The sequence below is a fragment of the Eschrichtius robustus genome, chromosome 7 (genome assembly GCF_028021215.1).
Source record: "Eschrichtius robustus isolate mEscRob2 chromosome 7, mEscRob2.pri, whole genome shotgun sequence".
Lineage (NCBI taxonomy): Eukaryota > Metazoa > Chordata > Mammalia > Artiodactyla > Eschrichtiidae > Eschrichtius > Eschrichtius robustus.
Window position 1 is genome coordinate 113625926 of NC_090830.1, and position 540316 is coordinate 114166241.

The following is a 540316-nucleotide window of genomic DNA, read 5'->3' on the forward strand; positions in this document are numbered from 1 at the left end:
TATACATTATCTCATTTAATCCTCACACAACTCTATGAGGTAGGTACTATTATTGTCCCTATTTTAGAAGTTGGGCAACTGGGGTAGTGTAAGTTAAGTAACTTGCTCCAGGTCATTCAGCTAGTAAGCAGGGTCAAAGGAAGCCAGTAAGACCTCAAAACCAACAACCTGAATAACTGCTAGATTTTCCCCGTGCCCTAGGCTCACTTTTCTTGTCTGCACCTAACTCACAGCGTTGTGAGATTCAAACGAGATAAAATATGCAGCAGGTTTTTAAACCTATGAAGCATATTGCAAAATGGCACATACTATTTTAAAATATACAATTAAAATGCAGTCTATTTGTAATAATGGGTAACATAGCACGAATACAGAACATACACATTTCACAATCACAAAATTCAGGTCCTTAAAAACTTTTTATTGAAATATAACATATATGCCGTAAAGTTCACAAAACGTAAGCGTGCAGCTCAATTAATTTTTACAAAGCATAAATTGAAAAAAAACAAGTAACCGCCACCCAGATCAAAACATAAAACTTTACCAGTATCTCAGAAGCCTCCCTCTGGTAAATAGTATATGCTTTTAAGTTAAAGACCTGGATTCGAATCTTGATCTGGCATTTTTGAATTGTCTTTAGGTCTTGGTTGAGTCATCTGTAACGTGAAGATAACAGTACCTTAAAAAACTGTTGAATTAAAGGTCACATAATGTAAAATGTCTATCGCAGTGCCTGAATATATCTGGTCTGTAATAACCGTAATTATTATCGGGCAAAAGCACGAGGCGGTCCCCAGCTCCCACTTCCTGTCTTTTTGTCACTCACTTTTGAAAGTTGCTCTTGCTCCTATTCCTTTTTCTCCTCCTTTCTCGCCCCTCCTACTGCCGTAAATTGCCCTCCAGAGCTGTCGTAAAATGCTCCTCCCCGCCCTCCATGTGGCGAAAACGCAATCACGCTTGACGGCGCAAGGTGGCTCAGCCGCAAGATGGCGGCGCTGGCGGAGGAGCAGACGGAGGTGGCGGTCAAGTTAGAGCCTGAGGGACCGCCGACGCTGCTACCTCCGCAGGCGGGGGACGGCACTGGCGAGGGTGGCGGCGGCACAACCAACAACGGCCCCAACGGCGGCGGTGGGAACGTTGCGGCGTCGTCGTCGGCCGGCGGGGATGGTGGGACCCCCAAACCCTCGGTGGCTGTCTCCGCCGTTGCCCCAGCGGGGGCGGCCCCGGTGCCCGCCGCTGCTCCGGAGGCCGGCGCTCCCCACGACCGACAGACTCTGCTGGCCGTGCTGCAGTTTCTACGGCAGAACAACCTCCGCGAGGCCGAAGAGGCGCTGCGCCGTGAGGCCCGGCTGCTGGAGGAGGCAGTGGCGGGCTCCGGAGCCCCGGGAGAGGCGGACGGCGCCGGCGCTGAGACGGCTAGCGCGCTTCTTAGTCGGGTCACCGCCTCGGCCCCTGGCCCTGCGGCCCCCGACCCTCCGGTCAGCGGTGCTTCGGGGTCCGCCGCCGTCTCGGGCTTAGCGACAGGTCCTGCGGCTCCGGGGAAAGGTGAGCTGCGGGGTCCCGGGGAGGCAGGGCTGGCACGAAGGGGAGCGAGCCGGGAAGGCAGAGGCTGGCAGGCCTGCACCTCTGCGGGCTTGTTTTGAATTTCCTGGGCCCGCCTCTAGGGCCACATGCCCGCCCCTTTCCCTGGTGCGCCGGCTGCGCAGTCAAACCCTCTTCCGAGCTGTCAGTTCCAGCGAGAGGCTGTGGAGAGCTGTTGAGCTGAGGGATGTATGGGGACGGTGGGCGCGGAGAGGCGGGGACTTTCAGGCTTTTGGTCCCTTTCCTCTCATTTGGGCTCTTGAGCCTTGGGCAGGGATACATTAACACTAGCAATATTTGTACAGTTTTGTACTAGCGTACTTCTACTATAAATACTTTGTTATGTATCTTAATTTTCTCAGTTCCACTGTGAGGTAGACAGTACCGCTATTTTAGAGATGAGAAAACAGACTGAGAAAGGCCAAGGGACTTGCTTTGAACCACACAGCCAGGGAATGATGAATATAGTGTAGCCAGTCTTTCTCAAAATATAGGCTAACATTGGTGTTAAATCTTTTAGAGGAATGCAGATTCTTGGGCGTCACTTCAGACTTAGTGAATCAGACCCTGTGCAGGTGGAGTCCGGGAATCTGCGTTTTAAAATAAATGCTTCCAAGGGGCACTGATGTAGGGCAAAGTCTGAGAATCATTCACTTAGGAACAGGCGTTGGGCAGACCTGAGTTCAGTTTCTGTCTCTGTTGCTTTTACTTGTGTGATGCTTATTGTTATTCTTCCTAAGCTTGAGAGTTTTTTTTTCCCCCCCTCTATTAAATGGGTTATTGTGAGATTTAGATATAGTATATGTAAAATGTCTGGCACTGATAAGTTTATGCCTAGGTGTCCATCCCTGACACCTGAGGCTTCCCCCCTCCCTTTTGTATTTATGAGACCTAATCTCTGCAGCATTGCCGGAAGTGAAGTATGAATATGTAGCATTGTAACCCATAAGTAGAAATGTATGCAAATGTGATGGAGAGGAATCTTTTTTGAATGCTGAATTTTGTGAATGAACTATAAGATGGATGAATTATGTTGTTGGTTATTTTGCTGTATTCTCTCATCTCTTCAGAAACTTGACCTATTTTTTAGATTGTAACTCAGAAACCAGTAGGGATGAAAAGAGGCCATCAGAGTAAACTTCTAAAGAACTTCTAAAATTTGTGCAGTAAAGAGCATAACAGTACTATAATTGCAACTTAAAAATTTCCAACAAACTCTGATTCGATTGACAGATGTATCATTGTTTGGTATTGAAATATTACAAATAAATGCGTATGCTTTTTGCCTTGAAATGATGGTTATGGAAATTGTTTTAAGCATATAAAATAGACTTGTCTTTTGGAAATATAAATAAGGCAAGTTCTTCCCACCGTTAACGTGCTTATATTTTATAGGGAGTGATAGATGTGCATATATGAAGGTAACAGGATAGGATGTGTTGCTGGACAGTTACAAAATATTTAGGTAGCTCAGAGAGCTGGAAATGTTACTCCAGGGCATAGCTTGGTGGTGGTGGGTGCCATTTGCACTGAGCCTTGAGAGAAGATTAAGATAGTTGGTTGATTTGCACATACCATGCTTTATAAAATTTGTCTTTAAAATAAGGTACCTCTAGGAAAAATATTGAATCTTTTTGTTATTGATTTGAAAATTTTATTTTAAGATATGGACAAACCGAAGGAATTTTGGATGGGTGACTGAAACAAAGTGAATCCCATTAAAGGATTATGTGATTGAGTTGGGGAAGAGCGTTTGAGAGGAGAAGGACAAACATCTGAGAAACAATTCACCTCTGGACCTTAGCAAAACAGCCTTAGTCTCTTTGTGCATGTCAGGTCACTTTCCTGAAAGTTATTTTTCGTTTTTTAAACAGTTGGAAGTGTAGCTGTGGAAGACCAGCCGGATGTCAGTGCCGTGCTATCAGCCTACAACCAACAAGGAGACCCCACAATGTATGAAGAATACTATAGTGGACTGAAACACTTCATTGAATGTTCCTTGGACTGCCATCGGGCAGAGTTATCCCAACTCTTTTATCCCCTATTTGTACACATGTATTTGGAACTAGTCTACAATCAACATGAGAATGAAGCAAAATCATTCTTTGAGAAGTATGTGAATTTATGTATATATATAATATGTATATATAGCTATATATATATAATGAATACACGCATCTGTAACTACACAAATATAAGATTGCAACTCAAAAAGTACTTTATGAAGGAGAGGTACCTGGTGCTATGAGAACCTAAAATGAGGGATTTGATCTAGTTGGAGAAGTCAGGGAAGGCTCCCAGAGGAAGTGATGCTTGAGGTAGGATCTGAAGATTGAACAGGAGTTAACCAGGGGAAGAGAAGAGGGAGAAGCATGTGTGACAGCTCTGTGGCAGGAAGGATCACGGTAGGTACAGAGATGAAAGGCAAGTGTGGCTGGAGCAGAGTGTGAGGGTGGGGTGTGGTACAACAGGAAGCTGGCTGGTTGATTAGGGGCTGGAGCAGGCGGTTCTTGGGCCATACTGAGGGTCTTTGTTTATCCTCAGAGCAGTAGGAGGTTGTATTGGATGGGATTAGATTTGGCTGAGATTCACCGAAAAGTCAAAACAATAGTGGCATAAATAAAAGTTTATTTTTACTTTTATCCTAAGAGCACTTTGAAGCTGTGTTAGGATTAGATTAGACTGAGAGTGACTGGACCCCAAACAGTAGAGGCTTGAATACGATAAAAGTTTATTTCTCTCTCTCATGAATGTAGGCAGTCTAGGACTGGTATGGAGTCCTTGATTATCAAGGACCCAGGCTCTGTTGATTTTATAGCTCTGACATCCTTGTCATGCATTTTCCACCTGTGATATAAGGTGATTCTCTGGCTCTAAGAAATCATATCAGTGTTACAGTCAGCAGGGAGGGCACACATCCTTCCTGGAAGTGACATATATTTCTCCCTTTTTTATGTCATTAATCAATGGCCAAGGGAGGTAGGAAATATGGTCTTTACCTAGGTGTCTATGTGACAGCTAGTATTCAGGTGTTTTATTGTGGAGGAAGAAAGAAAAAAATGGATATTTGGGGACAGTGAGACATCTTTGCCAGAGAAGTCATTGAAGGACCATGTTATTATTAGATTTACATTTTGAAAGGACCTTTATGCAGTGGGGAAAACAGATGGTGGGGGACAGAGTGATTATAGATGGACCATTTTGGAGGTTATTGTATTGGTTCTCAACTGAAGGTAATATTATGCCTCCTTCCTCTGGGCTGTTTGAAACTGGAGGTGTTTTTGGTTGTCATAATGACTAGGCTGGAGGATCAGGTGTCTTAGGGATTCCAAAAGTTCCAATATGTGCAGGTAGTCCCACTTAGCAATGAATTGTTTTGCCCCAAATACTAGTTGCAACCCTGTTGAGAAACACTGGACTAGGGTGTGATAGTGTTGGTGAAGGGAAGTAGACATATTCGTGAGGCACTTGGTGAGTGATTGGATATGGAGGTGTAAAGGAGATGAAAGTATAATTGATAATCCCTAGGTTTCTGGCTCCCCTAGCTGGATAGGGGTGCTCTTCACTGAGGTAGAAAACCCTAGAAGAGGACCGGTTTTGTCAGGTTGTAGAATAATCTTGAGTTCAGATTTGTTTATGCCTTTGACTTATTTAAGAGATGTCAAGTTGATAGATGGAGGATATATAAGGCTCTGAGCTTAGAGGAGAGGTAAGGACTGGAGCCATAAATTGGAGTGTGTGCAATATTGATGGATAGGGATGAGACTGTCTAGGAAGGAGTATGAAATAAGTCAATGGGAGGGCTAGGCCTGGGCCTCAAGGAACTCCAACATTTGGAGTAGAAGAGAAATAAAAGGAGTAGAAGAGATGACCAAGTAGAAGAGATATAAAAGGAGATGCCAGAGAAGCAGGAAGAAAACCAGGAGAGTGTTGAGTTATAGAAGCCAAAGAAAAGGAGTGTTTAAGAAGGAGGCAGTGCTTAACAGTTTAAATGAGAGCTCTTTAGTACAAGCAATAGACCCAGAAGCTAGAACTTGTCAGGTAACACAGGTAGTGGTAATAGAGGAACAGTAGAACTCAGGACTCCTGGCTTCTGTGTCATTATGTTCATTCATTATTCTGCAGTACCTAATAGAAGGTATATAAGGCAAATGTTCTGTAGCTCAGTGTTTCTGAAAGAAAAGATTAAGGCTGATGGTGACAGAATTTCTAAGCTAATTTTTCTTACAGTACTGTCATCAAAAAACCTCCTCTTCCAGTCTCATGGTGTAGCCATCTCCTCACATAGGAAGCTGGACTATCGTAGGGGACTGACTTTCTGTGTCCTTGTCATGGACAGTCTCAGCCCTTGCCAGGACCCCATGCTCAGATGAGCTTATCGGCGGCGACTAATACAACACCAAGAGGCTGAGATTTCTAATTTCATTCACATCTTAGGCGGAAACTCTTAATTCATGTCTTGATGAGTCATAATAGGGTAGCACAGGTAACAGTTTAGGAATCTATTGGCTATGTGTCAGAGCTAGGGTCCTAATATCTTATGTTTAACCATTTGTTTTCTAAATGTTTTTGCATTGTTTGCTGCTCTTTGTGAGTGTCAATATATGATCTTTACATTTTATTTTATTAGGATAATTAAGATTTGTAGAAACAAAAGTACATTTAAATTTAGTAATTGTCACCAAGGCTGAAAGCTTTATTTAATTGCCTTTGGTAATGGTGAGTAAATGGGAGTGCTCACTGTTTGATATCAACACGTTTGTTCTTTAGTCATGTTATTAAAGTACGGATGTTTAATCTTTATATCTGGTATTAAGAATATGCGAAATCACTAAAAATGATGGGTTTTGTGAGAATGTCATGTGTTGATTATTGTTGAGAGGCTGGGTGATAGGTACACTGAATTCATTATAATAGTTTCTACTTTTGTATGTGTTTGAAATTTCCCATAATAAAAAGTTTTAAAAAGTGAGTTTTGAGAGAACATAAAATTTAGTAGAGCTAAGTTTCTAACATTTTCAGATGTCTACCAATGGTGGCATTCAAATGAGACTGTCTGCCAGTGGTGGATAGCTTATCTTTCATTCATTTATGGTATTTATTTCAAATTCTCTTAAAATGTTTATGATGCATTTATTTCATTAGAGAATTAAATTGGTCATTTTTAGGATGAATTCAGAACTGAATTGTAATCATTTTGAAATACGTTACTTCTTATCCTACAGCTTAGTCCACGATTATTCAGACTACTACGTTGAAAATATTCTGGGATGTTTATAAATATATGGGGGAGAGGCAGATCCCTTAACGATTACATTGAAAAATGACTTTTTAAAATCACTGAAACAGGTTCCATGGAGATCAGGAATGTTATTACCAGGATGACCTACGAGTATTATCTAGTCTTACCAAAAAGGAACACATGAAAGGGAATGAGACCATGTTGGATTTTCGAACAAGTAAATTTGTTCTGCGTATTTCCCGAGACTCGTACCAACTCTTGAAGAGGCATCTTCAGGAGAAACAGAACAATCAGATATGGAACATAGTTCAGGAGCACCTCTACATTGACATCTTTGATGGGATGCCGCGTAGTAAGCAACAGATAGATGCGATGGTGGGAAGTTTGGCAGGAGAGGCTAAACGAGAGGCAAACAAATCAAAGGTATGGGAATAAACCTAAGAACTATATAATGCAGATTATGAAAAATTGTAGCATTTCCATCTACATAATTTACACATTTTTCTTATAGCTAGTTTGGGAATAATTTTACACTGTATACTAAGTTTCATGTTCTAAGGATGATGTATATATTAGTGAGAATTTGGGAATGGATGCATTTAACAGAACCCTGACTACATTGGCAGAAACAAGTAAGGGGTTTTTCTCACATAAAATGAATTAAAGCAGAAGGCCCTCCTAGGTTTGTGTGAGGGCTCCACAATGCCATCAAGGACCCTGGCTCCTTCTACTTTCTGCTCTGCCACCTTCAGAATGTGGCTTTCTTCATTGTGCTCACAGGTGGCTATTGCAGCGCCAGCTTTGCATCTGTATTCCAGGAAGGCAGAAGGGGGAGGATGAAAGACATACCTGCTGAATCTCTCCGTTTTTATCAGGAAAACTACTTTTTTCTAAAACACTACCCAGTATATTTGTGTGTATATCTATTGGCCAGAATGATATTATATGGCCATTGTATGGCTTCCAGGGAGCCCGGGAACAGAAATGATTTTAACTGAGCATACTGCTGCTCCAACAAAATCAGGGTTCTGTTAGTAAGGAAGAAGGGGAGATTGGCTATTGGGTAGACAAGTACAGAATCTGCTTCAGGATATACATGACCCTATTGTAATTGTGATTCCTCCTATCAAGATATGAAAAGGATGTATTAATGAACAAAAAAGTAATTTAAAAAATTGGCTCCTTTGACTTGTAGGTATTTTTTGGTTTATTAAAAGAGCCAGAAATTGAGGTGCCTTTGGATGATGAGGATGAAGAAGGAGAAAATGAAGAAGGAAAACCTAAAAAGAAGAAGCCTAAAAAAGATAGTATCGGATCCAAAAGCAAAAAACAAGATCCCAATGCTCCACCTCAAAACAGGTGAGGAAAAAAACCTCAGGAACATGTGTGGAAGTTTAAGACAATGTTATAGATGGTTCAAGTTATTTAATATTCAGAGTAATTTCCAGTCTGTTTTTCTTTCACAGAATCCCTCTTCCTGAGTTGAAAGATTCAGATAAATTGGATAAGATAATGAATATGAAAGAAACCACCAAACGAGTACGCCTTGGGCCAGATTGTTTACCCTCAATTTGTTTCTATACATTCCTCAATGCTTACCAGGTTGGTAAAATGATTTGGCAATTTCTGGGAGAAAATTAGGAGTCATGAAAAACAGTGATTACCATTAAAAGTAACTTAGATGTCTTAACTAAAATGAAGTTTTCTTCTTTAAACTCTTGATATAAATATGGCTTAAAGACAGCAGTTAGGAAAGGAGAATTGGACATTGCTCAGAATAGATAGAAGGCAATGTTTAAAAGACCTTTAGCGACTTGTAGGTACCAGAATCTTGCTTGTATGTGTCCTTCATTTCACTGATCAGAATTCTGCTAGCCTTTGAAAAAGGAGGAAGCTATGTGGTTCATCTCTCTTGAACTTAAGTACTTACGTAAACTTAATATTTTTTATTAAGAATTCTTCATATCTTTATGTCTGTTAAGCCTCTATAGACAATAAGGCTTTATAATAGGCTGCTGAGGATATATTTAGTAAAGTACAAAAATGATTAACATTTGCTTTATATGATGCGCTCCAAATTCAGAGGGCAAAAAAGGGGTAAATGACATGTTCTCAAAGTAAGTGCTTTTGAACAGTTGATTTCAAAGGAGAATGAAATCTCAAAGATATTTTATATGAGAAAAATAGCTATCATTATATATTCTCTAAGATGTGACTATAATTTTTTCCCTAAAACAGTATTGTTTAGTGTGTGTGTGTGTGTGTATATATATATATATATATATTTTTTTTTTTTTTTTTTTAATTGGCAGGGCCTCACTGCAGTGGATGTCACTGATGATTCTAGTTTGATTGCTGGAGGTTTTGCAGATTCAACTGTCAGAGTGTGGTCTGTGACACCCAAAAAGCTTCGTAGTGTCAAACAAGCAGCAGGTAACTGAGATGACCTGTCAGGATATAAACTCATCATTAGTTTACACCAATCTTGATTCCAAGAAATATACAGAAGACATTGTGATCTTAGCAGAATTTCACTTGATTTTACTTTAAGTCAAAATGGCTAATAACATTGCCAACAGTGAAAAGTGCATTGGAGTGGCAATCAGGAGACTGGGGTGCTAGCCTGGTTTAATTTCACTGGTCCTCAGTTTTCTCATCAGTAGAATGAGGGCATTAGGCTAGAAAACTTCCTAAGGTTAAAAATCTAACATTTTATGATTGTTTGCTTGTGAATTAAAAAAAAAACCTTTAAATAGTGGGAGAGTACTTTCTGTTTTAGCCATAAAAATGGCTAAAATGAACTAAGACCAGGGTTACATTTTAAAGAAAGTTTCTTGCTAACTGTATTGTTTAAACAAGATAATACATTTTCAATAATTTATTTTAATATTTCTATAGTTTCCTTTTGTGAAACATGGTGATATAATGGATAAATTTGAGTTTCAGCCCTAGTTTCAACACTAAGTAGCTGTGTGCACTCTGGCATATTATTAACTGTTCTGAACCTCATTTTCTTCTCTTATACACTGGGATGATAGCACCTAATTTAGAGGCATTAGCACAGTGGTTGGTATATAGGAGGAACAGTTCAAATGTTCTTCTCCTGAACGGTGATGTAATTGCCTTAAAATGTTTTAATGAATGTACTTTAAAAAATTAACATTTCTCGACCATTTTAGATCTTAGCCTCATAGATAAAGAATCTGATGATGTCTTAGAAAGAATCATGGATGAGAAAACAGCAAGTGAGTTGAAGATTTTGTATGGTCACAGTGGGCCCGTCTATGGAGCCAGCTTCAGTCCAGATAGGTAAAATACAAACAAAAAAATTAAATACTGCTGTATTACATTGAGATTATATGAAAATTAACTACTGGGAACATTATGAAAATGTTGGGGAAAATTCCTTTAGAAAAATCTCGTGGTTGCCTATCATTCATTATCTTCTATTATTACTATTTTTTTGTAGAGAATTATTTTATTATCCTTTAAAAATTTTTTTAAATTCATTTTTATTGGAGTATAGTTGCTTTACATCGTTGTGTTAGTTTCTGCTGTACAGCAAAGTGAATCAGCTATATGTATACATGTATCCCCTCTTTTTTGGATTTCCTTCCTATTTAGGTCACCACAGAGCACTGAGTAGAGTTCCCTGTGCTATACAGTAGGTTCTCATTAGTTATCTATTTTATACATAGTAGTGCGTTATCTTTTAGAATCTTGCCCTCTGCTGATTTATCTTGGGGTACTGGTGTATAATACCCAAATTTACAGAACCAGGATACATAGCTTCAGGGTTTGCTGGTTATAAAAATCAGCTTTAGTTTTGTGTAACTCCAGTAGGGGTTGAATTGCTTCTTTGGGTTCTTGCTTTGGGTTTTGTGGCTACTGCTGTCTTCTGTCATCTCCAAATTCACAACAGATTACTGATATTAAAGGCATATTACCTATCAATTGAAGATTTATCTTTGTATAATCAAAAGAACTAAGAGAATACTGAAATGGGAATTTGAAACCCACAAATATGGGTTTGCCTATTTTTCATGATCTCTAACATTCTGTAGAAATGCAGGGAGGGTATTTGTATCATAATACCATCTGTATCTTATTTGATAGATAATAGCTTTCAATCCATCAAGATTTTCATCCTTATGAAACTTTGAGAATGAGGATTTTTGTTATTTTATAGGATTTAGCCAGATGGTGTATTTTTACTTGAGGGAAACTTCTGATTTCATTGAAAACCATAGTACTTTCTGAGTAGTTCAGCTTTTCTGTTCATTCCTGAAGAAGGTAGAGTATTATTCTCGCATCTATAGTGTTTTTTGTTTTGGCATTTTTTTTTTTTTTTTTTTTTGGTCCAAAAGATGTTTAAATTCTTACACAACTTTTACAGGATATGAAAATAGCATCTCCATTTTAAAGTAAAAAATTAAGTTTTAAGTGACATATCACATTTCTTAGAAGCCTTTCTCAGGTGACCTTATTTGATCATACTTTTTGTCATTACCTCTTGGTATTTTTTTTTTTTCGAAGAACTGTGATTTTCCTCTTAATAGATAATGTTTTTAAAATAATCTAACCTCATTCAGTAGGTGCTCGGTAGATGTAGAGTGTCATGGCTAACATTAGTTAGTACTTTCAACTCTTGTTATCCACTGTGAATTTCATGTATAAATTAAAAGTGAGATGTAGCATGTGAGTTAGCTATGTTTAATATATACAAATGTACAGAGAAACTGGACAGATAACTAAGTTATTCTAGGAATCGAATGTACTACCTTCTCTTCTCTCAGGAACTACCTGCTTTCCTCTTCAGAAGATGGAACTGTTAGATTGTGGAGTCTTCAAACATTTACCTGCTTGGTGGGATATAAAGGACACAACTATCCAGTGTGGGACACACAGTTTTCTCCATATGGATATTATTTTGTGTCAGGGGGCCACGACCGAGTAGCTCGGTAAGAACATTATGAGCTTAGGACTGGGCCTATTCAAGGAACAGAATGGTTTCTTGTTGGGAATTAGAAACTCCAGCCAAACTCATTTTTGCTTCTATTATTCAGGATCAACATTTTGAGAACGTCAGCATTTATAGGTCCTTATTTGAAAACGAATTTGGGACAGGAATATTACTATGTCTGCAATTATGTCTATACCAAGAGTCCATGCCCTCCCCTTCCCCAACCGGATGCTAAACCTTGTCTTTTACAACCACTGTGAGCACGTTTATTTCCCTGTCATCTCCTTAGAAGTTCAGGATGAGGTGTCTTGGGTTAGAAACTAATTATGTGGTGGCCAAAACTAGGGAAAAACACTCTTCTATAAGTTAGACTAGGAGTTGTAGTGGGAGGTGTACATACAGAGAACTAAAGGATTATAGAATTTAAAAATTTTTGTACCGTATCAATTAGTTTTTCTTAAGAATGTTTAGGGAATTCCCTGGCGGTCCAGTGGTTGGGACTCTGCGCTTTCACTGCCGAGGGCACGAGTTCAGTCCCTGGTCAGGGAAGTAAGATCCCGCAAGCTGCACTGTGGCCAAAAAAAAAAGTTGTTTAGTCTCAGTCATTCCATCTTCTTTCCCTCAGGTAACTAGTGAGTGGGACCCATTTGGAGCTAACATTTCACATGGTTGTTTCTATATTTATTTTGGATAGAATTTTGGCATTTCACAGTTAACTAATTACCTTCTTTTATTTTCAATAATTTTTTTTAAAAGGCTCTGGGCTACAGATCACTATCAGCCTTTAAGGATATTTGCTGGCCATCTTGCTGATGTGAATTGTACCAGATTCCATCCCAATTCTAATTATGTTGCTACGGGCTCTGCAGACAGAACTGTGCGGCTCTGGGATGTCCTGAATGGGAACTGTGTAAGGATCTTCACTGGACACAAGGTATTTTATACCTTCATTATTCCAGCACACAAGGTTCTTTTGAGATAAAAATAGTTTAAAAATTAACCAGATGACACACCATTGTAAAGCAATTATACTCCAATAAAGATGTTTAAAAAAAAAAAATTTAACCAGATGGATGGACCTAGGGTCTGTCTTACAGAGTGAAGGAAGTACGAAAGAGAAAAACAAATACCATATGCTAACACATATATATGGAATCTAAAAAAAAATGGTTCTGATGAACCTAGGGGCAGGACAGGAATAAAGATGCAGACGTAGGGAATGGACTTGAGGACATGGGGAGGGGGAAGGGTAAGCTGGGACGGAGTGAGAGAGTAGCATTGACATATATACACTACCAAATGTAAAATAGGTAGTGGGAAGCAGCTGCATAGCACAGGGAGATCAGCTCGGTGCTTTGTGACCACCTAGAGTGGTGGGAGGGAGGCACAAGAGGGAGGGGATATGGGGATATATGTAAACATATAGCTGATTCACTTTGTTATACAGCAGAAACTAACACAACATTGTAAAGCAATTATACTCCAATAAAGATGTTAAAAAAAAATTAACCAGTGACACATTTTAAAGATACTATTCGCACCACTGAACTTTATAATTCTAACTTGTGTCTTATTTTCTTAGGTATTTTTAACCCTATTTTTGATTCTTTCCATGGACTTCTTTTCTAGGGACCAATTCATTCCTTGACATTTTCTCCCAATGGGAGATTCCTGGCTACAGGAGCAACAGATGGCAGAGTACTCCTTTGGGATATTGGACATGGTTTGATGGTTGGAGAATTAAAAGGCCACAGTGATACAGTCTGTTCACTTAGATTTAGTAGAGATGGTGAAATTTTGGCATCAGGTAAATGACTAGAAATGGCTTTGTGGTAAAGGGTCAATGGTATATTTAAAGGAAGCACTGAATGTTGACCATTGCAAAATTAAGTCCTGCTGTTTTTTAAGTTTTGCTTCTCCTTAGCCATGATTCCAGATTGTTACCCTATATGTATGTTGACTTCTCAGGTTAAAACTATTGCTTGAAGTGCTGCTTTAGAGGGAATAGAGTTATTAATCAAGTTCAGATTTTTTTCACCAGAAATAAAAAGTAAATGCATAAAGCATACTTGACAGAATCTCAGAATCTAAATAAGGCAGATGCTACTAAATGGTTTCCTTTGATTTCCTCTTAGGTTCAATGGATAATACAGTACGGTTATGGGATGCTATCAAAGCATTTGAAGATTTAGAGACTGATGACTTTACTACAGCCACTGGGCATATAAATTTACCTGAGAATTCACAGGAGTTATTGTTGGGAACATATATGACCAAATCAACACCAGTTGTACACCTCCATTTTACTAGAAGAAACTTGGTTCTAGCTGCAGGAGCTTATAGTCCGCAATAAACCATCGGTATTAAAGACCTTTGGAAGCTACTGTTTGAAAAAGGGAGACTAAAAGCAAATACCTCAGTGATTAATATTTAAGCTACAAAGAATGTTTTGTCTATATGGATCTGGAAGTATGCTGCTTGGAAAATCTGAACAGGATAGTTCCACATTTCTATAGCAACCACATTTAACTAATTTCCGTTAGTTCAATAAGAGGTATTATGTTCATGGAGGGGACATTTATGGTGCTTTGGATTTTGTGGAAACTATGCATTGCCTGTTCAAATGCTATTTTAATTTATTTTGTTTAGAAAAAAATCAGTTGATTTCAGTAATTCATCCTGCTTCAAGATTCAAATTGAGTAATATAATACCATCCTGAATTTTAGCTGAAGAATTCTATGAGCATGTATGTTCCTGCTGTAAAAATGTAGTTACTGTATGGCACTCAAGTACTATGTTAAATGATCCACTAGCATTTTTGCTTGGCTCATGATTAGTGGAACGTACGTTAACTGGGTAGGGTGAACTACAATTCCTTTTTGAGAAATAGATGAAGTACAACCATCCATCGATATCTGAATTTATACCGGTTGGATTGAGTGCACGCAAACACTCTATAAACCAGCTGAAGAAATTAACTTCCATGTTCTACTTCAGCTAAAATGGCTACATAGAACCTAGCACACTTGAAGTCAGACATTTCAATTGCTTACCTCCAGTACTGAGCCTTGCTTTGGGAAACTAAAAGATTTATTAGACCAAGTCACTGCCAGTTTTTTGCCTTTGTTGCATTTTGTACAGTTTTTATATTTTTGATATCTTGTAAATAAAGACAACCAGCTTTTCCAGGTTCATAATTTATTGTACAAATCGAGTATCACATGATGAGTTGACATTAGCTTCTTTAGGCATGGGAACTTAACAGATGAGGTACAGTTGAGAATCCTATAAACAAAACAAAAATTGCTTAGACACCAATGTGTTCAACTCTACTTTTAAGACATTCAGTAATTACTAGTACAAGACTATCCAGGAACCCCCCTGAAATTGAATGCAAATTCATTAGATTCTCAAAGGAGTCAGTAACCCCCCAAAATTTAGGTGTCTCTCTGCTTAATACAATTTAACACTCCCCCTTTAACAAAAAAGCTGCCAATAATTCAGTATGATGCTAAATGTATACCATTAGAAAAGCCTAGGACATAAAATAACATCTTTTTTCACAAAGTAGTATTTTAAACAGTAGAAAACAGGGAGGGTGGTATTATCCCCATTATAAAAACAAAGGAGGAACCTAACATGAAAAATTGGGCAAAAAACTACCTGTTTGTCAGGAACAAGCCATGGACCACTGCATTCTGGGATATGCAGTCAGTCCCTTAAGGTCAATAGTTTTGGGATTGGAAAAGTTTTTAAGAGGAGAGGAAAAAATTTTCTGTCATGGAGGGCTACATTAGATAAAGATCTGGGTTTTGGGTTTTCTGCACCTCATCTACCGCCAACACAACAAATATTTACTCAAGCAAGGGCAAATGGGGGTTGGGTGGCACTATAAGAAGAAAATGAAGTCTAGGGGGATTTAAGGAAAAGACAGAATGGCTGACATAAAAATTGAAACTAGCAAAAACCAAGATATATTTGCAACTGATTTAAAAGGCTGGTTAATAACTATTAAGAGAACTTATACGAGAGAGAAGGTCTTCACAAAGAGAAAGTCCCACATGTTAAATGAGAAGAACACAAAGAGAATGTTAAGAAAAATACAAGTGGTAAACAAATGGAAAAAATATACAACTTTATCAAAAAGAAATTATTTTTACTCCTCAAATTAACAAAAATCAGAAACTGATGTTATTCAACACTGCCTGGGGAAGAAAGCTAGGCGCCCACAACTCTCTGAGAAAGCACTTCACCTTAAGAAAACAATCACAGATACAAACACTTCATGCTCAAAGGCATTCATTGTAATATTATTTATATTAAAAAAAAAATTGTAGTAGGAGACATTTCCTCTGTGAAATAAATCATATATCCATGAGCACTCATGCATTCAAATTACAGAGAACATGCATAAGACAAAATTACAGATACGGAGCACAGCCACTGGAAACCAAACAAATACATTAAAAAAGAGCTAAACTGAAATGTTAACGAAAATTGTCAGGGTAATGGGGACATGGACAATATTTTTCTTTTTTTTTTTTTTTCTTGAATGTAATAAATTTTGAACAATATACTTGTATAGTGGGGGGGGAAAACCCCCTAAGATCAAAATGGCAAAGTTATATAAAGTTTTAAATGTTAATTTCTTACCGTTTATGTTGCTTTCACAGCTGGAGTTTTTTTAGACCTTAACTTAAAGTATAAAACTATCAAAGCAATACCTCCGTATGTGGCCAGTACACACTGAAAAAGAAAGGAAAAAGTAAACAAGAGTTGCTGTCACATCTATTTTATTCTAAAACAACTGCTTAAAGGTATCATTAATACTTACATTCATTCTCCCTGTGAGAGTGTAAGAGTTGAAATATTTTTTGATACCAGTGAATTGGTACTGGGCATCAGTTTCTGGACCTGCCATGATTTCAATCTTTTAAAAAAAGAAAGCAACAAATTGGTTTGGATGCAATTTAAAAGAAAAATTTTTTTAAATTAAAAAATTCAAAAAAATTCATTGCATATAAATGTTGTAAATTTTATGTATGCCTCACCCAACAAAGCAGCAGCAAAATGGTGGAAAAAACCTTGCTGATAAGAGAAAACGTTTGGAAGGAGGACTTTATCTTGGTTGTTATCACACAACTCTCCAGAATATATATCAAATCACTCGGCACAGGAAGAGAACACAGTAGTCTTTAAGTCCATCCTCTGACTCAATGTTGGTTGATGTTTTCATTCCTGGCTCTATCTATACCACAGTACACTGTACCTGGAATTAATCAGTTTTAAGACTAGCTGAAAGCTGGAGCTTGTGATACTTTTCAAAGTTCCTCAGAGGGGTAGCCACCAACTAAACAGCTCACCTTGCAATCCCTCTTTTTACAGTTTTTCTTATAAATTTAGGACCTCCATGGGAAGGGGGAGAAGGGATCATTTACTAAATGGAGTTGATATATACGAACTATTGGTGGGGGGTGGGGGGGAGCTGAAATCCTTACTCCTTACACCAAAACAGATCAAAAGCTTTAAAGGTAAAAGTGAAGCCAAAAATATCCTGAAGAAAACGTGGGCAAATATTTTAATCACCTTAGGGAAGGGAAAATATAAAGGTGGCCAAACGCAAAAAGGTGAAACATAGATAACCTAATGATCAAAGAAATGTAAAATGAGACCAATATTTAGCCATCAGACTACAAAGATAAATTTATGATAATTAGCAGTAGTAGTGGGAATGTGGGAAAATAAGGATTCTCTCTGTTGCCTGGAGGGAGTGTAAACTGGTACAACCTTCCTAATATGCAATTCTTCTGCAATAGCTATGAAATTAAAAAATTAGCATACCCTTTTACCTAGCTGGTTCATTTGTTTGCCAGGAATTTATCCTTATAGAAATATTACAAAGTAGAAACGTATAGTATGGTTCAAGGATGGTAAATGAAATACAGTTTATGAAAATAAAGAAGAACTAGAAGTCCGTCTACAGGAGACTGATAAGTGATGGCTTCCATAGAAGGAAACGGAATGCATGGAGATCTTTATATATAAACATGGAATGATGTCCCCATGCTCGCAGATCTTTATGTACTTACATGGAAACATGTCCCAATGTCATGTTAAATATTAAAAAAATCCTATTTCTGGACATTATATTATAGAGCACATCAATGGTTCTCAAAGTCTGGTCCCCACACTGTCACTATTCATGGAAACTTGTTAGAAATGCACATTCTCAGGCCTATTGAATCAGAAACCCTGAGTCCCAACAATCTGTTTTAATATGCCCTCTAGGTGATTCTGATGTACGTTAAAAGTTTGAAAAACACTCCAGGAACAGAAACAGAAAACGAGATGCTTATTAGTAATTATATTGGGAAAAAACCCTGGAAGAATATATAGCAAACTTTAAAACGGGGTTACAGCTATAAAACCTATGTATTTCACAAAGGCATGTATTTCTTTTATAATAAAAAATAGTAAAGGCACATTCAAAGGTCACCAGAACAACACTCGAAAATTCGTCTGTATGACCGCCTATCTACCACGACCGACGCCACGCCGAGTCGATTGGCAATATAAACGAGCCGGTCGAGGTCCGGTCGAGATTGGTAGGCAGTGGCAGTGACTCAGTTGGCTCTTGATGAAATGGAAGCGGGAGAGACCTGCGAGGAAGTTGTTGCTATGGAAACTGGCACTCTCCAGTGTACCATTCAAAGGCCTTCAGAGGCATTCACGTGCATAGAATTGGCAATGAAACTTTGGACAAATGACCTTAATTTTGAAAACTGTTTCAAGAAAGTTCTTGGAGCAATGAAGGATTCCCAACTTCCTTGGGCCACTTTAGGGGCCTTGGCCAGTTCAGGCCAAGTAGGAAAATCTCCATTAAAAGAAATCTTTATGATATAGCTTTCATATTAATTGTTTTATTTTAGTAAACTTATTAAACACATGCTTTCCCATTCATCTTCAGGACAGATTTTTGGATTCTCGGAGAAACCCTACAGAAAACAAGGGCTTAACTTTGTCCAATTATTAACTGATAATTCCCACTACCTTGTGTTTAACAGACATTTTCAGAAGATGAAATGGTGTCCAACTGAAACAATATTAAGGTGCTTTAAACTTCTCTCCACACAATATAGAAGGAAGGCTGATGTTTGCAATATTACACAGAGGACTAATTCTGACTGCAGGGAAAGGCACAGTACAGGAACTGCAATTTAGTCTAGGTTGTAAAGAAAGACTCTTAAAAAACGCTGAGATGGAAGGGGAAACTGAGATGTTGCCGATAAACAACTGGAGCAAAGCCTGCAAGCACTTGGGTCTGCATCCTCAGCAAACTGCAGGTTACTTTTGGGCAAACATCAGGAATCCTTGTGTTAGACGGTACTTTGTGGAATAATTGAACTGAAACTTGCCTTCCTTCTGAATCATACTTCAGTTTAGAAAGACATTAATGAAAAATACCTAGACTAAACCGTACTAATTGCTAAGCTGTAGCCTATGGCAAAGTCTAAGCGATGGGGTCTTCGCTTGTTTCTAATTAAGCGGCGAACTGCTATTAAATATAATTAATCTTTCCATGCCTCTCTTTACCTGTAAAATGGGCACTTCAGAAACTACCCTCGCTACTTTCTGTTTCTCGGTACTGCTGTTGTGTCGGACCGGACACCTACCTGGATTGGTGAGATGACGCGGTAAAGGAGGCAAAGACGAGGGAGAGCCGCTCCAGAAGCAGCCTCTTGCACTTCAAGGAGTTTACAGCTCTCTGTTCTGGCTACCTCCTAGGAAAGGCCTTCCCCACTGATCGAACACAGATTGAAATCTAACCCGCTTATCGCGTGCCCGGCGAAGCGCAGAGGGCGGGCTACACTCGCTCCCGCTTGACAAAGGCTGCAGCGCAGCTAAAGGAGGCCTGGCTGGACAGCTTCCTAAGCACAGCTCAGTGCAAACAAACTGCTCTGGGCATACAGTGGGAAAGAGGTTAACATGACCAGAGGGGGTCAGAAGACCGAGTTCTCATCCAATATTACGTCACTGGGTGACCTTGGGACACTCCCTTCTCTGCGGGCCTCATTTTTCTCCACTGGAAAATGCATTCTAAGGGCCTTTATGAGCTGGGGGAAGGGGGCCTTTACCTCGCACCAAGGCTTCCCAGCCACTGTCCGAACCCTCACGCCCGGCTCTCATTTTCTCTAATTTCTTTTCCATTCACCATCACTCTCCCACCCCCCCACGCCCCCCACCCAAAGCGAAGACCTCGCGGTGTGCCCGGACCAGGAAACGGTCGGATTCTAGACCAGTCCCACAAAGCGGAGCCGCGAGGTCCGAGCCCGGGTTCCCCTCCACACCCACCTTCCAAAAGACACAAACCTCGCTGCAGGTGCCCTTCAACTGACGAAGCTACTCCTCTGCCTAGCCGGAAGAAGCCGCCTCCCCCGCAAACATTCAACGGGCCTTACGGATTCGGCCCTCTGCGCCGACTGGCTACGGCTCTAAGTCCCGCCCATCCGCTTCCTGTCTCTAAATTTCTCTCCCCTCCCCCCCACCCCCGCCCTGTAGGACCCGGTACAGCATACTAGCGGAAGTAGGCTTTGAGCCCGTCCACGCTTCCGGAAGAGCAGCGTTGGGCTGCCGGTGTTTTATTAGACTCCGCGTGTGTGATTACAGTGGCGCGGCCTCCGAAGTAGAAGTGCTGGCGTCCCGGGGCTGGTGAGTGGGGGAAAAGGCGACAAGGGTGGAAACTTCGTGGCTTCCAGGTCTGTCCCAGGACTAGGTACTCTGGATCCCTGCCATGCACTCGCAGTGCCGTGTGAGTGGTTGGGCTCCGAAGCCGGCTCTGCTGGAGTGGTCCCTGTAACGTCAGAATATGTCCCCAGGAAGTAGCTCAAGGCCCTTCTTTGTCGCGGGATCGCTTTACTCTTTGAAACTTCAGTTTCCCCTTGTTTGAAATGAGATTAAGGGTCAAATTCCTAGCAAACTGGACCGCATTGCTTGTTCTGTTTCTACCAAACACATCCATTCCGATTCCAACTCCTAGGCTCCCTCTAGGTCTTCACCTCTTTCACAGTCTCAAGCCTTTTTAGATTCCTATTCCCGAGTGTCTCTCAGAACCAACCCCTCCTATCTTCTATTCTCACTTATACCTATTCAGTAGTTCTGGTTCTCATGATTTCTCTGTTGTACTGCAGTTGAATCCTTGTACCCGGTGTACCTTCCTTCAGTCCTATCTCCCTGTCCAATCTATAGCCTGCAGTATATATATTTTTTGGTTACTGTTCTATCTTTCCCTCTTCTTAAGGCTCTGACTTGCCAAAGTGAACGTTAATCTATTCACACCTGATGAAAGATCTGACACTAAAAGCCCAACGTGTCTTTTAAAATTTAACTCCAATTATTATGCTTTATTCACCTTGTAATCCAGTTGAACAATTCTTCAAAGAAAGGCAAGAGCAAGCTTTTGAGCAGCTTGACGGACATATTGCTGGTGCTTATCGAAATAATTGGTTTTTTCCTATTTCCATGCTTTTTTTCATATTCCTTCTGTTTTTCCCTTTCCACCTGTCAAAATCTTATTCATCTTTTAACATTAAGCTCAAAAGCATCTTTTTCAGGAAGCTTTCCTCCTTTGCTGAAGCCTCATTATTTCCTACCTCGTTGATAGTTTATAATCTGATTTGTATTTTAGGTCGTTTGTGTAATTGTTTTATCTTCTTAAAAGTGTGCATATTCTTTGAAGGTAGGGGTTATGTATTCATCTGTGTATCTGTGACTTAATTGAAGCTGCTTAATGATATTTACTACGTTGAAACTAACTTCTGGAGAAAAATGTGTGGACTTGTGGTTTTGAAGCAAAGACCTTTGGAAAGATGACTTATGGATTATCTGTTGCCTGGCATCAAACCATCCATTTCTTAGTCCTGAATGCTGTCCAGCACATTGGTGCTAGAAGGCTCTATCTCTTGCCCATTGATCACAACCTTGACACTAAGGATACAACTCACCAATTCTTTGCTTTGTTTTTAGGACACCCAAACACGGCAACCATGGAAGAAAGCTTCCCCCGAGGGGGTACAAGAAAGACCCACAAATCAGAGAAAGAAAAAGCTTTCCAGCAGTCCTTTGAACAAGACAACTTATTTGATGTAAGTGGTGTGCTTTTTTGATAAGACGCACTGAACACTTTCTCTCTAGTGTCCTTATGGAGAATGAGCCTTGTTTGAGAATGTGTGGTTTTCCAGATTGGATTCTTGTTGAAGTCTACTTTTATAAATTAAACTTGTTAGAGAGTCCATGCCACCACAAGGCTATATCTTTTGAAGCATGGCATTTAGTATTTGAGTTTGCAGTGCCATCGTTTCTTTCTTTCTTTCCTTTCTTTGGCCACGTCGCCCGGCTTGTGGGATCTTAATTCCCTGACTAGGGATCCAACCCGTGCCCTTGGCAGTGAAAGCACGGAGTCCTAACCACTGGACCGCCAGGGAATTCCCTGTTTCTTATTCTTAGAAACTTACCATGTTGATTAAGGATGGAGAGAAAACAGTTTGATCACTGCATTTTTGAATGAGGTCCTTGCTGTATAAAGTGATCATAATTTGCAGTAGAATTTGAAATCTTCACCTAGAGTAGGTTGTGCTCCAAATGCTAGAGGGACGGTAACTAACATTTGATTGTATGGTCTCATCTATTTTATGTAATCTTTCCAACTGTACTGTGTAGTAGAGATCATCATTCCATGGTGAGGAACTGAGGCCCAGAGAGGTTATATAATTTAGCTGAAATCACACAGCTTATAATGGTGGAGATAGGAATTTAGCTCGTGTCTTCATGACTCCACCTTTTATTTTCTTGCACTGTTCCAAATTGCTTCTCCCAGCGGGGAACCCCAGTGCTCATCCCAGTCAAGGGAGGAGGAACACAGGAGAGAAGGGGCTTTGAGAACAGAGCTCAGATTTTGGTCAAAGGGAGAATTGGTGTCAGAACAGGAGATTGGCGTTGAGGCGGGAATTAAAGGAACAATTGGGAGTGGCGTGGAGTAGAAGGGTAACAAAGCAAGGTGACAGAAGACCCGAAGTTGGAGGGAAAGGCCAGGATTACTGGTTTTTATTCTTTTGGATCTTTTGCCCCCTTTAGATTTCTACTGAAGAGGAATCCACCAAAAGGAAAACGATCCAGAAGGAGCCAGCAAAAACAAAAAAGTTGAAAGTTGAAAAGAGAGAAAGCAGCAAGTTTGTAAGAGAGAAGTTTGAAATCCTTAGTGTGGAGGTTTGTCAAAGTTTTTTGTTTATTTTTAACATCTTTATTGGAGTATAATTGCTTTACAATGGTGTGTTAGTTTCTGCTTTATAACTGGTTTTGTTTTAAACAAACTCTCTGAGTTGCTTAAGTCTGTATATGTTCTTCTTCCTTTCCTCTTTCCTTTTTTCCTTCATTCTTTTCATATAAATATGTGTGTGTAGCTTATGTCTCTAGAACTTCTTCCAGTTTTGTTCAAAATTGAACATTATTTCCTTCAATTATTAATCGGTGCCTGTGTTCATGTGTTGTTTTTTTAGTTTTACTTTTTAGCTGCTGAGTCCCTCATCCCGCTGATGCCCTCATGCAACTTGTGTTTTAGTAGAGTCATAGGTTAGAACTGGCAATAACTTTAGCAATCACTCTAATTCTACCCTTTCATTTCGTAGATGTGGAAATTATCTCAGAGAAGTGAAGCAGTCTTATTATGTTCCTTAAATTTTAAAAGAAAAAAAAAAGTCAAATGATAGTGAAGGGAAAGATACAGATTCAGCCTGCAGAATTATTTTCTTTGTCCTGTGTGCTACTTAAAAAAATTATTGTTTAACTTCGTGCCAACATTAGAAAACTAAAAAAATTTCCACAAAAATGTGATTTCCGGCCTTTTTGTAAAAATTTGAAAGTGCTGACAGTACAAGCTCGCACTCCCTCATGTGTGTAGGCACACAGAGCTGAATGGTGGTTGCGCCCTTTAGACCTGGCATGCACCCTCCAGACTGCCATTGTCTCCACTGACTTGTGTCCTGCATTGTGTTGCCTGCTAGGCCTTTGAGTTTGGGCTGCTTGGAATAAAGGAAAAGGCGAGAGTGCCCTCCAGCACCCTGCTGGAAACACTGTTGTATAATGTCGATCTTTCATGGTGCTCAATCAGATGTGTGATGCGTGTACTGACATGTACACATATGTGTCTTGTAGCTTTTATATGTCAGAGTTGGAACTAGAAGCCAGAACCACCCCCCCCCCCCAACCTCCCCAATCATTGTTCTCTTCTCTGTTGTATACATTTCACTTTTTCTCTCCTAGTCCCTGTGTGAGGGGATGCGGATTTTGGGTTGCGTGAAAGAGGTAAATGAACTGGAACTGGTGATTAGTCTCCCCAATGGCCTCCAGGGGTGTGTGCAAGTGACTGAAATCTGTGATGCCTACACTGAAAAGCTGAATGAGCAGGTGGCACAAGAAGAACCCCTGCAGGTAAGGGAAACCCGGATGAAATCTGTAACTGGAAATAAGTAGTACACCAACAGATGTAAAATGACAACTTTGCTAAGTGTTAAGAAGGAAGGGTACAAGGCACCAAGAGAGTTTATAATAGGGAAATTTTTTTTCTTTTCTTCTTTTTTTTTTTTTTTTTTTAAATAAGGGGATTTTGACTTAGCCCAGGGAACCTGGAAGACTTGCCTGAGGAAGGGATGCCTGAGCTGAGGTAGGAAGGATGAGGGTATGCTAGAGAAGGAAGGAAGGGAGTTCAGGCAGAAGGAGCCCGATATGCAGCAGAAGAAGGCTAGTGTGGCTAGAGCAGAGAGAGCCGGGGAGAGTGGAGTAGGATGGGGCTGGAGGGCTGGGTGGAGGCCAGACCATGTTTAGGATTGTTTTTCTAGAGTCAGTGGGAAGCCCTTGAAATGTTCTCACTGGGGTGGGTGCCATGTAGACAGCACAGAGAATGAATTGAAGAGGCATGCGTAGCTGCTTATAGACCAGTTAGGAGGCTGTTGCCGTAGTCTAGGCTCTGAGATTGATGGATTTACTGAGGGCTGAGGAGGTAAAGTCAGCGCTTAGTGACGAATTCCATATGGGTGGCAAGGCTGAGAGACGTGTCGGAGGTGAGTCCTAGGTTTCTGTTGAGCACGGCTTGACAGTTGGCCATACCATCCTGAGACAGGAAACCCTGAAAGGGGACCTGGATTAGGAGAGATGATCATGATTTGATTTTCTGTTATGTTGAGTTTGAGGTACAGTTGAGACAACCAGTAGATAGGTGATGCTGGAGCTCAGGGACGTTTGGGTTAGAAACATGAATGTGTGAGACTTCTTTGTATAGGTGGTAATTGAAGCTATGGAGGGGGAAGAAGTTGCTTAGACGGAGCACATAGAAGGAGAAGAGACTGAAAGACCGAGCCTGGGGCAAATACTATATTTTAGTTGCTGAATAAAAGGAGAGTTGCTGTCAGAAGAAGGTGGGACCAGAGACACAGAGAAGAAAAAAGGTGAACGAAGGGTTGGAAGCAGCACCAGAGTTCAATGCTTTGTAAAGGTCATGTGAGAGAAGGACTGTAAAGTGGACTGTTGGGTTTAGCAACATGGAAGTCATTGGAGATTTTGTTGGGAGATCAAGTATGGAGTGATGGGGGTGGAACTCAGATTGCAGTGAGCTGAAGAGTGAGGAGAAGATGAGGAAGTAGAGACCGTAATTGTAGATGATTCTTTTAACACGTCATTTTACATCTGCCCATTGCGTGGAGATGTTTGGAGACCTTAAGCTGTAATCCAAGACTGTGACATGGCCACAGGCCGCTTCCTTTGTGGGTGAGCAGTTACTCTCTTCATCTTTGGGCTTTTGGGCTCTTTGGGATCAGAGGATGAGAAACCGCTGAGCCAGGACCAGGCAATGAATTCTCAGTGCAGGGGAAGGGTACGTATCAGGTTTTTCTCATTCGTATTCTGCAGGACCTGGTCAGCTTGCCTGAGCTCTTCTCACCTGGGATGCTGGTGAGATGTGTGGTGAGCAGTCTGGACGTCACAAAGAGGGGCAAAAAGAATGTCAAGCTGTCTCTGAACCCCAGAAATGTCAACAAAGTGCTGAGTGCTGAGGCCCTGAAACCCGGCATGGTATGTCTCTCGGGCCAGGGCAGAGGAGCAGGCAACATGCCTTCTCCCTGTCCTGCCTCCTGGGGTGTGTCTAGACTACCTTTCACTTTCAGCTTAACTGTTACACATGGGGATGCGTCTTTTCCTGGGGGGAAGGTCGCCAGGGTACTTTGGGTACTGAATGGAAATTGAAGACTTGAACCTAATCACATTACCCTGGAGGGGAGAAAGGGAAAGCAAGTCCAAGATTTGCTGGTAGGGGAAAAAAAATGCTTCCAAGGAATCTTTGCAAGGGTAAGAAGGAGTTCCTTGAAGTGCCTTCTTTACCGAGACTTCTTCACAGATTAAGTCTTTTTCAGAGGCCACTGGCGTTTGTGGGGAGAGCTTGCGGGCTGCTCTCTGAGAGCGAGAGACAGGGTAGACAGGGCAATTAGACTGTCAGCCATACTGATGGATGATCCACTACTGAATCTCCCAGGCCTATGCAGGTTCGGGAGGAATGTATCCCCACTCAGTGCCTCCAAGTCAAGTAGGTACAAAACACACTCATGTAAACTATACTCACTTAAGAGGAAGGAGATCAGTATGATCTTGGAACATTTGGTTAGAAGCGGTGGAGTTTGGACCAGGCCCTGAACGTTGGGTCGAGTGGGGAATAACAGTAAGCCAAGTTGTAGGAAATTGACAGGTATTGAGAGGCCGCTGTTGGACAGGTGCTGTTTTAGACACTTTCTCTGAAGAAATTTTCGTAGCAACCCTGTGAGGCTGATAGGTATCCCTCTTGTACATTTGAGAAAACAGACTGAAAAAGGTTTAAGTGACTTAAGTGGCCAAACACCAAATAGCTAGTAAGTGTCAGAGCCAGATTTGAATGCCACAGTGCTTCCCGTGAAAGGTAAAGGAGGTTGGCAGGATTTTGGGGGGAGACATCTTGGAGGTGCTTAGAAAAGACATGATGACAGCTAGAAGGGTAGTTCTGGATTCTCATTAGTCATGGTGCTGAGAGCGCTGGCACTGCAAGGCCATCTGGTTTATCTCTTTGCATAACGTGAAAGTCTTTCCTATCTTTTGAAAATCCTCCAGGGGAGAAACCCCTCTCTGTCATTCCATTATTCAACGCCTCACTGTCTGGAAACCATAAGATCCTTCAAACCCTGGGAGAATTAAAGTTGATGTCTTTCCCTCTTCTATCCTGTAGTAGGACTGAGGTTTTTTTTCTTTTCTTTAAAAACAAATTTTTTTTAAAGTATAATTAATGTACAATATTATACAAGTTACAGGTGTACATTATAGTGATTCACAATTTTTAAAGGTTATACTCCATTTATAGTTATAATAAAATATTGGCTATATTCCCTGTGTCGTAGGGATTGAGGTTTAAAGTTAAAAGTGAGAGGATGTGTGGGATTATGGGATGGTGGGAACAGTCATGTTTGGTAGTGGATGTTTGTTATGTGTCCCATGACCTTTGACTTTTGAACTTCTGGGAATGCTTTGCCTTCTTCCAGCTGCTCACGGGCACTGTGTCCAGCCTGGAAGACCATGGCTATCTAGTGGACATTGGTGTTAGTGGGGCCAGAGCTTTTCTGCCACTGCAGAAAGCCCAGGAGTACATCCAACAGAAGAACAAAGGTGAGAGGAAGAAGAGGGACCAGTCCATGGTAGTGAGGTGGTATATGGGGGAATTATATTTAAATGCCACTTTGTTGAGTAAAATGCAGAATGCTGACCCTGAAGCATGTTTGGCTTTGCTAAAATCAACTGTTAATCTTAGGTGATAGAAAAGGGGAGATGTGTGAAGGGTCAGGGAGTGGCAGTCTCATTAAGATCTGATGGACCAGTTTCACTTTTTCTCACTTAGAAGATTCCACTGAAATTTGGGCCCCCAGAGCCTCTGAACCAGTACTCTCCTGCCTTGTTGAGGTTTTCACATTTTTGTGTGGTAGTTGATTCCAGATCAGTTAGGGTCATTTCACGCCCTTCTTGTAGTTGGTCCCTGAGAAATTGGGAATATGGGGAGTATTGCATGGTAACTGGGCAAGTAGGCCATGGATCTTTCAGGTATCACTCGAGCCCAAGTTAAAAGTCCTTCTCATAATAGGTATTTTTCCTTTTGGGGGCTGGACTTGCAGGTGCTAAATTGAAGGTAGGTCAGTACCTGAACTGCCTTATTGAAGAGGTGAAAGGCAGTGGAGGAGTTGTTAGTCTGTCTGTTGGTTACTCAGAAGTTTCTGCTGCCATTGCTACTGAGGAGCAAAACTGGACCCTCAACAGCTTGCTACCAGGACTGGTAGTCAAAGCCCAGGTACAGAAGGTAAGCCGTTCATTGTTACTACTATTTTTTAAAATAAAAATAATTTTTATTAAAGTAGTACGTGCACACAATCTAAAATAGTGCTGTCCAGTAGGGTAGCCCCTGGTCCCATGTGACCATTAAGCACTGGAAATGTAGCCAGTACCCCGGGTTGAAATGATAATATTTTGCCTATATTGGGTTAAATAAACTATTAAAATAAATTTCAGCTGTTTCTTTGTAGTTTTTACAATGTGACTGCTAGGAAACTTAAAATTACATATGTGGCTTATATTTCTCTTGGATAGTGCTGATCTAAAAGATCAAATGGTATTAAAAGGCTTATGATGAAGAACTCTCATCCCATCTAACCCCCATCTTTAGCTCTTAGCTTGTCTTTTGAAATTTACCTCTGTGTTTCGAAGTATAATAATAAGCCTCTGCTGCATCTTATCACTTTGAGGCATTGAGTTTTAACTGCTTATCAAGGTAGATGAAGTTTTGGCTCTCTTATCCTTCCCTTCTCCCAACCTTTCAACAAAGGTATATTAAAATTTTGGCTAAGTCAGTATTCAGTGTTTAAATTGTATGACTACATAAATATTATTTATTTGCTGGGCTAGATAATATAATTTGTTTCTTGAACAGCTTTTTTTCCTGGAGTTGCTAATCAGCTTTGTTTTTGTCATTTGCTGAATTCTCTTCCTACCTTTCACTATTTCTTCATACATCCTGTAGTTGTTTCTCTCTCACTATTTTCTGTGTTTTCAAACCCTTTAAATAATCTTTGCTACTTTTTTCCCCTACCCGGAGCCCCTTTTACTGTCATCCGGCTCCAGTCTGGACTGGTTGCTCTGTAGGGCTCCCTTCCCTGTCATCCCGGATCCTTCCCCACTCTTCTGTATTGGATAGAACCTTCTTTGATTCCATGTATTCCTCTTTTTTGGTTTACTCACTCATTTTAATGTGTCACATTCGCCAGAAGCATCCTCAGAAAAGCACATGGGAGGTTAATTTCTTTCCCTCATTTGTCTTGAAATTCCCAAGACCACTCCCAGGTTCGATGATTCACTAGGAAGACTCACCATCAGCATATAGTGGTCCTCACGGCTGTGATTTATTGCAGTGAAAGGAGGCAAAGCAGAATCAGCAAAGGGAAAAGGCCCATGGAGTGAAGTCTGAAAGAAACCAGGCACAAGCCTCCAAGAATCCTCTTCCACTGGAGTCACAAAAGGTGTATTTAATTCCTCCAGCAGCAAGTTATGACAACATGGGTGAATGTTGTCTACCAGCAAAGCTCGTTGAGGGTTTTTATTTGCGGCTGGTCACATAGGCACCCGCTGCCTGGCATGTACCAAAATTCCTGACTCTCCTAAGGAATTCGAGTGTTTAGCATAAACCATATTGTTTGCACAAATAGTTTAGGTACAGTGAGCCACTCAGTTCTGAGAGTGGTGGGAACCCTCTTGAAGTCTAAGTTCCCAGACACCAGGCCAGGGCCAACCCCACAAGCATGCTTTTCCAAGGATCGCAGTCTCAGGCCTGCTGTGTTAACTCTTTTCTGCACACCTAGTATATCTGAAAATATCTTTATTCTGCTCTAACGTGTGATTGGTAGTTAATCTGGGGTTAGAATTCTAGGTAAAAAATACCTCAGAATTTTGAAGTTCTTGTTCCCATTGTCACCTGGCCTCTCCTGCTGTTGAAAAGTCTGATGTTATTTTGATTTCCTTTTCTTTGTATGTTCAAGGATCTTGTCTTTATCCCTTTCATTTTAAAATTTCACAATGATGTGCTTTTGTATGACTCTCTTTCCATTTATTTGTGCTGACCTCCTGTAATCCAGAAATGTAGATCCTTAAGTTCTGGGAAAGTTTTCTGTATCACTGTGGTTTGTTTTTTTTTTTCCAATTTTTAAGTTGAGATATAATTCACATATAGTAAGATTCACCCTTTTAAAGTGTACAGCTTAGTGGTTTTTCAGTGTATTCACAAGGGTGTACAGCTGTCATCACTATTTAATTCCAGAACATTTTCATCACCCCAGTAAGAAACCCTGTACCCACTGATTGTCACTCTCTATTCATTCCCTCCCTCAAGCCCCTGGCAACCACGAATCTACTTTTTATCTCTAGATTTGCCTGTTGTGGATATTTCATATAAATTGAACCATACAGTATGTAGCCTTTTATGTCTGGTTTCTTGCACTTAGCATGTTTTCAAAGTTCATCCATGTTGCAGCATTTATCAGTGATTCATTCCTTTTTATGGCTGAATAATACTTCATCATATGCAGTTGGTAGACATTTGGGTTGTTTCCACTTTTGGCTTGTTATGGATAATGCTGCTATGAAATTTGAATATAAGTTTTTGTAGGGACATATGTTTTCATTTCTCTTGAGTGTATATCTAGGAATGGACTTGCTGGGTCATATGGTAACTCTGTGTTTTAACTTTCTGAGGAACAGCCAAAGTGGCTGCAACATTTTACATCCCCACCAGCAATATAAGCGTTCCAATTTCGCCACATTCTCACAAACACTTATTATTATTCTTTTTATTATAGCCACTTTAGTGGGTGTGGGTGTGAAGTGGTATCTTGTGATTTTGATTTACATTTCTCTAATGATTAGTGATGTTGAGCATCTTTTCATGTGCTTATTGGCCATTTATAAATCTTCCTTGGAGAAATATCGAATCAGAAGTCTTTATCCATTTAAAAGTTAGATTATCTTTTTATTGTTACGGTGTAAGGGTTCTTTGTATCTTTTGGATACTAGCCCCTTATCAGATCTTTTAAAATTTTTAATATAATTTTCTTTTCTTTTTCTAGAACTCCTGTTAGTATGATGTTGGACTTAATGGATCAGTTCTAATTTTCTTATTTTTTCCTCTCTTCTTTGGTTTGGTACATGCATGTATTTGTCTATATCCTACCTCTGGGAAAGTCTCTCAACTTAAACTTCCCGTTCTCTATTGAGTTTTTGCTTTGACTGCCATGTTATGAGAGAGGCACTAAAAAACTGCTGGGAAGTCTGTGTGCCTGGGTGGGACTTGCTGACTGACTTACTTCCCTGTCAGCGTCAGGAACTAGTGGCAACCTCCAGATGTCACTGTTAGAAGTCTTCTCTGGCATGTTAGATTTCTCTGGAAAGGATCTACTAACACCCGATTCAGGAGCATATAAGCCTGGCTGCCTAAGAGCTAGATGGCAGAAAGGGGCTGGCGGTCTCCATATCTATATATGATATTCAGAATTTTTCTTAATTCACATTTTCATGGTTTGCACTGTTCCTGTGTTTTGAGTCTGGTACAGTTTCCCAGAGAATACCTCTCCCATTTTCTGTGGAGATGGGAGAAGGGTGGACCCTATAGTTTGAGGAGAGGACCTGGGGATCTGACTTAGTTTCCCTTATTTCAGTCACCTGCCTCCCTGCTCTCTTTTGAGAGGCTTGTCACCTCTACTTTCTTAGCTTTGCGGGGCTCTGTAGGGTGAATTGCTCATGGTCAGTATCTCCCTCTGGCAAGCATGTGGGTTTTTACTTTCTTAGTCTGAGCACATTGCCAAGTTAGCAACAATTTGTCCAAGTTGTCAGGCTGGCAGTTCCCCGAGGATCCTTTTGTAAAGCGCCTTCCATCCCATTGGGAAATCCCGAGGGTGGAGGACTGATGTCCTCTCAGGCCCTGGGGCAATGAGCTTACTGAATTAAGAAACAGCCAGTGCCAGGAGATGTGCTGCCATTTCATTTTATGGGAAGAACGATGATAAGCGTTGGCTGGGGGAGGAGAGACACGCAGTTATCATTATCATGGATAATGTGGCTTTATGAACAGTCTCATTCCTGATTCCTTCAGAGAGGTGTTTTTCATAACTGATTCTGTTTATTTCTAGGTGACTCCATTTGGCCTTACGCTAAAATTCCTCTCGTTCTTCACTGGCCTGGTTGACTTCATGCATCTGGACCCTAAGAAAGCGAGAACGTATTTCTCAAATCAGCCAGTAAGAAATGTTGCACTTACCTTTTCTGGATTTCAGTTGTGTCCCAACCAGCCATCCAGTGTCACAGCTGCTACAGGCAGGTCCTAGGCCTGCATGTGTACAGGTGTCAGAGGGGTGGTGAGGGGAATGAAAAGTGTCTTGGAAGGACCACAAGAAACTGCCAGTGGTTATTTCTGGGGATTGAGATTAGAGAAGGAGCCTGTGGAGAAGAAGGCAACTTGTAGTTTTTATTTCACACTCTTTGATTTTTTTTTCTTGGTAGTAAATCTTTTGCTTTTATAATTTAAAGTGTTCTAGTAGAGTGTTTAACATAGAACAAGATATATGTTTAAATAGACAAATGTAGTTTACAAAGTGCTGTAATATAGATTCTATTTTGGGGAAAAAAATGTCTTAAAAAGTACATCTGGTCAAAATGCTGGCTGATTATGCAATCGGGTGTTAGTGATTAAATCTGGGTGATTTTTCTACCCTTGTCTAAATATTCAAATTTTCTGCAATGAACATGGATATTTGGGAAGAAAATCCCAATATATGGTAATCATTATTTTTTATTAAAAATCCTAAAATTTTAAAAAACAAAAAAACAAACAAACAAAAATCCTAAAATGATTTATTTTTTGTTTTTAACAGTAACATACTAATGGAAGCTATAGAGACTTTGTTGGTTTTTTCTGTTGTTGTTTGTTTTATTTTTTTAAGTAAAAGTAGGTTTTCCCACCACCTAGTAATAATATTGTTAATTTTTTGGTGAACCTCTTTCTAGTAATATTTTTCTCCTTGTAGCCGTATTTGTCTGCAGAGTTGAGACATTTTATATGCTATGGCCTTGTGATCAGAGCAGGCTGTTTCTGGTGTGTTTCAGATGAGCTTCTGATATAGTGATGCCAGTACATGGCTCCTTTTGCATATGTGTTTTTAGCCTCATGGTGTTGAGGGGACCCTGGTATATGTTTTCCTGGCCTTGTGTAAGCGTTGATTCAGTCGGACATAGTTCCTCTGGAACATTCTGTTTGATTGCACAAGCTGATTTTAATACTTACATCTGTAGCTTGGTCAACACATGGAGAGTCTTGACGCCTGAAAGTCTGCTCCAGGGTGCCTTGTCTCTGGTGTGCCTTGCCTTGCTCATTATGCCCTTTCCCTTGTTTAGGTACGGGCCTGTGTCCTCTGCGTCCATCCTCGGACCAGAGCTGTGCGGCTGAGCCTGCGCGCTGTCTTCCTGCAGCCCGGGCGTCCACTCACCCGGCTCTCTTGCCATCAGCTGGGAGCTGTACTGGATGATGTTCCTGTCCAGGGCTTTTTCGGCAGTGCCGGGGCCACCTTCAGGCTGATGGATGGGGCTCTGGCCTATGCCCGGGTAAGGAGGCTCTTTGTTTCATCACGATCTTATCACCAGAAGGACTTTGGGGACACAAGTTCTTTTCTGCTTCCTTCATCCCTGGGTATTAGTTTCCTATTTTTGAATTTCCCCAAACGTGGCAGACAGTTCATAAGGACTAGGACAAGGTCTGTTTGTTATATTAGAGTGCCTTAAAATTGACTTGCCTTAATTGATACCTGGTTGATGGTAGGTACAAGAATGAGTTAGGATCTACACCAGGGCTTGGGAAAGTTATTTTAAAGGGCCAGATAGTAAATATTTTAGGCTTATGGATCATACAGACTCTGTCCTAACTACTCAGGTTTGTTGTTATAGCCTGAAAGCAGCAAGGACAGTATGTAAATGAAAGGGCACGGCTGTGGTCCAGTCAAACTTTTACTTAGAAATATAGGCACTTAATCGTGAGCTGTAATTTATCGACCCATGATCTAGACTCTTCTCTGACTTTATAGAGATTCTGTGATAGTACAAAGCAGTTCTTTAGTTAGAGCAATTATTTTAACAGGTAATCAGTGCTGTTTTTATGGTAGGTGACAAATGTACTGAGTCATCTCCATGTCTGATTTAATGTCTGATTGCCTCAGATCTGTTGCTTCTGGCTGGTCCTTAATCACTTGGTACTTTGTAGCTCAGCCATCTCTCCAATTCTAAGAAAGTCTTCAAACCTGAGACCTTCAAGCCAGGGAACACTCACAAGTGTAGAATCATCGACTACAGCCAAATGGATGAACTGGCTTTGCTCTCTCTGCGGACGTAAGTCTGTCACTAACTTGTGCGGGGTGTAGAGGTGTGCTCCTGTGCAGTGCACGCCCACAGTGTCTCCTGGCCTTGCTTGGTGAGGGTTTCCTTTCTTGCCTACATGATTTTGGTAGCCCTGAATTTTAGGCAGCCTCTGTCCTAATTTATTTAATCTTGTATTTGTCTTTTGTTCTAGGTCTGTTATTGAAGCTCAGTTCCTTAGTTATCATGACATCAAACCTGGGGCCTTGGTAAAGGTAAGACCTCAAGCATATAATTAGATACTCCAACACCTTCAGATAGTCTTTAGTTCACAGGTTAACTGTCAGCTCATTAGTCCCCATGTGAACACGTTTAAAGTCATATTCCTTCTCTTTGCCTGCTAACTGGGATTTCTTTTTCTTCCCTTGGGTAACTAGTAATTAATTTCAAGGTAAGGTCTTGCTAGTACCACCCCGCTACACAGAGGCAGTAGGTCATCAGTCCTGGGATTTGATGGTGTTGATTAGACCAGGTCAAAAGTTAGTTCTTTGATAATTGAGCCAGCTGGGATATTAGTAAGAAGCCAGTTGCTGCTCCTGTCCAACCACTTAGCCCCAGTTGAGCAGCTCCCCTTTATATGTAGAGTTCATTCCTTAGGAGACATAGTCCTCTCCGTTGGATAATGAATTTGTAAGGCAGATAGAAAGAAGATGCTCACACAAAAAGATGTGAAGGTTCTCATAAATAAACCCTACTGCATCCAGATCACTGTGGGGTATGTGCTTTGTCCCTATGAGATCTGGAATAACAGGCACAGTTACCTCAGGAAGCTGAGCTTCGAAAGAGAGGTGTGAGATGCTTTGTTGTAAGAAGTATAGGAAAGATATTCTTGAGGCATCATGGCATCTTTTCCTAGGGCAAAGTGATGACCATAAAGCCATATGGGATGCTGGTGAAGGTGGGCAAGCAAATCAGGGGCCTGGTACCTCCCATGCACCTGGCCGACATCCTTATGAAGAATCCGGAGAGGAAGTACCACGCTGGGGATGAGGTCAAGTGCCGGGTGAGCCTCCTGAAGGGTCGCTGGTGGGGTTTTGGCCATATGGGAAGAGAATGATGCTTCTCAGCTGAAGTTTCTGCCTTTTTCCACAAAGTGACCACATAATATCTGCAGTCCTGCGCTTGGCATTGGGAAGAGAAAACTGGGTCCCTGCCCTTGATAATTGTATGGTATAATTGGTAGTTAAAATATCCATACATGAAGAGAGCAGGCCAGGTGGTTTGGTGCAGGCTGTATGCTGTGGTCATATCTCAGAACGGGGAGGTGAGGGTAGGCTGGGGCAGCAAGAATCATTGATAATCAGTGATGATCAATATGATCAATAGCAACTACCATGTAACATGTATTCTGTGCCAATTGCTGTGCTAGGCACATCATAACACGCCTTACTTCATTTCATCCTTAAAATGGCCCTATGAAGGAAGTACTGTTATCCTCATTTTGCAGATGGGGAAATGAAAGCTTAGGAAAGAGTATCTTGCCCAAAGTCACACAGCTAATAAACGGCAGAACCAGTTTTCGAATTGAGCTCTATTTGGCAATAATGTCTTCTAGATTTCTGGCAGAGGTGGGGCTTGAACTGGAAAGGATGGGTAGGATTTGGAAGGTTGAGGAGGAGCAGGGGTTGTGTCAGGCACAGAAATAGCCCAACCAAAGCTGCCAAAACTTGAGTGTTTTATAAGAAAGGCTTGGATCCTGAGAGACGCTTCACAGAGTTGTGAAGATTAAACATGATAATACACAGTGCTTAGGGCCTGGTGTGTGCAGACACTTAGAATGTTGGATTTTCTTATTTTCATTTTATTTCATTATGGACTCAACAAAGTTATTGATTACCCATTGGTACGAAGTTTTACAGTGGTGGGGTCAGGAAGTTAGAAATAGAGGAATTTCTCTGCCCTCGAGGAGGTGACTTTTTGAGGAATGAGAGGTGGTTGGCACACTCAGTCTTAGTTTATAGCTAGTCCACAACACTGTTGAGGGGGTAAACTTGTTTAGTCATTCATTCTGTTAGACGAGATGCGGTGGTCCAGGAGGGAGAGGGAGCGGAGGCAGAGTAGGAGTAACCGACACAGGACTCCCTGGAGGTGCACTGGCCTGGTGAGTGTTGCTCTAGGCCCAGGAGGGGACTTTTGGGAGGTAGTACATTTGAAATAGAGATGAACGCTCCCGAGGTCGTCATCCAGCAGGAAGCAGGGACGGTCTGCAGCTATTATTCTCAGAGGGAAAGAGACAGCAGGTTTTTAGGGACTGACCCTGGCTCTCAGGGGTTTGCAGAGACCAGCTCAGTGGCTCTCTTGGTAATGGATGGCTTGGTCATGGCCAGTATCCTTTCCCTAGGTTTTGCTTTGTGACCCTGAAGCCAGGAAGCTGATGATGACCCTGAAGAAAACCCTGGTTGAGTCCAAACTTCCTGCCATTACCTGCTATGCCGATGCTAAGGCTGGTCTGCAGACACACGGCTTTATCCTCAGGGTCAAGGACTATGGCTGCATTGTGAAGTTCTACAATGACGTGCAGGGACTGGTGCCCAGGCACGAGCTCAGTGCCGAGTATATCCCTGACCCAGAGAGTGTCTTTTACGCTGGCCAGGTAACCCTTCCCCTGGATAGCCTTCTGCCGTTGGTGACCCCATGAACACAGATTTGAAGGAGTAGGAAGGCTACTTTTTAAGGGTTACAGAAGAGAGCATGTGGGGTAGTGGGCCTGAGCCAGCTAAGTGGAGGAGATGGAACAGAACAGAGAGAAACCCTCAAGGGGGCTCAATGGATGCTAGCAAACTAACGGACCTTAGGCCCTCAACCTAGAAGAAATTAATCTTCACCTGTAATACACTAGTGTCCCTCACATCAGAAATTGTTCTGAGGCCACTGTCACCACAAGGGGGCACTGCCCTAAATCTGATGAGTCTGGGTCTGTCTAGGAAAAAATGATTTTTTAAAACTTGGGATTATACTCCAAAATTCATTCATGTCTTTTGTCACCCGAAAGGCTGACTTGTGGGGATTCTGTGTAGCTCTCAGTATGTTTCTCTTCACTGCCTTCTGATCCGATCCACGGTCTTGGTGAATCACCCAAGGCCTCTGTGGTGCTGGTGGGGGGCACCTCTCTCCAGGGCCAAGCAGGTGTGGTTTCTCACCAGGTGGTGAAGGTTGCAGTGCTAAACTGTGAGCCATCCAAAGAGAGGATGCTCTTGTCCTTCAAGCTGTCAAGTGATCCGAAGAAAGAATGTGCGGGACACAGTCAGAAGAAAAAAAAAGCCATTAACGCTGGGCAGGTACCTGGACTTCTCCAGATAAATTATTTTAGTGACAGTGGTAGAGAGCAGGGCGCCACTGACACCTGGGGTGCTGGAAACCGTGCAGGGGGAAGATCAAGGCAGCTAGATAAGATTCTGGGGCTGTGTGTCAGAGCAGATGGACTGTCTAGGAAGGAAAGTGCTGTTACGGTGTGGCTTGTCAGCAGTGTGCTGCTGCCCTCTTTCCTCTCTGGTCCCTGGGACCAGCCTGCAAAACTGTCTTTCCTTTGGGACCCAGTGGAGGGACCTGGGAGAGGAGTGATGTGAGCACCAGATGGGTCCTGCTGTGTGTGCACCCGGGTGTGTGTGCCTGTTGGGTCTTTGGGAGCATGGGGTGGGGAGTGGGAGAAAGCTGCTTCTCTGATCTCGGCCTCCCCGTCATCCCTGGTGCTGGATATTCGATGCCTCTGATCTCTGCCTGACCCACACGAGTTGCTCTCTGCTCAAGACAAGTGCTCTTTTTTGTCTTCCTTTTCCCTGGGTAGTTGGTGGATGTGAAGGTTCTGGAAAAGACCAAAGATGGGCTGCAGGTGGCTGTCCTGCCTCACAACGTCCCCGGCTTCCTTCCCACGCCTCACCTGTCAGACCACGTCCCCCACGGCCCACTGTTACATTGCTGGCTCCAGGCGGGCGACACCCTGCACAGAGTCCTGTGTCTGAGCGAGGGTGAGGAGCGTATTGTATCCTTTACTGGTCTCAGGGAGCCGCGGAGCTGGAGGTGTGGGAGCTGTGGGCCCTCGGCGGGAGGGGGCGCTGGGGAACTCCAGGCCAGCCTCTGCTCTTAGTTGGAAACTCCATGGGAAAGAAGTCGGCCCTCTGACTGCAGAGATACCTCCACAGACCAAACCAGTGGGCAAGCCTACACTTTGTCTCTGTTCTCCTGGTGGGCGTTAGAGTGGGATCGAGGTGCTGCTGGCAGATGCTGGTGGTCAAGGCAGAGGGGGAGCCCAGGGTGTTGGGGAGAGGGCCACGTGGCACTCCAGGCCCAGCAGGACACTCCCAGTGGCACATCCAGCCTTCTTGGGGCACTCAGTGCTCACCCCTGAGTTGGAACAGTTAATAAGTACCTGCTGTCCTCTTTTCCCTCATCCGCCTCTCCCTGCTGGGATATAGGTCTCAGAATATAGCTTTCGGTCTTCGTGTGGGCGCTTAGAAGGAAGACACTGCCTCCTTTCTTGCAGAATGTAAAATCGATTCTCCTTAGAGTGGAGATAGGCAGAGGAGGGGAAATAGGGTTGGTTAGTGTGAAGATAGGCAGGAGGATGGTGTCACGGCCGATCCAGCCGCCAAACCACAGGGATGAGCCTTCCCCTTAGGTCCCCTCCGGTAATCTGGAGGTGTGCTAATAAGGGCAGGAACAAAACAGTGATCCCCAAACTTCAGTGTGAATCAGAATCCCCTGGAGGGCTTGGTCCAACACAGCCTGCTCCCTGCGCCTCCCAGGTGTCTGATTCAGTAGGTCTGGGCTGGTGCTTAAGAATTGGCCTCTCTAACTAGTTCCCGGTGATGCTAATGCTGCTGGTCTGCACACTTAGAGAATCACTGTGGTAGGGAGGGTGTAGAGTGGAGAACGGAGATGGGAGAGATGGACAGTTCATCTGCCCTTTCTGGAACATTTCTTGACGAAGTGCCACTAGCTCCTTTGCAGGAAGCCAGCTTTGGTGTCCGCAGTAGAGGGCGGCAAGGATCCCAAGAGCTTCTCAGAAATCCATCCTGGAATGCTGCTCACTGGTTTTGTGAAGAACATCAAGGACTATGGTGTGTTCGTCCAGTTCCCGTCAGGCCTTAGTGGACTGGCTCCCAAAGCTGTAAGTTCACCTCCCTGCACAAGGGCCTTTGAGGGGAGACAACAGGGACATGGAACCTGAAGGCTGGTGGGAAAGAATCTATTCTCTTGAAAGATTTTCAGGGGCATGACAGAGGCACCTGGCTGAGGGGCAGTGGAGCTGAGACTCAGTCTGCAGTCCTCTTGCCCAGCCTGTGTCCTGGCTCAGGGCTGTGTCCTGGAGGAAGGGGCACCTTTTCTACTTCATGCTACAGCATTGGGTAGGTCATTGGATAGCAGACTTTTCAGACTGGAAAAGATCCTAGCGATCCCGTCGTTGAACCCCCTCTCAGGCCTGCTGCATAAACTGACACCCAGAGCGGGGAGGAGTCTTACCAAAGCCCGTGTAAGATGGTGGTGAGCAAAGGGCTCATCGCTCATTCCTGCCACAGACAATTCATAAGTGTTTCTTCCTTTCCGTAGGTGTGTTCCCCTGATGTTTTGCCTGGGCAGAACATTTTGCATCCCCTGCCAGAACAATTTTAAAAATGGGAGAGGGGGGAGGGCCCCAGAAACATGCACAGTGAGGGGCAGAGAGTTGCTCTGGGGCCTTCTCGGCTGGGTTGGCAGCCAGGGCGCCTCCTGTGTTTTTACGACAGGGGAGGTGAGCTGTGCTCAGAGGGCTGGGGGGACCTTCCTGGGGTCCACCTCCTGCCTCACACACTTCTTTCTGGGTGTTTCAAGTGGGTTGTCTTAATAGAGACTTCCTTTCCTTTCTTCGTTTTGCACCCGCTCTTCCCTTTTAGATCATGAGTGACAAGTTTGTGACCTCCACAAGTGACCACTTTGTCGAGGGGCAGACGGTGGTTGCTAAGGTGACCAACGTGGACGAGGAGAAGCAGCGGATGCTGCTGTCGCTGCGGCTGTCGGACTGCACCCTGGGGGACCTGGCCACCACCAGCCTCCTCCTCCTGAGCCAGTGCCTGGAGGAGCGGCAGGGCGTCCGTAGCCTCATGAGCAACCGAGGTGGGGGCAGGAGGGCGGAGGATGAGGGCCAGGGTGGGGCGTGTGCGTCTTCAGTCTGTTCCGATGAGTTGTGGGTCTTCCCCGATGTTAAAAAAAAAATGGGTAAAGCTTTGTTAATGGGAGTAGGATCTCCATAAAGTGCACAAATCTTTTAGAGTACAGCTCGGTAAACATTTATAAAGTGAACATCCCTGTTTAACTGTCATCCAGATTCAGATAAAAGATCATTACTTGGTATCCCAGAAGTTCCCCTTGGGCTCCCTCCCAGTCCAGAATCAAAATTTCCCTGAGTTCTGTGGCCTCAGGTTTGCATTTGTTGTGAATCCACTCACTTCTTCACTTTTTGTTCCTTTATTCATCAGATGTGTAGTGGATGATAAAATGGAACAGGGACCTGCTGGAAGACTTTGTGGGGGGGTTATTAGTCTGACCCTACTAAGCTTTGAACCATTGTGTAGATTTGTTGGAACCCTGATGGGATTTGGGAATAAGAACCTTGAGAGGGTAGATTCCAAACAGAAAGAATGAAAATTCCAAAATCAAAGGAAAGCATGTGTTTCTGGCATTCGTTGGCTATTCCATGAATTATGGCCATGTGGAATTAGCAAGGGGCATAGGTCTCTGCCTGTACTGGGAATTTTCATGGATATCAGACATTTTTACCAAGAGTGATTTTGCCTTCATAGTGGTTCCAACGCTCCATGTTGGAAATATCCTCCATGTGTCAGCATATTTCCAGAGGAAAAGAATGGTGAGTGTCATTTCATCTTGTTAATCCCTATTTCCTTTGGGTCTCTGGCAGACTCTGTGTTGATGCAGACGCTGGCTGAGATGACCCCAGGCATGGTCCTTGACCTAGAGGTGCAGGAGGTGTTGGGAGACGGCTCTGTACTGTTCAGTGAGGGCCCAGTGCCCGGCCTGGTCCTAAGAGCCAGCAAGTATCATCGGGCAGGTGAGTGCATCTCTCTCGCCCATCATGGTTTGTAGGGGAAACCCCTTGCCCGTTGCTTCCTCTTTTGGGTACAGAATTTCCAAATACATAGATGAGCTGATCCAGCAGAAATTTTTGGCATGCTTATCTTGTGTAAATGCAAATCAAGACAGCAGCATACTAAAGAAGGTTTAGGTATGAATCCCTTTATTGTTGTATTTGGGTAAATCTAGATTTTTATATACCAGGTTGCATAAATTGACACAACCTGAATGTGAATTATGGGAGCTAGACCCTTGGCTTCCCTAGCGCATATAAACCTAGGACATAGGTCCACTTCTTCTTTTTGTGCCTATGGGCTGCAGGGCTGTTGGAGAGATGCTGTCTCCCTTCGCCCCTGCTCCAGGAGGGTGATCACATTGTGTTTGGTTCTGCACTGCAGGGCAGGAGGTGGAATCTGGGCAGAAAAAGAAGGTTGTAATCTTAAATGTTGATATGTTGAAGTTGGAAGTACATGTTTCCCTCTGCCACGATTTGGTGAATAGAAAAGCTAAAAAGGTAAGCTTGCTGCTTGAGGACTTCCATTCCCATGGTTTCAAAGGTGTTACACACCCCTTCAACCCCACATGGTTCGCAGATACCTGTAGACAGCGTGGCCGTGTGCCTGGATTTGTCTGGGTCATTCCCAGGTGTACCTCTCATCCTGGTGTGCTTTTTTTTTTGGCCGAGCCATGCGGCTTGCAGGGTCTTAGTTCCCCGACCAAGGATTGAACCCGGGCCCTGGCAGTGACAGCACCGAGTCCTAACCACTGGGCCGCCAGGGAATTCCCCGGGTGTGCTTGTTAGTTGCAGTGACTTTCACTCTGGTTCAGGCTGTAAATCACGTGGTCACCCTGATTGGGGCCAAGCAGGTGCTTGGATGAGTGAAGCGGGCCAGGTGTGTTAGGGGGTGGTGACAGTAGGACTCGACAGTAGGACTCTGACAGACTGCGGAGTGCACGCACTGCCACAGAGGAGCAGAGACTACTCGGTTCCATCTCACTGTTGCCACATGAGAACATCTGGGTCTAGTGTTGGGAAGTCTTTGAATTTTAAGAGAAGGCAGAATTTGGATTTTTTATTTGAAATAAATGTAGGAAATGTTGGAAACTCTTCTTCTTTTTAAACATCATGTGAACCAAACAAAACATGTCTGTGGGTAGTTCTGACCTCCAGGCTGCTCGTCTAACACCCTCTTCTGTCCACTTTTGTGTGGGCAAAGAATGGGCTCAAGGGAAATCTTAAAATGAGTGGTATTTTTCTCCGGATGACGCGTATATTTCGTCATTGTCTAAAGTACTTATTAATCCCCTAATCGCATAGGGTGTGTTACAGAGAATTATATAGATGTAATCCTTAACCTCCAGTTGCTTATAATTTTAAGACTTTGAGAGACAAAGAGAAATAGAAAACAGTATGAACCCCTCACTAAGCTTTCTAGCAGGTCCCTGTCCCATTTTGTCATCCGAGTGAAGCTAGTGCACGTAAGGGCATGAGCACAGGTTGGATGTTGGGGAAAGACAGGCTACATGCCTTGGACACAATAAGCTCTCAGTAATGACTGTCTTTGTTGAGTGAGTGAATAAATTGGGTGGAGAGCTGCAGGACTAAGAGAGGAGGAACCACAGTGTCTTAAAGCTGGAGAACCATTAGAGGTCACTTGGCTGTGCATCAGAGTCACCTTTAAAGTTCTGCTTTCACTAGTTCCAGGATAAGTTCTCGGAATCTGAATTCAAAACAGAGGCTAACTCCAGGTGATCCTGATGTGGTGCCTTGGGTGTGGTCACATCGCCTCAGTGTACAGGAGGGGAAAGCTGGGTCCAGGGAGTGGAGGCTAGTTTGTTACAGCTCAGATTAGCCTTGAGCCCCCTGGACTCAGAGGACTTCCCCAGACCTCCCCTGCCCAGTGGGTGAGGAACAAGTCCTTGTGCTCTGTAAGAAGCAGGGATGGTGGGTTTTCTGTTTTCCAGCTGAAGAAAGGCAGTGAGCACCAGGCGATTGTGCAGCACTTGGAGGAGTCCTTTGCCCTGGCCTCCTTGGTAGAGACTGGCCAGCTAGCAGCTTTCTCCCTGACCTCTCACCTCAATGACACCTTCCGCTTTGATTCAGAGAAGTTGCAGGTGGGACAGGGTGTCTCCCTAACCCTCCAGACCACAGAACCAGGAGTGACGGGTCTTCTTTTGGCCGTTGAGGGGCCAGCTGCTAAGAGGACCATGAGGCAGACCCGGAAGGACTCTGAGACTGTCGACGAGGATGAGGAAGTAGATCCAGCTCTGGTTTTAGGGACTGTAAGGAAGCACACCCTGTCCATTGGGGACGTGGTCACAGGGACCGTCAAGTCCATTAAGCCCACCCATGTGGTTGTGACCCTGGAAGATGGCATCATTGGCTGCATCCATGCCTCCCACATTCTAGATGATGTTCCAGTGGGCACATCTCCTACTGCCAAGCTGAAAGTTGGGAAGAAGGTCACTGCCCGAGTGATTGGCGGGAGAGACATGAAGACATTCAAGTATGGAGGCTTTGGGGGAGGGACTGGCTTTGAGGGGAGATGGTGGTAATCGTGAGCGAAGGCATGGGAACTGAGGTAGTTTCCAAAAAGTTGTGCATACGTTAGATTTTCTTTTAGTTAACCAAAATATTCAGCAAGTAATCCTTTTGTGTGTCTTTATTTTTTAATGGTGTATAATGTAGTGGTTAAGAGCGTTGATTTAGAGTCAGATCTGGGGCGAATTCCAGATTTGCCACTTAAAATTATGCGACCAGGAGTTAAGTAGTTACTCAGCCTTCTGAGTTTTATTTTCCTAATTTGTAAAGTGAGAGTAATGGTAGTGACCACCTTGCAGGGCCATTGCAAAGATTGGAAGAGAGAACACCTAGCACGGAGTGTGCCTGGTGGGTTGTCTGACACATAGTTATTGCTCCGTATATGTCAGCAGTTACTATAATCCATCCTCCACAGCATACCTTAATTATACTCGTTTACTTTCAATCTAGTTACAGTATGTTATTGCAGCAGAAGTCCTTGCTATAAGAAAACCAAAGAGAGAATTCAAAGTCTAGCCAATGATTTGCATATTAATTTCAGTAACTGTGGGATCTTCAGTAAGTCATTTGTTCTCTCTAGACCTCAATTTCCTTATTTTTAGAATGAAAGAGTTGGAGTATATCGTCCATAAGGAAAATTCTTTTCAGGGTTTAATATGACAACCGTAAAAGATCAGATGAGCCAGTTCCTTAACATTTACTCAAACGATGAGAATGGAAGCCCTCAGGCCTGGTATTACCAGTGGGCGGTGTGGCAGCGGAGTGGGCGGTTTTTTAAGCTCGGTTTGGTGGGCAGTTAGAAATTCTGGTCTCCCAATTATGGTGTTACAGAGAATAAGAGAACTGATTTGACATTATTTGTTTCTACAGGTTTCTCCCAATAAGTCATCCCAGATTTATTCGAACCATCCCGGAGCTGAGTGTTCGGCCAAGGTGAGGGCAACTCCGGTGGTCTCATGGAAAGAGCGCTGGGCTGGAGTCAGGAGCCTGAATTCTGGTCTTGATTCAGCCAGGGTTGTGACTTATTTTGCCTCTCTCTGTCCAGGTTGTCTTTTTTTCTCCAGGAGGGATATTTGTCTGGTTCTCATACAGCTGGTTAGAGGGATTATATGAGAATTAATGTGAAAGCTGTATTCAGCGTTTAAGTATCCATTTAAAGGCTGATTGCAGTTCTGTTTGTTGGTATGTAGCAAAAAGAAACATTTTTGCTCTCAACCTAATTTTCTAGAACTCAGGAATTCCCTAAATAAACACCACGTAGCCAAGGATGCCTGTTCTTTGACAATAGACTACTGCTTGGTGACTGAAATTTTAGGTCATGTTCTGGTGGATTCTGCAGAGGGATGTTCCACGAGGGATTCTAGGCAGACTGGTAGAGCTAGTAGTTCCAGGAAGTGGTGGATCCAGTTTGTCTGGGGTCGTTCTTGCAGAGCATCTTAAGCAGGGGATCCATGTTGATCTATGGGCCTATCTGCTTCTGCTTCCCCCATTAAAAAAAACCCAGCCTCTAGGAACTGATAGGCCATCAGCGAATGAAGTTAGATACACGTGACTGTGCCAGTGCCTCTGCAGGGTCAGGCCCAGATCCATCCAGGTTGTAAGTCTTACGTGCCTAGGATGTCATGGAAAGACCTCTTAAGCAGCTTTCCGAAGATGAGGTTTGGTCAGCATCCTGAAGGGATCAGAATAGAAGTGGAATAGTTCTGAGAAGGCTTGTGTCTGAGGTAGGGAAATATTCCTGGAACCTTGAAGTACCAGACGCTAACAACGCTTACTTTGAAGGATGTGAGAGTAAGCCCTTTAGTTCCAGAATGATGAGATTTGGCGGATGCACACGTTCCTATTTGCTTAATCGGTGGTTTCCTTTGTTTTGTAGATTTGATTGTGTCCCTTTGTCGTGAAAACAGAGACCTCCTCATATTCATTGTTTTAGTCTGTGGTGTCTTCACCTGTGAGGCTGGATGTCTTGTTTAATTAAGGGTTAAGGTCAAGTAGTTTATCCAGGCTAAGGGTAGTTATGTTAAATTAATGAATACCGCAAGGGGCGAGTCAGTGAGCATTGTGGGAAGACTTACTAACATCCTGAATGGTTCTTGACCCTCAGAGTCTGGAGCCTCTCATGAACTATCACTGCTGTGCTGGTCCACCCTCCTGTCTGTGGAGACTGGTGTGAGCCATAGCGGTGGTCCTTGGTAGTGGCAGTGTGGGCCAAGCCAGGAAATGAGTTCATTCCATAGAGGAGATGGAGGATGGAGAGTTATAACGACAGATAGACAGATGGACAGATAAAAAACTCTAGCACATCTTCCACCTCCTCCGCGTACCTATGTTGTATTGTTAATTATTTTATTTTAATCAAGGCCCCTGAGAAACTTAGTATAAACATAATGCTATTGTTGCTATATTTCTCAAATGCTTTATGCTTTAAAATACATATTTCGAAGTCAGGAGGAAAAACATTTATTTAATTGACGGTGTTGACTTACGAAATGCCATCATATTTTCATTCCCACTTGTATATGGCACTCTTGTGCACAAAGAGAATGTCGTGTGTCTTCGAGTTGAGTTCAGGGTTGGTGAGGGACACTCAAACTAGATAAAACGGTACCTGCTCATTTACCCGTTTGTGGGGTCGGGGGGAGTTAAGAGAGCAGAGCAGTTCAGAAGTCATTACATGTATCTCTGGAATTCCTGCTAGTCACTGAGTTTTCTCTTGCCATTAATGTAGTTATGCCCACCTTTTTTTTTTTTTTTTTAAGAGAGGTAGTTTAAAATCATTTTGGAAAAAGAAAAAAGATAACACATACTTATTATGTGTGTTTGTGTTTTATTTTTAATTTTTTTTTTAACTTAAACGGACATCTATTTTCTCACAATTCTGGAGGCTTTCAGTCTGAGATGAAGGTATCAGCAGGGTTTGTTCTGAGGCCTGTCTCCATAGCTTGCAGGTGGCTATCTTCTCCAGTATCTTCATATGGTCTTCTCTTTGTATTTATCTATGTCCTAATCTCCTCTTTTTTCAAATTTTTTTATTGTGGTAAAAACATAACATAAATAACATAAATTTGCCCTCTTAACACTTTTTAGGTATACATTATGGTATTGTTAACTATATGCATATTGTTATATAACAGATCTCTAAACTTTTTCATTTTGCATGACTGAAACTCTATAGCCATTCATTTCCCCCTGACCCCCCCCAGCCTCTCGCAACCATCATTCTACTTTCTGTTTCTTTGAGTTTGATTACTTGAGATACCTCATATAAGTGGAGTCCTGCACAGTCCTTCTGTGACTGGCTTATTTCACTCAGCACAACATCCTCAAGGTTCATCCGTGTGGTAACATACAGCAAGATTTCCTTCTCTTTTAAGCGGAGTAATAGTCCATTGTGTGTATATATGTTGTCTTTATCCATTCATCCATCAATGGACATTTAGGTTGTTTCCACACCTTGGCTATTACGAATAGTGCTGCAATGAACATGGATATACAGATATCTCTTTGAGATCTTGTTTTTAATTCTTTTAGATACATACCCAGAAGTAGGAGTGCTGGATCATATGGTAGTTTTTTGAGGAACTTCCATACTGTTCTCCATAGTGGCTGCACCATTTTATAGTCCTACCGACAGTGTGCAGGGAAGGATTCCCTTTTCCCACATCCTTGCCAATGCTTGTTATTTTCTGTTTGATAATGGCCATCCTTACAGATGTGAGGTTAATATCGCACTGTGGTTTTGATTTATATTTCCCTGACTATGAGTGATGTTGAGCACCTTTTCCTATGCTTCTTGGACATTTGTATTATCTTCTTTGGAGAAATGTCTGTTCCAGTTCTGTTTTTCAGTCAGGTTGTTTTTTTATTATTGAGTTGTAGCTTAATTTCTTATAAGGACACCAGTCATGTTGGATTAAGGCCCACCCTAACGACCTCATTTTAACTTAATTGCCTCTTTAAATTCCCTATCTCCAAACACAGTCACAGTCTGAGGTATTGGAAGTTGGTGCTTCAACATACGAATTTGGGGGGCTGAGCGAGACAATTCAGCTCATAACAGAGGCATTCCCGTATCAGCTATTGAGTGAATAAATTTTTTTATCCTAACTATACATATATATATATTATATATATATGTATAAAGGCGTTATAGATAATGAATGTAAATTATCTGTTAGTTATCTGTTAGAGTGCCAGGCACATGGATGTTCTGTGTGTGTTTTAAGAAATAACATTTTACAGATGTTCCCTTCCCAGGCTTCTCCCTTCACCCCCAGAGGATAAATTCTCTATTATTTGACATATATCCAGCTCTTGCTTTTATACTTTCGTTATATATACATATATATATATCTACAAAAAATTATTTTGTATGGTTTTCAAATTTTACATAAATAGTATGCTGTGCTTAATATTCTGCAGCTTGTTTTCTTCACTCAAAATTTTGTTTTTTTGCGATCTCTCCATTTCGGGGTCTAGAGTTAAAACTGTAACCCATCCTGTGCCTGTGCCAAACTGTATATATTTTCAAGCTGATGGAGGACGTTTACGGTTGTTTCCACAATGCCACAGTGCACATCCTTGAATTCGTTCCATTGTGCGCCTGTGCAGGGATTTCTCTAGGGTGGAATTGCTGGGTGTGTTTCAGTTTTACTAGTATCTGAGTTTTCTGTGTTCCTATATTCACCAGTACTTGCTGTTATACGTTACAGTTTTACCAGTATTACTTGTACCATTTTACTGATGAGTTCTGTTTTGTTTTAGAAATTTGAATTGGTAAGCTGGGCTGGTTGGAATGGTGGGAATTCTGTGCTTCCTTTGAAGTGATTTGTGGACTGATAACTTTCAGACCGCATCTCCTTGTTGCTTTTCTGAGAAGAAAAAGAGAATCAAGAAAGTGATAATGCCAGGGTAACATAGGGGACAGAGCACTGGATTTTTGCATCAGGAACTCTGACTTCAACTCCTGGGTCTGTAGCATAAAATGAGTTTAATAATATCTGTCCTACTTGATTCACACATGAGAGTGTTGTCACATTCAGTGAGAGATTATTTGTGAAAGCAGTTCTGCAAACTGTAAAGCAGTAGCTAAAGCATTGAAAGAAGTAAAATAGTTTTGTTTCCTATACTTACAAAGATTATTGTTGGCTACCTACTTTACGGCTTGTTCACACCTAGGTGAGTGAATTGGAAAGGATTAATTTTCACGCAGGTATTGTGAACATTCATTCCCCTTTAAGGAGAGAAATGGCGGGGCGGGGGGTGGTGCATGGTGGGTTTGTATGAGTTAGCGGAGTCCTGTAAAATCAATCCATGGCCGCTCGGGGGAGATGGTTTCAAGCTAGAAGCTTATCCAGAGGTTGGTTTACTCTTTCCATTGCCTTTCTGCAACCAGAGAGCTGGAGAAGGATGGCCACACTGCTCTCAACACTCATTCTGTTAGCCCCTTGGAGAAGATTAAACAGTACCAGGCTGGTCAGACTGTGACTTGCTTCTTGAAGAAGGTGAGTAGTGCACGCCCTGCAATGCGACGCTGTCCCTCTTACAGAAGCAAACGGGGAGAAACTGACAGTGACCATTTGCACTAGGCTTTGCTTCTGTGTTTGCTGCCATGATGGTTTGTAGAAGACAGTAGAAGGCCTCTGCTCCTAGAAAACCTCTGGTCTAATCAAGGAGCTAAATTTATGGCTTACAAAACAGCTAGCAAGCAACCCACAGTTCCACATATTTATAGATTAATTGTACAAAATGGAAAGAAAAATATATCATAGAGCAAGATTTTAAATCCAGTTCTTTATTTTATTTTAAATAATGTAAAATTCAAATTTCAGTGTCCACAAATAAAGTTTTATCAGAAGACACACACACACACACAAATATTTTAAATAAAAATAAAAATGTTTTATTTAAAATAAAATGTTGGATTTTAGATTCTTGCCTTTTATAAAGTTCGGGAACAGGGCAAAACAGTATGTAATTGGGTGCCAGATTATGTGTTCTAACCCCAAGTGGAACAGGAGATGAGTAAAGGGAAGAGATCAGTGAGAACTATACCAGTTGGAATACATCAGAGAGAAGGTTGGTCTGGGCTTGACCCTGAGGGATAATTCCTCTTCATTGCTGCCAGATTCTTCCTCCATGAGCATGTATCTGAGTATGTCTGTGGTGCTCGATCCTTTTAGTTACCTACTGTCTGTAGACATTCATAAACCCAAGATGCCTTAGAGCGGTGTTTAAGCTCTTCATAATCTGACCTTATGAATCTGGTACACCAGTCATGCTGAAAACCTCCTCTATCTTTTTCCCTTCTTGTCTTTATTTCTACACTGGGGGTACTGTCTATTCTTATTGCCTACAACCCTTCAAGGTCCAGCACAGATAACCCTCCCTTCTTACTAGTTCTCCTATAGGGTCCCTTAACATATTGTGCTCTTACTTGTTTCTTGCTCCTGCATACTCATTTGACGTACTCTTTGCAGACTGTAATCTCTTTGAAGGCAGGGCCTGGCTTTTACTTATCACTCTCATGCCGTATACATAGTGGCTGCTTGATAAATGTTTTGTTGAGTTGACCTGAAAATTGGGGTGTGTATTTAGGGCAGAGCACTGTGTCAATAGCAAAATCTAAATAGATTTAGAAATAAGATGTTAGTCCCTGAAGATGGTTAATGGTCACTGGGCACAGCTGAGTTTGGGGGAGGCGACAGAGGTCAGTGGGATTGGTCCTACTGCTTGAGGATATCTCTGAGGCCTTTTTTGCCTCCTCATCAGCCGAGGCACCAGGAGAGATGCATGTTCTGCTGGGCTGGCGAAGGCTCTGAGCTAGACTCTGAGTGAAGCCTGCGAGAAGTGGAGGTTGGACAGGGGCACTGGGACGTAGGGGTGCGTTCCTGTTCCTTGGGAAAATGTAGGCTTTGGGCCCTTTGAGCCCTGTGATTTTAGGGGAGCCTGTTTTAGTGAAGGGAAGAGAAGAGACGCTTGTATCTGCCCGTTCCATTTCTCCTCCTGTTTTTTTTTTTTCCCCCAGTACAACGTGGTTAAGAAATGGCTTGAGGTGGACATCGCTCCAGACATCCGGGGGAGAATTCCCTTACTGCTTACTTCTCTTAGCTTCAAGGTCAGTGTGCCTGAGGTCCCTGCAGAGGAAACCCCAGCTCCCTGAGCTCAACTTAGTGTCTGGTGTGTGCTCACAGTGGGTACAGGGAACCGTACCGTGGGAGATGCTTACTGTGCAGACTTAAATGCTGTGGTTTTGGATAAATGACAGGCCTTTCTTCAAACATCAGAAGAATTTTCTTGCCCTTCCAGGTTCTGAAACATCCAGATAAGAAGTTCCGGATTGGCCAGGCCCTGAAGGCCACCGTGGTTGGCCCAGATTCCTCCAAGGCCTTCTTGTGTCTTTCACTCATAGGTGTGGTGATGAAATGGGACCTGGTCAGGGAAGGGAGGGGGTGGAAGGGAGTGGGAAGAGGTCTTCAGTCATTGCCCAGGTTGAAGGATGCCGTGGGTTTCGGAGTCCTCAGAAAGCCTAGTGTGGTGGCTATGTCCTTGGAACAGTTTTTCTCTCGGGGCTTTGCTCTGTGGCTTGTGTCTGAGTCACCTTTACCTACACAGTTGTTTTTCTTAGGTCTCTCAGAAAGGCTTGTTCACCACATGGCCCTGGCATTCTTGACCACATGGCATGGTGATCTGGGTCTGTGTGATCATTCAGGTCCACTCAGCCTAGACAGCCCCCGAGTCTGGACGCCTCCACCTTCCCTGGACTCTGGTTGGCCAGTGTCTCGGCTTCTTTCTTGGCTCATTTCCTCTTCCCTGAATCTGGTTCATTCTCCTGCCAGGTCCTCACAAGCTCGAGAAAGGGGAAGTGGCCATGGGCCGCGTGGTGAAGGTGCTTCCCAAGGAGGGACTGACCGTCTCCTTCCCCTTCGGGAAGATCGGAAGAGTCAGTATTTTTCACGTGAGTGACTCCTACTCAGAGACGCCCCTGGAAAACTTCACCCCGCAGAAGATTGTCAGGTAGGCTGAGTTCTCTTCCTCTTTTCAGCTCTCTGTGGGATTGGTGGGGTTTTTTTTGTTTTTGTTTTTCTTTTAATTATAGATGTGTGATTTTGTACCAGAAAAAAATAGTATATAAAATGGAAAATGAAAATTGCTGTTGCTCCTCTCTTTCTCCACCACTTTTTGCCATTAGATACTTTGATCTCTATCTTTCAAGACTCTAACATATATAGGTATAATTTGCTCGTACGTAATAGTAGAATTGCATTTTATGTGCTATTCTGCAACTTGCTTTTTTCTCACGGCAGTTTATCATACACTTTTTCTTTTCCTATGCTAGTATATTGAACAATAACAGCCTTGTTCTTTTACCTTATTTTTAACATTTTTTTTTAGTATTGCATTATGTGTTTTTTAAAAAAAATCACAGTTTATTTAAACAGTTCTGTTGATGGACAATAATGTTGAAGTGAATATCTTTGCACATATGTTTGGATACTAGTGAAAGTATAACTGTGAAATAAATTCCTAGGAGTAAAATTGATGGGTCAAACAATGTTATACATTTTGCCAAACTGTCTTCCAAAAGGACTTTGCTAATTTTTATCTCAATTAACAATAAATATGACTGTTCATTCCTCACACCCCTGTCAGCACTGGATATTCTTAATTTTTAATCTTGGCCATTGAATAGGCTGAAATTGATCTCGCATTTTAATTTGAATTTCTCTTACTGGTCATTTTCCATGTTTATTGGCTGTTTACATTTGTTCTGTGCTTTGCTTGGCCAAGTTGCTTCCTCATTTTACTATTGAACCCATTCATCTTTTTAATTAAAAAAAAATTGATCTGTATGTGTTCTCTGCAAGAGGACGGCAGTAACCTTTTGCAGTTGGGGGGTGCTTTATGAACTATTTTGGATGCACAAAAATGAACCTACCTCAGAGTTTTAAAACCATTTTATAGCCTGAATAAACTAGCATGGAGAGGCATATTTCAGCCTTATACAATACAGACTTGTCTGACAAGCAGTTATCCAACAGTGGAGCAGACACCTTCAGGAGGCAGAGACCGGAAAGTAGTAATTGTCCTTCCCTAGCCACCAGCACCTGCGTAAATTCTCAACCACTTGTCAGGGCTAAACAGCACAAAAATGCCCAGGGCCTAGGAGAAGAAAAAGAATGAGTCAGAGGAAATCCAAGATCATCTCTGCTTTGCTTATTTAGGCTTACAAAATACAGGTGTGATTTTTTTTAGCAAAATATTTTTTAAAAATAACGTTATGGTAGTTAAATGTATGAGTAGCATTCAGTTGTAATTCCTTCATCTGTCAATGTGAATAATAAGTTAAATGCCTAAAGATAGATGATCCCTTCAAGCCCTTTCCTGCTTTAAGGGCTGTGATTCCCTGGTAGAAAAGGCACACGCCTGTCATGGGAGAATTTGGACTATATTGTTGCTGAGATCCTTTCTACTGATAAGATTCTATACCTTGCGTGGTGGTATAAATGACACCACCATTGCGTGGTGGGTTTGGAAACCACCCTGAAGAGTAAACCCTGTTTCCCTCCCCGAAGCCTCCCCTGCTCAGGCCTCCCTCATGGGCTCCTCTGACCTGCTGCTCTGAGTCGGCAGTGGTATCAGGCCGTCCCCTGTCATGGTTTCCTGTCCTGAGTCTGTCTCTCCACGAGACCAGACCCTCCCAGCCCCTGATGCAGGGCTGGTCTCACCTCCTAAGTACTCACCGCGCAGCTCTGTGCGCCTTCCAGAGGGCTTGCATGTATCCTCTTGTTTCCTCCTCTCAGCACCGTTCTTGGGTGAGGAGAGAAAGTAGCGGTATTTTTACTTGACGAACTAGGAAACTGAGGCCCAGAGAGGGGACCTGTCCTGAGTCCCTCAGCAGGTTTTCAGCAGGATGGACAGAGCCCTCACTCTCGCCTGTTGCTCAGCCTTGTGGAGAGGAAGCCGAGGCCCTCTCCCGTCTCCTGAGGTGCTGGCATCAGCGTTTCCTTCTCTTTTGCTCTCACTCCAGGTGTTATGTCCTGTCCACTGCAGGCCCTGTATTGACTTTGTCACTGCGATCGTCCAGGTGAGTGTCTGTGTTGCTGGGGGAAGAATTGGGGGAGAACTCCCCCCCAGCCCCAGAGGACTGAGGAGAGGCTGCGTGGATCTGACACAGAGCTTTGGGCCTCCCATCTTGCTTCTCTGCTCACCCCCTTTATGCCCGGCCCCGTTTTTCATCCAGAAAAGCTGAGGACATTCAGATTGTAGAAGAACCTGTCTGCTCAGGCTGTTGTTTCCCAAAGAATGGTTCAAACATCCATAGTGGTGTTCAAAGTTGCCAGATGGCGGTCCTAGTGAGGGGAGGTGATGGAGCCCCGAGGGCTGCATAGTAGGGACAAGTGTGCCGTGAAGTGGATTGGCCTGAAGTCACGGTTTGAAATGGATATATGAGGTTTAACCTCCTCTGGCTTGCTCAGCCTCTCCCTGTTACTATTAAAGCTGTCCCCAGCTGACAGGAGTTCAGGAGAGGGTAGGGCTGGGCTCTGACGGTGATGTCCTACTGACAGGTCCAGAGTCGTATTCTTACAAAGTGTGATTATCACAGGAGATTTGGGGGTGAGGGTCGGGAAATGGGGTCAGAGGTACATGTGTAGTAAGCCTTTTATTCCTTTAGGACGAACCCGGAGACGAAAAGCAAAATAACAGATCCTGAGATTAACTCCATCCAGGACATTGAGGAAGGGCAGCTCCTGAGGGGCTATGTGAAGTCTGTCCAGCCGTCCGGTGTGCTCTTAGGGTGAGTGAGGTGGAGCCCAGGGACGTGGACCAGCCCCGAGTGTTCTCCCGGGGCCTGTCTTTTTTTTTTTTTTTTTTTAATTTATTTTTATTTATTTATTTATTTATTTTTAGCTGTGTTGGGTCTTCGTTTCATGCGAGGGCTTTCTCTAGTTGCGGCAAGCAGGGGCCACTCTTCATCGCGGTGCGCGGGCCTCTCACTATCGCGGCCCCTCCCGTTGTGGGGCACAGGCTCCAGACGCTCAGGCTCAGTAGTTGTGGCTCACGGGCCCAGTTGCTCCGCGGCATGTGGGATCCTCCCAGACCAGGGCTCGAACCCGTGTCCCCTGCATTAGCAGGCAGACTCTCAACCACTGCGCCACCAGGGAAGCCCCCGGGGCCTGTCTTGATTGGCCCGCTGCTCTCCCTGGTCACCATCTCTGGAGGGAACATGAAGGAAGGAGAGTCTGTGTTCCCACCAGTGTTTTAAATTCCAAGTCTTTTTATACTTTCAAAAAAGTTTTGAATTACTCTTGTTTGGGTTTTTTGACAAAGAATATGGCATGTCCATGGTCATGATTTGTAAATGTTCCATGAACCCCCAGATGTTACAACCTTCCCTGCTGTAATTATGTTTCCTGATTTTCTTCTGGTCTTTCTAGCAGCTTGTGAGTGCATTGTGATGCTCTGATATGGGGTAAAGAATATCTTTCAATTATGTCTTCATTACGCTTGATGATTTTTCCAGTTTACAAAGCCCTCTTTATTTTGTTGAGTGCCAGGAACCTTATGTCTGTCCTAAATCCTCATCACAAGTTGAGTCTCTGGGAGAGTGGAGGCATTAGGCTTGTCTGGGGACTCTGTTGCCGTGTTTCTGACCACAGGACCCTTGTCTCTCTCTCCTGTCAGCCTCGGCCCCTCAGTTACAGGTTTGGCCCAATACCCACATGTCTCCCAGTACAGCCTGTCCAAGAATGCCCCTTATGACAGGTATCTCCCCGAAGGCAAGCTGCTCACAGCCAAGGTCCTAAGGTAGGTGCTCTTCTCTCTTTCTCACCTCTTTCTCTGGGAACGCTGGGTGGAGATGGAGAGGTGAACTATAAACATAATGGCTTAGGCAATGGTAAGTAACGATGGATGAGCTCCCTTTGTGTGGAGCCTTCTACCTCAGCTCCTAAAGGCAATTGTGGAGACTTTCCTCTGCACAGGCACCCGTCTTTGGGGACGGAGGAAAGGATAGCACAGCTGCCCTCTGTATTTTTCTACCAAGCAATTGTGCAGATCATTCCTGAGATTACTGCACGGATTCCAAGGCAGGTGGGGGCAGGGCCCAAAAACTGCGGGCTGCTCGCTGTGACCATTGTGCTCCTTATGCTGTCCTCATGGTCCGCTTGCCTGGTCACCCTGTCGTAGCCTGAACCGCCAGGAGAACCTGGTAGAGCTGTCAATCCCCGCCGACGACACTGGAAAGCCGGACGTGTTTTCTGCCTCCCTGGGACTGCCACTTCCGAAGCAAGAGGGGAGGGAAACAGAGGCAGAGGAGAGAGACCACAAAGGAGAAGAAGAGAAGGAGGAGAGGAAGAATCAGAAACAGAAAGAGAAGAGGATTGGGAAGGGGCAGGAGGGGGCACAGCTGCCCAGCAAGGGGAAGAAAGAGCCCCGGAAGCCCCAGACGAAGAAGCTGGGCAAGCGGCCGTGCTTGGAGTCTGGCAGTGAGCAGGTAGGGCCCTCGGGGAGGATGGCCTCCTTCACAGGAAAAGGAGAGCCTTCCAGAATCCGCCTGGCAGCCACCTCGTCTCAGCCTCGTGGACCGAGAGAGGCTGAGTTTGGGTGGGGAGAGGGCACCGCCCGGGGCCGCGGAGGGCGCTCGGGGGGAGAAGCCAGGCTCAGCATCGTCCCCGCCTGTCATCCCAGGAAAGCGGGAACAAGAGGCAGAGGAGAGCTGCCCCATCCGAGGAGGATGACAGCGGTGTGGAAGTGTACTACAGGGAAGGAGAAGAGGAGGTGGAGGAGACAGGTGTGCGGCCCCAGGTGAGCGGCGGCCGGATGTGGGGGAAGAGCCGTCCCAGGAGGGAGTCCCTGCTCCCCGGCCAGGGGGCTGGGCTGTCCTCAGCACCACCCTCCTGTCTTCACTTTCTGTAAAATGTGAGGAGGTGGGGCATCTAGTTTCCTCAGTTGGTCATCAGCTCCTGAGAACAGGGCCACTGCTTTACCTGTTGAATGGGCTGTGAAAGTCAATTCTAGTCGTTTATTAGCTGGAGCGGAATTGAATTAGTGGGGGTGGGGGGACGGGCAAAGGAAAGGAGACTTGTTTGTCTGAGCCTGTGTCCTGCTCTGAGAAATGAGGACAGCGCTCCTGGGACTGAGGGCAGATGTGGAAGAGCTTCCCAGACTTCAGGTGTCACATCCCTGCCACCCTCAGAACATCTGTCACAGCTCTCTCCTAGCTCTACTGCTGTTTTATGCCTGCACGTTTATATGTGTTTGCCTATGTAGCTTTTTAAAAATATTACTTAAATCTACTTATTTACAAAGGAAGCTTTCATGTCACTCCTAAAAGTGTCCCCAGTGGACCGGGGCCTAGCCTGGCCGTGGGAGGAGAGAAAAGGTCTCTGGGCACCGTGGGAGTCCCTGCTTCTCCGGGTGGAAAGGGACTACGGAACAGGGGCAGCCTGGGCTCAGTGCTTTTTTCACATGCGCCTGTGATCTTCCAGGAGAAGCAGACCAGGCCGGCAGAAGCACCCCGGCTGCAGCTGTCTTCTGGCTTCGTTTGGGATGTGGAGCTGGACACTCTGACCCCGGCCTTGCCACCTCACGGAGAGAGCTCCGACAGCGAGGAGGACGAGAAGCCAGAGCAAGCCACGGTGCCGTATTTTCCAGGGCTTCGTCCTTTCTGCAGGGACCCTTGGCGCCGGTCTTCCGTGCTCTGTCCTACCCTGGGTGTCTTTTCCGAGGAGTGGGGCCGTTTCAGGCTGGGAGTATTTGCGGAGCTCGGGGGCTGCCCTGCCAGCTCCTGACTTCCACCGCAGACTTCCCCTGGGCTGAGGAGCAGATTACTCACTTGTTCTGCCTTCCACAGCAGAAGAAGAAAAGCAAGAAGGAAAGGGAGCTGGAGAAGCAGAAGGCAGAGAAAGAGCTGTCCCGCATTGAGGAGGCGCTGATGGATCCCGGGCGGCAGCCAGAGTCGGCAGATGACTTTGACCGACTCGTGCTGAGCTCCCCCAACAGCTCCATCCTGTGGCTGCAGTACATGGCCTTCCACCTGCAGGCCACGGAGATCGAGAAGGCCCGGGCCGTGGCCGAGAGGGCGCTCAAGACCATCTCCTTCAGGTCTCGCTACGCCCTCCTGCCTTGGGGCCCTGTCTTTCTCCAGGGGGGGGGGCTGTGTCTCCTCGGCAGGCTGGCGGCAGTTTGGGCGGCTGCCACCGGGCGCCCGTGGGTTCACAGGCTTTCTCTCAGAGATGTGCCGTCTGTGAAATAGATCTGCTCATTTATATTTTATAGTCCTCTTCACCGAGCTAGCTAAGGGTAACATTTACACGAGGCATGGGCCCTCAGTCAGGTGCCCCACTTGGAGCAGAAGTACAAGAGGGAAAAACACCTCTCCACACACCTGGGCGTAAACGCTGTCGGGGACCATTTTCCAGGCGGAGGGTAGAGCGGGTTTCCCAAAGGCTAGTGAAGAGGGATGGCGCTCCTTTGCATCATTCTCTTAGTTTGGGGGGAGAGTCAGACCACAGATTCCTTCCAGTCCAGACCTCAGGCCGGTTTGAGATTTGGTAGGTTTCCTTCCCAAGAGTGGAGGCAGAAACCAGGGGAGCCCCAGACCCCACAGCCATGGGGTCGGGGTCCCTGCTTCTGTGTGAGCTGCAGTGGGGACAGGGCCTCTTGGGGCCTGCACTTGGGGGTGGGAACTGAGGACGTGGGTGGAGCCTGGGGAGGAGGATGTAGTTCCAGTCCCCCGATGGCAGTGGGGGGCTCGTTGGGCCAAGATGATGGAGCTCACGTGCTGACTGCTCTCCCTCCAGAGAGGAGCAGGAGAAGCTGAACGTGTGGGTGGCCCTGCTGAACCTAGAAAACATGTACGGCTCCCAGGGGTCACTGACCAAGGTCTTCGAGCGGGCCGTGCAGTACAACGAGCCTCTCAAGGTCTTTCTCCATCTGGCTGACATCTACACCAAGTCAGAGAAATTCCAGGTAGGAGTCTGGGCCAGGTGGCCGGTTGCCAGGGGGACCTCAGCCACTTAGAAACGAGCTCCTGGGAGTCCCAGAGGCAGCCGGGAAGTCTCCGGGGAGAACAGCCGCATCTGGACCCAGTCCTGCCCCAGGTTTGCTCACCTTCCAGGTGGGAGAAATCGTTTCCCCCACCTCCGCTTTGGGAATGTGGGGCCCGGATGAGGGAAGGGAAGGGACAGCAGACCCCGGGGTCTATCCCTTGGGATGCCAACGGGTGTCACCGACAGGAGGTGACATACCCCAGTAGCCCTTTTTCATCTCTCCTCCTCACCCTCGTCATGCTCACGTTCTCTCTTCTAGTCTTAGGACCTCCTCACGGCACAGGCTTAGGAGGGAGACTCCCCATCATGCGCTCTCCTCATCCTGTGCGCCTGCCCTCTCCCCACCCCCCCCCACCCCCCCCCCCCCCCCCCCCCGCCGCCCTGCATACCTGACATTGGGCTTGGATACTGATGGAGTCTGTGAGCCCAGGTCTAGCTTCCCACGAGTGTAGCTGCCTGTCTCTGCCATTGCCCCCTCCGTCTTAATCACTCTCCTCAGCTTATGTCGTCTTTCCCACAGGAAGCTGGTGAACTTTACAACCGGATGCTGAAACGTTTCAGGCAGGAGAAAGCTGTGTGGATCAAATATGGCTCCTTTCTTCTGCGGAGGGGCCAGGCTGGGGCCAGTCACCGCATGATGCAGCGAGCCCTTGAGTGCCTACCTAAGAAAGAGCGTGAGTGCTTGTTCCCACCCACCGGCCCAATTCCAGGGCGCAGTGGGCTGTCTCCCATCCGGGCAGAGGGCTGGGGGTCTCCTCATCCAAGGGCTGGTGTTAGGAAAGCCTTGTGGAGCATACGTGGCTATCTCTCTCTTGATTGTATGCTCATGAACATAGCTCGTGTTGCATTTTAAATTCTAAACTCCGAAGATAGAGGAACAGAAAGGAATTAGCACTAATTCTTTTGCCTCTGCCTGCCCCACGGCCCACCTCTCATCCCCTGATTCCCCCTTCTTGGTCCAGAGAGTAGGATGCCTGCTTTTGGGAGTCATAGATCAGTGCCCATCTGTGTATTTGGCCCTAAACCCGCCCCACTGTCCCTCTTGTCATCACCTACGTCTTAGGACCCAAGAGCAGGGAATCAGGCATCAGACTCTGTCCCTGTAGTGTAGTGTGTTGTGATGAGGGAATCTGTCTGCTTTCTGTGTCTGAGTTGTCCTCTCCCTGAAGACGTGGATGTGATTGCCAAGTTTGCCCAGCTTGAGTTCCAGCTGGGGGATGTAGAGCGCGCCAAAGCCATTTTCGAGAACACGCTGAGCACCTACCCTAAGCGCACGGATGTCTGGTCGGTCTACATCGACATGATCATCAAGCGTGGCAGCCAGAAGGAAGTCCGGTGAGAGGGGAGGACAGGCTGAGGCCTAATTGCCTGTTGGGGGGTTGGGAACATTGGCCACTTGGAGGAGTTTTAGCCCTCCAGCAGCTCCCGGAACCCCAGTTCTCTTACTCTGTCTGGAAAAACGGCTTTGACATGACATGTCCTATGACATTCACGTTTCCAGTTTCTTTTCTGCCTCAGCAGCTAGCCTCTGGTCTGGCTGGAACCTTGGGTGGGAGGTAGGCTAGCCCCAGGCCTGGGAATCAGGAGACTTGGGTTTTCCTCATAATTAATGCTGAGCCTGGCTCTCATTGTAGAGAATGTTCATAGGCATGATCTCACTGATAACTGCCAGCATCCCCCCAGGGCAGGGAGGATTAGAGACCGGTGGACTTCAGTCCAGAAAGAACTGATGCCTCACCCAAGCCCATCAGTGAGTTTTAAGCAGAGCTTTCCTCACAGAGCCACACCTCATTGCCTGTCCCCATCCCATCAGCTTTGTCCTGATTCACTGTGTGACTTCAGGCCAGTAAGTCCTTTAACATCTCTGTTCCTCTGGAAAGTGAAGGTGGTGTTCTCCCTCTCCACAGACATGATGGGAGTTTATAAAGGGAATAAAATTAAAGGTAGAAATGGTAGTGCTGGATAACAGAGGGCCCGGCTCCAGAGCCGTAGAGCAAGTGGGTGAAGGCTAGCTAGGAATCGTGTGGCCGGGGACCAAGAGGCAGACACTGGCTGCTCTCCCTCCCAGGGACATCTTCGAGCGGGTCATTCACCTGAGCCTGGCCCCCAAGCGAATGAAATTCTTCTTCAAGCGCTACCTGGACTACGAGAAGCAACACGGCACCGAGAAGGACGTGCAGGCGGTAAAGGCGAAGGCCCTGGAATACGTGGAGGCTAAGAGCTCCATGTGGGAGGACTAGTGGCCAGCTGGCTCCGAGGGCACTGGTGGCAGTGGGCCAGCCAGGCGACCCTCAGGCGCCTGGGCAGTTGAGAAACTGTGTTGCCTGAGGACTCTGTTTAAGTGTTGCTTTTTCTGCAGCATCCCTGGGGTAATCCTGTCAAGGTAAAAAAGGATTTAAGATTTCTCATAATTCCTTTTTGCTTGTTTTAAGAACCAATTTATTTCATCTTTCTCCTTTTCTGGGGCTGCTCAGTGGTTGCAGGCAGTAGGCTCCTGGGCTCCCAGAAAAGCTGAGAGTCTCTCCTTCATGGGAGGTCCCCGGGGAGCAGGAATGGAGGGCCGCCTCCCGGGGACTCTGTGGTCAGGATCCCACTTTGGCCCTGCCAGGCTCTTGGTCCAGATAGTGGGGGTCAGCAGGGTCCGGAAAGCGGGTCGCTCTCCTAGATCGCAGAGTCTCTGGGCATTCCCTCAGCCTCAGCTCAGCTAGTACCTCGTGCCCCTTTGTGGAGGCTGTGAGGCTGGGACGTAGATCCACATGCTGTGTGGCTTTGGGAGAGCTGCACAGTTTCTCTGGCTCCCTGTAGCTCCCCTGAGGAGAGCTTGCTGGGCGGAGGGCCTTGATGACTTGCTGGTTGTTCCTTGAGTCCTGAGGGAGAGGGGACATGATGGGCCCGCTATACCCCCACCTCCCTGTAAAGTTCCCAGAAAGACTGTCTCTCCTCCTCCTTGATAAGTAATAATCCTGTATGTTCTAGAGTTCCTCGAGGCCAGCACAGACCCAGCTAGTTGTTGAAGCCAGTTCATTTTTGGCTTGGTCTTAAGGGAATTAAAGTTTTCTTGGGCAGAGCTTTAAATGTCCTGAGAGCTGGAGAGCTTTTCCGTGGGAAGTGACTGAGTCATATGCCAGAAAGCAGGACAGGGACAAGGGAGAGAACATCAGAGATTTTAGGGGTGGTGGAGGGGCTCAGGCAGGGGCGGGCATGGGAGGGAGGCGGAGCAGGGCTTGGCCTGGTTCTTGGTCACTAGCTCTAGGTTACGAGAGCTAGACTGCCCTAGTGAGTGCAAGGGCAGGATCTGCTGACTCGTGAAATTTTAGCTGAGCTCCCCTCTGAGAAAGGCCAGGTTCCATCTGTTTCCCAGATCAAATCAGAAAACTGAACCCAGTTAAGACATCATCAATGCCAGGGCCTTCCTGCGTGTGGGAACACCTGGCTCTCCCTGTGCCCCAGGCTTCCCTTCCATCCATTTCAGTCTTGCCCAGAGTCTCTGTCCTTTTCCCTCCCCAGGAATGGGATTTGGGCCTGTCCCCATGACCTCCAGCCGGCTGTGGCATGGCCCATCCAATCGTGCAGACACCAAGCTAGTCCTTTATACTAAGAAAAGCTTTATCAAAAATTTATAGAAAATAAAGCTAGAGGCGTACATTGGGGGCTGCTTCCCAGCTGAGCAGCACCGGGCCAGGTGTCCATATGCAGTTTACACACAATGTTCCGCACAAGGAGCCTGCTGGTGAGTTTCATTGTCACCTGGCTCTGCTGTCCGGGCCTTCCCAGACCGGTGGGACTGGGTCCTACCAGTCGAAGGTCATCCACATCATGGTTAATTAAGGACCAGTTCTGGGAAAGGGTCTTTTCTCCAAAGCTGTTGACCATGTGGCTGGTGGCAACAGGAGAAGGAATTTCTTCAGGTCTGAGAGCCTTCCTGCCAGAGCTGACCATGTTGTCTACTAGCTCTCACATCTGTTCCCCAGTTTTACTTTGTGTTCCTTTTTCCTGGCCTGTTTCCCCCAAAAGCTATGGTTAAAAAAAAAAAAAAAATCCCCTCTGGGGAATTCCCTAGCAGTCAGGTAGTTGGGACTCCACACTTTCACTGCCGAGGGTGCAGGTTTAGTCCCTGGTTGGGGAACTAAGATCCCACAAAGCGCCCCACCCCACCCCCTAAAAAAAAAAATTCCCCTCTGATGCTGATGTGAACAGACCATGGGGTTTTGTTTGGGACCAGGTAGTGTCATTGGCAAAGAGTGTGGGAACAGGACCCTTAGGAGGCGAGCGGGGCCATCTCTATGTTGTCTTGGGCCGTGCCGTTGCCCGCCAGACCCTGGGCCCACTTGTGCAGGCGGCTGTAGAGTGGAAGGCCCTGGTTCTCGCGGTACAAATAGACGCCGGTGATGGCGTTCCACTGTGGCCGTGGCTGTGTGCCTTCCACCGGGAACTTGGCAACCAGCTTCTCGTCATCCTCGTTGAGTGCCACGAAGCCGAAGAAGCGGTGCACGTTGTTGGCAGCCAGCACCCTTGAGTGCATCTCGGCTGTGCGCTGGAAGAGCTGGTCCTCGTTGGCCCGGTACTGCGCCCAGTAGGCCTCCTGGTGGTAGCTGAGTGGTGAGCAGTAGTGCTTGAGGCACTTGGTCAGGAACACCAGGATGGCCACCACACCGATGAGCAGCCACCCGAAGAGCTGGCCAGAGAAGGGGCAGGGTTGAGGGCAGGCAAGGAGCTGTCTGGACCGCCAGCGCCCCAGTAAGAAGTAGCGGGAGCTGGTCAGAGCATGTGGGCTGGGCTGAACCTGACGTCACAACCCCCTGAGAGCTGTCACTTCCCTGGCCGCATTTTCTGCTCCTCTGAGGGCGGCAGGCCCTTCTGACTGTAATTCCTCCTCTCTGCCCTCACTCCCTTGAGCTCACGCCGTCTCTGTACTTAGACTTAGCCTCCTGCAATTTCAGCTGCCATTCCTGCAGCCCCAAGGGCCCCCTCCACATCATCTGAGCCCACCAAAATCCAGCTCAATCTACCAGGCTCAGCCCACATACCACTTCCAGGAAGCCTTCAAAAATCCCTTCTGGGAGCAATTTTGCCTTCCCTGAGTCCTCATGGCCTGGTTCCTCTTATATCATCATTCTCTGCCTTGTTTTGAAATTACCCATGTGCTTGTCTCTCTTGGCTATGAGCCTGTTGAGGGCTAAGACAGTCAAGGTCATCTTTGTTTCCCCATTTAAGCCTGTACAGAGAGCTGTGAGCATTTGAGCATCATCAAATACATTTTATTTCTCTCTGTCTACCACCTTCCATCTCCTTTGGTGCTGTCTCCAGCCCTGCTTCTACTTGTGTTTCTTCTGTACCCAAGAGGAGCCCTTTAGAAAATCTTTGCTCTTTCCCATCTCTCCCTCATGCCCTGCTTCTCTTAAGTGAATACTTCATTCAAATATTCAAATATGGAGGTGCTATTCAAATATGGAGGTGCCTGGTCAGGACTTTTGAACTCATTGACGTAAGGAGGCCTGTTTTTCTGCTTCTGCCCAGGTCTCTGCCCTTGCCCTCTCTCCCTGACCAACTCCACTCCTTCAGAACTAAGCCAAGGCTGAGACTAGGATCAGGGCGGCAGCTGCTGCCTCCCGACTGGACACCCTTTCCTGTCCCAAGGGACTCGCCTCCTGTCAGCAGTGCCTGCGGCTGACTCAGTGCTGGGCAGGGGCCTTTCCTGGGATAGGAGCATATGCTCATCCCTCGAGCCAGCCACACTCCACCATCAGCTCACGGTCGACAGCAAACGTTTCATAAGACGGCAGGGGTTCGTGCTCAATCTGGTTGGAGCGAAGGGCTTAATCTGTGACTGGGATCAAGGCTTGGTCTGAGCAAGAAGAACGTTCCTTCAATGTTTAAATCTCTCTTATTGGGGATGGCATTCACCCTTGCCTCACCAAGCGCTGACGCATAGTTACCCAACTCTGATGCCTTGACGCTGATAATCTAGTGACTTCCTGGAGAGCTCAGCCCCTGAGGACTGACTCCAGCGTTAATACTGGGTCATCCCGGCACCTCCCCACCAGCCACCATGTAGGAGAGAAAGAAGAGGAGCTTCCCTTGGCACAGGCTTACCTGGGACTCGTACTTGAGCCTGCGGCTGACCTCTTCCCGGGAATCTGACAGGTGGGCAGGGCCCTCCCCACACGGGAACCTGGCCAGGATTTCTGTGGCCTGGCCCAGTGGGAAACTGTCTTCCCCAGCTGTGAGCGAAGAGGGGTCCACGAATTCGCTGAGAGCACAGACATAGGCCTCACCGCGCAGCAGAGAGATGACAGACCAGGTGATGGGGGCCACGGCTGCACGGCCCACAATGGAGCTTAGAAGGAGGAAGTTGGGGGCGGCCGAGCAGTTTTTGGTCCTCCGGTACTGGCACTCGGCAACCAGGTTCCAGGTGTGGTTGTTGAGGATGACGCCGATGAGGAAGAGCACCAGGGCGGGCACACCGATGGCTGTCAGCCCATACAGGTAGTTTCGGGCTGGTGAGCAAGGGCAGTGGAAAGCCACCACACTGAACAGCTCCTGGCTGCCCACCGTGCCCAGTGCCACCAGCCCGTTGAAAATCATCACATCCTTGCTCTTGAAGAAGAGTGATAGGAAGCGGAAGTTCTCTGCGATCAGGGCTGCCATGGTGACGGGTCAGCTGGGGGACCAATGGCAAGGGTGGAGGCAGGAGGACACTGGGACAGTGGCTCCTGGTGGGACTAGGAAAGCTCACAGGCTACGGGCCCCTGAAGGCAGGGCACAGTCTTGCCATTTGATCCCCTGCAGTGGCTGGCCTGGTGCTTCCTGTGGGACTGTAGATGAGTGATCAGTATTTGCCTCTAAAAACAGGGACCGAGAGGATCTTGTGTGGTCAGGCTGGTGAGAAAGGAAGGAGACTCGGGGAGCCCCAGGGCCTGGGTGGAGTGAGAATAGCCACTGTTCACTGAGCTCTTACTATGTCGGGCGCTTTACGTCCCTCATTGCCCATCGTCAAGATCCTGTACTGAGCTCTGATATCCCAGTGCACGTAGGGAAGGTGGAGGCTTCCTTGGGGTGAGTGCTTACCAGGCTCGCATATGAATGGCAGAGCTGAGATTCAAGCTCAGCTCTATCTGCCTCAGACACTTAGGTTCTTGTCATCACCACAAGCTTCCCTTGAGGTGGGGACTAGGACTGGCCCTGTGGCATTGGGGACTGTGGGCTGTTGACTGGCTTTCCCTTTGGGATTCCAGGTACTGCTAATGTGCTGGGGGACCTAGGACTATTTGGAGGGTGTGTCCTCAAGGTGTCTAGCCCATGGGTATAAAAGCCGGAGTAGGTATCCTGGTGGATAAGGGACTTGGACTTGACCCTGTGATATGGGGGGGTGGGGGGGTGGAGGAAGGGGCCTCCAGTCAGTGGTGAGCCTGGTGCAGCAGCCCTGGAGTTCATAAGAACCTATTCATGTTGGAGACCTCAGGCTCTGGACTGGTTTAGGAGATGCTGGCTCTCAGCACACTTAATGACCTTTCTCTGGACCTCAGTGTCCTCATCTGTGGAAAGAGGATAAGTCATCTGGTCCTTGCTCTCCTCTTAGGAATGCTGGAGGAAAACGAAAGGGAAGAAACAGTGCCTGATAGTTGCCCTATATGTGAAACCCTCCATCTCACCCTGTCCAGTCCTGAGGGTGCCTCCCAGAGGCGAGGCAGATGGGGGATGATTGTCCTTCTGGCAAAGATGAGGAGACTAAGGCCTCAAGAGGATAAAGTGCTCTGCTCAAAGCTATTCAAATATGGAGGTGCCTGGACAGGACTTTTGAACATGACGTAAGGAGGCCTGGGAAGTGGACAAGGGTGGGTCAAGCTAAGTGAGCCCTCTATTTTCCTGGTTTCCTACTGACATTGCTCTGCGCCCATCCGCAAGAGCCCTGGCAAACCTCCCCTTCCCCACCCGTTACCCCCTTTCCTTATCCAGCAGCTCTGTTCCACCGAGGTCCCTAGGCCTGGGGACCGCCCAGCCGGCCAGCAACAGGAAGGCTTGATGAAGGCTAAGGCTTGGCCATACCCACCACCCTCTCTCGAGCCTGCTTTGCCTTGGTCTGGGCAGCAGATGCGCTGGCAGCCTGCCAGGAAGTGGCCATGGCCTCGGGCTCCAGCCATGTTCTGCCCCAACTCCCTTCCCAGGCTCCACCCACACAGGCCAGGGTGTGGCCCCATGTTCTTCTCTCCATCCCGGGAATGAAAAAAGTCCTCAGGCCAGAGGCAGCTGGGGAGTGGAGGGATGAAGCAAACAAAGGTGGGGAGACCTGCCCATATTTCCTTCTACGCCTCCTCTCTAGACCACCACCCCTCCTAATCACTGCCAAGGCGGCCAGATGGGCTGGTGCAGAGCTGGGTGGCCACGAGGAGGCCAGATGGGCTGGTTTCCAGGAGGAGGAGGAGACCTGACTTCCCTAACTCACTGCCTGGGGGCCCAGGGGCTCCAGCCTAACTCCTCGGGAAAGAGAGTTTGTGATATTGCTGGGGATGAACGGGTTAAAGCCAGCCCCCTCTCCCTCTTCCTTTTCCCCTCTTGGCTTCAGGGCTCCTAATATGCTCCCCTGGGTTCAGAAACCACCCAAGTGGGGTACAAGATGCCTGAACACTGGTGGGTGGTGAGCAGAGGAGGGAACAGGCTATCTTCTGAGACTACTGCCCCTGGCCCCCAGGCCCGGGATGGGACCTCCACCAGCAACAGTCAGGACAGGAAACAGGTGGCTGGGGACTGGGGGCCTCAGCGAGGGGCCTGGCTCCCCGGGACAATCCCTCTGGGCAGCCTCAGAGGGGCCCTGCCATGTTCCCCTTCCTTACCTGGGGTCAGCTGCGGGCACTGGTGGCCTTGGCCTCCACGGAGCTGGGCTCTCCAAGTGACCTGAGGACGTTGGAGCTCCCGGGCATGGGCCAGCCCGTGCCCTCGGCGGGCTCCCTCCCGCTTTGCTTCTGCTCCGGAGAGACTAGCAGGGCCTGGGGCTGGTGGAGTCTTCAGAAAAGTTTAACTCCAGAAAAGAGGCAGAACCCGTGGGATGGATGGTTCACGCCAGCCAGTGGAAAAACCGCCTCCGGGCGGGCGCCAGGCAGTGGGGGGGTGGGGGGGCGGCGCGGGGAGAGGAGAGGAAGTGGAGGGGCCTGGGCGGCTCGCCTGCCTTCTGAGGCTCCACGCCAGTGGGACCAGTTCCGGGCCAGGCAGGGGGCCTCAGCCAGATCCGGCCCGGGCCTGCCCTCCAGGCCGGTTTCGGGAGCATCCCCTGCTTGACCCCCACTGACAGAAGCTGCCGGAACCGAGTCCCAAGCAGGGTTAGGGGAGAGGTGCCACCAGACTGACGCTGCCTCCTAGCGGGGTGCGCAAAGCCAGGGGTACCCCTCCCCTGTTCTGGCCCTTCTCCCTCAGAGCCGTCCTGCCCCTCTCTGAGCAAACCCTCCCCCTGCTGGCTCTTCTGTCTGTACTTCAGCTAGCTCCCCAGGTGCTGCTTCAAATCTCAGGAGCACTGACGAGAAAATTCTGGGCTCTGGGGATTTTCTAAGGCTCTGTGGGTAGAGCTCTGACTGGTAGGTGGAAATTATGAGGAGGCAGGTTTCTCAAGGAAGCCCTTTGTAACAATCAGAGCTGCCCAGCCTGTCCTAGAAAATGATAATGAGCTTCCCGTCTAGGGAGTATGCAAGCTGAGGCTGAAAAGCCATGGGTCGGGAATTCTGAAAGGGAGAGCCCTGTCCAAGGACAGTCTAGATGACCCCCAGGATCAAGGGAGAGACGCCCCCCTCCCCCAGACCCCTGTCTGCTCTGCACTGCTTGTGGTTCTGGGAGCATGGAACTGCTGAGTGACATGCTGGCCTCCCTGAGCTGGGCTTGTTCACATGCAGGAATGAAGAGAAAAGGACCAGTGTTTATTTTTTCACGTCCTACCATGTGCCAAATAAAGTTCCCAATTCTTCCTCAAAAGTCATCCTTTAACCTCACTATAACCCTAAAAAGCAGGTCTTTGTAACATCCGTCTTATAGACAGACAACTGGGGGTCAGAGGGATTGGGTAACTACAGGTCCTACAGCCCTAGTATTTGAACCCAGGTCTGTCCGACGCAAAACTTTACTCTTTTCTTCATATTTTGTACCTCCCGATACCTCTGGGCTGGCTTTTCCCACTGGAGCCCACCACCCCGCAGCTGCCAACACACCCCTGCTCTTTACTCATCTGACTCTTCGCCTAGAGCAAGTCCCACCTCCTGGAGGAGCCCTCCAGCCCACGTTGGCTTCCAGGTCTCGCCCTCTTCCCAAATAATTAAAGGGAGGGAGACTGGGTCTCAGAAGTGGGACTAGAGGGAAGGATGCCTAAGGAAGAATGGAAATTATTAACACAATGTTATAGGGATCAAGATCAAAATGAATTCTTAGATGAGTGGGACTTAGTCTCAAAGATGTCTGGGGGGTGGGGGGCGGCAAGAAGCTCATCTTCTCGGCCCTTAGCTTCCCCCTTGACAAAGGTAGCTCCAGTTCCTTACGTCCCCTCCCCCTACGTCCAGGAGGAGGAGGAGGAGGAGGAGAAGGCCTCAGGTTTGGAAATTGATACATTATCCGCCAGAAACTGAGTGCGTACCACATGCCATGCACTTTACACACCTGACCTATTTAATGCTCACACAAGCCCATGAAGTAGGTGCCTCATCCCCACTGTACAGATGAGGAAACTGAGGCACAGAAAAATGAAGCAACTGACCCAAGGGACACAGTTTGTAAGTGGTGGATCCAGCATTTGACCCAGTTGTCTCTCACTCTGGAGTCTGAGCTGTTTCCACCCTAGGCAGCTCCCCTCCCACCCCTCTACCCTCATCCCCACCTCAGGGCAGAGCCTCTCAGCACTTTAGACCCCCCTCCCCCAGGGTGGGGGGCTAGTCTCTGAGAAAATGGGAAGGCATCAGCTTCTTTTTCTAAATGCTCAAGCTCTGGGGATGGTCTGATTCCTGATGTGAGGGATGTGTCAGGGCAGTCTCCAAGGACATCTCCATGGGATGTGCTATGGTCTGAATGTGTCCCCCCAAATTCATATGTTGAATCTTGACCCCCAAAGGTGATGGTATTAGGGAGTGGGGACTTTGAGGTGCTTAAGGCATGGGATTGATGCCTTATAAAAGAGGCTCCAGAGAGCCCCCAGCCCCTTCTGCCACGTGAGGACACAGTGAGGAGGTACTGGCTACCAACCAGTGAGGGCCTCCATCAGAACATGACCATGGCAGCGTCATGATCTTGGACTTCCAGTCTCCAGAATTGTGAGAGAGGTCTCTGTTGTTTATAAGCTACCCAGCCTGCCGTATTTGTTATAGCAATTCAAACAGACGAAGACAGGGGGCCTTTCGTGCCCAGTGGTAAGTAAATGTGCAGTCCACCTTGATGACGTTGGGAGAACTCCACGGTGAGACACACCCTGGCTTCTCCTGAGTGTACGTAGCTTCTGGCATCTTATCACCTGTGACCACATGAGGCTGTGTCATGTCATTATGGCCCACCTTGGCCCGTTCAGCCTCACTCAGGAGATTGGCCAAAATCAGAGGATTCCTGCTTCATGAGATGGCTGGACACCCTCCCACTCCCTGAGCCTTGAGCATAAGGGAACACAGATCCTAAAAAATTACAGTTGAGTGGATGCTGGGGCAAGGATGCTCGTAGGACCTGAAAGGAGATAGTGAACCAGGGGTGGAGTGGCCTGGGAGGGGCTGGGCAGGTAGGAGCTTGTCCCCCCCAAGCCAGTTCTGAACCCTTCTGACTAACACTGCTCATGGCCCTATTGCTCCAGGGCCACCCAGGGTAGTGTTGCAGTTGGAGGAGTGAGGTCCCCTTCCAGCTCCAAATTTCCTGCCCCAAATGGGCAGGTGAGTGCCTGGGCACGAGGTGAGTGCTCTGGGGCCTACTGCCAGCACTTGCAGCCTTCATTTCTCCATCTGGCTTGGGGGTCTGAGGAGCTGTGGCCTCAGACCCGCATTCCTGCCTCTTCACCTGGCTGCGGCTCACACTTTGCTGAAGTAGGTGGCCACCTCCTTGCGTGAAGGCCGGGACCCGCCCCCAGCCCAGCCATTGCCCACCAGTGGCTCCTCCTGGCTCAGCCTCAGGGGCGGCTTGCACTCGTACCAGCGCGTGAGCAGCCCGTTCATGGTGCCTTGCTCGGTGATGCCGCGCGGCTTCTCCCTCTTCTCGTTGGCACCGTCTGTGGCAGTGGGGGCAGCCGAGCCAGCAGGGACTGCAGCCAACGCCCCATGGCCGTGACCCAGCTCCAGGTCATGGATCATGGCCTTGAAGAACTGCTGGATACAGACCTTGGCAGAGGCCTTGGCGTGCTCCGTGCATGTCTCATCGAAGAGCTTGTGCTCAGTGTCGATGTAGTGGGACCAGTACTTGCTTTTGAGGAAGGTGGCCTGAGTGAAGCAGGGCCGCACAGAGCGCACGACGAATGCCAGCAGTGTGGTCAGCAGCACGAAGGACCAGCCCAGTGCCTGCAGGGGAGAGAAGAGAGAGTCAGCCGGGCACTGCCCTCTAGCCTCCCAAACCTGTCCAATCCCCCAAAGCACACTCCATGTCAGGGCCTTTAGGGAAAAGAGCACTGACAACAAAGAGCGCCTCTTGGCCTCCACTTCCTGTTCTGTAAAATGGGCATATACGTACCCATCTCATGGAAATGAGACCACGTGAGTAAAATGCCCTGTATGTAGGCCTGGCACTCAGTACACAGGAGTTAGCTGGGCAGACCCTGGAAATAAGCTGCATGGGTTTGCCTGTCTCCACTACAGGCGTATCCCAGAGATATGGTGGGTTCTGCTCCAGGCCATTACAATAAAGCAAGTATTGCAATAAAGTGAGTCACACGAAGTTTTTGGTTGCCCAATGCATATAAAAGTTATGTCTACACTATACTGTAGTCTATTAAGTGTGCAATAGCATTATGTATAAAAAACAATATACATACCTGAATTAAAAAATACTTTATTGCTACAAAATGCTAACCATCATTTGAGCCTTCAGTGAGTTATAGTAGTAACATCAAAGATCATTGATCACAGATCACCATAACAAATATAATAATGAACAATTTGAAATATTATGAGAATTAACAAAATGCGACACAAGAGACATGAAGTGAGCAAAAGCTGTTGGAAAAATGGCGCCAATAGACTTGCTCAATGCAGGGTTGCCATGAAACTTCAACTTGTGAAAAATTCAATGTCTACAAAGCCTAATAAAGTGAAGTGCAATAAAATGAAGTATGCCTGTCCTTAACAGTTGGCTAGGAGCAAAGTATCTCCCACCTGCAAAATGGGGCTGTTGATAGTACCTATCCCATTGGGTTGTTCTGAGGACTAAATGTGATAATAAACTTAGCACAGTGCCTGGTACCTAGTTAGTGTTCAGTAACTGTTAGCCACTCTTATTAGGCCAACCAGCCCTCAATAACCATGCCTCTTCCTTCAGGAAGCCTTCTTTGACCTCCCATAGTGACGTTTCCTCCTCTGAGTCCTGTATCTCTTCTCCGGCTCCTGCTACTGTCTGCCTATCAGGCAGCAGCACTCAGTCAGCGCCTCCTCTGTGTGGGCTCTGAGCTGGGCTCAGGGGTCACAGAGACAAACTGGACAATTGCTCAAACTCCATGCTGAAGAGCCCCGGATGCTTGGGTGCTAGTTCTGTTCTTCCAGTAACTCACTGTGGGGAAGGCTGCTCCCCCAGTTTGAGCTTCAGGGTCAACCCCAGTTGCACAGAGAAGCATTCGGCCAGATCAGGATGGGGAAGCAGGGCAAACCAAATGCCTGTAGCGGGGTCAGTGGGTTATGGCAGAGTAGTCCTCAGGTGGGGAGCTGCAGAGCATGTGCTGGATGAGGAAATGTGGGCCCTGCTCGGCTGAATCTCCTGAAGTTTCAAGTAAAGCTGGAAAATCTCATTTTCATGTGAAAATTTCTGGGTTTTAGATGATGCCAACTAATTCTAAAATTGAATTTTGAATTCAACCCCTGAAGGCCAAATGAAACATGTCTATAAGCCAGGCAGCCTGCCCTCTGGGGGCCCTTTTAGTTTATGAGTTGATGGTTTAAAGGTCAGGTGGAGGGACAGCTGCCCCAGGCCCCGAGGCCCGGGATGATGGACAAGTACCCACAGGAGAGGAGGTGCAGGCTCGGAGGGAAGCAGAGTTCAGATTGTACGCTCGGAGCGTGAGGTTCACATGGGTGCCTGGTGGCGATGCAAGCCCACAGGGGAGAGTCCAGGCTGGAGGGGGAGCGGGGGTGTCTGGATTCGCGGGAGCAGAATGTGCATGTTTCTCCAGGCTTGCAGGGCAGGCCCAGCCCCCTGTCCCCTCCCTGACAGCCTGGGTCCCTGCCTGGGTCTTCCTCCCCACGCACAATAACTGCAGAGGAGGTCTGAGGGGCTCAGACGGGTGAGGGTCCAGAGGGGCAGAGCGCGTGGGAGCGAGGCTGAGGGACCTGAGCTCTAGATTTCCCCATCAGTGGGTCCTCCATCCCTTCCTTTGGGGCACATCCCAACAGTGTGTCCCCCTCACTCAGGCCTCCCTCCCAGGGGCACCGGCCCCTCAGCTCCCACTCCCTGAGCAGGGAGCGCCAGCTGGGGACATTTGCCAGGGAAATGTACCCAAATGGCCCGGCCACACACTGGCCTCACCACTGCCCCGGCCTGGAAGGGGAAATGGATGCAAATTCCCCCAGATTTCCAAACTGGAGCTCAGGGTGGAGGATGAGGGGCTGGCTGAGCAGATGGGTCCCCTCTGGGGACCTCAGCACAGGGCACGGTGCTCCTTCTGCAGGTGGCACTGACCTGAGGGCAGACACATGGTTCTGCCTTCGGAGGCCCTGGCTTCCTTTGGGGAAATATACCCCTGCCCCATGGAGCTCCGTCTGAGGAGGGAGACCCAGCCCTGGCTGGGGGCCCACATCTATTTGGGGAAACATGACCATGTCCTGAGGAAGCCCCATTTCGAAATGGGGGATGGGGTCCTTTCCGAGGGACCCGGTCTGTGAGGGGAGACCCAGCCCAAGGCCATCTGGCCCCTTACCTGCGAGATGCAGCGCAGGTAGGGCACGGCCACCTCGTGGGCCAGCAGCCAGTCGCCGTCATAGATCTCGGGGCAGGGCACGCGGGCCAGCAGGCGGGCGAGCTTGGGCGGGGGCAGGCCGGGGGCCAGGCTGCCGTTGCCCAGCATGGTCACGGGCACGGCAGTGCAGAAGGCACAGAGGAAGCACTTGCCATCCAGCAGTGTGACGGCCACCCAGACGACGGGTGCGATGAGGGCGCACTGAGCCATGGAGCAGAACGTGTAGCGCAGCACGGCGGGGTCCTTGGCCCCGCGGCCCGGTGGCCGCTTCCACTCTTCAGCCAGCATGGACACGTTGTTGTTCATGACCAGACCGAGCGGAAAGGGCACCAGAGGTGGCGCCAGCAGAACGCCGGCACTGTAGGCCACGTTGTAGCCCGGCAGGCAGGGGCAGTTGAAGTCGAAGGCGGAGTACATCTGGGCGCTGGCCGGGGCCATGATGCTGCAGATGCCGTTCATGAAGGGCTCCTGGTTGGACTGCAGGAACCGGAAGATCATCTGGAACTTGTCCATGGCGCCCCCCACGGGGCCTGCTGGCCTCCTCCCAGCTCACCGCTGCCTCAGGATGGCCCCTGAGGCCCACTCTGCCCACTGGGTGCCTGCCTCATGGCTGAGATGGGCAGAGCTCAGGGCGGAGGCTGAGGCCACTGTCTCGTTGAGGAACCTTCTAAGTCAGGTGCTGGCCGAGAGGGCACAGGTTGGCCAATCCCGTGGGTGCAGCCAGGGTGCCGCCCCTCCCTGCCCCGTCCCTGCTGGGTTTCTCTCTCTCCATGGCTGGCTCTGGCACTGGGAAACCATGAGGACCATGCCTGATGGGGACCAGTTCTCTGTCGGTTGGGAGGAGGGCAGGGAAGGAGGCTCAGACACGGCCGGGAAGACACTGTCTCCAGCAGGGTTGACGTTTGGGAGAAACTAGGGCTGCTGCAGAGGCCTGAGCTTCTGGACCTTGTCCCCTGGGCTCCTAGGAAGCATGCCGCCCTCCTTCTGCCCTTCTCATTGGGTCTTTCCTCCATGCTGTGTCAGGATCCAAGAGGGCTCCTCTGTCTGTTCAGACAAGGATGGTATGACGATGTAGTGATGGCAGTGGTGGTGGTGGCTATAATAGGGTGATAATGGTGGTGGTGGGGATGGTGCTAATGGTGGTGATGGTGGTGGTGATGGCAGATATGATGGTGATAGTGGTGACGGCAATGCTGTTGTTGCTGGTGGTGGTGGTGATCGCAGTAATAATCGTGATGATGGTGGTGATAGTGGTCACAGTGGGGATGGGGATGGTGGTGGAGATAGTGCTAAATGAATAAAGTAAAAAGCCCCGAATTTAGAGTCAGTGGATTTGTATCTGAGAGGGTGCTGGGTCCCCTCCCTGCCAGGCAGAGATCTGTGGCCTATAAGCATAATACAGGTGCTTTTATGTCCTGTCTGCTTGTGTCTCGGTGGGTGTGTCTGTGTCCTTGTGGATTACAGATGAAAAATCCTTTCCTGGCTCTACCTCCTACCTCTACTCCGCCAGATCAAAAAATAAAGGAGGGGGCGGTAGGGTTTCTTGCCTGGGGCTGGGGACTCCAGAGTGTCTGCAGGAGCCAAGGCTGGGACCTCTCCACCAGCATAGCAAGGTGGAAAGGGGCTTAAAGGGCTCCCTTTGATGTCGCCAGCTCTCTCAGAAGAGTGGGTCAGACCCAGCTCCAGCCAGATGGCTTCTGTCTGGGGCGAGAGGGTGAGGTTGGGGCTGAGGCTGAGCAAGAGCCTGGACAGGGCAGCTGCCTGGGACCCTCAGATCTGTGTGCCTCTGTGTGTATTTGTGTGTGAACTTGCTGTGGCTTTGGGCTTCAGTGTTTGTGGCTCTGCGGTGTGTGAGTGTAACTGTAACCAAGCAGGGTCCTGCGGGGCCTTCCTGGGACAGACCTCCCCCACACCCGCCCCGCTCCAACCCAACCCATGTCCTCCACCTGCCTCTTGTTTGTAGCAAAGCTTTAGTCTCCCAGGCCTCCCCTGAGACTCAGAAGGCTGGCTCAAGAGTTAATGGTTAGGAAACATGAAGATGTAAAAACAAAGACTAGCTGTTGTGCTGGGAAACTGGTAACAGTTTAGATGACAGACCAGCCACAGAGCAGAGGCACCGAACTCCCAGTTCCCTGAAGACACAGATAAAGGCCTGACACAGGTTCCTAAGTTCTTTTTACAGGAAGCCGACCCCCGCCAGATGAAGACTGCTGAATCAAGCAGATGTACCTTTCCCACCAACACTTGTCCCCCTAGTATTGGCCTTTTGAGTGGCGAGCAGCGGAACTTGAGTTCAGTACTGGCCTCATCCTCTTACGTAACCATGTGAGTAGTCTTTGTGTCTGTGTGCCTCTGTGTGACTGACAAGAACTGGCACTGACCGGGGCTTCCCCTGGGTCAGGCCCTATGCCAGCACTCCACACGCATCACCTCATGGGATCCTCATACAACGCCATGGGGTAGGTGTTATTGTCCCCATTTCACAGAGGTTGAGACTGAGGCTCAGGGAGGTTAAGTTACAAGTGTAGGGTTCAGAACAGACCTCCCCAAGATGTGCTACTTTGGCATGTGGGTTATTTTGAGCTAAAGGCAATAGAGACCCTGTGGGTTTGAGAGGAACTACTGCTCCTCCCTTAACTAACTACAAGAATTTAAATTGGGGATTTTTCCCAGAGAAAGAGTTATTCCCAGAGGTAAATTTTATCTAAGCGGCACCATCTATATGGCAGGGCAAACACCTAATTACCAAACATCTGCTCATCTTCTTGTGAAACCGTACCCCATAGAGTTAATGAAAGCTGATGGCTAGCTCAGAGGAATTCTTGAGCTTGTCTTTCAGCGCAACAGACAGGGGAACAGCTTGTAGAAACCCCTGTGCTTGTAAGCTGCCTTCACTGACTAAGCTTGCTTTAGTTATTTTTTCTGTCTTTCCCTTTTTTCCTCTTTAATTGCATACCTTCCCAGCTTCAAGTAACCCGACTGTCTTACAGGAACTTGGAGCCAGTTCTTGTCCAGTGCAAGCCAGCTAAGGCTGGTTGGGACCAGCAACCCTAAAACTGGGCCTGCAGAGGTGTATGATGAATGGCCTTTTGACGTCAGAGGACTGGAAAACTTTACCCTCAGATCATGCTAAGTGCCTGTATTTTTGAATATGCAGAGGCATGTAACCCAGATACACCTGTGCAGAACACCAGTTACCTCACGTTTTTCCTGCCTCCAATCACCTTTCCCCCTGCCAAGCCCACCTGCTTGTTCCATAGCTATCCCAACCCCCTCGCCCTGGGGGAGGCGGATCTGAGGCTTGTTCTCCCATCTCAATTGCCTTCCTGTGAACAAACTCTTCCTCTGCCGCAAATCTTGGCATCTCAGAGTTTGGTTTGCTGTGTGTTGGGTAAACAGACCTGATTTGGTAACACTTATCGTCCTGTGAATGAGCCTCCTGTCCTTGGACGCCCCAGGCCCCTATCCCATTCCTTAGCTCAGGATGGCGTAAGTACCTCATTTTAACTTTCTGTCTCTGACACTCTCATGTATGTGAGACTCCCATACGTACAAAATTAAATTTGATTTCCTCCTGTTCATCTGCCTTGTTTCAAGTTAATTCTTAAACCAGCCAGAAGAACCTAGAAGGGTAGAGGAATGTTTGCTTCCTCCCCAGCACCAGCTAAAGGTTACACTTGTAACCTTGTAGGTGAAAGAGTGGGATTTGAACCCAGACCAGGTGGGAGTTGGGGGGTAGGGGGGTGGGTGGAGGGGGAGGCAGGGAAGTGTTTTTTGTTTTTTGGTTTTTTGCCTTTCTCCTCCAGATGAATGAGGCTCTCCTGCTCTACGAGTCTGGGTAGAAATGCTAACGCGTCACAAGTAGGATACAGGTGGGGAAGGATATTGCTCCCCTTAGCCCTCAACCTGGGCCTTGGGTAACTGGAGCACACAGGCTGGTGGCCCCTGGAGGACCCTGTTGGGGGCTCCCAAGGGGCACAGCCACAGGTGGAGAGCAGGATGAGAGAGACCCAGCAAATGAGGCCAGGAGTCCAGGAGGAGTGTGGCTCCAAAAGGCTGTCTGGACTCTCTCTCTTCCATCTATAGTGGACACGGCTCCCTGTTTGTAGCTGATGTGCCGTTTTCGTGGTGCCCAAATTGGCTTCAGGTGTCTGCTCTAACCACATATACACTCTCTGCAAATTCTAAATTCAGTGTTATTTTAAAATACGTGGAATAAAACAGCTTGATTGGATTCTAAACCCATTATTCTCATTATCACTAGAATTTTGATTACAGTTATTTTTTAATTAATTAATTAATTTTTGGCTGCATTGGGTCTGTTGCTGCATGCCGGCTTTCTTTTTAGTTGCGGCGAGTGGGGGCTACTCTTCGTTGTGGTGCGTAGGCCTCTCATTAAGGTGGCTTCTCTTGTTGCGGAGCACGGGATCTAGGCGCCTGGGCTTCAGTAGTTGTGGCATGAGGGCTCAGTAGTTGTGGCTCGTGGGCTCTAGAGCGCAGGCTCAGTAGATGTGGCATAAGGGCTTAGTTTGCTCCGTGGCATGTGGGATCTTCCTGGACCAGGGATCGAACCCATGTCCCCTGCATTGGCAGGTGGATTTTTAACCACCAGGGAAGTCCCATAAATTTTTGAACGGCTGTAAAAATTAGTTTTAAGTTTATCACCTCCTTGGATCAAGATTTTTGTGGGTGGTGTTTATCAAACATTTGAAGAGATCACCGCTAAAGAGCCTTGAGGGGTACGGGGTGAGTGAAATGGGTGAAGGGGGTCAAAAGGTACAAACTTTCAGTTATAAAATAAATAAGTCCTAGGGATGTAATGTACAGCCTGGTGATTATAGTTAATAAGACTGTACTGCATGTTTGAAAGTTGCTGCCGGAGTAGATCTTAAAAGTTCTCATCACAAGAAAAAATTGTAACTATGCATGGTGATGGTTATTAACTAGACTTACTGTGGGGAGCATTTAACAATATATACAAATAGCTAATCATTATGTTGTGCACCTGAAACTAATACAATTATTTTAACATCTTTATTGGTGTATAATTGCTTTACATTGTTTTGTTAGTCGCTGCCATATAACAAAGTGAACCAGCTACATGTATACATATATCGCCATATCTCCTCCCTCTTGCGTCTCCCTCCCACCCTCCCTATCCCACCCCTCTAGGTGGTCACAAAGCACGAGCTGATCTCCCTGTGCTATGTGGCTGCTTCCCACTAGCTATTTTACATTTGGTAGTATATATAAGTCCACGCCACTCTCTCACTTCGTCCCTGCTTACCCTTCCCCCTCCCCGTGTCCTCAAATCTATTCTCTACGTCTGCGTCTTTATTCCTGTCTCGCCCCTAGCTTCTTCAGAACCATTTTTTTGAAACTAATATAATTTTATCTGTCAATAAAAAAAGATCTTTGAATAAGAATTGCCTGTGGTCATTTCATGCAAAGAGTCTGATGTTAAAAAGCTGTGCTCGGGGCTTCCCTGGTGGCGCAGTGGTTGAGCGTCTGCCTGCCAATGCAGGGCACACGGGTTCGAGCCCTGGTCTGGGAGGATCCCACATGCCACGGAGCAGCTAGGCCCGTGAGCCACAATTACTGAGCCTGCGCGTCTGGAGCCTGTGCTCTGCAACAAGAGAGGCCGCGATAGTGAGAGGCCCGCGCACCGCGATGAAGAGTGGCCCCCACTTGCCACAACTAGAGAAAGCCCTTGCACAGAAACGAAGACCCAACACAGCCAAAAAGAAAGAAAGAAAGAAAGAAAGTAAACAATGCGTTAAAAAAAAAATACTCTACTGAATCCCAGACCAATAATAATAACAATAAATGCTAACATTTATTAAAAAAAAAAAAAAAAGCTGTGCTCACCGAAGCAAGCTCAAGTTTCTCATTTTAAGAAGTCTGGGAGATTCCATTTGGATGTTTTATACCAATTCAGTATTTAATGTCTTTCCTAATACTTTGTATTGCATCTTCCCTCTTAGTCTCATAATTATATAAGATCAAGAAGATGTAATTGCTTTTTTTCCCAACAGACTCTCTATAGGTGTCTACAAATCCCCTAGGTTTGCCCCAGTGTCATGTACCAAGGTTACCAATGTCACGATGCACCAGGATGTGAAGAAGGTTAGGAAGCTCCCACCTGGCTAATCCAGGATAGTCTCCCCATCTCAAGCTTTTTAACAGAATCACATCTGCAAAGTCCCTTTTGCAGGTACCACATTCACAGCTTCCAGAAATTGGGGGCCCTTGGTGGACCCTGGGGGCCCATTATTCTGCCTACTGTGGTAGGGGTGTTTGGTAGTGTACTTAGCAGTGCTTTGTGTCTTCTTCACCTCTCCCCGTAAATCCTAGAGCACGACTGCGTGTAAATGGAAAGCAGGATGTCACAACCCTGCTCAGGCTTTTCAATGCATTGGTGGCAAACCCAACCGCAGCCACTGCTGTGGGGTGTGCACCACCCCCTTCACCTCCTGCCCTCAGGAGTGTTGTCTGGGCACCAACCCCACTGGTGAGTCCTCTCCTCCTTGGAAGAGTTAAGTGTCATGAAAAGCAGCATGCAAAGGGGGCCTCTGGAGAGCGGACGCCGTACCCTTAGGAAAACGCCTAATTTGCGTAGGACGGCATGAGTGTGTGGTACTCAAGTGGGCACTGCCGTCTTCCAGCAACTGTGGGAGCGCCCAGAGAACAGGGTGGGGCAGGAGGCAGGAGCCATCAGCCAGACGGGGCTGCCGGGACAGCTCAAGTACTGTCAGGCTGTGTTATCCGAGGTATGAGGGCTTTGACTAAGAAGGATACAATGCTATTCTCTTCTGCATCAGCCAACCTATATTGGAGGTTGCATATTGTGGCCGAAAAATGGTAGTGTTCCCCAAATATTTCATGTGCTTCCTTACAATTCCCAGCCCCTGTTCCATGTAGGTCGCGGCCATGAGATTGAGTTCTGGCATAGGCCCCTCACCTCTGACTATTGTCCCCGCTCTTTTTCATTCCTGTCTCTCGGACCCTGGACACCAGTGTAACAGGTGCCTCTGAACCCCACCCATTCTGTTTGTTTTTGAAGTATAATTGACCTACAACACTATGTTAGTTCCTGTACACAGCATAGTGATTCGATATTTCTATACATTTCAAAACAATCACCAGAAGTTGTTACCATCTGTCACCATAAAAAGATATTACACAATTACTGACTATATTTCCCATACTGTACGTATCATACCTGTGACTCATTTATTTTGTAATTGAAAGTTTGTACCTCTTAATCTCCCTCACCTATTTCTCTCCTCCCCCAAGCCCTCTCCCCTCTGGCATCCACCTATTTGTTTCCTATATCAATGACTCTGTTTCTGTTTGTTACATTTGTTCATTTGTTTTGTTTTTTAGATTCCACATATAAGTGAAATCATACTGTATTTGCCTTTCTCTATCTGACTTATATACTCTCTAGGTCCATCCATGTTGTCACAAATAGCAAGATTTCATACTTTTTTATGGCTATTATTCCATTTTATATATATATATACATACATATGTACATCTCTCACATCTTCTTTATCCGTTCATCTGTTGATGGGCACTTAGGTTGCTTCCATATCTTGGCTATTGTAAATAATGTTGCAATGAATATAGGGAAGCATATATATTTTCAAATTAGTGTTTTTGTTTTTTTCAGATAGATATCCAGGAGTGGAATTGCTGGATCATATGGTAGTTCTATTTTTAATTTTTTGAGCAATCTCCCTACTGTTTTCCATAGTGTCTGCACCAATTTATATTATCACCAACAGGGCAAGAGGGTTCCCTTTTCTCTATATCCTCACCAACACTTGTTATTGTCTTTTTGATAATAGCCATTCTGACAGGTGTGAGGTGACAACTCACTGTGGGTTTGATTTGCCTTTCCCGTGATGATTAGTAATGTTGAGCACCTTTTCATGTGCCTGTTGGTCATCTGTATGTATTCTTTGGAAAAATATCTACTCAGGTCCTCTGCCCATTTTTTAATCAGGTTGTTTGTTTTTTTGACATTGAGTTGTATGAGTTCTTTGTATATTTTGGATATTAACCCCTTATCAGATATATCATTTGCAAATATCTTCTATTAAGTAGGTTGCCTTTTCATTTTGTTGATAGTTTCCTTCTCTGCGCAAAAGAGTTTTAGTTTGATGCAGTCCCTTTGTTTATTTGCACCTACCTATTTTGTCAGCACTCACCTCTACTTTTGAAGGCTGCTCATGGCACACCTGAGACATTTGACCCAAAGCAAGCTGGAGGTGCCGCAGTTAGGGTCCCCAGCAATGACAATGAACCCTCCACCTTCCTCCCCCCTGGGTCAGGATGACTGTGGGGCATGGGCTCCCAGAGTTTCCCACAGCGGTGACTGACCAGCTCCACACCTGTTGCAGGCTTTCTCCCCTTTCCTGTATCACTTTCCCTGTTCCTTCCTGGTGTTTCTTGGGAGCAACTTCCACATAAATGGCTTCCACTCACTTCCTTGTCTCAAGATCTGGGGAATGCCATGTGTCTGGATGGCGGCATCCCAAGATGGGGGAGCTTCCATCAGCTGGGTCCCCAGGTGAGCAGGGGAGTCTCCCTCCTCCCCACCTCCCTCCCCTGTTTACCTGCCTCAGACTTTGCCTGAGTGAGAAATATGTCTTTGTTGTGTTAATGCACTGACATTTTGGTTTTGACTGCATTTTATTTTTATATCTCGGTTTAATCTGACAAATACAGGGTGGTCTGCTCTAAGCGTTTATTTTAAGCAGGACACCGACAAACAAGAGCACCCAGAGTCCATCCCACCTCCCAAATATCTCTAATCTGTCATTTCTCTCCTACCCTCACCCAGGCTCCGTCAGCTCTTCCTGCCTTCTACGGTGCATACCAGGCCCCTATCAAACTGTTCCCAGACTGTGGACAGTGTAATCTTTTTACACATCTGATTAAATTAGTGCATACTTAATTCCCTTCAACGGTTGAAGTCCAACAGTCCTTAACAGGGCCTATATGGCCGTGTGAGAGCTGGCCCTGGGGCCACTCTCCTCCCAATGTCTACTCTCCAGCTCACATGCCTGATTTCAGTTCCTCAAACAGGATCAACCCCTTCCATCTCAGGACTTTTGCACATGCTTTGCACATTCCTAGAATGCTTCTCCGTCTACTCTTCATCTGAGAAATTCCTGTTCATCCTTACCATCTCAGCTTAATGGCTCTTCTTGAGAGAAGTTCCTGAATACTCAGCTTAGTTGAGTCCTGCTGATACAGGTTTTGCTTTTTTGGGTTTTTTTTGCCGCACCGCGTGGCTTGTGGGATCCTAGTTTCCTAGTTCCCTGACCAGGGATTGAACCCGGGCCCCTTGTGGTGGAAGCACAGAGTCCCAACCACTGGACCAACAGGGAATTCCCTGATACAGGCTTTCATGCCCCCCACCCCAGTCATGTACTTCCTCTTCACAGCACCGATTTCAGTTAATTACTTGTTTTGGAGGGTGTGTTTAATATCTGGGGCTCCCATTGGACCATAAAGGCTGAAGGCCAACATCTGTTTTGTTTTACTGTTATGTTCCTAGGGCTCAGCACAGTGTGCCTGGTTTGGTAGGTGCTCAGTTAGTAAGTGCGGAATGAATGAATGCATGAGTAAGAGAATAAAGGAGAAAAGTGTGCCTTGGACCAAGATAAACTTGGGAGGAAGCAGGAATTCGGACACAAATAGGATATTACAGCCCTCGCCACTCTGGCTCTGGGCTTGCCTTCAGGGTTGGCTTCTGTGAGCATACTGGGGAGGGCTGAAGAGCAGTTCCTCTTTTATGTGCAGGGGGCGGTGGGCAGGAAGGGCTGGTGCACATTCAAAGCTCACTGCCATGGCAACAGCCACCTCCACTCTGCTACCATTGGCCACCCTAGGCCATCTTCCACTGCTCTTCTCTGGACCCTCAGGGCCACTCTCCCTTTCCCGTAGCCCCTCTGCCCTCCCCGTGTGAGAGTTGATCAAGGCCCAAGGAGAGGTCATTTCATTTGGTCTCAAAGAGTTGGGCAGAGGTGGCCTCTTAGCAGAGAAGTGTGGATTCCTCTACTCCCATCATAGTCTTTGGGTCCTGGTGCCGTCCTCCATATCAATATCCTAAGTTGGGGCAGGCTCCAAACCTCCCACTCTTCCTTTATTTATTTATTTATTTATTTTTCATACGCTTTTTTTTTTTAAAGGAATTCCTTTTATTATTTTTTATTTATTTATTTTTGGCTGTGTTGGGTCTTCGTTTCTGTGCAAGGGCTTTCTCTAGTTGCGGCAAGCGGGGGCCACTCTTCATCGCGGTGCGCGGGCCTCTCACTATCGCGGCCTCTCTTGTTGCGGAGCACAGGCTCCAGACGCGCAGGCTCAGTAGTTGTGGCTCACGGGCCTAGTTGCTCTGTGGCACGTGGGATCTTCCCCGACCAGGGCTCGAACCCGTGTCCCCTGCATTGGCAGGCACATTCTCAACCACTGCGCCACCAGGGAAGCCCCCACTCTTCCTTTATAATGCTGGGTGGGGTAGGTATCCAGGGATTTATCTGACTCCCACCCATCTGCTTTGCCGGGACCACCTCCCTGGATGATCAGTCTCCTGCCCTGGACAGTTACCGAGAACCTATGATTTTCTCCCGGTCCCCTACCTCCTGGGTTCCTCTGAAGCTCTGGATTTACTGCTCATCCTTCACCCATCTTGAAATTCACTCCTCCCTGGCATTATTCCGGACACTTTGCCTCTGTGATTGTTTCCCTTTCTTCCATTTGCTGCCTCCTCTTTCTCCTCCAGAATTCTAAATGTCTCGGTCCTTCCTCTTCTCACTCAGCCTCTCTCTCTCTTGCTGGCCCTACCATTCCAGCAGCTTCAGGCATCACTGCCATGTGGATGAATCCCGAGTATCATCCCTCCTCCTGACTGCCCACAAGTACTTGCCTGTAGGATAAACTCAAAGTCCTGAGCAAAACCCTCAAGGCTGCCACCGTCTTCCCCTTCTCTTGCAGAGCTGCAGCTGCCCAGGCTGTATGAGACAGGGGACTTACGCAGCCAAAGCCACTCTTCCAGTACATTTCTGCCTTGCCCAGCTGCCCACTGTGTCTCCCAGAAGAGAGGCCCTGTGTATAGTGTGTGGTCAGGAGGACTATCTCCCAGAGTTGGATGAGGCTAGAGGAATGAGCTTGGGCACCCACGAGGGCTGCTCTCCTGGGAGGGGAGCTGGTGGCATCCTCCCACCTGTGTCCCTCACCCCCGGGCGGGGTGGCATGAACTGTACCAGGCATCTCTCTCTCACAGGATATGAATAAATGGTGGTGTGAAGGGATGATGGCAAAGAGGTTTGGGGTTTGAAACAATGTCATTTGGGGACTAAAGAGGGTAAGGACGAATTTGAGGACTGTCGAAGGCTAAGGATCCAAGAATGTGTCACTGGATGCAAGGCTCAGGGAGCATCTCTTGGTGGGACTCTTCTGGAGTAGGCTCCTCAGCCCTCTGGCCAAGGTCCTTCACTTTCTCCAGGCTGGACCACACGCCCTGCATTTGGTTGTTTGTTCACCAGGTCATGTCTTATCTTCCCTTCAGACTGGAAGCTCCACTAAGATTGGACGATGTCTGTCCTGCTTTCTGGCACTCTAGGCATTCCATCGATGTTTGTTGAGTGAACCAATGAATCATACACTGCCCCTTTCCTGACTCTTTGCCTTTGTTCTTTTTGTTTCCTCCTTGTAGGTGCTCTGCTACCACCCCCCCATCTCTCACTCCACTTGTCAAAACCCTCCCCATCCTTTAAGGCCCATTCCAATGAAGCCTTCCTGGATCCCTCAGCTTGGAGCCATTATTCTCCATGCTGAATCTCTGTGGCACCTGGCTAACCTCTATCACATCACACCTCTTGCTTTGGATTATAATGATTTTTTTAAAAATAAATTTATTTATTTATTTTTGGCTGCGTTGGGTCTTCATTGTTGCGCGCGGGCTTTCTCTAGTTGCGGCAAGCGGGGGCTACTCTTCGTTGCGGTGCGCGGGGGTTTCTCACTGCGGTGGCTTCTCTTGTTGCAGAGCATGGGCTCTAGGCACGCAGGTGTCAGTAGCTGTGGCACGCAGGCTCAGTAGTTGTGGCTCACGGGCTTAGTTGCTCTGCGACATGTGGGATATTCCTGGACCAGGGCTCGAACCCATGTCCTCTGCATTGGCAGGCAGATTCTTGACCACGGTGCCACCAAGGAGGTCCCTATATTCTGTCCCTCTAGTAGACAGTGAGCTCCTTGACGGCGGGGCATATTATCTGTGTATCCTCTCTTCCCTACTCCCTGGCATAGTGCTTTCTATGCAGTAGGCACCTATAAGTGCTCAGTATAAGAAGGCAAGAGTATAGATTGCAGTCAGTGGCTTTTTACTGGTCCAGATGCTGCTTCCTTGCAGCCCAAGGTAGGGGCCCTGAGCCTCCTTTCCCTGGGCTGGAGTTCACCCCTGCTGACTGGACCATGTCCAAGGTCTCCCTCCTCCCTTCCCCCCCTTCCCCCAATCCCTGCTAACACTTTGCCTAAATCGTTCCCCACCCCAGTACTATTTCAGACATTTGCATGGCCTGACCACAGCAGGGTGGGAGGGGAAATGCTGAGCTTCAGGGATTGTCCATCCTACAAGGTCCCTTGGCAAGCACCCAGGAGAACAGAGATTGCCCGATATGGAGGGGGCTGGGCTCCAGGAGGGCATCCAGGGGCCCCTGTGCTGCCCCCATGCCCTGAGGACCAGAAAAGCGTGGGGTGAACCCAAGTCTGTGCGTGTCTGTGGCCACCAAGCACTACTCTGCTGATGGTGGCAATAACAGGATGCGTGTGTGTGTGTGTGTGTGTGTGTGTGTGTGTGTGGTGAGTGAGTCATCAGGGAGGGGCAGAGACCCAGAGGAGCTCACAGGCTAGATCTCCCCCAACCCTTCCGGTTTGGGCTGCTAGAGCTTGAGTGGCAGTTCTTCCAGCAAGATTTAACCCTGGTGTTTCAAGGGTCTTCACCCACACTTGGTCCAGAGGTTCTTAAACATTGGAATCTGTAGAGCCACCTGGGGTTCCTGTTCAGTGTGGAGATGTCTAGGGCTGCCTAGACACCTAATCTGCACCCTGATTTGCAGATCTGGTCCATACACCGTATCCCTGGGGAAATCCTTACCAGGATGCCAGCTTCTTGCTGAGGGCAGTGGGTAGATACCCCTGGAATGCCTGGTGAACGAGGCAGCTTTAGAAAGAGAGGCTAAGCTCAGGGGTCAGGCTGCAGGTGGCGGGGAGGGTGGCGAGTAGAGGGGTGAGGGAGGAAGCATCTGCTAGCTGGAGGTGAGCCAAAGGCTGGGCTGACAATGCAACTGCATCTTGAAGGGCTGCCCAGCCTTGGTGGGCTAGGAGTAGAATTGTTGGGACTTGGGAAGATGGGAGCTGGAAGGGTCAGCCCCATTGACATTCAAAAACAGAAAAATCCCCTTGCCAGGAAGATATAAAACTATTCATCTGCAGTAGTCAGCAAGAGGCACTAATTAGTACTTTTACGAGGAACTCAACAAGCGGGGCTTGCTGAGCTCGCTCAGAAAACCTTGCTGGAGGCTGCAGGAAACCCAACCAGAGCACTGAAAACAAACACACACACCAACAGTCTAGAGGGGAGACTAATGTAGTAGCTCAGAGCAGACTCTAGAGCCAACGTCCTGGGATAAAATTCCAGCTCTTACATGGATTACCTCAGGCAGCTTAACCTTTTATGCCTCAGTTTTCTCCTCGAAAAAATGGGACTAATAATCATCCTACTTCATTAGATTATCATAAAGATTAAATGAATTATATATGGAAAGAATTTAGAATAATGCCTGGCACATAATAAGCACCATACAAGCATGTGCTATTGTCGTTATTATTATTTTAAATGTAGAATCTGGACATCTAGGACCCAGAACCCATAGCAGATCTATTTAGACTCTTGCTACTCAAAATTTGGTCCACTGACCAGAAGCATCAGTATCACCTGGGAGCTTGGTAGAAATGCAGTCTTAGCCCCAGTCCTGGATGGACTGAATCAGAATCTGCATTTAACAAGAGCCCAGGTGAACGGTGAGCACACTGTAGTTTGCGAAGCACAGCTTTAGAGCACACAGGAGGCCACACCCAGAAACTCGGCCAGAGATTGGGCTATTTTGGGGAAGGAGGCCAACAGGGGTTAGGTTGCCCCGCCTTGGGCTCCCCATAGCCTGGAAAGCCCTCAGACCCTTGTCAAAGCGGGCATTTTACGTGGGGACATGGCCAGGGTCCTTACAGTTCTCTGAGGCTGGAGACCCCACCTGGCCAGCTCCTCGCCCTCCCCTCTGCCCAGCCAAAGGTATTGAGACATCGCTTAAGACCCGAGCAACTGTGTGGACCTGGAGCAGAGCTATCACTCCTCTAAACCACAAAGACATATTTGAATCCTTATCATTTGCAGATGTGATTAACAAAGCTCTCTCTTTTGGCCTCTTACAAGGTCCTCCCCTCCCCCCACTCCAAATTTAAAATACTTGTGTGAGTATTTTACCTGGAGGAACATTTAGTGTGACTGATCATTTACAGCTGAGTCAGGACTTAAACCCTGGTCTGACTGAGAATTCTACACTCTTTCCAGGGAACTAGTGAGAGCCTACAGGGTTTACATGCGTAGGAGACATCAAGGTGAGAAGACCAAACCTCCATTTACTTTGCAGGAGAAACTGAGGCCCAGAGGGGAAGAAACATGGCCAAGGTCACAGTCTGAAGCATCCTGAGCACTGGTCCTCTCTCTGCCACTCCACGGGCCTGCATCTGCCACAAGCCTGTCCTGGCACCCCAAAGCGCTGGGTTGTAGCTCCAGTGATGCTCTGCATGTGGTGGGTTCATGTAAACACTTTTTGGGGGACACAGCCCAGGCTGGGCTCTGGGAGTGGTGGAGGTGGAATCTGGAGCCTGGGCTGGGGATGGGGCTGGGGTTTGTCCCCAGGATAATGGATTCTGTGCCCTGTGGGGAGCCGGACATTTGGGGAGCCTGCATTGTAGGGAGGTGGATGAGGGGGTTTGGAGGAATGGCACTTCAGACCCCTGCCTGGCCTCTTACAAACTGTGATTTTGGCCTTGTGAACTAAACTCTCAGAGCCTCAGTTTCCTCATCTGCAAAATGGGATGATCATGATTGCATCCACCTCATAAGACTGTTTTGAGAATTAAATGAAGTAATGTATATGAAATGCTTAACACAGTGCCTGATACATATGTGCTTAATAAATGGTAATTAGTATCATATTTCTGAGGAGTGGGCAGAATGTGTGTATGGGGTGGTGGCAGGGTAGAGCAGTCTATCTCCAGTGTTTTCCTGCCATCCAACTTGGGGATGAGCCTAGTGGACTCCCGGAGGGTATGAGCACCTGGCATCCACCCTGGGGTGAGTCAGCGTTGATGGCAGAGTCCCCACTTCCTAAGGTACAACACTGTCCTGTGTGTGGGTCACACTCCTGATCCCCCCAGGGACCACATGCTCCATGGTTGTGCCTGCAGCATTGGGAGGGGCCTCAGGAAACCATTTGTACCTCCTCACCCCAGGGCCCTCGGAACCAGTGCAGGATATTTCCCAGGGCTGGGAGAGGACCACCCGAATTACCTCTGACAGGCACCGCAGGTAGCGAGTCCCTGACCAGCTCATCTTCCTTGCAGGGCACCTTGGCCAGAAAGAGCTGCACCTGGCTGGGGGTCATGTTGGCAAAGTCTAGAAACTTATCGGGGTCCACGGAGCTGCTGAAGGCACACACGAAGCACTTCCCATCGAGGAGAGCCAGCAGGATCCAGACAAGGCGGGTGGCCAGTGCTTTCTGCAGCACAGAGGAGAATATATACCTGGGAGCAGAGGAAGGAAGGGGGCACAAAGGGCAGCTGGAATTCAGCTGCAGCAGGAAGGCTACAGGGGAGGTGCAAGGACGAACTTCCCAGGAGGGGGGATATCCCAGGTGTGATTACACCAAAGGAAGGGCTACAGGTCCGAGCAGCAGAGGGCAGGGAAGAAGCAGGGCTGAGGGTCCCGGGAGTCTCAGGAGCTGGGAGCTGGTAATCTTCCTGCTCTAGCTTTGTAGCAGACTCTGTTGGTGCCCTGCCCCGGCCAGAAGCATCTAGAACTTTGGTGGGTAGTTCCTATTCATATGGAGGGCCTGAGAGCTTCTGACCTCAACCACCTGCCTGGCTCTGCCTGGGGCTTTGGAGGAGTTTCTGCTCCCAGAGGCGCAGGCTGGAAGCGCTGGAGGGTTCATGTCCCCAAATCAACCTTCAGTCCAAGAGGGCAGGGCCTGGTGGACAAGAACCCCAGCTTCCAGGACCCTTGGTGGGACGATTCTGAGGTGTGATCTACCCACTTTCTTAGAGGGTCCCCAGAAGGACTGAGCCCTAGTTGCCTACATAATTATCACATTCTTCCCAGAGGCTGCTTTCGGGGGGACCCTAAACTAAGAGGGTCCCGTGGAATAACCCTCCCAGAGACAGCACCTCAAACACCTCCCCGCAGTGTCCGGGAGCCCGCCCTCTGACTGTCCCCAGGTGCCACTCTTGACCCGCTCTGCCCGTCTAGTGGCCTGGATTGGGTGTTGGTCACAGGACAGGAGCCCAGTGGAGCTGTACCCACTAGACCCCAGAGGAAAAGGTAAAGGTCACACTTAGTGAATGTGACCCTCCCTGCGTGGCTGAATCACAGGGAGCATGGAACCCCTGGGGAATGTGAAACAGAGGCCGCTTGTGCACAGAATGCAGATGTTTTTAACTTGGGTTGTATACAAAAAAAAAGATGATGTGTGCTGGCTAGGTGTGTGTGTGCATGGCCAACGAATTATAAATACGTTGTAGGCAGGGGCGGATCCAGCATTTTCTATGGGGGCAATGTGGTTAGAAGGTGGAACCCAGGACTTGTTATGAAGTTACATTACATACCCTTGAGAACACCTCAGTTGTCCATATCAAAGAATAGGGGAGAGGAGGAGATGGTGAGTGAGCTAAAACCCACCAAGCCCCTCCTGCCACTGCCCATGGATCTAGAGCACTTATTTTGTCTAAAAGAGTCAGGGCAGCAGTTCTGGCTTGGGCTGTGTTTGAATCTGAGCCTCTTCTTCGCTGTGGGAGCTCAGCCTAGTGAATCATCCTCTCTGTGCCTCAGGTCCCCCATCCTTAAAAATGGGTCCAAGACGGGAGCTGACCCAGGGCCGAGGTGAGAATTCAGAGGTGCTGCACACACAGCACTTGGCACAGAGCTTGGCTCCCTGTGGGCCAGGGAGCACTATGAATCGCTAAACTCAATCAGCTGATCAGGGCACCGAACAGGCGCGAGGCTCTGAGGACACTGTGATACAGCAGATGAGGTCCTTGCCCTCGGGGAGCTTGCAGGAGGGGGGACGCAGCCTTCAAGCCAATGATGGCTCTCGTACGGCAACACGGCTATGCACGTCATGGGATGGTCCTTCATGCATGTGGGGAGTTATAATCCATGACCAGCATGACAGATGTGACCTGGATAATTCTTGGGAATCCTGTATCATTCATGCGTCTCCAGCACTGGGCATGGAAAGGTGACAGATGGCAGGATCAGAAATATCTGTTTCCAGAGTGGAAACTGGCAGATCGGTCTCTGTGAACTGATGATGCCTTGGGTATCATTTCCTAGGGGAAATTAGGGTGCCTATGGGGGTGGGTGGGGGAGTTCTGACAATACCCACGGGGGTCAGTGGGATTTTGGCACCTGGCAGTGCCTGTGTGGTTGGGAGAGCCCCTGACAATGCCCGCGGGGAGCTGGGCGGGGTGGGACCGCACCTGATGATGCCTGGGTCCTTCCTTCGGTGCCCCGCAGGCCGGCGCCACTCCTCCACCATCACCACGGACTGCCGGTTGGCCAGGAGGCCGCAGAGGAAAAGGGCAACTGGGGGCTTGAGCAGCAGGCCCAGGCCATAGAGGGCATTGTAGCGCGCCAGGCAGGGGCAGTTGAAGTCGATGGAGGAGTACAGCTTGACTGTGACCGCGGCCAGCAGCAGGCAGATCCCGTTCATCACCGACTCGGAGCTGGGCTGGAAGTGCTGGAAGAGCGTGCGGAATTGATCCATGGCCGGGCCTGGGTAGAGGGCAGCTGCAGGTGGCGGGCGGGGAGGTTTCAGCTGCCTTCCTGGTCAATGCCAGCCCCGCTGGGGGTGAGCCCGGGGCTGCGGGAGGTTCTTCCCTGTCTTCCAAGGGCCTGAGGGGACAAGGAGGAGGCGGTGTCTAGCCAAGGAATGTAGGGCAGAGCAGGCTCTCTCCACGAAGGCCCCCTGGCCAGCCCGACTGCCCCCCACTGCCACTCCCCTCCTCTCTGGGGGGATGAGTCACTGCTCTGGGACCAGCCAGCCCAAAGCACCTCTAGGCAGATGGTCTCCACCCTGTTCCTCCATCCCTCCCCTCTTCAGGATTTGGATACTGATGGCTGACAGCTGGTGGGGCTTCCCATGGGGGACAGGCAAATTCTGGGTGTGGTAAGGCCACGGCACTGATGGAGCCAATTACATTTTCTTGTCTTGGTTAAAAACATGACCTGACTCAGCTGAGCCCAGGGAGATTTCACGTTGGCTTTCATGCTGGGAGGAACCACGAGGGGCGCCTTACCCTACCCGAAGCTTTCCTGGAAGAGAAGTCTCTTGAGGAGAGTTTAAACCATGTTTCAGTGTTTGCCAGGGCTGTGGAATGGAAGGGCTTCCAGACAGAGGGTACCGTCTGGGCAAGGGCATGGAGGTGAGAAGCAGCCAGGTGTGGGTAGGCAGTTTGGGGTTGCTTGAATGTAGTGCCAGACAGGGGGTGTCGGGAGAGGGCACAGGGGGTGCTCAGTGGGTGCCTGCAACACTTTCCTCCACTTTATTCTGCTGCCCTTCAGCTCTGGCCACCGACTGGCCCAGGTCTCCCTAAAGCACAGCTCCCACTACATCACTCCTCTGCTCAAGTGTGACCAGGGCCCCCTCAGCTTCCTTAGCCTGGCGTTCAAGGCCCTCCTAGCCATACCCAGACATGTCCTCCCACCTCCATGCCTCTGCTGATGCCTCCTCCCCCTGGAGAATCCGTGCCGCTTCCTCCCACCTGCTCTTCAAGAGGCAGCTCAGATGCAGCTCTTTCACCAAGATGCCCCTGGTGACCTCAGCTCCGTGGGAACCTCTCCTCCCATTTGGCCCTTGGAAAGGCCGCCCCAGCCTGCTGCTCCTCTCTCCCAGGTGTGGAGGTGGATCTCCCAGCTAGGACGGGACCTGCACCCACACCTGCCCGTCCCTGCAGCCTCCAGCAGGGTGCCAAGCAGACTGCAAGGGTGGCAGATGTTTGTTCTCTGTGACGTTGACACTCAGACCCCCTTTTTTCATCTCTAGCTCTGTCCTCTCTGCCCACTCCTTGACCTGTACCTGCCTCCCTGTCTGCTCCTAGGAGGTGAATGGAATGTAGGTCCTGCTCTTATCTCTGTCTCTCTCTTATTCTGTCCCTCTTTCCATCTCTAACTCTACCTTTCTCTGTGTGTGACTCTCTGTGTCCCTCATGGTGTGTTTCTGAGTCTTTCTGTGTGTCCCTCTGTCTCTGTCCCTCTCTCTGTGCGGTGGCCTCTTCCTGTCTATCTTTCCCTCCTCTCACCTGCAGCCCGCCCCGTAGCACCCTTGTCTTACTGGCCCCCAGTCCTGACACTGGCAGCCTGACTTGGGGAGCGGAGTGGAAGCGGCCACAGGAGCCCAGGGCTCTGTTCCTGGGTCACAGATCCATGGGCTTGGCCTGGAGCCTGGGCTGGGGGTGGGTGAGGCTCGGGCTCCTCCTCAATCTTCATCCCTCCGGCTCCCTCACTCCTAGCCCAGCGCTACCCTTGAACACAGGAAAACCTCAGGGACTGGGATGGCCTTGACCCTGCTGGCCCCTGCCCTGCTCCATCCGGCCTGGACCAGTGGGCACCTGGGACTCCCAGTGATGCCATCAGCAATTCCTCAGACCCCGGGTCCTCACAGTCATGAGTGCCACTCCCCACCCCCAGCCCTCTGGAGCATGTGAGGTAAGCGCCCTTCTGGATCCTTCCCGACCCAGAGGCCCAGCAACGCCCTCTGGTCTCCACGGAGCCCACCTGGACTGCAGCAGCTGCACTGACCACCCTTCTTCCCGTATTCTCAAACAACTTTTAGAAAATGGAAATGTCGCCATCTTTTTTTTTCTGATTAAACACACCATTATGAAACATGAAAAAATATCTAATATAAAAGTATCCCCATGACTGCAACCCCCCAAGTCTCCCTGTCACTGCATCAGTGTGTGTCCTTCCAGACTTGTTGCTGCCCACACGGGCACGTGCTGGCTGGCCCGCCTGGGAATCCTCGGGAGACTGCCAGGGACGCTGCGAGCGAAGCACTGGGTGCCCTGCTTGCCCAGGAGCCCTGGGGTTGCTGGGGAGAGGCAGCTCAGGCTGCCTCTGGGACTCCCACCTGAGGCCAGTCTCTCTCTTCTCTTAACCTTCATGACACAGGACTCACTGTGTCTCCGTTTCTCTGAGAGATGACAGCCCAGCAGCTTGAGGAACCCATGGGAGGTGCAAATGAATTTTGTGTAGATCACTTAGCCTGTATTCTAAGTCAGACCATCCCCAATATGTCCTGCAAACTTCCTAAGTATTTGTGCAGTCTCCACCTCCGACGAGGTATCGACAGACGGAAACCCGGAAACCCGGGTCTTAGATCTTATCTGTATTGTACCCAGTCCGTGTGCTAGTCCAGGTCCTGTGAAACAGGATGACGTGTGTGCGGGAAAGTGGGGAGGGAGCGGGAGAGGGCGGGAGCGCCGTCAGAGGCAGCGAGTGTGACTCTGCGGGGAGGAGAGGTGGGGGGCGTACTGGAGAAGCCCTTCAGGCCGCTCCTTGTCCTGGGCTTCTAACTAGCAGAGAACCGCCAGCACCAGCACAGTCCTGGCGCGGGGCCTGGAGAGGCAGGGGTGTTTGTCCCAGGTCACACAGCCTGGTGGGGACAGGGCCAGGAAGGAAGCTGGGCTCCTCCTCTGTGCCTTCCAGCCCTAGTCACCCTCTGGGCTGCTGGCAGGAGAGGGAGCTGTCCCGCCCAAGACCCCTGCTTCTCAACCCTGAACCCCAGGGCTGGGCCCCGCACTGAGCACGGAGGGGAGAGAAATGGGCTGGGTGGGTCTGAGCACCCCTCTCTCCCATTCTACTCTCAGGGAGAGGCGGGTGGCCAAAGGACCCCCAGCTGCTTCTAACCTAGGGATTTTTCCAGAAGAGAATGGACAGTGTTTCTGGGGGAACACTGCAGGAAACTGGGACAAGGTCTCTCCCAGGCCAGCCTGCTCACAGCTCCAGCCTCTGGGAGGCGAGATGGCCCTGCCAGGTCAGCCTGCGTGTGACTGCGCCGGCCCTTGCTAGGTATTTACTGGAAAACATTCAAGCAAAGAAAAAGGCAAGAAGGAAGCCCACCACGACTTAAAGGGCTATTACCTCTCGGGGTGAGCAGGTGGCTTTACATTAAACAAAAATTCTGTATTTTCTAAATTGCCTATTTTATAATAATGATTTTTAAAATTTCCCAATAAAAATCATAATTATTTTTACTGGGAAAACTCACAGGGATTAAGGGACAAGGCAAAAGGAAGGAAGATCACCTTTTGTTGCCCAGAGGCTGGGCCTGATATACAAGGAGAGGCAGAAATCGAAGAAAAATAGGAGAAAGGTTTATGTTACTCCTGTGTGTGGAAAGAATATTAACTTGTAGATCTGCTGCAGAATAATGCCTCAGATCAGATTTTCTCAACTCCCTACCCTACCTCGGGGCTCTGCAGCTGTGTTCTTCTGGATTTTTAATTCTGGGAAATTTTTTAAAAAGTCAGATTTTCATTTTAATGCTGACTTAAATCTATTTAGCAGTTTTAAACACGTGTGAACTTGCAACTGGAAGATCTTTATACAGCAAGTCTTTGGTTTCTTTTTTTCTCAACTTGGGGTCTTGGAGATATATTCTAGGGGGTCCTCCATATTTTTATTTCCTTTGAAAGGAATCTGGGTATTTGAGAGATACTGGCTTGACTGTTCTTGGAATTCCTGTGATGGAGAGAGCTCCTTAGGACAGGGTGCCCCCTACTGGAGGAGTCAGTGTGTCTGATGTGTGTGTGTGTGTGTGTGTGTGTGTGTGTGTGTGTGTGTGTGGTGTGTAGCGTGTGTGTCCTCAGAAATACAGGCGTGGCTGTGTTTCTTCTTTCTGTATAGAGAGCACACTCTCCCCTGGGGTTTCTTCAGAAGGAAGACACTGGGTGCGTGTCCCACTTCTCTCTCAGGACTGGGAGGCTATTGTTCCCTCGCATCTCTGAGCTGTGGTGCCCTCTCTGTCCCTGAGAGAACTTTCTCTCTTCTACCAAATGACAGAGGCCTCTGTGGGATCCAGGGGACAGGCCTTTCTGGTCTTCTCTGGCAGACCTGGCTGAAAGCAACATGGCACTTCTGTGGGCTCCACTCTGGTAACTGTGTAGAGCCACATGGCCTCTGAGGGGCTGAAAAGAGAATGAAAAAAAAGGGGGGAACTCTGACACATGGCATTGGAACAACTGGCTAATCATTTGGGAAAATGTAGGTGAATTTCTTCACAATCAGAGGCTAGGGAAGGCCTTTGTGATCAGAGCACAGAATTCAGTAGCTGTGAAGGAGAAGATGGATGAAGCGGGCCTCATAACTTCTGTGGGCAAAATGCCAATCAGCAAAGTGAAAATAACAAAAAACTGAAAAAAGGCATTTTCCACACACAAGCCACACAAAGCCCTATTTCCTTAATTTGCAGAGGAATCATATAAATCTATAAAAAAAGATGATCAATCCTATGAAAAAATGGGCAAAAGATGTGAACAGGCTATTCACAGAAAAGGAAAGACAAGTGGCCCCAAATCCTGTGAAGATTGTAGTCCTCATTCTTAATTAAATATGTATCTGAACAAGCAGGTGCCTTTTTAAACTAAGTTTTTAGAAACTAAAAGATAGATATTACCCAATGTTGATGAGGGCTTAGGGAAATAGTCACTTTCATACACTGATGGTTGGAGTACAAATTTGTACGAATTTTCCTAGAACAATTTGGCAATATATTTAAAGCAAATATTTAAATATATGTGCCCTTTGACCTAACAATTACATAGCTCTGTATTTGCCCTATGGATAGATTTGCAGAAATAGCCAAGATAAACAAGCAAGGATGTTCATGATAGCTTTGTTTTAATAGCAATAAAACTGGAAACAACCCGAATTTCATCAATAGGGGATGTTTAATAATTTGTTTAAATAAATTATGGCACAGCCATAAAGTGGGATCTATGCAGTCATTAAAAGAATGAAGCAAATCTATGTGTGTTCATATGAAAAGAACTCTAATAGATTCTAAGTTTTTTTTTAAAAAATGTAGTTTAGTACACTGTGCATAGCATAATCCCTTCTGAGTAAAAATGATATAAATATGTAAAAGTTTTGGTATTGTGCATACACTTTTTGCTGGAAGGATATATAAAAAATGTAGACAGTTAATACTATCGGGTGGTAGCACAGGGGAGACCTTTATTTTCTTTCCAGTTTATACCTTTCTGTGCTGTTTGACTTTTCAGACAATGTACATATGAACTTTATTTTTAAAAGATCAACAGAAGTATTCTGGGCAGGAGATTTATGGATTTTAAAATATGTTTCAATATGTAAATAGATAAACATTAAAAAAAATAGCATTGAAATATATGACTCACACAAAATAAAATAACCAAGTTCAAACCTTAACATTCTTCTACACTTTAATTTTTGGTTCTCACCCTACAGGTTACAGAATATGGAACAGTTGCATTGGTTCACAATACATTTTTAACTCCTTTCTCAGAAGAGGAAACAGATAAGCCTGGTTTTATAATATTTTCACCTTCTTCTTTTAAACATGACTAACAATCTATAAAAATGGATTTTCTGACCAAAGTGAAACGAAGTGGTTTCCAGACCCTGTGAGGGGGGCGGGTTTTCTGGTGTGGAGGTCCTGCCAGCGGTGGCATCAGACATGGATGTCGGGCCAAATGCAGAGACTTGGGGGCAAAAACAGGTGAGGTGCTCTTGGGGGAGGGGACACCCATCCAGCTGGAGTTTCTGAATTCTACTCTTATTCCATAAATACGAAAGTCAGAGTAACCCTGGGCACCCCCCTTTTCCCTGTTGCCTGCGCCCACAAGCTCATGAGACTTCTGAGACGTGTTTGGGGGAGCCCTGGGCCAGGAGTGGCAAGTCCCAGTTCTGAGGGTAATTGGGTGCATTGGCTGCACACTCTCAAGCTCTGGCCACATGACAACAGCTGTTCACTGGGCATCTGCAGAGCCCACAGCTAGGTGCTGTGCCGGTGCTGGGCACGCACAGGTACCTACCTCAGGTACCAGACGCAGGCAGTGGGGCATTGCAGTGCGAGCTGGGGCTCTCTGAAGAGGACCTCCACTTGCCTGAAGTTTGGGGAGTTTCTCTCCGTCCTGGGAGAGAGTGTCTGTGATGGGGAGGGCTCTTCTGCTGGAGATCCAGTCTCAGGATGAAAGATGAGAAAGTGGCTTCAGTGAAGCAAACATGCCCAGAGGGTAGCATCTGGGTGGCTAAAGAGTAGGGCTAATTCTTCATTGACATATTTTCTTTATAATGAAGTGGTTAATGGAAGCTATAAAGATATATTTGCCCCCCCAAATTCTCTTCCCGTTTTGAAACAGGAAAAGAGCAACCTGTAAATATTTTAAAGGTGTTTTGATTGACTTCGAGGACCCCCTACCAAAGTTTGCCAGAGACAAAGGGGAGTCTAAGGGAGGTCTAGCGCCACCTAGTGGTGGCTAGAGAGAACTTGAGAGGGACAGGAGGGAAGAGACACTGGGACACAGAAGCCCGCTCACCTGGCTGAGAGAAAACTTTCCACAGGCTGCTCTCATTGGAAAGAGGTCCCCCTGAGTCGCCTTTGGGTGAAGGGTGAAGGCCGGAACAAGCGAGCGCCTCTGGGGCGTCTCTTGGGAAAGGAGGGTAGAAGTGGGAGGCTACCCTGGCAGCAGTAGTGGAGAAACGTCTGTTGCCTATTCTGGGTCTAGGGATGAAGGGCATTTGAACTGACTGAAGGCTGTTGACTTACTGCAGATGTGCCTCCTGGCTCCTATGTGTCTTTCAACTTTTACTATGAAGGAGTTTTAAATTTTTATGTGGTCCTATTTATCATACTTTTCTTTTATGATTCTCTGATCTTTGTAACGTTCTTAGAAAAGCTTTCTTACCAAGTAAAGGTCATTTAAAACATCTATGAGAGAAAGAGGATGCTGGGGTATTACACTCACTTTGAGCATTTTTTTTTGGAGTTCAGTTTTGTTATTTTTAAATCTATTTCGTGTTCATTAGTGGCTATGTGCTTCCTGGCTAACTTCCAGAGAGCTGAGCCAAAGCCCCTGGGAGTCTTCAGGGTCTCTACGGTGGGAGGAGGCTGGCTCAGGAACTCAGGGAGGACACCTCCCCTGCAACAGGTGTCTTCCTCAGGCTGGCACCTAAAGGAATCCCAGCCTGGGGCAGGCATAGCATCGCAGGGATTCGGACTCAGACCGTCCTAGGGCTGAACCTCAGTGCTTCACTTATCAGCTCCTAGTCAAGTATCCTAACTTTCCTAAGCCTCAGGATTTTCATTTGTAAAATGCGGATGCTGTTACTGCTGCTGCTAATAATAATAATAATAATAGTAGCTACTTCATAGTGTTATTACCAGGCTTAAATGAATTAATACAGATGAATTGCTTAGACCAAGGCCTGGGATGTATGTCTATGTGCTCCATAAATATCACCTGTCAGTATTACCTAAGCCAGTGGCCCTGAGATAGGTCAAGGGATGCTGTTTGAAATTACTAAACAAGTTCCCCAAACAGGGGTACATGTGGCCCTCTTTCTGGTGTTGCACATTTTTCTTTCAGCTTCTTGCAGGGATCTCCATCTGTCCTTTTAGATGCAATCTTAAGAATTGCCTGGTCTCAGGCCTGGATTTTATCCATAGGCACTATAGGCCCAGGACTTAGGCCTAGGTGCTTTCTAAGGATCTGCTTAAGACTGGAAAAAAATATTACTGGCTCCAAATTATGAAAGGAAAACTTCAAAATCAAAATTAAGAAATGTTTACCTAAATGTCTATAAAACAATGTTGTATCAACTTCATTAACTGTTAAATGAGTACTCATAAATATTTCATTATATTTGAAGACAATCGTAGGTTTTTCTCACTTGGCAAGAACTCCAACACATGCAAGATTGTTTAGAAATAAAACCAATTGTAAATTCAGTGAGTTCCTTTTAGTCCAGTGATTTCAAAAGCCAAATTTACAAAAATCCTTTCAAAATGTTTGAGACAGGAAAATTATGTTTAACGTGGGGTGTAGTATATTTTATTCTGTTTGACCTTATACAGTTAGGCACCAAAGATAAGAGTTTGGGGGTCTGTGAAGATCTTACAATTAGTCCCGGACCTAGGGGCTGCCTCCCAGGAGGCAAGTCTGTCTGTGGAGCAGAGGAGGGAGCAGGTGTTCCCCCTGCCTGTACAGCCACCTCCTGCCCTACCTTCCAACGTGACTAGCCCTGCCTGGGTGGCAGCCTGCGCTGGTCTGGCCCCATATGGTGTTCAGCTTTCCCCAGGAAAGCCTGCAGGCATTCTTTAAACATTATCCTCTCACCTAGAACACATGTCCATGTTCACAGTTTCCCAAAGGGTGATCAGTTAATGATCTGCATGAGATTCTACTGAACCAGAATCTCTTGGGGCAAGGCCCTTGAATCTGCATTTTTTTAGACGTTCTTCCCCTGTCCCTCCCCCTGTAGATGATTCTGATGCATGCTGAGTTTGAGACTCATCAGTCTACAGTGTGTGTGCACTACAGGAGGGGGGCAAAATGATCCAGTTACAAAAAACGGATTTTATTTTTTAGAGCAGTTTTAGATTCACAGCAAAATTGAGTGGAAGGTCCAGAGATTTCCCATATACCCTCTGCCCCAACACATGTGTAGTCCCCCCCATTATCAACATCCTCCACCGGAGTGGTACATTTGTTACAATTGATGAACCTACATTGACACATCATTATACCCCAGAGTCCAGAGTTTTCATGAGGGTTCATTCTTGGTGATGTACATTCCATGGGTTTAGACAAACGTATAATGTCATGTATCCACATTATGGCATCACACAGAGTATTTTCACAGCCCTAAGAATCCTTTGTGTTCCACCCATTCATCCTTCCCTCCCCCCAACCCTTGGCAACCACTGATCTTTTTCCTGCCATAGTTACGCTTTTCATACAGTATGTAGTCTTTTCAGATTGACTTATTCCACTGCGTAGTGTGCATTTAAAGTTCCTCCATGTCTTTTCATGGCTTGATAGCTCATTTCTTTTTAGCGCTGAATAATATTCTACTGTCTGGATGTACCACAGTTTATTTATCCATTCACCTACAGAAGGACATCTTGGCTGCCTCCAACTTTTGGCAATTATGAATAAAGTGGCTATAAACATCCACGTGCAGGTTCTTGTGTGGACATAAGTTTTCAGCTCCTTTGGGTAAGCACCAACGAGTGCAATTGGTGGATCATATGGTAAGAGAATGTTTCGTTTTGTAATAAACCACCAAAATGTCTTCCAAAGCGGCTCTACTGTTTTTATTCCTGTCAGCAGTGAATGAGAGTTCCCGTTGCTCTGCATCCTCACCAGCACTTGGTGTTGTCAGTGTTCTGGATTTTGGCCATTCTAATAGTTGTGCTGTGGCATCATTGTTGTTTTTTTTTTTTAATTTTATTTATTTATTTATTTATTTTTGGCTGCGTTGGGTCTTCGTTGCTGCGCCTGGGCTTTTCTCTAGTTGCGGCAAGCGGGGGCTACTCTTTGTTGTGGTGCACGGGCTTCTCATTGCGGTGGCTTCTCTTGTTGCAGAGCATGGGCTCTAGGCGCGCAGGCTTCAGTAGTTGTGGAGCACGGGCTTAGTTGCTCCAAGGAATGTGGGATCTTCCTGGACCAGGGCTCAAACCCGTGCCCCCTGCATCGGCAGGCAGATTTTTAGCCACTGCGCCACCAGGGAAGTCCTGGCATCATTGTTTTGATTTACATTTTCATGATGACATAAGATATGGAACATCTTTTCAAATGCTTATTTGCCATGTGTATGTTTTCTTTGGTGAGGTGTCTGTTAACGTCTTTTGGCTCATTTAAAAAATTGAGTTGTCTTCTTATTGTTGGATTTTAAGTGTTCTTTGTATATTTTGGAGAATAGGCCTGTTTTAGATATGTCTTTTGCAAATATTTTCTCCCAGTCTGTGGTTTGTCTTTTTATTCTCTTGACAGTGTCTTTTGCAGAGCAGAAAATTTAATTTTAATGAAGTCCAGCTTATCAGTGATTTCTTTCATAGTTCATGCCTTTGGTGTTGTATCTAAAGAGTCATCACCAAACCTAAGGCCATCTAGATTTTTCCTATGTTATCTTCTAGGAGTTTTATAGTTTTGCATTTTACATTTAGTGCTGTGATCCATTTTGCGTTAATTTTTGTGAGTGGGGGTGTAAGGTCTGTGTCTAGATTCACTTTTTTGCATGTGGAGGTCTAGTTGTTCATGTACCATTTGTTGAAAAGACTACCTTTGCTCCATTATATTCCTTTGCTCCTTCATCAAAGATCAGTTGGCTATGTTCATTTCCAGGCTCTTTATTCTGTTGCATTGATCTATTTGTCTATTCTCTCACCAATACCACACTGTCTCAATTACTGTGGCTTTATAGTAAACTTTGAAGTTGGGTAGTGTCAGTCCTCCAACTTTGTTCTTCTCCTTCAATATCGTGTTGGTTATTCTGGGTCTTTTACCTCTCCCTATACACTTTAGAATCAGTTTGTTGATATCCACAAAATAACTTGCTGGGATTTTGCTTGGGATGCATTGAATCTATAGATCAAGTTGGGAAGAACTGACATCTTGACAGTATTGAGACCTACTAGTGGGTTCAGCCCTAAACTTAGTCCTGGGAGGTAGGAAACTGGACTGGAGTACACAAGAGCACAGGACAGGCTCCCCCATAGTGTTGGCAATGAAACTGCACCTCGCACAGTTCTAGGCATACAGGCAGTGCTCAATATGGTCACTGGAGCGACGAATGAAGCTGAATCCCAAAGCGCCTGGGAACAGGGCAGTAAGGTGGCCATTCCATGCTATGATGGTTAGCAAAGACTCCCATCCTTCAGAGGAAAGGCCTGGCCTCAGGGAAAACTTTGTGGCAAAGGTACTGTTGAGAAGGACACTGGCCAGAAAGACTGCTCTGGACAAGGCTCTTGGGCTTACTGGGTGGCTGTATTGATAGGTTAATTCACTGACTTATTGATTCATTGATTTGTTGAATAAATATTTGTTAAGAATAAATATTTGTTAAGAATCTACTATGCACTCAGGGATCTCCCCATCTAAGACGTCCAGCTGCCCCCTGCAGTTCAAGCAGGACAACTTCTGAACATGTTTTCTGATGGCCTGATAACTATGGGCTGGACCTCAGAGGATGGTAGAGGGGCCTTGTATCCCAGCCAGGGATGGCTGTGGCTGTTTCTTGTTTTAAGGCTAGTTTCTCGACAGGGAGGGAAGTGTCATGCTGTTGACGAAGGTGGTCTCAAGTTTAGGGGAGCCTGGCTTGGCCTAGATGAACTCCACTCTTGCCTGCCTGGTGGGGGACCATCCCTGTGGCTCGTTCTGGGCTCAGTCTCGGGGAAGGAAGGGGCTCGGGGAAGGAAGAAAGGAGGTTCTCAGTCAAATATTTTATTATTTTATCAACATGGAGACGCTTCAAGACCTGAACTGATCTGGGAGCTGTGGAGAGTGAGAAAGAAGGGGAAGGGAGAGGTGAGCCAGCAGGAGGAGACCAAGCAAGGAGCAACAAGGGCAGACAGACAGCAGGAGAGAAAGTGATGGGGATGGAGAGAAGCAGGGAAGGGCAGAGAGAAGGGGAGAAAGACAAAAGGAGGGAGGGATAGGGGGAGGGGGGAGGAAGAGGGAGAGAGAGAAAGGAGCCAGCCAGAAGGGAGAGAAACGAGGGAGAGAGAAGGGGGGACTGGGGGCCAGAGCTGCTGCTGAAAGAGCCCCTGTTCCACACTGAGTCCCTGCCTGGGGTCCTTCCTCTCCTGCGCGTTGGTGTGAGCGCTCACAGCACCCACACAGACACCCACACGGACATACGTGTACACACAGCCAAACACATACACACTGACACCCACCCCCTTGGGCAGCGCCTTCAGAATCTACACTGCTGGGGAGGCGGGGTTGCCACGGTGACAGGTGCTGGAGCACCGCCTTATGGGTGTTAATAGCTTCCACTGAAGCCACCAAAACAGTGACTTCATCCAGCCGTTTCCCTGGCTGGTTCCTTCTCCCTCCTCCCTTCTTGACTGGGGCTGGGAAGGGCCCCCGGGCCATACAGGCCGCTTCCCTGCCTCCTGGCAGCCGCCTTGGTGAAGGGTGGCTTGAAGGCCTCAGGGATTCCATCCAAGGTCCAGGGGGAAGGGTGTGCTGCGGTTCTTTGCTCCTCTGAGCTGGGTCTAACCACCGCCCCTGCCAGGAAAGGGCTTCTGAGGCCCAGGACCTGTCAGAGGGGTCACCCTCAGCTGCTCTGGGTCCCATGCAGCCACACCCACCTCCTCTAGGTCCCTGCCTGGCCAGAGACTTCCAGCCAGTTGCCACTTGACAGCGGTGTCCCCTCCCACAGCACAGAACTCCTTGGAAAAACGAGGGCCAGTCTAGGGAGGTGACATGGGGTACAAGGTTTCAGAGGCATCACGCTTAAGCTCGAGCAAGTGCAGGGCTGGTGTTGCATGATGCTGAGAGCGAGTGCCTCCTTACATTTCACACCAGGGAGGCCTCCCTTGTCTCATCCTAATCCCAGCCCCGTTGATACTCTCATTATCTCCTCAATCCTCTGGGATCAGGGGACATTTCTGTCCTGCCCTCAGTTCCCTGCCTTGGTCCCTAATGCCTCTCGCCTTCCTGTGCGGCTCCCCAGGATCAGCCTGTCCTGAGCTGCAGAGCCTCTGGACTCTTCAGGCAGGCACCGGTGTCTGGTCCCCTCATTTCCCCTTCCCTTTGGCCTTCTCCATCTCTCCCCTGCTTGGCCCACAGCCCCAAGTTTAGACCACATGGGGCCTGTGACCTCCCTGCCATCCTCTACCTTCGGGGCCTCACCCCACCCCCATCCCTGGCCTATGCCCCAGCCCCTCCTCCTGAGGAAGGGAAGGACGCAATGAGCCTCCCGGCAAGCCACTGTCGGCAAATCCTACCAAGGGCTTGCACTTGGCCCACACTCCGGAGGAATTAGTCTCATCTATACAGAGTTTTCAGATTTATTCCGATGCCAGCAGTAGCCCACAGTGACCTCATTCCAGCAGACTTCAGGGGGTATATGAGTGCAAGAGAGTGTGTGCGCGCTTGTGTAGAAGCGAGTGAGAGAGTGTAGAGGTGTGTGTGCAAATGTGTGAGTGTGCTGCCATTCAGAGCCCATGGATTTCTGATGCATGAGTCATAGGCTGGAGTGAGCCTCGGGGAGATACGCCCATAAAAAGACAGCACCCCTGACCTGCCACGTCCATTCTGCAGCTGGCTGGGCACATGATCCTGGGCATCTAAGAGGCTGGGGGCGGGGGTGGGGGTTGTCTTTCCCTCCAGACCCCAGAGAGCAGCTGTCAAGGATATTTCTAGCTCGCCTGGAGTCCCAGGCATTTAAGGATGTGATGCCTGCAATGGGGTGAGGGTGGAGGGCGGGGGAGGGAGAAAATGGTGGTTCAGAGGCTTTCCTCCCAGTGCTCTCGGTGGAGTTCTGCTGGCAGGCAGGGCGGTTCACCCATTCCACAAGCATTTTTGGACAGTCTGTCATATGCTAGGCATAATCCTGGGGACCGGTGACATCATGGTGAATGGAGTTGGCCTGTTCTCTCCCCTCACAGAGCTTATGTTCTAGTTGGGGAGGTACAACAGAAACCAGGGGGAGAGGCTACTTTCAAACTAATTCCAGAAGATAACATAGAGTAATGCTACGGAACATGACTGAGAGTGGTGGGGGTTCTCTAGCTGGGGCGGGCAGTCAGGGAAGGTCAGGAGGTGACACAAGAACTGTGCCTGAATATTGAGGAGCTGTCCTATGGAGACTTGAGGAAAGAACCTTCCAGAAGAGGATGGACGAGATGCCTGATGCCAGCCCACGTCCTCGCTGGATTCTGGATCAGAGTTGCTGTAGCCAGTCAGGGAGCTAGAGGTGATCTAGAGGAACAGGAAGGCAGATTCTCTCTCCTGGGGGGAACTTGGCTCACCTTCGAGTCCTGATAAGACAGGCAGAAGGAGATGCCCCCATGTCTAGGTAGGAGGAGAATGACTCCCTTTCCCTTCCTGCAGGTCCTGGTAGCAGTGCTGAGCGCCAGGATGGATGAATCATGTGAACAGGTGACATGCTGAAGGCCCCTTCCTCCAGGAAGCCTTCTTTGACTGCTGCAGGCCACAGAGGCCCTCACCTCTTAGAGCTGACAGAGCCACTTGGTTCAGATTTGGTGGTTCTCTGATGGTTTGTCCCTGAGATTTGTTCCCGCACCTTGGCCCTCCATCCCATCTCCTAGGTCAACTCATCTAAAGGCCCCCCAACGCTATGTGTCCAGTAACTGAACAGCCTGGTGTTCTTGTTCTGAGCCTTTGTCCCAGCGCCCCTTGGATCTGACTGAGAGCAAAGGGTCAAGCGCTGGGATTCCTCATCTCACTTCATTTATTCAGTCATCCATCACTCTATAAAAAAAATTGTTTTCTGGAGTTTTACTATGTGCCGGGTGCTGAACCTGGTGCTAGAGAAATTGGAACTTAGGGTTACCTCGCCCCGGGCCTGGCACCCAGGGAGCTCACCGTTCTTGCTGTACGGTTTCTCTTGTTCTCAGGACCAAGTTCCACTGTCTGTGAGAGGAATAAACCCAACCCCTGGAGCCTCAATCTCTGCCGGATATTTGACCCCAACTCGGGCCCAGGGTCCGCCCCCCCCCCTCCTCGGGCCGCGGAGGACTAGTGGCAGCCGGGAACACGGCGCATCAGGGGCCACATCTGGCTGAGAGGGCGCGCGCGTGTCACTAAGACGCTCATTCACCGGCACAGCTGTCACCATAACAACCGGAGCGAGGGAATCCTGGCGACTGCTGGGGGCGGGGGCGGCGGTTGCGCGAGGGACCCCGCGGGGGCTGGAGCGTGGCGGCCCTGGGAGACCCACCACCGCGGCAGCGCCCAGCACACTCCGCGCTCCTCGGAGCCCCGCTCCATGCCGAGCCGCCGGCGGGAGGGCGCCACTCACGTCGCAGCCTCGGCCGTCCCCGCGGGCGGGGACCCAGCCGGCGCCGAGCCGCCGAGACTCCGAGCAGGCCGAGCCGCTGAGCCCCCGCGCCGGGAGCCCTGACTCTATGGCCCTGGGGGAGCGCGCCGGAGCCACAGCGCCGCCCGCCACCAGCCAGAACCCGAGCGCCAGCGGGAGGAAGAGGGGAGCCCCGGGCGCCGCCGGCCCCGGCCCAGGGGCGCGCCCGCCGCGGAAAATGGCAGGCAGGTAGAGGGCCCCCGCGGCGGGCAGGCCCCGCCGAAGACCGAGGAGCCCAGAGACAGGGAAGAGAGGAGCGGCCTGCCCGCCCCCTGCCGCAGCCCCACCAGGGCCCTCCCCCGGCGGCGCGCGCGCCCGCGCGCGCACACACTGGCACACCGTACCTCCTCTCCTGCTCAGCCTCGCCTGCCCCCCGCGAGCGCCGAACCCCCTGGGGCCGGATGCCATGGGTAACAACTTCTCCAGTATCCCCTCTCTGCCCCGAGGAAACCCGAGCCGGGCGCCGCGGGGCCACCCCCAAAACCTCAAAGGTAAGGCTCCGCCGGGGCCGGGCGCAGCTGGAGGACTGGGGCGCAGGCGGAGGGGCAGGGAGAGGTGGAGAGGTGTGGCTGGCGAGGCCGGGCAGGTGCCACCTGTTGTGCGTATTTGGAGATGGGAGATGCACCTCGGCCATGGAGGTGTGCTGGAGGTGGGGGACTGCTGGTGATGACGGTGAAAATCAGGGAGGATGGTGTTGCGTGGGGTCTACGCAGTTCTCCCAGCCAGCACCAGAAACGTCACTGGAGTCCCCTCAGGCCATGATGCTAGGCGAGCGTGCAGGGGTGAGGAAGGGCATTTGCCAGGGGGGTAGGGGAGTGTGGCAGGATGCTCAGGCCGGCCAGCTGTGCTTCCGAAGGGAAGCACCATTGTCTCCTTTTTCATCTGCCCATGGCTGGAGAGGTGATGCTGGAAGCACTAGTTGCATTTCCGATTGGAGGGTCTTAAAAATCCAGGACAGATTAACAACAGCCTGGAAAAAGGGGCCAGAGCCGGTGGCCTCTGGAGTCCTCTGCAGCTACTGACTTTTTGTATCCACTGAATCAGGTTGGTTTCTGGTTCCCCAAAGGCTAGATGTCCAGTTGGAACTCTAGAAAGGAGGGGCTGGGAGCCTTGAGACAGCGTAACATTTACCGAGAAGGTCTTTGCCCTCCAAGTCCCTCCACCCACCCAGCACCCTCAGGGAGGCCCCAAGCCCTGTTCTTGGCTTTAACTCTTCAGTACTGTCTCTGACCTTTGGGAGACACACCTGGGTCCTCCCCGGCCCTCAGAGCCCACAGATTCCCTTCGGGGAACCTCCTTTTCTATCACTCTCAAAACCAGCCAGCACTGGCTGGGCATTCTGATGGCTAAGGGGAAGCCCTTGGGCTTTCACAAAGAACAACCCACTTCTTGACACCCACCCCCACTGACCCCCAGGTTATGAGAAGGATACCAGTAGTGCCCTTTGACAAAACATTGAAGTTTACAAAGAGCTTTCACAAATACCTTTTCAAGTGGGCAAGGAAACTGCTCTGGGGTGTCCTCAGAGCTAATCATGCCCATGTTACAGTTGAGGAGAACCAATGCTTGTTTCACGTTCCCAAAGCCAGAGAGGCAGAACTAGGCTGCAGACCTGTGTCTTCTGACTTGGAATTCTGTCCTCTCTTTTGCTGGACGGTTAACCTTCAGGAGTGGGGGAGAGGAGGAGAGACGGGACCACCGTCCTGCATTCTAACTCCAACCCTTTCAGAACTTCAGCTCTCACTTGGCTCAGGAAAATCAATGGGTTTGTTGTGTCCTTCTGGAAATTAATATGGCGGTACCTGTCAAGACCTTTTAAAATATCATTTTCATTGGCCTTGTGATTCCACCTGAAGAAATGATCCTAAGAAAATGGAAATGCAGGCAAATACTTATGTGCTAGGCTAGGATGCTCATGGTAGTGTTGCTTATACTAGGAAAACAACCTAAATGCCCTGAAATCGTGGTGGATCCTCTTGGTGGAGTATTATGCAATCTTTAAAATAGTATTTTTGAAGAATATTTGATCACTTGGGAAAATGCTCACAGCAGCATAATGACAGTTGTAAAAAGCAGCATACAAAGTTGTGTAGACTATGTAAGAGCCCAATTTTGTTAAAATGTTATGAATGCAAAAAAAAAAAAAAATCAAACAGCCCTTGAAAGAAAGTTTCTGGAAGATTAACAGTGATTTCCTCTGGGTAATGAGATCACATAAGATTTTTTCTTTTCTTTTTTATATTCTGCTCTTTTCTAAAATTTCTACAATAAACAAGTATTGTTTTTTATAATCAGAAATCAGCTGTAAGTATTAGATGTATGAAGACTGTTTCTGAGCATTGAAAACAGATTTCTAATGATGGAGGAACCTGTGGTTGTCATCCAGTTCAATGTCCTCCCTTACAAGGGAGAAGAATGAGGGAAAGGGAGAGTGATTTTACCAGTTACTCAGTGGGTCAGTCAAGAGAAGGTGGCAAAGCCAGACTAAGTCCTTCAAGGACAGGGGTTAGCTGGGGACCAGTGAGTTGACTTGGTGCTTGAATGCTCACCAGCTGCCCCAAGAAGGCTGTGCTCCATCCATGACCCTAGGGAAGCCCAGAGAAGGCCTCCATAATTGCACCCCTTTTAACCTAAAGTTTGGGATTGTGGGGATGTGAGGTGTCTGTGGCTGGAGTCTTTGGCAAGGGAGGGTGAGCAGGAGAGGGTCTGAGGCCCTCCCATGTCCCTGCTCCCACCCTAGCCTCCTCCTCTGCCTGAATCCCCACCTATCTGGCCTGGGAAAGCCCCTTTTTGCTGCCTCCCTGGCTTACAGAGATCAGTTCTTATTCAGTGGGAGTAAATGGTGGAGAAATTCTCCCTGCCAGCAGTCTCCCTCCCACTGCCCATCTCCCTTCAGGCTCAACTTACCAGAATCCACTCTCCTCTGTCCGTAACCACACACCTAGGTGGCCATGAGAATTTTGGTTCTGCTCCTTCCAAGCCTGAGATGAAGGATCAGAGCATGCCGTGAAGGCTGCCTATGAGTTCCTTCATCCAGGGTCCTATGGTCCTTCATCCAGGGTCCCCGATCCTGCTTCTCAGCCTGACTTTTCCCCATCCTAACAGAGCCATCAATTTTATTCTGTGATTGTTTTAATGTTCACTCCAAGTTCCTTTCTAACTATATCAGCATTGACCTAGGAGTCTTCTCTGATACATCAGTGGTCATCCAGAGTTCCATCCCCATTTTATTGGTATGACCTTGATACTGGCTGTGATTCTAAGACTGTCCACCCTGAGTTCTGCTGGGACAGCTTTGTACTCACCCAGAATTCAGCTCTGATTCTTATCAGTGTCCATCCAGAAATTTGCTGGTGGGAGGCAGGGAACTCTCGATTTTTTTTCTCCTTCCATAATTGCAATCTATTGATTTCTCACCATTTTAATTAAAACAACTGCAAAGGACCTGGCATAACAGGGACCCTGAGACTCATTAGAGATCTAAGATTGGTCTGGCTGTCAGGCTGACATGAAATGAGGCTCGTCCATCACCTGTCAGGTGGTAGACTTTGGTCTTCTCCCTGAAGACACACTGACCTCACTCCACTGCTGGTGATTCCCACTGGGGTCTGAACAGTGTTGGTCTAGGAGTGTCCACGGGAGAGGTCCAAGGTATAGCTCGGGGATTAGGACCAACAGACAGTTATGAGGAGCTGCCATGTGCCTGGGTCAGAGGTGAGGGCTCATGACATCCCTGTAGATTCACAGACTGAAGATCTACTTGATAAGGTAGGGCTGAGGGAAGGAATGGAATCAGATGCTTCGTTGGATTGTTGAAATCCCAGATATGTGTGAGCAGAGGTCAGAAATGGGGGGTCAGGGAAGAATTTGAGCTGGACATGGAAGGAACTGTAGAAGTTGGATCGATGGCAAGGGGTGCAGCGGGAGTCCGAGGGTGTGGAGAGGAGGGTAGGGCAAGGGACGTGCAGCAAAGGCTTGGAGGTGGGAGGAGTGAGTGTGTGTATATATTCTCAGTGATGGGCACAGGGTGACTGGGGCAGGGGATTCATGCGTCATGGAGACAAATACAGAGAATGAAGATCTTCCTCCTTCCCCATCTCTTTCTGAGTGCCTGCCTGCTTGGTGCTAAGTGTTGGGGGAAAGGTAACTAGGAAAGCCTATGGGGAGGACAGCTCAGTCCCAGTGGTCACCCATAGATGGGGGTTGGATAGGCCACCTCCTATCATTTTTTTTTTTATTGTGGTAAAATTCACATAACATAAAATTCACAATTTTAACGTTTTAAAGTGTACAATTAACTGGCATTTAGTACATTCACAATGTTGTGCAACCACCACCTCTGTCCGGTTCCGGAACATTTTCATCACCCCAAAAGGGAAGCCTGTACCCATTAAGCAGTCACTCCTTATTACTCCCTCCTCTGAATCCCTGGCAACCACTAATCTACTTTCTGCCTCTAGGCATTTGCCTATACTGGACATTTCATATAGATGGAATCATACTATATTTGTTCTTTTGAGTCTGATTTCTTTCACTTAGCCTAATGTTTTCAAGGTTCATCTGTGTTGTAACATGTATCTTCTTTCCTTTCTGTGGCTGAATAATGTTCCATTATATAGATATGCCACATTTTGTTGATCCACTTGCCAGTTGATGGATATTTTTGATGGATATTTGGATTGTTCCACCTGTTGGTTATCGGGAATTTTGTGCTGTGAAGATATGTGTATAAGTTTTTGTTTGAACACCTGTTTTCAGTGTTTTGGGGTATATACCAAGGAGTGAACCTTCCATCTTTTCAAAGCTGGTGCTTTTGAATTGGACATTTCACAGAGCCACTGGTTGTGACAGATGTAGGGAGGTTGTCTCCGTCCAGCTTTGGTTGGGTGTGACGCCAGCCTGTTGTCTTCAGAGTCTCTTTTCCATGGTGGCTGAGGCTCCCGGCAGGCAGAGGGAGGAGCTTCTAAGGTTGGCCAAGGAGCTTTGATTCTTTGAGGTGGACCGGAGTGAGCTACTGGAACTTTCTGCAGACCCTGAACCTCCTCACTGCTCTCTGAGGCCGGGGGTGGGGGACGCATTCTCCTAGGACAAGGTCTTGGCCATTTTCCAGCCTTCACAACCTTGCTGCTACTTTCCTGACCTGGGTCCTCCTCCCAGGTCTTGCAGTAGCTGGCCCCTTTGCCTCCCATTCCTCCTTTGACGCCAGAGGGATCCTCCTAAAGTATGCCTTTCATCTCGCCCGTCCCCTATCAACAGTCTTCAGTGTCATGACCCAGCCTGCCATAATCGGAAATTCAAGGCCTCCATTCTTTGGCCAGCCCACAGATATTCCCACAGCCCTTGTCTGGGCTCCTCCCTTGGTGTCATGACACTTGCAGGTTAGGTGAGCTCATCCATCCCTCTGCTCCCAGCAATGCAGCAGACAGACCTGGCACGGTGAAGGGGTGGGGGCTGGTGGGCTTCCCTACCCCCCCAAGACTTCAGAGAAGCTGGGCTGAGACAGCCCCCATGTTGAACCCGGAGCATCTGTCCTGCACACCCTGTTGGGTTTTCATTCAGTCTGACCTTTGAACCCTATATTGTTAATCATAAAAAATAATATTTATAACAGCCACCATGTGTTGGGTGGTTACTGTGTGCCAAGTACTTCCATGTAGATTATTTCTATTAATATCCTACTGACAACCTGCTGAGGGGGAGGTATCATTGTCACCATCTTATATATGGGGAAAGAAAGGCTCAGAGAGGTTAAGTAACTAATCCCAGACCACACAGTTAGTAACTGATGGAGCTGAGATGCAAACCCAGGTCTCTCTGACTTTAGAGTTCACTCTTGTGACCACTATATATCTTGCCCTTATAGAATTCACTCTTGGTGGGCTCTGTCTTCCATTGTCGGAAAGGAACTGGGGAGCAATCTCCTGGCCTCTGGACAGGGCCCCAAAGGAGGGAAAGGGAGTACCATGGGGTTCTTGATGCTCCTTCCCAACCCCTGCCCCTTCCACCTCCTCTGTAGGGTTTTTAGCCATGTAGACCCATCAGCCAGTCATCAGACACTTTCAAGGGAACTTTCTGTTCCTTTGGGCCAGTGTTTCTCACAGTGAGGTTTTTCTACTGCCTGCATCAGCATTAGCATCAGCTTGAAAGCACGTCTAAAATGCAGGTTCCCAGCCCCCAGGCCAGACCTACTGTCTCAGAATACCTTGGGGATGGGGCTCCCAAACCTGCATGTTTAACAAGAGCCCCAGCTCATTCTGATATACCTCAAAGTCTGAGAATTATCAAGGCTGTGGGGCCTCAGAACAGACCCACTCTGGCACTCTTGGAGTTGGTGAGATCAGGCTTCTCAGAGGAGGAGAGCCTGAAGTTGGATGGAGATTTGGAATGGACCTTTTCAAGGGCATCTTGGTGAGGGCATGGCAGCAAAGGCACGGAGGCAGGAAAATGCAAGGTGTTGGCAGAGACAGTGAGCGGTCCCTCCCACCTGGGATGTGAGACCCCCCAGTGGGGAGATGAATGGATCAATCTTTGAAGGTAGACTGATGCCAGATCTTGCAGGGCCTTGGATTCCAGATGAGTTTAGATTGATCCTGTGGGCAGTGGGAGCTATGGGTGGCTTTTGAGCAGAGGAGGGGGGAGGAGGGAATGAAGCATCTTGAGCTGCTGGGAGGTTAATGGAGCTACAGGGCTTCTGTCCTAGGCCAAGCTGAAAGGGCTGGGTGGGACAGCCAAGTTGATGACCTCATCTAGGCTTTCCTGTGGGTGAATCTGGAAGCATTTCTGACCAATGGCTATGGTCAGCAGGGCTATTGCACATCAGGAAAAAAAAAAGGATTTTTAAGAAGTACAAGTCCTGATGCTGGGCACTATGCTAGGTTCATTCACATAGATTAATTCATTTAATCTCTCAATAAATGTGAAGTAGGTATTATTATTCCCATTTTATAGGTGCAAAAACTGAGACTCATGTATATTAAGAATGCTGTCCAGAAACAATAAACTAGGAAATGGCAGAGTTGAGATTTCTATCTAGGACACCAAAGCCCATGAGGGAGAGAATTGGCCTTGGGGGGAATTTCTGCATATTGGGGCTTTCTTTTCCCTGACGCTCTGAGATGGCATGTGCCCACTTCCGAGATGGCATGTGCCCACTTCCAAGATGTGCACATTGAGGCCCAGGCATTGGCTCTAAATCACAGAGCGCAAGATGGTGACAGTACGGGCAAGGGCAGTAACAAAAGGAGGAAAAGGCAGGAGGAAGGAGGACAAGAGTGGGGCACTGCCCAGGGGATGCCAGGGATGCCTTCATCTGGGTATGCCAGCTGCCTGGGCCTATTTCCTGTTGGTTTGTGACTCTCTCGCTCCTGGTCCTGCGCACCCAGGAGCTGGAGGCTGAGGGGCTGCTTCTCCCTGATCTGGTTGCTTTGGCAACCCTGGACAGGATGCGAGTGGTCTCCTTGGTAACGCCTGGGAAAACTGCCTGCAGGGCTGGAGGGAAGTGGACTGGCCAGCGGTCAGGCTGGGTGGCACAGGCAGAGCCAGGCCAGACCAGGCCACTGAGGCTGCAGGCCTGTGGTGAAGGTCAGGCTTATGGAATAGCCCAGGCAGCCTGTTGGCCATTCCCCAGCAAGCCAGAGTCCAGAGGCCCTGGGGGCCTGGGGGCCTGCCTGGTGAGACCAGAGGCACTAATGGGCCAGCCCAGGAAGTGGGAGGAGATGGAGGTGAGGGTGGGAAGGGGGGAGAATATAGCTTCTGGATGACAGATCCAGCTACAGGGTTTATTAAAAGATGTTTATCAGAGGTCATTACCCAGATCCTGCTGCTTTGGGAAATGAGCAGGTGCTGATGCCTGTGGGGGGCAGGACAAAGAGAAAAGCAGGGCTAGAAGAAGAGGAAGAGTCACAGGCAGGCAGGTGGGAGTCTTTGGCTTTCTCTCTGCTCTAGCTGCAGCTCTGGAGTAGGCTGGGCTCTGCGCTGGGCTCCAGAACTGAAGTTCTCCCAGGGTGAGAGTTGGGGTTCCAGGGATTCTCTGATGCGGAGGCTCATTCTGTTGTTTAACAAACATGCTAAGCATCAACGACGAGCCAGCCGTTCTCCTAGGCGTGAGGAGACGGCGGAACACAAAAAGATGAGGGCTCGCTGCCATGGAGCTTTCCCTGCATGGAGCTGGGAACAAAAATGGCAAATGAACAAATGAATCGGAGTACGATAATAATTACTAACATGTTATGTGCTAGATAGAGACTGTGCTAAGCTTTTTTCACCTATTATCTCATTTAACCTTTAAAACAACCATGTGAAGTAAATATGATTATTAGCCCCATTTATAAACTGAGGCTTAGCGAGGTTAAGTAACTTGCCCAAGGTCACGTGGCTGGTATGAGTCAGAGCTGGGATTCTAGCCAAGATCTCTCTGACTTTGGCGCTACCACTAAAAAACCCCAAAAAACCCAAAAAAACCCGTTTTCATTTAGAACAGTTTTAGATTTACAGAATTATTGCAAAATAGCAGAGAGTTTCCACATAGCCCATGCCCAGTTTCCTCCATTGTTAACATCTTACATGTGTATGGAACATTTGTGACATTAACGTACCAATACTGATACGTGGTTATTAACTAATGTCTATACTTTACTCCGATTTCCTCAGTTTTCCTTCATGTTCTTTTTCTGTACTAGGATCCCATCCAGGATACCACAGTATATTTTTAGCTACCACATTTTATATATATATATATATATAGTTGTGTTTTCTTATGCTCCTCTTGGTTGTGACAATTTCTCACACGTTCCTTGTTTTTGATGACCTTGACAGTTTTGAGGAGTGTTGGTTAGGTATTTTGTAGACTGTCCTTTCACTGGGATTTTTCTGCTATTCTCATGATTAGACTGTGGTTATAGGTTTTGGAGAGAAAGACCATAGAGGTGAAGTGCCGTTTTAGTTGCATCATATCAACGGTGTGTGTTCTCAACATGATTTATCACTGTGGATGCCGACCTTGATCACAGGCTGAGGTAGTGCTTGTCAGGTTTCTCCACTGTAAAGTTAAAGGTGCACTTTTCTCCCCATATTGCGCTCTTTGAAAGGAAGTCCTGTGTGCAGCCCACACTAAGGGGCAGAGCGTTATGCTCTACCTCCTTGAGGCGGGGGCACTACTTTAACTGTGCTGTCAACTCTTTCTTTAGTTCCTAACCCAAGCAGTTACATTTGAATAAGGGCTGTGAAACAGAAGGCCAGGGAACTTGGGGGAACTTGACCTGGTCTTGGTTGTCTGGGAAGTGAAATGACCAGGGAAGTGATCTGAAAATGAGTAGGGGTTGGCTTCAGGTTCCTGGGGGTGCTCCTGCCATGTTGGGTGTGGAACTATTCATTTAGCATCCCTGACTTTTTAAAAATTATTTTTATTTTTTTAAATTCCTTTTAAAAAAATTTTTATTGGAGTATAGTTGATTTACAATGTGTGTTAGTTTCAGGAGTACAGCAAAGTGAATCAGTTATACATATACATATATCCACTCTTTTTTTTTTTAACGTCTTTATTGGAGTATAATTGCTTTACAATGGTGTGTTAGTTTCTGCTGTATAACAAAATGAATCAGCTGTACATAAACATATCTCCCCATATCTCCTCCCTCTTGCGCCTCCCTCCCACCCTCCCTATCCCACCCCTGTAGGTGGTCACAAAGCACCGAGCTGATCTCCCTGTAGCATCCCTGACTATTAAATGTCACTGACCAGCTTAAATGTCACTATCATTAAAAAAATAAATAACTCTTCCCATATTTTTAAAAGCACCCCAGAGGGGGCAGTACCACTCCTACTTGAGAGCACTGAGCTGGGTGTGGAGGGCGCAGTGAAGGTTGTTCCTGGAAGGGGCCTGGCACAATCCCCTGTTGAGGACGGAGCTGGGTGTTGGCTCACCGCTGCTGCTGACTCAGGGGCTGAGTCCCGGCTGTGTCATCCCAGCCTTCCAGGCCACGGAACTTTCAGCAGAAAATCATTAAGTGGCCGCTCCCTTGCCTCTCTGTCCATGGAGGCAAGTTGCTGGTCCCAAAGGCTGTCTGTGTCGGGGGGAGGCAGGAGGAGGAGAGAGGACCCTCTTGGGATGATGGGAGAGGGGAGGGAAGTATGTCTACTGGCTTTTCTGGATGGCCTTCTTGGCCTCTCTCGCCCCAGAATGCCATGCTGGCTGCCCCAGAGGTTGGGGTGGGGACAGGAAAGGGAGAACATTGCCAGGGGAAGGTGCTGTCTTATGATTAGGGTCGTGGCACTTCCACACGCTCCTGACTTTCACCTTCATCTTTCCCCTTGGCTTGCCCCAGCCTCTGCCTGGCATCTACTGAAAGGCTGATCTTCTCCACGGAATGGGACAGTGTGTGTGTCTAGGTGGGGGTGTCCAGGTGCCCCTGAGAGTGAGGAGAGGAGGCACTTTGCCCTGATCAGAGTTGAGTGAAACTGAGAGGTTGCTCCAGCTGATTCACTTCACGTGTCAGTGCCCTCTGTGCTGGGCCTGGTGCTGGGCATGGAGGTGAGTACTGGGCATCGTCTCTGCCCTTGAGGTGCTCATGGCCCATGAATCGCTCATCCAATTCAGACATCAGTCCGTAGCGGCAGAAGGGTCCTGGAGCCTTTCTTCTCTGGGTCTGCTTTCCTTTCCTTTTTTTACCCTGATCTTCCCAGCAAATGCTCCGTTTGAATACATTCTCCGTGAAGGAAGAGGACTGGCAGGTGGTCAGGTGTGTGCGTGGGGCTGGTGGAAGGGGTGGTGGCCACTGACTTCCAACATCAGACCGAAATCAGAGGTCATTTTGTCCTACCTCCTTTCTCAGCCCAGATCTGGAGCGCTCAGCCCTGGAGAGGGGAAGTGACTTGTCCAAGGTCATACAGCTGGATTGGACCAGGTGCTAATGAGGTCTCAAGGCTCTGACCTTGCTGGATGATGCTCTCAGGATTTGGCAGAAGTTAATTCCAGAGGGACACCCGAGGGGGACGAATGATCGTGCCAACTGTGATGTGTGCTGTCCCGAGGGGAACTACTGAAGGGCTTTAAACAGAAGAGTGACAAGATCTTTTAGATGCCTTAGAAAGCTCTGGGGCAAGAGAGGGGCAGGGGAGGGCCAGGCAGGAGGCTGCTGCAGTCTTCCAGTGGAGGAGAGGTGTGGCTTCTACCAGGGCAGGGCAGTGAGCAGCCAGGCGAGCAGATTGATTTGGGAGATCCTTTAGAAGGTCGACTTGAAGATTTGGAGGTGGAGAGGGAGATGTAGAGGGACTACTTGTGTTGACATGTGACATTCTGACTTCTGGGGCAGTGGTCAGTGAGGCACCCAGGTGGCTTGGCTTAGAAGAGCTTGGCCACACACTGGGAGGGTGGGCCTCTTGGGAGGTCAGGGGTGAGCATGCTGCTGTGTGAGTGTTCCCTTGAGAGCTGTGTCCCACCCAACGCCTTGAGGTCTTAGAGCCAGGAGGAGGGACAGGTGAGCAGGGCAGGGCTGGCCCTGAGTTCTTGAATCCACCCTACCCCCTGGGGCATCATCGATAATTAATGTCCCCTCTGCCTGTCACAGGTGGCTCCCAGGTGGACAGAGGTGGGGTCCTGGCACCTGTGTTGTGATGTGCATCTGGCTTCTGCAGGCCTCCGAGCCAGGGCCTTCAGTCCCAACCTAGCCAAGCTTTCTCAGGTGGCTCCTCGCTCCCCGTGGGTGCCAATTCCCCCAGCATACACACACAAACCATAACAGGTGGCCATAAATCAGCCCAGACAGGCCAAGGCTGCTCTGGTTTTCCCACAGTTGAGATCAAAGCCCCAGACCCTCACCCTGGGGCTCAGTACTTATTAAATTATTAAACTGTCAAGGGAAGGGAAAGCAGGAAGGACTGGATAGATGGCCATAGAGTAAAAGAGAATGAGGAAAAATGGCTGAGAAATGAGGCAGCGGGTGGGAAAGGGGAAGAGAGGAGAGAAAAAAAAGCTCTTTGTCTTTGCCCTGAGCTTTGAGACTTCACAGAACTGTGAACCTTGCATTTGAATATCTGCAAACAGTTCCGTCCTGCTTCCTCCTCTGGGATCTCATTGGGGTCCCATGATCAGGATTCATAGCCCCACTTTACAGAGGAGAAACTGAGGCCCAGATTGTCACAGGATTATGAAAGTCTGTACTTCTGAGTCCTGTTCCAGCCTCTTTCTGGGCCTCTTCATGGGCCCAGAATCAACATTAGGTTAATACCCATTCTTGACCCTGGCTCTCAGGCTAGACTGGAGTGCGTGAAGAACCCCATCCTGATCCCAGTAGGACCAGCCAGGGCCTCTTCCTGCCTGGAGCCCACTGGACTCTCCTTTAGCTTCCAGGCATGAAGGCAGAGCTTGGACCCACTAGATTGCCCATCCCTGCCTGAGGCAACAGGTTCTATCCCTGGCCCCCCACTCCAGTTGTTTGCAGGAAACAGCCTCTTTTTTCCCACCATCTTTATTGTGGTATGATTGACAAATAAAATTGTAATGCACTTAAAGTGTACTTCGTGATGATTAGGTATATATATATATATATATATATAGTGAAATGATTCCTGCAACCAAGTTAATTAACACATTCATCACCTCACATAGTTACTTTTTTTTTTTTGGTGAGAATGCCTAAGATCTGCTCTTAACAAATTTCAGGTATACAAGTATTATGAACCATAGTCACCATGCTGTACATTGTATACTCAGAACTTATTTATCTTATAACTGAAAGTTTGTATCTTTTAACCAACATTTCCCCATTTCCCCCACCCCTAGTCCTTGTCAACCACCATTCTACTCTCTATTTCTTTTAATTCAGCACCCCCCCATTTTTTTGGATTCCATGTGTAAGTGATACTGTATGGTATTTATCTTTCTATGTTTTTTTTTTTTTTTTTTTAAAGTAACTTCTTTATGTCAATTGCTTTTTATCATTGACAATCATACAACATTTTTCCTTTTTTTTTTAAAGTTTATTTTTTTTACTACTTCTTTATTATTTATTTATTTATTTTCGGCTGTGTTGGGTCTTCGTTTCTGTGCGAGGGCTTTCTCTAGTTGTGGCAAGCGGGGGCCACTCTTTATCGTGGTGCGCGGGCCTCTCACTATCGCGGCCTGTCTTGTTGTGGAGCATAGGCTCCAGACGCGCAGGCTCAGTAGTTGTGGCTCACGGGCCCGGTTGCTCCGTGGCATGTGGGATCTTCCCAGACCAGGGCTCGAACCCATGTCCCCTGCATTGGCAGGCAGATTCTCAACCACTGCGCCACCAGGGAAGCCCTCTATGTCTTTTCTCTGGCTTACTTCACTTAGTATAAGGCCCTCCACATTCATTCATGTTGCCCCAAATAGCAAGATTTCCTTCTTTTTATGGCTGAATAATATTCCATTGTATATATATACATATATACCATATTTTCTTTATCCATTCATCCATCAACAGACACTTAGGTTGTTACCATATCTTGGCTGTTGTGAATAATGTGGCAATGAACATGGATGTATAAATATCTCCTCAAGATAGTGATTTCATTTCCTTTGGGTATATACTGCTGGATCATATGGTAGTTCTATTTTTAATTTCTTGAGGAATCTCCATACTATTTTCCAAAATGCCTGTATCAATTTACATTCCCACCAAGAGTGACAAGGGTTCCCTTTTCTCCACATCCTCATCAGTATTTGTTATCTCTTGTCTTTTTGATTATAAATGTCCTAACAAGTGTTAGGTGATATCTCATTGTGGTTTTGATTTGCATTTCCCTCATGATTAGTGATGTTGAGCATCTTTTCATGTACCTGCTGACCATTTGTATTTCTTCTTTGGAAAAGTGACTATTCAGGTCCCTTGCCCATTTTTCAATTGAGTTATTTATTTATTTATTTATTGCTATTGAGTTGTAAGAGTTTATTATTTTTTTGGAAATTAGCCCCTTATCAGATATATGGCTTGCAAATATTTTCTCCCATTCCATAGGGTGCCTTTTCATTTTGTTGATTTTTTCCCTTGCTGTGCAAAACCTTTTTAGTTTGATGTAGTCTCACTTGTTTATTTTTTCTTTTGTTGCTTCTGCTTTGAGTGTCAAACCCCAAAAATCATTGCTAAGATCAACAGCAAGGAGGTTTCCGCTTATATTTTCTTCTAAGAATTTTATGGTTTCAGGTCTTACATTTAGATCTTTAATTCATTTTGAGTTGATATTTGTACATGGTGTGTGATAAGGGTCCATTTAATTATTTTGCATGTGGATATCCAGTTTTTCCAGCACCTTTTATTGAAGAGACTATCCTTTACCCATTGTATATTCTTGGCACCTTTGTTGAAAATTAGGTGACCATATATCTGTGGGTTTATTTCTGTGCTGTCTATTCTACTCCATTGATCTATATGTCTGTTTTTTATGCTAATAGCATACTGTTTTGATTATTATAGCTTTGTAGTATAGTCTGAAATCAGGAAATGTGATGCCTCCAGCTTTGTTCTTCTTGCTCAAGATTACTTTAGCCATTCAGGGTCTTTTGTGGTTTCATACAAATTTTGAGATTTTTTTAATATTTGTGAAAAATGCCATTGGAATTTTTATAGGGATTGCATTGAATCTATAGATTGCTTTGGGTGGTATAGATATTTTAACAATATTAATTCTTTCAATCCATGGACATGGGATATCTTTGCATTTATTTTTATCTTCTTCAATTTCTTTCATCAATAGTTTATCGTTTTCCTTGTACAGATGTAAAGATTTGGCTAAATTTACCCCTAAGTATTTTATTCTTTTTGATGCTCTTGTAAATGGGTTTGGTTTCTTAATTTCTTTTTCAGATAGTTTGTTGTTAGTGTATAGAAACACAACTGACTTTTGTATGTTGACTTTGTATCCTGCAACTTTACTGAGTTCATTTATCAATTCTAACAGTTTTTTGATGGAGTCTTTATTAGAGTTTTCTGTATACAAGATTGTGTCATCTGCAAACAGAGACAATTTTGCTTTGTCCTTTCTGATTTGGATGCCTTTTATTTCTTTTTCTTGCCTAATTGCTCTGGCTAGGACTTCCAGTACTATGTTGAATATGTTGAAGTAGCAATAGAGGGCATCATTCTCTTGCTTCTGATCACTATTAGTATGATGTTAGCTGTGGGCTTGTTATATTTGACCTTTTTTATGTTGAGGTACATTCCATCTATACCTAATTTGTTGAGAGTGTTTATCATGAAAGGATGTTGAATTTTATCAAATGCTCTTTATGCATCTGTGATTGATGATCATATGATTTTAGCCTTTATTTTGTTAATATGTTATATCACATTTATTAATTTACATATGTTGAACCATCCTTGCATCCTAGGGATAAATCTCACTTGATCATGGTGTATGATACTTTTAATGTGTTGTTGAATTTGGTTTGCTAATATTTTGTTGAGGATTTTTACATCTATCTTCACCAGGGATATTGGCCTGTAATTTTCTTTTCTTGTAGTATCCTTGTATGGCCTTGGTAACAGGGTAATGCTGACCTTATAAAATGAATTTGGAACTGTTCCCTCCTCTTCATTTTTTGGGAGGAGTTTGAGAAGGTTTGGTATTAATTCTTTAATAAGAATTAATTCTTTAAATGTTTGGTAGAATTCACCAGTGAAGCCATCTGGTCCCGGACTTTTATTTTTAGGAGATATAAGAATACTTTACCCAGAAAAGCTGTCCTTCAGAGTTGAAGGTGAGATACAGACATTCCCAGACAAACAAAAGCTGAAGGAGTTCATAACTACTAAACCTACCTCACAAGAAATGCTAAAGGAGTTCTTTAAGCTGAAAAGAAAGGATACTAACTAGTAACATGAAAACATATGAAAGTGTAAAACTTCCTGGTAAATGTAAATATATGGTCTAATCCAAGATGCTCTAATATTGTAATGGTGGTGTGTAAATCACTTATAACTCTAATATAAAGGTTAAAAGACAAAAGAATTAAAAATAGCTATAACTACAATAATTGGTTAGTGGATATATAATATAAAAAGGTGTAAACTGTGACATCAAAAACATAAAATGTTGGGAGAGGGAGTAAAAGTGTTGAGCTTTTGTATGTTAACAAAATTAAGTTGTTATCAGCTTAAAATAGATGGTTGTAACTATGTTTTATGTAAACCTCATTGTAACTACAAAGCAAAAACCAACAGTAGATACACAAAAGATAATGAGAAAGGGATCAAAACATACCATTTTGGCATCCAGTCACAAAGGAAGACAGTAATAGAAGAAGAAAAGAACAAAAGATGTACAAAATATCCAGAAAACAATTAATAAAATGGCAATAAGTCCTTATCTATCAATAATTACTTTAAACATAGTCTAAATTATCCAATCAAAAGACATAGAGTAACTGAATGGACCAAAAAAAAAAAACCAAGGCCCAACAAATTACCCAACTCTAAGTGATTCACTTCAGCTCTAAGGGAACATAAGCTCTAAGTGAAGAGATGGAAAAAGATATTTCAGGCAAATGGAAACCAAAAGAGTGCAGGGGTAGTTGTACTTATATCAGATAATATAAAGGGATCAATTCATCAAGAGGAAATAACTATAGTAAATATATATATATATACCCAACATCAGAGCACATAAATATGTAAAGCAAATACTCTGAAGGAGATCTGAAGGGAGAAATAGATAGCAATACTATAATAATAGGGGACTTCAATTCTCCACTTCCTTGTTTTTTTTTTGGTCTTGCCACGTAGCATGTGGGATCTTAGTTCCCCGACCAGGGATCGAACCCACGCCCTCTGTATTGGAAGCGTGGAGTCTTAACCAGTGGACCACCAGGGAAGTCCTCTCCACTTTCAACAATCGGTAGATCATGCAGACAGAAAATCAATGTGGACATATTGGGCTTGAACTACACTTTAGACCAAATGGACCTAACAGACATACAGAATATTCCATCAAAAGTAGCAAACTACACATTCTTCTTCTTATGTGCACACAGAAAATTCTCTAGGATAGATCATATGTTAGCCACAAAACAAGTCTTAACATATTGAAGAAGACTGAAATTATATCAATTATCTTTTCTGACCACAATGGTATGAAACTAGAAATCAATTACAGGAGGAAATTGGGAAAATTCACAAATATGTGGAGGTTGAACAGCGTGCTCCTGAACAATCAAAAGGGAAATTTAAAAAATCTTGAGACAAATGAAAATGGAAACACAACATACCAATGGAATGTTATGGGATGCAGCACAAGCAGTTCTAAGAGGGAAGTTTATAGTGATAAATGTTCACATTAAGAAAAAAGAATGATCTCAAATAAACAACCTAATTTTATACCTCAAGGAACTAGAGAAAGAAGAAACTAAGCCCAAAGTTAGTAGAAGGAAGAAAATAAATGAAAGATTGGAAAGACAATAGAAAAGATCAACAAAACTAAGTGCTGTTTTTTAAAAAAGATAAACAAAATTGACAAACCTTTAGCTAGACTAAGAAAAAAAAGAGAGAAGTCTCAAATAAATCGAACCATTTATGAAAGAGGAGACATTGCAACTGATACCACATAAATACAAAGAATCATAAGAGAACACTGTGAACAATGATATGCCAACAAGTTGGATAACCTAGAAGAAATGGATTAATTCCTAGAAACATACAACCTACCAAGATTGAATCATGAAGAACAAAAGTCTGAACAGACCAATAATGAATAAGGAAAACTCCTCTTTTCAGGGCAGAGAGAACCTAGCCAGTGCCTGAGAGATGCATAGGGGGGTTCCGCTTCCCCGGGCCGGGCCCGGCAGATCCTCTGGAGCTGAGGAGGACAGCCAGACACGCAGACCCTGGTTTGGAGCCAAGAGGATGGAGGAAGTGGTGGGACGAGGCTGTGAGTGACCAGGATGCCACTTACATGGAAGTTTCTGCATCAGAGGGCAGCCCTCCTGAAAATGGGGGCTCCCGTTGCATGAGAGTCCTCAGGTTCTTCTACTGCAAAATGTGAAGAAAACTGTTTTAGGGAGTTTGGGTTTCCTTGTCTGGTCTCAAGTTGAGGTTGTGTTAAAGAAACAAAATATAAGAGGAGTCTGGATTGGCTTTGAGAACAGAATTTCCTAAGATTCAGGGCCTGTTCTGAAAGTGGGGATTTGCTGTCTGGTGCTAAGGGTTAGTTCCCAGGATAAAAGGTTCTATTTTAGGGGTGAAGCTGCCATTTCTGCAGACAAAATTTTGGCTTGGTATTGATGCATCTGTTTTGGGGGTCTGAGTTCCATGCTGGGGTGAGAATCTTATTCCTAGGAGGAGTTTTCACTTCAGGGTCCAGGATTCTTGATTGCAGTTGAGCATTGAGTTTTGGGGCCAAGAGTCCATTTGGGGGCTCCATAGTCTACGATTGGGTTGAGGTTCCCTTCTTGGGCTTGGGGTTTTATTTACTAACAGATGGGAAGTCTTTTGCCCTTGGGAGGAAAGGAAGAACTCGAACCCACTTTTGTTTCCAGGGAAGACTTTCTGGGACCACCAGCAGAGGAATGGACCAATACACTGATGATCAGGAGGCTGGATTCCAGCCCTTGCCTGGATGTGAGACAGAGAATAAATCACTTGTAAGCTCGAGGTCTCTAGCTGAAAGCTTGGCCAGGCAGTGGTGTTGACTCACAAAGCACCATCCAAGCTTGCTTGATCCTCCCAAAATGACACTAATGGTGGCCTCAGAGGCACCGACAGCCATCGCTCTGTGAGTCAAATCCATGATGACAGCACTCAAGCCACCCTGGGCACTGCCAGCTTGGTCCAGTTAGTGCCAATCGGATCTTAACTTGTGCTGAGGAGCCCCTGGGGAGAGGGAGCACACATGGAGTGGGATATGTTAAATCTGGGTCCCGGGGGCTTGGTGTGTAGCTCTGGCAGGCAGGAGCAAGGCTGGGCTGGGCCAGCGGCTTCCCTCCCTAGCGGGCCAGCTGTCACGCATCCTGGCCGGTGCGGGGAGACATGATGTAACTGTGATCTGAAGGGGCCTTGCTCTCTCCCCTGTGCTCTGCAGGATGGCTGGGATGCAGAGGGGTTGTTGCTGGTGACCTCCTAGCCCCCATCTGCCCCATTGCAGGTGGGCTTTCTGGTCTTAGAGGTCCTCCTCTTTTCTGTCCAAGGGGGGCCAGTGGTGAATGGTGCAGAGCTGTCAGGGTAAGGCCAGCAGGGAGTTTCCAGCTTAGGGGCAAATTCTCTAGTGTTCCAGAAGAAATTCTCCTTTGGGAAGGAGCCCTTTTCCTGTGGCCAGGAAACTCAGAAAACCTGAGAAGATGGAGTTTTCTCTACCACCAAGTATGTCCCGGGGATGTAGGGGTGGCTCTATCTGGGTCTGCAGGGACCCTCAAGCCCCACTCTCTGGGCCTGGCCAAGATACATGGAAAGCTTAGAGGCCTGGGGGTCCCACTGGGCTGTGGAATCCCAACCCAGACATTGAACTCTAGTGCCATCCAGCAGGCCTCTGGAGTTCCCTCAGGGCATCTGGGGGGACCTGGGCCAGTCGGTCATACCTCAGATGTGAGGAGGGAGGGGAGGCAGGCAGGTTGGTTGAGGCTCGGGCTCTGGGGTCAGACTTTGTTTCCTGAGCCACCTGGAGCCAGATGCTTCACTTCTCCACACCCCAGTTCTTTATTGGAGGTAAAGCTTGACTAGTAATAAATGCACAATAAATATTAGTTATTGTTGCCATCATTAGGCTCAGTCATCAGTTCCCAGCTTAGACATCACTTCCACCAGGAAGCCTTCCCTGAACACTCTGACTGGATTAGATAGCCTCTGTATCCTCTCCTACTGCTGGCCTGTGTTCCCCTCATGACACTGATCACACTGGCTGTCAGGACCTGTTTCCTTGTTAGCATCTATTACTGCCTGGCTTACTCACCATTGTATCACTGCCACCAGTGCCTGGCTCACACAGTGGGCACTTGACAAATACTTTGAAATGAGTGCAAGAATGGGCTGATTCTCGGGAATTCAGACTTTTCTTCTATGGGCTCTTCAGGGCTGCTACAGCCCCACTTTCTTTTCTTGGTCGAAATGACATTTCCCGCAAACCAGGCTCTCGGGCAAAGGCAAGAGAAGGTGAGAGCACTATGGAACCGTTGGTTCATTCGTTCGTTCCCTGACGGCACAGATGTTCTTTGGGTGCCTCCCAGGTACCAGGCCTCGTGCCAGCCTCTGGGGACAGACACGGCCCCTGCCCTCCTTGTGCTTGTGGTGCTGTTCATGGGGGCTGAGGTAGGTCACAGGAGAGGAGGGTGGTCAGTTAGGCTGAGTGGAGTCAGGGAGGGCTTCCAGAAGGAGAGATTTGCTTTGAAGAATGGCGGGGAAGTGTGGATAGAGACGGGCTAGCTCTTGGGGGGTGGGCAGGGGTCAGATAGAGCAGACAGAGCTGCCTGTGTATGGGCAATAAAGCAAGGCTGGCCAGTGACGGTGTGGCCCGTGCGTGCGGAGGCCTTGACTGTCGGGCTGAAGATGGATTCAGAAGCTGTGGGTACTGCTGACCCTAGCTCTGCCATCCACAGACGAAAGACCTTGAGCAGGACACGTCACTCCCCGAGTGCTAGTTCTAAGATGGGAACTGTGATGCCGGCCACCCGGGGTCGTCAGACCGCAGTGGCAAGTCACTTTGTAAAAGGAGCTGGCCCCAGTAATGGAGGGATGGAGGGGCAGGCCCTGCCGAGTTAGGCTAAACGGCATGTGTGTCTGGAGGGAACCTGTGGGAAAACAGGAAGGCAGTCCTGCTTCAGGCTTCTCTGTTTGGTAAATAATTAAATTCTTATCTCAGGTTTGTGGTGTCCACACTGCAGGACGCAGGTGGAGCCTCTGGGATCAGGTGCTGCGTTATCCAGAAAGTGGTGGAGTTCCCCGCCCCCCGCCCCGGTCTCCTGGTCATGGCAGGGGACGTGGGGGTAAGGAGGAGTCTTCCAGGGTCTTCTTGTAGCTGACCGCATCACTCCTCCTCATTTCTCTCTCTCTCTCCCCCTCTCCACGTTCTCATTGTCTGGTTCCCCTCTACAGTCCCACCTCTGCAGAAATGCAGGGCCTCGCGCCCCCTCTACCCCAGGCCCCTCGGCGCCGTCCCCCTGCGCCTGCTGCACATCGCTGCCTGTTGAAACCCTTGTCCTCCCCAGGGCCTCTCCTCAAACACCCACACCTCCAGGAGGCCGGCACCCCCAAGTCTGCCGAGCCTCTCGGGGGCCTTAGGGGAGCACCGACCTCTCCCTCACCCCATGGTACAGAGACAAACAGTCGTTTTTTCATTTTTAGTGCTTAATACTGAGACTGTGAAGGTCTGTTTAGTCTTGTCCAGCTAACATAAACCAGCCGGAACTGGGCCGTGGCAGGGAACTTTGCTCTAAGTTCCCTTATTTGGAATGAAATTCATTGTTTTTCACTGGGAGGCAGTGGGGTTTTGGGGAGGCCCCGCTGTACCCCCTCCCCAGGGTGTGGCCTGAGCGGCCCCTCCAAAGGTCACCAAGGTGTCTGTGGCACAGAGGTTGGCCCTAGGACACCAGCCACACCCAGTGCCTCAGGGATGGAGACGGTTTGGATTCGTAGTGTTCAATCCTGCCCTTTTACGGGAAGGAACTGAGGCTCGGATAGGAGAGGGCACCTGCCCAGAGCCACAGGGCGGATCGAAGCAGCTGGAGGTGTAGCATGCAGGCTCCTGGCTCCCCGGCTCTCAGATCGCTCTGCTGTGCCGGGGCGCCTTGGGCCTAGGAGCTGGTGGAGGTGGGGCTGCGAGCTGGGGTGAGGGCTGATGAATGTGGCTGGAAGTGGCCTACGGTCTGGGGATCTCCCAAGGCTTCTGGGGAAGCAGCTAACTGCAGAGGCCGGGGCAGTGAGCCGAGGGGAGGGGGCATGGAGAGGCGGCAGGGGAAGAAAAGGAGGGGTGGTGAGAGGAAAGGGAGCGGTGGCTGAGGGGTCTGAGAGAGCTGGGCTCTGGTCGCGACTCTGCTGCCGTCACTGTGACTTTGGGCTCCCACCTGTCCTGGGGACTCAGCCTTGCTGTGTGCATCTCCCAGGGTGTGCCTTGGATGGACAGAGGTCCGGGGGCGTTCCTTACCTGTGATGGGCCGTGGGAGCCAGCTCATCGGGCGGGTTACTGTCCCTCCCTATGCCCGGGGGCCCCTCCGTGTAAGAGGGGTGCGGCCTCTTTATGATTTCTCTGCAAGAGCATGAGCTTTAGAGCCAGAACTTGGGTTCCATTCTTGACTCTGATGCTTACTGGCTGGGCTACTAATTATGGACAGAGATTTCAAAACCCAGGCCTCTAGAGGGAGCAGTGAGGGTCTTTGCAAGGATGACATGAACTCATGTATATCATATGTCTATACCGAGTGCCCAATAACCAGAGTGGGGGCGAGCCATTGACCTCCGAGCTGCACGGTGCACCCGGGCCAGCCTTGGGGCTCTGTGGCCCTGCTTCCTTTGCTCAATCCCAGGTCCCTACTCAAAACCAGCAAGTGCATGTTTAGATATTCTTTCTACAGGAAGCTCCCCCCAACCCCATTTGACATCCTTGAAAAAGAACTTCTCATTTATTCACTGATTCTTTTCACAGAGAACACACAGCTGGGACATAGGGAGCTGTGACTGACCAGTGTAGGAATTCCCGAGACTGGAGGAGGAAAGAGAGATGTTAGAAAGTGCAGGCCTGAGAAATCCTAACCAGAAGCCCCTGGTGCTGGGGAACAAAGGGTGAGAGACCTTGTATCGTTTACTATGAGCATTCCGTTCACTGCTCTCTTAGCAGTGACGCTAGTGCTAGTATCCAAGGCTGTTTATAAAGGTACGTTGAACATCTGCTTCTGCGTGGTTAGTGAGGCACTCATTTACAAAAGATCATCTCGTTGCCAAGAGCAAACCGTCACCGAGTGAAACATTAACTCAGCATTAAAAGTAAAAGGAGATGATGTATGGACCAATGTCCGCACAGGCCTGGGGCGTCTCTGGGCAGTGGGAGCCAGTGAATGTCTTAGATTCACTTTCTAGATAGCTCAGTCTAGTTGCCCTGTGGAGGGTGGATTTAAGAGGGACACAATGGCAGCAGGGAGACCAGTTATGATGGGAGTGTAGCTGTTATGGGGGAAGGATGCCAAAACCTGAACTGCAGTTTTGGTGAAAGAGAGGAAGGGACACGTTTGAGACACATTTAGGAGGTGTGCTTGGCATCACTGGTACATGAATGGGGGCGGGGTGGGGGGGTAAGGAAGAGGGAAGAATCCAAGACGGGGGCTTCCCTGGTGGCACAGTGGTTGAGAATCTGCCTGCTAATGCAGGGGACACGGGTTCGAGCCCTGGTCAGGGAAGATCCCACATGCCGCGGAGCAACTGGGCCCGTGAGCCACAACTACTGAGCCTGCGCGTCTGGAGCCTGTGCTCCTCAACAAGAGAGGCCGCGACAGTGAGAGGCCCGCGCACCGCGATGAAGAGTGGCCCCCACTTGCCACAACTAGAGAAAGCCCTCGCACAGAAACGAAGACCCAACAGAGCCAAAAATAAATAAATAAATTAAAAAAAAAAAAGTAACAAATGTTCAAGTACAATTGGTGTCTTTAAAAAAAAAAAAAAAAAAGAGAATCCATGATGGTGCCCAGGTTTTCAGGTAGCTGGGAGGATGGTGATTTCACAATACACCGGGCAGGAGAGGAGGATTGGAGGGGAAGATGGTGGGGGTGTGTCAGAGTTTGGGGATGTGTCAGAGGAGCCCTGAGGCATTCTGGGGGAGTCGTTGGGTCGGCAGCTCCACGTGTGAGCTTGAAGCTCAGGGGAGAGTTTGTGGCTGCAGTGGGAGGAGAGCCAAGAAAGGGCAGAGGGCCAGAGAGGCTGAGGGAGGTCATGGCAGTGGGGGTTTAGACGTTGTGATATGGCATAACGCCGTGGTTCTCAGACCTTAATCGGCCTATGGATTGCCTGGAAGCTTGAAAAACTACAGGTTCCTGGGCCCCCCCTCCAGTTAATCTGGTTTAGTAAATCTGGCGGAGAGGGGAGCGTTCCTGGGATCTACTGCTGCTTTTTTTCTTTTTTTAAAAATAAATTTATTTATTTTATTTATTTATTTTTGACTGCACTGGGTCTTCGTTGCTGCGCGCGGCCTTTCTCTAGTTGCGGCGAGCGGGGGCTACTCTTCGTTGTGGTGCACAGGCTTCTCATTGAGGTGGCTTTTCTTGTTGCAGAGCACGGGCTCTAGGCTCACGGGCTTCAGTAGTTGTGGCACGTGGGCTCAGTAGTTGTAGCTCACAGGCTCTAGAGTGCAAGCTTAGTAGTTGTCGCGCACGGGCTTAGTTGCTCTGCGGCATGTGGGGTCTCCCTGGACAAGGGATCGAACCTGTGTGCCTTGCATTGGCAGGTGGATTCTTAACCACTGTGCCACTAGGGAAGTCCATGGGATCTGCTTCTTAAAACAAGAAAATCAGGCAATACTAGTGTGAAGGATCCATGGACCATCCGTTGTGAAACACTCGTCTGGGGGTCAGTCAGATCTGGGTTCAAATGTTGACTCTTGGGTCTTGACTTTGGACAAATCTCTTGATCTTCCAAACCTGGATTTCTTTGTCAGTTAGTAGGCGTACTAGTTCCCACCTCGCAGGGCTATCGTGTGAATTAAATGAAGTCATAGCTCTAGGTCATGTGGCTAAGGACCTGGTGCCTAGTAAGAGCTCAGTAAGGAGTAGGCATTTCTTGTTTATTACTAGAAGTTTGAAGATGGTGAGCAATTGGGCAGGGCAGGCTGCTGACCACACAGATGGGTCAGTCCCAGGGGAGTACTCCCCTGCCCAGAGTCTGCCTCTTGGTTGAGCTGACCCCAATTTCCATCTCCATTGTGTCTTGCCTGAGTTGATAGGACTGGGGGCTCCTGGCTCATCTCATCAAGTTCACAAAAACTCATGAATCAAATCAGATGTCAATTTACTACTTCCCAGTGAGAAATGGACTGTCAGATGGACTGGACAGTGTGTCGACTATTGGCACCTTTTCCCCTTGCAGGAAGCTACTCTAGTGCTGGGTGAACCTGGCATTCGACAGAGAGCTGGGAACACAATCTGAGGATTGAATGCCCTTGGGCTCTGAACACTGCCCAGGCCACTTCACCAACAGAGAAATGCCTGCCAGGTGGACCCAACACTTGGACCAGCTTGGCAGGACATCATCTCCCTGGCTGTGCTCCATGGCCCCCATCACGGTTTGCCTCGGTGACACCCCCTTTCTCCTGACTCCTCGGCAGCCAATGAATATGTCTTTGCTTTGGGTTTATTAATACCTCCGGTCAAGTCTCCTGTAAGTCCCACCAGGTCTGGGGCTGTTTTGTCTCTTGAGGGTAACTTTGAGTGCTCTGATCCATGACCAGTCAATTTCTTAGACTAAAACTCCGGGAAGGGGCTTCCCTGGTGGCGCAGTGGTTGAGAATCTGCCTGCCAATGCAGGGGACACGGGTTTGAGCCCTGGACTGGGAGGATCCCACGTGCCGCGGAGCGGCTGGGCCCGTGGGCCACAACTGCTGAGCCTGCGCGTCTGGAGCCTGTGCTCCGCAGCGGGAGGGGACGCGGCGGTGAGGGGCCCGCGCACTGCGATGGGGAGTGGCCCCTGCTTGCCGCAGCTGGAGAGGGCCCTCGCGCAGAGATGAAGACCCAACACACCCAAAAATAAATAAATAAATAAATAAATAAATAAATTAATTAATTTTAAAAAAACAAAAAAAACTTGGGGAAAGCTTATTGCCAAGTGCCATGGGGGCCAACTCATTGTGGCCTCCTCTCCACTTACTGCCCATACAGCATTTCAAGAAGGAGGGAGTGAGTTGAGTCAATGATGGCGCCTCTCATACCTCTGGGGGCTGTTTGGGTCTGGTTACCCTCCATAGAAATTAAGGAACCCCTTAAGGACTTCTCTAGAAGACCCCCAATCCTCCTCCTGAACCTGTGTGTGGTTTTGGACCCCCCCTGTCGCGGACATCACACTGCATCCTCCTCATCATTTTTGTCACCGTTTTAAACTCTACCACCATCACCAGCAACAGATGCTTTAAAAACAGTTTATTGCTTAAGTTATAAGAGTAATACTCTTTGGAGCTTCCCTGGTGGTGCAGTGGTTAAGAATCTGCCTGCCAGTGCAGGGGACACGGGTTCGAGCCCTGGTCCGGGAAGATCCCACATGCCACGGAGCAACTAAGCCCGTGTGCCACGACTACTGAGCCTGCTCTCTGGAGCCCATGAGCCACAACTACTGAGCTCACGTGCCACATCTTCTGAGGCCCGCACGCCTAGAGCCTGTGCTCTGCAACAAGACAAGCCCCGGCAATGAGAAGCCCGCGCACCGCAATGAAGAGTGGCCCCTGCTCGCCACAACTAGAGAAAGTCTGTGCGCAGCAAGTAAGAGCCAATGCAGCCAAAAATAAATAAATAAAATAAATAAATTAAAAAAAAAAAAAGTAATACCGTTTGACTAACATCTCCTTGGTTCTCCCACCCCTCAGTCTCTGGCAACCACCATTCTACTCTCTGCTTTTATGAGTTTGACTTTTTTAGATTTCACATATAAGTGAGATCACGCAGGACTTGTCTTTGTCTGGCTTATTTTATTTAGCATAATGTCCTCTAGATTCTTGTATGTTGTCCCAAATGGCAGGACAATATTCTTAAAAAAGGAGTATAATATAATGGAGTAATATTCCATTGTGTATATGTACCACATTTTCTTTATTGATTCATCTGTCGATGGACACTTAGGTTGTTTCCATATCTTGGCTATTGTGAATACTGCTGCAATGAACATGGGGGTGCAGATAACTCTTTGATATAGTGACTTTATTTCCTTTGGATATGTACGCAGAAGTGGGATTACTGGATCATATCGTGGTTCTATTTTTAATTTTTTGAGGAACCTCCTTGCTGTTTTCTGTAGAGGTTGTATCAATTTACATTCCCACCAACAGTGTACAAGGGTTCCCTTTTCTCCACATCTTCATCAATATTTGCTGTTTCTTGTCTTTTTTTTGGGTGGGGGGGCGCACTGCATGACCTGAGGGATCCTAGTTCCCTGACCAGGGAGCGACCCCAGGTCCCCACAGTGAGAGCGCCAAGTCCTAACCACTGGGCCTCCAGGGAATTCCTGCTGTTTCTTGTCTTTTGATGACAGCCATTCTAACAGGTGTGGGGTGATATCTTATGGTTTTGATTTGCATGTCCCTGATGATTAGTGATGTTGAGCACCTTTTTGTGTACCTGCTGGCCATTAGTATGTCTTCTTTGGAAAAGTGTCTATTCAGGTCCTTTGCCCGTTTTTTAAAAATCGGGTTGTTTTTTGTTACTGAGTTATTTGAGTTCCTTATATATTTTAGGTATTAACCTCTTATCAGATGTGTGGCTTGCAAGTATTTTCTCCCATTCTGTAGGTTGTCTCTGCACTCTGTTGATTCCTTCCTTTGCTGTGCAGAAGCTTTTTAGTTTGATACAATCCCACTTATTTATTTTTGCTTTTGTTGCCTGTGCTTTTGGATCATACCCCAAAAAACATTGTCAAGACCAATGTCAAGCTTTTCCCCTGTGTTTTCTTACAGTTTCAGATCTTATGTTTAAGTCTTTAATCCATTTTGAGTTGATTTTTGTATATGGTGTGTGATAGGGGTCCAATTTCATAATTCTGCACATGGATATCCGGTTTTCCCAATACTATTTATTTAGAGACTATCCTTTCTCCATCTTGTGTTCTTGTCACCCTTGTTGAAGATCAGTTGGCTGTAAGTGCTTGGATTTATTTGTTGGCTCTCTATTCCGTTCTGTTGGTCTGTATGTCTGTTTTTATGCCAGTATCGTACTGTTTTGATTACTTTAGCTTTGTTATGGTTTGAAATCAGGAAGTGTGATGCCTCTAGCTTTGCTCTTCTTGCTCAAGACTGCTTTAGCTCTTCGGGGTCTTTTGTGGTTCCACATGAACTTTAGGACTGTTTTTCTATTTTTGTGAACAATTCCATTGGAATTTTAAATTTATTTATTTATTTTTATTTATTTATTTTTGGCTGCATTGGGTCTTTGTTGCTGCGTGCGGGCTTTCTCTAGTTGCGGCAAGCAGGGGCTACTCTTCGTTGCAGTGTGCGGGCTTCTCATTGCAGTGGCTTCTCTTGTTGCAGAGCACGGGCTCTAGGCGCACGGGCTTCAGTAGTTGTGGCACGCAGGCTCAGCAGTTGTGGCACACAGGCTTAGTTGCTCCGCGGCATGTGGGATCTGCCCGGACCAGGGCTCGAACCCGTGTCGCCTACATTGGCAGGCGGATTCTTAACCACTGCACCACCAGGGAAGTCCCTCCATTGGAATTTTGATAAGGATTGCTTTGGGAGGTATGGACGTTTTAACAATATTAATTCTTCCAATTCATGAGCACTAGATATCTTTCCATTTTTTTGTGTCTTATTTAATTTCTTTCATCATTGTTTTACAGTTTTCAGTGTACAGAGTTTTCACCTCCTTGGTTAAATATATCCCTGAGTATTTTGTTCTTTTTGATGCCATTGTAAATGGGATTACTTTCTTAATTTCTTTTTCAGATAGTATCTCGCAGTTGTCTTGCCTATATATAATTTTAAAGCATTTTTTGTGTGTGCGGGGTCCAGCATTTAGAGAACCCTTTCAAAGCATTCAACTTATTTGTTTTTTGTTTATATTTTTAAAATAATTGTAGTAAAATACACATAAGGTAAAATTTGCCATCTTAACCATTTTTAGGTGTACAGTTCAGTGGCATTAAGTACATTCACATTGTTTTGCAACTATTACCACCAGTCGTCTCCAGAACTTTTTCATCTTCCCCAACTGAAACTCTATACTCATTAAACAATAATTCCTCATTCCCTCTTGCCCGCAGGCCCTGGCAATCACCATTCTACTTTCTGTCTCTATGGATTTGACTACTCCAGGTTCCTCATATAATTGGAATCATACAGTATTTGTCCTTTTGTGACTGGTTCATTTCACTTAGCATAATGTCTGCAAAGTTCATCCATGTTGTAGCATATGTCAGAATTTTCTTCCTTTTGAAAGCTGAATAATATTTCAATTATTATTTTGTTCATTCATTCATCTGTTGCATTGTTTCTATCTTTTAGCTATTGTGAAAAATGCTGCTGTGAACATAGGTGTACAAGTATCCATTTGAGACCTCACTTTTAATTCTTTTGCGTATGAACCCAGAAGTGGAATTGTTGGATCATATGGTAATTCTGTTTTTCATTTTTTGAGGAACTGATTCAACTTATTTTTAACAGAAACAACAATTTTCTTCCCCCTCCCCTCCTCTCACTTCCATATTTAATGGATTGTAAAAAGCAGCTTTATCGAAACATAATTGACTACAATATGCATACTGCACATGTTTATAATGTACAATTTGATGTGTTTTGACATACATATATATTCATTAGCACCATCAAGTTAATGAACATCTCCATCACCCTCATAAGTTTCCTGTGCCTTTAGTAATCCCTCTCTTCTACTCCTCCCTGCCCCTTGCCCCCATACTCAAGTAACCATGATCTGCTTTCTGTCATTAAAGATTAGTTTGCATTTTTTGAGAGTTCAGTGTAAATGGAATGATATAGAACGTACCTGCTTTTCCTCTGGCTTCTTCCACTCAGTATACTTATTTTGAGATTCATCCATGTTGTGATGTGTATTCATAGTTCATTCCTTTTTATAGCTTAGTGGTATTCCATGGTATGGACGTACAATTTGTTTATCTGTATACCCGTTGATGGGCATTTGGCCTCTTTTCAATTTTATGCCATTACAAATAATGTTGCTAAGAACATTTGTGTACAGATCTATGTATGGACATATATTTCCTGATCTTTTGGGTAAACACCTAGAAGTGGAATGGGTTGATCATATGATACGTGTATGTTTAACTTAAAAGAAACTGTCAAACTGTTCTCTAAAATGGTTGTACCATTTACATTTTCACCAGCAGATTTTGAGAGCTCTAATTTCTCCACCTTCTCACCAACACTTGGTATGCTCAGTCATTTTAGTTTGGGCCATTCTAATAGGTGTGTAGTGGTACCTCACCAGGGTTTTAATTTGCATTTCCCTAGTGACTGATAATATTGAACATTTTTTTTCATATGCTTATTTACCATCTGTATATCTACTTTGGTGAAGTGTCTATTGAAATTTTTGTCCACTATTTTTTCCAGCTTTTGAAATATAATTGACACATAATATTGTGTAGTTTAAGGTATTCAACGTGTTGATTTGATACATTTATATACTGAAAATTGATTGCCTCCATAGCATTAGCTGTGACCTCCATCCCAACATATAGTTACCATTTTGTTTTTGTGGTGGTCACACAGGTGCCATTTCTTTTCTGTGGTGAGAACATTTAAGATCTACCCTCTTAGCAACATTCAAGTATATCATGCAGTATTTTTAGCTATAATCACCATGCTGTTTATTAGATCCCCAAACTTGTTAATCTCATAACGGAAGTTTGTACCCTGTGACTGACATCTCCCCATTTCCCCCACCCCCAACGCCTGGTAACCACCACTCTCTTCTCTGTTTCTCTGAGTTTGACTATTTTAGATTCCACATTTAAGTGGGATCATACAGTATTTGTCTTTCTCTCTCTGACTTCTTTCACTTAGGATAATGCCTTCAAGGTTCATCCAACTTGTCACAAACAGCAGGATTTCCTTCTTTCTCATTGGCCTATTATTTTTTATTGGATTGTCTTCTTATTTTTGAGTTTTGAGAGTTCTTTATATATTCTAGATTCTACATTAGATATGAACTTTGTAGTAATTTTTTCCCTGTGGCTTTTCTTTTCATTCTCTTAAAAGAGACTTTTGATACGTTTTATGTAATATTTAAATAAACTACATAGTTTTCTGGCATCTCAGCCTGTCATAAGCAAGTTCATAAACAACTTCTTGTATTGAGCATACAGTTCAGCTGGAGGGAGCAGCAGGTGCACAGCGACACCAGGGAAGACCTCACCAGTTTTGAAGTCTATGTGCTGTGGCATCAGTCATGTGTTCCAGAGGGAATGGAGCTCACCATTACAGCTGAGGTCCCAGTTTTTATTTGGGGTGGCAATGTGTCCAGTGAAAAGACTAAATGTTCCACCTTCCCTTACAGCTTGGTTTAGCCATGTGACTACATTCTGGTTAATGAAATGTAAATTAGAATTGTTGGGTGGACTTTGAGTAAGGCTCCTTTAAAGAGGGACAGATAGCTGGTGTAGGTCCTTTGATTTTGGTTTTCTGTGTTACTCCTGCTTCCTACCTGGAATATGGACAAGGTGGCTGGAGCTTCAGCAGCTAACTTGGACCACGAGGCAACCTTGAAGTGTGGAATGGTGGGGTAGAAAGATAGAAGAAGCCTCGTCCCTGATGACTGCAGAGCTGCCACACTAGCCTTGGGCTGCATGCGTGCAGACTCTTATGTGAGAGGAAACACCTTATGTGTTGAAAAGTCTATGTTGGGCTTCCCTGGTGGCGCAGTGGTTGAGAATCTGCCTGCCAATGCATGGGACACGGGTTCGAGCCCTGGTCTGGGAAGATCCCACATGCCACGGAGCAACTAGGCCCGTGAGCCACAATTACTGAGGCTGCGCGTCTGGAGCCTGTGCTCCGCAACAAGAGAGGCCGTGACAGTGAGAGGCCCGCGCACCGCGATGAAGAGTGGCCCCCACTTGCCGCAACTGGAGAAAGCCCTCGCACAGAAATGAAAGACCCAACACAGCCATAAATAAATAAATAAAATAAATTAAAATGAAAAAAAAAAAGTCTATGTTATCTCTGTTTTTTGTTACTAGCAAATCCAGTTTCTAAAGGAATTTGGTTAATATGGCAAGGGGTCAAGGGGAAGTCAGTTCTACTGCATATATATTTATATCATCGAGATCATATTGTTAGAATACTTTTTATCCCTGCTTTTCATACATTATCATTACTACTGTTTTCTTCATCATCACAACCATCTTCAGCTTTATCATCCTCCTCTTCATATTGTTATTATTTTGAATAATAGTCACTTTCATTATTGTAACAGTCTTTGAGAGGATTTGCTTCTTGTTGATGGAGGACTGTGTGTAAAATGTGTTTCTCTTGTTAAATATCCCATGGGTGGGGGGGGCGGTAAAGAAATGGGAGGGAGTCTGAGGGAGACTTTGCCATTGAGAACATCTGTGGCAATAGGTAGAATTGGTACTCAGATCTTGGGCAGCTTCGGTGTTCATTGGGGATGGGCTGTGTCAATCCTTTCTGCCCTGCAAATAACCAGCATTGCTCCCACATGGGGAAGCCCTCCAGGTGTGTAAATGAAACAACAGGATTGTCTGGTGGGGCAGGTCTGAGTCAGCAGTTGCCTATAAAGAAAGGCAGAGGATATTAAACTTGATGGTGTAAGAAATGAGAAATGATTGAAGGTTTTCTTTTTTCTTGGCTGCGCTGCATGGCTTGCGGGATCTCAGTTCCCTGACCAGGGATTAAACCCGGACCATGGCAGTGAAAGTGAAGAACCCTAACCACTAGACTCCCACCAGGGAACTCCCAAATGATTGAAGTTTTTTGAGTAGGGGAGTAGCATGGTTTGTGTAGGAAGGATTGGGGATGGGCTGGAGGGGACTCAAAGGTGGGTTGGCCACTTAGGAGGCTCTCACAGTGGTCCAGGCATGAAGTGGTGAAGGTCCATTGTTACGCGGGTCAGGTATTATTAAGTGGACAACAAGAGAGGAGTAAACATGCAAAAATAATTTTTAAAATAGAGGAAATGCCTGTGTGAGGAAAAGTAGGGAGGAAGTGAGGAGAGGCTGGATGAGCCATTAGACCTCAGTGCAAGTAAGCCTGTGTGAAGGAGAGAGGTAATGAAGAAAGTTTGGTGGAAGCATTTTAGGTGACAGTGCAAGTCTAAGGAAAGTTCTTCAAGGCCCGTGGGGAGTCCTCAAGCCCGAGCCATAGTCACTGGTCAGAGGAATCCCATGTTCCCCAGGAATGGGCCTGCCTTACTTTCCCTGCCCCACTCAGTGACTGGCTGGGAGCCGCTGTGGGAAGCAAGGCCTTGGAGCAAACTCTGGGATGGATTTCAGAGCTCCAGAGCTGGGGCCCTTAGTCAGTTATGCTTCCTGTGGTGGATGGTCTGAGAGGGGATGACGGTGATGGGGGGTACGGGGAAGGTGACTGCTGCTGTCTCGGGGCCGTGGTTGCAAGTAACAAATGTGGACCTGGGCTGGCTTAAACAATGAGGAGCTGTACTATCTCAGATCACAGGAGGCCCAGAGGTGGGTGGGTGTCAGGGTTGGTGGAGCCTGGGCTCTAAGATGAGGTCACGGATGATGGACTTTCCATCTCTCTGCTCTGCCGTCCGTGGGTTGGCATTCTTTTGGGCTGGTAGCAGCATGGCCATAGCAGTCCCAGGAATCACAAGCAGACACAATATCTAAAGGAGGAAGAACGACCCCTCTTGTGTGTCTTTCTGAGGAGCAAGCAAACCTTTCTTGGAGGGGTTTTGCAGATTTCCCAGTATGCTTCATGGGCCAGAAGTGGGTCACCTGGCCATACTTGACCCAATCACTGGCAAGGGGGATGGAACCATTGTGATTGGTTTATACCAGCGGATTTCAGCTCTGGCTTCACATTAGAACCACCTGGAGAGCTTTTAGAAACACGCATGCCTGGGTCCCACCCTCAGAGTTTCTGTATTGGTTGGTCTGGAATCAGGAGTTGGGCATCAGTAGTTTTATAACCTCCTTAGGTGATGCTAATGTATAGCCAGGGTGGAGAACCCCTGTCATCTTGGAGTAGAATAGATGCTGGGGAATCAGCCACAATGTCCATTCCAGTCACTTAGTTGTTTTGCGTGGCTTGGGCAAGTCAACCTCTCTGAACCTTAGTTTCCTCATCTGTAAAGTGGGGCCTGGCAAGAACTGCCTCCTGCAGTTACTGAGAAGACTGAATGAGCTCATGGATGCTCGTAACTGCAAACTGTAAGTCACTGACAGCTGAGGGATGTTTGCTCATCGCCTTCCTTCAATTTGAAAGGAAAATTCAGCTCCTCTGCTGCCAGGAGCAGCCAGGGTAAGATTGCTCCGGAGCACAGCTTCCTGCCATTAAAGTAGAAAACAAAAGAGAAGGGAAAACGACAGACTGGGGAGCCACGGGCAATTGCAGCGGGCTTTTTTCCTTCTTGGATGGCGTGGGTTTTGAATGCGCTGCTATAAATGGTTTATGCAGACGAGCTGGAGGGGCTCATCCTCATGCTGCCTTAATCCGGGAGAGGCTGGGAAGGAGTCAGGTGCGTGGATTTCAGCGTCTTCTCCGTGCAGTCCTGCAGTGGGCGGTTAGGGGCTGGTGGATACTCTCCCCCTGCCTCCAGGGAAGATGGTCAGATAAGGCTCTGGTTCCTCAGTGTTCCAGGACATACTTGGCTGCTTGGCTTCTTGGCTGTTTCTACCGAAGTGAACACCGGCTCGTGCCGCCAGTAGAACCCAGGGAACAAAGAGGGCCACCCGGGGGGCTGTGAGGTCATGGGGCAGGTAGTTTGTTGCCTTCTGGTACCACTGGGTCCACCTAGGGCATTGTGGCTGGGAGGGTGGCCTCAGGCCTGGAGCCTGGAGAAGGGTCAGATGGGGCCAAGTAGAACCACTCACCATTAGCCCTGGCCTCTCTTCCTTCCCTATTCCAATTCCTCTCCTTTTCTTGCTTCCTTCATAAAATATAGTTTGAGCATACCCAGTGCCCACCATGTTAGGTGCTGGGGATCCAGAGCTAAAAAGACACCTGTCTGCTCTCAGGTTGCTCCCAGTATGGGAAGGGGACCCTTGGCATCACTGCAGGGCCCGGGCTGCACAAACGCACGGGTATGCCTTGGAGGTGGAAGGCCTAGTCTGCCCCGGGGCGTCGGATGACCTCAGAGGAAGGAGCCCTCCCAGCTGAGACATGAAGGCAGGGTAGGAGTTTTTGAGTGATCGGTGTGGTGTGGGGCGTTCCAGGTAGAGGAACTGTGTTCAAAGAGCCATGGACCTGTGTGATGCAGCTACGTTCTGGGACACACATGGTTCGAGTGCACAGAGTGTGGGTCCTCGAGGCTGGGGGACGTCACAGCCTGAGGTGAGACCAGGTGCATGGGCTGGGGTCGGTTCACAGAGGACCTTGACTGCTCCCCAAAGGAGGGTTGAACTTATCCACTGTGGGCTCTGAGCTGGGCAGTGACTCAGCTGATCAGTCAGGCAGAAAGGTCAGCCTGGCAGCCCTGAGGAGGGGAAAGGCTATTGGAAGAATTGTCCAGATCAGGATGATGCTGGTGGCCTGAACTGTGGGAATAGCCAGGGCATGGATTATAGAAGGGCACCGTGACTTCCCCGATGGGGGAATTGAGGCTGATACCAGACTTGTGGCCTGGCTAGTAGAACTCAAGGGGTAAATCAGGCCACGGAAACTTGGGGAGGTACCTGTGTTGGGTGGGGTCAGGAAGGGGACTGAGAAGCAGTAAGTTAGAGCATGCTGGCCCATCCTTGGTTTTCCACCAGACCCTGGTGGAAAGCAGGGGTGAGGGGTGAGGCGGGGGGAATTCTTGATTGCCTTTCCCCAAATGATTCCCCTCCCACATCCCTGCTTCAGGGAACTCCTGGTTTAGAGTTAAAGATACATAAGTCGAATGCATCCATTTTACAGATGTGAAAACTGTGGCCCATAGAGGAGATTGGTTTGTTCCAGGTCACACAGCAACTATGGAGGTGGTGTTATGACTAGTAAAAACAGACCTCCAAACAAAGGCTAATGCAGCCCACCTCCCTTAATTGGTGCTGAGAACACCTGTTCTCTGGGCAGAAGTGGGTTCAGCTAAGCAGGGTTGAGGCTGTGATGGGTGGGGCATTGTTTTAGCGAGGGAAGGGGGCTTTCTGGGGAGAGATCCTTGCTCCTATTCGCCTAGCAGTGGGACCCAACTCAGGAGCAGCATTAACCCACCTCCTGGAGCCCTCACCCCCAGCAGGAGGAAGGAACCTGTGCAGACATTAAAAGAGGCTGCCCTCCCTGAGTCTCCCCAAACCCACGCAGGCTTCTGCAGACCTTCCTAAGCCTTGGTCAAGTTTTAGCATGGGCCACAGGAGTCCTGGCTCCCAGGGAAAGCTTTGTCCTCTAAACTTGGATGCTGGAGAGTCCGCCCTGTGTATTGCTGGGGTCGCTGGTGGATTGTCTGACCTGGAGCTCCAGCAGCTGGAAGGAGGGAGGGAGGGTGTGGCATCTTGGAGGAGGAGCCTGAAGATGTTACTGGAGACAGAGGAAAGGAAGGTGGAGCAATGGATGAAGGTACAAACTGGGAGATGGGGCAGCTGCAGGAGACAGCTGCAGGGAGGAAAATGGGTTTTCTGTCATTGCATGCACCCTGCGGTGGCCACCCTTTTTGGGCAGTCCTTTAGGCAGGAAGACCACAGTCCCGACAGTCGCCTTCCATCAGCAACACCTGAGCTCTGGTTCCAGCAGGAGGAGCAGCCAGCACTGAGCCAGCCGTGTGCTCGTGGTCTCCCCAGGCCTTTAGGGACAAGAGCCCCTGTTTGTGGGGCTGACCGATGATGTGATGTGAGATTGTCTGGGTTTGGAGTGAGGGTGTAGGGCTGGAGGTGTAGTGGCAGGAAATTGAGTCCCTTTGTGGGCTCAGTGGGCGTGAAAGCCACAGGCCTCTCTTGACAGGCCTTGAATAGACCCAAGTACTCACAGGTGCCTCTGTGCCTGGGCGTCCTGCCCTCGGCTCTGCAGCCAGCGTGGCCAAGGTCCAGTGTGTTCCAGTCATGGCCCCTGAGTGGTGGGCGCAGAGCTGGCATAGTTCAGTGGCTGGACCACAGGTCAGCCACTCACTTTGGCTCTGTGTGAACAGAAGCCCCTGTTTCCAGAAAGGACCTGCCACCCCCTTTCTCTTTTGAGAGCATTTTCAGGTTTGTGTCTCAGGCCTGTGAGGGCAGGTGTCCCTCTGCATTAATCCCCACTTCCCCTTTGCACATGGGCATGGTGTAAAGAAAGATCTGGTCCCCGGAACTCAGAGCCCCTGTTCATCCCCCAGCATGGGAGTGGGCCCAGAGCTCGGCTGGGGCGAGGTCTGTGGGTGGTGCAGGGACCCAGGCAGGGCAGGACAATGACTGTGGGTACAACACAGCCGAAGTCCAGAGCCAGCTAATACCGGGATCGGCAAGTTTTACATTTGCACCTGCGGCAACCCTGGGCCCCTCTGACTGATGCTGTGTTTATTTAATTGAAAGTGGCTTTTCTCAGGGCAGCATTGTGTAGTAGACAAAGCCCAGGACCCTGGACTCCTGAGTCTGAGATCTGGGTTCTGGACCCGCTCTGGCACTCTATAGCTTTTGCAATTCATTTCTATCTCCCTGAGCTTCTGTTTCTCTCATCCGTTGAAAGGGATGAACACCTGCCCTGTGGTATACCTAACAGGGGCTTCTGCAAATCCAATAAGATTTTTGTGAAAGTGTTCTGTAGCTTTTAAGAGCCGGGTTGTTATTCCAAGAGGCCACACAGCAGAGAGGCCGGCGCTTGTGCTCTGATATCTGGTAGATGTGTGTCCAAATCCCAGCTTAGCTGCGTGTGACCTGGATGCAGTATTCCACTTCCCGAGCCTCCATTTCCTCATCTAGGTGCTGAGTTCCCAGTGCTACCCTTTCTTTCTGTGGACCCAGAGCAGGTGTTTCAAGGTGCCGGCAGCAAATGTAATTTTCTTAATTGATCTGGCTACTTATTTGTTTTAGTTTCTGCCTAGTTTTTGCAGGAGGAGGAGGAGGTGCTGGGACTCCCACTGATGGGTAATGGGGAACCAGGTCAGAGGCCATGGTGACGAGGGAGAGGCAGCCAGGCCCAGTGGGACTAAGGACTTCTGAGAGGCAGAAGCCCTCAGGCGGCTGGCAGAGCAGCTCTGGGCAGAGGCCTCTTCCTTGGACTGGGGATTCTGGGACTTCAGGGCCCACCTGCCCTCCGACAGCCCCTGGGACTCACAGCTCAGCCTCTCTGCTTTGCTGAGGCTTCCTGAGTACCAGCCCCTCCCCTGTACCCTGATCTGGCCTGGGCCCTGTATGATCACTGGTCCTCCAAGGCTGTACCCGTGATCGTTCGCTTGGACAGTATTCACCTCCTGCCCTCCTGGGAGGGGCACCATGCATTGCCTGAGTGCAGGCTCTGGAGGCCAACTGACCTGAGGTCAGATCCCAACTCTCCCCTTTCCATGTCCCAGTTTCTTATCCATAAGGTGGGGCAATGATAGTGCCTTTGTATCGACTTCAGGTGTGTAAGTGTCTCATCAGTAGCACTCCCACGGCCATGGTACTTCCTGTGCATCCACTCTGTTCCGAGCGCACCACACATGGGAACTCGGTTCATACCCCAGTAGCCCTATGAGGTAGGCACTATTATTGTCAACCCAATTTTCAATTGAGAAAACAGGCACCAAGTAGGTGTTAGATCTGGGATTTGAACCCAGGTCGTCTGACTCCGGAGCCCGCTCTTCACCATCGCCTGTGAAGCACCTGGTGTAGATACATGTAAGTGGCGGCAATGAATAGTATTTGGTGTTGTCAGATCCTAGGGGTCTGGCTGCCAGTGGCCTTTCTGGCAGCACCCCAGAGCCTGGCCCCTGTGGGGTCCTGCACCATCACTCTCTCATGCCCACTAGTGCCTGATGGCTAAGCCCGAGTGCTGGAGGGAGAGGCCCTGGCAGTGGGCAGGAGGCAGGGTCAAGGCACAGGAGTAGAGCTGGGGGCCAAGTCGGCTGGTCCTGGACTCTGCCATCCCTCAGTAGACCGGATCTGGGAGGGGGAGGAAGCGGGAGAGAGCCTGAGGAAGTAGACTCTCAGAGGCAGGAGCGTGGGCCGAAGGCTGGGGGAGGGGGGCCTCCCTGCCTTGGGGTGGCTTCAGCTGTCCGGGTGCTGAGACCAGAAAGGGTGGGCACCCGGAGACCTGGCTGAACCATGAGCCCTGGAGGTGTGTGTGTGAGTGTGTGTGGCAGGGGAAGGGGGTGGGGAGGGAGGTGGCTGGGGTGGGGGAGGGTGGTCTCTGACTGCGGAGGAGGGATTTAACCTCCTGCTATTAGCTGCCAGCTTTCCTCATAATCCAGCAGGCGCAGCAGATCAGTTGAGTGTGTTTACGCGTCTCCGGCGGACGAGGCTCTTGTCTTGCTCCGGCGCATGTGTCCCGTCTCCTGCGTCACCTTGGGTCTCCCCATCTCTCTACCTCACCTCCCCCTTCAATGTCTCATTGTCTGCCCTTCCCCACCTTCCTCAGCAAGGTTATAATTTAGGGAGCATATCTTATGAGTTCAGACCCTGCTAATTTATCACTTGTGATCACTGGGATGGCTTCAAATTTGAAATTTATTCCACCCGAACAAAAATAGAGCGCTAACCGCGTGACAAAGGACGATGTTTATTCTGCTTACTTAGAAGAACCCACTCTTACCTAGCACTCTGATGACATTTGCGTGAAAGGCATGCGTGCAATAACATGCAAAGCTTAGAACGGTGACTGGGGCAAGGGGAGTAGTGCTAAGTAAATGGTATATGACGGCGATGATGAAGGTCATTACCTATGGAGGCAGGTCCTCCCTTTCTTCTCCTTGGTGTAACATATATACTCGGTGCTGTATTCACATTCTGTATCCTAGGTCACTCCTCTCTGAGGTTGGGGTGAAGATCTTAGCTCCTCCAGGTTCTACTTGGATTCCTGAGTTCTCTGGGTCTCTGAACAACACATCAACAGCCATAGTTACTATTGTTTGTTGAGCCAAGCACCAAGCCTCAGAAAAGCTCTGTAGCTTGCCCAGTCACATGGCAGTGGAGCTTGCCTGACTGACCTCCAGACCAGAGCTCCCAGCCTCCACACAGGTGGGTGGCACATCACCTACCCTATCTGGCCGGGGACATAGATCTTATCACAGGCAAATGTTTGTTTCCAGCTGGGGTTTCTGTGGGTGTGGGCTCCATCTGGCACACCCTGTCCTGGGAATCGAAACCTTGTTCTTCCTTGTTCTGTCCTTTCTGCCTGGCATGGACGGTGACCCCTCTGTCTAGTCCAGGCTGGCCTAAGACCTGGGGCCCAAGACGAGTCTCGGAGGATCTGAGAAAGGGCTGCTTGGCGCTGGGCCTGGGCCCTGGGAGGGGCGCCCAGCTCCAGGCTGTTTGCTCATATTCCCTTTCAGTCCCCAGCCCCCGCCTCTGCACCTGTTGTGTTCCCATCATCCTGGGCAGCTGGCAGCTGTCACTGCTGGGGCACCTGACCCAGCCCCCGAGGATGCCCCGTGAGCGCCCTGGCTCCGGTTTCCCTGCAGCCACAGCTCCCGCTCTGCTGTCTGTCCCTGTGCGGCTTTGTCCTCGTCTCCGTGCGCGCTCTTGCTCTCCCGGGCTCTAGGCAGCGGTCTCCACTCTCATCCTGGTTCTGGGCGTGGCAGGAAGCTTGTGTGTGTGTGTGGGTTCCCTGCTCCCCATTCTCCAGCACCAAGCCCAGTCTAATCAGGCAGGGACAATGGCCTTAAGCCCCATATGCCAGGTGACTCATCAGCTCAATCAAATTATCCCTTGTTCTTGATTAAAAAAAAAAAAAAAAAAGAAGACACTATAGCAACCAGGGGGCCTCCCAGTTCCTCCCAGCAGGGGTGCCTTCCCTCCCTGACCTCTCTTTCTATCAGGCCCCTCTGCCCCCCTTATAAAGAGAGGTTATCCCCTCTCCTTGTCCAGTCTTCTGTGCCTTCCGATGCCCTGACCCGTATGTCACGTTAAACACCAGAAGACATTAAACCTGAGTTCAGTCCTCCTACCCTCCACCCGCTGTGCGACCACGGGAAAATCCGCAACTTCCTAGGCCTCCTTTGCTGCACCCGAAGGCAGTGGCTGGACCCAACACTCTCAAGGCTCCTCCCCACCAGAGAGCTTGGAGTCTGCGATTTGGATGGTTTCTATTGTCCAGGGAACTTGTTCCAGGTTTTATTGTGTTTGTATGTTTGTTTATGTATTTATTTATGGTCGCATTGCGAGGCTTGTGGGATCTTAGTTCCCCGACTAGGGATGGAACCCTGGCCTCTGGCTGTGAAAATGTGGAGTCCTAACCACTGGACCTCCAAGGAATTCCCCCGGGTTTTATTCTGCAGTTGCTGGGTCTGCACTAGATTTTACGTTCTGAGAGGTGCTGGGCCTTGGGAGATGTCGATGAGAAAGGATGTGGTGAGGGGAGGGTTGAGGTGGGGAGCTCGCCACGGAGACCATGATGGGGCCCGGGAGGGAAGAGGAGCAGGCATAAGGGGCTCAGGAGACAGGAGATGGCAGGGAGGGGAGGGGGGTCCTAAGGACGGTAGGGTCTCAGGAGCTGAATGGGCCCAGAAAGCCAAGGGGGCGAGGGTTCCCTGGATGGGGCCAGAGGGCAGAGGCAGCGGGGGCTAGCCAGAGAGGGAGGGGTTCTCTCCGAAGCCTGGGCAGGGTTTCTGTCAGACCAGGTTGTTCCCCAAGGGCACACCCAGGCCTGCCTTCGGCCTGTGCACTTTGAGGGACTACAGCCGCCCAGGTCACAGACGGGTCTACTTTCTCCAAGGTTTCCAGGCTGGGTTCTCCTGTTAGCAGGTGGGAAGTCCAGTCTTGTGCGAGTCCACAGTCTCCCTTGCCTTCATTTAAGCTCCATTCCTGGGAGGTCACCCTCTGTCTACTGGAAAATTCCTAGGTTCTGCCTCCACCTAGAACCCTCCTGATTCCTCAAGGAGGTCATTGTCCCCTTGTCTTCTCTTCCCTAAGCAGGAAGAGCCCCTGCCCTTTGACCTGTTCTGGATAAAGCATGAATTTTGAGGTCAGGCAGATCTGGGTTTAAACTCTGCCTTGAGCGTTACCCAGCTGAACTCCACTTCAAGTAGACTTCGAACTCCATGTCAGTGTAACCTCTCTGTCTCAGTTTTGTAGCCTGCAAGATGGGGATGATTATAATCCTGCGGGGATGTGGTGGGGGGTAGGTGTGATTATGTGTGTGAAATACTTAGCACAGTGCTTGGCACACAGTAACTGTTCAATAAATGGTGGCATTTGTAGTCACTTCCATAGATTTGCTTGTAGATTTCCCTTTCACATCCCCTTTTAACATCCTTTCTGGCTACAGAACAAAGCACTGCAAACATTCAGCCAGAGCCAAAGGAACCTCATTCCTTGATCCCAGCGTAGCTCCTGCTTGGCTTCTGAAGGGCAGAAGTTGGGTCTCGCTCACTAGTGGGTCCATAGTTGGCACTCAGTGAATGCGAGATGAATGAATGAGTGATATAGGTCAATGGTTCTCTCGCCCCTTTTAGTGACAGAATGCTTTGGCCAAATGAAAATTTGTGATGTACCAATGAATAAAACAGAGAAGAGGTGCAGTGCTGGCTGCCACGTCATCTGTAAAGGCCTGGACACTGCCCTGGGGAGACAGCAGGGGGAAACCCTCAGACACAGGACATTACCACTTCCCACTTAAATTGCGGAAGTGGATTTGTAGGAAACAGGACCCAGGGAAATCTGCTAGAAAACCCCTCGGACAATGGTGCCGTGAAGGCTCAGGGGCCGCCCAGGCCGTGTCTCAATTCTCTTCTCCATTCTCACTCACGTGACCAGAGTGAGGACCACTGCTCACCTGAAGGACTCACCCTGCCCCCATCCATCCCTGCTGGGTTACTTCCCCCTTCTCCTGTCTCCAGAGCATTACGCAGATTCAGTTCCATGGGTGAGGTATTTTCTGAGAGGCAGCGCTGTACAGGCATGACGCTAGGCCCGAGGAGCCAGGATGAGTCAGGGACAGGCCTGACCCTGTGACTGCTGCTGTTTTCTCGCCTGGTGCCTTCTGCCCCCTCCCGTGCATTCTGCACGCTGGATGGCAGAGTGACCTTTCAGCAATGTAGGCCTGGTCTTGTTGCCCCCCTGATGAAACCTGTCAGGGGTTCCCTATTGCCCTCAGAAAAAAGGCCAGATTCTTCACCCTGCTCTTTGAGGCCCTCCTGGTTTGTCCCTTGCCCCCTTGGCTTGCCCCCAGAAAATTTCCTCAGGCTCCTGCTGCTGTCTCTGCTCCAGACATATGAACCTTGCTTCTTGAATGGGCTGGGCTCCCTCCAGCCACAGGGCCTTTGCACATGTTATGTTCACTCCCCGGAGCACCCTCTCCCCTAACCTACCTCCGCAACACAGGGACGTGCCTACTTACCCTTCACTACTGCTTTTCAGGAAAGCCTGCCCCGAGCCCCACTTTCTTTCAGAGCACTTTCCTAGAATTGTGATTGTATCTTCCTCACTATACTACTTGATAAATGTCTGTTTCTTTCTGGGCTGTAAGTCCACGAGAGCCAGGGCCTGTCTACTGTCGATCACCATGGTGTCCCTAGTGCATAGCTTAGTGTCTGGCACACAGTAGGTGCTCAATAAATGTTGGTCATGTTGAATTGCTGAGATGTATCCAAAAAGCCAGGGGAAGCAGATAAGCCCACAGCTAGGCTATGGCTGTCCCTGTGTAAGGTAGAGTAAGACAGGGGGTTGGGAGAGGCATAGCTTGGGCTCAGAGGAGAGACAGGCTCCAAGAAGGGGGACTCAGTCTGCACTGGGGGCCCTAGCGGGGCTTCCCAGAAGAGGAGTTCCCAGTGCTGGGTGTAGGTGGGATGACCAGGCTGGCCAAGTGGGAGGGGTTGGTGAGGAAGGGCCTAGCTGGTGCATTTAAAAGCAGACAGGTTGAGGGGGGTTGACTCTGCTGCTGTAGAAACAGCCTCCAGAGCAGCCTCTTTGCCTCAAGTTTCCTCATCTGTAAAATGGGCATAAGAATGCAATTGATCTCTTAGAGTTGTTGTGGGGATTGAACAAGTTAATATGTGTAACATGCTTAGAACTGTCTGGCACACGATAAGGCCTTGTGTTTGCCATTTCTGTGATTATTTACCCCAGAAAAAGCGTTTGGGTTATTTCCTCTCGGTCAGGTTTTGACTTAGCCTCCCTCTCCCGGAGGAACTGGGTACATGTGCCACTGAGTGTGTACGTGTGTGTACGTGTGGCTGCACACAGCCATGAGTAAGCATGTACCTGTAGAAAGGAGCCGCCCTGTGTGGAATCGGGTGTCGAAGCTTCTCCCAGAGAGGAGTCTCAGGCAGGCCTCTGGTCTGAGGGGGTGTGGCAGTGTGGGCTTGGGGACTCTCCCACCCCAGGCCTGCCCAGCCCTCTGGCTGGTGACCCTAGGTCAGTCCCGAATGCCCCTCCCCCCTCTCTGCCCCTCCCCCAGACCCACTCAGGATGACAGCAGCAGCAGGGTCCTGAGCTGAGGGTGTGGGGCCCAGCACAACCCTTCACAGTGTGCAGGTCTCTGAGTTCCATCTGGTACAGGACAGCCCCTGCCTTTCCCACGGCTCCTTCCCCAGCCCCACCCCTTTGCCCACTAGCCTTCCCTCCACAGATATCCCTATTTCACTCTTAAACCCTCCCACAACCTATTTTCTACAAAAGGAGTAAGACTGATTTTTTAAAAAAAAAAGTCTATCATATCACTCTCCTCTTTTCTCATTAGTTACTTCTATTGCACTTAGACAAAATCTAAGCTTCCTACCATGACCTACAAGATTCTTATTATCTGGTTCTTGCCCATCTCTCCAAATTCATCTTGTCCCACCCAGATCTTTCCTTGGGAAACTAGATCCCTGGCCCTGGGGACAGGAGCTGGGGCTGAGCCAGGGCCTGGGAGGAGGGAGCTGTCCTGTTCTGGGAGAGACTCTGATGGGTGACGTCTGGGAGATTGTCTGCTTGAGTCCTGGCTCTGCCTCTGACCTGCTGGGTAACCTGAGCATCTCAGAACCTCCACTTTCTTGTCTGTAAAATGGACATAACAGAAGCCCCGGCCACCTGGAATAAAAATCAGACAGTGCACGCAGTGCGTGCTGCACGCTGAGCGCTCAATACGTGGCGGCCGCTCTCTTGGTGATGCCTTGGGATCCCAGCATGCTTGCCTAGGGCTAGAGGGGCCTGCCCTCCCACCGCCCTCTGCCTTCTCTGCACCTCTCCCTCTCCGCCGAGTGTGAGGTGCCGGGTTCTGCACCTCAGGATTTCTCCAGAGGCTTTGTGAGTCTGTGGGGGTGAGCATGTGCTGTGGGTGTACATTGTGAGGTGTGTATGTGTAGGTATGTGTGCTGGTGGGCAATAGGTGGCTGTGTGCACAGTGGTGAATGCTTTCAAGTGCTCATGAGCCTGTGTTTGTGCATATACCTGTGATGTAGTATAGACGGGTAGTGTGGTCTGTGTATATTGGTGTGTGTTTTGTATGTCTGTGATTAAAGGAATGGTTTAGTGTGGAGGTAAAAGTGTAGATTCCAGTACCAGACTGCCTGGGTTTGCAGCCCGGCCCTGCCACCTTCTAGGTAGGTAACCTCTTTGTCTCAGTTTTCTCATCTCATTTCTCAGATAGTAATAATAATGGCACCTATTGATAATAACCATATGCTGACCTCATCGTTCAGCCTGTGAGGACCAAAGGGGTTAATACTCGTAAAGCACTTGCAGTAGAGCCTGGAAGAAGATAGGAGTGATGTCAGCTCTTTGTTATTAAGCTGCACTAGCCAGATTGTAAGCCCCTTGAGGGCAGAGACAAGGTCTGTCTTGCTTACCATGGCATCCTGTCATCTCTCCCAGTGTCTGCATGTAGTAGGTACATAATGGCATGTGAATGACTGTAGCCTGGGTGAATGGTGAGGTTGTGTGTGTGTGTGTGTGTGTGTGTGAGATGAGGTGTGTGATAGGGAATGTGAATGTGTGTGTCCGTGTGTGTGTGTCCGTGTGTGTGTCTGCCTGCTCTGGCTGGGGCATCTCCAGTGCTTTCTGGAGCTCGGCTATTTCAGGAAGCCTCCAGTCTCCTCCTCCTTATGTAAATAAACATGACAGATCCCATCGCCTGTACCAGCGAAGGGAGGTGGGGGAGGCTCCGGGAGTGGGTGGGAGCTGGGAGGCAGCCTTGAGCGAGCGGGGGCCAGAGGGGCGTGTGTGCGTGTGTGGCCGGCCTTGCGGGCGGCGGGCTGCGTGCGGGAGGGGCGGGCTCGGCCCTGCCATGCCGGCTGCTGCTGGCCACGGAGGAGGGTGGGGGGCAGGAGGAGGGGAGCTGGCCGCCAGGGCGGCTCGGTGACGAGGCCAGCCAGCCAAACGGAGGTGGCCGTGCTACCCGCTGCCCACGATGGGGGGACAGATCACCCGGAGCACCTTCCACGGTAAGACCCTAGCTGATGCCTGAGGGTCTGCCCATCCACAGCCTGGGGACCACCTGGGGAGGCTGGGCCCGAAGGGCACTGGGGCTGAGGGCATGGCCATTCCGCCTGCCTCTTCACTCCTTGGTGGGCTCCGGGGCTGTGGGAGGGGGTGCCTTTGGGTGACAGGTACTGGGGTCGGGGGGAAGGCAAGGGGGGCCGGGACGAGCAGGAAGAGAGGTCCTTCCCTGGCAGACAGCAGGAGGCCAGACAGCTGAGTCTCCCCACAAAGTCTCCTTGTCCTCTTGCCTCCCCAGGGTGCTGATCAGCCTCCAGGTGGGATGTGAGGTCCCAGTGTCCATACTCCCCTCTCCTCGAACTGAGGCAAACCACAGTTAGGCAGCTGGGGGGACCTGTTTGTGGGTTCTGGGATGCGGGCCGTGGAGGTCAGTGCTGTGCTCCATGACGGAGCCATGGAGAGATGTGTGGGTACACACGTATATGCAAGAGTGTGTGTGTGTGTGTCTGTTCATGAGTGTGCATTGGCGGTGTCTGTGGGTAGGTACCTGTGCTGGCTTGTGCCTAAGCACACAGGGGTGCAAACCACATTGCCTGACCTCAGTTCTCAAAGCGTGTGCTCTGCCGAGGAGGTCAATGAACTTCTAACTCCTGGGGTTCACATCTGTGCTCAGACAGACCGACAGGCAGGCAGATGAAGCGGTGAAAGGAAGCGCTGGGTGGCTCCTGCTTGCGCCTGCTCCTGTCCCCTCATCGGCCTGGCCCCAGTACTGTGGTCTTGGGAGTAACATGGCCGATGTGGCACCAGACCCAGAAGGGAAGGCCTTCCCAGGGACTTGTTTTGTCATCGCTGGGCCCCATAGTTGGGGTTCCTGTGCAAACTGGCTGGCGCCAGGACAGTGTGGGCTGACCCTGGGGGGTCCCTGCCACACTCCCCTGTGTGCCCTCCTCCCCTCCTCAGGCAGGGCATTAGGAGGTGGGGCAGCCTGCGTCTGCTGGGTTCAGTGGGCACCGAGGAACTGGGAAAGGGCCGGGAAGGAAGAAGGGTGGTGGCAGGAGTGAATGGGAAGCTGTGGCCAGGACTGGTGACCAGGTGACTTCCCCTTTCCAGGCCCTGGACTTTGAAAGAGTAATTTCTAATTAAAAAAGAAAAAGGCAGGGAAGGAGACATGGGAAAAGCAAATCATTGTCTCTCTTAAAAGGCAATGAATTTCATCCTGGGCCCAGAGGGCCAAGTGACAGATGGAAGGCCCTGGAAGACACATAATCCGGAGCTGGCCAGAGGCAGTGCCAGTGGCCTCGGCCTTGGCCTGAGACTCGGACTGGGCTGACCTGGGCCTGGCCCTGCCCGTCTGTGGGGTGGGGTCACCTCTTTGGGCTCATTGGCTCCAGTGGAGCCTGTTGGCAGAGGGTCTGGAGCCGACTGGCATTTTCCACTGGAGTCAGACTTGGGCAGGCCAGTGGCCTGGGAAGGACAGAGAGGCCCTCAGACCAGGCTCAGGATGCAGCACACTATCCTCCAGCTGCCTTAGAATGCAGGATTCAGAGGGGATTGAGGACCCCAGGACCCGAGATGGCCTATGGCCGTCAAGAGCTCATGCTCTGGAGTAGATACACATGGGTGGTAGCAAGGGCAAGTGTCTCCCTGAGCCTTGGTTTTCTCGTCTGTCAATGGGGCTAATGATAGTAGCGTCCTCACAGGAGTATTGTGAGGACTACAGGAGACCCTGTGAATAAGGACTTAACACAGGGGAAAGCCAAAGCGGAGAGGCATTCTGAGGCCAGGGTCCTATTCCTTCCTCTCCCAATGGGGACAGGAGGATAGCCTGGGGTGCACTGAGAACTCCAGGAGTTGGGCCATTGGGTGAATGCTAATCAAATGCCCCATCTGCCTTGGCCTCCACCCGCTTACCTGGACCACCTTCCTCAGCCTGGGTCCCCTGTAAGCTGGCCCTGGCCCCGGCCTCAGCCCGCCATCAACACGAATAGGCGATGGGAGTTGGGCGTTGTGGCGAGGGGGTGTTTGCCTGTGCCCACATGGCCCCTTAGCCAGGACCCTGCATGCGTGTCCACACCCATGTCCTACGTGTCCCCACACCTGTTCACTGGCTGCCCCGGTGGCTTTGGTTTTACCCCCTTCTGGGAGGTGAGTTGGGGGAAGTGGGAGATGCAGGGGGTTCACTCCTTAGGGGTGCTCTCAGCAGCCTGACTCCTGAGGACATAGTTACATGGCTCCTGATGGTATTTTCACGTGAGTCTTGGGGGTTTGATTTGGTTCGAGCTGAAGATTTTGGGTTGCTGGGTTACAGTGAGAGGTGAGGGGTTGTGTGGGTATATCTAGTCGTGTGTTTGTGGGCGTGTCCTGGCTGTTTATGTTTCTGGTGACTGCAGATCGTGTGTATCTGTGTTTCAGGTCTTTTCTGTGTATACCTGCGTAATGTGTAACTATCTGTGCCGTATTTAAGACACTGAATATTTTGTGTCTGCGTTTCATGCGTGAGCAGCCACACAGTTTCACATTTGTGAAACTCTGTTGTTCTGTAGAGGTCAGTGTTTCTGCGTAAGTCGTGTGTGTGTGTGTGTGTGTGTGTGCGTGCGTGTGCGTGTGTGCGCGCCGTGCATGCGCTGGTGGTGAGGAGTCCGGCTCCTCTGGGACCAGCCTGGCAGGGGACCCTTGGGAGAGATTGATTCTCATTTGGAAAATGGTTTCAGCAGTTACATGCTTGATCTTTTTCATCAGGCAGATTTCCAGAGCTGCTCCCCGTCTTTAGGGCAGGATGGGGGTGGGGAGAGCACAGAGGGAGGCAGCCCTGATCCTGGGAAGCCCCCCTCCCCTCTCCTTCCACCCCTGCCCTCCTCTTCCCTCCCCTCCTCCTTTACTTTCTTTAATGCTCCTCCCCCCACCTCAGGGCAAGGGATGGGCCCTTTGCAGAGGGGCTGATATGCGGATGACACACACACATGCGCCCAGACATACATGTCACCCCCAGGTCTCTGGACCAACAAATCCTGGACGCTGGGGTATAGGGACCTGAGAGATTGGTTCCCACTGTCCTTTTACAGAAGGGGATGCCGTGGCTCAGAAAGGGAAATGGCTGACTGAGGTCGCGTAGTTAGCGGCTCAGAGGGAATCCAGACCTCATCCCTTCCGCAGCTAACTCCCTGCTTCCCCTCCTTGGGTTCCTAATTCTCACTCAGGCAGCAGGGGACAGGCCATCACATGGACTTAGGAGATCTGGGATTAGCACAGAAGGAACCTCCTCTCTCCCGGCAGCAGCTCTGGAGTTTTAGGCCAAGGTGAGCTCCCCAGAGCCTGGCAGGTGTGTCTTGAACATATGTGACACCCACACCCCACTTGTGCCTGTAGGCTCCAGGGGCGGTGGGGTGGGGGGAGGAATCAGGTTGATCCATCTCTGTGTTGTCTTCACCCAGCCCAGTGTCTGGCACCCAGTGGCACCCAGCAGATGCTTGGTCACTGAGTAAGAGGGAAGAGTGTGGGGTACTGGCCCCGGGCTGCTGGACCACATCGCAGTTGGAGCTGCAGGTGGCCTGGGCGGGGGGCAGATGGGGTGGAAGATGTGAGCCCTGAGCTGGGTGACAGGCCAGGTAGGGCTGGAGAGAGAGTGGGACGCGTGTTCTTGGTGAGAGTTTGAATCCTGTTCTGCTCTTACTGGCTGGGTGACAGGCCAGGTAGGGCTGGAGAGAGAGTGGGACGCGTGTTCTTGGTGAGAGTTTGAATCCTGTTCTGCTCTTACTGGCTGTGTGACTTTGGGTCAGTGCCTTTATTTGTCTGAGTCTCAGTGTCCACTTTCATAAATTGGGGGTGGGAAGGTTTACCTGGAAGGGCTGTAGAAAGAGTAAGTGAGCTAACTGGCATAAAGGGCAGCCCGCCGGGTACACAGCAAGCACTCTGTAAACGGATGCGAAGGTTTCCCCAAAGGTTCCTCCAGGCCCGTGTGTGCTCGTAAGTGTGTACACACAAGCGCCTGTCTGCCTTTAAGGACCAAGACTGCATCTTCTGTCTCCTCCAGCCCTGGCAGGCCCCCGGGACAGAGCGTTCCCTGGGTGCTGTGTCCACATTAGGCGCACACCCACTGTGTGTATATGCACACATGTGCATGCGAGTGAGTGTGGATTTGTGTCAGGGGAACTGAGGGTGATGGTCTGCGTGGTGTGTGGATTTATGTGACTCAGCCATGCTCCCCCTCATTCTCTCAGGACTGGCTTGGGGACTTTGAGGGCGGCGCTGGGAAGACAGGGACCAGGAGCTGAACTCAGAATGGTTATCATCTGGAATCCCCTTCTGGGATCTTGGGGTGGGATACGGGAGGGGGAGGAGGAGGGCTGGTTCCCTCCGTGAAGTGAGGATGTTGGGAGACCCATCTCTATGCACATCTGGTTGCTGGAAACGTCAGAGACTGGGATGCTGTGGAGTGAATGAGGGCAGGAGGCTCCATGTGGAGATTAACTCGGCCGTGAGGGTGCCCATCCTGCCCACTCCCTGCCGCTCTCCTTTGCCCACCTCGCCACTGTGGATTCATTCGGTCTTCCAGGGAGCAGCAGGACCTGCTGTACGCGTAGCCGAGCTCTCTGGGACAGATGACCGGGTGCTGACGTGGCCCCTAACCCTAAATGACAAAGGCGTGTTCTTGGGGGCTGCAGAGGTCATGGAGAAACTGACCAGGGTGGAGTGGAGCGTTCATGTAGGGCAGAGGGGACCGAGCATGCTGGCCAGCTAGCTGTGGCCCAGTGAGGATGGCTGCACAGCCAGACAGATCTGAGTTCAGAGCCCAGCTCCACCACTTACTAACTGTGTGACCCTGGGCAAGTTATTACCTCTCAGAGCCTCTGTGTCCTTATCTATAAAATGGAACTAAGTGATCTGTACTGCTGCATAACAAATTACCCCAAAAGTTAGTGGCTTAAAACAGCAAACAAACAAACATTTAATTATCTCACATTTTCTGTGGGTCAGGAATCTTGACATGGTTTAGTTAGGTGCCTCCAGCTTAATGTCCCTTGTGAAGTTACGGTCAAGTTGTTGGCTGGGGCTGCAGGCTCACCTGAAGGCTTGCCTGGAGGCGGAGCCACATCCAGGCTTACTCACATGGTGACTGGTGGTCCCTGGTCCCTCCCACGTGGACCTCTCCACAGGGCTACCTTACATGGCTGGCTTCCCCAGAGGGAGCGACCCGAGAGAGGTAAAAGAAAGTAACCAAGAGAGAGGCCACAGGATTTTTTTTTTTAAATTAATTAATTAATTTAATTTATTTTTGTCTGTGTTGGGTCTTCATTGCTGTGCACGGGCTTTCTCTAGTTGTGGTGAGCTGGGGCTACTCTTCGTCGCGGTGTGCAGGCTTCTCATTGTCGTGGCTTCTCTTGTTGCGGAGCACAGGCTCTAGACGCGCGGGCTTCAGTAGTTGTGGCACGTGGGCTCAGTTGTGGCTCGCGGGCTCTAGAGCGCAGGCTCAGTAGTTGTGGCGCACGGGGTTAGTTGCTCCGCGGCATGTGGGATCTTCCTGGACCAGGGATCGAACCCGTGTCCCCTGCATTGGTAGGCGGATTCTTAGCCGCTGCGCCACCAGGGAAGCCCAGGCCAAAGGTTTTTTATAACCCAGTCTTGGGAGTCCCGTCCCATTACTTCAGCTGTTAGAATCTAGTTGCTAGGTCCACTCCACACCCAAGGGGAGAGGATTACAGATGGGCTTACAGGATTACAAGGGGACTGCCAGGAGGTGGAGGTGGGGATCACTGGGGCCATCTTCGAGGCTGCTTCCCACAGATCCCTAACTTTCAGGGCTTGGGAGAATGAGACAAGGTTGTACAAGAAAGGAATCTGGTGCCTGATATAGAAAAAAAAACCAACCCTCGCGATTTTTCTCCTTCTTCCTGCAGGCAAGTGGGGAGTGCTGGAAGGTTCTGGAGCACGCAAGGCTGTAGTCAGACATGGAGTGTGGGATCTTGGTGCTGGGCAGTGAAGGAAGCTGTCCCTTTGGTCCCCTCTTTCTCTGATTTCTCCGCAGGACACCAGAAAGGGCAAGGCACCAAGTAGGTGCTCCTTGGACACTTGCCAGTTATCAGTGGATTGAAGAACTGAACAGTAGCAGTTCAGTCAATGGCTTTTATTGAGCACCTGCTGTGTGCTCTGAGCTAGGCCCTGGGGAAACAGCAGTAAAAAAGAAGGCAATGGTCTCTGCCCTCGGGAGGCTCACAGCCCATCAGGGAGACAAGCAAATAACCCTGAAGCCTTTCCTAGCCAGAGAGCTGCACCACAGAACGCAGAAAATGGTCTGAGTGACTCGACCTCTACCAAGGATGGCACATGCCCAGAACCATTCTGGGTGTGAAGAAGACAAGTCAGTGCATTACATACAGTGTGTGCTTCAAGGCATTTGGGCTTAATTCTGTGGAGGATCCAGAGTTGAGAAAGGCTGCTTGGGTGATGGATGCTCTCTTAGGGGCATATGGGATCCTTGGACCTGGTCTGGGGATCAGAGAGACTTCTGGGAGAAAGTGGGCTTTAAAATCAAGGTCTGAAGAAAGAATGAGAGAAAGGCAGGTTTATAGGCAGGAAGGAGGAAGGAATGGTTCCCAGCAGAGAAAGGGGCTTGGGCCAACCCTTGAGGCTAGAGGCAGGTGAGGGAGGTGGGCCCCTTGAGGGAACCCAGAGAAATTCACATCTGTGTAGTTTTACATTCATCTCTCTCACTCAGGGCCCTCCCCCACCTGCTCTCCCGCATCTCCCAAGTTTTTCCCCCAGAGGGAGCCCTGTTCAGTGACTGTGTGTAAACTAGCCCCAAGTCAGGACCACCCTGGCAATCCGGGATTAGGGTGTTTGGGATAAATTAAAATAGAAGTGTCTGGCCTCCCACTGGGCGTAAATGAACAGATCATTTCCTGTGGTGGTGATCGTTGCTTTTATAAGAAATAATAAGACCTTATGTTGGAATCAGGTGTTAAAGTCTGAAACATTCTTTCACATCTGTGAACTCACTGGGTTCTCACAATGGCCTGGAGAGGTGGGCAGGGCAGCTATGATGACCCTGTTTTACAGAGAAGGAAATTAAGGTCCAGAGAGGTGAAGCACCTTGCCCAGAGTCACACAGCAAGTCTGTGGCATGGCCAGGTTTTGAAACCACGGTCTCCTGCCTCCAGGGCTCGTGCTCTTTGCCCTGTCCTGTACTGTCCAGAAAGTGAGGTAAGCCTCCCTCATTGGAGATGCAAATGATCATGTCAGCACTGGTATTCAGGTCCACAGGCTTAGAACATAGTGGGATCCAGCTGGGCCTTGAAAGATGGGTGGGATTTGGAGAGGTGTGGGTGGGGCAGGGAGAGAAGATATGCGGGGCAGGGGAAATAGCTTGAGCAAAGGTGTAGGAGAGCACAGATTGCTGTCAATTGCAACAATAATAATATAATTATTCGCAACTATTATTAATAATTATTAATAGAATTATTAATAACTATTATTATAGCTGCTACTTACTAGATTAGTTTTAAATACAGCATCTCTTTAATCCTTGCAAGAATACCAGGAAGGTCTGCCATGGTCCCTATTTTACAGATGAGAAAAATGGGGTCTCAGAGTTGGGTTTGGAGGCAGCAGGCCTGGGTTCACATCTGGGCTCTTTACTCCGGCTGGGTGACCTTGGTGAGTAACTTCACTTCTGAGGACCTGTGTCATTGGGGGTGTAATGAAGACACTGCCTGTTAAGCCACATAGAGGTTGGTTATTGTCAACTGTCATTGCTCCCTCCCTCTCTCCTTGGCAGCCCAGCTCAACGCAGCCTGGGCACCCGGGGCTCTGCCAGGATGGTTCTGGGGCAGAGTGTGGGCGGGGGCAGTAGGAAGGTCACTCCTGAGGCTACATTGTATCTTGGTATCTCTGCCTGGGACCCCACCGAGAGGCAGGAATGTGGTCGGGAGCTGGCTGAGGGTCACCCGGAGGGCTGACCAGGCTTGTGTCTGGCAGCTCATAAATGCCCAGGAGGAATGGGCTGCCGGGATGGGGTGGGGGAGCTTCCATTGTGTCAGCAGCAGCCTCGCCTGACGGGGTGCTCCCACTGTGGCTCCCGAAGCGCTTGTAAAGCTGTCACTAAGGGGAGCCTCCCTGGGAGCTCTGCTGGGAGCAGATGGCGAGACTGGGGCTCTGCCCAGGACCGCTGGCCGCTGGGAGAGCAGTTGTGCAGCTCACAGGCCCAGCATCGTCAGGCCCTTTGCTGTGGCTGCTCCCCTGGCTGGGAGTGGCCAGCACCTCCTCCACACAGCCTTTCCCCACTGTGCCTGCCATCTTGGGCTCCTGGGGAAAATGAGCTCTAGTGTTAGCTGCTGAGTAGGGCAAAGGACCCTGGATGTGGCTTTGGAAGATCAGGGTTCAGGTCCCAGCTCTGCCACTTAATTGCTGTGTGACCTCAGGCAAGTTGGTTAGCCAGTCTGAATTGCAACTCATTCATCCATAGAATGGGGATTTTAAGGGGTCATAGTGTATGTTAAAGTGTAGAGAGGGAGCCCTGCCCCCAGCTGTCCCTCTGGCCCTTGGCGTCAGAGCTGTGCTCAGGATTAATTCTCATTTTGCTTTCTCTCCTTCCTCACCCAGGATCATAATACCAGCTGAGATGGAGGAGGGAGGTAGCAGAAGCAGGGACAGCAGAGATTGGGGAGGGGGTGATCACCCTGGTCAGGGCTGCCACGTTGGATACCTGTGAGGGTTGTATTTCTTATTGTAGCCCACGAGAATGGCCCCCCCCTGGAGGCATGCAGGGCAGAGCCTACGTGGCTGTACGTGGCGGCCCTGGCCCTTGTTCAAAGAGGAGTGATGAGGGCTGGGCTAGGGCCACGGCGGTGGGGAGGAGAGGAGGGTGCGGGGCCCAGGGATGTTTATTTCTGAGGTGGGATTGGCAGGTTGGATGTAGGGTGCTTGGACTCCACTGGGGCCTGGGAACATGGTGGGGCTGGCGGGTTAGGGTCAGGAATTCAACGGGGGCCTGCTGAGCAGCAAGTGACCATGGTCCATGGGCAGGAGATGCCCAGCAAGTCAGAGAGGGTTTTCACGTCGCTCCCACAGAGGTGGCTCAGTGGGCAGAGACCACAGTGTGGGCAGGAAGAGGCCGGCACAGGACTTAGCAGGCCCAGGAATCGGTGAAGGTGCTTTGCAGCTGCCAAAGTGCTCTCTCCAGACCTACAGGGGACAGGAAACAGCACCGCCACTTCACAGAAGTGGAAGGAACTTAAGGCTGAGAGTGGCAGGCCCGACCAGGCTTTGGGGTCTCCTGTCAGATGGTCCAATCCTAGGATCTGCCTGTGGTGGGATGCTGGGGGCTGTGGGTCAGAGATTCCAGCCTCCCTTTCCTCCCATCTTCATAAAGACCTGGTTTGTTAGTCATTGTTGCTGCTTTTGAGGTATAATTTATGGACACTAACATTCACCCTTTTCAAGTGTATATTTTGGTGAGTTTCGATAAATGTATAATTTGTATAACCACTACCACGATGACGGTATAGAACATTTCTGTCGCCATAAAAACATCTTTGTGTTGCTTTCCTCTTCCCCAAACTCCGATACCCACTATCTTTCTACGTCTGCACTTCTGCCTTTTCCAGACTGTCATACAAATGGAATCAGACTGTATGTAGCCTTTTGAGTCTGGCTTCCTTCACTTAACATGCTTTTGAGGTTCCTTCTTGTTGTATCATAGTTCTGTTCATTTTTATTGCAGAGTAGTATTGATTGTGTGGATGTACCATGTTTTATTTATCCATTCATCAGTTGGAGGGCATTTGAGTTGTTTCCAGTTTTGGGTTATTATGAATAAAGTTGCTGTCCATTTGCGTACAGGTCATCGTACAGATGTCTTCATTTCTCTTGGGTAAGTGCCCACGAGTGTGATTGCTGGGTCATATGGTAGGTGTTTAACTTATAAGAAACTGCCAAGCCATCTTCCACATTGGCTGCACCATTCTGCATCCTATCAGTGATGGGTGAGGGCTGTGTATGAAAACACGGTTTGCATTTCCTTGTCTGGCGGCATACACACATGTATTGTGGAGGCAACAAAATAGAATGCCAGATATCCCCCTGTGTGCTACATGAGATGATTTTAGGTGGGACACGGATGAATATTTTTTTCATATTTTATCAGTTATGACCATATTTAAAAGTGCATTTAAAAAATGTATCCAAACCCATGCTTTGTTGGCTATTAATGCTGAATAGCTAAGACCCTGTCCCTGCAGTCAGATTGCCTGGGTTTGGCTCCGAAAGCCCCATCCTGCTGGCTGTGTGACCTTGGGCAAGCCACTCAATCTCTCTGAGGCCGATTCATCATCAGGTAAATGGGCTTATACTGTCCCTCCTACCTCATCAGTTTGCTGTGAGGGTGAAACCAGTAAGTATATGTAAAACTCTCAGTTCAGAGCCTGGCACGTGTTAGCACTTGGTGAATGGCTGCCATTACTATTAGATGTATGGCCCATATGTAGTAGATGTGTGTTCTGTGTGGACTGCCTTGTGCATCCATGTGTCTATGACTACATGTGTGTGCACGCACTACATGTGTAAATGTGCGATTCCTGGTCTAACGGGTAAGGGCAGGAATAAGTCTCTTTCCCTCCTCTGTCTCCTAGGTTCTGGGTTACCCTCACGTGCTCACAGGTGTATGTGTGTACCCATGAGCGTGCTTTTTTTTTGAGGTCACACGTCTGGGTGCACACTGTACCCCCAGGGACCAAGGTTCCCCCATTCCCATTCTCCATCTGTTGGGCTGTCAGCCAGGGAGGCTGGGCCTGTGCTGCCCTCGCCCACGCAGTACCCTCCCTGTGGGTGGGAGGCCCTGGGGAATGGCCCTTCCAGGGCCTGGGTCTCTGGTCCCTGGGTGTCTTCACCATATTTGCCCTGAACCAGTGTTTCCTGGAACTTTATCCAGGGCCCCGGGATCCCAACTGGGATAGGCAGGAAGGAGAGGAAGTGTTTTGAAGGAAGTTGAGGCCCTGCAGTTCGTCCATGGATTCTGAGCGGAGGCTGCAGCGGGGGCCCCATAGGAGAGGCTCTCATCAGCTGCCGGGCTCAGCAGGTTTAAAAACTGCTTTATTGAAATATAATTGACACACACTAAACCACAGGTGTTTAAGGTGTATGACTGGACAGGTTTTGACATATGCACATACCCATGAAGCCATCACCACAATCAAGATGGTGAACACATACGTCACCTCTCACCCCAAGTATTCCCTCCTGCCCCCACCATCCCCAGGTGTCCACCAGTCTGCTTATTATCACTCTAGCTTAGTTTCTGTTTCATAGAATTGGTACCAGTGGGACAGGGTGGAAGGAGAGGAAGGGTTTTAAAAGGGGTGGAGGCCCTGCAGTTGCTCCGTGGACTGTGTCTGCATTTTTTTTAAAAAACTGGCTTCGCTCAGCCTGATGATTTTGTAATTCATCTGTGTTGCTGCTACTGTCAGTAGTTCATTCCTTTTTCACTGCTGAGTAGTATTCTGTTGTATAGACGTACCACATTTGTTATCCATTCACCCAGCAGGTATTTCTTCTTTTATGCTTTCATTTCTGCGTATGTACACAGCCCTAAACAGTGTGTGATGTTACCTTTCACCAGGGGTATTTTTTGAAAGCAAGAGGCAAGCTCTTTCTGAGGCTGGCCTGAGCCCAGTGGGTACCTCTTCTAGGTGGGGCACCTATATCCAGTGCCACACTTTGTTCTCACCTCAACTGTCCCCTTCCGTGGAATGACCTCCCCTGCTCTGTGCTATTCAGGGGTCACTCAGCTTCTTCGGGTGGCCTTCCCAGACTGTCTGGGTCTCCTCTGAGCAATTCCAGCCTTCACTGCTTGGTGGCTTTCAGAGCCCTTGAGCACCATTCTTGGTTCCTTAGTGAGAGCAAGGTGAGCCCTGCCTTGTGCTGCCCTCAACTCGTGGGCCTGGCATGCAGGAAGCAACTCCAGAGAGGCCAGGAGGCTGATGCTCAGGGTATCTGGCTGGCTCTGGACTGTGGATGCTGGTGTCTGGGGCCCTTTGGGAAGGAGGAAGCAAAGATGCAAAGTGATGCAAACCAGTGCAAATACTGGACCAAAGTCTGGCCTTCCTGCCTCCTGGGATTCTCCCCTCCTTCTCTCCTCTCTGCCTGTCTTCCATCCCCTTCCTGGAAACCCCTCCCCTCCCTTTAGGGAGGGGAAGGCCTCTGGGCTAACCAAGCTTTCTGTATTATTAAATTCTTGCCTTGGAGGGACCAAAATTTGAAACATCCCAGATGGCCTCAGTCACATTCTGTGGTTTTCTACTTCCCCACCCCATCTTCCCCATCCTCTGTGTCTCTTCTCAAGATGACCGGATGGGCAGGAGCTGCCCTTCCTGATGGATGAGACACAGATCTTGGGGAAGAAATGAACCCCCCACTCCGAGCCCCCAGCTGCCAAGGCTGTGCGTTAATGCTACCAATGCTGCTGATACATGGCTTAGAGTCACGGAGTGGAGGCCACTTATTGTGCCAGAGACGGGAAGTGACTTCCCCAAGGTCACATGTCCAGTTAGTGACAGACACAAGCCACCTGGCACCACATCCCATGTTCTTTCCTCTCTCTGCCCTGTCTCCTGGATGCCAACCTCACATGTTTGTAAAGTGCCTTATGAACCAAGCCCTGTTTATGGAAGAAAGCACAGTGCCTCCCTGGCTAGGGGTTCTTGAAGCAGATCCGAGTTCCTAGGAAGGCTGGGCGAAGACGCCTGCCTGTGTCCAAGATGTTGTGGGCATGGGCAGTGTAAAGCAGGAAGGCAGCCTGGGGAGGAGGGAGGAGGGAGGAGGGAGGTGGCCCCGGAGGAGGGAAGAGATGGGCATGCTCCTGGGGCTGACGCTGCAGAGGCGGCCTCACCCACCTTCCTGGTCTCCAATGGCAGCCCCATGGTCATGTGTTCACTGCAGCCCAGGCTTGTCAGTCCAGCTCCAAAGCCTTCTCCTCCTCCTCCCCTCCTCCAGGAGGCCTTCCTGGGAAGTGACCTACCTTTTGGTGCTTATCACTGTCTGCCATTTGTATTGCAGTTTCTGTCCCTGTCTTATCTCCCTTCCTGGACTGTTGGCTGCTTGAGGACAGGATCCATGTATGTTTCACGCCTTATCTTCAGTGCCTAGGACAGGGCTTGGTATTCAGCAGATACATAATGAATATTTGTTGAGTAAGATCAATGGTGGTGGTAGTGAGTGACAGTGAATGGTGGTGGATGTTGGTTGTAAATGGTGGCTTATCACAATGCTGGAGGGCGGAAAGTGAATGGTGGTAAATACTGGTGAGGAGCAGTAGATGGTAGTTGGTGGTGGTGGTGGTCTGTGACAGATGGGGGTAGATGGTGGTGGTGGAAGGTGATGGGTGAAGGGTGGGGCAGATGGTGGTGGGAGGTGATGAGTGAAGGGTAGGGGCAGATGGTAGGAGGTGACGGGTAAAGGTGGGAGTAGATGATGGTGGGACGTGGGGAGGTGACGGGTGAAGGGTGGGAGTAGATGGTGGTGGGAGGTGATGGGTGAAGGGTAGGGGCAGATGGTGGGAGGTGACGGGTGAAGGGTGGGAGTAGATGGTGGTGGGAGGTGATGGGTGAAGGGTGGGGGCAGATGGTGGGAGGTGACGGGTGAAGGGTGGGAGTAGATGGTGGTGGGAGGTGACGGGTGAAGGGTTGGGGCAGATGGTGGTGGGAGGTGACGGCTGAAGGGTGAGAGTAGATGGTGGTGGATAGTAAATGGTGGTAGGTGGTGAAGTGGGAAATAGCAGTAGATGGTAGCAGGAGAAGGAAGGTGGCAAAAAGTGGCAGTGGTGCTAAGGGGCAATGATGGTGGAAATTCTGGGCAGTGGTGACTTCTGCTTATGCCCCAGCCCTCTGCCCTTCCCTAGGGGACCCTGGTCCAGCTCTTGGACTGTCAAATTCTCTGACGCTGTGGCTTGTTCCTTTGCAGACTCCATCGGGGGCCCCTTCCCTGTCACCTCTCACCGATGCCACCACAAGCAGAAGTACTGCCCGCCGGTGCTGCCCGGCGGGGGGCTCCCGGCCACGCCACTGCTCTTCCACCCACATACCAAGGGCTCCCAGATCCTCATGGACCTCAGCCACAAGGCCGTCAAGAGGCAGGCCAGCTTCTGCAATGCCATCACCTTCAGTAACCGCCCGGTCCTCATCTATGAGCAAGTCAGGCTGAAGGTGGGACCTCCCTCCCTGTTCCTGTCACTGCGTCCCCCTGGGGCCTCTGGACTTTCCTGCCAGGCACTGCCTTCTGCTAACGGCCATCACTACCCCCTGCCCCTTCTCTTTCCTCTCTACTGCGCTTCTACTCTTCCTCATCCCTCCTCTTTCTCTCTCCTCCTCCTTACTCCTTTCTCAACCTTCCCTGCGTGACAGAGAAGGAATGGGAGAGGGGAGTGGCCATGGTGAGGTGATGGGAGATGATGGTGGGAGGTGAGAACTAGCTCTCACTTGACTGGTGGGGGCTCCTGGGGGAGGGAGAGGAGCCCAAATAGCGGGTGAGCTGGGCGGTGTGACTCCCCATAGGAGTCTGTCTGGGGGTGGTCTGCAGAGAAGGGCACAGCCCCTTCCCCTTGGGCTCACTGACGGTGGGGGAGAGGCTGGGCTGGGGGCTGTCTGAGGCCAACCCCCTGCCGCCCAGATCACCAAGAAGCAGTGTTGCTGGAGCGGGGCGCTGCGGCTAGGCTTCACGAGCAAGGACCCGTCCCGTATCCACCCTGACTCACTGCCCAAGTACGCCTGCCCCGACCTGGTGTCCCAGAGCGGCTTCTGGGCCAAGGCGCTGCCTGAGGAGTTTGCCAACGAGGGCAACATCATCGCCTTCTGGGTGGACAAGAAGGGCCGTGTTTTCTACCGCATCAACGACTCGGCCGCCATGCTCTTCTTCAATGGGGTCCGCACAGCTGACCCGCTCTGGGCCCTGGTGGACGTCTACGGCCTCACGCGGGGCGTCCAGCTACTCGGTGAGTGCCCACTCCCTCTGGCCCCTTAGGTGCCGGGCACACTTCTGGTGCTGTGGTCTGACTCGGCTTGGTTCTATCAGGCATGGGGCTCCCTCCCCCACTGGTAGCAGCCCTGGGGCCGAGTGGGCACTGGGACAGCGCTGGGAGCCTTGATGGGAACTGCAGAGCATCCCTTCTTCCAGGCCCACAGCTGTGGCAAGTGGAGCCTGGCGAGATTGCTGCCCTCTGTGGTCCCTCAGGTTGTGCCTTTGAGCAGTGTGCGACCTTCATGATCATGTATGGCAGCCTCAAAGACCCCCTCACCCCCAGGAAGTAATTAATATTAATCATCGTAACTATAGTTTACAGAGCAGTTACTGCGTGCCAGGCACGTTGTTATTGCCGTTCTCGTAGCAACCCTGGGAGGCAGACTCCCTCACAGGGCCCGTGGAGGTGAGCCTCAAGCTCAGGGAAGTTGTCATTGGCCCTAGGAGGTGCTGCAAGGCTTAGCCCCAGGTGAGCCCTGGCCCCTGGGCTCTGCAGCCTTCCAGGAGGTCCAACCCCACCTTAGTCCTTTTTGCAGGGATATGGGTGAAAGGGGTAGGAGGGGACAGCAGAAGGCACTAGGGGGGCTAAGACTCTTCTGGCTGCTTCTGGACCCCCAGTGTGAGTAAGGCTACTTCAGGGGAGTGAGAGGGCAGACATCCTGTGGGAGGTGAGGAGGAGGGGCATTAGAAAGTATTCTAGGGCTGCTAAAGTACCAGGCTTCCTGGCAAGGGCACGTACAGACCCTAAAATGCCAGGGCTGGAAGGGGCCTCAGAGTCTCAGACTTCCTTGGGTCTCACAGTGAGTTGGTGGCTGAGGTAGGGCTGGAATCCAGGTCACCTGACTCCCAGTCCAGGAATCCCACTTTGCTGCACTTGAGCATGTGTAGGCAAGTGTGTGTGCATGTGCATGTGCACACATAGACTGGGTACAGGTCAACCCATTGGCAAATTGGCTGTGTCTCCAGGAGGATCCTGGATGAACCTCAGCTTTTCCATCTGTAAAATGGGTTGGTAGGAAAATTAAATCCAACTAAAGAGGCTATGAGTAAAGTACACAGCATAGTCCTGGGTACCAAGTCGATGCTCAAGCCAATGCTTGCTCTTCCCATCTCCCATCCCTGCCCCCCGTCCCTGCAGAGAAAACTGCCATGGAGGTGGTGGAAAAACGTTTTTTCTTTTTGTCCTTTCTGACTTCAGAGCCTAGGAACAGTGAAGCTCTTTTTTTTCAAAACACTTTTATTTGAGTAAAAAAGATAGATAGAAAGAAAAAAAGACAGTGAAAGTAAAAACAAAGAAATGAGTAATCGTTAGAAGTCTTTCTGTGTGAAGGAGGGATCCATGTCTTACCCAGCTAGTTTCCTCTCCAGGGTGGAATCTTGTGCCTGGTGTGTACAGGACCCTGAGGAATATTTGCAGGGTGGGTAGGGGAGAGTGGTGGGATGGATGGATGACTTGTTAGATGAAGGAAAGGGTTGGGGGCGTGGCTGAGGTAGACACAGCCCTGCTCACAGACAGCCACAGGCTCACTGGGAGACAAAGCAAACACTCCAGAACAATCGGGGCATAGCCCAAGAGACAACAGTAAATCGCTGAACACTGTGGTCATAGGATCTCATCCATTTGCCAAGATGGTTTCCATCCAGTTATCTCATTTAACCTTTAACCTCTCAGCAGCTGGCCCTGGAGGGAGTGATTATTATCCCCATTTGTCAGGGAGAAAATTGAGGCCCATGGAAGGCCTGTCCTGTCCGTGTATGGGTGTGGCAGAGCTGGGACTTGAACTGGCTGTTCTGATGCCAAAAGTAGTACCTTTCGCATTACCTGCCCCCTCCCCATCCGCACCCACCGCCCCCCCCAGCCGCCGCGGTGGGTTTAAGCAGGAAGTCAGAGGAGGCTGAAGTCGGTGTGGGAGGATGGAGTCTAGGAAGGCTTCTTGGTGGGGGAGGCTTAGGCTGGGCCTACAAGATCCAGGAGGGTTGGGATGGGGGTGAGGATGAAGGGAACATACTGGGTGAGATGGGGCTTCCAAATCTCAGGGGCCGAGGGAGGGGCTTGGAGAGTAATCTTGAAGGGCCCCACCCTGGGGCAGAGCCCAGGCACTGACCTGGCCCAGCCTCTTTGACTATAAATGGGTTTTCACGCAGTATTTTCAGTTGCATTTGGATTTCCTGTCAGCCTCCTCTCTGTATACCCAATAAGGCCAAGGCCCCAGCTGATTCCCGTCACAGCTGTAAATCACTATAATCCCTGGGCATTTTAAAACACTGATTATGGCCCCTAAAATGAATTAGCAGATTAAAATAGCTCCTTGATTTGTTCTTCCTAAATTGATTTTTTTTGTGAAGGAAGGAGAGACCCACCCAAGTTATCTTCGGAGGTGGGCCTGCTGTTCTATGCCCTCATTCCGTGCCCCTGCCCCCGGGACACACCTGCTGCCCTGTATAGTCTCAGGGTCCATTTCCCTCCCTCTCCTCCCCACTTCTCATCTCCCCCTCTCTCCTCACCTGCCACGTCACTGCACCTGTGTCTTTCTGGGCCTCTCTCTCCCTCTACCCAGATCCCGCCGGCTCCTCTGCTTTCCCTCGTCTTCCTCCTCAGCTGAGTTTCTCCTGTGAAGAAGTCACTCTCTGTCTTGGGGGCTCTGAGGGTGGGCCTGTCTTTCCTGGGGTGATTGTCCCCCAAAACCATGGCTCATCTTTAGAGATTACCTGCCAGGCCTGCCCCCTCCCCTCTTGCCTCCACCTGGAACCTGTGGCCAAAGCCCTCCAAGCTCCTCAGCCCAGAGACATCCTGGGCTCCCTGGCACATAGTAAGTCCACAAGTCAGGCCATGGACAGATTGGCCGTCTTCCCACCACAGAGTGGAGGCAAGGGCTGGTGTCTCTCCCTGATTGACACCTCCAGGTGGGGTCCCCATCCCCACCCCCCACTGCCCTAACCATCACCTAGGCCCCCTGATGCCCGTGCCATGGTCCCAGTAGACCTGCTTCAGGACTTCCAGGCTCCCTGTTACGCTGGAGTTCACAGCAGATCACCCTCTTCCCTCTGGGCACCCTGGCCCAAGCCCAGGCTGGTATCTCCAAGAATAACAGCTTCCTACCTCCAGGAAGAAGGACCTGCCAGCAACTAAATAAATACAAGTTTTATGGGGTGATTAATACTTGGAGAGATAAGTTCCTATCCCAGTTTTCAAGGTCTCCCTCCTCCTCTCAGAAGTGTTGGTTCAGGAAGAGCAGCTGTGGATCCTGGCAGAAAGCTGGTGAGCCAGGAATCCATTTGTAGGGTGTTCCTGCGTACCTCGCCGTGCCCACCACAGCCTAGGTGCTGTGCAGGGGTTGGAGGAGACACTAGAATTGGAAACCCAGCCCCTCTCCTTAAAGAGTGTTTATATTGGGGGACATGCCATATGACTGCTCTGAGGTGACCTAAATCCAATACTGCAAAAAAGTGTGGCTGAAGAATAAAACTGGGTGGGGGGAGGGGTGCAGCTGGGGAGCAATCCAGAAGGACTTCCTGTAGGAGATGAGTTTCAAGTCAGAAACCAGGGGAGGTGAAAAGAATGGACTGGTTGAGGAGGAACAATTTAGGCCAGACAGGAGGGGTGTGCATTGGCACAGAGGTGGGGAATTGGCGGTCAGTCGGGGAGCAGATCCTTCAGGGGATGGGATGAAGTGGGAAGGTAGTGGATGACTTGCGGAGAGCAGGTGTGTATGGGTGTGGGTATGCTCATGCATCACAGAGGAGAGAGCCAAGAGAGTAGAGAGTTTCCAGCAGCTTCTTGCTGTCAAGTTTTTCAGTAAGAGGAAATGTGGCCCAGAGATGGGGAGGGGCCTACCCAAATTCTCCCAACTAGTCAGAAGCCAGGCTGGGCCTGGAATTCAGACCTCCCAGCTGATGTGGGCACAAGGTCAGTGTGAGAAGACTTATTGCCACATCAAGATGTCTGTGGCTGAGCCCAGGAGGGTGTTAGGAGGCCATTAGGGGGGCTCCCAAGGACTCATGGTGTCATCCTAGGTCTTGGTAAAAGACCCCACCTGCCTACTACTGAGGAGAAAGATGTACAGAGACTCTCAGGGTAGCTTTCTGGGGGCCAGGCTGCTGCTGCACCAGTTTCTGGGGTGGTGGGCCAGCGTGGCTGCTCAGCATTGAGAGGCCTGGGCCTCTCCGTAGATAAGGCCTGGGGTCAGGTCTCTGTCCTGGGTGTGCCTCAGCTTGTGGTACAGAGCGTGAGGCATCCTGGCCGGCTGAGGACCACACTGCCATCTGGGGCTTCCGCTTCCCAGGCTAAACCAATATTTACCTTCAGCTGTGGCTGCCAGGGGCCGAGAGGCAAATATTGGCTTAAGGAGCCCGAGCCAAGCTCTTGGGATGGAGAAAGAGCTGAGGACGCTGGTAGTGATTTCTTCCTTTTTGATGGTTTTCATTTCTTTTTTTTTTTTTTTTTTTAATTTTATTTATTTATTTATTTTTGGCTGCGTTGGGTCTTCATTGCTGCGCGCGGGCTTTTCTCTAGTAGCGGCAAGCGGGGGCTACTCTTTGTTGTGGTGCGTGGGCTTCTCATTGCGGTGGCTTCTCTTGTTGCGGAGCACGGGCTCTAGGCACGCAGGCTTCAGTAGTTGTGGTTCACGGGCTCTAGAGCGCAGGCTCAGGAGTTGTGGCTCACAGGCTTAGTTGCTCTGCAGCATGTGGGATCTTCCCGGACCAGGGCTCGAACCCATGTTCCCTGCATTGGCAGGCGGATTCTTAACCACTGTGCCACCAGGGAAGCCCTTCATTTCTTCTTAGTTAAAAAAAAAAAAAATCTTGCTGTTCTTTCTGCTTCGGAGACTCTTCCAGGTGCTTCTTTTTTGCTCACCTCAAATTCTGCCAGTTATATCAAGGCCCAGTACCAAACCCTTCCCTCCACCAGGGAGCCTTCCCTGACCTCCCGTGTTCTTCGTGACCCTTCCTCTTCCTGAAGCGAGTGGAGGTCTAAGCAGTGTCAGCAGTTCTACATCATATATTGTCCTCTTTAAGAATACAGTAGAAATCCTCTTTGTCTATATTATAAAGAAAGTTATTACTGTACCTATTTTGCAGATAAGGAAACAGAGGCTCAGAGAGGTCTGATAACTTGTCCATGGTCACACAGCTTGGTGAAGCTGGGACTTGAGCCCAGAAGTGTGGGCTACATTAATTCCCAGCTTCTCTAAATATGAGTCTCTCTGGTCTCCCTATAATGTCTAGATACCCCCTCAAGGGTGGGGATTTTGGCCCCCTTATGTCTTCCAGAATAGAGCTTGTGAGAGCTTCAGGCATCAGGGATCAGCCATATGTGTTGGGCACAGATAGGCCACCGGGGCCCCGGCAGAGTCGAAGAAGGGCAGTGGGTGCCCAGCATCCTGTTTCAGTGGTGAGGGTAGGTCTGCCTGCCTTGTAGTTCCCTGAAGGCTCTTGAGGGTTTTGTTTGATTCTGTTGTTCACAGTGTGCTCTAGTTTTCTACCAGAATGAATATATATAAAATGCAACCATATATAATTGCCAATATTTGACTGTTTGTAATGTCCAGAAATGGCAATTTTATGTGTTTCCATCTAGTATCTCTTTGGCCCAAGATACAGTTCTGGGGACCTTGGAGAGACCTGGTGGCCCAGAGTGGGGTGTGTTTAGGGGAGGAGCTGGGGCCTTGTAGTACTGGGGACAAAGCTGTCATTTCAGAAGCAGGAGACCTGACTGAATCGACTCCACTTGGCCATTCACTAGCTTTGGGCAAGTCTCTCAGCGTCTCTATGCCTCAACCGCCTTGTCTGTTATTTGGACATAATTATACATGCACCATGTACCTCACAGATATTCTGTGAGGCTCACATATGTAAAAGTGTTTATACAAATGGGAAGGGCTGTCTTTTTAGGTTAAAAAGGAATATCTAAAAACACCACCAAAATAGACAATCCCCTGCCAGTCCTCTCATTGGAAGAGGGAGCCTTAAAACCAAGTCCCTGTGTCTGGATGAAAGTCAAACCATGCTATCTAAACTGCTTCTTGGAACGAGATCTATGGTTCTCCAGCTGGGTTCCTTGGAGCACTGGGATTCCACAGAGGCACCTCTGAGGCAGCTGAGTGGCAGGGCTCTGTGGCCACCTCTTAGACTTTAAGCAGAGTTTTCCGTTCCATTGGATGAGTGATTCCACTGCTTGAAAAAAAAGTTTGAGAACCACCAGACCAGATGATTCTGAGAATCTATACATCTAAGATCCTGTGGCTTGAAGATTCTATAACTCTAAGAGTCTATGACTCTGAGTGATTCTGGGACATTCTGCCCTTCCCTCCGTGAGCCTCAGAAAGTGTGTTTGTTTCTCCTAGCTTTCTCGTGGTCGGGTTTACATGGAGAGGGTGGGGGTGGTGTGGGCTCAGGGCACTGCCCAGAAGGGTGGAGAAACCCCTTGCCCATCCAAGCCATGTACCCGTCCTCCTGGCTCCTTCTCCTGCTCCGTGCCAGCTGCAGACCGGCAGGAAGATGTTTATGGACACAGTAAATGGGTTGGCGCACCTTCCAAACAGGGGCCGGCAGAGATCTGCCAGCCAGCTGGGCGGCTGCAGGCTGACCCGTGGTTAAAGATTATCCAGCGCTGCGGATGTGCGAATCTAAACAAACAAGTCTTGGGCTGATGGCAGGCCCTGCTTCAAAGGAGCCTCTGCTCCAGTTCCCAGGCCCTGCCTTGGTTACCCCGCACTGGCCGGCAGCGTCGGGGGCTGAGTGGGTCTCTGGGCGGGAGCTGGCCCTGGTGCCCTCCGCCTGGCGCCTCTTCCTCCACTCCTTTCCTTTCTCCTCACTGGTTTTGCTCAGACTGTTCTCCCCAGGCATTTGCTAATGCAGTTTTCCCACCCGAGTGGCTCTCACTTCTGTCAATCCAGACCCTCTTGTCCTTCAGGGCCTGGGTCAAATCTTGTTTTTCCTGAGATGCCGTCTCTGAACAACTGTGACTGTTAGAAAAACTTTCCTTGCATGGATCCAAGTGTCCTGTACCCACTCCTTGGGGCCCCCTCTGAGCCTTCTCTTCTTTAGGATAAATCTCCCTTTTAGGATAATGCTGTCCAACTGAGGCTAAGAACTTCTGTTTCAGAGCGAGTCAAAGTAGAGGATAGATGGCCTTGAGAAGTGGTGAGCTTCTTGTCCCCAGGGGCATTCTAGACAAGGCTGGGTGAGAACTTGACAGAGATAAACAGATTTCCTCATTCTCCTCTGAGGTCCTGTCTTACCTGAGACACTGAGAATTTTGTAACAAAATTGTACTCAAATATTTTCATGCCTCCAAGCTTCAAGTCTCCCAAGGGCTACTGGCTCTCCAGGGCCCAGGTCCTGGCTCTCCCTCTCCTTAACCCCTGCCCAGGGCTGGGCACACAGGGGGTCAATGAGTGGGTGCCCTGAGTGCCACCCTGAGGGGAGGAAACCCTGGCCCAGGCCTCCCTGCCCTTTGCAGGGTCTGGCTCTTTCTGCCCGGGCCCAGGGGATCTGCAAAGCCAGCGCCAGGCACCAGATTAGGCAGGAGCTGAAGACTGGCAAGTTCTCTCCTGAAAGATGGGACACGAGAGGGGAGCCAGCTTTGCAGCTCCTCCCATGGCCCTGTGCCACCCCTCCCCTATCATAAACACCTCCAAGTGGGCAGCTGTGTGTCCCAGGCACGGATTAAATAACTTGTTGCTTCAAACATGGGGCCACCCCACTGCTTGGGGGTCACAGGCTGGCCCTCTGGGTTTTCCAAGCTGTACCCCAGGGCGCAGTCCTGGGCTGAGGTTCGGCCCTTGGTTGTTCTCCCCTGGCTTCGGGGGCCCGGACCCTTCCCTGACCTCCAGCTTGATGTGGACTCGCATCAAGGTGATGTGACCTTTGCCGTCCCCTCTGTGGAGGGTGCTCTGACCAGTTCCTCCATCTCAGGTTTCATCTATTTCAGGGCCCCACGCAGCCGGGCACACTGATGGGATGGTTATTTTGGAGCTTGCTGGTGGCCTGCAGCTGCTCCTGACCCCGAGGGGTGGAGGGGATGGGAGAGAAGACATAACTTGGGCTGGGCACTGGCCCCAGAGATTCCATTTTTAGCTGTTTCCCAGCATCTCCTGTACCTCCTCTCCTAACTCCTGTGATATTTCAACAAAGGCCAAAGGGATCTCTTTCCTACCCCTTCCCCTCTCTCTCTCTTCGCCCACTGTTTCTCCTTCTTTCTCTTCTTTCATCTCTAATCACCATTTGTAGCTTCTCCTTCCTGGTCTTTAGTCAGGAATGTCATTCCATGATTTTGTCCTGGGTGCTTAGCATGACTGATGGAAAGTCCTAGGTTCAAAAAGTTAGTTGTCTGAGTGCAGGTGGACCTGACTTTGGTTGATAAACTCAACCTGAGCAAATGGTAATAACTGAAGTTATCAAGTATCCAGGTGCCAGGGGCTTCTCAATCTACCTCTGATCCCTGCGACAACATCGCAAAGCAGGTATTAGTACCCCTGTTCTCATGGTGAGTGGTCGGGGGCTGGAGGACAGTTGCTTACCCACAGGCCACCAGCCAAGTGCTGGATCAGACATTTAAACCCAAAGCCCATGCATATTCTTCTGAACCATGTAGCACGAAAACAATAACAATGGCTCATATTAACCTCGCGATTATTATGTGCCAGGTACTCTACTAGGTGCCCTAGGTACTGTATTCCACCTCGTCTTCTCAGCATCCCTTCCGAGGGGAGTATTAAGAGTCCATATTTTATACCAGTAAGTAAATGCTGATTTCACTGCTGAAGAAGAGAGTCCCAGAGGGGTTAAGCTATTTGTCCAAGGTCATACAGCCAGGAAATGGCAGAGCTAGGATTTGAACCCAAGCTGATGACTTCAGAGTCTTTGCACTTAACTATGCTCCTCTCTTGCCTACCAGTATATGGATTTTGTTAACCAAAAAACCTAAAATACTTTTAGGTTGCATTATTAGAAGTATAGTGTACTTATCAGGGGAGGTGTGATGGCCACATTGTGCCTTGAGCTGGTCAGGGCACATCTGGAATACTGAGTCTGGTTGTGTTCATTGTCTAAGAGGTGGGAAGGTGTGTGGGGAGTCTGAGTATTCCCTGAGGAAAGCTGTCCTCAGTGTGGGGCTGAGAGGCAGCCCCAGAGGTAGTAGGTATAAATACAGGGAGGTTATGAGCGAGCCCTAGAAAGTAAACTGTATAAAGAGCAACACATGATAGGTGTGTGTTTATATGCACAGATTTGTGTGGAGTGATCGTTTTATTTAGGTTGATACGCAGGCTGCTCATTTTCATTATCTAGCAATTTTGTATAAAAATAGCAAGTAATTTGTAAACACTGCCAGAATATTTTCTAGCTGGTTTGTAATTTTTTAAGAGTTACTTTGTGTTTGTTGTAGTGGTGGCGGTTCTTGTGTTGATTTTTATTGTAAGTGTAGGTCTGTAAATTCACTTGCAGTATTTAAAGCTTCAGCATGACACCTTGTGTGTATGAGAGGAGGGATTTCAAGGAAGATGGCTTGAAGAGTGAGTTGGGTGGCAGTTGTCAGTTGTGGGAATTTCTTTTCCTATGGGGTATGTGATTTTGTCAAAAGGAAGTATTTCTCCCAAAATAGGGAGTAGGCAAACTACCAATCAGTTAAGCTTTGTGTGTATGCTAGTTTAAAAAAGATAATATGTAATATAATGTAAAAAAAAAAAAAAAAAAAGCTTTTATGGTGGATTTTGTAAATTTGTTACAGGGTAACCTGTTTTCTAGCTGTGATCTTACCACTTCAAATGGGTGTAATTTGAATAAATCTTGTATGGTAAAGGATCAATAAAATGAAGAGTTCAGAAAAAAAAAATACGGGGAGGTAGATTTCAGTTTAAGAGTAGGAAACATTTTTCTAAAGACAGAGTAGCTCAGCGTGGCACTACTGGGAGGTAGTGGGTATATTCAAGCAGAAGAGGACTCCTGAAGGGGCAGAGAGCAGGAGAGCTCACATTCCAGCCCCATTCAGGAATCTGTTCTGAGGGTCTGCCCAGCTCCATGGGCTCTGGCCTGATTGTCCTGAGCGTGTGGGGTGGGCTGGAGAGAGGAGTGTGGGGGGGCTGTGTGTGTGGGCCCCCATGACAGCCTTGTTCCCATAGGCCCGGCTGGGCATCTCTGAGCCACTTGTTTCCTCCTCACCCTGTTTCCCCATCCCTTCTCCTCTCTGTCCCCAACCCTCTGGACTCCTCAAAGGCCGCTGCCTGGAATCCCTAAGGGGTAGGGGAGCATGGGCTGTTCCCTGGGGTCCAGGTCAGCCCACAGCCCTCCTCAGCCCCCCACTATTGTCTCCCGTGTCTTGCCCTCCTCGCCTCTGCCTCTCCGCAGCCCCCCAGCCTCTCTGCACCATTACTGTCACAGAGTCAATTCCCTGGAATAATCACATTTTCCGGTCGGCTCCCTCCTCCTTGCCAAACACGATGCTGGGTATCCTGACTAGCCAGGCCCCAAGAGGCTTCTCCAGAGAAGCAGGAGCCTTGGGGGGAGGGCCGGCCCAGCACCCTCTCCTTGCTGGGGTCCAAACAACACTGTTCCTGGAAGGGGCAGGGGAGCTGGGAGAGAACAAAGATAGAGAGGCTTTAGAGAGCGTCTCTAGATTCAGCTGGAGCTGAATTCTGGCCTCTGCGGCCCCTACCAGTCCAGTCCCCCAAGCTTTGCTCTCACACCAAGCACTCCAGCAGCCCTTACTCAGTTCCTGGAGAGAAAGCACAGATTCTCCCTGGGGGAGGCTCAGAGAAAAGCCTCCTGAGAAGGGATTGGCCCATGATGTGAGCTGCGGTGGTACTAGCCAAATTTAGGGACTCCCACAGAAAGGGTTCAGTAAACGAGGAGGGCCCGAAAGTGGAGAATGTGGCGTTGGGAGTTGGACAGATCTTGCTTTAATCCTGGATCTGCCACTTCGTGGCTGTCACATAACATCTCTGAGCTTTATCTGTACAATGGGAACAACTTCATGGGATGCTTTAAGGATGAAATGCAGGGGTAATTCATCGCACCTTATGACTTTTATTACAAATTATAGGACTCCATAAAGCAGAGATAACCAGCCATTAAAAAAGTATGGTATCAAAAACATGGTTATTAGTGTAGAAAGGTATTCAGGACACAGTAAATGGAAAAGCTAGTTTTTTGGGGTTTTTTTAAGCTGTTTTCTGACTTTATTTATTTTTGGCTGTGTTGGGTCTTCGTTTCTGTGCGAGGGCTTTCTCTAGTTGTGGCAAGCGGGGGCCACTCTTCATCGCGGTACGCGGGCCTCTCACTATCGCGGCCTCTCTTGTTGCGGAGCACAGGCTCCAGATGCGCAGGCTCAGTAGTTGTGGCTCACGGGCCCAGTTGCTCCGCGGCATGTGGGATCCTCCCAGACCAGGGCTCGAACCGGTGTCCCCTGCATTGGCAGGCAGATTCTCAACCACTGCGCCACCAGGGAAGCCCGGAAAGCTAGTTTTGAAAAGAAAATTTGTATAGCAGAGTTCTTTGCCTGGAGTCGATGCCCCGAAATTTTCCACAGAATTTAGGGAGAACGTGCATTTTCCTGAGAAGATAGATAAAAGTTGCCACATTTTCAAAAAGATTTGTTACTCGTTAGTTTAAAACTACTGGCATTTATATAGCGTGATTCAATTTTTGTTTTAAAAAAAGAAATAACTAAAATATATTGAAAAAAGGCTGGAAACTCATACATCCAAATATTAATAGTATTTTCCTCTGGATGGTGGGCTGACAGGAGATTACTTTTTCTTTTTGCTGAACTGTCTTTTCTACAAAATACAGTCTGTATTACTTGTATGATTAAAAAGAGAAAGGGTTTGATTTCCAGTTGTCAGTTTTGAAAGGATAGCTTGGATAAATTCACTTAACTTCTCAGCCTCAAGGTCCTTCCGCGGCAATAACTTCACAAGGTAATTGTTTGGGTAAGAACGTCTCTCTGCAATTTGTGCAGAGAGGCGTTCTAGGGTTGGGGGGGGCGGTTCCCTCTGGCCTCCCAGACGGGTAGGATGTCAGCATGCATTCAACAAATATTATTTACTGCTGCCTTCTAAGTGCTGGGTGCTCTTCTGGCTGCTGGGATTAAAAAGGGAGGGCCCCAGGAGTTAGAAAAAAAAAAATCCAATTTTAATAAGCATACTATTTAGAAGTAATCATGTTTTTAGTTTTGGTGTGTCCTTCTTGCCGGCCTTGATCCTTTGCTTAAACAAATACGTAGTTAGAAGTCCTGCACAACATTATGTCCTAGCATTTTCTGTGCCATTAGAAACCCGGTGCGTCTTACTGGTGTGCGCTTTAAAGACCAGTGGGAGGAGGTGCGCAGGCGATGGGGACTGGGCGCTGTGGCCCGCGTGATGGTCGCCCTGTCTCCCTCCCCGCCGCAGACAGCGAGCTGGTGCTCCCGGACTGCCTGCGGCCGCGCTCCTTCACCGCCCTGCGGCGGCCGTCGCTGCGACGTGAGGCCGAGGAAGCGCGCCTCTCCGTGAGCCTGTGCGACCTCAACGTGCCGGCCGCCGACGGCGACGAGACCGCGCCGGCCGCCGGCTGCCCCATCCCGCAGAACTCGCTCAACTCCCAGCACAGCCGCGCTCTCCCAGCGCAGCTCGACGGCGACCTGCGCTTCCACGCGCTGCGCGCCGGCGCACACGTCCGCATCCTGGACGAGCAGACGGTGGCGCGCCTGGAGCACGGGCGCGACGAGCGCGCGCTCGTCTTCACCAGCCGGCCCGTGCGCGTGGCCGAGACCATCTTCGTCAAGGTCACGCGCTCGGGCGGCGCGCGGCCTGGCGCGCTCTCCTTCGGAGTCACCACGTGCGACCCCGGCACGCTGCGGCCAGCAGACCTGCCTTTCAGCCCCGAGGCACTGGTGGACCGTAAGGAGTTCTGGGCCGTGTGCCGCGTGCCCGGGCCCCTGCACAGCGGTGACATCCTGGGCCTGGTGGTCAACCCCGACGGTGAGCTGCACCTCAGCCACAATGGCGCCGCGGCGGGCATGCAGCTGTGCGTGGACGCCTCGCAGCCGCTCTGGATGCTCTTCGGCCTGCACGGGGCCATCACGCAGATCCGCATCCTCGGTGAGTGCCCCCGGCCACGTGCCCGCCTCCCCCCAGGTGCACCTGGAGGCTAGCGCCTCCAGACCCAGCCTTCCCTGGAGGAGGGGCGTGTCTGGGTAGGGGGAAAGAGCGCCCACCCCGCCCTTCATGGGGTCTAGTCAAAGAGTCACAGACCCCAAAGATGAGTTCTGGGTGGGACTCAATTATCTAGTCCATAGTTATCAGATCTCACCAGATAAACCCTGGAGAGGGGGAGAAAAGCGGGGAACACTGAGTTTCACGCTCAGAATCTGATTCACCCACATTCCCACAGAGACGTAAACAGTTCTCTTACACATTGCCCAGTGGCCATTTAAAAATGGGAAAAAAGAAAATTGTTTCCACCAGCAGCGAACTTTTTGAGGCTCAGTTTCCATTTCTCCTAAAATGGGAATAAAGGTCTCTGCCTCTAAGGGTGATTTTGTGTCTAAATAAGAAAAAGAGGTTGGTATGTCAGTAGCCAGGTATCTCTGCAGGGTGGTGCCTAGATTGGGGGTCTGTGGGGAATCTCCGAGCAGAGGGCCTTGGAGGAAATGGGGTTGCAGATGTCTGGGCCTTCCTGGGTTTGAATGGACAGAGTTTGAAAGGACTGGGTGATGCGGACTTGTGTAAGCCATGTTTCCCAGAGTGTTCTGCAGGATAGGTGTCCGTTGAAAACGGGTCCTTGGGTCCAGAATGTTTGGGAAATACTGAGTTTTTAAAAAGCAGGCGATTCTTTACTGTAGAACTTCTCAGAGCCTTTAATATACAATGTGAACCTTTAGGAGAGGATGGTGGTGGTTATGGTGTCCAGCTTTTCCAAGCTCGTTTGACCAGAAATCTTTTTTTTTTTTTTTTTTTTTACGTGTATCTTCTGGAACCTCTGTTACCCCAGAGTGAGCAGGTGTTCATGCTTTCAAAGTGCTGGTCTGCTCTGCAGCAGCATTAGACTCACTCGGAGAACCTACTACAGTGCAGATTCTTGAATCCCACCTCCAGAGATTTTGATTCTGTAGATCTCGGATTAGGTCCTGGGCATCTGATTTTTTTTTTTTTTTTTTCCCTCAGCAAGTTTGCTTAGACACATTCGGAGACCCCTGGGTCTCACAGCCCCTGACCTAGACCTCACCCCAAGAGGCTTCATAGACAAGATAATGTGTGTATGTGAGTGAGCATGAGTTTACGCTATAAGATTGGCATACTGTGTCTAGGCACACGTGAGTAACTAAATGTGTGCGTATTTGTGTATGTAATGCTGTTGGTGATTGTGAGAGTGTGTGAGAGTTTTGTGAAATCAGATAAAATCAGTGGAGACTTCCTCCTCTGGAGAGAGACCAAATGAAGATGGAGTGTAAAATGAATTTAAAAAGGAATGAAAAGAAATGGGGCTGGGGTGCTAAGAAGTTAGGATTGGGGGAAAATAAGTCAGGAAGGAGGTGAAAAGAAATCAGGCTAGATGAAAAGCCATCAATCAGTAAGGAAAGAAATTGGGGTGAAAATTCAGGATGGAATAAAAACAAACCGGACTGGGGTGCAGAAAAAAAAAAATCAGGTTGAGGTACAAAGATATTTGGCTACATTCACCAGAAGACACTGTTCCTCAGATGAAGGAAATAACATAACGACAGGGTAGCCTCTTGCCTCAGCACCATCCAATAATAGATAAGTAGCTTTCCAGTGAAGCTTCTGTTGCCCAAAGAGGCTTACTAGACTGGAGCCAAGGAGAAGCTTAAAAACAAACAAGCAAAAACAACCCAGGACTTAAATGTCCCCAAAGGGAAGTAGGTCAAGGTGGGTGTTGAAGAATAATCATTCAGAATTTAATATAGGCTAAACAGAGTGCTCCTGAGCTGTTTGGAGAATTGGGCATCTCAACTAACAAACTGGTGTTAGGGGATCCTGACTGACTCTAAAGGAAAAACCAGTAACAATGTATGAAGGATAATTATTTACCTTATAGAGGAATGCTTTGCTTTGTCGAAGGCCTAAGTGAACTAAGAGTGGAAAGATATTTCCTTCACTCCAAAACTACAGTCAATTTCATGCTTAATGGTGAAACATTAGAAATATTCTTATTAAAGTCTGGAATATGATAGAGATGCCTTATAGTATTGTTCTGAAAATGCTAACCAGTGCAATAAAGCAAGAAAAGCAAATAGGAGGTATGAATTTCTGAAAGGAGATGATAATTAACTTGAAACCTGGTTAACACTAATAAGAGAAATCCTATGGACAGCTAATGAATATTCTTAGAAACAGTGACTAGTAAATGAATTAGAATGAATAACTAGTAATAAAAAATATCTCACTGAGCACTTATTTATGTGTAGGGCATTATGTTAGGGCCTGTGGGAGACTTACAGGTGAATCAGACTTCCTGCTTTCAGGAAGCGCAAGGTTTAAGTAGGGAAACAAAGTTACGTTCCTGGGCAAAGAACAAATAATTTCCTATCCTTTGTGGTTTTTTATTTCCGTGCATGGCGTGTGTGGCTGGTCAGTGCTAGATAGAGATATGTGGTTGTCGGGGGGTGGGGTCAAGGCTGTCCAGACGAGGGGGTTGAGGATAGCCCCAAGAGACTCCCTGGACAGTTAGCTCTTTGAAGGTAAAGGCTCTGTCTGTCTCATTCCCAGTTTTATATATACACAGTGTCTGGTACCTGGTAGGCTCTCAGCAAGTACTTGTTGAAGGGAGGAGGGAGGGAGGGAGGGATGGAAGGGAAGAGGAAAGCGAGGGAAGAAAGGAAAGAAGGTTGGGCAGAACAAGTGTGGGAGATGGTGTGGAGTATTTCGAAGGTGCCAATGCAGAGGAGCAGTGGGGTGATGGCACGGGGCTCTGACTAGGATGGTGAGGCCAGGGCTTGAAGGGCCATGCTGGATGGGAGGAAGGCGACTTTGTTCTCTGGCATGGGAAACCTTGAAGGTGAAGGAAGCATGGGGAAGGGTGGAGGTGGGATTCTAGGCAGGGGGCTTGTTTGGAGATGGCAGATGCAGTAACACCAGAGCATGATGCGTGTGGCCCTCCAATTTGTAGGCGGGAACAGAGAGCTGGGGCAGGGTGCGAGCCTGTCGGTGGAGTCCCACCCTGAGCCTTATGGCTGGGCCGTGTGGTCAGGCTGTACCACCCATTTCTCTCCTGGGAACCTAATAGAGGGGTGGAGATTCGAGCTTTCTCCCAGTGGGCCTCTGAGTGGCTAGTGTGTCCCTCCCTCCTTCCCACCCTTTCTGCAGGCTCCACCATCCTGGCAGAGCGGGGCATCCCATCACTCCCCTGCTCCCCTGCCTCCACACCAACCTCGCCCAGTGCCCTGGGCATCCGCCTCTCTGACCCCTTGCTCAGCACATGCAGCTCTGGACCTCTGGGGAACTCTGCTGGCGGTAAGTAGGCTGGCCCCTCCAGTTCCATGGTGACCATGCCAGACCTCCCACCCTGAGGACCCCATCCCCACCCTCACCCTGGCTGAGGCAGGCATGCAGCCTCTGTATCAGGACTGGGCCCTGGAGGAGCTGGAGATGGGCCCAGTGAACCCTGGTTGAGTGGTGATTTCCGGGGTGTATCCCATCCTGTCCCCCAGCTGGGCAGCTTTCTCCAAAGGACTTCTTTAGCACAAAGAACACCAAAGGGTAACTCAGGAGGGGCCTTCCTCAAATGGTTTTGGGCCCCCTTCCTTCCTCCATCCCTCCCTCCTCCTCTCAATGCCTCATGGACACCCTGGCCCCTGGTCTGGGCACTGAGGGGCCAGAAGTGGGGCTGTCCAGAGTGTATCCTCTCCTCCCTTGCGCCCAGGAAGTTGGGTGGTAGGTTAGACAGGCCGATCCTGATAAATGGAGGGGGAGAGGCCAGGGGGCTCTCTTCATGAACCTGGGACCAGGCTGGGCCATGTCTCCTCCTGACTGGTGTCCCCTTGCCCCCAGGGACGGCCCCCAACTCACCGGTGAGCCTGCCAGAGTCGCCAGTGACTCCAGGCGGGGGCCCGTGGAGCGATGAGTGCACCATCTGCTATGAGCACGCGGTGGACACGGTCATCTACACGTGCGGCCACATGTGCCTCTGCTATGCCTGTGGCCTGCGCCTCAAGAAGGCTCTACACGCCTGCTGCCCCATCTGCCGCCGCCCCATCAAGGACATCATCAAGACCTACCGCAGCTCCTAGCCCGTCGTGGTGCCCTACCCCTCACGCCGACCTCCTCAGACTCCGGCCCAGCTCCACCTGAGGGGCAAGTCAACAGGGGCCCTTCTCTTCTTCCTCATTTTGGAAATTCTTTTCCCTTATCATTAAACATGGGAAACAGCCCCTAAAGGTTTGGGGAGGAAGGGGTATCAGGCAGGGAGGTGGGGGCAGAAGCAAATCGCCTGCTCTTCCCTGCATGCTGAGGGGCTAAACTGGGGTCTCAGCTTCTCCTGATCCTTCCCCATCCGGGGTAGATTCCCAGGAGGTCCTTCTAGCCCGTGTGGCACCTTTGTGAGAATTAGAAAGTGTGTCCCTTCCTCTGGGCGGATGTGGCCCTGAGCCCAGACATGTGGCTTGGCTAGTGGAGTGTGGACTTGGACTTCAGCCTCCATTTTCTCCCTCAGCCAACTGCCCTTGAGCAGTGCACAACCTGCGCAACAGCAGCCCTAGGCAGGCAGCTCCTGAGCTGCTGCCTTACTCTCTGACCTACACCTACCTTCTCCGTCCTTTCTTCCCTGCCCCTTGGGCCTGGAAGCCAGGGGTGAGAAGGCCAGTGGATACCGCTCATCCTGGGCAGGCTGCAGCCTCCATGCCATGTCCGTCTCCCACTCACCCTGGATGGGTGGACAGACAGGCTACAGAAGCCTCCAGGTTCTGGGTCCCTAGACCCCTGGCCTGGTTGAGATGTGGAGGGCCCCTTTCTGATCATAGCCTGTCTGCCCCAGTCATCTTGCTGGATGCTGCTGCCCAGGGGCAGCCCCTCGGTGTGGGCTGGAGAGCAGGGTCTGTCTTCTGTCAGGCTCTCTGAAGAACAGGTTTGCAGCTACCCTCTGTGACCTCTCCTCCCCCATTTCAGTGCTATTCTGGGCCGGGCTGATAACTCATAGAGGCTGTAGCGTCCCCAGGAGAGGGCAGGGCCCTGGGTTGGGAGTAGGGGGTTCCCTGGAGTAAGAAAAGGCTTTTTCTGTATTTTAATTTATTTATTTATTGGGTTTGTAGGGGTTATTTGGTGGTGGTGGTGGTGGTGGTGGTGGGGGGGGGGGGGACTGAATTCCCATCCCCCAGACCCCTAGAAATGCTGTCCTGGTGGGCGGGGTGCCTGGTTAGAGGGGTCAGCAGAGGCAGTCATCACTCAAAATCTTCCCCAGACTGCAGCCCAAAAGTCCATAGCCAGCTCTGCTTACCATGAAGTAGAACTCCAAAGGGGCTGAAGTGGGAGGCCTTCTGATAAATTGTATCCATTTTACAGAGAGGGCAGCAGAGCCTCTGCAGTGCCCTGGGACTAGGGCATCGCCCCAGAGCCACAAAATGCCCTTCGTCTTGGGCTGGAGCAGGGTTATCATAATTGGCTCCTTATACATCATGAGGCCCAGCAGTTCCCTCCTCCGTAGGGACATAAACAGTTCTGGGCAGGCTGAGGGAGGGAAGGCCAGCTGGCCTCAGCATTGTAGGAGTAGGGAGCCTGTTCTTAGGCTCTCCGGTCCCGGGAAGGAGGAGAAGGGAAGGGGATGGGTCCCAGCCCCTTTAGGTTCTTAGTCCTGATTCTGGGGTGAGGGAGTGCCCCCGGCAGCTGCTCTTAGGTTATAGTCATCTCAGCCCTGCACACCCTGTCCTGACAGGCCATGGCTGGGGCCGGCTCTGGGTCCTGGCCTAGTCTCCCCCGAGCCTCCCAGCCCTCGGCCCCCTCAGATAGTTTTTTACGCCTGTCGGAGACTGCTTCGCCATATGGCTGGCGGAGCGTGGGGTTCTGGACCTGGCCACTGACCAGTTGTGTGGCCCTGACCAGGCTGTAGCCTCTCTGAGCCTCAGCTGCCACCTCTGTAAAGTGATTTTTGGGGTCGGGGAGGGACTTTCCTAGTGACTCTCAGGGGCTCTCTGGTGGGGGCTGCTATGGGGTGGTGTGGTGGGACAGCACAGGATGCCAGGCGGGCCCTGTCTGTACCTGCCTTGCAGGGAAGCCACAGTTCTACCGTGGGTCTCCCCTCCCCACTGACCCTGTAGACCCCTTCTGTGGGAGTGGGGCGAGGTGGGTGGTGGGGCCCCATCCAGTCAGGGGTCCCCTCTCAGGCAAGGAGAGTTCTTACACGCAGGGGCTGTGCAGCCTGAGCGTCAGGGAGAGGAAGCCACCGTCCTGTTGTCTCTGCTAGCCTGGAGGTAGCTGCTGCCTCCTCTGTGAACTTGGGTCACCGTGATTGATTGATTGTGAATAAAGGTGATTTCGTACCAGCCTGAGGGCTGTGCTGTGCAGTCTGGAGGGCTGGGGACGGAGGGCAGGCGGGCTGGTGGGTGTGCAGGAGGGGAGGGGAGGAGGGGAGTCAACAATCAGGAAAGACTCCCTGGAGAGAGCAGGGGAAGGGGAGGTGGCTGGAACGTGACCTGGGGCTTGGATGGCAGGGGCCAGAATGCCAGGTGAGCCTCACCGTACGCTGAAAGGGAGAAGCTACTGCCCCTCGCCAGCCTCAGGTCCCTGGATCTGTGAGGAGCAGCAGGAGTCCATGACGCTCCTAAGGTCGAGCCGGGTCTAAATCTGGTGTGCGACCTTTGTGGAGGGGCAGCGCCACCTAGGGGCTAAAGGATGGCAGGCGCTGTGCTGAGCTCCCCAGAACAGGGCCTGCCCGTCTCTCACCCGAAGCCCAGACCTGGAAGCTCAGCTGCCGCTCCCACTGGCCAGTGCGGAGGCCTATGCCAAATGAGTGGCACAGCTAGGCAGAAAAGGGAGGCCTCGGTCAGGGACCTTCGGAAAAACTTTCTAGATGGGCTGAGTACCTCTGGGTGGCTGTAGAAGCTGGAGTGCTGGATGGGGGTCCGGGCACAATGTGGGAGTTGAACTCATTTGGCAGGCTGGGCCTCAGAGGGACATGGGATGCTTGTCTTCCTCTCTCCTGGGAGGATGCTCTAGCTGCCCAGCCTCTGCTTGGCCTTGACCAGCCACGGGCTACTCCCCACACCAGGACTGCCCAGCCCTGCTTACTGGCGTCCAGCAAAAGTAGGGGAGGGTCAGGGGCTCTAAGCTGAGGGGCCATGTAGGCCCACTGAATGTGGCTCTTTGGCCCCAAGATCTGTATCTCTATCTATCTCTGAAAGCCTTGGCCACTGCCCAGAAAGCCTCCCAAAGGCGGGGGAGGGGTGAGGGGGCTTGAGCACGCTTCTCACCAGCAACAGTGGGAACAGTGGGAACTTACCCCACCCCTCCAGTGTCCTCAGAGGGCCCGGACCCTGCAGTTCATGTTTCATTTGGGGTGATGTGGCCTTTGCCACTCAGCTGGGTATGTTTTCTTGTGGCAGGGAGAATCAGGAGGTGATTCTGTTCAGTTAAAAAGGCAAAAACTTTATTTAGTTTTCAGGGAAATACAAGATGCATGTAAACATAAACAAAATACAAAACAACCCAAATCTTACAGTCTAGAAGCATGCCAAGACAGAGTATTTTCTGCAGACCAAAGAATCCCGTCAAAATGATAAAGGACACCTGGAAAGCGGCAGGTCAAGGGGCTGGGTCCCTTCCCCAAGGACGCTGCATTTTTGTGATGAGAACAGTTCCAAAAAAAAACACCCACTATTAAAAATATTAGAAACATGGAGAGAGTTTAGCACCACCATTGATCCTGGAAATTTTTTAGCACTCAAATTGACAGCACTGGATTCACTGTCCTTTTCTTAAATTTCTCTGCTGAGGGGGAAGAGGGAACAACCTCCTTCAGGCCCCACAGATCCCACTAGGAGCTGGGAGGGGTTGAGTGGACACCGTGAGGAGTGCCCCAGAGACATCCAGCAGTTCACATGCAACATGCAGTCCACAAACCCACGCTTCACGAACCTGCCACTAACAGCTGCCTTGTTCAGAAGTCACCTTCATGCAGACCTCCTGTAAACTGGCCCTGAAACCCTTTTGCCATCCTGTGTCCTGAATTTAAAGAAAACCTGTTGCAGAGAACAAGCTGTAGATTCAAGAATGGTGGCTCTGTTTACCGTTCTTTCTCTGAAATGCTTAAGAGCAGTATGCCTTGGTCACAGGCCACTAAACATGATGAGTGCATTGCACTCCCTCTTCTAAGTCACACCACTGAGGCAGGCTCAGCAAACTGAACCGCCACAGGCATCATTAGAGATACTCAAGAATAATTGGTGTCAACAGAAGAGCAAACGAAGTTGTCTTCCTCCCAGATATGCTTGATGGTGTGTGGACCCCAAGGTTCCAGTTTGGGGGTGGTGGGTCCCTACTACATGACCCATTATGGTCACTGGTCTCTGATTCAAGCAATTTGAGAGGCTAGCTCTGGATTGGACAAAGGGAGGTGGGCAAACCCAGCCTGGAACCTGAGAGATGGATGAATGTTCCGGAGCCAGGGCCTCAAACTCGAAGACTGGTTTGTTGCTGGCAACTTCCGCTTTCCACTAAGTAAATCAATGACCATTAAGAACCCGCGGGGGACCCAGCTTGTGGCCCAGCAAGTAGCTGTTTCCTGAGGCCAGCTGCTTCTACAGCCAAATCTTGGGGCTTTCCCAACCTGTTCTGGCTGGACCCTTGGGTGTTGAATCACTAAATTCCCTCCCTACCTGCTCTCTTCTTCCTGAAACACTCAGAATAGACTTCCTCCTCCTTTCTAATAAAGACAAAACTCCAGACTCCAAACCCTCTCTCAACCTTCTCATACTCTTCCCTTTCTGCCTAGCAGACCTCCTCTTCCGGAAGCCTCCTTCTTGGGGAAGGGGCGGTAAGCCCCAGCCACCCCAAACACGCACACTCATCTTGCCGACGTGCCTCTCACTCACCTCCAACGTGCTCGATCCATACTTTTGCTTTAAAATGATAATTCTTCCTTTCTCTCTTGCCTCCTGAGGTCCAGCCCATTAGCTAGGATGGAAATGGGAGCAAAGGAGGGACCTTCATCGTAGGGACTCATTCTCTAAGGCCACTAAGTTCTGGGATGGGAGAGGGGGCTGATTGATTGTCAAGGTCAAGTGCAAACTCAATATTAAAAAGATAGGCTTCGGGAAGGGGGATGGCATGGTAAAACCAACATTATAGGCAGCTTGGGACCAAGGCCCAGGAAGACAGAGTCCTCTACCCAGTCTATAAGCACCAGTGTGCCCAACTTCTGGCCTGAGGACCCAGGTGCACAGGACAAAACAGGAGGGATGCTAATATCAGTGGGGCTGTTCTTCCTCAAGTGCAGCTATAGGTCACTGACCCTGTCCTGTCACTGGCTCTGATCACAGAGCTTGAGAACCAGGGCCTGCCCCAACCAGAGATCATGATTTAGACAAAAATCTCAGTAATGTCAAGGGGGAGCCCTCCACATGATTCCCATGAAGCGTTCAGTCAGGCCTGCAGTCTAGACCAGGGGTGCTGACGTACACGCACGGGTAGGTCCACTGAGCTCGCTGTGAGCAATTTCTCGCCCCGACCAGCCTGATCCACCCTCAGCAACTTAAGAACTGAGGGCCAGCTGCTCTCATGACGTGGGGATTCCCACAGTGGCGACATGCATGGCAAAGGCTGGGAGTCAGCCTACTAGAGACACTGTGCAGGTGGCAGCCCCAGCTGACCGCCTCGGCACTTCCACACCCAGTGGCGGCACCTTTCCACGTCTTCATTTTGGAGCCCGGGACGATGGCCTAGGCTGCTTCTGCTAGATCTGTTAATGCCAGTGTGAAGTTTCCAACTAAATACTTAATAAAATAATTACCAAAAAAAAAAAAAAAAAAAAGACACATTGCACTCTCCAGCCAGAATTACACGTGTGAATAACACATACACTTGCTGCCAGAAGCTGCGAGTCCTTTGGGGCCTGCCCAATGCCAAGGACTTGTTCAATGGAGACAGCTTGCCCAGTATTTTTTTTTCCTCTAACCCCATGTTCTTTAGTTCAAGTGGGAAATGACCAACACTCTCACATACGCACTCAAATGCACACACACACACACACTTCCTCAACAACACACAGCCCTCAAAAAAAGTGAGGGAATCTTACTTCTTTAGCACTGTGGATGGTTCTCTTTCCAGAGAGCTCTGCATCGGGATTCTTGAAGATTGGACCTATAGACGTATACACTCCAAGGAGAGCCACCCCCACACGGGGGCACGGTCCCGCTCTGGGCGCCAGGTTCCTATTTGTACAGAAATTCACCGAACGGGATGGAGCAGCAAGCGTACAGTACTGGAGGTGGAGGGGATGAGCCCGCAAGGATGTCCCTGTCTCCCTGAGGGGCAGAGCTCCCAGGGCTTGGACCCAGAGACTTCCCGTCCTGTCCCCTCTCTACTGGCACCCAGGTAGGAGGCGGCGGCTTGGTACCTGTTGTGGGAAGTTCTGTCTGCAGGGACCTCAGCAGGCTCCTCCGACGCTTCTCCAAGACCTTCTGGGGACTGTCGGGGTGTTGAGCAGAGGCAGGGCTCACGCCTCGCTCGGGCTGAAGTCATTGAGATGAATGGGTGGCCCTGGCTCAGCACCAGGCCCAGCTGCAGGCTTGTGGGAATCGGTGCATCACTGGGGGATGCTGGGCTCAAGGCACCCACATCCCTCCAAAAGGGTTTGATTACATCGAGGGTTCCTGCCCATAAACTGAACTTGAGGTTACGTAGTTTTAGAAAGACTCAAACATACATCAAAAGGATCATGGCCCAAACATCAAGAGATTGGGGTGAGAAGGCTGCTGAGGGTTATTTTTGGGACAGGTCTTTCTGAGCAGCTGGCTGAAAAACAACGGAAATGAAAACAAGGAGCGGTTCCTGGAGGTCCTTGCTCTGTGCCTAGGGCTGGGGCGCCCCGGGGAGGCCAAGTGCCCCATGCCACTTCCCTGAATCCCTCTCTTCTGGGTGGGCAACACCCAGCAGAAGGGGATGCCCTCTGGGGACCCTGCCATCTTGCCAGGGAAGGGGGAAGGGGAGGAGGGGTAACAAGAAATCAATACCCAGGTCATCTATAGGCTCCACAGCTACGACTCCTTCCAGGAGCCCCACCTCCCCTAGCGAGAGACGGGGTTGCTGGCTCTCCCGCCACTGCCCCAACAAGCCCTGGCATCCCTCTTGATAATATTGCACTTTTCCTGTCTCTCAGATTGTTTTCATTTTCCATTGAGAATGCAAAGTATTTGGAGCGGGTAGGGGAAGTGAGTAACCTTAAAGAAATAATATATTAGTTAAATACAAAAACAGGAAAAGTAGGGGTTACTTTTATCTTTTTTTCCATAAAAACAAAACAAACTACCAAACCAAGGTCTAAACTTAAATAGTTCTACACCTATTCTGCAAATACTAGTAATATGAAAATAATGCTTGACCGAAATTCCCTTGTCTTTTTTCCTTAGATGATAATAGTAACATGCCTTGCTGAGGAAAGCAATGGATATAAATGCCAGTAAAATATGCTGCTCTAACATCTGAAAGTGATTAAAACGATTCTATATAATGCCTTCGTCAAGATGGAGAATGGAGGAGGAAGAAAGAGGACCCTGTGGGGCTAGGCTGGGGGTGAACGGGGCTGAGGGCTGGCCAGAGGGCCCAGCCACAGCTGGGGCAGATGGCACACCTGCTGTTCAGGCTGCCCCCTCCAGCTCCCTCTTGCCATCCTTGGGGTCCCTTGGCCTAGTGGGAACAGCACGTTGGGGCCAGGGAGCCCAGCCAGGCCCCTGTTACAAAGTGGGAGAGAGATGAAGACATCTTTTTCCCTTGTAATAAAAAAAAAAGTCTTTAAACTGAAAGAAAAAGCACCAAATGATGCATCTTCGGGCATTATATAAACCTCAATAATGACCTCAGAAGGGCTCATTTTGATTAAAGTTGCAGTATACAGCAATATAACGTCATTTCACATTTTCAATCGCAACTAATGGAAAACTAGGTTTGGACACTGCTGAGATTTTTTTTTTTTTTTTTTTTTTTTTTCATCTTTTTAAGTCCGATCTGGTTTTCCTCCAGATGGGTCAGAGCCACAGACCCCTCCCTCCTCTACCTGCTGCCAGAAGTACCCTCCAACATCACAAAGCAGCTCAGTAGCTCTAGGGAAAAGCCCTCTTGCCCTGGGCAGGGCTAGGAGTCCAGGGGCACAAGGCCTGGCATCCCCTGGCCATGTCTGAGAGGGACTGGCATGCACCCTTCTTGCTTCAAGTATTAATATTCTCTTTGGGTTTGCAGGGTTTGTGCTGTGCTGTGAGTAAGGGGGTGAATGGTGAGGGGCAAGGGGCGAAGACGGGGCATGGCAATCCCTGTTCACTGCCCAAAGCTACATGCTGTCACCAGGTGGCAGCATTCTCTACTTTTCCTGGATGCCTGAGCAACCCCCAGCCATCCTTAGGGCTGGATGTCACAATGTAAACATGATGACCACACTATAATCTCTAGCGGGGGTGGGGAGGAGTGCAGGGGTGGATGCAATGGGGAGGTCTGCCGTTGACTAGCTATGTGATTTGGGGAAAGCTAATTCCTGTCTTTGGGCTGCAGTAACAGGAGGGTATGGGATGGAGTGACCCTGAAGGTCACTTATAATGACTCTATCCCTTAAGAGCACTGGGGATTAAGGAGAGAGGGTCCTTGGGGGGCTGGGAGAACATCTGCCTTGTGGGTGGTGGAGAGTCCCACAAGGCAGTGCAGTGAGGAAGGGCAGGGAAAGGCAGGCTCTGGGGAGCACTGTGGTCCAGTCCGACTGAGATGCTCTGTGCTTGGCAGATGCGTCCTGCACTCCTTCCTGGCCTGGCTGGCGTGTTACTGATTGAACTGGCTCAGTGCAGACATTGAGGAGTGAGGCCGCTGGGGCCTTCCCCCTGGAAGATAGCTACGTGGAAGGTCCTTTAACCCGACAATCACTCTACTTTTAAATTTTATTTTAAATAATCATAAATTACTTTTTTTTTCTTTTAATAAATATGTGCTGCTTAAAAATGAGAAAAGTATATACTGCATCTTTAAGTAATGCACTTTGCTCTCTGGGTTTCTTTCCATTCCACCGTATTAAAGTGCATTAATTAAAAAATAATGAACCACTTCTTTATCATTATTGTTCAAATAAGTCCAAATAATATTAATATGAAGACACTACAACACTACCATTAGTACTGCAATCTAGCAGATAACTCAACATCCTGCTCTATTTAATACTGTCCAGCAGAAGAAAATAATAACTAATTTTAATTTTAAACAAACAAAACAAAAGGAAGCAAAATCTCACCACGGCCCTTGCAACATAGAACGGGAGCAGTTTGCTAGAGCTGCCAGGCATCAGTGTACGGCGAAGGAGGAGGGTGGGGCGGCTGGGGGCTGAGGGCACGAGGCGCGGGTCCCCTGCTGTTCTTCAGGCATCATACGCTGCCTGGGTGGGGAGTGTGGGCGGAGGGAGGGCCTTTCCTCCTTAGTCCAGGATCTGGCAGCTGAATCGGGGGCTGTGAAGCCTGATCTGTCCACAATCAAAGGCACGTGTGGAAATCCACTCCCAGTGAAGAGTGAGTCCTTGGGGAAGCCAGTTTGGCCTCTGAAGTGTCGACTGAAAGACACCACCCAGAGTTGACGGGGACGTCATTCTCTCCCTTCACTCTTTGCAGGGGCACCGCCCCTCGGAAAGACCAGGCTGGCTCCTGGCCCAGGGATCTTTGTCTCCTCGGGCACCTGCGGCATTGCTTGTAGGCCAGGGGGTGGCTGGTGGTGTCCGCCCAGCAGGTTCCCCTTGGCCCAGGGTGAGGGCGACGGTTGCTCCTCCACATCCTTCACATAAGGCTTCGGGCCCTGCCCAGGCAGGAGAACGTACGCTGCCCCTCTCCTGAACACCACCCTCCTCCCTGCTGAGGGTTCTGCCCTGCTGAGGTTGCGCAAGAAGCAGGAGAACAGCGTCTCCGCTTTGCCATGGCTGGGACCAGGGCTCCTCCAGCCTGAGATCCCTCTGGCAATCACCGGTACTGTCCACACAGTGGAAACCAAATGAAGCGACTTCGGCTTGTGGAGGGAAGAATGCAAAACACACACCAAACAACCTCCCCACAAGAGTATGATAGAAAGGCCATCCACTACCCATCCCGTCCCGTGAGGCTGACCGCCCCTGGGTCCCCAAACAACTCCTAAAATAAGACCAAAACCCAAGGCCTGACATAGAAGGCCCAAAGCAATACACCTCTCCCAAAACTTGCAAAGAACTGCCCACCCAGAAATATCCAAAATAAAGTCTGTGCAGACTGTGAAAAGACCGACGGCTCTGCCTGCCCTCTCTGTAAACACTGGGGCTGGTGGTCCTCCACGGGGGTGCCCCAGGCAGGGCAGGCTCTCTTCTCAAGGCCAGCAGCAGTGACGGCTAAGAATGGCGGTCCTTGCTGGCAGCTGGGGAACTGCTTTTTCTTCAACTAACAAGACACAGTGGTCTGGCCCAGGGACAGCCTGAGCTCACAGCAGATGCCTCCAAGCCCCAGAGCCAGTGGTATCTCCTGCCACACTCACCCACGGCAGGCGGCAGCGATTCCTGGGAAACCAGCATAACTCACAAACCTAGATTAGGATTATACAAGGGCTACTTCTGGGGTACAAGATGCCAGCAACGGAAACCAGGCTAGGCAGGGGCAGGGCACAGGAGGCCCGCACAACCACACCTTTTCCAGATTTGCAGCCAAGGCACAAACTGGGGTTTCCTACATGGCCTGTCCCAAATGGTGCCGAGTCCATCAGCAAAGTCCCCAAGGTGCACATGTGAGGCTCAGCTTTCTTGCCTCCGGTCCCAGGCCCAGGACACCCCTACCCCTTCCACTCCCTGCTCAATGTGGGCCCCCGCCAGACCCTACCTTCCAGCTGGGGGACAGCCTGGAGGGGAGTATCTTTGAGGTCACACATTCTGCAGGTTTAACGTTGTCCTCCCCACCCCCTCCCATTTTCCCTTTCCCCTTTGTCTTATCTCACAGCTCACCCATACTGAGGCTGGAAGGACTGATGCCCCCCACTACCCCTCATTAGTTCTTTTTCTCCAGGTAGTTGGAGGGCACCCAGCCTTTGAAGGGCTTCACCCCGTCCAGAATCTGGCAGTACCACCAGCCGTTGGGGTTCCTCTCCAGGACCTCCATGGACACGCCCTCCTGGAAGCCCGCCGTCTCCTCGTCCCCCTCGTAGTCCGCGATCGAGACGTACACATCTTTGAGGTTGTTGTGGATGAACTGGGACTTCTCAATGGGCTTGGGGCGCACAGGGGACACCGGGATGCCATTGCGCTGAGTGGGCAGCAGAGGAGGGTCCGAGCCCTGGCTGGCGGCCCGTTCGACCAGGCGGCCCTTGGCTTCTGCGGCTGCCGAGCGGGCGGTGCTGAAGGAGGAGTTCCGGCGGACGCCTCGGAGGCCGTCGGTGGCCGTCAGCGACTCATTCCTCCTCAGGGCACAGGACAGGTTGCTGTCCTTGGGCGGTGGGGACACGAACACCGACTGGGGCCTCACGGCCACCTGCCGCACGCCATTCCTCATCTTCACCGCCCCGGCACCCGAGGTCTTGATGAAGCCCCCGGGAGGCTTGGAGGGGATGGGCGGCGTGGCCCTCTTGCTCTGGTTGACAGTGTTGAGCGCTTGGACCCGCTTCTCGATCTTTTCCAGGCTGTCTGACTTGCCCTCATTCTGCTTGCTCTTGGTGGCCACTGTGTCCAGCTCTTTGCCAGGGGGGTCGAATTGCTCGTTCTCACCGAGCACCAAATAGTGGGAGGGGGCCCAGCCCTCCAGCTCCCCAAATCTCACGTACCACCAGCCACTTTCCAGCTTCTCAAGCACCTGCACCTCCACGCCTGCCGGGAAGCTGATCTCCGAGTCCTGGACCTTTTGGTAGGCACTACATGTCGTGTAGGAGGTGGCCTGCCCTTCCCACCCCTTCTTGGTGGGACACGGGGGCGTGGCAGCAGGGAGGGTGATGAGGTCGGCCGAGCCTCTCCTGGACCCCTCACTGGGACCCTCGAAGGCCATCTGGGGGGGCAGCTCCGAATCCTCGCTCTTGGAGCCCTTGAGGCCACCCCGGAGCTGGCCAGTGGGCCTCAGCTGGCGCCGTAAAGTGCTGATGTCCATCTTCTCTTGGCTCTGGGACTCTGTGCGGTTCAGGAACGGCTTGGGCCGGACTGATGGCTTGGCCCGGGCACAGGAGGTCAGCCCAGTCTTCAGGTCGGCATCCTTCCTCGCTCCGACCTTGGGAGTGCCGCGGATGCCTGCGTCCGAGGCAGAACGGGGCTTCAGGTCCCCACTGTTCTTGGACAAGGATGAGGAGGAAGAGGAGGAAGAGGAAGAGCAGGTGGTGTTGATGGTGATGGACGAGGAAAAGGAGGCCGAGGAGTGGTTCTTCCCCAATTCCGCCTGGGCGTTCTTCTCTGCCTTGAGCTTCAGGAGCGACGACGATTTGGGGGAGCCCGATTTGGGGGAGTTTTTCCTGGCAAGGGACAGCGGGGAGCCGCCTGGGGAGTCACTGTCCCGGGAGGAGCGCCTGGCCGACAGGGCGTCCTCTGCACACGCCCGGAAGCCCTCGTTCTCATAGATGGTCTCCTCCTCCAGGGCCACGTCCTCTGCAGATCCGCCCACCTTGAAGCGGGCGCGCTGCAGCGAGAAGGCGGGAGAGGGCCTGCGGGGCTGGCCGGGCCGCCTGTCCCCCGAGCCGCCGTCCTCTGCGGGCTCCTCACTCAGCTCTGGCTCTGAGTCGAAGCCAAAGGCAGGGATGTCATACTCGGGCTCCTCGTACTTGAGCCTCAGCGGGGAGTCCTGGCTCTCACCAGCGCCCGCCAGACCCTCCTCGGCCTCCTTGGGCTTGCTGGGTGGTGCCGGTGGGGGCACCTTGGGCCGCGTCAGAGTGCTTGTGCGGCGGCTCAGGTTGGGCTTCTTGCGCTTATCGATGTACGACGCGGGGGCCCAGCCCTCCTTCTCACCGATCTGCACATACCACCAGCCACCCGAGTTCTTGTCGATGACCTGGGGGAAGGGGCAGACAGGCCAGTGAGCTGGGAGGATCGCTGGGGCCCTACCATGTGCCAGGGTGGGAGCTTCACACTTTGGCTCTAGGAGACATTATCTCCATTTCCCAGATAAGTGAACTGAGCCACTGAGTAAGTGGCCCAGGACCCAGCGTAGGAAGTGATGGGCTGGCATTCAAACCCAGGTCTCTATCATCTCCTGGATGGGGGGGCTCCCACTCTCCAAGGTCCCCTCTCCTGCTCTTCCAAGTCTCCTCCAACACCCTGGTCGAGCTGGCCTCCTCTCCAGACCCTCACTTCTCCTCCCACTGAGCTACTACACTTGGAAGATGCACTGTTCCCAGTCCCTACAAAACCCCACTCACCACGGACCCATACGTACAAAAGACTGCCATTCCACCACTTCCATCCTCTCACCCCCATACTGCTAGGCCCTCCCCTCGGTGACCCTAGAAAGGGTCTCTCAGGGCAGAAGAGAATAGGAGGGTGTAGGTGAGTGGAACCTGGAGGTAAGGCTGAGGCCGGACCTCCCTGGTTTCCTCATTGCTCATGGTCATTTCACTACATGTGGAATCCCACTGAAATCCTACCAGCTGAGGAGATTTCTTTGAGTTGAATGGCTTCCTGGGGGAAGGCTAGGGCCTCTCAGTCATTTCCCTGTTAGTATAAACTCGTTCAAGGAGCTTCTTTCTTAACTGCTACTTGAGACTGGAGAGAGCCCAGGAGTGTGGTTGCTGGCTGTACTGAGGTCCGTTTGGATCGGGGAGTACAAATGGAAGAGGCAGTTGTTCTTCCATGTGCGCAGGTCCTGCATCCCTGGATATGGAGGGCCAACTGCACTACGATTTTATATAAGGGCCTTGAGCATCCCAGGATTTGGGTGTCCACTGGGGGTCATGGAACCAATCCCCCACGGATCCCGAGGAACAACTGTAATTTTGAATTGTGGAACACTGCTGGAGGAAGAGGTCCCAGGGAGGGGAAGGGAAGCTTGAAAGCACCGGCACTGGGGGAAGAGGGGCAAGGAAGGAAGGGAGGATAGAGACCACCAAAGGCAAGGTCTGCCTGAGGCCAGCCCTCTGCAGCCCCCGCCCTGCCTTGGGTGCTATATTCCATCCTTCACTCTGCCCACTCCATACTCAAAATGCATGTGTGGGTAGATCCTAAGTATGTCAGTTCTCTTACATTATGAGCTTCATAGGCTCTTCTGGAAGCATAAGCACCACTGAGAGAATGATTTCTCTTAGAAATTTAGTTCTAAGTTCCAGGCATGTGGTTTAAAACGTTCACATTGGGGATATCACCTCTTCAATGGGCAGAGACTGCCCAATTACTCTTCTGATGGTTTTACAGGTATTAATTGGACTTAACTCCATTACTACACAGAGCCACTCAAGAGAAAGATCTGAGTCACAGATCTTCTCTGGCCCTGGAATGCCATGTTCAGTGCTGGCCACAAAGTGGGGTTTCACAAATGCTAGGAGACCGGCTGGGAGGGAGCAGGAGAGGGTCTACTACCCATTTGCAGAGAGAAATCATCAAAACCTGGGGGAGAAGTGACTGCATCAAATGTCAGAGGTGCCTGTGGTGTGGACATGGCCAGAATTGGGGTCCTCAGTGCCTTACTCCGGCTGCCTGGACCACATTCTCCCAACAGCAGCACTTCCTAATATGGGTCTTGTGGAACCCTGGCCCCCAGGAGCTCCTGGGAGAGGAATCTAGGTGATACTGCCTATTCCAGTCCCCTCTTAGAGACACACAGTGACACCCCCATATCTAGGCTCTGAGAAGTTCTGCAATTAAAACAACAAAGCTGGTTGGGTTTTGTTTAACTCATTGTCCTCCAAACTCATTCAACCCCAGAGGCCCCTTGCTTCAAAGTGCCCCCATCACAAGCTCCTATAATATGCTTTGGGAAACGCTGCTGTGACGGGAGCTGGGTGGAGACATGAGCTGTGGGTTCTAGTCCTGGCTGTGGCACCTACTGGCTTTAGGCAAATTCTAATCCCTGTGGGTCCTGTTTCTGCACCTTTCCTGCCCGCCCCTCAGGAATGTCGCCAGCAAGACATAAATGGGAAACACGGGAGGTATCTGACCATCACGAATTATAACCCTTAGCCCCATGGCCCAAGGCTCACCTCTGCCTTCTGTCCGCCTCGAAAACTGATCCCATCAGAAATGCACGACTGGAATTCGGCAATGGTGTAGTACTCCACCTCAACAGAAGGGGGCTCTGGCGGCTTAGGCAGCTGGAACCCCTGAGGCAGAGAAGGACTCAGTCAGCAAGACCCACCTGATCAGAACCGTAACTGAGGTGAGTGTGGCGGTTACACCAGGTGGAGAGCAGCTGACTTGAGGATGTATCAATCACCTGAGTCTCAGGGTGCCTCACCAAGAGACCACTCTCCTGACCAGGCTCTCTAAGAATACCCAGGATTCGCTTGAGACTTGTCTGAGCTATGCAAATGATCATCTAAGTAAATTTCCACCCTTACATATTTGGAATCCAGTTTTCAGGAGCCTCAACAGCTAGGTCCCAAAATGAAAGTCAAAAAGCAGAGAAATTGTTGTAACAAAGCCCATGCACACTGCCCCCTGGGAGAGGAGAGCCATGTCCTTGAGTCTCAGGTGAAGGGCCACCGGGGTGACACCTGACTGCAGAGGTGGGGTGGGTGTAAGGGGTGTGGGGTTGGTCAGAAAACCCCTTGGTCGGTCATCATGATGATGCCAAATGGTTAGGCAAGCACGGAATAAACTCAGGATCCTTTGCTCTGGGGTTGGGTAGAACACGCTGGGCAGCAAATGCTTCCTAGATGCTGGCACGTCGATAACTAAGGCTGACATGCAAGGAAATTTAGAATATGGCCACAGCCCATGAGTTGTGAGCCTCATTCATTCACTTGGCAAATGTTTGTTGTGTGTCTACTGGGTGCCAGACTCTGGTCCAAGGCACCAGGCATCCAAGAGTGAACCAAAGGGACAGGACAACCCCCTTGCCCTCGTGGAGAGGACGTTCCAGCTTCAGCCAGTCTCTACTCCAGCCAACATGGCCTTGGTGCCTCCCCATCACTCCCAGTATGGCCTGGTATCAAACAAAGGAGTTAAAATAAAACAGTCTTATAAAAAAGGTACATGTGTTTGGGAGGCTAGAGGGGGGAAGCAGCTACAGTGTAGCAGGAAGACCTCAAAAGATCTCTGCCTGCAGGTGGACGCATGTGGGCTCCAATCCCAGCTCAGCAATTCACCAGTTGCGTGGCCCTGGGCAAGGCCCTTGCCCTCTCTGAGCCTCAGTTTCCTCATCTGTAAAATGGAACTAATAACAGGGTCATGAGATAATGAACATAACTTCTGGTCCAGCCAACGGCACAGGAAAAGCTCTATAAACATAAGCTGAAGCCGAACGCTCTTCCTGAAACGCCATCCTATTCCTCTTAACCTGCCTCGTCCTTCAAGGCTCAGCATGTTCTAATCCTGCCAGTCACAGCTGAGCTGCCTCAGGTCAGAGTGAGTGAAGGGTGGGGGGAGGCTGGTTTTGAGGGACCAGGTCAACTTTCCCTGCCCTGGTGGCTGGCTCTGCAGCAGTGCATGCGCACAGATGCGGCCCAGGTCCCAGCCCTGCCTGGACCCCCGCGGCCAGGTGGGAGTCGGACGGACCTAGCTGGAAGGAGCAGCTCTGTCCTAGCAAGCCCTGCTTTTGGCAGGTGTGGAAAGAATTACCCCATTCTTGCCAAAATCAAGTCTGCCTGAAAATAATCAGCTGGGGCTGAGAGAGATGGGAGGGAGGGGAGAACTCGTTCAGTTGTGTAAAATGGGAGGGGAAACAAGATAGAAACTCCACTGGGGCTGATGGCCAGGGCCAGGACGGTCCCATCTCCAGGGGCCAAATCCTCAAAAATCCTGTTTACGGAAGGCCAACTCTTCCAGTGACTGCTGCTGTCCGCCCCCCTGGGGCGGATGTCACTGACCACAGTAAATCTCGCTGCTAAGCCCAGATGTGACTTCAGAATCCTTGTCCACACACAGTGCACAGAGAGCTGACAGAGGAGGTGGAAAGTCGACGGCCAACCCTCCGCATACACCATCTCATCCCATCCTTACAACAGCCCTAGGAGATGGCTGGCACTGTCCCCCTCTTGTAAATAAGGAAACTGAGGCCTGTGGAGGGTAAGCGACCTGGCCAGGGGCTCGCTGTTTCTCAGTGTCAGAAATGGAGTATGCATCCATGCTTGGCAGGCCTGAAGCCCCATTCTTTCCACTGCATCCCACTGCCCCAGATGACAGTTCTTGGTTCTAGGGCTCTCGGTCTGCCACCTCTCACCCAAAGCCCCAGCACCCTGAGTGCATATCCACCTCCGTAGTGGTCTGGATGCCAGGAAACCCCACCTACAGGCGCCACAGACCCCAGTAGCATTGAGCCTCTTTGAGCTTCAGCATAAACCAGTCCCTGCCATTTACCACCCTCCTCCCCAGAGAGGATGCTCACTGGTCTGCCCTGTGCCCGCCCAGGTTCTGGCATCCACTGGGCACTCCCGGGCAAGGAAGGCAAAGCTGAAAGTCTTCCAGGCTCACCTGGACAGCAGCCCTATTTCCCGCCCCTGGCAATGCCCCGGCTGGACACTCTCGCCAGCCAGTCTAAATGTTTATGTCTGCCAGTGCCGTGGCTGGGATGGATTTATTTAGCTTTGGAGTGCAGTGTGTTTTCGATTAAAAACTGTCCAGCTAGGCCCCAGGAAGGCTGGGTTCCCCAGGCTTCCCTCCCTGCCTCCAGCCCCACAAAGCTGGAAGCTCCAGCATGGCCCTGGGGAAGCTCTGGACCAACAGACTCTGCACTGAGACAGCCAATTACTGGGAGCTGCTGCAGTGCACCCAGGAAAGGGAATGAGAAAGAGAGAAGAAACCGGGCACACATACCAAGCTGGACTCTCTGCGAGGTGGAGGCCTTGTCCTGAGGTTCGGGGAGCCTAGAAGAAGAAACAGGGCTTCAGAAATCGCAGCCAGACACAGTGCCTTCCCTGCCTTCCCTGGGTGTGACCTCCTGATGCTGGGAAGTTCCTGCTCTTCTCCCGCATTTATGACGAACCCATGCTCTCGGTCACCACAGGCACGATAGCTGGGCTTCTTCAGTGGAAGTGAGAGATCTTTAAGCTTCCTTAGCTGTGTTTCAAGGGGATCCGTGAACCCCCTAAAATGATGTGCACATTTCAAAATGTACAGACGTAGGGGCTTTTTTCAGGGGAACGGGTAGATAGCTTTATCAGATTTCCAAAGTTAGGAGAAGAGACCATGTCTATTTTTTGCTCACTACCAAATCCTTGGAAGCTGGCACAGTGCTAGGCAAGAGGAAGTACCCCCAAAACAGCTCCCGACTGACTGCTCAGAAGGCTTCAGGCATAAAGCTAATGTAACCAAGTTCAGAACTAAACTAAAAAACAGCTTTCCTCCAGATTTTAAGAATGGCTGGACACAAACAGAAGCTGGTCTCATAATACAGAACAGTTTAACCCTCAACCACAGGCATCCTTGCCCCAGAGATGCTAGAGATTTGGAGGGGCCAGCAGCTGGGTTTCTCCTGTACGAAAGGAGGAGATTCCGGAAGAATGCTGCTTAAAAGTGCTTGTGGAGGGAGGTACAATCACCCTTCCAAGTGTCTTAGACTTCCGGTAACTGGAAGAAGAAGGGGTAAGGCTCAGCAAGATGATCTTCTATCGGCTGTCACTCATAGAGCAGCCTTGCATCGAGGGACGCATTTCACAGCCCAGGTGACTTATCTGCAGAGTGACCATTCATGGTTCCCCACTAGAGGAGGAGGGGACGCTACCAGCTTATATATGCATGCAATTTATCTTCGGTGGAGGAGTTGGAAGGAATTGCCTTGTCCATGCTTGTGATTAGCATAAGACAAGCTGGCAAAGCGAGCCTGGGGTCAGGGGTCAGCCTACATCTCAGGAAGAGAATAATACGGGGATCACGCACACACACACCCCCGCCCCAGGCTTTCCTTGCACCTCACGCCCCTTCTCTAAAGAGCTGTGTGGCAAGGACCCGGGGATCAGCGAGGCTCTTACTGATCTGGGCCCTCTGAGGGGCAATCCTGGCCACGGCTGGGGAGCCCTGGGCCAGCTTGGAGACGGTCCTCTCGGGGACACCCAGGGCGCTGCCGTTGGAAGCGTTGCAGAGGATGGGCAGGCTGATCTCCTTCTTGGTGATGGGGGCCTCTGGGCCCTCGCCTTCAGCTGGGGTGGTCTCCTTGTCCCCGGACGCCTTTTTGTTCAGCAGGTTGCTGATCTCCATGATGTTCCCGATGATCTCCACCGGGCCTGCCAGATTCTTCTTCCGTGCTGGCAGGTCATCCTTGGCTTTCTTCAGGTACGATGCTGGTGCCCAGCCCTCTTTGCCCAGGTATCTGCAGGGAGGAGTGGGACATGGCATCATGAGAGCACCCTGTCCAGGCCCCAGGCTCCATCAGGCCTTGCCCAGGTGAGCTTTCTCTGCTGCACTCTGTAAGACACTTGGCAAAGCCACTACTCTGGAGAGAACTGGAACGAGGGCCAGTGGAAAGACATCGGGAACACCACTTCTTCCTCTCTGTCTCCCAGCTCTTTGCCTGGTCCCTCTTGGTGTGGGCCCTCATTGTTTGCAACATCAGGCAAACATGGGACATTGAGATGAGAAGATTCCTCAGATGTGGGGTTGCCTAAAAGGTAGACTTTGCAATGGCCTACTGCCTCACCACAGCAGAGGGCAATTCTAGAGATAAGAAATGAGGAGGTGTATAGAGTTAAATGCCCAGTCAGAAAGGGAAGTATGATCAGAGAGGTGAAGAGGCAGCATAGGTGAGAGTTAGGAAACCCGAGTTCTGGCCTATGGTACTTCGGACAAGTCCCTACCCTGGAGCTCAATTTTTTTCTCTTCTGCAAAATGCTGGGATAGAGTAGCTGCAAACATCTATCCAGAAGGATAGACATATTGAGACCAACTAGGAAGACGTGTATAAAGAGTGAGTGAGCAAGTGGGAAAAGTACTGGCACCACTGCAGGAGGAGCAGACAGATCAAGTTCACAGAACAAGTCCACAGACAGACCAACGCTAAAGGTGGCGTTTCAACGTAGTGGGGTAAGGATGGATTATTCAATGAGTGATTGGGGGATGACTGATGATCCAGTTAGGAAAAACAAGTGAGACTCTGGCCTTACAACCGTATAGCAAACTTAAAAATGCAAGTCATGAATATTTGCTTAATCTTGGGGGCTGAGAAAATCTTTCTAAGTGGAACTCCAAAAGCAGAAACCATAAATGAAAAGATTAAATAAAGCACGTGACTGGATAAAATTAAAGCCTTTGGTATGGCAAAACAAAAACAAAATGAAACAAAACAAAACGAAACAAAACCAAAAACCCATAAACAGAGCAAAAGGCAAATGACAGGGCCGACTTAATTTTAGGGGATTTGCTGACTTCTGAAAACAAGTTTTTCCCTTTTTCCCTCATGGTGTTGAGCTTCTACCCAAACCCACTGAGAACTTACTTCCTGGTCCAGCAATTCCTGGCCAATGCCCTGCAGTCTGGGGTGCAATGTCCCCGCCTGCTCCCTGGCACACATCTGGCTCTCTGGAATGGCTCCTCCATGCCAGATGTCTGATAATCCCCAGCCCCCCTGCCTCCCTGATCTGACCTTGTTCTTGGGGACTCATTAGGTAGGAGGAAAGGAAATGTGAAAGTTCAAGTTTCTAACGTGTTTGAGCTTTGCTGGAAAGTTCAGGTAGGAGGCGGCTTCTTATGTTCACGTCACATGAATGAGCAGGCAGGCTGACCCAAGCTCACCCGTCTATGCCTGTTTTGGGGCTTGGAAGGCAGACATCAGTGAACAAATGGATGGCAGTCAGGGAGCTGGCAGACAGAGCACAGAATTTCAGGGGTGGATGGAAGCAACTAGTAAAGATACCTAATCTTACATATATCAACAACCAAGGCTCAGAAAAGCAAAGCAAGTAGCAGAGGGTCACACAGCTAGCTTTTGGCAGCATCTGGCCCAGAACTTGGTGCCCTTCATCTTGGAAGAAAGATGATGAACCTGTCAGCCACTGGGAGCACCTGTGCGGAGACGGGGAGCGAGGTCTCCTGGGAGTGATGGTCAGGAATGCTCATTGTCCTGAGGGCTCCCATTCTAAACCTTGATGTGCTCCTTCGGTGTTACATGGATAAAATTAGATTCCAGACAGGGAGATGCAAGTGACTCAGGAGAGGCTGTGTGTGTTTGGGTCCAACTCTGCTCACATCTGCTTTCCAGCTCTGGAGCACGGAATGACTCCAGAGGGAAGCAAACTGGAAAAGGAGGATGGGGAGAGAGGGAGGGCGTGTGTGTGTGTGTGTGTGTGTGTGTGTGTGTGTGTGTGTTTGGTGGGGGTGGTGGTTGGAGAAGAAAGACGGGAAGTAAGGATCAACACAGAGCCTGGGATGCTGGGAAATGGCATATTTAAGGGGGTGTCTGGCAGCCTTCTTAAGGTGGAACCTTTTCAGCAGGGTTTTCTCGGTTGCAGCTCCCACTGGCTGAATGGCCAGGCCATGGGGACAAGAGCTGACTAGATGAACCAACTCAGAGTGATTTTATTGGTCATTTTAGAAAACTAAAACACCCAGCAGCCTTGTAGAAAACCTCTGGGTGAGTGGTTTAGGTTAGCAGCCTGCCAGAATGTTCACTGGCCTTCCCACGCAGACTCGTGGTGGCTGGATTGTGGGCTTGGCTCTAGTTTCCATTGTTTAGAGAACATCAAAGTCTAGGGGCAGAGGATTTGGGCAAACACGTCCAGGCACACAGTCCTGTCCCACCTATCGGGACAGAAAGGGACACCTCAGCCCGCTGACTGCTGTGCACAGGGCCGGGGGCAGGGGCGACCATGTTCTGGCAGGTCACACTAAGGTTCAATCCCATGTGGCCAACGACCTTCATCCTACCCGTCAGCACAGACCAATCTGAACACCACGCGGCGTGCTGTGTTCTGAGCAACTGTCTTGTGAGTGCCCCTGCCGCCTCGGCCATCTGTGCCCTCTGTGGGGGACAGCTCAGAACACGCATCCTATCCACAGTGGGTCTGGGGTTCCCAGGTGTGGTGGGCTGGAGAGGCGGTCCCCAGAGCCCATGACTGGGACTCTCTCTGTCATCCGGGTTACAGGCAGAGAAGAGAAACTGGGTAAAATCATCACAGCGGAGCTACTTCTAAAGGACCCAGGAACATTTCCTGGGAACAAGCCCCTCCTTGTGGGGGGTGCTAGCTGGCCTGGGAGCCCCAGGGCAGAGGGGCCTGGGGGGCAGGACTTGGTAGGGGAGAGGTGAGTGAAACCCACAGGGTTTAGTTTGCTTCCAGGAGCGTCAGGAAGCTCCCCACTCCCCTACTCACACCCCCGAATGGGTTTCTCAGCTGGGAAGTGTGATCAGGCCCAAGGAGAGGGAAGGGCAGAGCAAGAGGCCTCTGAACTAGGCCTGGGCTCAGGCCTCACTTCCGCCCCAGCTCTCTCAACCACGGGAGCCAGCCCTGCGGAGAGGAACAGCCCGGCCCGAGCCTGCATCTGTGGGCAGCAGGGGCTGCCTGCTGGGACCTCGGCAAGGCCCGTGGACGCCAGCACTGCAGGCGGCCTGAGCTGCACAGCACGCCAAGCAGCCCAAGCCGGACACAGAAAACCAAATTCAGGTGTGCTGGACCCTCTTGGCGGATGCATGGGAAGGGATTGCACCACTGCCTGCAAGCCGAGCCGGGGCCCCTGTGCCCCGCTGGCTGTGGCTCAGGCCCTGCTCTATGTGTCCCGGGAGGGTTTGTGCAAGATGAGCACTCTCTGTTACGGCCATTCAGCCTCGTGGTGCTAAAGCAGTCAAGCCAGGCCGTGGGTGCAAAGCTGCTGTCAGGATTTACCTGCCAGCTGGTGCCCTCAGCCACTCTGCTGCCCAGGGCCAGCCTGGGGGCCAGGGTGGCAGAGGGCACCTTGCTCCTCCGCTGGGGCTCTTACCTGATGTACCACCAGCCCTCCAGATTCTTCCGGATCACCTCCACGGTGACGCCCTTCTCAAAGCCAATCTCGTCCTTGCTTTGGCTGGTGTAAGGCTGCACAGTGACATACTTCTCCTCTGTGGGTGGTGGGTGAAGCAAGAAAGCACAACGATTTGAAGACAGGGTACAGGTCCTCTGTCCTGCCTCCTTCTCCCCCTGGCCTGGCCTCACTTAGTTGGTGGCCAAGGTGTACTGCATCAGCCTCTGGCTTTTCCAGGAAAGGGAAGAGAAGGGATCAGGCCTCACAGCTGTGCCCTGCATGTGCCAAAGCTGGCCAGGGCCCCAGGTGGCCTTGCAAGCCCCAGGCAGCATAGAGCTGGCTCTCCCAGCCTCCCAGTCCCATAACTGCAGCCAAGCTGCTGGGGCCTGGAGTCCTCAGGGTCCCAGAAACTCCCTGGGCTGAGGGCAGGGCCACGAGGAACCTGGCCCTCCTGGGGCCCGAGTCAGGGAGTCCGAGAAAAAACCCAGGTGTCCCCTCAGTGTCTGGAGGCCTCAAGGCAAGCCCTCTCCTTCCTGAACATGCCATGCGTCCATCTACGCCCCAGACCTGCTCTCCCAGCCTGTCTCCCACCTCAAACCCTTAAACCCCTCCTCTGTCCAACCTTCTGACAGCTCCAGGGACACCTCAGCCTCCCCTGACCACTCATCTGATCACCTGATCACATAATTTCCCCGAGAGGATGCTATGGGCATGGTTATGTGCCCTGTTAAGGGTCCAGGGGCCAAACGGGTGCGGCACAGTCAGGCAGGAGCCCTGAGGGGGCTGAGTTGACCACACAGCTCGGTGAAGCCCCTCTGGGAGCTGCCTACTCTGGTCTCACGGTAGGACTGCACACCCTATTCTGTGCTCCCCAGGCACCGTGGGGAGCTGAGCAGGAGCGTGGGGGCAAGTGTTGGGGGGGTGCTGGGCAGTTTGTGTCTTCCTGGATCCCTTGGGCCTCTCTCCTGGCAGGGACCCTGTACCTCCACAGGAGTCCCTGCTCAGGCCTCCTGTCTGCTGGGGACCGGCAGACGCACAGCTGGCCCAGCCACAGACACCCTGCCTCCCGGGGGGAGAGTCTCCCCAGAGGAACGGCTTGGGAAGGAACACCCAACCCCACCCATCCCCTCAGAGGAGGACGAGCGGCAGAGATTGGCACACACTCTGGGAGGGTCACCCCGAACCTGTGTTGTCCTCTCCGACCTGGATTCTCCCTGGGGGCTGAGACAGTGCCTGGCACACAGTAGGCGCTGCAAAGGGACTATGGAGTACACTGATGAGGACAAAGGTGTGTTGAGCCGGGGCACCGAGTGGGAGACTCTCTGAGCTCAAAATAGCAGGATGCTGGCACAGAACAGCTGGCTCTGAGACAGGCACTCCCCCACCCCCTCAGCTGGACCCTGCCAGGCAGCCTGGCTGAGCCCCTGGCAGTAGTGGGGGAGAGGGCAGCTGCCACCCTAACCCCCTGCTCAGGAGGGCCATCTGTTCATTCTTCCCTAGATTATCAGGGCCCTGTCTGCGGCCCTGTGCCGGGCGGAGATAGCAGCTCCCTGTGGGATGGAGGCAGCTGCCCTGCCAGGCCGCAAGGACAGAGCTGGCAGGCCGCTGGCTGAATCTGAAAGGCTGCCAAAGGGCAAAAGGTAGGTGATGCCCCACGGGAGCCTCCACAGTTCAGCACGCTCTTCTCAAATGCAAGCCTTTCTCAGCGTCAACTCGCTCCTGGAAGCTTTCAGATTCCAATCCAGCCATGCTGGGGAGAGCCGCCAAGACCGCCTGAGAACCTGGCCCTGCCAGATTCTGACTCGGGCCTTTGAGAAGGTCCGTGTTTTATAGTCCAGCCCCCTGCGCTCCCGCCTGTTCCTGGGCTCGCTCCATCTTCCAGCGGGACACCGTAAATCCTGGCCCGGGCGGTGGCCGGAGCGGCAGCCCCAGGCCCCAGGGACCCAGGGTCCTGAGGCTCGGGTGAGCCGAGGTCTGGGCTCCACATTTTGCCTTTGCTCAGTTGGGCTATTTTTAAAAGCCTGTGGTTCGTGCAGGAAGCCATCATTAAAGTTTCCCTAGGCAAAGTTACTTTTGCAGAGAAAAATTACAGCCTTTCCCTTGGGCAGATCAGAGGAGCCCTTCTCGGCCTCACGGCAGAGGCCAGGGCCTAGACTGCATCATGGGGGCCAGGCCCCAGCACCAGCCTCCCCAGTCCCCAGTGTGCGTGCTGAGGACAGAGCCCCGAGGGCCATGTAAGTGTCCTGCTTTCCCCTGCCCCTCCTGGTGGGCAGAACCAGAGATGTCCGTTTTACTCAGGAAAGCTGAGTTGCTCCTGCACAAAGCCCTCTTCATGGTGGCCCTGGGACTGATGTAAACACAGATGTCTGGGAGTTTACGCTCCCAGGAAGAGACCTGGCTGGCTTGGAGGCTCGTCCTACCCTGGCACTGTAGGTTCCAGGAGGTGAGAATTCAGAGCCCTGGTCCCAGGCAGGGCAACTCTTCCAACTGGTCTGTTTGGGGGCTCGGTTTTCTGCCACGTTTGGCTTGGATGACGAAGGCGTGGGTTACCTCTGTGTGGCCGCGTGCCCTGTGGGTCTCAGCTCCCTCCTCACAGGTTTCCCTGGGGGAAAGCAGAGGCAGTCCCTCCACTGAAGAGGGGCCACAAACCCCACCTTAGGGGGCCAGACAGGAGGATGGCGAGACGGATGGAAATGACCTTGGTGGGGGGGAGGGGGCTGAGTCATTTGCGTTGCTTGGGGTCTCTAGAAGAGATGCCGCTTAGGAATCAAGTTGAGGGAAGGGGCCTGGGAGCTCTGGGGGGCACCTCTGGGCTTCTGGGAGGCGCGGACACCATGGTCACTCCGACATGCCCTCGAAGGATGGTTGCCACCTCACCCCAGGGAGGGCTGGCCAGGCTGCCCACGGGGTGGGTAGGTGGCTGGGGGGAGGTGGACGGGCCTGTTCTGGTTTTGGAAGCAGGGGCTGGAGAGCCCTGCAGTTTCCAAACCACAGACGCCTCCTCTTTCCAAACACTTTCCTCTCCGTCAGCAGTCTCCCTGGCTCCCCTCCCAGTCCCTACAACTTACCCAACCCCGATGCAAGAGGCCTTTTGATTCCAAAGGCCTGGTTGGCTCTGGGACTGGGGGAGTGGAGGCCCCGGGGAAGCACTGCTTTTCTCTTGTCTAGTTATATAGGACCCACTGCCTGTTCCCACCTCGTCAGCTCGGCTGTTTGCAGCGAAGTTTCTCCCAGCCAACTTCCTGCAAGTTTTTCTTGGCTGCCTGATTTAACTTAGCCCTAATTTAACTTAGAGCTAAGACTGGGAAATGATGTTGTTTAGGTCTCTTATTCAAAAGAGAGAAGTCGTGGGCCTGCATTTGCTTACATATTTGCATATGTGTGGCTGGCCACAGAATTACGCATTTAGTTGGGTATCTGTGTCTACTTACATCGTGTTATAATTGTAAATACTGTTGCCGATATACACGTGGTATAGGAGTTATGTATACGAGACTGCATAGGAAGCTATACGTGTACTTGGGGGCTAGCTGCAGAGGTGTACCTATGATGTGGTTGTGTGGATAATGCATCTGTGACTGTGTAAATAATGCAAACGTGGAATGGTCTACGTGAGGTTGCATTAAGTGTGTACTGTGAGTGGCTGTGTGCACGGGACCGCAGATGTGCAGCTGTGTAGGGCCTGGATGGGACAGTGTACTGTGGCCACGCCCGTGGCTCTCGGGGTTGTGTGCCGGCGGTCACGCTTCACCGACTGAAGTGTCCGAGAGTCCATGTGGTTGTGGAGACAGAGGTGTGTTTGGGGTTCAGTGTGTGATGGTGTTTGGAGCAGCTGTGGGAGGGGATGGGGACGGGCCAAACCTTCCACCCTGCTCTTTTTCCAGGCCAGTGTCCCACTCTCCTTTGCTGCCAAGGCTCAGGGCTGCTTCCCCGCCTGGCCCCCCAGCTATGCTGCCCCACCCATCCTACCTCTAGGGTGCCTTTGCTTCACATTCAGCCTGTTCTCTCTGCTTCCACGACTTGGCCCCCTGTCCTGCGGCAGCACCCAGGGTCCAACCCACACTCCACCCTCAGGACAAGCCGGGCTCCTCGCAGCCAGTGCTCTGAGCCTGATGCTGAGCCAGCCACGGGTGGTGGCCACCCCTGAGTCCAGGCTTGCTGCTGCCTGGGGCTTGGGGCAGATACCAAACCAGGGTCTCACAGTCGTTCAGGAACAAGCTTTGGGGGTAGGGTGCGAGCCATGGGGCATCCCTGCTAATTCTGGAAAAGCCAATGCTTATTACACACCCTTCCGGCTGTGCCGTCACCGTCCGGAACACATACCCTCCACTCTCCTTGAGGCAGGAGAAATGGGCCACCCGCTGGCCTTGGGGCTCTGGAGGTGTTTAGAGGTTTGTTCAGAGGCCTGCCCCTAATTTCCCTGCCTCACAAGCTCTTGGATGTTGGAAAGGCCCTGGACTGGCAAACGTCTTGGTTCCTAATCAGCCTGTATGGCAGGCCAGGGGCTTCCCTGGAATAGTCTTGATCAGGCTCAAGCCCAACAGCTAGTGCTGGGGCCCCCAGCTGGACCTGACCCCACCATCAGAACTTGTTGAGGCTGTGCCCTGGGGCCAGGCTGTGTCTGGATTTTGCTCCTCCTCTAGTTTCCCTGGAGCTGGCTGAATGAGGAGATTGTGAGCGGCTCCTTCTTCCTACTCTGTCCCTAAGTAATTGCTAGAATAGCTCTGGCCAAGGGAACCCTTTCTCAGAGGAAGGAGGCAATGAACGGCAGGGGTGAGGGGCACAGCCCAGGCAGAGACCCATACACGCTCAGTTCTCTCAATCTGAAGCTTCAGGGTAAATGTGGCCTTTCTTAGAGTCCAGCTGCCCAAATAATCCTGTCCTAAGTCCCATGACCCCTGCCCCCAGGATGCTGGCCAAAGACAGAGCCGCCCCCATTGTCACCCCGATTCCCAAGCGGCCCCTGCGCCCCCCTCCCGCCTCCCCCCCGCCAGCTAGAGTAGGTGAGAGGAAAGTCTGGCTGGTGAATCTGGGTAAGGAGGCCACAGGGCAGAGAGCAGCAGAGCCCAGGAAGGAGGAGAAGTGTTAGTGAAAGAGAGAACAGCAGCTGTGGGTGAGGAGAAGCTGGCTCCCATCGTCACCTCGGCTGTGCTGCCTGTTGACCATCCCGCCCAGGGTCCACCGGCGATCCAGGCGCCGCAGATGGGCCTTGCGTCTCTTGGACACTGGTGTGGGAGATGGCGATGGAACACGCGGCCGACGGGAACCGGCGGAGAGAATGGACATGAGGATGAGATGGGATGGGTGGGGAAGGGATGGAGGAGAGGGAAGGTTCGCACCCCCAGGGCTTCACCGCCTGGACTGAGTCCCGGTGGCACATGCCTGCTGGAGGGGCGCGGATCTGACCAGTGGCGGCGCTGGCAGGTGGGGAATAACTCAACCAAAGCCAAATTGCATGGGTTATGCCCCCGAGCCTGGGAGGGGCTAGGAATTTAGAATCCCAGCACCTGAGAGGGCAAGAGGAGCCTTGGCTCCAGCCCAGTGCAAGGACGACCCCTGGTTGTGGCCCTAGGGGGAGGACACGGCTCCCACCATTGCTGGGCAGGGATGGTTCCCAGGAGGCTGTGCCCCACTCTCCACCAGGGCTCACATCCACCTGTTCCCCTGCCCCCACTCACTCAGCAAGTCCTGCTTGTGAACCTGCCACCACGAGCCAGGCACTGCGGGTGGAAGAACAAATGTGCCCAGCAGAGACTTGGGGTCTCTTCCTTGGGGGGCTTATAACTCTCACCATCCTGGGTTGGTTTATGTCTTGGCTTTTTCAGTCACCCCCAATGGATCAAGTCTGTTGAGGGCTAAGACTCTGCATCTCTGCGTCCCCAGGGCCTGGCACGGGGCTGATCCCTCAGAAATGTTGCCGAGTGAAGCACACACAGTAGGATGCCACAGGCCTTGGTCTGTTCCTTCCCCACATGCAACCCACTGGATTTCTGACAACGGAGGACCTGCCTCCCAGCTTTTCACTGCTCCACACTCCTTTCATCTGCACAGGTCCTCTGGCTGCTATGGACCAGCTCCACATGCCCCCCGCCTTCCTATGGGATGCCCAGGTGGATCAGGGGCCCCCACCTCCTGGCACTGCAGAAGGAGGGTGCCAGGCTGCCCAGGTCTGGGGGAGGGAGGCCAGCACTTTAGAGTCAAACTGTCCAGACACACCTGAGCCACACCCCACCAGGGCCTCCTGGGAAGTACTTATTTTTCCAGAGGGAGAAGAGTAGCCTGTTTGACCTGCTTCTTGTAAGCAGGAGGCCTGGACAAAAGGTTAGGGGTATGGATTCAGTCCAGGCTGCACTGCCAGGTTACTGTGCCACCCTGGCAGGCTGCCATCCCTCCCTAAACCTCTGTTTCCTCATCTGTCTTTGGGGTTGACACCACCTGCCCCGGCGTGAAATAAGACAGGGACGGGACCGGCTCTGTGGAATGGAGATGAGGTCCTGTGTGAGGTCAGACCGGGAGGAACCTGGACAGCTGACCTCCTGGGGGTGTGTCCCCCTGGTTTCTCTGTGGGCAGAGGAGCTTCACTTCAGCTGATGCCCAGCCTGGGGCCACCTTAGCAGTAAGTGACATTTACCCGGTTTAAACCAGGTACCAAGACCATCTCACTGGAGCCTTACAAAAGCCCCACGTAGCTGGCACTCTCCCCATTCTAGAAATGGGAGGCCAGAGGCACAGGGATGTTCAGGAACCCTCTGAGTCACACACCTGAGCGTCAAGGCGGCACGCAAGTCCACGCAGTCTGGCTCTGGAGCCTGGACTCTAGACCCTGCGCCCTTTAGGCGCCAACAGTGGAGAAGGCCTGGACCCTGGGGCCAGTGCCAGCCCAGGGAGAAAGGCAGGTCATTGCCGGTGGCTGCAGGGCACAGGGAGAGACCCAGGTTCGGGTCCTGGCTCTGCCACTAACTGATCTGGGGACTCTGTGGAGGTGACACCCCTCTAGGCCTCCACTTCCTCACCTCTGAGGTGATGCGCCTCACTGAAGCACCCTGCCAACGTCGGGCCTGGACCCTCCTCATCAGCAGCGGACAAGAGGGTCTCAGCCTCCACCTCGGCCCTCCTGCCCCCTACTGAAACATTTCTGCATTCTCCACAGCACACCTGGCTTCAGGAGAAACATGAACATATGCCAGAATATCTGATCATAGGAATAAACCGAAACAGCCAATGGTCTCTTTTCTTTCTGAAGCAATGGAACATGAGCTGTTAGGGAAGCTCTGATGGGATGAAGGCTTCCAATTTCTGCCTATAGAGCTCAGGGGACCTACAATGCGATGGCAACGGGGCTGGGGTAGAGATGGCCAGAGAGGGGACCAGGGTGGGCTGATCTCTTAGCCACATGGCTGCCAGTGCAGAGACTGGCGGACACAGCACAGCTGTTGGGCCTTGGGCTGGGGTACTGAGTCCTGAGCCCTTCCATACAGCTGCGGGGAGATGCCCACGATGTGATGATGGAACTCACAGCTGCCCAAATGTTGCCAGGGGTGCTGGCACACAGGTCCTATCAAAGTGTGCAGAGGAACCTATTATCAGGAGGTTCGCCCTGAGCGTACACGCGCACGCGCACATACACACCCGTCCCCGCCCCTGCTTGAATGCGGAACCTCCACTGGCCGCCTGGTTCTTACTCCATCGAGGTCAAAATTCTCTCTATAACCTGTTACTGCTTGTTCTGTGCAAAGCACCCCATCTCTCTTCAAACCAGCCTGGTGGCATCAGTGCCCGCGCACCTCTCAGGCTCTTTCCTGCCCACTTGGTGTCCTGGTCCTCCAGCATCTACCTGACGTCTCCACTCTGACTCTCTTGGCGTCACCTTTTCAGGTGGGGCTCCAATCCCCCACACACAGACACACATAACACCCTCCTAGAATTGCTCACAAGAAAATGCTTCACGGAGGGGCACGCGGCACGGTGGGAAGACCACTGGCAGAGGAGGCCGACCAGGGCTCAAGCCTTATGAGGACAAATACATATCTAAATATTTGCAGCCTCAGTTCCTGCATCTGGAAGATGGAGATGGTGACAGAGCCCTCCCAGGGCGGTGAGGGCATTTCAAGGACCAGGGCAGACACCTAGGAGTGAGTGAGACCTCAGTACACTCTAGGGATTGTTATTTCTGAAAAGCCCTGGGATACCCCCCGGAATGTGGAACTGGATAGGAGGCGAGGCCTGGTGACTGCAGGCAAAACGGACCGGCCCCAGCTCAGGGGCTAGGACCCTGCACCGCTGCAGAGGTGCGAGGGAACCAGAGATGAGATGGGGGACAGGCTCAGCCCCTGGGCTCGGGGAGCAGCCGGGAAAAGACCGAGTACCTGGCCCGAACATGCCAGCCCTTCTCAATGGGGCCTGGTCTCTGGAAACCTGTCACAAGGCAGACATGCACTGCAGGGGCTGCAGTACTGGTCAAGGGACTGAAATACAGCATTTACATGGGAGGAAGGGCGGGGCTCCAGCTGCCTGCCGAGTAACCGACATTTGGGGGAAGGATGAATACGGAGCTGGGGCTTGGCAGGCCGCTTATTTTGGCCTGGGCAGTGTGGAATGGGGCGTGGGGCAGGGGCAGGCCTGGAGGTGGCCTGAGCCCTGGGTGGCAGGCATGCATCCCCCTGGCTCTCAGATGTGCCCATTTGGACGGTCCCCACTGACCGTTAGGACAAGCGTTCCTGCTGCCAAAATAAGGGAGGTTTGGAAGTCACTAGGAGCGGGCAGCCGGGAACGGGGTGGCTCAGGCTCGCTGGGCTCTGGCAGCCTGCTCTGGGGAATACCCAAGTCCACGGATAGGCTGACCAGGCCAGTGCTGGCTGGGGTTGGGAGGAGGGGCAGGCTCCTTGAAATGCATTGGAGAAAACCCCAGAAAAACCTCACCAGGTCAGAGCTAATGAGAGAGGCTGACGGTGCAGGGCCTGGAGCCATCCCTGGGTTCCTGCAACACTGAGAAATGATTCACAGACCTGCCTTCCATGTCTGCACCCCTGACCGGGATAACAGGCACCTGGAAGAGAGGCCTCTGAACAGACTGTGCACGGCAGGGGTCGTCCCTGTCGCAGAGAGCACAGTGTGGGGCGAGGGGGGCAAAGGTGGATCTCTGTGGGGACCCCCAGAGAAACCCAAGCCTGCTAGTGGGGAGAGGGACCAGCCCTAAGACCGTTCTCCCCAATCTATGCCCCAAAGTTGCCAAAGCCTGAGATCCACACCCCAAGGGAATCTCCCCTCTAATTTTAGCCCCATGTGGGACCAGTAAGGACAGACCTGGCGTTGGAGGTGAGCTTGTGGGTTGGCCTCAGTGACATGGGGTCCTGGGAGAAGCAGGGGGGAAACATGATGCATATCATTTTAGAGTTTCTGATGGTTTTAGGGAGAAGGGTGGGAAAGCTGCGTCATCTCCCCGACCCCTTGAACCCGCAGGCGCTTACCCTCCCCAGTCTTGGAGGTGTTGATATCTGAGTCGTCCCGAGTACCATTCTGGGCCTCCAGGTAGGTGGCAGGGACCCAGCCCTGTTCCTCAGAGGTGCTCACGAACCACCAGCCTGCAGTGGGGACGAGAGAGCAGCCATGAGAGCCCGGCAGATGGCAGAGGTGGATGGGGCCAGGACGAGGAGGGAAGGAGCAGCGTGGAGGGGAGGGCACAGAGCCACACAGCCTGGGTGCCTGGCAAACGTCTTGCCCACGTCCAGCCTCCTGGAGCCCAGGCTCCTCGTGGGGAAAGAAGAAACCAACACGCTCCCTGAGAAGAGGGCCTGATGGACCGCAATCCACTCACACAGACATCTGATAACAAAAAAAATGGAAAATGAAATTGACACAATGACATGCCCGACACGTGAAAGTTACCTTGCAGGAAAGGTCAAGGGAGCTCCGACCAAACACAGAGATGGTGTAGGGTCTTTCAAGCCCACTAGGACCACCGGTGTGACCTGGAGTTGGGACCACTCTCTCTGCTTTTAAAGGCACCTGGGGGTAAAGGCCTCACAGATACGTTCTAATGGTCACTGCTCCTGCTTCCCACCTCGGGTCAGTGGTATTTTCACATCGGTGCTACTCACAGCTGCCCTTCAGTATGTTGACAACTCAATCACAGTAAGTGGGCACTGCACCCTTGAGTGACCCTTGAGGGTTGTGGCCAAGTGATAACGGCTCATTCATTTTCTTTCCCCTTTGTTGGCTCGTTCATTCATCATTCAAACAAACGCTGAGCAAAGTACTCCAAACTTGGGAGCCTTGGGACTCCACTAGTTGCCTCCAAAGCCATTTTGGCACCAGTTCTCTTTTCTGCCCGTGACAGAGCTCAGCATTTCCAAACCTGGACTGTAGCCTGTCAGGAGACCCCAGGGTTCCTCCCTGGCCAGCACTGAGGCCCCATCACCACGTGGCCACAGCAGTGAGTGGCTGCCCGAGGAGGGGGCACAAGGGGACCTCCAGGCGCTCCCAGCTGGGCTTAGCCCTGGGAGGTGGAGGAGGTTGCCTGGGGGCTGCTGTGACAGCAGTGGAGAGGGACGGAGGACAGAAGCCCCACCACTGCACAGGACCTCAGCACCCAGGGTCAGCACCTAGGTCTTCAACTTCCGATGCTCCATGTCACAGGCCTGGGAGAGCAAAGAGCCGGTGGTCTAGTCTTGAATGCCCACTGCACCCCACCCTTTCCAGGAAGTTCCACAACACTCTGCGTGCAGCTCTGCAAAACCTATGAAACACCATGACAGCTGTATGATACCGTAATGTTGGATACATGTCCTTATACATTTGTCCACACCCACAGAACGTCTAGCACCAAGAGCGAACCCTAATATAAACTAGGGACTCTGGGTGACTAGGATGTGTCAGTGCAGGTTCATCAGTTGTAACAAATGCACCGCTCTGGTGCGGTAGGTTGAGGATGGGGCAGGCTGTGCGTGCGCGGGGGCAGGTGTATATGAGACACCTCGGTACCTTCCACTCAATTTTCCTGGGAACTTACACTGCTCTAAAAAAAACCAAAGTCTTTAAAAAAAAAAAAAAAAAAAAAAAAGTTAAAGTCCCAGACAACCGTCTGGACTCCTGCGGTCCAGCCCTTAGCTGGGTCACTGTCCCTCCGGAACCTGGGATAGATGCCTTCTTTCCCTCCCTCTGCCAGATTCAGGTCAATTCCCTTGTCCTTCCCCCAAGTGGGATGGGTGCGGGCCACCTTCACAACACGCATGGCCACGTGCACCCTCTGGGCCTACCTGCCTGGGGCAGCACTGCCATCCTCCCTGACGCCCAGGCCACAGCACCGCGGCTGCTCAGGAGGCTGTGGCTGAGAGACCCCAAAGAAGCCGGAGGGGTCTCTGCCTGGGATGTCCCCTCCCCTTCTCGCAGGCTCTGGGGGAACACTCTCAGGAACCCCAACAGTCTCTGCCAAGAGGCCCCGGGCCCAGTGTTCTTCCACAGAGCCCGACTGGAGGTCACGGGACAGAGCTCCCGACCTCATAGAGGCTCCTGCCCTGCGGCCCTGCCTCCTAGGCCACAGACATCGTTCTGACTGGTCTGCCACTTCCCCGGACGCTGTAATGGTTCAGGGGCTTTTCCAGGAACTGACATGGGTGCTCTGGCGACCTGAACCCTAAATCCCACGTTAACCAAGAATCGCAGAGGTGTGAGGGAAGAGATGTCCTGAGAGTTAAGTCAATAAAACAAAGTCAGGAGATGGAGAAAGTCAGTCCTGATGACCATCACTTGACCCTGGGGTGCAGGTGCGCTAAAGCTAGACCGCCCTGTTGGACTTGCTAATTACAGTGAGCCAGTGACCTTCCTGGGCTGTTCAACTGAGCCAGAGTGGGTTTCACTCACTCACTAATGCCATCCCTACCCAGCAATCAGCAAGGTTCATAATCAAAGGTCCACCATCACGAGTCAAGTCTGGAGAACAAAACCCAAGCCCACTGGGCACCTGCCACCACAGATTTTGGCATGTAAGGATGAAGCCCTCTGAGCCACTCGGGGTAAGCGGTCCCTCCCCGACCTCCCGCTCACAGGATAAGCTCCAAGAGCTCCAAAGAGCAGGCACCACAATTCCCAACTTGGAGTCACTTTTGGGAGGGTCTGGAAGGCTGAGGCTCTCACATGCCTGCCCAGGTCCAGGTCCCAATGCCAAAAGCTCAAAGGTTTTGGTTACCACACCCTCCAGACCCTCACCGAACTGTGTCCGGGGAGACGAAAGACCAGTTCCAGCCTCCAAAGCCAAGCCAAGTTCCAGTAGGCCAAGGAAGCGCCCTGAAGGCCTAGTCTCAAAGGGAAGCTCTTCTTCCCAGCAGAGGGTTTCCCCAGGATGGGCCCGGGCTGGGGCCAGGGACCTTACTGTCATCAGACAGAACAGGGATGTGCCTGGAGAAACAGCGGAGCTTGGATGCATGTGTCTCGTGGAGGATTTGCCAAGATCTCTCCCACGCCCAGCCCCTCTCAGCCTCTCTTTCTGCACCAAGGTGTGTCCACTGCCAACTCCATCCTCTGAAACAACCTACTTGCTGTCTCAGTGGGAGCATCGTCTCTCCTTTCCTTGTGTGACCCCATGGCTTCCCAGGAAAGAAGGCGACTTGGTGATCTCCTGGATGGCTGGGCTGACTGTCTCCTAAGCCCTCTCTCTACTTCTGGAATCTGGGCTCCAAAGTCATGCTCAGCAGAGGTGAACGAGGCAAGCCCCCCCATGGGTACCAGGAGGGCTTGCAGGGGATTTCTCCATCAGTCCCATCCAAGCTTGTCTGTGTCCTCACATGTGTGAAGCAAGCCCACTAGCCTGCTGACCTCTTGCTGTCCCCTCTCCTGACCTCTTCCCATGGCCATCTCCAGACCAGGGCCCTGCATGGACCTTTCTCCTTGGCTCCAAGGGCCTCATAATCCCAGGATTTAGGGCTCTTTTCTGCTGGTGGCATCTCTTCCCCTCCCTCCTAACTTCACCCTTTGGGAACCTTCCATGTACTTTCTGCTCCCTCCCTCCCCCCAGGAGCCGGAGATCGGTGATGGAGGGACGGATCTGGACTTGTCTGTGCAGAGAATCTCCCAGGGGCAGGGCAGGGCTGGCCCTCCTCCTACCTCTGCTGCATAGGCCTGGCACTCAGGGTGAGCTGGGCAGGGACTTGCCGAGGGGCCGAGAGTGTGGCCGAGGTGCCCAATGGACAGGGCGGTACGATGGTCTGCGCCTCACACCACCTGGGTGCCCCTTGGAGGTGCCCCTTGGAGGTGCCAGGGCTGTCTCTGAGTCCTTCCCACCTCAAAATCTCTGTTGCACCGCAAGTTTCTATGGAGCGTGGGTCACATTACTGGCTGACTGTGATCATCGCACCTCAGAGCAGCAACTTAGGATCCTATTCTCCTGCTGCACTCCCAAGACTTGGGGCTGAGACTCTCACCATCCTCACGGCTTTGTGGACCTGCCGACCTTGCCTGAACACTGGCCTGGACTTCCACTCCAGCCCTGACACACGCAGAGCTGGGCTGTGTGGCTTCAAGTCTCAGGTCCCTCCTGCACCAGACCCTGCAGAGAAGAGCTTGCCACTGGCTGGGCTGTAGGCACCTCCGCGAAGCAAAGGTAGACAGGCTCAGTCACCGCCCAGGCAGGCGTGGCTGAACAGGGGCAGAGGTGCCTACCCAGCTACACGCAGACCTCCTGGGAGCCCTGGCACGAGTCACACAGTTGGGCCTCTGGGGGAGGCTCCCGGGGCCTGCACCCACCCACAGCTGCTGACAGGCCTCTCCCAGATGCCAGCAGCTCAGACGTCAAATGCTGCAACTGGGGCTCCTGACCAAGGCCACTGCCGCTCCACCAAGGAGCAATTAGAGCCTGAACCACCGTGGGGGCAGCCCAGCTGGCCAAGAGGACTCAGGCGTCAGCCAGACCTCGGGGCTCCCAGGCTCCCCTCCAGCACACACCGTGTCCTCGTTCCTGCAGAGGCACATAGTGGGAGGTAGGTTATGTCCACACACCCACGCGTGGATGGCTGCCTGTGCACCTGGAACAGAGGTGTGTCTGTACATGCATCACGTGATGATGATTACGGTCAGACGCTGAGAAGAGCACTCTGTCAGGAGCTAACGTTACACATATTACTTGATTTAATCTTCAAGAACCTTATGTTTTACTATCGTCATCATCCCCACTTGACAGATGTGGAAACTGAGGCAGAACAGATCACAATTAGGAAGACGCAGAGCTGGACTCAAAACCAAGCAGTCCAGCTTCACGACCCATATTCTTAACCACCACAGAAGTGGATTAGGTGCACATCTGTGGTATGCAAGAGCACAGGGGTGACTCCCTGAGAACGAGTGTCCCTGAATACTGGTGCTTTATATATGTGCCACCTGTGAGTGGGTATGTCCACGTGGCTGAGTGTTTGCTTTCTGTGCGTACACCATGAGTCGAGTCGCAGGTTTGAGAGTCTATGTCTACAGGTGAGGATCCTCTGGGGGTAGAGGGTAGTAATTAGGAATCTAGGGTCAGAAAGACTCAAATTCAGGTCCTGGCATGCAACTTCCTAGCTGTGTGATTTGGGGAAAATTACTAAACCTTTCTGAGCCTCAGTCTCCCCTCTCTGATATGGGAGTAGTAAGTTGAGCCCACCTCCCAAGGTTGTTGAAATGAACAGATGAGACATAAGTAGCTTAGCTTGGGGCCTAGCACAGAGTAGGAGCTGAAAACCCTGAGCTCTGATCAGGGTGGTGGTGGGTATTTTGGTATTCTAGACTAACAGAGTCAGCACCCATGGGTGGCCAGGTGGTGTGTGTGCCCAAGGAGTGTGTCAGGAGGTACTCAATACAGCTTGGTTAACTGATGTGTGTGTGTGTGTGTTTACTGCTATCTATGGAATTTGGGGGCTGTCTTCAGGGGTTTCAGAAGAATGGAAGGCGCTATCTTTTGCAATATGGCTTGCTCTTTTCTCAGCTGATGCAATGCATGATAGCAAGCATGGTGAGAAATGGGGCCGGGGGGAGATGTCCCTGGGGTTTTCCTCCTTGCCCTACATGTCTCAGGGCCCCCCTCGGCCTGGCTCCTGTCCTTCAGCTCACACAGCTCCCCAGCACAGAGGTCCTGCAGCCTCCTTTCTCCTTTAGGAAGTCCTCCCTGACTGACCCCCAAGTCCCAATAGCGTCCAAAGCATCACCCCCACAATTCACAGCAGCCTGTGTGCACTCTGAGAATAAGTCTTGTTGGGACTCTGTCGTGTCTATTTTGTCTCTAGGGCAGAGCTGAGCTTGCAGCAAGCACAACAGCAGATGAGGAAACTGAGGCACAGAGCCTAAGTGCTGGAGCCAAAGATCTGACTCTGAATCCCATCTTTGCCACTTCCATGCTCTGTGGCCTCAAGAAAGTGACTTAACCTTTCTGAGCCTTGGTTTCTTCATCTGTAAAATGGTAAGACTACCACGCAGGCTAGCGTGAGGATGAGATAAAGAACATCGCGTGGGGCCTGGCACACCAGCAGGCGCCCATTAAATAGAAGCCATGAGCTTTACTCAACGAAGGGCTAAAGCCATAGGACGTGGGAGGTAAGGTGGCCAGCACTCGTGGATGCCCAGGGACCGGCCTGAGCCACAATGTCTCACAATGTCTCATGTCCTTGGAAGATGGATCCAAACTCCAAGCTGGCCTGTGCTAGCCTTCCTCTTCTATCCTCCTAGCCTCCGTTTTTGGGAAAGGAAATTCAGCAAGGTTTTACTAAAGGACTGAGCTTTGGACTGATGAAGTGGCCACACCTGTGCCCAGTTGGGGGCAGTTGTTCCCCGACAGGCTGTCAGACTTGGCCTTTCCCCAAGAAGTCAACCCTGGTTCCCAGGCAAGAGGGGAGCAGGCTCTTTTTTGTTGTGGGGGCAGAGGACTTAGTGGAACAGGAGTTGGTGGGGAGCCCCCAAGGGGCCTGGGCTAGCTGGGAGGCCCCTTACACACCCCGGCACCCCAGCCTGGCAGCCATGCTCTACCAGCGCCAGCCAGGCCACTGCTCAGGTAGGTCTTCCCAGCTGGAGTGCCTTATGCTGAGATGCCCCCCAGATGGGGCACGAGAGGGCTACCATGTCCATTCTTTTGAATGGGAACCTGCAAGCTGATGTCCAGGGGCACTCAGATGCTGGACGTACAGGAGAAGGCTTCCTTCTGGCGGCTCCAGGCTAAGCCCCCAGGCTGGGGATGTCGTCTGGGAGCTGAACTGGCCAAGCGTCCGAGAGCTGCCTCACCCTGGCCTCTCCTTCTGTGAGGACCGCGTGTCCACAGTGCCAGGGAAGAACAGAATTCAGCGAGGCTGGCCTATAGGCCAGGGCCCAGCCCTCTCCAGGAGGCAAAGGCCCAGAAAGAACAGCAAGGTCACCTGTCATAGCATCTGACCCGCTCAGTGGGACTCACTAAAACCCACTTCACGATGGCTCACGCGCCGAGGGTGGGAGAAGGCAGCACCGGGTGGCCTGGCCAGCACCTCCAGCTCAGGGCAGCGCTGGAGGACTACCCATGCCAGGTGGGGCAGGGAGCCCCTCAGCCACAACAGGCAAAAGCTCGGGCCCAGAAGGCAGGGTCTCCCTCTGTCCAGGCTGAGCACAGTCTTTAGCTGTTTGGCCAATTTCAAAGCCCTTTCAAACTGACTCTAACTGGGGCTTCCCAGTGCTGACACTGGGGTGGAAAGGGTGGAGCTAGAAACAGAGTGAGGCACGGATACACATACACACACACGCACGCACGCGCGCGCGCGCGCACGGAGGGAGTCAGAGATGGAGACAGAGGGAGGGGATGGGAGGACTTGGGAGAGGGACTGGGGGCCTTAGCCTCTCTAGAAGGGGGCTGAGCCTGGCCAAGGGTGGCAGGAAGCGAGGGGCACTCCCAGGCCACTGCTGTCCCCAGGGTGACCAGGCCACAATGGCCTCCTTAATGAGAGTGGATAATGAGCTCATTAGGGCCAGAGGAGGCCAGCTGCATGCAATCAGCATGTTAATAAAGTCTTCTGAGGTCACGGCTCAGACTAGAACAAGACAGCTGGTGGGGGAGGGGGACCCTGCTCCTCCCTCTCCCTCTGAAACTCCCCCTGTCCTTCGAGGTGCTGTCCTCCATGAGGTCTCCCCACCCTGCTCACCCCAGGACTCAGCCCGCAGGCACCTCTTAGCCCCTCTTCCAAGATAGACCTCAGTTTGGATCCTGGCTTCACCACGTACTCACTGGTGACCAGGAACAGGTCTGACCTCCCTAGCACAACAGCATAAGCTGGGGGCTTCCCTGGTGGCGCAGTGGTTGAGAATCTGCCTGCCAATGCAGGGGACACGGGTTCGAGTCCTGGTCCAGGAAGATCTCACATGCCGCGGAGCAACTAGGCCCGTGAGCCACAACTACTGAGCCTGCACGTCTGGAGCCTGTGCTCCGCAACGAGAGAGGCCGCGATAGTGAGAGGCCCGCACACTGCGATGAAGAGTGGCCCCCGCTCGCCGCAACTAGAGAAAGCCCTCGCATAGAAACGAAGACCCAACACAGCCAAAAAGAAAAAAATTAATTAATTAATTAATTAAAAAATAGTATGAGCTGCCCATAGGGTTGCCTGGCATCCTGTTGTGCACTTGGGCTGGTGCATTGAAGACACATGGTGTACTCAACAACCAACCTTTACTGAGCACCTGGCATGTGCCAAGCCCTGTTCTAGGCATCGGGATGCTGCAGAGAACAACCCACAGTCAGGACGCAGGCTCTCCTCCTCTATCTCCCCCTGCACGGCACCCAAGATGGGCGCAGACACAACCTGTGCACTGGCGCTGGGGCCAGCGAGAAGGCGGGGCTGCCTCCCACTAGCCCTGGGCGCCCACCCAGAGGATATCGGGCAGGATGAGACAGACTGGGCGGAGTTTGGAACACAGCAGCCTTGAGGTAACCTCCGAGCCTGCCTTTTCTTCCCCGCCTGGTCCTTCACATGGTCTGACCCAGGGTATCTGTGTGTGCAATGCTACTGTATGCCCAGGCCTATGCGAGGGCTTCCGTGTGCGGGCGGGCAAGGGGTGATGGAGCCAGGAGCAGAGGCACAGTCCCAGGCCTCGAATACCTGCCCCCATTCTCCGTGTACGCTTGGCTCAGGCTTTGGCCCCTTCGTGAGAGTGAAATGTCCAGGCATTCTCGTGTCCTTTCCTTGGAGTGGTTTGGAGAAGGGGATGAAGAATTTGGGGGCACCGAATGGTGGACGGAGGGGAGATGCTGAGGACGAAGGGGGCTGAAGGGGGCCTGGCCAGGCACATGTCACCAGCCCTGCCCACCTGGCCACACTACACCTGGCACAAGGCTGAGCCTTAAGGGACCGCTTCTGCCCTGATCCCCTTCCCATAACCTTGGGGCAGATCTGAGGCTTCTACCTGAGAGCGGCCAGAGATGTGGGAAATGCAGGCCGTCCACGGCATGCTGTGCCTTTAAGAACAATGAAAGGAGGCCACCCTGGGCCAGGCCTCCCCTGGTCAGAAGGCTCTGTCACTGCGGCCTCTTGCCAAGACACACTCCAGCTCACAGCACGTGGCCTCTACAGTCCAAAGCAAACAGGAGCGGGTGACAGTCCCTCCTAGTCACCCGCCTCCTCGGAGAGGCTCCCCTAGCCCCTCTCAAAGTACCTCCACAGCCCCTGCCTTCCTGCCTGACCCATTCCTCTGGTCCCACCTCTGGCCCCTACCCTCCTCTCTGTTGCCCACAGCCTCCCCTTCCCCCAGATGGGGCTCTCAGGCCACCAGGGCCCCAGAACCTTCCCTGGGCGCCTGAGGCCTGAATTCCAAGACCATTAGCACAGGCTGTTACGTCACAGTTTGGAAGGCTCTGTAGATCCGTGGCAAGAAGACAGCAAGAACTGGGCCGCTGCCACTCCTCCCCCAACCCTGCTCTAGCCTGCCCACCGCACTGGATGAGCCCAGAAGTCCAGCGCTGGGTCTGGGCAGGCCAAGGTCATGAGCGAGGCACCCAGCAGAAGGCAGAGAGGGGGCACATGCGAAAACGATGGGTAGAGGAGAATCATGTCTTTAAGCAAGGGCTCTAGAGTGAGGTTGCCTGGGTTTAAATCCCAGCTCTGCTGCTTACTAGAGCTGCATGATTTTGAGAAATCGCCTCAATTTCCTCGACTGTAAAACGGACCTATAGTATGCCTACATCTCACTGTATTGGTGGATGAGTAAATCCATGAAAAGGGTTCGGAATAGTGCCTGGTTCCTAGCAAGGCGCACCAAAGAGCTATCACTAAAGTTTAAGTGCAAACCACAGCGAATTTTAAAGAAGGAACCAAGACCTCAATGCCTCTCAATGACTGGTGTCAGGGTTGGGCAGGGAGGCAGGTGGTCTTAGGTGTCTGGAGTTTCTTGGAGAGAAAGCCTCTTGGTGTCACTGTTACTTGGCCTTGACCTTAGAAGGTCTCTACTGAAGATCTGGTTCTGTGCTTGGCACAGGTTGGGGTTGGGGGCGGGGACAGGGCGACCCAGGCAGCCTCATGCCATAGACACAGTGATTGTTGATGCAACATTTGAGGAAACTGCAGACATCAGAGATGAAACTGAGTAGTCAGGGAAGAACTCTTAGAAGAGAGGAGACCTGAACTGAACCTCAGATTAAATCTGGAGGGAAGGAAGGAGGGGAGACGGCAATCTGGCGGGAGGAACAGGATAGGCAGGTAATGGGAGTACATGCAGCCCTAACCAGTAATGCTCACTATGCTTCACGGTGGGGATTCTTCCAGATGACAGTGAGAGGGGCAACCACCTTCAATGTCACTGTCCTCCAACTACCCTGAACAGAAGGTGGCTCAGGAGGGTAGGATTGCAAAAAGGTATTTTCTGCCATGATTGTAAAGGATGCAAACGGTGGGCGAGACGTGGCTCTGCAGGGTGAGTGAGGCATTCAGACGGAGGGAGGGGCGGCAGCGAGAAAAACAGAGAAGGGAGGTGTGGACCTCTCAGAATCACAGGAAGGTTAAAGTCTCACATGTGGATCCCTGAAAAAATGTTCAGGGCAACAAAAGGGTGTTTCCCCTGGTGTTCCAGGCAAGAGGGAGAGTAAGAAAGAGGGAAGTTGGAAGAGACTGAGTGCGGGCGCAGACTGTGTGGCTCTGTGGGGAAGGCGGCCTGCGGGGCACCTGTCCGGAGCTCAGCGTTTCCCCTCTGGAGTCAGGGGCTCACACTGGAGGGCACTGACCGGGAGGGTGGCGGGCAAATGGCCGCAAGGCGGAGATGGAGGTGGCACGGACAGCTGCCCTCCGCGAGCTCTCACTAGCTGGCGTGAGAAAAGGCCAGAGAGCACTTGACCGAGAGCCTGCCAGGCCACCGTAAGCAGCCCTGAAAGACGCGGAGGTGGGAGCGAGGCCAGAGGATGCAGAATGGGCCACAGTCCCAACTTTCAAAGCAGAAGGTAGATTCCAGAGTAGAGGTGACCTCAATATGGGTCCTGATGAAGGGAAACCTGGGTTCCCTGAGGGGTGGCTGGAGAGCCCGGAAAGCGGTTCTGAGCATGACCAAGGCAGCCCTGAGTAGAGACAATAGGAAGGAAGGGGGCCAGACCATGTGGGATTCTGGTAAGACAGGAACTGCTGGCCCGGCGGGTCTGGGATGTGTCACAGCTGAGCCACCTGGACCTTGGGGCTCTCAGGATCCTTCTGGGGGCTGCAGGGCTGCAGCAATAGATTCGCAGCTGATGGCCAACCACAGAGGTCACATCCAAAGAGGGCGTGACAACTCACTGGTTACACCCACTGGGAACCTGTGCCGTTGGATGTTTTAATCAGACATAGTACAAGGACGGAAGCTGTGTTGGCCGCACCATCTCATTTAGTAAAAGCTGTGCCAGGATCAGGAGCCAAAAAAAAAAAAAAGATCTGAACAGATGGTAATGACAGGTCAAATCTGACAAGAGAAAAGGAGTAAACAGAGAGACAAAAGGACATGGCTCAGGACAGCAGTGTTATACTTCACTGTCTAAACTTTTTGGAGTCTATGGGGGCGTTATTCATATTTATGCCAAAATACTAGGTGCCAGCTGGGAGTGTCTCAGGCATTTGGGTTGCATGGGTCACCCTACTTGGCAGCAAGGATGAGAAAGTTCCTGGAGTTTGGGGGGGTGGACCATAAGCCGGCGAAATCTTAGGCTGCGTTAGGAAGCACCCGGACTGGGTGACTTACCCAGGTGCTGGCTAAAACGGAGCAGGGCTGGGACGGGCACCCGTGTCTGGCTCCCAGTACAGCAGCCACTCGGCTCAGCTTAAAAACGACTCCAGCTGTTGCTACCTTCGCAGAAAGACACCAGCACCGCCTACTCTCTCTGTTAGGTTCCCTGAATTTCCATCTGACCAGTGAGCCGGGGAACCAGTCCCTCACCTGCTTCTCCTCCACTTGGCCAGTGTCCACAAAGCAGACCCAGTTCTCAGGAGAGTCGTGGGCATGGCCTTTCCCCCTCTTGCCATGCTCCCCCAGGAAGGGGCTAACGGGTGATTTCTGCCCCCCGTCTCTAGGTAGCCTCTCCCTCACCCTCTCCGAGCCCACACAGCAGGGCGAGGCAGGGGCACCCTGGCTGCAGAGTTTTCTGGCACGAGATCCCACCCGAGGGCTCTGCCGAGAGAGAGTGACTTTGGATCAGCATTTCTGAAACCTCAGATATTTCCACACCATGGATGACTTTTGCCATATCCTTGAACTACATATACTGTGGTTCACATAGTAAATATATGTTTAAAGCAATCTCCCTTTGCTTTTTAACTTCAAGAAAATAATTTGTTTAGGAAACTTCGGATCGCCATCGTGAATAAACAATTAGGACCACCAGCCCCAACCATAAAATTACAGAGAACAAAGCAACAGAGTAAATTCGAGCTGTGCTGTGACCGAAGAGGCTACGTCTGTAGCCTGCTTCCTTTTTGTTACAGAGGGAGATTTATTAGAGAGCGGTCAGAGAGAGTCGACCACCAGGCGGAGATAAATCAGGCTTGGAAGAGAACTGAAACAGGACAGGACAAAGTTTTTTTTCACCGTGTGTTGCGGAAATGTTTAATACTGCCTCTCTGTACCATCTAAAAGCACCCTGTGTACCACAGTGTTGTGCGGGTGACCTTTTCAGGAAACCGATTTTGAGCTAGAACAATACTTGGTCATCCAAAATGCCTGACAAAAGAGGATGAAGTATCCTCCCTAGTGAGATGAGGATATTAAGTAGCATGTACTTACCAGGGTTGTGCTGAGAAATCAAAAAGAAAAGAATGGGGGGCTTCCCTGGTGGCGCAGTGGTTGAGAGTCTGCCTGCCAATGCAGGGGACACGGGTTCGAGCCCTGGTCTGGGAAGATCCCACATGCCACGGAGCAACTGGGCCCGTGAGCCACAACTACCGAGCCTGCGCGTCTGGAGCCTGTGCTCCACAACAAGAGAGGCCGCGACGGTGAGAGGCCCGCGCACCGCGATGAAGAGTGGCCCCCGCTCGCCACAACTGGAGAAAGCCCTCGCACAGAAACGAAGACCCAACACAGCCATAAATAAATAAATAATTAAATAAATTGAAAAGAAAAGAAAAGAAAAGAAAACAATGGGGGCCCCCTAGCAACGTTTCTGGTGTCTTATATGAGTATATCCAGTCTGGAGAAAAGAGCTGAGGGAACCCTCTGTAGCTGTTACCAGTCATTTGAAATATAAGGGGTTATCCTTATCTTTTTAACTAGCTTACTCCAGTGCCTAAGAAGTACACATGGATGAGTTTGTATACTTTTCCCCTTTTCTCTCTTTGCTAAAAACGGAGGCTTCTTGGTCCCAGAATTGAGGTGGTTTCAACTAAAAGCCTTAGACTGACAACCGTCCCCTCCCTTCTAGCTGAGTTCAGCCCCTCTTCAATTGGCACAAAAATAAACAGGGGCAATTGCAACTTTAAAGACCATGTCCATAAACAAGACAAACCCACTCCGCAATTTGTCTAGGGCATTCCTCCCTCCAAACCCTCCTCCTTTAATTTCTGGGGAATTTTAAATAGAGGTCTTGCAAAAACCTGCACCGCCCGACGTCAACAGCTCTCTGACAACGTGGATTCCTCCGCGTGGTGTGGGGAGCAGCCACCATGAATGCTGATGCTTTTCCAGGCTTCCTTCCCAGTTGGGATTTGGGAGCCATTGGTGTCACCCTAGGAGACTGTGGGAGAAGAATGGTACCCGGGAGTGTCCCGCCTGGGGTCCTGTAACTGTGTTTCCCAAACCTCAGGCATTATAAAGCAGCAGGCATGCAATTAAACAGTCTGAGTAGCACCTGTACTAGTGTTTTCTTTAAAAAACAAACAAACAAACAACACGCCCTCTATCTTGCTTTTTTGTGCACACCCAGCAGAGCCCAGAAGCCCGAAATATGTTGGTCTTTCTGATCCATCACTGTGCCCGGGCCTCATCTTTCAAAACCATCACCTTTGCGAAGTTCCTGTGTCTCCCCATGAACTGCCCTTCTGCTCTCGTGCCCTTATGTTCCCCTGACACCCTGACCTTAGGTTTGGGTTGGCTGTCACCCCAGCTAGACCAAGAGCTCTTTGAGGACAAAGGCCAAGTCTTGCTCATCTTGGCATCCTGTTGAGCTCTTGCCCGGCTCAGTGTTTGACAAAGAAGACTCAATGAGCAGCTGTTGAACACGAAACGCAATGACAGATGGGCACAAGGCTTCCTCCACCTTGCCTGGCTTCTCCATCCACACCACAGTCCCTCCTGCTTCCCTTGGCCTCAGTTATCTCTGATTCCAGCCCCTGGGGTCAGCGCTGGGCATCTGCTCTACAGCTCCCATTCCTCTGGCCCCGGGGCCTTCTGCCGGGCTAGAGTCCAGCACAGCTCTTCAGCCCCTGGGCAGTGTTCCCTCCTCCGGTCCCCTAAATTGGGGAGGTACCTCTGATTCACAGCACCCTCAGCTCACCTGGAGGGATTTGCCCACAGGAACCTGAGACCGGGATACTTCTGTTGCTTGTTGCCTAACTCGCCCAAGATCACCCAGTAAGCTAATGGTGCCACCCATGAGCTCTCACAGTCTGCTCACACCTGACTGGGCCATTTTCATTTGGGCCTCTCCCCTCACAGGAATGGAAAAGCAAAGCTCAGGGAGGTCCCACAGGCCAAGCACCAGGGACAAGCCCATGCCCTGGGTGAGGCTTCTGGAAGAATGCAGAGGGATTCTATGCACTAACGGCCCCTCCCCAAGCCCACTCAAAGCAGCCTAATGGGCCGGCTGCAGACCTCCACTGGGACTCTTGGAGCCACGGTGTCTCATACAGGGAACACGAAGCCCTCCTCCATGGTGCGTGCAACTCATGGAGGGACCTCCAGAAAAAGCAGCCCCAGAGCCCTGCTGCCTCCAAGCCCCAGAGGGTGGGTGGGGAAAAAGCTACACAGAAGAAACAGCTTCTCCCACCATGGTGCTTCTGTCCTAGGGAACCAAAGAGGATTCACCAAGAGGCAGCAGAGTGTGCGGGGAAGACGCTGGCAAACTACCTTAACTCTCTGGGCCCCAACTTCCCACCTGTAAAATGGAAGTCATGCTACCTGTGCTTTACAGGGCAGGGGCGGTGATTACAGCACAGAGGTGTTTGGCTCACCGTGTGATATATAGGAGGGGCTTCAACAATCCCTTTCTTGCCTTTCCCAGAGTTTCTGCTATCAGTGGTATCCAGAAAGCAGCAAATGGGTTAAGCTGAGGCCGGAATACCCTGGGCCTGGGATGACCATCCTGGAGCCCAGCTGGGTTTGTATGATTTAGGAAGGTTCTCTCGCTGGGCTTCTCCTGCCTCTGGGCAACATCTTGTCTTCTTAGTTCCTAAGATGTGGTCTAATACAGCTCCTACCCCAATCCAAGGAGAAAAGGTCACACCCCTGGTCCAGTTGCCCCAGAGACTGCCTGTGGCCAGGTGTCTCATTCTAGTCTCACCACAGTTACAATGATTGGTCAGGCAGGAGTGACTGACACCCATGGACACCAATCAAGGAGCTCCTTCCACCTTTGCCCTGTCAATCTCTGGTGACCCTGCCCCCAGCACTCAAAGGGGAAGGGTCTGCAGAGTCATCACCCCGCCTTCTGGCACACCAGCAATCGCAGTCCCCTCCTTCCCCATGAGACTGAAGGCTCCATGACATGGGGATCAAGCCGTCCTTGCTCATCCCTGTGCCTCGATGTCTGGCGCATAGCAGGAGATAAAAGTTGGGGAATGAATGAGTGCCTCATTTCTAGCCCCTGACTACACACTCACTTAATCGCATGGTTTGGTTTTCTCCACTCTGAATGAGGGCCAGCCAGTGATCAACACCACACCAGGGTCAGCAGGAAGATCCTGGTACCGGATGGCAGAGAGAGAGGGTAGGAAGCTGGGAAGTCACTGACCTAGCCTGCCCTCCAGAACCCCATCTCCTGGCCTCCATGGGGTCATCCCACCACCACAGGGCCCTTGGAGGAGAGACTCTGTTCTAGAAGTGGTTCTAAGGTGGGGAGGCCTGGGTGGAATAAGATAACAGATGTCTGGGGATCGAGGTGGGCCTTGAAGAGTTCCCCCCTTTAAATATGCCTTTGCAGTGACAGGCCCAACACACCGCAGCTGAGTCCCATCCCTCAGCGATGGCAGGCTCTAACTTCACTTCCCAGGAAGTGAGCAATATGGTCATCAGCTCCTGTTCCCCGACCCTGGCCTGCCCCTTAGCCTAGGATGTGGATGTCTCCAGCCCCTCTCTCTGTCCTGGTCTCTGGATCAGAGTTCCTACCAAACCTGGCTCTGACGCCATCTAGGCCCCTAAGGGGCTAAGAGGTCAGGGCATGGAGGGCAGGCTAGAGTCCTCCTCCCAGCTGCCACATCAGCACCAGCAAGACTCTCTGGCCCCACCAAAAGTGGAGGCTTTTTAAGTCCAAGGAGGCGAGTTTGTGTCAGCTGTGCAGTGAGGACTGGGACACAGGGCTGGCGTGGAAGCAGAAGAACGGGGTGAAGCACTCATCAGGGAGGCACTGCGGCAGCAGCCCTGGATGCTCCATCCCCCTGTGCAAAGCCCCGATGAAGAGGTCAGCTTCCTCTCTGTCCTCCAAAGAACAGTCAGTTACAATCTGGCTCTGTTGGGCAAGGAGGTCCAGGCATTCACCACCTCTGGTTTTGCTCCCATTACCAAGGCTAGGGGGAAGCATGCCCCTCACAGTGTCAATACTCCAGGAGCAGTATTATGTACACCCAAGTGTGAAGGAGTTGATCTGATGCTTGCTGAGGAGGTGCTGGTCGAGGCAAGGGGAAGGGGATAAGAAGCAGGCCTCCCAGGGCTGGGTTGGGGCTAGGAGGGGTGAGAGTCCCATTATTTTGTTATCTTTACAGGCTGGTCAGGGTCTGCTCCAATATGCTAAGCCATTTTCATTATATCCCCACCCCACTGTGCTAAGTACATGGCAGACATGCAGAAAATGCCAGCTTAAATATGCAGAAGGGTCAAGACGCTTGGTTGGCGGGCAAGACGGAGGTGAGGTTGCCCCAGGTAGACGAAAAAGACTCAGGGAAAATGGGCTTCCCCAGTTCACTTCGAGAGGAACAGCAAACGGGCCGGGCAAACCCCTGCCCCCAAATGAGTGGATGTTGGTGGAACTCTCCTATGCTGGGCCTTCGGGACCCTGCGCTGGCTTGAATTTTGGCCTTTTTTTAAGTCCCAGAGTGATTGCTTTCACAGACCTTGTCTAACTTGAGAAGGACGGGGGAGGAGGGGCAAGGAAAACTGCATTCTTCCCCATCAAAGCCAAGAGTCCAAAGTAATACTTCTGGTTGTAACTGATCCTGGCCTGTTTGTGATTACGGCCCCTTGCTCGCTTTCTGGCAGAACAGCCCTGGAACCCCACAGCACGGCTGACGGGGAGAGACACCCCTCGCTCACTTGAATAATCTTGTCCTCGTCTGACATGACCAAAAAACATCTGTCAGCCTCTCTGCTTTCAGCAGTTCTCCAGGGCAACTCTTCAAAACATCACTTTATTTTAAAGGGAGGGAAAAAAAAAGCCACCCCCAATCCCTACCATAAAATTCCACAACACTAATCATATTCCTTCTGTTACCAGCACCATCCTGGAAAACACAGCAGCACCAGCTGTCCCACTGGCTGATGCAAATTGAAGGAGAGAGGAAGGCTCAGGATTGGACAATCGCCCACTTTTGCCTATCCCCTCCCTTTTATTAGTGGAGCGCGCGCGCGCGCGCACACACACGCGCACACACACACACGCACACACACACACGCACACACACACACACACACACACACACACACACACACACACACACACACACACACACACACACACACACACACACACCCCTTTTTGCTGTCATAGCACAGAAGTGGCTTAGCAAAGCTCAAGACTATTTCTCAGCTGTTCCCTCCCTGGAAATTTAATCTGTGGAGCATCTGGCCTCACAAAGCCCATTCCAAAGGTGTCCAGGAGCCCACAGGCCCTGTGATCATTACAAACCTAGGGATGTTTGTAGCCAGTGACCCATTTGGCTGCTTGGAGAGCTGGCTGAAAGTTGTCAGCATGGTCAGATTCCCCTTGTCTGCTCCCTCTAAGCTGAAACTGGCTTTTTCTTGGAGCCCCAGGGGTTAGAGGGGATCTTAGGAGTTCTGGAACTATGGAGATGAAAGGCCTGCTCCTTGCCTGGCTTGATAAAAGCATGATGGTCAGGGGAATGGCAGAGCTTGGTATCTGGAAAGCAGCCGTGGCCACTGTCTTCACTCCGAATCACACCTCCCTTCTACAGGTGAGGAAAGTTGATGATCAGGAGGTAAAGAGACTTGCCTGAGATCAAGCCACCACTGGTTAGTGGGTGGCTGAGCTTGGAACCTAGATTGACTGAGATCCTCTCATGCAAAGCTTGTCATTCCTCCCACGAGGGCACACGGCCACTCTGCCCATTCAGATGGCACCCCGAGCACGGTGCCAAGTGGCAACCCATTGACCCAATGCCTTGAGCAAGAAGTAGGTGGCTGGAACTGGCAGAAAGGGCACAAGGAGGTCACTTGGCCAGGCTACGGAGAAGCCTATAGCCAACACTGCAGGCACTGGGGCAGGGCCAAGATCCCAGGCCTTGCTGCGGGTGCATCCTGATGGCAGCAGCGCAGAATTCTGCCTCAGTCAAAAGACGGTGAGCACGCTGAGCGGAGAGGAGGCCAGGGCTTTGTGAGGGCACCAGTTAGAAGTACAGAAAACAAACAAGAGAAGACAGAGTGTCCAGAAACACCAGGCCTGGAGGCCTGGCCAACCTCCACAGCGACCCCACCGCCTTCCTCGGGGGGGAGGGAGGAACGTAAGAGGTGGAGAAGGCAGTGCTTTGGACTGGTGGGGGGACAGCTAGCCAGTGGGATAGCCCCACTTAAGCCCCGAGAAGTGGCGTTGCTGAAAGGGGGAGTCTGTGTTCAAGTTGGGGTGTCTGAAGATGACCTCACTGTGGGGGAAGGCACCTTGTCTGAAAAACGAGCCTGTCTGAGCGCAGGGGATGGGGGAGGACACACAGGGAGCGGCTCTCTCTTGGGTCTGCCTCTGCTCTCTGCGTCCAGGCTCCAGCTGTAGCAGCAGGCTGAGGGGCCCAAGGTGGGGAGCTGAAGAGCCAGCTCACCTCCACCCCTCACCTGGGGGACTGGGCCTCAGTCAGTCAGGGGAGATGGGGTGCACCCAGCCCTGGGCGGGCAGTGCGGCCTCAAAGGAGATACCAGCATGCCTCAGAGACGGCACCTCTGCACCAATGGTGGCAGCCCTGTGGCAGCCCTGCCACAAACTCTGTGGGACACTGGGCAAGTGACTTCAGGCCCCCATTCCTCCTCTATCAAAGGGGGGTTCTGGCAGATGGTCAGAAATGTCTCCTGCAGCTTGTCTCCTGCCCCTGACATTTCAGGCGCTCAAGGCGCCCCTCCGGCCTGTTTATCACTAGGGGAACGTCTCCTCTCAGGCAGCCCCGGCACCTGGCTGGATCCCCCTCATCTGTGCCATGCCACACCTTTGCACATGTCATTCACTTAGCTTGGAGCACTTTCCTCCTTCAGATCCTTGTTCAAGGCCTACTTTCTCCAGAAGACTTCCCTGACCACCCAACCCAGCCACTGCCCCATCTCTGGACCTGACAGTATTCATGAAAGCCCAAGGCACCGGGAGCAGACTGTGTCTTCTGGTCCTGCCCTCCCACCCGCTCAGTAATACCATCTGGCCCCAGCAGCACTGTGCTTTCTGCCTTGCGCATGGTAGGTGTGCTGTGAATGGGATGGACTCACTGCATCTGGGCCTTTACCCTGCAGGTAAGAGAGAGCCCTAGAATATCGTCACCTCCAGCAATGGGAAGATAGGGGCGATTACTTCAATGGAGTTCTTCATTGGGTCCTGTGGGGTTTGCGGCGGGTCCAGGACAGGCCTTATTTATTTGGACAAAGGGGAAGGCGTCCTGACCGGCATGACCCAGGCACAGCCCAGGCTCTGCTCTCACACCCTCAGTCCTGGTGAGAGGATCTCTGGTGAGATCCCAAGTGCCCCTGACCCATCCACCCATCCAGTGCAGCCCTGCCCTGTGGACCTGGCTGAGCCAAACACTGGAACACTCACAACTCTTCTGCAGGAAACTGAGCTAGCGAACTCCCCTTCCCTTTCATATTCCCTCTGCCCTACCCCTTGGCCTGGCTCCTACCCCAGCTGGGGCTTCAGCGGGACTGACCTCTGCTCTCCTGCTCTCTGTGGCCTGGAGAATTCACACAGCAGAGCGCTCTGGGGTTTGGCTTTTCAAAGAAGTAAAATCCACAAGGAAGAGAAATGCAAACACTGACTGCATTACAGATTTCCAAACACTGTACAAACAGCACTGGATAAATAGTGTGGAAGCCCATGCCCCACCTCCCAGCTGTGCAACCTCTGGGCAGGTCACTTAACCACTCTGGGTTTCAATTTCTGCCTGGAAAGGAGAGAATGCCAACATCTGCTGTTCCTCTTACCAAGATGTTGTAGAAACCACATGGTTTTATATCTTGTAAAACAAACTATTCTGATTCAGAAACAGGTCACCTTGAAAAATGTGCCAAATCCCCTACTAGCTGGCATAAGCAGGCACTTGCTCCCCCGGTGGCTTTGACCTCCCCAATAATCCCCCTAGCACGAGTCTTCAGAGAATAGACATGCAGGCTTCAGGCCACTGGGCTTAGAACATCCCTTAAAACACAAGGTTCTGGGACACAGTGATCCAAGGGTGGCCAGTGGCAATGCCAATGGGCCAGATACAACAGGAGAGAGGGCCCCGCTATCACAGCACACCCGGCTCAGAAACCCACTCATGGTTCACTCACTTTGTGGCCAGTCCCTGGCTGATTCCTTCTCTGAGTCTGGCTTTCTATCACCTCCCATGGTGCCTGGGCCACTTCTCCACAATCCAGTCCAATAAAAGCTTACACAGGCAGATGCATTTTAGCATGAGGCTAAGAGGTCCCTGACTTAGAAGGGAATGTAGAGCTGGGGCTGAGACAATTAAATGAAATAACAACCGCTCCCCCCCCCCAATAATTCCATGCAGCATATTCCAAACATAGATAGAAATGAAGTTCGGGGTTACATGAGCCAGAAGCTTCCCTCCACTTCCTGGGATTCGACAGCTCAGCTCCCAGGATGGAGACCCCAGTGAACACCAGGCTTCACGACTGAGTCACGCTGGCTGTTCCCCCACAATGAGGCCAGGGAGTCCAGGTCAGCCCCGGGAACCCAGAGGATGAGGTTACGGAATCTGAAAAGATGCTGATAGAGATGAGGGCGGTCACCCGGGGCAAACCCCATATCCACCAGAGCGATTACTGAAAACCCAACTGCTGAGGGGTGTAATATCACACAGCTGCGGGATGATCTGGGGAAAGAACAAGGGGTAGCAATTTTTCAACCCAAATTCCCCGAGGTCCTGACAAATTATACCCCAGAAAGTACTACAGTCCCAGGGTGAAATCTGTTATGTAAGAGTGCAGGAAATGTGCGGAGAGATCTTTTCCCTGCACTTCAGCAGGTCTGTCACTTTTCCTGGGGACAAAGCCTGTGTGTGTGTGTGTGTGTGTGTGTGTGTGTGTGTGTGAGTGAGTGTTGGGGGCAGGTGGAGGGGTCTCTGGTGTTGCCCATTCCCGGGGCACCTGGGCCAGGATATGTCTGGGGAGGGGAGTGGGGTCACCAGTTCGCTACACTATAAGACTCCCACCTGGTGTGCGGTGGTCATTACCCCTAGAACAGCACGCCCTGGCCTGGTACCACGTGGCCTCTCCTACTTCTCTGTCCTCACCACCTCTCCCCCAGAGCATCTAGCCTCTGGTTCTTGCTCTATTCACCAAGCTCCAAGCAGTCTCAGCTTCACTGGCACCTCTCCAGAGAGGCCTTTCCCGGCCACACTCTATCACCTCCTTCCTCTGCTTAATCTCTATCATAGTGCCCGCTTATTTCCTGCATTGCACTTTTCAAAATCTAGACTTATCTTCCTTGTTTACATACGGCTGTTTCTCTACCACATGTGAGCCCCATAAGTGTAGGACTTTGTTGGCTTCTGTCACCTCTGGGCATCAGCCTGGCACTTAGTCAAGTAATATGGACTTAGTGACGACTGATCACCTGAAGATTGGCCTTGCTGGGGTCTGGGCAGTGTGTGGTTCAACTGGTCCCCTGGCGTTCAAACCCAGAGAAGCAGCATTTGAGATGCTTGTGAAAGGACTCAGTGCAACCTTGCTTGCCCCCCTCCCCCAAAACAGGGGAGGCAGCCACGTTTGCTCCAGGGCTGAGGCTGGGATGAGCTGGTGTCACTCTGGCACTTCAGCTGGATGGATTTCCTAGGTCACCATGGAACCACATCTTTTGTTCAGAAATGTCTATTCAAGGAAAGGCTGTGGGACACGATAGGTCCATACAGCCAATGTGAGGTCAGTGTGACAGGCCACTCCACTCGCCCCACCTGAACAGGTGGAGGTGAGACAGAGGGAGTGCCTGGGGGCCCACTGCCCCACCCGGCCGCCTGGCAGCTGGCTCCAGGCAGGTGGCTGGCGGCACTCAGTGCTGACAAGCCCTTGGATGTCTTCCTGACAACTGTCCGTGCAGATCTAGCTCGAGGGAAGAGCTATTGCCAGTCCCGGACACACCTTCTCCTGACATCTTCCTCCCCACAGCCAGGATCACTTGCTTCAAATACTACTATTCTCAGATCCCTCTCCTGCTCACCTATTTTCCACGGCCCCATTCTTCCTCTCCATCCGCTGCTGCCCAACTTCCGCTTTCTTCACCAGGACACACCTCCTGAGGCAACCTACCACACACCTGCCTTCCTGTCTTAGCCTCAGTGGGCCCAGCCTTCCACCTGGCACTGCACTCACATGGAACTGGAATTCCTTCCCCTCTCTCCTATCTAACCCCCCTCTCTCCAAGGCCGAGCTCAATGTCTCCAACTCCTCCAGGCAGCCTTTCCCAACTATGCTAGTCCCCTTGCCCCCAGCACTTCAGTTTTGTGCCATGCAACAGAGCCACTGAGTGACAGCCAGCATGAGGGTATCACAGGTGGGCCTCTCCTCTTCCCAGCCTTGCATGAAGCTCCTGATCCCACGAGGTCTACTCCTGGGTCACCAAGGGGAATCTGACTCCAACTCTTCTTTCTGTCACAGGCTGGCCCAAGGATAGCTGCCAAGCAAAGGCTCCAGGGGGGCGACTCTGGTCCCCAGCATGGTCTCCTGCTGTCACTACCCTGGAGTAAGCTCCCTCCATGCCCTACCCACCTCACAAACCATCAGGGCTGAGAGGATCTTCAGACACCATGAAGTGCAATCCATTTTCCAGCCAGATGGGGAAACTGAGGACACAAGAGGGCATCTAACCAGAGGTGAGTTCCAAAGTCAGTTTGTGGTAGAGCTGCCCCAGTCCAGCAGTCTTACTAGCAACTATCACACACTGAGCATTGAATTCCTGTTGAACCAGCATATATTGATACTAACCCTACAGCTGTGGGTACAGTTATCTCCTTTTTGCAGGTAAGGAAACTGATGCTTAGAGGATTCAAGTAACTTCCCAGGGTCACCACTAGTAAGTGCCAAATCAATATTAAAACCAGGCTTATCTAAGTTGAACCCATATTTTTAATTGCTAGGCTATCGTGCAATCTCATTCTCAAAACCATCTCCAGCCCAGGTGACTAAAGCTGGGCTGAGGGGCCCAAGGCTGGATTTGGATGCTCACTTCTGTTCCTAGATTTATACTCGATGGCCCCTTCCCTTCCAGGCAGCTTCATGAAGTGGGCAACAACCGCACACCAGAGACAGTCTTGGACCAGAATGGACTTTGGAATTGCTGATTAGCCTGACACTGCAGGACCATACATGTGCTGTACTTAGAGAGAGAAGGGTGTCAGATCAAGCCTTTCTGTCAGTTGGGACAGGACCTCGCAGGGACCAGTCACCACATCTAAATGGGGCTGGCTCACTGGAACCACACACTTAAAAAGCTGTTACAGAGTTAAGAGTGTTAGTTCACTTATCTGTAATGCAGACTGCAACAAACCTGCTCTTCTAGAAAGAGCCTATCCTATCTTTATTGGGACATGTTTTTTCAAGAGCAGATTGGCAATCTGAATTACCAATCAGCAGGTTCCTTAGTAAGCAGAGAATCTAAGTAAAAGATACAGAAGATATATAGGAGAAGTCCATTTAAGACAGCAGAGGGGCTTCCCTGGTGGCGCAGTGGTTGAGAATCTGCCTGCTAATGCAGGGGACACCGGTTCGAGCCCTGGTCTGGGAAGATCCCACATGACGCGGAGCAACTAGGCCCGTGAGCCACAACTACTGAGCCTGCGCGTCTGGAGCCTGTGCTCCGCAACAAGAGAGGCCGCGACAGTGAGAGGCCCGCGCACCGCGATGAAGAGTGGCCCCCGCTTGCCGCAACTAGAGAAAGCCCTCGCACAGAAACGAAGACCCAACACAGCCAAAAATAAATAAATAAATAAATAAATAAATAAATAGATACATTTAAAGTAATTATTGATAGGTACGTATTTATATAAAAAAAAAAAGACAGCAGAAAATCTGCAGAGCTATCCCAGTCTCACAATACAGTCCACCCATTAAGTACCCAGCATGCTCACATTAATTAGAGTTTAAACTCCATAAAGGCAGGAATCGTATGGGTATGCACCCAATCAGCATAGAGCCTGGGACAAAAGAGGTATTCAAGACTTGAGAAATAAATGAAAGAGTGAATAAACGATGAGTATATACAGTGTATTTCTCACTTACAAAAAGTCCGTGTAGAACCAGTTATAACAATGTTCATGAAGAAATACTTAAGTAACAGAATAGATACATCTTCAGTGTTAAGAAGATTCCAACTCACAAAATACATGGCTGAAGAATGTGTCGTCTTTGACAACACAAAATAATCATTATGACACACAAGTCTGAGGGGAAAGCTTATTAGTTTGTCTTCTTGATAAAGATGTTCGTCAAATAATAAATAGCTACATTTCATTGAAGGAAAAAAAAAAAGCCCATGTAGGATATATCACTATTCTCTTAAGACTCATGAGGAAATGGATTCCTGCTTATATCACACAGTTAGGGTAGCATTAGATCTTAAACCTAATAGACTCCTGATTCTTTGTTCTCTTCACTACACACAGCTGCTAAATAAGTAAAACAGATGCAGCCAACACGTTTTGGGGTAGCTTACCCCCCATACCTCCTCTCTTTAAAACCTGTGCTCCAGCAGCCACTGCTGAAGAGGTTGGCAAGGTAGCCATGTTTATACCCCATGACCCTTCTCCCGGACACAGCTGATTGGCCCAGGGTTGGACACCTGATCTAAGGTCTGCCCATCCATTGGCTGGCCAGAAACTAATCAGATTCAAACTTCAAATTTTGAACTCAGAGAACCAGAGACCATTGTCAGTTGGTGGCAGTTATCTCAACAAACCAACAGCAGGTGAACAGGCCACTGTTACAAGTGAACAGGAAGACAAGGAAGGTTGGTCTGCAGTTAGGAGAAGATGACAGCTGGACTTTAAATCCACATGGTACCCAAGAAGAGTAGCTGTCTCCTGCCAGCTTTCTGGTTCCCAGTCCTTGTGCGGCTGATGTACTTCCCACCCATGGGATTCTGGTGAGATTTTCCTGAATCCTTTCGGTAAACTCTTGAGCAAGTCTAAGTGGGTATCTGTCCTCTGCTCACAACTCAGTTGGGACTAAAGCATTGAATTTGGAGGGGACTTAAAGATTCTCAAACTCCCCAAGGCTTAGTTTTCTCACCTGTACAATTTCTCACCTGGATGGACCAGGAGCTCAAAACTTCTTCCCAGCACAGTGCTTTTACCTTAGTCCAATAGCTATGTGCCTCCAAGGAAGTATAAGATCTCCCAGGGTTATCACACTAGTGCCAGGAAAGACGCAAAGACTCAGAGAAGGAAAGCTGGGGCAGGAAAAGAATGAGCATCTGCTGACTCATATCCCCACATCCTCCCCTGGCTCCTAACCCTGAGAGAAGGAAACCATCCTGGAAAGTTGGAAGCAGCTTTGCTTAACACAGAAATCAGAGCAACTGGGACCCTGCCATGACCATTCGGCCAGAAGTTAGACCAGATTTTGCCTCCTGGAAGGTAAAGCCAATGTGGTCTTTGAGGTGTAAGAATGTCCTACAAAGGTGGTATCTCAGGCATTGTTGTTTATGTCAGGGTGGAGGGGTTTTCAAGGACAAGACAAAAATGGTTGGCAAAGCTAACAAAGTTGCTAATCTTTCTGCTAGATTTGTCCCTGATCAACGAAGGAAAAGAGTCCTTTTCTGGCTGGGTCCCAGGCCCACTGTTTGATCAAAAATGCTTTCCCTGAAGCCACTCAGGTCCCGACACTGTGGGTGTCTTTGACGTCTATCCACTTACATTCCCTAGAATAGGCTTGTCCTTGGTGTTGGGTATACATCACCCTCAGGTAGCCCATGTCTGTCCCTGACCCACAGCATCACCAGCTCAGTGATGATCCCTCCCAGGATCCGCGCATTCTCACCCTCCCCACACTTCCTCTGTAGAAGGGAGAGATCTCAGCTGTTGGGACTTTAGGGAAATGACTTAACCTCTTAGCCTGTTACTTCAGCCACAAAATGATTAGAGTGCCTTCTACCACATGGGGTCGTTCCATGATGCCAGTAAGATGATGCATGTGAAGTGCATGGCCTGGACCTGGTGTTTACTGTTTACTGACTCTGAATTGCCTTTCATCAGACACATCTCTCTTTAGACCAATGAGATTACAGAGCATTGGCACAAGCACACTTCCAAATCCCTCAGGGGCTGTGGTCCCTGCCAGAGGGCTCCGATGAGCAAGCAGAGCCAGAGATGGCTGGGTCCCTCTTCGAACATTCTACTCGAGGGACTTTCAGCCAAGCGAGAAGGGGACACAGGCAGAGTCCTGGCTCCCAGCGGGCAAGGCAAGGCCCCAGGGGGCAGGGTGGTGCTAACTGGGGCTACTGCCCCAACAATTTAAGTGGAAATGCCTCAACACGCCCACGAAGTCCTAAGGTCAAAGGCATCACAATTGGGTCTTTGTTCCAGAGTTCAAAAGCCTCACTCCCCACTCCTTCCAAAGCCAGCTTGCAGGATGCCCAACACACTTCCCCTCCCCCGCCGTCAGCCATCCAGCTTCCTTGAACTGGGAAACCACCCTCCCAAGGATCTGCAGTTGGCCCTCTTCCTTGCTCCCCTCCACCCACTTAGTTTCTCTGGTTACGCGGGTTGTACACTCTAGGAGGCCTCCTTGTTTCTGACAGCAACAGACGGTGTGGGTTTGCACCGTGGACACAGCACTCCAAGGTCCCCGTGTACATATCTGCTGCTGAGCAGCTATTTCTATCAAGGGGAGAGACAAAGCCCAGAGAAGTGGGAAGGCCACATTCAGGGCTCTGTCTACCCAACACCCAGGGCCCTAAGGAGTCTCCCAGCCACGGAGCCCAGATCTGGGAGGGGGCTTGGGGAGGTCATCTACTCCAGGCCCTGTTTCCAAGCAGCCACGAGACTATCTCCATTTTACAGAAAGGAGAGCTGAGGCCCAGAGGGAGCAAGGGACTTGAAGTCACCCAGCCGGTACATGGTAGTGGGCAGAATCCTGCTTCTAGAGACAGCAGCTCCCTCAGAGGATCAGTGTACCAGACCGGGCTGCTCTGGGGATTCAGGCTACCTGAGCCCCCTCAAACAGCCATCGGGGACTCCTCAGGAGAAGGAGGTGCCTAATACTTTCCAGGCCTGCCACAAAAGCCCCACTTTGTCAAGGCTCTCCCTCCTCCACTCCTAGGCAGGGTCCTGGATGTGGGGTGGGAGGCAAAGGGAAGCAGGGAGTCTGATAACAGGCTGACTGCCTTTTGTGTGGGGTCTCCTCTTCAGCCATCCTGGTCAGTGGCTGGTACCCAGAGACATGGGGGCTCACTCCTCCTGCTGCTTTAGGGCTATATAGCTGGGCTGGTGACACAAGGCAGAGGGTCCCTAAGCCAGAAGTCTACTTCTGAGCAGCCCTGACCTTATATGGAAAAGCCGACACGCCTTCCTTTGGAGCAAGCCCCAAAACAAACATCTCTCTCTCTCCTCAGTGGGTGTCTCCAATCCCACCATCAGAGAGCCCTTCCTTTGGGTCTTGAGGTGCTTAGGGTTCCTAGGGCCAGGCCCCTTTGACAATGCAGCTTGGGTGGGGGCGGTGAGGTGGGGCTGGTACTGTGACAAAGGCTGAAAGCCAAGCGGTGCAGGAAGGAGACCAGTGTGGGCACCTGGGGTGAAGGGCCCAGGCCTTTATGCTAGCGACAGCCACTGCCAACCAGGCACAAGGGCAGAGCCTGACACCCCTGAGGGGAACAAGCTTTGAAGACTCCAGACCCAAGAGGACCATGAGTCAGGTCTATGTTGGCATCACAGCCCTGTTCTCAGAGAACACAGCTCCTGAGACTCCTGCAGCAGGAACCTAATCTCACCTCCCCCAGGAGGCCCACTGGGATTTCCTCAGTATCTCTACAGCTACTTGCTGCCCACAGGCATAGGAATCAGGGGCTCAAGAACTGTTCTGTCGTGTTGTTGACTTCAGGTGACTCACGTCCCCTCAATTTTTCTGTGCCTCAGTTATTCTATCTATAGAATGGGCACAGACAGCCTTTGATCTGTCTTCCTGTCGGAGCTTAAAATACTGGAGGGGAATAGAGTGGAACAGGAAAAGAAGAACAGGCCCCTCCCCTCTGGGAGTGTCCTCCAAACACAGCTCAGAGAGGCTCCAACGCGCCCGCACGGGGGCCTTCCCCCACAGCAAACCGAAACCAAAACAGAACACCCCAGGAACCAATTCAAGCGCCAGCAGGTCATGAGCAAACTGATGATGGATGTCTTGGGCCAGAGTTCATCCCTGGCTCTGCAGGGGTCACACACGCCTGCACCTCAGACTGACGGACTCGGGCCCTCCTCTCTCCACCTGAGAGACCCCTGCTGCCAAGGGCACTGAGGCCTACTCGGTGAGAACCTTGGAACTGGCAGTTCCCTGGACAGCCAAGACAAAGCCTCAGTTCCCAATGGCAGGGCGGCTGCTGCAGGACCCTCCCTGGCCCCAGGACCTGACTTCATCCCCCGTCTGGGCCCTCTTCCCAGGGCCTGGCAGCCTTCAGCTCAGCAGGGGGCAGTCAACTCACCGCCCAGACACTAGCCAACCTCCACAGGCCTGGCCTTTCCTCAGACAACCCGCCTGAGGACCCGGGACCCCACACTGACGTCATGGCCTGCCTTCCCCACCAGCCAGCCTGGTCCTCCCACCCCTGCCTCGTCCCCAGCTTGGAATCTGGCCCCAAGGGGGAAGCCGCTGTAGGATGCCCCTGAGCTGGGAGCAACCTCCCCCGGGCCTCAGAGGGCACAGGGACCCTGAACGTGGGCTGGACAGTCGTGCCCATGCTGCCACCCTGGCCTTGCATTAACACAAGCCAGTTAATTACCCCGAGTGGTGGAGACATTCTTCCACCATCAGGCAAACTGCTGGCCTGCAGCCCAAACCAACAGGGGAAACTTCAGCCTCCTCGGCCCTCTCCCCGCCAGATGGAAATAACGTATAGCTGCAGAGGTGGGGGAGGAGGAGGGGAACAAAAACCAGCCGGGCTCCTCGCCCGAGCGGCCGGCCAGCCAGCTGGGCACTCACCGCTCTCGTTCTTCTCGATGACATCCACCACCTCCCCGGCCTGGAGGCTCAGCTCCGAGTTCTCCTGCTTCTTATAGTTGGACACCACCACGTACTGTTCCAGGATCATGGGCTCGGCGTGGGTGTCGGCACCTGGCGAGGGCAGAAAGCATGCGGTGAGCCAGCGGCCAGCCATGGCCCCGCGGCCGGGGCGCCCCCTGTCCATCGGCCTCGGGGGAGGCTGCTCGGTCGCCAGCGCCGCTCGGAGGGGCCGCCCGCAGCCAGGGCTCGCAGCTCGCCGGGCCCCAAGGACAGGCCATATAGCAGGGCCCCACACCGGCCCGCTGTGCCGCGGGGACCGGGGGACATGGGGAGCCGGGGGCCAGCGGTGGGGGGCGCGGAGGGAGAGACAGAGACGAGACAGAGGCCGAGGGGACTCAGAGGAAAAAGCCTGCGGCCGCGATGAATCAATCACAGCCCGGCACGAGGGAGAGGGAGTCGGAGGAGAGGCCTGGGGCGGACGTGGTCTCTCCGGCCCCCTCGGCCGCAGGGGTGCGAGGGGAGGGCCGCAGGCGGGTGGGCGGGCGGGCGGCCCATGGGGGCTGAGGCCGGAGCAGAGGAGAGAGGAAAGGCCAGGCGAGGAGGAGGGCTCGGGCCTCTCCCCAACCCCTGTAAACCCAGAGAAAGAGAGTCAGCAGTCCTCCCCTTGGGCGGGAGAGGGAGAGAGCGGGAGAGGACGGCTCCACGGCAGGCTGGGCCCAGGCGAGAAGTCAAGAGGGTTTGAGGCCGCCAATCACTGGGGTTTACTCGCAGCCCTTAAATAGAAACACATGAGACCCATCGAATGAGGAGCCGGGGGTGGAGGCAGGGGAGGGGGAGGAGGGCCGAGACTGTTTACTTGAAACCCAAGAAGAAAGTCCCAGCGCCAGCGCTGGAGAGCCCAGCCCGCCCCCCGCCAACTTTTCCTCAAGTTCGGCTCCATTGCTGCCCCTCGGGCTCACCTAGGCGCGGCCACTGAGCCCATGGGCCTGGTCCCCCGGGAACCAGCCTCAGGCCCGTGCCCCCAGGCCCGCTTCCCGAAGGGGCATCGTCCGGCCTGGCTGCCGCCCTCCGGCCACATGGAGACCGACTCAGCCTCCCTCTGCCTTTAAGCTCTGCTGGGGCTTGTGGTCAGGCTCCCGGAAGCCACCAGCTGCCCTCTCCTGGCAGTTTCAGGAGCTTGAAGGGTCAAAAGGTGGGGCTAAGCAGGAAGAGGGCAGGGAGCGAGCAGCCTCTCTGTCCTCTTTAGCCACTGGACCAGTGCAACATTTATTAAGCAAACGCCAGGCTGGAAGGTAGACAGATTGGGTGCCCATCTCGGCTTACTGGCTGTGCAGCATTGAATGTGCTGCTGAAAGCTCTCTGCGCCTCACTATTACCATCACTAGGGTGCAGTGGGGACAGAGCACCTAAGATAACACATGGCCGGCTAGGAGCTGAAAGGATCCATGAACCAGAGACCCACTGGTCACCTCCTACAGGAAGCCTTCCCAGACCCCCCTCTCCATCTCCCCGGCAAAAGGAATTCCTAGCATACTTCTTAAACTCTGTGTCTATCGCCCTATACATCTACCAGTCTCCTGAAAGGCTGGGGGCTTCACACCACCAGCCTGGCTATAGAAATGGTTGAGAGGGTCCCCAGGCTCCACATGGCCCCCTTGGTGCTTCAGCCTGCAGCTACATTCCCCACATGCCTGAGTCTAACTTGGCAAATGTTCTATGCCAGGCTCATACACTCTCCCATTTTATCCCCACAACAACCTTGTTACCTTCCCACTTCACAAAAGACACCTCAGAGACCCAGAGAGGACAAGAGGCTTGCCCCAGCTCACACAGTTGCTATGGAGAGAACCAAATTCACTCAGTGTTTTAGGTTCAAGCCCATCTATCTTTCCATTACAGAACTGCCTCTGACTTCTGTTTCCAGACATCCCATTCTCCTAGCACGATGATCCTCAACTTGGTCCCACAAGATATGGGGAGCTTCTAAAGTACACTGATGCCTGAGCCCCACACACAGAGATGCAGACTGAATTGGTCTCAGGTATTTTTTAGACACCCCCTCCTCTCCCATGGTTCTCATACACAGCCAGGGTGAGAAACGCTGCTTAGATCTTTGGGTCTTTCTGTGTGGGAGGCTCCATCCAACCTAGGGCGGGGGCGATGGAAGGGAAAGAAACCCACTGCCCCCTGGCAATTTTCTCCCATGAGGTGTGGACCCTGCAGCCCCAGCTCAGTCCTTTGGAGACGGAGGAGGGACCCTGTCCCAGCTGAGGCCTGCCACATGGATGTGCACATGCACTGCCCCAGGCAGCCCATCCGAAGCCAAGATTGTATTTCAGGCCAAAATGCAACCAATACCTAGGCAGCAGGGCGGGCCTGGCTCTGCACTCAGATTGGGCCAGCTTCCGTGCCTACCCCTGCTAGCTGCACAGAGGCAGCGCTGGGCACGGAGCTGACAGAGGCTACCTCCCACTGTGTCCCTGGGGGGCTGGCAGTGAGTGCACCCAGCACAAAAAGGGCCAGCCCCTGCCCTTGTGGGACACAGGGGCTCCCTTTCCAGTTTGTGGGAAAGGAAAACTCAAGATACAAACAGAAGACAGGAGTTCTCCAGCTGGTTAGAGAGCTTCCAAATCCTGAGAGCCCAGATGATGCTGACAATTAATAGCAAGCTTTCATTAGTGCTCACTCGGGACAGCACTACCTAATGCAGACCATAGCTGATCCTCAGAACAACCCAGGTGTAGGCCCTTGTTATAGCCCCATTTCACACACAGGCAGACTAAGTAAGGCTCATGAGGCAATTTTCCTAAGGTCACACAGCTGGGATTGAACCCATGTCCGCCTGACACCGCTGCTTGTGTCCTGACTTGTGCCCTGTATGTGGCCTATAGAGAGCCACTGATCCCGAGGAGGGGCCCTGCCTCATCCTACCCACCCCACCTCTGGCAAATAGTTGCTGCTTAATAAAGACTGGAGCGTGGGTTTCTTCTCGACTCTTGTAGCATCTGTTGACCAGACCACAGTGCCCACTGGGGGTGTGCACTCTGCAACTGTTGGTGAAATGAATGAATGAATGGACAGATAGATGAACAGTGATTTAACGGCTTGCTTTGAGCCAATATGGATACACCAGGCAGGGCCTCACCTCCGAAATCTGGGAAAACTAGACAACTAAATTCTGGAAGGGAGAAAGGGGAGATGGGGAAACAGAGGCAGGGAGAAACAAGGAGTGATGGATTTGTGGCCAAAAGCTGCTCGAGAGGATAAGCAGGGTGCTGGGGAATGGAGAGACATCAGCTCATTTTAATCCAAGCCAAGGAAATCTGAGGCAAGATTTTAAAGGGGAAAAACCCACATACTGCTCCCACCTCCACGCCACCCCTTGGAAATTGGCCTGAGCTTTCTGAAGACTGACACTCTGGGACACAGGTAGAAAAGTTAAGAAAATGTTCTCCAGGCATTCCAGAGCACAGAAGACAAGCAGTAGCACACAGCCTAGGGGACGGACAGATGGACACACAGACAGACACTCTGTCTTTGTCACTGCCCTCCCCTCCCCCAGCACAAGCTCACGCTCTCTGGCATCTACCTCTTAGGGTGTTGCCTGCCCAGGGCTGCTCGGATGGGTGTGAGCTGGGAGCAGGTATCCAGATGAGAAACCACTCGTCAGGCAGGCCGGTGGGTGATGTCATCCCACAGAGGCTGCTCTGGTTCCCCTCCCAGCCAAGGCCTGGAAAATTGGGGGCTGAAGGAGTCAGCCCGAGGGAGGGGGAGATGAAGTGGAGCGAGCCTCCTGTCTTCAGATAGGAAGCGTTTGGCAGTGGCATGGAGAAGGTGAGTACTCCTTATAGAGAGAAGAGTCTCTCCCAGATTGGAAGGGGACTTTTTGTCAGGGTCTCATCCATCTCATCTTTGTGCCTTTCTCAGAGCCCGTGGCTGGATCTGCTGGGGCTCTGGCAGTGCCCCAGAGCCCTGCCCCACGCTTGCCTCACACCTGCATTCCTCTAGCTACCAAGTGGATGGACCCCTGGCTCCTGCCTGATCTGGCTGCCAACTTAGGCTTCTAAATGAGGCTTTTGCTAAGTCAATCCACTGCTCCAGCACCTTCACTGGGTCCCTGCTGCCTAAAGAAGAAAGGCCAAATTCAAGCTCAGTCTTTCTTGACAACCTGAGCTCCCCAAGTTCCCTGACGCACAACTCTGATCCAGGCAACATTCATTTATCCAACACACATATATCAAGCACCCACTGTGTGCCAGTCACACTCTTCTATGCTGGTTCTTATGTCCAAGCCTCTGCTTTAGCTGTTCCCCCTGCTTGGAATGCCTTCCCCTTTACCAACCCCAATTCTACCCAACCATCTCTGCCCCTCCAGGAACCATCCAATCACTCAGCTATAGTGCTTGCTCCTGTAATGCACTGGATTTTCTTGTGGGGCACTGCTCTCCAACCAGATCATGTGCTTTAGACAAGAGTCTCCCTGATGAGGAAAGACAGACGCCTCAGGACTGGTGCCATAGGACATGGCACTGGACACAACAATTACCTGAGAGTCGTGATGCGAAAGCATCAAACTGGAGTCTGAGGGTCTGAAGTCCCGTCCTGCCTTGTCCTTATTAGCTCTGTGACCCTGCAGAGGACACTTAATCTCTCTGAGCTTTAGCTTCCTCATCCATAAACAGGAACAATAACAGTACCTACTTTGTGGGGTTGTTTGAGCATGGTATAAGGTGATGGGGTTAATGCCCTATGTAAACTGTAGACTGTTTATAAAGCAAACAGGAAATGGGAGATTTGGGGAGGAGAGGAAGGGCTTAGGTTGCTCTGAAGCCTCAAAACCAGCATGCAGGGGCTTCCCTGGTGGCGCAGTGGTTAAGAATCTGCCTGCCAGTGCAGGGAACACGGGTTCAAGCCCTGGTCCGGGAATATCCCACATGCTGCGGAGCAACTAAGCCCCTGCGCCACAACTACTGAGCCTGCGCTCTGGAGCCCGCGAGAGGCTGAGGCTGCATGCTACGACTACGGAAGCCGTGCTACTGACGCTGCATGCTACAACTACGGAAGCCCGCGCGCCTAGAGCCCGTGTCCACGACAAGAGAAGCCACCGCAATGAGAAGCCCGCGCACTGCAACAAAGAGTAGCCCCCACTTGCCGCAACTAGAGGAAGCCCGCGTGCAGCAACGAAGACCCAATGCAGCCAAAATAAATAAATAAATTTATAAAAACCAAACCAAAACAAAAAAACCAGCACGCAGGTCAGGGCAAGGGCCACAGTCACCAGGAGAAGCGGCCATGGCTCTGTTCCTTCTCATGCCTTTCTCAGACGCCACCTCCTGGCAGGCAGCGAGCATTTGCCAGCTGGAGAGCCATATCAGAACCCCCAGGGCCCACTTATGGATGGATGCCAGCCCAAGCAGCCTGAGGCCCCTTATCTACAAGGATCCCCAGCATCAGCCCCTTACCTCTGAGTTTCCAGTCTCACTGGACTTGCCAACATTCCAGATGGGGAAACCAAGGCCGGCCCAGAGAGACGTGGCGACTTGCCCAAGACTCCGGCCCTGGTCTGGCGGTTTCCCCCAGCCCACATGGCCTCCCCTCAGCCTCTCTCTCCAAACAGCTGGGCTCATCCTGAGAAGCCAAACCCTACGGTGGCCCCCATCCCAGGCTCCCCATGCTCTCCATGACCCCCCAAACCCTGGGTGTCCCACCAAGGTCCCTTCAGTCTCTCACAACTGATTCCTCCCAGGCCAGCCTCAGCCTGCCGGCCTCTCCATAGGCCCTCGGGCAGCCAGGCTATACGTTTGGTGAATAAAATGTATTGTTGTGGGCCAAGTGGGCTCTGGCTCACTGTCTCGAGAGAGGGAAAAAAGGGACGGGAGCCCAGTGATTAGCTCAGGCCGAGGCCCTCGTCACAGGCAACACGAGAAGGATGACTGCGAGGGGCTTGGGACAGGCAAGAGGTCCTCTGCCTGCGGCCTTCTCCTCTGCCCGCCCGCCCGCCCAGGCTGTTCACCTCCCGTTCCCTGCCTACGGCTGTGAGGGGAGGGGCTGGTCCAACCCCCTCCCCTCAACCTCTGACCTTTCTGTTTTGTCCCCCAACCCCGACCCTCACCTCTGCTCTCAGGTTTGGGCTGGGGAAGGAGGGCCAGGTGGCACTCGCAAAAATGGAGAGGCTTCTAGAAGACCCTTCTGGAAATCCCTTCCCTCTACCTGACACCATCTCCATCTAACAGCTGAGAACACTGCTATCCAGATTTTTCTACCATTGTCCAGTAAAACCAAGGCTAAAGGTAAGCCTCTGACCTCTGTCCCAGCTCTGCCCAGACACAGAGCACAAGCCCAAGTCCCTGAGGGCTATGGGTGCCCAGGCAGCCCAAGGTCCAGAAGCCCCGAGACCAGAGGCAGGTCCAAGCTCTGGATCCCTGGGGCATGGGGGCTGTGACATCATCGCAGTTACAAGACTCCCCACCCCCCTACCGGCCACTGCCTCAGCTGGGGTGTTGGAGACTTCAGCTCTCTGCCTCGGATTAGCAGCCTGAAGGGAGACTAATCATCTTCAGCTGGCCCATCTCACAGGGGTGGAAGGTGATGGGAGCCTCCCCACCACCTGAGCACTTTCTGTGCGCCAGGCTCCCGGTGAGATGCTACCGCATCCGCTTAGGGAGGCTAGAGAGGTTACGTAACACGAGACCAGGACGTGGCACAGCCGGGATTTAAACCCACACATTCCGGGTCCAGGGTGCATTTGCTGACACACGGTGCTATGTGGTCATCACCCATCAAAGGGCTCCAAGGCTGGATGTGGGACCTAAAAAGGGTTGGAAGGAAGGCAGAGGGGACGGCTGAGAAGACGCCAACACGCTGACAAAGAGCTGCTACACATCACAGGGCACCGGCTCCGTGGGCCTGCATGCCAGGGACACACATGTTCACACACATGCACTCACATGCACACCAGGCAGTACCTGTCACGTTCTTCTTAGGAGACTCAGCCCAGCTGGAGAGCCACACTTCCGAGTCCCCCGAGAGCAAGCAGCAGCAGGAGAGAAGAGAATCAGAGGAGAAGAGAATCAGAGGAGAAGAGAGAACCGTTAGGCAGGCAGGAGATCCACAGGCCAAGTGGTTGCCGGCAGGGCTCTGAGTCGGGCCGCCGGGGCGGAAGGCGGGGGAGGGGAGGGGAGGGGAGGGGAGGGGAGGGGAGGGGAGGGGAGGGGAGGGGAGGAGGGGAGGGGAGGGGAGGAGAAGGGAGGGGAGGCGAGGCGAGTGATTTCCTGGCCCTGGAAGTGCTGCTGGGCGTGGGCCTGAGTGATTACAGAGGAGCTGGGACACTGCTGGCCAGGACGGGGATAATGAGGTGTCTGCAAAACGCAGGAATCCTCTGGAGCACAGAGAATCCTACACGATCCGGGCCTGGAACAGGGCCCGTGGGTTATCGCTGCCCTGGAGAAGGCAGCCTGGACCTTCCTCTCTGGCCACGTGGGTGGCTGGCCCTGATCCTCACCAGGCCAGCACACTCAGCAGCCTGGGCCTGGAACCTTAAACGTCAGGTTGGAGAGCCCAAGGCCAGTCTCCAGCCACTGCACCACTGGGCCTCAATGTCTCGTCCAGCCCTTACCCCAGGCCTAAGCATTGAGGCAGACAGACAGGCCCTGGCAAAATGGAAGGAAGCTTCATTTTAAAAAGTCTCACACCCCAACTCCAACCCAGAAGAACGGGGACCTTTAGTGACCAGAAGAAACGAGGGCTCTCGTCCAGGCTCAGACAGCCATGTGTGATCTGGGCCTCAGGTTCCTCATCTGTGAAATGAGGGTGCCTTCCTGCCGAGAGGGAGGAACAACGTCAAAGCACCTAAAACAACTTAAGATCATGAGATGTGATATAGTAACATTATGAGGCAAAAAGCTCTTAGACTAATCAATGGTGTGGACATTTCTAGAATATCAGAGGGTCAACACGTAATGCTGACAGTTTACCTACAGTGAACAGTGGCTCATTTACACCCAGGTCCTTGAGCTGGGTACACACCTTTTGCCCCATTTTACAGGGGTGGAATCTGAGCTTAGACAGGGGAAGGAACTGGCCCAAGTTCCCAAGAGGCCAGAGTAGCAGAGCCAGAAATGGAACCAGGTCTGGGACACCCCAACTGGTGCTTCCTCTGCTGAACTGCTCACTGCCTCCAAAGGAGAACAGCGTTGGCTACAGTGGCTACAGCGAGAAGGAAACGTGGAGATGCAAGTCTGAGAGGCAAACCCTTGGGCTGCTTGCCTGGTGTTGGCCAGGAGAGTGGCCCGATAGATAGTAATGGTAATCATCACAGCAGCAACATTTATACAGCACCTACTGTACACCAAGCATTGTACTGAGCACTTACATATAGTAACTCATCTGTTTTTCATAATAAACCTACAGCGATAAGGAACTCCCTCCATTTTGCAGGTGAAGACTATGAACCAGAGGTTAAGTAACTTGGTCCAGGTCACGCAGCTAGTACAGTGTTCATCTCTTGTGGTGACACAGGCTTCAGGCCTCAGTCTGATGCCGCTCACCATTTAAAGCACCTAACTGTCGCTCGCTCAGCAAGCCACCTTCCAATTGCAGGCTGGCTCACTATGTAGACCTGGGAAGCCTGGCCCTTCCAGTGCTCACTGTAAACCAACAGAGTGGGGATCCGCTGGAGAGGTGTGGCGCGGCCTCTGGAGTCTGTCTGGATTCAAATCCAGGCTCTGCCCCTTTGATAAAGTTACTTAACCTCTCTGAACCTCTTCCCTGGGCATATCCCATGAGCTTGGTTCAATCAGCTCTGTGGGGCAGCAGGAAAATCAGGCTCCTGGAGTTGCAAGGACGAGAACCAGATGGCATTTCAATACTAGATGCATCAAGAAAATGCTGGCACACAGACATGCTTCCCACAGACACTGGGTCAGCTGGAATTGGGGGTAAAGGGACTCTGGGGGACTACACCCACAGACAAGCATCCTGTGGCCAGAGTCTCTGACCAGGCCTAGCAGCCAGAAGCCTCCTGGGACAGCAGGAGCCATGCTGGCCCGGCTTTCATGCCCTGGCAGGGCCGAGACAAAGCAGACACACTCCGAGGCTTTCAACTGCTGTGGTTGAGGGGGTCTCAGTTCAGAATGTGGGGCTTCATTGTCTGGTGCCAGATCTTGCTGGGGTTATGACTTCTTGATGCTGTGCCCCAAATGCGGCCAAGTGGCTGCCACCCAGCAAGGCCATCCTAACGCCCCTGGGCAGGCCTAACGCCAGACCCATCCCAACACCATCTGGCCCCACCCAGCCCTGGGCTGAGCCAACTTAAGAGGTCGCCCACACCTCTCTCCATCTCTGCTGGCTTCGTTACTTTGTACACTTTGCTTCGGGTTCTTCGGAAGGAAATGTTTTGGGAAGTGCTAATGTCCGTCAGTGAGCCAAGGGAATTCATTTGGCCTGGGCCTGGAGGACCCAGGAATATGTGTTCTGCTAAAACAGGGGTCGACGGACTTTCTGTGAAGGGCCAGAGAGTCAATATTTTAGGCTTTGTGGGCCACGTGGCCTCTGTCGAGACTACTTACCTCTGCTGTTACAATCCGTAGAGGAATGAACGAGCTGTGTGCCAATAAAACTTTACTTACAAAACCACATGGTGGGGGGCTTCCCTGGTGGCGCAGTGGTTAAGAATCCACCTGCCAATGCAGGGGACACGGGTTCGAGCCCTGGTCCGGGAAGATCCCACATGCCGTGGAGCAACTAAGCCCGTGCACCACAACTACTGAGCCTGCGTGCCACAACTACTGAAGCCCATGCACCCGTGCTCCGCAACAAGAGAAGCCGCCGCAATGAGAAGCCCGCGCACCCCAACGAAGAGTAGCCGCCACTCGCCGCAACTAGAGAAAGCCCGCGCGCAGCAACGGAGACCCAACGCAGCCAAAATAAATTAATTAATTAAATAAATTTAAAAAAAAAACACATGGTGGGCTGGGCTTGGCCTGTGGGCAGTGGTTTGCCAGACCCAAGGCTGGGAGATGAGGTTCTCAGAGAAGGGGAGCTGCTCCAAATCCCCAGGGGAGAGAAGTGGAGGCTGTTGGCCCATGTGGACTAAATGCTCCCGAGGCCTTTGCTGCTTGGTTGGTTTTTTCAACAGTCATCTTGAAGGGTCCGATGCCCTTCTGGGCCTTTGGGGTGTGGGCATTTGGGCAGGCCAGGGAGGGCAGACAGGAAAAGATCCCTCAGCCTCTGGAAACCGAGCCCCCACTCCTAAATGTGGAACAACCTGAACTCATGCCCACCCCCTTCCCCCCCAATAAGCAGGCCTTCCCTCTTTCCAAAGGAAAATGGGAAGCGGACCAGAAACGAGCCTGTCTTTAAAAAAAAGCCTTTTTAAAACATGATTTATTTCCCAGTCCCCTGGATCCGCAGAATTAATCCAGTTCCATGGCTCCCACCCCAAATTTCCCCCCTTTGGAGTGCCTTCTCTCCAGCCCACCCGAGCAAGCCCTCTCCCAGGGCGGGAAGGACCCCCCTCCGCCTCATTGCAATGAACAGAGGAGTGGCCCCCTGGCTCACAAACCCTGGCCCCCCAGCCAGGAGGCAGACATGGCTGCTGGCTCAGGGCTGGGAAAATGGTGAGGAGGAGAGACGGGGCAAAGGAGCAAAAGGCAGGCGCAGCCAAATGAGCAGCTGTGAGTGACACAAACCAACTGCTTCCTGCCCTCCCTGCTGTCTCTACCCCCCTCTCTCTGGTGACAGAACCAAGGGCCCTACAGAGCAGAGTCACGGGGCCTGGTGGAAAGCAAGGGGCGTGAGACTGGGAATCTGCACAACTGGTTTTGCTGAGGACTGGCTGTGTGACCTTGGGCAAATGGCTTGACTTCTCTGGGCCACATCTGTAAAATCAAGCATTTTGGGCCCACTGATCTCCAGGATACTTGTTTCATGTTCTAGACTCTTCCAGCAGTAACCTGCTAGTCTCCATAATGCAAGTACACCACAGCTGAAACAAATCTTTCCAGAGAAACAGACCACCTTTCCAGGGAAAACCACTTGAACACACACTCAATATAGGAAACTCAAGTGAAGAAGTCCAACAGTTCGGGAGGCACATAAGACAGAGAGGAACTGAAGCCAGAATTGTTTTAAAATCTTGGTTCTTGCGCTTACTCTCTCACTTAGCTCACTGATTCTGGGGCATTTAGCAAATCTCTGAGCCCCTTTTCCTTCTGTGAAATGGGGATAAAAATATCTACCACGTCTTTTTTGTTGCAGGTCTGCTTTAAGAGTGAAATGGCCTAGTGCCTGTGAAAGGTTTTGGAGGGGTAGGAATTAGGCCCCTGGAACACAGAAGGGGAGCGGGTGACAGGGACAAAGCTGATGACTAAAGCAGTGTGTGCCTGGGAGACGGGAGGCATGGAGACAGGGTCCCTCCCATGGCCATCCCACAGGACTCATGTTCCCGCTACAGCCACTTCTCCTGGCTTGCTGGACCAGCAAGAATCCAGGCCCAGAGAAAACCAGGTGCCTGCAAGTCCTGATGACACTTAGGTGCTGAACCTGACTCTTGTCGGGTCCAGGTGATTATGAGAAATCAAAGAACAATATTACAGGGGCCCCTGACTTTAAGGACGTTCCCCCCAAACACATATACACCCAAGGACTACGTAACAAACAACTGGATAGACTTAAGTTAGGAGAGGGACTCCTATTGCTCTGTAATGTTTCTTTTCATGTTGAGTAACTCCAGAGCAGTGAGAATTGGGTTCAATTTACCCAAATCTAGTCTCAAACCATGCTTCCAGAAATTCTCCCCTGGTGTAAAGCAAGTTCCACCCATCCAAACTAATAAATCCAGAGTGGGCTGAAAGCCCAGGTGGGAGAGACAGGAGAACAGCCAACAGCATAAATTCCTCGGAGAATGAAAGCAAACCAAGGGCTCAGGGGGACCAGGGCAGGGTCACCCGCCTTATCGGCTTACACAGCCCCCGCCCTGGGCTCCTGGGAGGGGAGGAGGAGCAGGGCCCCTGCCAGGAATGAATACCCCCCTGTTGTCTCTGTGTCCTTCCATTCTTCAATATCTCAGCGTACTTGAACACTCAAGACCTCTCTCTCTTTGGGAATTCTATTGTTCTTACCTCGCTGCAGCCTTGAACTGGTTTCTAAATATCTGTTGTATTCTAGTCTTTTCTCTCCTTTTGTACACCTGAAACTTACATAGGGCTAGATTTCTTAAATTTCCTAGACTCCACATGTTTCTTTTCCTTTTTGACTAGGCCACCAGGGAACTCAGCCACTGCTTTCAGGTCATCAGCTAATTAGGGCTTGACAGCTGCTAGCCCTGTTATTTTATTTAACAGTAGAAGGAGAAGGAGCTACTTTTTCACGAGAGCACATCCCTTGTGGCAGGCACTGTACTGTCATAGGCATGAAGTAGCTCAAATCTTTACCAGAGCCCTCGAAGGCTAACAGTGCTTCACAAAGAAGGAGCAGCTTGACCTACATGATATGTAGGGCCTGAAATAGGTCATCATGCTCAGAGCAGCAGAAACAGTGGCACAACAGTGAAAGTGATACGAATGGCATCCGGAAAAAGCATGGCGTGAATTAAGATGGTCAAGACAGAGAACAAGCAATAACTCAAACATGACTTCCAGTCCACAGTCACACGGGTGGAAGTTGGGGAGCGTCCTGCCGTAAGGTGTGTGAGCTGCTACCTACCCACAGGGGCAGCTCTCTGCAGCCTGCTCCAGGGTGAGCAGCTGCCTCCAGCTCATCATCAATACCTACGGCATGAAAAAATCACGCCCTTGGACTGGGGAGGTGAGGGGTCAGTGCTGCTACACCAGCAGCCCAGACCCCTGGCCCTGCCTCCTATGCTCACAGCCTCCAAGGCAGGGTTGGCTTCAGGCGGTGTGATCTGCGCAGGCGCACAGGGACCCATGCTGAGCAGGGCCCTGCTCTTGTTTTAATACCCTCTGTCCCCAATTTGAAATCTTTAATCATTTATGAACAAGAGGTCCCGTAAATCATGTAGCTGGTCCTGCCCAAGGCCTGAGGGTTCTGGGCCACAGGATTCTGAGCTAAATAAAGGCTGGAAGGAGCATGTGGGGACTTAGGACCAGAGAGGAGAAGTTTGCCTAAGATCACACAGCAAGTTAGTGGCAGGGCTGAGGCTAGAACAAGCGTACCAGTTCCCACTTTCTTTTAATTAATTAATTAATTATTTTTGGCTGCGTTGGGTCTTCGTTGCTGCGCGCGGGCTTTCTCTAGTTGCGGCGAGCGGGGGCTACTCTTTGTTGTGGTGCGCGGGCTTCTCATTGTGGTGGCTTCTCTTGTTGTGGAGCACGGGCTCTAGGCGCAAGGGCTTCAGTAGTTGTGGCTCACAGGCTCTAGAGTGCAGGCTGAGCAGTTGTGGCGTACGGGCTTAGTTGCTCCACGGCATGTGGGATCGTCCCAGACCAGGGCTCGAACCCGAGTCCCCTGCATTGGCAGGCGGATTCCTAACCACTGCGCCACCAGGGAAGTCCGGCAGGCGAATTCTTAACCACTGCGCCACCAGGGAAGCCCCCAGTTCCCACCTTCTTAACGTGCATGCTAGCTACTGGGTTAAACATTTGACTAAACGTTTAATCCTTATAACAATCTGTGTTTTACAGAGGCAGAAAGTAAGGCTCAGGAAAGTTAAGCTTTTTCCCAAGGCCCCACAGCAAGGGAGTGATGGGTCAGACTTGAGCCCAGGCAAGCTGGTTGGGAATGGGGAACAAAGGGGCCTAAAACCAGGGGACTTCATTCTCTGGATCCTCCCAGCCATTGGCCAAGGGAGGCTCACTTATTTCTGTTGGGCTTGCCTTTGTAAATGCAGCCATACTCCTTTCATTTTACTCCCAGTAGGAAGGGGCCTGCCTCCTTCTCCAGGAGCTGCCTTTCCCAGAATCCAGAGTCCATGTCGGGGCAGCCCAACCCGGGGCAGGAATGCACCGCTGACCCTCTGACCGCTGAGACAATGCAGTCAGAGCACAGCCAGTCTCCCGGATCAGGTGGGGAACGGGGTGGGTGAGGGCTGGAGCCACTCCACAGCCCCTTAGGGACTAAGTCCAAGGACACCCACCTAGGCCAAGGCGGGCCAGCAGAGACAGCCCAGCCCAAGTGGGTGTGGGCAGAGAGGCCCAGGCTGCCCCTGGGAGCACCGCAGCTGCCCAGGGGGGCTGCCCTGGCAGGCAGGTCTACCTCCTTCTCCCACCCTGCTCAAAAACCCTCAGCTTCTGGTTAAACACAGGTGCAGTGGGCGGAGAGGCGCTGTGTGGGGAGGCCAGCAGGGTTCTGAGCCTCTGCTCCTGCAGCTGCTGCCTGACCCCACAGTAGCCCCTTGGGTGGCGGCCTCCCCCTCCGCTCTCGGGCTCTCACCTCTCCCCATGCCGGGGTGCTGGTGTGCACAGAAGAGACAAACTCAACGCTGTTCAGAGTTCCTGGATCCCAGCCACCCCCCTCCTTGGGGTGGCTGCCTTGGTGGTCCTCCCCCACTTACTGGGGTATCCCCCCTCCCATTCCCCCACCCACCAGCTCCCCCAGCCAAAGCCCGTGAGGATGAGGCAGCAGCAGCAGCAGAAACAGAGGCCAGTGGTGCAGGACGAAGTAAGCAGCCGCTGGGTCTCCAGCCCCCAGCCCGACAGTCTACCCCCACCCCCCCCAGCTCAGTCTCCACAAGAGCCCTGAGAGATGGAGTCAACAGCAATGGACCCAGGACTGACAATCCCACCCCAGGGCCACAAAAAAAGCAATGTTTTATTTTCCCCGGACTGTACTTTCACTAACAGATTATCAATAATCAACCGCCAGTTATCTAATGAGCATCTACCACATGCACAGCTGGAGGCTCCTGGCTATGACCAACTGACTCTCTAGCCTCAGGGACGGGGCACAGATATTTACAATCAAAGACACGCTCCCAGGCACTCCTGACTGCTTCGGGGGTCGTGTAGGTTTGGGGGAGGCTGCGTGGCTCCCTCATCCACCTGCCTGGTGCCGTCAGGGCTGCCACTCAAGTGTGTCCTCATTGCCCCAGGCTGCCCAGACCCTACCGGAAAGCAGGCTGGAGCCAAACATAGCAGGCAGTGCCCCGGGCGCGGGCTCATGGGGGGAAGGGAGGATGCAGTAGGGCTGAGACCTGGAGGCCTTGCATCTGTAACTGGACCCCACCTTTGGAGCAGGGCTCACAATACTTCAGCTGACATCTGGCTGGACACTGCCAGAGGAGGATGGGGGTGGGGATGAGGGGGCAGGGGCCAGGGGCAGAGTTCACTTGGGAACTGAGGTTGAGGGTGACCCCCTTTTCAAGGTTTGCAGGCTGCCCTTATCTTGCCCTGGGCAGGGTCTCTGTATTGTTCAACTGGTCTCTGTGTCAACTGGCTCCAGAATGTCTGGATAGTGTTGTAGTCCTAGCAAGTGTCTGGCACATAGTAGGCGCTTAATCAAAATTTGTTATGAGTCTCTCCAATCAGATCTGAAGTTCCTTCAGGGTCTTAACCCTGTCAGCATCCTCACGGCACACCGAACACAGTAGGTGGTACCCAGAAAGTCCATGGTGGCTGATGGAAGGACACACACGCAATGCCCTCAGTCCCAAGGGTTTCACGGGAAAACTGAGGTCCAGCTGATACCACTGCTCCAGGGCCTTCTTGGCCCCCAGGGCCCTGCACTTCCTATAGTCTAGGTTTTGGCTGGGGTGGCCTGAGGTACATACGGGCATCCTCAGGCCAGGAAAGGCCCTGAGCCCAGCTGGTGCTGTGCAGAGTAACTCATAGGCAGGCCCCCAAGCCCGGTAGAACATCCCTGGAAGGCTGCGGGCTTCCAGCATCTGCGGTAAAGCCCTTCAAAGAGATTAAAAAAAATTTAATCCATAAGCAATATGGTCTATGGCAAGATGGATGCTGCAGGAAATGGGAGTCTGAGCAAAAACAACTGGCTTATCTATGATGTCTGGTGGGAGCAGGGCTCAGCAGGGCTCGGTGCAGCCTCCCAGAGTGTGTGGCTGGAGCCTGGGGCCTCTCATCACCCCCATCCCGCTCCTGCTCTGCGTGTGTTTGGACCAATCCCCTGAGCTCTCGGATGCCACGTAAACAGAGCAGTGTGAGTGTGTGTGTGTGCGTGTGCGTGCGCACGCGCACGCGCACACACACACACACACACACACACACACACACACACACACATATATCACTGCTTGGGAAATCCCCACATCTGGCTCTCACGTGACTGAGCTATGCCCAGGAGGCCGCAGCTGGGAGGGCCTGGAGGACAGGGGAGGGTCAGGAGTGTGCGAGCTCTCTGGGGAGCATGAAGTTAACCCTTTGGCACCACAGCTCAGGGACTCTGGCTAATACTGAGCTTCCACCCTGGGGAGAAGCCAGGAAGGAGACCGGTGCTCAGAGGGCCCTGTCCTGGCTCGCTGCACAAGTGTGAGAAGCTGGGACCATTTTTCTGGGTCCCCCTGGTCTTTACCTGTACCTTGAAAGGGCTGCTCTCTCTCTGTCCTGTCAATCCCGGTCAATCATCAACCACGAGGGAGACCCACTGGATGAAGATTTCCCCAATGGAGACCCGTCTGTTGTCAGATACTTAATGAACACTTCCGAGTGCCAGGCACCTGGCTGGGCCGGCCACGGCCCTGCAGCTGTATGGAATCAGGATTCATGCCCTCCTGTCACAGGCAGGGCATGTGTCCCCTAGGAGACCAGTGGAAGCCAGAGTCCTCCTAACAATAAGGAACAGGTCAGAGGCGACCTTTGGGGCAAGTTCTCTCCAACACAGGCATATGTATTAATTCTATAATTAGACCTTTTTAAGCTTCAACAACTTTAGTGAACGAGTGACCATCTGCAGTGGTATCTCTCAAACAGCACTGCCCAGCAGGTACCTGGGGGATGCGAAGGACGTGCCCCAGCCCGGTTTAGAGGATGTGACACGCTTGCACAGCCAACGCTAAGACTGACCAGATGCCTCTGCAGGCTGCTCTCCCTCTTCTCTGGGCTGACTCATTTAAAACCTTAGGGAACCAGGGGTAGAAGGTCTCACTCGGCACCCCACCCACAGGCAGATCTATGCCTCCCCTGGGGAGGCTCCCTCACATCCCGCCCGCTGCGCCTCCGCCATGGTAGCACTTGGACATCACATCATAACTGCTGTTTACTTTCCCACCTCCCCGACCCAACTGAGAGTCCTGAGGACATGGACCTCACTGTATCCACCTTGGTATCCCTGGGCTTGGACCATAGGGCCTGGCACAGAGGAGGTACTCAGATGTTCACTGAACAAATCTACATGACAGCCATGGCCAGTGCCAGTGAGTCAGCTCTAGGTCTGGCAGGAATCACCTAATCCTAGCAGAGTCTGGTACCAGCATCCATTCGGAAACTTGCTTCTTATCAGTCTGGCCATACCCTCACCCCTGGGAGAGCTGCCACTAGTATCAACTGAGCCCCGGGCTTAGAGCAGAGAGAGAAACCGAGGTCACTGAAGAAGGTGGGGAAAGGCCCCTCTTACTCAGAACCCTGTGACCAAATGCAAATGAGGAACTGACAGAGGGCTCTCAGAGCCACTAGGCTCCAGGGAGGGACGGTATATGGCCAAGAGGTGACAGACCAGGAGAAACTGCCCCACCCAGACAGATCTGGGACAAGAGATGTTAAAATCTGCCATGTTTGCAAGGTTTCCCTGGGGGGCTATTGCCAACAAAGATAGTCCTAATTTGGCCTCTTATCACTAGCCTGTCATCACAGCTTTGCAAGGACCTCACCTTCCTTCCCGGAACAGTTATGTACCCAGCTCTGACCCTGACCCAACACTCAGGGAGCCTAAGGTGGTCCAGGGCCCAGGGGGAGACCCTGGCTAACAGGAAAGGCAGCTCCCAGACACCTGTGGGGGGCCCTTTTTCTACAACACGGCATCCACTGGCCAGATGCAACATTGGGAGGAAGCATCTCGAAGAGGTGGTGGCTCTTCCTTCTGAGCACAGGGAAGTGAAGGGACTTTCTAACACGGCCCAGTTTTCTTGGTATAAGAATCCAGTTCTAACATTAAGAAAATCCATCTTCATACCAGCTGCTTGGGTCACATGCGGCAATGACAAGATCCCGAGGGCAAAGCAGAAAGAGTTGGGGAAAAACACTTTTTTCCCCACAAACTTCTAAGTTTCATTGAAACTTTGGAAAATTTTTCTTTGCCGTCATATTTCAAAACTGACCAATTATAAAAACGTCACAAGCCAACTGAGTTACACACGCCACATTTCTATTTCTAAACAAAGTCATTTTAGATCAGAAAAAGGTGCTAAAACAATAAATAATGCACATTTCCCCCCAATCTTAGTTTTTCCATTGGCTTTGTTATTACTGGAAATGTTGCCTCTTTTGTCACATGTTTATAAACCAAAAAGCCCAAGTGGGGAACAAGTTATTTTCTGGCTGAGGGCCGTGGTGGGAAGCATTTCTTTGCTGGACCACAGTGTGGGTGTCTCCTCCTCTGAAGAAGAAAACCTTGTGGAAATAAAAGGCAGACGGGGGTCTCGTCACAGCCTCCCGATGAGGGCAGAGGGGAAGCTAGTGGCTGGGGAGGCCCAGTGGATAGCCGTTCTCCAAGGCCCCGAATGCCGGGCCAGTGTTCTCTGTCCTCTAACTGCCCTCCCCTTCCCATGTTGGTTCTGCCCCCCACCCCCAACTTGGGTCACAACTAAATGCACCCTCCAGGAGCAGCCCCGTCCTGCTGGGGGTCCGATCCTGCTGCCTCCTCACTGCCTGCCTACCCTGAACACTGCCATCAACCCACGCGGACGACCCATCCCACATTCAACCCCGCCTCTATCTCAGGATTCCTGGGGAGCCCATCAAAACTGCCTGGTGTTCCTGGCCGCCACCCCCAGAGATGCTCATTCAGTAGGTCTGGGCAGGGCCTGGGAATCTGCATTTCAACAAGCAGCCTCAGGACTCTCAGCATACCTCCGGGCCTTTGCCCATGCTGTCCCCTTCCACACCATCTTCCCATCACCCCAGCAGGAGAGGTCAGGTGATAGGAATGAGGGAGCAGAAAGAAGCTAAGCAAGCAGGGCAGAGGCAATCAAGGCTACATACCAGCTAGCTGCTTCCTTCCCGGGAGTGAGATATGTGATTCTAGGATTTGGGGAGCCCTCACCTCCCTCGCCCCCTGCTTTGTGTGTCCAGGCCAGTAGGTCAGTGCCAGGGGAGTCGTGGCACAGACACACACTTTCTCCATCACATTGCTGCCACATTGGCTGGCTGCGGAGCTGCCAAATCAATCAGCCTCCTTTCACTTCCAATTAGTTGGCTTTGAACTCCAGGGGTGACATCAGGCTGAGGACCCAGAGCCATGAAAACAAAAATTATTTAAAAACACCAACCCGGGTGAGATGTGCCAGAAGACAATGCCTTCACAAGACACGTTCACTTTTGGAACAGGCCGTTGGAGGGTGCCAGTAATGTCTCGGCCGTGTTCTCTAAGCAGCCTGGGCCTTTCTCCCTGAGGATGGATGGCTCGGGCAGAAAAGAAAGCTCTGAAAAAGTCTTGCTGGGACTTCCCTGGTGGAGCAGTGGTTAAGAATCCGCCTGCCGATGCAGGGGACACGGGTTCGAGCCCTGGTCCGGGAAGATCCCACATGCCGCAGAGCAACTAAGCCCGTGCGTCACAACTACTGAGCCTGCGCTCTTGAGCCCTTGCGTGGCAACTACTGAGCCTGCAAGCCACAGCTACTGAGCCCGCGTGCCGCAACTACTAAAGACCGTGCACCTAGAGCCCGTGCTCCACAACAAGAGAAGCCACCGCAATGAGAAGCCCATGTACCACAACGAGGAGTAGCCCCCCCCCACTCGCCGCAACTAGAGAAAGCGCACGCAGCAACGAAGACCCAATGCAGCCAAAAATAAAATAAAATAAATTTATTAAAAAAAAAAAAAAAAAAAGAAAAGTCTTGCTGATACACTCTCCCAGGTTTCCTTTCCAGACACATCTCCTGCCCTCCCCTTCCCTAGCCCTTCACTTCTGCCAGGCTAGACATCTCTTCTTCCCTCAAACTTCTCAATCACATCCCAGACTCCAAGTCCTTGCTCAGGCCCGGCCCTTCTACCAGGGGCGTCCGCCCACCCCTCTGCTCATCCCAACCCCTTCCATCCTCCAGGACGCATCTCCAGCCCCTCCCATCTTGGCTAGTACCGCCCCCCCCCCCCACCCAGCCCCTTCTATTTGACTCCCGCTGCTTGTGGATCACAACCCATCCTGCCCTGCATTCATCAATGAATCACTGAGAGCATCCTGCTTTCTCAACTGAGCTGTGACCTCCGTGGGGCCGGAGACCGGAGACCAGCAATCGCTTAAGAGAAATGAAAGCCTCCTGCTTTCAGGCTGCTGCCGTCTGCTTTGTCTCTGCCCTTCTCCCTCTGTGGCTGGTGAGCAGGGCAGGCCGGGGGTCAAGAGACAGCCTGGCCCTGCTCTCTGCCCTACTGGGGCATTCATCCTGTGGGAAGACGAGGCACCAGAGGCTTTACAGACCTGCTCTCTCTGCTTCACCATGGCCCTCCTCACACCTCCGCCTCATTCCAGGGTTTGGTGGGAGTGTGATGAGCAGGAAGCCAGGTTCTGCCCACCCCCTCACCTTGCGCAGGTGGCAGGCCCTCTCTTAGTTACTTCCTCTATAAAACGAGGAGGGTAGACTAACTTCTTATAGTAGCCAGAACCTATGGGCACGTTTTGCTTTAAAACAAATACACTTTATTAAAGACCAAATTCACACAAAGAGAAATTAAGGGGATATTAGTCACACCCTGTAAAGGGACCCTTTACCCAACTAAGAATCCCTCGTGACCAATGGGTTCCTTCTAGAAACCGCAGTGGGGGGCTCTCCTGGGCCAGTCCCTCTCTCAGTCTGTGGAACCTCCTGCTAGAGGTCTCCAGAGCCCAGTCCTGTTCACCTGTGGATCCCTTGGGTCTTAGCTTAGGAGGGAACAGACTTCAGTGGAAAGAGGTTTGGATCAGAAGGACCAGATTCGAATCCTGCATCTACCTGGCTAGGCGACCTCGGGCAGGTTCCTGAACCTACCTCTTCTGGTCTATAAAAGGGGGGGACAAGACCACCTGCCCAGGTTATTGGGAGGCTGACTGGCAACTATGAGATGGTGCACACTCTGCCTTCCCCCTCTGGTTGAGAGGAGTCTCTCCTGCAGGAGGGCAAATGCCAAAGCCAGTGGTCCCTTCTGCTGGGGGACCTCCACGGTGGACCTCTGCTAGACATCCACGGTGCTGCCTCCTACTCATAATAGAAGAGGCTTAACCCTTAGTGTTTCCTGCACCAGGCACTTCACACGTATTAACCCATATTCAAGCCTCAAGCAACCCGGTGAAGTGCTATCATTATACCCATTTCACAGATGAGGAAACTGAGGCACAGGGAAGGTAAGGACTTGCCCAAGACCACACAGCTGGCAGAGCTGGGACACAAAACTAGGCATTCTGGCTCCAGAGCCTGTGTTCTTAACTCTACAGAATATTCTGAGTCTAGGTTCTGTCTCCTCTGGGGCCAGGCCCTGGGCTCAAAGAATGAAAATAATGCTTCAAGCATGTCTTTTTACTCTCAAATCCAAGGTAGGACCAACTTCTCCCCTCCTTTCCGAACCTATCAATACTTAAAATAACAACAAGGGCAGCTGCTATCATTGGGAGTTGCTATGTGCTGGGCCCCCTGCTAATTCAATCCTTACCTTTAATAGAGGCAGGCACTATTTTTACCTCTGTTTTCCATATGGGGGCATGAAGGTCAGAGGTTAAGCAGCTGCCGGTCATAGAGCAAACACATGGCAGAGAAGGAGTTCAAACCCTGTCTGATGCCAAAACCTAAACTCTGAACTCCAAGCAGCATGCTTCTCCGCAGTGAAACTACAGTAATGCTGATCTCATTAACTCCATCCAATGATGCAGACTGTATGGTACTAAAATGGAAGCAGGCAGAACTCACCAAGTTTCCAAGGGAAAGTATAAAGTAAACAGGATTTCACGAGGAACATCAACACTGGCCCAAAAGAACAAACTTGCAACACTCTTGAGCAACTTCATTTGCATTTAAACGAGCTACAGCTCACCACAGGACTGCTGGGTGGGATGGGGCCTCAGACACAATCCCAGGGCCAGGATGACCTCACAGGATCCGTGGCCACCTGTGCCCCCTCGTGGTGCAAGTCAGAACTCCCCAGCCACCAGCGCAGGAGGCAGGCAGCTTTCCAGAACTCTGGGCGCCCCAGCCCATCTTTTCAGGTTTGAAGAGAAGCCCCTGCTCTGGGGGGGCCTCCTCCAGCCCACCTCTGAGCTCCCGCAGCAGTGCTCACCGGGGGGGGGGGGGGGGGGCGGCCAATCACAGCTAACAGCAACAGGCTCTTGCTACTGTCAGGCCCGGCACAAAGCCCTCTAACTGCATCACATCCTTGAATCATCTGCACCTTCCTGCAGGTGGCTGCTACTCCGTTTTCATGGGCGTGTCCATCACTTTTATGCGTCACCTTGGCTAGGCTACAATCCCCAGTTATTCAACCACACACTAATCCAGGCATTGCTGGGGAGGTATTCTGCAGGTGGGATCAGGTTCATAATTAGTTGACTTTCAATGAGATTATACTTGATACTCCGAGGGGGCCCTGGGTCCATCAGCTGAAACGCTTTAAGGGCAGAGCTGAGGCTTCCCTGCAGGAGAAATTTCACCTGTGGACCACAACCCCAGTCGGCTCCTGGGTTTCAGACTTGCCTCGCCTGCCCCCAGTCACATCAGCCAGTTCCTTGCCAGAAATTTGATAGCTCCTGCTGGTTCTGTTTCTCTAGTTGAACCTGACTGATACAACAGAACAAGTGAGGTCGCGGAGCTCAGGTGATCTGCCCAAGGTCGTGCGGCTGAGAATGGGAGCCCAGGCAATCTGACATAAACTACCCCCTACGGCCCACACCCGATCATGGAAATCCATCTCGTCCCTCCATTGCTGCCAGAGTCCGCACCCTCTCATCACCCGTCTCCTCCCCTTAACCATCTCCACTCACCGGTCAGAAAAATCCTTCTGGGATCTAAGTCAGATTATGTCCCCCTCTCCTCAGAACCCCGTAGGGGCTCTTCATCTCACTCACAGTGAAAGCCAAAACCCTTAAAATGGCTGGCAAGGCCCGAAACGGTCTTTGCTGCTGCCCCATCCCCACTACGTAGCTGCTCTCCCCTCCTGACACCTTGACCTCCCCTACGTTCCACCCAGCCAGACCTCCCACCCCTGGGCCCTTGTACTGGCTGTGTCCTTGGTCTGGACTGCTCTTCCTCAGGTAACCATGCCACTTCCTTGCTTCCCTGTCCAACAGTACATTCTTGTCTGCACAGTTCATCACCCAGAGCGGACTGCAAACCCCTCGAGGGCAGAAAGGCACATTCCTATAACCTCAACACTTTACACAGTACCGGCGTACAGCTGGTGCTCAATAAGGTCAGCTGCAGTATCTGGTCTCCAAACAAGCTGCACTTTGTCCTGCTCCCCCACCTTTGCGCAAGTGCTGTCTCTTGATTAGCAAAGCCCCCGCTCTCCACCCCCAATCAGAAAAACTCCTCCTTTCCCCAGATAACGTTCCTGACTTGAGGCTGCAGCGACCTCTTTCCTGACCTGCAGCGTCATTCATGCACCCACGCCTTCTTCCATCCACCCTCCCATTCAACAAGCACCAGGGGACCCTGTTACTGGTGCGAGCCCTGCCGCAAGGTCTCTGCTTTCAAGGTGGTGGGACACAGATAACAAACAAGAAAACCCACAAGGTAATTAGAGTGCGGTTAGTGATGTGCAAGAAGCAGGGAGACCTAAAGGGGCAGCTAGACGGTGGAGGTGGGGGAAGCTTCTCTGAGGTGACAAGCAGAAATCTTAAGGAGCTAGCCATGTGGAAGAATGGGGAACAGTATTCAGGCAGAGGGAACAGCAAATGCAAAGACTGTGTGGAGAGAACGAACCTCAAGTGTTTAAGGAATGGAAGGTAATGGGCACAGCTGAGCGGAGTGCTGGGGTGGGAATGGGGGACGGGGATGAGGGCAGAGCCTGGGGCAGGATGGCAGGCAGGGGCCAAAGCAGACACGGCTCTGCAAGCCCGGGATAAGGAGTTTTTCTGGGTGGGATGGGAAATCTTGGAATTTAGGCAGAAAGGCACATTATTTGATCCATGTGTGGAAGAGCTCACTCTAGCTGCGGTGTGGAGGGGCTGGGGTGGGAGCAGACAGGCTGAGGAGGAAGCTGGGATCCTCCTGAGAGACGAAGGGAGTTTCCAACAGGTGTGACGGTGGAGGTGGGAGAAGGGGATGGATCTGGAGGTCAGGTGGGCAAGTGAGAGGAAGGGAGGAGTCAAGGATGACCTCTCGATGCTGTGCTGGGCTTGAGCAACGGGGTGGATGGAGCGAGAAGGAAAATGCGGGAAGGAGCAGGTTCTGTGGAGGGAAGGAGCAGAAGTAAATTTGAGGCTACACTGTCTTTGGGGTCTCAAGGTCGCCAGTCCTGCCTCCTCTGTGAGGCTGTCAGCCGCCTGAGAACTTTCTTCCTGTTGACTCCATCCTCCCCAGGCCTGCCTTGTAATCTTGGCTCTGTGCTCAATAGGAGATCCTTCCAAGAGATCCTCCAAGGATGAGCTGGGGCTTCGGGGACTAAAATGTGACAAGAAATGACCAGGGAACAAGCATTCATGTTCTCCATGCAAGCATCCCTGACTGGAGCGACCTTGGGAAGCTTCAGGTGCTTCATCACAGAGCAGAGTGAAGCCCAAAACATGAACTCACACCCTCACTTTGCCACAGACTCCGGGCAGCCACCCTCGGAGACACAGCTTCTCATTTGTGAAATGCGAATCCCTCCAGCCACCATGCAACATGGCTCTGGGCAGCAAACGAAGAAATATATGTAAAGTTGCCAGCACATAGTAGACGCTCACTAAATAATAACAGTAGCTAGCACTTTGGGAGAACTGTCCAGGTTGTAGGCAGTGGTCTAAGCACACTTACATATAGAAGTTTATGTAATTTCATTATAATCATATGAGGTGTGTATTAGTCAAGGTTCTCCAGAGAAACAGAACACAATATTGAGAGAGAGAGAGAGAGAGAGAGAGGGAGGGAGGGGGAGAGAAAGAGAGAGGAACTGGCTCACGTGATTCTGGGGGCTTGGTGAGCCCACAATCTGACGGCGTAGGCTGACAGGCTGGAGATGCAAGGAAGAGTTGCAGTTCAAGTCCAAAGGTGCTGGCAGAATTCCTTCTTGCTTGGGGGAGGTCAGTCTTTCTCTTAAGGTCTTCAACTGATCGGATGAGGCCAACCCACATTAGGGAGGGTAATCTGCTTTACTCAAAGTCCACTGATTTAAAAGTTAATCTCATTCAAAAAAAAAAACGCCTTCACAGAAACATCCAGAAAAATGCTTGACAAAATATCTGGGCACAGCCAAGTCGACACATAAAATTAACCTTACCAGATGGGTAAGAATATTATCCCCAATTTACAGAAGAGAGGACAGGCACAGAGAGGGCTGGAAGTCTGCCCAAGGTCTGAAAAGCCAGACTCTGAACTCCTGCAGTCTGGCTCCAGAGCTGGCACTTTTAACCATGACACTAAGTGGCCATTATCATAGGCACACCAGCGTAAATTAAATTTTTCCATCCATCCCTTTCCTGGCCGGAGAGTGGAAGTCAGAGAAACCAGGGAAGCTTTCCCTGGGTGGGGCCCTGTCTTGCTTAGGAAGCAGCACAGAACCTGAGCCTTAGAGATTGAGGGTGGGGCAGCTGGGAGGTTATGAGGCCCAGCCCTTGACTTTACAGTTGGAAACTGAGGCCTAGAGTAGAGAAGGGACTCACCCAGGGTCCCAGGGCTTCAGAAAGTAATGCTGATGATAATAAACTGACACTTCTAAAGCAGTTATTGGGTCCTAGGGACTTTTCCACATTAACTTATTGAATTTTCTACATGTGAGGTAGAGACCATCATTATCTGTGTTTTTTTAGGAAGAGAAAACCGAGGCAGAGAGGTTATGAAAATTGCCTGAGGTCACACAGAGCCAGAATCTGAGCCCAGGGCTTCCTTGGTGGTACAGTGGTTAAGAATCTGCCTGTCAATGCAGGGGACACGGGTTCGAGCCCTGGTCCGGGAAGATCCCATGTGCCGCGGAGCAACTAAGCCCATGTACCACAACTACTGAGCCTGTGCTCTAGAGCCCGCGAGCCACAACTACTGAGACTGTGCGCCGCAACTACTGAAGCCGGCGCGCCTAGAGCCCGTGCTCCGCAACAAGAGAAGCCACTGCAATGAGAAGCCCGCGCACCGCAACGAAGAATAGCCCCCCTCGCTGCAACTAGAGAAAGCCTGAGCGCAGCAGCGAAGACCCAACGCAGCCAAAAATAAATAAATTTATAAAAAAAAGAATCTGAGCCCAGGCTCAACCAGCCACTACATCTCTGAGGCCCAGGGCAAGTTTCTTGGGGAGAGGGGCGTGACAGAACGCAATCCCATGTTTGCCCCTCCTTCCAGGTTTCCCCACCTATGGCTCTGGCTGCAAGTGACAGCTGAGGAGATGCTGCAATTCGTCAAGTTCATGAGGCAGCCTCATCCCCCTGTTCATGGAGGAAATGCTGTTCTGCACCAGGGGTGGGCATACCTGAAGCACCCCTCCCCAGGTGACAGGCATGTGTGCACATGCAGTCTCATCCCACAGCTAGACACAAACACACGCCAACCCACAACTGGATACATCCCAACACACTGGCACACACACCCAAACAAGTAAACATACCCTCAAGAGCACACAACTATGAAGCCCCACATGAACACACACAACCCCACGTACACACACACCCCCCCATATGGAAACCAGGACACATCTTTCCTCATCCCAGTGAATATATAAGCAAGCACTTATACACACAAAACATACGAACCCACACTCAGAAACGCACCATGCAATCAACTATCCCAATTCACAGCCCATCCATCACCCACTGGCACACATACCTCTTCTGATCCACAGTTCAAAGCACCTGGACACAAGTATCTCCCTACAATGTGAGCCATTAATGTAAGCCACGTGTTCATACGCACTTCCCACATCCCCAAGGCCAGAGCCCCAGATGGTTGCGCACCCCCATAACTCACCACCCCCGTAAATACGGACAACACACAAGCCCACACAGATCGCTGCATTCCCTTGCCCGCCCCAACTCCCAGTACACACAGCCCTAAGTACAAGGGACCACCCTCTCCCAATTAACTGCACCCCCGCCCACGTGCTGGCATTTGCCTAGTCCCTCCTCCCCCACCCGGAGGGAATCCTTCTCTGACCCCAGCCGACTGCGCCCAGCACACAGCGTCCAGCGTCCAAGGACCTGCCCCGACGCTCCCTGTCTCCACCCCCTTCGCAAACTCGGAGTGAGCCCGGCACCTGCCGGGCCAATGCCAGGGTGGGTCGGTGCCCTACCATCGGGTGTCTCTGAGGACCACCACGCAGAGCCTCCAACCCGGCAGCGTGGAGAACGCGCTCAGAGTTGGGGAAGGAGGGGAAGGTCTGCGCTGCAGCCATTAAAAACCCAGTCTCTCCAGCACAATTCCCCTCCCTTCCCCCCCCCCCCACCCCGCCCCTTTTGGGTCCTGGATCTCACCTTCCCACGGCGAAAACCCAGCATCTCATCTCTATTAACCCTTCCATCGCTGCCGCACCGCGGGAAGGACCGAGGGAGAAACCACAGCGGTGCCCAGAAGTTGGCCCCGCAGACCCAGGAGGATCCGGCTGCACACGTCGCGGGGGCTTGGGCCCTTCTCAAGGCATCCCCACACTCCCCTGCACCCGCTCCCATCCCCACCGGGAGAGCCCGAGGGACGCGGTGGGAGGAGGAGGCGCGAGTACCAGAGGTCTTAGGGGGCGTGAACTGAGGAGGGGGGCAACACAGGACCACAGGGCAGGCGGGCGAGGACAAGCCCCCAGAAAGTCCTCCGCAGGGCCGGAGCGGCGCGTGCACGAAGCGGGAGGGGAGGTTGGAGGGAAGAACGCCCGGAGGTTCCCTTACCTGATTTCCTCTTGGAACTGCCATAGTCCCTGAAAAAGAAGCAACAACAGACAGACATGGTTAGGGTCGTGCGGAGGCGCGCGGCCGCTGGGCTGCAGGGCTGCGGCTGCCGGGCACCCACGGGCCGGATGCTCATGTGATCCCGGCTGCCGGCGAGCCGCGCGCTCCGCAGCCGCACGCACTGCGCGCCGCGCCTGCCCGCGGGTCCCAGCCAGCCCGGCCTCCAGGCGCGGTCCGCCTGCCCCTCCACGCCCCTCCCCGCCGCCCGCAGCGAGCGCCCCTGCCCCGCCCCGCCCCGGCCCAACTGGACGGGCTCGGTGGGCCGCTCGTGCCCTTTCCCAGGCACCTTCCCCCGTCCGTCCTCCGATGGGGGAGGGTGAGGCACGTTCCCACCCACTTCGTTAATAGGGAAACTGAGGCCCCGGGGGTGGTCGCTAGAACCCAGGCCCTGCCCCGCGCTGGGAGCCCGCTCCCCTCCCCTGCAGCGCTTCCCCTCCCAGTTCTTTACGTTGCCTGCTCTTGCCCACTCAGCCTTTAAAGTCACGACTGAAATGTCACCTCCTCAACCTGTCTTCCCTGCTGGCCTCTGCGTAGTTACTGATTTGTGTGACCCTTTGATTAAAGTCTGCCCCCATCCTAGACCCAAGGCTCCCTGAGGTCACACTGTGGCTTGTTCCCTCCCACTGCGTCCCTTGGCCTGGCATAAGTGATGGATAAATAGGGGCTGTAGGTTGAATGTTGACCAGAAAAGCTCAGGCTGGGAACCCGGGATTCAGTAGGGGTGAGGCAGAGCATACTGCATGGCCAGGAACAATGGTTGAGCTTCTGAGTAAGTGAGCGCTGGATTCAAATCCTGTCACTGACAATAACTGTTTGGTGACCTGAGGCACTTGACAGCTTTACTTGCCCTGAACTGCCCCAGCCTGGCGCCTTCCCTGCCCTGCAGCAAGGATTTAACCCAGACTCAGCAGCAGGCTACTTCCCAAACCCTGCCCCCACTGCCCTCCTGCCCTTGCTCCTGCCTTTGGCCCCTCCCAGCACCCCTTCATCCACCAATCCTCAGGGAGCCTCTACGACGCTGGAGGTCTGTTAAGTGCTCAGGTGGGGCTGGCTGGTGATCAATGTGGAGACTAGAGGAAATGCCTTCTGTTTCCCCTGGAATCAAAGAAAATATGCCAACTGGCCAGCTAGGTCTGCCGGCTGGAAAGAGGGGGTCTCTTGGAGGAAAGGACAGCAGGTTCACAGGGAAGGGAGTCACCCTCATGAACACTCACCGAGATTCCGATCCTATGAATCTGGGGGGTGGCCTGGGCTTTGGGGGCATTTGTTAAGCTCCAGGGTGATCTGCTTCCACAGCCAAGGATGAGGGGATCCCCCTCTCCGAGGCGTCTATGTTTCCCAAAGTTTGGACTCAGAAACCAGTGAGTCGGAATGCTGGTGCTGAGGCCCGGAACGTGCATTTCTGGTACCTTCCCCTTACCAGCCCTCCTGTTTGAGAACCTCCTTGGTATTGCAAGCCTCTTTCAATCCTCACATCCACACTATGGAGGTCCTATCATCCCTGTTTTATGGATGAGGAAACAGAGGTTCAGCCACTGCCCAAGGTCATCCAAGCTGGGCAAGGGCTGTGGTTTATAAGCCCACCTGCCCGAATGATACTGTAACAAGGATGGGGGGAAAGGGGAACCTGTTGAATCTGTTGCCTCCAAAAGGCAGGTGGGAGAGTTCCCATTTGTCCCCAACCTCGACCTGGCAGTCCAGGAAAGCCTGAGCCAGGGTCACCTCCCTGGGGCAGAAGGGAGACGGGGAGAGACCGTCCGGAGTGCCTGGCTGAGCCGGTTGAAGCTCTACGGTGGGGAGAACTCCCAGTGAGGAGGAGGAGAACATTATATGGAGGCTACGTCCTGCCTAGCAGACTTGCACCTCCCAAGGAGAGAATTTGTTTCTCAGGCTTTTTTGCAGAGTGGGGCCTGCGGAAGGGCAGAGAGTGGAGGGCAAGGGGGAACTGCCCTCCCCTGCCCCACCATTTTCCTTCTGGTCTTGCAGGAGAAGCCTCAGGGCCGGGGACCACAAAGCCTCACTGCCCAACCCCTGGCTGCCAGCAGTCAGACGGGGGGGTGGCTTCCTCGCGGTGATGGCCATCTTCTCCCCGTTTGTGCAGCTGCAGCTGCCCAGGATTCTCTTTGAGCTTGTCAACAGCCCCAGAGGGGAGACAGGCAGGTCATTACCGTGTGACAGGGAAGCCCGCTGAGGCTCAGGAGTAGGAGAGGGACATAGTTCACAGGGGCCGAGGGCCCGCTCTGTGCCAGGCCCCGTCAGCGACCCTCAACCTGGTCATTCAACAGGATCACCTGGGGCGCCAGTTACAAATTCACACGTGGGACCCCATCGCGACCTGACCTAACACAGTGTCTGCATCTACCCGCTGGGGGTTCCGAGGCTGGGCCAGTGTTGGGTGAGAACCTGGGGCCCAGCAGAGTCTCTACCTAGTCACTACAACCCTGACAGGTAGGCAGGAGTTGTACCAAGGGGCACTGCAGTCACTGTACCATAATCTCCAGCAGGACCCCAGCCACGCCTAAGAAACATTTACGCTCAGTAAGCACAATGAGCTTGAGCTTCCAGACAAATCTCCTGGCCGGCCTCTTCTTCAACCAGAGCGCGAGCCCTTCCCACCAAGGACTTCTGGATCCTGTGTTCTCCTTGTTTTGCAGGTGAGGACAGCGAAGCTTAGAGAAGCTAGACAACCTGTTCAAGGTCACACAGTGAGTAGGTGAGGCTGTGATTGGGTGGCCGAGGACCCGGGCCTTGCTCTGGGGTTCAAGACCAAACCCCAAATGCTGCCACCAGTGGGTGCAGGGGAGGGAGGGCAACGCAAGGCCCTGGGGGCCTGAGAAGCACATAGGTTAATGGAGTGGAGGCTGAGGCCCTGGTAGGGGGGGTGCCAGGCTGGGACTGGATGGTCGGAATGGCAGGCATAGGAATCCTTCACACAGCATCTGGCCTCCAGCCCAAGCAGGCGCGGCCCTAATAGGAAACCTCTTGTAGGTTTCCATTGGGCACCTTTTAGCAAAGCCATTGCGTATTTTTAGCCGCTGAATATGAGAAGCAGCTTAGGTATCCAGTGGCTGGGACTCCCCCATCCCTCACATACCAGGGCATGGTGAGGGGGAAAGGCAGGGCTCTCCCTTCTGGCATGCCCACCTCCCGCTGCCCTGCAATCAGTCCTGGCCTGGGCAGGACAGCAGGCCCTCTGTCAGAGTCCAGTTCCTGAACCACTCAAGACCCCCTTCCCACCTCCCCTCCTTGCTCAGTTCTTGCCTGGAGGTGGTGCTGACAGCCCCTATACTGCCGGTGATTCCAATCCTGGTACGTCACAGTGTAGCCTGCTTCCGACTTGCTGCTGAATCACTATCTCCCAGGGAGTCACAGGAAGGAGAAAGGGAGGCAAGGGCTAGCGTCTCCCTCTAGCGCTACCAGAAGCTAATGTAATTGAAAAGGCCTCCCAGGCTGTCCTGACACAGCTCCATCAGGCCACTCAGCCTTCTCTGCAACTGGTCCGGGGGTGACCAAGACCACAGTGACCAACCATCCTGGGCAAACTGGGACATGGGACTTTCAGGGCTCAAACTGGCAAGGTCGCAGACAAACCAGGATAGTTGGTCACCAGATGGTCCACAGGTCAGGCCTGGCTGGGGGGAAGGGACGGGGTTCCTCCAACCCAGCATCACACCCTTCCCCCATTTAAACAGGGACTCCTGAGGCCTCCCCCTCCCCCACGTGATATAAACAGTTCATCTCTTGGCCCTTCCTCTTAGGATGATGCTGTCTGCGGGGTGAGGACAGGTGCTGGAAGCAGACAGCCTCCAGTTCAACTCTCTGCTACTTGCTAGCCTGGGTGGTCATCTTGAGCTACTTCCTTTACCTCTCGAGCCTCTATTTCTCTGTCTGTAGAAAGAGGATAATAACTCTACCAACCCATTAGGATTTGGGGAAGATGAAACATACAGCACTCATAAAGGGGTTCACAGAGCGCCCAGCACGGAAAATGCTATAGAAATGATTATTCTTTCACACCTGGACCAGACCCTATCCCTGTTGTTACCCAAATGCCAAAGGCCCGTTTGAACTCAGACCCTGCAGAACCCCCTAAAACCAAAGGAAGGGGCTTCTTCTTAAGGACCCCACCATGATGCTGGCAGCAGAGTGCCACACAGGGGCGAGTCCAGCCCCCCTATGCAGAGTTTTGGGCTTTCAGACACCAAACCAGCATTGGTCTCTGTCTAGTGCCGTCCACCCAGGGAAAGCCTGTTTGTTCACACAATGTTAGAACAGGGCTCATCTGGAAACAATCATGTTTTCAGGGTGACACTGACCCACAGGAACTGGCAAGCTCTGGACTCATTTATTGGGATTCGTTTAACCTCCAAGGAGCGGCAAATGCTCAGAGCCCCGAACCAAGAGATGTTCATGCTAATGGCACCCAGAAGGGTCAGCTTCCCTTTTCTTTTCTTTTTTATTTTTTTCCCTTTCTTTTCTCTCGGTGAGACATGCTGTGCTCCTTACCCGGACATTCCAGCGAAGGGGCTGGTGCTGGAGACGGAAAAGAGGGAGAGGCTGGAGGGAGGGGGCAGGAAAGGCATTTAACAGTTCCTGTGTCTGGACCACCTGTTTTTACACATGCTTCCCCTCCCTCTGCCCTTTCTTGAACAGACATTTGCCCTTCAGTGCTCTGAAGTAGGCAGAGGTGGTGTTAACCCATTTTATGGATGAGGAGACTGAGGTCCTGAGGGCTTAAGTGGCTTTTCCAGGCTTGCGAAGCTCCACTGACATCCTGACCCAGAGGGCTCCCCACGCCGAGGTCCACTTGGGAATGGGCTGCAAGGAGAGGACACACAGGCCAGAGAAGCAGGCTCTCACTGGGGAAAGGAGGTGGCCATCCTGCCGGTCACGGTTCCCGGAGTGAGAGGAAAGCCAGGAAGACCCCCCGAGGTAGGGGAGAGACCCCCTGAGGTAGGGGAGAGACCAGGAAAGGAAGCCCAGTCTGGCCGGGCTGCTCTGTGGAAGGAGGCTGAGTCCCCACCAGGTGGAATTCTGAGGGCTACAGGGCCATGCCCTCCACTGCCTGCCGTCCCTCTCCCCCTCCCACTGTCATTCCCATCAGTGAGTGTCCTGGCAGAAGAGGACAGGCACGCACTGCCAGCTTGATGTTCTCACCCTCTTGTCTGCTGGCTGACATTGGCTGCTTGGCCCGGGATGCCTGTCTGCAGGGCTGCGGCCACTGGGAACCGCGGGTTGCCAGATGGCTGTGGGTGACCTTGAGAGCCAAGTGGTCTTGGGGACATGGGCGGTACCTAAAATATGGGGGCTGGGGGCGATGGTATGCAACCTTGGCCGAGAGAGTGATGTGGAGCCCTTCACATAGTGATGTAGTGATGGTTTTGACTGCTGTTATTAACCAATAAGCACTTCCTAGCTCTTGCTGGAGGCTGCCTCGTGAGGGCCTGTGCAGGCATGGGAGAAATATGTGACATGCAGAAGGCCCGCAAGTTTGGGGTTAAATTAGGGGAATGGAACTATATAGCACAGTGAGAAAGGTAACATTCTGAGATAATCTATGCTGAGAGTCACAGGAGAGGTTACACTCCAGGTGCAGAGAAAAGAGAGATCCCAGGGCTGTAGGACATGCAAGGTGACTTCCTAGAGGAGGAAGCCTTGAGCTGAGCCTTGAAGGATCAAAGGGGTTTGGGTCCATGGAGAGGGTAGAGAGGGGAAAGTTCTACAAGCAGGAACAAGTAGCTCCAAAGAGGAGGAGTTGAACTACTGGGGAGCGTTGGTGAGCACAGGGACAGGCAGGGAAAGGCCAGGCTGGGGGAGGGGAGGGAGGAAGGGGAGGGCTTTGATGTCCTGCTGTGAAATCTGGAAGTTTTCAGAATTAGGGAGTGATGGGGTCAGAGCCTGGCTGGAGAAAGGTTTTTTTGTTAAGAGGTGAGATGGACAGCTAGGGGGGCAGGGCAGGAGAGAGGCTGTGACAACTCTGAGCCTGAAATGTCAACAGAGCCACCAGGGTTCTGGGCCTGGCTCTGCCCCTCAGCGGCCGGTGGACCTGCACAAGTCACTTCAAAGTAGTGCTTTCTGAATGCCAGGTTGTGACCCATTAGTGAGTTCTGAAATCAACTTGGTGGGTTCCGACAAGCATTTTTAACAGGTAGAAGGAACAAAATGATCGAGTCACCCATAGTTAAGTTTAAATACTGTTTTGCGAAACTTGGGTTTCTGATGTCTATCTACTTATCTACCTGTCTGTCTGTATTGGGTTGTGATGTGAAATTTCTCACCATGGCAGCAAAAGGTTTAGAAACACCAACAAATTCTCGAGCCCTCAGTTTCCCCATCCCTATAAGGGGGGCCCTCTGAGTGTCCTCATGGGCTGTTCACTCTCTGTGAAACCGAAACAGTGAGACAGCATGTCGCTCCAGAAGCTGAGCAGGGAGGCTCTGAGGGCAGGGGCTTCAGGTGGGCTGAGGGCGGGAGAATCTGGAGCAGTTTTCCACCCCCCTTAGCCCCTAGCTGGGTTTTTGTTCTGGCTTTTGAGAGCCTTTGCACGGAATGGTCTCAAGGAGCAGCAACCTCTAGGGAAGACAGACAGAGGGGGCATGAATCTGTTCTTTGCCCCCATTTGTGCCCTGATCTAAATTGTGGCACTGAGGGCCCTTGTGTCCAACAAGAATCCGTCCTTTCTCTGCAGGGGCTGTTTTCTCCAGGGTTCTGAGAATGGGCCCCATTGTGACCATGTGGACAGTCCAGAGAGGCCGAAATTCCTGCCCCGGGGCGAAAAAGCTGAATTCCTGGGGAGGAAAGAGTTTCCTCCCGCCTCCCGTGCACCCCCCAAGCTGTGTCCCAGAGAGGCCCAAGCCAGGGTGATCACAGACCCAGAAACCTCCCAGGCCTCATGCTGGTCTCCTGAACATCCCAGAGGGTCTCTGCTGCTGCTCCGTCCACAGCAAAAGGACAAAAGCTCCGTCTGTCTGTCTGTCTCCTCACCATGACTGGACTCACCACCATGGCAAAGGTCCTGAGCGTGTCTCCAGCCCGGGGACGGCTCCACCGTGTCCAGGCCTCCGGCAGAGGGTTAAGAGCGGGGCCGAGCCTGCTTCAGCCACTTACCGCTTTGTGACAGAGGCAAGTTTCTTAACCTCTCTGTACCTTCATTTGTCAAAGGGATAAAATTAGTTCCTACCTTTGCCGTTGTAGTGGGGTTTACCTGGGATAACGCGCGAAGCTCTTAGAAGGGCATCGGGCACGTGGAGAGAGGCTCCCTGGCCAACAGCCTGGGTTCCCAGGAGGGGCTAGGTTTGGAGCGTGGACGGCGGCCAGAGTGGGGGGAGTGTTGACTGGCCCCCCACCAGCATGGCTTCATAAATCCCTGGCTCTCTCGCCCGGGGTGCCAGCTCAGGCCTGGGTTCCCACCTGCGTGCTCCAAGGCATCCCACCCAGATGTGACTGACAGGCCGTCCATGGAGGAGAGGGAAGGTGGGGAACCGTGGAAGGGGGAGTGACAAAGTGCTGTGATGGGGGTTCCACCATGGAATCCCCGGAGAGAAGGGCAAGGAGGGTGTTCCGGGTTTGGAGGCCTTCCCTGTCTCTCTCCAAGTGCATTTGTCTGTCTGTCCGTCCATGCATCCACGCATCCATCCGTGTCTTAACTGAGGGTCTGCTGTAGAACCAGCCTTGTGTCTGGGCAGAAGTGGTGGGAAACACAGTTCTGCTCTCACACAGCACACTGTCTAGTTGGAGACACAAGACAAACACCCAGGAGAAGAAAACATACAAGTCACCTTGTGATCGGGTGCCCCAAAGCCTGGTCCAAAGGATATGCTGTAGAGGCATTCCCCAGAAGGGGTGGTCAGAGTGGTCGGGGACGGTTGGAGAGGGCTGCCTGGAAAGGGGGAGCAGCAGACCTACCCTTGAAAGATGGATATTTAGAAAGGGCAGAGGCAGGAAGGAGAGTTGGGATGGAAAGGATGATGTGAGCAAAGGTGCAGCGGCAGGAACGAATGCGGGATGGTGTTTGTGTGTGTGTGTGTGTGTGTGTGTGTGTGTGTGTGTGGCTCAGATTTTAGAAGGAGAAACCCAGTGGCGATGTTTGTAACTAAAGATTTTCCCCTGGAAAGTGGCAACACCAGCTCTGTGACTGAGAATTAGGTCCTCATCTGGTTCTGGTTTTCCCTGTTCAGGGTGCAGGATGGGGACTTGTTTCAGGAGACAGAAGACTGCTTTGCTCCCCAAGCTACAGTGGCCCTGTCTGCAGAGGTGTGTCTCATCTGTGTGTGTGTGTGTGTGTGTGTGTGTGTGTGTGTGTGTGTGTGTGTGTGTGTGTGTATGACAGAGTAGACCTCCGGCTTGCTTCTTGGCTGTGGGCCCGACACTCCCCAGCCCTGGCCTAATTTTGAGCTGGGGTTGGAAAGTTGGGAGCTTGGGCCAATGGCTTCCTGCTTCCCACGGAGGCCCAGGAGCCCATCCAAGGCCCAGCTGTGCCTGTTCCTACCTCAGCCTCTGTGGGAAAGTGTGCTCAGAGCATGGCCCCAAGCTTCCCCCAGGCGCCTAGCCCACTTGCACTGCCTGGGAGGGCCTGGGCTCTTGGAGCTTGTGTGGTCGCCTGTGACAGAGAGAGAACTGTCTCCCAGATTTTCCCAAACTCTACATCACAAATGCGTAAACACTGAGCACCCAGAAATGCCAGGCCCCTTGACACCTGCTTTATGTTGTCTCTGACCAGGCAGGTGACTTAGGCCCATTTTACAGATGAGGCTTAGACAGGTTAAGTAACTTGCCTGGTGCCACACAGCTAGCAATGAGAGAGCAAGGCTGCAAACTCAGGGTTATCTGTGCTTATGGCCACCACATGCACCCTCCCGCCCTCTCTAGTGTCTCACAACATTCTAAGGCCTGAGGAGGGGCACCTTGTCCAGAAAGCCCACTGATTTTGACCTCCAATGGCACTGAGTGTCCCAGTTTGGCCCCCAGCACCTAGTAGTGCCCTACCTGGAGCTGCCCAATAGAATGCTCTGTGATCATCGGCGGAAATGGCCTCTATCTGCACTGTCCAGTGTGGTGGCCACCAGCCACTGTGGCTGTCAAGCACTTAAGTGATGGCTAGTGTGACCCAAGACCCCCACCAGGGGTTGAACCCAGGCCCTGGCAGTGAGAGCCCGGAATCCCAACCACTAGGCCACCAGGGCACTCCCCAAGAACTAAATTTTTAATCTTAATGAAAATTGTGATGTAAATCGCCACAGTGTACTCAGCAGCGCGGCCTAGACCAATGGCCTGAATCAGGCACTGGCAGGTAGGTTTATTTGGTTCACATGGGGATGTGTGTGTAGCCGCCTGGGTTAAAATCCCAGCTCTGCCAGACAGATTTAGGGTCTCTCTGTCTTCATTTCCACCCATCTAATTGGATTGCTGGAGGATAAAACAAGTTAACACACAGTAAGTACCTGGTGCACAGCGAGGCTTGATAAAGGTGAGCCTCTAGCTCACGCCTCCGTCCCTCACTGCAGTCGTGGGGCTCTGCACAGGCCCAGCAGTTAACCCTGGTGAGGGTTGCGGGGGGGGTGCTTCTGGAGGAGCAGCTCGGGAAGGATGTGGGGAGACTGGCCTGGCCGGCCCCGGTGGGGAGGGCCAAGGCTTGGGATATCCGATTAGAGGTGAAGAAACCCCGGGCTCAGAGGTGTAAAGCCGCTTCACCAAGACCACGTGCAGGGGTGGCAGAGCTGAGCGGTTCAAGCCCCATCTAAATGGCTGTATTCCTTTCACGTGCCCCAGGGATCCTCGTGGCTGCCAGGCTTCCCGGGGGCCTTGGCCCCACTGACCCCGGGCGGAAGGAGCGACAGCCAAGCCTGGATCCCCCTCACTGCCGGACCACGTGGCCAACAGAGTGAAGTTGTTCCATGAAGGGGCGAGTGGCTACTGCACTCCACGCAGCAGGAGGAAATACAGGGCAGAGGGGCTCTCTGACCAGGCCAGTGTACCCAGCCAACTTGGGGTGCTCCCAGGCCAGCCTGGGCCCAGGGGAGCTGGAGGCTTCCCAAGGGTCTGCCCGCTGGCTCCCTGAGCAGCACGTGAGAGACAGGGTCTAAGGGGGCTTCTCAAAGACCGAGCCACCCAGCGTGGGGTTCACGAGACCTGGGGAATGGCAGTCCTCTCTGTGCCTCAGTTTCCTTGACTGAAATAATCAGGGCATTAGACTGGGCCCCACGTGACTTCTGCAAAGAGGCTTCCAGCTCCAGGCCCCAGGTGGGCCTGCGTCCTACCTGCTGCAGGAAGGGCAGCCTGGGAGCCCTGGGTAGCAGCTTCCTGCCCCGGCCCTCCTCCAAGCAGCCACCCTGTCAGCACTGGACCTGCTCTCTCTCCCCTCTGGGTCGGTCAGCCTGGCTCCAACTACAGCGAAGTCACTGTTTACCGGGACACCCATTACAGAGCCCAGCGGGCCAGCCCTGGGCCACTGCCTTCAGCCTCCGCCACGTAATGACGTCACCAAGAAGTTCCCAGAGGCCCTGGAGCGGGCGTGAGCCCTTGGACCCCAGAGCATGGCGGGAACTGGGGGCGGGGGGATGGAGGGAGTCGGCCAGGCCACCGCACTCTGACTGTGCCCTCCTTTTCCAAAGCTGAGGGGGGGACGGAGGCATGCTGCTATTATTGCTACTGCTCTTGTTATTATCACTAATATCATAACTGACAAGAATGGTGTATTTTTTCAAGCATTTACATTACGCTGGGGACCAAACTAAGCCCTTGACACGTATCAGCTCATTTTATCCTCATGACATTCCTATGTAGTAAGTTCTCTTATTTTCCCCATTTTACAGAAGAGCAATAGAGGATCAGAGAGGGCATGTCACTTGCCCAAAGTAACACAGCATGTGAGCCCAAACTGCCTTAGTCTAGCGCTCAAATCATTTACCATCTTGTGGCTGATACGGACACCTGTAAAGTTCAGACAGATAAGCTAAATTAGGAGTAGGTGGGGAAGAGGAAGAGAAAACAAAGGCAAAGACTCAGGGCCAGAAATACCAAAAGGACACCGAGTTCTAGACACTTCCTTTTCACAGCATCAGCTCTGGTGTGAGCACAGCTGCGGGGAACAGGAAGCCTGGCTGTGACACGTGGCAAGTGTCCACGACCACCTGTACTTAGAGGCACTGTGGCTTCTGGTTCTAACGGCCCCTCGTCCAGAGCGCTGAGGCCGACGCGTCTCCTGGCTGCTTCTCGGAGGCTCTGCAGCTGAAGTGACCCTTCATGGGTCTGCAGCCCGAGGACGGCCCGGCTTTGTCCGGGGCAGGTTTACAGTCTCCAGAGAGGCTGTCTCTCCCAGGGGACTTTTCATAAATTCTGGGGACGGTGACGCTGGGTTGACGCTGTCCTGGGCTCTGCCTCCCTCTGACTTTCTCTCCTTCCCTTCCTTCAGCTCCCGGCCCAGTGCTGACCCCCAACACCCCCAAACCGGGCCTGCCACAGCACCCTGTCTTTTCCTTCGTAGCTCTTACTATTGCGTCTTTGCTGCTTCCTCCTCTCCACTGTGGGCTCCGTGAGGCCGGAACTGTGACGTCTCCCCAGGCCTCGCACAGGGCTGGGCACCACGGGTGTTTGCTGAGCGAGTACACGAAAGCCCTGACTCCTGGCAACCAGGCTCAGGGCTGCCACGTGGTTCCAAGGGGCTGGCCAGAGCGGCGGTACTATCCTGAGCTGTCCCCCAGGCAGCCCTCCCCTCCTTTCCCCCCAAGTAAAGCCCAGTGGAAATGCCACTTCCTCCAGGAGGTCTTCCCTGATAATTATAGATGGGTCAGCAAGTGAGGGTGCTAATTTGTGTAAAATATGAGAAGGCTCGAGCAGTCTCGATGGGCAGAGTCCACCCTTGTGGCTCGGTGCATTCCCTGTCCATTTGTGAGGATGGCCTGGGTCTCCTGTGCTCCATCCTCTGTCTGGGACATCACCCTGGCAAGTGTGTCTCTCTGCTCCCCCAGCTGGACCACAGTGCCTTACTGCCTCCTTTGCCCGTGTCCCCTGTGGGCCCAAGTCTGAGAACAAGGGCACGTGTGTGCTCAGGAGGTGTTGACTATGTGCCGGGCACAGCGAGATGTGCTTCATGTATATTACTGCAATTCTCTTGACCACTCCAAAAAGAAGGTGCTATCATTATCGCCATTTTTCAGATGGGGAAATCGAGGCACAAAATGCTTAAGTTGCTAGCCCAGTGGCAGAGCTCAGATTTAAAGTGGGTGTCAGCTGACTCCTAAGCCTGTGCTGAGAACCATCACCATCTTTTCAGGCTCTTGGCCTTCTGGCCTTCTCATGCCCCACCCCCCCCCCCAAAACCCCCGCCCCTGCCCTGACGCCCCTGCTTGGAAGCCCCCGTCTGTCCAGGCCTCTCCCTCCCTATCTGTCTCTGAACCCTCCCTCAGCATCCAAGTCCAGGTGGAGGCCTGGCTCCCCCAGGCTGCCTTCCCTGCCCACCTCCGGCCCCCAGGGGTCTGGCTCCCTCTCCAGGGCCCCCCTGCCCTCCTGGTCTGAGCATCTCCACCGGGCCTGCTTGACCATCTCATACTCAATGACTGACCCTGGTGCACTGGCCGGGCCCATCCTCCCAGGAAGAGGACCGAAGGGGACTGGCCCCTCCACGCAGGCCCTCCTCAGGGCTTTAGCCAGAGCGGCCCTCAGGCCTGGAGCAGACTCAACCACAGTTGTCTCCACTCTGCTTACAGAAACTCAGTGCTCAGTGACAAAAGGCCCGCAGTCCCGGAGCCCCAGGCCGCGGACGGGTAGCGCTGGCCCACCTTCCCTGCAGCTGCCAGCTCTCTCCTCTGATCCCCTGCAGCACCACCAGGGGCTCCTCTGTCCTTAACAAGCACCTATTACGTGCCAGGCCCTGCGGTCACAGCACTGAGTAAGACAGGACCCACCCCTGCCCGGAGGAGGACAGCAAACAACCGGATAAAGCCAGTTGATAAACTGGGTTAAGAGCTGTGAAGAAAGGAATCAGGATGCTGAAGTGGAGAAAGGAAGGGAGGGCTCTCAGGAAGAGAGGATTAAGGGAGAGCCTGAGGGGCAGATGGAAAGGCAGAGGTCAGGGCTGAGGCAGGGGCAGGGGCAGGGGCAGGGACCAGGCCTTCCCAGGCGCAGGCCACAGGGAAGCTCCCGGAAGTCCTCCTAAGCACAGGGGAAAGCCATGTGGGTGTCAGCTCAGACAGGCTTTTTGGAGAGCTCCCTCCCCTGCTATTTGGAGGTGGGCAAAGGAAGAACAGGGTGGCGGGAGGAAAAGGAGGGTAGGGAGGTCCCAGCACCCCTGCCCTCAGGTGAGGCCGCCCCATGGCTGAGAGCTCTTCGCAGGCTCCCCACAGGTTCCTTGGGAGATGGCGCCCTGGTCAGCCCCAGTCACCCCCGGGGTAGCTGGTTGATAAGCAGGCACCACTTCTGGCTGCCTTGCCTCCCGCACCTTCCCTCGCTCCCTCACTGGTATCTTCTCCCCAGTAGGCCGCCTGAGCTCAATCCTCTCCCCCAGATCTGCTTCTGGAGGATTCTGAAACAAGACACCATCTCTCCCTGTCCCTGGCATGAAGTGCCCCCCACCTGCCCACCAAGATTCTCGTGGCCAGAACCCTGCACAGCGAGGGCACCACCCAGACATGCCAGGTGGCGGCCAACGTGGGATAACCGTGTCCTCCGGCTCCCGAGGCGCCTGCCTGTGGTGTCGCAGGGCTCTGTGGACCTCATGGGTGCCCCCCCCTGCTTGGGGTGGGAGCCAGGGCACTCCCGGCTATTAACCTTGAATTCTTCAGCTTGGCAGGCGCAGCCTTCTCTAATCAGGAGCCTGCCTCTGCCTAATTGAATCAGACATGACCCCAGCCCAGCTCCCACTTCCCCAGCCATTCACAGCAGCCAGCAGCCAGCCCCTCCTCCCTGCCTGTCAGCCAGGCCCTGATTCAAGTCTCCATAAGGGCCTCCAGGTGCCCTCCTCCGCACCAGCAGTCAGGATGCTCTGGAAATCAGCTGGGAGAGCTTCCATGCACTGGAAAGAGCACTGAGCTCTGAGTCAAAAAACCTGGTGCAAATCCAGTTTCTTGGGGTGACCTCGGGCAAATCACTTTCCTCCTCTGGGCTGCAGAACCTGACAATGCAATGTGGCGGATGGGCTGGAGGGTGTCTGGGGAATGCTGGGCTCTGAAGGCTGGGGCTGCGTGGATGCAGCCAGGATGGGAGAGGCTCTTTGATGGCTGCAAACCCCTGCAGCTGCAAGCTGAGCCGTGCGTGTTGGGTGGGCCGTGGGTAGCCAGGCCTCTGGCTTCTTCTCCAGCACGTTAGCCCCTCAACAGTAGCGCTAGTGATAATAGGTCCCATTTATTCTGAGCTCGTGCCATTCAGCGTCTAAACACTTGCGGGCTTTATTGAGGAGCAGGACAGGTAAGAGCCAGGCTCTCCCTCTGGACTGCCTGGGTTCTAGCCATCTCTGCCACTTAGCAGCTTTGCCAGTCATGTGACCCCTCTGTTTCTTAGTGGCACAATCTTTAAACTGGGGAAAATAACTGTACCCACCTCACGGATGGATGCAAAAAATTAAATGAGCTAAAACATGTTCGTTGCTTTCCGCTAAACCCCTGGGCTGCCTGGAACGTGCCCTGGTAGAAAGTTGGGCATCTTGTGGCTTGGCCCCTAGATCTGTTGCCTGCGCCCACTGGCCTTCCGAGTGGCGGAGCCCACTGTGTATGTACTTCCTGGGGGTGGGGATGGAGTTTAAGGTGGGCACCCAGTGGGCCACTAGAATCAATAGGCAGGGAAGGTGCTCACTGAAATGGGTACCCTTGCCCCTCTGCCCTGGGCCCCCACTCAGAGGCCAGTCCACCTCAGAGCTGCGCCAAGAAGGCCAGGCGGGCCTCACCCCTGGGCTACTGAGCAGTTTGTGCAAGGGCCAAAGCAGCTGCAACTACGGGAAGGTCTAGAAATCAGAGCAGGACACGGGTAGGGGAAGAACTCAGTCCCCAGGAACACGCATTTCCTCTTCCCAGACAGGAGCAGCGGGAAGGGATGCTAGTGGGGCTCCTAAACCCTGGAGCCTGGGAAGGATTAAAGACCGGCCTCTGGGATCTTTTCAGGGTGATGGAAATTTTCTAAAATTGGATTGTGGTTTCGCAACTCTGTAAATTTACTAATAATCGCTGGATTAACTGTATACTTAAAATGAGTGAATTCCTTATTATGTAAATTATACCCCCATCAGCCTGTCTGAAAAACAAAATCTCCCTCCTGTCCTAAGCAATGGGGCAGGCCTCACCCAAATAGCCTCAGGTAGCCAGAGCCTCAGGCTCTGTGTCCTGGGTTGGGGGGCAGGGGTTCACATTGATTTCGGATTGCCCATGTGACAGGTGGGCCACGTGTTAGAGAGGCTCGGTCTGGGGGTGGAGTCACAGCTGCGCCCAAGGCCAAAGTCAGGTCTCGGTTTGGTAGGGGGGAAGTGAGACCAGCTTTTTTGGGTGCTCTCTGAACCAGCCTCACTGTGTCCGTCCTGAAAGGCGAGCTGGGCAGCCCCCTTCTCGGAGGTCTGATCCCACAGCAGGAGGCCCTCAGTGAACACGGGCTGGACTGGCCCTGGTGCTCCTGAGCCTTGCACCTTCTCACCTGGTGAAAAGCCTGGAGTCCCCTTAAAGAGTCCCCAGATGTGGAAAGTGCCCTCAACTGTACCTTCAGCTGCTTCCTACTGTGTGACCAGGGCAACCATGGGGTGCTGATTCTATTCAGCCTTATGGTCAGATGAAAGGTCCCACCTTGCAATTTGAAGCAAGTTCCCCTGGCCGTGGCCCCCGTGCTGCTCTTCATTACACACCCCTGTGTCGTCAGGGGGGTGCACACCTGGAGTTGGGAAGGGTTTGGATCCAGCCTCTGACACTTACTAGCTGAGAGGTAACTCAACCAATCTGAGCCTGAGACTTCTCATCTGCAAAAAGGAGGCATGAACCTCACAGGATTATATGGATGGTTAAACAAGATAGATCATACTCAAGTGTCCAGCACAGCTTCAGCCTAGTCTGCCAACCGCCTGCCAGAATGCCGGCTGGTGTAATATCCAATGTTGCCACAAGGGGGAGCCAAACACACACAGATCCCATGAACTAAGGCGCCTGAACTGACTGGTGCCTATACTCCCAATCTACATTAAGACCCAATTTACCAGGGCCTGTGACGGGGGGAAGGGTCACGTGATCTCCAGAACGCTTGCCTCTTTCACATCCGACTTGCTGTGAATGTCCTCCCTGCTCACAGCCCTCGGCCCCCACTCCAGACCCTGGCTGTTACATGCTTGGACCAAAGACCCCCAAATTCTGTCCCCTCACCTGATGCCAAAGTGTGGAAGGGGTTAACGACTGTCCCAAATCACCAGCGGGACACCGGATGCCCCAGGCCGATCTCCTCTGGCCCAGCTCAAGCCAACACTCTCGCTCTCCAGGCAGACAGACTTTCTTTCAATTCCTTGAAACTGCCCCAGTCCTGGCTGCTCCGCCGCTTCCCACAGCAGCGGGCCAGGCCCTGCCTGTGCCATCTCCCCCGCAGACCATGAGCTCCCCAGGGGCAGGGCTGAGCCTCGCCCACGTCTGTGGCCCTGTGCCTCACACCAGGAAGATGATGAAAAATGCTTGCGTGGACCAGTGCTTCCCGCCTGATGCCACCAGAGGAAGACCCGGTCTACAGGGCTGAAGACCTGGGTCCGAGGTTCAGCTCTGCCACGGACTCCCTGTGGAGGGGCAGCTAGCCAGGGGACTGGTTACAACGCAGCGGCAGTAATTACAAGGCAGGGGAACGCAGACTCCCCCTCACACAGGACCTAATAGCAGAGCAGGCCTCAGGGGCTCTGTCGGGGGCGCACTCCCCCAGCTGGAGCCTCCAAAGGATGCCACTGCCCTGGGAGCAAGGGAGTGGGCACGTGGGGCCTTGGGCACCTGCACACCAGGACCCTCCTCCAGGGGCTGAAGTTTCAGGGAGACACAGAAAGCACAAGCCTGAGAAAATAACTGGGACCCCACCCCACCTCTCCCAGTACCAGGATACCCTTCCCCACCCTGCCGCTTCCTTTCCCTCCCGGCTTTGAGAGCTGAAAGTCCTGTGCCAGGACTGAACACAGAGGAACCCTCCCAACCTGGATGTGGCCCACACATGCCCTTGCTCTGGGCCGGCTGCTTTAGAGCCGGCCTCCCGCCGGCTTGCCCACCCAGCACAACAGCTGGGCCCGCGGAAGTCCTCGTTCCCTGGAGCTGACGCCCCTTTCAAGGGGGTTGGACACAGCTTCCTGTGGCCCCCTTCCTCCCACCTGCCCACCCAGGTTAAAGGGGGCCACGGCAGGGGCTGGGCAAGGGCTTCTGTGCTGTTCCAGCCCCCAGCCTCCTGTGGATCCACAGTCCCTAGGTCCAGCTGGCTCTCTCACCCATCAGCATAAAGAGGCTATTTGTGCAGCTGCCAGTGGCAGAGGGGCTGGAAGGACAGTACGGCCCATGTCCCTGGCCAGACGGGTGGTGGTAGGGCCTGCCGGGTGCGGAGAGCCGTCCCACTGACGAGGGTCGGACCAAGACTCAGCAAAGCAGGAAGCGGATGGGTGGGCTGCCCACTCCAATTCCCAAGCCACCTGTCCCTTGCGGAGTGCCAGGAACAGGGATGCCTCAGAGGTCCTGATAGCCAGTGGGGCGCCTGGCGGTGGAGGGGGCAGCTTCATCCCCCAGTCGGCACCAACCCTGGCGAGCAATCCCGGAGCTGAGGACGGGCTCAGGAAAGGTCAGCCCAGCTCCTGTCTTCAGCTTGACCCGATTCCATTCCCCTAGTCTTTTCTGAGTGGCCACTGTGCACCCAGGAGGGGTGAAGAGGAAAGGGGGAGAAGAAGAGAAAGTTCCCATTTACTGAGCATCTGTGACGGCTAGGCACCCTCGAGGCATTTACAGGCACCAGTGTCCTCGAACCTCACAACTATCCTGCCAAGAGGGTACTGTTGGCCTCTTTTACAGAGATTTCAGTGGTGAAGTGACTCATTCAAGGCCACAAGCAGAGCTGGGTGCTCTGACTGTTGTCTCTGGAGTGAGTTTAATTCAATTCAAAATTTCCACCTAGTCGTGGTAGCCTTGAGCCCTGAGTTTGTCAGCCTAGCCGGTCCCTGGCACATAGTAGACGCTCCGTGAACACCTGCTGGGTGAAGGCCGAAGCAGAGATGCTCTCCAGGGCTCTTCCCAGGACCTTCTATTTGCTGCCCAGAGAAGCAGAAGGGAGGGAAGAAGAGAGTGACCTGCCTCAGCACCTACTGAGTGCTCCACACACAGCCCCTATTTCATTCTCCTCGGCGCCGGGCAGGTAGGTGTGACTTATGGAGAAGGTCACGCTGCTGTCAGCGGAAGCCTGGATCCTGAGATCCAGAGTCAGGCTCCCGAGCAGGCCTGACCTGGAGTTTGGCCAAGATCGAGGCCGTGGGAGCTCCTGGAGGAGGCTCCCCAAATTCTCGGGGCTATCCTGGCTGCACGGCCGCGCCCACGCCCCGTCTTCCTGCTGGGTCCCGCGGCAGGGCTGGCAACGTCCCCTCTGTCCTCCTGGACTCTGCTTTTCCCCAGGGAGGGCAGCCCCAGCCTCCACTCCCTTCAGAAGCATCAATGGGGAGGGAGGCTGGGAGACCTTGTAAAGAGCGCCTGTTCTGGGGGGTCTGACCTCATGCCACCCCAGCCCCAGAACAGCTGCCTGTCCTCTGCCCGGGGCCTCCATCTCTGGAAGCCTCCGCATCAGCCGCTGGGCCACCTTCACGAGGCCCAGGCCCAGATCCAAACCTGGCTCTCCGCCTGGATCAGGTAGGACAGCCTCCCTCTCTCGCTGGCCTGCCCGGGCATGGACACGGCGGTGGCAGGGGTGTGGACCCCGGGCCAGATGGAAGCCGGCAATTGGGACAGGCTGGGGCAGGGATGGATGGTCCCTCTGAACATTGGGCCATTGTTTCAGGCCACAACAGAGGGTGGCTCTGTGGTCCTGGGGCTGAGGAACAAAAACCTGTTTAGCAAGGCCCTGTTCCTCCCGTGCAATTTTGAGAATTTAACCAGGATCTGGCTGGCTTCAGCGGGAAGAAATGGGCCAAGGGGGCAGGACCAGGCCTAGAGCCGAGAGGGGCGGCAGGGAGTGGGAGACCCTCAGTCGCTACGTGAGCCCACTCTGCGCTGCAGGTGTGTGTGTGGGCCCTGCTGGCCGCGAGCTCCCAGGCTGGTGAGCCAGCGGCAGGTCCACGAGTGGGAGGTGATGGAGGGGGCACCCCCGCCAGCCCTGGCCTCTGTTTCTCCCCTCTTGAACATGGGGGCCAAATGCGTGTGTGCCCACCTGCCCACGGGCTCGGGCCGAGAGCAGAGGGCCACCAATGTCGGGCGGCGAAAGGAGGCTGCAGTGCCCACAAGTGGCAGAGCTGTTGCGGCGTGGGGGGCTCTCTTGCCGCGGCTCCCCCCGCCCAGGACTGCCACGCTGACGGCAGCGAGCCTGGCCTCGGGCAGTGCTGACCGCGTGCCGGGTCTGTTCTGTGCCGTCCACGCACCATCCTCCCAACAGCCCTTGGTGGCAGGCGCTTTCGTTATTCACACTCTACAGATACGGAAATCGAGGCACAGAGGGGCCAGGGAGCCCAGACCACCTAACTCCAGAGGGGTCGAGGGTGCTGTTCACTCTGAAACCCTGACAGCGGGCAGTGCAATTTTTAGTCTTGTTAAATGGCCCCAACCTGGGTTCAGTCAACGCTTATCAGGTGCCAGGCCCTGGGGGGCCAGAGATGTGGGCCCCCGTGGTGGGGAGAGACCATAAACAGGGTGGTGTTGAGCCCTGGTTACGGGCTTTGGAGAGGCTTGCTGGAAACTCTGAGGGCTGAGTAGGACTCCGCCCGGGGTGGGTGGGGAGAGGGGACAGGAGCGCTCCAGGTGGAGGAAACGGCTGGGCCTGGGCGTGGAGGCTGGCGACAGCCGGCTGTAGCCCTGTGCAGGCACCTAAGGATGAGGGTGGTGTCCGTGGGCCAGGAGGCTGGAGAGGTGAGAAGGCCGGTCTCAGGCCCTCGGGCCTCATGGGGCTGCACCTCCCCTAACCCTTCTCTGAGGAACGTGCATCATGCGGGGGCGGTGCTGAGGACAGGGCTCCTGGAGGGCCCTTTGAGAACATTTAGGTTCACTGTTTCAATGATGCAAATTTAAACTGGAACTAAAAGAGGCATTTGCTGGGTCACGTGGTTGACTGGCGTCCTGCCCGGCAGCCTGAGCTCCCATTTCCATCACTCTCATCACGGGGGAATCAGAGCTGAGGGGCCGGCTGCTCGGGGGCTCCTTGTGGAAGCCAGGCCAGGGGACGCCTGCCTCCCTGGTCCAGTGGTCCAGGATGTGGGTCTCAAGCGCTCAAACACGGGTAAGCCAGGGAGAGCTGGGCCAGCAGGTGTGGCCCCAGGACCGGGTGGGTCATGTGCATAGCCCAGGGGGTCGCCTTGGGTGCCGCAGCGGTGCTGGGTGTGGCCTACACGAGGCCAGGCTCATCTGCTTGTCAGAGCTGACGCTCAGGACCGCCCAGGACTCGTCCTGCGCTGAATCCCATTGAGTGCCAGGGATGTGTCCTTATCCCCCTCCTTCCGGATCTGGTGATCAGCGCTCTCTTCACCCCAAGCCAGCCTCACGGCTGCCCCAGAATCCACACAGGAGAGGCTAGGATGCGTCATCCCCGGTTTCTCTTGCCCGCCCCTTGCCAGCTGGGTGACCTCCGGGAAGCCACTTCATCTCTCCGAAGGGTCACATCACAGCCTACCGCCTGTGGGGGACTAACAGAAAGCCTGAATGACGTTAGTCATCCATCCGGCAAATCTCCTGAGTGCCTGCTCTGGGCACTGGGATTACGGTGTGATCAGAACACGTACAAGTTCCTGCTCTCCCAGACCGACAATAACATGGGGAGGGAACAGGTCACATGGGAGGTGGTGATAAGTTCCGTGAAGGAAGATGAAGCCAGGACGGGGAGAGCCAGTGCTGGGGATTTTAAACAGGGAGGCCAGCCAGGCACAGGCAGCTATTCGAGTCAAGGCTGCCAGGAGGTGAGGGGCCAGGCTGGGGCTCTCCTGGGGAGGGGCGAAGTGTTCCAGGCGGAGGGAAGAGCCAGTGCGAAGCCCTCAAGGCAGGACGTGGCTGGAAGGTGTGAGAAGTGGCTGGAGCAGAGCCAGGAGGGAGAGGCAGGAGGTGCCACCAGGGGCGACGGGAGGGGCAGGCGGAAGGGCCTCAACTCTGAGCCACAAGGGAGGCACGGAGGATTTTGAGCAGAGGAGGGACATGATCTGACCTATATTTTAAAAAGATTATTCCTTCCCCTGTGTTGAAAAGGGACCATAGCGGGCGAGGGCAGAAGCAGGGAGACCAGTCAGGCCAGAGTCCAGGGGCGAGAGGAGGCTCGGCCCCCCTGGGGTAATAGCAGGGAGGTGGTGAGCTGTGGGCAGGGTCTGGGTATATGCCGAAGGCAGTGCACACAGGATGTGCTGACGAGCTGCATGGAGGGGTGTGAAGGAAAGAGGTGAATCTAGAACAATGCCAGGGTTTGGGGCCTGAGCCAGGGGCCCCAGGGGAGCTCAGCGCCGCTCCCACACAGCAGCAGTACCCGTCGGCCAGTAGTTCAAGGAGGGGAGGGCAGGGCCCTCGAGCAACCTTCCTGGGGCGGCCGCCTGAGGAGGAGAAACCACCAAGGCTGCAGTGCCAGGCTCACCAAACGTCTCTGTAAAGAACATCCTTTCTGTGCAGGGGCGGTGGTCTAGCGCAGCCACTAGCAGCCCAGAGGTGGGCCCCGCTCTCCACCCACGGAAGCCAGCGAGCGGCCTGGGATCAAAGCCGAGGGGCCGGGCCTGTTGCAGGCCTTGTCTTCCCCGCAAGATGGAAAGGGCCACGGTCCCCCCACCGCAGCCCCCGTGAGCGCCCAGAGGTCCCGCAGCAGCACACTTGAAAGGGGCCAGGGTTATCTGCAAAATTCCAGTTAAATCCACAGGCTTTGATAATTTGATAAGCCACTCCACAGTCGCCCCAGAGTCAAAATAACGCTGTTCCTCGATCCTGTGTTTATGTTTCAGGATGGAGGGGGGCGGTGTTCGGTGGCCTGGGACAGAGCCCTGAGAGGGAGGGGCTGCAGGCACTTGGCTGACAGAGGGTCAGCCCATCAGCCCAGGTCACCATGGGTCTGGGCTCTATGGCGAGCACTCTGCATGGAACACAGGTCTCTCGTGGCAGGTTCTGGAGGCTGAGAGGGGCCAGGGCGGAGGAGCCCTTTGGAACTGTGTGGCCACAGCTGACCCCACCTCCTGAGCCTCAGGCCCGTCTCATGCTGGAGGGGTTCCTATTCTCAGGCCTTCTCTTGCCAGATGAGATGTGAACTGGCCCAGGTGTGTGGTACCACCTCAAGAAAGAGGCAGATAACCCCCGCGGCCATGGTGACTCAGAGGCTAAATGCTTTATGACTCCTCCCTGCAAAAGCCAGGCTGTGATCTGCAGGGTTGGAGCATGCACGGGGCCACATTCCATTCCGTTCCACAACCTCCCACGAACAAAACTGCTGTGTGCTTCCAATGGGCCAATAGCACCAGCCGGGTTATCTCAGAGCACATGTCATCTCCGTAAGCCCTCTGGACCACTCCAGGAGTCCTGCATTCTCTCTTTTCAGGCGTGGGGACACAGAAAGGCAGAGAGGCTGGGCAAATGGTCAGAGATCACAGAGCCTTGAGTGGTGGGCCTGGACCCCAGAGCCAGTCCCGCAAAGCCATGCCTGCTGCCTCACCAACACACAACTGTCTCCCCGAGCCTGGTTTCCACCGTCCTCGAGGGCCTTCCAGGGACGGGCAAGAGGCTAACCTACTGCTACCGGCGCCCAGGTCAACAGGTGAAATAGGACCAACTTATTTAGCTGCCTGGCAGAGAGCGGGTTTAGAGGCATGAACCAAAGGCAGGGTCAGTTGATTTTGTGGCAATGCACCTGCTATTTCACCCACCAGCAGCAATTCTTCTCCCCTCCTCTGGGCACACGATCATGTGTGACTCCAACGACAACCCGCCTGGGGAGGGGCATCTCCTCTCTCCCCGTGGAAGGAAGGAGAACAAGAGGCTCTGAGAGGCCATCACAGCTGGGGAGTGGCAGGGCCAGGTGGACCCGGTACACTGCTGCTGGTCTCAAGAGCCTTCCTCTGCCTTGGGAGAGTGAGGAAGGCTGGGGCGGGAACACAGAGGAGGGGGGACAGAGAGGATGCACTGAGAGGTGTCAGGACCACAGTCCTGGTCCCCCGATTCCTCCCCAAACCAGGGAGGGTGGGCAGGAGATGTGGAAAGGGTACCGGCCTCTGGAACCAGAAAAATCTGGGTTCAAGTCCTGGCTCCAGCTGTGAACCTGTTTCCTCATCTGTGACATGGGGACAAGAACATGTAACTCCCGGTGCAAACCTCTCTCACAAGCCTGACGCATAGTAGGTACAGTGAGAGCGATGTTTTTCCCGCTGGTGAGAACACACATTTGTATCTCATTTTGTTGTTTACAAAGCTCTTGCCCAGCCCATGTGTCATCTAAGTTTCCAAGACAATCCTAGCAAGATCACGGATTAATCACTCTTCCCTTTTTTACAGATGAGAAAGAGAAGGGGAAGGTACCTGAGTGTAGCCAGTCGTGTGCCTAGTAAGCAGCAGAGTTGGGGTGTGAGCTCAACACCACACCTCCCACTCCCTGTGGCTTTCAATTGCTCCACACTGTGAACCACACTGTGATGAGTTTCTGATGGTTCACAGCATTTGCTTGTTTCTTAATCCTTTGGTAGCCAGTAAAGGAGATGGCTTTTGTTGGGCCAGGTGAGCCTCGAGCTGAGTAATGCTTTCCTCCGCCAGAGGACCTAGGCCACTTTAGGCTCTTAGTCTTACAGCATGGGTGAAAAGAGAAGGGCTCGTTTAGGCAGGACTGCCATGCATGGGTATGCAGGTTGTGCACTCTACTACCTCTATGGGCACCATTCACAGAGAGTGCACCGTTTACAATGGCGCCCCTGGAGCTGTGCAACACACCCTTGTCTGTAGGCTTTCTCCTCCCCATCACCAAATGGCCTCCTGCCTCTCCCCACCTGTCCCAGACAATTCCTCTGTACTATTCTTTCCCTTCCCTCTGTAGTACCCATCCCATCTGCCTCTCTCTTGTCCACTCTGGCACTTTAAGATTTCAGGGGAACAGATGTATGGAGTGAGGTAATCAATTTGCAGCCCCTTCAGTCCTCTCCCCCAACCTTCTCCCCTACTCGACCCTCTTCCCTGGCTGTCTTCTTCTGCTCATCAGCCCCTGGATTTTCCTCTCCATTGAGAAGCTATTCTGGGGAGTGTGGGCGAGGGTAGTGTTCTGAGCAAGAGAAGGTAGCCATGAGGATGGAGTTTGGGCATGTGTGTGAGAGACCAGCAAGACCGGGTAGGTTGTCTTGACCACCAGGCCCAGAGTATCCTGCTTCCAGAGAGGAAAAAAGACATGCTTGGCTCCCCATTTCTCCCCAACATGGAAAATCAGCCAGCCCTGGGTTCAGGTCTCATGGGGTCAAGATTTGGGTTCATTCAAGTCACATGCCTGTCACATACCCAACCAGCTGCATGACTTCGGGAAAATTCACCTAACTTCACGCCCCTCAGTTTCCTCCTCTGTAAACCGGGCTACATTAGTCTATTGGATTGGGTTGGCCAAAAAGTTCATTCGGGTTTTTCTGTAAGATGTTATGGAAAAACCCGAAAGAACTTTTTTGGCCGACCCAGTAAAATGCTACAGGTAAAAGCCATTTAGTAAATGCTCTGTGCACACTCATAGTTGTTTTTGATGAGGATTATAAGATATGTTGCAGCAGCCCAGGACCACTGGGTTATTCAGCAGGTGAGGTTCGCCTGGGCAGCACGTGCCCTCCTGGTTCTGCGTTTCAGCTGGGAGCTTGGTAGCATCAACGATTAAGAGCAATGACTGCTAACCCTGGGCATCTGAACTGCATGACCATTATATTTTCTGTTATCTCATCTGCTCCTGACGATAACCTGTGAACTATAAAGAGTTTCCAGGAAAACCTGCTCCGCAGATGCAAAGATACCCTCCCTTGCCAGCTCTGGGGTCAAGAGAAATGAGGAACAAGCCTTGGCAACAGGAGTCTGGGGAATATGGTCCGCCTTCCTTTGGTCCATCTTTGCTTAGCCTCGTTGGCCTTGCCAGCTCTCCCCACAAGCACACGGGAGAGGCTTGAGCTACCACTTACTCTTTCGGGGGGTTGACATCCTCCGGTCGGGCCTCAAAGAACCGAAAGACTTCATCACACTGTGAAATATGGGGTGGCAGCCGGACAAGTGCCTGTGGAAAGACAGGAAGAAAGGGCATTAGGCCTGATGAAACTGGGAACAGGAAAACCAAAAGCAGGGCCAGCTTGGGCCAACAGTGATGGGGGAGGCGTGAGGACTGTGCCGAGGAAGACACACTCAATCAGCTACCCACCCACCCAACCAGACAACTAATCAAGGAATTAACTAATCAGCTAACTAATGAAACAACTCTCCATCTGTCCATCCACCCATCCCTCCCATCAACTAACCAACCACCCAATTAATGAACTAGCCAACCAGTCAACTAATAAAATAACTTATCAGTCAACCAATCAACTTTTCAACCATCCAGCCAACAATTCAACCAAGCAACTCTCTAACTAGCCAGTTAACCAACTAAACAACCAGCCAAACAAGTGAAAAAAAAGGGGGAGGCCATTAAACCCTAGGTCTCAGGGCCCTCAAGAACGAATTATTCTGCATGAACCCTGAAAGAATTCTCTCTTGCCCACAGAATAAGTCCAAGATCCTTAGCCTGACAATCCAAGGTCGTTTCCTCCTGGCCTCGTCTCCCACTAGCCACACTCCAGCTGCACCAGATATCCACAGTCTCTAAATACTCACTGCACAATTATTTAATGACAAGCTGATAATTCTATCAAGGACAACAGGGTGCTATGGCAGAGTTTGATAGGACCTGGGAAGATTGGGAAGGGAGGTGGTTTTTAGGAAAGTCTCTTTGAAGCTGAGTTCTGAGGGTGGGTAAGAATTAACTGGTCAAGGTGAGGGCGGAGGTGGGGACCAAGCATGGTGGTTCTAGGAGCTGAATGAGGTTGGCGTGGCCTGGTCTAGCAGGGCCTTGCTTAGGCCAAGCTGAGCTGAGCCTGGAGGAGCAGAATAAGCTTCAGGGTGTGGAAAGGCTTCTTAGGAGAGTGGGCAGGAGCTCGGCCAGAGGGGTGTGCAGGATTCAGACAGGCGGGAGGAGGTGAGCGTCCTGAGGGGGTAACTGTGCAGTCAGGGGTGAGGGCAGCTGTGAGCTTGCGTCCAGGAGGGGTGAGAGTGCGCCGCTGGAAAGTGAGGGATGAGGTCAGAGGTGAGCAGTTTCCCGCTCTGCACCAGCACGGACTCCACACCTTGCAGCCTGGGCACCTGGACCGCTGTCAGCTCAGTGCAGCGTGGAGCGGTGGGGAGAGGGTTGATCCTTTAGTACGGATAGACAGGGGAGGTCACCGTCAAAGCAGGGCTGGGGAACGGGGCCAAGGGAACACTGGGCTAGAGCCAGGAGAAGGAAGAGGCAAACCCTGGGCTACGGAAGTGTGAGGAGGAACTGCTGATAAGGAGGCTCCGGGGCGGTGGCCAAACGGGAGCCTGTCTCGAGCCTGTGCCTCTCCAGGCCCCCTGCACCAGGGCTGCTTCAGGTGCAGTGACCCGACCTGGCAGCTCCTCTGTGCCAACCGTGCTGGGCCTCCATCAGTGTGGCCACCGGGAGCCTCACGATGGTCCTTGGGAGGGCAGATCTCATTCTCGTGTTACTGAGGAGACAGAGGGGTCAGGGAGGCCACGTGGCCTGCACACAGGTGGGAAAGACCCTGCTAGAAGGTAAGCTCCATGCGGGCAGAGACTTTAGTCTGTTCTGTTGACTGCTATGTCCCAAGATCTTAGAAGAGTGCCTGGCACTCAGTAAGTATTTGTTAAAAATGAATGAATGAATAAGAGTTTGGTGTGCAGAACCACTGTCCAGTAGTGGTGGGACATGATAATGGGGCAGAAAAAGCACATGTGGTCATGGGTTGCATTGACAGAAGTATAGTGTTGAGGAAGGGGGTAGTGATCACTTACTTCTTCTCTGAGCTGCTCAGGTAACAATTTAAGTGTGGCATTGAGCAAGACGGCCCTTCCCGAAGCCAAACCTACACCTGGGCAAGATGGGACAAGACCTGACCTTAGCAGGTAAGACACACTGTGTAACTCCCTGCTGTTCCTTCCAGAGCCTGTGGCTTTCCAAGGGCCTCCAACAGATCCCATCCCCATGACCAGGAGAGAGATAAAAAAAGAAAGGAAATTAACATTCAGTGAGCAAATACCACGTGTCAGGCACTATCTTCGGCTCCCGGACTCTCCAACCATCCAACAAGCATGGAGCTTTCAGTGTGTGCCTTGGTGGTACAGGGATGAGCCAGACACAGCCCCTGCCCTCACAAGTGCACATCTGATGATGTGCCGCCCAATTCTGTCCTGGAGGTGCCCATCATTGCTCCCATTTATGGTGGGGACGCTGAGGCTCCTGGGGGGTGAAGCCGCAACTAAAGTGGCAGAATGAAGCCCTGTGCTCAGACGTAGGCTGGGCGGAACTTACCCCCAGAGTGTTCAAGTTTTCATTTAACGCACATGGTATGTGCTGTTTTCTCCCCCAGGAGAGAAGGGCAGAAGGAAAGAAAAAGTGAGGAAGAAGAGAGAAAGAGAGAGACAGAGACAAAGAGATGGAGGGAGGGAGAGAAAGACAGAGAGAGACAGAGACACAGATGGAGGGAGAGAGAGGCAGAGACAGAGAGATAGAAGCAGAGAGAGATAGAGACAAAGAGAGAGACAGACAGATATACAGAGAGATGGAGAGGGACAGGGAGACTGAGAGGGAGAGGGAGAGACATACAGAGAGAGTCAGAGAGAAGCGGAGCTCAGGCATGTGCAGAGAGCAAGGGCTGCTGGCAGGAAGCGGGAGGGTGGCAGGAGGGAGCACTAATGGGCCGCGATGGGCAGGAGGCAGGAGGGAAGTGTTACCAGGGGCCCAAGCTGCGTGCAGAGTCGCTGCCAGGGTGACCTCCCTGACCGGCAGGAGGAGGGGGTCGGTGGCGGGGCGGGGGGGGAGCGGGGCAGGCGCCCTCCCACTCAGGCGCAGAGCTGCTGGCCAGCTCCCCCCGCAGCAGCGGTGAACACAGGGGCTCTTCATGCCGACAGAGACCGGCATTCCGGGGGCAGAGGACGCGTGGGCTGGAAGGGCCTCAGACAAAGAGGCCTTTTGGGCGAACCGCTGCGGCATCTTTATTTAACAGGGAGCCCCGAGGGGAGCCGCGTTGAGGGCTCGTCCTGATTTCAGGCTGACAAGAGGCTCTTGGCTCAGAGCAGCTTCCATCAGAGCTGCCGCCAAACCCAGCTCTGGCCAAAATCATTTGGCAGGAGAGCTGGGCGCTGAGCAGTCAGTCCCCACGGCCTGGGCTGGCAATGACAGCCAGAGCCGGGGAACCCCCAAACCTAGCTATTCTTGGAGGAGCAGGTAGCGACCAATACATGGGCATCTTCAGGGCCACCACCGCCGGCTCAGGCCTAAAACTCTGCCACTGGACATTCAGGATGTATGTCATGGGGTGGTTAAGTCAGGGCTAGGCAGATGGGAGTCTGAGTCCTAGGTCTACCGTTCACAGGCTGTGTGATGCTGAATGCCTTGCTTGCCCTCTCTGAGCTCAGTACGATAGATCTCATATGGCACCTATGTTTTAGGAGATTCAATGAGATCATGAATATGAGGAGCCTAGCACAGTGCCTGGCACTGAGTAAATAGTGAAATTTAGTTATACTATTGTCTTCATTATCATTATCCTTTAGGTGAAAGCAGTGAGGTATGCTAGAAAGAATGGGAGTCAGGAGACTTCAGTTCTACAATAGGTCCAATTCTGCCGTTATATACTTGCTCCATGACCTTGGGCAGCCACCTCACCTCTCTGGTTGTTGTTTCTTCTAGGATAAAATAGACTAGCTTCAGAATCTCAAACCGTATCTCATAGAACACCTGTTTGGTGAGATAAAATGAGTTCTGTGGGCACATGTGAAATGGTACCTTGTAGATCCCCACCTTGGTCTTGGTGGGCATCATGTTTATTAGCACAGCAAAGGCTCTGAGGAGTCCTGCAGGCAAGAAACCTACAGAGCTGTGTTCAGGCCAGTACTTATTAATAATAACGACATCCTGGGAATTTGACTCATTTAATCATCACATTAACTCTAAGACATGAGTATGACTATGATTCCAGTTTAACAGAAGAAGAAACGAAGGCACAGAGAGGTTAAATCATTTCTCAAGGCCATACAGCTAATAAGTGGCGAGATTTTGAATGAGGTGTCTGAGTCCAGAGCCTATGCTCTGTCTGATCTGCAACTCTGTACTTCCTCCAGCATTACCCACAAGTCTCTGACTGTGGAGCTGGTTTTCCAAACAATTCCTACTGACAGCCCATGGAACACAGCTAGGCAAATCCAGGCCAGAGACATTCTGAAGTTTCTTCCAGCTCTAACAGTCAGTGGCTCCAGGACTGCAAACAGCACCATTATCAGTGAATTCAGTGTCCAATCTATCACCAGCCTGGTCTTTGCAAGTACAGCAGTGGCATGGGAGGGGGCCCCAGGCAGACTGTGCTCAGACCCTCTGCTTCGAAATGATCTCCCTCCACGAAGCCCACCATGCTGGGTTATGTCTATCCCAGGACAAAAAGCAAAGTTCTGCATTTGTCAAAGCAACTGGGGGTGTCCTGCTCTTTCCACAGGATCAAACATTGTCCTATTTTTAGCAGCATCATTTTGGTTTCTAATCAATGGGCATCTTAGAGTAAAAGCCCAGCGACTCTGGGTGGGGTAGGGGTATGTGGTGGGGGGTGAATGGGCTGAGGGGGCTGAAGTCCTACCCATTTGGCCTCCCCTCTCACCCCCCGGGGCTGCTTCTAACCTGCTCCGGACTATTCCTCCTAGATCAGCATCTAGGAAGCTGGGGGCTCACCGAACTTTTATAAATCAGAGTATTTCAAACACATGAGTTCTCGTTTTGAAGGATCTAAGCAGCAAATTCTTTGGTAATGGAAATAGAGCTTAATTCGCAACTGCAGTTTAAGCCATTTCACAAGGGAGCCTAGTAATTGGGGCCTTGGGGACATGTCACCCTCCTTGGAGGTTTCCTCTGCTTGTGTGTGATCTTTGCATTGTGTCGTCAGATACTGCCTGGCCTCCCGCGTGGGACCAGGCTTCCTGCTTGTTAGTGAAGACACAAAGATAACAGATGGGGCCTTCAAGGAGCTCTTGGTCTGGAGAAGATGGACACACAGAAATTACCCTCCTACGGAGGGTAAGTGTGCAGCATGGAGGCGTGCACGGAGCATTCTGGACAGCAGGGGTGGCCAGCTTCCTCCGGGGAGGTGGAAGGCTTCTGGGACGGGCATCGTGGGAGCCGAATGCGTCCCCAGGGAAGGGATGAGCACAGGCCAAGGGGTGGAAGTCTAGGGGAGTCTGGCTGGCTGGGGGTGGCTGCACTTCTGCAGACCGGCCTGCAGGGCGGGAGCTGAGGCTGAAGCAGCCCATGGAACAACCCCACAGCCGGCCCGGCTCAGCCGGTCAGAGGTTCTTGTGGAGCCTCTGAAGGCCTTTAAGTAGAAAATGGACACAATCAGCTTTATCCCAGGCTGCAAATGCTTTCTTCCTGCGTCTGTCTGGACCAGAGGAGATGGAGAGATTCTGCCAACTGGGTTTCCTCCGAGCACCAGACCACTCAGGAGGCATGAACGCATCAGTCTTGGCTCTCTGCCTCAGTCTCCCCCATTAGCAACACATCTGGCCCAGGCCTGCCTTAGAATAAGGGGCACAAGAACAAAGTTACTCTCCCCGTATCTAGGACTGAGCATGCCAGGGAGCCCTGGTGCTTCGTAAAGGAGTCTGTTTTTGTTGCAACATGAACCTTTTGTCTTTATTAAGGTGAGAGACAATGATGGGCCATGGTGGAAAACTCCCACGGTGGGAGGGAGAACGGCTGGGGCTAAGAACCTCCACGAAGTAATAGCCAAAGTTTTCGAATATGGGAAGTGGGGCTAAAAATTAATGAGCCTGGGAGGTGCAGAGGGTGGGGAGGGGAGATCCTTACCCCTTCAGGGCTGACATCCTTGTTAGGCTTGGAGTCCCTCCCCCAGTCTAACTCCAGCCAACCCCTCATCCCACCTACAAAGAGAGCCTTTGATTCTGAAAGCAAGTCTATCGTGGACAGCAGAATAATAGAAGCGAGCTCGGCTTTTTGGGTAACAAAAAAATTCTAGTTGCACCCACCAGGAAATGGAGACTTGTATAAACGTTGTCACATGGCGGAGGGTAGGCTGATTATTCTCAAACACTCTTTCTCACTGCCCCCTTCCCCCGGATATTTATTTTATCCCATAGACAAACACTGCAAACATGTATTTCACATGCAGGAATGGGGTAGATGGAGTCATTTATGGGGTAGATTGTTTGTCCGAGCCCCTAAAGTATAGCTCACACTTGTTAGTGAGATGAAAGTCTTCAAATTGTTGAGACCACAGAACCATTAAATATTAACCGCAGGGCTTCCCTGGTAGCGCAGTGGTTGAGAATCTGCCTGCCAATGCAGGGGACACGGGTTCGAGCCCTGGTCTGGGAAGATCCCACATGCCGCGGAGCAACTAGGCCCATGAGCCACAACTACTGAGCCTGCGCGTCTGGAGCCTGTGCTCTGCAACAAGAGAGGCCGTGATAGTGAGAGGCCCGCGCACCGCGATGAAGAGTGGCCCCCGCTTGCCGCAACTAGAGAAAGCCCTTGCACAGAAACGAAGACCCAACACAGCAAAAAATTAAAAAAAAAAAAAAAAAAAAAATTAACCGCATAACCATGTTGCCCATTAAAGTAACTTATGGAGTTACAGAAAAGAGTTTGGAACCCTTCTTGATAGACACTGGCCCGCAAGAGCCACATAAAACAATCACCTGGCTGGCGCTTGGTAAACTTTCCGTGACACTCATCCAATCTGCTCCATATATGTTTAAAATTAACACTGAGATCTGGGCTGTGAAACTGCCATCAGGTGGCGGGACTGGCTGGCCGGCAATGGCAGGGAGCCCGAAGTCTGGGAGGGTCCGCTGCACGGTCAGACTTTCTATATCTGAGTCCTGGCAGAGGAGCTGGCTACTCCGTGCACAAAGCCGGTTTCACAATTTTGGGTGCATTTGAATCCCCAGCAAATCCCAGACTCGGAGCCCATACAGTCCAGCAGGTCCAAGGAAGATTCTGGCCAGCCAAGCAGAGCTGCATGGGCAGGGTCCTGGAAATAAAACTCCAGAGGTTCCAAGCAGTGTGTCCGAGGACAGGTAGAGACAAGGGAGGGCTGGCCGTGGAGTGGACTGCACGTGGCCCTGACCACGAAGTTGGCTGTGGGGGGCAGTGATGCCGAGTGGAAGGTTGGATCCTGAGTCACACAGACTGGCCCAGTGGGCGGCAGGGCTGTGAAGTGCAGTGCTGGGCGGCAGTGACCGTGGACTGCAGCTGAACTTATCCCTAATGACCATTCCAAGGTTATTCCAAGGTCTCAGACAATTAGACCACAGATCCCAGCTTTCTAGTTCAGCAGAATTAAAGGTCACTTCTGTACTGCCCTGCCCCCACTGCCATTCTCAGAGTAAATTACGGCCTGCAAGCTGCCTGGCTGCTTGGTGACCCCATGACATTGCTCCTTGTTGCCTGGCTCTGAGTAGTTCTCATTTGTGCTAATCAGGTTAGGAGGCCCCTCCTCTTGCAGACCCCACTTAAACGGCTCCTCAGCCACCAGGAGCACCACTGGGGCTCCGGAGCCCTCATCCCGAATCAAGAGTCCTGTTCAAAGCCTGATCCCAGGAGATAAGATGTTATCAGTTTCCTGCTCCAGATGACCCAGAAGACGGCATTTCCACAGAGTCCAACTGCAGATGCCTTGGGCTCCACCAGCTCAGGGAGGCCAAGGCTGATGGGACCATAAATCCCAGCTGCAAGAGGCTCCCCTCTGCCCTTTGCCCCTCCTCCATTAGCTTTGCCAATTTGTTTAACTGCTTGGGAGAGGAATAAAGAGAAATAAAAGCTCAGGCTGCAGCCATCAATTTAACTAGAAACGGCAAATGCCCTTTAAAGAGAAAAATGAATATTGATCTGAAGAAGAGAAGCTTCTACCTTCAGGAATTTCCTCTTCGGGGCATCCTTTTACATTAAGGCAGAAAACGTGACCAAGTATGATCTGCATAGCCACGAAATTCAAACTTGGGTTAACGAAGAGCATTTGGGAGTGCTTGTCTCCCCATAGTCTTGGGAACACCAGTTACGAAATTGAGCAACTTGGTTCTTATTTAAACAAGCATAATGATTCCAGATTATAAAATATTTGTTCAGAAAGGAACCTTATGGTAATAACTCCATGTAGGGACAGAACATTTCAGAAGTTACAAACGCTGTGACATATATTCTCCTGCTCAACCCCTTTCATGACCCCTGTGAGACAGTTTTTTTTTTTTTTTTTTTGAGTTCGTAAATCCATTTTCATTTATTAAATCATTCATTCATTCAATCATACATTCTTTTTTTTTTTTTTTTTTAGTTGTTTTGTTTGTTTTTTTATACTGCAGGTTCTTATTAGGCATCAATTTTATACACATCAGTGTATACATGTCAATCCCAATCGCCCAATTCAGCACACCACCATCCCCACCTCACCGCAGTTTTCCCCCCTTGGTGTCCATATGTCCATTCTCTACATCTGTGTCTCAACTTCTGCCCTGCAAACTGGCTCATCTGTACCATTTTTCTAGGTTCCACATACATGCATTAATATACGATATTTGTTTTTCTCTTTCTGACTTACTTCACTCTGTATGACAGTCTCTAGATCCATCCACGTCTCAACAAATGACTCAATTTCGTTCCTTTTTATGGCTGAGTAATATTCCATTGTATATATGTACCACACCTTCTTTATCCATTCGTCTGCTGATGGGCATTTAGGTTGCTTCTATGACCTGGCTATTGTAAATAGTGCTGCAATGAACATTCGGGTGCATGTGTCTTTTTAAATTATGGTTTTCTCTGGGTATATGCCCAGTAGTGGGATTGCTGGGTCATATGGTACTTCTATTTTTTGTTTTTTAAGGAACCTCCATATTGCTCTCCATAGTGGCTGTATCAATTTACATTCCCACCAACAGTGCCAGAGGGTTCCCTTTTCTCCACACCCTCTCCAGCATTTGCTGTTTGTAGATTTTCTGATGATGCCCATTCTAACAGGAGTGAGGTGATACCTCATTGTAGTTTTGATTTGCATTTCTCTAATAATTAGTGATGTTGAGCATCTTTTCATGTGCTTCGTGGCCGTCTGTATGTCTTCTTTGGAGAAATGTCTATTTAGGTCTTCTGCCCATTTTTGGATTGGGGTGTTTGTTTCTTTGATATTGAGCTGAATGAGCTGTTTATATATTTTGGAGATTAATCCTTTGTCCGTTGATTCATTTGCAAATATTTTCTCCCATTCTGAGGGTTGTCTTTTCGTCTTGTTTATGGTTTCCTTTGCTGTGCAAAAGCTTTGAAGTTTCATTAGGTCCCACTTGTTTATTTTTGTTTTTATTTCCATTACTCTAGGAGGTGGATCAAAAAAGATCTTGCTGTGATTTACGTCAAAGAGTGTTCTTCCTATGTTTTCCTCTAAGAGTTTTATAGTGTCCAGTCTTACATTTAGGTCTCGAATCCATTTTGAGTTTATTTTTGTGTATGGTGTTAGGGAGTATTCTAATTTCATTCTTTTACATGTAGCTGTCCAGTTTTCCCAGCACCACTTATTGAAGAGACTGTCTTTTCTCCATTGTATATCTTTGCCTCCTTTGTCATAGATTAGTTGACCATAGGTGCGTGGGTTAATCTCTGGGCTTTCTATCTTGTTCCATTGATCTATGTTTCTGTTTTTGTGCCAGTACCATATTGTCTTGATTACTGTAGCTTTGTAGTAGAGTCTGAAGTCAGGGAGTCTGATTCCTCCAGCTCCATTTTTTTGCCTCAAGACTGCTTTGGCTATTCGGGGTCTTTTGTGTCTCCATACAAATTTTAAGATGATTTGTTCTAGCTCCGTAAAAAATGCCATTGGTAATTTGATAGGGATTGCATTGAATCTGTAGATTGCTTTGGGTAGTATACTCATTTTCACAATGTTGATTCTTCCAAGCCAAGAACATGGTATATCTCTCCATCTGTTGGTATCATCTTTAATTTCTTTCATCAGTGTCTTATAGTTTTCTGCATACAGGTCTTTTGTCTCCCTAGGTAGGTTTATTCCTAGGTATTTCATTCTTTTGGTTGCAATGGTAAATGGGAGTGTTTCCATAATTTCTCTTTCAGATTTTTCATCATTAGTGTATAGGAATGCAAGAGATTTCTGTGCATTAATTTTGTATCCTGCAACTTTACCATATTCATTAATTAGCTCTAGCAGTTTTCTGGTGGCAGTTTTAGGATTCTCTATGTATAGTATCATGTCATCCGCAAACAGTGACAGTTTTACTTCTTCTTTTCCAATTTGTATTCCTTTTATTTCTTTTTCTTCTCTGATTGCCGTGGCTAGGACTTCCAGAACTATGTTGAATAATAGTGGTGAGAGTGGACATCCTTGTCTCGTTCCTGATCTTAGAGGAAATGCTTTTAGTTTTTCACCATTGAGAATGATGTTTGCTGTGGGTTTGTCATATATGGCCTTTATTATGTTGAGGTAGGTTCCCTCTATGCCCACTTTCTGGAGAGTTTTTATCAGAAATGGGTGTTGAATTTTGTCAAAAGCTTTTTCTGCATCTATTGAGATGATCATATGGTTTTTATTCTTCAATTTGTTAATATGGTGTATCACATTGATTGATTTGCATATATTGAAGAATCCTTGCATCCCTGGGATAAATCCCACTTGATCGTGGTGTATGATCCTTTTAATGTGTTGTTGGATTCTGTTTGCTAGTATTTTGTTGAGGATTTTTGCATCTATATTCATCAGTGATATTGGTCTGTAATTTTCTTTTTTTGTAGTGTCTTTGTCTGGTTTTGGTATCAGGGTGATGGTGGCCTCATAGAATGAGTTTGGGAGTGTTCCTTCCTCTGCAATTTTTTGGAAGAGTTTGAGAAGGATGGGTGTTAGCTCTTCTCTAAATGTTTGATAGAATTCACCTGTGAAGCCATCTGGTCCTGGACTTTTGTTTGTTGGAAGATTTTTAATCACAGTTTCAATTTCATTACTTGTGATTGGTCTGTTCATATTTTCTGTTTCTTCCTGGTTCAGTCTTGGAAGCTTATACCTTTCTAAGAATTTGTCCATTTCTTCCAGGTTGTCCATTTTATTGGCATAAAGTTGCTTGTAGTAGTCTCTTAGGATGCTTTGTATTTCTGCGGTGTCGGTTGTAACTTCTCCTTTTTCATTTCTGATTTTATTGATTTGAGTCCTCTCCCTCTTTTTCTTGATGAGTCTGGCTAATGGCTTATCAATTTTGTTTATCTTCTCAAAGAACCAACTTTTAGTTTTATTGATCTTTGCTATTGTTTTCTTTGTTTCTATTTCATTTATTTCTGCTCTGATCTTTATGATTTCTTTCCTTCTGCTAACTTTGGGTTTTGTTTGTTCTTCTTTCTCTAGTTGCTTTAGGTGTAAGGTTAGATTGTTTACTTGAGATTTTTCTTGTTTCTTTAGGTAGGCTTGTATAGCTATAAACTTCCCTCTTAGAACCGCTTTTGCTGCATCCCATAGGTTTTGGGTCGTCGTGTTTTCATTGTCATTTGTCTCTAGGTATTTTTTAATTTCCTCTTTGATTTCTTCAGTGATCTCTTGGTTATTTAGTAACGTATTGTTTAGCCTCCATGTGTTTGCCTTTTTTACGTTTTTTTCCCTGTAATTCATTTCTAATCTCATCGCGTTGTGGTCAGAAAAGATGCTTGATATGATTTCAATTTTCTTAAATTTACTGAGGCTTGATTTGTGACCCAAGATGTGATCTATCCTGGAGAATGTTCCGTGCGCATTTGAGAAGAACGTGTAATCTGCTGTTTTTGGATGGAATGTCCTATATATATCAATTAAATCTATCTGGTCTATTGTGTCATTTAAAGCTTCTGTTTCCTTATTTATTTTCATTTTGGATGATCCGTCCATTGGTGTAAGTGAAGTGTTAAAGTCCCCCACTATTATTGTGTTACTGTCAATTTCCTCTTTTATAGCTGTTAGCAGTTGCCTTATGTATTGAGGTGCTCCTATGTTGGGTGCATATATATTTATAATTGTTATATCTTCTTCTTGGATTGATCCCTGGATCATTATGTAGTGTCCTTCCTTGTCTCTTGTAACATTCTTTATTTTAAAGTCTATTTTATCTGATATGAGTATAGCTACTCCAGCTTTCTTTTGATTTCCATTTGCATGGAATATCTTTTTCCATCCCCTCACTTTCAGTCTGTATGTGTCCCTAGGTCTAAAGTGGGTCTCTTGTAGACAGCATATATATGGGTCTTGTTTTTGTATCCATTCAGCCAGTCTATGTCTTCTGGTTGGGGCATTTAATCCATTCACGTTTAAGGTAATTATCGATATGTATGTTCCTATGACCATTTTCTTAATTGTTTTGGGTTTGTTTTTGTAGGTCCTTTTCTTCTCTTGTGTTTCCCACTTAGAGAAGTTCCTTTAGCATTTGTTGTAGAGCTGGTTTGGTGGTGCTGAATTCTCTTAGCTTTTGCTTGTCTGTAAAGCTTTTGATTTCTCCATCAAATCTAAATGAGATCCTTGCCGGGTAGAGTAATCTTGGTTGTAGGTTCTTCCCTTTCATCACTTTAAGTATATCATGCCACTCCCTTCTGGCTTGCAGAGTTTCTGCTGAGAAATCAGCTGTTAACCTTATGGGAGTTCCCTTGTATGTTATTTGTCGTTTTTCCCTTGCTGCTTTCAATAATTTTTCTTTGTCTTTAATTTTTGCCACTTTGATTACTATGTGTCTTGGCATGTTTCTCCTTGGGTTTATTCTGTATGGGACTCTCTGCGCTTCCTGGACTTGGGTGGCTATTTCCTTTCCCATGTTAGGGAAGTTTTCGACTATAATCTCTTCAAATATTTTCTCTGGTCCTTTCTCTCTCTCTTCTCCTTCTGGGACCCCTATAATGCGAATGTTGTTGCGTTTAATGTTGTCCCAGAGGTCTCTTAGGCTGTCTTCATTTCTTTTCATTCTTTTTTCTTTAGTCTGTTCCGCAGCAGTGAATTCCACCATTCTGTCTTCCAGGTCACTTATCCGTTCTTCTGCCTCAGTTATTCTGCTATTGATTCCTTCTAGTGTAGTTTTCATTTCAGTTATTGTATTGGTCATCTCTGTTTGTTTGTTCTTTAATTCTTCTAGGTCTTTGTTAATCATTTCTTGCATCTTCTCAATCTTTGCCTCCATTCTTATTCCGAGGTCCTGGATCATCTTCACTATCATTATTCTGAATTCTTTTTCTGGAAGGTTGCCTATCTCCACTTCATTTAGTTGTTTTTCTGGGGTTTTTTCTTGTTCCTTCATCTGGTACATAGCCCTCTGCCTTTTCATCTTCTCTATCTTTCTGTAACTGTGGTTTTTGGTCCACAGGCTGCAGGATTGTAGTTTTTCTTGCTTCTGTTGTCTGCCCTCTGGTGGTTGAGGCTATCTAAGAGGCTTGATGGGAGGCTCTGGTGGTGGGTAGAGCTGACTGTTGCTGTGGCGGTCAGAGCTCAGTAAAACCTTAATCCACTTGACTGTTGATGGGTGGGGCTGGGTTCCCTCCCTGTTGGTTGTTTTGCCTGAGGCAACCCAACACTGGAGCCTACCCGTGCTCTTTGGTGGGGTTAATGGCAGACTCTGGGAGGGCTCACGCCAAGGAGAACTTCCCAGAACCTCTGCTGCCAGTGTCCTTATCCCCACGGTGAAACAGAGCCACCACTCGCCTCTGCAGGAGACCCCCCAACACCAGCAGGTAGGTCTGGTTCAGTCTCCCCCAGGGTCACTGCTCCTTCCCCTGGGTCCCGATGCACACATTACTTTGTGTGTGCCCTCCAAGAGTGGGGTCTCTGTTTCCCCCAGTCCTGTCAAAGTCCTGCAATCAATTCCCACTAGGCTTCAAAGTCTGATTCTCTAGGAATTCCTCCTCCCGTAGCCGGACCCCCAGGTTGGGAAGCCTGATGTGGGGCTCAGAACCTTCACTCCAGTGAGTGGACTTCTGTGGTATAAGTGCTCGCCAGTCTGTGAGCCACCCACCCAGCAGTTATGGGATTTGATTTTACTCTGATTGTGCCCCTCCTACCGTCTCACTGTGGCTTCTCCTCTGTCCTTGGACGTGGGGTATCCTCCTTGGTGAAGTCCAGGGTCTTCCTGTCAATGATTGTCCAGCAGCCAGTTGCGATTCTGGTGTTCTCGCAAGAGGGAGTGAGAGCACGTCCTTCTACTCCGCCATCTTGGTTAATCCTCAGACAGTTATTTTTACCCTCGTTTTACAGATCAGGAAACTGGGGCTCAGAGAGGTAAAGCAACTTGCCAAGGTCACACAGCTAGTTGGTGGGGCGCTGGGATTTGACCCCAGCTCTTCTCAGTCTAATACCAGCACTCACAACAAAACATCCCCCACTTGCCTCTCCTCAAGATTCTTGAGTCAGACTCCACAGTAGTTTTCACTTAACTAGGAAATTCCGTCTCCATTAAAGCCAGTGGTGCCCAGTGGTAACATTAAATTGTTTATGCCTTGTAATAATAATAACAAAAAGCTAGCGACCACTGAATGTTTCCTCTGTGCAGACACTATGTGCTGCTGCCTTATGGCTGCCAGGTCACTGCATCCTCATGACCACCCTCTGAGGAGGTACTACTCTCCTTCTTGTTGTACGGATGTGGAAACTGAGGCTCTGGGAAGTTCAGTAATTTGCCCAAGTTCACAAAGCCAGCAGGGTTTCAAACCCAGGCGGCCTGGCCATCTGGAGGCCATGTGCCAAGGCCACTAAAGTGGGAGCCTCTCATCCTCACTGCAGGGGCTCCAGGGGGTCCCAGGCTCCAGACAAAGTGGAAAGACAAACAGGCTCTGCTTCATGACCCTGCAGTTGCTGCCAGTCTGCTCTTCGGCATTGACTGTTCTAATGCATGTACGTGCGCGTGCCTGCGCGCGTGTGTGTGTGTGTGTGTGTGTGTGTGTGTGGTGAGCATTTGCATCTATAAAGATGTATACACGAATATTTGTATCTATCAAGACTTCTGTGAATAAATAAATATGCATTTTGGATGCTACTAAACTCAGGACTGATTCCAAAAATGTCCCAAAGGGAATTCAAAGAAGAGTTCTCCTGTATCCAGCAAAATGCCACACACAGAATCCCTTCAGCAGAGGCCCCTTCACAGAGCTCCCAAGCTGGCGGAAGTGATTTAAAGGAGTGTTTTGTAAACACGGACCCATCATGAAAGGAATAGAGGCTTCAGCTGTGACCCTGGCGGTCCTCATGCCCCAGAGGCGGCCTAGTCACGGGGTGACCCCTCCCTGAGGGACACCCACACCCACCCTTCTGGCCAGGAGACGCCAGGCCCCAGGATGCATCTGCTAGACCACAGCAGAGGGTTTTGTACAGACAACCTTCCTTCACAGATGGACAGACTCTCTGGCAGATGGACCACCCCCTCCCCTGCCCCAGACACACTCTTACCCGGCAGTACTCATCGATGGGCTTCAGCCTCCTCACAGCTACGTCCCGGATGTGGCTTCTCCGGAAGAGGATTTTGCCTGGAAGAGAGATGTTCGTGAGCTGGGTGACTCTGGGTAAAGCTGCCATAGGGACCTGGGACGCTATCCTCTCATTCCCTCTCCCTCGGCTTCTCAGCATCTTAGCTGGCCACCAAACACCACCACCTCTGCCCGTTGCCAAGGAAACAAGAGAGGAGTGGTCACCTCTCCCCGGGGGGCAGGAGGTGCCCCAGGCTGAGGGCCCAGGACTTCTGAGGCAGATGAGGAGCCCCGGAGGCTGCCATCTTGGCCAAATCACCTTGTCTGGGTCTAAAGACAGGATCCATGCCCTGATGTGGGTGCACCTCTCAAGTGACCTCGCAAATAAATATAAAGGATGGCCCAACCCACCCCTGTGTTTTGTTTTCAGGCCCATCCCTCCTTGAGAAATCGGCATTCATTCCTGCCAGCCTGATAGGAATTCCTATTCTTAGTTAAGTTGGGTGGCTATTTCCAGGGCAGGCTCAGGCCAATACAAGGGAGCATGGCTGCCCCAGCCTGACTGGCCTCCAGCCGTACGGGCCCCTGCAGCTGGGCTGGTGTACCCCTCTTACAGGTATGGGCAAGGCTTACGGAAAATGCCAGCCCCCAAGCCTTCCCAGGAGGCTCTTCTGAACCAGCCAGGTTCAATTTTATAACAAATAGATCAAAGCATAGTCCTTTTACAATTGGTTAAATTTAGAATCTGAACTCCTTGGTCTGACATTCAATGCCTAACACAGCTGATGTTTCTGTGCCCAGTGGCCACCAATGTCTAGGCCAATGCCTCCTTTTTAGAAGCTTGATTGCCGAGCTGGGAGTAATCACCCTCTTTCCAGAACACCCACACATTTTGTCCATTCCTAAGACACTCAACACATTCTGATGTGTATTACAAACATTTGTGAGCCCCTTCCACCAGAAGAAGCCTGTCTGTCTCATCTTAGGGCCCACGGAGCACAGCACGTGGTGAGGTACTCACCTCACAGCTACAACAGGCATCTATTGTCCAAGACCACCCATTCCCCTCTGGAGAGCCTCCCTCATCCATTCCCCTGTGGGGTCAAATGGGGCCGACCACACCCCCTGGCAACAATGGTATGCATGTGACCCAGCGTAGCTACCCAGAGTCACAGCGATTGGCTCAGAGATGGGCAGGGGACCCGATCTGGGCCAATGAGGGTCAGCCCTGAGACTTCTGCGGGTATCCTCTTCCTCCCACAGTTTTCTCCTACAGTTGCTAAGCTGGCAGGATGAAAGCCTGGAGCTCCTAGTGACCATCTTTATTATTGCCTAAGAAGGAAACCAACCAAGAGAAAGGATCTGAACCTGGCACAGAGTAGGTGCTTAATAAATGTTTCTTCTCTCTTCTTCTTCCTTCTTTTTTGTTTTTTTTGGCTGCCCCATTCAGCTTGTGGGAACTTAGTTCCCTGACCACAGATTGAACCCGCGCCCTCGGCAGTGAAAGCGCAGAGCCCTAACCACTGGACCACCAGGGAATTCCTTCAATAAATGTTTCTTGAATGATTGAAAAGCAGAGCTGAGAGATGGCGAAGGGCAGATTCCTTTGACATCATTTGAGCAGCTGGATGTAGTTGTTCCTGAACCCAGGGTCTACCTGGTACTTTTCACTTACATAAAATAATACAGATTTTTTTTATCGAAACTTGTGGAGATGGATTTTCATCACTTGCATTAATGGAGTCCTAAATGAGATGATTCCCATTGCAAGTGAACAAATATGTAGACTGCATGTTAATCTACTTAAGCTTCTTCTATCAAGGTCCGAGTGAAGTACTAAGCATTGCCTGGTTTAGGTTGTTGAAGTGAGTGCAAGTTGTTTATTTGGGAAGTGATCTGGGAAGTACCAGTAGGGGAGTGGGGAAGTAAGGCAGGGCAGGCGAGGAAGTGGCCTCCAGCCAGTTAATCATGGTGGGTGGCGGCAGCTCATTTCTGTTGAGGAACTGGGGGGATCATGTAGAACAGACTGCAGAGGTATCCCAACCAAGGGCGAGGAGGCTGGGGTATTTATCACCAACTCCCTGCTTGTTGTTGAGCTTCTGAGAGCACTGCTTCTTGGGAGCTTCTGTCCAAGTACGCTCCTTGGCTAGAACAAAGCCCCCAGTTTTCCTGTAAGCAGCCTTTGGCAAGTAGAGGAGAATGGAAAGGGGACTTGGGGAGCCCTGGAAGCAGCTGCTACAGCCATCCCTGACTTCCCCGTCACCACAGGTACTGGTCACCAGTCCTGTTCCAGCCAGACCATGGAGCATCTAACTCATCAAGTTGTGTGTGACTTGTTGCGCATTCGTGTCTCTCATCCCCCTGCACTCAGTGTGAACCAGAGGCCCCTCCTGCAGCTGCTTCTTCCCCTTGGCAACTCTCGCTGCACTCAGCACAAGGCTTTGCATACAGCAGACGCCCAATAGGCACTTGCTGGTCCGTGCATCTCCCTCCCTCTCCCAGATGCTCCGTCAAGCTCTCCTTCCTCCCTTTCTCACCCAAGCCTGGTAGAGGGGCTGCGTCCCCAGCAGAGGGATGACACTGCACAGACTGGACAGTGTCATCAAAGATAAATGGGCTCTTCCACATGTTCCTTTTGAAAGGAGATAAAACATGATTTATCAAGACATGGGAGGGACTTCCCTGGTGGCGCAGTGGTTAAGAATCCGCCTGCCAATGCAGGGGACACGGGTTTGAGCCCTGGTCCGGGAAGACCCCACATGCCGCAGAGCAGCTAAGCCCATGCGCCACAACTACTGAGCCTGCGCTCTAGAGCCTGCGAGCCACAACTACTGAGCCCGCGTGCCACAACTACTGAAGCCCACGCGCCTAGAGCCTGTGCTCTGCAACAAGAGAAGCCCGCGCACCGCAACGCAGAGTAGTCCCCGCTCGCCGCAACTAGAGAAAGCCCATGCGCAGCAACGAAGACCCAATGCAGCCAAAAAAAAAAAAAAAAAAAAAAAAGACATGGGAGACAGCCGCCTTTCCTTGGGGGAAGATGTCACAGATTTGGTATTCTTGGCCTCTTCGCCTCCTACCCTTTTTTGGTTGCCTGTTGCTCTATTGCCTGCGGGCCACAGGAGCACGTGTGTGCAGCCAAGGGGACGGTGTGTGAAATAAACGCGTGGTGGGAGGACACCCACTCTCTGGACTGACGAAATGACAGGCGGCCCTGGGGTGGGGTTCTGGGCCTTCTATCTGAGCCAGGTAGCCGTCAGGAGCTGGGGGCCGCCCAGGCCCAGTGACGCCAGCAGCTAAGCTGTATCTCACAAGAACCTGGAGGACTTGCTCGGAGGTAAAGAACCTAGGAGGGACCAGGATCGGGGGGTGGGGTGGTGGCCCCCAGACCTGGCTCTGCCCTGTGCTTCTTTCAAAGGAGGAAAATATGACTTATCCACTCCCCAAAAATAGCACACCTGCCCTTTCTCATCCCGTCAGAGGACAAAAAAGAAAGCAGAGAGATGGGGAGAAAAACTAGGTCGCCCCTCCCAGACCCACATCTCAAGGCTGGCCAAACCTCTTGATTGGGTTTGATATTCATGGGATATATAGATACAGATATAGATACAGATACAGATATAGACATAGATACAGATACAGATATAGATATTGACACAGATACAGATATAGATACAGATATAGATATACCAGATAGGACTTGATCCAGTTGCAGAGACATAACTAGCAAAAAACAAATAGTTAAGGAACGATTAAGGCCTCCAGAGGTGCAGAAGCTTTGAAGGGCAGGCTGGGGTGGTGGAGATGGGGAGAGAGGTGGGAGGGCTCCTCACCCAGTTGGCACAGGACCTCCGCCCTGCCCCTCAAGCCCAACCTCTGCAGGTGAGGCGGCCATGCCTCCAGGCTGGACACCTCCCATCTCCTCCACAAGGCTCGTGGGTCTGTTGCTCAGGTACAAAGTCAGAGGAGAATTTCTGTACGAGCCATTTGCCAGTTGAGTTTTTGGAATCCCAGCAGGGCTTCTCTCCTCTGCGCTGAAATCCTGGCAGGAGCCACGTTTTCTTTCCTTGGGTCCTTTTGGCACAGAGGCTGCTGGGAGTGGGGCAGGGGGAGGGGGAGGCAGGGAAGATCTGTAAGGGATTCTATGGTCTTGACTTCTCTCTTAGGGATCCCAACCGCACTCTGCAAGCCAAACCGGTGACCGTATTAAAAGGGAGACAGAGAAAAGGGAGGAGGAGGAACAACCCCATGAAGGAAGCCGGGACCACAGGGCATTAAAGGCCTCTTGTAAATGTAATTCAGCCCGTTCACGGCAAGGCCAGGCGAGACTCCTGCCAGAGCCTTCAAAGGCATGTAGATGCAGCCCCAGAAATATGATAAGCATCATAAGGAAGATTACACACGGGGCATGAGACAGACCTCAGGATTAACTCCTTCCTGAAAGCAGAGATGAGAGCTGTTGAGCCCGACAGGGTCTGAGCATGTAAGTGGAGGCTCCTCTTCCTGCCATTCTGGGCTGGGCTGAGAGGGTGGGACCAGCAGGGTCCTTGGCTGGAGTCCTGGGTTCAAGTTCTGCCTTGGCCACAGGCTGGCTGTGTGAGCCTCCACGGGGCCTCTGCATTCTCATCTGGAGACTGAAGGGCCGGGCCTCCGTGGCTGCTCCCCCCGGGGGGTCCTAAGATGCATTTGGGGGTGGGGTTATTGAGAGGGGCAGAGGAGGAGTGAGACAACGGGTAACAGTAGCGAAGTGTTTACTCCTGCCAGGCACAGGCTAAGAGCTTTCCATTGGGTTCTCTGGCTTTATCCTCACCACAACTTTTTTTTATTTTTTAATTTTTTTTCCTCACCACAACTTTAAAGCAAGTGCTTTTATTGTCCCCACTATGCCCAGGAGGAGTTGGTGGCTCAGAGAGGTTAAAGGACTTGTCCAAAGTCACACAGCTATTAAGTGGCTGAGCTGGGATTTCAACCTGTGGTTTTGGAGCTCAGATAGTGAGAGGGAGAGAGTTCTTTGGGCTCAGATCACGTAAGGCCGTGAGAACCACTGAGGATTTTCTTGTGGGTGTGATGGGAGTATGATTAACATCTCCTCCACACCAGGTGCTGGGCTGAGGTCTGGGGAGCAACTGTCTCGGGGGCTGACTGAGAATGAAGCAAGCAATAATCGTGGAGGACGGGACATGCCAGGGTGAGTGAGATGCACGCAGCCCCCCGAGGTCTCTGCCGACCAGATACAAGCGAATGAATGAGTGAGTGAATGGACGAGAGTGAACGGGGGAATGAGAGTGAAAGGACCAATGGACCAACAAAGCAGGGAAGGAGAGGTGACCCAGTGTCTAGTGGACTTGGGGAGAAAGAGCTCCCCGAAACAGCAAACCTCCCTGTCCTTTAAAGGGCCCTTCCTGCCCCACCCCCATCCCTGCCCTGGTTGAGCAGGTGCCAGCCCAGTGGGATCAGCGGGAAGCTCACCCTCAGAAGCGGGAGGGCATCACCTGGGGGAGGCCGGCTCTGCCCCACACCCTAATCTGGCCTAACCTTCTCACCATGAGTGTCCACTCTGGGCCAGGACACATAGGTGGGGCACTGACTCGGGAAGGTCCCCATGCTTGAGTGGCAGAGGCATTTCTCTCTCCTACGCAGGATACCAGGCATCTTAGTGGCACTTGAGGGGTCTTAGTAGTCGGCATTTGCTTCTAGAGAATGAATTATTTCAAGAAGGTGAGAGATGAGGACATGGCTCCTTCTCACTGGTAGGGAGAAGTGGTTAAAGAAAAGACAGAAACTTCTGAGAGCAGTTAACCCCCTAGGCCAGCCACGACCCCAGGTTCCTCCTTGTAAAATGTGGTACCCATGGGGGATTCCTTAAGCAGGAGTCAGGGGGCCAGGGTCACAGGAAGAGCCCACCTACCTAGGGAGCTCCCACCCTAGCCGTGAAGAGCCTGTGGCAACCTCCAGGACACAGGCACATGTTCTGACAAATGGGCAAGTACCCACTGTACAGGGGCAATAGAGGGCACTGGCTACAGGGGAAATAGGAGAGGGCTGACCTCTTTTGGTCTGTCCAGGCTGATCTATGCTTGGCAGCCTCTCCTCTTCAAAATTCACAGCATATATGCATGTATACGTCCTCATATAGCTCTCTCTTCCTTGCTTTTTTTGCCACCTGGAATACCATCCATCCATCCATCCATCCATCCATCATCACTGTCTTGAGGGAGGGCCTGCTCCAGTGTTAAGAACACCACAGTGGACAAGACAGATGAGGGGCTCTGCCCTCAAGGTGTTTACTTTCTAACTGGGGAGGGGATGTGTATGGAAGGGATACAGTATACAATGTTCATATCTAGTAAATAGTGTGGTTACATACATATGTCTCCCCCCACCTCTATAAAGAGAATATAACAAGGTCATGGGAAGGGGTGTGCCTGGGGGGTGGGGGAATTCAGCTAGTGGTCAGGGAAGTCTCTGATTTCAGTGGAGTCTCGGAGGAGGAGAAAAGCCAGCCACGCAAAGCTCTGGCGCAAGAGGGCTCAGCCAGAGGCAACCACAGAGCAAAGCTGGAAGGTGGAAAAGAGTCCATGCAGCAGTCTTATAAGCCACAGAAAGGAGTTTGGTTTTTTTTCTAAGCACGCTTGGGCCTACTGACCCAAATCCCTCCCCATCTTAAGGCTCATTTTCCATATCCTCAGGCCTTCTCCATGAAGCCTTCCTTGAATGCCTGCCTTGCCCTCCTTTGCCAGCCTCCTGGACCGCTGGCAGTCACCCCACTCTCGCCCTCCCTCTCCTGCTGTCGTGGAGAATTTGTCAGGGGGCTACCATCCTCAGGGCCCCCTCTCACCTTCCCAGGGGGGGTCCCCTGATGCACAGGCCAGCTCCCCCCAGCCACCCTGGCCTCCAAGGACACAGGTGCTCCCACCCCTCTCCCTTCAGTGCGGCCCAGAGAGCCTGGGGCATCACAGGGACTCGCCTAAGGTACAGGGAGACCACAGGAGGCCCCGAGGCCCACAGGCCGCATGGCGCAGAGGCCTTGTTCTCCACGAACAGACACTCCTGCCCATCTAATCGGGTCTGAGGACAAAAAGGAAAGGGGAGTGTATCCGGCTCCCAGGGCTGCCATAGCAAATGACCACCAACTTGGTGGCTCAAAACAACAGAAATTTATTCTCTCCCACTTCTGAGGCCAGAAATCTGAAATCAAAGTGTCAGCAGGCCATGCTGCAGCTGAAGGCTCTAGGGAACAATCCTTCCTTGACTCTTCCAGCTTCTGGCAGCTCTCGGCATTCCTGGGCTTGCAGCAGCATCACTCCAATCTCTGCCTCTGCCTTCACACGACCCCCACCCCATCCCCCAGCCTGTGTCGCAAATCTCCCTCTGCCTTTCTTGTGTAAGGACATCTGTCTTTGGGTTGGGTGCCCACCCTAAATTCACGACGACCTCATGTCACAATCCTTAACTTAATTACATCTGCAAAAACGCTTTTTCCAAATAAGGTCGTATTCACAGGTTGCAGGGGTTAGGATGTGGACATATCTTTTTGGGGCCACTCTTCAACCCACTACAGAGGTTATGGGAGAGTCCACAGGGCTGACCAGACACCTGAGAGAGTCTTGGATCCCTAACTGGATTGCAATCACCCTGAAGGGAAGGGATGACTTTCTACACTCCCTTCAGCCCTGGCAATACGTGGCATGGAGCTGGGTGTAATGAATGTGGGTGTTGACTGATTCCCTCGGGAGGGATGGGGCAGTGTCTGGAGAGAGTGGGTCAAGGGTCTCTGGAGCCCAAGATGAGAGAGACAAGCTGTGAGGATCTGAAAGCTGAGTGAATGGGGGGGAGGGGTCCTCTCTGGCTCTGCTGGCTGATGTGGCACCCAGGGGAGAAGAGACAAATTTCCCAAAGCAATGAAAGGAAAGAAGACGGGAGGGTTACTAGAGGGACCCCCCCCCCCCCACCCTACCCAAACCGACATGTATGCCATGGGCTGAATGTTTGTGCCCCTCAAAATTCATGTTGAAACCCTAATGCCCACTGTGATGGTAATTAGGAGGTAGAGCCTTTGGGAGGTGATCAGGTCATGAGGGTGGGGCTCTCATGAATGGGATTAGTGCTCTTATAAAAGGGGCCCCACAGAGCTAGCCCCTCTGACATGTGAGGATACAGCGAGAAGTTGGCAACCTGGAAGAGGGCCCTCACCTGACCACGCTGGCAAACCTGATCTCAGACTTCCAGCCTCCAGAACTGTGAGAAATACATTTCTGTTGTTTATAAGCTACCCAGGCTGTGGTATTTTGTGACAGCAGCCTGAACGGACTAAGACAGGGTGACATGACACAGGCAATGCCTGTGGGGAGGAAAAAGGAATAATTAATCTTCTACTCCCCCAGCTCTCTGCAGGCTTACAACCTGGCGTGGGTCCTTGCGTGAAGTGGGTCAGGCCAGCAAACGAACCCTGTGTTCGACTGCCCGGATTGGGTGCCTCAGACTGTTGTGGTGCTGACAGATTGATGAAGACAGACGCTCTTACATGAAGAGCCTTGGGCATAGGAGGACCAAGAGAACCTAATGCATGAACCTGCTCATGGCTGTTCCTTCACCATGAAAAGCAAAAACAAACGTCCCTCCTTCATTTCCATCCCTTTAAATTCAGAGTGGCTGATAGCAAACCCCCAACTCCAGGAGTAACCCCAGTAGGCAGGGACCCAAGTTGCTCCACTGAGAATCATCCTGGGACTTTTGATGGTTTAGAGCATGCAGCTACCTGAAGGGTACACTCTGGGCCCTCAGAATACCCCCCTCAAAAAACAACCACCCAACCTCACAGCCTACTTCTCTGATGCCTCAGGTTATAGAGTCAGAATTTAGTTTCTTTGATGTAAGATTTTGGTTAAGATGTAGAAACTTCTCCCTGGAGAATGACAGGGAGACTTGTTAATCATTCAGACCTGAGTATGAACAAGCGTCAGCTTTTCACTGGACAGCAGGGTCTGGTTAGGGGACAGAGCACAGAGGCCTTGAGGGAAGGTAACATGACGGGCGGAAAGGAGAAGAATGGAGAAACAAAGTCAGCCTTTGCTGGCTTCCCAGTTTCCTGCAAGCTGGTCCTGCCCTCCATGTTCAGCTGTCTCCTGACTGCGGCTTGGGGGCAGGCCCCTGCTTGTCTCTCCAGAGCTGCCCCTGAAGCCAGTATGCCACCTCTGCCCTAATGCAGTCTGGGGACAGCAGGCCACCAGCTCACCTGCTTTCAGCCTCTGATGTGGCTGAGATGACATCCCCACTATCTGTGGCCTTGTGCCTGGCTCAGACTGCACTCTGCCACCCAATCCTGCTTCTCACCTGCTACACCTGGCCTTGCTTGCGCTTGACCCGGACCAGTAGAGACAAGGGGCCATTTGGGCTGGGGAGAAGCCCAGATGCTTAGGCTGGAAACAGTAGGCACATGCAGGTTCTGGAAGGACATGGTCCCGATGGGGAAGGTCCACAGCCCAGGGCGTCCTGACTCCATGCCCTGAGTTCTGGCTCCCAAGAATCTCTCTCTTCCAAATATATGCCAAGGCCCCGCCTTGGCTTAGAGTTTAGCATGGTAAGCATTTGTGGGTTTTGCCGGTCAGCATTTGTATTACAGTATCCGAATTTTCTTTTGAGGAACAATCCCCCCCTTCATTCTTAGTCTGTATGATTTTAGGAGGGCTCATCTTACCCCAGACTCCTGGAGTTACCAGTCAGTATAGTCCAGCCATGGGCATGTGACCCAAGTTGGTCCAGTGAGAATCAGTTTGGGACTTTTGGTGGAACCACCAGAAAGAGAAGTGCTCTTTCTACAGGGCCTGCTAACTCATAAACTGTGAGCCCCAACTTGCTAGGAAGCATCTTTGCACATTCCCATCACCATTTGGGGAAAGCCTATCTGAGAATGAAGTCACCAGAGAGGAAAGCAAAGCTGAGAGCTAGAGAGACATATGACTTGGTCACCTAGATCCAGCCATGCCTGAAACCATTATCCCTGAAGTTTTCAGTTATGTGAGTCAATAAATTTCCTCTTTTTTCTTAAACCAGATCGAGATGGGTCTAGTCTTTGTCACAAGAGGCTCCTGACTAGTAAGTATATCTAGTTCTGCCATTTACTATTGTGTGATATGAGACAAGTCACAACGTATTGAATCTCAGTTTCCTCAAACTGCAAAATGGGCACAGTATTACCTAACTCAAAGGATTATCATGAGGAGTCAGTGAACAGGTGTGTAAAAGCATTTAACACAGAGCCCAGCCCATAATAAATGTTGAACAAATGGAATCTCTTATGAGCTGACAACTCTAGGTCAAGTAGGTGGGGTGGGATGGGGGCGGGGGCACAACCTGGCCCAGCCCACCTCCTCATGGGGCACATGGGGTCCAGGCACTGTGGTGCTCCTTGTATACCCTTCCACCAGGCTTCCCCACCCAAGGCCAGATACTAACTCCCTTCAGCCTGCAGAACCTTTCCCGATTCAAACCCTGCCCCCTAAACACACGTCTCTCACACAGCTCCCATTTCTCCTCTTCCTCCATCTGCCCAATTCAAAGAGGAGAGGGACACAATGGAGTCAGGATTACTCACTCCATCCGCCCACCTTGGGGCACTCTGGGATGACTCACACAGGTGCGGCTCCCCCTCGGCACTCTCCACCCCCTGCCCCACACACTCCGGGAAACAGACTTACAAAAATCCACTGGGGTTTCGCCATCAATTGAAACCTTAACCCTCTTGCAGCCACAGCATGCTTACAGTAAGAACTGGCACACCTAGGAGGAAAAAGTCATCTCCCAAGTTCTGGTTTGGAAGTTCCCATACCCAGCGCAGGCCAGGCTTAAGGGAACAAAATCTTTCATTCCCCCATCCTTAGTGAGACCAGGGGGGATTTATGGGTGTCTGCCAGGACTCCCCTGGTGGCGCAGTGGTTAAGAATCCGCCTGCCAATGCAGGGGACACGGGTTCGAGCCCTGGTCCAGGAAGACCCCACATGCCACGAAGTAACTAAGTTCGTGTACCACAACTGCTGAACCTGCGCTCTAGAGCTCAAGAGCCACAACTCCTGAGCCCACGCACCGCAACTACCGAAGCCCGCGTGTCTAGAGCCTATGCTCCGCAACAAGAGAAGCCACTGCAATGAGAAGCCTGCGCACCGCAATGAAGAGTAGCCCCCGCTCGCCACATCCAGAGAAAGCCTGCACGCAGCAACGAAGACCCAACGCAGCCAAACAAACAAATAAATAAATGTGGGTGTCTGCCAGAAATAAAGCAACAAGCCCTGGCATATCAGAGGTTTTAATACATCTTTACTGAACCAGATGGAATTGAAGGCTTTTTGAATGGCCTTACAGAGCTATGGGACCAGAACAATTGTTTCTTTATTTTCTAAAGAAACACTTTGGTGGGGGGGAATATAATATACATACAGAAAAGTGCACATGCATATGTAAAACTCAATGAATTTCACAAACTGAACTCACCTATGTTACCAGCACCCAGGCCAAGAAACGGAGCATTGCCTACACCACAGAAGACCTTCGCTGCACAGATTTTTAAGTGGGGGTGGTTCTCTGAAGCACCATAACTATCTTATTCTCATGACATTTTGTGCTGGTATGGATGTGAAATCTCTAGACTGACTGGGTGATATCTATTGCAGAGAGGGGACACTAACACATTTATTGATTTTAGTGATATTTACTTTTATTTAAAAATACGTGCTTAGTGAATGTAGATCCCTGGAATGAGGACCCTTTTTTTGTGAAATGTGAACACACGTTCGATTTTTAACTGTCATTAATTAGACAAGGAACAAATGGTTACCTACAAGGTTAGCTGTGGGAAGAACAGTGGAAACAGAAACAAACCCCCTGAATTTGCTGACTTGTTCTCCCTTGTGCTGGAGAATGCCCAGGGTTGGTCTCACCCCTGACATAGACTGGAGATATTTCATTAGCTATAAGATCTTACTTTAGGGCAGTCCAGGTCTTATGAATTGCCTGTAAGGTAGCCAGCATCTAGGGATTTCCAATGATATCAAATCCGAGAAGGATGTTGGCCATGATGGCACTGTGGGTTGGCGGGCAATGGAAGCTGTCCCAGCCTGACTCTGGGAGGTAGAGAGAACACCACAGTTGACCTCCAAGGTGGTCCTTAGCCTCAGGGAAGGAAGAGGCTTTGTATTAAATATAACAGTACTTAAAGTGGCCACACTGAGGACAAATGTCACTCGGGTACCACTGGGGCTCCTTAGGGCACGGGCTGTGGCCTCATTCAGAGCTGAGCTTTGACAGGGCTGAGCACACCCTTGAAGGTGCTTGGGAAACCCATGTAACACCTACTCTAATGGTGGGACAGGTGGCAAAGGCCGAGGGCACTGGCCTTCCCAACCGCCATCACATTAGTCAGGTTTTACCTATCAGCTGTGTTTTTCTTTTCTTGGTCTGGCAGGAAGGTTAAAAAAAAAATCAAATCTAGGACTGTTGAGCTGCCAGAAGCAGGATCAGAGTATGGGTTGTAGAGCTGAGAGGCCCCAGGTCTTTAAAACCTCTGTGTCCTGGGCACCTTAAACTGCCTGAACATCAGGCTTCTCATATGGCAAATGGGATCATAGGGCTGGGATGTGGATTAGAAACAGCACCTGAGACAAACACAGCACAGAGTGCTGGGCACACGGGAGATGAGTGACACAAGATGTCTGCTGTTACAGAGAAGGATGAGGACAAATCACTTGATGTTTGGCCATTGTCCATAAAGTTGTATGGTGACCTTGAATTTGTCTGATTTCCAATCCTTCCCCCACCCCCGCTCCTAGTCCATTTTCCACCCAGCAGCCCAAATATTTTTAAAATGAAGGCTTTCCTGGGACTTCCCTGGCGGTCCAATGGTTAGGACTCTGTGCTTTCACTGCCAGCGGCATGGGTTTGATCCCTGGTTGGGGAACTAAGTAAGATCCCACAAGTGGCGAGGTGTGGCCAAAAAAAAAAAAAAAAAAAAGAAAGAAAGAAACCTTTCCTTAAACCCTTCAGTGACTTCCCAGCACTGAGAAGAAAACCTAAACTCCTTGCCGTGACCCAGCAGGATCTGACTCATGCCTCCCTCTCCATCTCATCTCATCTCATCAGGCCAGCACCAGGCATGCTGGGCTTCAGTTAGCACCTTCCCACCTTGGGGCCTGCGTGCATGCCTCCCTCTCTACTGGGACACTGTTCCCGATGCCCTTTTCATGGTTAATGCCTTCCATCCTTCGGGTCACCTCATCGGGGAGGCCTTGGCGGACCACTATGTCTCCCTCTCCCAGGCCTTGATTGTTTCCCTCCTAGATTTCACTGTGATTTGTAATGACCTCTTTATATGAGATCTTATATCTTATATGATGTCTCCTTCACTACGATATCTTTAGGGCCCAGCATAAGGACGGGCAGGCCATGGCCCCTGGTTGACATCTGCTGAATGGGTAAGTGTGAGTGTGTGTGTTGACACACCCTTGCTCCAGACTGTCTTATTTTTACGCATGCGTATCCCTGAGGGAACTACACAAACTGTGGCTCACCATGCAAACGCTGGGGCCTGCTGCACCAGACCAGGGCTGCAGCGGGGATGGACTCACCCTCCAGGACCCAGACAGAGCGGGGCCAGAGAGTGTGGTTAACTCAGAGCCCAGCATCAGGGCCAGGCTGTCCCCACTCTGTGTGGGTGTGGCGGGCATGGTGAGCAGTGGCTCAGCCCCATCCCTGTGGGAGCCTGGGAATAAAGGGCCCTATTCAGCCCTTGCGGCCTCAGCTCCATCCCCGCCAGGGGAGGCTGCCCTCGGGAAAGGGGACGGTGGGACGCGCTGGGCAGTGCTTCCCGCCAGGCTCTCCCTGGGGCGTGACCCACAGCAGAGACGGATGATTTGTGGGGGAGGGGCAGCCAAGGGTACAGGGCCTCCGGGGCTCGAAGAGACATAACAGGAAGGCCCAGCCAGATGAGGAGGCTCTGGGGCAGGCAGGGGCAGTCCTGGTTCAGGGGGTGAGGCTGAAAGGCCCAGTTCACTGTCGATGCTCTGAAGCAGAGGAAAATCCCCAGGATGCAGAAGTCCATTGGAAAACTGCCCCATAATCACAGGCCTGGCCACGCCAGCCAGAGGGGCGCTTGCCTGGCTCTCTCGGGGTAGACACTGTTCCCCAAAGCCTGCTTTTCTTGAGCTTTGGCTCTGTTGGTAGAACTGAGCCCAGACAATCAACTCTCTTCAGCAACTTCCTACCAGTATTTTCCATGATTCCACCCGCTCCTGCAAGGGAGGTGAGAATGATATAAATAATAGATCACATTCATTGAGTACTTGGTGTGTGCAAGCACTGTGCTATGTATTGATACTTTATATTTATTCTGTTATTTGATCTTCACAACAACCTATGATATGGGTACCTGGGTACTACTGTTACTCCCATTTTACAGATAGGTAAACTGAAGGTCAGAAAAGTTGAGCAACCTGCCCAAGGTCACACAGCCAGTAAGTGGTAGAGCTGAGATTGGATGTGCCGTGTTCTCTGTCTTTGGCGGTCTGAAAGTGCCTGGCCTCTTAATTCTTTTGCTATGTTCTTTTCTTTGTGTGTACCTTTCCCCAGGCGGTACATCTCAACCCTCCCCCCACCCCATAAACAAGGTCAGCATGCATCCTTCACTCACTCGCTAATCATTCAGCTCTCCCCAGTGCCTGTGCTGAACTGGGGGCTGAAATGTGATGGTGAACAGTACAGACATGGCCCCTGCCCTCAAGAGGACACGGTCTGGGTTGGCACTGTGCCGCGGTGTGATCGGTTACGATGGGGACACACAGGAGGGAGACAGGCCTGAAAAGTGGTAGGAATGAGCCAGGCTAAGGGAAGGGGAAAGAATGTTCCAGGAGGAGGGAAGAGCCTGAGCGAAGGTCCAGAGATAAAAGAAGCCAGCTAGAGTAAGGTCAGTGTGGCTGGAGGGGTGTGTGTGTGTGTGTGTGTGTGTGTGTGTGTGTGTGTGTGTGTGTGTGTGTGTGTGTGTGTGTGTGTGTAAGTGTGTTGGGAAGTTATGAGGCGCTCGAACAGACAGTGGGTAACAGGGGTTCAATCACATGGACCACACAGCATAACAGAGCCATTAACATTATACATTTCAGAAACACATGTTCCTGAACCTTAAACGCCAAGGACCACAGTTTTTACCTGGGGAGACACAGGCACCTTCAGACCCTTCTGAAGTCCTTCTCTCTCAAGTTTGAACCCCAAGCGGGGCACACTTGGGCCTGGTCACTGGTCAGGAATGCACAGCACAAGCTCAAAACTGTGTTCTCACCAGTGTCTACACCTACCACAATCCAAATGGATCCTGGGGGTAAAACCAGGAGACCCTGGAGGTCATTGTGTCCAGCCCCCTCACTTTCTGAGGTCGAGGCTGAGCTCAGAGAGGACCATGTTTTGCTCAACTTTGCACAGCAAGTTAGCAGCCAGGATGGGACTCAGCAGGACTTGGGCTGGCAGCCTAGTTCTGAGGTGGACTTTGCAGCTTCTGCACTTACGAGTTACATTCCCCAGGGTCCCCAACTCAGCTGTTTTTCTTACTTCCAATTTCTACCCCAATCCTAACCCAACAAGAGCTGCCACCACTGACACCGTCTCACAGAACTGAGGACTCAAAGGAGCCTGTGGTAGTCTGCCTCCAAGGTGGTCCCTGGTGACTCTGGCCTCCTGCTCCTCACGCTTTACATAGTTCCCTCCCATACCGGATAGGGCTGACCTGGGGAGCCAGTAGGATATTTTGGAAATGATGGTGTGACTTCCAAGACTAGGTTAGAAAAGATATCGCAGCTTCCTTCTTGATCTTCCTCTGGGGTCACTCACACTGTGGAAAGCCAGCTGCTGAGTTGTAAGGACACTTAAGCAACCCTATGGAGAGGCCCACTTAGGAAGGAACTGAGGCCTCCTGCCAACAGCCAGCACAAATCTGCAAGCCACGTAAGTGAGCCATCTTGCCAGTGGATCCTCCAGCCCCAGTCAAGTCTTTAGATGACATTGACTACAATGTCACAAGAGATCCCAGCTCAAAACCATGCACCTAAGCCATTCCTGAATTCCTGGCCCAAAGAAACTGTGTGAGATAATGAACATTTACGGTTGTTTTAAGCTGCTAAATGGGGGGTGGGGCCAGCAATAGGTGACTGACACAGGGCCCAGCAGAGCTCCTGAGAGAACGAGGGCCCCTGGGTTACCTGAATCAGAGATATGTGGGGTATTGACTACAAATGCAGATTCCTGGGATTTACCCAGACCCCCTGAATTAGACAGAAGGGTGAGAGTCTGCATATTTAATAAAGTTCCCCCAAGTGAATCTCATGTACCTTTTAGGCTTAGAAGTACTGAGCGAATCTAACTTACTTTACAGATCTAAAGAAGCTCAGAGAGCTGGTGGTTCGAGCCTTATCACACATCCAAGCTGAGGCAGGCCGGGGCCTAGAATTAGTACCGGATTCCTGGTTCATTGCTCTTTCTACTTATTTCCTCCTTTGACCATTTCAGTTTGCTTTTTTGAGAAGTGTAGGCTTTGTTTTCTGTTTTTTCATTTATGTTAAAAACATGCACAAAGCAAAATGCTATACAATCAATCGTTTGTCTGCTGAAGAGCTTGCTTTGCCTGGGAAGAACTTTTCAGCACCACCCAAAATGTGGGCCTAACGCTAAAAGGAGTAGGGGTACTAGGTCATGCAGAGGGGCTGGTGCTGCTATAGAACACTGTGCCAGAAAAGGCACCTTTGGGACTTCCCTGGTGGTGCAGTGGTTAAGAATCCGCCTGCCACTGCAGGGTACACGGGTTCCATCCCTGGTCCGGGAAGATCCCACATGCCGCGGAGCAACTAAGCCCATGCACCACAACTACTGAGCCTGCGCTCTAGAACCCGCGTGCCACAGCTACTGAGCCCGCGCCTAAAGCCCGTGCTCCGCAACAAGAGAAGCCACAGGCAATGAGAAGCACGCACACTACAACGAAGAGTAGCCCCGGCTCGCTGCAACTAGAGAAAGCCTGCGTGCAGCAACAAAGACCCAATACAGCCATAAATAAATAAATAAATAAAATTTATAAAAAAAGAAAAGGCACCTATTCTACTTACCTAGATGCCTCAGCTCCAGGCTTTTTTCCCAGGCAAACAAAACTCAGCGTGTACAAGGCAGAGACAATGAACAAAGACATGATGGAAGTCTACCTTAACCCCTGCCAAACTGTCACCCCAGTGGGTGAGAATGATAATCCCACTTTCATTTGCATAGCACTTTGGTGCTTAGAAAGAACTCGTGCACAATCTTATTGAATTACCTTTGCAGATGGCAAGATAGGTAGCACTGAGACCCATTCAGTCATTCACTTGGCACATTTGTTGAACAGCTACTATGTGCCAGGTAACACACTAGGCACAGGGGGTATATGGATTTGTTTCTTTACTTAATAAACACTTATATATGTTTACTATGAGCCAGGCACTGGTTTAAGCACTTTACAAATCTTAACTCACTTAATCCTCACAACCGCCCAACAAAGCAGATATCATTCCTCTTCCCATTCAACAAGGGCACTGAAGCACCAGAGAGGTTAAGTAACTTTCCCAAGACCAAACAGCTAGTATGGGGCAATATGGAGATTGGAACCGAGGCAATCTGGCCCTAGACTCCACCCTCTTAACCAAGATAAAATAAGACATGGTTCCCGCTCTTCAAAAACTCCAGTTTTCAAAATCTCCATGACCACAGAGGAAGAAACTGAAGCTCAGAGCTATCTTCTGACTCTCCCCAAGTCACACACTCCTGGGACTAAAGGCAGTGTTACTTTGCTTCATTGAATGTGTCTGTTCGCAAAAAAAAATGTAGCAGAAGATGGGTGCCAGGGCAGCGAATGTGGGCATTTCTAGAGCCCAGAAAGAGAGAGGAGGCCCCAGCAGTAGGTCTGAAGTATCCCGAGACACCCAAGCAGACAAACAAGGCTCGTTCACTGCCCAGGCCATTGTGATTTGTGACGGTCTACTGCCAGGCAGTATTCATGCCTCCAGATATTTGGGGGCAGTGTTATTTATAGACCACATTTCTATTTATATTTTCATTGAATTCCTGCTCACCCTAGCTAGATTTCCCTCCCTCCCAGAGCCTAGAGAGGAGAGGATAAGAACTCTTTTTCACCAAGTGTGTCAGGGCAAAGGTGAAGGTCAAAGCCTTGGCTCTGTGTGCAGCCTTTCAGCAGGAGCCCTTCGCGGGGAAGCGTTCAAGACAAGGGGGCTTTCTACACTTTCCAAAGGAAATGGGGGTTGGGGGAGGACACAAAGCTGGCCTTATACAGAGGCAGCCACATTCTGCCAACACGGTGGGATCTGAGGTGGGCCTAGAAGACCTCTTTTCCCCTAAAATGTTTTCCCTTTTGCATATTTCATCATTAGGCATTTATTCCTTTGGTCTTAATAGTATTATATGACAAAATGTTGGGACTGTGTGTGAGAAAACCTAGACAGTATCAAGTCCAGTCCTTGTGTTTCACAGGTGGGGAAACTCAGGCTCACTGAGGGGCTAGGACCTGTCCTCATGGGGGGATCTGAATGAATAAGACATGGTTCCTGCTCTTCAAAAACTCCAGTTTTCAAAGTCCCCATGATCAGGGAGGAAGAAACTGAAGCTCAGAGGTATTTTCTGACTTTCCCCAAGTCACACACTGCTGGGACTAAAGCCAGGTCTGATTCCTTTCTGAATAAATGGAAATCTATTACCATACACAGGAGACCATCCCAATGTTGGAAGACCTGTCAGGCACAGCAAAAGAAACTGGGGACAGTAAAACAGGTTCAGAATTCCTCTCTCACCTGGTCTTAGGAACGAACAAGTAAAACCACATGACGTTTCCTAAGGTTCTGTTTGGTGCCCCAAATGAAAACTTCCTGGTTTTAGGGTCACACAGAGAAATAAAGGTAAAGTGGGACTTCTGTCTTATTTTTAGTCCCTTGTTGAACTGCGGTTTAGGAAACAGTATCTGTGATGATTGTCACTGCATGGTTAGTTTATAAATTTGTGTTTACAAAGCCAGCTGGCAAAAGTCATTCCTTTTGGGCACTATGCCTGCAATTCCAGCATCTATCATGAGGTGGCAGGTTAAAGTTGAGTAGGTTAAGTGAAAGGCAACTGAGAAAATACTGTCATCTAGATAAGACCTTTACTGCCAGAACATGACACTTTAGTAAAAGGACAACATTGACCAACCTCTAATTGACATAGTAAAAAAAACCATAACATGAAACTTGAAACAAAGTTTAAAGAAATGCAAACACTCTGGTGCGGGTGGCATACCCCTGCTAGCCTGAGTCTTCATCTATAAAGTGTGGTTGCTGTCATTAAAAGAGATTACTATAAGCACATGAAACCCTTTGCACAATATCTGGCTAAAGAATGTACTTAATAAATGTAGCTATAATCCTTAAGTAGAAATCTTCTTTCATTTATAACTGTTTAATCTGTTAAAAGTTCCAAGCCTCACACACAGTTCCTCAGGAAGCTGTTTGCAACTTTTCCCCTGTAGCCAATTTAACAATAAGGTACCTCTGGACCACTCAGCTCACGTGTGAACTCTTTTTCTAAAGCAAGTCTTTCTATTGAAAGAGAAGGGCTCTGACAACACAGGTCTTACTTAAGGCATCTTCACCAATTACCAGCTATTAAAGTTGGTAATAATCTGTTAAAGTTACCAGATCAGAAAAAAGAAGCTGAGAAGTAGAAAATCTTGCCAATCAGAGAAGGCACCAAATTACCAGTCACTGGCTTGTCTCAACTCTCTTCCTTTGGCTTGTTTTGAAACTTAGGTCTGCAATAATTGTTTTATACAGAAGAGCAAAAGATACTACTTTAAAATCTCAGTTTATTTGTCTTTACCTTTTCGCCGGAGGCTCCTTAAAAGAGACCCAAGGCTTTTCCCCTCCTAACACTACAACACAACTGGACACACAGACTTTAGACACACTCATGCCATGTTAACTTCAAAACCAGCAGTGGTTCCTAGGCCAGTTTCTCTCATCTCCAGACTTTTGAAACAACAAGCTTAGCAATCACCTTGGCCCCAAACTTCATTCTGTCTTGGAAGGGAGGGGAGAGTGTTCTGACTTACAGCTGCCGATGGAGTGTGGCTGGGGCCTGAGCAACCTCCTGGTTAGGCTGGTGACGGGGGATAGAGGGCTGTCCTGTGACTCCCCGCCCCCGCCCCCCCACCCCCCACCGCCAACCCAAAACAGGCAGGCAACTCAGGTGTGTGTAGGGATGTGAGACCAACGAACCGGCCCTCACACGTTACCTGTGGGAAGCCTCGTCTCCCATGCATCTCTGCTTTAGGTCAGAAACTGACTTACCGACGCAGGTTCAGTGGTTTATATTATGTGAACGGCCTGAACGTAATCAAACACGCAGGGAGTGCTGAACGCAATCAGCCAGCCTACCGAAGGGCTTCACTGGACCTTAAAACGGTGCTTCTCAAGCTTTCCTGCACATACAAATCACCTGTGCATGTCATTAAACTGCAGACTGTAACTTAGTGGGTCTGAGGTGGGGGCCAAGACTCTAACAAGCTCTCAGACGATGCTTGTGCTGATGATCTGTGAGCTACATTTTGAGCAGCAGACCTTGAAATGCACAAGACTGCCTGCAAGACCTCACTCTTGGAAAGGAGCCCAGAGAGACAGCTCCCCCTTTTGTGTCGAGCCCTGCACTAAGACTCACCAGATCACCATCAAGTACTGAGTGCTTGCTGTGTGCTTCACAGATAACGTTTCATTTGATGCTCTCAACAGCCCTGGGGGTATTGCACAGATGAGGGTCACGATGGACGTGCAGAGATGCTGAGTAAGGGTGGCCTTGGGTCACACGGCTAGGCTATTGAGAGGCTGAGGTGGGATCAAACTCTAAGGCCTCCGGTGTTGAAATGCAACACTTAACTGCCTTTGTCATGGAAAAAGCAGAGTTTCGGACAATTAGCACCCAGGTGTGAACCCAGAGGTGTTTGAGCCTAAAGCCGGCGTTTGGAACCGCCATGCTCTGGGGCTGGTAGAGCTGAGTCACACAGTTTCCTTCGGCAATGCAGCTTTAGAAATTCTCCCTGAGATCTGCCCCGTTCTTTCTCACTAAGAGGAAATCCAGCCCTTGGGCTCTGGCCTGCGGGGAAACAGGAGCGTAGCCCTTTCCCCTGACTCCCTGCCCCTGAAGGGTAGAGAGGGCCTGTGCTGCCAGCCCTGCCTTCGGAAGGTGCATTCAGGTGAGCAGACTCTACCTTCAGGCCGTGCCAGTCCCTCAGGCCCACTGTGGTCTGGAGGCCGGTGGCCTGGCGTCCTGGGGCCTCCTCGGTGGATGTCAGTTCTTGGAGCTGTGGAGGTGAAGGGGGAGGGGTGTTTTCAGGGCTCACAGCAACTGTACTGCTTGAAGCCAGGCGGCCTCTGGATGAATGGTGCATCAGTTCATATGGGCCTGGGGCATGTCCAAGAGTCAGCTCAGTTCCCGCCAGGGAAGAGCTCTGGCTTGGGGCTCTGTCCTTGGGCTGGGTCCAGTTGGGGTGACCTTGGAGAGCAGTGGAGCGGTCAGGCCAGGGACACTGTAGAGATTTGCCACCAGCGCCCCTTACCTCCTAAGAAGGGGGGCCCCGAGCTCCGTCTCAATGGACCTCAGTGTTCTTCCTGCGCCACCACTACCCCTGCCACCCCTCCTACCCGCCTGGACCCAGAAGCCAGAGCGCCTAGTGCCCGCAGGCTCCTGGGGAGGGCGGCTGGTGGCGGGACTCCCCACCACAAAGCATCTTTCATATGTGCCAAAGGCTTCAGCTACCTCAGGGAGGAGGGAGGAAGTTTCCTTTCACCCCCAGGGTGAAGTCCAAGGCTGGAGTTGGGGGAGAGGTCCTGGGAAAACTGGGTCTGCATCTCGAGCCGGGCTGCCCCCAACAGAACCTGGGCATTGTCATTCTCAACCCCTCCCTCACCCCCAGCTCCAATCCATCAGTGAGGCCTCCTGGCTGTTCCTCTAAAATACATCTCAGATCTAGTTCCCTCCACACCATTGCCCAGCCCGGGTCAAGCCACCCTCCTCTCTTGCCATGCCCTGTCCAGCCTCCATGGGTCTCCCTGCCCCACGCTTGCTCCCTTTCCCTTCCAGTCTATCCCACAAGCTCAGCTGAGGGATCCTTTAGAAACAGAAATCCGATCACGGGGCCTCAGCCTAAAACCTTCAGAAACCTCTCACCACACCTAGGACAAGTCCTCACCCCTCAGCTTGGCCCTTGACAATGGCACAGCCTGGTCCTGTGTGGCAGCCATACTGAAAGCTCACACAGCCTCAGCGACCAGGCTTCTCAAGGTGCCCCCAGGGGCCCAGTCCCTGCTTCCTTCTCCCAGCTGCCCTCTTGCTGTCTCACCTCTATCACACCTGAGCTCAGGTAACTGACCTGACAGTCATCTACACCTGAGTGTGAATTTACTGACAGTGCCACTCCCGGGGCACACCTGAGTGCCCGCTAAGCAGGAGTGAAAGGATTTGACCCTTGAAAAAGGATGTTTGGGCATCAGGTAAGCAAACAATTTATTTCCAGGGGAGAGAGGGTAGGGGAGATCAGGAATGTCACAGAGACTTGAAATCACTGGCCTCTGGTGACTTTGCCAACATGCAAGAAGATCCCTGGTTGCTCTATCGAACTTCTAGTTTAACGTACGCAATGCTGTGCCACAGTGATTAGCAAGAGTTATGCTAGAATCCAGCATTCTGGCTCCCCATCCAGGGCACATTTTTCTGCACATTAAATTAGGCAGACTGACTGAGACCATGAAAAGAACACATTTCTGCTTAGATCAGAGGCTTCTTGTGGAAGATACCCCAGGATACACTTCATTCGGGACTGAGGGTTTGGGGTGGGCGTGCAGGAGGCTGATTCCCTTCTAGAATTATCTCTGGACAATGAAGACACATAGCATGTGGTAACGAAGTGACCTGACTCTTTCCCTGGTCTTGAACTCTGGGGATGACACGGGGGAAGGACTAGGGGGCCTGATCCACACGGACTTGCAAAAGTAAAAGGGGCCCTTGTGTGGCTGCCTCCAGCAAAGCTCCTTATTCCCAGCGAGACCTGGCAGCTCTGGAGCCGAGAGCTGCAAAGCTCGTGACCCTGCTCTGCTACCACAGCGTCGGGTCCAGGGGCGCTCAGCTTCCTCCCATCTTTCAGCCCCCATCAACCATCTGGATCATCAGCCCTTCAGACACAATCTCCTTTTGCAGCTTCGCAAGTTACCACAGGGAAGGAAGGAGCAGCAGGAAGTGCATCAGGGCTGAACCGTGAAGCAGCCTCAGCACAGAGAGGGCGGGCAGGCACAGGGCAGCGCAACGGAAACCCACGTGTCCTGCAGCCGAGCCACCAGGCTTGCAGCACTGGCGCCTCTCCCTTTGCAGTTCACACAGCGCGTTGCAGGCATAACACGCTTGGACCACTGTCCCAAACCATGATTAACCCATTTGGTAGACGAGGAAACCGACCCCGGACGCCTGTGACTGGGCTGAGTGGCACAGCTTACACACGCGAGTGGAGCCATCTCTTTGCCACAGAAGACATGCTTTGCAGTTCCTTGGTTCCACAGCTCCTGTCTGCCCGGCTCGCTGTGGCCCCTCATCCCCTACACTCCCCACCTGCTTCACACACTTCTTGCTGTTCTTAAACATCCATGCTCAGTCACACTTAGCTTGCTGGCTCCTCAGCCTGGCACCCCGAGCGCTGATCTGCCCACGCCTGGCTCAGTTCAGGTGTCACCTCTGTAAAGCGGCCTTTTGCGACCACCTAATCTCAGATGCCCCAGCCACATGACCTGGCTGTTTTTCTTTCTGGCACTTAGCACTATTGGAAATTGCTTACTTGTTCGTTTGCTTCCTGACTCCCCCACTGGAAGGTGAACTTCCTGAGAAGAGTGGCCCAGTTTACCTTGTTCTCAGCTACATCACCAGTGCCTACAGCTGGGCCTGGCGTGTAGTAGGTGCTCAGTTAATACCTGCGGCAGGCACGAACACATGCAGCTCTTCCATGTAGCGTTCGGATGCCAAGAACAGGCCCTGGGAACCACCCGCCCCAGATTACAGAGTGAGAGAATGATTTGGGGAGGGAGGGGGCAGTAATTACAGCAAGAGAAGACCCAGCACTTCCACAGGAGGTTACAGGCAAGTTGCTTTTAAAACAGCACACGGTACCTCTCAGGCCTATAATCTTGTGGATCTTTTGAAAACCCTGGTGTTACCAGCAGACCCTATTTTTTCTCTTTCATCACGTAGGTTTGCCTTTTCTTGCCATCCCAGGTCATCAGTGGGGCTCAGAAGCCTCTCAGGTCCTCTCCCTTGGGGACTGTAGCACCTGCCAGCATCTCTGAGCCACTGATTCCCTTACAGCCTCCCAGGCACTTTGGGGAGGGCTTTCTCAGGCTGACGCCTGGTGGGGACAAGCAGAACTGCCTACAGCCCAGGGAGACGGCCAGCTCTCCCCGGCGCCATGGACCAGCTCTAGCTAAAGACATCCCTCCCCCACTGCTTCCTTCTGTGCTGGAACAAACACCGGATCTGCTGCACAGGGCTCTGGGGGGCAGAGAAAGGAAGGACCTGGAGACCGTGCTTGCAATTCACCCAGCACCCTCCTGCGCTGGGGCTCCAGACTGCCTCTTCACTAAGGGGCCGGTATGTAAACCGGTGAGCTGGTACCAAAGAACGAAGCATGCTTGCTTTCTAAAAATACACCCCTCTAAGCTTGCGAGGTCACGAGGCTGCCTGCACGCTGGCAGCACCTCTTTGATTAAGGTGATAGGTTCACTTTTCTTCCTAAGCAATCTAGCTTCTCCACGCCTCACCAACCCAGGAGTATGTATACCTGTGGGTGGGACTGACTGCTATTAGGCTGAAGGGGCTTTCTGGAAGCTCAGAGGCCAAGTACCAGTCAGCAGAGAGACACAGATGGCTTGCGAGTGGGGGGACACCTCGCGCAGCCTTTGCCAAGTGAGTTCACCTCTTTCTGCTCCGCTGCCTGGCTTCTGAAGCCCTTTGGTCCCTGGTTGCAGTGGTTTGCTTTTTACATCAGCAGCTACACACTCTTCTTCACTCTGTAGTGACCATTTCCTCCCAGGGAGCCTCCTTGGGCTGGCAAAGTCAAGATATACAGGAAATCTACTCCCATCCCAGGATGGGCAACAGGAGATGGATTTTCCACAACAGTCTTCTAAAACAAGGCAGAAAGTTCCATGTAAACAGTAGGCTGCCTTGAGAGGCTGCTGACCCCATCATGCTTGGCCCAGTGCCCTAAAGACTTCACTTCTGTCCACCTCTCCCCAAAGCAGGAGACCCCAAAAAGCACCAGATACACTTGTTGTAAGACAAGTCTCTCTGGCTCTCTTGCATTTCTGCATGTCTTGTCAACAAAGCACTAACCGCCTTTTGTTCTGGATTATCTTTTCAAAGGTGTTTGTATAGCAAACAGCTTTAGAAGACAGAGGCAGGGAGCTTCTTGCTCTGGAGCAAACAGCAGGTTTGCATAGAGCCTTGGGAGACGGGGATAGTCTCTCTCCAGAGCAAAAGGGGTAGGTTTGCTTACCGCCCATTATAAAAGATGTGGGCTCCTTAAGATCTGGTTCCTCTCCTATATTGCAACCCATTGCATGTGCAGGCATTGCTTTGGGCAGATGGGGTCATGCCCTATGGGACTTGGAGGCAATACTCATGCTGCTTGCTGTGCCATCATGAAGTCTTTTGTCTTTGACCCAGGAGTCTCGCGTTTTCAGCTGGCATCCACGAAACTGGAGTAAGCTAACTTAACTGGCTTGCAAATAGGGTAAAATCTCAGATCTTTCCCAGTTGGTGGACTAGCTGTGCTCCCACTGGGGTCAACACCACTGTCCAATCTCTGAGCTCCAGGTCTGCCCTGTTTCCAGCAAACTCAGAAGAAGCCCCAAATTATGAAAATATACATAAACCAAAAAAAGAACTACTTAAAAAAAAAAAGAATGCTCTACTTTGCAAAAGGACTTCTCATGTACCTCTTTAAAAAAGAATAGCATTTAGGACGCCTAAAAGATGATGTGATTTGTCCCAAAGAGCGAAATTTCACGGAAGTTTTCAGGAATAAGCCTTAATGTAAAACAAGGTTCACCCCTGCCTTTCTGTTGGAGGTGGGAATGCCGAGAGGTCAGGCCTGGGAGTGGAACTTCTCAGGGACTATTGTCAAACCACCGTCTCCTTCCTAAAGACCAGCTGGCACGCTTGCTTACTGGCCCTCTCTACCTCCTTACAATGAAATTCAATTACTTGGGTCTGTAATTGTAGTTAACTGAGTTGTGCCGATATCAATTTCCTGGGTTTGATAATGTACGGTTGTTACATAAGGTATCACCACCGGGGGAAGCTGGGCAATGGGTACACAGCTCAGTGGCTACATGATGGTGGAAAGTGATTTGACCTGTCTTTAAATTGGGAATAATGCCACCTACCCTGTACTTTGGTAGTGGAATTGGAGGGGAGGAATATAGAGTTTTGCTGCCTAGGAGTTTTGCAGCATCCTATGAATCTATAATTATTTCAAAGTAAAGTTTAAAAAAATACTGTGACTTAAATAACCAATCTTTTTAGATTCATAATTAAATGAAGACAATCAGGACTCTGTCAGATGAGCAAGCGCATAACCATGTGAGCCTCAGATTCCCTCTCTTCTCTCAATTCCTCTGCTTTCTCTGTCATTTCCACCAGCTAAACGTCCATGAGCTCCCAACCAGGAGCCTGCAGCCAGATGAGCCAAAGCAAAGCAGCTGGCCTAATGCTCCAAAGACACCCCCAGACCCCATGCCCGGGCAGCAGAAATGCACATCATGTCCCGTCACCTCCAAAGCTAAAAACTGAGGCCCCTCTGGAGACAACAGGCGCTCTCCGCTTCCTCCCCTTCGGTTTCCCTTGCTCGGCAATTCCAGGCCAGGCAAAGGGCTGGCAGAGCTGTTCCTGAGGCTGGCTGCTAACCTCCCTGGGTTGCAGGAGCAAAGGCTGCTGAATTACCTCAGTGCCTTTGAGCTCTCTGAGGTTCTGCCAAAGTCACTGCGGCCAGGGCTTAGCCTGGGGGAATCAGCAGGTGCCTGCAGACGGCCTCTCCAAAGGCAGGGAGGTGGAAACAGAGACTCAAGCTGGTGTTAGGTAATACGGTATACCTGTAGGTGCCCTGTCTGGAGGCCCTTACCATTGACGCTCCCACCCCACGCTCTGTGGGCGTTGGCTACTAAGGGCTCACAGCTGCCCCTTCTCCAGGGACACGCCCTCAGCCCTCAGGAGCACCTGCCCGTATTTCACACTTCTGGGAGAGGGCGCTGCTCACAGATCATACTGCTATGGGGAGTATAGAAGTTGTCCCCTAAGACGGGACAACTCTGTGGTGCCGTCCGCCCTCCAGAGCTCCTCATGGGGTCAGGCTGAGGCCAGACTTAGCTGAACCCACATCTCGGTCCAGTGTCTTCCCCTTCCCTGTGCTGCGTCCCTCACTGCCCTAGGATGTTCACTGGAGAGCAGCCCTCAAAAGTCAGCTTGCCTAAGAATCCTCGTCTCAGGCTCTGCTTTTCGGAACCTGACCTAAGACAGGTAACATTCATCACTGCCCTTCTCTGAAACCCTCCCCTCCTGGGGGAGCCCCTTTGATTCAGGGTTGTGGGGTGGCTTGGGAACCCTCATGCCCACTCAGCCCTTGCTTGCTTGGCTCTGCTTATATTGGGTTGTTTTTCTTCAATATTTTTCCTTCTTGTCCAAGCTAAGGACTAAAGTATGAAAGAGTTTGGTATTTCCTAGTGGGTGAGGGGAAAGCCAGGAACAGGGCCTGGGAGTCTCAGGGTAGGATTCCAAATGGCCAGCAATGTCCATTCTGAAGTCTTGGAGAGCAAGTGAGCAAAAGGGAAGCTTTGGATAGAGAGCCCCACTGAAGGAAGGGGAGAAACCCAGAAAAGCAGGGGAGAAGGAAACCTCCTTTAGGATGGGACTGGAGGGGGGGCAGTCCTCTAGACAATATCACCCACTATGCACAATATCACATCTCTATGGGGGCGGGGTCCTGTGCCTTTTCCCAGGAGTTAGGGGTGGCAGGGTGGGGCGGCACTTTCTTTATTAACACCTGCCATTTATTGAGCTTCTACTATGGGACAGGCAGTGTGCAAAGCATTTTACATGAACTCTTTTAATCCCCACCACAATCCTAGAAGCGGAAACTGAAGTTCAGAGAGGTCTCAGTCCTGCCTCATGAAGCAGATATGTTTTCATCCTTATTTTCCAGATGAGAAAACTGAGGCACAGAGAAGGCAATACAATTGGTAACCAACAGAGTCAGAGTTTCCGGGGTGAAGCCATACAGTCTGACTCTTGTGACTTCGTACTGTGGTAGCAGCAGGACATGAGCCTTGCACTTCACCCCACCCAACCCCACCCATCTTTCAAGGTCAGCTCCAGGTCCCCCTCATTCAGGAGGCTTTTGCTGCCTTGGGCTCACAATGAGCTCCTTCTCCATCAAAATTGGAATTTCACAGTGGTAGAGAGGGTCACATCTTGCCTTAAGAGCTTCTCTGATTAGGGAGTAGGTCTTGTCTCTCTCACTAGCCCGAGGGTTCCTTTAGATGAAGGAAACAAATCCAGATCTCCCTGGACTCTCCAGGCCACCACAGTCCCTGGCCCCGGGCACTTATTCCTGGTCCTGTGTGAGCCCCTCATAAACACCCGCTGAGTGAATGATAGTGAGGCAGTCTCTGCCTGGAGCGCTGGCCACGAATGGGGGAAAAGCTGGTTCTTTTAGAGCAACAGGCAGCCTTCACACCCCGAGGCCAAGTCCACCCGGCACCAGGGCCGGGCACTGGCGTCCTTGGCTCTCGGACACTTGTGTCCACAGCATCCTAGCTGGGCTCCCGGGTCCTTGGTGGAGGACCATCTGGACTGTACTGGAGCAACATCTAAGGTCATCACAAACCTGGGTGTTGGTCGTTCCAAATTCCCTTGAGACTCAGCAGAAAGCCAGGCAGGGGTGCAAAAGTCCCCCACGTTAACTCCTAGGCCAGGAACAGAGAGGCAGTCCTCTGCCTCCATGGAAGGGGTCCAGGGCCGAGATTCCCTACACCCTCACTGACTCATTCTGGTCTTATCTAAACTGGAGGATTTAGAAGTTCTTTGTAGCTAAATTGATTCTCTCCAACTTCAGCATAAGACTCGGAGGGCAGGCGGCAATGCCTTCTCTTGTCTTTCACTGTTTTTGAGGATGGGGGTGCACGAGGAGTACCTTTTGGAGAAGAACCACTCTCTGGGGGGGCTGCCCGTATGTAGGTTTGCAAGTCAACAAGCAGGTACTAACCATGCGCTGGCTGCATGCCAGGGATTAATGAGATGCAGACCTGCTTCTTGCGATGGTCCCACTGATAGCTGACATCCGGGGAGGCCCAGGCCCAGCAGGAATGGAGGGTGAAGACCACCGTGAGGGAAGGTCCCCTGGGAACCAGCCCAACTCACTAGCCTGGGGAAAGGTAGGTGATGCGGAGACCCAGGAAGCAGCACCACCCGCGTGGCTCAGGGCAAAGAGCCCAGTTTGGAGCAGGAGACCAAGTTCACACCTCGGCTCTGCCACTTTTATGGGCAGTTACTTAACATCTCTGAACCTCAACATCTTTATCCCTCAAGCAGAAATCATAATGCATGCCTCAGTGTGGAGATTTGTATACGATTACAAATTAAAAAGCACTTTGTAAGCTATAAATTCCAACACCGACTGAAGACGTCACAGTAATAGCAGGTTATGACACACCTGAGAAGAGTCCCTCTAGATTACACAACATAATCAATTGCCTTAAACATGTTCCAAAATGGTGTGATGGTTAATGGCCTTTATGACCAGACAGACCCGGGTTCAAATCCTAACTCTGCCAGCTCACAGGCCGTGTTACCTAAACTGTCAGAGCCTCAGCTGGATAATGGTGCCAGGAGGACTCGAGCAGGTTGAGGGGGAAGTGTGCTTGATTTAAGGTTACCTGTGATTACAACGGTAGCCAGTGGAAGGAGTTCAGCCTGCAGTTTTTCATCCTTTCATAGGAGAACTTGATCTCTCCATGCTTTTTGTAAAAAGGAAACCAAAGTCCCAGAGCCTGAGAAACTCCTCCTAAGTTACACGGCCCGGGGTGAGCAGAGGTGACCCTGGAGTGGTGGGAGAGGCCCCTGTGAAGACAATGGCCTTCAAAATCAGGGGCTTCCGATCCGCTGGGAGTTGTTAACATGCAGATTGCTAGGCCCACCTGGCCCAGAATTTCTGGGGTAGTAGTCAGCCTTTTCTTGGCCTACAGAATGTCCCTCTTCAGGGTGTCCCCCATCCCATTAGTGAGGCCATGAAAAGCTTACCTGGGAGGAAGGGGATGATTCTCTGCTTGGGGTCCTTCTGGCCACCTTCGATGGGAAACTTATCCAAAAGCTGCATCTGAGGAGCCAGACAGAGGAACAGGATTCAGAAGACTGGAGCGGCCCTCAGTGTCCCTTCCCCACTCCGCTCCACTGCTCCAGGGCCCCACTGTCCTCACACGGATGAGCGACGCCTCAAATCCCTCATTTCACAGACAATTAACAGACCACATGGGGCATGAGTGGGAGGATGCCAGAGCTCTCTACGCATCAAAGGGGGAGTCTGAACAATCTCAAGGAGGCCTGAGGGTGTAGAGGGAGGTGTCCAGAGATGACCCGGAGTGAGGCCAGGGTAGGGACCGGCAAGATTTCAGGCCAGGCTGCAGGTGGGGTTTCCAGAGACTTCTCCGGACCCAGTTGTTTTCATACGTCATATGCTGGGTGAGCCCTTCAGTCACCCGCCATCCTAATCCCTCCCGGGGCCAGGATGGGGAAGGCCCCCCCTGATGCTTCAGACAGACCACCCACCTTCCAGAACCGCTCTGCGGAAACAGACCCAGATGTTATTTTAATTGCAAAACCAAATCCAGCCCATTGCCCCCACTGCTGGAAGACCCCCTCCTCCGTTTCCTACCTTCCCACCCTGAGATTGCTGCTGTTTTTCCAGGGACAGACCCATTGGAAGAGTTTCCAGGGTTCTGGAAGAACAGCTGTTTTTTTCTTCTGCTATTCTGGGCTGAAATTCTGTATAAACTGGAAAAACACACAGGAGACAGGATGGACGAAGCCACAGCCCCTGTGCGTGTGTGGGGTTAGTCTGCCTTCCAAGGAGTGGGCGGGCAGGAGGTGGAGCGGAATGGAGAGTGGGATCTAGCCCCGCGGACCCAGCTGTGTGACCCTGGGCCGGGCTGCAAGCTTTCTCAGTTGGGCTTCAGGCGCCTCATCAGTAAAATGAGGAAGATCCGTCACATGACATCTGCAGTCCATTCCTTCTTCTGAATAGTACTTAATACTAATTGAGCGTCTACATAGAGCACTAAGAAAATAGCAGTACAGAGAAGAGACGAAGTCCCTGCCCTCAGGGAGTTTACATTCTAGTTGCGGGGAGACACACAGTAAACAAATATGTACTGTGTTGGGGGGATACATGCTATGAAGAAAAATGAAGTAGGATAAGGTGGTGGGGCAGAACAGGAAGGAACAGTTATTTTATATAGAGTGGTGTGGAAGGCCTCACAAATCAATGGCAATTCGGCAGAGACAGGCAGGAGGTGAGGAAGCGAGCCACAGTGGAGGGGGAGAATGTTCCAGGCAGGGGAAGGGCCAGTGGAGTGGAGGCTGGAGTCGAGTGAGCAGGGGCTGGGGTATAGGCAATGAGATCCAGGTGGGGCCCGAGTCATGGAGAGGATGGCTCGAGCTACAGTGAAGTGACTGGGCCACAGCGAGGAAGCAGGGAGACCAGTCAGGGGCCTATTTATTGGCTTGGACCAAAGTGCTGCCTTGGAGGTGGTGAAATGTGGTCCTACGCTAGATTTGACACGTGTAGTGTATGTACGTGTCCACACGTGTGCATATTCCCATCTACCCACCCACTCACCCAGCTCTACAGCATGATTTTAGGATCCTCTCTTGCACAATCAAGATCCAACATACACAAGCTATTTACAGCCCACACGTGAAGGGCGGGTCATTGTCAGATTCCATTCAAAACAAGACAGTGACTGCACTGTTATTAACTTTCACTTCCCTGAACACAGTCTAAGATTTAACAAAAGCTGGCTCATGAGTTTTCAAACCCCAATGTTATAAGTCCACCTCTCCAACCTTTAATAATTGCCTGCCACGTGTAAATATGGACAATGGGCCATAACACTATAAACCTGTACTTAGGATTTTTTTTAATCAAGAGATTTTCAAATAAATTCTACATGGAGTAGAACTCTTAATTTCTCCTCTCCCCATTTTCCTCACCCATATTCTATTTTGTAAATTTTATTTCTATATTACATAAGTAATTGATGTTCATTGAGGGGAAAAGCTAGAAATTACAGAAGCAGTAGGTGGTCAAAAAGAGAGCAAGAATCACTCATAATCCTTCCCCCTGAAAAAGAAGCATTAATATTTGGGATATATATCCTTTCCAGATGTTCTTACATGCATGTAGATAAAATAAGCTCATCAAGTACTCTCATTACAGTGTGTAATGACATTGTCCCACGTCAGTGACTACTTCCATATTGGCACTGTTTTTTTGTTTGTTTTTTTTTTAACGAGAGTTTTGCTCATTTATTCAAACAGTAGGCATTAGGGCAGGCTGTGGTAGAGGATGCAAAAATGGATCACATTGTTCTTGTCCTGGAAGATTTGTCAATCCAGGAACAGAGATGAGGTATCCAAACAAAGACAATACAAGGTAGAAAGCAATAGGTGCCACAAGAGGGGTCTGTTCATTAATTCATTATCCATTCATTCAAGGAACATTTGCTTCCTGTCTCACATCTTATCCCAAAGGGAATGAAAGATGAATTAGGCAGAGCCATTGCCCCTGGGGTAGTCACAGACTGAGGCAGGAGGCAGAGTCATGAACAATAATACTAATGACCTATGATAGCTGCCAAACTAGCAGGGAGTTCTAGGCAAGGTGAATGTCCAACTCTGCCTGAGAATATCTGGGCAGACTTCACAGAGGAGGTGACACTTGAAGTCGATCTTAAGGAATGGATATGAATTCACCAGGAGACTGGATGAAGAAAGCATCTGAAGCTCAAGAACAGCTCATATAAAATCACAAATATGTGAGATGTTCTCCTGCTTAGGAAACATAAGAGCTTCAGTGTGGAGATTTGGGGGGATTTGTGGAAGACCAAGCTACAAAGGTGGGTTGGGATGAATTGTGGGGAGCCTTGTATGTCATCCCCCAAAGATTTAGTTCCTTCTGTGGTCAGTGAACGGCCACTGATCCATATCAGCATTCTTAACTGTGAGGCAGAATGTTTCAAGGTTTGAATGGGTCATGGTTGATTTACCTACTCTCTGCTGTTGGATATTCGCTACGACACGTAATATCAGAGTGAACACCCTTTCCGTGTACCTATGAACCTTTCTTAACATTTTTTCTGTTTTTTGTTTCATCTCATTGAGACCTATGCAAATTTATAGGTGCCTTAAATCTTTTCTGGAAGAAGATTGAAGACAAATACGTGGACATAACTAATACGTTGAAGGCCAGGCCTGAGGCCTTGGAGCAGCAGCTTCATAGGATTTCTGAGGAAGAACACAGAGACGATGAGGAGGAAGGCAGGCCCAGCTCATGCCCCGTGTAGAGCGATCTGCCCTCATCAGACCCCTTTTCTCCTGAAAGAAAGTGGCTTGCTGTGCCTGGCAAGCTGAAGCACTTACCCAAATTGCCCTATCTCTTTGGGGCTGGCAGGAGTTAGGCTATAGAAACTTTAAGTTTCTGGGGCTTCCCTGGCGGTCCAGTGGTAAAGAATCTGCCTTCCAATGCAGGGGATGCGGGTTTGATCCCTGGTCGGGGAACTAAGATCCCACATGCTGCGGGGCAAATAAGCTCGCGCGCCACAACTACTGAACTCACCTGCCTCAACGACAGAGCCCGCGTGCTGCAAACTACAGAGCCCATGCGCCGTGGAGCTCGTGCGCCACGGCTAGAGAGAGAAGAACTCGTCCGCCACAACTAGAGAGAAGACCGCGTGCCGCAATGAAGAGCCCATGTGCTGCAATGACAGATCCCGCATGCCTCAACGAAGACCCCATACATTTGTTCTCTCACTCCTGAATTCCTTTTCAGACATAAGATTCTAAGATTCTCACTAACAGTGCATAGGGATGGTGGTGCCTAGAGAGGTGGACAGGGGCACGTAAGATTCATGCATTCCTTCCTTTCCTCCCAAAACATTTGCGATGTGCCTTCTAGATGCCAGCCCTCTGTTAGGGGCTAGAAATAATTTAAACTGCTGGTCTATGGACCACAGTAGCAAAGCCCTAGAGCTGTCTCATATGGCAGTCACTACCCACATGTGGCTATTAAGCACTTGAAATGTGGCCCATCCAAACAGAGATGTGCTGTAAGTTTAAAATATGCACCAGGTGTTGAAGACTTAGTACAAACCAAAAAAAGTGAAATATCTCATTAACAATTTTTGTATTGATTGCATGTTGGAATGATAATATTTTGGATATATCAGGTTAAGTAAAAATTAAAAATAATTTCACCTGTTTTATGTTTTTATGTAGCTACTAGAAGAATTTAAATTATATATATGGTTCATATTATATTTCTATTGGACAGGCTGCTCTAGAGCAAGATGGTTCTCAAAATGTAGTTTTAACTCTGCCCATACCTGACACCTTGGGGGGAGGGGAGGTGTTTGTTAAAAATGCAGTTTCCTGGGCCCTACCCAGAAGTCTGTGAAGCTTTGTTTTGGTGCTAGAGACTGACAAGCAAGTTTTGGAGTGACGGGGAATGGTGAGGCTGTATGAAAAGGATTCTGTGGGACCTGAAGGGAGAGGTCAGGGAAGACTTCCTGTAGGAGGTGAAGCTAGCTCTGTCTTGGCAGAGGGACGGTCACGTTCCCTGTACCTTCCCTGCCAAGAGCAGTCTGAACCCTCTCCGTGGGTTCACGTGCCTCCTGGAAGGCAAGGGTCGTCTGATAGCCCTGCGGATTTGAGTTTTTCCTCAAAAGGCCTTTTGAGGATGCTTTGCAGCTGGGCTCTCTCCCACCGCCTCCTTCTGTAACAGATATTCCTCTTCCCCCACCTCTGCCTTAGTCTGGGCCCCCTGAGGCCACGGCAAGCCCATCTGCTAAAAGTACTGGGTCAACGGGCTCTCTCCAGAGCCGTGAGCGCCCAACTGACCTGCCAACCCTCTCCCCTGGGCCTTCAGGTGCTGATCTCAGCACACCTGTCACCTGATCCCCCCCTGCTACCGCCGAGCCTCGGCATCTGTCCTCCCTGTTATCTCCAGGGCCCACTGGCCACAGGAAGACGATGCACTGCTAACCAGATGTTGGTGACATTTTCTCTGCCCACAGGTGACATTTCAAAAAAAGCCAATCCCCTGGCTCAGACTCCAGAGCAAACCAAATACAGGCAGCCAGCTGAGTTTACTCAGTCGGGGGGCTCGCAAAGCTGCCCCATTCAGCGAAGTGGCCCGTGCGCAGTATGGCAGAGTGGTGGGCGGTGGGATAAACATATGCGGCCACGTGTGATACACAGTCCAAATGTCACCCCACCTGGGGCGCCAGGCAGGCCGTGAAGTGGGTTCTGTAACCTGGTGGGCGCCTAATTTGCAGGACTGGGTCTGATAGAGAAAAGTCACATGAAAGGCTCAGGGAGGCTGTCTGATGAAGAGGCTGCCCAGACCTTCCCTGAGGAGGAAGCCTGGGTGTGTGGGCAGTGAGGAAGGAAGCTCCGCCCCGCAGAGAATTCTGCTGCAGCCACATTTTTGGGCAGGAAGTGGATTCTCCTGTCACTCCAGCAAGGGCCTGAGTCAGGCTGGAGGAAAAGCAGGGCCCGTTGCCAGGGTCCTTCTTAGAGTGAGAGGCATTTGGCTAAGGGAGCCCTCGGCAAGCACATGAGAACTCTGCAGCGTGTGCAGGACGCCAGGCTGTTTATCTAAGGGGTGGATAGTGCGAGAGATACAGGACAGCTCGGCTTCAAGAGCTGGCCCCAGCCAGAGAAAGCTGATTCGGCAGCTCTTCGTGGGCAGGGCTGAGCAGCAATAAACACTGGGGAGAGAGAAGGGTGGACCCCGGGCCCAGCTGGGGCACATCTGTAACCCAAGAGGCCAACTCCTCGCCCTTCTGAGAGGGTGGAGTTCCCAGCAACTCCAGTTTTGGGGCCCCAATGCTTGTGACCATTTCCAGCTCAGGAACAAAGGGAACGTTAGTTACTACAAGAGGCTGGTGGGTTCCCTGATCTAGAGATTCCCCGTACAAAGAGGCAAGGTCACTCCATCTCCCTGAGAACTCTGAGAGATCATGGGAAACCTCAGAACTGGTTTGTCCATCCTACTGACTTAGGGCTCACCAGGCCCTGTGTTAGGTGCGGGGACACAGCAGGGAGAATCACGGAAACAGAGAGGGACAATAATGATACATGTGACTTTTCTTAAAGTTCTCATCCTTTGTGGTCTGAAATGTACTTCCCCCCATTCCCTTCCTTCTTTGATGGCCTTATCAGGCGACCTCTACTCTGTGAAGCCTTTGACTGTCCCAGCCTAAGGTCACACCACCTCTCTTTGAATTCCAACAGCACTCCTGGTTGGTATCCCTATTTCAGTATTTCACATAGTCTTTTGAAAATTTTTTGTACATGTTCATCTCATTGCCTGCAAGAGGAGGTATCCTTCCCTTTGAATGGTCTTGGTGCCCTTGCAGAAAACCAGTTCAGGATAAATGTATGGGTTTATTCCTGGACTCTCAATTCTATTCCTTTGATCTATATGTCTATCCTAGGTCTGTAGGATGCCATCTTGATTACTGTAGCGTTGTATAAGTTGTTTTCTTTTCTTTAATAGACTTTTTAAAGAGAAGTTTTAGGTTCACAGCAAAATTGAGCAGAGAGTACAGAGAGTTCTCATATACTCCCTGACCCCACACATTCCTGGTCTCCCCCATCAGAATCCCAAACCAGAGCAGCACATTTATTGCAACTGATTGACAGATAATTATCACCCAAAGTCCATAGTTTACATTAAGGTTCATGTTTGGTATTGTACATTCTAGGGGTTTGGACAAATGTATCACATGTGTCCACCATGACAGTATCACACAAAATAGTTTCACTGCCCTAAAAAACCTCTGTGTTCTACCTATTCATCCTCTTCCCACTAACCTGAGTAACCACTGATACTTTACTAGTTTTGCCTTTACTAGAATATCATATAGTTGGAATCATACAGTATACAGCCTTTTCAAAATAGACTCTTTAATTTTTAAAATGCACAATATGCATTTAAGGTTCCTCCATGTCTTTTCATGGCTTGATAGCTCACTTCTTTTTAGCACTGAATAATATTCCATTATGTAGATGTGCTACAGCTTATTTATCTATTCACCTACTGAAGGACATCTTGGTTGCATCCAAGTTTTGGCAATTATGAATAATGCTGCTGTAAACATCCATGTGCAGGTTTTCGTGTGGACATAGTTTTCAACTCATTTGGTTAAACACCAAGGAGGATGATTGCTGAATTGTATGGTTAGAGTATGTTTAGTTTTGTAAAAAACTGCCAAACTGTCTTCCAAAGTGGCTGTACCGGGGCTTCCCTGGTGGCGCAGTGGTTAAGAATCCCCCTGCCAATGCAGGGGACACGGGTTCGAGCCCTGGTCCAGGAAGACCCCACATGCCACGGAGCAACTAAGCCCGTGCGCCACAACTACTGAGCCTGCACTCTAGAGCCTGTGAGCCACAAATACTGAGCCCACGTGCCACAACTACTGAAGACCACACGCCTAGAGCCCATTCTCTGCAACAAGAGAAGCCACCACAATGAGAAGTCAGCGCACCACAACGAACAGTAGCCGCCACTCGCCACAACTAGAGAAAAGCCCGCGCGCAGTAATGACGACTCAATGCAGCCAAAAATAAATAAATTAATAAATTAAATAAAGTACAGCTAAGAACATAGTCATGACCTGTGTGAGAGTATTCACCATCATGTACCCTAGTCCCTAGTGAAGTTATTTTTTATGTTCCATGGGCCTCTCAACCTTGCGCATGTACCCGGCCCATGTGCTACTTGCCCACCTCGGTCAGGGGTCGTCATACCTTTGGGGTCTAGTGATTCTCAGAATGGTGGCACAACTCTGAACTCTCCCATGAAGATATAAAAATAATAGATTTGGGAGTGACTGGACAGCACCTCTAAAACACTTATTAGTAGATCTTTTTTGGGGAGGGGTTCAGCAGAATTCTCTGTTCAAATGAAATTTAATATCAAACTTCCATTCATAATTTTTGGGGGTGTAGATAGCCTATCATTCCAGAACAACTTGTTGAAAAGACTATTGTTTTCCCATTGAATTACATTAACTCCTTTGTCAAAAATAAATTAACTATGTATGTGTGGATTTACTATTTCTGGACCCTCTGTGTTGTTCCACTGATAGATAGGTATCTCCTGACACAAACACCATCCTTTCTTGATTACTGTAGGTTTCTAGTTACATCTTAAAATCAAAATTTTTCTTCTTTTTCAAAACTGTTTTGGTCATTCTAGATCCCTTGCACTTTCAGACCCGGTTTAGAATGAAGTGGTTAATTTCTACATTAAAAGCCTCCTGGGGGCTTCCCTGGTGGCGCAGTGGTTTAGAATCCGCCTGCCAATGCAGGGGACACGGGTTCAAGCCCTGGTCCGGGAAGATCCCACATGCTGCGGAACAACTAAACCCGTGTGCCACAACTACTAAGCCTGTGCTCTAGAGCCCCCGTGCCACAACTACGGAGCCCACGTGCCACAACTACTGAAGCCCGCGCACCTAGAGCCCGTGCTCCGCAACAAGAGAAGCCACCGCAATGAGAAGCCCGTGCACCACAACGAAGAGTAGCCCCTGCTCGCCACAACTAGAGAAAAGCCCGCGTGCAGCAACGAGGACCCAACACAGCCAAAGATAAAATAAATTAAAAAAAAAAAAAAAGCCTCCTGGGATTTTTTTAAAATTGAGATTGCATTGACTTGATAGATCACTTTAGGGAGAGAAGCTACCTTAACAATATTGAGACTTTCAATCCATGAACATGGTAAATCTTTCTGTTTAGTTAGACCTTCTTTTAATTCACTCAGCAATGCATTATAGTTTTCAATGTAGAGGTCTTACACATCTTTCATTGAATTCATTCGTGTTTTATGTGTTTTGAAGCTATTATTAATGGTATTTTAAATCTTCATTTTCCAATTGTTTGCTGCTAGTATACAGAAATACAATTGGTTTTTGTATGTTGAATTTGTATCCTGCAACTTTGTTAAAATTATTTATTAATTCTAGTAGGTATTTTTGTCTTTTGCAGATTTCTTAATATTCTCTACATAGACAATAACGTCAGAAAAAGAAAGGTCATTATACATCTTCCTTTTTCCAATAAGTATGCCTTTTCTTTCCTTATTTCACTAGCTAGAATGTCCAATACAATGTTGAAGAAAAGAGGTAAGAGAGAACATTCTTGCTTTATTCCAATCTTAAGAGCAAAGTATTCAGACTTTCACCATGAACTATGATGATAGTGGTAGGTTTTATGTAGATGCTCAAGATGAGAAAGTTTCCTTTGATTTCTAGTTTACTGAGGATTTTAAAAAAATTATTATTATAAACAGTGCTGAATTTTGTCAAATGCTTTTACTGAATCTATTGATGCATTTTTTTTCTCCTATATTCTGCTAATGTGGTGAAATACACTGATTAGTTTTGAAATGTTGAACCAAGTTGCATTTTTTAGATAAATCCTACTTGGTTCTGGTGTATTATCTTTTTTATATACTGCTAGACTTGATTTGCTAATATTTTTATGAAAAATTTTGCATCCATGTTCATGGTATTCTGACATTTTCCTTTCTTATAATTGTCCTCATCAGGTTTTGATATCAGGATTATGCTGATTTCATGCAGTGAGTTGGAAACTATTCCTTCCTCCTGTGTGTAAGAATGGTATTATTTCATCCTTGAATGTTGGATAGAATTCACCAGCGAAACTATGTGGGTTTGGAGCTTTCCTTGCAGGAAGGTATTTGATTATGAATTCAATTTCTTTAATAGGTGTAAAGGCACTTAACATTTTTCTTTTTCTCCTTGAGTCAGCTTTGGAAAATTGAGTTTTTCAAAGAATTTGTCCATGTTGTCTTATTGAATTTATTGACAGAAAATTGTTACTAACACTCCCTTATTATTATTTTACCTGAAGTAATATCTTCTCTTTCTCCTGATATGGGTAATTTGTGTTTTCTCTCTTTCTCTCTTTGGTTATTCTTAGTAGGAGTTTATCAATTTTATCAATCTTTTCAAACAGCCAACTTTTGGTTCTGTTAGTTTTCTTTACTGTTTTCTGCTTTTTACGTTATTGTTTCTGTTCTCATAATTTCTTTCCTTCTACTTAATTTAGGCTTAGGGGGTTTTTCCTTAAAGTGAAATTTTTGATTATTGATTTTAAACCTTCTTTTAAAATTTAGGCATGTAATGATATACTTTTCTCTCTAAACAGTGCTTTAGCAGTGACCCACAAATTTTCATATGCTGCGTTTTCACTATGTTCAATGCTCAAAAAATTTTTTAAAAATTCCATTTGTGATTTCTTCTATGGACTCACAGACCCCCAAAATTCAACTCCAAAGACAAGAAACATACAGAAATCTATACCAAGGCACATCATAAGCAGGTTACTCAAAATCAGTAAGAAAGAAAAAAATCTTAAAAGCAGCCATAGGAAAAAGACGTTTTTACATTCAGAGGAACAAAGACAATGATGACAGCAGATTTCCTGTTGGAAAAAAATGCAAACAAGAAGACAGGGGAAAGGCTTATGATGCCTGTGGGGCCCTGAAGATCCTCTACCTTGACCCCAACCACAATTCTGCTTCACATTAGTGAAGCTCAGCTATGAATCAAGTCCAGCCAGGTCCTCCACATCCATATTATATAGATCTCTTCATCTATCAGTTGGTGATCAAATAATTTATCATCCAAATTGGGAAACTACTGAGAGTGAAGGGGAGTGCTGGTAATAATTCCATCGGGATAAAAAGTACAAAACAGGACCTCCAGGACTGTACTGGTTAATGGGGTCATGTGGTTACCCTAACTATGAGTTCCCAGAACCTAGCACAGGTCCTGGTATAAAACAGGTGCTCAATAAATGTTTGATGGTGAAAATACCATTTACTGAGAACTTAGTTTGTGTTAGGCACTGGCTTATCTCAATTAATTCTCATATCAACTCTTTGAAGTAGGTACTATTAATGCCCTATTTTCCAGAGAAAGAAACCAACATACAGAGAGATTAAATAACTTGCCCACACAAGCAAGGTGTGGAACTGGGATTCGAACCCAGGTTATCTGGCTCCAGACCCTGGTCTCTTGACTACCACAGTCTGAATGAATAAAATGAATGAAAGAAATTCTACCATTAGGGTTTACATTTCTATTAAATTTCATTCAAGGTGTAAGAATGGTGCATCACTAGACAATCTATTAATGTAATTTAGCACATTATCAAATAAAGGATAAAAACTATATGACCATTCTCACATAGGCAGATGAAGTATTAGATAAAAGTCAACACCTATTTATGATTTTTAAAAAATTTAGCAAACAAGAAATAGGAGTAAACTTTCTTAACCTGAAAATGTTTACCCATAGCAAACCTCAGTGAAGAAACACTGGAACAAAACAAGGACGCTGCCCACTGTCACTACTTCCATCCATTATTGTATTAATGATCCTTCCCAAGGTATTAACACAAGAGAAAGAAATGAAAGGCATAAAGACAGAAGGAAAAAAAAAGTCAGTATTCACAACCAATAGCAAGTTACGTACAGAATCAAAGAGAACCCTCAATTGTGGAGGAAAGGGAACCCTCCTACACTGTTGGTGGAAATGTAAATTGGTGCAGATACTAAGGAAAACAGTATAGAGGTTCCTTAAAAAAAAAAAAAAATAGAGTTACCATAAGATCCAGCAATTCCATTCCTGGGTATAGCCGGAAAAGACAAAAACTCTAATTCAAAAGGATACATGCACCCCAATGTTCATTGCAGCACTGTTTACAATAGCTGAGACATGGAAGCAACCTAAATGTCCATCAACAGATGAATAGATAAAGAAGGTGTGGTGTATATATATATATATATATATATATATATATATATATATTACTCAGCCATAAAGAAGAATGAAATAATGCCATATGCAGTAACATGGATGGACCTAGAGATTATCATACTAACTAAAGTAAGTCAGAGAAAGACAAATATCATATGATACCACTTATATGTGGAATCTAAAATATGATACAAATGAGCTTATTTACAAAACAGAAACAGACTCACAGACATAGAAAACAAACTTATGGCTACCAAAGGGAAAGTGGGGGCGGGGGAGGGATAAATTAGGAGTTTGGGATTAGCAGATACAAACTACTATATATAAAATAGATAAACAACAAGGACCTATTATATAGCACAGGGAACTATCTTCAATATCTTGTAATAACCTATAATGGAAAAGAATCTGAAAAAGGATATATATAGATCGATAGATACATACATACATATCTATATATATCTATATAACTGAATCACTTTGCTATACACTTGAAACTAACACAACATTGTAAATCAACTAGACTTCAATTCAAAATTTTTTCAAAAAAAGGGAACCCTCAAGAGATGCACACCTTTGGCCCTTGAAGGGTTCTGACACATTTATTAAAAAGGAATTAACCCCTAGAAGGTATAAGACACTAGGCTTTAAAGGAGAAAATAAGATGAAAAAGTTGTGGACAAGGGTGGTGGTGATGGTTGCACATCAGTGTGAATGTACTTGATGCCAATGAACTGTACAGTTAAAAAAGGTTAAAATAGTAAATTTTATGTTACGTGTATTTTACCACAATACAAAATGGTAAGTTTGATGTTATGCATTTTTTAGCACAATAAAAAAAGAGAGAAGACGATACTAGGGCTCTACAGTATGGAGAACCCGCGGAGCAGGGACATGGATTAGAGAGGAGTCACTGCAATTCTCTCCTTGTCACCCCGGGAGCAGCCATTCAAAGAGCACTGAGCAGAGCACTCGAGACTGGAGCCTGGGCTCCAGGCTGCACTGGCTGACCAGTGACCCTTTGCAAGGCACTTATTCTCGTCTGCGTAATGTGGGAAGATGATGCAACTCACAGGGAAGATAGGAGGACCCAGAGAAAATGCTGCGGTGGATGTGTTCTGTACACGGAACGGGGCAGCGCAGCCATGAGGCAGCAGGGCAGCTGCTCAGAGAGTTCCCAGGATGAGGCGAGGTTGAGGGTGGCTGGACAGGAGGGATACAGGCTCTCTTGCCAAAACCGCTAGAAGCTTCAGGGAACAGACTCAACACCCCAAGTGTCCCTGAAGCAGCAGCTGAGGAGAGAGACAGAGGGTAGAGAGGACCCGTCCATCCTGGCAAGGAGCTTCCTGCCTTGGATGCATTTGGTGGCTGGGGCATGGGCGCACGCCATACTGAAGCTGACTCACGGTGCTGGTATATATTCTAGCTTTGTGAGGGAGCCCATCCCGGGTTCCTAAGTCCTTAACAAGCCAAAGAAGTCTTGCTTGACCACTTTCTGGAAAACATGCAAGCTTTCACTACTTCCAATCCCTTCCCAGTCAAGCCATTACTATGATGTTCCATGCACTGAATGAGTGGGATTCAGGGAGAGTGAAAGTCATGGTCCATGATGTGACTGGGAGCTGGGAGAGCCAATGGGCACAAGGGGTTTACCTAGTAGTGTTAGATTGAGTGTCAGTCTGCTGAGAGGCATAAAAAGCATGTGATGGGGGTTCAGGAAAGGACAATGTTGGTGTGGCTGGCGTAAGCAAAGCAGACTTCTCAGAGGAGGTCACGTCACATGTGGGCCTTGCATAAAGGAGAGCTGGAGAAAGGGGAAGGGGGCATTCCAGAGGGTGGAATGGTGAATACAAAGGCTCGGCAGCGGGAGTGTTAGGCCTGCTAGATGAAACAGATTGGAGTGAATTGACTTGCTTATGAATTCCATGAAACGCTGCCATGTGTTGGAGAAAGTGGTGGGATCCAGGGTGGAGGCCCCTGATCATTTATTCCAGTGATTTGGGGATGACCACGCAGTTGGCACCAGAGCAGGAGAAGGGCAGAGGCCTGATGTGCCGCTCCACAGGGGGAGTTAGGGCATCCTAAAGCATCACCGGAAATGTGACGACATGGAGAAAGAGTCAATTCCAGAGCTCATCTCAAGGATGGCACTGTGTGTGGATGGAGTCTCTGGGGTGGGGAATGGCAGGTGAGATGCCCCAGATGGCTGCTCGAGTAATAACCCTTACTCTCTAAACTGCTGTCTAAGTGCTGGGTCCGGTGATGGGTGGGTGCTTTGCTTTGCTGAGGGTCTGAGATGACCAACTCAGGGCAACAGAGGAGGCTTTGGGTACCACCAGGGTCCTTCTCCACTCTCCCCCGACACCCTGCCACAGATGCTGAAGACATTCTGAACACATATTTAAAGACCACTGGTTTGAAGGGAACGTCAAACAAATTATTATCCTCCCCAGGGAGCCCATGCACCTCAGTTTGGCCTTGCTTATCCCAAGGGCACCTCTCCAGGAAGCACCAGCCTGGCATCTTGTGCACAAATGCAATCAGGGCACATACTCTCGAGCAAGGGTTCCTTGACTCTGAGTCTGACTCTGCAACCCCTGTGCTAGGAGCGTTCCTGCCCTCTCAGAGCCGAGATCTTATGACTAAGGAGACCCGAGGGTGGGATGGGTCACACGCTCACAAGTGACCCGGCCTCTGCACCCACCATGACCAACCACGCAGGGACAAGTGACTAGCAGGAAGGAGCTGGGCACTCAAAAAAGATCAGTGAATTGATCCTCCCCTGCTTGCCTCTCAGGGCTATTAAGAGAATCAAAGAGGATTAGAATATTGAGCAATGATTGAGGCAAAAACTGAGCAATTACTATGTGCTGCCCACAAGGTAGGTGTGATTCGCCCTGTGTTTTATAGATGAGGAGGCAGGTACCCAGAGAAGTTAGGTAACCTGCTCAACAACACAGAGCAAGGGAGTGACAGGCAAGAGTGAAGCTCAGGTCACACAGGGCTTCCCAAAATGATGCAATTCCCCCTTGAAGGCAGGGCAGTACAGACAGGGTCCCCCAAATATATGTACAAGCCCCCTTACCTACATGGTATCAATATCACTACTATGATTTATCTATTACTTTTCTGTCAGTCCCCTTCTGGAAAAACTTAAATACTGATTTTTGTTGATTATTAGTTTCCTATTACTGCTATAACAAATTACTACAGCTCAGTGCCTTAAAACAACACAAATTAATTTTCTTAGCATGCTGGAGGTCAGAAGTCCAAAACAAGTCCTAAGGGACTAAAATTCCAGGTGTCAGCAGAGCCATTTCCTTCCTGAAGTTCTGGGGGAGACTTGGTTTCCTTGCCATTTTCAGCTTCCAGAGGCCACCCATACTCCTTGGCTCATGGCCTCCTCCTCCATCTTCAAAGCACATTAATCTCTGCCTCCATTGACTCTTTCATTGCTTCTCTGACTCTCCTGCCTCCTTCTTATAAGGGATCCTAGTGATCACATTAGGCTCACCTGGATAATCCAGGATAATCTCCCCTTTTTAAGATCCTTAATCAAATCTAAAAAGCCCCTTTCACCACATAAAATAACAATCTCAGGTTCCAGGAATTAGATTGTGGCTATCTCTGTGGCGGAGCATTATTCAGCCTATCAAACGCCACATCCAAAGCAATCATATCTATGAAATCATAAGTGTATTGGTGTGTGTGTATACACACATTATATATACACATATTCTAACTGTGTTAATTTGCTAGGGTTGCCATAACAAAAGACCACAAACTGAATAGCTTACACAATGGAAATATACTATCTCTCAGTTCTGGAGTCCAGAAGTCTGAGAACAAGGTGTTGGCAGGGTTGGTTCCTTCTGAGGTCTGTGAGGAAGAATCTGTTCCATGCCTCTCTCCTAGTTTCTGTGATGTGCTGGCAATCTTCAGTGTTCCTTGGCTTGTGGAAGCATCACCCCATCCCTGGCTTCATCTTCACATGGTGTTCTCCCTGTGTGCATGTCTGTGTCCAGATTTCTCCTTTTTATAAGGATATCAGTCACTGGATTAGGGGCCCACCAGTATGACCTCATCTTAACTAATTACATCTACAACAACCCTATTTCCAAATAAGGTCACATTCTGAGGTACTGGGGATTAGAGCTTCAACATATGCATTTGGGGGAAACATAAGACTTCAACCCCTAACACCGACACACACTGAAACAATACATCACTATTAAAAGATAAAGTATTTGCCCATATACCACCCAAAAGCCTCTTCCTGAACTCACAGCGGTGCCTGCACAACATTTTGGATAATAGCTACTCAGATCTGGATTCAACAGTGTCCTCGTCTGCAAAATGAGGACAGTGATAGAACCTGCCTGATAGGATGGGTGAGAGGATTCAGTGAGATAACGGGTATAAAGTGCTTGGCACAGACTAAGTGCCCCACACGTGAGCTATTATTGTCACTGCTGTCATCAGCATCACTCTTGCTATGGCACTAGCCTGCACCCCCAGGGCCAGGGAAAGTGCTTGGGAACCCACAGCCCTGAGACCAGAAAGGCAGGGAGACCATGAGGGACAGACGGGTCTGGGAGGTGCCTTGGCCAGGCCCTGCCCCGCTGTGAGTGTCTAGGGGCCCCGGGGGAGCTGCCCAGCTGGTGTTCATGGGCTGGGCTTGGGGAGGAGGCCTCTGGCTTTCCCAGCAGCTCATCAGGTGTGTGGGAGCTGGCTGGGACATGTGTGACATTAACGTGGTGGAGGCTGCAACACCCGCAGTGAGATGTAGAGGGAAGAAAGCAGGGATGTGCAGGATGGCCTTATCCCAGGGGACCTCCTCAAGCCTAGAAGGTGTCCAAACCAGTGGCTACCCTGCCTCCCCCTGAAACTCCCTAGGGGGCTCATTCCATACACCCCCCCCCCCCCCCACCACGCAGACCCACCGCCTTTGGAGAAAGCGCACCGGGTGGGAGTCAAGAGCGGAGGGTTCCAGTTCCAGCCTGCCAAGGCTTGCTAGGCAACTGGGGCAGGAGACTTGGCCTCTCTGAGTGGCAGTGGCCTCATCTGCGAAATACTGCTCTTGCCTCCGTGGGTGTCGAAGACCCAAGGAGAAGACGCGTGAGAAAGTGCTACCAACGGCGAGATGCAATGATTCCTGTGTAATTTCTCTGAGCCTCAGTCTGCTCATCTGTGAAATGGTGTCAAGCCTGTTTTTCTCCTCTCTGAGGGCTAACGCAAAGTTGAAAAGAGAAAATGTACACGTAAAGCGCTTTAAAGCATGCCAGGCGCGGAGGGAGCCATCAGAAGCAGTCACCTCTCTTAGCACTGTTTTACCATTATTTTAGAACTCTGGTTAGTGATGGAATGCCTGGGCTCTGAAGTCAGAATTCCAGTTTATTCCCTCCTGGCTATGTGACCTTGGCCAAGTCACTTAACCTCTCTGGGATCCAGTTTTCTCATCCGTAAGGCGGCAGTGAGTGAGAAGAGCCTCCCCATCGTGGTGTATGGATTGAATGAGATTACACAGGTGAGCACAGTGCTTGGCTTACCTAAGTGCTTGATAAATGGGGTCACCTTTTTCAAGGTGAAGAGGCTGCGGTGGTATGTATCTTCCTGTCTCCTGTATCTTGCCTCTCCCCTGCTTGGGAGCTGCTGGAAGTTGCTAGTGAGACCTGACTGTCAGGTGAAACTGGCAAAAGCCACACAGGCCCAGGGAGTTCCCACCGGGAGCGCTGCTGCAGCAGGTGACTTGGGTAGGTCACCTGCCCACCCTCCCACATTGTCCCCTGTCAGACACTCCACAGCACAAGAGACCAAAACACACTTGAAACCTCTTTGAAGGTTCTGGTGAGGAGAGCACTAAGTATGTACCGTCTCCGACGCTGCTGCAATCTGCCCCCATCTGATGGTTTCATTTCGGCTTCGAGCCCTTTGTTGGCTCTCTGCCTCCCATGGGACACAAGCCCATTCATGACCTCTGCCCCGACTGACCTCTGCAGTCACATGTCCTGCCGCTACTGCATGTCCCCACGTACTGCACAGCCTGCCTGCATCCTCCCTGGACATCACATGCTGTTCCACAGCTCTGTGCCTTTGCACATTCTGTTCCTTTTACTTGGAATGCCCCACCCCATGCGATCTCTTGCTGCCACCACCTCTGAGGCCTTTGCACAGGTTTAGCCCTCATTGACTCCCTTCTCTAGATTGCTTCTGTGGTTTGGTCACGCTTCTAGAACCGCACTTACTACTATATCATAATTATTTGTTTATACACCTGCCTCCTTTCAAAAGCCTGTGAGCCTCTTGTAAGCAACTGTGTCTCAGTATGCCCAACGTCCATCACAGTGTCTGACATGTAGCTGGGCACACAGCTAGACTACATTTCCTAGCCTCCTTTGCTGGGAGGTGCAGTCATGTGACTGAATTCTGACCAATGGAATATGAGCAGGGGTGATGTGTGCCTCCTCCAGGCAACCCATAAAATCTCCCTGCAACCTTTCACATTCTCTCTTCCCTCCCTTGCTGGGTGGAAACAGAGATTCATGGGGAATGGAGTCACCAGATGGGAGAGTCTGGGTTCCCTGAATGACTACCTGGAGTAGAGCTCTCTAGTAACTTGTTTTGGTCTATGACATGAGCAGGAATTAAACCTCTATTGTATTGAGTCCCTGAGAGTTTGTTACACAGCAATTAACCTGTCCTGACTAACACAAAGGAGCTCTTAGTCAAGGTCTGTTGAACCAAATTGAAAGAGAGAAGACAATCTAAAAGGCAGAACCCTCCATCCCGAGATCCAATCAAGTCAGGCATCACATTCCTACATGACTGAACTATTTCTAAAGCCAAGCCATCACCCCTCCTCCCCCTCCCCGTCCTATCCACCAAGTCACACATACAGTATTTAGAATACCAAGTGTTCCCCTGGAAGGACTGAGAAGGGTGGGGATTGAGGATTTGCCAGATGACCCATAAAAGTCAGCACAGGTGAATGAGCCCCAACCTGAGATCCTGGTTCCACAAGTTTGTAGAAGGCACACAGAGGCACAAGGTGGAATTGTAGGGAGGCGCCTCCTCCTCCCCACACAGGGATCAACACTCCTGACACATGACCATTCAAGCTCACAGGAACACCTCCAATGACAGAGCATACCATCCCTCTGAGGCAGCCCGCACTACCCTTGGCAGCTTCTGGGAAGTGCTGGAACAGCGTTCCTCACCAGAGTCACCAGGCCAAATTCCCACCTGGTCACAAAGGGCCATGGGCAAAGGGGAGAAAGATCACATTTGGACAGAAGGAAGAAAAAGAAAGGAATGGAGAAGGGCTTCAAATGTATCTTTCCAGTACTCTATGCCCTCACTACTCAAGGTGTGATCGATCCTGAGACGAATCATATCATCACCTGAGAGTGTGGTGGAAAGGCAAAATCTCAAGCCCCAGGCAGACCTGCTGAATCAGAATCTGCATTTTAACAAGATGCTAAGTAGTTCGTGTGCACAGTAAAATTCTTTACTTCTATGCATAGACTTTTTTTTCATTAAAAAATGGTATATTTCTCCCAAGATAAAAATCTTCTTCTATAGCAATAATTATAAATATTTTACAGCAATATACAAAAACATTTTGTGTAAGTAACATACATACATGGTAACAAAATTTCAAACAATATAGGAGAGTTCAAAATGGAAAATAAAATTTTCCCCTGGAAAATATGACATGTATTCTTATGTCACTAAATTTGTGCTATCCCAAAGAAAATGCTACTAAAAACAAGAAGGGAAAGAGAGAAAGAGGTACTTCAAACCTCATTCTCATCCTCTCTTTATTAGAGCATAATTTTATCTCTTTTACAAAGATAATTAGCTATTTAATCATCTATTTCTTACAAATAAGAATATTTTCAACGGGAAGATATTCTCGTTGGAGCCTGTGATTCAGGATAAGCACAGGATTAAGAATAGAGGAAACTTTTTTTTTTTTCTGATCTTCATAATAGGATATTTTTTATTTTTTAAAGACACACAACTATATTTAAAACAAAGCTTTATCTAGGAATAAATACTTTCCTAAATACTGGTTTGCATACATTGAATATATTGACCTTCAGACCTGGTGAGCTATATCATAGAGTTCAACACAGAGAGGTCCAGAGCAAAACAGAAGCCTGCCCCTCAGAGTCTTGAGGGATTTCAATGATAAGGAAGACAGCAGATAAGTGAGGCTGCCAGTAGAATGTATGTCCTGATCTCCTCTCTCTAGACAGACGCCCAGAGGTAGGAGGTGAATTTGATTGAAGCGGCTTGAAATGGCAGTGAGGAACTTGTTCCACAATCATATTTGGGAATCTAAATGGAGACTGTTTAACAGGATGGTTTCACACTCATTAGGAGACGCATGTTGGGGAACTATGCACCCATTATGGTTAGGCATAAGAAGGACTTAAGTGCACCTAAGCTTCTCTTGGCTTCTATGAGGTATGAAGGGAATCACATATCTGACTATCCCAGAGGAAAGAGGTTACAGAACACACTGAGTTGAGAGTGAACCAACAGAGCTGCCATGGATGCCACCACCATGATCGTGGTGGGAGGTGACAATACAACAAATACTACAGGGGAGACAACCTAGTACAGGGGCCGAGTGGAGGGGCTAGTCCAGTGGCCAAGACTCTAAGGGTTTTTTCACTGCCCGTGAGTGACTAGTTGCTTCCTAATTGGCCAGAGTTAGACACCAATTACCTACATTGTAATCTTTCTGTTGAAACAATGTGGTTTCTGTTTTTCTTATTAATCTGGCCCAAATGGATAACAATCATATTGTTTTGTTTTGTCTTGTTTTAAACATCCTTATTGGAGTATAATTGCCGAAATAGCTCAGTTGGGAGACCTTTAGACTGAGGAAACTCTTTTTAATGAAAGAAGTAATAAAGTCTTATCGCAAAAGTCATGTGGTACAGGAGATGTTGTGGCCATCTTTGGAAATAATCAACCTGAAGCATTTATAAGAATTTTCAATCCAAAGACATATTCTTTTCATTATTAGAAAATTTGCTTTCATTAATTTCTCTCCCTCTCTGTTATATTCTGCTATATTTTCTGTTCTCTCATGTAGGAGCTCCTGTTCAACAGATATTGAACCCTCTGGGTTGATCTTCTTTGTCTTAACTTTTCTTTCAAGTTCTGTGTTTTAATCTTTTAGAAGATTTCTTTATTTTTCCCCCAGACCCTCTATTGAATTTCTTATTTTGCAATGGCATTTTTAATTTCTCATAACTTTTAGTGTTCTTTGCATATTTTTCTCAGCATTGTATTCTTGTTTTCCAGATGCACCTCGTTCTCTAATATTTTTAAAGTTGAAAGTTACTTTCTATTCCAGCTAATCCTTACAAGTGTCCCTAATGGCAAGTCCAGCCTCTAAGCAAAGATGGGCATCCAGGAGGAGGAACAGGAGCTACGCAGCAGACCTTGTCTTTGGCGTGCAGAAGGAGGTTGCGGGCCTCTCTCTCCCCATTTCCTACACTCAGTGCCAGCTCGCCATGCACCCATCCATTCATTCGACAACAATTTCCTGAGCACCTGCTCTGTCAGGCACTGTTCTAGGCACTGGGAAAACAGAAGTTAATGAACAAGCAAGATTTTGCTCTCTTAAAGCTCACATTCCAGCAGGGATCAGACATAACCAATAGACAGAGAGTTAAATAAGATAATGATAGATTGTTGAAGACAACAGAATGTGACAATGTGACAGGGCTGGGGGGCTCTCTGAGGAAGTGATCAAGGAAGGCCTCTCTGGGAGGTGTCACGTGAGGCCCGAGTGCCCAGAAGGAGTCAGCTGCTTGAAGACCTGGCAGAATGGAGTTCCAGGCAGAGGGGACAGCAATGGCAAAGGCACTGAGAGAGTACTGCACTTGGTGCCCCAGGATCAAGGGGGTGAGCTGAGAGACAGGAAAGGAGGGTGGCAGGGGACAGGTCTAGAAGGGCAGGTGGGGACCCACCACACAGGGCCTGGGGGTGGGGTAAGGAACTGGGGGTTCATTCCCAAAAGAAAGGAAGGCTTTCAGAAAGGTTATAAAAGGGGGGTGTGATACGACCTGATTTATTTTTAGAAGGATCACTGGTTGGTGGGAAGACAAGAATGTGAGGGGAGGTCCCCCAGGAGGCCTGCTCAGCTGCCCAGGTGGGAGGTGATGGGGCTGGACCAGGGTGGGGGCAGAGCAGACGGAGAGGAAGAGGGCAGAGCTTGGCTGCATTCAAAGGGTTCGAATCCCTTTGGCACCTCAGGCGTTCCTAACAGCTGACCTGGGCAGCCCAAGTGGCCCGATCTGGCCTGATGACATCAAGGGCTGACGCTGCATCCCTGCCTTGATGGCTCCCTTCCTGGTCACTGAGGTCGGTCATTTGGCCCACAGGAGGCTTTTCTTGTAATTTCTCCTTTCTGGAAGCCCTTTAGGCCAAGGGTGTCCCAGTGTCTGTTCACAATTCATGGAAGGGGAAGGCAAGGTGGAGCCCAGAAGAAAAAGAGAAAAATCCCTGAAGCAAAAACTAAAACTCAGGCAGAGTTGCCAGGGGAGCCTAGTCAAGCAGCCCATGCAGTGAGGCTGGCCACCCTCCCCCTCCCCAGGCTCTGCGGCCAGGCCAGCTGGTTTCACGAGGCTTTCCTGGAGGGGAGAACCTGACTCCTGCCAGGGAAGCAGGGAACACAAGAGGAAAAGCTCCCCGCGGAGCCCACCCTGGCACCCAGCTGCAGGGTGCCTGTCCAGGTGACAGCACTGATGCAGACCCAGGTGATGGCTTCCCCTCGCGACCTCATAAACACGGCAGCTACCCACCTAGGACGAGGTGCGGGAGGCGGAGGAAGGGCAAGGCGGGAAAGGGCTTGGCCGCTGGAGGACCGCCGGCACCTGTGCTCCTCCCTGCGGGGCTCCATCCTCCACAGAAGCAGGGATCCCCTGACCTTGGCCGTGCCAGGCAGCCCTGCCTCCACACCTTCACACATGCAGTCTCCCTGCCTGGGCGCCTTCTCAGTCCACCAAACCCAGCCCTTCCCCTAGGCCCACCTCCAGTTCCACCTTCTTGGTAAAACCTGAGGCAGGAGGAAGGGAATCTAGCATTTATCAGGCACCTCCTCTATCGGCTTCAATTTATTTCTTAAAAAAAAAGTCTCTGATGTCAATTATACCTCACTTTAAAATAAGCATGTGAATAAAATGTAGCAAAATGTGAACATTTGTTAAATCAATAGGTCTACAGATGCATTACATTATTTTCTGCAGGATTAAAAGAATTCATAATTAAAAATAAGCACTAGAAAAGGAAAGCTGACTGGCTGCAAGGCACAGAAGCAGCTGGAAGGGGCCGGACTGGAGCATTGGGAGGCCTGGTAACAAGGCAGTAGATGCAAGGGAGGAATCAGGAGGGCTTGGCCAAGGGGCCTGGGGCAGAGAGGAGGGATCTGCAGGGGTAAGAGATGGTGCAGTGACTGAGAGAGGGAAGGAGGGAGGAGGGGAAGGAGGAGGGAGGGTCTAGATAGGGCCCGGGTTTGGAACACACTGAGGTGCAGGCATACGTGTGACTTTTAAGTGGAGATGCCTTGAAGGGTCAGCCTGCGGTCAGTTCATGGTGCATCTGTCTCCACCGCTCAGCCCCACCCTGGAGCCAGTGACTCGCCCATAGCAGGTGTTCAACAAACATGGTCAGGTGCTCACCCCCACCCGCCTTCTAGTTGACAACAGAGTCTGGGCCCAGAGAACTAGCCCCCATTGAGAAGATGCCCAAGGAGAACAGAACCCCACCCCAAGCCTATTCCTGGTGCCCTACCTGACCCAGATGCCTGACAGCTGGTGGCATATTTTGGGGGTTAGCCTACCCTGCAAGGGCCACTCCCTCGTCTGGGCGAATGCCTACTGCTCAGCTATTTCTAGTGGGGACAGCAGCGGGGCAGGCGTGGCCCTGGAGGAACAGCTAGCACGGGGCAGGAAGGGATTAAGTGATGGAACAGATAGACGAGACCCTCTGTCCAGCTAGAGAAGGGGAAGAGCCAGCCTGCGGTCCCCACCTTACCCACAGGACCCCCGAGCCGACTCTCTGGGGCAGCCTGGGTGAGGGCTGAGAGCACTGCCAGGCCCGGGGCAGGGGGACTGCAGTCACGTCTCTTCTGGGAGGGGGAAGAGCCAACGGCTGGCCATCATGGGTGCCCTCTGGAGGCAGGGCAGGCTCCCCACCAGGGTGCCAAGACTGTCACTGGATTCCAAAAGGAATGTCTACACATAAGCCATTGTCAGGAAAAAGGTTAATTTCCCCTGAGAAGGGGAAGCAGCCCCACTCCCCATCAGGGCTTTTGCCTTTGAGGGTGCAGACTTGCCAAGCCCCTCGCTCATCACACTCAGCGACCCTCCGTACAGGTCACAGTCAGGCCCTCACCTGCCCTTCTCCCAGACTCCTGCTTGGGACATGGCAGCATCCCGGGGGAAGATACAGACAAAAGAGACCCAGAGGCTGACAAAGACATAGCAGAGCCAGAGAAAACACCTCCAGAAAGGAGGCTGGGGAAAGGCCACAGGGATGAACAGAGACCCAGAGACAGGCCCAGACTCAGAGACCCTTGGGAGATAGAGATAACGAGAAACTGGGGAAAGAGAGAGACACAGAGAGAACACCATAGGGAAAATCCAAGACTCAAGGGCAGAGAAAAGGAAATGAACATACAGAAACTGACAATTTCTCTCTCTATCAGCCCAGCCCAAACCCTCCCCAGCCTGGGCAGTGGGTCAGGGCAGTACCCGCCTCCAGCGGCCAGCCCAGCCCCACCTACTCTGCAGCTGACGCCTTCCTGGCAAGGGAGGGAAAGGACCCCCCCTCCTCTCTGAGGTGCTGGGATCTCCCAGGCTGGCTCTGCAGTGCTCTGGCCCATGCAGGGGCCACATCAAAGTTACAGGTGAGAGTGGACGGAAGGGTTTAGCCTGTGGATTCCAGAGCCAGACGGCCGGTCTGGATCCTGGCCCCCCACCTGCAGAAAGGGTGCTTCTGCAGCTCTACCCTCCCTCACCTCGTTTCTCAACTACACAGCCAAGAAACCTAGGTATTCCAAACTGGCCCAAAGTGTCCCCCCAAGTACATAATACGATGGATAAAATCTCAGTTTTGAGCCCTCCTACATGTGGTCGATTTCTCAGCCCATCCCTCCCCTCCACCCCCCGTGCCATCCGGGTCCCCACCCCACTGCACTGTAGGATGCAGGGAGCAGCAGGCGGGGCCCAGCACCCCGGGGGGGGGGCACACAGAGAGGGGTTCCTTTCCGCCCTCCCACTGGGGGATCCTCCTCACAAGCTTCCAAGATGAGGGGTGGAGCCCTGGGAATCTCAGGATAGAAACAAGCTCGTTTCCTTGGGGAGCCAGCCAGGCCGGCCTTCACCAGAGATGCCCCGAGGAGACCAGGTCGGCACTGCCTCAGTGGGAAGAATGGCTGCTTGTTGTGCACCAGAGCCACCCTCTCTGCCAGCATCGCAGCTCCAGCCTGTACACCAGCCTCATGCTTCCTGTTTGGGTGGGTTTTTTTTTAAGCCATTCCTGAATGTGGTCCATTTAGCCCCAGGGATGCCCCCATGCCCGCCCCATTCCGAGCCTCCTCCCCAGCCCCCAGCCAGCACTGAGCTCAGCCTTCCAGCATGGCTGAACTGGCCACTTTGTTCTGCTGGGCACCAGATAAATGCTCCCTAATTAGCAGACGGAGCCAAACCCTGGCTGGCATTTGGGGCTGTCTCCTGGCCAGCCCTGGAGCATTCATTTACTGCAGCTTGGGGGTGCCTAAGACCCTTTCGTGGCTGGGAATGTTTCCCTAGTTCAGGCTGGACAGACACCGTGTCCACAGGGCAGTGATCGCCATCCTAATGACTCTCCATAGCTGCTTCAGTCTCAGTGGGAAAGGTTTCCTGTGCCTTGTCTCCTAGAAATCTCACAAGGACTCTGAAGCAGCTTCTGCAATTAGAGTCATTTAGCAGAAGATAAGGCTGAGTCCCTTGGAGGTTAGGTAATGGCCCAGGGTCACACAGCTGATAAGAGGTGGTAGGGAGGAGGTCACATTCATGTAAGTCTGTCTGACAACAAAGCCTGAGCTTCCCATCACCGAGAGCAAACTACTCCACTCGGAAAGTTGGGAAGTTGGTACCAGGAATCCCACAAGCTCTTTTGGAGAGCCTGCTGTCACCCAACTGTGGAGGTCTCTGAGGAATCTAAAATCTTTTTTCCTTGGCTCTAGCTAAATTTTGGATATAAAGGAAAGAACTACAATTCTCCAATAACTCCTACAATGGCCTGGCCTGAGGAAATGTCCCGGAGATGCAGTAATTGCAGCCCCCAAAATCACATGGGAGCTGATGCCCAGGGGTGGCAGGGTGCCAGTGAGGGAAATCACTGCATCTCTGGGTCACCTGGCTTGTGGCTGTCTTCCTTCCAACAAGCCCACAACTCAGGCTCCCACAGTTCACCCTGGCTGTCTCAGGTCCACAAGAGTCAAAAGCAAAACCAACTGTTGCTGCTGTGGGGGAGGGGATGCAAGGACGCCAAAACCTCAACAAGCAGGCTGGGCTGCCCAAGCAGCAGGGCTGATGGCAGTGGTCTACGCCCTGATTGCTCACCCATTCTATGCCTTCTGCCCCTACCCTGATTCCCCCACCAGTTGGTGGCTCTGGCTCAGGCCAAGGCTGTCAGCCTGGCTTTTCCGCCCAGGATGACCCTGACTTCTCCCCTCCGGCTCCCCATTACCAAGCCTAGTGCCAGGCATGTAGCTGGCACTCCTCCAAGATGCCAGGATTGACTTGAAATTCCTTCCCGTGGGAAGGGAGTGACTTGGTCACAGTTGAAGGCTTCACGGAGCACGCGCGCACACACACACACACGCACACACCACTCACCTGGCCACCACCATAGATCTTCCTTCCCTTCATTCTCCAGTTTGGAGGGGACACTGTGCCTCCATGCACTTTGCAGCCAACTTTCCATTTGTTATCCCAAGAGGGGTAGATGGGGGCCCGGTGGGGGCAGAGCTGAGTTTGCTAGGTCAGACCTTGGGGCCTGAGACCAGAGGAAGAGGGAGGTGACGGCAGCAGGGCCTCGCTGATGTAACACCCAAACACACCCTGACGTGACACCCTCATGCCGGGAAAACAAGGTGTGCAGCTCGGAGCAGTCAGGCAGGTGGTGTGGCCTGACTCAGATGCCACCTCTGGCAAAGCTGAGATTTATTATCCAATGAGAGAAGTGGGCAGTGGTAGGCAGGACACTTGGGCTGAGCTCCAGGCAGCAGCTGGGCAGACCTTTCCGGGAGCTGGAGAGAAGTCTTCTGCTCTGCACAGGCCCCTTCTCTCCAGGAAGGGTGAATGATTGCCCCCTCCCCCCAGGAGCTCTCTTGGTGATGCAACAGGGGCTTCCTGCCCTCCTCAACCAAAAACAGAAAGAAGACTTCTGGAGGGGAGGCTAGAATTCCAGATTGGAATAAACTAAAGCTAGAGCGCCTGAGTTCTAGTCCTGCTGTCACTTGCTGGCCCTGTAATGTAGACGAGTCACTTCCCCTCTTAGGGCCTCGTTTCCTCATCTGTCAAATAAAGGAAATGGACTACATCAGAGGGTGGCCAATAAGTTTTATCTCAAGGTACCATTGCCAATTGATAGGTAGTGTCTTCCTGAAGATATCTGGGTTTGTATTTTCAGAAAGACTCTGAGACCATGTCTGGGCTCAGGACCCATGGAACAGTGTCAGCCACGGGCACGGGATGGGAATGTGCTGTGATCAATTAGTGATGCCTGTTGTGGACACAAGACCAGAAAGTGGCAGCATGAGTGCCAGAAATGTTATCGTCCTGATAGATGATTTCTAAGGGCCTTCTGGTCGTGAAACTCACAATTCCACCCCAATTCTCCAGCAGATCTGGTTAATGCTGGTCGGCAAGCATGTACCTCCCATATTGAGATATTTGCACACAGCTGATTTCTCTCCCTGAAAGATGTGTTCTTGTCCGCCCTGCAGGACAGTTACTGGGGGAGCAGGCAGCCCCCTAAGTCCCCAGTGCCCATACCCACCAGACTTCACCCAGAAGCTTAGAGCCAATGAATAGTGCCAAGGTTTACTACCCAGAGGACATTCCAGCTTTTCTTACAATTTTCCCCAATGTCTACAAAGGGGCTTCCCCCACTGTGTGACAATCCCACCTTGCCCCTGAGGGAGGATGAGCGAGCAGAAAAAGGCAGAGGTGGCTCCTGACTTCCTGGTGGTCACAAGTGAGGGTCTCGTCAGACACGGCTTGGCCCCTGAGGAACTCCTTGGGAGATGTGTGCCAGGATCACCTACAGACCATTTGCCAGGAAGACCACATGCACCAAATGCACGCAGGTACCAACACAGGTGCTCACAGACCAGGTATTCATCTGTATAGGAAAAGATTAATTTCCCAAGTGCACCTGCAGCATGACAAGGATCCCACAGCTCTGGCTGCTTCAGACCGTCGGACAAGCTCCTCTCCTCTCTTTGCATCCTTAAGCTCTGCCCGGGGCAGACGGTGGGGATGGCTGACAGCAGACCCTGCCACAGTATGCATCTGGCACGGACGTGTGGAGACCCTGCCCTGTGTGCGATGCCCATGGTCACCTCTCTCCATCTATTCTGGACCTGCAAGACCCCTCATGTACAAGGTCATTCCTAAGCCCGCGGGGCTGGGGAAACTGCACAAGAAGGAGTCACTGTACAAACTGCAAACCTCATCTGCTTGGAGCGGAAAAAAAATAAACCCACCTTCAAGTGCACGCTAGCCGGGCACCAAGCAAACCAGGATTCCAACTCAGTGAACAGCTTTCCAACTTGAGCCGGCCTGGAGGTACCATTTCCCCAGGACTTCCCCACCCAACACTCCCTGGAGAAGAGACACCCCACGGCCCTCTCCCCCCCTCACCCCAATGCTAGGCAGAACCTGCCAGAGGGGAAATCAGTAGACAGAGAGGAAACTGGAGTTCACCCTCAGGCCATGGGGCCAGATGAAAGGGAGCGGCTGAGGCAGAGCCAGCTCCCGGGGGAGGGGAAGCCAGCCACAGAATTCCCAGGAGCTACTGGAATCCCCACAGGGCTCCCCTGGAATCCCCCTGTGTTCCATCAGGAATCAGAAAGATGCCTCTTTCCAAGAGCAAGGAAAAACTGTCGACAAATAGCAACTTTCTAAACAGCAGTGTTTTCCTAACAGAGGATGGTGGATTGGTAATTACACTTTGGAGGTGAAACAGTTTATCTGGGAAGACCTAACCACCACCACCTGCCTCTCCCACCTGGAGGCAGACAGAGCTATGTGGTGAAAGTGAAGTCTGTATAAATGGGGCCCAGGAAGAAACCTCGGCCTCCAGCTGGAGTAGGGATGTCCAGCTATTTTCTCTTGAAGTTAAGTTTCTGAGGACCTAACTGGTGAGTTCTCAGCTTCCCCATCTAGGGACTCCACGCCAGTCACTATTCTCAGGGCTTTCTTTACATGGATTGTCTCATTTCATTCTTACTATCACCCCATGAGGCAGGTATTTTTATTATCCCCATTACACAGATGAGAAAACCAAGGTACAGAGAGGTTAAAGAACTCACCAAAGGTTATATACAGCGAGTAAGTGCCGGAGCTGGTCTTGGAATCCAACCATCCTGACCCTGGAGTACCTGCCCTTAACCACTGCACTCCACAGCCAAGAAGCTCTCACCGTGGTTCATCATGACACAAGAACCACCACCCAAGTGCTTCTTGGCCCAATACACAGTTCATGTGTTGTAGGCAATATTGGAATACAAGATTCCAGTTTGACAAGATAATTTGGGGTTTGCTGTAATGGATTCTAACCAGTTACATTCCGTAGGAATGATCTAGAATGGTGATTCAGGAAATATGAGGTAATGTGATTTTAATAATCATTTTCATTTTCTTTCTCTTGTTAGATATGTTATTAATGTCTATTTTTTTAACCTGTGTGTTTTCTGTCCCATTATGCTGTAATGACCAGGAGGAGCACAGTTTATTTTAGACCTCCCACTTTTCCCACCTCCTCCCACAGGTATCTTTTAATTATTATATATAAATGTTGTAAATAATACATGAATACATTCTCCTTTTTAAAAAAAGTAAGACATTACAAATAAGGCTAAGGTTCCCCTTTGACCAAGCCCTCCCTCCCATCCATGTCCCCAACCCTCTTCCAGAGCTAACTCTTTTACCAATTTGGAGTGTATCCTTCCAGACCTTTTAAAAATAATTATGTACTTATGCTGTGCATGTACTTATAAAAGATGTATCTTGTTGTTTTTGCATAATTGCTATCATACAAGTTTTTGAAACTCGCATTGGCCATTCATTAACATTTCTTAGCGCTCCATCCATGGGACAGATCAGTCTCTATGGTTTTGACTGTTGTACAAAGTGGTATGAGACAACAGCTTACTTAGCCATCCTCTATGTTTCCCATTTTTGCCACGGCAAACAATAGGAGGCTTCCTGGGACTGGGGACTGACCTCAGTTAAGGCCAATGTTCTTGTCTGTCCGGGGCATGTGAGCAAGCACAATGACCCTCAGCTTATCGCACTGCTGGCACTAGAACTGCCACACCATGTGCTGGGACTCTCTAGAATCCTTGGTACAAAATCGTTCTTTGAATTTGGCAAGTTACCTCCCCCAGGCTTTAGTCTAGGGTCAATGATCTCAAACAACACACAGCTTGCCTTGATGATTAAAAGACAGAACCTGCAGTAAAGACACCTCCCCCAGACCCCTCTTCTACTCTCAGGTTGATCCCTGCACACACCAGGATCACCCCAGTTTGACCTGAGCCGAGGCCTGCTCTGGACATCAAACCAAACTAAAGCTCATATAAATTTAAGGAATGGAAAAATGAACACAGATGTTTACCTGCAATGAGGGACTGGGAGTAGAACTCTTCCAATTATAAAAATGCTGTGATCCTGTAACTCTCCATATATTACATCAGAACACGCCCACATACACATACACATCCCTCCTAAGGTTGGTTATTAACAATTCGCAGATTATAGTTTTGTTCACCTATCATAAGCCTGGCTATTTGAGAGCTGAAAAGTGAGTGTGACTCTGGGTGGGTAAGTGGGTGGAGATGCTGGAGAGATGAATAAGGAAGAGGGATAAAAGCTCTTCAAAATAGGTTAAACCCTTTAAAACAAATGAGCAAACCTGAACAGCCTTCTTAACTCTATCTTCCAAGCAGCATGGGGGAGGCTAAAGGGCCTCTCCCAGCTCTGATCAAATATTGACCCTGTGCACTCACTGGCCAGAGTTCAGACTAAAGGGCCAGCAGCACTATGGAGCCAATGTTTGCAGAGCAATTACTGCATCCCAGCGCCTTGTAGGTCAGATTGTGAAACAACCTTTGATGGAGCCGGAGCTTCAGAGAGCCTTCCGGTCCTTCCTTGGTGGGGCCAGGCCTTGGGGGAGACACTTAACAGTGAAGGAGCTGTGCAAGGAAATTTACAGAGGCTGGAAATGTGGTCCAGCGCCAAAGAGAAGGCAACTTAAGAGCATCTGCGGTCCTTTTCCCTGCTCCTTCTCCCCTCAACTCCACCTCCAAGTAATCCAAGCTCTTTATAACTAAACAGGCCTCAATATCAGGCCTTGTCCCTGCCAGCTCCCTCTGGGACAGGTCCCTTTCTTGGTCAGATGGGGCTGAGTGGTGGATTATTTTTAGAAGAAACCAATTTCCACTTGGAGACCTAGAGCCTCTCCTTTCCCTGTTCCCAGCTTGACATCTGAAATGTCCTTAGGAGCCCTTCCTAGTAACTGACCTGGTTTCCAGAAGAGGTGTTTGGAAGAGCTGTTGAATTTGAATTGCTCTATGGATGCGGCAAATCATGGTGGAATACAGTCCCCTTCCTGCCGCAGGGGCCCTGGAAGATGTTAGAGGACACCTGGGGAGGGCCTGGGAGGTGGCAGAGCACACTGGGGTGGGCATAAAGCCAGATCGAGCCTGCTGTGTGTCCCCGATGGTCAGAGGCAGCACAGTCCAATAGAACTTCCTGTGATGGTAGAAATGTTCTGTATCTGCTCAGTATGTAGCCATTAGCCACTGTGGCTCTTGGGCACTTGCAATGCAGCAAGTATGACCAAGAAACTAAATTTCATTTCATTTCAAAAAAATTAATTGAACTTAATTGAATTTTTAAAATTTAATCTTTAAGTTTTTTAATTAACTGAAATTTAAATGTAACTAGCCGCATGTGGCTGGTGGCTTACTGCACTGGACAGCACAAGTCTAAAGGTTCCATACCTGGTGCTTCCCAGTGGGTGGGAAGAGGGGCTGGGTTCACAGCCCCTTGAATGAGAAGGTGGCAGAACCACTGGGTCTGAAGGCTCAAGGAAGAAACATGAGGAGAGAAGAAGGTTTTGGGCGGAGTAGAGGGTCTTATCCTAGTGCCCTTGGAAGGATTTCAGGGGGGTGTGAATGACCAAGTGGGTTATTAGAATTGTATATGTACATTCATGCTTGTCTGGAAAGATGCACAAAAGAAACCCTGAGCCCCCAAAATAAAATAAAATAACTCATTGGTCTGTCAGATAAACTTACTTCTTCAGGGAAGTCTGCTCTGATACCAGAGTATAAGGTTTCCCTATAATATGTCTATGGTGCTTCTCTCTGTAGCATTTGGAATCATATAAAATAATATGTATATACATTTTTAAACTAAAATCTGTCTTTCCTCATTAAGCTGTAAGTCCCATAAAAGCAGTAACCAGATCTGCTTTTGCTCACCAATAAATCCCCACCCAGAGCCTGGCAACCTCCCTGGGACACAGAAGGCAGGCACTTAAGACTGGATAGATTGGGATAGATGGATGGATGGATAGATGGGCAGATGGACAGATGGATGGACAGATGGAGAGGAGGCAGACAAGCACGCATAAATGAACGAACAAACTAAGAAATAAGTTAGGGACATACTTTACCTCGATAACTATAAATCTCAAAAAGCAACCAAATCCCCTCAAACTGGAGTGGGGGTGGTGGCTATATCATTCTAGGCCGCTGTCACCAATCAAAACCATATGGGCAGGGCTTCCCTGGTGGCGCAGTGGTTAAGAATACACCTGCCAAGGCCGGGGACACAGGTTCGAGCCCTGGTCCAGAAAGACCCCACAAGCCGCGGAGCAACTAAGCCCGTGCCTCACAACTACTGAGCCTGCGCGCAAGAGCCCGCGAGCCACAACTACTGAGCCCGCATGCCACAACTACTGAAGCCCGTGTGCCTAGAGCCCATGCTCCGCAGCAAGAGAAACCACCGCAATGAGAAGCCCGCGCTCTGCAATGAAGAGGAGCCCCCACTCGCTGCAACTAGAGAAAGCCCGTGTGCAGTAACAAAGATCCAGTGCAGCCAAAAATAAATAAATAAATTAATTAAAAAATAACATATGGGCATCTTCTTAGTTGCCCCCTCACAAGAAGGATGCTCTTTCCTTCCTCTTCATCCCCTGGCATGTTACTTGTACCTCAATCTAGTATTTATTTCATCTACAGTGGACTAAACTGCTTAAAAGTCTATTTTCCCCACTAGATACAGACTCCTAGGAGGAAGGGACCTTGTCCTTCTCAAATGAGTGTCCCTCAGCCTGTGCCACTTCTGCCCTGCAAAAGTGCAAATGTGGTGGAGGCCTTGGCAAAGGCCAATTCACTCTTACTGCGAGCCAGCCTGGCTTCCTCATCTTTATACTTCCACCCTTGCCATGCACAGCCAGGCTAAGGCTGCCAGATTTAGCAAGTGAAAAATACAGGACAAAGGATAAAACAGGAATTTCAAATAAACAATGAATAACTTAAAAAAATTTGTTTTTGGCTGCACCATGTGGCATACAGGATCTTAGTTCCCCTGACCAGGGATCAAACCCGTGCTCCCTGCAGTGGAAGCACTGATTCTTAACCACTGGACCGCCAAGGAAGTCCCAATGAATAACTTTTTAGTATATCTCCTGCAATATATGGGATATACTTATATTAAAAAAAAGTATACAGTCCCCAGAAAGGCCAGGACCATGAGTTAGTAAAGCCAGTTAGGCAGCTTTCCCCAGGCTGGCTTAGTCGGCACAGTACTTCCAGGGTTCCAAAGTGGGCCTCAGCCCAAAAGGGGAGGAGCAAAAGGATTCTGAGAATAGTGCTCTACGGGTCACACCCCTACTCCCAACCCACTCCGTCCTGTCCCAGTGGCAAGCTCCAGAGAGAGCCTGTGGGACTCTGAACACTCTGACACAGGCCTGGGCACTGAGCAGCAACTCAGCAGAGTGAAGCCAAGGGATGAAAACAAGAAAGCAACACCATGACAGGAGGTACTAAGCCCCCAGACCCTTCAGCCAGGCAGCCCAGCATCCTTGTCACCTGTTAACACCAAGTAACTCACTAGACAACCATGTGTCGGGGAAAACATGGATTTGCTCATTTCATCCTCACAACAACCCTGCTGGGTGGGTACCATTTGAACCTTCATTCTACAGATGAGAAAATGGAGAAGCTAAGGAAGGAACCTCTCTGGAGTTACAGAGTGACAGAGCCAGTAACTGGTCCCAGGCAATGTGTCTCCAGTGCCTAAGCTCCAAGCTGAGTTCTGAGGGCCACCAGTGACCACAGACGGAATTAGCAATGCCATTTGTTCTTCCTCCATAGGAATGCCATATTAAAATCAGAGATCCTGATAAATAAGAAAGGCTTTCTAAAATGAAGGCCACTACAAGTCATCATGTCAAGTTCTGAAAAATGGGTTCCCAAAAATGCTTGGTTGAAAGGTTAAATTCCAAAGAACCATCCCAACCCCTTTCCAAACTGCCTCTACAGGGTAACAATGACCCACATGGACAGGCCTGGCCATGCTCATGACTAGGGCCAGCGCATCGTACAAGTTGCTTCATGCCGTGTGTCCCCTCTCAACACACAGGAAATGAGCCCTCCAGGCAAGGGAGAAGTTGGGGGAGCAGCATTCCTTTCCTGTGAGATTCTGTAACTAGGGAGGGGGTAGGGGAATAGAACAGAAAAGAGGGGGAAGAAAAGTTCTGATTTGAGAGTTTCCCTCTGGCTCATCAATGAGTCCTTTCAGGGTTCCCTCTCCCCAACTAAGTGATCATTTCCTGTCCAGCACACTACACCCATTGATGGGGTATCAGCAAATCCCAACAGTTTACGCCGGAAGGACACGAAGAGACTGGACAGGAGTTGATGGGGGAAGAGGAAGAAGGCAGGAGGGTAAGGTGTGGCTTTCAATCCCACATTGTTAGATTAAGAGAGGATCTGTAATGCAGGGAGCTGGCGCACCTTTGGCTCATCTCATAGATAGAGCCATAAGGACAGTGGGATAAAGTCAGGTACTTGGAGGCAAACATGCTAGCCTGGCCTCTCCAAGATGACTCACCACCAGAGGCCTGCAAAGGAAGGAGTGGACCTTGGTTGTGAGGGCCAGCAGTGGATGTCTCTTCTTTGTGTTTTTATAGGCCTAAATCAGGCTCATAGCCCTAAGGAAGAATCTGGAAACTTTCAGCTTTCCCTTCCTGGTATAGGAAGGGTTGCTGCCCAACTCTCAATGATTCTGCCTTGTCTGGTGCCTGCCTCTGATAAACAGGGGTGGGCCCCCTAGTGGCCATGTCTGTGTTCATGTCTGTCTACCCTAGACTGTAGTGATTAGTGCAGAGAGGGCACCTGACCCAAGTCAGGCCAATCAGAGTCTTGCCTGGGATTTTTCGATTTGGAACTGGCAGAGAGTCAGTCTCTCTGCTGTTGGGAACCACAATATATGAAATTTGGGAGCTACTGACAGCTGAACTACTGATGACAGTGCCCAGAGAGAAGCCAAGACAAGACAGAGGGAGAGCAGCCCTGGTTTCAGGTGTTCCTGAAGCCACTGCCTCTCTCCCTTTTCCACCATCTGGTTGACTGCATAAGCTTCCCTGGTATATCCTTCCAACCAATTCTCCTCTTTGTCTAAGCCAGTATGAGTGTAAAACTATTACTTGTAACCTAAAGAGGCCTAATCAAATTAGTTGGCATCAAGGGAGGTGTCTACAATGGAGTTGTGGATCCATGCTACCATCCCCCTGTGTGACATGCCTGGGTATGTTAGAGAGACACACATATCATACACTTGTACAAACAGGGAGATAAGAGCCTTATTTGGTTAGACAGACACAGTGGTATGCCCCATTTGTGTCTGTAGTTCAAGAAACTGCTTATTTTCTGTTTCAGTCTTTTCTGTGTGTTTGCTTTTCTTTGTCTGCAATGATGTGGTGGCTTGTGTCTCACCCTGGATGTTTATAGACACATGTCTGCTCAAGTACACAGCACCCACGGCCAACCTCCCGTCTTTCCGCCCTGGTTTCCCACCCTCCAGACGAAGGAGGGTGACAAAGCATGACTGTTAAGACCATCTGAGGAAGCCAACAAAGCCCCAAGTATATGCCTGCATCATCCAAGACTGAGCCCAACCCAGCTTGACCGCTGAGGTTCCCTCCTCTGTCCCTCTGCTCTGCCTAGACTCTGACCCTGAGAGCTTGTGAAGGGGATTCTCTGGATGAGTGCGGACATGAGAGAGGACAACCCACCAGACACTCAGGCCACTTCATGTGGAAGCAGGCACCATCTGAGCTCAGACCCACTCACCTGCAGGTCAAAGAACTTGCTGTACCTCCGGTAGATGGTCTGGGACGTGGAGTCGGACCAGGTCACGTTAATGATGTATACCTGTGGGGAAAAGGTAAGAGCAGGTGAGTGGGTGACTAAAGCAGGGCCTCAAGCTGTGCCAGGCATCATTTAACATGACTGTGGGTGTTCCACGCCAGGACCATTCTTTTTCTCATCTTTGTCCCCAGGGCTTTAGCACAGTGTCAGGTACACGTGGATGATACACATGTGTCTAAATACACACACACACACACACACACACACACACACACACACATCTAGAAGGGTATTCAATAAAATGCTAAGGATGATTATCTTAGGAGGGTAGGGTTACAAGTGGTTTTAATTTTCTTCTTCTTGTTTATGTGTATTTTATACAATGAACATAAATTTGGGGTTGTTTAAAAATATAAGTAGCTTTTTTCCACTGGTTCTCAAACTTTACGGTGAATGAGATTCTGCAAAGGGCCTTCCAAAACTGCAGATGTCAGGACCCCACCCTCTGAAATTCTGCATAAGTAGTCCTGGGTTTTGGAGGATCAGGCATCTACATTTTATTTTTTTTAACAATTTTTATAGAGCAGTTTTAGGTTCACAGAAAAACTGAGCAGAAGGTACAGAGGGTTCCCATATATCCCTGCCCCCACACATGCACAGCCTCTCCCATTACTAAGATCCCTCACCAGAGTGGTACATTTGTTGAAATTGGGCATCTATGTTTTAAACAAACCACTCCAGGTTATTCTGCCACAGTTGATCCTCAGAACACACTCTGAACCCACTTCAGGAGACTGTAAGCATTTCAGAGATGTGTGGTTCATCCCAGTATCCCTAAGTCTTAGCTCTGCGTCTGGCACTGAGTGGGTGCTCAGAAACCATTCTGCTCCATTGAACAACCAAACTGACCTTCTGGATGAGAGGTAGACTTACAGGAGAGAAATTAGCATATGGAAGATTTGTAAACTTTTCTGAAATGAAGGCATTTCAGGACCTCATTCCCAATGTCACCCCAGTTCCCAGTGCTCAATCAGGCTCTGGACTACTGCCTCAGGCCACTCTGGAAGGCTCACTTAGCCCAGGAGGTGGGTGGGACTCCAAACTGGAGAAGGAGAGAAAGTCCCAGGCCCACACAATCTGTCCTATTTTTCCCACCATTTCTGTCCCTCTTATCTGAACCCACACCAAAGACATGCCTTCCTGGGAGAGGCTTCTGTTAGAGGGAGGGTCCCCTCACACAACCTCAGGGCTACTCCGCTGAACTTCCCCACAGTGCCTGTTGTGATGTCTCCAAGCACAGCGTTAAGGGAGGGCAACCCAGGGTTAAGACGTGGGCGAGACCTCCACCTGCTTCCTCCCTCAGAGGAGAATGAGCTGCTGTAGGTCACAGCACTGGTTCCCCGGCCAGGATGCCCCGTCCACCAGAATTACCTGCGGACCTCCCTAAAAACCCATATTCCCGGGACTCTGCCTAGCAATTCTGATTCAGGAGGTCTGAGGGGACTCCATCAGAGACGAGAACAAAGTGGCCAGAGAGGTCAGGGTTGCAGCCACTGTGAGAAGGAGGGAATATTATTAGCAAAGAGAAGGAGCATTTGGACACCTTGGCATCAGAGTGGCTGACTTCACCACATGCCTGGAGCAGGGCTCTCTTGGTCTGCTCAGGCTGCTAAAACATAATTCCATAGATGGGTGACTTAGACAACAACATTTATTTCCCACAGTCATGGAAGCTGGAAGTCCCAGATCAAGGTTCCTGGTGGAACCTTCCTCCTGGCTTGCAGATGGCCACCTTCTGTTGTGTCTTCACATGCTGAAGACAGAGTGAGCTCTAGTCCCTTCCTCTTCTTATAAGGGCACTAATCCCATCATTGGGGCTCCATCCTTGTGACCTCACCTGAACCTAATTACTTCCCAAAGGCCCCACCTCAGACACCATCATACTGGGGATCTGGGCTTCAACATGTGGATTTGGGGGGAGGGGAGGGGGAAGGCACAAACATTTACTTCATAGCAAGGATTCTGCACACAGGAGTATGAGGCTTTATGTTTGGCTGCTCAGTTAACAGCCAAAGAAATGAGCTCTGAATCTAGTCCCTTCTCCCCTCCGATCTCTAAGTCACAGAGTCAGCCTCGTGCCGTGTGGAGTGTTTGTTCTGAAACACACCCAAGGAGAGCGCTATAAAGCAAAGCAAATACAGCTGAATGTTGCCACCCTGAAATGGGGTATTTATGATATGACACGTTTTATGTGATCCCAATTAAGAAAGACCATAAAGTGAAAAGGCCATCCCTATCCTCACAAGCCCAAAATAAACTGACATAAATAAATATATAGGGATATGCTTTGCTTTATATCATATATAAACATATATCCCACACAATAAATTGTAGAAACCATTTAGGTAATGGTTACTATGTGCCAGCACAGTGTAAAGCACTCATATGCATTAGCTCATTTAATCTTCAGCCCAAGAGGTAGCTACCATTGTGATCCCCATTTTGCACAAGAGGAAGTTGAGGTTCAGAGAAGCCAAATAACATGCCCAAGGTCACACAGCTAGGAAAATACAGAGCAAAGGATTGAACCTAGGTCCAGCTGAGTCTAATCCCTATGCTCTTAACCACACTGGACTGTCTCCCTGTATGTAAATTCAGGAGTGGGGATATTTAATCAAACTACTTGATGAGGACTGAATGGCAATTTTTTAAATAAAGTTTTGGGTAATCTGAAAAGTCTGTACAACCCTTGAGGAACATGGGGGAGGAAGGCTAATTCTGAGAGCCTGAGACCAAGAAGAGACAGAACTTGGCCCAGACAGAGGTCAACGGTTAAGAATGCTACAAAACCAGACAGACACAGAGGAAACTCTCATACACAACTGGCTTCACCGACAGTGGCAGGATGCTCTGGGGTTTCTCACAGGGGTTATAGCCCACCCCATCCCCCCTGCTGACCCCCAGCTCCTGCCAGCTACATCTCCCCTCCCACCTGCATCTCCCCTTCCCACAGATGCTGTGCACGACAGGTGCTGCCTTCCTGACCTCTGCCCAGGCAGATGCACCGTAGGGAGGCCCCAAGTGACCGGGCCCTCTCGGGAGAGAGCCTGCACTCGCTCACAGGCCATTAGACAGCAGTCTTTCTCCCTGGCCAGCCAAGTGGGACCCAGAGGAAGGGCTTAACTGGGGCTTAACATGACCCATGCTCCATCCTCTCTAGTAATTAGGGGCTTCCCTTCACCTCCCGGGAGAATTAATCACAGGCTCACTGCCTCTGGCAGCTGGGAGGCCTTTCCTTTTGCAGAGGACCGAGGATGGCAATTTGCCAAGGAAAAGGCACAGAGCCTGGAGTCAGCCACTCCCGGGTTTCACTCTTAGGACCTTCCTTATCATCGGCTGTGAGACCTCAGCCCAGCCTCTCAGACCCTCAGGCTCTTCCTCTATTCTACGGGCACAGCCTTCAGGGCTACGGGGCCTGATCCACTATGTTGGTTTCATTGCAGGTGTGCTCACCCCGTTAGTGGTGGAGCTGAGACAGGAACCCAGACCTCCTAATTCCTAGTCTAGGACTAATCAGCACATGACCAGCATACACCTGCCCTAGAAAAGTCCTTCTTCCTTTACTATTCAAAACAGTTGAAGAGTCACAACAGGGCATTGTCGCTATCTAACACTTGACCTGAACCCACAAGGAAGACAGGCCTCTGGTGACTTACATGTGGGGGTGGGGAAATGAGCCTCCACCCCCTGGTTCTCCCAAACCTCTGCGACTTGCCAGAGCCTCCCACCCCCAGCCCCACCCCCAGCCTACCCTCCTGGAAAAACAGTGTAAAGCCTGAGCTGAGGAAACGGTCAGAGACTTCCCCGGAGGTAAGCCCAGAGGATCTGTGGACAACCTCCAGGCCCCTTTCCCTCATCTGGGCTGTACGCTTGTCTGCTTTCTTCCAAACCTTGACCATCCTAGATGATCACTCCAGATGAGCAACGGATACACAAAATTCCAGCCCGACTCACACTCCCCCATCCCCACATCAGAGTTTCTCAAGCCTCCCTGAGCTGGGTGTGCTGGAGCCCCTAGCGATAAACCGCAGAGAAAGAGCAGGTGGAGGGCAAGGGGGACAGGGCAGAGGTCACTGGAGAAAGCCAGCTCTGTTTACCGGGCTACGTCAGGGGCCCAGATAAACTCTCCTCTGGCTGCAGGAGCGACCAAGATAACGTTACCCAGCAGCTGGTTCCAAGAAAGGTTTGCAATTAAACATCCTGCTTCCACACACGTTACTTGGAGTTATGTTTCCCGGGTGGAGTTTCCCTTCCTTCTGGATTTTAAAAACTCATGGATTCTATTACCCCATCTCTGGTCATTTCAGGCAGATGGCAAGCATCTAGAAATTGCATCCAGCCTCCCCCGGAGAGGAAGCCCCAGAGTCTCAAGTTCACCTGCCACGCTCACCCTCTTCCGAGGAGGATCTCCACCACAGACACAACTACAGAAACTCCACAACGCCTCGGTCCCGCCAGCCCACCCACCCCAAGGCCATCTTGGGCTGCCTTCCATCTGCTCAGCTCATTAGGCCCAGAAATGTCTGAGGCTTCTGAGACTTCCAAGTCCTGCTCCTTTCAACAAGGAAATGGCCTTGATGCAACTCAGACCCACAGCTCAACGCCAGAGCACTGAGAATGAAGCCCAGCCCAGTTTCCATGGAGGGAGGTCCATGATCAAACCTGGGCTGTGACCAATTAACGACCCAAAATTACTGCCTAATCATTCCTAGAAGTCCTGGGACCTGCCCCTGTTTAATTAGAAAGTGCCAGTAAGTACCCATTGCTCCCTGTACTGATGAAAAGTACAGTTAGAGACAAGGAGTTAGGAACCGTGGGGGAAATCCTCTATCTTTGTGGCACTGTGGCTCAGTTTACTAAGGAGGCCTTTTTCCCCTGGACCCCTGCCAGCTGCCCCTGGCCCCAGGCCAAATGGAAACTCAATGACAATCTTCCTTCACCGGCTCACAGCAACACAGGGTGGGACCAGTTGGCTAGGACTAGGGCCATCACGTACAGTTATATAAGTTGCTCACTGTCCAAAGACTGCCCGGGACAAGTAGGGGTCGAAATCTAGCCTATCCTCTGCATCCCAAACTGTGCACCCTGGCTCCAGGCTGCAGGCACACAGATAAAGGAGCACCTCCTTCTAATGCATACAGAATGGTTCTGGCCAGGACACAGCACCTTGTCCCCTGGGTAGGTTGTCAGTGCTTTCCAGGGCCCTTGAGGTTACGGTATCTTCTCAGGACCCAGCTCCTCAACTTCCCCAAATCTTCTAGATGGAGGGATGCTTAATGTTTGAGATGGACTGTTCAGAAGTCTGAATGAACACATTCCAACAGCCAGTAAAGGGGAGTTTACATTTAGGGACATGATCGCTGCTCTGGCTTCTTACTGGAGAAGTTTATCACGTTCTTCCCCAAGAAGATGATGGCAACCCTAAGGTACCAATAGGCTCTAACCTTCTATTCAAAGGGCCCCATGTACTAAGTCCTATCACGGGCAGGGGAGTCCCAAATTAGGCTGGGCTGATCCTCAAGATGCAGACCACCCAGCAGGGCAGAGGACCCCAGGGCTGCTACTCCCAGAGCAAGTGGCTCCACCAAATGCTGGGCTGATGCCCCTTCTCCTCCCTGCTGGGGCCCACTGACCCCCCTACTGATAAGCAGCAGGGGCCCCGGTATCAAAGACCCATCTTGACAACACTTGGCTGCACCCAAATCGAAAGCTCCCCGGATTTCATCATCTGATCTGGGCCCACCAGCCTAGCAAGTCTGGGGCCATCTCTTGTGGTGCTCATAGTCTGTTTTTCACAACTAGCCAGTTATTAGATCTGCCTTTGTTTACTAATTGTTGGCTCAGAATGACCCAGCACTGGACACATGCTGTGTCCCTGTCTATTTCACGTGGGTGACTATGTCCTCCCAGGTCTCCCCATGGGCAGCAACTGTGTTCCCCGACCCCCTGAGGTGCCCTGGGCCTGCCCGTCCGCTGGGCACACTGAAATACAACTGGCTGGCTAATGAGTGAAAATCCATTGGGTTTGAAGAACCAAAGAGGTCGCTAGCAGCAACACTTGGGGACTGCGCCCCACTGCAGAAGCAAATCCCCAGTGGCCAAGGGGCAGAATATAAAATACATCCGGTTCAGTGCAAAGGTCTTTGCCAACCCAAAACCCTGCCAGCAAAATTAAGTTCAATGGCCTGTGGCCACCTGAATAAAGTTTCTGAGCACCCTTGGGTTGTGGTCCTTTAAAATTCTGACACTTCCTCTGGGGTGGGTGGTTGTTCTTGGGGTGGATAGGGTAGTGACACTGCAAATATGGGGAACAAGCAGCACTTAGAAGTCTGGACTTGGGGGGTCACCTCCACGCCAGCACACACACACACAGATTCACTACAGGGTTAATGACCAGGTGGTAGAGCCTTTCAGACCTCAGAGCACCCCATTCAGGCTCCCTCTGGACCTCATGTTTATGGAGCAGTCACAGCAAACGCAGCAGAAGCAAACCTCAGAAAGGCTCTGCCAGAGCCAGGGTGTGTGGCCGGAAAAGAGCTTTTTTCCTTCCAGTTTCATTGAGCTATAATGGACATACAACACGGTATAAATGTAAGGTGTACGGCCTAATGATTTGACTTAGATACATCATGAAATGACTGCCACAGGAAGTGTAGTGAACATCCATCATGTAATATGGATATAACATCAAAGAAATAGAAAATGCTTTTCCTTGTGATGAGAACTCTTAGGATTTACTCTTAACAACCTTCATATAAAACGTACAGCTGTGTTAATTACATTGATCATGTTGCACATTATATCATTAGTAGTTATTTATCTTATAACTGGGAATTTGTACCTTTCATCCAATTCCCCCTCCACCTACCCTTCTCTGGTAACTAGAAATCTGATCTCTTCTTCTATGAGTTTGTTTGTTTATGAAGTATAATTGACCTACAACACTATTTTACTTCCTGGTACACAATACAGTGATTCGATATTTCTACACATTTCAAAATTATCACCACGATAAGTCTAGTTACCATCTGTCAGCATACAAAGGTATTACACAATTATTGACTATATTTACTATGCTGTAATTTCATACCTGTGACTCATTTATTTTGTAGCTGAAAGTTTGTACTTCTTAATCTCTCTCACCTATTTTTCTCCTCCCCCCATCCCCTCCCCTCTGGCAACCACCTGTTTGTTTTCTGTATCTATGACTCTGTTTCTGTTGTTTGTTCATTGTTTTGTTTGTTTTTTAGATTCCACATATAAGTGAAATCATACAGTATTTGTCCTTCTCCATCTTATTTCACTTAGCATAATACCCACTAGGTCCATCCATGTTGTCACGAATGGTAAGATTTCATTTTCATCCTCTTTATGGCTGAGTAAATACTGGGTTGGCCAAAGGGTTCGTTCGGGTTTTTCCATAACATCATATGGAAATCCAATATATATTACATTAATTTACATTATATATTTATTTATATTATATATTATATTTATATATTATATATTTTTTCATTCTCTTTACGGCTGAGTAACATTCCATTTTATATATATGTGTGTGTGTGTGTGTGTGTGTGTGTGTGTGTGTATTTATATATAAAACATATTCTTTATCTAGTCATCTGTTGATAGGCACTTAGGTTGCTTCCCTATCTTGGCTATTGTAAATAATGCTGCAATGAACATAAGGGTGCATGTATCTTTTCTAATTACTGTTTTCGTTTTCTTCAGATAAATACCCAGAAGTGGAATTGCTGGATCATATGGTAGCTCTATTTTTAATTTTTTGAGGAACCTCCACACTGCTTTCCAAAGCGTCTGCACCAATTTACATCCCCACCAACGATGCATGAGGTGTTCCCTTTTCTCCACATCCTCGCCAACACTTATTTGTTGTCTTTTTGATAATAGCCATTCTGACAGGTGTGAAGTGATACCTCATTGTGGTTCTGATTTGCATTTGGAAAAAGGGCTTTTAAGGGGATTTGGAGGAGGGGATACTCAGCAGGCTCTTAAACTGTATCAAACACCTTCAAGAGTTTAGTCTCATCACACTCAGTGCCTGCCATCGTTTGCATGAATCATGGGCCTCGATTGTTTATTTAATTTGGAGGGCAATGCATACGCAAGAGGGTTTGGAGGAAGCTTCCATATTGCTGGTGTCTCCATTTATTCCTCTGCAAGATGGGGATAACAGTGGTTACTTCACTTTGGGGCTGTTGTCAGGATTTGTGATCTAACCCTGTATCTCCCCATTAGAACACAAGCTCCCTGAAGGCAGATTATGGCATCCTAACGCCCAGCAAGACACTTTACACCTAAGACGCACTCATTTAATGTCCCCTAAGTAAGTGAAGGAACGAAGTAACCAGCTAATGTCGAGTGAGTGCTTGCCTGGTGCCTGGTTTTGTGCCACTCTAAAGATGAGGCAAAGTCCTTGACCTCCAGGCCCTTACAGCTCAGCTGAGGCAGCCAGACTCACACTGACAAACCAAGTAGGGAAACAGTATAAGATGGAGTGATGGGATGTCAAAAAGTGAGGCTCAGAAAGGACCAAAGGCAGCACTGGCATCGTGGAGGAGGAAGACGGCTTTGAAAGCATTTGATGGATTTAAATTTTAGCTTCAACATTTCTCTGCTGTGTGGGCTTGGGCATGTGTCTTAGCCTTTCTGAGTCAGGGTCTCCTTAGCTGCAAAGTGTGGTTTATAAAGGGATCTTCCCGTTAAATGTGATGAAGCACATGGGGGCGCCCAGCACAGGGCCTGGCACATGGAAGGCGCCCAGTGAACCTTTGCTATTTAGATACTCAGGAAGAGGGAGGGGGTGAACTGACTTCTTTCCATTTGCCCTGAGACTTGGATCATGACACCAGGAATAGGAGTAGGAGGGGAGCAGGATGTGAGAAACAGGGACACAGACGGGCAGGGTAACACACACACACACACACACACACACACACACACACACACACACACACACACACACACACACACACACACACACACATCCCACTACTAATAACAAGCCTGGCCTGGGAAAGTAGAAGAGCAAAAATAACTGTGCTGCCCAGGGCTGGGAAAACAATGGCCATCCTCAGGAGCACCCCGCTGAAAGGATGGACGGGCTGTAGCAAGCCCCTCGGGGTCGGAGGCTTTTGTTCTTCTTCTTTTTTTTTTCATGTTTCCTGGACAGGAAATGAGTGTGCAAAGTAGGAGCTCCCAGGATTTACAAACCCTATGTGGACCTTAAAAACGATTCAGCTGTCGAAGCTCTGTCCTTATAGTCACCAGAACTAGGACAGAAACAGCAGGAAGAGCCAGTTTTTTACAAACCTTTTTCTTAAATGCAGGAACTAGTGGTTTCATTAGGAACAAAAATAATAGCCACGTCCCTTTATTGATCACTTATTGCATTCCAGGCCTTGCTAAGCACTTTATCCAGATGATCTCACTTAATCTTTACATTGATTCTGTGAGGAAAGTGTTGTTATTGTCTCCAGTTGACAAATGAAGAGACCTCAAGAAATAACTGATCTACCTGAGGTCCCATGGCAGGTGATGGAGCTCAGGTCCAAATGCAGTATTGACTGCTGTAGCCTGACCACTTCGTCCTCTTTGATAACTACACCAGACTGCCCGGAGCCAGGCAGAGCCCCTGCCACAAGGATTTGCTCTGTCAGTTGGCTGCTCCACGTGTAGGTGACCCATCAGTCAGTACTGAGGCCACCCTGAGGCAGGGGGGTAAGGAGCCCTCTAAGGGGACCAGCACTCTATTTTGCACAGTTTAGAATCAATCTGATTGGCTAGGGACTTCCTTGGCGGTCCAGTGGTTAAGACTCCACCCTTCCACTGCAGGGGGCATGGGTTCGATTCCTGGTGGGGGAACTAAGATCCCGCATGCCTCATGGCGTGGCAAAAAAAAAAAAAAAAAAAAAAAAAAAAAAATCTGATTGACTACATGAAAAGCTGTTACTCTCTCTGAGCCTCCACTCCCCATCTATAAAATGGGGGTGGTAACACCTGCTTCACTGTGAAGATTAATGAGAACACAAGCAAAGCACAACCACAGTGCCTGGGACACTGTAGCTGCTCAATAAACGTCACCTCTCTTCCCCACCATCCCCTTCAAAGTGCCTAGCACAGTCTTCTGCACTCTTGGAGTTTTAGCCTCTTCCCTAGAAGTTTCTGGAGACACCAATGAGCCCAGAGTCAAGAAAGGAAGGCATTGGGGTTTCTAGGGCTCTGGGTGTGGTCTCCACTGCTCGCTCTCTAGAGTACCTGAGGGCATGTGGTTGAACCTCTGTACCTCCCTCCCTCCAGCCCTGCCAGCTCCCTCTGTTCCTGAGCCAGCTTATCAGAGAAAATGTGTCTGACCACCTTGAATCAGCAGGTGCTCCAATGGAGAGGCCCAGCAATCGGTGGGCATGGATGTCTTGGGTAATGCCCGGGAGCCCAGAGAGGGTGGCGGGGTGTCCAGGCTAGAGGAAGGAGGCTCTCCCTACTGTGGACACTGAGAAAAACTCTAGACGCATATTGACATTCAGGAGCTAGAGTCCTGGAAACCTTAAACAAACATATGCTCTCCCGAACCACAGAAAGGATCACGCTCCTGGGCTTCCAAGGGGGCATGGACGCAGCCCAGCGGATCTAGGAAAGGGTTGGAAAGAAGGATTCTAGCCCCACACGCTCCCAAATCAATGACTGACCCAGGCCTGCTGACCTGGACACACACATCCTGTGACCATGCCCCGTTCCCCCGTCACACCCTGGGGAGCAAGGCAAAGGTTAACACACACAGCTTGGTTTCCTCTTCCTGGGAAACACAGCAGGCAGGCAAGGCCAGAGGCCAGCGGCCTCCTTCACACACAGCCTGCAGGGGAAGTGACCCCACCTTTTCCTCCCCGCCATCTGACACACTCACACCTTCCTCTCTGCTGTGCTCAGCAAAGCTCGACTTTTGACACAAGGAGAATTGCTGTCACTAGGAATTTTGTTGCATGGGGTAGACTGGAACAATCTTTTTGGAGAGCATTTTGGCAATATCTGCCCCAAACCAGCATTCCCTTTGACTCAGCAATTTTACCTCTAAGAATTTATCCACACAAGTGTGTGGATGTGTGTGTCTATGTGTGTGTGTCTATGTGTGTGTCTATGTGTGTGTGTGTGTGTGTTTATATACATAAAGATGTTCATGCAGTGCTGTTTGGAACAGCAAAAAATAAGGAATGTTGACTGTCTATCGATTTAAAAAATGGTCAAATAAATTATGATTCATACACCTGTTAAAGATAAGGGGGCTCTTTCTGTGTCATTAAGGGAAAATATTCACAGTATATCGAGAAAAGAAAAAAATAGATTACAAAACAGTATGTATACAATACAATTAGATTTCGGGGGAGGTGTGTATGGGGGTTTGTGCATGAGCACATACGTGTACATTTTACATATCTGGAAAAATGTAACAAACTGATAATCGTGGTTACTTGGGTTAAGGAGAAACCGAATAGTTTCACTTTATACATTTCTCTATTATTTTATTTCTTTTGACTACGTCTGGCTTTCAGAATTTATTTTTTTTAAACATTTTTTATTTCTTTAATGTTGTATCTATTTTATTTATTTAATTTTGGCTGCGTTGGGTCTTCGTTGCTGCGCGTGGGCTTTCTCTAGTTGCAGCGAGTGGGGGCTACTCTTCGTTGTGGTGCGCGAGCTGCTCATTGTGGTGGCTTCTCTTGCTGTGGAGAACGGGCTCTAGGCATGCGGGCTTCAGTAGTTGTGGCACACGGGCTCAGTAGTTGTGGCTCGCGGGCTCTAGAGCACAGGCTCAGTAGTTGTGGCGCATGGGCTTAGTTGCTCCACGGCATGTAGGATCTTCCCAGACCAGGGCTTGAACCTGTGTCCCCTGCATTGGCTTAACCACTGAGCCACCAGGGGAGCCCTGGCTTTCAAAATTTAAAATAAGATTTCCATCTTACAAAACAATTGTGTTCTCTTAGCCTGTCCTCTGGCTAGTGCCAGCTCCTAGATATTCTGCCAACATCCAATATGTGCTCATTCTTGGGTAGCTGTAGGGGATTTCAACTTCAATGTTGAGCTCTTGAAGCCAAAGTCTGCAACTCTGTCTACATATACCATCACCTGGAGTGCTTTAAAAATACTGCCAGCTGGGACTTCCTTGGTGGTGCAGTGGTTAAGAATCTGCCTGTCAATGCAGGGGACAGAGGTTCAAGCCCTGGTCCGGGAAGATCCCACATGCCGCGAAGCAACTAAGCCCGCGTGCCGCAACTACTGAGCCTGCGCTCTAGAGCCCGCGAGCCACAACTACTGAAGCCCGTGTACCTAGAGCCCGCGCACCGCAATGAAGAGTAGCCCCTGCTCACAGAACTAGAGAGAAAGCCTGCAAGCAGCAACGAAGACCAAATGCAGCCAAAAATAGATAAATAAATTTATATATATAAAAAATACTGCCTGCCAACCCTACTGTATACCATTTAAATTAGAATCCAGGAAGTTGGGGTGGACATTGGTAGTTTTCAGAGCTCCCAGGTAAGTCTACAGGTTGTTACAGGTTGAGAACCACTCAAGGTGGACCAATACCAAAAAGACCACTGGACTAGCTGAAAAAAATACTCTTTAAGTAGAAAGCAGTATTATAGTGTAATTTGCGCTAGTAAGAGTCAGCTCTGCCTTCAAGAGGTCCGGTTAGGGAGTTTGTATTCAGTGCTTTTTCTCAAAATTCTGCCTCCAGTTTTGGAATTCACCAGCTCAAATGGGGAAAAGAAAACAAGGAGACGGGGGTTCATTTGTCGTGAGCTGTGGCTGTGCCTTCACTTTCTTCGGCAGCCTGTGGCTGTCCCCACCTCCATGGGGCCTATATCAGTGACTCAGGGGTCAGAGTCCAGCCCTTTTCACCTCCAGGAGGAAGAGCGGAAAGAATTAGAGGTGCCGAACCCAGAGAAGGCATTTAAGGGACACACAACAGCTGGTTTCAAATATTTAAAGGACTGTCAGTACGGGAGGGTCAGCTCCAGTTGTACCCAAAGGAAGGTGGGGGACAGTGAGTGTAAATGATGGAAAAGCAGGTCTTGCCCAAAGTCAGGAAGAACTTGTCAACCAGAGCTGCCCAAGGATGGAAGGGGCTGTCTTGTGAAGTAATGGGACCATCAGGGCAGGAGATGAGTGACCACCTGTCTGCTGTGATATTGCTGGGAAACCCCTTTCCACTCAGCCCTCTAACTTCCAACTCCAGGAGGCCAGCAACACTTAGAAAGTTAGCAAAATCCACTGGGAATACAGCTCCTTTACCAAAAAGTCTTCCACTCACAAAAAATCGTCCTGAGCACCAGCTGAGTGTCAGGCTCTGCACTAGGTGCTGGACACACCAGCAGTGAGCCAGACAGTCTGTCCTCATGGAGCATCGGACACACACATGATTGTTTCTGATGGTCCAATAAAATGCAATGCAGTGACCACAACTAACTGCAGGGGAGGTGGCTAATTCAGACAGATGGTCAGGGAAGGCTTCTCTCCGGAGAAAATGTTTGAGCTGAGATCTAAATGCAAAGAGCAAAGTACTACTCGCCAGCTGGGGAGGTGGGTGGGATCTCAGTTTGACTCAGTCCAAAATTGGAAAGGAGCCCTACCTCACATCATATACAAAAATTAACCCAAAATGGATCAAATACCTCAATGTGAGTGATAAAACTATAAAAGCCTTAGAAGAAAACAAAGTTGCAAATCTTTATGACCTTGGACTAGTCAACGGTTTCTAAGATATGACACTAAAATTATAGCAATCAAAAAAAAAGAAATAGATAAATTGGACTTCATCAAGATTAAATACTTTTGTGCTTCAAAAGACACCAGCAAGAAAGTGAAAAGACAGTCTACAGAATGGGAGAAAATATTTGCAATCCATGTATATGATAAGGGACTTGTATCTAGAATATATAAAGAACTCTTTTAACTCTAAAAGACAAATAACACAACTTAAAAATGGGCAAAGGATCCAAGTAGACTTTTCTCCAAAGAAGATATACAAATGGCCAATAAGCACAAGAAGAGATGCTCAACAGCATTAGCCATCAGGGAAATGCAAATCAAAACTATAACAAAGTACCATTTCACATCCATTAGGATGGCTATAATCAAACAGACAGATAATAGTAAGTGTTGGCGAGGATGTAGAGAAATTAAAACCTCCATACGTTGCTGGTGGGAATGCAAAATAGTGCAGCTGCTTTGGAAAACAGTCTGGCAGTTCCTCAAATGGTTAAACATAGAGTTACCATATGACCCAGCAATTGCATTCCAAAGTATCTACCCAAGAGAAATGAAAACTCATGTCCACACCAAAACTTCTATGTGAATGTTCATAGCAGCACTGTATTACAAAATATTATATATATATTACATAATAACCCAAAAGTCGAAACAACCCAAATGTTCTGCAACTAATGAATGGATAAACAAAATGATGTATCACAGCCATATGATGAAATATTATTCAATAATAAAAAGGAATAAAGTACCAATATATGCTACAACATGGATGAATCTTGAAAACATCGCACTAAGTGAAAGAAGCCAGACACAAAAGACCACATATTATATGATTCCATTTATACGAAATTCCCAGAATAGACAAATCTATAGAGACAGAACTAGATTAGTGGTTGCTGAGGGCTGGGGGTGGCAACACTGGGGGAAATGGGGAGCAACTGCTAATGGGGTTACTTTTGGGGATGGTGAAAATGTTCTGAAGTTGACTGTGGTGATGGTTACCCATTATCTGGGAATATACTAAAAACCACTGAATTGTATGCTTTAAATGGGTAAATTGTATAGTATGCGAATTATATCTCAATAAAGCAGTTTTTAAAATATTAGAAGGGAAAAGATGTCACTCTCAGTTAAGAAGATCTTGCCAGAAAAGGCTCCATCTCTCTAAGCTTCCAGCCTGTCTAATTTCTCCAAGGTTCAATCAAGACCCACCATCTCCTAGAAGCCTCCCTGGACTGCCTCAGCCCTGGTGCCCCCTCTGCCCCTTCATCTGGTACACAGCAGGCTTGTGTAGGTAGGGGTCATGTCACATCCATTAGTCTTGGAGGAAACGAATCCTGGGCCTCTGTGACCCCCATGGTGCAGATCACCAACACTGGCACATAGTAGGTGTACCTGGCTGATTAAGGAGAAAGCCTAGCTTAAAATGCACCTGGTTTCCCAGGCTCAGCAAGAAGAGACCGAGTTCTCTTCCAATGACGACTAGAAAGACCCAAAGCCGGAAACATCCTCCTCTCTTTGCCTGGAGAGTTCGCTGGCCCCAGCAGAGCCTGGCGTGCAGTAAAACTTTCCCAGTCAAGCAGCAAAACTGGGAACGCCATCAGCTCCCGTTTGGCTTCCAGAATAAGGAAACTGCGCTTAAAACTGCACTTAAACTCCGACGTTGGAAGCGCCCACAGAGAGTAATCGCAGAACTAGGTGAATCTGCTCACCTTCTCTAGAAACATGTTTCTCCGTTTGCTCATGGTCCTGACCCGGGAGTTTGGCCCAGCCTCCTTTCATCTGATCCCACCCAGCCCTCGCCCCCCTCCAGGCCTCATAGCCTCTCTGCCCACAGTCTTCTCCCCCTTTTCCAAAACTCTTAAGGGCACCCCGTAGATACAGCGTCCACTTCAGCACCAGAGACCCAGATTGCCAATTTCATATGTGGCCATTCCCCGAACCTGTTCCCAGATCTGCCCTCAACTGGGTCACAAACTCCTTGAAAGCAAGTGTTTTATCCTGACTTCTCTTGTTTTCCCTATAATACCTGAGGATATTGGGCATGTGGTAGATCCTCAATAAAGACGTCATTTCTGTCTGATAAAATTCTGTTCAGTCCTGTAAGGAAGTATCAAGTGCTTACTGTGTGCTAAGCTCCTCACTAGACACTGGCAACCCAAAGTCAAATAAAATATCGTCCTGACCCCAGAAAGCTCCCGGACTGTGAGAAAGAGCGGCACTAATGGCTAATTTGCTATGGAGGCTAGACTGAGAAATGTACATGACCCTGGGGGAACGCAGAGGAGAAGCAACAAGCCAAGACAGCTTCCTGGAGGAGGTGATCCTGAAGGTGGGGTGAAGGGTGAAAGATGAAGAAGGTAAGCTGAGCAAAGAGGTGAGGGCAAGGGCGGTGGTGGCGGAAGGGAATCTTAAGCAGAAGAAAAGGCACAGACAAAAGCTGGGAGGGGTGGTGTACCATGGCCTGAGCTGGGTAGAGAACCAGGAGCAGCGGGGGTGGCTGCAGCCTGAAGTCCAAGGCAGTGATGGCAGGAGATGAGTGAAGAGTCCCCGGCTCTGAGGCTGGAGGGAAAGATGGGGGCGGGAGAGCACTGTAAGGGAGGAAGGCAGAGAAACAGAGGGCAAGCTGAAGTGTTTTTTGGGTGAGAAACTTGGAATGGTTTGGGGATTGGAGAAGGACGGAAGGACAGGTGTGGGGAGATCTAAGGAGCGAGGGAGGAAGAGATGAGGATGGAGGAGCCCAGGAGAACAGAGGGGTCCCTGAGCCAGGGGCAGGCACCAGCAGGCTGGTGATGAGAACCAGGGCAGGGAAATGGGGTCTGGGAAGGGACACTTGGAGACTGAGAAATCCCTCCCCAAAGCTTCTAGGATCCCAGATGGCCCACAGTCAGGATGACATGGAATGACTGGGACAGAGCTCAGAGTTGGGAGCGGGTAGACCCAGGCCCTGGCAGGGCACGGGGTGCTTTGCTGCTCACTGGTGGACAGTGCAAAGTATGACTGACACCTAGAGACTGTCAATGCAGAGAAAGCATAAGCAGCTTTGCAAAAGGAGAGGGACCAAGCAGTCGAAGTCAGAGGCTTTGTTTTATGTTCTCTTAGCTCCCAGGCTCCAGATCTGACAGCAAACCTTATAAACCTCCCCTCCCTCCCCAAAACTTGGCTCAGAAGACAGAGCCATTTGGGATGAGGGAAGGGGGTACCAGGTCACGTCTTTTGGGCCCCTGACCCGCTTCTCCCTGCCTCTGCAAGCTGCGTGGCCAGAGGAGACCCCTGCTCTGCCACAGCCGACTGCAGGACGTCATTTGCTGGCTGGGCCCCTCGGGGAGGAGGTGGAGAGGCCTGCCAAGCCGGCTGGAGAAGAGCCGCGCACGCGGCCAGGGGAGACTGCCAGAGGCTGCATCTGGCTCGGCTTCCCGCACCGATTCCCATCTGGCCGAGGCATGGAGGTGAGACGAGAAACACACAGCCGGCCTCCTCCCCCAGCGCCCCCAAAGTCACGTCATCCAGGCATTCCCTCCGGGAGGGCTGCCCCCTCCCTGTGACCTCAGCCTGTTTCACTTGGCCAGAGCCCACCCCCGGAGAGCAGGCACCCCCCCACACCCTAGCTCACACCCAGGCCCATGCAGGGAAAGGCGTAAGCTATAGATTCCAGCCCTCCCAGGCTGCACACCAAAGCCCCAAATAAGGGCCCACCCCTCCCAGCCCTGTCTTCTGAGATGCCAGCTGGGCTGCAGAGGGGGGCCGGGGGTGCTGGGACGCTCGGCCAGAACACTGCGGGCTTGTCCTCTTCCAGCCTCTACGTGGAATCTCCCTCCAGCTTTAACCAAGGGGGGGGGGGTCAGGCTGGCAAGAAAAGACAGGCAAGTCCAATGGGTGGTGTCTAACAGCTTCCAGTACTAAATCCTAGCTTTGCCTCTTGTGTGGTGTAAGAAAATTTGGTGGACAAATTATCTCATTTCTCTGAGCCTCCATTTTCTTGCCTGTAAACTGAGGGTAATAAGAGGACAGGCCTTGGACAGTTTGAATGATGACTAAAATGTATGCAAAGTGCTTAGCACGTGCCTGGCCCTCAGCAAACACCCAGCGTATGGTTGCTCTTTTATTTCCTGGCTTCCTCCAGTGGCAGTGCCAGAGAAGGCTCAGTCCCACCTGCACAACTGCCAGTGGCCAGCTCCAAATACAAGTGGTAAATCTGTTATTGTTATATTATTATTATTATTTTTAAATAAATAAATTTATTTATTTATTTTTGGCTGCATTGGGTCTTCGTTGCTGTGCGCAGGCTTTCTCTAGTTGTGGCGAGCGGGGGCTACTCTTTGTTGCGGTGCGCGGGCTTCTCACTGTGGTGGCTTCTCTTGTTGCGGAGCACGGGCTCTAGGGCACGCGGGCTTCAGTAGTGGTGGCACTCAGGCTCAGTAGTTGTGGCTCGCGGGCTCTAGCACACAGTCTCAGTAGTTGTGGCGCACGGGCTTAGTTGCTCCACAGCACGTGGGATCTTCCCGGACCAGGGCTCGAACCCGTGTGCCCTGCATTGACAGGCGGATTCTTAACCACTGCGCCACCAGGGAAGTCCAAAATTATTGGACTTCCAATAATTGTTATATTATTACTGACTTCATCTTTCTTATTTATTTTGATAGCTACTTATCCTGGGAAATAGAAAACTGACCTTTTCTGGGTGTTTTACATACTGTGCGCAAAAGCAACTTTAGTAAATTTGTTATTTGGAATACACTCTCTAATAGGATGCTTCCTACACAGATATAACCCCTAGCAGCCCAAGCCCCCACAGAAATCCTGGGGCTCTCTCACAGCTGCACGCAGGCACACACACACACACACACACACACACACACTCTCTCACAGCTGCGCACACACACGTAGGTTCTTCCTTGGCATCCCGCCTTGCCCTCTACTCCCCTAATCCCAGAAGCTGTGTGTCCAACATCAAGCCCCGCCCCCCCACAGCTGCCCAATCACAAGTTCTGCCCTGATGTACTGCCTGGCATTGGGATGAAGAGGGGAACAGCACTTTCATGCCTGTTAACAGTGAGAACCCCAGGAAGCTCAGAGCAAGCCCAGAGCAGCCCCTTGGGTGTAGGCAGCAAAGAAGCTCACTTCCAACTCACAGCCCCAGAGGAAAGTGATCTAAACACCACCAAGCCCCCTTGGAGACTCCCCACCCACCTGCCTGGAGAACAACCCTCTAAATCCAAACTAATGAGTTGAACCACCCAACAGAAAAATGTTTAATGGGCCAAGAATGTAAAAAGGCATTTACCAAAAAAGAAATACAAGTGACCAATCCATCCATGGGAAGACACTCAAACTCATGCATAATTAAGAAAGAAATCAGAGCTCTTTTTCTTTAGCTGACTGGCAAAACATTCAAGTTTGGTAGGTCCCAGTGCTGATGAAGGTATGAGGAAACAGACATGTCTCACACACTGTAGGAGGGATGTGAATTATTTTAGGAGGGCCACTTGCCAGTATATATCAAAATGAGAAATGCAAATTCTTTGACCCACCAATTCCCCTGCTAGAAATTTATCCTGGGGATAAACTCACAGAAGTGTGTCAAGTTTTATGTTCAAGGATGTTTTGGGCAATATCCGTCAAATTGTTTCAGGACATCCTCAGAATTAAATAGTTTGCAACTATCCCAAGAGCAAGGTCTTCTAGTTTTGCCCACAGGGAGGTTATGCCATGAAGGAAGTAAGAGAAAGCTATGGAAGAATCAATCCTTTTGCATAAATACTCTTTAAGGCAGTGCTGGCTTTGTCTAAGAAGGTGTCATTCCTTACTCTGCCTTTATTGGTCTGGCTTTAACCACTTCCCTTCCAGTGAACTGAAAGCCTGGTCCCGGTCAGCCAAGTCACAGAGCACTGCAACTTTCATGGCACCCAAGGAAGGGACAGGAGCCACACTAGCAAGTTCCAAGCAGGCTCTATGCTGGAGGCAGCCATACATACACAAGCTCAGGGGACCCATACACCAACCCTGGGGATGGGCACAAGTAGTGTCCCCATCTTACAGAAGAAGATGCTAAGGTTCCGAGAGGGTAAGTGACTTGTCCAAGGTCACACAGCCAGCATGTACTATGCCTGGATTCCAACCCCTGTGTTCTTTCCCACCTTGTGACAGCCTCAGGCCTTACACTACACATCACGGACTCTTAGAAAGTTGATGGAGTTTGGGGATGGGAGGCAGGGAGGAGCCTGCAGAAGCAGCTGAGCTGAGGGAAGGAGGGCCAGCTGGCAGGGGTCAGGCTTGGGCTGGGACAGCCAAGTCAGGCCAGTCAGCTTGCCAAGGCCTTACTCCTTGCTGATGAGAAAAGGCATCTCAGTACCACACCACCACCCTCTACATGGGACTGCTACCCCAGGCTGTCCCCTGCCAGCTGGTGGCCACTCCCTGGCCCCTAGGAGGAAGCTCACAGGCCTGCCAGGCTATTTTGAAAGCCTGAAGCCTTGTGGAATGTGCCTACTATGGCCCTCTCCCATTGACCCTCAAGGACCAGACACCCGCTTCCTTCTGTGGTACCCTGCAGAGACAGAGGAGACATCCAGTGGGTGCCGAGGGCAAAGAGGGCAGGGGTGGAGTTTGGTTCTGTCAGTGGCTTTGGCCAACTCATTTCACCCCCCGTGGGCCTCAGTTTCCTTGTGTTTGAAATGGGAAGACAAGAAAAAGGGCAGAGTTGGGATATGACTGCTGGTGTCCCCCGCCCAGCTTCTAACATTCTCTGTTCTCTGGGCTTTTCCATGGCTGGGGGAGGCTGCCAGTGCATAGGCTGGGTCAAGTGCGAGGGGAAGGGGACCTGGAGTCGGAGGCTAGGGTTAGCGTCCGGCTTGGTCACCATGGGCTCTGTGACCTTGGGTCCAGAAGTGCTCAGGTTCTGGAGGAGGTTCTGGGTCTCAAGCGAACATTCAGCGAGGCTGAGAACAGGCTGCTAGTGTGGGGGACGACCACCCACCCTGTCTGCAGCCCCAGGCCCTGAGGCCCTGACACCATCACTTTCATGGACACAAATGGGAGTCTCAACAGAGGAACCGAGGGAGCAAGAGCCATGTTTCCTGAGTTCTGACCACACCTGGAAAGGGCCAGGGTCAACCAATCAGAGAATCAGATTCTGAGGACCAGAAGGGGACCTGAAAGGTCACTGAGCCCTGCCCTGTGCTTGCATAGGTCCAGCGGCGACGGGGCGGCTGCACGCAAGGCAGTCCGTGCAATCTCTGGGCATCTGACCATCAGAACGTTCTTCCTTATACTGAGCTGAATCTCCTTCCTGCTAACTGCTATCCATACCCACTAGTTCCGCCCTTGAAGCCACAGAGCACAGACCAAACTCCTCTCCTGAAGCAGGGCATTTCGCACGACCCCTCTCCAGGCGTCTCCTCTGCTGCGGGCTAACCTCCCCACTTCCTCTTGTCGCTGCCATGACCAGTCTTGCATGTTCCTCCACCATGCTGTCCTCCGTGTACTCTGCCCTCAAACAGCGCGCACTGGTCCTCCCAGGTGCAGACAGACTGACAGGGCAGAACAGAAGCAGATTCTTACCACCTCCCTCCTCTAAACGTTCTAAACCCTGACTTTCTGAGCACAGCCTAAGAACTGTGAATTCTGTGAACGCATACCCAGGGTTGGAGAGTCATACTGCTGACGTCTGCTGATCTCCCAAGAGACCCAAACTCTGACACCTCACACTCCCGCTTCCACGAAAACCAAACCTGCTGCTGCCAACGCTTGGGCCACTGGTCTCTTGAATAAAAACACATTACATTTATGCCTAGGCAATCCCAATCTTCTTCAAGGCATTTTTGGAAGCTGGCTTGTTGCCTAACACACTCTTTCTCCTTCCTCCCTGTGTCACCTGTGAATGTGAGCAGGATGACCTCAAAATCCCACTGAAGTCATCGACAAACATTTTTGGTCAGAGACAGAGAACAGAGCCCTGTGGCACATCCCTAGAGACCCTCCTTCAGGTCAACGCTTAGCTCAGTTCTGCATGAAGCTGAGAACAGGGGGGCTCCCGGATAAATCACAGTTGTATATAACAAATTCTTTTATTTTTCAAACCATAAGAGGAACTCCCTATACAAAAGATTCGTCAGCAAGTTTGTACATGAAACAAGAAGTCCTCTTGTAAATTAAATAAATCACAAACTGACCTCTCATGCACATCCAGCATTTCATGAACTCCAGCTGATAAAGACCTGCATGTGCACAATGCTCCCCACGTGCCGGACTCCTGGCTGAGCATTTCAGGCACGAAGGCCTGTCAGTGGCATCGTCACTCCCATTTTGCAAGCAAGGGCTCTAAGAGGTCACATGACTCACCTAAGGTCACAAAGATGGAAACCTGGATGCCCGGCCATGTGTGTTGAACTCTGAAACTTCTCCTCTTTCCACTGTGTGATGCTGTCTCTCAGGTTTCCCTAAAGAAGGCTCCACTTGGTTCTGTCCTTCCTCTGGACTGAGCCCAGAACCCCCCATCCCAGGCCCTCAGTGTGCTCTCCAACTCCTTCCTGTGATCAGAGAGCTTCAGACCTACTGGGAACATGGCCGGCCTTGGGAAACAGGAGCCCATGATTTGGGTGGAACTGTCTCCCAATGCTGGGATTTTCTTCTTAGTGAGCCCAATTCCTTCTGGTGCCCCAGGCACAATTTAGAACCTGGCAGCAACCCAGGTCCAGCCTTAGGTTAGGAGAAAATGGCATTCCTGGGCCTCACCTAACTACCTATAAAATGGGTATCACAACGGTAACAGGGAACTGCCTTCACGGGGTTGTCGTGAGGATCCTGAAACACCTCCCTCCCTCCCACCACTGAGCCTTCACCCTCCGCTCGGAACACCCTTCTCCTTCCTTCCAGATTTACAGAGAGGCGTCCTGTTCCTGCTTCAGAGTGTCCTGTTCCTTCCCTGATCTCAGTCCGTAGCTGCACATCCACGCACAAGACTGGTGAAAGTTGGTCATCCCAGCCAGTCGGTAAGCTCCCTCCTCTTCTGACTTGTAATCATTTTGATTCAACCAGGAATCTGCAGCATCTGACATGGTGCCTGGCACACAGCTGGCATCTAATAAATGCCTGTTGCTGAATGAAAGTTCAGGTGAGAAAATAGACACAGGCCTGCTTTTCTCTAGGCCAGCATGGCTGAACCGGTGTAAGGGCTCTGCATGGCCCGCCTTAGGGAACTAGAAGATGCTGCCTGGAGGGGGCTGGGAGCCAAGGAAAGGTGTGTTTCCATTTGGGCAGGATGGGAGGAGAAGCAGAGAGCACGGACGTGATCAAGGGATGAATCCATTTCCTTCCAAACAAGGATGTCCCTCAGGTAATCTGTTATCCTGACAGGTCCACACCCATTGTGGTGACCACACTAATGAATCACCCTGGGAGCTCGAGGTGGAGGAGGGATGGGTAGGGGATGTCGCCTCCATGGAACCAAGGAAACTTGGCCCTCAGCGGTCACTACATGTCATTAGCTGTGACCCGGGGGCCATGGCTTTGGGGCAGTGATGAAGACTGGGACGCTGGCTCACTCTCAGGAGGGGCTGGTGGAATTCCTGCTGTTCCCGGGCCCTCCTTCTCTTCTGCTTCCGCAGCCTGCAGTGCTCACCCCCTCCCATCTCCCTCCCCACCTCCCCCTTCCCTCCCAGGCCCTCCCTCCCTGACAACCCTACTAAAACTGAGTCTCTACCACGGTATCAGGCAAAGAGAATGTGCTTTGGAGTTCAACATGTGAGGGTTTTTTAATTGAAGTATAGTTGCTGTACAGTATTATATAAGTTACAGGTGTACAATGGTGATTCATAATTTTTTACGGTTATACTCTGTTTATAGTTATTATAAAATATTAACATGTGAGTTTGAGCCCAGATCCACTACCCGAGCTGTGTGTTGTTGGGCAAGTAACAAAACTTCTCTGAGCCTTGGTCCTGTGTTTGTAAAGTGAACCTCACTGGGTTGCTGTGAAAATTAAAGAGGTCATGGACACAAGGCCCATAGCACAAAGCCTGGCACGCTGTATGCACCTTGAATTCCTTGCAGCCTCTCCCTAGAACTCCCCTGGAGTTTTTGGTAGCTAATTATCTTTCCACAGGAGGAAGTGTTCTCTTTCCACCTAAACCGTAAGGTTTTTTGAGGGCAAGGCTGTGTCCTGGCCACCTCTGCACAGTCCTCAGAGAGAGAGGGCAATGTTGAAAAGCATGGGCCTTGGTGTAAATTTCAGCCTTGCCACGTACTGTCCGCGTGACCATGGGCAAATAGTCCTATGCCTGCTGGAGCCTCTGTTTCCTCATCTGTAAAATGGGGGTAACAAGAGTGGATGGTAATAGTTCTGCCTTTGTAGAGGGCTGGTGTGAGGCTTCTAGGAGGGCCTATGTGTACTGAGTTTTACACAGTCCTTGGCATAGAATTCAACAAGGGCCGGAGATAGTGATCATCAGCCGGGCAGGGCCCAGCATGGTGGCACAGGGCACTGGCATCTTTGGGGAGGGAGGGAGGGAGGGAAGTCTTTGTAACAAGATGTTGTTATGGTTCTCCATTTCGAGTAAGGGAGGGGCCCGCTGAGCTGATGTATGGTCATCTAGGCGGACAGGTTCATCTAGGTGGCCACACCTGGCCGGGGAGGGGAGGCTTGTGCTCAGGAGAGGGAGCCAGGAAGCTAGTGAGAGTGCCAGGTCCCAAATCAGCCTAAGGAACAAGAGTCCATTCTCCACGCCTGGGAGTTCTTCCTGATGATTCAGGGACGACATTCTCAGGTTTAAGAACAACATTCTCATGTCGCAAGTCCGCTGAGCGACTTTATTGCCACTCCTCAAATGAGCTTCCCCCAGCTCATTAAAGTAGGCAGGCCAGCAGCTCAGAACTTGGTCAGCTTTTAAGGATCGCCCACCCTGGGGGCGGCCCTGAGATAACCCAGCCTAACTTTTTAATAAAAGCAAGATGATTCCTGGTCTCTTTCCAATTAAAGTCAGGCCGCCTGGCCTTACGGCGTTCCCCCAGCTCCACAAGCGCAAGCTGGCGAAGGGAGGTGGGCTGGAGAAGCTAGCAGGAATCTCATCACTCAGATATTCCACTTCAGGGTCGGGGGCCCTCCCTGGCTGAGAGCCCCAGGGCAGGGCCTCTGCTAGAGCCATCAGCACTATCTTCGAGCGTCCATCTTCATTTCAGACCCACGATGAGGAGTCTCTTCCTGCAAATCTGCCTTTTGGGTCTTGTGAGAACAAAGACTGTTTCTGTTCAGCACTTCTGCCCCCCTCCTCCTAACCTCACCCCCAGGCCGAGTCACAGTTGGCCCACTGCTTGGGTGAGCCGTGATACAGACACTGGTGCATTCGTTAATTTATTTCCCAGGTGAAAGGCACTGTCGCAACTTCTGCCGCTGCATATGGAAACACACACACACACCCTAGCACGCTTTCTTTTCTCAACGGGGCAGTCGCCCGTTGCCGTTCATGCTGTCTTGACAGTTCTTCCTTTTGAAGTCTCCACATCTTTTGCCCACTGACTGGGACGTTCCACTCTGCCGGGTTCTTATTTTCTTAACACAGTGGAAATATTTGGCCTTTTCCATAATAGTTAGCTCTCCTAATGCAATACATAGACAGCACTTTTTTTTATGTTGTGTTTTCAAGGGACTGTTTATTTAATGGCGATCTGTAGGGTACCACACACTGCTCTGGGAGGTAAGCCCTGTAGGCGGGGGGGGAGGGGCGGGGGGGTGTGAGCAGAGGAACCATCTAGAATGTTGTGCTCCCATCCCACTTCTGGGACACAAGCAGCTATCCAAGCTTCTCTAAAGAGTGTAATTTATTAGGTCTCTTTTAAGTTTAAGAGGCTCTCAGAGTCGCTTCTCCAAGACCCCCCACTCCAAAGAGCAATAAATGAGACTAAAATGAACATGTGTGAGGGTAAGAAGGTAATGCCACTTTTTAAAGGAAGGATTCTGTTTGTTTTTTTAAATAGGTCTGGTTCTAGACTTTGAAAATGATGGATTAGGGAGTTCCCGGTGGCGCAGTGGTTAAGAATTCGCCTGCCAATGCAGGGGACACGGGTTTGAGCCCTGGTCCGGGAAGATCCCACAAGCCGCGGAGCAACGAAGCCCGTGAGCCACAGCTACTGAGCCCGCGTGCCATGACTACTGAAGCCCACGGGCCTAGAGCCCGTGCTCCGCAACAAGAGAAGCCACCACAGTGAGAAGCCCGTGCACCGCAACGAAGAGCAGCCCCAGCTCGCTGCAACTAGAGAAAGCCTGCACACAGCAACGAAGACCCAATGCAGCCAAAAATAAATAAATAAATAAATAAAAAGATTCTTCAAAAACAAAAAAGATGGATTAACATGTAATCCTGTGTCAACCACCCAACAAGTATTTACTGAGCACCTGCTAAGTGCAAAGTGGGGAAAAAGGCAGAGGTGGGGAGGGGCAGTGGGGGGCAGGCTCTAGGTAGAAGGGTAAGGAAGACCCTAATCACTACCCTCACAGTGTACTTGGAGAAATCAGGCAAGCATATAACGCGTATCTAACATAGGACCTAAAGCCACAATTATGCTCTGCTGGAACCAGGCAAGGTTTAAGACTTCAGTAATAGCCCACCCCAGCAACCTAAGATGTCACAGAACAGGGAATTGCCCGGCGGTCCAGTGGTTAAGACTCAGCACTCTCACTGCTGAGGGCCCGGGTTCCATCCCAGGTCGGGGAACTAAGATCTCACAAGCCGTGCAGCGTGGCCAAAAAAAAAAAAAAAAAAAGATAAGATGTCAAAGAACAGTTATGATTAATTATCCATTGAAACGTTCAGGCCAAGAAGTTGTATAGTATTAGGTAGGAGTCTTTTCCCTATAATTATCCCCAGCAAATAAGCCCAACTCATTTCCGTTTGCAAACAAGGCTGCAGGCATTTAAACAGAGTTAAATCCCAAACCTGGCTTCTGTGAAGAGAGCAACATCCGGGGAGGGTCTGCAGCCCACCTCCAACCATGGGCACACACAGGTGAAGCAGTACCTTTCAGAGGACATTTCTGGGGCATTCACAAGAATGGCTGGTGAGGCTCGGAGGCACTGAGCAAAGGGGGAAAACAAGATAAGAAGGGCTTATTTCAGATTAACTTGAAAAACAAAGGAGGTTTAGCTTTGAAAAGCTGGCTGAGTTTTTAAGATAATGGAGAAAGGTTTTAGGTTTCTGGTCCCATTAGTGAGAACTGGGTGGGGAATTACAAAAAGAACTTTCATTACAGGCAAGGGAGCCGGGCCAGGAAGGAATGATATGAAGACATTAAAACTCACTACGTCTTCCAATCTTGGTTGGATTGGTCCATAGGGAGAAATGCCAACAGCCTAGAAGGCTCTCTCTGGAAAGGAGAGAGGAAAATGACCTACTCTTCTGGATAACACCAAGTGTTGGTGACGGTGTTGGGAGATGAGAACCGTGGTTCACTGCTCGTAGGCTTATAAATTGCACAGCTCTTCTGAAAAGCAATAGGGTAGTATTTACTTAAACTCAGTCTGTATAAGCCCTGTGCCCTAGTGATCCCACCCCTGGGTGTATGTACTGGGGAAATCGCTGCAGACTGTAAGGGCTGCAGCCTACAGGGACGTTTTTCTGCAACCATGTTTGCAGGAGAAAGTGTTGGAGGCAACCTCAGGGCCCATTAACAGTGGGCAGCAAATAAGTAAACTGTGGTGGCTGCGAGCATGGAACACCATGCAGCAGTCAGAAGCAATAAAGTGGCTGCACACGACAACGTAAATAGATCTTATAAACACAGTATTGAGTAAAAAGGGAAATCACCAAACCAAACCTATAGCACAATACCATTTATGTAGATTACGAACCACGCTCACGAACAGCACAACCTATTTTCTGAGGATACATTGGTTTATGTTAAACAGGTTAGAGGGGATGCATAAGGGGAAAAGGGATAGGAGTGAAGATTAGGATTGAAGGGGAAAAATAAAAATAAAGCAGGAGGAGGCCTTTGCAATGTGATAATGTACAATGAACTGAAAAATATGATTAACATAACTTGCTGCACCTGAGGGTAGAAAAACCAGCATGTGACCTACTCTTTTGGGAGGGAAATGCACGATACAGAGCAGGATCAACAAATATTGATGGAGTGCACGCTCGAGGTCCACCAGAGCCCTGGTCCTAAGGAGTTTAGCATCTGGTAAGGAGCCTGGAGCTTAAGGATGGGCCCCTATCTGTCCCTCCTCATCCTAAGTGTCTGGGTCAGTGCTTCACATATGCTTGTTCAATTAATCCTGCAGAGGAAAGAAATATGTAAACCAGTAATTATTACAAGCTAGGAGTGGAGGAAGCCCATCTGTCTCAGGTGGACCTGGAAGGCCCTTTAGAAAACACATCTGAGATGAGCCTTAAAGGATTTCAGCAGGTGAGGGGGCAAGTTCCAGGCAATGAACATGGCTTTGGGGCAAGGGTGCAGAGAGAGATGCTGGGTGACCGCAAGGTGACCGCTCTGGTCTAGGCTGGCTGCAGTGACCTGCAGAAGCCCATCTAAGCTGCCATGTGGCCTAGAATTAGGGTGATAGAGAGAGGAGTGCAAGATGGAAGTGAAAGGCTAATGAATCGAAGAGACAGGGCAGAAGCAGACCCAGGGCAGTAGTTCCAGCACGTGGCTCATCATCAGATCCTCCTGTGGAGCTTTGAAAAAGACATGAACTTTGGGTCCTGCCCTTGTGCCTGGCTACCTGAATACTGAATCAGCCTCCGGGCTTGTAGCGGGTGATCCTGAAGGAAGAAATTCTTCACCAGCTTCCCAGGCAGATCTGGGAACCACTTATCAGCAGATCACAGAATCTGGATGTCAGGGGAGGAGAAGTCAAATGTCACTCCCAGATTTTGACTCTGGGGACTGGAAAAATGGTGGTGCCATTAATTTAAATACTGGGCAGTCAGGGAGTAGGATAAGGTGGGTGGCGGAGGACAGGTGAGTAGGTGCTGGCTGGCTGGGGACAGGAGAAGGTCCTCCTGTGGACACAGATCTGCCCAGAGGTCATAGATGAAGTGGAAAAGAAGGTCCAGAACCAAAGAGTATGGAGAGAAGAAAATGGAAGCACAAGGCTTAGTAACTGGACAGAATCTAGGGAAACACCTTTGTTTAGGAAGTGGAAAGGGATTATCCCAGGAGATAAGAGGAATGATGAAAAGTAAGGAAAACCAGGACAGAGAAAGACCACGAAGCCAGCAGCAGCGGTGGAATCACAGCCCTCTGGTGCTACCTTCACTCTCTGGGTCCATCTTCCTGACTACAAATCCCCTAAAGAGGCTGTAGGTTATAGAGGCTTAATCTTAAAGCAGAATGGAGTCAGCCTTGCAGGCAGCCTGCAACCACCTCCCACCGCCCTTATGTTACAGGTGACTGGTCTGGACGCCCAACGAGGGCTATTGATTTGCCTTTTGTTTCTTTTACTCTAGTTCAGTGGTTCTGACGCTGCACAAAATTGCGTACAAAGTGCCCTCGACACTGAATTGGATGGGCAATTTAACGGACGTTCAAAGGTAATTTTGACCCTCCTTGTTGGCTTGAGAGCCTGACCCGCACATCGGATGAGGCTACACCACACTGCCATCCCCTCCCAACTGGTCTTCCAGCTCCTCCGGTCTCTGGAGTCCAATCAATCCTTCACACCATGTGCGCGGTTACATCTTTAAACACACACTGGGTCGTGTCAAGCAACACCTCCAGGGGCTTCTCCTGCTTGCAGGGAAGTCTGAACTCCCAAGCGTGATGTTCCAACCCCAGACCCCAGTTTCTCTTCACACCCCAAGTTCCCACTTCTGGTCTACTCATGGCTCCCCATCATCTGTCGGCTGCTCTACCGCTGCCTCTCCCGGGGAGGACCTGTCTTTCTCTCATTACCCCTCTAGTGACCTAAAATTAAGAGCACAAGCTACAGAGGCCAGGGTGACTGACTCTGATTCCCAGTGCACCAATCACTGGCTCTGCCACCCTGGCTAAGTCTCTTTCCTCTTTGGTAAGATGGGGATGAGTTAACGCACCTACCTCACAGGGTTGTGAGGATTAAATGAGATAACACTCAGAAAGCCCTCAACAGTGCGGGGCACAGACTAAACAGTCCATTAGACATATACATGTGCTCATGGGTACACACACATGCACAGGCACTCATGTGCACATCTGCTATTGTATCTCCGTAAAGCATTCATTTCATGATCGATGCTCTGCTCTTCCTAATACATGATAAACCCCACCCAAGGCACTGAACAGATAAGCTCTACTCCCAGGTGGGGCTCACCCAGTGTGGTGGGCTCTGGGCTAATTTGCATCTAATTGTTACTTTTGCTCTTTCAAGAGTCACTCAGTCAAATTCTGTGCTGGAATCAAACCTATGTTAAGATGCCCCTGTCTTTCTTGCCTTTTTAAATTCAGATTTAGACCCAACTTCTGTACCAATGAACCAAGGCACCTCATCCTGAGCCTCCTTTTTATATATCTCAATAAATATAAAAAGAATTTTTATTGATATGAATGATTGCTTTACTCTAAATTTGCAAAATCATTAAATAAACATATAAAGAAGGAATGCAAACATTTAAACATTAAAATTTTTAAAATTTTTACTAACTTACTTTTTAATTTGGGAATTGTATCATCATTTTTTACTTTGAAATTTTGTTTTAAGATTTTTTTTTAATGTGGACCATTTTTAAAGTCTTTATTGAATTTGTTACAATATTGCTTCTGTTTTATGTTTTGGTTTTCTGGCAGAGAGGCATGTGGGATCTCAGCTCCCCAACCAGGGATCAAACTCGCATCCCCTTCATTGGAAGGTGAAGTCTTAACCACTGGACCACCAGGGAAGTCCTGTTTTTTTTATCAATACATTTCACCGGAATATAAACTCCCCAGGACAAGGATTTTTGTCTGTTTTTGTGTACTAATATAGTCTCAAACCTAGAACAATGCCTGGCATGTAGTAGGCATTTAACAAATCTTTGCTGAATGTATGAATGAGCAAATGAAGACTACATGTAACATATAACAAATCCTTCCACACACCATTCAAAATAAATAAATACTAAAATTCTATCATTTTTTAAATAAGAGAAACAGAAACATTATGGATAAAGTTTAAATCCCTTATTCTCCTCCCAGGCCCATTTCTCTCTCCCCATCCAGAAGCAGCCAGTGTCATGAATTTTTTTGTGTGTATCCTTCTGGTCTGTGTTTTTATACTTTTCCCACAAACATATGTAAATATATATAATACACTTTTTGTGAATAATTTTTAATTTATAGAAACAGTATGAAATTTAGATAAATAATAATTACATAAATGGTATTATAGATAATATTCTATTGCTTGCCTTTTTCACTCAGTGTTGTTTTGGGGATCATTCCAGGTTGAAACTTATAAATCTTATTCACATTAACTACACAGAATTCCATCATATGAATATACTGTATTTATTTATCCATCTTCTTCTCCTGGGCATTTGTATTATTCCAAGTGGTAGCCATAGTTCACAGAATATTCCAGTTCTCTTCCTTCTCAGGCACATGGTAGGACTGTGCTTCCATCAGCAGCATATGAGGTTCCCCACTTCCTCATAGTCTAACCAACACTTGGCATTGTTAAGACATTTCACCCTGTGTGTTCCAACAGGGAATCACATAATCTCTTGAACAAAACTGCTAAGTAGTATACTCAAGGGTATAGAATATATGAAATACTCTTGTTGACCAAAAAGTCCTTTACGTTGTGTCTTTTGCTTTTAAACATTACTTTAGCCTGATGCCCAGCCATAGATTGGGAAGGAGGGGGATGCAAGATAATACAGTGTTCCTAAATTGATTCCACAAACATCAGGGATCCACAAGGGTCTTCATTGGAAGTATCAGTTCTCATTGTATGGATTTAGACACAGACGGAATAGGAAAATGGATTAAATGTGGACTGACCTACCTAACATAAACCCCAGACACTCTTACCTATCAGTGTCGCTTTGATAATTTATCCTACAAAAATAGTAGCCCATATATATATATAGATAGATATATATAGATATATATAGGGCAGCACTGTTCATAATGGCAAAAATAAAAAAGTTGAAAACAATCTAAATGTTCATTAATAGGATAGTTTTTTTAATTATAATTTTTTTCTATCTACTTCTACTTTCTATCTACATCTTACTTCAAAGTAAGATGATAAATTTCCGTATGGTTTAAGATAGTTTTAGATGGGATTTTGTTACTTGCCTCCTAACGGATTCCCAGTTTTGCACTGGACCAGCTCTAGTTAGAGGAGAAACAAATGCAGTCTGACTCCATACACAGAGAACTCCAAAACACTTGGCGACTTCCCCATCAGCTGCCCCCAAGAGAGAAGTCCCATGACCCTGTGTCTCGAGGGAAGAGAGCCTGACCAGGAGCCCAGCAACTTTCACCAGAACTTGGTAAGGGGGCTGGGAAGTTAGTCAACACTAAAAACAAATAAAGACGCTTTGTTGTCTCTCTCCCCATCCCCTCCCGGAAAGAGAGTCCCTGGGGAACAGATGAGTAAAGACTTTGCACAGTTTCCACCCTGCCCCCAAGTTGCTGACCAGGCCAGAGGAAGTAATGGGAATAAACTGCAGGCGCATTCAACATTTCCTACAAGATCCAGCCTCGACCAGTTTCAAAACAGTAGAGTAGGAGAGAAAAATCCACATGCTCCAAAGGGCAGAGAGAGGAAATGCTCCAGTGGAACCTGCACTCAGGACCACAGGCCAGCCCTGCCAAAGTCACGGTGAGGGTTTGTGCCCAGGGCTCCTGGGCCAGCACAGGGAATGAATCAAGCTCACGCTATAAGCCATCAAAAGGGCTGATGGTGGATGAACTTTGAAAACGTTATATTAGTGAAAGAAAGCCAGTCACAAAAGACCACGTAGTTGATAGTTCCATTTGTATAAAATGTTCAGAATAGGCAAATCCATAAGGATAGAAAGAAAATTAGTGGTTTCTAAGGGCTTGGGACCAGTGGGGGTGTGGGTAGGGAGGTTGGAAGTGATGGCTAAAGCATACTTGCTTCTTGGGGTAATAAAAATGTTCTAAAATTGACTGTGGTAGTGGTTGCACAATTCTATGAATATACTAAAAGGTATACTTTAAACGGGTTGGTTGTATGGTATGAGAATTATATCTCAATAAAGCTGTTCCCAAAAAGGGAGGGGGGCTAAGAGCATCAATGTGGGCTCTCTACTACCTTAACGCGGGGAGCTACACGAGGATGCCCAGCTCCCGCTGGTTCCTATATTTTTATCATTCATAATGCTTCGATGCCAGCCACCAGCTCTATGAGTTTGAGGTACTTTTATTATCCCTATTTTACAGATAAGGAAACTGAGGCTCGGGGAGATTAAATAATTTGCCCAAAGTCACGTGGCTTGTGAGGGACTCGGCCTCGCCTGTAACCGCTGCACTCTAACCCATCCTAATCCACGTCAGCAGAGAGCCAAACAAGTCCACAGGGTTAACACTGTATTAGGTTAACGCCTAATATTGATAGCATTGGGGCTGGGAACTTATTAGAGGATAGCTTCTGAAAATTTGGGCTGCTCAGGCTGCCTTGCGTGAATGCACCTGCTTCCCTGGGTTCATCCTGGCTGATGTTCGGGGGATGTGGGTGGGGCAGAGGTGGTCCTTTAAGGTTCTCAGGGACAGTGGCAGGAACTGTCTGCTCCTGAGGAGTTGTTTGGAGTCACTGAGCTGGCTGGGTACCAGGGGGCCCTCTCCCAGCAGCTCTGGGAACCCAAGGGTATCTGAACCCCATGAATAAGTCCCAAATGCCCCACCCAGACTCACATCTGGGACCGAAGCTTCCATGGGATTCCCTACTGTCTGATGTGAGCTCCTGTGGGCGGGAGCAGCCAGGCAAGCCCAGGGGCCCCACTGCCTCTGTCTGCCAAGAACACACACTGACGAAATGGCCACCCTCTCTTCCTTCCAGGAATCCAGGTAGGGAAGGCCTGTTTCTCTGTGCGTCCCCTTATTAGGGGTTAGGTCACATAACAGATAACACGGACAGGTCCGCATTGCCCCAGCCCCGCACACCTGGACACGTAACCGGCTCACAGTAAAACCGGAGATGGACGTTTGCTCTTGGAGGATAAAACCAGGCATAAAATTCCTTACCCAGCAAAAATGTGTACATACCCTCTCCTTGAGGCCCTGGGGAGGAACTCAAGGCCTCTTCTAGCTTCCCTTCTCAATTCCCCCGTTGCTTCTAGAGTCTCTCCTCCATCTCCCCCCTGCTCTGGGTCACAACTCTTTCCTGGGATCAGGTCCTCTGGCACGTCTACACCAGCCTAGTTCACACAGCCCTGCCTCACAGCCTTCCTGCTCCCGCAAGTCTTCTTCCGGGGCCTCCTCTGAAGCTAGAAGTCATGTTTCTAGAGCAAGTGCCCTGGATGGAGAAGAGGGCCCTTTCTGCACGTGCAAAGTCACGGCAGAATCCCACCCACCAGCTCACCCCACATGGGTGGAGGGGGCAGGGGGGTGGAAGTTCAGAGGTCGGTCAGATCCCAGTTCTGCTACTTACTAGCTGTGTCACCTTGAGTGAGTGACTTAACCTTCCCAATTCCCAGTTTCCTTGCCTATAACAATGGGAGTAATACCATCTTTCTTTTGTGAGAGTGAAATGAGGTCTGTGTAAACCTGCCTGACTCAGAAGAGGCACTGGAGAAAAGGAGAAAAGGTAGTTAGGGTAAGTATATGTGAGGGTCTATGATTCCATTTTATACTAAAATCTAAGTATTTTGGGACCCTCTAGCCTGATCGCAAGGAGTTCTCAAGGATAAAAGATGGCCCCAGGAATATGCCTGATGGACAATGACCCAACAGCTTGTACTACACACACACACACACACACACACACAAACATACCACACACAAAATGCACACACACTCCCAAACAGACATATACTAATATACCACCCAGACATAATCCCAAACACCCTGCAACACACACACGATATCCCCAAATACACCCCCATAACACACCACACCCAAACACACACACAGACATTACACACCTCCAAATACACATGCATTCCACACTCAAACACACACACACACACACTCTCTCCTCCTTTTTTCTGTTTTCTTAAAGATGCTTTCACCCTCTATAAGGACACCCAGTCTCACCACAATTTCAAACACTATCACAAGAAGCTTTAATGTTCGTAATGCCTAACTCCCCGCCAACTAGCCAGATTACAGCAGATACAAATGACAGAGTGTCTTGCTCACATTATGTCACCTTGTACCTGGGCACAGAGGCCAGCAGCCCCCGACCTCATTTCCTCAGACACTTGCACTGCTCCTCCCAGCCTGACCTATGATGGATAAAGATACTAGATTTCTATTTATCCAAAAGTCCCTTGTTTGTTTATTTCTTTCCTGAGGCAAGTTTATTCAAGGTCAGATTCCCACGTGTCCAAGGCCCAGCTTCTCTCGGTCATGTTTGCATTGACTGGGCTCCTTCTCTGATGAGGCCCCCAGAAGCTGCTGTGTTGATCAAGTATTCTTCAGCCCTGTCCACAATGACTCACTGCCTCTTATTAGCTTAAAAAAACCTGTATCAAACAAGGATCCTGACTCCTCTATAACAAGAACCCCAGGAACCTCCAGAAAGACAGCACGGCCTGGGGAACTGAGTCACGGACAGAGGTTCTCAGTCTTCGCTCCACCAGTTGCTAGAAGGAGGAGTTTGCTATCATAGTTTGGGTTCATTCCAAAGCAGACCCTGAGACAAGGCCTTGGGTACAGGCTGTTTATTAGGCAGATGATTCCCGGAATCCCAAGTGAGTAAGTATGGAGAGCGAGACCAGGAAAGGATAAAGGCCGATCAAGGGTACTTAATGGCCAATTTACTGCTGTGGGCATTGGGGCTCAGTCCTGCTGGGGATCCTCTGAGGTTCTGGCTGGAAATCGCCTCCGAATTGTCCCAGTGGAGAGCAGGCAGCTGAGATATCAACTCCCTGGGATGATATGATGACAGAATGACAACTCGCCTCCGCCCCCTCCCCTGGCCTTCCTCAGCTGCACCTGCTTGGGTAGAGCAAGTTCCCATGGTGCCCTTGCTGGAGGGAGCCCTCGCCCAGAGAAGTGAGGTGGGGAGAGGCGACAGTGGGGAAAGCTCAAGGAGGGGAGCTGCCAGCACGCTGGAAACCGCTGCAGGTGAACTCAGGTGAGCCCAGGGCATATGGGGCGGGGCATCAACAGTGTCCTCCACAATCACAGGAGTCATGTGCCTCTCTGAGCCTTTCCTATCTGTGAAACAGGAGACCTACAGCCCTTCCTAGCAGGTCCCTCAGAGGCAGCAAGACTGTTTGTGAGGAGCTTGACAACCTGGGATACTGATGGTACCGGCAGGAGGCACCGTCACCTTCTGCATGCGCAGCCCTGCTGCAATAAACACCCAGAGGCTGCTCATGAGGGGAGAGGTGTGGAAAGAGTGCAATTCAAGGCTCCCAGCCAGAAAGGTCAGGCTGGAGCCCACTGACCATCCCCTTGGTCCCCTTGCAAAACCACAAGGCTGTTTAAATGGCCACCATTTAAAGGAAAGGAGAGTGCCTACTAGATGCTTTACCCTGTCTTGGGTTCTTACAATGACCCTACGAGGAAGGCGTGGGCACAGTCAGCTGAGGAAACTGAGCTGAGAGGGGTGAGCAACTCGCTGGCGGCACTCAGCTAGGAAATGGTGGAGTCAGCTTTGGAACACTTGTCTGAATCTTTACACCCCCTTCCTCTAGAATGCCATAAGCTCCATCCCAGATGCCTCTGTCACAAACCCCAGGCATCTTCTCAAGGCTTCTATATATATATCCGTCAGGCCTGGGCTGATAGGAAGTAGACTGCACCTGCCCTGCCAGCTCAGATAACAACAGTAACCCTTAGGTAGCACTAACTCTGCACTGTTATAAGTGCTTTTATCATCATTATCTCATTTAATCCTCCCAACAATCCTATGAGGAAGGTACTATTATTATCCCCATTTTACAGAACAGGAAACTGAAGCACAGAGAGGTTAAGTGACTTGCCCAAGGTCACACAGAAATAAATGGGAGAGGAGAAACTTGGATTTAGGCAATCTGGTTCCAGAGCCCCTGCTCTAAACTACTTTGCCACATTCCTCTCGAAAGTGCAGACTCATTCTCCTCACCAGTCTATCAGAAAGGGTCATCCCTGAATGTTGGGAATGGAATTGCCATTGACCTCTCTCCTGGGACGAGAACTGGCAAGAGCAGCATGGAGGAGACAAGACAGCCGGCCCAGCCACCTCTTTAAGGACCAGGCTCCTGGGGAGACAGTGCAAATGCTCCCTGCTGAGTGAGGGTCTCTTTACTGGGGGGTTGGTGTGCCCACAGCGGCACGTAGCACTGAAGCGCAACACAATTGGGGTCAAGTGCCTTTTGTTTCTTTTTGAGAATGATGACTTTTGGGTCCGGATGCTCTAATGGGGGTTCCCAGTACAAGCTTTCCACAAGGGACGGTAATTGCAAGGAACAGCCAAAGAACACAAGAGTTTCCCAGAGTACGGAGCCAAGGCAGGCTGGCCCACGGGGAGGTTGTGGAGATCACATGAAAGAACATCTTGGGGCTCACACGTCAGCAGAGAAAACTGGTCAACACCACGGGGCATCTGCCCAGCAGCTGAAGGCAGTCCATGGTCTCGGACCCAGTCTTCTTCCCATTTCTTATGTTACATCAGCAGAACCACTGCCAAGTAGAACAGAAATCCCAGCTCTCCTTTCTCATGCCTCCATCCTGCTTTTGTAATCAGTTCTACCGCACCGCCCCCCAACCCCCAGCCCCTCAAGTGGAAGTTCTGAACGCAGGGTAGAAACAAAGCCAACAAATCTGCACAGCCACGCAGATACAACGGTTAGGGGAGGAGTAATCCTGTTAGCGCTCGGATGTGCGCCTGTGGACAACTCTTTTAGGGGATGCTGCCTTATCTGTCAAAGGGAGCACATGTTATTCCATTCATTGAGCTCCTACTCTGTGCTTGGCACAGCTCATTTAATCCTCACCACCAGCCTGGAAGATGCTTTTATTATCCACGTTGTACAGATGAGAAAACCTAGGTGAGGAGAACTCCAGCACCTGCCCCGAGGGCACAAAGCTCCTGAGTGCCAAAGCGAGGACTCAGATCAGCCAGTCTGGCTTCAACGGCAGAAGCCAGACAGCACTGCCTTGATAGCACTGGTCTCAATCCTCACAGGATACCAGGATCTAGAACCCATGACCGGATTTTACAGAGAAGGAAACAGGCTCAGAGTGAGGCTACCTGCCCAAGGTCACCAGCTAAATGGCAGAGCCAGGAGCAGAACCGATGTCAGACTCTGGAGCCTGAGTTTGTGACCACCATGAGGACCTGCCTCCCTGCAGGGCACGAGGGGACAATGCCAGTGTGCGGCCAACAGGCCAGCACTGCCTGGGAGAGGGCATGCCAGGGCACACCAGCTGGCCAGCAAGGCAGGCTCTGTAGGGTCCCCAATGCCCCATGGCATTAAACCCAAAGAGGGGAGCAAACGAGAGCTAGGGGCTGTTGACAGACTGGCAGCTGACAGAGACGATGCAGCCAACAGCTGCTGTTTATTTTGGGGCCCAGGGAGAGAGGAAGGACTGCTTAAGGCCCAGCTCATTCTAACAATAAACTGAACAGGGCAGAATGGGGAGGGTGCCCCCTCCCAGCTAAAGCAACATCCCTGGTCACCTGCTGAGCTTGGCTGAGCTGAATGGCCTAGGTGTCAGAAACATCTTGCCAGACGCTCTAATCTGGCCTCTCCACCAACAGATACAGTGCTCCCCACCCCAGCCCCAAGTGCTGGACTTGTAAATGGCCCAGGAAGACGACCATGCCCAGCAAACCCACCCCCTGCAGTGTCAGGCTCCAGGAACAAATGGCTTTTCCTGTCTCAGGAACAAAGAGGGGCCGCTCCTGCCTGCCACCAGTGGCTTCGGTTCCCAACTCTGACACTTGTTAACTAAGGTCTGTGGATGGCCAGGCTAGGCTGTGGCAGCCTCGCTGGCGGGACTCCCCGGAAGGCCAGGACATAAGAGGTTTCCCGAAGGACTTCGGAGCCCCATTGCCTGGCTCTGAACCCCAGCCCTGCCTCCTCCTCGCTTATGACCATTGGTAAATTAACCTCTCTGTGTCTCTGTTCTCTCATCAATAAAGTAAGGACCATAAGAGTGCTCTTCTCATCAGGTTGTTATAAAGAGTAAAGTGCTTAGAAGAATGGCTGGCACATAATTCGTGCTCCTAATATTATTACTATCATCATCATCATTACCATCATCAGTTAGCCTGGAAGTTTCCTTCTCACTATGGACACTGGAGGACAGTTCCCCTGGCTACTACACATGGAATTTAAGTTCCCAGGCTAGCCTATGATATAGGTGAACTAGAGACATCTGGTTCTTGGTGCTATAATTCCATCTACTCCATGGATGAGTAAGGTTTTGGTGGAATGGTCTGAGAATCTTACCACCATTTACAGTATTATATCGATAGGAATACACATTCTACATTTCAAATGACCGATTGTCACAATTGTAAGTTAAAAGCTGTGGTTCTTTAAAAAATAGGAGTGGGGTAGGAGGAAGGGGGTTTAATAGGATAAAGCCTTCATCTACAGATTTATTTCACTGCTCAAGGACCTGCTGTGATCCAGACCGTCAGCTAGCATGAGGGAGGGAGTTTAAAGATGAAAGGATGTGGAGGCTGCTGCCTTTGCAGGAGCTCCCCAGCCTCTAGCTCCCAGCTGGAGGGACTGCTTTCAGCATGGTGCCTTGCACACAGTAGGTACAAAACTAATGTTCAGTTAGTGAAACTCCCTAAGACGTGCACTACCTTCGGGGTTCTGAGTTGCTATCCAAGACGTTGCTGATGGAGGTTGTATTTCTCCGCAGAATCCCTCTTGGGGGGTCAGGGTCAAACCCCAAACGGTCCCCAGAGCGACCTCTCCAGCCGTGCTTTGACCAGTTTCTGGCTTCAGCAAGTCAAGAGGATGCCTCATTGCCGAGCAGAGCCCCTGGCTTGGTGCTGGGAGGGATACAGGCACAACTTGGGCTCTTCAGCTGTCTGACCTCACTGCCCACTGCTCTCCCTCTTGCTCATGCCACTGGGCCACACCAGCCTCTTGCTCTTCTCTGAAAAGGCTAGGCATAGTCCTACCTCAGGGCCTTAGCACTTGCTGTTCCCTCTCTCTCAACCATTTTTGCTCCAAATATCCACAGGCCTCACTCCCTCTCCTCCTTCAGATCTTACTTAAAAGTCACTATACAGGGGAGCTGTCCCTGGCCACACTCTATAAAATAGCACAGCAACTGCCATCACCACTGCCATTCCCTGTCTCCCTCACCTCGCTTAGTTTTCTCTACAGCATTTATCCCCCATCTAGCACACTACGTATTTCACCAGTTTTGTTTATTATTTCCCTCCCCCTATCAGAATGTGAGCTCCAAAAGGGCAGGGATTTTTATCTGTCCTGCTGTGTTCCCAGTGCCTGGCACACAGTAAACATTCAAATGTTGATTGATTGATTGAATGAATGAATGAATGAATACAAATAAGCATCAGATTAAGGTCCACCCCACAATGGGCTTTTCCATCAATCAGGCACAGGAGACATACATAGGCTTGCCCCAAACTGAGCAACCCAAGGCCATTCTTGGTAAGAGTTACAGGAGAGGTTAAAACAATAAACTTTGCAAAAATTCACAGACAGAAAACATTGTAAGATGAGAAGTATTGGAAGCTTCTGGGAGGTGGCAGAAACTAAGCAAAACCATGAAGGATGACCAAGATAATAATAACAACAGCTGCCATCTATTGAACAACAGTCATGTCCCCAGCACTATGCAGAGTAACAACCAAATGGGCTAAATGTTGTTATTATTACTACTATTATTCTCATTTTACAGATTAGAAAGTTGAGGCCCATGGCAGGGAAGAAATTTGAACAAGTGAAACAAGGTAGTAAGGGCTTCAGAGCCTGAGCCCATGTATCAGGGGAGTCGGTGCTCTGCCCCCATCCTCTTGCCCTCAGCTTCCAACTGCTGCCACCTGAGGCCCTCTCTGGGGCTAGCTCCAGTTGCCAGAGCCTAGTTTAGCCTGAGCAAGCAGCAGGCTGAAAGTGCCTGGGAAATAAACTGCTCCCTGCTCCCAACCATGGCTAGTGCCATGCTAGCCGCCATCCTTGAGGACAGGATGTAGAACCCCCAGCAGCTGGAGCTTCTGAAGGGCCAGGCTTTTAAAAGCGCCTCTGGACACGAGTTCAAGGGGAATAAAAATTTGAATCCCAAAATAGAGGCCAGACCTTGCTAGGGGTCCATTCTAGGTAGCAAGTGGTTTGTTATCTGATCCCAAATACCAGCTCCAACCACATCACATGTTAATGGAGGGGCTCTGGGGGAAGGTCAGAGTGGGCAGATGACCAGGGTTTAATCCAGACCCTTGAAGTTTTATCAGGGACCCACGTGATGTGCTTCCTAGTCTCCTAGCCTCTCGGGAAGCTCTCGGGAGACAAAGCCACTATAAAGCTGCAGGGCCCCAGCCTTCCAAGGGAAGGCCCACTGTGCATATGCCCTTTGGGCTGACTTCCTTTCTTAAGCCCAGGGCAGTGCTCTCAGCGTTCCATACCCTAGCACAGCCACAGATCAGGGACGAGACTCCCATGGGCGCAGTGCAGCAGAGGGAGAAATACAGCCGCGGAGACCAGAGTCTGAGGGAGGGCAGAGGGTGTAGAGAAAAACCCAGTGCAGCTAGTTTTGATATGTGTGGATGCCTCCAGCTGAGGGCAGGGAAAAAAGAGAAGTACTCCTACCTAGCAACCTAACCTTTCTGGGGTGGGTAATCTATCAAATCTGCAGGGACCACAGTGGAACCATCACAGGCTTTCATCACTGCAGAGATCTGGGTTCAAACCCTGGCTTTCACCGTTCATAGCCATGTGATGCGGGGCAAGACGCTGCACCTCCCTGAGCCCCTGCTTCTTTGGCTGTGCAACAGGGGTGATGCTCAGGGTGGCAGTGGGGATTAAAGAAGACGGTGGATGAGAAGCCCTAGACCCGTGCCTGCACCTAGAAGGGCTCCGCTCACACATTCTCTGACTCACCTTCCCCACTATCCCTGCCCAGGAGCTGCCACATCCAGCAATCATGGGGAAAATGAGGCTGCTTTTCTCCAGTTGCTAATGAGCGATGACTAAAGTAAATAATTAACCCCGGCTTGAAACCAAAGTCCAGACATTGTCCTATTACAGGCCTTAACTCTGCGAGAGAAGGATCAGTTTGCCACGCCACCGGGGCTCAGACCAGCAGAAATCCCTGGGCAGCCACCTCTGGAAGCCCTACCCTCACTGACAAGTGACCGTGTCCCTTCCGGGTGCCAGGCCCTGTGCTGAGAGCCCGATGAATTCTGCCCAGGAGGCAGAATTCAGGAAAGAGTTTCGCTCTCTCGGAGCCCCACTGCCAGCACCATGCCAGGCCAGCCAGGCCTCCCTCTCTGTTGCTACAAAGAGAAATTCTCCCACACAGGCAAGGCCCTTAAAATAGCCCTTTGGGTCTGGGCCATCAGGAAACGGAATAAAGCTGGGTCAGAATGGGGCCTACCATGAAAGAGTTTACAAAGCAGCCGCTTCAAACAGCAGAGACAATCCCTTCACGCTCAGAACCCTTAGGTGGGCAAAGCCAGCAAGGCAGGCTCTCTCCACAAAGAACACTATTCCCCAGGAGGACAAGGCGCTGGGCCGGCAGAAGCTCCCCAACCCCCAACCTGGGGCAGCCCAGGAGATGGACCAATGTGCAAGTCACAGTGACAGTGTGCAACAGGCACCGCCTGGGGGTAGAGGCCCAAACACACCTGGCTTTGTGCTTGACTAACAATGCAACCTCAACTTTCTGAACCTCAGTCTCCATATGCGTAAAATGGGGTTAAAAATGCACACCTTCAGGGCTGTGTCAGGACCAGAGATTATAAGCAAGAGGCCTGGCAGTGCCTGGCACAAAATAGGCATTCAATACGTGGTAGCTGTTATGATGATGGTGCCCATGTAATAGAGGTCAAGGTCTCCTTTGTTACTGAGTGAGAATAGTCCTGGAAAAAGGAAAACAGCCAGGGCTCTCTACTGGGGACCACGCAGTGATAGGCAGAAATACAGACTGGCCCACACCCATGCCATCCCTGACCCTGCAAGTTCACTATCAGCATTGGGCAGCACCCCACTCCCACTCCCTGAGTGATCAATTTCTGTCAGGTCTGGTTCACACTCCAGTGAGTCCAGAGACAGACCGGAGGGCCCAAAACGTCCCACTGCATAATTTATGCTGCACTGACACACACAGAGGAAGGAATCCTGCCCCAACCCTACCGCGCGCCTCCACCCAGGCCTAGGGAGGGTGGCTTCCTCACAGGCAAAGGGAAATGACAGCAAAGGGCCAGAGAAAGCAGCCGAGGGAGGGGCAGAAAGCACAGCTGTTTCCCCTTTGCTAGCTCAGCCCCCTGGATGTCACTTCCTCCCCTCAGGTAACAGCCGGGAGAGATGGGACTGGAAATAGCTCTGTCTCTTCCATTCACAAAACTGATCGGCTTGGAATGAAGCAAAGTGTAGTTCCCAGAGGTGGTTTTCTAGAAAACATCTTCACTGGGGGCCTAAAGTGGTCCTGAGTCAACCCTGGCTATAGGCTTCTCAGGGGAGGTAGTATGGCAAGGAAACCTTGTCTAAAAATTCCCTGGCATCAGGAAAAGCCTCTTTTTGTAAAGCATCCCCTTCACAAACGATTAAGAAACCAGACTGAGGGATCTAGGACCCCTTCACATAGCTATTTTCTCTGGGCTCAGCGTTTTCCAAAGCAGCTTTCCTATCCACCCTCCCCTCTACAAGGCAGAAAGGAAGCAGTCAGCCCATTTACTAGATGGGCAAATGGAGATCAAGTGGGGAAGGTGACATGTGGAAGGTCTCACATCTTGAGAAGCCAACCAGCCAGGCCTCAGGTGGAATCTCCTTGGGGCCCAGTCTCCCCAGGTGTGGCATGTGATGGAGGGCTGGCTGCGAGGCTTCTATGGGGACAAGGCCAGCTTTGGAGTCAGCAGGCCTGGGTCATTGCAGGCGCTTCTCCACATGCAGCTTCTTAGCTGTGTGGTGTCTGGCAACTCCCTTAAGCTCTCTGGGCCTCAGCGTCCTCACGTGCACGACATGGATGCCAGCAGTAACTACACGCTTCGGCGGGCTGCTTTGAGAGTCTCCGTGTAAAACTCAGCACGTAGAAAGCATTCAGAACTGTTAGCTGTTATTTTTATTATTACATTTTCCCCAAAGAATCAGGCTTACTGGAATACCTGGCAGCGGGGTGAGGGTTAAATAAATGAAGAGGTAGTTTGAAGCACTGTCTTTATAACTAAAACAGGTTCAGAGAGATGCTGAAATAGAAGACAACATTGGCCTGAAAGTTTCAGGTAACACTGAGACTTCATCCGGGGCTCCCAGCAAGCTGTTTAATATTAGCCTCCAGACCCTCCAAGGACGGGGTCTCCTCTCTCTTGCCACTGGGGTGCTTCAGCAGCAGCGCTGTGGTTGGGGATGGAAATGACTGCACCGTGACCTCAGGCCCTGCCGGCCGGGCCCTCCACAGATGCGGCCCAAAGCAGCTGACGCCTCACTCCTTGCCATTCCCCTCCCCCTCCTCCACCCTCCCTCCCCAAGACCTCTGGGGTGCAATCAACTTTTATGAGGTAGCCTGACCCCTCGGAGTAAGAGCTATAAACAGAGAGGGGCTGGGCTCCGCCTGCAGCTAAAGAGTACCCAATGCAAATGGGCTTTGTGACCACCTAGAGGGGTGGGATAGGGAGGGTGGGAGGGAGGGAGACGCAAGAGGGAAGAGATATGGGAACATATGTATATGTATAACTGATTCACTTTGTTATAAAGCAGAAACTAACACACCATTGTAAAGCAATTATACTCCAGTAAAGCTGTTAAAAAAAAAAAAAAAAGAGTCCCCAACGCAGAGCTACAGAAACGGTTCCATGTAGCTCTGTTCCCATCACGGCTGCAACAAGAATCCTAGAGCCAGCTCTGGGGCCCACAAGAAGGGACCCACAGTGACAAGCAGCCCCCCTTCCCCTGCAGTCCTTGGCAGGAGCAGAAGGTGTGGAGGTGTAACAATAAACTCTGAATTCCCTCGGCTGGCACGTGAGACCCTCAGAAGCCGGCCCACCCTTCCTCCCCATCCTTCTGCCCCACCTGGGTTTTGTCCTCGTTTTCTTTGCACGTCCCGCCTCCGGCACCTTTGCTTTTCCCTTTCTTGGAATGCCCTTCTCCTCTTTTTCCCACCTAAATCCTACTCTTTCCCATCCAAGTCCTAATTACTCCTCAAGGCCTAGCATGAAGCCTGCCTTCGCCAGCCAGTCTTCCCTGAAAACTCCAGTTCACAGAGAGCCCCCCCTTCTGAAGCTTTAGGACTTAATCAGTATTAGAACGAATCCCTATGTTGCACCTAATATGTGCCAGGTACTGTTCTAAGGTCTTGATATTTATTAACTCATTTACCCTTCAGCACAACCCTTTGAGCTAGGTCCTATTTTCCCCTCATTTTGTTTTGTTTGTTTATAACAGACGAGGAAACTGAGGCACAGAGAGAGAAGTAACTTGCACCGGGTCCCAGTAAGTGGTAGAGACAGGATTCTGGCCCAGGGATACCAGAGCCCAGGGTCTCTCCAACAACACAGCCTTCCAGATACACGTCATCCTCTCAGGAGGTGCTGCCCGGGCTTCTCAGTTATTTTCATGCCCCTCTCTCACTGACCCAGCTCTAATGGGGAAGAAAGTGACAAGCTCACAGGCTTGGGTGTCAGAGGCCAGGGTAAGAATCCCAGCCTTGCCACTGAATTACTCTGAGTGAGAGTCACATAAACTCTCTGGGCCTCAATTTCCACACCTGTAAAGTGGGGATAAAAACACCTACCTACTTCATGGGATTGCTATGACGCTTAAGTAAAATCCCCTCTGAAGGGTCTCTTCTGCACTGCCTGGCACACAGTAGGTACTCACAGATGGGTTCTTCCCCTTCTCCCTGCACCTCGACATCCTCGCTGGACTCTGCTCAGCACCTGCTGCTGATGTGACCTGCCTGGAGGTTACTCGGGGGCATGAGAGGGGCTTTCTTGTGGCTCACCATCCCCCCTCCCCATCCCCCAGTCCCCCCTCCCCACCCTGACTCCACTACAGGTAGCAGCAGCCCGGCCCGGGCAAGAAGTCACTCACAGCTCTGGGAATCGCTGCTTCAAACGCTCATCACTCTCCTGGACTCTTCCATTATTTTTGGCAACAGCCATGGCAGAGAGCACCTCTGGCCCTGGCTCAGAACCTCTTTCCAAAGCCAGTATCTCCACCTCGTTTCCCACACACACCCCTTGTCCTTCCTTCTCCCTGGCTCCCTGTCCTAACCCATGATCCCTTTCCTGGATTCTCAGAACTCAAAAGAAGTGTGACTACCGTATGTATAACTCTATTATTTGTTTTATTTTATTTAATAAAGAGGCAAAAGAGAACAGAGTTGCCTGTTAAGACTTTTTCTGGCCAAGAAATAGTCTGGTCAGTGACTCAGGCTGAGGAAATCAGAAGGCAATTTCCAGGGACCGCTGTGCAAACCCCCAAGTCAGAAGTCCTAACAACACTGCTCTAATTCACTGTCTCCACTGGCGATTAACTCATGCTGGCCTCAGAATATCTCCTTGGAAAATGCAGCAGCTGGCGCTTATATTTCTGGAGCTGGAACCGGTCTCCTATGACATCAAATAGGTTTATTTTTCCCTTCCCTTCGCCTCCCCTCTGCCTGCCACCACACATGGTGATTCCAATCCTGATTTGTCCCCCCAAACCCTCACTCGGCTCTAAAGAGGGCCATGATAAATGGCTGGCTGTGCTTCCTCTTCCAACAGCCTTGAAGGATGTGGTCGGTTGTTCAATAAGCAGGAATCCTTGTCAGACCTGTGAATCACCCCTAGATCACTTCCCTCCTTGGAGAAGAAGAAACTGTTCTTGCGTGTGAGAGGCAGAGAGAGAGAAAGAAAGCAGGCAAGAGTGCTAACCCATGTGTGGCACTGACCTTGGGGTTAGGATACTATTTGACCTTGCCCTTACCTGCAGCACCTCTCTACTCCTCTCCCCCAACACATGTTCCTTCCCTTCTCCTTCCCAGCCTACCAGGAAGCCATCACTAGGGCAGCTCCAGGAAGCTCTCCAGGTCTGAACAGCTGCTCCTTGTTTATGTGTTTCTCTCGTGTGTTGGGTGTTTTCCACGAGGCATGTAGCCCACTTTCCCATCAGACTATGAACAGCTGGGCCTTCCTTTTTTGCCTTAGTCTTTCCTTCTCTCACAGCTTCACCTATTAGATCCTAAATGTACTCAAGTGTTTTGGTGATAAGGAGCACCACATGGAAGCTAGTATATGTTGAGTACCCATGATGGAGGCCAGGTACTAAGTAGAAGCTTTGCCCAAAATTATCTCAGATCAATTTCCCCAAATCCCTGCGAGGTTACAGGTGAGGAAACTGAGACCCACAGTGACTGGCTGCAGGTTGCACGCCTAGGAAGAGTCAGAGGTGGGATTCAAACCCTGATCTGCCCACCACCACTCATTCCACAGTGGGACTGGCCTGAGAAGATCCTTTCCGTACTGCAGCTGCACACCCTTCCTCTCATGGGGCTGGATCCACAGTCTAAGGGCTTAAGAAGAAATGAAGGGCAGAGAAAAGAATGGGTCTGGGGCCAATTCCTAAAAATGTAGCTCCCAGGACCAAGACCAAAATCTGCAATGCTCTAAACACACAGGAGAATGTGTTATTTCTACAGGGTGGCTCCTTCGTCTATCACCTCAAGGATCACTGGGGAGCAGATATCATCTTGGATTTGTTCCACTCCTCCTGCCTCACAGTGACCTCCTCCATCACCCGTCACACACGCACCTCCAGGACACAAGGTGAACGTCCCACACAGTGAGCCAGTCCTCAAATACCACGTGGCATTGCTCTCTCATCATGTAAACCTGAGCCTGGTCTCCCCAACCAGACTCCAGTGGAGGAGAAGGGCCTCACTGTAGGTTCATAGCTTCCTCTGGAGGTAAAGTGACCTGAGTTGACCCAGATCTGCCTTGTACTAACTGGGAGACCTTGAGTAACCTCTAACCTCTCAGTTCACCCATCTGTATAAAGGAATCAAAGACATTCGATGAACTGTAGGAATTACATGAAATCATGCACGTTAAGCATTTGGCACCATCGATGGTAACTGCTAACACTGGCTATTATTTGCATTCCCTGAAGAGTCCTGTAGAGGATCAGAATATTCATGACTGGTATTTGTCTGAAGTAAACAATCAGGAAAGGAAAAGACTGTGAAAGCACAACGCCTCCCAAATCCAAACAAGTAATTTCTTGTTTGTTTTAGATGCACGAGCTCCTCTCCAACACCAAATGACTTGACATACACCTACACATGCTTGTGGGTACAAAGGATTATGTGAACTGGAACTCACATCCTTATGGAAAGTTTTCAAAGGTATCTGCAGTTTGCAACCAGCATCATCAGGATCATTTGAAAGACAAGTGGTCTGAGGCCAAAGACAGTTTACCTAAAGGTCTCCCCAGGGGCAGCTCATAAAAGCTAAGAGAGGAGCCCAACTCCATGCAAGGAGCCTGGCCTAAGCAGCAGCTGCCCATCTTCCCCAAACCCACCCCAAGCAGGGGCTTGACAGAGGGGAAGGAAGCCAAGGGCTGACAGCACCACTCAAATGAGGGAGGTCACTTGCCTGCCTCTCATAAACAGACCAAAACACAAGACCCTCAGTGTCCAGGCAGCTCCCCCTCATCACGGGGACAAGCATGCCTTTGGCTGGATGTCCTGAGAAGACCTTTGCAGTATGTTCCCAGCATTCTGGGGCCAGCAGGGCCCCTCCTGCTTGGGCCCCAGGCCTCTCATCAGCTAGCTCCAGCTAACGTGCACGTCCCATAAAGCTGCTCTGCTCTGCAATTTGCCAAACCGCAGACTCAGAATTCACCATCAGTGGAGGAGAGGCAGGAAGAAGGCATGCTTCTTCAGCGTAGAGGGCTTCCAGAACATACGTGACTTGGGCGCAGTGTGTCCTGCCAGCTACCCACACCAGCGCACCTTGCCCAGAACACCTGACCTTCTGGTGTGTGGTGTCCACCACGTAAAGGCCAACAGAGGAGGCGATCCTAAACTTCAGAGGCACAGCCTCCCCAGCATGCTCCTCCTGCCCTGTTGGCCCTGCCGACACTTTCTATTATTGGCTCCCTCTCCTTTTATTATGCACTGATGCCCCAAATGTGCAGGAACCTCTTGCTATCACCAGATATTTGGGCTCGTCAACCCCAACCAGCCTTTTACGGTATTTCGATGAACCCAACCCACGACATGGGCAGAAGGCCAGTTAGACCCAGGTGCTGTGACCAGCTGTGTCACAAGTGACTTTACCCCATCTGGTTCTCAGTTTCCTCATCTGTAAAAATGAGGGGGTGGAGCCTCATGAGTCCTCAGGTCCCTGCCAGCTCCACAATTCCATAACACACAAAACTCTCTCCTTTAACTGTTTTCCACAACCTGGGTTCAGGGCTCTGTTTGGCCCCATCTGCTCAGTGACATCACTCCCGGCCCCAAACATAATGTCATTGATTCTTACACGGGAAGTGGAGACGTCCCAGAAAACACTGTCCATAAAAAGGGAGGAAATGATCATTTCGAGGGAATTGGACAGGACTTCTTTTGTATTTTTCACACAGAACAAGTTATTATCAATCTTAAAACCCCAAACCTTTCTTCCTTCTTGCCAGACCATTAATAGCTACTTTTCAAAAGTGCTTTCTTAGTCAGAATCACGCCAAGCTACCATTTAATGAGTGCTTGTTTTGTGCCAGGAACTGCGCTAAGTGCTTTGCAAGTATGATCTCATTTAATTCTCCAGACAACCCTATGAAGTAGATACTATTATTATACTCACTTTAAAAATGAGGAAACTGAGGCCCACGGAGATTAAATAATTTGCCCAAAGTTGCATAGCTAGTCAGTATCTGAGCCAGGCTTTGAACAAGAGCCTGTAACTCAGAGCCTCAGCACTAACCACCTCTCAACACTGTCTGCAGCGGGCCCCCGGTCGCTTTAGCAGCGCTCCTGACCAGGAGTGCATCCTACATCTGTAATCTTGGACGTCGTTGGTCAAAGCTAAGATTTGATGTTTCACCTAAAATCCAGAGCCGGCACCTGCCTGGGTCTCAGAACAGAGTGCCATCTGTTGAAAGCAGTGCCTACCTTAACTGAGGACTAGAAAAGAACCCCTAAAACTTAGCCTGCAACATTTGAGAAAAGAACTTAGGAAGGCTGTCTTCGTAATAAGTGCTGGGATATGCAAATAGACATCTGTCCCCAGGGGAGGGTGACCACATGGTGACCCAAGTCCTCCAAAAAGAGCTTTCTTGAAATGGCAGGGCAAGATGCTTGCTGAGCCAGTAACACAAAAGGAACAGCTCTCCCACCAGCACCCACGTCTCTGTCCCGTCAGGAACCAGACTCCTTGGTTTACCTCCTCCCCAACCTGAGCCCAGGCCCATTTATTCTACTATAAAGAAACCCAAAGATCAGAGCTATTGGGGATAAAGACAGAAAGAGTAGCCTGAGGCTGACATTTGCACAAATCCCAGTCCCCTTCCAACAAGGAAATAAAAGGAATTTCAGAGATCAATGTGCTGTCCAGGGCAGCAACCAACAGCCTGTTTTAATTGTTAAAATGAATGCTTTGAGCATTCTAAATGCTCCTTTAGATGACTAATTTGCAAAAAAGATGCAGTCCTCCGGCTTTGGATGCCCTGCTGTCTGTCTCTCCTATCTCAAGAACAGGAGCAAAGCCGCTAGGACTGGCATTCTCAGGCGTCAAGGACACAGTTTACTTCCTAAGGTGGGAAGGATGGGAAGACAGGAGGGGCTGAGATGAAAGGGGGACGCGTCCCACAGGCCAGGAGCTCGGCTCAATCAACCTTAGCCCCTTCTCATTAAGTCTGGAGAAGGAAGGGGGAGGGGCAGCCGGCTGTTCCTCGGAGACCGCAGCAAACATTTGCCTCCTCGTGTCTGGAGATGGAGCATCTCTTAAGAGGAAATGAACCCCGTTAAGGGTCATGTCCAGAGGAGGGATAAAAGGAAAAGCCACAATTCTCCTCACACCGACGGACACAAGGACTTTAAGAAGGAAATCAAAGCTCAGGGCTGAAGGTGGAGGTGGAGCAGGGGTGCGGCGTCATCCCTCTGCCCCCAGACCCAGGCCTAGGGAGGCAGAGAACGGAGCAAAAGTGGGAGGCTCGCGTGAGGCTTCCTTCCCCAGGTCAAGCCTCTGAAAGCATCTCGGTCTGTGTGAGCGTGAGCGACCCGAGTCCCCAGGGAGGGCCGGGAAGATGCTCTTTCCCAACGGAGCTTCCCAGCGAGGGTTTGACGAACGCTCCCCCCACCATCCTTCAAAGCTCAGGCGGACAGATGACTTCACCGTTGTAACAGACAAGGGCAGCCACTTGCCAATTCCAATGCCAAAAAAAGAAAACGGGCGTGGGGGGAGTGGAGGAAGGTCAGAAAAGGCTTCCCTGGAGATCACAGCCCTGCGAAGAAACTCCACCGCCGAGGGCTGCCCTGTGGGCACTTAGCCCCGGGACTCAACAGCGCGGGTAGGGCAAGGGGCCACCCAGGGCCCTCGGGGGTTCCTGGCCAGCCCCCCCGCGGGGGTCTTAGGGGCGATACTCACATAGTGCTTGGAGGGGTTCCTCCGTTTCTCCACGTCCACCACGGTGGCATCTTGCACGCAGTAGGCGAGCATCTTCCCCCACAAAGCGAGTGGCGCCCCCCGGCGGCGTCACCTTCTCATCCTGGTCGAGCTCCGGCTCCTTCACCCGCTTCCCAGGTCCCCGGCCCCCCCTCCACCCCGGTCCGGCGCGTCGCTGCCCGGGCTCCCGGCGCCCTCAGGTACGGCCGCGGAGCGGGGACGGTCCGGAGGGGACGCGGACTCCGTGCGCCCAGGCGGCTCCCCGTGGGCCTGCCGCGCGCCCCTTCCCTCCAGCGCCGCCTCCGCCGCTCTCCGGCTCGCCCGCCAGCTCTCTCCGCCGCCCGGTGGGTCCGGCGGGAACTGGCGGAGCAGAGGAGGGGCGGGGGTGTGTCCCGCCGGCGAGGGGACGGGGCGGGGGCCCCGGAGCCTGCTGTCAGCGCGCTGGGGAGGGGCCGGCGGCGCCCCTTCGCCGCGCTCCGGCTCCGAGGGGCTCGGCGCTGGCGGAGGCTGTGGGCGCAGGAGGCGGAGGCAGGGCCGGGCCGGGAAGGGAAGGGAAGGGAAGGGAAAGAGGGGAAGCGTGCTGGGAGGGGCTCCGGGCCCAGGGCGACGGGGAGGGGGCTGCAGCCCGGCCGGAGCGCCAAGAGCTCGGCCAGCGGCCTGGCGCGGCGCTGGGCCACTTCGCCAGGCACGGAAACTCAGGGTGGCTTCGGAAGGGGGAGGGGCGGGGGGAAGTGAACCCAGCGCGCCCTCACCCTGGCTTTCCGTCTTGGAGCGGATTTGTGCCTTCTGTCCCCACCTTTACGGCCCCCTCCCACTCCTATCCCCCAGATCTCTTTAATGAAAAGTAGTTTATTACCCCGCTGTTACAGCCCAGACCCTCCGAGCAGGAGACAGGAATGGGGAAAGAGCCGGCATTAAATCCTTCATGCCAGAGCCTTATCTTTTGATAAACCACCTGCCCCCCTGCGGGTTACAAAGGGTAAATCCTCCCCGGAAATGTGATCGATCCGCTGCCTGAGTCGTTTATCGATCTGGGTCTGGGTAACCAACCTGTGATATCATTTACCAGTGAGGTTTCAAGACTGTAACACCACTGCCTTAAGCCTAGGGCTTCCCTGGGACACTCCCCAGGCAGGCTAGGAGGGAAGGGAGCACACAATGGTGAGAAAATCCACCACTGGGTTGGGGACTGTCTCATCACTGGCCCCAGGCTCTGGCTTTCTCACCACCTGTCCCTCTGATATGGAAAATCTACTTTCCAAGCCACTTGTCTGTGCCTGGACTTGGAACACAATTACTATTTAATTCAATTTACACCCCCTCATCTATTTCAACATATTTTCCAATCTAATTTCAAATATTTAAAGAAGTACTGTTTTCACAATTAATCCTATTGTTTCACAGTCACAATAAGCTTTGTGACTGTGGACCAACGTGAAGCATGTGAAATGGAGGCCAAGAGTTTTACAATCTAATTGTGTTAATACTTTTTTTCTCTGCACTGTCAGAACCCATGTAGCTATCTAAGGCTGTTCACACATTTGCCTGGTACAGAGTACCATACTAACCCCTCCAACTTTCTTGGAGAAGGATGCTAGAACACCAAATGATGCTGCTATCTAAATATTTGACCTGCCGCAAATCACTTAATACCATAGGCATTAGAGTCACCTTAAAGTTCTCTGTGAAATGTGGGTGCTGAACTAGATGGTCTTTTAAGATTCCTCCCTACAGGGGCTTCCCTGGTGGTGCAGTGGTTAAGAATACACCTGCCAAAGGAGGGGACACAGGTTCGAGCCCTGGTCCGGGAAGATCCCACATGCTGCGGAGCAACTAAGCCCATGCGCCACAATTACTGAGCCCTCGTGCCACGACTACTGAAGCCTGCGTGCCTAGAGCCCACGCTTCGCAACAAGAGAAGCCCGCGCACCGCAACCAAGAGTAGCCCCCGCTCACTGCAACTAGAGAAAGCTGGCCCGCGGCAACAAAGACCCAATGCCGCCAAAAATAAATAAATAAAATAAATAAAAATTTATTAAAAAAAAAAAGATTCCTCCCTACATACATTCCAAACTCCTAACAGTAGTTACTCCTGTTGGAGACAATTTTGAGTTCTTTGTTTTTCATAATTAGCATGTATGGATATTGACATTTAAAAAATATTTTTAAAATTTTCTTCTCTAAAACTCTAGAATTTTAGGCTTGATTGAGCACCTAATCTATGCTCATTTACAAGGCTTTAAGGAACAGAAGAGAGAGAGAATTCAGTTGATGTCTGTGGACCTGAAAACTGAATCCAATTGACAAATGCTTGTCTCTTTCCTTCCAGAAGAGAGTACAGTTGAGAAACAGAGACACCATTAAGACTGTATCTAATAAAATAGGCATTAGGATTCCAGAAAAATGGAGGCCTGGAGTAATCCAGGAGAACTTCCTGGAGGAGGCTGTCCCTCTGCTAGGGACTGGAGGATGGGCTGAGTGGAGTACCTCGGAACACTCTGCCTCCTCTGAACTCCTCCAAGCCAGGTGCATTTGCCCTGAGCTGCTTTGACTTGTGTGTATTTGTCCATAACACAGTTCCTCTCCCCTGAGAGCACCTGGTACACAAGGACTGGCTTAAGTTATCTTATACTTCTTTGCACTCCTCATATAGCAAATACCGTACCTTATCCACAGTAGTAGTCACTCACTGTATGAGAATCTGTTGAATGAATGATCGGGGGAAAAGAAAAGGTGGAGTGAGGACACTGAAGCCTGAACCTGCAGGTGACAGGCAGAGGGCCAGGAGGACAGTGTCCACCTGGGGAAGAGTCAGGCAAGGGGGTGAGACACAGGAAAAGGAAATAAGGAGAAGGATGGGTGTTGGGGGTCCAGACTGTGAGAGATCTTGACACTAGGCACAGGGCTTCTCTATCAGAGAAGATTACAGAAAACCATTGTCCTGGGAGAAGATGATCTGACAGTGATGCTCAGTGATGCGAAAAGGAGGAGACAGGGCATCACTGCCTTGAGCAAGGCCTGTTCCTCGTGGGAGTAGGAGGAAGACCTGGATAGACCCTCAGCACTGAGCTCCTCAGGGAAGGGCTGGGCTGTGGGAATCTGGGAGCACCTTTGGTGAAAAATCAAGACAGCCTGTGGGTTCATGGCAAGAAGATTCCTAATGGCACTTGCCCACTCTTCCTCTGTGGGCTGCAAGGTGTTCTGGAAGTTTTAATTAAGCCGGAGAAACCCCTGGTGAGGGGAGCCGGGGTTTAGCTGCTGGAGAGAAAGAAGAGGAAGGGGCTTGGCTTGCACTGGGTCACCTTATGAGTCAGAGCACTCGCCCAATAGGCACCGGTGGTTTCCCACTCACCCTCCTTCTTCCGGATCAGGATCTGAACATGGACCTGAGGATAAGAGATCCGGAGGGGAGAGGGAGGGTGACTGCCTACAAGCTGATGGCCTTCTTCTGGTCTAAGAAACCCCAGAGAACCTGACATCTCCTAAATTCAGGGTCTTGAAGCACAACTCGAGGACCCCCAACTTCCCCTGCGCTCCCGAATTACCTCAGTTGGAGGGAGCAACGGAGCACCAGCCCCCACCCAACCCCATGGTGCCAAGGTGTCTGGGAATTAGTTGGGTAGAAGTTATTAATACCTATGGGAGAAAGTCTCCTTTCTCTCCTGGGGCCATGTAGCCAAGAGACTTTAAGTATAAAATGGTACAGGCTCTCCCTTCTTCCCTGGGTACATTTCAACCTCATGCAGATTTCCTTCCCAACAGTGCCTTAGGCATGCCTTTCTGCTTTACACACATTTACTGAGTGCCTTACATGTGCCTGGCACTTTCCCAGCAATGACTGAGACTGGCTGATGGCTCCTTGGAGACAAGACTGTGTCTCATTTGTTCAGTACCCAGCATGCCTGGCACATAGTAGGTACATTGGGTGGTCTATATTGAAAACATCTGCTCAGGGAGCTAGTAGTGCTGGAGAGGATTAGGTAAACCCCTATTTTGCCACCTCCATCCATGAATTGCAGACGACTCTAATTCAAGGACACTGTGTTAGTTCGAATGACAAAATATAATTGCGATTTTTTTTAAGTTTAGGATAAATAAGGGAAAGAGGACCTAAAATAAAGATGCAAACTGACTGATACCTGGAAATCTGATTTTTCAAAAACAGAGAATTGTAGGATGCTTAGAACCATAGAATTTTCCAACTGGAAGAGACCAGAGAGGTTATTTATTACTTAATTTTACAGAGGAGCAAACCGAGGCCAAGAGAAACTAAGCAAGCTGCCCAATGCCACACAGCTAGGGAGTCCTAGACTTGCCATCTTTGTCCTCCACTACTTGTATGAGCCTATTCCCACATGAGAAGAGTTCATTTAAACAGCATTACAGATACCTGCAGATCCAGAATGTTGCTCTCCATTGACCCTCAGAGTCCCTTGTTCCAATTCTCCATTCACATAAGCATCACAGGCTGCCTACAAACAACCCCCCACCCCACCCAGGCAGGATGCTCCTCAAGGGCAGGAACCGTGTGTGTCTCCACAGTCCCTCTGTGCACATGCAAATCCTATCAGCTCCCATATGCAGAGCCCACCTCACCTCCTCTCCCATGTAGTCTTCATGACCACCTCAAAGACAACAGCATACAGGAAAGCAGTGAAAACAGATTACTAAACATTCATTTGGTTACTAATCATACATTGCCCTATGACAGTTCAGCCACTACTGTATTGAATGCTTATTTACATCTTTGTTTTTTTAACTTTGCTGTGCTTAGGTTGTGCCTTCTAAACCAGTAAGAAGCTGGTGAAGGTCTTGAGGACCATGAACTTGGACTCTGGCAGCACCCGTTCCCTCCCCACCCTGACCATAGCACCTCAGCCACCTGCCACACACACCCCACCCAGCACAGAGCTTTATACGTGCCAGGCATTCAATAAATGATTGTCTTTTAAAATTAGATATTTGTAGATGCTGCTGATGAAAGTGATGCCTAAGAGTTGGAGAGTTACCCAACCTAGGTTCTAGTCCCGCTCAACCACAACCCAGCCTTGTGATCTTGAAGTCACTTCCCATCTCTGGGTCTCTGGTGATTTTCTGGTCCCATGCATGCTCTAAGATACTGGATAACTATTATATATAATGAAGTCTAATGGGTCTGTTGCCCAGAGATGTACAAATTTGAATGAGATTTGGAGCCCCCTCCTGGCCAAAGTTGTTTTAGCACCTTTAACTCAAAGCAGCTGGCCCTGCTTTGTATCCCTTTCCATCTCTGGCTGACCTCTGGCAGGAAAAAGCAGGAGGGCCTGGTACCAATAACCTGCCAGTTTACAGACTATAAGCAGTCCAGGGTGTACATGCATCTGTCTTTCTTCTCCTTCTTTCTCTCTCTTTCAAATCAGCCCTAATAAACAAATGTTTGGGGAGTGTCTTGAGAATGATCTTTCCTGAATTTGGAGTAGACAGTAAGATCAACTTCCGTTTTCTCCAGAGAGAAGTAAATTACTGGCCAGACTTCTCCTCTCCTTGATTGCTGGGGAATGGGACCAGGATGAGACACCAGAATTGCCCTGTCTGCTTAGCCCCATTGTTTGCTAATTGCAGCCATAATAACAGGCCCCTCTGCTTGCCAAACCACCAGGTGGTGGAAACCACCTTTCTCTGACTCCCAACACAGTAAGTTCATCAGCAAAATCTCAACGGGCTTCTATACAAGACGCCATTGAGAGTCTTAGCCTCCTGTCTTAGCCTTGACTCTGGTGAGGGTCCTTATGCAGCAGAACTTTTTGATAGAACCATGTCAAGTTCCAGCCTTAGCAAATGACCATGGCCCTGGAATACCAAAGGGAAATCTGCTAACTTGCATGGCCAAAGAAGCCAAGGACACAATTAGAGTCACAGAGCAAAAAAAATATTATTCCATAATTCCAGGCTGCATCCCTAACACTGACGGGACATCTGGTCCCCAAACTAGCACACTGTGCTTTAAGAACTTCAAGGATGAGGGTGTGGATGGTTTCACACATCTATCTCAACTACTGAACATGCCTTCAAGTGTATTTCTGCCTGGTAGGGGCTTACCAGGATCATTTTGGTACAAAAGATCAGTGTGCATAGTTCCATTTTAACCATAAGCCACCACAGATTTTCTTTTGCAAAATCCCCTGGATTTTCCAGGAGCCAGTAAACCCTGAGTTGTCCACTGGATGACAAAAAGAACAGGAAAAAAAAATCCCTTGGGGAATTCAAAGGCAGTTTCTTAAAATAGCCTGAAGCCACCAATAACCAAAATTATGAGTCTGGTTTTGGTTTGATCGCTTTTTTTTTTTTTTTCTCCCAGTTCTCTATTCAGAAATGTTAGAAATTACTGTTCTTCATCCTGTTTGAATCCACATGTCTATTTCAGGTGAAAGAGTCAAGACTCTCAAAAGTCAAGTCTGGCTCCAGCTCACGTCCTGCTCTCTCTGTCTCAAGCAGAAGATATCCCCATAGTTGGTTCATTTCTTACCCAATAGGCTAGGGCAGGTAGAGGAAGATTTAGTAGGCTGGGTTTTCCCACCTAGGTGAATCTGACTGGGATTCTGACTGTCATCCATAAGGTGTGGCCCTAGGCAGATTACTATGATCACTTTGATTAATCTTACTGCCTAATATATAAATAGCACGTTTCAGTTGAGACTCTTTGGTTTACAAGTGCTAGAAATTGAGCTGAGCCAGCTGAAAAAAAAGAGAAGGGGCTCTATTTCCAATGTACCGTGGTGTCTCATTATCCATGGATACTTGGGCTTCTCAGAGCAGAACCAGGAAGTAGCAAATCTTTGCAAACATGATGCTTTTCTCCATCTCTTATCTCTGCTTAGCATTATGTTCCTGTTTTATTCTTCTCGATCTGCAGATTGTTTTTCTCTGCTTCTTCACCCACATAGCAGGAGTCCCCTTCTGCCCAAATGTCTACCAGTCCCTCAATTCCAGACACACCTGAGACTGGTTGCCTCTGCAGTCTAGATCCCAGTTCCCAGGAAAAACAATCTGATTGGCCCAGCTTGGGTCATGTGTCCACCCTGATCCAGTCAATTATCAGGGGGTGGAGTCATGTAGCACAAAGGTGACTATCAGAGCTAACTCACTGGGCTGGGGAATTAATTCTAAGAAAGAGGGCTGGTGTGAGTGGCTTACACACCCCAAAACACACCTACCAAATTATTGTTTACTTTTTCAAGGACATTATTCATTTATTTATCCACTCAATGACTATTTGTTAAGTTACCAACCTGTGTCACCCACTTTATTAGGACCTGGGGCTACACCTGGGGCAAACCAGACAAGGTCCTTGTCCTTAGGTAGTTTTATCACCTTTGGGGAAGATACACATTGTTTTACAAATCATCCAAATAAATGTAAAATTATAATTGTGACCAATATTGTCAAGGTGGAGCAAACATATACTAAAGTATGAATGGTGGTAATCTCTGGGGGTAGAGATATAAGTTTAAAAATTTTAAGATTAATTTATTTAAACCTTAAAAAATTCTATAGTACTGTATACATGTCCTTCTGTAATCATAAAAGGATTGTTTGGGGTTTTTTTAAATTTGTATTTTAAAAGGATCAGGATGGTCCCCTGGTGAAGGGGCCTGCCTGGAGGATGAGGGGGGGCATTTAGTAGATCTGCAGTAGGATACAAGAGGTGACGACATTGATGTATACACACTACTATATATAAAATAGGTAACTAATAAGGACCTACTGTATAGCACAGGGAACTCTACTCAATACTCTGTAGTAACCTATATGGGAAAAGAATCTAAAAGAGAGTGGATATATGTATATGTATAACTGATTCACTTTGCTGTACAGCAGAAAGTAATACAACATTGTAAATCAACTATACTCCAATAAAATTTTTTTAAAATAATTAAAAAAATAAAATAAAGTGTTGACCTAATTTAAAAAAAAAAAAAAAAAAGAGGTGACGATAGCTTAGACTAGGCTGATGGTCCTGGGTAGAGCGAAGGGAACTTTAGAAGGTGAAGTGGCTTCTGTTTGGTGATGTGTGTCAGGGATGAGGTAGATGGAGGTGCTAAGGACAATCATAGTTTCTTGGCCTGCATACCTGGAGGGATGATGGTGCTACTTAGTTTTCTAATTTTTTTTAGCCTGTAATATACGGGAGCTTTTCTAGTCAATATTAAAAGTTCCCTTTAGCTATAATAATGATCATCATCATAATAATAGTAACAATAACAATAGTAATATCAGCAATTGTTTATTAAGCCCTTATGTGTTGTACCAGGCATTGTGCAGAGTAAGCACTATGTTCGTGCATTTATTCCATAAATGGGAATTTAGTCACAAACAAGAATGCCCTCCCTTGTGGAGCTCACAGTCTAGGTGGAAGAAATGATGAATTAGATAAGAAAAAAAAAACAAAAAACCACAAGACTTTGGGCCCCTTCGACTCTCTAGTATTTTTAAAATATTTGTTCAGCATTTATTTAATGAGGGCTGGAAGAAATAAATTTTTTATTAAGTGTGCACTTCTTTCCCTACATTCAAAGTAAGGTATTTATTACATGGGCTGAAAGCAGTATTTTCTAAGCCGTCTTTTATTTCATGGTTTTTTCATACCTGGATAATGTCACTCACATGCTTGCTATGAGTAAAAGTAACTTATGTGGATACAGCTTTAAACTCTTAAGAGATGTTTTAAGAGTTTGTTTGTTTGTTTTCACTTTAATGGAGGTCAGATGTTTCCTATTTTTCTGGAGTTCTTGTTTTCCCTTTAATCTGGGGGGGTGGGGGGAAGAGGAGGAAGTTTCTGAATAGTTAACTTCTTGGGAAGCATATTAAAAGGTTTGAAGTTACTTAAAACAAATCATTCCTTCCAAGAAAACAGCACTAGGCCTGCACTACTGCACGTTGACCTTGACCTTGCAGCTGGGGGTGACTACTGCCGACACACTGGGCTGTCTGCTGGCCGGAGTCAGAGCTGGCCCAGCCCAGCCCACAAGGGCAAAGCATCCTGCACCAGCACCCTGCAGGAATACTCCACAGAGATGGGACGTGCTAGTGAGGAGGGATTTCGAATTTCCACTTGAGGATGCTGTTTACTGTGGTAGGAACTGGACCATTTGTGCCAGGAGAGCCTTGGAAAATCCCACTCTTTCAGGCCAGTTTGTCTATCCTGCCTAACACATGAGGGGTCATCACTGTTCAGACCTTTAGAAACAAAACAGAAAAATCTCACCTATGGACAGTTAAGAAACCATGTAGATAATGTCTGATTTCTTTTTTTTTTGGCCGCACTGCAAGGCATGTGGGATCTTAGTTCCCCGATTTAGGGATCGAACCTGTGCCCCCTGCAGTGGAAGTGCAGATTCTTAACCACTGGACCGCCAGGGAAGTCCCCATAATGTCTGAAAATTAATTCATGATATTACTGAAATATAAAAATGCCAGCTCTATAAGCACAGGGATGTTGGTATGCTTTCTCACCCTGACGCACCCCCAGAGCTGAGAACAACGGCTGACACATGGTAAGTTTTCACTAAATATTTGTTAAACGAATAACAGTAAATATTTTCAACTTTGGGGGCCATATAATCTCTGTTGCAACTACTCCACTCTGTCTAGTATACCTATACTATGACCTGGCAATTTCCTTCCTAGATATAGATCCAAGAGAAATCAGTACATACGTCCACCAAAAAAAAATGTGTGAAAGTATTTATAGCAGCACTATTCATAATAACTCAAAACTGAAAGCCACCCTAATGTCCACCAATGCTGAGTGGGTCAGTAGTGGTGTTAACATTCATACGATAGAATACTATATACCAATGATAAAGAGCAAACAGCAGCTTCCTGCAGCAAACTGGTTGAAGCTCGCAGACACAATGTTGAGCAAATAAAGGCAGACACAAAGGGTACATACTGTATGATTTCATTTACATAAAGTTCAAAACAGCCCAAATTAATTTATAGTGCTAGAGGCTATATTAGTGGTTGCCTCCGAGAAGTACGAACTGAGAGGGGGCACAGAGAACTGTGGGGTGCTGGCAGTGGTTTCTATCTTGATCTGAGTGGAAGTTTTAGCTGTGCACCAGAGTTGTGCACTTCAGTGTATGTATGTTACAGCTTGCTATGGACTGACTGTTTGTGTCCCCGCAAAGTTCATATGTTCATTTAAATAAAAGGAGGATTTAGCTAATAACAGCTTTTCTTGAATCAGATAGAGAGTAATTTCTTTTCTCAATTGAAACGGTCATACCAGCATCTTGCTCTGGCCTGAAAAGTAAAAAGTAGATTCTGGATCTCACCACCCATTTTATTACAGTAACCCAGAAATGTCTGAAAAGTTTTCAGTGTGAAGACAGCACCTCAGCATCACTGAGATGCCACATGAAATGCATATTAAGATGCTGTATTCTTGATGATGGTTAACGCTTGATGTGTGCATCATATAATGATGGCTTAGCCCTGGTACAGGCACAACTTCATAGAAGCCACTGCTTCCTCACTTTTCCCCCATCATTGTTTTCTCCCCATCTGAATGTCACTACTACATTTTTGCCAACATTTCATGGCAGGTTTAAAAAAAAAAAAAAGATATTTCTCTTGATAGCTTTCTTTCTTTCTTTCTTTCTTTTAAATTTATTTATTTATTTTTGGCTGCGTTGGGTCTTTGTTGCTGCGTGCGGGCTTTCTCTAGTTGTGGCGAGCGGGGGCTACTCTTTGTTGCGGTGTGTGGTCTTCTCATTGCGGTGGCTTCTCTTGTTGAGGAGCACGGGCTCTAGGCGCGGGCTTCAGTAGTTGTGGCTCGCGGGCTCTAGAGCACAGGCTCAGTAGTTGTGGCGCACGGGCTTGGTTGCTCCGTGGCATGTGGGATCTTCCCAGACCAGGGCTCGAACCCATGTCTCCTGCACTGGCAGGCGGATTCTTAACCACTGCGCCACCAGGGAAGCCCTTGATAGCTTTTCTGAATTGCATGTATGGCAGAGAAGTGAGGTGAGGAGAAAGTGTGAGTCTAGGTTTGGATTCTTGCTCTACTGTTATTTTTTGTGCAACTTTGAAAGCTGTTTCACCTTTCTAAGCTTCTGTTTCTTGTCTGTAAAGTGGAGATAATAATGCTTACCTTATGGAGTCATTGTCAGGTGAACATGAGGTCAGTCACATAGAATGGTCAGCACACTGTGGGCACATGGTAAATCCTCGGTAACTGTTAGTCATTATCATTACTATTATTATCATCATTTACTAAAAGAAGCACCATTTGTTCTCTGGTCCTGCTGGTCTGTACAGATAGTACATAACTTTAATCTTCAAACATCAAGCAAGTTGGATTCGTTCATTCATTCAACATTGAGTACAGTCGGGGTTCCGCATCCACAGGGACAGAGGGCCGACTCTAGTGCGCCATTTTACATACAGCACTTGAGCATCTGTGGATTTTGGTATCATCTGGGTGTCCTGAAACCAATTCCTCACGGATAACGAGGGACCATAGTATTTACTCTGTGAATAAGATAGACCAGAGCCCTGCCCTCAGGGAATTTGCATTTCTAGTGCAATTTGTCCATTTGCAAATTTCTCTCTGGGCAGAATGATCTGGCAGCAGTTATCGCTCTTTCCCAGCAGTCTGCTCTTTCCATGTTCTTGTTGCCTGATTACTAATAGGTCTTATTAACAAGAGCTCGAGATTTCCTAAGCTTTTCCTTAACGGTTATGTTCTTCTCCTTCATGTGCAATGTGTTGTTTATGTGTGGCACTGTACGTGCATTTTCATCGCCAGACTTTGCGTATGTTTTTACAAAAACATTAAGCTGTTCATTTTCCGTGGAATGAAACGGAAACCTTTGTTTTTATGCTCCACTGTGTTTAGTCTCAAAATGGCATTGCTGCCTGGCAGGGTCTATAAAACTAATGTGCAAAATTTACTACACAAAACATATTTAGGACTTGGGTAATTTTTACTGCCATAAAAGGTGACTTTCCCAAACAACTAAATATTAACATTCTCTCTTGTCTTCGAGTGGCTTTTTTTTTTTTCGCATGAGCATTTTCAGCATGTTGCTTTCATCAGCTATTGTCAGTGAGGCTGATGCTTTGAAGAATTGGTCTAAGGTGGGATATTTGGTATCTTGGTCCTGACTGAACTCATCACAACCAAATTTTCTTCTTAAACGTCCTGTTTTTCACCTGTGAAATCCATTTTCAGTTTTAAGGGTAGTTGTTTAAGTCTGCTTGAAGAAAATCTTACATTAATATACATTAGTTACTCAGGTACTCATATCTAATAGCTAGAGTAGGATAGTGCCTCCGTGAGAGGTGTAACATATAAACTAGTTATTGCAGGACTGACTATTGAACTATAATGAAGGCATTAGCCCTGTGGTCACCAGGATTCCCACGTGGAATTATAGCTCATTGGGATGTGGATATTGTTGTTTGAGTTTTAAACATAGTTAAAACATAGTTTTGAAGTTTCAATTTTTACAGAATCATGTGTAACAGAATCCTGTTTATGTAAAGGGATTTATAGATGTGTATCAGGCACTATCAGTGCCCTGCCCATTTCCCCTCAGCCACTGCAGAGATCTGCAGCTTCAGCGGACTTTCCTCATACAATTGCAGCCTCTGCCTTCAAGCACCTGTGTCTCTCTGTTTGAGAGCTTCTCTGGCTGTATGCTCCAGAAGCTCTAGCCCCACAGGAGCAACTTACAACCATGAGGGATGGGAGTGGTGGATAAATTCCCTAACTTCCTTGTCCCTTGGACAATTCTGCAGTGTGTTCTACACAGTCTCTCAAGGGGCATAGTGGAATTGAGACCACTTGCCCAAAATGCTAATCTGTTCATTAACACACCTTCATTGGCTTTCTCCCTTTCCTGTCTCCCTTTCCCACTTCCTCACCATGCTCTTTGGATCATGTCCCTCCAAAATTACTTGCATCCAGATCACCGACATGGGCTGCTTTGAGGGGAACCCACAGTGAGACACTATGTAATACATATTAAATGATGTGGAGTCACACCTAACTGATAACGGTGTAGTCAGCACAGTTTGAAATGGCTGTCCAGCTCACAATAGTTGTTCCACTTACCACATATATGCTATCTCTTTCCTTTTGAAGAACTGTTCTCCTTCCAAAGGGAACTGTCTCCTTTGGCCATAGTTATTGGCTGGGGTTGGGGATCTGACTGAAGCTATTAACAATACCCAATCCCTGGTAACTGTGATTGGTCTATGGAGAGAATGTAACCCACACTGGACAAATCAGAGACCTCTCCTGAGATTTTCTAACTGGTGCTACGGGAAGAGATCCCCCTTCTTCTCAGAGCTAGAAGCTATGAGCCCACAGCTCACTTCAGCCATCTCTCTCACCACATAGAGAAGCCTGCTCACAGTGAGAATGTATAGAGCCAATTCTCAGGCAGAGGCGAGGGATGAGTGACAAAAGCATCTTCATGGCATTTGAATCCCTAGGGCAGATGATCCTAAACCAGCTCCACTCTGCTCCTCACCACAGTTTGGCTATGTAGGCTGCCCTACACCTCATCACATGGGCATAAGCTAGCTAAAGTCTTTATCACTTACAAGCAAAGAACCCTGCTGTGGATGTTTAACTCTGGGGCAGAAAGTTGGATTGGGAATGAGGATGTGGAACAGGAGGATCATTTTTCAGATACTGTGATTTTCAGGTCTACAATTTCCATTTGACTCTTTTATACAGTTTCCAGATCTCTCTGGAATTTCTCATCTCTTCACCAAGTATATGCATCTTTTACTGTAGACTCTTGAACATATTAATCAAAATTATTATAAAGTGCTTGTCTGCTAATTCTGACATCTGGGTTGTGTGAGTCTGTTTCTATTGACTGATTTATCTCTTGGTTATGGGTCACATTTTTCTTTTTCTTCACATGTCTAATAATTTTTGTAGAGTGAACATTGTGAACATGTTCTAGAGACTGGATTCTGTTATCTTCCTCTGATGAGAATTTTCTTCCAGTGGTGGATCACATCACTTAAAACTTGCTTGTAGGTTTGGTTAGGATGGGTCTATTTTAGTTTTAACCTTAGTGCTAGGGTTAATGACTTAGTTGTGGAAAAAAAATCAAAATGGAATGGTATTGTTAAGAGAGCTCTCTAAAATGGAGCTGGGAGGCCACTGAAGAAGTGTAACTGATGCATCTCTCAGCCCAGGTGGAATGTGAACTTTGACCACTTATTGTCTTAATGAAGGCTTCCAGAATGTCTGCCCAATGTTCCAGAAACTCAAGATACTTATTGGTCCCTTACCCTAAGATAACTCATGACAGCCTACCTATTTATTCGACCCTAAATAACTTGTGCACAACCTATCCCTTGAGGACAAATGTTTCCTTTCTTGCATCAGGATCAATCATAATTCTTGCCAAGCAACTTTAACAACCTTGTGGCTTTTGCCTGTATAAGCCCTAGACTCCTTCTCTTCTCTGGAACACTCTTACTGTTTTACCCAAATCAGTGTCTCCTGAATTGCAATTCCTAAGATCCCAAATAAATTCTTTTACTTATTTGCAGCCTTCTTGGTCAACATAGTCAGAGATGTAGCCTTTACTCTTAGAGTGTAGACCTTCCATGGTTTCAGTTGCAAGCTGCAGTTGTTTACCAAACCCCTATCACTTGGTGAGACTTTCAGATCCAAACTTTGTCACCCCCGTGATGGGTAATGGCTGAAATCTCTGCTCAATCTCTTTCAGCCATCAGCTGTTGTTTTTCCCATGGATCCCTTGGAGTCTCACTTGGACATGTACAGTTCAAGAGTCAGCCAAGGATTTGAGGAGAGTTTATACACATATTTGGGGGTTTCCCCCTCTGTGACTCTCTCCTCTCCAGAATTTTCACCAGTTTCCAGCCACTCTATTGGCAAACTCCTTCTCAGAATCATCAGGCCACTAAGCCTGTGGCTTTAGTCCTTCAATGACCTCTACCCTGTGTGAGCTGACAGTGGTTCTCAAAGTGTGGTCCTTGGACCAGTAATTAGCATCACATGGGGAATGGTTAGAAATGCAAAATTTGGGGCCCCATCCCTGACCAAGTGAATTAGAAACTCGAGGTGGAATCTAGCAATCTGTATTTTTAACAAACTCTAGTTTGAGACTGACTGCCTTAGTGGTAAAGCTATAAAAATGTGGGTCTCACCAGAGTGGTTCCCTTCCTTTACTGTCTGGATGCCTTTCAGTGCCATCAAATAGGGTTTTTTTTTGAGGAGGGGATCCAGAATTTATTACTATTATTTGTAGAAAGGATTAGCCTTAAAAGAGCTACTCTGTCAGATGGGAATTTGGGCATTCACTTTGTAGTACATATTTCATTCTATATACTGTTTGATCCCCCCCACCCAAGCATATAAACTCTTTGTAATTTAAAAAATAAATTTAAATTATTTTAAATTGAGATTTGAATAAAATATTTGTGAAACCCTGGAAGCACCTTACAGTTTTATGGAACACAGCTTGAAAATCTCTAGTTTAAACCATGTGATTGACAGTATGGGTCAGGATTAGCTTCAGCCATGCATAGCAGTGTCTCCATGGCAACTGTCACCATAGCATCAGGCCTATGACAGAGGTGGTAAATGAACTTGTACAGAGTGGGGAGGAATGCAGTGTGGTATCTTCCTGGTCCCCCTTCCAGGAGATCCCAAAGACATGTCTTGCACCTTGATAGAGGAAGCCTGCAGGTAATGACCAGATGAAAATGACCTCTCTACTAAGAGCAGTCACATTTCCAGCATTCCAACCTGTTTTCAGAATGAGGCTCTTCTAAACTCCCATGGGTCAGATTCATATCTGCTTTGATTCCTCAAGCCTCACATGATAACCTTACCTGCTCACCTTCCCCAAAGTGCAGAGGGTCTCTGTTCCTCAATGAGAGGAAGGGACTCCCCCTCAAGAGGGAATTGACCTCTTTCAACTTCAAGAAGAGGGAATACCTTTACAGTATTCTCACCCTACCAGACGTGTAGAATGGAGAGAAAGTTCATCTAAAAACTCACCCCAGCTTCTCCTCCTTTCCCTGCCTCCACCCCGACAGACCCACTTGTGCTTTATCCACTGGGGAGCAGGCACTGGTTAGTACTTTTCCAACTTTAATGTGTACACAAGTGCCCTGGGATCTTGTTAAAATGTAAATCCTGATTTAGTAGGTATTACGGGCTGAACTGTGTCTCCTCAAATTTCATATGTCGAAGTCCTAACCCCCATTACCTTAGAATGTGACTGCATTTGGAGATACAGTCTTTAAAGAGGTAATTAAGGTAAAATGAGGTCACTGAAGTGGGCTCTAATCTAATATGACTTGTAAGAAGAGAACACAGACAGACAGAGGAAAGACCACGTGAAGACACAGGGAGAAATCAAAGAGAGAGACCTCAGAAGAAACTGAGCCTGATGACACCTTGATCTTGGACTTCAGGCCTCCAGAACTATGAAAAATAAATTTCCATTGTTTAAGCCACCCAGTCTGTGGTACTTTGTTATGGCAGCCCTAGCAGACTAATATAGTAGCTCTGGGGAGGGAACTGAGATTTCGTATTTCTAACATGCTCCTGGATGATGCCGACGCTGCTGGTCCAAGGACCACACTTTGAGTAGCAAAGACCTGGAGAATCAGATTCCTTTTTGTTGTATGGCATGGTCAGCAGCTTCCCAAGTCACCTAGCAGGTTGGAGAGGAGGACACCTTTTCTCTAACTCTGCTTTCTTCAGGATGGATGAGGCAATTGTTCTCAGCCTTTGTATATTTGCAGTATTTTTGAAATATAAATATGGTGGCACCTTTCAGGGGATGAGTCTCAGGTTAGCTTATGCAAACGAATGAAGTGGGCTGGATAAACAATAAGACATGATGCATGCAGTAGGTAAACTAGGGAGCTCACACCTCATCTAAAGTGGGCAGATCTACTCTGTCTCCAAGCCAGAATATGAGCTTAATGTGGTCAGATTTCCCAAAATTTCAGGAGAAGCTAGAAATTTGGATTTCTATATTAAATCTCTAGATTTTTAAACTTCTATTTATTCATTTATTTTGAGTAAATGAATTTTATTTTTAAAATTAATTTTTATTGGAGTATAGTTGCTTTACAAGGATTTTAAAAATTTTTTTAAATGTTGGCAACTCTGTCAATTTATTTTTGAAATGTGAGGCAAAGAAGTCCCCTGAGGTCCTGGACATGTTATTGATCTATATCTTGTGTTGGGTCTTGTCTTATTTACATGTGTAAAAATTCATCAAGCTGTATGATTAAGACTTGTACAATTTACTACTTGTAAGCTATGCCACAATAAAATACCTGCATTGGAATGATGCACATCAACCTCAAGGTAGTTGTTACCTGTGGGAGTGGAGGCAAGGAAGGAATGGGTTTGGTTTTATCTGTATCTCTAACATTATGTTTCTTTCAAGAGAGAGAACTGAAGCAGAGATGGGAAAGCATTAATCAGCTGCCTCATCTCAGTGGTATCTAGGTTTTCTGCTTCATTATTTTCTGTATGTTTGAAATATTTCATCATTAAACATCTTTAATATTTAAAAAACAAAACAAAACAAAACCTGAGAATACCAATACTGCATGGGCTAAACCAAGTCCCTTGGAGGTTACTGAACCATATTCTCTTGGTCTTCCTCTGGGACCATATTGCTGTTTAGATAGGAATGTTTGCTGCCTTGCCCCAGATTTCCTACATGCTTCAGTAAATACCTGCTCCTTCCTTGCCACCAGTGTGACATGATATCACCCCACCCACTCAGCCCAGCGTCCCATATAACCTTTATCATCAGAAGTGGTGTTCTTAGTGCAGGCTCAGCTGTAGCAAAAATAAAATCTATACATCAGCCTAAATTTGAAGACACTGTGTTGAGTTCACAGTTCAGAGGCACCAGAGAATAGGCTTCTCTGATCATGAAAGCAATACAGCCTAGTGGTTAAGCTCACTGGGTAGAAACCTGGCTCTTCCACTTACTAGTCGCATATACTTGGGCAAGATAGTCTTGGCCTCAATTTCTTCATCTGTAGAGTGGGAATGATAATAGTACCTACCTATTTAGGTTTATGTGAAGATTTAAGTTGGTTGGGTGATTGGTACATAACTGTTCAATAATCATTAGATATTATTAAGTACTTAACATTAGTGTGATTTTACTTTTTTTAAAAAATAAATGTATTTATTTATTTATTTTTTGCTGTGTTGGGTCTTTGTTGCTGTGCACAGGCTTTCTCTAGTTGCGGTGAGCGGGGGCTACTCTCTGTTGCGGTGCGCGTGCTTCTCACTGTGGTGGCTTCTCTTGTTGCAGAGCACGGGCTCTAGGCGCGGGCTTCAGTAGTTGTGGCTTGCAGGCTCTAGAGCACAGGCTCAGTAGTTGTGGCTCACGGGCTTAGTTGCTCCGCCGCATGTGGGATCTTCCCGGACCAGGGCTTGAACCCATGTCCCTTGCACTGGCAGGCAGATTCTTAACGGCTGTGCCACCAGGGAAGCCCCTGATTTAACTTTAAACCTCTTGGACTAAGTCTGAGGTGAGGCCACAGTGTTAATAAACTGATAACTGACCACAGAGTCTCAAAGGGAAAATATTTTCAACTCTGATTCAAGTAGCAAATGAGATAAAATTTTGTCATGCATAGGGAAAGAGAATCACAGAGGCTCTAGGCTAGTTCATTTACTGGTTGCCTCAAACCTCAGGGCTGGGGCACCTGCCCCTCCTCTTGGATGGTGATGTTGCCAGGGCAGCCCGGCTTGTTGACTTGCAGGGGTGCTGTTTGGGGCTGGTTGCTCAAGGTAATCCTCGCAGGAACAGCACCCTGCCGGCAGCTCTGTGACCCAAAAAGGGCTTTAGCAGTGACTAATAAAGCTGTAAAGGATGCACACAGATCCAAGAAAATCCATTCCCTGAAGGAATATGATTTAAACTACTTCTCAGTTGGTGCTTCTTTGTCTTGTTAACCACAAGCATTAAGTTTCTCTGTTTGAAATTCTAGTTCTCCCATGCTGCGTTCTCCAGAGAGGCTGTTTTCTCTGGAAAATCACTGAGACACTACTGGTGCCTGGAATGGGGGACAGGAGCAATTTGCCTCTGAGAGTGCGTTTCCTATGTGGGCTTTTCCTTGCATTTCAGGAGATGCGCTCTTTCAGGATTTCTGCTGAGTCCAGTTGAGAGGGCCCACAGATCTCCTGAGCTCTCTCTCCCTTCCATTAGTTTAAGGCTGCTGTGGCAGTCACCATGGTGTGTCTTGCAGACCTGGGAGTTACCCTGGCCTTTTCCACACTCCTTCACTCCTAAATCAGTTACCCACCTCAGGTCTGTTTCATTAATGTCTCTGTCATCTGTCTCCCTGCCACCGTCCCAGTTTAGGTCCTCACTACCCTTCCCTGGATCACTGCAGTCACGTCTCTCTAGTCTACCTGCCCCTGAGCCATGCTCCTCTACTCTGCTGCCAAAATATTCTTTCCAAAATGTAAATCTGATGCCAGCTTTCAGCTTAAAATCTTTTAATGCTGCCCTTCTGCCCGCCTACACACTGTTTCCAGACTAAATGTTCCCAGTACTGTCAGAATTCTGAGTTGCCAAGAAAAATCCAGGACTTCCCTGGTGGCACAGTGGTTAAGAATCTGCCTGCCAATGCAGGGGACATGGGTTCGAGCCCTGGTCCAGGAATATCCCACACGCTGCGAAGCAACTAAGCCCCTGCGCCACAACTACTGAGCCTGCACTCTAGAGCCTGCGAGCCACAACTACTGAGCCCACATGCCACAACTACTGAAGCCCGTGCGCCTAGAGCCTGTGCTCCACGACAAGAGAAGCCACTGCAATGAGAAGCCCGCACACCGCAATGAAGAGTAGCCCCCGCTCGCCGCAACTAGAGAAACCCCACGCACAGCAACGAAGACCCAACACAGCCAAAAATATAATTAAATAAATAAATAAATAAATAAAACATTAAAAAAATGCTCTAAAAAAAAAATCCAGAAAGCTGGACTTTGGTGTGAATTCCCCATCCCTTTTTTGTTTGTTTATTTGTAGAGGTATAGCATTTTACACAGTAAAAAAATTACAAAACATTGCAATAAATCTGCTACCCACTCCCTGCTCCCAATTCCCTATCTGAAGAGGCCAACCCTGATACCAGTTTCTTCTGTGGTCTTTCAAACACACACGCACACTACATTTTAAAGAAAAATACAGATGGTAGCTAATTTTTTTTATGTTGGTTTAATATTTTTAACCATAATAGTTTTAAGATTTTTAAACTCCAAGGGTCAAACAAGACCATGTGCATCCATGGGTTTTAAGTCATGTAGGCACGTGCTTATGATCCACTTGACTGAAAGTTCCCTGGAGACAGGGTTGGAGCTTTGTCTTGGCACCCCCTCTACACCTGGCACAATGCCTTGCACACAGTTGGCACTCAATAAGTACACTGCCCATCCACTGAAACATTTATCAAGCACCACTCTGTGCCTACCGCTGGGTCCGTCACAGAATTCCACGTGAACTGTGATGTGGGCAACCTCTGAGGGAACACATGGGAACAGCTAGTTAAGTCTAGCTAAGTCCCAGAACTCAGCTGGCTATAGGTTCAGAACACGCCCACCTCCCATTTTTCCTGGTTACCTGGGTCCCCAAGAAATGGACAGAAAAGGCAGATCACTCCCACTCTCAGGCTCGCCCCAACGGGGTGTGTGCTTGGGCTGACAGCCCAGCCCCCGACAGAGTGCTGATACCAGCATTCTCAAGCCGGCTGCCATTCTCAGGAGCGGCGTTTCTATTTCTTGCCCTCCACCAGGGCAAGGCAAGCTGGGACTGGACGGAAACCACACAGGCTGCTTGCTGACTCTTCTTGAGGTGCTGGGCTGGGCTGGGCTGGGCTGGGCTGGGCTGGGCTGGCTGCTGGACGAGTCAGGCCTTTTCAAGCTTCTTCATGTTGGGAGAAGACTCACTGTTCAGGTGGTTTGGAGCCTTCTCCTAAGTTAGATCCTCTTTACTCACTTGCCTGTGGTCCAGGTCACCTCTGGCTGATCAGCATACGTGTTGCAGGACACGGTGATATTTTCAGTTCATGATAAGGTGGACCTCACTGAGGAAGCATAACAAATTCTTATCACATTGCCCTCCCCCATCCTCTGAGGCGGTGATTTCCAATTGTTTCCACAGTGACGCAGGACTGGTGGTTTTCGTGCGTAGTGTGCTCTGTGGGAGGGTCATGAGCAATTTCCCTGGAACCTTACCGTGACACTGTACCTTTCTTTACCACTAAGAGACCATTCTGGAATGCAAGTGGGTGGGAATGTGACCTTGTTCAAAAATTCACCTTGACTTGTTTCTAATTGTAGTGATATGAATCCTACTCCCAAAACTCAGATGGGTGAGACATCATATTCCTTTTTTAATTTCAAGTTAGCTGGGGCTTGGCACCTTCATTCTCTGTGCTGGAAAGAAAATAATTTTGGTAGTAGTTGGGTGGGGCAGGCTCTCCCCTTCTCTACAGATGCGTGAAAAACCATCACACGAGAGGGTACGTGGTGCCTGGAAAATGGGTGATGTGTCCACTCTTCTGAGACCAAGTCTTCTGCTGATATCCCCAGTGTGTCTCTTTAGAGAAGGAGGCTTGCAGAAGCTTCCGTTCCAAGCTTGGGAATCTCGGCTGAAGCTGGGGATCATAGGCCAAGGCTTTAAGTCTGCCAAGAGACACTGCAAAACCTCTCCACAGAAGTCCTGCCAACCTGCCACCTGCTGCAGGCACCATGGGCAGCACATTCTGGTCTGCAATGCCTGGAGCCCACTAATCTCCAATCCCTCCCAGGCTCCAGACTTCCAGAAAACATAAGCCAGCTTGTCTGCACAAACAACTTCTGGATTTGGCCTCCAAACCAAACCTCCCGGAGGCAAGGCTGGCTTCTTGCTCGGAAGAAGTAAAAGATAGGAAAAACAAATCCCATGCTAATAGCTCAATATATTATTCTGCCACCAAATTTATATTAGAATAGACTAATCATTCACAAATTTCAGTACATGAGAAAACTTAGTACTTATCACAAGTTAACTGCGCCACGTATCACAGCTTATGTGACACTGCTGTTGCTTTGCTCTAAAGTAGAGCTAAAAAAAATGGAAGGATGCTCTGTCCTCACCCCTACTTTACTTCCTCCATTCACCGATCGTCCTCAAACGAAAATGAAAAAGCTTCTCCCTGAGGATGCAATTTCTAGCCAAGAAGATTATCAAAATGGGTGTTGCCCAATGCCCCAATTAACTGTACCAAACCCCAGTCAATGATGAAAATGCAAGCATCGCTTTATTATGATAATTAGGCTATGATGATTAAAGTGGAAGCAGCATTAAGACCATTTCTATTACTAAAACTATCTTCTCCACTTAATTAGCACTTTCTTAAAAACATCCTTAGTTTTTCACATTTATCTGACTGGGGACAGAGTCACTGAACCAGAGCTGAATGGCGTCTGGTTTATGAGAGGTCTCAGTTAATAATATGGTGATTGGTTTTTAAAAGATTGCTGCCTTCGTGTATTATATAACATTTGGGCAGGCATGTGTCCAAGCACTTGAAGTAGCAAATTGGGAACACTGAGGTTTGAGTTCTTCAGGATGTTTATTCCAGCTGTGTATTAGCTAGGACCTCAGTGTCCGGCCTTGGACTGTTTCTGCAGCTGACACCGCTTCTAGAACATATGACCCGGGCCTCCCTCAGCCCCTGCTGGAAGCAACGGCTAATGTCCAGGGCATAATGCATCTGTCCAAAGGTTGCCTGGAATGAACTGATGCTTGATGCCACTCATACCTAAAGAAGTAAAAATGTAAACAAAACCCAGAAATTGTTTCTACCTATCAGATGGACACTGATGAAAACTGTTGATAACACAAAGTGTGGGTGAGCTTGTGACTTTGTGACAGCCCTGACAATCAGAATGCTATGGAAGTGACACTGCGTGGCTTCTGGGGCTCTGCACAAAATGGCCATGCAGCTTCCTTCTGGGGTGTGCTCTTCCTTGGGATGCCCGCCCTGGCAACAGGGCACACTGTGAGGAATCCCAACCTAACCCACATTTCAGTGGTTTTGGGTATATTCAGGGTCGTGCATACATCATCACTACCTAATTCCAGAAAATTTCTGTCACCCCAAAAAGAAACCCTGTACCACCAACTCTCCTCCTGCCCCTACTAGTCTATTTTTTGTCTTCATGGATTTGCCTATTCTGCACATTTCATATAAATGGAATCACACAATATGTGGCCTCTTGTATCTGACTTCTTTCACTTAGCATACTGTTTTCAAGGTTCATCCACGCTGTAACACGTATCAGTACCTCATTCCTTTTTATGGCTGAATAATGTTCCATTGTATGAATATACCACATCTTTTTATCCATTCATTAGTAGTTGGACATTTGGGTAGTTTCCACTTTTTGGTTATTAGGAATAATACTGCTGTGAACATTTGTGTACAGGTTTTTGTATGGATGTATGTTTTCAAATCTCTTAAATTCAAGTATTTTAAAATCACTTATTAATATTAAATGGTACATAATACATAAAAATTAAATGATACTGAATAACAAATGATATATAATTTAAATAATTCTTATTCATTAAAGCAGCTTTCCTCAGAGCAGCAAACCTGTTCCCTTATAGTAATTCAGACATAATATGAAACACTGCGTAGACTGAAAGTCATAAAATGGCACTATTTCAAACCCAGGTCTTTCACTAGTTTACACAAACCTTTTACCACATCAGTCTGAATTAATGAGACACCACTTTACTGTTTCTATCTAAAAAAAAACTAGGGCTATTATGCAGTCTTCAAAATTCGTCTTTTGATGTTTCAAAGTAAAACCCATCTTTTTAATTTGACATACAGGGAGAGGCTGGAGTCTCTTCAGGAATTTGGGGTTTGATTTAGAATTCTTGTGAACACGTAAAACCTGGGACTGATCTGTTTGGGTTTACCTAATAAAAGTTCAATAAAAATAGGCTTTTTGTTTTTGTTTTTTAATTCTGGATTAAATAAAAGCTCACTTATGTGGGAGTTTGGGATCACATTTAGAGCCTCAATCAGTAGACTGTTACGCAAACAAAAACTCTATTGCAAGGTTCTTCGTCCACAGACATGATTTCCCTTCAGGTTTGTCCTGCTTCTCTTCCCGGTGCCTGCGGCTGGCTTCTCCAGCAAGCCTCACCACCGTCTTCCTGAGTTTGCCTGTGTGCTTCATGTAAATCTAGTAAGGAAACAATGAGGTGCTTTTCTGGGGGCAGCTGCTCTAGAGGCCACTTGTAGAGAAGAGACCAAGCTAATAAAAAAGTGTGGCTGTTTTCCCCCGTGGAAAATTACAAGTTTGCTTGGTTTTCATCCTTGGCACCAAGTCTTGGGTTCCTCTTCACGGAATAGAATCCTTTCTGCTCAGCTTTCTCCCAGCCAGGGTCCTGGCACACTATCAGAGGGGGAAGTAATTAGAAAGAAGTGTCTTATAGGGATGAGAAGCACTGGTAGCTTACCAGATGGGGATAATCATGGATCTTCAAACAGACCCTCGACCAGACAGAGCACTATTTGTCTTCTCGCCTACATTAACTATACACAGTGTTCACAGCTCCTGAAACATGTACGCACCGAGAGAGGGGGAGGATGTCTGCTCAGTTTCCCTCCTTTTCAGGGGGACCCCTTGGTTGCTCTTCGGTACATGAGCGGTGACCCAACTGTAGCCCCAGAGAGTTTTCCAAGAGCTTCCCTCAACTTCTCACAGTTCTTCTGTTGCTGTGGAGGAAAGAGTCTCATCGCATTCTTGGTTCACTCACGATTTAGGTTATGTGAGTCGGGGGTGGGAAGTGAGAGGCGGCTTTGTTATTTCTGTATAATGACACTTGCTAATTGCAAAACTATCAACATATAGATATGCAGCTTAAAAAGCATCTGACATCTCACCTTTCATGGGTAACAAGTGTGTCACTTTGGTGAGCATTTCTGGTAATCTCTGTTTGACGTGCATAATTATTCATAAGAATTTTTTAAAATTAATTAATTAATTTATTTATTTATTTATGTTTGGCTGTGTTGGGTCTTCGTTTCTGTGCAAGGGCTTTCTCTAGTTGCGGCGAGCGGGGGCCACTCTTCATCGCGGTGCGCGGGCCTCTCACTATCGCGGCCTCTCTTGTGGCGGAGCACAGGCTCCAGACGCGCAGGCTCAGTAGTTGTGGCTCACAGGCCTAGTTGCTCCGCGGCATGTGGGATCTTCCCAGACCAGGGCTCGAACCCGTGTCCCCTGCATTGGCAGGCAGATTCTCAGCCACTGCACCACCAGGGAAGCCACTATTCATAAGAATTTATCAAATATATTTGTGAACATAGTGTTGTGTTCATCCAGAAGCTGACCCTGAGACAAGGATCAGAAAGGAAGCAATTCATTTGCAAGGTGCAGCAAAAGGTAATGGAGAGTGGGAAAGTAAGACAGGAGGGTAAGGTAGCCAATTAAGGGTGATTATCAAGTTAGCTGCTGCTGTGGGTGGATGGAGCTTAATCCCACAGAGAAACTCTGGAAAGTGCTCTAGAACAGGAGCCTCAGAGATATCTCAATGGAAGGGTGAGGGAGCAGAAGTATTTATACCCCAGGTCCTACTGGCTGAGGCTGCCCCTGGTGGGTGCTAATTCTGAGTACTTCCAGCCTGAACAGCCTTCCAAGACATTGGAGAAAGTCCCCCAGGAAAGACAGGCAGCTATTAGCAGGTGGAGGGCAGCCAGACACACATATAGAAGTGGTATTGCTTGGAAGATGTGCCAGGCACTGCTCTAGGTGCTGGGGCACAGCAGGAAACAAAACAGAGAAAAAGTCCTGCCCTCATGGAGTATTTTTTCTATTGGGGAGAATAAATATTGAATAATAAGCAGGGTAAGTAAGAAACATACAGAGTGTGTTCCACGGTGACAAGGAATGTGGAGAAAAATAAGTACTGTGGAGTTCTGGGGAGGAGGGAGAAGGGGTTGGCTGCAATCAGCAAAAGAGGGATCAGGGCAGGCCTCACTGAAAAGGTGACACTCAAGGAATGACCCAAAGGAGGGGAGGGGTAAGCCCACCACATGGTTATCCAGGTGAAGAACATTCCAGGCAGAGGAAACAGCAAGTCCAAAGGCCCTGAGTCAGGAATGTCCCTGGTGTGTGTGAGGAACAGCAGGGCCTGAGAAGCTGAGCAGAGGCGAAGGGGAAATGGCAGGAGGGGAGGCCCTGCAGAGCAGAGCCCTGGTGACACTGTGCTGCCTCAGGTGCCGGAAGCAGAGGACGGCAGAGTCTGAGTCAAGCTGTGCTGACAGTGAACTGAAGAGGGGCCAGGGGAGCAGGGAGGGCAGTAGGAGGCCCCACAACACTCCAGGTGGTGGCGGTGGAGGAGGGAGATGCTGCCGCCATCGTCCGCAGGTCGGATGTGGGACGTGAGAGAAAGGAGTCCACGGGTTTGGCCTGAGCAGCTTGAAAAATGGAGCTGCCTTTTCCTGAATCAGGGAAAACTTCAGAAGCAGCACATGTGGGGTCAGGGGTGGTTGGGGGCCTGGCTTTGGGCATCTTATGTTTGTCCTGTCTGTTGGGCACCTAAGTGGAACTTTCAGCAGAAGGCTGGGTGTAGGTCAGAAGTTCGCAGAGGTCCGAACTGGATGTAAACTGGGGAGTTTGTCAGCGTACAGATGATCTGAGACTGGCTGAGATCCCCATGGGAGCCAGCTAAACAGAAAAGAGGCCTGGGACCAAACCCTAGGAGTGGAGCGGTCAACTGTACGTACGTGTAGACACACTACATTTATACAGGTGGATATGCAGAAACACGCTGTCTGTTTAGATATATACATACACACACAGGTAGTTTCAGATCAGTGATGTAATATACACAGATCTCAATTTTCTTCCCACTAAATCTACTGGCAATCCTGTCTGCTCCATTAAATTCATGGCTGCATAGTATTTCATAGTGTGCATTACCAAACTTAATTTTCCTCCATAGATAAATATTTTTCCCAATTACAGAATTTTAAATTACACAGCAATGGGCATCATGTGCATTCATCCTCTCCCACCTACGTGATCACCTCCTCGGGATAAACCCTAGAAGTGGCGTGGCTGTGGGCAAGGATGTGCCCTTTTTATGTTCTGATGCAAGACTCCTTCCCGGCAGCTCCAGTCATCTGAGATGTGTTCAATATGGATCAGCTGCCGACCTTACGGAAGAACTACTGGGATGTCATTCCAGGTAAACTCTGTTCTACAGGGACCCTTCTCAACACGGGGCAGCTTTCTGGGTAATCGCTGTTAGCAACCAGGCACAGAGGTTTAGGTCAAGTCAGAAAAGTCCAAGACAGGAAGCAACCTGTCGGTACTGGCTTTTGGTCTGACACGTGGAGCTACAGCCGATCTCTAAGTGCAAAGCCACTCCATTTCCACACAGCGCAGAACAACGTGCCAGGCCTGCAGGCTCTCCAGCAGAGCCACTAAAAGCTTATTACATCAAGTGCAAATGCAGCAGCCAAAGGCAGATGTGCCTTTTGTGAAATGACTGTAATTAATGCCAAATCTTTCTCCGAACTTTCTTTTCGCTGGCTGGATTTGTCATCGTCCTGTAAGAACAAGCCTATTACATACCTCAGATTTTTTCCCTTTACCTTGTCATTCCGAGCAAAAGCATGACCCATCACCTGTCTGGGCAAATACCGAGTGTCTGGATGGTGTCAGGACGTCCTGCACGTTCAATGGTAACCTTGACAATAACATCTACCACTGCCAAGTAATTGGTCAGCAGCCTCTGCCAAGAACTTCAGGGTATTAAGGGACAATGGATTTAGTCACAGTGTCCTCAAGCACAGGGAAATGTACTGAAACACCTTTTGATTCAGAAGGAAAATAAGGAAAACGACAAATACAGAGCCATGCCTTGGATCCTGTTTATTCCCATCGATGTGTTGGTCTGTAGACAGAATTCAACCCAAGACTCCGGACCCATCACTAGTGTTTGACCCACAGAAACTGTAGGTCAGCGACACTCATCCAGGGAGGACGAGTCCTCTACACCAGGTTCTTAACCATCAAGATACACCAAGAAAGTACCTGATAGTCTGTGAAGTTTTAAAAAGTGTCTGAACTGGTGATCTGTATGCTCTTCAGCTCCCGCAGTACAAGCGCCTTTTCCACGGGATGCCCCTTTACCGCAACAGAGCCTCCAACCAGTTCAGCTGTCAACACTGTTTCTTCCTCTTCTGCTCTGTGAGTGATGCTTGGTCCAGCCAGGAGGCCAATGAGGAGGGTTTTCTTGTATGTCATGGCTGAGATAAGTCTTTTATCCCAGGATACAGCAGGCAGAAGGCAGCCTCCAGAATTCATGCCAAATTCCATTCTTCAAATTACCATATTTCATAGTTTATTATGAGATAATTGTCACCAGACCTATAAGCCTCAGCACGATGTTAAGATCAGAGCCCGGGAGTGAACGCCACCTGTTTTCTCCTCCTACCCCGCTCCACTCGTGCTGCCTGCCGGCCTCTCCTCAGAACGCAGTGTAGTAGTTCTCTGTGGTGCTGACGATGTCACTCTGGTCCTCCAAGAGCTCCAGCACCTGCCGCAGCACAGTTTCACTCAGGCCTGGGCTGAGGCTCAGGTGAGCACATGCCAGGATGTGCAGGAAGTGGCAGCCCTTCTCCACGTCTGCAGGAAAAAGGGAGTTGGCTAAGCTTGGACACACCTCTCAGACCCTCCTCTCTCTCTCCTGTCCTCTCCTCTAAATGGAAGTCCTTCTTCATATTTCCTGGATCAGAACCTGCAGCTTAATAAGAGCCCCAGATAATTCTTATGCACATTAAAGCAGGAGACGCACTGGCCTAGCTTATCAGTGAGAACGAACCAAAACACTGGTTCTCAGGTCTGTGCCATGGACCACTGCTCGGGGATGCAGGCCTTCAACTTTCCAGGATTCCCAATCAATAATTTTATACTCACAACCCAGTGGGGATTTAGTGCTTGATAGGCTTTTTTCTCTAATGAAGCTACACGTACGAGCGCATGCATTCAGTTCTAACCCCCTAGCTTCCCAGGCGGGAGCCCTCTTGTGGCTGACAGCAGAGCCCTCTTGTGGCTGACAGCAGAGCCGGCTTGCAGCAGCCTCCATATTCCTTCTGTAAATCCTGGACGGTGGGACTGCGGTGGTGACCTTTGGCCTGTTCTCACTCCTCTCTGCCTAGGCTTCCAAAAAGTCTGCCTGTGACGGCTGTATTCTAGGAACCTCTCACCCTCTATCCAAAACAAATGAGACCATTCGTAGCAGTTCAGGACGAGTGACCGCTCTCCTAGTTGAAATCAATGATTTGGAGTAGTGGTATTCACATTGACGTTAGGACCATTAGAGGATCATGAAATCAATTTAGTGGGTTGTGGTTAGCATTCTTTTCTTACCAAACAGACTAGAGTATGAGATTACAAAATGTATTGCATTTTAGGTACGATAAATATTGAGAAACTTTATATTCAACTATATATGTATATGTATAGTTGAAATAAAATTTATAATAAAATTACATAATTTACTAGGTGACGATGTAAAATTTATTTGTAACATCGAGTCAAAGACAAACCTCATTCCTGGAAACAAACCCTCCTCAGTTTCCACCAAAGCCCCATTGACAGGGCCAGGCCTCTCACCGCCATATCCCCAGCATCTGGCCCACTAGTGCTCTGCACAGTCACTGAATGTTGTTTTCAGATGATAAAATGCTTTAGGCTCCAGGAAAGTCCTCAAAGAGGGGTTGTGGTGATGGGCAAAGCATGGTTGGGATTCTGTGCACCTTTGTGGCTTTGGGCAAGTCACTGCATCTTTAAGCCTCAGTTTTCTGACCCATGGGGAGTGGGGCTGGGGGGCACCTCTGAGGTCCTTCCCAGCGCTAAGAATAAGGGTCAGGGATGCTCACAGGCAGTGGTCCTGGGCTAACAAAAACTTGCAAATTCTGACCTCTGGTGGTTGTCAGCTCATTATTCCACCCGACTGGGTTACTGTTGGGAAACTCGCCACCTCCCCTGGTCTCCACATTTCCAGGCTATTTCTTCAACATTCATTCGATCAAGATTTCCTGAACACCTACTACATGTGCAGCGCTGAGCAAGGAGGAGCAAGTACAGAGTGCAAACAGAGAGCTGACTCTGGAGTCCAAAGGACCCGAATAAAAATGCTGGCTCTATGACTGGGGCAAAGTGGTCCAGGTCTCTCAGTCCGCGTCCTCATCTGTTAAATGGGAAGAAAAGCACCCACTTCACTCGTGGTTGTGTGGGTGAAAGGAGACCCACGGTGTGGGCTTCTTCCATGGAGAATTACTATGATTCTATCGTCATATCCATAACCTAAGAAGATGCACATAACCTCGTCCCTGCTCTGAAGAAGCTTTGACTCTTCCTGAGAGGAACGGTTGATGACGGAGGGTGAAAGACTCCAACCAAACTGGGCTTGCACACGGCAGAGAGGAAGCACTGGGAATTTCCGCACTGCTCGGCTTGTGATCTTAGTTCTTTTAAGACCTGGGTGCTCAGGCTCAGGGCTCAAGGTGACTTACAGGCGTATGTGGTCAGCAATGCTGACTGCCCCAAAGGCCTTAAACTACTTCTTCACAAAGGCCATTCTGCCGTCCGAGGGCTGTCTGGTAAGGCTGTTCACAAAGTGACCTTCCATTCACGTGGGGAGAAGGACTGGTGTTAGTTCTTTAAAAGTTTGGAATTCACCAGTGAAGCCATCAGGTCCAAGGCTTTTCTTTGTTGGGAGATTTTTGATTATTGATTCAATCTCCTTACTATGTATCTATTCAGATTTTCTATTTCTTCAGGATTTAGTCTTGGTAGGTTTTGTGTTTCTAGGAATTTCCACTTCACCTGGTTATCCAATTTGTTGGCGTACAATTGTTTACAGTACTTTGTTATAATCCTTTTTATTTCTGTAGGATCAGTACTAATGTCCTCATTTTCATTTCTGATTTTAGTAACTGGAGTTTTCTCTCTTTTTTCTTAGTCTACCTAGCTAAATGTTTGGCAATTTTAGGGATCTTTTCAAAGAACCAACTTCTGGTTTCAATGATTTTCTCTATTGTTTTTCTATTCTCTATTTCATTTATTTGTGCTCTAATCTTTATTATTTCCTTCCTTCTGCTAGCTTTGAGTTACTTTCTTCTTCTTTTTCTAGTTCCTTAAATTGTAAAGTTATGTAAGTGTTCTTAGCTATAAAGTTCCCCTTCATACAAAGCTCTTCTGTGTCTTAGAAGGTTTGGTACTTTGTGCTTTTGTTTTCATTCATCTCTAAGTATTTTCTAATTTCCCATATGATTTCTTCTTTAGTCTACTGGTGAACAGTGTGTTAACTCCCACAAATTTGTTAATTTTTCAGTTTTACTTCTGTTATTGACTTTTAACTTCAGAAGATGCTGGTCAGAGAAGATACTTTGTATGATATCTACCTTTTAAAATCTATTGAGACTTAATTAGTGGTCTATCCTGGAAAAGGTCCCATGTACAAGTTGTATGCTGTATGTATGCTGTTGTCAGGTAGTCTTCTGTGTGCGTCTGTTAGAGCTAGCTGATTTATTGTGTTATTTAAGTCCTCTATTTCCTTATCTTCTGTCTAGTTGTTTTATCCATTATTGACAGTGGGATACTGAAATCTCCAACTATTATCATAGAACCATTTACTTCTTTCAATTCCATCAGTTTTTGCTTCATATATTTTGACGGTCTGTCATTAGGTACAAAATGTTTAAAATTACTATGTCTTCTGGCTGTACTGAACCTTTTATTAATATATAATGTCCTTCTTTGTCTCCTGCAACATTTTTCTTTTTAATTAACTAATTTATTTATTGGCTGTGTTGGGTCTTCGTTGCTGTGCGCAGGCTTTCTCTAGTTGCGGTGAGCGGGGGCTACTCTTGGTTGCGGTGCGCGGGCTTCTCATTGTCATGGCTTCTCTTGTTGCGGAGCATGGGCTCTAGCCGCGTGGGCTTCAGTAGTTGTGGCACGTGGGCTCAGTAGTTGTGGCTTGCAGGCTCAGTAGTTGTGGCTTGCGGGCTCTAGAGCGCAGGCTCAGTAGTTGTGGCGCACGGGCTTAGTTGCTCCACGGCATGTGGGATCTTCCCGGACCAGGGATCGAACCCATGTCCCCTGCATTGGCAGGCAGATTCTTAACCACTGCGCCACCAAGGAAGCCCTCTTGCAACATTTTTGATTTAAAGTTTATTTTGTCTGATATTAGTATAACTGCCCCTGTTCTCTTTTGGTTACTATTTGCATGGGATATATTTTTCTGTCCTTTCACTTTCAACCTTCCTGTGCTTTTGGATCTAAAGTGAGTTTCTTGTAGTTGGCATATAGTTGGAGTTCTCGGGTTTTTTTTTTCAATCCATTCTGCCAATCTCTGTCTTTTGATTGGAGAGTTCAATCCATTTACATTTAACCTAATTACTGATAAGAGGGACTTACCTCTGTCGTTTTGCTATTTGTTTTCTATATGCCTTATAGCTTTTGGTCCCTGAATTCCTGCATTACTGTCTTCTTTTATGTTTAGTTGAGTTTTTTAATAGTGAAATGTTTAAATTTTCCTTTTGTGTATATTCTAGAGCTATTTTTTTCGTGGTTACCACAGGGATTACATTTAGCATCCTATAGTTATAACACTCTAATTTGAATTTATTCTAGTTTAACTTCAATAATATATAAAACCTCTGTTCCTTCTCCTTTGCAGCTCTGTCCCCACCCCTTTCAGTTGTTGATATCACAAAACCACAACTTTATACACTGTGCCCAAGAACACAGACTAATAATTCTTTTAAATGTATTAGGCTCCTAAGATTCTTGGTTTACAGGTTTTTTTTTCTTTTAGCATTTTGAATATATCAGCCTACTGCCTTCCAGCCTCCAAAGTTTCAGATAAGAAATCTGATCATCTTACTGATGTGACAAGTTGTTTTTCTCTTGTAGCTTTCAAGATTCTTTCTTTGTTTTTGACTCTCAAAAATTTGATTATAATGTGTCTTGGTGTGGTCTCTTTGAGTTCATCTTAATTGGAGTTCACTGAGCTTCTTGGATGTTTATATTCATGTCCTTCATCCTATTAGGGACGTTTTCAGCCATTATTTCTTCAAATATTTTCTCTGCCCCTTTCTCTCTTCTTCTGGGACTCCCACAATGCATATGTTGGTCCATTTGATGATGTCCCACAGGTTCTTTAGGTTCTGTTCACTTTTCTTCAGATTCTTCCTGCTCAAATCTGCCTTTGAATCACTGGTAAACTTTTCACTTCAGTTACTGTACTTTTCAGAATTTCTTTTTGGTTTCTTTTTAGTTTTTGTATCTCTTTATTGATATTTTCTATTTTGTTCACCCATCATTTTCTTGAGCATCTTTAAGACAACTGTTTCAAAGTCTTTGGGTAATAAATCTGCCATCAGGTCTTTTTCAGGGACAGCTTCTGTTGTTTTTTTTTCCTTTGAATGGGCCATAGTTTCCTGTCTCTTTGAATGTCTTTCGTTTTTAGTTGAAAACTGGACATTTGAATCTAATAATGCGGTAACTCTGGAGATTAGATTCTTCACCTTCTGTGGTGTTTGCTGCTTTTTGTTATTGTTTTTATTTTTTTTTTGGTTGTTGTAGGCTGTCTCTGTGCCAAGGAGCAGCCTGAGATGGAAACCTAAGGTCTTCTCAGGTCTATTTCTGAGCCTGTGCCTTTCCCTGGGCATGTGTGGTTGCTTTCTAATTTTCCCCATATATGCAGTTGCTTTTGAATGTTCTAGACTTTCTTTTCTGGCTCCAAAAGGGGTAAAAAAGAGAAATGAAGGGGTTTTAAAAAAAAAAGAGTGCCAGTCTTTTAAATCCCCTGGAGGTCACTTCAGCTGTTGGGTGAGGAGCTTACAACAATGGGAGGAGGTACAACAATGGCCACCCACCTCTCTGCCTGTACCTCTGTGATCAGAAGCAGCAATTGGTGATCAGAGCACAAATCCCTGATACATGGAGGACTGGGTCCTTTTTGCACCCGCTAGCTCCCACAAGCTCTGTACAAGCTGCTCCAGAAACACATGCACAGCCTCCTGCCATGTAGCTGGGGATAGGGGATGAGTAGCTGCTACTAAGATCTGAAAATTGACTGAAATTAACCCCAATTTATTGTCCAAACCTTCCTCTGGAAGTTGCTAGCCTTGATAGACTCCAGAGTTCCAAAACAGCTACATCAGACAGATGCAATTGTTGTCTAAGTGGAGGGAAGGATTCTTGGTGTTCTTACTCTGCCATATTCCTAAGAGTTTCATAAAACACCAATTTATTTCATCCTCATAACAACCCATGACGTAGGTACAATTATTATCCCTGCTTTGCGTGTAAAGAAACTGAGGCACAGACTTGCTCAAGGCCACACAGCTACAAAGTGGCAGAGCTTGGATTTAAACCCAAGCAAGGTGGCTCCAGAGCCCAGCTCTTCACAACTATGCCATACGGCCCATCTTCAGACAAACCCTGTATCAGTGCTTTAGGGACCTAAAACTGGCCCATGTTTATAATCCTTTCATTATTGTAGGTTTACCCTCTGCTGAAATATTCATAAGTGACTAAAGGTTTTAAGTTCTCCTATGAATCATCCTGCCAAGGAAAACTCAATGCTATGTTTCGTACTGAAAGGTTAGAAACAAACTAAAGGTTCAGTAGGAGTAATTAAATAAATGGTCGAATATCTATCAATACATATAGTGGAATACTGTGCAGCCATTAAAAAGACAGGTACTTTTACACATACTGTTGCTGAATGACCGCCAGAAGCCAATGTTAGATTTAAAATACAAGGTATAAAACACTGAGTATTGTATGCTAAGCTTTACTTATGTTTTTTAGAAAGGATAAACTATACAAACATGTTTATAAGTGCATATAACATCTCTAGAAGGATATGCCAGAAACTAGTAACATCCACTGCCTTTGGAAAGGGGAACAGAGCCTGGGGCTCAGTGTTGGGAGGGAGTCTCACTTTTTCTGTGTGTGTTTTTGTACTTTTTGACTTTTTACCCTGTGCATACATTACTCACAATAATTTTTTAATGTCATAGGTATTTCTTATGAAAAGGGGTGGTTGCAACAGACTCTGACAATTCCTACAAGGCATGTTTACTGGTATTCTCAGTTACTCATGCTCCAGAATTTGTCTCCTGGGAGTTTACTAGTTCCAGGGAATTGGCTTATGTTTTTTAGAGGCTCCCATTTACAGACTGAGTAGCAGAGCCTGTCCACCTTGACACACACACTCACCAAAGCAGGAGCTGGCCTGTGGATTAGAAGTGGATATAAAACCTGCCACTTTATAGACCCTCAGGTCACCAAGGCTGTTTGGTTCTCCTAAGAAATGAAGTGTGAATTGCTTTCATTTGCTTCAGCAGGCCCTAGGATTACTTTAATCCACCCTGTTCCTAATACACATCAAAATAAGAATCTAGCCAGATGGCGTGGGACCAGCATGAGGGCAGGAATGTCACCTGGGGACCAGCCTCTCCTCTCATCCCTTCTTGGTTGAAGAATGCCACATTTCACAGCTCTAAAAAGCTCCTTAAATTGTGGACAGGTGGTTTTTCCCCCAACTAAAGGATATTTATCCTTCTTGTTCTGAATGAAGTGAACAGTAGTTAGAAACCTTGCATTAAAATAATAGATTGCTTTCAGTTTATTTTAAGAGCTGTTGCCACACCACTCTGGGAGGTGACTTCATGGGTCCTTAAAAGCTAAGTAGGGCTGCATACCACAAACACCAGGGCTGGAGATCTGGTCCAGCTCCACCTGCTGACTCAGCCTGGAACAGGTCCAGGCCCCAGGGACATATGGGCTTTAAGGACTCGAGGTGGACCTCCCAGGAGAGAAAGAAAGCAGAATGAGGAGGCCTATGCTCATTAACAAGCCTTTCCACTTTTCTTCTGGTGTCATTTGTTGACATATGCCAACATTTGTTAATAGCACATGTTTGCAAAAGGTAGACTTTGAAAAGTCACCTTTACACAGGATTTAAACATAGGACTAATGCTTTCTTCTCTTTCTATAACTATTATGAAAATGGTAATGTCTGTTGTCAGATTATCTACAATTTGAGTTTCTAACCACTAGGGGCTGACCTAACTCCACTAAAACCAACTATTTTCTCAACCATTTCTTTTGCAAATTATCAGGTTTCAAGATGACTGAATTACACTGTTCACAAACTGTAATGTCTAGAACCATTCCTCCCAACCTTGAAGGGCTTGATGTTAGAAGAGAGGAAAATGTCAGGTTTCGGTTCAGAGACAAGAAGGAAGAGTAGAACAAGAAATAACACAAATTACAGAGGACACAAAACCAGAAGGATGTTAAAAAGTCCTAGCCTAACAGCTTACCTTGCTGTATCAGAATCACCTGAGGAGCTCACCTGTCTAGCCCCCATCCCAGCCCCTAGTGAATCAGAATCCCTAGGGGTGGGACCTGAGTGTTGTATGTTCAAAAAAGCTCCAAGGTTGACTCTTACGTGTGGCCCATGTCAGAACAACTGTGCAAGGCTAATGCTCACTTTAGAAAGGAGGAGTCTTGAGGCTCAGAGAGGGCAGGTATCTTGACCAGTCATGCTTCCAAGTTGTTACTGGGAAAGGCCCCAGGCTTCCTGACTCTCCATCTAGTGCTCTCCAGGAGGGAACAGCCCCCTCCAGGGCACCGAGACACATGTACATTACACCACTTACGATTTGGTTTCTGGCAGTCTTCTTGAATGATCTGGTGGATCTTTCTGTGCAATTCTTTGTCTTCTCTGGTTACCTAAATAGGAAAAACAGTTCGGAAAGAAACGTTAAGTAAAACAGAGGTTGTGTCATCCAGACTCCCAAATTAGTCTTTAGGATAGTTTCTAAAGATTTCATAACAATCCTCATCCCTACACCAACAATAAGTGTCGTTTTTGATACCTGGCTAGTTGTCAAACCAGTTCTGTCCCTAAGTAGCTCACTGCTCTGAAGTCCACCCACAGGCATATTCCCTCGGGAGGTGGTTTACTGGGGCCATGATAGAAAGAAAAGCTGGAATCCCTTGCTTTCAAGGAGCAACTTTCTTCTTAAATATTCATAACACATTCATAAAATTTCTCTTATTCATTATATTCTTGAGGGAGGCACAAGTGATCAAACCCGAGGACTCTTTCCTCTTGTTTCTTCTTTTCTGTCTTGGGTTTCACATTCCTTCACCCAACCATAGGGAAAAAAACAAAGGAAATAAAACTGTAAGGCAAAGCTAGCAAGAGAGTAAATCTAGCTTATAAATGGAAACACTGTCAGTTCTCAAAGGCAAACATAACCAAGGTTCCTTTCTCAGCCAGCTCTGGTAAGAGGGAAGCAGCCATCAAATGGGTTTCACCTTCATGTTCAATAGTAAATCTAAAATCAAAGAGAAAGAAAGGAAAAAAGAGGAAGAAAGGAAGGGGAGAAAAGGAAGAACGGAAGGAGAAAAAAAAAAAGTACGCAAACAAACACATATGTCAGGAATGCTCCTTGGACTGACGGACTTGGAACGAGCAGATTTAAGAATGGGGATTCTGATAAGGACCCTTCTCTGGACTTACAGGGTGTTGGGAAGATTAAGTAAGGTGATGTGGGAGAGCTGCTGAAAGCTGGAAAGCACTATACAGAGAGAAGATAACTATGTCCCGGAGGCAATGCCCTCAGGAAAACAGAAACCTAGGAGCCAGGGTTGAGGTAGAGGGGGGAGTGAAGTCAGAGAAGGGGGGTGGCTCTGCTGAGGAAAACAGAACTATTAGAGCTGGATCACCCCATTCCAGCTCAGACTGATTCACAGGAGGAAGTGCCCCAGCCCTGCCACACCTCATCCCTGGACTGCTGCCCACGGTCTGCTGTTCCTCAGGAAGAGCGGCTTCCTAATGACCCAGGAGGCCATGCAGAGCCTCCCGGGGGGAGGGATGTGAGGGTGTGGGTGGGGGTGGGAGGGTGTTATGGTGAGTTGCCCAGCATGAGCTTCTCCAACCCCACAAGAAGCAACCAACTCCCACCAGGCCTGCCCATCCTGGGGGGGGGGGGGCGCTGCCCACACCCTTATACGGAATGGAATACCCTTTTCAGACGTTATTTAAATAGTATTTAAAACATATCTTAATTTTTTTAAATGTTCTAAAATGGGGAATCACTAGAGTTAATCAACATCAAGAAAATGTCCTGTTAAGGAAAGCTTCCCCTCAGGAATCATGCCTGTAAAGAATGAGGCTTCTGGGATCTCTCAGAGTTCTGATCTGTCTTCAGGAGAATCGCTCGCAGCTGAAGCTACATCTATGCTACTAAAGCGGACATCAATATCGATAACAACATCAGCATCAGCTTGGTTCCTCCAATATTAAAGGTAGGCAGTGAGAGGTGAACTTTTAACTCAAAGTATGAGGTAGGCAAGCACTTGTACCCCTGGTGGGGATGTTAACTGGTACCACCTTTGGAGGAGGCAATCAAAAGCTTAAAGGTACATGCCCTTTACTCCAGCAATTCCTCTTTTAAGAGTCAATCTTACGGAAATACGTAAGTCCACAAAAAAACAGACACAGCAACACTATATGTGAGGACAAGAGTTGGAAACAATATAAATGTCCATCAGAGATAAGTGGTTAAACAATTTATGGCAAGTTCCCACAATATGGAAAACCATGCAGGTGTCAAAAAGAATGAGATAGATTTATAAGGACTAATATGGAAAGATGACTGTGATGTGCTATTTTGGTATCCCAAAAAGTTGCTGAGCACTATTTAGAGCAGTGGTTCTCAACTGTGCCAGGGGACACTTGGCAATGTCTGGAGACGTTTAGGTTGCCATAATTGGGGGTGCTGCTACCGGCATCTAGTAGGTGAAGGCCAAGGATGTGCCAAACATCCTACAATGCAAAGGACAACACCCCACAACACAGAATCATCTGGCTCAAACAGTGCTGAAGTTGAGAAATCCTGATTTAGAGGATGATCACATTTTTTTGGTAACAGGAGCATATATTTATATGTGTGCAGAAGGCTGTACTGTTAAAAGCGGTATCTTGAGGAAAGATAAGGGCCAACTTTCACTCCTTACTTTATGTACCTCATAATGATTGATTTTTAAAAAACAGTAAATAAACAATCCTAAGTAATAAATATATTTGCAATTGAAGCTAAGAAAAAAAATTAAGTTGCAGGTCTCTTACATAGAATAGGTTATCAAAACCACCATCTTTCTGGAAAACAAGTCCTTTTTCCTGCAGCAGCTTTATAGCATTCCTAAATATACTATGAATTGCCTTGGAAGTGGTGTCATTCTTAAAATCCACCTGTAGGAAGAAAAAAAGGAAAAAAAAAAAAAAAGAAGAAAAGAAATAAGTCCCATCTTACAGCACTTGAGGGCAACTCCCTAGACCAACTGGTTATAAATTCACCCAACAGGCTTTTTATCTGCTGAGTCAAAAAGATTCAGGTATGCACGGGCCTAGCAGGATGGTATTTAAGGAGGATTGGGAAGTTTGCTCTGGCAGAATCACACTCGATAACTGTTCCACACCTTGCTTATGATTTTTTGTTTGTTTAATTCATTTAACTCAATGATATAAAATGGAAATATCAAAATGACAATCTTTGATTTATTTTTTATACAGAGCCAAAAATTCTATACCTACTGGCTCACTTTTTTCATTAAAATTGTGGCCATATATACAACTTCTTCCTACGGACATCAAAGAGTTTTACACACATTGAAATAATAAGTTGGGGATTCCAGCACATAGAGAGTATTAAATAGACTCCTTATTTTAAATGGAGGGCAGTAGAGACAAACAGCTGTGCAGAGATCTGTCAAAGGGGAGGGTCCATGGGCTGAAGGTGGACAGGGCCCTAGGGGAAGCAAGAACACCATGAGGAAGGACCCTCTGCTGCTGTCAGTTTGCTCTCTCCTCAAATTCAGTATCCCTTCCCTTCTCTAAGAGTCAAGTTTGCCTAGAGAGGTTACCAGGTCATCCTACTTCTTATTTCAAGGAGGCCAGGTTTTCAGCTATGTCCTACCATGGTTAACTAGACTGTGTGCTTCTTGAGTTGGGGACTCAGCTCGGCCACCTGTTCCCTGACATATAGTGGGTGACGGAGAAAATATGTGTGCAATCAGGGGAAATACCCCATATAGGTAGGCGGTATCCTTCTAATTATTCCATTAGGGATTTTCAGTTCATTCCTAAAACAAAGGAAGTGGTAAGTAATAATTGTCCTTCAAGGTACAGATCCATTTATAATGTGACAGAAATATATCAAGATCAGAGTGCCAAAGAAATGTGGCAAAGCTTCGAAAAGAGTGTTTGAAGGCACAGTCCTACTCCTCTAATGGAAGGCCCTTATGGAGGCTGTCTGGGGCAGCACCCACAGATGCTGAAACAGAGAGCGGGCCTGGGATTTGCTGATGACATTCCCACAAAGTGACAGGGAGAGGAAAGGAACTCCCAAATGGCCTCAAGTATTGACAATTCCATCCCAAAAGAAACCTTCGCTTTCTAGAAGAGGCCTCCCAGACAGGCGCTGTTTGAATCTAACAGATTGGTGATGTTTCACAAATGTGCTCTCCTGAGCTGAACAGGAGAGACTGACATTCTTAATTAATAGCCTAGGTTTTTCCTCAACAGAACAGGCCTGGAGAACCTGGCCAGTAGAACAGGAGGGCCTGAGAGTTGACAAGCACTCGAGGTTATGACAGCACCCATTCTCTGAAGGGAGAATAAGTTGAGAAATATTTGATGACTCCCACGGGCAGAAAAGCAAGCTGTCTGTGTGTGTGTAGAATAAACACCTCACCCAGCGATCCTCAGCCACATATCTTTTTATTCAGGGGGGCTTGAGGCAAAGCTGTTTTTAATTTCATACGTGAGTGCTCTCACTTAGGAAAAGAACGCCCTACCCAACACAGGCTCCCCTACATGACTTTATAACTACTTCATCTTCATAATTCTAAGGAGATTCGTCTTCTCTGGTCAATTTAATATAAGGATCCTAAGGGGCGGGTTTACTATGTCTCTTACCAATATAGAAATAAATTGGAAACTGACTAGAAATGTTGTTGCACGATTATTCCTGTCATTAAAAATGACTCTCGGTTATCCTCAGACCATACAGAAAGCCCGGTTCCTCCTCCCAGATTTCAGTCAGATCAAGCAGCAGGAAGACAGGGTGTGAGGCCTGGGAGAGTAAAAGCAGTTTCAGCTGTGAACAAGGAGGACTCGGCCGAAAAGGCTCTCTGTAAGTATAAACAGTATGTGAAGCTTCCTTTCCAAAAACATTTGCCTCAGCTGACCTCAGGACATAATTCCCTGCTGGTTATAAGGACCCAGTCTCAAGGACAAAGCCTCCAATCGTCCCTCTAGCTAGCAGCTTTTCCTGGCCTGACATGTGTGTCTTTCTTGTCTTTTTCTAAAGAGCAACGGCAGACTCATCCCATTCAGGAAACCGAAACTGTTCAGAAACAAAAACAGTGACCGGCTGAACAGGCTGAGCCTTAGCGGGCCTCTCCTTGGGGCAGGTCAGGAACTGGGTGGATCTCTGCAATATATATATAGTCTTCATTCCCAAACAAACTCAGCATTTATCGAGCTGTCAAAGAAACAATGGTTTTGCAAGGTTTGCTTATCATGTTCCTGGATTTGCTAAAAAGGGCCACCATGGAAAAAAAGAAAGGGGGAAGACATTCAAACCCATTCTCCCCAGCCTCTAAGCTAAGACACCATCACAATGATTTTTTTTGTTAAGCTTTCATCTGTATGACTACAGAAAGTGGCAAAGGATCTAAGGTGACACCATCATTGTAAAGCATCCTGGGTCTCCCAGGCTCTATTAAACAGAATTCAACTTAATGACACTGACCTCCCCAACCAGAGCCATGTGAGGGAATAATTCATAACTGATGGAAAAGTAGTTTCCAAAGACAAAACAGATATACTGCCATATTCATTTCTTTTTAAACATATAGCACCGGGCAGACACAAATTTCTGCTCTAAGCATTCTCAAAAAGATATCACACCAAAAGTCCTCCCTGGAATGTTCTGAATGGAGGGGCCTTTTAGTCCTCAATTCTCCCTACTTAATTATCGCAGAAGAGCTGGCTCACAGGAAGAATGTGGTCTTTGCTAAGCTTCAAAGTTTCCTTCTAAACATGCCAAGAGAGTGGTCAGAAGTCCTGGGAGGCCAAGTTGGCATTGAGCCTCCTCTAAATGATTAAATGGGAAGAAGGTCAGTCCTGCTGTCAGTGGACAGCTGGGGAGCTACAACTGGGCAGAAGCAACGGTGGCACAGAACAAAGCGGCCAGTCCTGACCCTCCCCACCTCGGTGTTTCCTGAAACAACATCCCTCATCTCCATGTATGAAATTGCGGGTCACTGCGCACACAGCCTGGTGACAGGAAGAGATAATCAAGTTCACGAACGAAACTGAGAAGCAGTGGTCATGCTTAGGAGGTCGGGACAGGGACCTGGAATCTGTTCCACCAGAATCACAAAGAATAATCATGTTACCTCACAAGGGTACTCATGGCAGCCCTGGTGGTAATGGCAAAAGACTAGAAAACATCTCAACAGTCCAGGAATGGAGAGACCCCTTAAGGAAATTATGATACACACAGTAAAAGATGATTATAGAGTGGCAAATATGTAAGTATGGCTAGGAAAGGACCTATAAGACATGCTGTCCCATGAAAACCTAGGTAGATATAGTGTTTAGTATGATACCATTTGTGTAAAAAAGGGGATACAACTACTTCTAGTTTATATATGCAGATTATCTCCAGAAGGATACTCATGAGACTAGTAATGGTGCTCGACTCTGTAGAAAGGGGAGGAGGAAGGAGGATGGGAAGGAAACTTAAAAACTAGACAGTTTCCTGGACTATTCGAATTTTTATTTTTTATTTATCTATTTTTGTTTTCTCATTTTGTTTTTTGGCTGTGCCGCGCAGCTTGCAGGATCTTAGTTCCCCGAAAGCAGTGAAAGCACCGAGTTCTAACCACTGGACCACCAGGGAACTCCCGGACTATTTGAATTTTTAAAACCATTCATCCCTTCAATCAACAAATAATTGTGGAGAGCATACTTTATGCCAACCCTGTTCTAGGCCCTGTTCTAGAGAGCAAAGAATGAGACAGACAAAGCCTCTGCTCTTAGAGAACTTAAATTCTGGCGGGGGGGGGGGGGGGGGGCGGGGGGGGTTGGGGAATAGGCACACAAACAAATAAATACCAGTGCTATCACGAAATGTGGAAACAGAGTGATAACACAGTGAGGAAGCTGGTGGCTATCAGAGCAGAAGGTCAGGGAGGGCAAGAAGGTGACATTCAAGCAGAGATCATTCCCAGTGGAATAAATGAAATAAATAAATACGAGTCGTGTTACAGCAACAAAAAAACTAAGGAATTGCAATGAAAAGGAAAGCCTAAAACCAAAGTCTCAGATAATTCTTCATTCCAAGCAAATAAGTAAACACCAAACAACTTAAGTTCACCTCTAACACTATGGGTGTTAAAAAATGAGGACACCTCTTTCTAGGATGAATAAAAAATTACTTGAGTATTCCCTGCAATTTTTACTTATAAACCAGACTGAATACAACTTGATCTTTATTCAAACTCCTAAGACACGATAGATCAACCTTATTCTGGAGAAGACAGAACAAGTCATTAAAAACCTTGGTTCGAGTTCAAGAATCATCTTGCTGATCAAAAAATAATCTTGGAAGGATAATTTTAGCTCTTCTCATCTATTTCCCCCTCAGTTGGTTCCTGCTGACATTAAATACCCATCTCAGTGAGTACTAAGTGCTATGAACCTTAGACTATTTTTTTTTCTACCCGAAGATTAAGCTTTATGAGATTAAGGAGGGGAAAAGGGCATGTCCATTCTCCTTTCAAATTCTCAGTGGTCAGTGACTTTTCCAGAATAGAATCAACATAACCTCTACACCCCGGGTACACCCTGTGAGTCTCAATGCCACAGTCATGTCCACCCACACACTCCAGCTGCAGATTTGGGGCAGGGGCCTCGAATTCTCACATGGGTATGCCGCACTTACTCGCCCGGAGCAGGCGCTGTGAATCACAGGCTGGTTGGCCAGGGACAGCAGGGACTCCACCGTTTCCAACTCCTGCTGGTAAAAGGTTTGCACTCTGTTCTCCACAAGGAATTCTTTGACTTTTTCACTCAGCAGATACGTGAGACTGTCAAGGTCCAGGGCGCCTGGATTGCTGCTGGGGGAAAGTTTTAACAAGCCCTGCAGAAAACTATTACTTTTGTTCCTTTTGGACGCATGTAAAACTGCAACAGCTAGCAAGTGCAATACTATACTGATGCAGGTTTTTGACATAAGGAGCAATTCCCCCAGTGAACACTGTGTGGTTGTTTAAAAGGATGAGGCAGAACTACAGGAACTGATTTTCGTGATAGATTTAGAAAAAAGTCAAGCTGCAGAATAGTATGTAAGGGACGGTGCCATTTTTGTAAGGAAGCAAATGACAACCCACAAAATACGTGGGTGGATATTCATGCTTGTGTATGCAACCAAAGAAAAACGTCTAACAGGATACACACATCAACCTCTGCACAGTGGTAACCTCTGGGGAATGGTACTGAGGCGGAAAACAGGAAAATGGAGAACTTCCACTTTTTACTTTATACAGGTCTACAGTTTGGGGTTTTTTTAATATAATTTTTTGGAAATTATAAATATAAATATTGAATATGTTTAAAAAATGAAAGGGTACATGGTGAAGAGTCTCCTTTCTATCCTCCTTCCAGTCTCCCTCCCACCCCACCCCACCCCCCCCCCAGCAGCCACTATGATTATTTCTGTCTCCTCTGAGTTATTTGAGGCATATAGTAACAAATATACATATATTCTTATTCCTCCTGTTTATTTTTCCATCCCTGAAAGAGAATAAAATCATCCCTGGTTGAGAGCGACTGGTATTGTTTCTTTGATTATGATGTGCCTTGGTGCAGTTTTCTTCAGGTTTCTTGCCTTGGGGTTCATTGAGCTTCTTGGATCTGTGAGTTTACAGTTCTCATCAAACTTGGAAAATTTTCATCCATGATTTCTTCAAATATTTTTTCTCTGCTCCCCCCTCCACTCCTTCAGAGACTCCAATTACACATATATCTTCCTTACCAAACCTTAGAACACCTGCACTATTAACATCTTCACTTTACAGGTGAGGACACTGAGGCATCCAGAGGGGGACAGCCTTGCCCGGAGCCCCACAGTGGGTGAGTGGACGGTTCAGGATTTGGACCCAGGCCCACCCCAGGATCTGGGATCCCACTGGTTGGCCTCATTGCTGTGGTCGCATCCTCGGCAGTCTTAGTCCAGAACTTACCTCAGTGTCTCTTCTTTTTCTAGGGCTGGGCTGCGGAAAGGCTGGTCATAAACTTTCCTGTAGATGGTGGGCAGCTCAAGCATCCTTGCGATTTGAATGTTGCACACTGGATCATCCACTTTATCTAACAAGCCACAGGGGAAAACATGCCACAGAAATTACACTGAGATTAGTTCATTCCCATGTCCAGATTGCTGCCAGGACAACAGCAAACGGAGCACTTGGTGGGTCTCCTTCTTCATGGATGCCCAGGATCACAGTCTAAACGCACTGAATGGTTCCCAGTCATCCTGCGAGAGGGGATGCGATACCCTAAGTGACACAGGCATGGCCAGAGTAGACCAGGGCTAGGGAAAGCGCATGAGTGTATTCACTGATCTGGTACAATGGTGGACAACTGGGCTCTCCTTGAGATTTCCAAGTGCAAACCAGCCAGAGCGGTGCAAAGGCCACCACTCAGATGATAGAGAACTGTCACACTTTTGATTAGCTGTTTTCTTTCAAAGTTAATGGACTCAATGGTGTTCAAGAAATTTCCATCATTTTGAAGACTATGAACACTCTTCCCTAAATGGATTCACACTCAGAGACTCTACTATGTTGTCCAAATATTGAATAAAATTTGTCAGCCATATACAATAAATCACTTGTTTTCCTTCCCAATTTATTTATAGTTACTTCTCTTCAAAATAAAATTAAGAAATGCTACTTTTCTAAAGAAAGCATGTTGTTCCTTCATTAGAGTTAAATCTTTTTATTTGAACTTTTTAGAAGTTCGACTTTTCGCTAAATGAGTTTACTGGACACACGCACAGAATAACAACCAATTTGGCAGAGATATCTTGTGCTTACAATAAGCAGTGGCACGAAGTTCTCGCTCTCCTCTGTACATGCGGATGTGACCTCTGATCCGGATAATGTCCCCAATTTCTACCTTTGTTCTCTGCGCAATGGTCTCTTGTAGCTTCTTAAGCTGTGAGGTTAAGCTCAGCTCTCTTGCACTTGGAGCAGCTGTAGTTGTTGGGGCCAGAAGGAAGGAGAGAAATGCGTAACACAATCACTCCACCACATTTGGGAGAGAGTCTGCGGTAAGACAGACATCAGACATTTATTTATTCTACTTCTGATTGGTTGCTCTACTGTAGGAAATCTGCGTAATCTTTCGAAATCCTCTACTGGATAAAAGGCATAAGGCTTGACAACCCAGTGGGTGAGTTCCAATGTCTTCTCTCCTACCCCTGCATTGCCTGTGCAAAGGGCTCTACGCCTGCCTGAGCCGAATTCTGTGTGAGTTCAGCCGGGTTTGGTGGCAATAGCTCTAAACAACCCTTTAAAGTGTCCTTGCTGGGAGATAGAGGCCTGGCCAGAGGGGAAAGGTGCCCAAGAGTCTCCATTTGTGGTTGTTTATGGGGAAGGCAAATTGGCCAGAGGTTGATTTTCCACCAAGGTGCTCAACACCCTAATCTCTCTCACTCTTCTTTGTTGAGTAGCTAGGCTAACCTTCTCTTTCTCTCTCTCTCTCTGTTCTAAGGACTTTATAACCTATCAGTGCATCTAATCCTCACAACCACTCTTATTTATTATTAGCCCCATTTTTCAGATGAGGAAACTGAGTCACAGAGAGGTCAAGCAACCTGCCCACAGTAAAACAACTAGTTAGCAACAAAGCTGGAGTTCAAACCCTGGCAGTCTCTGACTCCAGAGCCTTCCTGCTTATCCTTTATTCTCTGCTGCCTGCCCCATGAGTATACTTATATTTTCCATGGTTATAGCTCATGTGTGTAAACAATTTTGTGTTGTTTTTCTGTCTAGCATCACTTCAAATACACATACGTATCCACAGAATCTATACAACTCAGCATTTTAAATAACAAAATAGCATTCTGTCATGTTCATATGCCACAGTTTGTTTAGCTAGTCTCGTTAAATATTTCTTCCTTCTTTCATAATTTTTTATTTTGGCTTTTATCACTAGCACTGTATGGGGCTGAGAGGTCAGCACTTGGGTAATGGGAGTCAGACAGACCTGGCTTGAATGTCAGGTCACTTCTTATTAGCTGTGTGACCTTGGGCAGACTGCTTAACCTCGCTGTGCCTGTTTCCTCAGTTATGATGCGGATTTAACAGTCCCCTCACGTATGGAGCTGTTGTGTATGATCTTAGTTAACCCTTACATCATGAGCTTAGTGCAACGCCAGATCTATAGGAAACATTCAGTAAATGTCAGCTACTTGTGAAAATGAACAATTAAGCCCTCAAGACAAAAATTTTGTTTTCTTTGGGGTCTTTCATTGGGGATTACTGGATAGAAAAGTACAAACAGGTTTAGAGTTCCTTACATATTATCAGAATGTTTGCCAAAAAACCCCAATCAAACCATTCTCTTTTTACAAGGTGTCACCAGCAATGTGTGTAGGCTTGCAGCTCCTATACTGGCTTCAGTCATTTGGATTTTTAACACCTTAAAAAATACATAATGATTCTATAATGTTTTATTTTTGCTTTTAAATTGCCAGAGAGACCATGTGTTTTTATATAAGATGATCTGCTCTCTGCATTTCTTTATGTATAAGCCCTTCATCTCTTTTGAACACTTTATGTTCATTTCTGAAAAAAATGCAGGGAAGCTTTATCAGTTATGCTTATTACATCCACTCTCCCCATTCCACTGCTTTCTTTTTTATGTTTATTTGATTTCATTTTAATACATAAACGTTTGAAAAAAATGTTTAGTTTATCCCTCTTGTCACTAATGATAGCTTTCATTTCTTTAACAGCTTAACATATAAGAGCTTAACATAGATACCCCCATATTTATTGTGATAAATATACAACTCTATCTTCTTTGGGTTATTTTATGTAAGTTGCAAGACAGTGATCACAGTTACCTCCTTTTTAATATTGTTATTTACTTGAGCCAACAACATTTGTTAAATGCTTACTTATTTTCTGCCGTTGTATTATTTCTGCTTTGTCATATACTAGGGTTCCTATAATGGAATGAATAATGGTCTATTGATCAAATTTTGTGCTTCTTAATCTAATACAACTTAGATAACCATGGCTCTGTAATGTGCAAAGGCATTATTACTTTTAACACACTGACTATAGTAAGGGAAACAGCAACCTAAGGAGCTCGGAGAACTTTGCATAGACCAGTGACCAATAGCTTGGAATCTAGACACAATCAGCATTAATGTTACTCAACTTACTGGGTTTCTTCAGAAAATACCCAAGTATTACTTTTTAAAAGGTTATTCTGTCTGGGTTCCTATTCCTAAGTCCTCTTCCATTTAGGCTGAATTTTAAAAGTATTTATAAATTTCACTGCCATGATTCAGACACTAGGTGATAATAAATGCTTCGTATAGCACTGCTGAAATGATCAGACTGAGGGCTGGTCTGAGAAAAAGAGGCTCAGCTTTCATTTAAAGGGTGAACCAAACTGCCAAAAGAAGGGCTCAAGCTGTGTAATTTAATGAGTATAATGAGATAGTTGGAGCCTGACAGAATTTCATTTTAAGTAGCCTATTCCACGCTGAAAGATAAATCCTCTTTAAAATTCTAATATTAAGCTCCAAGCTTTCTTAACTTTTCTCATAAGCTAAGTCCAAATGGTACATTCAGTGTGACATTTATAGGAGTTAATATTATATTTTTATACTGTAACTGACTAGAACATGATTTTGACTCAGACTAAATTTTGTTTAAAAAAATTAGTCTTCAATGGCTACTTTCCAGTGGAAAGTTTTAAAACCGAGGGCGATTAAATTAAAAGGAGAGAATGGGATAGCTGGGAACAATTTTAAAATATCACTTCATAGATAACATGATGAGAATCACTTTCAGGCTTTCTCCTTGTACCCTTACCCTCACTTTTTATTCTCAAAGCAATTTCTGATTAAGGCTACCAACTGCGACTGTTCATCTATTCATCTACTTACAGATATTTTAAAAATCTCACTTTCAGTATTAATAGACATTTTATCTAAAAAATTACTGAGTCATATAATATGTCTGCTGCCATTTATTTAAGAAAAAAGAGTTGATTTTGAAAATTAAAACAATGTCGAAAACAACAGTCGATAAGCTACAGCCCATGGACCGAATCTACCCACAATCTGTTTTTGTAAATGAAGTTTTATTGGAACAAAACCATGCTTGTTTGTTTATGTACTGTCTATAGTTGCTTTGGTGTTAACAATGGCAGTGTTGAATAGTTGAGATGCAGACCATATGGCCCACAAACCAGAAGACAATTATTGTCTGGCCCTGTACAGAAAAAGTCCGCTGACCCTTGGTTTAAAACAAGTATGCATATTGAAACTACACCTTCTGATTGAAGATCGTGACAATACCACAACCATAAATCTGAAAATAATTTTAATACCCTGGACATATATGAAAGTTCAAATATCTGATTGTCTTATAGGTTTATTTCTTACCTCTGAGATATCTGCACAAAAACCTGTTGTCTGCCTTAAGTTTTTTCTAATCTACAAAGCTTCCTAAGCTAAGTAGTACCACTGATATAGATGTTCCCAAATTAGGAAATAGGAATACCAAAGTTATATGAAAGTGATGGCCAAATTCTAAATATAAATACATCAGAAAATTAAGCAAAGGAGCATCTCACTGGTCAGTAGAGTCAAAGTAGGAAGTTGAGATTCTGACAGGTAATGTCAAAAAAAAAAAGAAGAAACTACTCCAAGTGTTACACATTCTTACCACGTGTATAACAGGAGGACACAGATAGTAGATGTTAGATATCAGAGCAGTTAATATTTACTGAATAACCCCAGTGTATATGGCATCATAATGCATATGCTATAAAACAGAGAAAAACAAGGCCCCAGTTTCCATAGCTTCTCTAGAATCAAAAATGATCACCACTATTGCACAATATAAATATTTTTAATATTATGAACTTATGCAACTCAAAAAACTACCTAAGGACTATTAAAACAGACTCAAGAAATTCCAAATGCTGTTTCAGTTATAGTCAATGAGTTCAATATACTATTTTAAAGTTCTTTTTTAGTTTATATTATTTAATGGCTAACTTCAAGGGACTCCTATCTTACCTTCTCATCAGTCTTAGAACTCCTGGCATATTTGTTTGAACAAGCTAGAGATTTCAGAAAATTTAGATCATGGAAGCATAGATGTTAGTGGCAACCATGGCAGGGCAAAAGCTTTCAAAAAAGCTTTGGTCAAGTGATATGTCCAGAGCAAGGGGATTCTCACCTGATCAGCAATTAGGCTAAACTATCTTGACTTGTGGAATAACTGGCATGGTAAAAATGAAACGCTGAAACTTCTAGTAACCTATTCACATTCCTGTAGGCTTAGGAGGAAGTGAGCACCAAAGAAATGAGAGCAAGAAAAGCAACTGGTTCCCCACTAATATCAGTTTGCAGAGCAGCCAAAGTTCTGGGTGTAGTGCTTCAAGTTGATCAGTGTAATTCACCAATGAATAAATGTGAAAATTAGTACTACAGCTGCTCTGCTGAGCTACCCTGAGTAAAATCTACTGGTTAGCTGTAAAGGTAAAGAAGCGTGGCAAATAAAATTACCTGATGATGATGTGGTATTATTCAATTTCTTCCAGCAGATGCAGTTTATAACTCCAGTGCTATCATCCACTGCAAGAGAAGTGTAAAAGTGTAGAACAGAGATATGGGCATTACAGGTGAATTAGCACATTGCCATTGCATTCAGCCGAACTGGAAGATGACATTTTCAATAGCCTGGTTGGGCAAATCCCTGACCAAACTTTTCTTCCACCCTTAGAAATAATCTCTCACCACACTCCAGTGGGAATTGCTTGTCTGCAATGTCAGTGTAATACATGAGCCCAGCAGAATGTAGTCAGCGTTTCTCTTACCCTATCTCAAGGGTATTAACCTCTCCTAAAAATGGTGTCCTCAGGAAGTTAAGTGCAAAGATCTCAATATCTGCTAACATGTAAAATCAGCCTTGTACTCCTACCCTGCAATCAGAGACCACTGCCTGATCTGTGGTTAGAGGCACTCAGAGCACAGCCATCTGTCACCATGTGCTCTCTCGCTAGCTTGCTGACTTACCAAGACAAAGCATCCCAAGTCTTTTGGCCTGGGCTTCTCTTTGAAAGAGCTTCTGCCCAGTCCTTACCACTGCAGGGGATGTAAGGAAAGCTAAGCATATCACAGAAGGGCAAAGTTTTATTTTCATAATAAAAAATAATTATACCTTGGTCACACAAGCAGTACTGGTCTGGCTTATTTTAGCTGCAGTGCAAGAAAAAAAAAAGAATTTCCATTGTACTTGGATTTATAACTGCAGAAAAATTTGCAGACGTTTCAAGGATGATAGGATCAAGGATGAGAGGTGTTTCTCTTTGCCTAATTTCTGACAATCTCAGAACAGAGGTTGATCAACATGGGTTCAGTGGGCTTAATGATTTTTAAAAAATCATCAGCCAGACTGTTGTAAAAACACATGTAATATAGAAGAAACATATGGCAACATTTCTCTATTGCTTGTTTAAATCTGTGTTTAAAGCAGAAACTGAGAAGAATACTAAAATAAATTCTAGATGGATTTTATTTTATTAAATACAATATAGGTAAACTTAAGAAGATGATAAAAAAAATATGGGTGAATACTTTCAATCCTGGGCTTACAGTTGGTGGGGGGAGACTTCTTTAAACAGACCTGAAAATCACAACTCATTCTAAAAGTCTGATATATTTGACCAACTAAAAACTAACACTGTATAGCAATTTTCCAAATAATGGAGTTAATATCTTAATATATAAAGAACTCATACAAATTAATAAGGAAAAGACCAAAACTATAAGAGAAAAAGTGGCAAAGAAAAAGAATACGCCATTCATGGAACGTATAAAAATGACCAGCAGACATATGTCAGTATGCTAAATCACTAGTCACCAGAAAAAAAGAAGCAAATTTAAATAACTTCTTAACTACTAGAATGACAAATATTTAAAATGCTGATACCCTCATATGCTGTTAGCAGGAGTGTAAATTCATACCAAATTTCTAAAGATTAAGTTTGGACATGTGTATCAAATTTTGAAATGTTTATATCCTTTGACTTAGTATTTACTTCCAGTAATTTATCCTAAAGAGAAAAACGGAACAAATGCACAGATATATACATTTTGTATAAGGCTGTTCATTGTAATATTGTTTATAGTACTGGAAGTTGGAAATAACCTAAATGTTTATAAATATATAAGTGGTTAAATAAATTACAATGGCATGGCATATGAGAATACAAAGTTATAATGAAGATCCACGGTCATTGCTATTAATCTCATTGTAAAACAGAAATTGTATATATAGTCATATATATCTTATATATAATCTAATTTATATAAACATTAAATAGTGTGTTTTGACAGAAATGATCTTAAGACATTAAAATGCTAATAGCAGTTTCTTTTGGAGTATGTAGAAGGAACCCCATATTCAATGTATACATTGACTGTAAGCCTAATTCCAGAAACATTAAAAACAGAAAGAAATAAGGCATATCTATATTTCTTCATATTAGGAACATGTTAGAAAAACTAGGATGGATGTTCACCTAAACACTGATATTGTTTTTATCTGATTTACAGCATTTCACATGAGCTTTATGTACTTCATTAAAATTTTCTCTAGCTTTAAATTTTATTTTATAGTGAGTATCATTTTAAGAAGCAAAAAAAAAATCAATAAGGACATTTTGAGTTAAAAAATAATGTATGACACTTCTAGGCACACTACTTCTCTGGCCAGTTTAAAATTTTGCCTTATAATTCTAAGTCAAAAAATATTGGCACGTGAGCATTTGCTCTAGAAAACGTGAGGTCATTCTGGTCTTGACTGTAGTCTCCCAGGATTCTAGGTCTGAGCTTGAGTTGCTGCCAGGTGCTCTGTGTGCTCAGGGCACTGCCACCAAACTCTCTGACTTCCTGGTTGGTAACCTCTCCCAGCAGACACTGCCCTGGCATCCTGAGGCCTGGCTACTGGAAGGCCCTGGAAGGGGAGTGTCCTTGCCATGCTGGGCAATGTCCTCCCTAGCTGGGCAGCATGGCCTGGGCTACCGGCCTTTGGTTTCAGCCATGGGACGAATCAGGGTGAGCAGGAAGCAACCCCAGCATATAGGCCTGCAGTGAGTCAGGAGGAACAGGACCTGGGACAGCAGGAGTAGCCACCTGGCAGGTGGCCTGAGAGCCAAGCTGGGCCTGAGAACATCAGGGTATGTGCAGCTCTCCCTTGAACAGGCCTCACAGGAATTAAAGTCCCAAGTGTTTATACTCTCAATTACTTCAGCCTTCAGACGCTTTTCATTTCCCCCCAAACCACAGATGTGCCATGCTCTCATGACATCCAGTCTAAGAGAAATGTTTATTGGGGAAGAGTCAGCCATATTGCCTTCATCTCTTTATGATGGGAAAAGGGGTTAAATGAAACCCCTTTAGGTCAGAGGCATTATATCTGGCCTGGTTCTACAGCCAGGACTGATGTCCTCAAATAGCCTCATTCTGATCTAAAAATCAGAAAATTAAAAACCAGATGCAGCTGATTTTTGGGGGGGTGGGAAGAGGGGCACGGGACAGAGAAAAATCTCTTTTTCTTTTTTTAAAAAAATTTTTTAATAGACTTTATTTTTAGAGCAGTTTTAGGTTCACAGCAAAAGTGAGCAGAAGATAGTGAGGTTTCCCATCATCCCCTGCCCCCTCACACATAGAGCTTCCGCATTACCAACATCCCCACCAGAGTGGTACATTGGTTTCAATTGATGAATCTACATTGACACATCATTATCACTCAAAGTCCATAGTTTACATTAGGGTTCACGCTTGGTGTTGTATATCCTGTGGGTTTGGTCAAACGTATAATGACATACATCCACCATTATAGAATCATACAGAATAGTTTCATTGCCCTAAAATTCCTCTGTGCTCCACCTATTCATCCCTCCCTGCCCCCTAGCCCCTGATTAACACTGATAGAAAAATCTCTTTTTCTTTTAGAATTTGAGTTATATGGAGACTACACAGCACACTGGAGTCAGTAAAGAGATTGGACCCATCAGTGGAACCTTGAGCAAGTAACTGAGCCTTAGTTTTCTCATCTATAAAATGGAAATAATATCTGTCTTTTCCATTTCAAAAGATTAGGAGAAGAATAACATGAAATTATGCATGCAGAAGTGCTCTGTAAACTGACAGATACTATCATTTCATCACTATCATTTCATCACTGGTACTTAGAGAGGAAGTACTATAATGTACTACAGATAACGTACTTGCCAGCAGCTGGGTATGCTGTAGGAACTTAGTGAATGTTTGTTGAACTGTCTGGAGAAAAAGAGAACTAGTATCGTTGGTAAAATAAAGCAGAGAAGAGATCCAGTATGGGGATGCATGACAAGATGATCTATTTCAGAGTTTAAAAAAAATATAAGCTGGGAAAAAGCAGAGGGCATGAGAAATCTCATCTCTCACATGTTATTTTATAAGCACAAGACAATCAGCCCCAGGAAAATGAATATATGTTGAAGAAATTGCATCTGTAAATTATCAATCATGCACAGACTGCCAATGAAATGTTCTTGGTCACCTAGTTCAAATGCCTTCTGTTTTTCCCCAAGTAGAACAAGAATACAAATCCAAGTGAATACAACAAAAAGTGACAATGTCAATTATAGCAAAGGTTGGAATTCAAAGTTAAGCTTCCCACAAAATATCCAGCTTGGCCTCTTAACTACAGAGACTCTTAGGCAATATATTAAAATGATTACATTAAGCTCAATGCAAAAAAAAAAGTCAAGACCCATGACACTAAAATCATATTCTAACAGTTCGCTGGTGTCCAAACTACAGAAACCCTTTATTTAGTTTCTATCATCACAAGGGAAGGGAAATTTTCTGATAATGGATATTTACCCCTTTGGGTACCAAAAAGCTTTTTTTTTTAACTGTTCTGGATATAAATCTTATAAATTATTTTTCATATCTCCCTGTCTTCTTAAAGAGTCTACTTTAATGTTAATCTGGCCTTTTTATTTTAAAGGTATCAATATAAACATATATTACCATCCTTTGCTATTTATAGCTATGCCCTAGGTATCAGGTATCTGTCCCTGATCAACCAGTGACCCTAGACTGTAGTTTAATTCTTCTGCCTCCTAGCTCCCCAGCAGCTGCCACCTGACAATATTCATCAGTATCATTCCCACCCGTTGCCTCATTTTACACTTAGTCCATGTTGGTGGCTGCAAATGGTTCCCAATAGAGGACAAGTGCATGGGGGTTATGAGAGGCCCCAGCTGCTCTGAAAGGCTGGGGTTGCTTCAAATTCAATGTCCAGCTAAGTGGGGTCCTTCCACATAAACTCAATGTCAGACACAATTGTTCTTACCTCCATAACTGTAGAAAGCATCTCTTTCTCTCACTCCAATTACAGTTCCCAAGATATCTACCTGTTTTATTGGATGCCCACTGTAAAAAAATACACCTGAAATTAAAGGAAAAAAAAGGCAAAGTCCATATAACGTATGATGACGTTTTCTGCTTCAGTAAATGTTAACTGTGTCAAAAATCAGTGGCATGCTGCTTGCTAAAATTTCAGACTTAAGAATCAGCTCTTGACAAATGCCAAACCCCAAGAAATTCAGATGTCTTTTCCTCGAGGGTTATAAGTAGAAAGTGTGGCTTTAAAGAAGCTTGTGCTAGCACAGAAAAGAGAAAACCAATGTTGTCCAACTAGATCTGGTTAATCTTCTTTCCACTTGTGAGAATGAAACGCACCTGCCTGTAGAACTCTCATAAGGGGCCTAAAAACAGCCGCAGTATTATGAGACATAACACAGTACTATATTTTGAGGGACTGGAAAAGGAAAGAGAGAGGAAACCACGAGAAAGGCTTCTCTGGCTTTTCTAGGAAACCAGTCATCATTTCTACGAATTAGCAGTAGCACTTTTTTTTTTTTTTAAGAAAAAGAGAAGATAATTAGGTTACAAAACACTACCCTTTGGGGCCAGCAGATTACAACTCAAAAACTTCTCTTTTTAAAATTCTATTTTCAAAGCCTAGGCAACAGATGCCAGCAGGCAAGTTCCCGCCAGAGGAGAAGCGTGAGAGGAAGAACCCTACCCACCGACACCCAGAGGCCTTTTTTGGACTCCGTGACGGAGATGGAACTGAGGGACTCCGGGCAGCGGTGAGCCCTCGATTCCCACCCGAGACCCCATCGCTGTCCCGGCTCCTGTGGGGTCCCCAACATCCTTACCTGAACTGCCTATTTGGGCTTAAGCTACTTGCATTGTGTTCCTGTCACCTGCAGCTAAAGAGTCTGGACTAAAATCCTCTCCAGCCTTTTTTTTTCTCCCTACGATGACCGAATTCTTTACTTTCAGAAAGAGGCTATAAACTTTTAAATGGCGACTTCCTTTTCAAATAAATACATGAATTGTAAACAAAGAATCAGTCATCACTTCAGGCATTTGGCCACCCTCACCCTCTCTGGTCCTCGCCAAGCCTGGTCAGAGTCTGTCTTCTCCACATCCATGGGGGGAGGGGACCCCGCAGCCTAAACCCTGAAGCCCTTCAGAACCCCCAGAATGGCCTCCACTGATGGTTCTCTTGTTTCCCATGTGAATAAAGGGGCTGGGGACCAATCGCCCATGGCCGAGTCCCGAGGGGATGGACAAGGAGCTTCTGAGCCTCAGTTAGCCAGAGATTCCAGGGGAGTGAGATGTGGTTTGAGGATGTCAAATTCAGCCGAAAGAAGGGCCCTCCCCCTAGCAGAGGCATACTCCTAAAGATGACTCAGTGGATTGGAGACCGTGCAGAGGGCAACCTTGGGGGCCAAGAGCTGAAATGGCAGGGTCACATGAGGGAAGGAGCCTGGGTCCCTGTGTCATCCCCAGAGCAGAGTCGCTTCCCTCCAGCAACACTTGGCCTGAAGAGGGTCAAACTGGCTCCACAGAAGATCCATGAAATCTTAAGAGCAGGACAGTTCTGACCGACTTCTCCTGAGTTCTTACCATGGAAACCCAGTGATGACCTGTGGGGAGACCCTCAGTCCTCCAGCCCTGCCTGCCTGCACCGATCAGACACAAAGGAGAGAGGGCACCTTCAGAGGAGGGTGACCCCCATAGAACCTTTGCTGGCAGACTCGGGCTTCCTGCAGCAGAAGGGAAGTTTAAATGGGGAGAATGAGCCTACCCCAGGGTCAGGGGCATGGCATCCTCTGCTGAAGTGTGCCCCACCATCATGCCCTGACACGCTTGTGTGCAGAGACAGGCTATGGTATGGCCCTGCTTTGGCCCAGCTTTGCTGTAGGGCTGGGGCGGGGGGATGAGGGTGGCCTGAGCTCCAGACTGGTCTCTGGCTGCAGTCAGCCCTTTCTGCTTCCCCAAATGCGCTGGACTTTCTATCTGTGCGCTGAGCAGAGCCAAGTTAGGGAGAGCTCTTTCCTAGAACCTGACTGGCCTCTGCCTCCCCCAGCCTAACTGACGGCCTGTCCTGGTTGCCGGGCATTAGAGTCAGTGCGCTCCTGGTGCCATCAGAGACGGTACACCCCCCAGGGCTCTGCGTGGCTGGTGTGGCTCCCAGGACACCGGCAGTGGGAGGCCCTGTGGACCCATGGAGGGCCTGCTGCCTGCCCCTGAAGTCTTTCCAGCTGGTCCAGAAGCCACTGTGGGGTGCTCTGCTGGTGATGTTGAAAGCTTGAGACAAGCCCCAGGATTCTTTGGGTCTTCCTGGGACACCCTGGTATGTGCCGCTATGGTGGTTTTTATAATGAAGAGCCGACACACTTTAAGAAGGGGAAGAGAGCCAGCCAAAAGGTGTTCTGCCTGGGCTGAAGTATACAGAAAAGGCAAGTATACAGAGAAGACTGGACTGATGACACAAGCCAACAAAGTCCTCAAGTCACCTGTGGTAGACGCCGGTCCTCCAACATTACCAACTCTGCACTGGGCAACACTTGAAAAAACCTGAACAGGTCTCCACTGGAGGACACAGTAGACTTTCTTGAAAAAAAGACAGAAAAGGGAGTCCCCTAAACTTTCTTTTTTTTTTTTTTTAATTTATTTTATTATTTATTTATTTATTTTTGGCTGCATTGGGTCTTCACTGCTGCGTGCGGGCTTTCTCTAGCTGCAGCGAGCGGGGGCCACTCCTCGTTGCGGTGCGCAGGCTTCTCATTGCGGTGGCTTCCCTTGCTGCGGAGCATGGGCTCTAGGCACACAGGCTTCAGTAGTTGTGGCACATGGGCTCAGTAGTTGTGGCTCACGGGCTCCAGAGCACAGGCTCAGTAGTTGTGGCGCATGGGCTTAGTTGCTCTGCGGCATGTGGGATCCTCCCGGACCAGGGCTCGAACCTGTGTGCCTTGCATTGGCAGGCAGATTCTTAACCACTGCGCCACCAAGGAAGTCCCTAAACTTTCATCTCATAGACTGACAATGCTCGTCTTCAAGGACAGAGTCGCTCAAAGATGCAAAAAAACAAGGAAAAACATCATAAAAGCAACACAAAAAGAACAATGGAGGACAAATTAGCAGAAAACAACAGATGGTTTGAATAAAATCACAAAGAGAAAATTGATTGAGGAGGATATAAACTGCTTGGAAATAGAGAAGAAAGTTGCCGCAGTGTATAGAAACTTGAACTATACACGTCAGAAGCACAACCTGTACAGGAAGAAGGAGGGCATGGATGCGACTTCCCTGGTGGTCCACTGATTAAGACTCCACGCTTCCAATGCAGGGGGTGCAGGTTTGATCCCTGGTCAGGGAACTGAGATCCCACATGCTGCACAGTGTGGCCAAAAAATTAAAAAAATAAAAATAAAAAAGAAGGGAGGACATGGAAAAAGCAATGGAGAGAACCACTTCCCTCTATTAACACTAGAATCTCCTCTATGAGAAAAGAACTTGAGAAAGCTGGACAGCAGCTCTATCAACTGAGAGAAAGCTTGATGAGCTAAGAAAAGAAAATAACAACAACAGATACTGGCTAATGCTGAGTTTAACTTGCAGCCTTCCCCAAGTGGTCCTTTCACTCCTGCTGCTTTTGTTCTACATGTAGCCCACAGAGCTCCAACCATATCGGGGGATCCATCCCCTGGATCATCAGGTCCCCAGGAAGGAGGAGGGTCACTCTGGAAGGGCTCAGGGACCCAGGGTCACAGGTAGCTTTGATTCAGCTTTCACAGCAGTGACAGCCACACCCACAGCAAGACACTGCCTTTTTTCTCTGTTTTAAAAGTACTTTTGGGACTTTCCTGGTGGCGAGGTGGTTAAGAATCCGCCTGCCAGTGCAGGGGACACGGGAGACACATCCCAAACCAAACCACCACAGTCAAACTTCATGATATTCTATTAGTTTAACTCTAAATTCACAGGTTAATTTCGGGGAGTTGACATTCTACAACCACTTTGCAAGGCAATTCAGACACTAACTAGCCAGAGTAAGGTTGAATTTCACAGGTTAAGGACACTGTCTCCCACAAGGGACTCTCACTTCAAGCATCAGCCCCAAGTTTGAGGGTCCTCGGGCCATGCACACTTCTGAGCAACTGGCTACAAACACCCTCCACAACAACCTCAGGTTTGATACTTTAATAGAATGACACACAGAACTCAGGAAGGTGTTATACTTAAGATTACAGTTTTATAATGAAGGGGACAAACCAGGACTAGCCAAATGAAGAGATGCATAGGACAAGGTCTAGGAGAGTCTAAGCATAAAGCTGCCATGTCCTCAGGACACATCACCCTCACACATCAAGTATGAGTACCAACCAGGAAAGCTCATCTAAGTCTCAATGTCCAGAGTTTTAATTAGGGTTTCATTTCATAGGCAAGATCGACTGAATCACTGCCCACTTGACTACTCAATCTCCAGTCCCCCTCCCCTCCTGCGGGGTTGGGTTGATGTCACCTGGCTCAAAACCAACCCTCTAATCACATGGTTAGTTTTTCAGGCCTGAAAGGCCCCCACCCTGAAACTACCTAGGGGTCCAGCATGAGGCACCTCATCAGCATAAACTCAGATGTGGTTCAAGGGGTCCACCATGAATAACAAAAACACTCCTATCATTCCAGAAATCCAAAGATCTTCCAGGAACCTCGAACACAGGCCAGCCAAATTCTTCATTACACATCTGTTTCTTTTTGTGTGTGTAAGATATTCTTTGCTGTTTAAACATTTCTAAATTTTATGCAGTCAAAATAAAAGGTTTATTTATTTTTTTATGACAACCAAACCAAACACAACAACAAAACAATACAAAAATAAAAACCTAGACTAGTACCATTTCCCACCCCTCAGAACCCTAGAGCATAGTCTAAAGAAGATCACTCTATGAAATTATGGTTAATGTCTTCTTCAACCATGAGGTTTTGAAACCAAGCAGGGCCCTCCTGGATACAAAAGCATTTCCATGTCCCTCGTTTCTTTTTTGTAGGAAAAAAGGCTTCAGGATCCTAGACCTTCCCTGAGTTCCAAAGGGCAGATTCAAGTAGTTACTAATTAGGGGAGTGAGGGAATGCAGAAACAAAGAAAAAGCAGTCAAGAAACAATAGTGCAGCAATAAAACAGAGTCCTAGTTCCCCCTCAAGGGATATACCTAATAATCTGATATACATCTTTGAGTTGTTCTGCAGGAACTAAGACCCTCACCCAGGTGGAGGATGGTAACTACAAGCTGAGACCCCACACCGGTCAGAACCAGAAGGTTGATGATTGAGATTCCTGGAACACCACCCTGTTACCTCACCACCAACCAATCAGAAGAAAGTCATAAACCCTGTGGCCCTCACCCCAAATGTTGCTTTTAAAAACTCTTACCTGAGGGGACTTCCCTGGTGGCGCAGTGGTTAAGAACCCGCCTGCCAGTGCAGGGGACATGGGTTCGAGCCCTGGCCCAGAAAGATCCCACATGCCGCGGAGCAACTAAGCCTGTGTGCCACAACTACTGAGCCCGCGTGCCACAACTACTGAAGCCCGTGCGCCTAGAGCCCATGCTTCACAACAAGAGAAGCCACCACAATGAGCAGCCTGTGCAACGCAACGAAGAGTAGCCCCCGCTCGCTGCAACTAGAGAAAGCCCACGCACAGCAATGAAGACCCAATGCAGCCATAAATAAATAAATAAATAAATAAATAAAAACTCTTCCCTGAAAACCATGAGGGAGTTTGGGTTTTTTGAGCCTGAGCTGCCTGTTCTCCTTGCTTGGCCCTTGCAATAAACCTCTCTCTGCTCCAAACTCCAACGTTTTGGTTTGTTTGGTCTCACTGTGTGTCAGGCACACAAACTTGGGTTTGACAACAGTTTCATTTTAAAAACTACATCTGAAACATTACCACCAGTGACATAACAAAGATCACTGGGAGAAGTTTTCCTTGGTTTGTTGTTAATACATTATACAGTTCTTCACCCACAGGAAGAGTTAAGCTCTTATAGCATCCCTGATACTTCCTTAAGTACCTACAGAAGATCTTTAAGCAAGCCTGGCATTTGGTGTGAATCAATTTCTTCCTGAGGAGATGAGCTATGAAGACTATCAGACTGTTCTGGAAAACAGACAACAGTGGGGGAGGATGGCTGCCTTCCAAGGAAAAAAATCAGATCATTTCCAACAATACTTAGAAAATGAAGGTGTGGTGAAAAATCTGTACAAAAGGCTTTAGTATAAGGTCATCCAAATATATCTGTACATAAAACGGGAAACACACAAAACGTGGTCTCATTAAAACTGCATGCTTGAGATTCTTAACTACTTCTGACTCATAGCTTTCTAGTCATTCAAAATAGCAAAGAGAGTTAAACCAAACTTCTCATATAGCACAGTAAACACGTGAAGATCCATCCACAACTATGTAAATTACTTAAATTTACCCTAAACTATATTTGCTATATTTGGGGGTATGAAGATCCTATCTTTAGTGACCACCACTCTAATTTAAAAAAATGATTTCTTTAACTTTACATCTATAATGCTATGTTGCTCCAATTACTACTACTTGAGAGCCCACCAGAGGCCAGGCACTGTCTAAGTGCTGGGATTACATAGATGAACAAGGCACATGATGTCCTTCCTCTCAGGGAGTTTATTTTATTTTGATTCTCATCTATTCAAAATAAAACCAAACCCCACAAGAAAATCAGGCATGGTTAATCCTCATTTTACAAAGAAGACACCTAAACTTTACAGGTGAGCCACATGCCCAGGCCAGGTAAGTGGTGAAGTTAGGAAAGGGAGCAAGGCCTGAGCTTTCCACCACAAGCAGGCCCAGAGAAAAACTGAGTATTTTTAAATATGAAAGACCTCAAACCCAGGTAAAAAACATTCTTCAGTACAAAGTTACTCCCCCAAGCATCTATTTAAAAAATAAAAATAAAAAAGAGGCTGTTTTTAACTTGCACAGAAATGAACTTGAGGATCCACGTTATGTCAATTTCAAAGCCTGCAGCTGGAAAGGCTCTGCTAAGCCCCTAAGCCCCAGATTTCTGTAGCTTTGGGGAAGGGAGGGTGGGGTGCAGATGCAGCACAGAGCAGTCACCAGGCCGACCAGCCACATACCTGGCACCTGGCGGGACTCCTTCAAGTCCAGGATATCCCTGATGTAGAGTTTTGCGAAGGCTAGAAACACAGGATCCAAACCCCACAAGAGGGAAGGAGTTTCCTCTTCACACCGGCTGGATTCAGACTGCATCAGGAGGCTGGGCGGTGGCTTCCAGCCAACCCTGAAAAGCTCTGCATCTAGAGCCGAGGAGCTAGATGGGAGACAAAAATCAGGACGCAAAGCTGTTAAAGTGGATGAAATCCGCACGGCCCCTAAGCTGTTCCCGGACGGGCATCCCGAACTCGGGAAGGGGTAAATCCAGGGGTCCGGGGCCTGTCAAACTGCACGTCAGGGGCCTCCTAGAGCCGGTGGCCTCCTAGCGCCAGAAGGGCCGGGCCTGCGCGCTCCGGGGGCCTGGAAAGAGGTGTCTCTCGAGTGACGACCCGTGAGTTCCTTATGGCTCTCACCCAGGAAACTCCTCTGCCCCATGGGAGTGTTCCTCCTTCTCCAAAAGTACCAATTTCTAAACGGTTAAACACCAACTTTTCACTCTGGGGACAGATGGCTATATATGCGTACCCTGAAACCGCTTTAATGGGTGGAGTCCAGAGAGGAATGGGCGTCCTCGTGGCCACACAACCGAGGGGCAGAGTGGGTGGGTCTGTCCGTAGCCCTGCCGCTGCACCTTCCGGTGTTCAGGATGACACTGAGAAAGGATGGAAAAGGAAACGAAAAACACATCAGCCGTAGCCCCTCCCGCCAGGCCCGCGCCCGCGCCGTCGGCCCGCAAGTCCCCGGAGCGCGCAGGCCCGGCCCTTCCGGCTCTAGGAGGCCACTGGCGCCCACGGCCTGGTGGCGCCGCCGCCGGCCCCGACCGGAGCAGGAGCGCTAGGCCGAGGTCACCTCTGGTGCTCCCAGCGGGGGATGGGGGTAGGGCCTGACACCATCCCTCGCGCCAGACCAACCACTGTGTCCCCGCCCCGGCCTTTCCTTCGCGCCGCCCGCGGCCCCGGCCCATCCCCACGAGGCCACGCCCCACTCCGCCCGCGGCCACGCCCCATTTTGCGTCTCGCGGCGGCTTCGCCGGGTGCTCTCTCCCAGGTGGTGGCGGGGTTGGCAGGGCTACGCGGGGTCCGTTTGACTTTAGCAGCGCCCTTCCTGAGCCTCCGCGGGAGCGCAGAGCCCAAATCACCGAGGCCTGGGAGCTGGCCCTGAAACTCCTGCTGCCCAAACCGCGCCTTCCAAGTCCCCCTTTCATCCGGACCCCACTAGTCGTGGGACCCTGAGCCATGACCTCCGAGAGGTTGGGACTGGTTCAGACTTTTTTTTTTCCGTCCCTGATATTGTAAATGAACAAATAAACAAAGCAATACAAAAGCAGGATTACATTGTGGCGTATTTTAAATGTTTATTTACACTTGATAAATGATTTATTAACACACGCAATCTCTGGTACTGTACAGTCTCACTTTAGATAATGTCAGGATCTAAATTTGAGCCCTTGAGGGAATGCGAGGACTTTGCTCTGCCCAAGACTAGCCTTCTTTGCAAGATCATGACAAAGTTTGTCTCCTTTACTCTTACTCTGTCTATACTACGGAATGTTGTACATTTAAGAATTTTGAAAACTGGCGCTCTGGTAAATTATGGCCACCTTGATGGTGCCTGTCCCCAGTAGTCCTAATTTAAAGTGAGAAGAGATAGCCATGTTGCACTCTCATAAATAAATAAATAAGCCACATCCTGACATTACTTGAGATGGCAGGAGTTCTTCCTAATTTACAGGGACTCTGTAAAATTGCAGAAGGAGTACAGGTCATGCTGGCAGGCCATTCCCAGGGGAGGTAAGTGGTGGCCAAAGAGATAATTGCTAAACTATTTAGCAGAGAAGGAACTCCAAGCAGCTGGAACAGAAAATGTATGTCATTAGAGCGATGACATTTAATTACATCCCTGGCCACTGAAGAAGCTAAAAAACAGAATCCTTGGTAAAGCATTGCCCAGACTCTACTGCGATGAACAGTTGGATCTGTCAAGTTTAAGATTTAATTAAGAGAAGACACCTTTCTAATAGGGGGAGGTTCTCTTCAAGGAAGGATACCCAGTATGACACCCAGTAGGACGAGTGCTTCCAGCTGACTTGTAAGATGGGGGAAGACAGGTTGGGAGACATTTTTTGACTGTACACATCTGCTCCAGGGTGGAACTCAAGAAGAAAATCACTACTGGGTGTACGCAGAACCCGAGAAGTTTTCAGCAATGACTCTTACGACTCTCAAGGGTAGAGTGCTAGAGACAAGGGCCCTTGGGGACTCCAAGCTTACTGCTGGCCTTGGGGAGGGTCACACCCAGTTGGGGTGACCAGAGCAGACTGCCCCTGAAGTCATCATTTACAGTGAAGGGAGGACTCTTTGGAGTCTAGGGATGCTCCTTTTGATCTGAGCTCAAAATGTGGAGTAGGGTGTGGAATGGAATTTTCTAGACTGCTGAAGCATCTAGAGGAGTTTGGGAGGATCCTCTTCCCTGTCATCTCCATCAGGATAGATTCCAGTCTCCCCAGGCCACTGCCTAGATGTGCAAAGGGACTGGAGGGCTTCTCAGCTGGGGATTCCACAACACTGCAAAGCAGGTATTTCAAAACCCAACAGTCAACACAATGCTAGGAACCTTTCTTATGGCTTCTCAATGTGAAATAACTTGGTTTTGCAAGCATTTTTGACAGACTAGACAATCCTTTCTAGAACGTTAAGACTTCAGGAAATTCTTCTGGAAAATGAGGTGTTGAACTGCATATCTTCTACCTCAAAATGCAAGCTGTCTTGCCTTAACTATTTTTGACATTTTGCAGGTAGAATAGAGTTTGTCCACTTGCAAGCTGAGTTAGATTTGAAGTTTAAATTAGCGGATGAGTAGTTTGAAGTTTATAATAAAGACAACTTATCAACATTCTTATTATGTTAATGTTATAACCCTGGGGGGCCATTTTCAGCCGCTCAGCATACTTGGAGCACTCTCTGTATGCTATGGGGGAGCACTAAGAATTTTTATTTCACTGGAGCAAAAAGAGGAATATATTAAATAACAAAGCAAGAGGCTAAATTGCATGGCCTGAATAATAACTATGTGGATTACAGGAGGTAAATTGGGAGGGAAGAGAAGGGGGCTATCAAGTAAGATAATATATGTAACCACTGGAACAAGGTAAGCACTCAATGCATATAAGCTATTATCATCATTCACTATGGAGTGGGGATTTAAGCTGGAGTTTGTAACTATGGAGGAACTATTCATTCATTCATTCGTTCATTCATGAAACGTATTTGTCAAGCACTTGTCAAGCGCTGTACTGGACACTGCAGGGTAAAGAGGAGATAAGACAGATCAAGTACAGCCCTCATGGAGCTTCCATTCTGTTGGGGGGAAAGAGGAAAGACAGTAGACAAATAAATGAATAAAATAAGTACAGATTGTTCTTAGTGCTTTGAAGGAATTAAAAGTATATTATGATCACTCATAATGGGGTGGGGGATCGACTTTATACAGATCTACTTTGATCGGATGAGATGAGACCCGAAGATGGGAAGGAGCCAGCCATGAAAAGTGCTAAGGAAAGAGCATTCCAGGCAGCGGTCAGAGTAAGCGTGAATATCTGGAGGCAAGAAAATACTTCCCTATTGGAGGAACAGAAGAGAGCAAGGCGAGAGTGGTTGCATTCGTAATTGGAGACATAAGCAGAAGGCAGATCCCAGAGGACCTCGTAGGCCATGACAGGTTGGAATTTTATTCTCAGTCTCCCTATAAGTAAAGAGAGGGATAATATTGTGATGGGGTGAGAACAGGGTAAAGGAGCAGGATGAGCAAGGCATGTCTGTGGGCAAGCCAACACAGCGGCCTGGCTGGGGAGGGCAGCTGCAGCAGAAGCAGGCTGGAGACCAAGATTTTAGCTAGATTCTGAATGGCTTGAATTAGTTTTTATTTTTATTCCCTGTAAGCAATAGGGTGTTGTTGATTACTGATCAGAGGAATGATTTAATGAATTTAAAAAATTTCAGGGATACCTGCCGCATCTAACATACTATGGTAGGGAATCCAAAAATATGTTAAGAAGACTTCTCTACCCAATTTACTGAATCTATTCTAAAAATTGTGTCTAGGGATATTCACCAAATGACGGTGAAAAGACTAGTGTAAGAAAATACTGCTGGGTCTGTTGCAGGGGCCTCACCTGTACCACTTCTCCTGCCTCCTCAGCGGTGTTGCTCTGTCCCCTGCGATGTCACCCACTCCCGCTCTCTGGCTTCCCCTGGGCACATCTGCAGGCTTTCCCCCTTTTTTTTTTTTTAATTTAAATTAATTAATTAATTAATTAATTTATGGCTGTGTTGGGTCTTCGTTTCTGTGCGAGGGCTTTCTCTAGTTGTGGCAAGCGGGGGCCACTCTTCATGGTGCGCGGGCCTCTCACTATCGCGGCCTCTCTTGTTGTGGAGCACAAGCTCCAGACGTGCAGGCTCAGTAGTTGTGGCTCACGGGCCCACCTGCTCCGCAGCATTTGGGATCCACCCAGACCAGGGCTCGAACCCATGTGCCCTGCCTTGACAGGCAGACTCCCAACCACTGCGCCACCAGGGAAGCCCCCCCCTCTTTTTAAATGTCATTCAATTTTAAGAAAACAGCGTCTCTGAAAACCCCAGCCCTTGAACTACTGTTCTCTCACTCTCTTGCTCTTTGTTCAAAGTTAAATTTCTTGGAAGAGTTATATGCATTCCTCATCCACACTTCCTCATCTCTAATTCTATCTATCATCATTTGGCTCACCCTAACTTAACTTTCAACTATCTCTACCCCAGTCCATGACTCCACTGAAACTTCTCTCCTAAAGTTAACAATTACATTCAAATTCTCAAAGACAATGGTACTTTCCTTTCCTTATCATGCTTCATCTTTTTTTCTGATTTTCTAGCTTTAGATGTTGATCTGATCATAGTCTCTTCCTACGCACCTTGGTTTCCTGTTATCCTTTTGGGTTTCCCTTCTAACTTTCCGTTTCTTCCTTTGCAGTGTCCTCTTCCTCTGTTAATCTCTTACATATTGATGTTCCCCAAAGTTCAATCTCCTGCCCACTTCCTTCTCATCCCATGTACTGTTACTGAGTAGCCTAATCCAAACCTATGGCTTCAACTGAACCAATATTCCAGGGACTCTCCCCTCTTCACATTTAGCCCAGAACTTTCTCCTGAGCTCCACATCTGAAGTTCCAGCTGGACACTCCTGGGTACCGCAAACTAAACCTCTTCCTCCATAGTTCTGTCCCTCTCTTCCCTGTCTCGTGAACATCACCACCACCCACCAAGTCAGAAAACTGGAATGTTTCACGGATATCTCCCTCTCTCTCTCACCCTTAGGTGCAATTAATCACAAAGATCTGTCAACTCCGCTTCCTAAATATGTTTTCATAATTTAGTCCCTCCTCCCTTCTCCCATTTGCCATAGTCCAGACTTTCATCATTTATTGCCTGGATTGCTGCCATCACCTTCCAACCAGTCCTTCTGCCTCTAGTTGAGCCTCCCTCCAATTTATCATCTATGTTACTGCCAGGATGATCCTTATAAAATGTAATTTAGACAATGTTACTCCCTTTTCTAAAATCTTTCAATGACTATATGTAGTCTGCAAAATAAAGTTCAAGTTTCCTTGTATTTCATACCAGGTTCCTCATGGCCTGGCCACGACCCAACTCTGTGGGCTCTCCTCCCACCAACCCCTCATAGCTATCCTACTCTCTAGGTCAGCATCCCCAATGCTGTTCTGAGCTGCACTTCCTCAAGATATTAATAAAAGTCTGGGCAAATGAGTTTGAGAAAGGATGAAAACACATTTCAACACAGTAATATGCATTGAGAATGTCCAAGAAACGAACAGAGTGGGTCAAGTTTGAGCACCAAACTCTATTGACATCTCAAGGAATTCAATTTGGGAAATGCTACTGAAGGCATCAGAGTTCCTGGAATATGCCATACTCTCTTTCGTTTCTCCCCACTCTGCCTGGGTTGTCATTCACTTATTAATCAATTAATTTTTAAAAACAAACTGTATGTCCTAAAGAGTGCAATATACTGGGAATACAAATGGCAAAAAGGCTCTAAGTAAGCTAAATAAGTAAACCCATGATTACAACATGTCATGATAAATGCTATGTAACTTGGCAGAGTAAGGTGGGGGACCTGACAGAGTTGGTGGGATCAGGAAACAGTAACCTTGCCTCCCCTTTTTTCACCTGGGTTATCTCTGAGATAGGTGTCAGTTTTCACTTTGTGTATTTTGAGTCCTAGTTGTTAAGTGCACATATATTTATAATTGTTAAATTTTCCTGATGTATTGACTCTTATCTTTATGAAATGTCCCTCTTAGTCTCTAGCAATATTTCTTGTCTTAAAGTCTGTTTTGTCTGATATTAATATAACCACTTCAGTTCTCTAATGGTTACTGTTTGAATGGAATATTTTTTTCCATCCTTTCACTTTCAACCTATGTATGTCTTTGAATCTAAGATGTGTCTCTTGTAGACAGCGTATAGTTGGATCTTGCCTTTTTATCCAGTCTGACAATCTCCACATTTTGATTGGGGTATTTAGACTCTTCACATTTAATGTAATTATTAATATGGTTGGACTTATATTTGCCACTTATCTATTTGTTTTCTATAGCTCAATTCTCTTTTTCATTCTTCTTCTCTGCCTTGACTGGCTTCTTTTGTGTTAAATATTTTCAGTGTAACATTTAAATTATTCTGTTAATTTTGAAAAATAATTTAGTTTTTTTAGGGATTATAATCTAAGGATTACAATATGCATCTTAATTTATCACAATTTACTTCAGATTAATACTAATTTAATTCTAGAAAAATATAGAAACTTTGCTTCAATATATCTCTATTCCCTTCTCCCCTTTTGTGCTATTATTGTCATGTATGTTACATCTATATATGCTATAAAACCAACAACACAATGTTGTAATTATTGCTTTAAATAATTGTATGTATTTAAAGAAGTTAAGACATGAGAAATAGATAACTGCAGTCTTTTATACTAGCCCATATAATTATCATCTCTGGTAATCTTCATTTCTCCCTGTAGGTATGGGCACTGCAAATTGAATGAGCCCCTTCAACTGTGGCAGAGGTACTGTTGGTACTGACAGCCTGCTCTGCCCTGATAGAACATCTACATTGGCCAACCTGGGGCGGGGGCAGGGAGGAGAATGGGAGGGGCCAGAATGCCACAGACTCCCACTGTTCTTACCTGAAGTTCAAGCATGAGCACTTTTCAGATTGTTGTGTGTCTTTGATCTATTCTCAGAGGGCTGAAATGGTTATTTCGGTCTTTCTTTTTTTTTTAAGGCCTGCAGCATGCGGGATCTTAGTTCCCTGACCAGGGATTGAACCTGTGCCCCCTGCAATGGGAACGCAGAGTCTTAACCACTGGACCGCCAGGGAAGTTCCATTTTGGTCAGTTTTGTCCAGTTTTATGATTGCATTTTGGGGAGATCATTGCTGATCTTCTCAACCAGCTATGGCTGGAAGTCTCTGATGGCAGCGCTTTTAGTTAACAGCAGATCCATTGGGTCAGGCAGGATAAGGTAGCCAAGAAATAAGAAGTAAAGGACTGAATCTTAGAACAAGGTCAGAAATTACCTAGTTGGAGAAAGCAGTTACTCACAGCCCATCCTGCCACATGGAGTTTGAGAAGATTCCTAAGTCAGCAGAAGGCACTCTGTGAACCAGTGCAATCCACTGGAGCACTTTCTGGAATGGGAAGAACTGGAATTGACATTAAGAGATGGCTGAGGGTGAGATACTGTCTAGGTCCTTACATTTAAACGAAGTAACTTCTCCTTCCTGCCTAAGCAGTCTGATCTCACCAAAGGGGATCCAGACATTAGAATGATGACCTCTGTAAAGATGAAGACAGCAGGAGGTAATGAGCTGGGGTTCATCCTGGAGGGCAGAGAGCGACTTCCCATAAGGAAAACTTGTGTCCCAGAAGCCTGGCTTGAGTGCATGAGAAAGAATTTTGCATTTTATATTTTAAAAGTCTGTATCTCAAAGAAAGAAGAATGGTGATTGCCAGGAGCTGGGGTGAGGAGCGAATGGGGAGTTATTAGTCAGCGAGCACAGTGTTTCAGTTTTGCAAGATGAAAAGAGTTCTGGGGATAGATGGTGGTGATGGTTGCACAACAACATGAATGTACTTAGTACCGCTTAATACCACTTAGTACCACTTAAAAATGATTAAGATGGTAAATTTTATATGTGTATGTTACCACAATTTTAAAAATTGGAAAAAAAGCTTGTATCTTAGGGCAATGCTGGGCACGGTTGTGGTTCACGGTGAGTTAACTTATGTGACAGGCACCTGTGCACTACATTATGCCTGGTCAATTAAGCCACAAATCTACACAATGTCTTGCCAAGGGTGGAGGTTCCTGTGCTTACTGGGTAGTTTATGAGATAGGTGGACAATTTTGAATTGGAGTAATGCTTATAATGAGGTGAGTGGACACAATCAAACCTTGATGCTTGACTTTAGGTCTTAGATGCACACCCACTCTTCTGAGCAGGCCCTAGAGTGTTACTCTGACAGATTACAGATGTCCTTACAGAGGCAGAGCTGGCAACACAACTGCTTCCCTAGTGGCTACCAGCTACCAGTGAGCACACCAGCTGGAAAATAAACTTCTGTGTCTTATTCTTATATTCCTCTTCTTATTATAAACATGCTGCAAGGATTGTAAAGCCCTAGGAGCTGACTAAGGATTAAGTTTTGGAGAAATGAGACTAATAGTCATAATAATAGGTCAGGATAAAAGGATTAATAAAAAGGTCAAAAAGAAATGAGAACTTTTCTGGGGAAGGAGGGGGGAGGGAGGGATAAATTAGGAATTGGGATTAACAGATACACACTACTATATATAAAATAGATAAACAACAAGGACCTACTGTATAGCACAGGGAATTATTGATATATTGTATATCTTGTAATAATCTATAATGGAAAAGTATCTGAAAAAGAATATATTTATTATATATATATAACTGAATTACTTTGCTGTATACCTGAAACTAACAAAACACTGTAAATCAACTATACTTCAATTTAAAAAAAAAGAAATGGATATTTGCTCTCTTTAGAATTTAAAAAACAAAATGAGAACTTTTTATGCAGGACCTTTGTAAAAGCTTATAATCTTGATCAAATAAATTATGTACAGACATTAAACTAATTAAAAATGATGGTGTGTTTTCCAATTTTTTAATGTTGACTAGATATTACTTATTTAATAACAAAAGTCATTTTAAAATTAGCATCCCTTGAATTTCACAAATGTGATGTTGAGTGAAACAAGCCATACACAGAAGAGAGTACATACTGTATGACTCTGTTTACATAAAATGCAAACCAGGCAAAAGTATTCTATGGTGTTTGAAGTCAGGATACTGGTTACTTTTTTGTTGGGGGTGGTGACTTTCCAGAAGGGAGCATGAAGGGGGCTTCTGAGGATACTGGTCATTTAATGTTTCTTCATCTGTATCTATATTTTATTTCAATAAAATATTTAAATTTTTTTCATCCTTAGTATTTGAATTAGTTGCATTTAAAGTTGAGAGGAATTAAAAATTGAAAACTTATGAAATTATAAGACCCCACATTTTGTGTTATTGTCACTTGCATAGACCATTTTAATGTTAATGGAATTCAAGAGATAAGATACAGCATCATCCTTCATTTTTCTTAATTGTTTGACATGTGCCTATAGGCTCAAGTAGCCATAGAATTTCATAAGCATTAACATAAAGCTGGCCAATGGAATAGAATTTTATTTCTCTTACCAATTTATAATTCTCCCCAGGGCTACTTTCAATCAAGGAAAAATTGAACTCCCCAATGATGTCAAAGACAGCATATTGCAGAGGTTAACCAACGAATCACCCAGAGAAGATTGAACAGCCATTGTGCTGACATGTTCAAGAGCTAATCGGTTCTGATGATGTAATTTGCAGTAGTGCTTGATGTCTATTCGCCTGATGTGTGACAGCTGCTGTGGGCCCCGAGGATTAAAGTGTGAAGCATGAGGGGTGAGTGCTTTCAAATGGAGAGAGACTTTTATAGAGCCAAGTGAATAAACCTGGTCATGCTGGTTACCCTGCCTAGAAAGCCTGCTCACTTCTTCCTTATGTATACAGATTTTACCAGGCTTAACACAGCCTCAACTCCAGGCTCACTTTATCCAAGACCACTTCGGTCAACACTGATGCTCCTTTCCGTGAACTCCTGTGGAACTTACAGTCAGAATTATATGCTTTAGCACTTACCTCTTGAATGTTTATCATGTACCCTCAACTTGACCAGAAGCTACTAAGGACATAATTTTTTCTGTATCTCTCACTGCATAGAACCTAATGGTAGGCACAAAATTTAAATAAAAAATAATTGGGGCAAAATATTGATAATTGTTCAAGCAGAGGAATGGTTACATGTGGGTTTCTTTTTTTTTCTTTTTTTTTTTAATATATATTTTTAAATTTTTATTTATTTATTCATTTATTTATTTATTTCTTGGCTGTGTTGGGTCTTCGTTTCTGTGCGAGGCCTTCCTCTAGCAGCGGCAAGCGGGGACCCCTCCTCATCGCGGTGCGCGGGCCTCTCACCATCGTGGCCTCTCCTGTTGCGGAGCACAGGCTCCAGACGCGCAGGCTCAGTAGTTGTGGCGCACGGGCTTAGTTGCTCCGTGGCATGTGGGATCTTCCCAGACCAGGGCTCGAACCCGTGTCCCCTGCATTGGCAGGCAGACTCTCAACCACTGCGCCACCAGGGAAGCCCAACATGTGGGTTTCTGCTACTATTCTTTCTACTTTTGTGTGCTTGGAAATTCCCTTGATAGCAGGGTTGGCAGATTTAGCAAATAATCATGCAGGGGATGCCCTGTTAAATTTGAATTTCAGATAAACAATGAATAATTTCTTATTATTAATAATTTGTATTATATTTAGATATATCACCCATAATTTTTCATACCATTTAATTTAATCATATAATTTATAATAATATATTCATGTATATATTTTATTAAAACATTATATTAATACTATATTATATTTTTGTATTATTATTTTATGTTCCTATGGGACATATTTTTACCAAAACATTATTTCTTATTTATCTGAAATGCAAATTTAACTGGGTGTCCTGTATTTTATCTAGCAACCTGACTTGCTAGAAACTTAAAAACATAATTGGTGATTAATCCATGGGCTCAGAGAAAGTAGATGGTAGAAACAGTGCCTTTTCTCTTAGAGTGTGATCTGGTGTCACTTACCTGTTAAAAAGGCAGCTTCCTATGCTCCCCTACTCCGCCCCAGAGGTGCCAAATCAGTATTTCTGCTGGTGGGACTCTGCACTTGCAACAAGATCCCAGATGATTCTGATGCTGTTGCCAGCCAACCTGATGTCTATGTTTTTAGTTTTTCTGATATGATCTTGTATTTCCTTATGGTGGCCTTATTTAAGCAACTTCTACTCTGTTTTTATGTCAGAGACTTCACTGAAGAGATGTGAATATTCTTGTTCCACGACTCACCCACTGAACTTTACAAGTCAAATACTGTCACAAATATTCTATTTGCCTTTTGTAGTAAAAGTTCCCCCTTGAATATTCATCCAATAGCCCAGCATCTTAACTACTAATTTATATTGTACTAGTATTTATTCATTGTTATGAGAAGTAGTAGTTGGCAAATTTGCAGCTCCTTTTAGTATTTTAAGGGATTTTAGGGTAACAAAACATCCTGATTTGCTTGAGACTGTTCCAGTTTCAGCACTGATATTCATATGTCTTGTGCTGTCCCTCAGTCCTGGTTGCCCCGGCCGCCCTAGCTGTAGTAAATGTTCTCGGTAAACCACCCAGGTCCCCACTTCAGGACCAAGGCACTCTTTTCACCAGCTGCTGGTAGTGTCAGCTCACAGTTGAGACCCTACTCAGGCAACTGCCTCACTCCAAGTTATGCCCTGCCTCCAGGAGCTGTAAGCCATCGATGTAGCCCCAATCCTCGATTCAGGATGTCTCTGATTGGCCATCCCAGCCCTAGAGCTCCCCGTGGGGACAGCTGAGGCCTCTGTTATACCTGCCTTGCAATTCCACTTCTCCCACTACCCAATCCTGCTTCCCTCGCTCCCTCGCAGAGGCAGCTCCTGAGGGCACTCCCTAATATACCCCTACAGGCAAATCTCAGAGTTTGAGAGTCTGGAGAAATCTGCCCTCCAATAGCTGGCACAGAATTGGGGTGGTCCTAGGAAAGAGATTCTGGAATAAGATTTTGGAGCTGGGTTACCTGCTGACTGGCTGGTAATGAAAACCCCTCACTAGTGGTAGGTGGAGGCCCTGACAAAGTAGCAGTGCAATTGTAAAACATTCACCAGCAGCAAACTGGGGCGGGATGCCAGCGGAAGGGAATGTACTGGAGGGTGCAGCATCCTGGGCACCCAGAGGTTCAGGGAGAGTAGTAATTTAAGGACAACGGAATGGGTGTTACTGGCCACTGTCTATGTATTGGGGAGAGACAAGAAAGGCTTACAGTGATTAATCACCAATTTGAGAGGCTGAACCTCCTGAGGTTGAGGCCCAGAACTTAAATCATAAGGTAGCAGAGCTCCAGTGAAGACAGAATTCTCAATCCTAACAAGTCGGCTATGTCAAAATCATGGCCTTAATTGAGAAAGAACGAGATCCTGAGATATGGGATGAGGACATGTGGGTCGATGTCCTTGTAAATCTCTCCAGATTTCCTATGAATCCTTTGGGCTATAGAAGGGACCTACTCTCCAGTTAGAAGTTAGCACTCTTCGCTTTTGAAGTTTATACAGAAATTTTTGCCTTACAAGAAAACACTTCCTATAGATACACACCACTTTATATAAAATAGATAAACAATAAAAATGTACTATATAGCACATGGAACTATATTCAGTATCTTGTAATAACCTATAATGGAAAAGAATCTGAAGCTGTACACCTGAAACTAACACAATACTTGAAATCAACTAAAGTTTAATAAATAAAACTTTAAAAAAATACTTCCTTTCCTCAAAGGATCTTAAGGTACTCTGCCACCTCCACTCCCCAACCCCAAAACCAACAACTAGGTTTAAGTCACAACATAAGCAATGGGGAAAAAAACAGACTGTGTCTCAGAAAAGCTGTATTGGCGGAAGCTGGAAGAGTATATGTAGATCTTGGGTATACGTGGTCAAGGCAGGGAAGAACGTAAAGCTGGATAAGGAAGAACTCATTTCTAAGAGAGCGTTCACCTATGATATAGGAGTTCACCCTGGCAAGGACCTCAGGAGATGTTGCCGTCACACTGCAAGGATGACTCTTGGAAGCTTGGAGAAAACATCATGTCAAATCGGTCTGCTGTATCAATGATATCATATTAATCACATTAGGTGAGCGGGAAGTGCCAATAAGTTGAAGGCTTTGGTGAGATACTTGTGCATCAGAGGGTGGGAGTTAAACCCTACAGAAGTCCAGGGCTCTTGTACATCAGTGAAGTTTTTAAGGGTGTAGAGGCTGGCCTATACTGGGACATCCCCTCCAAAGTAAAGGACAAATTTGCATTTCATGCCTTCCACTACTAAGAAGGGAGCACAATGTGTGGTAGGCCCTTAGGGTTCTGCAGTCAGCATTTTCCACACTCGTGAATACTGCTTTGGTCCTTTTGCTGGTAACTAAGAAGATTTCTAGCTTTGAATGGGATTTTGAAGTAAGTCCAGGATGTGGTGACAGCAGCCCTGCCAATTGGGCCTTTCTAGCCAGCAGATCAGTGCATTTGAAGTCGTTTGCGTTGCCTTGTAAACTCCCTCTCCATCACCCCCTAAACTCTTCAGTGAAGTGGTACCTCCCACCGTGGGTGTGAGAGGCAGTGGAGTTTTCACGTTCAGATTCTTTTGCTACAAAACAGGGACTCTAATATGGAAGTTAAAACCCCAGGCAACAGAGAACCTAAGTACCCTGGAAATTTTCAGAAAACCAGGGAAATTGAGCCAAAAATGGATTGGCAGAGAGACCCCAGCTGACAACTGTGTTGCACATCTAATTCATCGTTATACAAATTAGGAAGGTGGGGAGGAACTGTTAAGAAGGAGCCAAATGACTTATAAAAGGCAGCAAAATATTAATGCTTTCCACAATTGTTCTCCAACAATTTGCATAGAAAATAGAAATGTGCTGCTGAAGCTTTAACCCATGTTTCCTGACTAGGGGATAAAATTGGGATCCCGATATAAAATCATGTTTCTCTGGCTCTTCCCCCAGATACCAGGTGGCATCACCATATCCCTCCTCTGACCCTGTTCCAGCTCCCTGGGATTCTGTCTGTGGCCAAGGCAGCCAATGCCTGGGCCAAAAGTGCCCGATTTCTCCTACAGATGCCCTTGCTGTCCCCTGCCAGGCTGCCAGTCCCCACACGACCACTGCAGGTGCTGCCCTTTGGGCTCTCAGTGCCCCACAGACAATCCAGGCAAATTGCCTTCATGGCCTTGACCTCCCTCCATCGCTGCCTTTCCCCAAAACCAGAGCTGGGTGGGGGGATACCATGGGTAACCCACTCTCACTTGTACTCAGCAGTGCCATATTTAGTGATTTGATACCCAGAAGGGATAATTTTTATAAATTTATTTTATTTATTTATTTATTTTTGGCTGTGTTGGGTCTTCGTTTCTGTGCGAGGGCTTTCTCTAGTTACGGTGAGTGGGGGCCACTCTTCATCGCGGTGCGCGGGCCTCTCACTGTCACGGCCTCTCTTGTTGCGGAGCACAGGCTCCAGACGCGCAGGCTCAGTAGTTGTGGCTCACGGGACTAGTTGCTCCCTGGCATGTGGGATCTTCCCAGACCAGGGCTCGAACCCGTGTCCCCTGTATTGGCAGGCAGATTCTCAACCACTGCGCCACCAGGGAAGCCCAGGGATAATTTTTAAACACACTTCCATCTGATAAATTATTTAGAAATGAATAGTGATAATGGCCAGAAGAGAAATGCAGCAGTGAAAATTTTCTTTTTTTGAGTTTTGTATGGGTAATCAGGCCTGTAAGTAAATAAGAAAGGAAAGCAGAAGGAAAGCTTGTAGTACAAAAAGGAAGAAGTTAATAAGATTGCTTTTAATTCCATGAATGTATTTTTGCCATTTTATTATGAATTTTTCAAGCATACAGCAAAGTTGAAGAAGTTTTAATGATAACATAACGCCCAGCACGTAGATTTACCAGTAATATTTTACTATAGTTGCCTTATCTGATAATTACCCACCTATCCATTCCTCTATCTACCTGTCAATCTTATCTTTCATATTTAAATAAGCTATTTTAAAATGGTGTTAGATTTATAGAAAAGTTGCAAAGATAAGTACAGAGCTTTCCCACATACCCTGCACCTAGTTTTCACTATTATTAACAGCTTACATTAGTGTGGTACGTTTGTTACAACTAATGAAACAATATTGATACATCTTTTTAAACTAAACTCATACTTTATTCAGATTTCTGTAGTTTTTTCATAATATCCTTTCTCTGTTCCAGGATCTTCTCCAGGATATCACATTACATTTAGTTGCCATGTCTCCCTAGGCTCTTCTGTGATATAACAGTTTCTCAGACTTTCCTTGTTTTTGACGACCTTGACAGTTTTGAGGAGTACTGGTCAGGTATTTTGTAGATTGTCCCTTCATTTGATGTTTTTCTCACGGTTATCCTGGTGTTACAGGTTCTGGGGAAGAAGACCACAGAAATTAAGCCATTTTCAACACATAATTATCAAAGGTCCATGCTATCCACATGATTTATTACTGAGGATGTTCACCTTGGTCACCTCGCCAAGGTAGTGTTTGCCAGGTTTCTTCATTGTAAAGGCTACCTTTCCCTCTCCTTTTCATACTGTGCTCTTTGGAAGCAAATCACTAAGTGTAACCCACCCTTAGGTAGTGGAGGGGGGATTATTTGGGGTTCTTTTATATGGGGAGATTTGTCTCTTCTCATTCATTAATTTATTTATTTAATCATTTATTTATATTAAAATAGACCCTTGGGTATTTATTTTATACTTTGGACTAAAATCCAGTCTTTTTTTTTGCCCCAATATTTCCGGCTTTGGCGTTTGGGAGCTCTTCCAATTAGCTCTGGTATCCCTTTGATATACCTCATAGTTTTATTTTTTGAGCACTTCCTTACTTTCTGGCACTACAAGATGCTCCAGGCTCATCTTGTATATTCCCAGACCCAGTCCTAGAATCAGCCATTTCTCCAAGGAGCCCTGGTTCCTTTTATTGGACAATGGTGTCAGAAACCAAGATCTGGGCACAAGGGGTGCTTGTTGCTACAAGAGTATTGTTGTTTCCAAGCCCTCTCAGCAGATAGAGCTAACAAATATATGCATGTATACTAACCTGTGTATAAGAACATATATAGATATTTAGATATAGATTTTTATAGGTTATGTAATCTACATCTATGTAAGGATGCAGATTATGTCTATATCCATCAATATCTGCATTAAGATTAACATGAGTTCATACTAATTCTTCCATTCTAATCCAGAACCACAAGGCTCATTCTAGCCTCCTCCTTTTGCTGATCTGTAACCTCTCTCACTGATAGTAGGAAACCTGGCTATCCACCAGCCATTTACTTATTTGCTCACTCCTGGCATAAACATATAGCAGTTTTAGAATTGTTAACTTGTCCCCCTGGAGAAACACCTTTACCAACCAGAGTATAGTCTGATGTACTCTTTCTTTTGTCTTTAGTCTTACAGTTTCCAGTCATTTCCAAAGTTAGGTAGGTCAGCATCTCTTTTCCCTATTTCCCTTAGTGAGGTCATGTTGCACATTAATAATATAGTTAGATTCTTTTGTCACAGGCTGTATTCCATCCGAGGATTCCCCCACCCTCCTAGTTGATTTTTTAAAAATTTTGCATAATTAAGGTTCACACATGTTCTGTAAAGTTCTATGGGTTTCTACAAATGGATAGTGTTGTGTAGCTACTGCTACAGTAATATGCAGAATAGTTTCATGGCCCTGTGCTTAACCTAGTCAGTCCTTCTCTCTCCCCAAATCCCTAGCAATGACTGGCTGATCAGTTCTCCATCTCTAATGAGTTTTGCCTTTCCCAGAATGTAGACTATCTTTCTGCCTTCTTTCACTTTGCAATATGCATTTAAGATTCACCCATGTTGTTACATGGATGAATGCTTGTTCCTTTTGAAAAAATGGAAAGAACATATGCCAATTTTAGTTCAATCTCAATAATGAGTAATAACATTTCAAGACTTAATGTCTGCAAATTAGTTAATGACTTCATCAAAATTGATCTGTGCATCTTCATATTTAAAGGACAGTATAACCAGATTTGACAATCTACTCATAGTTGATCAAAGAATGCTTTTTATTCATTTAACTTTGAAAAGTTTATTTCACATGAAGTAACAGATGTGCAAATTTCACAGTAAAACCTTACCACTGTTAGAGTTGTAGGAAAAGATGTTCAATTTCACTCTAAGAGAAACGCAAATTAGAATTATGCAGCAATATTTACACTTATTTTGTCAAAGATCAAAGAGTTTGATGACATAATATGTGGATGAGAATGTGAGATAGGAGGAACTCCAATATATTGCAGATAGAAGTGTAAATAGGAGTGTCCTTTAAAATTATGGCAATAGCTGTAAAAATTACAAATGCACATGCCTTTTGGTTCTGCATTCTACTTACAGGATTTTTTTCTGTAGAGGAGCTTACATATGTGTGAAATGAGGTATGTAAAGATTCTTTACTGCAGCATTGTTTGTAATGGCCTGTAATTGTCCAATGTCCAATAAAGGACAGATTAATCAAATTAAATCAAGTCAATTTAAATTGTACACTGTCATTAAAAAGCCTATATGAAAAGATATAATAAGTGAACAATGCAAGGTACAGAGCAGTGAGTATAGTATCTGTATTAGGGCTTTTTAGAGAAACAGAACAAATAGGATTAATGGATGGATGGATAGATAGATAGATAGATAGATAGATAGATAGATAGATAGATAGATAGATAGACATATAGATAGGAGAAGATTATAGGAATTGACTCATGGGCTTATGGAGGGCATGAAGTCCCACAATCTGTCATCTGTAAGCTGGAGAACGAGGAAAGCTGGTGGTGTGATTCAGTCTGAGAACAGAGGCCTGAGAACCATAGGAGCTGATGATGTAAGTCCAAGTCCAAAGGCCCTAGAATCTGGGGCTGACGATGTAAGTCCCAGTCTGAGTCTGAAAGCCTGAGAACCAAGAGCACCAAAGTCTGAGCGCAGGAGAAGATGGATGTCTCTCCCAACTTTACCTTTTTTTGAAGATTTACCCTTTTCCAGCCTTTCTGTTCTATTCAGGCCCTCAGAGGATTGGATGATGCCCATCTGAATTGGTGAGGGTGGATCTCCTTTACTCAGTCTACTGATTCAAATGCTAATCTCTTCCACAAACACCCTCACAGACACACCCAGAAATAATGTTTATTATCTATTTGGGGCATCCTTAGCCCAGTCAAGTTGACACATAAAATTAACCATCATAGTATCCTTCCATTTATTTACAAAACATTTGCTTGCATATGCAAAGCTTATCTCTTGAAGGATACTCAAGAAATTTGTAATGATGGCTGATTTGAGGGAGAGAAGGTAGACAACTGGGCTGCAGGGTGGAAGGAGACCTACTTTTCATTGTGTACCCTTTGTCCTTGTAAAACTTGTACCATGTTAATGTACATGTAAATGTGATATAATAAATTAAATGTGAATTAAAAATCCTTGAAGAATATAAAATAACTGCAGAGAGCAGTAGGGGAGTGGGAGCCTTTAGCTCTGGATTTAGCATCATCTTGGCGACAGAAAAAAGAAAGAAGATGAATGGCATTGAGTGCAGCAGGCTTAAATGTGGCCAGTGATTCCCCTGCCAGATAAGAAAACATCTGTATCTAAGGATAAAATGCTTATGCAAGGAATGCAATAGTACATAGATGAATATGAGTGTTTTCATAAAACTGCATGAGAAAAAGCATTCTGAGAATATGAGGGGAATTTTTATATTGAGGATTGGTCCTGAGAGTCATCCTGGACCTTCCCTCTCCCTCCATCTACATATCTATGAATCATCAAATCCTAGCAATTTAACCACTAAAAGATATCACAAATATCTCAACTTTCCTCTACCACTTCCCTAGTCTAATCTACCACTAATCACTACCCCAGACTGGCAGTCCTGAATCCCTTCATTCTAAATTAGAATCCTTAGTAGTCTCTGTTCTCTTTCACAGAACCCTTTATTTGTCTTCATAAGTCTTGTCCATATATGAGAATACTTATTGGTGTACTTGTTTGATTAATGTCTCTTTCCCCAACTGGACGATAAGCTCCAAGAAGTCAGAGACCATGTCTGTTTTGCTAAGCACTATATCCCCAACTCCAAACTTTGTGTTGAATAAATGAATGAACTAGATTATGGAATTCTTTTGATAAACATAGCTGTATACATAAGGGGAATATTTTAAAACTGCATTGAGGAGAATATAAGGAGATAAATTATCAGCAGCAGCTATGTACTTGGTCATGGAGGATGGTCTAGAAAATACACTAGGTTTTTTCAGTCTCTGACCTCCACAAGTGTGCCATGCTTTGAGAGCTGTCTTCTTAGATGCTTCAGCAAGGCATAAGACTTCAATACTAGTAAATTGAACAATTCTCCTTTTCACTGTTTCACTCTACTTTTGTGTAGAGCAAAGAGCTTCTTATTTGAAGACGTGAGGTCAAAGAAGACTGTATATATTGTTTTAGCAGTACCTCCCTAGCAAGTCTGTACAGGCTGAGTATGAACTGGATGGAGTTCATGGCAAAGTTTTGCTTCAGGAATTTCCTGAAATAACTCTCCACAAAAGTTCGGCTCTCATAATTGAAGATTACATTGACCTCATGCACTGCTAGTGCACATTTAAAAATTTCCTGGGAATCAAGACCACCATGAAGAAGTTTCCAGTGATTATGTTACCAGGTTTTAATGACCAAAAGTATTCTGTACATACTTTTTTTTCATGTTCCATTGTGATAATTGTAATGTATTGCAATAATTTATGTGTCTGTTTCTTCTGCCTTTGTAATGTGGCCTTCTCAAGGACAGGAATATAATCGGAACTCAATAAATATGTCGTAAATGAATAATCTGAATTCAGTACCTGGATTTGCCTCTTGGAGGAAAACTTTATTAGAGAGAGAACAGTTCTAGTGCAATTCACCACTTATTAGCACTGTAACTCTGGACAGATCATTTAATCTTTCTTCATTTTCCTCCCTTTTAAATAATTATGAAAAATGTAAACATAAAGAATAATAAAATTAACATCTACCTACCACCCAGTTTTATAAAATTTTAATATTTCATCAATTATGGCAGAGAGAATGCCATGTGTTCATCAAATCCTATTTCATTTTCCTCTTCCCTGGGCACACAAAATGATTGCATCCCCCAGCCTCCTTTGCAGGCAGGTTGGTACCATGAGACTAGTTGTGTCAATGGGCTGTAAGCAGATGTGGTGTGTGTGTGTAAGTTCCAAAGTAAGCATAGAAGAATGAATTCTCTGGGATCTCTTCCCTGCTGCAGAGACCATGGAAGCATGTTTTAAAATGGCAGTATTGGAAGATCTGGAACCTCCATCAGCCTGAACGACTGATGTATCCCTGAATGACTATATGGATCAGTGTTTGAGAATATCCCTTGCTCTACATCTTCATCAACACTGAATTTTGTTAGCTTTTAAAACTTTTCTGCCAGTTTGAAGGTGTGAAATCAGTGTTTTAATTTGTGTGTGTGTGTGTGTTTAAAATATTTTTCTATTTCTTTCCTTATTTTATTTGTTTATTTTTTGGCTGTGTTGGGTCTTCGTTGCTGCACATGGGCTTTCTCTAGTTGCGGCGAGCGTGGGATACTCTTCCTTGACGTGCGCGGGCTTCTCATTGCATGGCTTCTCTTGTTGTGGAGCACCGGCTCTAGGCACGTGGGCTTCAGTAGTTGCAGCACGCAGGCTCAGTAGTTGTGACTCACGGGCTCAGTTACTCCATGGTATGTGGGATCTTCCCGGACCAGGGCACAAACCCGTGTCCCCTGCATCGGCAGGTGGATTCTTAACCGCTGCGCCACCAGGAAGTCCTTAATTTGTGTTTTGCTGATTATGAGTGATCCTGAGCATCTTTTCAAATGCTTGTTTGTCACTGAGTTGTGTGAGTGCCTGTCCCTTCACCCATGATGGTGGTGGGTTTCCTTATCCTAGTGTTTTGTAGGAATACTTTTTTATTTTGGAAATTAATCTTTTGTCAGTTACGTTCACTGTAAATACTTTCTCCAAATCTGTAGCTTATCTTTTTTACTTTGTTTAAAGTATCTTTGTTAGATAGAAGTTTAATTTATTATAAAATAAAAATTAAAAAAGAAAGAAGTTTAATTTATTATTCTCCTTCTTCTTCTGCTTTGTGTAAGAATTCTTTCCTATCTCATGGTCGTAAAGATATTTTTCTGTATTTCTTTTTTGAAAGTTTTAAAAACTTCTCATTTTAAGTCTTTAATCCATCTGTAAAAGTTTCTGAGCCCGTATGCATGTGTGTATACATGTGTGTATGCGTGTGTGTGTGCGTGTGTGTGTGTGTGTGTGTATGTGTGTGTGTAGTACGGTATGAATGTTATTTTTTTCCATAAAAATAGCCAATGTCCCAAGACCATTTATTATTTATTTATTTTTTGGCCAAGAAACACGACTTGTGGGAACTAGTTCCCCGACCAGGGATTGAACCCGGGCCACGGCACTGAAAGCCTGGAATCCTAACCACTAGGCAAACAGGGAACTCCCCCCAAGACCATTTACTGACTAGTCTATCTTTTCAGTTGATGGTAATACAACTTTGCCATATATCAAATTTCCATTTATGCTGGGTTCTGTTTATAGGTCCTTTAATCTGTTTCATTGGTTATTTTTCTGTCCCTGGGTCAAAGCTATGCTGTCTTAATTGTTATAATTTTATAGGTCTTGATATCTGGTAGTATGAATATTCCTCTATCTTGATTTTCATTATTGTCTCGTGTACTTCTGACCCTTTGTATTTCAATGAAAACTTTGGGTTGAGCTTGTCAAACTCTACAAATAGCTAAAGCTGAGATTTTTTACTATTACATTTTCTGGTTAGTACTAATGATGCATAGAGATTCTATTGATTTTCATATTTTGATTTTGTACCCAGAAATCTTGTGCCCTAATATTAATTGTATGTAGACTTTTTGGAATTTATAGATAACCTATAGACTGTAAATAAGAACAGCTTTGGTTCTTCCTTTCCAAATCTTATATTGCTCCTGTACAGTATTAAAAGGAAATGGTTAATCTTACTCTTTATTTTAATAAAAATGCCTTTAAAGATTCACCATTAAGTATTTGTTTGCTCTTGTTTTTTCTCTCTATGCTTTTCTGGTGAATATACTTAAGCTAAAGAAGTATATTCAAACATTTTATGCTTCATTCTCCTCGTTTGTAATATGTAGATATCACCACCTGTTTTACCTATTTTGCTAGGCTATAGTGAGGATTAAATGAGATATCTTCTAGAAAAACCTCAGAAAATAGCAAAGTACTATATTCAAATGTCAGTTTGTGTGTGTGTATATTTTTTTGTTCACTGCTGTATCCTCAGTACCTAGAACATTTTCTGGGACAAAGTTGGTGCTCAATAAATATGTGTCAAATGACTGTGAAGGAAGAGTACTAATAATAAACAAATGTTTCATGTAAAGTAATATTTCCTTACATCCTGGCAGAGATGGCAACATGGGCATGCATGCTGCCATTCCCTGTATTCACCTACCAGTGGCAGAAGCCACTAAATTATCTCAGAACCCCTTCTGAACTTGAACGCTCAAACTCAGAACCCTTTTCAACTCAGTGTTCTAGTCAGCCATTTGCAACTTATTGTAGTTGGCATATGAAAAAGGACTTGATAACCAATGTGCCTTAAAATTTAACCAAACCAATAGCATTTAATCTCTACTTGATTGGGCATATGGTACTGTTTGAAATTGAGGGTTTAGTATTTACAAAGGTAAATATCCATGGGAGGGTTACATAACAACCGGCACATAGAAATTCCATTCTGTTTAGTTGGCTTATTTTTCTCATATAGTTCTTCAAAAGTTGAAAACAAAAAGATATCTGTTAAGTTAAAAGCAACATTAGGCCTACACAAAATTGTCCTTTTTATCAGTAAAATGCTTCGTTCATAAATTTATCTTTATTATTATATTGCTAGCTGGAAATGAATTGTGAGCATGATTATAATAATTGGTTAAAGGGCTTAATTTAAAAAAATTTTTTTTCCAGCAAAGCTTGCTGAATCTTCTATTTCTGATAGGTAGAAATTGAGGTGAATCATAATTAGTCATCCTCTCACATACAAGAACAAATAAGCATTAAATTTCCAAAGTAATTGTTAAGAACATAATTTTATTTTGTATGTTTATATTGCTTCTCATATTACATTTGCCATTTTCACATCTTCTCATGTTATTCATCTGCAGTTTCATGTAAAAAGGGACCTTGTGTGTTTCTCTTCCCAAACATTTCCACCTGTCACTTCCCTCCCACTTATCACAAACCCCTGCCAATTTTTGCCCTAGAATATACAAAATTTAGTGATTAAAAATAGAAATGTAAGGTGTGCGCACTGGAAGGACACGTTCATTTACTGAGAGGTAGGTGATCATGAAACATAGTATCTTGTATCAAACCACAAACACCTTACACCTGGGAAGATCCATGATTTCCCTGTGGTGCCTGATGCCTGTCATTTCTCACTTCTTGGCTTCCTGGGGAAATGAACATGTTCCAACTTTGCACTCCTGCTGCTGAGCTTTTAAGAAATGTGTCATAACATTCAAAAAAATTCAGATGCTATTTTCTCCACTAACCAACTTTGCCAAAATCAAGCCTTGAGGCTCTTATGAAAGATTAAAATTTCAAAGCTAGTACTTTGTAGAGAAGGGCATACATCATTATTTCGTTCTAATCTGCAGCCACCTGACAGGCTCAAGAAGCAATCATGGCCAGGAACCAGATTTCAGATATTGTAAAGTCATTGTTGCTTTTCAATTTTGATGTAGCCCATACAAAAGCTAACAAGTAAGGAAATTTGCATGATAAAATATTATAGGAAAAAAGAGAGTTCACAGTAGTATGGTTGATATATATACATAAATATGTGTATATATATGACATTAGGCAAGTTAGCTAAGTCCTCAAATTTCCTCTTCTGAAAAATGGAGATAATAGTATCTATCTCATAGGATTATGGTGAGTGTTGAATGAGATAATCTATGCAAAGTACATAGCACAGCACCTGGTAAGAATGTGTACAATAATATATAGCTTATGTAGACTATGTATTATTATCCATATTTTAGAACAAAGGTTGGATGGATATAAACCTAAATCTTAACAATGGTTATTTTGGGGTGGTGGTATTATAGGTGATTGCTTTTTTCTTTCCTTTGCTTTGACAGTATTTCTAAATTTTCTCCCATGAGTCTGTATTACTTTTTTTAAAAATAAATTTATTTTATTTTATTTATTTTTATTTTTGGCTGCTTTGGGTCTTTGTTGCTGCGCAGGGGCTTTCTCCAGTTGCGGTGAGCGGGGGCTACTCTTCATTGCAGTGTGTGGTCTTTTCATTGTCTTGGTTTCTCTTGTTGCGGAGCACAGGCTCTAGGCGCACGAGCTTCAGTAGTTGTGGCACGCAGGCTCAGTAGTTGTGGCACACAGGCTTAGTTGCTCTGTGGCATGTGGGATCTTCCTGGACCAGGGATCGAATCTGTGTCCGCTGCATTGGCAGGTGGATTCTTAACCACTGCGCCACCAGGGAAGTCTCTATATTACTTTTTTCTTCAGTAAGAAGTCAGTGTCCCTTGACCAAAAGTAGTCAGGTGGTTCTCACTCACCAGAATCATGGGGCATATAAATGAATGTCTGGAGCTGCCTGTGTTAGGTCATGATAATGGTCCCCAATAAATCCCAGCTCCCAGTGTCCACGCCCCTTTGAAATGTGACTTTGCCACTCCTCCCATCAACAAACAGAGTCTAATTTTCCACCACTTGAAACTGGGCTGGCTTTGTGACTTGCTTTGACTAATAGAATGTGACAGAAGTGATGCTATGTGAACTTCAGGACCTAGACCTTAAGAGATCTTGCAGCTTCTGCACTTCCCTGTTAGCGCAGTGGTTAAGAATCCGCCTGCCAATGCAGGAGACATGGGTTTGAGCCCTGGTTCAGGAAGATCCCACATGCCACGGAGCAACTAAGCCCGTGCGCCACAACTACTGAGCCTGCGCTCTAGAGACCGTGAGCCGCAATTACTGAGCGAAGAGTATCCCCCACTCGCCACAACTAGAGAAAGCCCATGCGCAGCAACAAAGACTCAATGCAGCCAAAAATAAATTAAAAAAAAAAAAAAAAAAGAGACCTTGCAGCTTCTGCTCTTGCAATCCTGAGATGTTTCATGCTGTGTGGAAGCCCAGTTTAGCATACCTGAAGGATAGCTTTTGGGTCCCAAAAGACAGCCAGCTCCAGCTGCCAGACATGTGAGTGAGACCATCTTGGACCCTCCAGCTCCAGGCAAGTGGTCAGATGACTACAGCCACATAAGTGACCCCAGCTGAGCCTGAAAAGGAGATGCCTAGAGATTCAATACACAAGATTGTGAGACATAATATAACATTGATATTTTAAATTACCATGTGTTGGGTTGGTTTGTTACACAGCAATGGATATCTGAAACACTGCACTTCATAAATACCTAGACTGTCCAAACAGCTTCAACTTCACAGCGGATGCTGCAGAAAGAAGGGATTTCTCTCCAAACATATTAATTTATTGTACAGTTGTAGAGAGTAAAAAAAGTCTTCTTTTTATCTTTGCTTTGTTACCTGAACTTAACCTTACACTGTTGTAAATCTACACAGTTGTCCCTTGGTGGATATGGAATTGAGGATTTCCTCAATCACCTACCCCAGGGGCAAGAGTGCTCATTTCCAGGAGTCCCTGTTTGAAACTTTTGAGAAGCATTGTCTCACTCTTATTTACCTATTGTGTGTCCCCCATTTTCTGGGACTACCCTGGCTGGGATATCAAGGGACAAAACATTCATTCATTCGTTAATCTGCTTCTTAAATGTTTATTGAGCACATTGAGACCGGGCTAAGCAATAAAAGAAAGCAGATGACTTTAAGACATGGTCACTGCTCTCCAAGACAGGAAGATAAGACATGCAGATAACGTCAATAGAAAGTAATCCATGCTAAGTCACTGAGTGAATTACGGACAACTCATAAACCATATGAGTTTAGGGGAAGAAGGCCTTCCAATTAGAAGGGTCAGGATTGGGTTTATAGGAAACATGCAAGTTGATTTTAGCCTTAAAGATTGAATTAAGCATTTGGTGGAGGTGAGATGGTGAAAGGCCATCCGGACAAGGGAATATTCATGAACAAAGGGCAGGAAGGAGATACAAGACACATTTGAGAGGTGTCCAGGAGACAAATTTAACTGAAGTGGAGGGTTCATTTACTGAAATAAATGAAACAAATATTTTCTGAATGCCTGCTGGGTGTCAGACTCTCTGCTAGTCTCCGAAAATATTGAGATAAATGACAGAGGACCCATTTCTAAGGAATGAGTAATCTAGTGTGCCGGCAGCAAATACCCCATTGTAGTGGATAGGATGATAAGTTTGTGGCTGAGTATCAAGGAAGATAAGTCTGGAAAAGTAGGTTGAGGCCAAACTATTGAAAGACCTTGAAAGCCAAGATTTCCCCTGTATGGTTCAGAGAAATTTCCACTTTAACACAAAAAAAAAAGAAACTTTTTTTTTTTTCATATTAAGCTTTCTTTGGAACAGTATAATAGACAGATAAGAATGGAACTAGTCTTTCTCAGTCCTTTTCCCTATGGCAGCCCCAGGGTTCCTCTACAGTCCCAGAGAACACAGTTTCAAAAACAATATTATTGTGCTGGCAATAGGGGCTTATTGAAGCTTTTTGGTTAAAATCAGGAGAGTCACATAATGTATGTAAGACGTCCAGTCAAAATAGATCACAATTGTTGAGCAATTACTAGGTAGCAAGTATCATATTAAGTGTTTTCGAACATCAGGATGGTACTATTATTATTATTATTATCCCCATTTTAGAGGGGAGGGGTGTTTTCAGAGAGATTAGGTAAATTATCCAAGGTGTACAGTGGCCAGTGTGGAGTCAATGAGACCTCAGAGTCTGTGTCATAGGTTAGGCACAGCTGGGAGGGTGTGAAGCCTCTAAGCTATACTGCCTTCTAATCTGCTCAGCTCATGCCAGACACTTGATTAATGGTATCTATTAGTATTATCATGATTTCTAGTGCTCTTTTTTTTTTTAACATCTTTATTGGAGTATAATTGCTTTACAATGGTGTGTTAGTTTCTGCTTTATAACAAAGTGAATCAGTTATACATATACATATGTTCCCATATCTCTTCCTGCCTGCATCTCCCTCCCTCCCACCCTCCCTATCCCACCCCTCTAGGTGGTCACAAAGCACCGAGCTGATCTCCCTGTGCTATGCGGTTGCTTCCCACTAGCTATCTATTTTACGTTTAGTAGTGTATATATGTCCATGCTACTCTCTCTCTTTGTCACATCTTACCCTTCCCCCTCCCCATATCGTCAAGTCCATACTCTAGTAGGTCTGTGTCTTTATTCCCGTCTTGCCACTAAGTTCCTCATGACCTTTTTTTTTTTTTCCCTTAGATTCCATATATATGTGTTAGCATACTGTATTTGTTTTTCTCTTTCAGACTTACTTCACTCTGTATGACAGACTCTAACTCCATCCACCTCACTACAAATAACTCCATTTCATTTCTTTTTATGGCTGAGTAATATTCCATTGTATATATGTGCCACATCTTCTTTATCCATTCATCCGATGCTGGACACTTAGGTTGCTTCCATGTCCTGGCTATTGTACATAGAGCTGCTCTAGTGCTCTTAAAAGAGGACAAGGGTCTAGGAATTGCTTCATACATTTGGATATATAATTTTAGTTGAGGCAGATGAGCTAATGGCCCAGAATCACTAAATTTAAAGACAATTTGGGACTTCCTTGGTGGTCCAGTGGTTAAGACTCTGTGCTCCGATGGAAGGGGGCACAGGTTCAATCCCTGGTTGGGGAACTAAGATCCCTCATGCCATGTGGTGAGGCCAAAACTTTAAAAATAAATAAATAAAATGAAAATAAAGTCAACTGGTTTCAATACAGTAAATAAGGTACCAAATGATATCATTATTTACAATTCATCTGTTCTGTTGGGGTATTATACAGATTCATGAAAATATCACCTTGATGGGTTTTGAACTACTTAGAACAGTTTTCTCCTTAAAGAAAAATGAAAAAAAAAAAAAGACCAAGAAAAGTACCAAGGGTTGTATGGACGTAATGCATAGTTAAAGAAATGCAATTTCAAACAGTGAGGTTCCAGGGCTGCCATGTGGAGTTGTTCAGCTTGGGCAACGTGCAAAGGTGACTGGCCAAGGGAAGAGTAGTGTGGAAATGGAGTTCTGAATGGAAAATTCCACATTCTGGCATGGTCTGTGTCCATCTAGAAAGTTGGGAGTGGGGAGGGAACTTTTAAAATTCATTCACCCAGAGGGGACAACTTTAAAAAATTTAAACTAAGGCATTCTATAGGTTCGCAGGGGTGTGAAGTAATATTTCCCACCTATTATTATTGGCAAAGGTGAAAACCTTTTTGTTAAGCTCACAACTCGTGAGAGTACAAGGGAAAGAGGCATTCTCTTGCATTGATTTTGGGAATTTTTGGAATTTAACTTGGGACTGCCTTTTAGGGAAACAATTTAGCAATACCTTAAATTTTTTTTTTTTAAAATTCTCACAGCATTTGATCTAAGAATTCTACTTCTATGAATCTATGCTTTAGATATACTACACAAATAGGCAAAGGTAACATTACAGGATGCTCCTTGCAATATTATTTGTGAAAAGAAAAACCAAAAAACTACCTACATATTTGTGTAGGAAAGTCTGATTAAAAAATTATGGTGTACCTATATAATGGTATAATATGGAGCCACTAGGAGGAAATCTATGTACTTATATGAAAAGATATACAGAATATATCTAAATGAAACCAATCAGATTGCACAACATTTTAGATATTATGCTCTCATTTGTGCGAAAAAAGGGACATACATGTGTATAGGGTTATGGATTTATAGGACATCTCTGGAAGTGTATACAAGCAATAGTTACCAGTGGTTCCTTCTGGGAAGCTAGGAGAGCAGGGGTATGATTTTAATCTTCCATTTTATATCCTGTTTTGTTGTTTAACTATTTAAAAAAAAATAAGATGAAAACAAACAGGAGGGGTTTTGGATCCCACGTTCATCGTGGCATTATTTACAACAGTCAAGATATGGAAACAATCTAGGTGTCCATAATTGGACGAATGGATAAAGGAGATGAGATACATATACACATACTTACATACACACAATGGAATGTTATTCAGCTATGAGAAAAGACATTCTGCCATTTGTGGATAGACCTTGAGGGTATTAGGCTAAGTGAAACAAGTCAGAGAAAGACAAATACTGTATGATATCACTTACAAATGGAATCTAGAAAAGCTGAACTCACAGAAAAAGAGACTAGAATGATTGTTACCAGGGGTTGGGGTGTGTGGGGAAATGGGAGATATTGGTCAGTGTGCACACTTTCAGCTATAGGATGAATAAGTTCTGAGGACCTAACATACAGCATTGTGATTATAGTTAATACTACTATATTATGTACTTGAAACTTGCTAAGAGAATAGATCTTAAATGTTCTCACCACAAACAAAGAAATGGTAATTATGTTGCATGATGGAAGTGTTAGCTAATGCTATGATGGTAATCATTTTGCAATATATAAATGTAACGAATCAATACGTTGTACACCTCAAATTTACACCGTATGTCAATTATATCTCACTACAGCTGGGAATAACAGGGGATTTGAGGGAACCCAGCTCTGAGACAGAGATAACTGTGCTGCAAGTTTATTACTTGCGCATGCTTGGGTTCAACACCTGTGGAAGGGAAGGGAAGGAAGCAGGATTGGGCAGGAAGAAGGTGGGCTGTGAAGTAGTCTCAACAATGGCCTCAGTGAAGCCTATTGAGATCTCTGTTGCTGGGATGGCTCTTCAGAGCTGTCCTGCATCGGGGTGAGAGGGCCAGGCCTTGATGTACCCTGGCATCAACCAGTCAATGGGTGAGGCTGTCACAGGAAGATGTGACCTTGGGGGAGGAGACTATTGAGCTAGTCAGTTCTGGTCTCCCATCGCCCAAAAGGAATAAGTCCTTCAGTTCTGAAGAGGGAACTGGGTGGCCTATTTAACACCACTTCTGTTGCAAAGCCCATTTTCCCGCAAGCTCAATAACATTTTAAATTTGTCAGGAGAACCCCACATGGTTAGCCCTTTAAAAGACAGCTGAGGGCTTCCCTGGTGGCACAGTGGTTAAGAATCCACCTGCCAATGCAGGGTCCCGGGTTTGAGCCCTGGTCCAGGAAGATTCCACACGCCGCGGAGCAACTAAGCCCATGCGCCACAACTACAGAGCCTGTGCTCTATAGCCCGTGAGCCACAACTACTGAGCCCGTGTGCCACAACTACTGAAGCCTGCGCACATAGAGCCTGTGCTCCGCAAAAAGAGAAGCCACTGCAATGAGACGCCCGCGCACCACAACGAAGAGTAGCCCCGCGCTCGCTACCACTAAAGAAAGCCCGCGCACAGCAACGAACACCCAACACAGCCAAAAAAAAAAAAACAGCTGATACAGCTAAGAACAGCATTGGCTTTTGGCTATTGATCCTCAAACATTGCCTCCTCATATTAAAATATCGACCAACACCATTTAATTGCTGGTCTTGAGCTCTTAACTTCTCATATTAAGCAAATTGTAAAAGATGAAATGTCTTCTATATCAGAAACATCACTTTTTCTTTTTTTAAACCCTACTTCCACCCACTCATTGTTTGACTCTTATTGCAGTGGTTTTAAATCCTCTGGTGAATTTGCTACCTGCTCTCGGGAATTAAGGGAACACTGAATTTTTCCTTCTGTGTAGTACATATATAAGTAATACTTTGACTACACAGAAACCCTCATTCTTTAATAAAAATGATGTTTTATTGAAGCTGAAGAAGCACATCAGTGCACTTACAGTGCTTTTATATTAATAATCAAGCTAGCTTGTTTTGCCAGTTTAATAAAGGGGTGAGTAATTTGAAAATAATTAAGTTGGCCTGGTTTACAGGAGTGTACCACCTTGTAAATGAGTTTATCTGGAGAATCTGGATGCTATCAAAACATAATGGAACATAACCTCCCTTTGGGAAAGTAAATCATGTGGCTTGAGAGGAAGACAAAGGAAAGCTCTGGAAGAGAGCTTGTGCTTCTGAGTTTGTGGGTTTAGCAAGATCGGTTCTGGGGTTGGATGGCAATAATACTGGCTTCAAAGCAGTCTTTATCCTTTAATAATTCCCTAAGCCTTGTTGTTATGTGAACCAGCAAACGTTTGAAAGGCAAAGCTGTAGAATGGAATTAAGATGGTTTCCTGAATGAGGCAGAAAGGTTAAAGGGGAGCAAAGAACTTGCAGGTTTCCACTGGAAGCCTACATTTTGAGAAATTCAGTGAATACCAATTAGAAACAAAATGTTCTACAAATCTCAGTATAATTATTGGTGCTAATCACAGGCATAAAAACCACAAAAGTGGCTTCCACATTGTAGGAAGAGTCACTTAAAGGGGAGATCTCTCCCAGTGGTGGCCCAGACTTGTATGTCTGGAAGCTTATTGGTTTGGATTTACATCTAACCATTTACATAACATTGAGAAAAACTATGTCTATAATATTGGTCCATCTCAAAGAATGGAGGGGGTCGTTGCCAACAGGGATGATGGGGGGGCTAAAGCCCACTCAGGTCACCCCTGCAATACTACCATTTTTCTTTCCTATGAAAATAAATTTTCAATAAACAAAGTTATCAAAGGACCATTTCTTAATGTTTTGCTTAGGGACCCTGACTGTAAACTTAAGTTAGCTGCATATCCGTAATATAAACCTGGATTTATTATTACCATTACTAAGGAGAAGCCTATGAGTTGCCTTTGAATAAGATACAAGGTCACAATAATTGATTATAACTATTAATTGATTAGATAACATCATTAAAATGTATTTTTCAGTTTCATTGAGGTGTAATTAACACAGTAAATAGCAGGTATTTAAAGTGTACAATTTGGGCTTCCCTGGTGGCACAGTGGATAAGAATCTGCCTGCCACTGCAGGGGACACAGGTTCGATCCCTGGTCTGGGAAGATCCCACATGTCGTGGAGCAACTAAGCCCGTGCGCCACAACTACTGAGCCTGTGCTCTACAGTCCGCGAGCCACAACTACTGAAGCCTGCGTGCCTAGAGCCCGTGCTCCGCAACAAGAGAAGACGCCGCAATGAGAAGCCCGCGTACCGCAACGAAGACCCAACGCAGCCAAAAATAAAAGTAAATAAATAAATTAAAAATTAAAAAAAAAAATAAAGTGTACAATTTGGTAAGTTTTGACATAAATATTCACCTATGAATCCATCACCATAATCAAAATAATGAACACATTTATCACCCCCCCCCAAGTTTCCATGTGCCACTAAGTCCTCTCCCTCTTCATTCCCAACAACCATTGGCATGATTTTTATCACTATAGTTTAGTTTGCCTTTTAGTTTCCATGTACTCCTTTTTGTCTGGCTTCTTTCACTCAACACGGTTTTTGAGATTCATCCATGTTATTGCGCATATCTAATAGTTTATTCCTTTTTGTTGCTAAGTAGTGTTCCATTGTATGGTGTGATGGTTGATTTTATGTGTCAACTTGACTGGGCTGAGGGATGCCCAGAAAGCTGGTAAAACATCATTTCTGGGTATATGTCTGTAGGGGTGTTTCAGAAGAGATTAGCATTTGAATTGGTAGACTGGGTTAAGAAGATCCACTCTCACCAGTGTAGGTGGGGATCATCCATCTGTAAAGGGCCTGAACAGAACTAAAAGGCAAAGCAAGGGTGAATTTGCTCTCTGAGCAGGGACATCCATATTCTTCTGCCCTCGGTAAGGAACACAACATGTTACAATTATTTTTGGTTTTCTCTGAAAAAAAAAAACTCATTAAATGTAACCATAGTTTTCAATTATTTTAAAAGTTGTAATAGAAGTCAATAGGATTTACCTTCACAATTTAATCGGATGTCTGCATATCTATACGTAAGGCTGTTGGAAAAAGGGATAATTTGGGGTGGGTTTGGAAGAACCGAAACTTCTGCTGCAACAGTGGGTAGATGACAGCTTCTCAGGTGGAGGGACAGGGCACTAAGTCCATAAGAAGAGGGGAGACAGGAAGAACAGAATATAGAGTCATAGAACTTGAGGGCACAAAATTATTTAGAGGTCACCCCGTCGAATGTCTAGTATTTAAAAGACCTTTCTGAAATGCCATGGAATAGCACAGAGCCTAAGACAATAGAAAAGATGGAAAGAGAATATCCCAGAGGTTTAAATGATGACACTGAGGTCTATGTTAGAGGCCAGCGGTACCACCACTTTATGAATCGCCTTTGTTAAAACCAGAAAAGATGTCCCTTTGGGCTGACAGACTCACAGGCTCTCAGCCTGATTAATGAAACGTGTGCTGGATTTCAGCCTTCCCAGACCCCTTTGGCGGTGTGCTTTTGTGTTTTGGCACAAAAGCCAAACAAGTGTCTTTCTCCAAGCCAGAGAGGAATCTAGAAACTAGAATTTCTAACTCAGTTGGTTTGAGAAGGAGCTGATTAGAGTCAGCACAGTTTGAACACGAAGGTTCAAACAAAATAACTTTTCCAGCAATCAAGTATAGATCAGGGTGGCTAAGACTTGATAATAAGGCCAGGGGGTGGAAATCAAGGCACTGTGGATCCAAGATAAGAGGGGACTAAGGACTGATTGGAGACCTCTATCTGCAGAGGTCAGGTTCTAGTGGAGGATCTGAAAGGCTAAAGGAGAATGATGACAGGGGTGTTTGTGAAGTTGGTCAATATCCTACTCGGCACAATGCTATACTTTGATGCTATAGTTTTTATTCCAAAGTTCCCTCATGCTGAAGTGATACATCTGAGCTGAGACATGGGGAAACTGAATGTGTGTGGGGACTGTGAATTGGTCTTTGATAAGAAAACCAAAACAAAACCTCCATTTGATTTTGGATGATGACAATAATGAATAAACTTGAGTTCCACTAGACATGAGACAAGATATAATTTCTAAATTTATCCACTTCAGTCCAATGTTTTCTTTTTTAAAAAAATTAATTAATTCATTCATTTATTTTTGGCTGTGTTGGGTCTTTGTTGCTGCACGTGGGCCTTTTCTAGTTGCGGCGAGCAGGGGCTACTCTTTGTTGCGGTGTGTGGGCTTCTCATTGCAGTGGCTTCTCTTGTTGCCGAGCACGGGCTCCAGGCGTGCGGGCTTCAGTAGTTGTGGCATGCGGGCTTAGTTGCTCCGTGGCATGTGGGTTCTTCCCCGACCAGGGCTCGAACCCGTGTCCCCTGCGTTGGCAGGCAGATTCTCAACCACTGCGCCACCAGGGAAGTCCCCAATGTTGTCTTTAAGGACAAATAAATAGAGAACTTTGTATCAGTATATTAGAAGTATGTTGTGTAGTTCAATTTAAGATCAGGTGAGAATTGGGCGATTGGGATTGACATGTATACACTGATGTGTATAAAATTGATGACTGATTAAAAAAAAAAAAAAGATCAGGTGAGAATTTTAGGAAACCTGGAAAGCATTCTATAACATTCAACACCTAAATTGAAGTATAGATACACCTGAAACTAACACAACATTGTAAATCAACTATACTTCAATTAAAAAAAAAATAAATTGAAGTACACATTGCTACTATTACTTTCCAAGCAGAAACAGAATGTAGAGTTATTTTTTTTTTAACTTATGTAGCCTTTGATTATGACCCCAGGGACTTTGAAATAGCTACTGAGATGCCATCTACACTTTTTAACTGCCATTAAAATAATTTAAAATTTTGTTAGGCAAATTTAAGGTATTTCACTTTATTACCAGAATTAACTGGATTACATATGAATTTTCTAGTTAAAACTATCTTGATATTAACTCTTCAGTTTTAAGGGTTAGAATTTCAATTACTGAATTACTGAAAGGTTAGTCTGGTTTTCTTAAAGTCTGGTCTATTGAGCACCTTTCTTGCAAGATGGCACTTTAAAATACAGATTCTACGGTTAAAAATGTTTGAGAAACACTGGATAATCTTGTGTGGAAATGCAAAACACATTAGCCCATTAAAGGTTCTGCAGTAAGAGAAATTTTAAAACTTTATTTAACCAAGAGTTTCCCAAAGTTATATGGCTGTAGTACTCCTTTTCAAAGTAACGTTTTGATTTACTTAACCTTGTTCCAGTTATAGATTGCTGCTTAACAAACTTTTCTAAAATGTAGTCACTTAAATTAACAGCAGTTGTTTATTTAGTTCATGAATCTGCAATTTGGGCAGGGCTCAGCGGGGAAGATTTGGCTCTTCTCCACTGGATGTCAGCTGGGGTAGTTTGAATAGAGGCAGGAGGATCTACTTCAAGATGGTTCACTCGCCTGGTTGGCAGGTTGATGCTGGCTGTCAGGTGGGAGCTCAACCAGGACTGAGGGCCTGGGGCCTCTGTTTCCTTCCACACAGTTTCCTCCACATGGGCCTCTCTGTGGGTTATTTTGGGCTCCCTTAGAGCATGGTGGCTGGGTTCCAAGAGTGAGCGTTCCAAATGACAGGAAGTGGAAATTGCCAATTTCTTAAAGTCTGGGTCTGGAAACTGGCACAGTGTCACTTCTGCTGTATTATATTGGTTAAGCAGTCACAGATCTAAGATTCATGGGGAGGGAACATAGATACTTCTCTTGGTGGAAGGAGTTTCAAAAAATGTAGTGGATATATGTTAAAATTATACACATAGAAAAATGCACAAACCATAAGAGCAGAGTTTAGAGAAATTTTGCATAATAAATGCACCCATGTAATCAGCATCCAGAAACCTCCCTCCACTCCCGCTCTGCTCCCACCCCATTGTCCTCTTCCAGTCACTACTCCCTCAAGGGTAACCAAAATCCAGGACTATAATACTAAAGGTTAGTACAGGGTTTCTCAACCTCAGCTGGATAATTCCTTGTTGGGGGTTAGGTGGGGGAACTGCCCTGTGCATTGCAGGATGTTTAGCAGAATCTCTGGCCTCTACCCACCAGATGCCAGAAGCACCCTCTCCCCTAGTTGTGACAACCAAAAATGTCTGCAAAAATTGCCAAATATCTGGGAGGGAGGCAAGCAAGATCACCCCCAGCTGAGAATCACTGGGTTAGAAGATAATATCTCTCCTTTATTGTTTGTCTAAATCCCACTTAACCATCTAGAATATAAGTTCCTAGAGTATATGACTGGCATATAGTAGCAAATTGAGACTATCTATTGAATGAAGGAGTAAATGAAAGGTAGCAATTCTAAATGGGTATTTAAAGACTCAACTCTCTATATATTTACGCAGCTGAAACCTCAATCACAAATAATTTGTTCGTTTTTGTGAGAAATGCCATTTTATGAAGTTCACATGGATTTAAAAACTCGAGAATATATATGCGTGTAAATAGAAATATATATTGGTTAATTTCTTCCTGCAGCAGCGTAAAATACAAGTCACGGAAATAGAAAAAAAACTGTGATCACCCAGACAAATAGGAAGTATCCCATGATAGTGTTAATGATTTACTGTAATAAGCCACAAACTGTGGTTTGTAATTGCCGTGACAGCTTCGTGAAACAGGAATTTGCAGTAACAAAGTTTTTGTTAAAAACCTGGGTGAGGCACTAGGTTCTAAAAGATTAGAAGGGGAGGAGGAAGAAGTACAAGATGGTAACAAGGGCTTGGAAAAGAAATCTAAAAATTTCTTTTGGAAGATAGCCACTGACTTTACTCTGAAAATATCCCTCCCTCCCCCCAGCACATGTGACAGTGTGACATCTCACTAGGTAAATTTTTTAAGGGTTATCCCAAGAATAGTTTTCAGTGGAAACGGGATTATCAATGAATTTCAGCAGACATGCCCTTCTTTTTGAAATTCCTAACTGCATTTATTACTCTTCAGTCAAAACTGTGTCAGAAAAATGGACACAGTTACTAGTAGATAAGGCAACTAAAGTTAGGGGCACCATGAAAACAGAATTCTATAGTTGCCAGGGCTCTTAAGAGATCATATGATCATTCTGAAAGGGCAAACTACTACAAAAATTTTACCTTAGCAGTTATCCTGTTTTCTGGGTCATTCTGAATTGTTTCATCTCCTTGAAGACACCTCTGTTAAAAGTGAAATTCATGTGTAATCCTCAGGGTGTAGAGTAGTGACTTGCCCACAGAGCTGGTTAATCACAGGACAAGTAATTTTGAGCCAGTGCTCAAAACGATCACATCCAACATATGTCTTATGTAACAAAGACAGAAGAAATATAATACATACAACTATGGAGCCATATTAGCACAAAGGTTTCTATCAACCTCACAGGCTTGGTTGCCTGAATGCTGTGGCTAGTTAATGTCTGAATGAAATAAATTTGATCTGGATCATTCAAATCCTTAAAGTTCAAAAGATGTTATGGCGTCTAGATTTTTAAACTGGAATTTGAATACAACTTATAAAAGAAGTATGTCTGTACAGTTTTGTTTTTTTTAATTTCCTAAGATCTGAGTATGTTAAGACTTGTCATTACAGTGTGAAATGCTTATGATTCATTTGAACAGAAGCAGCTAGGGATGAGGAGAGGGTGGGAGTGTGAGTGTAACAGTTCTGTATGACGCAGAAAGGGAGATGAAGTAGAAGGGAGGATATTTTTGGATTCTCTTTTTGAATCAAAAATAGCTTAAATCAAATAATTTGTTTACTTTTAAAACAGGAAAAAATGACCAAAAGTCTGTAGTTTCCTGAATGACACACAAATCCTATTTCAGGAGAATAATTGTCATAATTGCAGGTTACTTTCTTAAAATACCTGAAAAAATTCCTTCCTAAAAAATGTAACTTCACAAGGATAGAAAAATATATTTACATCACAGGGTGCTCATACACCAAAGGAATTTGCTCCTTCCATGTAACCTCCACAGTAGCATTTAAAGAAATTATTAGCAAATTTACTGCCTAAATTAGAATATGGAAGGGAAAAGGAATTGACATGTAATTTGATTTCACTAGGTATAAAATTCTTTTATTTTCATTCATTATCCAACAAAAATGTATGCACTACGACAAAGACATTGGGCTAGATGCAGGGGGTGTAAGGATGAGCAAGACACAGTCCCTGCCCTCAAAGTCTAGAGGGAGAAACATACACATACTGTCAGACACATACTCAGATATACACATGCTCACACACACAAACAGACCCACATATACCCCCATACACATATATTCACATACATATTCATTGCTCATACACAAACACACCCAACACCCCTACACTTTCACATACTCACACACATTCACGTATAAACATGTTTACACATACACACACACATACATTTGGGAGCTCACAAAGTGGAGACCATGAGTAGAGTATGTTTTCAAGTTACAAAGGGAGGGAGAAAGAAATAACAGTGGCAACAATCCTGTGAGACAGCTATTACAGAAGTTCAGTACGGCTAAGGAGATAGTCATAGTGGAGTTGTCAAATGCTAAGGAACTGGTTTACCAAGATCTAGATTCAAGTTCAGATCCTCCATTACTATATCTGAGGTCATGACTATGTTATTTATATTTAATGCTGTCTCAGTTTTCCTCACTTTTACTTGGGAGCTATCACAGAACCTACCTCAAAGGGTTTATATGATGTTTAAATGAGATGATACATGTAAACCACTTAGCACAGTGCCTGGCATGTAGTCAGCACTCCATACATATTCAGTTTTTAATTTTTAATGATATCCTTATTATTATCAGTGAAGGTTAGTGATCTGGTAAATTGTGAAGACAGTTATCCCCTCACCAATCTGTTAGTGAGTGGAGACAAAACATTGTGTGTTAAATGAATACTTTACGTGGCCACTGTTTAAACTTAATTTTTAAAAGATTAAAAATTCAAGGAAGGCAAACTATTATTTACAGATAACACAAACATCTAGATATCATGGTCATTGTTGGGAAAATCTGAATCTGACTAAATATCATCTCACCTGGTATTATTAAATAATTTCTGCGGCTGTAACTTCATGGAAAAACTATATAAGCTATTATTAACTCCACAATCATTTCACCAAAGTATGTTGGACTTGATCACCTCATTTATACGCTACTGACAATGTCATTTGTTATTATTCATTGACATGATGAGGCAATTTATAAAATAAGAAATAAAGGTGGCCAGTATACATCTGAAAAGGTGTTACATCACCAACAATCAGAGAATTGTAAATGAGAGATTATTTTGGACTATCTTGGCAAAGTTTAAAAAGATGGATAGGGTGCTATTGAGGGGCAGGTGACACTGGCATTCTCATACATACATTGTTAGTAGGAGCAGAGATTAGTACAACCTTTCTAGAGGCCAATTTGGCAATACAAGTAAAAACATTTAAAAATATGTTCTTTGATTTAGCAGTTCCACTTCTTGAAATTTATCTTAAAGGAATATAATCAGACAAATACACAAAAACGCTTGTATATGCATGCTCACTGCAGTGTTGTTTATGATGACAAAAAATTGGAAACCACCTAAATGCCTGCCAGTAGAGAAATGCTTAAATAAATGATGGTAGAGCTATACACTGGGACTCTATGTATGCAGCTATTAAAAAGATAAGATCTATTTGTGTTGACATGAAAGATGTCCATGATCCATATCAGATACCATTTTTATATTGAAAAGTTATATGCATAGAAAAAAATTTGGTCACCTATAACTTTTTAAAAGCAGCTTTATTGTGGTATAATTTACATACCATACAATTCACCCATTGTAAGTCTACAATCCAATGACTTTTGGTAAATGCATACAGTTTTGCAAGCATTACCACAATCCAGTTTTAGGACTATTTTGTTACCATCCAAAGTTCCCGCCTGCTCATTAAGGCTTAACTCTTAACAGTGGTTAGGTTGGGGGTGAAGTCTGGGAGGGTGAAGGCAGGAGGGGAGAGTTATAGACAGCTTCCTAGTTTATCATTTCCGTCTCATTTGAATTAATTTACGACAAGGATATACTATCTTTTAATTGAGAAAACAGTAAAGGTTTTTCTGTTTTGAGAAGAACAAAAAAAGGAAACAGACTTATACCCTTTGACCCAAATCTACTTCTGGTAATTTATCCTAAGGAAATAATCAAATATGTGGAAAAGGATCTGTGAACAAAGATATTTATCAATGTTTTATCTGAAACAGAGAAAAGTTGTTAAGCAATCTAAATATCTCATGATGGAAGAAAACAATTACTAATCACACTGAAATATCAAAGGTACAGGATGCAAACATTTATATGCAATCTTTATAATTTATCCATGTAAAAAAAGTTAATGCACAGCCAGAAAGTCCTGTTTGGAAATATAATGAAATCTTGCCAATGGTTATCTCTGGATGGTGGAATTATAGCACTTTTAATTTTTTTGTGCATTTCTTCATTTTCCACATTGAGTATGTATTATCTTTACATCTAAAGCCAACTACATAAATGATACTAATTAAAAATAGATTAATTATGGTATTGTTTTCACAGGTGTTTCCATTTGTCAAAACATAAAAGTATATATTTTATTTTATTTATTTTTACAATAACTTATTTTCTCATTTAAAAAATTTTAATTTTTATTGAAATGTAGTTGATTTACAATGTTGTGTTAGTTTCAGGTGTACAGGAAAGTGATTCAGACTATATATATATATATTCTTTTTTAGATTCTTTTCCGTTATAGGTTATTACAAGATACTGAGTATAGTTACCTAAAAGTATATATTTTAAATATGTACATTTTATTGTATATCAGTTATACCTCAATAAAACTATTAAAAAATAGAGAGTCTTGAGAAACAAGATCATCATATCCCTCTTACTACAAGGGGGGTTTTGTTATGCCATTTTGGGGCTGGAGGACAAAATGATTTGGTAGGGGTACCTAGACAGCAAAATGGCCTCTGCTCCAGGTAGCATGGATGCATGCATGCATTCATTCATTCATGGGATCTGCCTTCCTATCACATGCCAGGAATGTTGGTAGGTACCTGGATATCATGATGCGTAACCAGCCACTGCCC

At 48.9% G+C, this 540316-nt stretch overlaps 8 protein-coding genes across 19 annotated transcripts; 3 read left to right on the forward strand and 5 right to left on the reverse strand.

The window, feature by feature from the left end:
- Positions 1-978: 978 nt before the first annotated feature.
- Positions 979-14976, forward strand: TAF5 (TATA-box binding protein associated factor 5). The gene is made up of 11 exons (XM_068548489.1): positions 979-1548; positions 3459-3696; positions 6934-7249; positions 8022-8185; positions 8293-8428; positions 9139-9259; positions 10006-10135; positions 11623-11787; positions 12546-12723; positions 13419-13596; positions 13925-14976. Exons 1-11 carry the CDS (start codon positions 990-992, stop codon positions 14140-14142), a joined length of 2403 nt encoding a protein of 800 aa, XP_068404590.1. The 5' UTR covers positions 979-989; the 3' UTR covers positions 14143-14976.
- ATP5MK (ATP synthase membrane subunit k) lies at positions 14972-20270 on the reverse strand. Of its 4 annotated transcripts, none has more exons than XM_068548492.1 (5): positions 20143-20253; positions 19464-19582; positions 16625-16720; positions 16444-16536; positions 14972-15075 (listed from the first exon to the last, which is right to left on the reverse strand). In XM_068548492.1, the coding sequence occupies exons 3-4, from the start codon at positions 16709-16711 to the stop codon at positions 16447-16449; spliced, it is 177 nt and encodes a 58-aa protein (XP_068404593.1). In that variant the 5' UTR covers positions 16712-16720; positions 19464-19582; positions 20143-20253; the 3' UTR covers positions 14972-15075; positions 16444-16446. The 4 variants fall into 4 exon arrangements, with proteins under 4 accessions (XP_068404593.1, XP_068404594.1, XP_068404591.1 ...); XM_068548493.1 differs by having other exon boundaries at positions 20161-20252; XM_068548490.1 differs by lacking the exon at positions 19464-19582 and having other exon boundaries at positions 20161-20270.
- An 85-nt stretch (positions 20271-20355) lies between these two features.
- PDCD11 (programmed cell death 11) lies at positions 20356-61415 on the forward strand. 2 transcript variants are annotated; one of them, XM_068548494.1, is made up of 36 exons: positions 20356-20499; positions 21814-21932; positions 22921-23052; positions 24106-24273; positions 25747-25908; positions 27396-27519; positions 28020-28201; positions 32073-32180; positions 33334-33540; positions 34193-34317; positions 34499-34559; positions 35201-35347; positions 36686-36937; positions 37488-37622; positions 38129-38323; positions 39281-39451; positions 40215-40434; positions 41237-41386; positions 41808-41923; positions 43375-43916; positions 44822-44884; positions 49347-49455; positions 50979-51068; positions 51260-51362; positions 51790-51967; positions 53982-54038; positions 54627-54749; positions 55637-55759; positions 56141-56447; positions 56642-56758; positions 57442-57591; positions 57807-58057; positions 58756-58924; positions 59525-59678; positions 60174-60339; positions 61073-61415. In XM_068548494.1, the coding sequence occupies exons 2-36, from the start codon at positions 21834-21836 to the stop codon at positions 61242-61244; spliced, it is 5628 nt and encodes a 1875-aa protein (XP_068404595.1). In that variant the 5' UTR covers positions 20356-20499; positions 21814-21833; the 3' UTR covers positions 61245-61415. The 2 variants fall into 2 exon arrangements, with proteins under 2 accessions (XP_068404595.1, XP_068404596.1); XM_068548495.1 differs by having other exon boundaries at positions 57810-58057.
- Positions 61416-61419: 4 nt separating this feature from the next.
- Positions 61420-68323, reverse strand: CALHM2 (calcium homeostasis modulator family member 2). Of its 3 annotated transcripts, none has more exons than XM_068548498.1 (3): positions 67836-68323; positions 65098-66588; positions 61420-61871 (listed from the first exon to the last, which is right to left on the reverse strand). In XM_068548498.1, the coding sequence occupies exons 2-3, from the start codon at positions 65650-65652 to the stop codon at positions 61587-61589; spliced, it is 840 nt and encodes a 279-aa protein (XP_068404599.1). In that variant the 5' UTR covers positions 65653-66588; positions 67836-68323; the 3' UTR covers positions 61420-61586. The 3 variants fall into 3 exon arrangements, with proteins under 3 accessions (XP_068404599.1, XP_068404598.1, XP_068404597.1); XM_068548497.1 differs by lacking the exon at positions 61420-61871 and adding an exon at positions 62590-63679 and having other exon boundaries at positions 65098-65819; positions 67836-68308; XM_068548496.1 differs by lacking the exon at positions 61420-61871 and adding an exon at positions 62590-63679 and having other exon boundaries at positions 67836-68308.
- Positions 68324-71018: 2695 nt separating this feature from the next.
- Positions 71019-74614, reverse strand: LOC137767782 (calcium homeostasis modulator protein 1-like). Its single transcript, XM_068549038.1, has 2 exons — positions 74063-74614; positions 71019-71501 (listed from the first exon to the last, which is right to left on the reverse strand). The coding sequence occupies exons 1-2, from the start codon at positions 74612-74614 to the stop codon at positions 71019-71021; spliced, it is 1035 nt and encodes a 344-aa protein (XP_068405139.1).
- A 32614-nt stretch (positions 74615-107228) lies between these two features.
- On the forward strand, positions 107229-186993 carry NEURL1 (neuralized E3 ubiquitin protein ligase 1). The gene is made up of 6 exons (XM_068548504.1): positions 107229-108031; positions 167711-167952; positions 168416-168737; positions 181153-181842; positions 185068-185214; positions 185752-186993. Exons 1-6 carry the CDS (start codon positions 107947-107949, stop codon positions 185988-185990), a joined length of 1725 nt encoding a protein of 574 aa, XP_068404605.1. The 5' UTR covers positions 107229-107946; the 3' UTR covers positions 185991-186993.
- A 2327-nt stretch (positions 186994-189320) lies between these two features.
- Positions 189321-435845, reverse strand: SH3PXD2A (SH3 and PX domains 2A). 4 transcript variants are annotated; one of them, XM_068548503.1, is made up of 15 exons: positions 435681-435845; positions 383978-384058; positions 347486-347561; positions 317046-317122; positions 301503-301594; positions 276194-276222; positions 255076-255120; positions 248090-248221; positions 218392-218505; positions 214066-214149; positions 208904-209021; positions 204970-205307; positions 203816-203865; positions 201043-201162; positions 189321-198902 (listed from the first exon to the last, which is right to left on the reverse strand). In XM_068548503.1, exons 1-15 carry the CDS (start codon positions 435750-435752, stop codon positions 196929-196931), a joined length of 3402 nt encoding a protein of 1133 aa, XP_068404604.1. In that variant the 5' UTR covers positions 435753-435845; the 3' UTR covers positions 189321-196928. The 4 variants fall into 4 exon arrangements, with proteins under 4 accessions (XP_068404604.1, XP_068404600.1, XP_068404601.1 ...); XM_068548499.1 differs by lacking the exon at positions 255076-255120; XM_068548500.1 differs by lacking the exons at positions 255076-255120; positions 276194-276222; positions 301503-301594; ... (2 more) ...; positions 383978-384058; positions 435681-435845 and adding an exon at positions 253573-253705.
- Positions 435846-463656: 27811 nt separating this feature from the next.
- STN1 (STN1 subunit of CST complex) lies at positions 463657-499698 on the reverse strand. 3 transcript variants are annotated; one of them, XM_068548505.1, is made up of 10 exons: positions 499309-499698; positions 498747-498940; positions 491572-491667; positions 486729-486797; positions 482005-482163; positions 481153-481276; positions 479853-480027; positions 474968-475090; positions 472488-472560; positions 463657-464427 (listed from the first exon to the last, which is right to left on the reverse strand). In XM_068548505.1, the coding sequence occupies exons 2-10, from the start codon at positions 498877-498879 to the stop codon at positions 464270-464272; spliced, it is 1110 nt and encodes a 369-aa protein (XP_068404606.1). In that variant the 5' UTR covers positions 498880-498940; positions 499309-499698; the 3' UTR covers positions 463657-464269. The 3 variants fall into 3 exon arrangements, with proteins under 3 accessions (XP_068404606.1, XP_068404608.1, XP_068404607.1); XM_068548507.1 differs by having other exon boundaries at positions 479853-480024; positions 499309-499697; XM_068548506.1 differs by lacking the exon at positions 499309-499698 and adding an exon at positions 499197-499285.
- Between the last annotated feature and the right edge of the window lie 40618 nt (positions 499699-540316).

Bases quoted from the DNA above. Each gene is read 5' to 3' on its own strand.
- SH3PXD2A (XM_068548503.1), bottom strand. From the start codon at position 435,752: ATGCTCGCCTACTGCGTGCAAGATGCCACCGTGGTGGACGTGGAGAAA. The intron at 301,595-317,045 runs GTAAGAGTGTGT...GTCTTTCCACAG, and splicing joins CCATCGATGAGTACTGCCGG to GCACTTGTCCGGCTGCCACC. The intron at 205,308-208,903 runs GTAAGAGCCCCA...TCCTCCCTGCAG, and splicing joins GAGGGCTGGTGGTACATCAG to ATACCTGGGCAAAGAGGGCT.
- STN1 (XM_068548505.1), bottom strand. From the start codon at position 498,879: ATGCAGTCTGAATCCAGCCGGTGTGAAGAGGAAACTCCTTCCCTCTTG. The intron at 491,668-498,746 runs GTATGTGGCTGG...CTTTAATTTCAG, and splicing joins GGAGTCCCGCCAGGTGCCAG to GTGTATTTTTTTACAGTGGG. The intron at 486,798-491,571 runs GTAAGAACAATT...CTTCTCTTGCAG, and splicing joins TGCTTTCTACAGTTATGGAG to TGGATGATAGCACTGGAGTT.
- LOC137767782 (XM_068549038.1), bottom strand. From the start codon at position 74,614: ATGGACAAGTTCCAGATGATCTTCCGGTTCCTGCAGTCCAACCAGGAG. The intron at 71,502-74,062 runs GTAAGGGGCCAG...TCTCCCCTGCAG, and splicing joins ACCTGCGCTGCATCTCGCAG to GCACTGGGCTGGTCCTTCGT.
- NEURL1 (XM_068548504.1), top strand. From the start codon at position 107,947: ATGGGTAACAACTTCTCCAGTATCCCCTCTCTGCCCCGAGGAAACCCG. The intron at 167,953-168,415 runs GTGGGACCTCCC...CCTGCCGCCCAG, and splicing joins ATGAGCAAGTCAGGCTGAAG to ATCACCAAGAAGCAGTGTTG. The intron at 168,738-181,152 runs GTGAGTGCCCAC...TCCCCGCCGCAG, and splicing joins GCGGGGCGTCCAGCTACTCG to ACAGCGAGCTGGTGCTCCCG.
- PDCD11 (XM_068548494.1), top strand. From the start codon at position 21,834: ATGGAAGAAAGCTTCCCCCGAGGGGGTACAAGAAAGACCCACAAATCA. The intron at 44,885-49,346 runs GTGAGGGCAACT...TTCTGCAACCAG, and splicing joins GAGCTGAGTGTTCGGCCAAG to AGAGCTGGAGAAGGATGGCC. The intron at 58,058-58,755 runs GTCTCGCTACGC...CTCTCCCTCCAG, and splicing joins CTCAAGACCATCTCCTTCAG to AGAGGAGCAGGAGAAGCTGA.
- CALHM2 (XM_068548497.1), bottom strand. From the start codon at position 65,652: ATGGCAGCCCTGATCGCAGAGAACTTCCGCTTCCTATCACTCTTCTTC. The intron at 63,680-65,097 runs GTAAGCCTGTGC...TTCTCTGGCCAG, and splicing joins GGCTCAAGTACGAGTCCCAG to CTCTTCGGGTGGCTGCTCAT.
- ATP5MK (XM_068548490.1), bottom strand. From the start codon at position 16,711: ATGGCAGGTCCAGAAACTGATGCCCAGTACCAATTCACTGGTATCAAA. The intron at 16,537-16,624 runs GTAAGTATTAAT...TTTCTTTTTCAG, and splicing joins CTCTCACAGGGAGAATGAAT to TGTGTACTGGCCACATACGG.
- TAF5 (XM_068548489.1), top strand. From the start codon at position 990: ATGGCGGCGCTGGCGGAGGAGCAGACGGAGGTGGCGGTCAAGTTAGAG. The intron at 11,788-12,545 runs GTAAGAACATTA...TTTTTTTAAAAG, and splicing joins GGCCACGACCGAGTAGCTCG to GCTCTGGGCTACAGATCACT. The intron at 13,597-13,924 runs GTAAATGACTAG...ATTTCCTCTTAG, and splicing joins TGGTGAAATTTTGGCATCAG to GTTCAATGGATAATACAGTA.